Source organism: Anas platyrhynchos, chromosome 20 (genome assembly GCF_047663525.1).
Source record: "Anas platyrhynchos isolate ZD024472 breed Pekin duck chromosome 20, IASCAAS_PekinDuck_T2T, whole genome shotgun sequence".
NCBI classification, from domain to species: domain Eukaryota; kingdom Metazoa; phylum Chordata; class Aves; order Anseriformes; family Anatidae; genus Anas; species Anas platyrhynchos.
The window spans coordinates 6,969,318-7,420,280 of NC_092606.1; the positions used below are offsets into that span (position 1 = coordinate 6,969,318).

The following is a 450,963-nucleotide window of genomic DNA, read 5'->3' on the forward strand; positions in this document are numbered from 1 at the left end:
GGATCCCGTCCCGCAGCGTCACCCCGCAGCATCGCCCTCCCTGCAGGCAGCAGCAGCAGCGCTGAGCAGGCTCAGCCATGGCCCAGCACTTTCAGGAGGGGTTTCCATAGCGACAGACACCCGAAAGCCCCAGATCCTGGCTGCTCCTGCAAGGATTTGGGGAGGGGACGACGTGCCGAGGGGGCACACGGTGCTGCTGATGGCTGCGTCCCCCCCTCCAGCCCCATGGCCTCGGGTGCCCATCGTGGCTGGGACGTCCCCAGCTGCTGCAGCCACCCCCTGCTGCGGCCCATGGGGGGGTTCCCTGCCACCCCCGTACCCTCTCCAGTTATTTTTGGCTGTTCCCCAGCCGGCCGTGGGCACCAGTGGGGTTACTGGGGGCAGGAGGAAGCGGTGATGCCGCAGCGATGCCTTTGGGGGAGCGGAGCTGCGCTCGCAGCTGCGGTTGGCTTTGGTTTTCTCACCTGTTCCGCGTTACGGTGCTGAGCTCGTGGCAGTGGCATCTGTGCAATGGGGACAAAGCTCCACGCCGTGGGGACAAAGCCCTGTGCGGTGAGAACAAAGCTCCCCGCAACGGGAACAAAGCGCTTATGCAATCGTGACAAGGCACCGATGCAAGAAGGAGAACAATCCACGCAATGGGGACAAAGCTTCGTGCACTGGGGGCAAAGCACCACAAAGTGGGGACAAAACGCTTATGCAACGGGGACAAAGCTCCGTTAAATGGGGACAAGGTGCTGAGAGTGGCTCAGTGCAATGTGGCACTGCCCATCCCCTTGCAGGTGCCGTGCCCGAGCCCCCCGGACACCCCAGCAGCAGCGGGTGTCCCCCTTGGGTACCCCCAGCTCAGCCCAGCCCCAAAAGCAGGCACATTTTGCCCAAACTGAGGGATAAAATGGCAGGGTGAGAGCATCAGCAGCAAGTGTCCCCTGTGTCCCTCCTGCCCTGTGTCCTAGCCCCGGCACAATCCCTCGCCCCATGGTCTCCGTGCCATGCCAGCAGCTGGCACGTGCTCTGCCTTGCCAAGGGGCTTACAGCGAGCAGGGGTAACCCTGTGCGAGTGCCTTTCAGGGGGGTTTATTCCTGGGGACAAAACCTCAGGGCAGGCAGCCCGGGTGCAGCTGTGGCCCATCCCTGTGTCACCGCAGCTGGGCGCTGAGTTGGGCTGGTGGCACTGGAGAAGCCCTCGATCTGCCCCCAGCCCGCAGGCGTTCCCGTGGGGCCAGCCCCGTGCTCTTTGTCGGGAGCAGGAGGTTGCTCTGAACCCCACGGCAGAGCTGCGGTGACACCTGGGGACCTACTGGGGACGGGGGTCTCCCCCAGTGTAGGGGAGATCCCCCCGATCTGGGGGAAAGCAAACGGGGCAGGAGCAGGCATTTCTCCACCTCGCTGACCGCAGAATACGGGCAAGCACAGAGCGGACACCCCCCCACCCCTGCTCCTTTCCCTCTGCCCCCATCCCATCCCCATTGCCCCCACCAACACCCAGTTCAGTGCTTAAAGACCCCCCTGCCCTGCACACCACCACCCTGCTCTGCTTGCACCACGAGCCCTGGGGGGGACAGCGGGGGCCCTGAACGTCCCCGTGCCACCCCAGTGTCCCCTGGGCATCGCCAGCGCCTGCCTGCGAGCTGCGCCTCGCTCGCTTTGCCTCCTCCTGCCTTCACACAAGCAGGGGGGGCAAGGTAAATATTTTTCCGCTTCCTCTCCGTGCTGGAAAAGCCCGCGTGGCCCAGGCCCATCTCCAGGGAGACTCTGTCAATAAGGCGGGGGGGGCCGGGGCCGCTCCATATGCTGCAGCAGCTTTCGGCCCCAGCTTGCCATCGGATGGCTAACGCTGGAGCAAATGATAAACCCATGACTGCCACCCCCCAGCCTCTGCTCGCCCCCAGCCCTGGGTGTTTTCTCCCTTGCAGGCAGGAGTTTGGGGCTCTGATGGTGTTCGAGCCCTTGGAGATCTGTTGGAGGCTGTGCCTGCAAAATGCCGGGACGGTTTGGGGGGCATTTGGGATGCTGGCTGGGTGCAACGAGGGATGGCCACACGGGATTTTGGAGCACTCAAGCTCTGTTGTTGTTTTGCAGACAAACGAGCTGTACCTGGCTCATCTGCAGCCCCAGCTGCTCCAGCAACTTGGGAAGAAACGAGAGGGACGATGGCTGGTGGGTCGCGAAGCCACCGTGCCCACCCCACGAGGCTGCGCACCCTTGGCCAGGACTCCTGCTGACCCCTCGGAGAAAAGCACTCAAAGGGGGAGCACCAAGCGGGGGAGATCCACCCCCCTCCCCGCCGGGTTACAGCGGATTATTAGAGCCCTTCTTCCAAAAATAAACCCAAATCGATCCCTGTGGCCAGGCTGCACATGGATGTTTAACCCCTTTGTGCCTCCATTCCCCTTTTTCCAGCAGCATCCGCGCGCTGATGGGCTCCCCAAACCCCAACCCCGCGGTGTGGTCGGGAGCCTGCCGCATCCAGCGGGTACAGCCTGAACTTCAAATAACCTGGACTAACAGGCACGCCGCTCCCGGCGCTGGCTCTGCGTGTGTTTGTGTTTGTGAAGTGCCTTTCCTGTCTGCGTGGGAGTCTCGCTCGCATCCTGTGCGCCCGGCAGCGCCTGGCCTTCATTCAGCGCTGCTGAAACGCTATTGATCTTGCTTTTCCATTTGCCGAGCACGGGCAAACACGTCTGCAGCCTGCGCGCTCGTGGCTATGGAGACCCATCGCGCTCGGGAAGGACCTTTACGAACCCCCTGCTTTGTGTCTTTTTTTTTTTTTTCCCCATTTTTAACAGCGCGGCACCGGCTGCTGCAGCGCGTGGCCGTGCAGACACCGCCGCATCACCCCGCACCTCCTGAGCCTGCAGCGTGGGCTCTGTGGGGCTGGTGTAGGATCAGGCCCCCGAAGCTCTCCCTGCCCGGGGCAGCCGGGGCGCTGCGGCCGTGCTGCAGACAGATCCGCTCCGTCCTGGCAGCGGTGTCTCGCTCTCTCCGTCTCCTCTGCCTGGGGCGAAACCTGAACTTGTGACCCAGATGCGAGCAGGCTGCTGTCTCATCGCCAGCCGGGCTCCCCCTTCTATCACCACACAGACCTCCGGCACCCCCCCCGAAATTCAGCCTGGGTCTCCGAGGCTGGGGGAACGCTGTGCAGGTTACACGGATATCAAAAGCACGGGTTTTCCTTTAATTATTTTCCTGAATATCTGTCGATGCTAATTAAGATTGCTTCCCCTAATCAAATTTAAAACAGGGAGGGAGAGCAAGGGGTCACCAAAATCCTTTTCTTTCAAGCCGCGGAGGGATAAAAGAAGCTTTCAAATCAAATTAGCAAAACCCCCACTCCCAGCTCCCTCCCACACACACATTACTGAAGGACGACGTCGTCCAAAGGGGAGGGGGGTTCCTGGTGACCTTGCAGGCTGGCACGGATGCGTGAGCTCTCAGTGACTGATGCACGTGACCAAAAATAAAGGAAAAAAAAAAAAAAAAAGAAGAAGAAAAAGCCCACCCAGCCTCCCTGCAGGTAGAGCCAGGGTCACCTGTGTGGATGGAGGAGGGATGGGACAGAGCAGGGGCCGTGCTGGGGAGATGCACCCGCGCCTCGCCGCAGCCCCCCCGCTGTGCCCTCCGCCTCCCCAGCGTCTCTAGAAAGCAGCGGCTGCCGAGGAAGCCCCGAAAACTTGGCCAAGGCTGCGGCCAGACGCAAGCAGGCTGAGACCCAAGAACCCTCCCGAATTTGGGCTTTCCCTGCCCACGGTCAGACGGTTTTTGGCAGCCGAAGCTGAACGCTGGGGAGCGGCAGTTGTCCTCGCCGCGAGCCACCCGGACGTCCGGCAGCTGCTGCGAAATCGCAGGGGACGACGCGAGCGCACGGGGCTGCAACCCCTCAATGTGCCACGGATGGAACACGGGGTGAGGGGACCACCAAAACGCCAGGCTGAGGATGCCAGAGCACATCTGGGATGAAAAAGCAAGAAAAAAGGAGGAGAAAGCTGGGGGAAAACCATGGTCAGCCCTCTCACCACCACAGCAGCACCCATGGGGACGGGGTTCCAGCATCAGCTGCACGCTCTGCCCCTGGCACGGGGGCAGGACGTCTCCTCGCTGTTGTTGAACACCGAAAGTCAAAGGAAAAAAGCACAAAAATGATCCAGTCAACGCGGATCTAAGTTTATTCCATCACTCATCCCGCAGAACTCAACATCTATTTGAAATCATTTATGAAGAGTACAAGTGTGAATAGCTGCAGAAGTTTTGCAATTCCAAGACACCATATAGAGCTTCTAAAAAAAGCAAATTGAGCCTTCCCGGCAAAGCCTCAGCAAGCATCCCACCCTTCCCCGGATCACGTTTCTGAGCTACCCATGTCAGAGAGCAAACTATCATCTACCACACATCTAAAGTCGATTAGTTTATGGAGAGGTAGGAGAAGCAGCCCGAAATCTCCCTGGCCCTTGGGCGCACGCCATCGGTGCTGAGCATCCCGCAGCCCCAGCTCCATCCTTTGCGCATCCATCCTAAAAACCCCAAGATGCTGTGGGTTGGTTTGTCCCGTGCCCAGTGGGACAGGCGTGGGTTGGTCCCTCTGTGTTTGTTCTCCGCTTCCATTTATGAGTATTTTGCATTTTTTCCGCGGGCCATGGCTACTATAAATAAACCTCTGCTGCCCGTAGCAGATGTGAAGCCGACTGCTGCCTGTGCGTGCAGTGTGAGGTCCCAGCTTCCCAGCAGAACAGATCTGAATCGGCAATGAAACATTAATTGGAAGCCACAAGATTCTCCTGTCTTAGGAGGAGAATTTTAATTGCAGGCCATGCTAACGTTGGTCTCTTCCAGCAGCTGGGCGGGCACGAGGGGCACCAAAACCTGCTCCCCAAATCACAGCCTCTCCTCCCGTCAATTTTCCCCCAAATCAACCTAAATCTCCCACCAGCAGCCCCCCACTCATCAAGCCCACCACCAGCAATAGGTCCGTTTGGCTCATTCAGCCTCATAAGGGGTCAGAGGTTGAACAGACCGACCCTGAGCCTGGAGCTGCGGGGACTGCCCGAAATACCCAAGGCAGGGCAGGGAGGGCGCAGCAGAGAGCCCCGAGCACCCGCAGGGCTCAGCCCCAAAATCAGCACCTCCCTTCAAGCTGGGTGACTCTGCAGCAGCCACGCTGCCTTCAGGCCGAGGTCCCTGCTCCATCGTGACCGTGTGCTGGAGCTCAGCACCGTGGTGGTGGCACTCATCTGAAAGGGTCCTGAGAAATGCTGCGGACCCAGCTCAGCACCGAGCCACGGGGAGAAGGCACCGCGCCGAGCGGCTCGGCTGAGCACCGTTATCTGCTCGCTCTGCCAAAGCCCAGCAGGACCGATTGCTTTCGGATAATTCAATAAACGGGAGCAAAATGGGAATTCTCAAATAGCAGAACACATTGAAATGCAAGCTTAAGAGTCGTACAACATCTCCCCCCCCCCTCCCCATTTTCTGGCTAAATTTAGTCCGCCCCATGTCGCGCCGCACTTGAAACAAGATTGAATGAGCTACTGCAGCCGGAGAGAGGAGCTTTTATCTCGCCTTTCCCACGTCGCTCGGTGACGACTGAGCGCTGGGGGACATCGGGGCCGTGTCCTGCAGACGGCTCTCCCGCAGCGAGGCTGCTGATTTCCGAGCCAGGGCAGGGGGTGAAGCGTTGCCTCCATCCGACGAGGCAGAAAGCGAAGCTGCAGCAAAGCGGGCGCCAGGGGCCGGATCCTGCCGCTGGAGGAGCGGCGGGGCTGAGCCCGGCCTCACTGCCACATGTCCCCCACGTCCCCGTTCTCGTGGAACTTGTGCACGTGGTCGGCGAACCTGGGGAGAGGGCACAGCTGGTTAGCGTGGGGCGCTTCGCCTCGGGGCGCTAGCCTCGATGATTAGCACTTCCAGACACTGGGGAAGTCAAGGTAGGGGTCTGATCCTCATCTCTGCCTTTACACCAGTTTTTAGCTGCTTTTCCACCCCCACTTCCCACCCTCGCTTCCAGCAGGGTGCTCAAACACCCCGCTGTGAACCCCCCCCCAGCCCGGGCAGCCGCTGCCGACCCCGTGCAGGATCGGGCCCCGCTCACACCCACTTCTTGGCGCAGAACGCGGCGCAGTCCCTGCCCACGCTCTCGCTCCAGGCGGTTTTGTAGAGAACCTGCAAAATAAGGAACGCAGTCAGCTCTGGGCTCACGTGCCAGCCTCTGCCTGGCGTGTCGCTGCCGTGACACCCCGCGACATCCCGTCCCTATCACGACATCCCGTCCCCATCGCGACATCCCGTCCCCACCACATTCTCTCCCCTCCGCATCAGTCAGAGCCCCACGGCGAAGGACGGGTCCAAGCATTTCTGCACCCTCCTGTTACCCGCACGTTACCCCAGCTGTGGCTGTGGCGTTGCCCTCCCAGTGGCCGGGCTGACCTTTTGCAGCACGTTATTTTTGCCAGGAAAGCGCTGCCGCAGCAGTTCGGAGCAAGGAGATGTCTGAGGTTGCCCATGGGTGTGAAGCCTTTGGAGCCATGCTTTGGGCACTGGCTTGGGGGAGGTCACAGCTCGGTTTGGCTTCTTTTCCCCTTGTGATTGAGACCACGAAAGGCAGTGCTAGGAAGTGCGACAGCCTCTTGCCTTCCCTGGGTTTGCCGCAGAGACGTTTCTGCAGCAGCCAGGCTGCAGGATTGCCCAGTCCCAGGCTTGGGCTCCAGGCCCTTCTGCATCTGGATGAAGCTGGATCATCCCAACCATGCAATATTTATGATTTATTTTTTTTTAGGTTAGCGCTTTAAACTTTAATGATGCCTAACTTTTTATTTTCTTTGCTCCTTTCCTCACCCAAAATAACACGGGGTTGGATTTATTCTGAGATGATCGGGACAGAAATATTGTTCTGACTTGTCTTTCATCTTGTTTCATTGTTTAATTATTGATGTTTAGACTTTTTTTTTTTTCCTTGAAAAGCTAACTAAGCCCCCAGTAACTGTGCAAGGCTAGGGGAGCTTGCATCGTGAGGAACATGATGGCCCTGGCAGCACGGGCTGCAGCCCCAGCATCGCACTGAACAAGCAAAGGACTCGAGGAAGGCAGCTGTGGACACAGGATCCGGCCCCTGCAGCAAGGAGGGAGCCTTCTCCACAGCCACCCCTATTCCTAACCCAAACCTCTGCTTCTGACTCTGACGTACGGGGGGGAAATTCAAAAACTGGAGAGAAGCAGAGCCAAAGGGCAAGGGGGAAATGCAGAGCTCAGTGCCCACAGAGGTGACCGGGCACCCAGGGTTGTACCCAGCAAGCAGGGAGGTGGCGTTGCACCGGGCCTGGAAACACGAAGCCTGCTCCACGTGGCCGTGTTTTACTCCTAAAACCTCTTCCACTTACCAGGAAGACGAGGCAGTGCAGGAACAGCGTGTAGAAGAAGGCGATGGTGCGAGCTGTCTTGTTGGACAGGATGAGCCGCCCCTGCAGCGAGAGCAGAAATCCCATTTCAGCACGGATCAGGGGACCCAACGCCCAGGGCCATTCGCCCGAAATGGAGGGGAATTCAAGGCTGTGAACCGTGGGGCACCCTGCCGGGCTGCCCCTGCCAAAAACGCTCCCGAGGGCTCGTTCTGAGCTTTCTGCCTGGCTCTGCCCTGCACAGCCCTGCCTGCAGCTCCGCACGCGCCGCAGAGGAGCCCCGGCAGTAATTAAGTCTCGCACATCTTTAATTCATGAGCTGTGGAAGTCGTGAGCTGCAGCAGCCCTTCGCCAGCCACCTGGGCACACGTTCCACAGGTATTTCCGAGGGCTGCATTAAAACCTTTCACAGCCCAGTGCTGAGCTCTGGGTGCGTGATGTCCGAGCACCCCAGAACTCGTAAAGCTCCCGAGGCTGCTGGGCACCCCCAGACTGATTTTAGGGGAGCCGCATGCCTGAGCGTGGATGGAGCCTCGTGGCTGGAGCTGGTGGCACTGCCACGACACCACATCCCAAGGGGAACACCCACATGTCCATCCCATCAAAAAGAGCCAAACCCAGGAGCACCCACAGCCTCGGAGAGCAGCTCGTGACGCACAGCTCCCGCCTGCCTACACCGCCGCTTCTTTACTCTTGCTGCAAAAGCGAGGGATTCATTATGGACATAAGCAAATTCCCCCAAACACCACGTGGGATTTCCGAGGCTGGCATTAAAACCCACAGATCTCCCACCAAACCAACCCCATGCTGAAATTGTCTTTTCTATTCACAGCCACGGCGGAGGCTGCTGTAACAAACAAGATTATGTTCTTAAATATTCCCAAGGAGTAACTCCCGTAAGTCAGTTTTTTGTAAATGCCTTTCATTAATTCTCCGTGGTGCTGGCACGCCACCCAATCCATATTCATGCTGGCATTTGCTTAGTTTTTATGCAAATGACAACTTTGCCTTTATTACGAGATATTTCTGTATTCCGTGGCTGTTGCAGACCAGCACTCCCGAGTTAACCTCTGTTGTGCCAGATATCCGGGGTTAACATCCCACACCCGACCCTGAATGCCACAAATCCAAGCCTAACTCAGATTGCCTCGATGCCCACGTCCCGTTTTAACTCTGAAAGCAGCACTCCATCCTACGGGATGGCAGCCAAGCCCTGCCATGAGCCTTTGCTGCTGCAGACGGCAGTGCCCCAGTGTTTTCCCTGATGTTTTTTTGTCAGGAGGGAGAGCAGGAAGGCTCAGGGCACGGGAAGAGGTTTTTGCACCCATCTCTGGAGGTTTCTGGGGGTGACCATGGGGCTGCAGGTACTCAGACGTGATGCAGAGGACAAGGCATGATGTTAGCTGGGGTCAGCTGCGGGCTCCTTTTCAGTAATTTCAGGCGGAGGTTTGGGGAAGCAGCAAAATGCTCCAGAGCCGTGGGAATGCACGTGGGTGGCTGACAGAGACTCACGGTGACCCTGGGGGACACGAGCTGTCCCCGAGCCCCCGGCTGTGACACCGCAGTGGGCTGTGGCATTGGGGCCAGGTCACCCGATCCCAGCAGGTCCCTGGGGAGGAGCAGGGGAAAGGAAAGGGCGAGCGTGGAAAACAATGTCTCTCCCCTCCTCTCTGCTCTAACAGCCTCCTGCTGCTGCCACGAGGGAGGATGCAGCGTGCACCTTCCTCTGCCAGCGAGGAGGCAGCATGGGGTCAGCACCCCATAACCACCGCGAGCTGCACCAAGGCTCTGGGAGGAGGCAGCATTTTAAGAAAAACAACCAGAAAATCCCCATTTCTGCAGAGGGAAAATAGAGAAGCTGCTGCTGGCCGGTGCTCCCTCGCAGAGATATCAAATTCTGGGGACTGCAGCGTGACCCCAGCAGGCTCTGCACCCCTGTCCCGGGGCAGGGAAGGGTTTGCCCCCACCCCGCAGCGCACTCACCATGCTCAGCGTGGCTTTATCCCAGGGGCTGAGGCTCAGGTACTTGCGCTGGCGCTCCTGCAAGCACAAAGAACAAGAAGCTGGGTTTGGGGCCCGAAGGGCTGATTTGGGGGATGAGAACCAGGGAAGGTTTGGTGCTGGAGGGGCTGGTGCAGAGGGAGGGTGCCGGGGGCTGCCCGTACCTTCCTGCTGAAGGAGGAGAAGGGGTCCAGGCGCTCTTCGTACTGCGAGGAGTAGCGCAGCTCGGTGTCGTCCCTGCTGCTGCCCTGCAGGAGTGAAGGCAGGGTGAGACCCCTGGCTGGTACAGCTGCACATCCCTACCCCTGTGTAAGCGATGTATGGACAGGCAGAAAGAGCTGGAGCCCCCATATCCCCCTCCTCCTGACCCCCATGGCACTTGCACTGCCCTCCCCAGCCTTGTTTGGAGGAAACGACCCTGATGGATGCAGCAGGACCGATGTGTTATTACACATCACACCCAAATTCCTGCCAGATCAGGCAGGAGGGGGACAGTGCTTTATGAGGAGGAAATCACTGCTAACCCCATAGCTGTTATTGTCAGGGCAAGGGGTAAGAAAAATAAAGGAACCCCCTCAACAGAAGTGAAAGATGGGGCTGGGCTCAGACACGCTCAGTTTTCACCCCCAGGATGGAGGCTCCCCCGCTGCAGCCCCCCCACAACGCTGCCATGCCAGGAGGGCTTCCCGTGGGGTGCCCCCGTCCTGCCCCTCATCCTGCACGGCCACCGGTGGCTCGGGTTCAAGGCGGGCAAACCCCACTGCCAGCAGACCTTTAGCAAATGTGCCCTTACGTGCCACAAGGCGATACCCCGATGAGCTGGGATCCCGATTTAGGGGCTATGAAGTCACCAGCTCCTGGCCTTATTGAATGATCTTTGATGATTATTTTTAACTTGTCACATGCCTGATTAGGTCGTGAATTATGCAACGCGACGCGCGGGAGGCTTGTGCTCTTTAGCTCAGGCGAATGGCATCCAGGGGTTGCCTTGTGGCACCAGATAAACACGGGGATGATCTTCCGCGGGAGACACTGGCAAAAATGTCAGAGGGGCCAGCCTCACTCAGGCATAAGCACGAGATCCAAATAAGGCCCTGCAGGGCTGTGGGAGTCTCCCATCCCCAAACGCTGTTAAAATGTCCATCAATAAAGCGGGCTCTGCAGCAGCTGTTGGGGTGGCAGCATTTCCGCAGGGGGTGCGGCGTGCGCAGCAAAGCCTGGCCCCGCTCCCATCTCCTCCTGGCCTTCCTGGGACAAGTGGGAGGGTTTGGGGCTGGTTCCTGCTCTTTCAGGGACAGCCCTGGCTGCCCAGAAGGGCAGAAGCAGAGCAGCTCGCTGCTGGCTGCAAGAAATTCGGGCTAAAACCCCACTGGAGCAGCCCCTGGCTCAGGCACGCAGCCGATGCTCGCAGCTATTCCCCGCCTGGCACACGGCGAAGCGCCGCGCTCAGCCCCGAGGTCTCCGGGCTCAGCTGCACCACCGAAAGCTTGCAGAGGCAGATGAATGGCCTGAGCCAACCTCCCGCACACCAGCGGTGGGCAGTGACTCACCGCACTGCGGGAGGAACGATTTCTCAGCCTCCAACTATGGGGATTTCTTGCAGGAGAGCCCGATTTAACTGCTTGCTGCCTGGTCGGGCAGCAGCATCCACAGCGTGCCCGCTGGAGCACCGTGCTGCGGGCAGTGAGCAGCACAGGCATTGCAGGGGCTGTTTTGGGGAGGAAACATGAGAATCTGACACCCTTCAGAATGGTTCAACACTGCTGGCTCAGCAGGTGGGCTAGGAGCCTGCTCCTCTAAGTGTATCTCTGCATCCTTCCTCGCTCCAGTTGTCCCCAGCTTCCCAACGTGAGGGGCACGCAGGTAACGTGCACCTTCCCCCTGCTCTTGCGCACTGCAGGGAACAATCCGTGCTTGGGGTCTGTCTGTCTGTGCGAAGCCACCCGCAGGACAGACGGACGGACAGCCACTCACCCGGCCGGGGTAGCTCTGGAGGAACTTGATCTTCTCGTAGAGCTTGATGTTGTCGGCTCGCAGGTTGTCCAGCTCGCTCTGCAGCGCCTGCACCGTGTGCTGCATCATGCGGTTCTCCTGCAGCGGGGAGTGGGGAGGGGGGTTATCAGCGAGGTCAGGCAGCCCACCTGGATCCAACCCAATGCCCACAGCCCCACCAGTTCCCATCCTGATGGGGGATGCAGAGCCACAAAGCTGAGATGAGAGCTCAGCACAGCCCCAGGAAGGACCACGGGCATGCCAGAGCGGTGTCACCTCACCGTGCAAACGTGGGCAGCTCGCTGAATCTCCGAACCCCAGGACAGCTGAGGTTGGCTGGGGCCAATCCTTGGGAGGCTCTCCCCTCCCAGTAATTCAAATCCCTCAGCTTTCAATTAAAATTGCTCCTTAATTAAAATGGCCCCAGCTGCTGCCAAACGGGGCCCCCGATTAGGGCTGGGGCAGCCAAGGTGGGCACCGGGCGGTGCAGAGCCAGCCTGCCAGCTGGTTATTTAGAGCTGTGCTTCAGCTGGGTGAAGTTCTGTCCCAAACCTCCCCACCTGCCTTTTGGACAGCACCCCCAGCACCGTGCAGGATGGCCAAGGAGGGATTGGGACCTGACCTTCAAGAAGAGCAACACTGATATGCAGGAGGGGAGGCTTTGGTCCTGCTGACACCCGAATTTATTGTTCTCGTGTTCGCAGTGGTGCTGCCGGTGTTGTGCTGATGATAACCCCCCTGCAGGCCACTGAAGCAGCCAGCCCCAGCGTGCGGGTGCCACCGTCCCCTCACCACGTACCCCCTCCAGCTCCTGGTTCCTGGCTCGGAAGCGTTCCCGCTGGCTGGAGATGATGGAGAGGAGCGAGTCCACCTGGCCCTCGGGGAACGGGGCGCCGGGCACCGGCGGGTGACCTGCGGACAGCGCTCAGCTTCAGACACGACTCGCTTGCCACATCCACCACCAGCTTGCTGTGCCCCAGTTTGTGGGTGCCCCACGGGGGGGGCCGTGCCCATTGCCCCCTCCCTCCCCGCCTGCCTTTTCAGCAGCAGGAGGCCCCAGCGGGCGCTATTCACAGCATGGGGGGGGTGGCTGCAGGTTGTTTGGCTTGGTGGGGCTGCTGACGTGATGCTGTTTATCGTGGGTTTGCAAAACGTTTAAAAACAAAACAAAAAAAAAAAAGAGGGAAAGGAAGTGGGGTTTTCTCCCAGAAGAGCCAACCGTTGTTATTTGTTTGATTCATTTTATCCTGCAGACCTCAGCTGCAGGAGCTGATGTAAAGGAAATATTTAGCTCGCTGGCTCCAGAAGGAGTTTGGTGGGGAAAGAGCAAAATCCGAAGCACAGGGTGCGTGCTCCAGCCCAGGTTCAACATCTCGGCATGCGCCTGCTGCCCCGTCTCAAGGGTCCAGCAAACTGTGCTGAACATGGAAAACCCATCAGCACCCCTGCTGAAGGCTGTGTCTGCTCTCGCCTTGAGCATCCTCGTGTTGCCATCCCCAGGAGGTGACAGCCACCCTGCCCACCCCTCTGGGATGGTTCCCTGGCACCCTGAGCAGTTTTGTGCCTGCCTCTCACCGTAAAACAGCGCGGTGGCCTCCTTGATGGGCTCCGGTATCTTCTCCAGGCTGGGGACAGCTGCGCCCTGGGTGGTGCAAGCAGAGAGGAGTCAGTGTTTCCCACCCAGCACCCACAGCCCTGGGGAAGCATCACTGCCAGATGGGTGCTCAGCAAGGGTCAATCCCGAGACAGTGCAGAGAGGCGATGCTCAGCCCTCAAACCCATCCTGTCCCCAGGGAGAAGGACTGGGTGGTTCCCCAGTGCCACCCCCTCCCATGTCAGCACTGTCCTGCGCAAGGGCACAATGAGAACATAAAAAGAAAAGGGAAAAAAGAGAAGAAGAAGAAAAAAGAGGAGGAGCTGGAACAACCCCCATGCCTGCTGTGGGCCCTCCACCAGTGGTGTTCAACCTCCGGGGGCTGATGGAGCTGAAGTTACCTCCGCGTCCGGGCGGTGCACGGCGGAGAGGGTCTGGATGGTGCTGAGGTCGTGCTCCAGCTTGGCGACGAGCTCCTTCTGGCCAGACAGCGTGGCCGCAGCCTCCGTCAGCTGGATCTGCAGCTCCGCACAGCGCACTGCAAAACAGAGCCGGGGCTGTCACCCAGGGGTGGCCCAACACGTGCTGCACCCAGGGGACTCCAGAAAGGGGCAGAGAGCCCCAACGGGGGCACCGAAGCCAGCCTGAGGGCAGTGACCCTGATTTCTCCAGGGCTCTGTCCCTATTTCTAGGGGTGTCAAGAGCACAGCAGTGATCCCTGGTGTGCTCCAAAGGGGACTCGTCCAGCCTGCCTCAGTGTGATGGGGACAGGGGTTGTCTCTGGGGCTGGGCTCAGGAGGGATCAGCCCTGCCCCATGGCATTGGTGAAGGCTGTATGGCTCCCATGTCCCTGCCCATCTGATTTTCCATGAAGGAGCATCCTTCCAGTTGCTCCCCCAGAAAAACCCATGCCTAAACCCTAACAGGCGCTGGGTGGGACGCTCCAGGAGCAACCCAAAGCCTCTGGCTCCCCTTGTGTAGCCCCGGCCCAGATAAGAAGCAGTACAGAGATGTGGCTGGGCCAGAAGGGAGCTGCAACAAGAGGAAAAGGACCAGCTCCCAGGGCATGCACCTTGCTCTGGTCACAAATGCATCCCAAAACACAGAACATCAGCAAGCAGGGTCCCTGTCCCACAGCAGGAACCTGACCAGCCCCATCCCAGCCCCAGCATTTTCCACCGGCAGCCTCCCCGCCGCAGGGACGCAGGATACGTCCCTCAGTGCCTGGATTTCCAGGTGGGTGAAAGCTCAGGTCCCAGCCGTGCCAGTCCCTCCCTGATAATTCCCGCTGTAATTATCAGCCTGGATTCCAGGCAGCTGGGAGGCAAAACCCCTCCTTTATCAGCAGCCAGGCAGCTCTGTGCTGGGGGGTGAGGGCAGGGCTGTGCCCAGGGGGCTGCCTGCCCATGCCCGAGACTTGAGAGGGAAGGCGCGAGGCGTGCGGCTCCATGCCGGCACCACGGGTCCTGCCAGCCCCAAATCTGGCTGTGGTCGGGGTCCTGCAGACGCTGGTGGATTTGGGCTCAGGATGAAATCACGCCCAAGCAAACGCTGCTTTCCTGCAAAGCACAAGCTCTGCCAGTGCAAATTTTTCCTCCTTTTTCCCCAAAAAGCAATTCTTACGTTATCCATAAGGGACCGAGCCTGTCTGCAGAGCAAGGGAGCGGTCTCATGCCTCAGATACAATGCACGATTTTATTTTTTTTTCCTCTTTTCCCCCTGCATGTTTGCTTTTTGCAGGCCCAGGTAAAAGCCCTGATCAGCCCCCAGCAGCTGCAGTATCCGAGCCGCCCCAGCGGAGGTCAGTGTTCCGCAAGGAATGGGGACGGCTCCGCGCTCCCGAAGCATGGGTGGCCTGATGCGAAATATTTGCATTAACAAGATTTGGAAAGAAGAAAACCTCTTCCCTACGGTTAATTATTTAATTGACTGTCTCTTAAAATTGCATTAAAAGGTAATTGGGAAGCTCTCCCTAGCCAAACCTGGGCCGTGGGGCCCAGCGCTGCGGAAGGCTGCCCCAGTTGGCACGCACGGGGCCGATGGTGCTGCGGGTGCACCGTGCCCGAGCGGGGCCAGGACCCTACCCCAGACCCCCTGCAAGACCCAGCCCTGGTGCCCAGCTCCCTGGTTTCTCTCTGAAATGATCTTTTTGCTTTGGGTTGCATGGAGCGAGTTTCGCAGTTTGCTCAGGAGAGCAAAAGGTCAGCACAGGAACTCGTCTCCCACTCGTAAAGAAAAGATGCGTCCTTCCTCCCCCGGGGTTCACTTCCAAGGCTTTGGCCACTCTTCCACAAATGGGCCATGAAAACAAGACAGGAACCACGTCTAACGCAGAAGTGCATGGAGCCTCCTCTGACCCCCCTGCCCCGGTATCTTTCTTTGCAGCTTTTTTAATCACAACTTTCTCTGCTCGGAAGGTCAGAGGCCAGCAGCGCTCCCCTCCAGCAGCAGCAGGCATTCCCCAGGTCATGCCAGGCTTCAAGGCTGAGCAAAGAGAATCTGCCTTTGTCTCCTCCTGCCTCTGACCCTTCAGAAGTGCAAATACCTCAAACGCTGTGGAGGACGGAGTGGTGCTGCAGAAGATAATGAAACAAAGAAGGTGAAGCCCTGAGGTAACTGGCATTTTAAACCCGGTATCTTTATCCTCAAAATTAATCGTCCCTGACTTTTCAGGCACGAAAGAAGCCATCTCCAACATGCCAGGCCTCGCCCTGATATGGCTTTACGAGTAAAAGCATTGTCATGCAGCAACTGGATGGCCCGGTGTGGGTCGAAGTCACCAGCCCTGCCTGGTGCCGCACTGGGAGGTCTGGTTGTTCCTTGCCAGCTCCACCCGATACCCAGAAAGCAAGTACCCGAGGCAGGAGTAGTGCTGAAACCCTTCTTACACATTCCTGGGGTCTGTGGCAAGGTGGCTGAGCACATGGGAACAGGACTGGGTTTTGTATGGGGCACTAGCGATGGTATCAGCAGGTGGCTGGGTGAACCGGAACCTTCTGGGACATGGTTTTCCTAATCCAAAACCTCCGTGACGTTGATCCAGAAGTCCTGAGCTTTTATCTGGCCTGGCTGGCCAGTAACACATCGCTCATTAAAGTTTCACGGTGTCTCTGTAACCACACTCCCAGCAGTTCTGCTGACACAAACACGAGGGTTGAGTAAATCCATGAACCTCTGGCTACCTACCACTGAACTTGGGCTACCACCTGAACACCACAGCCCTGCAGGACCTTCCTAGGAATCCTGGGCAAGAAGAGAAGCACCTCACAGCAAACGATCAGCCACAGGACTCCTCCCACACAGCCTGCACGACTGACCTGGAGAAGCTGCAAGCGTCCCTGTTGCTGAATAAACTTATGAAGTAGCACAGAACAGAGGTACTGACCAGAGCTTACAGTAAGCAGACACTAGAATAAAATCATGAAGACATCTGATGCAAGGATGGGAAAGCCCAGGTCCCCTTTCTGCCTGACTACTCTGGTTGCCTTCCCCTCTTCATCTCTCAGCTGCTGGATCTTCAGATCTTCCTGCTCCCCCAGGATGGGTGAAGGGAGACTTCTGATTTCTTCAAATTTTTTCTGCATCACTCAGCATCTGGCCTAACATCAGTGGGGAAGGAGCAATTGGGCCCTCTGCAACAAACCATGCCCTTTGCAAAAAGATTGGTTGTCTGGAAGGAAGAATAATATTGGTAAGGCCCTTGAAATGCATCATATCCTGACCAAAACTGAATGAGGGATTAAAAAGAGCCTTGGCTGAGTCCATAAGCTCTGAGGATGTTATCTGTTGGGTGCAATCTCCTGTAGGTTCAGCCTCCTGAAGGGTTCAGCCACAGATGACACTGCCAAGAGACGTGTGCTTCTGGAAAGACGCAAAGTGTCCGTGCGGACAGGCCACGTGGCGTCTCAAGCAGAGAGAAAACAAACGGTCCTAAGTTGAGACTAAAAGATTTAGATGCCCCTCACGCTTCCATTTTGGATAACATGGCCAATCTTGCGTGCCTCCAGGAGCTGCAAGAAAAAATCCTTGTAGCGAGTGTCGAGGAAAAGTCCCGAGGCACCAGGCTCTGCGGCTCGCTGCGAGCAGCGCTGGGCCCGGCAGATGCAGGGGCTCTTCGGGAGTGCTCGAAGCCAGCGAGCCCAGCGCTGCCACGGAGCAACAGCAACTTTGACTCCTGTAACAAGCCCCAGCAATCGGACTCCCTTGGCAAATCATCCAAAATAAACAGCATCTGTTTTCACAGATGGAGAGAATTAAGACATACTAGCAACTTAGTTTGAAGTTATAAGGCCAGACATAAATAAATGAGAGGCAATCTTTCCATAAGATGGTGGCTTGATTACTGAGGATACAGACAGATGAATAAATCACCTTGGGGTGAGATAGGCTGTAACTTGCTACACATCCAAGAGACTGCAGTAACTGCTCATGTGAATCCTCTTAGCCCGAAGGAAATGAGAGGTAAGTGATATTGCTGAAGGGATCTGCAGGGTAGGAGCACACACATGGGCAGTTATTGCAAATTAGCTGATGCTCTGCACGTTCACACCCTCATTTGCCTCATGGTAACTTTTTAATCTGCCTCCGTTACTGTCTGGCCTCCCCGGATTTACATAACTGTAAAAATATAAGAAAACAAGAAGAGAAATGATGTGGCATGCTTGAAGCTTTCTTTGAAATCTACCCTCTCAGAAGTCAACTGTAGTGCATTGAAATCCAGTACTTCAAAGGTTTTAAGCCTATTTTATTGACTGGAAGGAAGATGATGGTAAGATAACCAAGTCTTGGACTGCCTTGACTTTAAGGCTGAGAAACCCAGGCTCAAAGCCGGAGACTCGCTCAACACAAACACTGGTGCCTGAGCGCGCCAGGACGAGGTGCGAGATCCAAAAAAAGCAGCAGGAGCTGGGTCCTTTGATTTTTCCAGCTCTCTCAGCCTTTCCCCACGTTGGGCCGCTCTGGTTAATGACCGGGTTGCTGAGGACAGTTACTCAGAAGTTGAAATGGTCGTTCTTCACTATGCAGATGCTAAGGCTTTTTGGCATTTGTCTCCCATGAAAATTTCCACGCCAACAAAGTCTCAGCTCTACTTCTACCTGATGCCAGAGCTCCCAGGTTTATACATAAATTAAGGCACAATTTCAGGCTTTTAAAATACTTGGCATTTGGCTTTTAAGGAAGTCTGAAAAAGACGGTACTATTATTGCCCAAAGTCCTGCTCCCCTTCCAGGTGAATCACAGGGAGATGACTTGACTCTGCATTTTGTAGTTGAAGGGATGAGAGGGCAGTGTCCATATGCTGCAGATCCTGTCCTGGATGATTTTCTGTGTCCTCTTCTAAGCAACAAAAGATCAGAGCCAAAATCCTTCCCACAACAGAGTCTTGTTAAAGGCCTTTTCATGTCATACATTTCAACAGTTCCAGTTCCTTCTTGGCCCTTCTGTAGTGTGGGACAGCATTTCTGCATGGTCCACAGCTGCATGGGGACCATTAATTCGGTCTTAACTTTATGCAAAGTCCCTTCCTTGGAGCTGCTGTTGCTGTGAGCTGTCAGCAGGCTGAGAAACAGGGTAAGAAGGCAGGGAAGGATTTAACATTTCTTTACTTGGAGGCATCAGAGCCCTGCCTCTCAAATCTAGTGGGTCCTCTGTGGTGCAAATCTGCTCGGAAGTACATGCTAATAAGCAGGTTGGAGCAGAGAAGCCCAGTCAAGCTGTTTCCTGGGGTCCACCTCACCTCATAAGGCAAAGAAGGAATATCACCATCACCTGAAGGGTGTATATTCTTCCAAGAATCTCCTAAGAGTGAATAAAGATAGTGGAGATGCAAGTCAAGTGCTCCAGAAAGCCCACCAACACTAGAGAAGTCACACAAGGATTGGTCTTTTGGGACATTTTGAAGCAACCTCTCTAGAAATCTCCAGAGGGAAGAAAGTTCAGTCAGCTCTGAGAGCACCTGTTGTAACCAGCATGCCCACATGGTGTTAGTCCGGGAATCATCTTGGCCTGCAGTTTTGCTTACCAGAAGCAATCAGGCTGTCCTCGTTTATTACTTCTGTACCTGCCACAAGATTTGCACATTTTCTCAAAAGGGACAAAAAAGAAAGAAGATGGCAAAAAGAAAGGGATGATGACAACTCTAAAAGCCACAGGAAACTCCAAGGCATCATCTACCTAATCTTTAGCCACTGTTACTAGCCCTGGGAAAGCTCCAGGGATGAAGTGCAATGATTGCTCTGCAAAGGCAGAGGCTGCAGGAGAAGACATCAAGAACCTTCAGCGATGTCCTCTGGGGCTGCTCGCAGAAGGTGCGCGGACCTGGATGGCAAGAGCCAGGACTGGCGCTAGCCAAGGCAAGAAGAGCAAACCTTATTTTTACTTCCATGTACTGTCAAAAATACAATAAAAATTGGGACAGTAGGAAGCAGATCACACCTCACAGCCTGAGGACAAAGTCTGAGACCTGTTCTGCCCTGGTGACAAAGGGTCGGGAGCACAGGGAAAAGGCCCTTCACCCTAACTGCTGTGCTCACCACAATGAAGGAGACTCCCTTGCAGACTTCATCAGTGCCCTTAGACACAACTGTGAAGGTGACGTTGGGGCAGAGCAAGAGGAGCGAGATGAGGGCATTCCTCACAGCACCTCATGGCCCAAGGCCGGATTTGCAGAGGGAACACCGCATAACATGGCGGCTTCCTCTACACCGCTCCGCGGCCTGGCCTGACTTGGCCAGCCATAGCACACAGAGGGGCACAAACCTAAAGGCTTGTGGAAACAATGGCTCCTGAAAAATCAAGGGGCCCCACACTTTGAGGGATGGATCATTTCGACGCCCCTGGGCTGTCATTAAGGAGCTGTTTGCCAGCTCCTGGCCTTTCCCTGCCAGCTGCTGGGGGAGGAGGTGCAGGCGCGATTTCTGCTCCTTCCCCTCCTTTCCCCCCTTTCCTTTTACCACATCTCTGGAATTTTGAGGGCCTGCCGGGAAGGGAAGGGTTGAGGGATTTCTCCTTCCCTTCCTCCTGGCCCAGCCACTCCAAAATAAACAGCCCCCAGAAAAGAAACACAGTGCCACTTAATAAATTCACCCTGTAAGGAGAGAGATTTCATAGAGGAGCGGCTTATTTCCAAGGGTACTAAGATAATTACATGGGTAACTAGGAAGAGTTCAAGAAAACAGTTTGAATTTTCTTATCAGTTTCCCATAGCTTGGAGCAAAAAGAAAATAAAATGCTTTACTATAATCAAATCATGTTTTCTGAAGCCCTCTGTTGGCAAGTACACAATTTCTTCAGCACTTCCATTAAAACAGAAACACTTAGGAGAAAATGATAGCGGCTCAAAATGGAAGAGTGGGGCCCAAGAGCATCGCACAAGCAGTTTGCATGGCCCTCACCACAGAAAGCCAGACCACCTCTTGCTGGCTGCAGGGCAGCAGCAGGCCCATGGGCAGTACCTGTGGCCCCCATCTGCTCACCTGGTGCTAACTTAGCCCCATACCTAAGGATATTACAAAAGAGACTTTCTCCCATTAACTCAGCAATGCTCGTAGTACTTCCAGTGTAAAACCTCACCCTTGCTTCAGCAGCTAACTCCAGAAGCAGCTATTGACTAACAGAAACATTAGTGACACCCAGGCATGCTGCAGCGCTGATGTGAAGTGCCTGTGGGATCATGCACCGCATGCTTCTCCTGAAAAGGCATTTTGAACATCCTTCTGAGGGGCTACAAAATTAAGCTGTTGCATAAAATCCAGCTACCTGCATGGAATACCCTAGGTATCTGCTCCTGACCCTGTGGTTTTGGTTGCCCTCTGAGTTTCCAGAAATAAACTTCTGAAGATTCAGGCTGAGGAAGTCAGTCTGGTTTTATACTGGGTGCATGATTCTGAGCTACACCAAACCCCCTCCACCTTCTTCACTACCGGGTCTGTGCTTTCACAAGTATAATGCATCTTTTGATGACAACATGTGGTTTTAGTACGTCAGTGCCAATACCGCCATACCTAAAGAAAAGTGTGACTTATAAATATGCATATTAACCAACTTGAGTAATAACACTTTAAAAGTGTAGGTGTTCAGCATCAAGCTTCAAGTGATCAGGATAAAATTATATAAGACTACAAGACAATGCCATTTATAGCAATCAACAGTGTGACTGGTCATTAAGCAGTAGGAAAAAAAAGAAGTGTTAAGCCCAGAACCTTTACAACCTGTGGAACAACCCGTCAGACATTTCAAAAACAGAAAGCACATGTTCACAAAGAAATGAAGGCATTATACAGTACTTTCGATCCATTTTAAAGTGACCCACTCCTGCAGGATTTATCAAAGCTCAAGATGGCAAAGAGGGAGAGCAAGAGCAAGCACACAACGCAGTGCCACAGGGCGCAGAGTGAAACCAGCTGGCTGGGTTCCTGCGATACCTGGAGAAAAGGGAGCATGAGGGGAAAGCCCATCCCAGCTCCCCGATCTCCAGGATAACTAGCTCGACATTTGGGGTAGCACTATAGCAGATTTCCAACTTGGGCTTTCAAAACTCCTCCCGCAACACTGAGCATGTCCTACTCTGTAGGAAACAGCCTAGGACACAGCAAATGTGCTTACAGCCTGTTGCGAAAAATACACAGGAAATGTGCATACCTAATGCAGTTAAGGAAGAGACAAAGTAAACTTAGTTCCCTCAAAATAAATTCCAATTCAAAAAACACAATTCAAAAAGCAGACACAGCAGGCCCGGTAAAAGAGCAGTACACAGGCACGCACACACACACACTCTACCTGAAAACCAGAGTACTCAAGCTAGAGGTTTATTCTACTGTTTTTTTAAATGTAATTCAACTGATGGGTTAAAATATCAATTCCTTACCAACACCAAATTTTAAATTCTCTTTAACTACTCAGTGTATTTAAAGGAACAACATCTTACACGGCACTAGAAGATGAATTCATCTTTAGATAAAGTATCTGTAAAAATAAAGAGTGAGCCAAGTATCCATTTTCATTTTTGAATGTCAAGCGCTTCTGACCTCAATTTCTTTAATCTGTTTTTTGTCTGTTTTTTAATTAGCTAATAATATTGTTCTGGTGCTCAGCACAATCCCCCTTGCAGTCTCAGACTCAAAACACATCTTTTCTGTCCGTGAAGCTGGGTGTGCACCTCTTACCGACAACACTTGAATTTCACTGAAAAAGAATACGGTTTGGAAGTCCAACACTTAAAGTATTGAAAACATCTCCCTTCTCCCCTCAGAAACTGATACATGAGATGTACATTTTTGTTCCCATGGTAAACACAAATCCCCACCAAATCCAGCCCCTTCATTCCCCTGGACATCACTGACAGAGTCAGAACGCCAATGTAAATGTTTGCTGCTTGGACTCAGGTCTCACCTTAATAAAGACAGCCCACGCGTAATTGTGTTTGTATAAAAGATATTTACTTCAATTATCACACCTAGGGTGCTAGTGAATAATAATAATAATAATACATCGTGTGAGTTTCATACAGTGATATTGCTTCTCCATATCATATAGGGACCGTTGTACAGTGCTGAGAACAAACATTATATGGCTAACCAAACAAAGACAGAAGAAACAATGCCATTCTGCTGACGGAGGGAGCGCTTCCCCGCTACTGCCAGCCATATAAACTCTTACTTTTTATGTTTAAACAAATACCAAGAAATAAAATGTTACAAAAGATGAGTCACAGCAACACAATGTGGGCTTCTCAAAGCTACTTGTACAAAAAAATGACACTTTTTTTGGTCAATTGGGTCTTTGTGAGGATCTTTTTTTTTTTAATCTGTGATTGTGAATATAACAAACAAGCTCTAAAAACATCTAAGACTTAGTGCGTTACAGAAAAAATATAAAATACTGCTAAAAATGTAAGACACCACAATACACTGGGGTAAAAACTGAGCTTATTATTTAAAAAAAAAAAGTTCTCAGGAAAAAGTACACCACTTTCTGTTTGAGTTCATCTTGTGCTGTGTTAGTAGTCGGGGCATTTCAAAGGTCTGCCCATTATCATGGCAAGTAGTTATTGCACAAATGCAAAGAGTTAATTTTTTTAATAAAAAATGAAAAGGGACATGAGGGAAACAATTAAAAAAAAAAAAAAAAAAAAAAAGAAACATCCCCCCCACCCCAGCCAGCCTCCATCTGCTTTGGAATTAACGTCCAAATTCGTACATTTGACATTCGCGGAGCATTTCCAGCGAGTGGGGCGCACAGTGCCCGCTTTTGTGAAAGGAACGGCAGAAAACGCTTTGCAACACAGAAATGCATAGAGAATTCTGACAGGAACAAGCTTTTTCTTTGCTGAGGTTATCCAATCATTACCATAGGGCTTTTTTTTTTGTTTTCTCTTTTCTTTCAGACTATGTCAAAGGAAAAAAAAAAAAACTCGCGTGGGAAATGCATCTGATGGTTTTTAGTGGGACACCCTCGAAAGGCAAAGTGCAAATTTGCTTCCAAATCCACAGAAGTGGTGATGTGCCCTGCAACTAGCTCAGCACCTTCCCCCTTTGCCCACCGTAAGGTCTCACCGCGGGGCCGGCCGGCTCGGTGCTGACCGGCGGCCCCCTGCCCTGTCCCTCGTGCAGACACGCGCTCCCCTGCCGCAAGCAGGGGGAATTTCTAGCGCAATGGTTTTCATTTTTGCTTCTGCAGCTTTTCTCTCGCTCGCTCGTGACGTGTTACCTAGCCAGGGACAGCCTGTCTGAACGTGTTTCCACACCGCAAGAAAACTTAAACAACTCCTCCGTGACAAAGATCAATTTACAACGTGCATTTCCAGAGTTCACACCAGGAAAAGTTGCTGCTGCTGCACCAGGTGTTTTTTTTTTCTTTTTTTTTTCCTCTTTTTTTTTGATTTTTTTTTTTAAAGTTTTTTGTTTTAAATCTTGACCAACTTTGAATGAGAAGAAAATCAGCCTTGAATTCAGAAATTCAAACATATGCCAACAAAGATGAACATCACAGGAAACCAGTCTCTCATTTTAAATTAACACGCGAGTAAATCACAATGTACTTTGACAAAGGGGCACTGCATCTTCATGAAATTCTCAGTAGAGGCTCTAGGAGGCTAAGGGTATTTTCTCTCTCTGTATATTTTAAGTCTCTTCTCTCACAACTGAGGCTTCTTATTCTCAGTCCTAAATTATTTTAAAACTATTTAAATAATATTATTTATTAGGCATTTAGATAAAATACTTTTTTTTTTTTTTTTTTCTTTTAAAAATGATTGCTCTAGGAAACACAACAGGGGCACAATGATATGGATACGAGCCGACAGCACCCCACTCCATCCAACTTTCTCCAATGTCTGCTCACAGGATATGTATACTCCTGTTGTGTTCGTATCAAATAAAAACAAACCTCAAAAAAAAAAAAAGAAAGAAACTGTTAAAATTAATCTCATAAATAGGAAATGTTAGATTGTTTTCCTAATTACAAACCGCCTTTGCGTATTTCACCTTATGATGCTGTAGAGAGAGCAAGCTTGGAGCGTGACACAGCAGTGCTGCTGAGGGCTGAGGATGCAGGTGGGAGGAAGCCCGAGCTTCGCCAGACCCAACGCGACTGGACTGACCCTACAGCGCCTCGGCCCCCACAGCCAGCCCTGAAGACAAGACAGACGGCACGGCTTCCCAATGGCACGAAGGACACGTAGCAGTTAGCAAGGAGCCCACCATCGGTTCCTGAAGGCGGACAGACCTGCGGGCACGGCACGGGCCTTGGGAGCGTTAACGCCGCGGGGCAGTGCTGGGCTTTCGAAGCCTGCGCCCTCCGTGCTGCTGGAGCCAAGCCAGGCAGGGCTGTTCGTCAGGAACCCGAATTCACAAACCCAGTGCTTGCACTCGCCTGTGCTCAGCGGACGGGGCCTCCAGATGCAGAGTGAGAGTTTCTATTGCACAAAGACTTAACGCACAGTGTTCGAAGTGCTCAGTAGCAAGGGGGCAACTAACGCTGGGCCGCGCAAGTGCTCCTTGGTTGGCGCTTGCTTTCCCCCCACCCAAGTGAAAAGCTGTGAATGCTGCGATCTAGATCACTGTGCTTTAGATTATTCTCCACAAAGAGATTAGAAAATAAGGCACATAGCTTTCCAAGTATAGAAAGTTTGTTAAAGACTACATTTTAGGAAAGTAGCGAGAACTAAAAACTTAATGGGCAATGCAGTAACGTACAGGATTTTGATGACATGCCTGTTGAATTAAAATAAAACCATTTCAAACTAAACTAACCTCTTTCCCCCACAAAAGACCTTTCCACAATCCCCACCTCCTGAGGAGGTGAAAGGAAATGGAAGCCCTGCTCAAGGAAAAAGAAAAGTACGACACAGAGGTGACCTTGCTTACTCCCCACACGCCTCCTTTAGGAGCCAGATGCTCAAGCACTCGCAGCAGAGCCTGTACCAGCATCCAGAGGTAACTAGGTACTTTGGAAACACTTTTAAAGCTAGTAATAATTTACTCACATAAATAATACATCAAAATAGTACTAAGGGTCTAATGTAAACTAACAAAAGCCAGAGAAGTCTGACTGAAGGACTGATTGTAGAAAACATCTTTTTTTTTTTTTTTTTAGTTACTTGGAGATAGGATTGTACTTCAGAGCAAGTCAAGTGCCAAGTTTTAGTTCTTCTCTTGAAAACACAGCACTTGCCTTCCAAGAGGAACTGTGAAGTAGAGAATTTCAATCTCATTCCCAAGAATACTTGAATATTGCTCAGGGAAAGCAAGAACAAACCACTTGCTTGTATTTGTTACTTGGCTAAATTTACTGATCAGTGGTTTTTGCAATTGTTTCAATACATGGCAAAATTCTTTACTCTTCATCTTCCCACTGTACCTAAATATAGCAGAGTATGATTTACTTGTGCAGCTATCTAGCATATTAACTTCTCCTAGGCCACATCAAAGCAAAACCCTCACACCAACTGTTATGGGATGTTACAGACAAAGTTTGACCCTTAATTTCAAATTACCTGGCTTTTGCACATCTCAGACCCTCGGAATTATTTTTATGTATTCTGAACGTGATCTTCTCCCTCCCCAGGTTAGCTGAACCCGCATATCTCAAGAAATCCGACCTCTCAGATGGGTAATCCTGCATTTACAACATGGAACTTATCTGACAAATGGGAAAACAGCATGCTATGCATTAAAATACAGAGTAGTTTTAAGCCTCCACTCACCTATGCCCCAAATGATTTCATGATTCTGGCTGTAGCCAATTCTATTGCCCCACTGAGACCAAGCATGTAAACACTATACATACAGGGGGCTTCCCGTACTGGAATCGTGTACATACACACACTTAACAACTCCTAAAAATGCATATTCATTACCCGCATCGACAGAAGATGTAACACGACTTAATGCCATGATTCCTGTTACCAACAGAGAGATGGTGCTGTTATGAACATTACCACAGAATTACACAGTAACTATGCCACAAGCAGGTGTGTCACCGAAGCAGCAGGGAACTCCTGGCCTGACTCTCCACTTCCATGGATCTTTGGATAAAGATTGTACTACGTCGTACAAGTGTCTCTAAGAATCAAACAGAAAGTCAAAGACGTGATATCGTGGGGACTTTAGCCATCTATTTTTGCTGTACTGTTTCCTATATTATTTTGCAATGGTCAGGAATTCAGTCATTCTTGGCACGTGCCTGTTTCAACAGACAACCAGAAACAATAATGTGAAACCAATGGTTTTGGTCATAAAAAATCAACAGAACTGTGGCAAAACCCTTCTACCAGTATCAAACAAATAAAGCAAGCCTGAACAATGGCAGAAATTGCCTTTTGTATAATAGCTGGACAAGGAAAAATACAATAATCTCATTAATTTTTTAAAAGGGGACATTTCCTTTTAAAGCACTTTTGTGTCTCAGTATGTTTGTGACTAGTAATGAAAAACCAACCCTGGGCACCAGACCATTTTTTTCTCATTCATAAACTAGTTGTAGAAATGCACACTTCCCTGGACAGCCAAGGTTTGGGGTTTGACACAGAGGTTGTCGGGAAAGTGGGTGCCCTCAGTCCTTGGCTGTACCAGAGGTTCTCAATAATAAAACTTCAATGAATGACTTTGTTCAGCTGGGAAATGACCTTACAACTAATAACTTGCATCCCATATGCCACAGTACCACTGGACTGGGGGGAAAATCATCCCTGAGGAGAGAGATGGCACCACTCACACACCTATTTTAAGGCTTTTTTTGAAAACTTAAGTGCACAGGCCTAATGCTAACCTTCTCCAAAAGGATAAATTTCACCTTCAGAGCACAGAAACTTTATATCCTTGCATATTAATGGGGTAGGGTACATGACCTGGTCATGTAGGATTAGTCCCTAGGCATAGCATAAAGAGCTTGTCTTGCTTTAAAGTTCATTAATAACTATATTTTACATATGGCATAGTCAATACATCCCACAAAAGGGATGGGGAGGAAAGAACTTACTTGTGAAATAATATTTCTACATTTCAGAGCTCAAACGCATACGTGAAGGAGACAGGGACCACTAGGTCACTTCTCAAACCGAGAAGGTTAAGCCACAAAAGAAACTTAGATCTTGTGCTTTCCAAGCCAGTGATTCTCCTTGCAATTTAAAACCATCCAGCAAGATTTTAAACCGCTGGAAAAAAAATATATTTTTTTTGTACAGAATTTTTAAATTCTCTCTTTTTTTTCTTTTTAGTAAGTTGATTGTATATGCAACACAAAGGAAGAAAATGTTGATGTTCAAGTAGTGGGGCAACAGAAAGTGCAAGGGGAATGCAGCAGGCCAATGCGTGTGTGAACTGAATACTGCTTTACAGCTGTTTTGTCTGTGTGAGTCACGTTTAGGAGTAAGAGGATACGAGCAAATTGTCTCAGCAGGGTCAAAACCCAACTCACTCCCGGGAAAGACATGATTTGGTTTTAGTGAATGGGAAATCACCCTCCCCCCCACGTAGAACCAACTTTTCTTCTCCTGTGTTTCTGATAGTCTTCAAGAAACACTCACAGCACAGGACTCAGCCACACAGGGTGGCTCTAGGACAGAAAATACTCTAGGATATGTACACAGAGTCAAGAAGTAAGAAGAGAGAGTTTAAGAAACTCACGTGTTAAAAAGACACAAATGAAGCAAAAATAGTGCCCTCCATCTGCATGCACCAAACGGCTTTTCTTTCAGCTTGCAACAAATTGCTAAGTAAGATTTCTGATCTCTTTGCAACCTTGCTAAAGGCACTAGTCCAGATTACTGCAACATTTCAGTTTAAATAAACTGATTTGGATTTAAGTGCAAGGATGTGTCCAAAACCAAGGGATTTTTTTCATCTATTCTCATAATTTATATATGGTCAAAATATTTTTTCCTGTTTCTAACCAGCCCTGTTTTTGCCAGAAACATTTTTATTTCCTATAAATTTTCAGAGTACTTGGAATTCGTAATTTTAAGATGGAAAATGGCAGATTTCTGACTGCAACTGTGCTAGTGGGGACTGCAATCACTGTTACCATTTTCCATTATTTCAGTACATTACTTTGTCAGATCTCCCTCAACCCTAATTTAGGTAAATGTATCACCTTTCTAATTTGAGTTACCACCAGAATGATGCACCTCTATAGCTTACTATTACTCCCATTAAAGGACTGAAAACCAGCAACTTTTAAGTAATTGGATAGAGAATATTGCATAGAATTGTCGCATTCATTAACCTCGTTCTCTACACCATTCCCATTTGAACAAGTTTGATAAAACTAATGTGAGGATCTTTCACCTAATGAGAAAGGCACATGTAAATATATTTTTTTCACTTTAACTATATGACTGATCTTTCTTATTACAGCAAAGAGTTTTTTACTGAGTATTCACTAATTCAGGATAAAGACAGAGTGCACTGATAAAGGTTCCTTTAAAGCGTGGCTCTATTTAGAGACATTTCACAAATGAATAAATAAAATGGTCGAATTTTACGGCATCAACAGCAACTGTAATTAGAACCATTTCTGCCAATTGTAATGTGCAATCCTGTCATCTGAAGTTTGTATCCTCAAAGATGGAAGTGCATTGACAGTCACACTGGATGACCCCTCTGCCAAGGAATACTCTTCCCTTACTTTCACCTAAACAAGTATTACACCTTTTGCCTTTTCTAACCATCCAGAAAGAAAAACGACAATTTTTGCTGCAATATAAAGGTATTTGTGTTAAAACAGCCTGGGCCCTTCATCCACAGCTTTAGAAGAGCACAGAACTCGATATCGAAAGATAAAATTATTTTTAAAGAACCTCGAGAAACAAATCAGAACAAAACAGACTCTGGCATTACAGCTTTTCTGAAAACTATCTGTGCTTTTATCCATCAGGAGAAGAGATGTCATCAGTGACCAGGCTCCATGCTCTGCAAGATGACCATGCCATGGGACAAGCCCCAGGTCCCCTGCGCCTCTGTAACACTGCTCACCTTTCTGCGCAGTGACCGAAGAACAGAAAAAGCCCCAGTGCTACTCTCTGGCATTTCTTCTCCTGCAACTTTTTTGTCCTTTTCTGCTAATCAAGTAAAAAGAAAAGTTACTCCGATACATATTTTTTCCTAAAAGCATTACTTTCAAATGCCGCGCAAGAACAGAAATACAGCTAAAATCTTTCAGTGTTGCTGAAGTGAAGTCTCTGAACCAGGGAGGACTCTGCCCGTTTGGAAAGCCAGTAGGTAGCTCATCTCCAACAAGAGAATCTCAGCAGTAGTTCAAGCTAATCCATTTTGCTCTCCAATGGAACAGAAAAGCAGCTGTGACCTTGGCTAAAAATCGGGAACAAACAGCTGGGAGCATCGCTTCAACTCTACGAGCTCGGTCTGAGGGCATCCGTCTGCCTGTGCCCTGAACGAGGCGCTCACCAAGGGACCCCGAGTGACGCCCAGCGGAGCGGCCGGGCCGCCCCCACAGCATCTCAGCAGGCTAATCCACATTCAACGCAGATCATTAAATATGAAAGAACAAAAGGAGCTAAGCCATTAATAAAGTGCCAAAAATATAGGAAATACTGACAGCATTTGATTTGATTAATTTTATAATAGATGCCAATGACAACCCTTGGCAGGATGGAGTGACTTCTGACTTGTGAATGCTGTCTTTATCCAGCAAAATTACATGATTCAAATGTAATAATGGAGCTTAGAATTAACAGTTAGTGTTATAACAGAAAAATTTCCTCTAGGGCAAGCTACAGATATGCATTTTAAAAACCATTATAGCATTAAAAACTGGGCAGATGCTAAAGAACCCTAAAGAACTAGTGGAAACCTGAAAAGCAATCTAAAAACAAACAGGAAAAAAAAAAAGATACAAGTTTCAAGGCACTTACGTATTGCTTATTAAGAAGAGAGATTGACCTTAAATGCTGCATTTGTGTTCAACCTGTGAATACAGTTCTGCTGTCGGATAATGCAGCAAGAGCTCTCAGTAAGCATTATGGAATGCAATTATATCGACACAGGCACAAGAACAGTTTGGGGAATATTAAGTTAAAAAAAATGATCAAACAGAAAAAAAAAACAAACCACCCTCCCTATCGAGAAAGCCGAGAGTAACCACTTGACTGCATCAAGCACCTGGATCTCAAATCAGCAGACAAGGACAGTAGAAACAGACTGGCAACTGTACTGCCTAGAATTACTTAAAGAAACAAAACAACCACAACACAACCTGAACCGAACAATAAAGACAAAAATTCAGAATATAAACTATCTCTGTCTTCTCGTCAGAAGTTTTGCTTCATGGCTGAAGACGCATCTTGTTATGACTTGTATTAAGGTAGGCGTACTTTTACCAGGACGCGCATTTATAGATGGAGCTGTGCTTTTTACGTCAAACCAGACCACTGTACAGATACAGAGAGGTAACACTTTGCTTCACCACGTTATTTCCCTCGCTGGCCATTCCCGTGGACTAACTGCACTCCAGATAAGAAGCCAAAATCGCTTCCAGTACGGGCTGTCACACACTGGTGTTTGCTATTACAGACCATCTCCTCAGCTCATCACAGAAAGGGGCCGTTGCTCTCTCTGTTCCTCGATTTTAGTTTTGCATCACAAGTCCCCAGTACCCAAGGAGGTACCCTGAAACAGCTAGCAGTAAAAAGAGGAAACAAATCCCTGCCTTTCAGCCTCCTAGAGCCTTCTTTTCTTAATCATGAAAAGGATTGATTTTAGTGTACTGATTCTTAATTTGTGAAACTTGCGCTAAGTGCTGCTGTTGCATGTTAAGAGACTGTAAATGAAATACATAAGTTCTAAAACATCATGCAAGAAATGTGGTTTCACATCTTACAGTCAAAAATCCTACTAATGAATTAATACAAGCACACTGAGGTGTAATATTGGGAACATACCTTTAAAGTCGGAACTCCTCTCCCCATCCCTCCCTCCCCCAAAATCAGAAAAGTAATATTAATTAAACTTAAGAAGTAATGAATGCACCATTAAAGTGTCATCAAAAAGATGCTGACCTAAGACAAAAGTTCAATGATACACAATACGGTCAAAAAGTCTTCAATCAATAATATACAGTATGACAACTACATCTTGTAAATTATACCCAATACTGCCGGCAGTCTATCCCTCTAAAGAATATTTGCCCCCTTTCATCCCTTCCTAACAATCAGATAATAAAATACAGCACCTATAAATAAGCAAAAAAAAATTATATATATATATATTTATATATATATATATATTCCGAAATCATCTATTGTTAGTTTTAAAGATATGGCAATAAAGGAGTCTAAATTAGCAAACTTGTAGAAGCCATAACTGATAAAACAGCTTATTGAAAAAAGGTGGCAGTAATGCACTCTATGTGTGCACAAGTACGTAAGAAAATACACAGACGTATAAAATTGCACGCACACACTCACGCACACACATCCTTCCACACACCTCTATGCTCACGCATATACATATAGACAACAGGAGGAGTTAGAGACAAGTTAGAATTTGATTTGTACTTTGATCAGCCCTAACCTGTGCATAAAATAATGGCAAAAGGCTGTATTTCTGCAGGGCAGAATGGGCTAGACTGGGACTCGAGAGCATGAACGTTTTGGTTTGGAGTTTGGGCTGCTTCCATCCTGGTAAGAGCCCGTCTGGTCATTGCCATGTACTATTTTTCCACGTAAAAAATAAGCTTCCCACAACTAAAACATATTTAAAATCAGTGCTTGCGGTGGGAAGAGAGTCAGTAAATGGCCACCTACAGCAGGAAAACTTCTCTATCTGAGGCAGCTCCAGTCCCTCTTAGTGGTGTGTGACAGCAGTCGTACACATGAACTACGCTTTCATCGGTTCCAGGTAAGCTGAACGTTTCGGGTCACAGAATACGTCCCCGAAGTAGCAGGCTGAAATGTTACTGGCCAACGTTTTTTTGAGCTATCTGACTTTACTGAAAGGAAATCCTGTACACTACGAACCAAGTGAAATGATCAAGTACATGCTGTTTCTAAGTTGTCTCCTAAACCTCCTAGATATGAGGTCTGATCAGCGTGCTCTGTGGTTAGAGGTTAAAAAGCAGATTATAAAATACCTAGATTCAGATTTTTTTTTGTCCTGATTTGGCCTAAAATGGAGTGTATTAAACAAATTCTGGTCTGCAAAAGACCAGAATCAGTTAAAGCTATGAAACAATGTGCACTACGTGTCAATATTCTATTTCACTTACAAGAAAACACTAAGTCAGCTACCACAAATTAAGATATTTTCCTGATGTGACTTTTTTTTTTTGTTTTGTTAAAAAATATGTGGAGTAAATGTGTTTTTTCTTTTTTTTTTTTAATTCAAAGTTTCAAACAACAAGATTCTTTTCTTTTCTTGAAAATATGTAGGAATCCAAACTAGTGTGTTTAGAGTCGGTTGACTGTGCAATCTCTTAGTGGCAACTGAACAGCTACAAAAAACTTTCTTTTTTTTTTCTTTTTTTTTTTGAAAAATCTCCCCTTTTTTCCTGGTTTAAGAAGATAATAGTGTATTATCGCTCTGTAGCCATTAGATGGCAGATAAAAAGCCCCCTTTTAATATGTGGGTTTGATTTTTTTTTTTTTTTTAAACGTTTTTCTTTTTTTTTAAAGCCCACACCAAAGAGGAGGGCACAAGGCAAAGCTGTATGAGTTATTCCAGAAATTGTGGAAATCACTTAGGGCAATAATAAAAACACTTCAGGGTACAAAAAAGCTCGACTACACATTTCAGTTTTCTTCCTCGAAAACACAAACATAAATTGGGCTTAACGCTCCTTTTGTTTTCTATATGCACCTTGGCCTATGGCGTTTTTGCCCTGTGGCCCGCAGGGCGGTTAAGTGCGCAACACAATAAAACCAGTAGAGGTCCAGTTTCACTTCCCAGCTCTCCAGAGTTGGGCGAGTTTTAATCTCAAAACTCCCACTCGACAGCCTCTTCTCGACTCGCGGCCTTCTCCAAGCGGTGGATTATGTTGTTCAAGTTTGCTGCTTTCTTTTTCCTCAAGGAGCTGTCTCGCGTGTTCCTGGAGCTCGCGGCCTCGGAGAAGCTGAACAAGCTCTGGAGAGAGTTGGCTTTCTGCGAGCCTGCGGCCGGCGTCGAACTCGTACTTGGCACGCTGGAGATTTTCTCTGAACTTTCTTTTGACTTGTAGGAGCTCTCCCCTGTAAGGACTGAGGTGGAGGCAGCTGAGGTAGAGGCATCCCCTTCCGTGGCGGAGTTGGGCAGTGTCTCCAGAGCTTCTCCCGAACGCTGAGACCCCGCTGGAGAGCTCTGGCGCGGCGCTCTGAGCCTGCCCTCGTCGTCGGTGTCCTCCAGGCTCTCCGTTCCCAAGAGGAACGGCTCCGCTCTCTCCGAAGGCCTGGCGCCAGGCAGTGCCTCTTCCCCCGCTTCCAGAGCCGACTCCGCTTGCCCTCCCTGAGACTTTGTGGTTGCATTGCTGTACTCGTCCGCCTCCGGACCGCTCGGCTTTCCTTCAGGTGGGCCTTCCGCGTCCACGCCGTCGCAGCTGTCTCCCTCTGAGCTGTGAGCGGCTCTGCTGCTTCTCGCCGAAGGAGAATCGCTCGACCCGGCCTGGCTCTGGCTTCCCGCTTGGATCTCCTCGATGAACAGCTCCCGGCGGATGCGAGACCTAGGAGACAGAAGAAAGGGATGGTGAGGCTGCTGGTGGCCACGCAAAGCCTCGCTGCCACGTAACACGCGCCTTCCCAGGGTACCGACACCAAAAACTTGCAACGCCCTTCCCTAAGAAGCCAGTTTGCCTTGGCTACAGGACAGCTGCAACAAGCTGGGGTGGTGGAAGAGCTCACATGCTCCAATTCAAAGGACTGGCGCAAAAAGCGTTTGGAAGAATGTGAAATATTGTCAAGATGCTCTTAATTTTGTTCTCCCCGGCCACACACCCACTTCTAAGCCTGCTGTGCATGGAAGGGCCCAGGCTGCAAAACTTGGACTCCTCCAAAACACGGTGGGAGGAAGGTTGGTCAAACCCAGGACTTTCAGCAAAATACCGTTTCTGGTAACCTGTTCAGTGCTTAGTTTTTGAGAGTGACCCGTCTGACCTTAACTAGCATAGTTGGTAATGGTAATGACCACCCGTTTTAATAACCAGAGCAGACATTATGGAACAAAGCAAAAATATAAATTTTATGTGGATAATCAATTTGTAATAATATGATTTGCAAAAACCAAGTGAGAGAGTGTTTTTCCTTTATGATTTCAAATGAAGTAACATTCATAATTTTATGCTGAATTTTTACAGCTCTGGACTTGGTTTCATGGACAGAGATGAAAGGCTCTGCAGTCTCCTATTCCCACAGGATGTCTGACATCAGGAACATGAAACTTTACAATACACTGGACCACAGAAGGGATGATTTTAAAAAATATGAATACATTTCTAGTAGATCCAGTGGAAAATAGCTTATAAATGAAAAGGAATCCGGACTTCACTAAAAAATGAGCCACAATCTGTTTAAACAAAAAAGAAACAAGGAAAAGAAAAATCGAGAAAAAACAGCCACCAAGGAGAAACCAAGATGAAAGAAAGTTCATCGTTGTGAAACCCCTCCGGGGAAGCACTGCCTTTTGACAGGTTGTCAGTCTAGAAGCTACTCTGACTTCTGCCTTATTTTTTATTTAAAAAATCGATTTCAGAACATGAATAGTGACAAGGCAAGCAGTGCATTTCAAGGGAATTAATACACTCCATGTGTGGCTAAAACTACTTGGTGTTTCACCTTGTGCCTCCTGTTTCTGGAAGCATGTAATAATCCCATAAACGCACTGCCCATGCCATTTAACTTAGGTCCTTCCTTCTTCCTTCTCTGCTTAGGATTTTCCATGATCCTCACAAGCACAACTGAACAGTTTATGAAAAAACATCTTAGGGTCTTGTCAACTCTTTCTCTGTAGCACCCCATAAGCCGTAAAAGCTTACGAACACTGTTCAGGTCCCAGTCTGCAGCCTCAAAGACCTGTGATCAAGGATGAGACTACAAAGGGAGAGTTTAGCAGAACTTCTGTCAGGGTGGAAGCAACACTTTTGGTTTTAAGCAGGGAGAATTGCTAAGGGTCTTGCAGATGACAAGTGAAACACCGTCCCAACACAGATGGCTGGTAAGAATTTTTCATTTATCCCTGATCTTGCTACAGAAGACAGCACACAATGGAAAAAAATGTGATGAATGCAAAACACCATCTGAATACTGCTTTTGAAGCTAATGATATTATTGACTTGCTTGAAATGCAAGACTATTTCAGCAGTACTTGCTGACTCTACACTTTTGAAGGATTTAGGGGGTCTGTAATTTTCCCTAGGAGAATATTATACACCTAACAGCAGACCACAGGTGCTAGCATTAATTTGCTATTACCATTAGTTGCATGCATCCTGGATTATCAGGCTGTATTCATGCCTATAATCTCCCTGCATGGATGCCGATACAGAACATGCTGCTTCTGTAACATGCACCAAGCCAGGAGAGGAAACAGGTAAGAGCTTCATGCCTGCATAGCATTTAAAATAGCTCAGCTCCATCACGATACTGAATGACGACATGCTCATTGAATAACTGATCACTGCCCTATAGTGTTATATATATGTATAAGTTCAGTGTCTGTGGAAATACCTGTAATTCACATCCAACCCATTGCTTCTGAAATCTAATCTGGCTCCTGACTAATTAGACTATTAGGTCTCTATTGTAAAGAACTGGTGACAGCAGCTAGGAAATTCGAGAGCATTCCTATCCGTGGAAGGTGTTGGCCTCAACACCAACACATCCTGTTGGCATTTATCAGTGTAACTCAAAATATCAGAGATTTGAAATTCCCTGTAGAAGCCTTTACACAACTCCAGGAACTCATCCAACCAAGCACAATCCTACAGTTCACTGACAAATATGCCCATAGTAAGAGCAACAGAATTTAGGATCCAAGAGCACTAGATTACAATTCAAGAAAGTTGATTTTAATTCCTGACGCTCCTGTAGTATCATCCCCATGACCTTACTGAATCTCTGTGCCAGTTTCACCATGTGAAGTTGGCTTGAAATTCCTATTTCCTACTCACTCTTCTGTGCAGTTCCTAAGACAATGGAGCATCAGACTGGTGTGTCCTGTAAGTGCTTCACTAATGCAAGTATTAATTCAAGGTTTATTCTTACGTTTGTTGTTTCCAGAGCTCTACAATTGCTACGGATGCAAAGTAAAAGACTGGGAGAAGTTTGCAAATGCAGCAAAATCCTTTATACCTATTTATATTCTGAAGTGAATTACTTCTTTGCCTGCTGAGGACTTTTTTGAAGTTTCTTCTACTGTGGCAGATAAATGCTCTTGCTGACTTCCCATCTGGTAGATATAAAGCTAGATTGTGCTGTAGCAACGTTCCTTGGAAAGTGAGGTTTGGGCTGAATCCCGAAAGAAAAGCATCACTGTAACAGGATTCCCAAGAGAATGGAAGACTAACATGTCCAAATCTGTCCCTCCCTCATGTAAAGCTTCTTTAAAGAAAAACTAGTATTACAGTACAGCTACATGGTCTGAGTATAAAGAGTCTTTGGTTTGGAAGAGCAATGGTTGAGAGAAGAATATAAAAGAGAAATAAAATAGTGTGGCCTGAAGAAGATGAAGAGGGGAAAGACTACCCATTATGTACAACACTTGAGCTGCAGAGCAGTCTGACCCTGTTCCCCTAGCAGAGCTCGTAACTCTTTTGCCACGTCCTGCAAATGATTTAAGAGTACTTCATGCACAAAAGTTAAGAAAGTTACTGTACAAAGGAACAGAACAGGCAAGTGGTTTGGTTTTCAGTGCTGCTCCAAACAGGTTTACGCCATCCCTTTAAAGGCCGAGAGACTCAGCAGAAGCACATCTGGGAGCAGGTCCAGATCACTCAGTGCTGTGAAGCTGGTGCTACCCAAAAGCTTATAGCACCTTGTTTATACGATTTTTATTTTGTATACAACTGTCAGCACCTAGTCTACATTAACGTATAGCTTGGTGTGGCTAAACACGCTGATCAATCATGACTTGTCACGCTTTCTCACAGCACGCCTGAGCAGGAGATCTCATGATAATGAGGAAGATGACACATGCCACCAGTGCTCCCGCACTCGTCTGCGTAAGTGAGAACAGCACATTTTGCTGTCAGGCCCAAGCGAACATATTTTCATAGGCATTCCTCCAACTTGTGTATAATTGCCTAGAAGTGGGAATTGGAATAGAGGCCTGTGTTTGGAGAACTCTGAGCAGTGAAAGAGGCTGCATCTGTAGCGAATTCAAGTCAATGAAATTCAGTGTAAATATGATTACTCGTTGGTTATAATTTTTAAATTTTATATTGTTTACTATAAACATTATTTTACTATTGTACATAATATTTCTGAGATATCTCATTAAACTATTCTTCTTCTGCTTCAGCAACTTCCCCGTGAAAAGCTGAGAAGGGCTAAAGCAGAAAATACCCGTTAAATGTTAGCAGTTTTCTGAAAACAAACAAGTTTAGCAAGCTGCTGTAAGAATAATTAGGAACATTACTGGCTCTGAGTGAAGGAGCAGAATGGCATTAAACCTGGTATCTTAACTGTACCTGTTTAATATTCATTAGAACAAATTTTGTGGAAAAAAGTCTGCTGAACTAATTAAGATTCCCAATACCAAGTACAGCTGAAAATATGTTTATTCAAATCCTTCTAATTCTCACATGCCATTCCAGCATTGTTTCTTTTTATTGGTGTCTCTAGGCCAAAACCTACTTCATCTGTTCAGATGTTGAGAAGGTTCCCTCTAATATGAAAAAGAAACTAAACAGACCAACATCTTATTTCGTTTCAGTGGGACTCAATGATTTAATCATAATAACAAAATAAATCTGTGGCAACGTCTGACTTCAGGGTTATCGGTTCTCTGTCCTTCATGGCTGTGCAAGCTTCCCAGAAATACCGCACACATCATGCCTATTTTCAGAGCTCAGTGACCCAAGACCTAGAAGAAAAATCCTCTTTTTGCTCTTATGCTGGAAAAATGTACAATAAAACCAGTGCAATTCTGACACCATCCAGCAGAGGACAGTTTGAAGCAATCTCTGCCAAGTGACCCAAACATAAGAAGCACAACACACACCTATATGGATATATATATACACGAGTGTGTGTCTGTGTGTATCTGTATATGCAAGTAAAAAAGACCAGTCTTGCTTATAGCAATGGGATTTATAAATATTCAACACAGCAGTGGACATCTCTAGATCAACGCCCACCCCAAAAGCAAGACTTGTGTTTAAAAGCACTTCTTACATCAGTATGTGAATATTGCTATTCCTCAGGGATGACTTAAAATTAGTCTGGAGCATTAGCATTGCTGTTAGTTAGAACCTCCCTGCTGTCAAAACTGTTCATTTTGTACAACTGCTCAGTACTAGCAGAAGCAGACACACACTGCTGAAGGAAAGTAGCACCCTGCCAAAGCAAATAAAATAAATACTTTATGAGTAGGGCTCCTGGGAGATCTCGTACCTGTAATTGTGGAACCAGTTGATCACGGTGCTGGTTTTCAAGTTGAGCTGCGTAGCCAGTTCCTCAATGGTTTTTGGTGATGGGTATGGCTTTTGCTGGTAGGCTCGTTTCAGAGCTTCCTTCTCTTCTGGTGCCAGCACCACCCGGGGCTTCTTCAGCTGATGCTGCGGCTGCGGGCTGGCCCCCTGGCTGTAGTCTATGCCAGCGGATGAGGACTCACAAGACTGACTGTCACTAACGGAGCTGTGTCGCCGTTTCATGTAAGCTGAAAGAGAAGTGCATCAGATCAGCCCCAGCTGAATACAAATGCAAAATCAATGAATATATGAGCTGTGGAATAAATGCGAAGATGACAGGCTGTAAATGCATGGATGGGCTATTCAGGGAAAACAGAAGGGAAGGGGCATCATCAGAGATCAGAGCAAAGCAAACACGGGGAGGATGCAAGAGACAAAAAAAGAAGAAGGGAAAGAAAAGGAGGTAAATTGACTGGAAACCTGTCAGAGTTTTCTGCTTTTTCTATGAATATGGGACGTGAGTAGCAGGGTTCAGTTAGCAGGACTGATTTTAAATTCACTCTTTCAAGGGTGGTGAACTGCCACATAAGCACCTGATTAGGACAGTTACCCTTCATTTAGGCTTAAATGGTTGTGCTTGTTAAACACTTAAGGTGTACGCTAAGGTCTCCCTGACACTTAAGGTCTCGGAATTAAAAATACGTCTCTGGAGGTTGAAGGCAGCCACAGCTCCATCTCCAACACACGATGGCGCCCAGAGCCCGGCCATCCCAGCACCGGGCTGAACAAACCCATCAGGCGTTTGATGCTTTTTCTTACAGATCTTCACTATTTCAGGTGACAGGTTATGAAAGAAAAAACAGCCCACAAAATCCTCCTTCCCTATCCAAGGCTCTTTCCCAAATGCCTGTACTTTGAGGACATCTCTCGCTGCACTACCGCAGCTCAGGGAGGCTGACGGCAGCAGCCTGCGATACCAGCGCTGACCTTCCTCCCCAGCAGGGACTGAATTATCCTGGCAAAATTCTGCGAGGAAAGAGTCCCAGCAAACGCTGTCACTGACGTGATTGATTTACACTGTGCGAAGGGAGGTGGGATTTACTGCACCTGGCAGTATCACGCACAAGCATTGCTAATGAGGGGGCTGAAAACAGCAAATATGGATGAATCTTGTCAATAAAATATTTAATAGCCTGTTAAATACCTTCTAGATTTTTAAGAGTTTAGGTATTCAAGAGCTGCAATTTGATAACCTTGCCTATTATGTTCCAGATTACACCAGCCTGACATCAATCAAGCAGGCACTAAATCTCCAGCAGCCAGGAGCTCTGATTGGAGCCAGGGAGCAATGTGGGGCAGGTCACACCGGCCAGCAACTGAATTCTTCAAAAAAATAAATTTCTCTCTCTCCACAGCTCTGCCTTTAGGCTGCGGGTGCACAAAGAAGAAAAATTCAATGCAATCAAACAAACTGCAATACTGAAAGCCTTGCTCATGCAAGCCAACTTCTTCTGGCAGAGCTCCCTACAGGTCTGGCCATGTCTTCTGTCTCCTGTGGGTTTCAGCATCCTGTCCTCTACGTCGTGTTATGTCCAGTGGGACCTTTTTACGCAGTGTCTTACTATTGTTGAACTGAATTTTGAACATGCTCTGTAACCTTTGGGGGGTATCTGCATGGCCCTCATTTTGTTTTTCCTGAATATGACAGATTACCTGTGGATTGCCTACTGTGTAAGATCACTGATATGGAACAGAGCGCGAGTTGCTCGTGATCCATCACTCTGCCACGATACAGTCCTGCATGTGTTTGAAATAACTATAAAAAGCAAAGTTTTAGCTTCCATTTAAAAAATAAATAAACTTCATTTAACAGATCACCTATTTAAGCTGTTCAAAGCAGATGTAGAACTGTGACGTGATTACAGGTAAACGAATTATTTCAAGGTGACCTATTGGCTTCATTTTTGCAGCATTCAAGGAATTGTTACAACATTCAACCACAGAATTAATTGTTCCAGTAATATAAGCTCACATTTATATAAAGCCTTTCATTTCAAAGACTCTTGGGTGTTATTTCAAACTTGCATTGATAAGCTGGCAATACACAAGGTTCCCTTGTCTATTTTGGCAAAACAACCAAGAGGGCTGGAAGACAACATCTACCCCTTCAGCAACGTGCAGCAACTTCAAGGAGTCCCTGAAACTAAACAGAGCCTTGGGTGGAAGATGTAAAACGTGTTTAGGCTATCTCTAACAGGAGTTTCTGGAATTTGGTCAGGCGACTGAGTTAACACCAGACACCCATGCATCGGGATGCTCTGAATCTCTCCTTTCTCTGCCCTCCAAAGGATGGCATTTCTGGCAGCTCAGAGCTCCCAGCTTTAGACTCCTAACGGCAGCATGTAGCTGCGATAGCTTGGGAGGAATTTTGTGCCCTGTGCCTACCTCTGCTTTTGTAACCTCACAAAAGGTGCAAGGACTTATTTGGACCTCTCGTGTGAATGGAACAAACCATACAAATGTACATACTTCCTTAACATAAAAATAAAGTCCTGCTGTTATGTCATGGCCAATTGTTTTCCTGGAGGATAATGTATTATTAGAACAAATTTCTGCTGGGCCAAAGGCACAATCCTGGCATGTGTCCATGTGCTGAACTAGTACCTAAGCTCCAGGCTTTAATGTCTCTCTCTGGAAACTTTATAAAGGCTTTTCCTTTCTAATTCTTATTTTAAACATATGTGCTGCATGTAGACAACATAAGGAGATCATTCAGCACATTTTCAGTGACAGCGAGGCTCAAACTGGAATCCGAGTTGCAAACACACTTGATATTTGGAGACGTTTGATTTTTGTGTGTGATGGGTCTCCACGTCTCAGGAGACCTATAGAAAAAAACGACCAATGTAATGTGGGCAAACGTCTGGATGTGTGTCTGACACCAACTTGTCAAGGCCAGCTCTCTTTGAAGCCTTGCTACCTCTTCTTTTCCCCCTGCTGTTGCCAGCCCAGCATCGCTGTGTCCCTCTGGCAAGCCTCCCCAGCATGGGCTCAGCTACAGATGATGCAGACACCGCTGCAGAACTAGTGGCTGCCCACTGAGGTAAAGCAGAGCCCCTTCTAATGCAGTTTTTATCTTATGCAGTATTGAACAAGATTATTAAAAAGTGAAATAATGGGGAAATAAAGGGAATTAAATTTTCTCCTGACAGCAGGCTTCAGTACTGTTCAGTGAGGAGTGTGACGTTACCAGCAGCACACACACCGGGAGGTTATAAGGAAGAGGAATGAACTCCTCCTCGGCAGAAAAAGTGGTGCAGAGTGTCTCAGCCTACTGAGCGGGAACCCCTGGCTTCCTCCAAAGAGGTTCATTAATGAACATGGAATCTCTTAAAAGGGCATTTGTACCATAAACTTCAGACTGGCAGAAAGGGAAAAAAAAAGATATATGCAGCTCACCTGCATCATAATTATCAATCTACTCTCTCAATAAACAGAGGCAGAGAAATAATTGATAATAACGCTGTACTGGTAGCAGATACAGCTGCATTGTCCTCTAGTTGCCATTAGCTTAAGGGAAAGTTGAATTCTTTATGTGGCTCTAGTGCAATTTAAAAGGTTACATCACAGGATCCTTACCGGCATGAAAGGATTTTGCTGAAAATACAGGGCTGAATTCAGTTTGGAGTGCTCTGCCATGAGGACAGCTCTTGCACAGTTGAGGCGCTCAGTGCAGAGACTCAAATGATTTATAGCCTTATCTCTATTCAGGTGCCATCTACACAGCATATGTATTGCACAGTATTTGATAAGAATCCAGTTTAGAAAACAGTTTTGAAAGGATATTGTCAGTACTACTTTTAAATTATTTTTATTTTATTTTCCTGCATTATGGGTGATATTCTCTTTGAGGCTATAAAAATCCCGCTAGTTGACAATTTTATTTCTGCTGTATTTCTAATACAGCCAAACACCATCATGGCTCCCCTTGGTTTACAATTGTAAGTGGGAAACCCCAGTGGCTCGTGCTCCCAGTGGCAGATCACACACAATCTGAGATAAGATCCTGCACTGCATGGTGTTACATGGGCTACCATAACAAGGATTTGATTATATTCTTAAAAGCATGCAAGACCACAGTTTTCCCAGAAGCTCCCTCGCTGTAATTTTTAATATAATCACAAAGTTCTTGATCAAATGTGTTAATGCTTTCAGGACATCAGTCAACAGCAGTGCTTTCAGTGCACACGATTAATGCTGTCTGTACTAATATCATTAAGGGATAGCTTGAGAGATGTATATATCATTAATTAGTTAACTGCTGATAATGGCAGTCTATGAGCCTCTCGTAAAATCACACATACACACTAAAACCAGGGCTCTGAATAACCACTGTTTTTTAATAATCAACTTAAAATATAGAGAATAGGCCAAGATTATCAGGATATGCTCCCTCCCAAGATATCTGAAATAACGTAAACCTCTCACAGGTGCATGCTCATGGCACAGCCATTTTACACAAGTGTGTCTGAATAAAATCACCTTCCCCAACCCTATAAAGGCTATAGACTGAATTATTCTCAAATACCCTTTCATAAATGCTGCATTTTTCTTGCCTCTTAGTAACCATCCATGCAGGACTGGCAAGAAGATCTCTCAGGAATCAACACACAGCTCCTTCAGCCCAACATCTGTGACCAGCTGCAGCACCATTAACTAATAACCCAAAGCCAGCTCCCAAACTCACATTTCTCATTTGGTAAGGCAAGTTATCAGTGATACACCAGGGCCTCAGTAATTAATCTACAGGAGAATATAGCAATGATTTCATGACAGCTGGTGAATATTCAGGGTTTTTGTGTGTAATTTTTTTTTTTTTTGAGATGTATCTGCTTGAGCTAGCATCAAATAAAACTAAGAAAAAGCTGTTATGAAGTCTGTTTGAATAACCTTCATAATACTGGATCAATGCTGCCTCTATACTCTTTATGGAGAATTATAAAAGACACAGTCATCTTTGAAATAATGGAAAACATGAGTCAGCAGTCAGCTCCAAGTTACCTTTTTTCTCCATTCGTTTCATATCCATCAGCTTCTCCACGTTGTTGGGATCGTTCAGCCACAGCTGCATGCGGACAAAGGGTTCTCGTCCCTTCAAACTCAGCTTGTGCCAGGGCTTTGGGCGAGCCAGAAGGTCTGAGACAGAGCCTTGTGTTAGCCCTAGGATTGTCTCCCCAAACAAACGCTGACCTAATATGAAATTGAAAATGGCATGAATTCATTCAGCTAAGAAACAAGGCAAACTAAAAAGACAGAACATATCTACGAGATCATTCATCAATTATTCTTACTTCAAAATTGCTTGAAAACCCAAAAGAAACATTTAGAAGAATAAAAGCTCTCCCCACCCACTAAAGGTGTAAATATTGAGCTTTAGTTTAATCCTTAGGATCTGACTGTGGCAAAGAGGGGAGCTCAACACCTTTAAGGATCAGGACCTTACAGTGGAAACAGTGTGCATAAAGTTAAAATTAATGAGATTAAAAATAAACCAAACTTGCAGCTAAGCAGGCAACTAGTGAGAGCAGTGAGGCTACTTAGCTCTTGTGCAGGAGGGTACTGCAACAGCTTCATTCCAGCAGGGCAATCCAAACATTTCAAGCAATCAACGAACCAAAACCAATGCAACCCCCATTCAGCAATAGTCATTTAAGTGTCCTCAAAGACATGTGTAAATATTTTCTGTGCTGTACTATCTGTGGTGTTCTAACGGTGTTTTAGCAAGTGCAGATAATCACATTTTACAATATAACAGCTTTTCCAGTTTTTATAGCCTCTACAGTACTTCTAGTTAATAATTAATTTTACTTCTTTCACAATGCTATTGTCTGGCAGGGTAAAAACTAAAAATGCTTTTCAATGCACAGCATTTGTAAGTGCATTAATAATGCTAGGTTTATATGGTTAAGATCTCAGTTATTGAGGACTGTGGAAAACGCCTCTGCAGCTCAAACCCAACCATACAGCTGGTTTCCTACAAACCTTTACTTCACTTTTGTTCCTAAGCTAAACTGCCTTGATATGCAACAGCTTTTGTTACAAGACAAAGCCTGAAGTCATCTGAGTCACCACTGGTGATTTCTGATGGCAGTGCAGCTCTCATGTATTTTCAAGGTAACCCAAAGATCTTCCCATCCCGACCATGTTTAGGCCTCAGGGTCTTGTGTCTGATCCTCGGCTTCTGAATGCCCTCACCCCAACACAAAGCAGAAAGCTTTTCCTTCACATCCTGGCAGTGCCAGCAGTGTTAGCCAGTGGCAGCAAACAGATCCTGAGGGGTCAGTGCAGATGCCTGGGGGCTTGTCCTCCTGCAGCAGTGCAGGACACGCTGGCACTTGTAAAAGCACCATCAGCTCTTCCCTACACAGCCTCATCTGCTCCTGACACAAACAGGACGTGGAAAATACCGGCTCTGTAGCCCCCTCCCAAGTGCCTGACTCCATAAATCTCCTCCTCCTCTTTGAATATCCCACGAAACTTCTGGCCTCATGATTTTTTTTGCCTGCACAGGGAGATGAGGGATGGGGGGCTCAGTTAACAGCAGGCGCCCATGCAGAACACCCCATGCAGATGAGAGGGGGAGGTGGCTCTGCAAAGCTTTTGGAGGAAGCAGTTGAGATTATGAAAGGTGGAGGGGGGAAGCAAGGACGGGGTTAGCAAGCGAGTCCGCTAACAAGCACTGGAACTAACCCTGAAAATAGTTCTTGCAGACTGAACAAAAACCTAAAATCAGCATTTACTTAAGTTCCTACGTAATAAGTGATTTTCAACTACTCTCAATACCAGGAAAATCAGAAGTCAGAAGCAATTCAGGGCCACCTTCAGAGCCTCTGTATTGTTAACCTACTGCCTCCTCATTTCTCCTTATGTTTAAAAAGATGGGTAAGACCTTATCCATTTCCCTTTAAAACGGCCAGCTACTTTTGAGCTAGGACTGCTTCTATAAAAGCATTTTAATTTGCCTTACTACATAACTTTCCTTCAGTGCTGCCCCCACTTTTTGTCCTCCGGCTGTGCCCTGGCTGCAGCGGGGTGAGCAGAGCTCTGACAGCCGCGGCGCAGCGCCAGGCCCTGCAACCGGCCGTGTAAATGGGAGTGGGGACCTGACCTGGGTCAAACCAACCCACCACCAGTAAAATGGGCAGCTTTGACCCAGAGCAGCTGGTCTGGCTTACTGTGCAGCCATACGGACAGGAATACTGGCACTCATGCACAAAGGGGGCGGAAATAAGCAGCCTGGAGCAGGTACTAGCAAGGCTGCTGAAGGAAATGACCTTCGAATTACAGCCCAGGAATTAAAAATCCAAGGAAGGAGATAGCATCACGTTCTTTAGGCATTAAGGAACAAGCTAAAGATGTTTGTGTCATTTATCTTATCCTAGGATACAGCAGGGCAGGATAAAATACCTGAAAGACTCTCAAGCCAATGGAGAACGTGTTAGAAATCATTCTCGGGGTAGCAGATGTAGCTAGGGTAGCACTCCATCTTCATCAGTGTTATTAATAACTTAAATATTTTTAAGCACAGGCTTCCTAAAACTCCTCTTAATTCTCCCCGTCTTTTTGCCTAATGTTCTTCACACCTGTTCCCACTGATGTAGTGGCTCATGGAGGAAACTTCCTGCAAATTATGCTGCTTTCATGGTTAGTCCCAGCCCTTCCTGCAAAACCCCCCAAACTGCAATCTTTCAACAGCTCACTGCATTCGCTTCCCTCTGTATCCAGCTTGTGTGTTGCTCAACAGGGAATCACTGCTAATATGACGTTTGGGGGTAGGAACACTAGCAACAACTCAGCGTTAATGCTGCCAGCATCATTTGCTAAAATGGTGACTGCTGAATGAACGCTTAAAAGCACGGGAGGAGAGACCCGCCAAACCCAAGCCTGGTTTGCCGAGCCATCTGGAATAGTTTCACACAATCGTGGTCTTTACTGGCCGATGGTATCTGAAGGGAGCCACCAGCAGTTGCCTAAGACAGGTTCACAAGGCCCTGTGGCCTAAGACAGAGAAACCTGTGCACCAAGCCAGCCTGGTGCACTAGCACACTGAGGGCGCAAAAGGAGACATTGAAACTGGTTCCACACCTAATGCAGAGTTTGGGGCACATTTCCTGGCTCTTCTGCTGCTTTTTAGGCTTGTCAGCCACACTGTAGGAAAACAAAAATCATGGGAAATAAAAAAGACTAAGTAAAAATGGCATCAAAGCAAATGTAAACAAAAATACTTTTTTCAAACCTCTCTGGAACACCAGAGCAGGTACAGCACTCAACAGTATTTTGCTTCAAAACTAGGGGCTTGAACCTGTAAACCCTTCCCGTGACTTGTGGCTTTATCTGTACATTAGGTCCACTGAACTAGCAACCACAGTTTGCCTATGTCAATGTGCACGAGCAATTCTGCTGGGTTCAGTGGAACACTCTCATGCAGGGTACACCCAGGATCTGGGCCATTTTTTTTTTTTTTCCCAAATCATATTAAATGAGAACTTGCAACCTCCCCCACCCCAGTATTCTTCCCCCTTTAAAAAAAATCTCTGACAGTATCACCTGTTATGCTGTGTCTAGCTAAAAAAGGGCTTCCTGATGTACTGAAATAAAGGAGTTTTTACTTATACAGTCATAACATGATACGGATGAAATTCTTCTCACATACATATCAGCAGTCTAAACCTAAACTTAGCTTTTTGGACCCATCTCTAGCACATGGTGAGAAACTGGCCTGTCTGGAGACTGATTTGTCTCCATCGGCTCAGACATCTACTTCGAACATCTAAATGCAGGTGAGATGAATCCCATGCTCAGCACCAAATGCACATACAGGTAACGCTGGTGCAACCTTCCTGCCTTCTACCTAGGAATTTCAAAGGATTCCTAAAAGTTTTCCAATGCCTTGTGAGGAAAGCAAGTGTTAAACAGATAAGAACTAGTGATTTAGAGGCATAGTGGCAGCATTAAGCGTGGATTTCACATACTCAGATCGGGTTATTCCCTTTGACTATTTCAAATATTGTCAGCCATCTCAACATTACACTTAATTTGATACCTAAAAACTCATCTGCAGGCAAAAGCAGCCTTTGCTTTGCGTGTCTCTAAGCAATATAACTGAATGGCCCCATACACCTACCTACGGGTTCATATAAACCTCAGCTGAGCCTGAATTTACCATCCTAGCTCTGCAGGCACACTACATTTTCCCTTGTGATGCATCTCCCTTTCCAATCATGCTGCACTTCTCTACTTCACCTCTGCCTGAACTGCTGAGGCCTTGAACCTACAAGCATGGGGAAATCAGCATTTCTCCAGTGGAGACCTTACTGGCTTTGGGGTTTTGGTCATCCTGACAGCCTGCTGGACTGCATTTAGGGAAGTGGGAGCAATATCTGGCTGGTGAGCCAGAATCAGAGCTTAAGGAGAGCAAGGGTATCATCATATATTGGTAAGTAGAGTATGACAATATGAAAGCATTTTTTTTTCTCTTTAAAAACATCTTTTTAAAAGGTGAAAGCTAAGGCCAGAGTCAAAACCAAATATTCTTGTAAACATTTACTGAAATATAGCTTAGAAATAAAAGCATGAGCACTTTCATTTTATTTCGGTCAAGAAATGAGAAAAAAGCGATTTACCAAGATTGTTGTCCGTTAGCACTTCTTTGACCCTTTTTGTAATGCCATACGTATCCAGCTCAGGGGACATAGCAACCAGTTCTTGAATGCTGAGTGCCGAGTGGCCTGACAGTGGCAGAGGTGTTGTGGACTGGGATTCAGAAGCAGGCGGCTCACTAGATTCTTGGGATTTGCCATCCTTACTGGTCTCTATAGTGGGACAGGGCTGCTGTACCAACTCAGTCAGGCTTTTCACTGATTCACTGGAACTCATAGGAGATTCAGGAGCAGGACTGCAACTGGCAGAAGTCTTTGGAGTGCTTTCTGCAATTAAAAAAAGAAAAAAAGTCCCCACTTTAGCATAATTGTAATGTTTTGATTGCAGGATATTTAACTTTCCTCTCATTTATATTCTACCTACTTAAAGAAATGCCTAAGTATGCAAAACGTTACTTCTTATGACTTGGTTACTGAAAAGCCTCCTTTTAAAAACAGAATTATTTTCTAATTTTATCTTGAGTAATCTTTTCTTTCATATAAAGACAAGAACATACAAATAAAAATCAGGGATAAATGAAGTGCAACTGCTTGTAAGGTTGCAAGGAATTTCCTTGGTCAGGAAATCTTACAGTTCTGCTTTCCACAACATTTTTCTATAAGGATGCTCTTAAATCAACCATTATAGACTGGTTTAAGCCTCTTTCTATGACCTATAAGAAGCTCACTTAGCCACTATGTGGTACTGTCAATAAGGGATTTTCTACAATTGATACAACTTTACATCTAGAGACTGCTATTGATTTCATACTGTTTATCACATGCATCATGTTTTTGCACTTCTCTTTGCCCAGAAATAACAAGATTAAAATACAGTTTCTAATTATGTTGTATTAATTAATGTGTCTGAGAATACAACAAAAAGGTGGCTAGTGGATCAGGAGACACCAAAATCTGTTATTTTGACACTTTGAAAGAAAGCTTTCTGAATCTGTTAATTTGCCAACAATAGGTTCTGTACAAAATGTTGTTTTCCCCTCGTAAGTTCACATTTATTTCTCATGGAATGTACCAACGAGCTTATGCAGAAAATCCAGACATCTAAGGGTACAGTCTAAATATTTTTTTAGAGGACCCACATGTAAACAATGTGCTTTAGAACAATTCCCTTAAAAAGACAAAGAGTACATTCAATTTCTCTATGTACAGTTCCATTTTTGTGGGACTGCTTCCTTCTCCTTGCTGTCTTACATCTCATTAGCTGCCACGGTTAATTATAGGTATCTCAGATTCATACATCAGCAGATTCACCTCGAGATCTCTGGAGGAAGCTTACAACGTTCACCATCGTGCAAGGATGAGGCCAGTCTGCATGAAAATCCCAGTCTCTGCACAGAACTGTGTTTTCCTGAGATCTACAACACTGCTGGGCAGCAGCTCGCTCTGCAGCCAACCCTACAAAGGTAACGGCTAACCCAAATCCCCCCTTTTTTCCCTATCCAGAGAACAGGCAAGTCCTTACAGAGCACGCAGCTCACGCAGCACGGATGGCATATCCTTGGCACTGCAGGAAAACACCGCCTAACTACAAGTAGGGTTCAAATGGGGCAGGGCTCATGGTGTAATCGTTGTGTTCAAGGCAACAGAAGCTCTCACGATCCTGCAGTTTAAGAGAGGTTCCCTGACACTGAGCTGCTCTCAAAGCAAGCAGTTGGACTTATTTCTTAGCGCTTTATGAAAGATGCAAAATAGGCAGACATAGAAGGAAAGCAAGGTGCATATAAATCTTTAAGGCGAGAAGGATTCTATAAATCCTATTTCTTTTCTCTGCTCACCCCAGGTCACCATACAACTGAATATAAAACCCAGCAAATGTTATTTTTGTATCAGGAGCAGCGGAGGAATTGTACTGTAAATTTGCCCTGATTCACCCATGCGAGGGACCAATTTGGCAGATCATCCATCTTGTTCACTGTACACTGTCAGGGATGGCATGAATTCCCTACATGATAAACAGATTTCTTCTCAGGTCTGTGTCCTTTAACCCACAGCAAGGTCAAAATTATGGCTGCCTGGCTAATAAACTGCACGGCACTCGTTCAAGTTCCCTCTAATTTTGTCCCTTGTGCCAGCTTATACAAATCTTACCGAGTAACTAGAGCAGCTGCAAATTTCCTATACAATTCCTCAGCCGAGCCCCGTAAACCACATGCACGCACAGAGAGCACAAAAAATCCCAAACCAAACCAAAACAACCTCCCCCCCTCCCCTTGCAGGACTCAACAAAAGCCTTTACTGATGCTTTCTCCTCCCTCTCCCTTCCCTGCCCAGCCTGATTATGTAAACAACGGAGGTAATCTATATTATAATCTATCACCGAAATGCTCCACGGTGCTCACATATTAGCTTATTTATTTTTTATATCACACACCGAGAGCTTACTTGAATTTTGTTTTTAAGACCAATCTGCTGCTTATTGACTCAAAAAAAAAAAAGGTAGGATTATCTGAATCTAATTTTGGAAGGCAGTACAGATGACAAACTGCTTTTTTTTCTCCCAACGAAAGGCAAGAGAACAACGATTTCAGACGAGGCATTATGCGCATCAACTACAAATAACTCCAAATATGCTCCCCGCTCATTTTTAGCACTTTTCCCTTATGGAAAAACATTTCTGAGATGATATAAATATTGGAGGAAAAGATCCATTATTAGGAAAAGTCAATTCAATAATCAAATAACGCAAACATTTCCCGTTAATCTACTTAAAAAATTAAATAGACATTTAGAGTACAAGTGATTGCTGACAGAACAAAGGGGAAAATTGAATGTATTCACTATTACAAATTAAACTGTCAATCTACAGTCATTTCATATGTTTTATGAAATAATTTGTCTGCATTCATTTCTCTCAAGTTCCTCACAGGACAAAGAAACAAATTCAGGACATCTGAAAAACAGATATTAAGATTTCAGAAGTAGCAATTGAACATTTCCAATGAAACTAATAGTGAAAGCATTATTTTTTTTTTAAACATGTTCTGTTTTCCTAACCCCAGACTTACATGAAAAATAGTGCCAATTTAAGAGCAATCTAATTTCTTGTGAGCATGTAAGCAATGCTCGCTGAACGTTTACACATGTATTTAGAGAAGAGGAGGTCATTTTGTCCAGATGGGTGTAAAACTGCGTTACATGAGGCTCTGGGTATCCCATCAGGCACAACTGGCAAATCCCACACTATTGACTTTAATAAATTCCAGATAAACTTTGCAATACCAAGGGCGCTTTGCATTTTGCATCCCAGCAGCCTGTATGCAGTTAAACACCTGAAGAAAAAACCCAAAAGCTTCAAAAATAAGGTGACAGAAGTAAAGAGCTAGAGAGATCAAGAGTATCACTGGTGTCACACTCTGCAGCACCTGGGAATTTCTTGTTTTTTATTCATTTTCTGAAGCCTCAGGTAGTCAGAGAAGTGAGCCCTGCCCTGCACTTTGTAGAGGCTGGGAGAAAAACCTGCAGCAAAACCCCTCCAAACTAACTTGGTGGGAAAATGGTGTCTGCCAGGTCCCAAGTATGTGATGAAGATATGGGTCAACATGATGACTTTCGATAATCAAAAAGAAATTGGGGTAACATTTGAATAACTACTGGTTGACACTGACAAGTGTCATCGTCCCTAGAGAGGGACATATCATCTAAAATAAAGATACATCAATGAATGGAAACAAACTCAACACTATACAAATACCTTCTCATTTTGTTTTCTTTTTAAATACTATTTTTCCTATATAAAATTGCTGCTTGAATGACCATCTACTACAGCACAACCCAACACGATCCTTACAGGTTGCCCATTCCCCCCATCTTTTTAGTACCTGACAGTTAAGAAAGTCAACAAACTTTGCAGGCCGTTTGGTATGTATGACCAGGGTTTGGCTGAGCATATCATGAAACTGGCAGAGAACTGTAACAAACTGACCTTGCCTTAATTATATGGATGCAGAAATTCCTTTGTGGCCTTGCATTCCTTGTTGCAACGGATGAAGCCAAATCATGCTTTGGTTCCATCCATCTTCTCTACACCTTCCTCAGTTTCTATCATGATCGTGTTTTAGAAAATGTGAGACAGTCTGAAACAGAGTTCTGGCCTCGGTTCATTGGGTACGGCAGTTTTCCTAAACTTAATATTAAATTCTCTTGTTCTTCTCCAACTGCAAGATATCCTGTCCCCGTGCTAAGGTCAGGCCCCCAGCACTGGATCCTGGGTGTGTAACTCGTTGAACACTGGTTGCAGAAGGTTTTGGACTACCGTTATCCCTCCTTTGCCCCACGAATTACCTGAAAAGACCTCCCCCAGCACAGCATCTGCCCAACACAATCCTCTACAAGGTCTCATCATGTTCTCCCATCATGATGTGACGAAGTCCCCGTGGGGTGTAACCAACCACCGGCTGCACTGGGCTCCCCTCCAGCTCAACACTGCGCTCCTGAGGAGCATGAGACAGTTCATTACAGCCTGCAAAACTGCAGGACACTGCACGAAGGACTGTTTGATGATGTAGAGGAACTCTTCCACCTGCAGGAAGCAACTTCACCACATCCCTATGTAAAAAAGGAGCGGTACAGCTCAGACCCATAGCACACTGCAGCTGGAGCCTCCTACTGAAGCTCACCTCAGACGCAAAAACTTCCAGCTCACACTTGCTACCCTCCCCTAAAAATCACAGACATCTACGTGACTTGACACCAGCCTCTACCAACAGCAGTTTCCAGATAACAGCGTGCTGCAGAGCCCTGGGTACGGTTTCCCCAGTCCCAGAAGCATCACGCTGCTGCCTGCCAGCACGGGCAGGTTCCCCAGGTACTTCTTGCACGTGTTTGGAGAGCTGCAGGTTTGCCACTTGTGCTCAGATCCTGCCTTAGCTCCTTTTATGTCCTCTTGGGAATTAAACGGTGTGCAATGAGAGCACCCAAACTCACAAGTGTCCAACACAAGCTCAGCGCGCTGAGCTCCTGCTGCCAGCACCCTCCGCTTCCCCAAGGAGCACCCTGCATTTCGGCAGCCCAGGAGCTGCAGGAGGAATAAACTGCCCGACTGTGGGTGCTAGCACGAGCCAGTAAGCTGCAAAAAGACTCGGGGGAAACAAGGTACATGGAGAAGTTGGGGGAAGACCACGCAAAACACAGAAGGTATTCAGGGGCCTCTAAACGGATTATGAAAAATATTATATTCTAAAGACAGCAGGCAGACAACAGCTGCCTTAAGTTTCAGAGAGAAGTGGATTGAAAAAGCAGATCCACTATAATTTTCAGAGACAAATCTCTGTAGTTTATCTGATCCACTATTTAAATTTCAATACAGAGTCCTCTATCTGCAGTAATAATAACCTAAATTCCATTTAGTGTTCATTTGAGCAGTCAGGATAAAGTCATTTCTTATTATCTCCCCACTGTGTAAAAAACAGCTTGAAGGTAGGAAGTCAGCAAGCATTTTCACCAAAAAGTAATTATTGTAAGTGACATTTTTACTGCTGGCATGCCATAAGGCGAACTGCGCATTTGGAAGGACAAGTTGCTAAAACAAAATGACAGGGTGCTCCGTGACATTCCGACAGGAACCCAAACATGATTTATCTGGCGGTTGGGTTGATGCACCACTTCTCGTGATGTCCCAAGCCCGGGCTTCAGGTCCACGCCAGAGCAGTGGAACCCCCAGCTCCTTACCACGGGACAGCAAGAAGGGGATGCTCCGCGCACGGCAGTGCGGGAGGCAGCCAAGCATCCCCTGCTCCGCTCGTTTCCTTTACGGCAAATTAGTACGGAAGATGAAAGCAGACAAATGCGGACAGGAGCTTGCTTGTCAACCTCTTCAAAGAGCATTTGGTACTTCAGGGCTTGCTTTTACCTCCTCATACAGATGAGTTAATGGACAACAGCAGACCTGGCAGGCTGCCTGAGACCCACGTGTCGCGCACCGGGACTGGATGGGTTTCTGTGTTCCCCTGGTCACTGGGCTGCCCACTCTGTCCAGTCTGTAGACCAAAACCCAGGGTGTGTTGTCCTGAGAGCCAGGCCCTCCTCACCCAGTACTCAGGACAAGTTACTGTTTTTCAGGGTCTGACATTTCCAGGCAGATTTCTCGTTCCCAACCTTCTGCCTCATTTTATCTCCAGGAGCGCTGCCTTTGCGGGATCTCCTAAAACACCCCAACAGCTCTCCACATTAGCAGCCGTAGCGTGCAAGTTTGATCTCTGTAATAAATCAGGTAAGCATTTGTGGAACAACACCGCAATGCATCCCTCTTCTGACTAATTAAACGAAAACACCCGCGAAAGCTGAACTCTTTCTCGCAGGTAGCATTTTTGGCGGATTTACTTTAAGTGTATGAATCTTGCCTATTTACAATGTGCAAATTAATGTGGCTTAGGAAAATATGATCCTCCCTATAGTTATAAACTCCCCCAGTTATTTGTAGGGAGTATAAAAACCTCCCTCCAGTGTGCACACATAATGACATGAAGTAGGTAGGTCCGTGCGTTCATGATTGCAAGCGCTTGCTATAGTTACGGTTATAGATTTCCACCATGACCCCGGGGGATTTTGTTTGTTTGTTTTACAAATGTTTTAACTTTGGGGAAAACGTTATTTTGGGTCTCGGCTCAGGGAAATTTTATGTGAAGGGGGGGAAGGGATCAAAAGAAAAGGCCTTCAGGAAAGCATGCAGATGTATGCGTGTCTGCACTGAAAGGGGAGGAAACCAGCTCTGGCTAACTCAGAGATTACTAGGGGAACACTAACAATAAAAGTCCCCATTCTGCACAGGAATAACATACGTCAAAGATAGAAGTACACATAACCAGCTGAAGGATCAGAGTAAATGTTAAAAGTACCTGAAAATATCTGCTTCTGAGTATTGTTGGAGAATTACAGGGTGTAGCTGCAACTTTATGTTGCATTTTCAATAATTACATGGTTAGCTCTGTGCTTATACTAAAAAATATATGTTTTTAGCCATTCTAGAAAGCAGAAGGAGCTAGAGAAATAAGATGAAGTTCAGAAAAGAACCGGCATTAGACTCATGAAAAAAAAACTACAGCTGAACATTTACAAGTTCTCAGGTAAGTTAGGTGACCAATTCTCCTTGCAATGAATGCACACTCACAAATGCCTCACAGACTCTTGGAAATCACACTGCTGTGCCCAAAACTATGCTAACAGTGCAGCTTCTTTTGTGGGGCTCGCTCCTCTTTTTTTGTCCTTCGCTGCTGAGCACTCTGCCCTGGCTGGTGAGTGCTGGCAACCCTTTCAATGCACCCCGCACCAGCAAGCACCTAAACTCTATTAATAGAGAGGTGCTTTGTGCCCTGCTGATGCAAAATGCCTCATAAGCCCAAATGTTCTGGTCTGTACAACATAAGCACTGTGGTAGGGCTGGATGTGGGGAGGCAAGTTCAGCTACATGCACAGGAGGAATGGCCAAGCCACGTCTCAGAGAGCTCAATGACCATAGGGTGGCACCAACTCAACCCATCCAACTTCCATCAGATTAGGAGGGCTCTGGGATTTGTCCGCTGGGGCGTGGATGGGCTTGAGTAGGAGCTACAGATCACCACAAAGGGCAGTTTGGACATGCAGATGTGCAGAAGGATGATATGGAGTTAATTAAAGAGAAAAACCCCACTGAGATCTACCTGGTGCTGGGCTGGACACACCAACCCCTGGCTCAAGTGCACCTCCACAGAGAGCTTTCAAATACGCACCATCAAGGGACACTTGCAATGGCCCATAGGGAAACAGATCTCCAGCTAGCCATGATTTTATGTACTGTTTTACATCAAATGAAGGAAAATAGAAAGAACTTTAGAATTCTTTTTAGTTGGATGAAGAGACAGAATCAGAAACATCAGAACACCATCCGGGTCAGACCAGCAGCCCCAAATCCTTTCCAAGTGTCCCTAGCCAAAATCAGATGCCTATGGAAGAGGTAAACAATACAACAAGCACATAGGGAGAATTTCCTCAAATACCTGCTGGCTTGTACATAGGTTCTTAAGGATATTTGCATTGAAAAGTGCTGATTTTTCTTTTTTTTTAATTTTTATTTTTTCCCAGTATCACCCTTAAACAATTTAAAAAACATTTATAAGATGAAATCAGATTTTAATTTAGATGATTAATGGGAAAACCATGGCTGCTTTAAAAGACATTGCTCTTCTTTGTTAATCTTTATTTAATATTCAGATTTTTCTGGGTTTCCGTAACTTAGTCAGAAGTCAATATTTAGAAATAAGTGTTGGAAAATATTTTCAATAACCTTATTATTAAAACAGCTCGTGTGCACAAGCTTTATTAAGGATTTTTCTGAATATTAAAACAAATATATCACGAAAGCAATCAATCAAGATGCCACAACCCCACACAGTTACATTTTTAGTATAATCAAAACAAACCCGTGCACAATACCTTTTGGAAAACAGACTTAGAGGTTTTAGAGAGGCTCTGTGGCAATTTATTGTGTTGTTGTTGACTCGATGACCTTGTGATTAGACACTAACTTTGAAGCCTTACAGTATTTTTGACTATCTGTTGTCCTTCTCTGTTGTAAGGCTGAACATGAAGGTGTATCTACATCGCCCTTCAAGATTTTCATCTGTCTACAAGAGTAGGAAGCAGGATGTGTATGTGCACTGCGTCCCATTTTGCATTTAGATGTATTTCCCCCTCTAAGCAATGTGCACATTCATTTGCTATGGGCGAGATGCTTACGGGATGGATCCGAGGCTAACGACTGGATTCCTTCCCTGCTAGAAAAGTCCCATCTAACAGCCACGGCAGGGGCTTGTTCTTCGTCTTAAGAGCAAGCAGCTGAAGGAGAGTGACCCTGAACACTGCTACACCTAATGCTCTCCTCTTCGGGAGGAGTGCTGGCAAAAGTACTGAAACAAAATGACATTTTCATTGTATGCAACAATATTATAAAAGCTATTAAGGTACATTATTTTACACGTCCTCATAATCTCTCCATACTGCTTTACTTAATTTGTGATAAAATTGTTGAGAAAGGGTACTTAATGTAGGACAGTCAGTAAAAGTAATTTATCATCTTCCCGCTTCGGTGCTCACGTTATCAGCGAACTCATTTTCTGCATTCATCATGCAATCAGCCTATTATTTGCATATTAATCAGGCAGTGGACCATGAAAGAGCCGCATCCCAGCCAAATGCTGCACTATCTCAGGAGGAACACTCAGTAATTATCATACATCAGTGTTATGATGTGGTAATTGATTATAACATCTTTCTGTTGCCCCTGGGGAGTCCCACTGCTAACCCAGCTTCAGGCATTCTGTGCAGATTTTTCTCTGAAAATTACAGAAACCATTGCTGTCCTTTTATTAGATTTTTTTTTTTTTTTTACCTTTACAACAGGCAGCTCTCTGAGCATTTCCAAGTTACTTTTGCCTTTTTTTTTTTAAATGAAACCTTAATTAGAAAAAAAAAAATCTGCCACAGATCAGAAAACACTTTTTTTTTTTAAAAAAAAAAAAGAAAAAACGAACAAATAAAAAAAAAAACACCCCTAAACAACAGTTAGGCTTGCTCCTCTTCGTCCTCTCTTTCAGGGTCTGGTGGCTTTTTAGGTACGGGCATTGCTTACATAATACTCTTCCCCACCAAACCCCACAAAATGTTGCAACTTCAATAGACAGTAATTGCAAAGTTCGTATAAAGGCAGTTAAAGTTGCTTTATTTAGGTGCCAAATGAGAGGCTAATTTTGGTCCTCTCGTAAAGGACAAATGAAACATCTGCCAGTTCAAACTTGCACTATTTTTAGGAGCCAAGTTCCAGAGGGGTAAAAGAGAGAAACAAATGCGAGCCACCAGGGCGGGCACCGGGCAGCTCACCTAACACCTCGCCTCCCCGGGGAGCACCCAGGGTCAGCTCCCACCTGCACCCAGGCTCCCTTTGGCAGGCAGAAATGTGGGGCTGGGAACCTCAGGAGAAGGCTGAGGAGGGGAGAACCCAACGGGGAGCACCCCAAAAATCAGCTCTGCAGTGAGGCCGGACAACTGAGAGTAACTCACAAGGACAAAAGGACTCCTCCAAAGCACCTCACTGTCCTTGGCCAGGCTCACCGGAGGTATCTGGAGCACTGACATCAAAATGGGGACATTTTGGGAAGCTCAGGCTGTGCCAATGGGTAGTATCAAAAAGATTCTTCTGGGGAACAATCATTCTTTTCAAGCACGCTGTGGGGCATAATACGGAGAGCCCAGGAACAAGCATCTGTAAGGTGTTTCTGGCAGAATCTTTGAGAAGTACAAAAAGTGGGGCACTTACAGGTCAGGCCTACCTTTTGTTTCTGATTGTCCCTAGACTTTTTCCTTTCATGAGGCTAATGAATTGGACATTTTCCCATTTTCACTTGTATTTAAATTTGATTTGAAACCTGCTTTGTTTTCAGTGCAAGTTGCGGTTCTTAACAGATTTCAAATAATCACTGGATTCTTTCATTTGCTGTTTCTCTGAATGGCTGTTGGCAAATTTAAAAACCTCCAATACCTATCAAATTAGGGGAGACAAACTCATAATTTTTTCCTCTTTTCTGCTGCACTCTAATGCAAAGGACAGGCTAGGAGGTACCTTAGAAGATATTAATTTTCTGGTAATTTTCTGTTTTTTTTTTTCCTTGGGGATGATTTGCTCTCAAGTAATACATAACTCTTTATAATCAGACGAGGATTCAGAGTCTAGCAGGCTGTTTATTTCCCTGCGTCAAAGCTACTTTGAGCAGAAGGCGGCTGCCTTGTAGCTCCATCCCCATTATAAAAAAGAAATAACAACCTGCACATTCGGTGCTAGCACACCTTCTTTTCAGTATTTTGGGAGGAAAATAGCCCATTATGTGTTCTTTGAATTGAAAGCAAGGTAATTTTCATCCACTGGAGGAGCATTTTATAATTCGTTGAGCAGCGGTGGGGCTGGCACCCAGCACGATGGCCACCTCCATCCCGCCGGTGGCAGCCACAGGGGCTGGACCCCGCAGCCACCTCCTCGGCCCTGTGCCTCCTCTTCCCCCTAAGCCACCACCGTGAGCTCCTGCCAGCTGCCGGAGCCTCCCATTTCCGACAGAAAACTGCTCGAGCCCTTTGGAGAAGAGCCCTCCTGACCCCTTCTGCAGCTGCCAGCCCACAGGGGACAGGGCACAGCCATCGCCCCAGCTCCTGACCCTCCCCGAAGCCACAGCACGGCTGCGACGGCCTCGCTCACGTTTCAGTGCTGCTCCAGTTATTTTTGTATTTGGCTTTCGAACGTATCGGCTCATCGTTTTGAGGCAGCTCCGCTGCGGTTGGCAGCTGGCAGGAGAATCCCCCCGTGCCCGGGAAGAGGCAGAGGAGGCAACGTGGGCCCGCTCCCCAAAGGGGCTGCTCCTCTCCAAACGAGCAATGGAGGGACAGCGAACGCTGGTAATTAATGAAATGAAGTAATAAGCAAGGAGATGATGAAAAGTGGAACTTACACAGCTCTCATATTCAATGACCATGATTTCTTTTAAAAAATGCCTGAAGAGTGCACAGGAGGCTCGTGCTCAGATTGACACCACCGTTATGGTGGATGTGTTCACGACCTACATCCACTTTTTAGCAACTATTGTGCAGACTGATACTCTTCCAAATTACCGGAGAAGCATAGCAGCAACAATGGCCAGGGGAGTTTCTTTTTCCATAGAGCTTAAAACAAACGTTCATTAATGAGCTCTGCTTTTTAAAATGATGACAGCGGCAGCAGTGTGCCCGGCACACGAGCTCCTTGCTTGGAGACCCGGCCACGCACACCAAGGGCAGGTGAAGGTGAAGGACCCCCACTCCCGAATTAACCACAGAAATAAAGCAGTGCTGCCACCTGACCGGGGAACTTCTCCGAAACGAACGCTATGAACTCACAGCCACGCTTCAGAGTGAATTAAATTTGTCTTCAGAATACAGCGTGAGTCTCCTCTTGCCATATTAATATGAAAAGTGTGTTGGTGCTTTGTCATTATAATTCAGCCGCAAGGAATATCTGCCTAGAAAATAGTGTTCACTCTGTGATTATGTATTTTATTTTAGCACTTTTATAATAGTAAAGCTATGACCACAATGAGGACGGAGTCATCTTCTGCAAGTTTAATCACTGGGTGGTTCAATGGAAGGAAAAGAATGTAACTAGGACAGGAATTTCTCTACAAACACCGACTCCTTACAAAGCGTTGCTGATGGACAAAGGACTGCGGCCCTGCGGCACAGCCTGTGGAGGCCAGGCCGAGGCAGCAGGCAGAAATGACCAGATGATGCCTGGCAATGATATCCAATGTTATATTAAGAAGGAAGTTGAAGCACTGACTTCACGCTGCATTCCCAGGTCCCAGTAAGGTGCCTTGACAGCGATTCTCCCAGCTTTATTGATACCATAAAGGCTGCCAGGAAGGTTTTCATGGTCCAAATGTCAGGGAAATGGCACAGAATATGATCACACACGTTACAGACAGACTACAACAGCTGCCCTTACGAGAAGCCAACTGATATCCTATGGTTTGAAATCAAGACAGCCAGGGCCAACTGCTGCAGCGCCGCAACCTCCAGCCACACAGGAAGAATGTGGAAACCTCCCCAGTATGCACCAGTGGGGCTTAGGGTTTTACGGAGATAACTGCTCGGCTGACTTTGTTGTTCAGCTCTGAACTTTACAAATGCATTTGTACCTAGCACAAAAGGAGACGACGTTCTCAACCACACGCAGACTCACAAACTGGTCTTTGAACATAACCTGTGCATACAAGGAGTTCTGAGCCACGACAAAGCCCTGTGCTCTCCCTTCTCTTCCCTGCTACAGACCACATTAACCAGAACCATTCCATGCCAGGCACAGTTTTGTTAACTCAGAATGCCAGCAAAGGACTGCAAAACAATCTCCCTCTTCTTTTTGATTCACCAGGAAAAAAAACGACTAAAATCTGGGGAGATCCTTCAGCATCACTGGACCGAGCCCTCCTGTGCCCACCAGGTACCAAGGATTCAGTTCTCTGTGTGCTGGTCCCAGGCACACCTGGAGCACCATCCCACAGCTCTGCTCACCCAACACAAAACAGAACAATGAAAGAAATCATCATGGACCATGGGGAGGGGAGGTTAGAGCTTCTCCATTGCCACCCTGTGGCCAGCGAGCTCTCCGTAAGCATGTCAGGGTGGTAATCCTGAACAGGAATAGCAAGCCCGAAAGGCACGCTCTCCCCCCATTACTTCTCACGGAGTAGTAAGATGTGACAGCACCCTTCTGTTATCAGATAAACAGGGACATCTACCCCGTACAACATCAACTACCTGCATACTTGCCAGCTCCTGGACTGAAAGCTATTACAGGAATGAGCATTATATAAATAAAAATATAAGGGATACCTGGGTCTGTCACCATTCCACAGTATGTCTGCTAATATCCTAACTACAGTCAGCATAGATTGCATTCTGATTTTTTTCAGATTTCTTTCCCAAGAGATGATAAGAAGTAATCTCCCTGTTGTTACAAATGTTTTATTTTGAAAATAAGGCTTTTATGCATATTTTAGTTGATCTAAATACAGTAGATCTTGGGTTTTTAAATCACCAGATAATATGCAATTATCTCAAGCTAGATTCTGATTTTGAAACAAGCTCTAATTCGCTCCCCATTTTATGCTGCTATAATCCTTTCTTCAACTCCCATGAGCGTTACTATTGCTAAGCAGCATGAGGTTAGGAATGATGGATGATACCCAGAAAGGAAGACAAACAAAAGGGAAATTCAAAATCCCCTGAGATCACCCGCAGCTGTATCGGCAAATGAAGATTTCCACATTAGGTCATAAGACGACCCTTACAGAAACACACACCAAAAAGGCACGTCTTTCTCCCACTGAGTATTTGCAAGTCTTTAATGTAGTATATAGAGAGTATATGTCCTTCACAGAGGATAAATACTAAAGTGAATAAAAATTCAGCTTTCCTGGGAGTAGTTATGAAATCAGCAGCACCGAAAAAGAAACTTGGTCTTAATGTCATATAGATGCTCACTAAAGATATAAGACCCCAAAATAAAACAAACTAATAAGAGCTATATACAGTACAAGTATTTAGAAAAATATCCAAGCACATAAAGCTTCTCCTGACACATGGCTACTTTCCAAGCCCAACCCAGCTCTGATCATCAGTAATGCAACTAAATAAGGGCCAAATTCATCATGAAAAAATGCTGATGCACTTGGGTGACACTAATTCAACTTTTTTTTCCATGTGATTTGGTCCATGCTTTTGACACATAAATCATTAAAAAGGCAGATTTACCCAAGGGCATTAGAGCATTTAGGTGGAAAGAAATACACAGAAAAAATGTTAGAAAAGGCACAGCGATACTATTTTTGACCACCTAGGGTACAGACACCATTTTTGTGTAAAACACGTTCACTGGAACTTGCACAAAATTCTTGTAATCGCCAGAGCCTTGGCCAAGGTCACAGCCACAAAATACAGGTATGTACCTAGTTGTAATTTCGGTACAGGCTGTGTTTTTCAAAAAGTCATAAATACTGCTTGAAAAGAAGAAAAATGAGCCAGGCTTCTCTTTGCAATCTCCAATTTATATATATACATATATATATATATACATATATATGATGTTTATCCATCTTATCCATTCATCCTTACATATAAAAGGCTGATGGGTCCATCTGTCCACGTGTGGCAGTGGAAAACTACTGGACAAAAGAACAGATTTTCATGAATGAGGTGCTAATCAAAACCTTATGATCTGGAAGCATAACTAACTGGGTCAGAAATCCAGAAAATCTTGCTAGTTTGGTATAATAGTGCCAAACAGTAATGAAAATACTCACGGCTAATAAAAGTTTGAGACGTTACTATGCATGTTGACACTCTGTACACTGAAGACCTTCTTGGCAAAGCACTCAGGAGCCACTGAATGTATTAGTTTAATTTCACTTCTTTCCCTTCATGCATTCAACAAGTTCTGAGCCAATTATATTACGTAGAAAAGGCTTCAGACCTTTTCTCATTTTAAAATTGGTCTGGTTAATTTCTATTTTAAAATTACAAGTATGCAACCTTTTCTGCCTATATTTTCCTGGGAAATGTCTCAGAAGACCAGAGAATAGGAGCTTTTTCTTTTTTTTTTCTGCCCTGCAGTAGAGGATCTTTCACAAATGCATAATTATTTTTACCCTTTTCCAAACTGTTTGCTGCGCTTTTAATTACAGAACAGCTGCTAATAAAAGAAAATTACCAAACTGCCCTTCCTCATTCAAATATCTTGGTTTTGCTCTTTTGTTCTGCGTGGTGTCACAACCCTCCTTATTCCTCCATCCGGAGAGAGGTGCCGAGAAAAGAACGCCTTGTAAAACAATTTTGTTTCTAATCATCAGGAAAGAGGAAGAAAAGGGCACGAACCCATTTTCTCATTTGTAAGTTTGCTTTAAGGAAAGAAGGACAGCGATCATCAATAATATGATTTTATTAGCTGATAGGAACATGTCGCGTCACACAATATTAGCTCAAGGGCAGGAGCTGACAAACGAGGCTGGGAGTGTGGGAGTGGAGCAAAATATCACGGCAGCAAAACCCAACTTCCTGAAGGAAATCACTTTCAGCTACCAGTGATCCTCACGGGAATCCCTAAGGTGGTCGAATTTTAATGCTATGGGCTTGTCTTTCAATCTTTTATAATTACAGTTAGTCATAAATATGATGATTAGCAATAACAATGCAGCCTTTTCCCAGCTCCTCTGATTTCAAATTCCTCTTAAAGTGGCTATAATTAATTACTCATATTTTCCATGCTGTCTTAGGCATTTATAACTATAACAGTTACTCTTGCATAGTATTGATGCTACAAAAAGTAGTCAATGGCACACTCTTAATGAACAGCAGCGTATAAAATGTCACAGGAAATTTCCATGTTTGCTAAATGCTCGCCTATAAGTAACAATAGCTCTATGATTGCAAATAATATTTCCCATTTCGGTTTTGTTTTTATGGCTTGTTTCACCAGGGGCATTTTTTGCTTTTATCTATTTATTTCCCACTGTTCTTCTTAGGAAAAACGTGGATTGAATTTCATCACGGATTTTCTTCTAGTAAAATCTTTTAGAATGCAAAATAGTTTCCCAGCAGTGCGGAAAAACAGTTCAGTTGAGACAGTCAGAATAAAGCTAACAAACTTGAGGAGAGTGTTTCAGAATGGCAGGAAGGTAGAAGAACATACCCCATCCTGCTCTGTATCCTGAAAGGCAATCACTCTCAAATACTAGCTGCAAGTACAGAGCGGGGCGCAAGTATTTTTCTAGGGTAGAAAAGAGCCGGAGTGTTTTACATCAGTTAAGCATATCATTGGTAAAAAGTCTGTGTGGGTAGAGTTTGGTATCTAACAGCAGGAACACAGCTGTTCTGCTCCTTCCTATACTGTGGCCATCTTCAGAAAACCTTGAGCAATTCACTTCTCATTGACACTCATCTTTGCTGCATCTGCTTTTTTTTTTTTTGCAAATGGAAAGGGGAGGGAGGAAAAAGGTCGGCTTGGAATATTTAACGAAGCTTGAAACAGAAACACATAACATGGTCTTTTCCCCACCTTCAAATTAACAAAGCAGATTTTGTGCAAATGAAAGTGGAAAAATATGCCAGTGAATAAGGCAGCTGGAGTACGTAGATCACATTACAAACGAAAGGCTTGTTTTACAGCCATTGTCACATGTCAAGTTGATAAGCTGAACTATGGTAAAAAAAACACAACAACCCTACAGAGCCAAGGATCTCTAAGATCAGACAGAGTCTCTTTACCTAATGTATGCAGCTAAATATGTGTACTCCCTACATCTGCCATAGCAACAAGGAGAGAAGGAGGAATTAACTGTGTTAATAAAAAAAACCTGAAGGGTCTCCTGTATGATACAACAAAACAAGAGAAACCTCTCAGCATCAAAGCAAAAGAAATGTAACAAAAGCACAGAGAATTATTTCAGAGCAAATCATTGAAACCAGCTGATTACCTGAGCTTGCACATCCCTGCTGTAGGGAATCCTGTAATGATGTCACAGAGTGAAGGACTAGATAAGAGAGGAGAGGAAAATCAGGGAACAATAAAAGGAGATGCCAAACCACAAACTAAACAGTAAGCAGGCTCAACAAATAGCAAACCGCTGATCTCAGCAAGGGCACACTGCTCATTTAAGTCAGTGGCATTATAAGGGTACAACCGAGGTCAAACTCTAGTCTGGCCTTTCTGTATCAATGGGTATTAGGATAAGAGAGAGCCACAATAAAAGCATAATTGCAACACAGCATTCCCCCTTTACAGCTGAGTTCTAGCTCGCCTCCTGAGAAAGCAATCGATATTCTCCTAGGAACAATATCAAAATCCCCTATGCAACCCTAGAAAACAGCACACAACATTTTCCAGCTTTTCGGCCAATTTTTTTTTGGAATTACTTATCGGATTCATGCCTAAATATTATCACCCTCATTAGGAACTCGATAACGGCTGCTTATCAATTGCACATAAACGAGCGCTTCTTGTGTAAACATTCCCAGCCAGTCCCCCTAGGAACCGGCGGGGATGCGAGGCGGGACGCTTCCCCTTCCACCAGCGCCTGGGCTGCCGCGGGGTGGAAGTCCTGCTTACTGCAACTTTAAAAAGATCTCCTCCTCCTCCTCAACTCAAACAACATAGTGGAATTTTAATTACCTTGTCCTTGTTGCTGCCCTTGTGCAGGCAGGACACACTGTCCCAGCTCACCATTCAACCAGAGCTGCATACGAATAAATGGTTCTCGGCCTTTTTGTGTCAATTTACTCCATGGCTTTGGCCTGGAGAGCATGTCACTGACACTTCCTTGGGACAGCCCCAATACCTGAAGTGAAGCAACCAAGAATGGCACGTTAACACATTTGGGGTAATTTAAGGGGGTAATTTAAGTCACTTCGGCTTCCTCTACTGCTACATTGCTCGAGTCAATTAGCAAAACTTCAAAATGACAGATATATGTACGGGGATTGAAATGCTTTTCTCCTGCCATAGTTGTTCTGGAGAGTTGTTTTTTTTTTTTTTTTTTTTTTTTTTCCCTGCAGGAATGGAGTGGCAGTACAAACAGCAAACGGATGGCTCGAGATTTGCATGCTTTCCATATTTAGTGTCAAACAGTTTCATCGATCCTAACAGGAAAAACACAGCATACCAGCTCACAGAAGGAGATAAAACAGGACATGATTGTCATGTATTTTGTTCTCAAACAAAAATAATTGGGACTTCTGAGACTAGGCCTTCATTTGGTTGATTTGTTTTTGGTATGAACTGTAACGAGGTGTGCTTTCACCTGTAGCAGCAGCTGCTCCATGGAAGTAAACATTTCGGAGCACAGCTTACTGCAGCAAAGGGGGATTTCAGACGAGCAGAGCCCAGTGACTTGCTGGAATTCAGCACAGGTGCAGGGGTTAAAATTCATACTTAATGAAAGGTGCCACGGGATCCTTAATGACCCCGAGAGGTCAGGCTTTTCATTTTATGTTTTACTGAAAAGGTAATAGTGCGATGCCAGCTCCTATTATGCTATTAGATTGATTCAGTTCTTTATGGGAAGAAGAAACACCAGATGTCCAGCACTCCTCGCAGCCTGGAAGGTGCTTTCTGGTGGTCGGGGACCCCCCAACTCCCACGTGCTCAGAGCCCAGCATGCGAGACCTAATCACACATTGCGTGTCTGTAATCAAAAACTGCTTAAAAAGGTCTGAAAGCACACTGAGATATGGAGCACCAGGTATAAGAAAGGACTGTGAACTCTTGACTTAAGACTAAGGAGATGCAGGGGATTTTCCTTGTGTTTGTTCAAATACCCTTGTGCACTTTTCCAAATATTAAAAAAAAAAAGGAAAAATGCTCTCATGTCCATAATCTTCACTCAAAACAAATTTAAGACTCTCCAGTCACGACAATGGTATTACTCAAATATTCCATGAATTCATTACATTAAGCATGAAATACTGAGTCTCAATAATGTTTGCTTCAGCTTTCAGTGTTTCTGAACTCGGGGGCCCCATTTCTAATTGCAAGCAACTGAAGCCAGTCTTTATGTAAAATCTATGCAATTCATGAAATACAAGGGAACTAATTCTTTCCTTTGTGAGCATATTTTTAAAGTTTTTAACATGCTAAGCAAAAACATTTTTTCGTAAGACACATGTGGCACACCCCTTCCGTATGCATGGCTGTGTTAAACTGAGCTCTGTACCGATGCGAGGAGCATAATGCACATACAAAACACTGGGGTAACAAGAGAGAACCAATTCTTTACCTTTTCCCCAAAGATCCTTTGGCAGATGCCATTCTTTGCTAGCTTTTCTTTGACCTGACGCGTTAGTTCTATTGTATCCACTTCCTGGTACATATAAATCTCATACTGCTCAGGTGTCAGTGGAGGAACTGAAGGTTTGGATGGCTTTGACAAGGACACGATAGGGGATGAAGGGAGGGGGCTATTTTGTGGCGTCTCACTGCGACTCGCCCCAGTCATGCTCAATTCAGAACTCTGCGAGTACGGAGATTCAGCGTTTGGCCACTCTTTCCAATACTCTGAAGAAGATGGTCCTTGGAGCTGGCTACGATCTGGCCTAGTCTGATTGCTGACCTTTTCTTTTCCACCACTGGCTTCCTCAACTTTTATATCTTCGGGAAGAGCTGCATTTCTTCTCTCATGCTGCACAGTATTCCACCAATGGTCCTTCCAAACACCACCACGTCCCAACTCATTTTTAACATGCCTCAACATACCCTGGGCAGAATCACTTATTCCATGAAGCTCTAAAACAGGTGCCTCCTGAGGCTCCTTTTTGAGCCCAGAGAGGTTCTGCAATGCAGAGATACTGGAATCAGTGACAGATGAATGTTTCTTCAGGGATATGGCCAAAGGAGAATAGCTGGAAACCGAAGACATTGCAGGTGTAGATACTAGTTTGGGGGACAGGATAGAAATGTCAGCTTGAGATAAAGGTGTTGTTTTTAAGGCAGGTTCAAGGGCAGCCTGCTGTGCCTCCATTTCGCGTCGGGCTTGTTGCAGAATGGATCGAATAGCATCATCAGAATTGCCACTGCTAGATGCAGAAGGCGGCTGAGCCGGCTCAGCTATGAAAAACAACCAAAAGACTAAATGCAACAGAGGAATATGCTTTATATTCAACATGCGCTACTGTAAATATTTCCCTGCAAGAAAACGGGCTGCAATACATTTCTGGATGGGAGGGAGGAGTTTTCAACTAAGCAAAGATTCTCACTTTTCAAAATAAGGTAAGATTTCCAAAGTTCTTCACTGGAAAATTTTTATCGTTGCCAAAGTGCTGGAAGTTTGCACACACTGACTCAGCTGCACAAGTCTGTTACTACTTGCAAGTTTTCCACCATTGTAAAAATTTTCAAATAAATGCCTTTGAAAATCAAGCCTTCAACTCTTCCTCCCTCACCCCCAAGTGGTCAATAACATTTTATAGTTCTATTTACAAAGTTATTTAACCTTTCACTTTTATCTCCACAAATGAATCGTAACGCACACACTGAACACAGCTGCATCCACCTGGACAGACTATTAATACCCACTTACAATATAAATAAGGTGAGTCCTTTTAACTCCAAAAATAAAGCGCACAAATTACAACAAAGCAAGAAGTTTAGTAAAAGGCTTCGTTATTTAATTTGACAAGCCAAATGTGCTCCTGCTTCCTGTTTTCTTGTTCCGTGGTTCCAATCATTGAAATAAACAGCTCTACAGAAACCAGGATGACTCCCAGCCATCACTCTCTGCCCCATTTCAGGAGAGACTGCACCTGACTGAGGTATCTCAGTGGTGAACCCAGCACCCATGTGGCTGTTCTGCAGCATTCAGGAGATGAGCAGAGACTGTAACATGGGTGTACACCTATCTCTGCAGAGTAAGAAGGGTTTTTTTGCAATGGCATCTGTTTCCATTTAACTTAGCTTTCACTGAGGACCCCGGTGCTTGAAAACCAGATCCTCTGAAAGCTGCTCTACAAAGACTGGGAAAAGTGAAGCACTAGGGAGTGGCAGGGAACCTATACACTGCAAGAAGTGACCTCAAAATGAAGTAAGATTTGAAACAATCTGCGTATTATTCTACTGATACACCTCACCTGAATACATTTCCCGATTTGTCTCCCTATACTCCTTCCTGTCACACACTATAAGGTACGTGAAAAACTAAGAAATGGGAAAAGATGGTGAGACCATCTCTTCTGTTTTATCTACTGGTTTCATAGGGAGTTTTGAGGCTGAGTTAGTATTTGAAAGGAAGTCCAACACTCTTAGATAAAACATGCTACTGAACAATGTGCTTGCAGTTTCCTGCACACAGCCCACATTTTTCTCTATGTAATCATCGCCACTATAAACTTATTTATTTAGATCATATATTAACTGGTCTTTAATATTTTGCCATGAGATTAGCGTAGTTTTCATTTCAAAGATGACTATCCAAAACTGTAAATCAGTTTTTATTTTAAAAAACGAAACAGAAGTATTGCAAAGTACTCCCTACTTCAATATCAGCCCTCTAAATGTACTGGAAACTCTTTCAAAGTTGGGAGGGCCGTGGAGTAGACAGAAATGTTAACTACATGACAGCTTACAATGAGAAATTAAACTTATCTCAGGCTAAGATGTTAAACATTAATGAAATTTTTGGAAAAGGAAATGCTTTTTGGATTAGCCAGCTCACTCCCTGAAAAAAACCCTATATCCTTACATTCTGTAACCGAAGTCATGTCTGAGTTTGCCTATGTTCTAATTTTAGTACACAATGTCCACAGTAAGATGGTACTGTGGTACTAGTAATTGCTGGCTGGATTGTGACCTTCACTCAGGCAAATCCACTCAGTTCCCTCTCCCACGCAGTTGTGTCCCTGGGGCTTGAATTGGAGAGCACTGAACAAAGACCCCGTCAAGCAGTGATGTGTATTAACTTATCCTGGGCTGCATTACAGACAGAAACCACTCCACTGAATAAATAATAAAAAAAAAGCTCTTCAAACCTACATTCAAGGTTTTAAGAATATAATTAACTGACCAGAAAGCTCATGGTAATTGTTTTAATTAAATTCTGAAGTAAAAGTAGCAAGAGACGAAATGAGGCCGTACCTGTTTTCTGTACTTGCAGCTCCCTTTTGGCTTGTTCAAGAATGGATTTGATGGCTTCATCAGAGCCAGTCTCTGTGGTTCGGATTCGTGTGGTTATATTACCTGAAGAGGAAAACAAAACTAATGACACTTGGAAAGCTTCTATTTGCTTGTTTGTTTTTAATACAAAGACATACAGTGTATATATATTGATACAATGATAGCATAACCTGACAATAGTTTATATAGAACCTTTACCAACATCTACAACACCAAGAACATCCTTAATGACACAATAAAAGAAAAATATCCTCGTTGCATTAAAGCCTGTCCTCTAGCTGCACTGAATGATGACAGCACTGACATCACCAGAGGAAGAACCACATGCTCATACATTCCTTTTCTAGTATAACACACACAGGACATTTTTTTTCTTTTTTTCCTTTTTTTTTTTTTTTGGAGGGGGAGAGGAAACAGAAGGGAAAAGAACGCGAGGGGAAAGGAACAAAGATAAAAATTTAAGACCAGAAGTCATCCTTAAAAATTGCATCAGCTACTAGGCAAACTAGGATGAGTACACATTCAGCCCCAAACAGATTAAAAAAATGACTAGATGCAGGAAGTCAAAAACATTTTTTGCCTTTCTTAAGTTTTATGCATTAAGAGAAACAATCATTTAAGGACTGATACGATTTGACGTACTCTCCAGCTAAGAACTATTACTTGTTTGTTTTTTTTTTTCGTTGGTTTTTGTTATAACCAGTAAGGGGAGAGAACAGAGGGAAAATTCCTGTGACTGTGAAAGCTATCGCATTGCTCATTAAGAGATTATCATTTGTAAGTGAGCTGTGTAATTTCTGACTGGAATCAAAGTAACTACAGAGTTCTGGGGTAGCTGTTTTTGTTTTTGCTAAAAGAAAAATTCTGCAACTAATATGTTCACAGTTCCTGTTTAATGACAACTTATTGATCTGATGTTCCCTTATCTTTTTGTTCAGTCTTTTCCATACACCATACTGCAGAAAGCATCACGCTAATTTAACAGCTTATTAAAGTGTATTTGTCAACATAAGCCCCATGAGGAGAAAAGTAAAATCTAGAGCAGAAGCAGTACGCAACTGATATTGGATTACACGTAATTGTGCAGCTTTCTTGCTCTAAAATCATAGTAACAGCAAAGAGAGCATTTCAGTAGATGCAATGACTTTATAAAGCCACTTCTATCACTTAATTCTCTTTATCTGCATATCTACTGAGGATAGGAGTGGAAAAAGTATCCAAACAGGGTTAAGTTAGTACAGCAGCAGCAGAATTAGAAAAAGCAAAGTGTTGGTCTAACCCATGGTTTGTTTTATACTTACTGTCTGTTTTTCTATCAGATTCCAGGCCAGAATCAAACTGCACAGTTTTAAGGAAACACACAGCTAAAGCACACTCCACTTCCTATGTATTGACTGCAAAGAAAAACACCTGCCTGTGACGTACCTTCAGACCCATTTCTTCGTTTCGGTACTTCCTGAAATAGTCTGTTCAGGTTCTGGCCTGGATTCTCTGTTGAAAAACAAGTTTGGTAAGAACAAAACAATCAGGGGATGGTTGCTCTGACATCATGGGCTGTGTGACATGAGAAGATAGCAGCCTGTCTCTAGAGACGAGGGTTCAAGCGTTCCTCAAACCCTCGAGTCTTTGTCTGAGAGCTGGAGGAGCTGGCTACTTTGGAAGAAGCAAGGCTGGCTGATTTGTTAATAAAGATTACAGCTACGTTCGGAAAGGAGATTAGACAGATATAAATAAATGTCTAGAGATACCAAAAATGAAGAGGTTAAAGATGGGCAGATAATCCCCTCAAGTACAATCATCAAAAGGAAGAACAGATTATAAATCTAACAGTGTTCACTTTCAATTAAACAAAATCTAGACAAATCCTGCCTGTCCTTTCCAATATTTCTAGACTGTAAACAACTTACTTTTCAGCTTCTCTAAATGTAAATCTCAGTCTTCATTTAAGATGAATCAAAACGAAATGCATATGTTATTTCTTAAAATCACGACCCTAAATATGCAAAGCTGCTTTAAATTAGGACTGGTTTTTAATTAGTCATCTCACGTATCACCTACGATACTTTGTCAAAACACTTTGGGGAAAAAATCACACAAGACACAACAAAAATGTGGTCTCAATAAACAACCCCAAATAAAAATCGCCAAGTATTTCTGATGGCTGATACCCATAGCAGCTACTGACCCTTTTTACTCAGTGTTTTGAAGTAAGGGATGTAAACGTCCCTGTTCCTTGGCTGACAAGTACAAGCCAGTGGCTAACTACAGCATCAGCAAAGATACTAACCTGCACGAGTGCTGAAAAGCAGTGTTAGAAAGGTCTACTTTCTGCACCTTTTGTCTGATTGAGGCGAAGACAGTATCAATGCACAAACGGCCTCAAACATGGAAACTTTCAATATTTTACACTTGTAACTAATAGGAAAACGTGGCAAGACCCTCGGCTGGCGAGCGCTTACCTCTTTGTCTACCCTGGATGCTGCGAAGAGCCAAGATGTTCTGCTCGTCCGAGAGGAACTGCTTCATCTTATGAAATGGCTCCTTGCCTCTCACAGTCAGTTTATTCCATGGCTTTGGCCGGGCTAGTATCTCACTCACAGACCCTTGCGACAGTCCCAACACATAATGTCCAAATATCCGCTGTCCAATATTGTGCTTGATCAACTGCTCTTTCACCTGACGTGCAATTTCGGCTGTGTCTATCTCCTCGCCTTCGGAGATGCTCCCAGCACTTTCTGACTGGCTGGGAGACGGGGCCATGCCATTTACATCCGGACTTTGTTGTAATGGACTTTGGGAAGAGATGGAGTTTGTGCTGTAAGGACCTGTTGAAAAAATCATGCTTGTGCTTCCTGCTTCCTGCATTGCCTTGGAGTAGAAGGACTGCATTAGCTGTCGCTGGAGGAGAGAGTTTAGTGCAAATTTTCCTGTGGAGGCCAGGGGTAAGCTGGGGCTTGCCAGGGATGAGCTGAAAAAGTCTTGACTTAAACCCGTTGGTGAGAACTGGTGTGTACCATTAGTATTGGAAGCCTGCTCCCCCGCGTTGCGGAGCAACTGAGAAGGAGGGGAGGCCGGCAAGGTTGCAGGACGCTGACTCTCAGGCTGGTCTTTCCCTTTTCTCCTGGCTGACCCTACAAGGAAGGTCAAACATAATGCATTATGGGGGATTAAAGAGGGAAAAACCAAGATAAAAAATGCAAAGTTTGCCCCGCAAAGGGAAAAAGTGCAGATTTACAAGGGCCAATGAAGTGGCGGTGGGATTTTTGTTTTTGTTTTGGTTTTGGTTCGTTTTCATATTTTTTTTTTCATAATTCAAATTTCAATAAGCCAAACAAGGCCCCCAAAACAAACAACATGCATTTCATGTTTGCACCTTTCTTGTATGTTGCAGCCTGGAGAATCCCCCTTACAAACATTAAAACTAGAACAATTACATGAAGTGCAGTTATACATTTAAAATAAAGGCAGTTACAGACAGCAAGTCCCTTTGATGTCTCGCATTCAAGACATTACTCATTGGACCTGACTGAACCCAAATGCAGCAAACATTTACATTTTGGAACAAACCAATTTGAATAAAGGAATCACCATTAGGTGGATGCACCAAGATCACTCAGTTTAAGTCATAAAACGCTTCAGAATTCAGTAATCCCAGTGCCAGTGGCAACTTTTAACTTTCTTCCAGCTGCAAAAACCATAAGCATTCAAGTATCTGGAAATTCCATGACTTGCCATTTAAAAAATGTGCACACAAAATGTAAAAAGCCCACATTAGGAAAGCTAAACGGCAAACACACTTCACTAAAAAGAAAGTATTTTGTTTTTCCAAGCTGACCTGCTGGTAATATATCTAAGTGTATCAGACAGGAAGATTATTGTGTTCTGCATGCAAACATTTTGCATAACATTGTGCGTGGGGGAAGAGACTTCTGGTGCCACGGATGAATTTGTTCCCAAAACAGAAGACAGCCTCAAACGCTACCACTTGGTACATCTTGTAATGCCTCTCTTTCCTAACCTTTAAAGAGTCTCCAAGGTCTCCAAGTTTTATTTTACTATCCAGCCTATAAAACTGCAGAAATCAAACACTCTTCAGCATTCTTGTTGCCTGTTAATCTCCCTGCCATGCATTACCTCACACTCTCATCTCTCATTCACCCCTCCCTCCCTTCACAAGACAGCAAACAAACCAGAAGAGCTGAAAATCGTGTCAACCTACCACTCAGGTCACTATTAGTGATACGCAGCGTGGCATTCTCAGACTGCAAGGAGCGGTTCTTCTCCAGCAGCAGCACCTCCAGCGGTTTAGATGAATCCTAAAGAAAATCAAAGTGGGAGGTTTGTTTCTAAAAGAATTAAGAGTCTCACTCAGGCACTAAAAAAGGATTTCAGAAGAGAACAAGTGCTCATCTCTGCTATGTACACGGCTGGGGAATTCACCATGCATATATTTGCAGGACTCACTCAGTGCTCTGACATGAGCTACAGTAAAGATGCACTGTTTCATTTTCAGTGTAAATCACTCATCAATTCTGCATTATTTTGAAATGTGTAATGGAACAATTTCTTAATCCTACTTACTTTAAAATGGTACTGGCATGCTTTCACCATTTAAGAGCTGTAGACTTCTAATCTGATTACAATAGGAGTTAAAGTGATATTATTTCTTCTAGGTCAACTGACCCAACTTAAGCATTTCCTTGAAATGCTGTATTTCAGCATCAACAGTTTGTTCAGAAATAAAATTAGTCACAGAAACCTGCCATCTGCTTTCCACTAAACATCCAACCCTTGATCATTAAAAAGCATATTGAGAATTAATCCCAGTATATTGATATTCAATTCAGATTTCAGAAGCAGGAATTCAAAAATTTCAAACTTCAGTAAGATTATTAACTTGCTGGATGAGCAGAGGTTTTTCCTGCTTTCTCAATACTCAAAGGCTTGTTTTCTTTTGTGAACGTTACTTTCAAGGCTGACAAAGATTTAAAAATGCTAAAATCCTTGGTCACTACAAGACGCATGCACATTTCAGGTTAGCTGTATATCAACTCATATCTTTAAAAGACAACTTCACAGCATTACAGTTATCCACTGCAGCATCAGCTGAAACGTCATTCTTTGTCCTTGACCACTTAAAGGAAATTAGCAGGCAAAAAATGTTCACTTCAACTTTTTACATAAGAAAAGATCAGGAAAGCAATGATCAGCCGTTATGTCTCAACATCAACAAGAAACTGTCCATGCTAACATGAACAAATTGTAAGAGGAATTTTTGTTAATACACCGAACTGCTGAAATAATTAAGAAAACAAAAGTAGATTCAGTACCTGCGCACCAGAGCTTTCAGATGGTGCAAACTCCATGGATTTCAATATACTGTGGAAGGCAGAAAAGAAATTATTTTCTATTTCTTCTTTTCGAAACAACTCCACCAATGAGCATTAACATTATCATTTCCTAATCTCCAGCAACAGTACAACTGGTAGCAACTTTCCTTGCAGGAACACAAGCTGATAATGAATACAGAATAACTATTCAAACTAGTTATTGGATAAGAAAATTTTCTCAAGCGTCATCTAAATCATTCCATATGCAATCCCACAAGGCCAGTTTAAAGCGTAAATTTAAAGGTTAATAAGGATATAACATTTTAAGCTGTCAGAAACAATATCAATTTATCTGTGAAGCTTGAAGGGAATGAAAAAGTTGCAGCAAAGCAACAAAACAAGGGAATCACCGCCACAGTTACAGCACTTTATATAATATACACCAGCTCACATATCAAGGAAAATATGCGCAAATAATCTTCCCAACCAAGACACTACAGGCTAAAAGGCAGTTTTTCATTTTAATAACCTCCTAGCTCTATAGCAAAGGGAAGGCACAATGGCACAATATTTCTTAAGACATACGAAAGATCCAAATATTTATAAGTACATTAAGAGAAGAATCTGATAGTCTTATTGTCAATATTTTACATAAATACCGAGCAGTCAAAGTACATCTCCCCTCAAAGTCTTTCTGTTAGTGTTGCCTTGTAAATGAGAATCTTACAAGAATACAAAGTTATTCCTGTGCTTTGTCTTATAAATTTTTTTAAGTAGGCCTGCTGCAGGCAGGGTGTGAAGTTCCTCAGACTGAAGCAATAAACGACTTCAGCTTCTCAATGTACAACGACGACATTCATTTGTCGGAGAAAAATACATAAACAGATACAGATAGTGTTTATACAGCATTTTTCACATATAAAGCACCGGGAACTTCGTGAGGCAGGGAGAATATGTTTAATCATCTAACGAATGTGGAAACTGAGTCAAAAGCAAAACAGAAGGCCAGTATTAGCATGTATGAACTAGTTCTGGATGCCCCTAGGAGTCAGCCAGGCACCAGCGCTCATTAATTAATAGCCTCTGACCATGTGGCTTCCAGCACCGCTATAAATCTGTCTGTGTATTAATCCAGAATGAGACGTCCCATCAAGCGACACTCAGGCAATCAGGAGTCTCAGCGATGTACTCAGCATCACACAAACTCACAGCAAATCCGAGAAAGAAAAAGTCTGAGGCAGAAACCTTGTATATTTTGCCTCTGTGCATTACTTGCTGAATACAGCAGTAATTCTGACAGGCATTCTTGCAAATATAGTAATTATTAAAATGACAAAATTCTGGCCATCAGCTTCATGATACAGCATCTTTGGGTGATACTCCTTGCCAGAAAAAATCACCGTAGGGCTACATCCGTGTAACATACATGCACAGAAAGCACTGCTGTTGAGACCCTGCTTTACACGGGCACAACAGCTCACCTATGTGCCAAAGTGCCTCTTTCCTGCCATTGAAAGAGTCATGCCAGTCAAGGAGAGAGCCTTTGCACTAATGGCTCAAGCTGTTACAGCTCCTGACTTTATATTGACATTACAGACATGTTTATTCAGGCTGCTAATCCCTGCTGAAAGCAAGCGTTTCTTGGGACACCTCTGCAGAGGCGCAGTTCTGTCTACCAGGATGCTACAGAGCTGGGGAAGAAAATATACAGAGACCCATCCGGGAAAACCCCAGGCATGGGTAAGCAAGTATTTTCCTCCTCCCACAGACTCTGCTGAGTGTGGCCTCTGAGAGGTCAACAAGTAGCAACGTTATGTCCTCACAAGGGTCAAATAAGGAGACCCATCTGAATTAAAGAAATACATAAACTTGTAGCAGTAATTCATCGTGTGGCAAGCTTTCCATGGGAAATTGCTGTTGTTTCTATCATTTCAGTCCACATCAGCAGCACACTCGCACCGCACATCTCCCAGTGCTCTCCCCACTTACCGTGCTTTGGCTGGCCACGCTGAGCAGTCCTGGAGCACCCCAACTGTGTTCCCTTCTGGGCGAAAGCAAACCAGAAGCTGCACGCTCCCAGAGGAGTGTGCATGATGCACTCCGACCTCTGCACCAGACTGGAACCAGTCTGGAGTGCAAAGTAAGCCTGGACGTATTTAGTGCGTGCAGTGGGCTCTCAGCACCAACAGGTGGGCTTTAACGCCCTGTTCCCGTTGTGCCCGACCACTCGCAGGGGCTGCTCTACCAGCTGATTTCAGTTCCCAGCACTCGCTGCCAGCTGGGACCAGAGAGGATCCTGAACCTTGCAGCAGCTGCATTTTTCATTGAGCCAGGCATGCGCATTCAAACCTCGGCTGGAAACTTAGTGACCTCTGCCTGTTTGAAGTGGCTTCTTTGCTACCTGAAATAGCTTACTAGCAATTTCACAGGTAATTTCCTTCTCTTAGAAGCCAAAATATATTAAAAACCAGGTTGATGGTATCTTGAATTGCCCTTGGAGGGATATTCAGTACAACGGGTTCATTTTTTCAAATCGTGTAAAACTTAAACATGTCAAAAATGATTCTCCAAATGTCTCATGAAAGGTATTTTCTTAGGAATATGAGGAAGCAAAATGTTTCTCCTTTGGATTCTGGGAATATCTTTGCCCATGAGATCTCAACTCAGGCTGCTGCTCATCAAGATCAGTTATCTGCTATTTAAAAGAACGATCTTGTCACTTGAATCTGCACATCTAAGACAACTTGAAAGATCTTACTCTAAAGCAAAAAGTGTATTGGGACAGTTCAACTTTCTGTTTTTATGATCTCAACTGCAAAGGCAGGAGGGCTAGCACTTGTGTTACTCAAGAGGGAACCGAAAGGACACACAGAGCTCTCAGATATCAAAAATAGATTTAAAAGCCACTTGGCACAAAAGCCAATGCAGAGCACAAAGAGTTCTTCCACCCCAGATCTTGATGTGGACCCAGTTAAGTTCCTCCAAGGTTAGAATTTGTCTGATGCTTGAGATCCCTCACTCTAGAATACCTCTAACTTCTCTGGGGGGATTAAGGAAAACAGAAATCAGTGCCCAGGATTTCAGGATTCAGAAATGTATTCTCTTCTTTACTGATAAGATTTTTTTTTAAATTTTTTTTGGTGCACGTGTGTTATGAACAGATCATTTTTGTCAGTGTTTCAGGGCACAGTAGGATTCAGTGTATGGGTTAATAGATTAAAAGCAATAGGCTTTTTGTAGTTTTACTTCAGATCAGACCATCACCTGATGTACTTTTAGGTTTTGTACCATGTCTTCCTCAGGGCTCTTGTGGAGGGCCTTAACCTCCAGCCCCATCCAGCAAGATGGTGTATGAACCCCAGGCCACCTACAAACCAGCCAGCTGTCCCTCTGAACACATGCCGCTCAGTAAGAGATGTTACCCACAAATCAAAGGATTTAAAAACTAGAACAAAAGCATCTGAATTTTCATAGATCCAGGACTTTTTTTTTTTAGTTCCAGTAATAAACGGAAGTCCAAGAGAACAGGGGATGAATTCTGCTCTTCTTCCTGGGTGCAGGGCTGCATTTGACAGCACCAAAAACTGCTGAAGTGGTGAGATGTCTGACATACGTGCTGTTTCTGTACATTCACATTTAGGAACATGTAGCAAATTTGAAGATTGTGGATTAACTCATATTCACTTATTTATACCAGAGCACATTAACTGGCTGAAATCTGGAGCTGCATTTACTTGACTCGGGAGAGAACATGGACATATTTAGGTATATCACTAAAATGAAACTTTTTTGAGACCAGTCACAGTGACCAAAGAAATGGACAACTCATTTTACTTTACTTTAACTGCACACCTACACTGGTGCATACTGCAGCTGGCAATGAACCAGAGGTGCAGCCAGCAGGGTTTGAATACAATAGCACCAGGGTCTGGACAGTCACTGGGCTTGCGAAACCAAACCTGCTTTCCATATTCTCCAGGGATGTGTAAACAAAAGCACATGACTCCAGCCTCATTTGAAATACCTCATTAAACAAGGTAACATTTTTTCAATCTTCTTAAAATACACACAGAAATGCTGGAGTGATGAAACAAGAGATGGAGTTCCTTGCAGTTATTTAAACCTTGACACTAAACATATTTCTAGTCAAGAACCTTCTCTCCTGAACCTGACAGCTTATCTTGTTATAGTTTAAAATGAGGCTCTTTTAAGTCTCTTAAAAAATACCCTTGAAATAGGAAGAGGCTGTTTGTGGCTTTAGTTTAAAACCGCAGTATATTAGCAAAAATATACAGCGAAACAAGCACAGCATTAAAATGGTAAGTGCTGAATGCCGGCTGGCAGAAGCAGAGAAAAGGTATTATGGCCAAAGGCCTTGCATTAAATTCTTGGTCCAGACTACATTAAACTGTTGGCTGGGGATTTTTGAAGAGTGGTCCACCGAAAATACCACAGATTTTCCAACTTTTTACCCTTGATGGATAACAATCTCAGAGTCTTTTCTTCATGGACATTTGTATTATTTGGTGTTGTGATACTCTGCTACAACAAAAAAGGAATACAGCAGTTGCACTGGTCCTGGATGCAATTTCAGCCAATATTGCCTATTTCCCCGTCTTTGTGGTTTTGACTAAATTCTTTATTGTTCCAAGAACACAGATTTGTGGCTTTATTTAACAAGCATCGTTAAACTAATTTGTGAAATAATTATATGAGCATTTAACACTTACTTTAATTCTTTCTTAACCTCTTCATAATCAGCCTGTCCTTTCAGTTTTTCTTCCAGTTGCTTTAAAAGAAAGAACATGGATTTAGTTATTTAGATTTTTCCTGCAGGTTTTCAAAATCATCTTTAAATTATTCCATATATACAGCAGTGCACAAGTGAGGGTTAATGACTCATACCTAATTTACATATATTAGGAAACAAACTATAAACCAATTCAACGTAAACACAATTACACCTCACTCCTCCTTTGTTTACAGAGTGCCAAGCATTACGGTAGGTAATTCAGTAGGTCCCAATTTGGCTGTTCGTAATGTCCCTGTCATACATTCAATAAAGGGATCAGTGAAGAAGGTATTAAAAATGGGGCAGTTGAAATTTTTACAAAACTAATAAATCGAGTAAACAAGCAGGATGCTTTGGCACGTACTGTATTCCTAACATGACAGCTCCCGATAACCTCATCCACATGAAAAGGAGACTGAAGAAGCTGCTGTTGACTGGAATGCCTTAGGCTTGTAAGACTTCTACAATGCCTCATGCCCAAACAAAACAGCTGTACCAAGTCATTTTACAAGCATTACTTATTGCAGTAACTAATATGATTACACACCGGAGATGAAGCATTGAGACCAACTCGGCAGGTCTTTTTGCTCAGGTCTGCCTCAGCTGGGGTGGTCTCAATGGCTTCTCTTCAGTGTGAAGATGCCACAAACGCTGCAACAAACCTCCTAACACAATCCAGAACGCAACGCCACACATTTAGACCTTACCCCAAAGCCCCTGCTCCCAACAACAGTGCTCATCACTACAGGATAAATGCTTCAGGAGGCCTAAAACATAGTGATACATAATTGATGCCGGTTATGTTGCTTGCAGAAGCCACGTTCATTTCTCACTAATGATTTCTTAGCTTAGTACAGGCATGCCTGATCTAAGCAAAGAAAGAACAGAATTCACTGCCTTGCAGCTTCCATGGAAAAAAGTTCAGGCTAAGTTCTGCTTCGCTGAATTTCTGGTGGTAAAATTGGCACAGAATCCCCAAAGTCTCATAAATAACACAAGGATGTACCACCCTCAGTGAAAAAGCATCTGCTTTGAAAAGGAAAGGAATGAATGACATGAAAAAGAATAGGGCTTTATGACTGGGAGAGGCTGCCTGGAGATGGGAATTCAAGGAGATCCTACAGTGCTCCTGGGCTGCTCGTCTGAACGCAGGAAGGTGGCAGGAAAAGGCTAATGCAAACTTGGAGCATTTTTTGTAAACCCATTTAAAATGCAGCCCCACAAAGTCCTGCAGCAGTGCAGACGTGGGTATGTGAACAGCAGGGCTGGGACAGCACAATGAGAAGGGGGAACCCCTTAACCACGCTGTCTTCCCAGGTGACCCAGGGTGTAAATACTGCCCATCTCTAAGCCATCTAACGGATACAAGAAGCTGCTGCTCCGGCAGCTGCTCAAAAAGCAGCTCCAACAAATCCCCACCACTGCTTGTTGCAGGAAGGCAGAAATGGCTGTTAAGTGTGGCATTTGCACCCTGATACTTAGGAAATGAAGAGCCCCTGAAGAGGTCTTGTACCCTAGAATCCTCAGCGATTGGTAACTTGCAGTCAATCTGATTGTGTTTAAAAAACACGTGTATTGGAGCTAAAGCAAATTTCTTCACCTGGCAAAACAGAATGCAAGTTTTAGCCATTTCTTCAGGGCCCAAGATGTCACTTTAGTTAGTTCCAAGCCCTCTGCAGGGTCAGCTACAACATGCTGCAAGTTCAAGCAGCTTCTCAAGCTACAGCTCAATGCACAAAACCCAGTTACTAAACCAAGGAACCCAGACAGGAGGTTTTATGGACCAAGTCAGGCTCACTGAGAGTGGAGAGGAAGCCTTTAAATGGAGCCAGTGAGCCAGAGAGCCCTTGGTACAGGTGAGGTGATTCAGCATCACGATTCACAGCTTTTTGACTTGATGCAGGCAATGGCAGGGCTCTCCTGGATGCCACACGACATCTTTCAGCTATCCCTGGCCATGTCACTGTGCTGGCCACTTCTAACTGCATTTTGCTGCTCTACAGTTTAAAGCAAAGATGCTCTACAATTGTCTCTCTCTTAAATCTTGGACTCTTAAAGCATCATATTTAGGATCTACAGCAGGGATAACTTGCTATTTATGCTAGCCTCAGTATAAAAAATACTCAGGTGAATATAAAGCAAACGATAGCCTGAGTTATTAAGTAAATTAGTTATACAAGGATATGTTAAGAAAAAAGCCTTTTGTATAAACAGACATGAAATACAGAAAAACTAATGATTTCCATTTTAAAGCTACCTTGATTAAATGTAATTCTGTCTATCTGTAATTCTATGTCATACCCAGTAACTTTTTCAGGAAATTTTAGGCATAAAACACCCTTTTAAAAATTTATTTATTTATATTTTTTAAAAAAAGATATTTATAGAACTAAGCTGTTTTGGACTCTCAGGGTCTAAGACCACTTTTATGCTGTTATAGTGGTCTGGCAACCAGCAATATTTTACTTTGAATTGTATAAAAAACACATATACATCCATCACTCCCCAAGTACCTCATACAGAGATTGTTACCATGGAAAATCGGCACCTTGATGTATACTTTCACTAAACAATACTAACCAACACCCAAGAATGCAATGCCTCTATGTACGGAGTCCATTTAGACACTTGGCATTTTCCCAGTCAATGCCTGCTCTAAAATGTATTAGTATGGTAATGGTCTTGAAGAACCCTCTAAAATGCATAGAACATAGGATAACAAAGGTTCAAGCTGTGAGACAATCTGGAGGAACTAATACCTCGCACTAAATATCAACCTGGTTAATTCAGACAAAATACATCCTAACATCCTCCAACCCACCAAAATGCAGTGAGCCAGAGGACAAAAAGAATGTACCGGTGGCATTTCTGCACACTGAATGTGCACATATTAGGAATTGTTAAGGAATTGTCTTGCATTTGTTGTATGAATGAACCCATGTTAAAGCATGCATGTACTGCCCCCCCCTTACTGTACTTTAAAAAAATAAATAATCATTTCTGTATTATCAACTAAAGTATCTTAGGTAAAACAGCATGGACTCTATTTAATGGACTTAAAACATTTAAAAAACCATTAGACTAATGTCTTAGTTTTGTCTGAGTGATAAACAAAAACAGCCATATTCAATTAGCCAAAGTTATTCGGTGCATCTCTGCTAACTAGCACTGCTCTAATTTAACTGGATAGCAGGGAAGCTCTAACTCCCAGCAACAAAGGGTTAACATAATTACAGTTAGAAAAGTCTTGTTACTAGAGGACATATTTTGATTATTAGATCAGATGAAGATGAAGAAGCAATAATTTTGGAAGAATTTCTGTATTGTTTCATTAAGTCATAGGGTATTAAAGAATTCCCCCAAGATACAGTCTGAGAACATTGCTTCAATTTGTGAAACTGTGATTCATTTGTTGTGGAGGCAACCATTACAGTCTTCGCTATTTTAGAAGCAATTCCTCTATAATCAAACATAAGATCAACACATCACCACTGAGATTTGGTTCTTTGTACAACAGATCTCAAACATAGGCTTTCCTAGCGCTTTGGGGAAAAAAAAATGTATGTTTAAAATATTTTTATAGTGCAACAAATAAGGTTAAAGAGGGTTGATATGACTAAACCTTTATCAATAGAGTCACTGCATCAGACACGATCAACAGGAACGTAAATACAGAGCATTAGCTGGGCAAGCCTATGAGAAAATGGAAGGAGATTACTGAAATGGAAATCAAAGACTTGCTCTGTCATTTCTATGCTCCCATTCCCTTTGAAGTTAATGGCTAAATTGATACTGACCTCAACAGGAACATGCTTTATTCCAAGCAAATCTGTCAAGTGCAAGGTCTCAAGATATTTTCTATCAGGCTTTATGAAAAAATAAAAAAGCCCCATAACATGGGCGTAGTCAGCAAAATCTGTCCCTCACTACCAGACCAGCTCCTTCCTCCCCCATTAAGAGTGTGCCCACATGGTGACAGATGGGCAGAGACTGATACCATCGATACAGGAACCCAGACTTCCTTTGCTCTACTGAATTTTCACAGAAATTCTGCAAAGCTGTCTTAAAACATGTAGAAACTGTACCGAGTGCAACACTTCAACTTTCACCCCTAGCAGATATTTCCCTCCACATAAATTATACTACACCAGAGCAAAACTAGTAACCTCTAAATAACGTCAGAATTAGAACAATTTGTAAAGAGTTTCAATTGAGCATTAAATCATTCTGATAGAGGAAAGCTACCCACGCCACAGTTAGAGCTAAGTGGGTACTATCAGCCTCCTGCTTTCAAAAAACTCTCAGACTATAAAACCTACAAAACTATGAAGTCTTTAATGGAATAGATAAATTTATCTTGTTTACAATTTGAAGCTCAGAGATGGTAGAACAATGAAAGAGACAGGAGTTAGAAGAAACTGATTCATAACAGATGTCAGGAAACATTTCTCATGCTTACTGATAGATCAAAATTGTGTGGGATAGAGCAACAAAGAAAGTAAAGCTGCTGAAGCAAAAGGTAAAGAGGTCACTCACAAAACTGTTAGATGTTTCTGCTCTTCTAGTTTTAGTGCAGTGCTACTGGTATACAAACGAGCATAGGACTGGATTGCTAATTATAAACGGGAATTACTGTGCAGCAAACAACAGTTGAAAAAAAAATTTTAAATGCTTATTAAGCCTAAAAAGCCTTCTCTTTGTGTCTTAATTTCACTTGTTTTCATGCTCTAAACGACACACTTCCCCTTTCCAATGGGAGGAGAGCCAAAGAGAGTAGCAGGTAAATTCAACTAGAGCACAATAAACTGCCATGGCACATCTGCAGTAACAACAATTGGAATGGGAGTTAAGTTTTAAAACTTAAGAAGGATTTTCTGTGCCTTTTTAATTTTTCAGTTCAGCTATTTCACTACCTATCCATGGTAAATTTTTTTGGTGGTAGTGGTTTTAATTCCATTGGTAATTCCATGTTCTGCAAAAACCAATTTCAAAACAATGAGAACTAGAAAAAGGCAAATTAAATTTCTACAAAACTGTGATCACTTAAAATAAAACATCACAGAAACATGAATTCAACAGTATCCTGAGAAGTAAATAGCTTTTATGGTGCCTCTGAGAACCACAGAAAGCTTACATTAGTAAAACCCAATATCGGTATGTCAGCCATATCCTTCGAAAGCTGCTGAGCACAGAACTGAGCCTTACTTTAAGCGTGCTGTTCTTGGCAGTTAACTGCTGCTCCAGCTGTGAGATTTGGCTGCTGGAGTTCTCCCGCAGCTTGGTGAGGCTGCCCTGTAGTCTCTGGACATCTTCTACGAGCTGGGCAATTTCCCGCTCCTTTGCGGCCAATTCTACTTCCAAGCTGGACCGTGTTAGCACCTCGATGGCCTGCTCCTGATGTGAAAAAAAAATAAAAATTAGATCACATAAATAAATAAAGACAACAAGCTTGAATTCAGGGCAGTTAGGTAAAGACCAAGCATGGCATGGGACAGCATGAGTGACAGAAACAACTCCTAAACAGTACTCTTGTGACTGCATGAATCCAGAAGATGGACCCTTCTACTCCCCAGGACAGCTCTTTAGTAAGATACAGAACATAAATCTCCCTATTTCGTAAGTGTACTGGAAAGATGCAGTAGTGAAAGTCAAAGTACTCTATTTATATCTATTTATTATTAATAGTCCAAGAGCTTTGACAACTATGAAAATCTGTGCTAACAAAATACTAATCAGATAAAATATTCTGAAGTAATGGAGCAGAATTTCTTAATCAAGAACAGCAGAGGCATGTGCCTTTGGCTCTTCATATGTATGCCACACATTTCAAGTGAAATTGTCAAAAAAAAAAAAAAAATGCCCCAAACTGCTATTTCCAATGAACTTGCTCTTTGCATGAAAATTATTCACTATTAGGTTATTGCTAGCAACTGAAGCCAGTTCTCCATGGGAATGAAGATACACGTGATGCCTGTAAGACAAGGTTATCCTGCCTATGGTCTCCACTTCTAAAAATTCCCTTCCCTAAACCAGAATCTTTCTTTTTCCAGTTTCCCATGGCGGCAAAATCTGTCCTCAAGCCTGAAACATCCTTGCTAGACTGACTTTCCAGTAGGACAAGAAGTAAGAAAGGGCAGAAAAGGAAAGAAGATAGATCTATTCAGAAAAGTTAACACAGACTGATTGCTCCAGCTCTTTTGTCACCTCTTGTGTTAAGAGATCAATAGCTATAATTGGAGAGCTCTGAACCTCTCTTCCACGAGGAACACAAGGAAACCCCTGTACAGATCCAGGGAGCACGAGGCAGCCCAATGCTGAACGCATGTTCCATTAAAAAGCCTAAAACGCAGCTTAGAAAGGTTAATGGCTGTTCCTCACAAAACACCGGTGAGGTAGGAACAGATCCATTTACCAAGAGAGAAACAATGATTTTAAGCATTATGCCAAAGATCCTATGGGGAAAGAGCTGAGACTTCAACCCACCAATGCTGTCACCCAGGCACTTTCCTTACAATTCACGATGACAGTGCAGCAGATTGAAATATACTCCATACCCTCTTTTCTGGAAAATACAGGCACAACAAAATACCTTTTCCATATCTGCTAAACACTTAGCTTGATTCTCAGTGACTACATACCATTGTGTCTCACAGAAAGCTGCATGTACGAACAGCAGTTAACAACGCTCTCCTATTACACTGAATTATACTTTTAACTTGAAAAAACCTCTAATTTGCTTGCATGAAACATCACAAGTTGTATAATCATCTGCTGCTTGTGCCTATTGAGACTAGAACGTAGAGTCTGAAATAAGATAGATAATGATCATTTTCATCCTGCAGTAGTTGTCATATTAAATATAAATGAAGTGCAGAAGTACTATTAAATACAAGAAAGACCTAATGTTAAAATAATGATAAGACTAGGACACCAGATAGGGAGAGGCAGGTAATTCACAGTTACAAATGATATTCAGGCTTCTTATTTTCTGCTCTGCAGCCTGCTTTTCTATCTTTTGACTTCCTTAAGGAAATTCTGGGTCATATTAATAGGTGACCAAACATACCTGGAGGACTTACAGTTTGTTACTCATTCTCTCCAAATATATTTTAAAGGCAACCATGTATTTTTCTGATACCAGTGTCAAGCATATATATGGCTCACAAGGAAAAGCCAACATAAGGAGCATGATTTGTTTGCTAAATTTGTTGCTTAGTAGACCAAGCTTCATTTAATCACACCTTTACATTTAAATCCAATTTCTCCTTTGGCAAACAAGAATCAGAATACCTGTTCACCTGTGATAGCTGTTCACCTAGGACCAGCTGGAGTCACAGAATTGCTGAACAGCTTGGGTTGGGGGGCCCTTAAAGCCCACCCAGTGCCACCCCCTGCCATGGGCACGACCCCTGCTGCCAGCCCAGGCTGCCCAGGGCCCCACCTGGCCTCGGCCTCGGCCACCTCCAGGCCCAGGGCACCCGCAGCCCCTTGGGGCAACCCGCTCCGGCCTCCTCACACCCCACCTAGATCTCCCCTCTTTTAGTTTAAAACCATTTTTAACCATTTTAGTTTAAAACTTTAAGCACTGGAAGGCCACAATGAGGTCTCCCTGCAGCCTCTTCTTCTCCAGGCTGATCAGCCCCAGCTCCCTCAGCCTCCCTTCACAGCAGAGGCGCTCCAGCCCTCTGACCATCCTCGTGGCCTCCTCTGGGCCCGCTCTAACAGCCTCACATCCTTCTTGTGCTGGGGGCCCCACACCTGGAGGCCACACTCCCTGTGGGGCCTCAGGAAGGCAGAGCAGAGGGGACCATCCCCTCCCTCCCCTGCCGGTCCTGTAACAGCACTCCGTGCCCACCGGGTCAGCCCAACCTTCGCAATTAAAGGACATATTCTCAATTTCCTAGCTTCTTTTATTGGATTTCTGTGTGTGTTTTTCAGTTTAGGTATATTCGGTAAAAAACAGAGTGATACTGACTTTCATTTCCAGTTTCTCTGGCAGCCCATAATGCTAAGAATAAGAAAACACAGACATGGGCATGCAACCAGACCCACTAATGCCCTTTGGAAAAAGCTGGCTAAAGCCCCTTGGTCTAAGGCTCTGGGCTCAAGGCACGTGTGTGTTAATGGCCCATCAGGACACTATTATACAGCATTGCTGCTTCATTTTTCCTCTGCTGAAGCTCCTATAAACATGAAATAAGTTCTAAGAGTTGCTGCTCTCTGTCGGGTCTGGCAGCAGCAGATCATCATACCGGTCACCACGAAGCAGAACGATTTCTGTCCTTTTCATGGTCTTTTGCAGCTACCAACCCCCTTAGAAGTCTAACAAAACTGCAATCCCAAAGGAACACAATTTCATTTCAGTTAAAATATTATTCCAAACAGATATTTTTATAGCTGCGAGCATAAATTGAAAGAGCTGTACTGCAGGAATGTCAGAAACCTGTAAGAGTCAGTAAATATTTTCTCTCACCACATCAGGTGCCTTCTGGATCTGCGTAGCGAGTTGGAGAGATTTGTTAGCTGACGAGAGCTGCTCCCTTAAGGTCTCTGCCTCTCTCTGAGCCACCTCTGCCCTCTGAAGGAAATGAAAAGGGGTGAAAAGAGAAAGTACATTCAGTTTAACAACTGACAATTATTACAAGAACATTCATCAATTCATGCCTGACTGAATATAATTGATTTTCCTAAACACTCAACCTAATAAATGTTAGAAAAAAACATAGAATGTGATGGATTTTTATTTTAAACAGTACAAGGAAGAAATAATTGAGCGATTATGACAGTAATTTAACGCTAGGAGCAAGGAATCCCCTGCTGATACTAATGCTGCGGCCCACTGAATTTCCCAGACTGAATAAATACAAGTGGAAATGGAGTCTTTTTATTCAATTTCTTTCTATTCTCATAGACCAAGCAGATTTTATTGCAAGGTTCCTCATGGGAATAATTCTCATGGGTAAATGCTGAATTAAAAGATATTCTGACCATTCTCTCTAACACACATACAATGTTGCGGGCTGTCTTTCTTCAGTAATTATTTCCCAAAACATGAATTGTTAGATTCTGTTCTTTCAGCAGGTCTATTTATTCAACAACATTTAACCCTAAACTGACAATTTTGCACAGACCAGTTAAGAACTGTTGAGGATTTACACCTTATCTAATATGCCTGTGACTTGGCTACCAAATGAAATTGCCATACAAATATTGAGTAATAACTGAAAGGAGAAACGCAGAATTATGAGGAAAGATTATCTGTACAAGAGTTTGGGTAGAGACAGATGGATCAGTAACTTCAGGCAATAAATAGCAAAGTCTTTTCCATAACTGCCTATTAGCTTCTGTTAAGACAAGTGAAACAACACCTGGTTGTTTTTACAGTATATACTCCTTCTGGACAGTCTCTTCTCTCTTTTTTTCAAAACACTCTGCTTACCTCCTTGAATAATCATTGCTTTCCACCTGGGCTGTTCCATGGAAATCACACCACACATACACCAGAAAATAGCTAAAATCCCACAGCTATCTCCACTTCCAAGACGTATCACCAACCTTCCAAACCCACAAACAGCCCCCAGTCAAGGCCAGAACTTCTCTTTGACAGCTTTTGCCCTTTACACTGATGGGTCCTGTCCCTTCCTTTACTGAAAAAAAATAAATCATACTTCTATTTTTAAACCACCAAAACTGTCATATTTCTGTGTGCTGGACTCCTCTGTTTTTCAGCTAATCCTTTTGAAAACCAAAGTCATTTAAGCATAGTGAGTATAAAAACCTGCATACCCCTCTGTATGTGCATGGTCTTTGACTTACTAGTCAAAGCAGAGCCTCTGCCTGCATGTTTAATCAATCAGTAAACTAACAGCAATCAAATACTAAGTACATCATCTGCGCTATTTGCTCACAACATTATATTAAATGATTTTGCATAGGTTCTACAGCTGTAATTAAAATGTAATTGTAAAAAGTACAGTAACACGGCTCTAATAATCAGAGCATGGGATGCAACCTATTGTGTGCATGAATAAAATGGTAGCAGCACTAACAAGAAAGACAGAAAAAGAGAAAGTTTATGCTTTTTATGCAGCTGGATAAGATTAGGTTAAAATCTGAGCTAACACGATGGATTGAGAATTTATTTTCTTGCATTTCGTTAGATATGGCCGTGAATATATTGATTGAATAACTGCTAAGCAACTACAGCAAAGCAGGACAAGTTACTGCACTGTGGTACTGGCTCTTGCATCTACTGTTGTATAAGTAATGGGTTTTGCAGCCTTAAGCAATTCTGCTGATGGCTTCTATTCACAGCAGCATTGTTTTGAGAATCTATTCAGCTTGCATGCAAGCAAACCACAGAGGATATTTCTAATAGATGTTACATCTGCATATACAGTAAGCTGTCAGCTGCCCTTTCTGCAAAGCCTCCCCAGCCAATTCAGAACACCTGTTGTAATCCTGTGAATAATATTAGACAAGATTTCATACTACATATTGTTAAAAATGCATCAACGGAAACTTTGGGCAATTCTGTTTGGGAAATACTGGTCCATTTTTCTGTGTTTTTCACCCCCCCCCAGAACTTAAGCTCTTTAGAGTCAGAATTATAGATGTGTTCAGTGTCTGGAAAGCACTTTTGGGTGCTATTGCAATATAAATTATAAATTACACACAAAAACCTATTAAAAGAATGCTATGGTTTCAAAATGGAGCACTTAGAAGTTTTGAAAAGCCCAGCTCGAGACTGGCTGCATGTTCAGCCTCCCCTGTGCTCACAGCTTTGTGAGGCATCAGTAGCTCCCCACTACCACGCTATTTCTATTTTCCAACGAGACCTCCGACTTCATACGACTCTCAGGATGTATATTGCTCAGCGAATGAATATTTTGTTTTGTTCTCGTTCAGCGTGTGACCTCTGTGGCTTATTTACTGAAAACTAATCCTACCCCCCTCTGCAGGCAGAATTAATCGCTTCCTCCTGGGCTTTACCCTGCTTTTCCCCACTACAGGACCTAAGCGCTTCAGAAACATTAATGAATGTGCTGTCACAAAGCCTCATTTTGAGCTACACGGGTTCCCCAGACCCCAGTGTACTTCCAGCCATGTGCTCGGCGTGGTGGTGCTGACGTTGGCTCCTCCAGACCTTGCTGCATGGCTCCTGAGTTTTGCCCCATTTCTCACCCCCTGAATATTGCTGCTGCCCACCAGGCAGGACAGGCACCCTGTGTTCTACAATCCTTACCCTCCCACCCCTCTCTGCTTGACATTTTGTCCCCTTCTAAAGTCTTTCGGGCATTTGTCCCCTTCTAAAATCAAGTAGCATTTTGGTCTTCTGAGAACTTAACGGTGCCTTTAGCTGCAAGCTGGCCAAAGCAAGCTTGTGCATTGAGCAACCCGACGAACGGACACAAACTTCCAACACTTGTCTTACCCTGATGTTCTCCTCCTTCCTCCTTCCCTCGCTGGTTCTTCTCCAACTTTCCTCGAAGCAGCCCTGTCCTGGTCCTTCTCCTTCCTCCCTGCGCCTTCTCGCTCCAACCTCCCCAGCACAGCCTCTTTCTTCTTCACCTCCTGGTCCTTGTGGTCCTCCTGTTCTCACCCCAACATTGCTCCTGTCCCCCTTCCCACCCAGCGCCCCACGTCAAAATGGCATCGGTTCATTACACCGAAAAGAAATGAAACCTGGCTGGTTAATGTTCACCCGGCTGGCGCACTTATAGGCAGCAGCATGCTCGGGACAGGCACGGACATCAAAGCCCACAAATTCAAACCAGATTCCGTTGAGTTTGTGTGAACTCCGTTTTTTTTTTCAGACATTTACAGACCAGCCAAAATTGGGGCTTTTTTTTTTTTTTTTTCCCCTCGCTACTTGAAGCAACAGAAGATACAACCCTGAGAAAAAGGCAAACCCTCCCTCATCAAGTGCCAAGCCCCTTCTCTTAAATCTGGGCACAGCAGGCTCCTCACCAAAACAGCAAGAACAACTCCTAACATGTGGGAAAAACTAGATTTTTTTTCCTAATCTTGTCCTTAGAAATGGTTGAACAATTTTTCCTGAATAAAAAAAAAAGAGTATGCAGCCAGAGACAGACGCCCAGTATGGAAAATGGCTAAAACCTAGCAATCTTGCACAACTCAGAGCCACTGGAAAGTTCACACAACCTTCTCTTCATGTGAAACTATCCTCTTTTAGCTGAAAAATATGTATTCCATAGTACAGTTGTGTTTCATCATCCAGAGCTAAAACAATCTCTTTCTCACTTCAGAATCTATGATGGGCCTAGACAAACCTTGAAGACCACAACAGTCACAATCCTGGCCTTGATGAAGACCACTCAAATTCAACACTATCTAGAAAATGATGTTTTTCTGGATACCTCAGTCAAGCAATTCCTCCTGATTTCTATACTGCTCATTTTCAAGCCTAGAGTTCCCTCCCTGGTAACAAAATATTTCAAAATACATTCATTCTCCTTAATATAGTATGTAAATATTACACTCCTCACAGTGAAGCCAGTAGGTCATGATCATAATGTTGCCGTGTGCTTTCCAATTAAAAAAAATAAAAAGCCTTACACAATATATTCTGTTTAAATTATTCTCATTGTTTCTTGACAAGATAATGAATAGCATGAACTGAGTGCTCTTCTACTCACAGTAAAATGTTAATTTGATCAAAGACCAGTGGTGTGAATAGGAAAATGAGATACTTACAAGCAAAAAGTATAATCTTTCCCTTAAAATTCCATGAGGCAAACTATGCTTTCTTATTACATACTAAATCCAGGGCTGTACGTGGCACAATCTTCCCGTGGGCTAGGGGTGTATATTATCACAAGTAAATCTGTTGAAATCAATGAGCCCAGTTATGGCAGTAATCATCATGCTCAGTTTTAAGTGCTTGAAGTTCATGCCGTCTTGCTTGCAAGCCACCCCAAAAGCCATGTTTCTTGGAGTACAAGATCATTTAAGGCACTGTTTCAATGTGCTTTAAATTTTTTTCTCACTTTTGAGATACACAAATTTATTTCAAAACCTTTAAACCTCCCCAGCTTTCACAAAACAACAGGAAGGTTATCAGAAAATCTGTGACATGAAAGACTCTCCAGGGCTCTGGCACCTATTTTTTTTTCAGCAATGAAGAATTAAATAAGAAAGAAAAAAAAAAAAAGACAAAACAACAACCAACAAACAGAAGAGGTTGGGTTGTCTTCATTCTTGTCTCCAGGCTATTCTGCTTTTCTTTCCACATTGAAAGGCTGCCAGATAAATGTATTCCCAACTGAAAGCCAAGCATTTACAGGAAACTCCCGTGTTTGTATGAAAATAATATTAACCATATTTTGCCTTTATACAGTTCTTTTCCATGCAAGGATCTCCACGCACTTTATAAAGTAAATGTTATTATTCCCATTTTACAGACAGTGAAATTAAATCACAGAATGAAGTGAATGACCTCACCTGCTATAAAATGGCACAGCTTCACCAAACTCAGGAGAGCTGTGGCATACCACGTCAGCAGAGGCTCTAGCTCATTGCAAAGGCAGTCAGAAATAAAAAGCAAATACTCTGGCACTATCTGTGTCCGCCTTGGTGCAGATGAAGGAATCGTGTCAAGATGAATACCCATCTTCATGGGAACACAAAAAGGACTGCCTTGTCACCAGTTTTGCTACCACTGGCAGTTCAGAGCATCACTCCCCTGTGCGGTATTTCCACCACCTATATTCTGTTGCATTTGTGTTGCTAAGTGAAAGAGGAGAATTTATTCCATCTGCTGCTTGAAAACATACATATTTTATAGCAATCTCACTTAGTGGGAATATCTTTGCAAACCATTTTCCAATGTGATTTGTTAGAGATAGGAAGGCACCATAACCAATGAAAAAGAGATTAAAAAAAAAGCACCTTGAGAACAGGATTCTTGCAAAGCTGACCTAGTGAGACTGTTTCTACTTCTACAACAATTTTGTTTCTTCTTCTACAGCCGTTTTACTTATTGTAAAGATAGTTTGATTACTTATTGTAATGATAGTTTGATTAAAAAATGTTAAAAATCATTAGCTTTTCCCCTATAGAACATAAATTCTATTTCTTTGGAATACATGCTACTGATTCAGTCCAGATTCTTTAAAAAATGGTTATGTATTTTAGAAAGAGCAGTTGATCTTGTTTTATTGATAACAGAAGTTCCTGTATTTTGCTTTTTTTCTCTCCAAAAAATAAGCAGAAGAAATCTGGGAACACGATCAGCACTGTGAATACGGAAAGAAAAATCAATGGAAACATTTTGCTTTTCCAAAGGGATAACATGGCACAGACACAAACGAAAAAAAAGAACACCATTAATTATTTTTCTATAACTTTCACAATGCAGTGTACAGAAAAAAATAACTCATGTTCTTTTTCTGTTATTACTCCCAAAATCTATGAATACCTGTATCTGAGACTTTTTTCCAAGTCTGTCTCCTCCTAAGGATTAAAAAACACAAAGTCCAAAGACTCTTTTTTTCTAAATAACGTGAACTGAGTGTACGAAGTCAGCAGATGTGGATACATCAATGACATGAAACTACAAACTTAGACTCAATACTAAAACATTAAAATGAGACTCATCTTTTTCTTAAATGAAACACTCCCAAATACTTCTGTTTTCACACCATGGATATGATTGTTTTTAACAGAAACCTCAGAGACTGTTTTTAACAGAACTTTCAGTGTTTCTCATGTGCAACTGGGTGACACCAAGTTGCTAGATAAAATATAGAAACAGGATAATTCATTTGAATAAATTTGTCATCCCAAATATTACAACTTACTGCCATAAACACTTATGAGCAAGGTATAAACTTGAAAAGGTACAGAAAAGAGCTAATCATAAATATTTATACAAAATATACATTCATACAACTGTAACTGTTGTACATGCAGAAAAATATACTGGAGCTTCATTAACTTCACTGATTGAAAATGGTAATATTCTGGGAATCAAACAATAAAAAATTCAGCGCTGCTATATCCCAAACTATGATAAATCATTTATTTTGACAAGTAAGGGTAGTTTAGTTTTAATTATTTATTATTATACTTCGTAGCATATCAGAAAATATGCAGTGATTTATTGTGCAAAATGAAATCTTAATAAAATGAGTCCCTTCCCCAAACTAGAGGATTATTAAATCTTCATGGAAACGTGAGGGTGAGCTCTCGGGGTTATTTTCGCTATTGGGCTCGTTGGTTAGGAAAGTGAAAATGAGCAACGCCTATTGCATGTAGTTTTATTTTGACTTCGGTTCTTCAAAGACCCAAGTCATACGACCTCGGGGACTGAGAGAGAAACAGATCCTGCACAGCCAGCTGCCGCTGTGCAGACGATGCAGCAGCATCTCACTGCTCGAGCAAGAGGGGGCTGCTGGGTGCACACCTTCAGACCTGACACCCCTGCTAAAGCTACTCATTATGGAGCTACTTAATTGCTCCTCTTGAGGGAGACACATGAGAAGAAGCCACTTTTATGCACCAGTCTTGTCCTTTTTGTATTGATTTATACCTCTCCAGACTTCAAAGCAGACCAGCACCGACACCCGCATCCTCGCCAGGACCTGCCTCACCCTAGCAGTTGGTGCAAATTGCTGTACTTGAGTTCCTCTCTTTGAGCTCTGCCAGCCTGAGCAAGACTATCCCTGCTGCAGAACACCACTCAAGCTCTTAGATTACTCATATGGAGTGCCTGGATTAGCAGCTGATGAAGGGCTGTCATCTGAGCAGCCGTGCTGCCACCGCATCGCTACCTCCAGCACCAAGGCAACCCCCTCCAGACTCCTCTGCCCCAGCAGGTGGCTTGCTCTGCTCAAGCCAGGGATTTATTTCTCTATGGTTAGGGGTATGCTCTGGGGCAAAATTCAATTTATACTTCAAATTTCAATGAAGAGGAATATATTTTTTGGTCCCTACTCCTTTTTGTTTCTAAGCAGCAAATTGCAAAGCTCCCTGGTATTCAAAGGTAATGATTTCTATGAGCTAGTAATTTCTTCTGGGGGTGACAGCGCACCCAAACTGGGTCTGGGGGTGATAGCACCCAAACGAGCCCAGAAAGCTCCTGTATGAATAAATTTGAGGATCTAAATCAAGAAAAAACAGTGGGAGAAGAAAGGTGATGGAGTCTGAAGACTCCAAGGATTGTCCATGCAGCTGCTGTGCTTTACCCAACAGGATGTGAGGGTAGGAATCACATTAACTCAGTCCCCACAGCTTCCATCAGCCTGAATATGGAAAGCTGGATGAGTATGAGTACATCCACCCACTCATCTCCGTACAACTGGAGAGGGAAGCAGCATTTTCCACCTCTCTTTAAGTCAGGAGGGTGTCCTCATGTACAGCAAAGGAAGTTGGTGAACATCAACCCTGGATTTAAAAGGGGCAATAAAGGAAAGGGGGATTTTCAAGAAGTATCTGATATTTAAGAAGTTAGAACAAATATATTCCATGTTTTCAGAAGAAACATTTTGCAGTTCTGTAAAGTCCTACTGTGAATCCCAGTCCAGTTTGGGTCAGTCTTAATTCCAGAACAGCAAAGTATTACATCAAAATCAGCAAGGCAGTCTATTTAGCCTCAGAGTAGGAGTCATGCTGAGCATTACTCTTTAAAGGTAGCCTTAATAATGGGGAATAAGTACTTACTGAAATGGTAAAAGGAAATGTTAATTTAACTATTAAATGCATAATTATGTTAAGTACTTGTTTCTGCAATTGTAACACTTCAGTCTGATGCAAACTCACTTTTTGGCCTGTGCACTTGATTTAATTTCTTTCTTTTTTTTTCCCAACTGTAAAGTGAGGCTGCTGCAAAGATTACTTAGTTATAATTTATAGAAGTGTTGTATAAAGGTAAAGCATCACACAAATAAGGACTATCAGGATGGTCTGGCAACCAGCTGTGCTACTCCAGCGAATTCGCCGTTCCTTCCCTTCTCCAACACACTCCTTGTGTTCTTCCCCTTGCTGCTGCTGTTTGTCCCAGGTTTTGGTGAGTTGCATCAACTTCCCAATCCCACAGAAAATGAACCTGCCCCTCTCACCCCAAATTCGTGCTCCTCTGCAGTCAGTGAGCTCAATGGACTCAGTGAAAGGTCCCCACTTGCAAAAGCTGACGTGAGGGAGGGGACAGGTAAATGGCAGCCCTGACTGGGAAGGACAGGAGAGGGCAATGGGGAAAGAGGAGACAGAATCACCTCTACTGGCATTACACCAGTTTGGATGAATTGCACACTGCTGTTTATGTACAAATCTAGAATTCACCAAATTACAACAGAAATAAGGATGATGCGCATAAGCAGTTACAAATTTTGACTTCCTTAAAAAAACACCAATAAAGTAAAAAAAAACAACAAAACAAACACACAAAAACCCAATCATTACAGGTTCTTTCCAGTAAGATAGCAAAATATCTTCAGCATTTCTATGTAAATGGTAATCTTCCATTTTAGTATGGCAACGAGGAAATAAGAAATACCTGTTCTTTAATTACAACAACCTTTCTATTCAGAGAAAAGAAAAAAACCTGCTGGGTAAATCATTCCTACAACTCTGAAAAATGTGCTGCCTTTGCAGAAATTACAAAATAATTCTACCAAAACATCTTTTAACACCTACATCATTTCTAAGAAGTCTACGGATTTTCAAATAATTACTAGCACTTTCATAAATATTTAATGCTGTCTACAAAAGTTCTTTGACAGAACTAAAAACCCACTGTACAAAACTCAATTTTCCTTTCCTGATTATATAATCAACCCAACAACTTACAAATCTGCCTTCTGCCTCATTCATATTTTTCCAATTTATACAGAACTAATATAAAGGATAATATACTTGCTGTGATTATCCAATCACACATAACAAGATATTATGCAGGCCAGGGTTTGAAATAAAAGGACTGAGGCTGAGATTCATGACTGGTTAACTTATCTAAAAGAGACAATCCTCCACTTAACCCCAACCCATGACTGTACATCCCTCCCTCCGTGCAACTGGAAGCAAGCTGCTCTTGGGTAAGCTTAAATTGGATTATAAAACCATAACCTGAGCGACTTATGATCTGCAATCTCTGACCTTACCTGACAGATGGATTAATGAAGTTCTCTGACTAAGAAACGCCTGGTTGAGGTTTCTTTTTATGAAACCATCACCTGTTTCATGTACCACCTGGGAATCTGCACGTCCATATGCATCTTCCTCATCACCTTGTACAGTTACTCAGTGTACAGAATGGACCAAAAGGGCACTTTGCTTGGGTGTTGGTAATTTTTATTTTCCAATTTTTAATTTGAAATAGTTCTATACAATGGTACCATTTTCTGAGGAGTGTGTGCACTGCAAGGGAATACAGCAGACATTTCATAGTCCAACAAATTATCACTGTAGGAACAAATTGGAGTTTCTTTATTCTGCATGGCATGGTCTGATCTGACCTTTGCTAAAAATTAGCATGCCAATAAAATGTATCAGAAAAGAAAGGTAAAAGTGAGTCCAGAGTAGCCTATGGAAGCTGTAGCAGTGGCAGGGGTCAGGCTTCCCTAGCTCAGGGCTGCCCTTACACTGCTGATGCTCCTCTTGCAAAAGGAAGGTGAGGAGAAGATAAGCAGCAGGATGAACCAAAAATAATGGTTGCCTTTAATAACCCAAGGTGTTGCTACCCTCTCTGCTCAGCCAATGATCAACCTACCCTCACACCAGTGCAATTCCAATCTCCTTGCATCAATAATCACAGCCTCATCACACCTATTACTCTGGTTCTTGATAGAAAGGACACATTGGAGATGGGAGGTGCATGGAAGGAGCTCAGGCAAGAAAAGATTACAGCAGTAAGAGTCTGGCTTCAAAAAAAACATGCTTCCACTGTTAGGGGGATCTTGTTTTTCAAAGGATGTTTTTTCAGCATTTCTGAAACAAATCCTTGCAAAACGCATCTTGAATGCAACACATACAAAAAACACTTTTAGGTCTGAAAGTTACTTTTATCCCCTTCTGTAAAGCTCGCAACGTGATGATCTGCTGCTGACCATTAGTTGAATATGAGCTGACCTGGATAAAATGACATGCTTGAAAATTCACAGTTCTTGTGCAAGCCACTTCACACTCTTCAAAATACGTAAAAAATGTGCATAAACCATTGAGATGTGTTTTGGATAAACCAGTTAGCTGCTATGTCTGGGTAGGGACCAGCAAGATGGATTTAGAAACATAAAACCAAGAAAAACTATAGTGGTAAACAAATTGAAATTATTAGAAGATAAATATATGGCAAACACTAATCCTCTGTGCATACAGTACTTAAAGAGTATCCCCAAAGATCTGTATTTTTCTCTAAATTTGAGTATTTTCTTATTCTACAGTTACAACTGCTAAGTGCATATAAAACAACTGTCAAGAAATCCCAAAGAAGAGAGGAAAAAACAAAGTCATACTCGGAATTTTATGAGAAACTAATTTTTAAATCCTACCTGATTTGCTCTTTCAAGGTCTGTCATGATCATCTCGATTTCATCAGCCCTGGGAGAACAAGAGAGCAGAAGTGCTGTTATCATATGAAGAATGCTTGTTACATGAGTTCATGCTTTGTACAATTGCAACATTCATACAAACAATACATTTATTTTTTTTAAAGGACACAGTAAAGACTGAGTGGCTAAGCTTTTGACTGGTGAAATCCTCTTGGGTTTCAGCTCCGGACTGGTTTGCAAGTCTCCAAATCTTTTGCCTGTTCCCTTTTTCCAGTGAAGTGGCATGTTGATATTTGAGCATATTTATTAGATCTTACTCCCAAACCTTCTGCAGAAGGGCTGTGTCACCTTTCCTAGCTATAAAAGTGCTTCAAAAGGACTATTACGGAGAAGTCCGAGGCTATAGCTCTTCAGACAACTACCTGTATTTGTGTACAACATGTATTCTTCTGTTTCAGTGTGCCTAGAAGTTTGCCTCTAAATTCTGCTTAAAAAAAAAATCACGAAGTCAAAGAGACCTAGAATTTCAATTTACAGAAAAGAGAGATTTTTGACAGAAACTAATGAAACTAAATTTACACTCAGGCTTTTAATGCACTTTACGAAGTTGAACAGGAAATCAAAGGGTTGAAAACTATATAGTTAAGAACAAAATAGATCAATCATATATGTGTGCTAGCTGCCAATGACCAGTCCCAACCCTTTACAAACTCCAACATTTCTAACACTTTAATCACACAAGTGGATCTGATGGTTAAGCAATCATTTGTATCACCACACTGAATCATGGGCAAATATTCCAGTGATACTCTCACCTGTGAAAGGTACCAGCCAAAGGGCCTATGTAGCTCTATGTATGTTCTGTATCAATATATTAAGACTTCTCCCCAGACGCTTGCCGATCTTGTATCTCTAGACCATATGGATGCAATAAACACGATCCTCATCTCCTATGAACAGCAGCTTTAACCAGCAAGTCCTTTTGCAATCTGCCAACACCATCATGTCTGTTTTTTGTTTTTAATCTGTAGCAGATCATTGTCAGTAAAAGCTGTGAAATACTGGAATTCCCTTCCCCTGCCAATGCAGAAAAGTCAGGTTTTGTTTTTTGGCTGATCCCAAAGAAAATCCATTTTTCTATGCAGGTGTTTGCTGGGGAAGATGGTTAATTGAAGTACACAGAAGTACTGGCACACTTGACACTGGATCATTACACTGAATATTGACTTACTCTTCAACAGCTTTTTAGTTTCTGCATGCACACTTAGGGAAATGCAGTAAAAGATCACAATAAGTAAATGTGTATGTATATAAATAAATGGAAAATGATTTTTTAATTATAGCCCTTAATTTTGAGGCAACATGAATTGCCTTTTGAAAAATCTTTTGGACTATAATGAAAAACAGATTAACATGTATTTCCTCATGCAGGAGAAGCTAGTGTGTTGTTACACTGGAAAGAGATCATGCACAAGATGTTTTGAATTAATAATAAATAATAGACATTAGTTACTGAATTGAACAATCACTCTCTGGACAAGTAAGGACTTAAAAGTGTGCAGGGACTAACGAGAAGACCAACCCAGACAGGTTCAGATACGACTACATTAGTATTTTTGATCTCTTTAGCCTTTTGTTTAGAATCCAGACCCAAAATGCTTGTCCATCCTGTAAACCCTGTAAGGAAATTACATCTCATGAACAAAATGTCCACAAGAACATGTGGATGACCCTGGTATGCATCTGTAACAGAGATCAGAGGGAAGAGAGCATCCAAACGCACAAAAAAACCCTACCACGTTTCCCAGCATTTTACAAATATTTTTAGCTGGGATAGTTTAAGGATCTTCTTTATATAAGCTTATGTATTCGGGCTGAATTTATGTGTGAATGCCTCAGGTTATATGGAGCCAGTAAACGATGTCTGGATTGTGTCACACGCCTCCCGGACCAGAGCTGGGAGCGTCCCACTCCAGTACGCCGTCTGCAGCTCGAGTGAACCCAGTTTCCACTTGCTTCTTTGTAGGGTCTGAAGAGCAATAAAATCCCTGCCTTTCCCCCCAAAACAGGGGAACGCTGGTGTCAGGTAGCAGCCAAAGGTCTGAAAAACTACAGAGCCCAAGAAGAGCAAAGGACTTACAAATTCCTGGGCGAGGAGAAGAAAAGCACTCTGCTTTTGTAGCAAAAGGGCCATTTTTTAGTCCAGCCAAGGGAGAGTATTGGCTGCAGAGAAAAGAAAAAGGCTCTGACGCAGAAAAGAGGTGTGTGAGGGGGTCTGGACTCACCAGAGGACCCCCAGCCACCTGTAAAGGTCACAGAGGCAAGTGAAGGAAGCTGAGGGCAGGGAAACACCAGATTCTGCACACATTACAGCAACATTTAAACCTTAAGAAATGTATGTCTAGGGCATACAGCTGCAAATGGAAATTAGAAGCCCTTAGACTCCAAGGGAACGAGGAAAACGGTGCGCCAACTCCTGGAGAACCAGAGCCGGCCTGGGAAGGCCCTGCCCGCATGAACTGCCATCACTGCTGGCAGCCTGGGGGAGAAGCGTGCCGGGGGAGGATTTGGGCAGGCAGGAGGAGAAGCAGAGGGATGTCTGTGGCCTGAGGAACGAGGGAGAGGGGACGAGGGACAGCAGAGAAGCAGGGCCGGCTGAGGGGTGAGAGGCTGCAGGGAGGAGGCGGGCACGCAGGCCGGAGCCTGAGAAGTGGGGTGAGGCCCCGGGACAGTCCTCTATTTACAACGCACACAAGTATTAATACCGGTATTTGTATGCCATTTCGGCTGGGGTCAGGATTTAAGAGCTCTATTACAGCACTGGTATACGCAGTCAATTACAAAAAAAAGCGACCGAGGATATAGCACGCCATAAAAATGACATTTCTGCCCTTCAGCATCCGCAGATAATTCTGACTGAATCCGGTACAGTGTCAAACTGTAGCCAAGGGCAAAATTGTCCCTTTGTCCTTGCACCCAGACAAACCAGGGAACTCAGGAAAGGTCCTGAGCTCCCTTTCACCTGGGCGTTTTTCCTATCCAGCTTTTCCCCACGCAATCTTTCTCCACACACCTAACGAAAGGATGCGACATCTCCAAAAAAATTCAAGCGGAACACCTCCAGCCTAGCAGTCTGCACACCAACCAAGGTTAATGCTGCAACCATAAATGTTATCTTTAAGTGAAGCAATGAATTAAATTACTCTGTATTCTTTCCGAGCACAAGTGTCAACAGCATTCAGAAGAATCTTCAAAAGGAATTCAGTCTTTTCATTTTAAAAGCTCAACTCCCACATCGGTAGCTGGCACTCAGCAGTCTAAAATCACTTATTTGAGAAAGTCTCTAATAGCTACACTCGCTGTTTGCTGAGCAGAGGTATTTATTATAAAATAAATTATAGTTCTTACACCTTTTATGCACTCAAAGAAACAACTTGCATTGATTTATTGTTTACAAAGCACTGTGTCGAACTCAAACCTGCAAGGCATGGGGAAATCCCACTCTGGATCAGTGGATTAGGCCCACACAGGCCATTTTTGATGTATCCACCACCCATAACATTTCTTCATTTTCAGACCTTCTGATTTCAGTATTTCTCTTTATTTCAATGGAATTACTTGACAGGTAAAGCACCATCCAGCTCAAGGCAAATGTCATCATGTCCTACAGGTTTTCATTGAAAATCTGATGGGAACCTTACAGAAAACAACAGCCAAGTTTAGCAAACATGGTTATATCAACCCGAAATTTCTGACCAAAGTCATTGCAGGTGAATTACACTCACCTACAAGATCTGATGATTTTACTTTTAACCTTAATTCCTGAAGCAAAGATGACCTGGCTTCTTGAGTGCCTAGATACCCCCCACCAACCAAGGCAAGGAAAAAAACAAAACCACAAAGTTCCTTCTTTGCATGAATACAGAAAATGAGGGTAGTTAGAAGCGAGAGAACCTTTTACACTAATACTTATGGTGTTTTAGAATAGATTTCCACATCACAATGGCCAATATTAACACCAACAATATTCAGGGTTTTTCAGGGGTGATTCTTTCTTAACATTAAAATAGATAATTAGAAAGAGAATGGGTAAAAGTTATTTTCAGGAGTGAATATTATCTATCCTGTGTTTTCCCACTCCACAGATGGTATTATTGTTAGTTTGATCTAGGTCCTTATACTCACTTTGTTACAGCAAAAGTAATCATGTAAACAAGACAGCTTCAGTCTGTATTAAAGATAGTTTGTTCTAAGTTTCAACACTTTCAGGCTAAGGAAATTAGCATATCAATGTAGCAAATCAAATTTTAAGTTCAAGCACTTGGAGCTATAAAATAAGTGGGAACAAATGAAAGGAATTTGAACTGTTAAAACAGCATGACCACAAAATATTCTACTATTTCTTTTGTAACTGTATCTGAAGTAAAAAAAAAAGCTTGTTAAAAGGTATAGATTTTACAAGGTGTACGTTTTTGCCATTTATGAAGGAGCCCTCAAAAGTAACGTGCCATCTACAAAACAAACAAACAAACAAAAACTCACACAACAACAAACGCTTATTCTATTTGATTGCTTATGGGAAGTCCAAAACACAGAAAGGTTCAATTTTCTTTTTAAGATCAAGTTAACCGATTAGGTTTGAACAGCACAACAAGCAAGCAAATTCAAGTATTGGTAAAATGGAAGCAGCTCAATCTCATCTTCTAAATAAATCAGATGAAAACCCTTAACACCATGAAGCTATTCACTTGCAAGCAAGAAGAATGTGGACTTTAGAATTAAAATCCAGTTGATCTGACTCCTTCATTTAGATACTAGCTTAAAGAGGCAGAAACAATTCCTTTTTTATTAACATGACAAGTGAGTGGTTTGCCAAATCTTGTGGCTACAGCCCCCTAAACATTTGAACTTACTGAACCTTGAAGGGAACTGCTGTTGGATTCTTTATACATGGAAGAACTGAAAAACACAGATGACACTTTTGAAATTGCAGTCAACGGCATGGCCAAGAAACTTCACTAGCAGGGCAGATTAATGTTTTAGTTTGGCAAAAAATAAACAGCATCTTTTCCCACACATTTGTTTTCTTTAAAAACATGTATAAGTTTATTGGTCAGAGCAAACGGAATATGGAGCCAGTGGGGCTTGTTAAAATGTTCTAATTACTAAAACATTTACGCAGTCAATTTCAAAGCATACATTATCAACTAATGTGCATTTATGTTTAACACACAAAAAAAAAGGGGATGGGGGAAGAAAATTCCTCCTACTAACATGTATCTGTGATCACCACAGAGCAGAATTTGGCAGAATTAGGTAAACATTTTACCCTCTTAAAATTAGAGGCAGTGTAATCTAGCACTGCTAGCACAAGGCAAACTGGGAAGTTATTTGGGACATTAGGGAGGGAGGAAGAGAAGAAGAGAGGGGCAGAACACTCAAAAAATGCAGTGCATTGGACTTTTAAAATTATTATTATTTTTTATAGTTTCAATAATTTTTTATCAGGAAAAGTTCCTGGGTCTAGGAGGTAATTTCGGATCACTAAACAACATCTGAATTGCCTGCAGTCCAATGATCACAGCATTCACTTGGGGCACATAAGCATTTCCAGCATTTGAATATTAAATTTTATTTTTTCTTTAAGCAAAAAATGGTAACGAATTTCCTACCCAAGTTCAAGACTCTGCTGGTAGGTTCCCTCATTTAATTGCTGCACTTCAGTGACCATGCAAAGGTGCACGTAGTGCTGGCTTGCTTCATTTCTAGGAGCACCTTATGAGGAACTTAACACACTTAAGAAGATTTTGACAGGATGTAATAGAAAATCACAACCAATTCCATTCATCTTGCATCTTAGAAATATTGCTGTACACATAGTTTAGGTCTTTTTAGAATTCATAATGTTTGTAATCCAACAAACAACCATATTAGATAAATCCACATTTATTGCTAATAGGGCCTCCAAAAGTCATAGACACAAAGGTTGTACAAAGAAAGAAAAAATTATTTCAGCATAACCCCTACAGCACATCAAAAGGCAAGAACTCACACACTTTTTAGTAGTAAGTTCTCAAATCTACTTTTCAAATTGCAAGAGCTATAGGTTAATATTTTCTTTCACAGCAACCCTCTAAGGATCTTCAGATCAGATAATCCTTTTTTCCAATGTCATATAAATCCAGGCCTCTCGTAAAAGAATTTCTCTGTTCAGGGATTCATAAATCCACCAACTTTAGTAATGAATTGGGTGTTTCCTTTCCTAGGAACTCAATTGAAGAAAAAATCCTCTCTCTGCTAAGCAGTGAAACACTGAAGGCTTTAAATTGAGAGATCAAAGGAACGCTGGTTTCAGGTGCTCCAGCGATTACACAATACGTCATCTGGATTAATCTGGGGAATGGTTAAATGTCCAGTGTACATTGTCCAGACACCCCTATGCAGTTATCCTATACTAAATCAAATTCTTCCCCTAGCAAAAAAGGAGAGAGACTCAATGCTAACTTTTTTTTTTTCTTTCATTTTTTTTCTTTTTAATTTTGTGGGAATTAATTTGTGCTTCCTCTCATTGTGAGCCCTGTATCGATGTAGTGCGCTGCATACAGATTTTCAAACTGAAAAATGAACTAAATCTCATGCAAGCATTTCTCATTAAGCACACCGGGTTAGTATCATAAGTAGCAGCATCAAGCAGTTGCACCAGCTGTAGGTATGATCTTCAAATAAATGATGTCCTAGGTGCTTGAAAGATGTCAAGTGATCATCAAATATTGATTGAGGTTAAAGAAAGTGCTTATAAAGCTCAAGATATGGAGCAATGCTTGGACAACACAAAAATCATCTTGATTGTTAGAAGGAAAAAACCCACCTGTATAGAATAAAACCTCTGTTAGTCTGTAGAAGAGTTGCGTTCTAAGAAAACCCCTACATCACTTTGTTTTCTCTTCCATGGCTTAAGTCAGGATTTTCAAGGATAAGAAAATGATGTTTACAATTATAAAGTTTTATATACAATAGAAATCAGCTTTATGTCAGCGATACACTAGGGAGCAGCTTCTAAAGATTGGCAGTCTTTTATTAATCATTTTTACAGAGAAAAATTGCTATGAATGACACCAATTATTAGCCCAATATCATACCAAAAAAAAAAAAAAAAGAATTATATATAAGAGAAAATATCAGCTCATGGAATCCCAGTGCTGTAAGTCCCATCGTTTTACACACACGCCCCTGGCACACTTCCCAAGGCAGAGAAGAATGCTTAACGTAAGCAGCTGGAATAAAGCAGAGTGAAGGCGTCTTGGCTGCATTAAAAACTAGCCTGATCTATAAATAGATGGCACATCTTTTTTATTCAATGACAATACTATTTTCTTACGTACTGCATGTTTATGTATTTTGTACCACAGCCAACATGAATCCTGAACTCCCCAAACTGCTCACTGCTCCATTTAAACACCCCCTATTCAACTATCAGCTTGGTTTTCTCTCCACAGGAACAGGTCTTTTTGTGATCTGTGTCTAGCCATCACATTGCCTGTTACAGAAAGGAGTATCAGACAGGAAAAGAAACGCAATCTCTCTCTTTTCTGCAAGTCTCATGATCAAACTTGTCTTATTTCACAATGTATTTTTGATTTACCCCACCAAGCCTTATGAGCAATGTTAAAACCAGCTATTAGGAATGTCCAGATTTGGATCATTCTGGGTCCCCTCCCATCGCAGGCTGCTGGTGACAATCCTTGGGGCACAGGGGAATTCGAAGAAGGTTGCTGAAGCACGAGATCATTTCTGCACCTGAAACCTGCAGAAACAAATGACCTCCCCGGACTGACCTACACTTGGTGGCCACCAGCTTCTGTGGGAGCTGACGAGAAGTCTCAGACTTCACGTGGGAGGTGTGGGCTTGTCCTCCTGCGGGCTCTAATACCGGCAGGCAAGACGAGGCATCTCAGCAATTCAGTTCTGGTGCAATCATTTGGACCCGCCTTTAGAGGCTATGTAAAAAACGAGAACTTCTGGATATTTAATTTTTGATGTATTTATGCCTGAATCCCACCTGCATTAATACCTAGAGACACACACACTGTGATTGACATATTGCACCAATATCAGTACAAACCCACTAAATTTGCAGAATGAAGTCCTCAGGGTGAGGAACACGATCTCCAGGTTCAGAATATGCAGAATATTCATGCTCAGAGGAGCTGATTTAGACAAACAAACATTTCCACTCACCCTCCTGGCCATTGCCAATCTGCGCTACGCTGTGCCCTGGGTAGCAGGAGGCACTGCCTGATCCGCTGCTTACAGCTCTGAGGATTTTCTAACAATACAAGATGACACAGATGCAACAAACTCCATATTTCCTGGTGCCTCCTATTACAAATTGAAAGAGCTTGCTGCAATTCCCCTCTCCTGACTCCAGTTGATTCAATAACGTATCAGAATTTAAACACAGGCACCCTTCCCTCTCCCTCGCTCGCACACAAAGCATATCAAAAGCATGGAATTACTCCTGACTTGGCCTTGAGCAGCCAACATGATGTCAATTTTACATGTTTTATAAAGCAACAGCATGTAGAAAGCAACTCAAATGCAGGTCATATCAAGCATGTGACCCACAGAGCAATCAAAGACTGCCTGAAACTGTCATTCAAGGTTCAATCATCTTCTCGCAGGAAAAATGAAACATCTGTGGCCCAGAGAATTAAGTTATGTATTGCATAATTCATCTGGTGTCTGCCACAGCAGCCATTTCAATGCTCTAGCGATAAACATGTTTGATTATTTTTGTTTTGTTTCCTGTTGCCTCCATGGTATTTCTATTTATCTACCCATACTACAACACATAATGGAGATAACAAATATACAAAACAGTGTTACACTCAGATGATAAGATGAGGGAAATCAGCAGTCTTATTAATCACATGAAGATTGCATAATTATTAAACCTTATGGTCCTTGCATTGTACTCATTTGGGCTCTTTTGGGTACACTCTGTAGTTAGATTTGATGATGAAATCATTGTTTCCCAAGGATTTAAACATGAACTTTAGAGGTCCTTCTATTAAAAGGCTGCTGTCCTCATAAACAAAGCAAGTTTCTCCCTGTCTCCTAGCTTGTCCACCCTCTCATTTCTGTCTGATCCCAATGGAAGCAGAAGAAGAGTGCTTCTCATGCCAGACAATGCAGAGGACCCCCTTTCTTGCTCACTTATTCCACTAATAGGTTTGTGGTCTGCACATGGAGAAACCCTGATCTAAACCATCCTTTTCAACCCATTTTGGGAAGAGATTGTTTGTTTCATGGTAACTCGATTCAATTTGCTCCTTAACTCAGAAACCTGAATACCTGAACACCTTCCCATCTGCCATGAACTTCACTGACTTCCAGAACATGTCCTGCTGGGTTGGTGGGAGCTTTATAGCTCCAGGTCCACTCCTCACTCTCTGTCTATCTATTTCTGCTGCCAGGAGTCAGCCACTTCTGCAGTCTATTCACAAAGCTCTCAATGTCGGTTAATTTGTTAAAGAATTAAACATAGCAGCTACCTTTTGTGCAAAATTTTACAAGACTTGGTCAATGCTGGCTTGATCCAAAAAGGTGCTTTGCACTGGGCTGATGAAAGGAAACAAGCAACAGTCTCTGAAGCAGTGTCGTGTGTTCTTAGGTATTTTTTCATGATTTGGGGTTTACAGAATTCCTACGATGAGCAAAATCCTCAATATAAAGTAACAAGTCAGCACTATTTGGTAGGACCACAGTTTTATTTGACACCCTGAAATCTTGAATGCTGTTTCCTGTGATGCTCTACAGCGAGCTGAGTCAGTGGCTAAAATAACACGTTCTCCCGTAAGCCTGAATACAAATAAAGCACTGTTTCCTATCGATTGTTCCTATAATGTTGTTTGGACAGTACCTATTGTAATAGTATCAGCTGTCCCATCTGTGCTTTGTAACTGCCCCCCATTGCTACTTCCTCCTGCAGTATTTCTAGGTCACTCCCTTATCTCCTAAATGTCATCTCTTCCCTTCCCAGCCCACAAATGGAAATAGGGATTATGGATGCCTTCCAGAAACATGTACACGGCTGAGCAACCAGCAAGTGGACAGGTAACTGCTGCTCTCAAATTGCAGCCCTGCACTCAAATGGATTACCCGGCCGCCTTTCCTATCCACTCCCCATTCCTGCAAGAGTCACCAGAGCTCGCTGTCCTGGGGATCTCTAATGCTGTTAATTTCCGCTGAAGTCAATCATCAGCTTATGAGTTAATTTAGGAGGAGAGCTGATAAACTGCAAACTGAGCACCGAGCAGGCTGGCAGTAAAACAGACCCCAAGCCCATGGCAGCTTCATTTCCTTCGGAAGCTGGGCTGAAAGCTGTGCTCACACAGCGCGACTGCTGGCTACACGTACAACGGCTCGTCCACGGGCACGCACACGCTGCACAACAGCAGAACTTGCCATTTTCACTTCTGCTTGAAAAAAAACGTACAACAAATACAGAATGAGAACTTTGTTAAAGACCAAGCCTTAACTGATTACCTCTGCTGCTCTACGCCTTGCACAAGCTGTTTTGTAATTGTTTCTCCAAACACATAACTGTAATAATAATGGACATTTTGGGATTTTGGAAATACAGCACCTGCAACATTTTCTTATTTTTACTGATGGAGTTAAAGCGCATCAATTATCCAAAATTAGATACCTTAATTGGAGGCATCTTAGTTGTCATTCTTTTTTAACAGAATGGTGTATTTTAAACCTTGAAGAATCAGCAGGAAGAATTGTCTGTGCTTTGATTAAAGATTCTCTAAAAATACACACAAATATTTTAACTTACTCAACAATGTCACTGGAGATACAGTATGTGAAATGAGTATATGTATCTTGGCAAGGTCATGGTTTGTTTGATTATTTGTTTTTATTTTATTTATTTTAAGAATCACCATGTCACACCTGAAAAATGACTTTAGGTTCTGAGTAGCTGCAATCACAAAATGAACAATCTTCTCTCACTTTACATAAATGCTACTATCACATATGTCTGTATGTTTGTTTTCTTTCAAACAAAAATAACTTCAAAAATTGGACACTTTTCACAATTTTTACTATAGCAACATACCAGAATCATCTTTAGGAGCTTCTGGCTCAGCATTTCTTGTTTTCCTTAACTGCAAAAAGAGCTGAGCTGGGCAGTTCAGTAATTTGGAAAAATCTAGATATTTATTAATTTCTCCCCTTATTTATTCTGTATCTTTGTCTATCACTGCAAGAATCTATAAAAAGCTTTTCTTTAACTTACTTTATTCGACATTCAGTAAAACAGATTTAAGTCAGTTTGAAAATAAAACAGTACAGCGAGGCAATTTTATGTACACATGTCACTCCACGGGGATATATCAAGGGAAAATTACTGTTTACCACTGCGGCAATGACAGAACATCAGCTCCTGCCTCGTGGAAAACGGTAATTTTCCAGTGGCCTGAACATGTATTAGTGTAAATGTAACGGACTAAAGAAGAGAAAGACACACCTGTCTCAATCTTAGCTGAAAAACTCAAGTTCTCTTGATTATCTGCCTCCTCTAGACTGTCTGTTCTGTCTGACTTTGGTAACTGGCACTATGGAGTATATGACAACATCCTATAGGGCTTTTTGAAGGGTCTGTTGGCATGAAACAAGATAAGCATGTCCAGTAGGCAAAATAATCTCCAACTTCATATTTCTTATTAAGTTCCTTATGTATCCCTGCAAGCACATTTACAAATAGGCACCCAGATATGATAATATCCTGCTTCCCTGCATCGTCAACTGCACCTGTAGCATCTAGACACCACTTTATCATTCAGCACAAAACCAAAAAAAGCATTATTTAGTGATAGAATCTAGATAAAAACACCTTATTTTTATTATCTTTTTCCTTTATCTATGTAAAAGACATGCACATTGTGCAAAGGAAAGGCTAAATGTTGACTCTGCAGCAACACAGCATTCAAGTGGAAGATGGATTTGGGGATTGCTTTAGTGCTTTTGGCTGTAGGAGTGAATATAGGTGATTGTGCCTATTCTCTGCTAGCTACTGAAACAAGTATTTCCTTCTGGCTATTGAAGAAAACAGCATTACATGGCCTCTGACAAAAGCAACTGATGTCCTTCTATTCAATAAAGGGACTGAAAATAGCATAAGCCATGACGGGGGACATGTTTTACTGAACATTTTGAGTAGGTTTTACCCTTCCCATGAGCTATGCTGAAGATTAAAAATCAGGATGATTGCTATCTTTATAATAATGTATCCAATTACAAATACGGTCTTCTCTCCTCCCAATCTGTTCCAGCTTTGTTCTGAATCGGAACACTGCTTCTGTCAAACTGCCATTATGTCACCATTTTGCAGTTTTGCTTTTTTGTTATCAATAGCGTGAATCTGGCTGACCTGAGTGACAAAGCTGCAAAAACCAGGCAGAAAGAAACAAAGGAGGCAGAGGTAGCCCACTGAATTGAGAAAACAAACAGGAGGAAGAAGAAAAGGCAGGTACTCTCTGAATCAGCACAACAAGCACCAGTTCATTATTACTTAACACAAACCCATCAGCTGGGACACAGAACAACGTCCTGGTCTTCAGATGGCAGAGCTGCCTTCCTTCTCTTTCTTTTTCCTCCTCTGGACCTGCTTGTACCCCAGTGGGGCACCTGGAAAAGCAGACTCAGCCTCCAGTTGCCCTCGGGAGCCTCCCTCGGTCGAGTTGCTGTCTGGTAGGCTGGCCCCAATTAGCGGCTGTGTGGGCATGGATCAGCACAGCTTCACTCCAGTCGCTGGTACCAGCAGAGTAGCTGGCATATATTATTTTTACATCTTTGCTGAATATATAAAATCAGCTCAGTCCTTTTCTAACCAAGTCTCCAGCTGTATCATATTATGCGGGATGCTCGCTGATATGATTGACAGATTGCCTGTCTACACAGAATCTGAACTAGATATATATTAGAGAAATTACTTTAAATAATCCTTGGCAAAAAAACAACACTAGGTACTACTGCAAGCCCTCGGAGGACAACAGTGCAGTATTTTCTAATTTAACCTTTTACAATTTTATTTGCAGAAGCACTTTTCCAATTCTCTATTTCCCTTTCAACAGTTGTTAGCCTTTAAAATACAGCTAAAGTAAAATAGCTCCAGGCCTGACTAATATTGTAGTCTGTGGTATGGAACTATTTGATTATTCTGTTTCAACAGCTAATGTAACAGGTTTCGTATTTCTACAAAAAAGGGAAGTCTGAGCTGGAAAGTCTTCTGTTGCTAATGATAGTTCCTCAACATTTCTGCTGCATCCAGAGATACACTGATGTCAGGAACCTCTTCAGTGGATGAAAACCATCCTTCCTAAATGTAACCAACAGCTGTAGCAGAGAAGGGAGGTAAGATAACGCAGATCTTCCTTTCAGATTTGCCTATCTTTTAACGCAGTTCTAACTATTACCCAACGGGTCTCCGAGTCACAAGACCAGCGTTTGGTTAATGAGTAAGTTCACTCCATTTAGACCTTCACTGGCCAAGCACCCTTCCTGGCTGCTACCTGCCCTAGGAGGTGTGCAGGTAAGCCTACAGCCCCACCAGGTGTCAGACCTCTGTCCCACTGCCCCCTCTCCTGCCGCAGCACCCACATTTCTGCAGGTGTGACATCCTCTCCCCAGCTCTGTGGTCTCACCTGCTGAGCTGGCCTGATCCATAAGCTGCCAAGCCGGGCTCACGGGCTGCGTGCGAGCTAGGGGTGCACCTACACACCAGGGTCCGTGCTCGATGGGACACCATGGGAAGACACACAGGCTGCAAAGACGCAGCTTCTCTGTCCTCAGAGTGCTGGGATCAGTTGGGTACTTCTCTGTCCCACGAGCTTGCACGAGGGCAGCTACAGAGTAGGGAAATTTCCCCTTCTTTTACCCTAAGTGGACATTTTGTGCAAGCTCCTGCACAGTATGTGTAAAAGAGTTTTAAACTTTCCAAATAAAGTGCATCTAGTCTTCCTCTGTTTTCCCTAGGCTTAGCTCCTTTTACGGCATTAAGTAGTAAATCAGTAATTCAGGGAACCTTACTTTGCTTCTGAAGTGTTTGTTATACAAACAGAGAGGATGGGGCCAGACTTGCCGGCCCCTTGCGCTGCGCACAGCCCAGGCTGTGTGGCTTCTTCCAGGGTTGTAAAATATTCAGTACAGCAAACCTTACTGTGACACCTATATTGTTTAGGTAGAAGATACAAGTGAACAGGAACGAACTATAAAAAATATGGGGAAAAAAAGAGGTTAAAAAAGTTTAGTTCGTCTAGATATTGGACAATATATTCACCAAAACATGGTAACAAAAAGCAAAAGAGAAAGAGCAAGGCTTATGTGCCATACATTCGCAGTCACCAGACAGAAAGACTGTTAATACTGACCTGGGTGAGAGCTGGCAGGGACCTGGCATGTCTCACCACTGCCAGCTTTCTGCCTGGCTCAGCTCCGCGCTAGCACTGCACCACAGCATCACCGACGACAAGGTGGTGACAAAAATCAATCCAACAGGCAGCAAGACAAATAAGTCATCTGTATCACGGCTCAAATATGTTTCTGATCAATAATAGAAAATTAAGTCCTACTCCTTTGCCAAGAAAATAGATTATTTAATCAGTGTACAGACAGATAGAGATGTTACATAATCAAAAATAGCTCACTCGGCTATATTTAGTGGCCACTGCCTTTCAGTGAAGAGGGCGAAAGTACACCCATTATCGGTTACAAGCCCTGTACAGAAATGGTTTTCTGCTGAGTTAAGCTGGTCCAACATACTCAACATCGAGATACTGTATATATAAAACTTCAACAACAACTATGACAGGATGATGAATACAGAAAAGACAAGAAAGTCACTGCTGTTGTATGGACAATTATCCAGCAGGGGCAGAGGATCACAAGAGATTGTGAAAGAGTCCCAACTAAATTTATACGCCAGTGGATCTGCAAGATTATTTCCAGCCTTTCCAATCTTTGGATTACCTGGCATTTTCCATTAAAGGATGAAGCATCAGTAGAGCACATTTGCACGTGGTGACTGGTTGACTTTCACAGTTATTCCTGTGATCTCCCAGCAATAAGCATTGGAATTCCAGGAATTTGCAGAACACACTGAAAATCACTGATCTAGGCCATCAACACAGAGCTCACTTAACAGTACTGCTGCCTGACTGGACACACTGCACATAGCTAAGGGTCTTCCACCACTTCCAAGACCCCCAGGATCTTAACTAAAAGCTCAAAGAAATGTCTGCCTGTGGGCAGTCTCCCCGAGATGAGAGCAGCAGCATCAGTGCCGTCATCCATCCTCCCCCATCAAACAATAAACACCTAGAGAAAGAGTGCAATTAGTTCTGAAATCAAGCACTTCCAGATTTAATGGTTTCAAGATAAAAATCCAAAAAGGAATTAGAAAAAACAACTATTAAACCAAAGGCTCATTTATAGGCCACTCATGCTTTGAAATAAAAGTGAAAGAAAATAAGAGGAGCATGGAAAAAAGAATGTTTAGCAGAATAGCCAGTGATCAGCATTGGCACTATCCACTTCTCGTATTGTTTTCGATATCAAAAGCAACAAGTACCTACATCAACTGGTATTTGGGTCAGGTCTACAGAGCGGCTTCACCAAATGTGGGTACCACGTCACAGCAGCCATCAGAGACACCGAATGCAAAGACTTCATGGAAGTTCTGCTGATTCTGCATGCCCATGTCTTTAAGGTATATTTTGATCTGTGATATTCATTTTAGATATTCAGAAGAACAAAGTGCTTCATGCAGACTAAAAATTCTTAGCAGTCCCAGTATTTCAGAAAGATAAGAAAACAAGCATGATAAACAGAAGTCAAACACCACTACTGCAGTGTAACAGATACCTTAAAGATCCCTCCAATGTTTAGGAAAGCTAGAGAGGAAAGAAAGCACTATGCCCATTAAAAATAATAATAATAAAAGATAATTATAGCTGGCTCCAAATGTTAACAATTTAATAGTTACAGGATCTAAGTACTGTAAATGACTAATGCATGCAGCAAATGTATTCGCAACAGCGTACAAAACAAAGCCCTTAAATGTAGATAGCTCTGGAAAAAAAAGGATAAACTGTTTTATAACATAAACTCTGAAGCACATGACATTGAGAAAGTCTCTTGCATTATCTTTCTTTTGTGACTGGCAGCAAGATCTCCTTGATATGCCAAGACGATGAAAAGACCAATAATGTGCAATTTGGGAACTCCAGATACCTGCATGATCAGAGCAAAAAAACTGCATCCTTACAGTTCTAAGAAGAACGAGGCATTTTTTCCTATCCACACAAAAAGTCACCAACTTTCAGTATATTTAATACAGACAAGAAAAAGTCAAGAAAAAAATTACTAATAAATGTAATTGACCACAAACACGAATAACTTACAAAACTCTGCTGATTATTTACTTTATCCCATTCTCTGTGCACATTTTTTGCCAGTGACAGTCACAAACACAACTTAAATCCAAACCCACTTGCTTCTACATTTAATAAACAACCAGCTTTTCACCCAAAGAATTAATGGAACACGAGCCTGAAAATCAATCTATTACTCCAAGGTACATCTTGTAAACAAATACTAATTTAATGTTGATTTTATTCAACTAAAAGAAGCTTGCGTACACATAACTGAGTTGCCACTAGTTACAGGTTCAAGTCGCTTGCTGTAAAGGGACATTTCTGCCTTAAGCTGTGCTTGTTGCAGTGCAGACCGGCATGCAAAAGGGTGGACCCAGCCTGCAGGACAGCTCGGCGTCCGGCCCCAATCTGGAGCAAATGAGAACACCGAAGCGTTTCCTTCTCCAAACATGCCCAAATGGAGACCATCACTTATCTTTCTAAACAAACAGCAACGCAGGTCACTCCTTCCTGCCTCCGGTTAGGAATTTCCCAGTGCTACGTACGGGTTGATGAACAACGTCCTTAAGGCACAATGGCAGGAGCTCTGGACACCTATTTATCAAGCAGGGAATTAACAGAGAAGTCACAGATAGCTGTAGCTTTCTGGCCCTCATTTTCTTCGTGGATGATCTGCTATTGAGCTACAAGCAGCAGCTCTGCTAGCTGAAACTTAAAGGATATTTTCTATTATCAGAGAAGGAACTTCTGTTGAGTAATGCTTTCATTCAGTTTGCTCACAATGTTCTCTGTTGATGAATATATCTGATTTCATGTAAATGTGATTAAATAAATCAGACAATGCTAGGCTGTATCATTCTCAAGAGGTTCTAGTTCAAGATGTGAAATACTTGTCCCAATAAGCACGAGTTGAACTAAACCTTGTGTGTTCTGGGTTTTTATTATTTTCTTAAGCTCCAAAAGACCCTGGCTACCTCCTTATTACCATGGGTGTAGCATCAGAATTACACATTTTGCATATACTGCTGCATGTACTCAAAGATTTTCAAAATATCTAAGGACTGAAGGGGAAGGGAAAGGAAATTGAAAGAAAAAAAAGAAAGAGGATGGAAAAATTCCTGCAAAGTAATTTGACTTATTTGGAGCTCATGGCTTTTAGCACACAGAAAGATCAGGTAACCGGGAAACGAGTGCCGTGGCTGACACTTTCTGATAACAGAAATCAAAAAGAACAACTCTGAAACCCAGGCTGTTTATAATCAGTTGTCTATGCATGATGTTACAGGTCTAATCTCAAGTAGCCTAAGTGTTAAGTCTTCATCTGTCGTGCAGAAGTTCATGTTACACCATTCCCTTTGAGAAGGGAAGGAATATCAGCCAAAGAATACAGTGATCCCACGCCACGTACTCTTTGTAAAATAAAAAAAGGACGTTTTAAAAAGATATCAGTTGAAAAGCAGCGTGATTAAGAAAAGGAACTGTGTCTGGCAACGTGACCTTTCTCTGCCGTTCGCCACCGAACTGTCTCGTTCTGGCAGCAGCAGAATGGCAGGGTTATCACCTCCGGCACGGCTCCCCAACAGAACTGGCTTCTAGTTTCCAGGTACTGCGGAGTGAAATGCAAAGGACATGACTTCCCTTTCCTGACAAAGTCGTTTGCTCCCTATGAAATTAATTTCAGATATACCACCAAAAAAATGCTCTTCCTACCACAGATTATCACTCCCTTCACCTTCCTGCTAGGTGCACCTCCTGAGAGGAGGCCCGACCTCTACCCAGTTATCGATAAGCTCCCAGTCCTCTCCTCCCAGCGGTTACAGCGCTCTGGCTCCTGCCCTGACGGGCTGCAGGATGCCCCAGGCTGCGTTTTTCTGGGATGAAAACCACTTCTACGGTCTGTGCACGGAGCTCTTCCTGCACAAGCAACAACTGCTGCCACGAGGCAACGCTGAGTTAGCACTTAACCACCAGATTAAGGCTCTGCCATAGCCCAAAAGGGCCTTTGTTACTAATTCTGCAGTGAAATGGCAGACGCTGCACAAGATGAATGCCACAACAGAGAAACTCGGTATCTTCAGCAAGTTGGGGACAACAGCAAACAACTGAGCTTTAAGTAGAACATTATTTTCTCTGATATCATACACAGAAGCTTCTGTTTAATTAAAACTAAGCTGCTTAAGCCATTCAACTGGCAAATGGCTATACCAAATGACTTGTCAGTTGTTAGCATTCAAATAGCAGGAGTTGTTTGTTGTCACACTCAGATGGCAAGTTGCAATGCTAATGCACATTTCCCTACTGGCTCCACAAATCTAAACCAACCCCGGCCTGTGAAGTTATTAAAAGTGCTGCTGTATATTACTGAGGAATACTTCCTTACTATGATCTTCAAAGACACTAATATTATGAACTCAGCTACAATTTAATTATTTCAACCTCTGTCCTAAAAATATAAGCCATTCTGGTCATTTACTTGCATTTTTAAAAGTAGAACTTACATAAATTCTGGCTTTGAGCCCCGAGTTCAAGCCAACATCCTTAACTTCCCCAGTGTAAGAAGTCCAGATACAGATTCTGTATCTTCTGATTCAGATCCTGCATATCTCAACTTCAAAATCTTTAATTAAAAAGCATGAATTACTGCAGCAGCTACTTTTCTCTGATCACATGCAATTAAAAAAAAAAATATATCAAAGTTTTATCTTGGGTCAGGAACAGGAAAAGATCATTCTGGCCACCCAGGCTAACTTCAAAGCCACAGAAACTGAGCAGCACTGAGACTGCCTAGGTTGAGATGCTCTGGAAGACCCCTGTTTGCCTATTGCTAGAATTTAGGTCAAGAGCGAGCATCAGGCAGAGGCGCCTCTGGAATTCAGGCTGGGAGACAGCCTCTCGCCCCCCTGCCGTCTTCGTTCCCTTCCCCCAGATGGGAAGGACAGTGGCAAGGAACTTAAAACAGTTGAAGGCACTGAATTTGTTGATCTTTTTACTTCCTATGAGTCATGTTCCTCAACTTTGCCACTATGCATATAAAAATCGGCTACAACTCATTAAATAAATATTTCCACTTTGACTCAGTAAGAGCAGACGACTCCCACATTAAAGCACCACATAGGTAAAACAATGAAAAATGCTGTAACGCTTAAAGTCGCCCGTTCCAGTGAGTTATAATGCCCATGCTACGGGGTAGTCAGTGGTATTGCTGCATTATTATTATGACAGATGCCATATGCACCTTCTCCTTTGGTGTGGTCTCCAGGAAAGAAGAATATTTCCATTCATCACAGCATGATCTAATGGATGGCAGTGCTCAAATGAATGGTCAGCAAATGCATTTTATGTGCTTCTATTTATGTACATTTATTTTTACAGGCTACAATGCAAGCGTCAGAAGAGCACTTCCACTTTTCTATCCAAGGACTGAAAGACTATCCACATTAATAAAGCCTTGCCTTACCCCATGTGCCCTTTTTACATATGGCAAAACTGAGTCATCAGCCTTGTTTTAGGTAGCATACTTGACACAACAAAAATAAGAGGTAGGAGCTAATTACCAGTACAGTACATGAAAACAGGAGTGTCCCTTCCACAAATCTTAAGCTTTCTATCAAAACACATGGCTTTTTTTATAGAAGTAAAGTTAATAGATGCTTAGAACTACTGAATGAAATGATGGGATTTCTCTGCATTTAGCAACAAGCCTTGAAAACCTTAATCTCGTGAGTCAGTAATAACAGTGGAGGAAGTAAAGACAATCTCGGGTCTGTAATCAATAAGACAAGCTGCTTAAAAGACTTCATCTGAAGTAAACGTGCAAATGTCTCACCAAAGCAGAGATGCTGATTTATGATTAAAAAGTGTAAATGTACTTCTGTGGTATCAGTTAAGAACAACATGCATGTCTCATTCGCAAGGGCTTAAGGCAAAGAGTTTAACATCACCAGACTACAAACTCCTCGCTAAGTCTTTCTCCCGAATGCCATTAACACCTCTGCATGTTCTGCATCCCATCTAATTCTCTCTGGCTTACAGCAGTTCTATCACGATTTAAACACATCGTACTCCTTTTCCATTATCAAAGTCAAACCTACAAATGCGGCATTTTTCTCTTGACAAAATCCTGCCAAAGTCCCTGAAAGGCCAGCCCTGGCTGTGACATGCTCCGCTGCCAAAAGAATTGGCTACAAAACCCAAAGACTATGCAAACAGACTTTAAGGGATTTTGCAGAGCAATATTGCTCCAGATAATACATCAGGCCTGCTATTGTTTAATAAGTAAAGGGATGATTTAGAAAAGCTGATGAACGGCACAGCGGCACAAACCGCAGTACAGCAAAATTATTCAGGTTTGCAAGGGCTGCGGAAGAGTAAAAATTCCAGAGATGAAAACAAGGCAGGTGAACGGGCAGCTTTATGACGGATGAGCTTCAACACTGACAAACAAGCGCTAATGCCCTGAAGAGGAATAATTCAGACTACTTATCTACGCTGCTGGGCTTCTCCACTTCGCAGTCAGGAAAGACCTGAGTAGGACGATGGGCTAATAGGAACATCCACACCGAGTTAAGAGCATGTTCCAAAACGAGCAAAATCCCCTCAGATAAATCATCGTCATTCATGGCATAAACATCTAAACAAGACAATCTGGAGGAACGTTCCTACCGGTAATTAATCTGTGACTATTACTTACAGAGCTATTTCAATTTTTTCCCCCTTTTGGACATCTAGCACACCACCACAGGTCTTTATCACAGCTCAGACAGGGCAGGAAAGGGTTGTTACACCCGACACAGAAGGACTGCTTTCCTGTTGAGCCCAGGAAAAGTAAATAGCCTTAAAAATTCCTATTTGTAGAGAAAGAGGGAAAAAGCTAAAAACATGCATCACAGACAGTTTCTGGAGTCAAATTCCAAGTTATTCTGATATTTCTCCACTGTAGGAGTGTCTGGAATTTTTCCACCCACATCGGTATTAATCTACAGGGAAATTAACTGGTACAACAGTCGGAAATGTAGGGGTTAATTCTGACTGCTGTCGAATGCCCCAAGTCTGTGCTCTGTTCATCAGAGCATTAAATCTGAAAGCTCAAGAGAGTAGTGCAGCCGTGCTGCAAGGGCTATGTTATAAAGTTCTGCATTAAAAATTCATATCGGAGGCTTGCCACAGTACTCTGCTCTGGCTGAAAGGAGAGCTGGCGGGGAAATATTAGACACCCCACTGTCTTTCTGGCAATTGGAGACATTCCTCAACAAACAGCACCTCAGGAAGGGAATGAAAGGGCAAACAAACCGTGAAACAAATCAATGAGTTCAATTATCTCTCTCTCTCTCAGAAAGGAAACTTTTCATTTTTAAGGCTGTTTCATGAAATCTTTTAATGACGGCCCTGAACAAGAATGTTGGGCACTCTGGCTGCAAAACCGGCTGTTTGGCGGTGCTTTTTGTTTGTTTTACACAAGACAGAGGTTCCCAGCCATTGAGGGGGAAGCACGGAGCAGGGTCTGGCTACCCCTCTGCAGAACAACTCTACTTACCCATTCCGTTACCGTGACCACGTGGGATAACAGGCTGTAGAAATCGTTGCCACTTTCCCTGAAGTGTCTCCAGCAAAGAGTGAATTTAGATTTATTAAGACGGTTAGTTACTCCATGGTGAAGTTATGCGCTCCTCACTGCTGGTTAAGGCTGCGTGCATTTCACAGCAATTTATGGCAACCCAGCTGGTAGATGACATGGTTCACTATGATGGAAATGGGTGTTATATTTTTATGAAAGGCAGATGTGCCCCTCAGGTTATCTGATGTAACCACCGTATTCAGGCAGGTTAATAATCCAGACATCGTAAGTGGAGAAATACACAGGAAATGAAACATCAGCAAATACAATTTCTTGAGGAAACCATGGAAAGAAAGCTACCTGTTTCACAGTCTTCCCCTGCACCAACTCTGCAAACTCTTCCCAGTGTTGAAGTTTGAAACAAATGAAGGAAAAGGAAGGACAAAAACTGCTGTGATGCTACAAAGATAAGTGTGTGTATGTGAACATAATTCTTTTTGAGTAACTGAGCCCAGAAAGAGCACTACAGGCGGGATAACAAAACTAGCAAAGCTCTAAGAAACAAAATTTTCAAACCTTTCTTAGGTTTAATCCTTTGTTAGAATGCTTTCTATTCTGTAAAACAAATAAATATTGCTTTGTCCTGAAGGCTATGGCTTCCGTATCACTGCCAACGCAGTCACATGCACCTGAAGGGGAACAGTTACAGGTGTCCAACTCAATCAGGCCAACACTCATCAGTACAGCTGGGAACCTGGCTGACTCCAGCCCAGCAATGCTGGGTCTGAGTGGTCCAGCCAGGAGATTGTTCAGGAGAAGGTGCAGGAGGGCACGTTTGTCATCTGGCAGGACAAAGCACCTAGCTGGGGGGGATCCTGTATTCAGTTGTAAGTTCATTATTTTGAGGGAAGGAATGAAGACAGGTTGTGTAGTTGCTGATCACAAGTAACCAAAGACCATCTGTTACGAGCCACTGAAAGACTACTACAAAAGACCGGTAACACTAAGGTAGTGCTTCAGTCAAATTCATTTCTTGTTCAAAACGTCTTGCTAAAAGGCACTTAAAAGCCATGAAATCCAATCAGCAAGTGTTCAATCAGCATCAAGACGTATCTAAGTGAAAATGGGAAGAAGCAGCCCGTCCTTCTAGCCAGTGATTTGATTTCCTACTTTTGATCCTTGCTGCAATATTGATTGCCCTCTGCATCCCTGACCAGACTCCTTGTGACTCAGTTTCCCAACATGTTACAAAAAAAAACAGGGAAGAAAGGCTGTTAATTAGCCTTTGCTGTGATCTGCCTCTCCAGAAACACACTAGATAAATGTTAAGGGTTAATAATATCAGGCTCACAGGATTGTAAATGCATTTGTTTGTTTAATGCTTTACATGAATGCTAATGAAGTTATTAACAGGCCTGCACACTGTCTATTGTTTTTCTTGGTTTTAATGCCTGCACCATACTGCCTTATCCCTTCTGCTCCACGAGCTGGCCAACATTTCTCTTCCAAATCCCTGAATTAGTGCTCGGTCCTGATTCCTAGCTCCTTATGTTTGGGATTCTCAGCTTCTTATTCAAAGATACAATTTTAAAAAACACATTCATTAAAAAATTCTTTAAAAATTTCAAGATAATAAGATTCATTTGAGATTTCATCATACCAGATATTTTCTGTGGCATACAAAACTGCAATCTCACATGGCATTATTGTCTTTTAATTGAGATCAGAGGATATGTAAATGAGACAATATTTCTTAGTTCCCATTAAGTGATGTCTCCAGGATGATTAGAAGAGGCTGAACCAGATAGGACATGCTTCCCTGATGTCCAATGCAGATACTTCTCCCTGAGCTGTGCTTCAGCCACACGCATTAAGGATAAGGGTTAAAATGGAAGTCAAAGATTTACATGACATGGACAGGCAAAAACTTGTCAGAAGTTTGAAAGCCAGCACTAGTGGCAGAGAAGACGTGCATCACTATGCAGCTGTAGGATTTTGTTCTGCAGACTTTATCCCGTGCAATGTGAACACCTAAAAATTCCCAATATCAACGGAACTAATAGATAAGGTGGCAAAACCGAAACAGAAATACATTTTTAAAGCAATTACGGAAAGTATAATACTCTTGTTTCTGTAGTAAGGTGGCTTACAGCTGTGGCATTGCAGTAACATTTTAAGGCAGGGGAGGGATGAAACACATTTAGGTACATTTTTAATGAGACGCTGAAAAACCTGTCTAATGAGGAAACAGCATATGGACACTTTAATGAAGGTTAGGCCAGATACAGCCACTGACAGTGACTATGAATATGTTCCTGTTCTAGAAAGCCAAACAAAAAAGTGAAATGAAAACAATGGATGAGTGGAAGTGCTGCCTGTGTGGAGCAATGCAGGACATGGCAGAGTGGGTCCCCCAGCAAACACACGGCTTTCCAAAGGGAAAGGAGATAAAGGAAGGAGAAAGGCCACTTTCTAGGACCCAGTGTTTTTGTGCTCAGGCCCTCACAAAGTTTCCTCACCACCCCTTCTCGTTCAGGGTGGCCATCTTTTTCCATGAAGCGAGGCAGCACAACACACACGACGTGACTCATTTTTTCGCCCGCACTATTATTGCGTGGGAGTGGGAAACGCAGCTGGAATCCATTTTCTGAGCGCAAGGAGAGGCTCAAGTAAATGCCAGTACAGAAAGCCTACGTATTAAATGCACGGCTAGGTGGAGACTACCGCAAGAACTGCCAGCTTAACTGAGAGCCTGATGGAGAGCTTTGCTTTGTGACTGGAAATAGGTCATCCGGCGTATCGTACAGGACAGGTCCCTCTCGAAAACAGATGAACCGTTCGCTTCTGATGACTGAAGGATTCCTCCTGATGGCTTTCCCCACAGCCTCAGCCTAGCAGCAGCTGTGCCGAGGAGCCAGGGCATTACCACACAGCCTCCTTGCTATTGAGGCCAAGACCTCACGAGTGGTACTATAGCAAAATTACTCTGTTGCTTTGGTACTCTGCATTCAAAAAAATTAGGTATTATCATTTGTAGACCTCCATGAGACAGCTGCATGACAACCAAGCCCAGCAGACCAGGACGTGGAGGCCCAAGCCCTGTGCGTGCTTGGGTGCAGATGGGCCTTTGCCTTGAGAAGGGGGCTGCTTCCCCGTAACTCGCTCCTCATCCTCACGAAGCCCCCACATGCACCTCACGGAGTCCAGCTGTTCCTGATAAAAATAAGCTACCCTGACAAGACCACTCCAAAGAACTGGGCTGCCGTCCTGTCAGGCTCGCAGGGCATGCAGGTCCCTGGTGGCCGGCTGGGGCTGCAGGAAGATGCTGGTGGTCTCTGCTGCTCGGCAGAAGGACGCATCCTGCAGGAGCCTGAGGAGGTCTGGTTCCAGCAAGGGCCACGTGAGGACGGCCAGGACAGGGCCCATTCTGCCCCTTCTCACCTCATGAGACTCATGAACCGAGGACACTCCAGCCTCTTCCCTGTGATTTCACAGCCAGGTCAGAACTGCTGTAGCTGCTGTAGTCAGGATGACCACCAGCACAGCAAGCACAGTAGGGTAAGACCCTTTGGTGCAATATTCTGTATTTATTTAAAGATTTGCAGCTTAGGATCTCATGTCAACCCAAGGTTACAGATAACGTAACAGGGTGATGACTAGAATATGCTGGAATACCCTAAGGCTATTTTTTTCTACTTTGGGCTGTTAAATAACACCAGCTTTTAGGCTACACTAGAAAAAGGATCTGAACAGTCTCACTCGAGGTTAAAAAGCAAACAAATAAAAACCCTGGAAAGACCTAGGGCACTTCTGTGCTGTCAAAAAGTTACATTAACTACTTGCAAGCATTACAAGCCTAGCAGAAGAAACAACACAGCCCGGTACTAACTCCTACAAACTCTAAATACTCCATTTCCATGGAGTTCTCATAAATGCACACTTGAAGATTACAAGAAAATTCTTCTTGCCAGTTGTGGTTTATGTTTCTGGTATCCGCATATTTCTAGATTCCAGCCAAGACCAGACTTGTTGGCTGTGAGCATTACACTTGCTCCTTGTGCCTCAGTTTCCCTACCCAAAAGTAAAGACAACGTTGCGAAGCAAGCACCCAGCACTTCACATGGACGAATATTTTATTGTCATAACTATTTTGAAAATTTTCTGTTTTGACTGGAGGCTGAACCCAAAATTTGGAAGAAAAAAAAAAAAGCTGGTTTGCACAGGAGCTTTCCAGCCCTGCTTCACACAAGAGCTTTAAATTGAAATGAAGATCTCATTAAGCATTTTCATTAATCTCTATTTCTAGCTTTAAGAAATACATTAACGTTACACGGTGACTGTTAAGTTTTGCATAAGGCACAGCTGAAACCTTTAACAAATGTCTCAGATTGTAAAATGCACCCAGAGCTTTCTGTAAGATTCAAGACATTCACTTGTTCTTGCTTTTTTAAATTTAGTTCTTTTTAACATCCTCACTGTTTTCTCATCCCTCCACTATCACTACTCCTGGGGTTTCACCGATGGCTGTGTGACTAGGAAATTTAAGAAGAGAAAAGGCTGTAAGACGCATGGCCAATGAAGTTCTCCATCTCCTGTTTTTAGGGAAATCACTTTAAATACAGCAATAATTCCAGAGATGAGCATTAGAAGTTAATGACTCATCAAAAGAACAGGAAATAGGAAACTTTAAGACCTTAAAGGCACAGCAAAGAGAAGCTATTTCATGTCATGTTCAACACAACCATCCTAACTACAGTATTTCATGCTCAATGGGGGGAAGCAGCATTTGAGGACATCTATCACAGTAATTATGTAATGCTGGAGGGAGCACAACTTTATTTTTTATTCAGTTTGACCCTGAGCACTGTCAAAATGGAAGACTACAAACATCTGAAAAGTGATATATCGGTACAAGCTAGTACTTAAACAAGAAAGATTTGTTAAAAAAAATTAAAGTAAATAATTCATAGGCCAAATTCAATTCTCGGTATATATAGGGAATTATTCCCCTGAAGCCAAAGTTAACTGAGACTTGCCCCAATGTAACAGAAGATTTCACATGAATACTTGAACTCCAATTTCATCACGTAACTTTAAGTAGAAATAATTCTCATGACTAAAATTACTGCTCCTCTGCCTTCGAGCCCAGCCCCGCACTCCTTTTGTGCAAAAATCCACATATTTAAAACTTTATCTTGCATCGATGCCTGAAGAACAGATCCACGCAATAACCAGTAGAAGGAGCACCCTTCACCCCAAACAGGGAGGAAACACAAGTGTCTCCTTCTGTCCCTGTATTTTGGCATCTAATCCCCCCAAAACGCTTCCTGTCCCCAGGAGTGGTGACTCAAGCACCTTGCACTCGCGTGCAGGTAACAGGAGGGGATGTTTACCTCTCCGGCAGCCCTCCTGCCTGTGTTACAGCATTGCCTGCCTCCTTCCCAGCAGTCCCCATCTGTCACCCACCTCTGACTTTGTGCAGATTACTTGAGGATTTATTTCCAAGCAGGATACGCGGATGAAAACAGGCATTACTTTGTCCTCCCGCTCCTGAGCGTCTACCTAGTTGTTTCATTAACTTCTTGTGCGGTGTCATGATATCATACTGTAAGCTCTTTAGGGCAGAGACAGTCTTTGTAAGAGATATAATGCGGTGCCCACCCCAGTGCCCCCAGCCTCACCGGCTGACGTCTGTGACCACCACAGGAGAAGTAAGATTAAATATTGATATTGAAATCTTGCGAGTCTAGTTTACAGATTCAGGCCCTGAAACATCAGAAAATCTCTCCCTTATCGCAAAGCAGGGACTGCCAGCTCACAGACCACATTTTCATCAACTGCACTCTTGCCATTTCCTGATTTAGTTTTCATTAAAATGTAGTCCAGGATTAAAACAAGTCAGCTGGATCTATATGGTGGAGGTAATTTGCAATACTGCACTAGTGTACAGTCTTAGTGACGCTGCACCAGTATGCCATCCTGTGCCATCCTTCACTGTATTGCCAAAAAATAATAATCAGTCTGATCTATAAATGGACAACCGTTCCCTGCTTCATATACTGGAGAGCAGTTTTTCGGTAAGTTGTTAAAAGGAATTGTTTTAGGATGACTCCTTTTGTAAATATTAAAATCTTTTTCCTCCATTTAATTTTCTACACGTACGCTACTTTTAGAAGAACAAGAAGTCAGCATCTCCCAGAAAATCATACAGGAACAAAAAACACGGGCAGAGCTGCTTTGACTGACAACTGAAACCTAAACATTTTTTGCTCTGTCTTATTTACAAAGGTTTTTTATTGCAGAATTGGGTGCAGTGCCTAAAACCCTCACAAGACTATTTAACATTTACTGGTGAAAATGCAGCATTTCAGTGAAATTCGATATTTTCTTTCATCAAAGGCAGGGAGCCTCAACCCACATGTTAACAGTAATGTAACAAGCCTACTGCATGTGCTACAACCGAAGATCCTTTTCCAATTAGAAATCATTTACGTTGGGGAGAGAAGGGGCAGGAGCAAAGAGGTGGCTCTGGAATTTATTTAGAACTGGAATTCAGCCGTTCTGGCTGGGAGCATTAACAGCTCAGCTGGGAACCTCAAACACTTGCTAGGACTCTGCAGTGAAACAGCAGTGAAAAAGCACGTTAGCAAGGAGGACAGCTTGTCCCCAGAAAACTAAGGAAATGCACAAATAAATTTTGTCCTGTTCTTTTCTACAGAGGGTTGAAGAAGTAAAATAATTTTGTTGCACTAGTGGAAAAAAAATATCTTTAATTTTCATGAAACTCAAGCCTGAGTTTGCTTTTCAGTTTCAGCTCTGATAGAATCTCCAGATCAAACTCATTAGTGCTGGTTAAATCCAGGTTTGCTGATAGAAACGTGTGGGACAGCAAACAAAATCAGTATCAGGCCTCGAGAGAGGATGTGCCTCTTTAATTGAAAAAGGCAGAGTAATCATTCATTTATTTAACCCAGAGATGATTATAATCTGAAAACCTTGAAATCCTCTTACACAACAACTGTTTTGGCAAGCCCCTCTGTGTTCCAACAAATATTAAACTGTGCTTGCCATTTGTCTAAGGAATCTTGTATTAATAAACATGAAGAAGAACACTTTTACCTCCCACACTCAATGACAGAAGAAAACAAAGACCAGCTGTATTCATCAATGGATCCTTGTTCTGCACATAAAGGCTAATTACATTTTACTTCAAGCCTACACATGGAAAACTTTTCTGCTGCCATCTTGTCAAATTCAGCTTCTGATATTCCAGCTGACAGGCTGCGATGACTGCACACAACAAACTTCTTTTTGTCATTAACACCTTCGGCGCCCTGCGAGCACGGTATCTGTGCGATGGGGGACAGGAGGAGGGGGCGCTCGGAGCATCCCTGTTCCTGCTGCACATGTAGTACCTGGCCACTGGCAAAGGGAAGGGGGATTTTTATAAAATGGGATGGCAGGAGCTAATATGACCCAAGATTTTAAGTCCAGAAACTGATCTCGTCTGAAGATGCCTTGCTAGCATCAGGCTCAGCCAGTTACTTCCATACCTCGTTCTGCACACAGCGCTTCGAACTGGGACATTTTGAAAACACCACCATAAGATAAACAAACAAGTTGACAAAGTGATTCCCAGCTTCAAGATCAAAACCACCGGTCACTAGGACAAAATCCAGACTCCTCAATGCTGATACTGAAGACTTCTTACTGTGTATTTCTTCTTCTTCTTTTTCCTTTTTTTTTTTTTTTTTTTAAAGCTTTTGAAAGTTACAAACAGTTAAGAGACTGATTTACTCCAAAATTGAAAATCTTAAAAGTACTGTTAGCTTAAAAAAATTGACAATTATCTTTTTTTTTCCTGAAGGCATTCCAATTCATCTGCATCAAATAAGTGTCTGTAAAACTAACAATTCTGGCCTAAGATAAAAATCACATGTTTTTAAAACACAAAATTAAAATTGGCAATACAAGTAGCTTTTTAGACTTAGATCAAAAGAGGATTTCTTTTTAGAAAAGAATCAAACTGTCTTTCACCATTTTTATTGGTGTTTTTTCAACATTTCTCCCAGCTTTTACAATTAAAATAAATGACTCAATTTCACTGACTATATTCAGTTCCCTTTTTATGTTTTTCTAGATTTCCATATTGCAAAATTTGGGCTACAACCACCACAGACGACTGCTGTTATGCAAGAGCTATTCCTGCCATAAATATCCAAAACAATGATAAAATATTTCTGCTGTTATTAGGTTCTACAAGTTTGTTTTCACAGTACATTAGTTTGGGAGATAAAGTACATGCTTAATGTCTGCTTCAGGATTCAGCTGTATGATCCCTATATCCCAGACCAGCCTCCATAATCATTCTGCTACAGAACACAATAAACTTGTTACTGCAGATGCTACTAATTTGATGTAATTCTCTATATATTAGCTAAGAATCATATTCAAGATTATATGAAAACATCTCCATGTGAATCCCTCTGAAAAAATGAAATGCATTACAAGTGCAAACAAACAGTTTAAGAGTACATCTTTTGCCCAGTATAAATTACGGTACTTAGGGAAGTAGTATTGAAAAAACGAATGAAGCAAACACTCTGCAAATAAAAACATTGAAAAGGGTCAGGGGTTACAAGGCTCGGTGCCTACAACCACTGAGCCCTGATCTATGACTGTTGCCGCAGAATCAACTGCAAGACAAAATACCAGCAACGGATCTGCCAGCATCAGCTATGCGCAGAAAAGGAAATAAAGGCAATCTGCAGTAATTTAAGGCTCCATCAGAAACATCATTAGCATGTGTCTCTTAGAGAAGGATGAAATCGAGGGGGGGGGGGGGGGGGAAACAATTTTAATTACCTTATATGGAACTCAAACGAAACTGGAGTTACAGAGTGACCCCAAAATTTACCTACAACTTTACCTTTAATGATGTAAAAGGTGTTTCAACCCCGGACACTGACTCTTAACCACTGTGGACTGAATTTTATAAGCACTGAGCTTCTCAGATGCTCAGTGAAGAACTGAATCCTCTGTGCTTGCAGAACCATACACTAAGAAATTAAAACCTATTGCCAATTTGAGTGGTCTTGACAAACCTGACTTTGCCATGAGCCATACCAGAAAGCACTTACCTACCAGCAAAAACAACACCACAGCACTCCTCCCAGCGTGATGAGGCCAGTCAGCACAGGGATGTGAGGTGCATCTTCCATCCCTTGCCCTTGCAGAAGCCAGGGCACCCATCTGAAATGGATTCTTCCTTTCCCATCCCATTTCCAAAAGATAGTGACTCTTTCGGCTTAGTACTGGGATTATTGCTGGTCATGAGAATTCTTTCTCATTACTATACTCCCTTAAATACATGTATGAAAGGTTTAAAGAAAAACAGCAGAAATCTGTCTCACTTCTTTTGTTTCCTGCATTGACTGTTAATTAAACTGAGAGTAAGTGAAAACAGTAGCCATAATGAAGATGAGGATATACATTTTTGAGACTACCTCATGTTCTAACACACACGCACAAAAAGGCAAAAGCCTGCCAAAAATGTCACTCAGTGTAGTTTGGTTTGTACCTGGGAGAGTGATGATTGTCATGCCACAACCAGGGAATTGGGTGGAATAAACTAAGATGACTCCTGATCTTTCTATAGGAGGCCAAAGTATGATAATGCGTTCCAATAAAATTTGGACTCCTGAACCTCTTCCACCCCTTTTGTCTTCAACAGATGGATACCAAAAACCAAACGAAAACAAAACAAAATAAACAAAACAAACAAACAAGCAAAAAAAAAAAAACCAACAACCAGTGATACCTTGAAGAAAGAAATAGGAAGAAAACAGTGAAATCTTACTTTGCAGTAGTTTCTTCATCATATTTTGTTTTCAGATCAAATAGTTCTGTTCTGGTTTTTTCCAAGGCTAAAAGGCATAAACATGAAGCATTACAGCACTGTAACAGTAGTGAAAAGCAAAAAGACTACTCCATTTTTTTTATTGAGCCATAAATAAAGCTGTATACCTCCTGATGAAAAATGCTTTGCTCTATCTTTCTACCTAGGCAAACCATTATGACTTAGCAAAACGTATCTTGATTTTTCACAATTTTGTATGGTATTACTTTTACATTGCAAAAATTTCCAATTTCTATTCTACTTAAACAAAGCTAGACATTATTCATTTCTTATTAAGCTGGCTAAATTGCTTATTCATTTGAAATATTTATTGCAGTAATTCAGGGAATAACATTTCTTGTGTTCTCAAAGGAAACAAAAACGAATGTATCCCAAGCTGGAATATATAAAACTGCAGAGATGAACAGAAGTATTAATGGCAAGCAAGTCACAGGAACAGGCAAGGAACACTGGTGGAAATTGGGCTCATACTGAACTCAGACCACTATAAATATTTATCATAGTTCAGAAATGTGTGAAACCAGAGCAAAACACAACATGGTTGCAAAGTTCCATAGCCTGTTTTAATTGCTGTGTTGTTCTAGTTCTGTACGTGCTTCGTGCTTGGCCTTGTCCACTGTGTTTACCAACAGACTGGCTGCAACCCAAGTGTTCACTTAAGGTGTGAAGCCCCAAAGAAGCTCTGATTCACCAAGCACGTTCAAGCTCTGTTGGATCTCTCTGCGCTTGCAAGAGCTGGATCACACACAGTCCTGACTCAGCTAACGATCTCTGTCCTCTCACCTCCAGCCTGAGCAATGGTATAGGTCAGAATAGCGATGCCAAACCTGTTTGCAAAGCTTGAACTTTGTGTTCGGCTTCTTCCAGCTTTGAGGCTGTCGACATCTGTGTCTCCTGCAATTTTCTATAAAGGGAAAAGAAGAGGTGAGAACAGAGCTCGTAATCATGTTAAACAACTTATCTGTATTTTGCAAATTTGGAAGATAGAGTGATTAACTGTCTCAACTGTAATCAGACAACTGACAACACCACACAGACTACAAGGTGCTTCAATGGGACCCATAAATCATGTCACATTGCAGTACTGTTCATACTTTACAGTCCCACTTATTAAAATTTTAGCAGTGTAGCCACCTCATAACATAAGCTGTGAACATTATACAAGAGTTGACTGCTATATAAATGACAACTTCGGTGGAAGGTTTTCTTGAGCATAATTTGTTTTGGAAATGTCACACACATTAAGAAAATTGTCACCAAGCACCCTCTGTTGTACAAAGTTAGTACAAGAAGAATGATACATTTCCATTTTACTGTCATAATGAAGAAATTTCTTGCCATTAAGTGATATACTGAATAGATGTGGCAGCTGTTTCATCGTAGCTGTAATGGATGCCAAATGCAATAACAGTATTAGCTACTTTTTAAAAAAATCTGCATATTTCAAAACAAATTTCACATTGATATTTTCTATATAACACGATCAGAACTCTAGTATGCTCACATTTCTTATGTCCACAGGCAATATTTTCTTGTTTATGTCAGCAGTATACATTTTAACATCATCTTGCCATACAGGCACTACACCCTTTGCTTAAGGGTGGACAAAAGAAGTTATAAAACTCCTCTTTGGAAGGGAGCTTATCCGACACCTCCCAGAAGACACTGCTTTTTATAACACTGCTTTTAAGATATTCTGCAGATTTTTGAATTGTGAATTGGCTTATAAAACTACCAGCATCCTACCTGTGGTCTATAGAGTACATAAATTTATTCTCCAACACTGCTGACCAGGTTGATAACTATTTATAGCAAGAAACATGCATCAGTTCCCTTCATACCAAATCATATGCTTTGAGAACTCAAAATCTCTCTTATACATGCTTGTTTTTGTTGTCTGCATTCAATGACCTGTCATTTTGTTTCATATTTACACATTTCTATATTGCTCTTTTTAAAGTCACTGTTTGCATGTTACTTATCGGAGAGTAACCACAGGTATCGATGAATAAAAAACCCTTGGCATTCACAGGTAGGTTTTTCCCACTCAGATCTGAATTTAAACTACCAATGCACCAACTGAAAAGCTCATGTAAACTCACGGGCTTTTGCAGCAAGTTGAACATGTTAGCTTCAGTGTTACTGCTCCGTGGCAGAAATAAGTTCTCAAGGTAGGGAACTTGGCTTGAAAGCACTCCCTCTTAAGACCCTTGGTCTTGTTCTGCCAGATTTGTTTGCCCACTAGCTTACAAGATTCAAACATTCCTTACTCATTTGCAAAAGATTAGAAATGCATCCAAGATGCTTCAAGAAAAAAAATTACAGTAATGTAAAAAATAAAATACTTGTTAACACAGGACTGTGCAAGCTATTTTGAGGATAAAGTTCTAGTTCAGGAACACAGGCCCCTTCTTAAACATGACCATACCGGCAGGGGTGATGCACCTCTTGAGTACAGTGTTTCATCTGAAATAGCTCAGGGTTGTACAGATTGTACAGTGATACTCTGACACACAAAGTGGACACAGTGGACTGAATTACACTGTCGGCTAATGGAGAAAGATTAGTGTCACAAAGGACAATGCAGCTAGTGAAGAATAAAAGCAGGTTTGCACCCTTCTGAACATGACACCCCCCACACAACACTACCGCCAAGCAACAATCTGTCCTTGTTTTACTCCTACACTTTCACGATTGTTTTTCTGTGCAAAGTTGAGTATCAAATGATTCTGTGTCAAACACATAAATCACCAGAATCACTCAATATATGAGCTGTCTCAGCACACCAAAGAAAGGATCCTGGCTGGGAGGATTAAACAGAAAAATACATCTCTCCTCTACAGTACCTACAGAGCACACATGCACACTCACCTCTCCTTCTCCGCGAAATCATTTTGTAATTTTTGTTCTTTTTCAAGAGCTATATTCTCAGCTTGGTTCTTCAGGGTCTGTTCATATTCTCGGATTTTCTCTTTAAGTGCTTTTATTGTAACCTCTACAGAAAAACAATAGGGAAAGAATGAGTTTACATGGCTCCACGTGGCTCCACAACACACAGCTTTCTTTACCCTGTAGGCTCAGTGTGTTTTAAACTTTAGCTCTTCAACTCTGACACAAAATCAATGGATATGAGTCCCTTTGGAGACCTTTTACTCCCTAAATGTTAAATTGAACTTTAAGCGTTTAGGTTGAGAAGAATCAATGGAGTTTGCTGGAAAGCAGAGCGAAGGTTCCTCTAACATGACTTAAAAAAAAAAAAAAGAAAAGAAAAGAAAAGAAAAGAAAAAAAAAATCAATTGTAAAATATAATATCACCTTATTGACTAGTCTCAAATTAGCTTGCTGCTGAGTGGAGATTAATAAAGTCCCAGTGCGGGTTTAAGTATGCATTTACACACAGGACAGTTAATTCACATAACTGTGATCGTGTAAAAAGAGGCAGTTTTACTATGGTTCATGCACAGATGCAATCTAACACTAATTGAACACATATCTGGGATATAGCTATGTTCTGCTTCACAACTGATGACAAATATGGCAGTTAAGATTTAACTGCTGTATTAACAGTAGATCAGATGCAACAGACACTCTGGAGCCCCTCGTGTTCCCGTTGCTCTGACTGCCTTGTCATCCACACTGGGTTTTATGCACAAGCATCAATTGCTACAGCTCTGAGAGTGTGCTTGCAGTCTTCCAGGAAATCTGAAGAAACCCTGCTCTCAGATAAAGAAGTTTTCTTGCATTAACTGTGCCTGGTAACAGATGAGAGAAGAGGCAGAAACCTGAAGAGTCACCACGGAGCCTCTGATGGACAGTGTCTTGCTGCATGCCCTCATCCGCTCCTACATGAAAGCCCTCTGATCCCACCCACAGGAAAGGACCAGATCCTTATAGGGCTCATCAGAGGAAAAGCAGGACATTCACCAGAGTATGCTTTGTAACAATAATGGAATTTGGAAAAAGCGTCAGACTGCCAGAAGACTCACAGCTAGCAATACACTTCAATGTACTTACACAGAGATGGGGTGGTTTAAAGGCATCAGCTTATTAGCAGCTGCCATTAACAATGCTTTAGGAAAAATACCTTTGGATACAAATTGTTTCTCATTCGGCAGAAATATGGAAGAAAGACAAACTTTTCATAGCAAAGTAAAGCCTCACGACTTAAAAAAAATATCTCAGTAATACACACAAAACCGAGCATAATCCTTTAAAAGCCTGCACTTTTAGACTTGACTAGAGAACTGTCACACCAGGCAGCAGATACCTGGTGATAAGGTCTGCTGGCTGGGAATTATACCAAAGGCAGCTGGGACCACAGAGACCGCAAGACCAGGGGGAGAGCGGTAAAACGTGACTGCCAGCAAACCAGCTACTTCTGAATGAAGGACTGGGATTTTGCTAGCCATGCAAAAATCAGATGAGTCTCATTACAGATTAATAAGCCATGAAAGGGACATGACTTTAAAAAAAAACAAAAAAAAAAAAGAGCACGGGGAAATTCTTCTCTGAGATCTGGGAAATAGGAATTTTGATCATCTCCTGAATAAGCAAAGGATGCTCTTCACACATGCAAAAAGATGTTCATTCATACAGATGAAGGATGCACTATTTGTGCAGGAGGTACCTTTGCTGCTAGTATTTTCACACGTGAGCTGTACAAAAGCATTCAGGTACATGAAGAAGCATGGAGTGAAATAAGTAGCTTCCATTCTAACAATCTCAAGGAAACTCACAGAGTTGCACCTTACCAATTCTGAACATTTCGTTTTAAAAAGGAAACAAAAGCACTAAATTTAATTCAAAAAGTGCACAAATACAGGGAAAAATATGACTTTTGTGACAAATCCGTTTTTACCTTTAGGCACAATCTAATCCCCTACACTGCTGGAAGAACTAAGTGCCTCCTTTACTGTTCAGGTCAGCTGCAGCTTGTTAGCCACTGCCATTTATACCAGTTTTGGAAGAAGTTTCTTAAAGGCATTGTACAGCTTGTATACAGCCCTCCTCCAAACAAAGAGATTAACTGATAAAAGCACCCTTAGCTAACAACACACTTTTCCCTGGATATCTTATTAAACCCTGTTTGAAATAGAGCGTAAAACTATTGCACTGGCGTCAAAAACAGCGCAAACACTAGAGTGGCAAAACAGAAAGGAAGTTAGTGCACACCGGGGAAATAAAAAAAAAACAAAACCAAAACCAAAAAGCAGTTTACATGTAGTTGCAGCATGGAACTATGGAAATCAAAATCTTTTCTACTTTCTGGGATGAATTCCTATGTCATGTCTGAGTGTATGGGACACAGAGCCTCAGGAAAACTGCAGTGACCTGCAATTATTGTGCATTTCCAGCAAAAGACTGTTGGTGTAGAGCATTACAGCTCATCTTTTGCAATGCAGCCTGAATCTTTGCATGCTGGAACCTATCCTCCCCATGGTCCACTCTATGTTAACAGCAAATCTGTAGGTGCACAGGTGCTTCTTCTGCTGAAAATGAGACATAAGAGATCCAACCTAGTTGCTAATGCTGCTTTCAAATGTTACCCATTTCAGTGCAAAGGTTCCATAGTATAAGAAAACCTCAATTTTTCCAAATTTTCCTTGAAAATTTACCTTTGTACCAGACAGAACATAGTATTGAATATGGAAATGACAAATCCCATGTACAGGGAAGTAGGTGTACAACTAAGCAAATTTTGTTTCCTGGTGAAAGAAACACGTTCTTTTGAAGTACAAGAAAACTTAACAGTCTTAACGACAACAGGCTTTAAATCTCTGGTCTCATTAAAACTTACTTAATTAAACAGTATTAGCTTGTGTTTACATTGTTCTTTGGATAGTCCCTGGAGTAAATGTAAAATATGTATGCTGCATGTACTCCAGCAACACATTTCAGATTTACGTAAGGGAAAAACAGAGTACAGGAGAAGTCCATTTTTCAGGTTTGTATCCATGTATGAAATACTGTTGTTTTTTTGTGCGTGTGTCTGCGTACTACATGCACCCACATGCACATTCAGCTTGATGTCAGTAGCAGTATGGTCTATCATATAGAGTCTACATATAACTTCAGCCAATGGTGTCGTTTCCAGGCAGCACTGGAGACTACAACCAAGTAACAGCTTCACATTCTGATGTGGTGCTACAGAAGACTTTTAAAGAAATGCAGTGAGTCAAACCCAAAGTCATATGTATATGCAAAAATAGCAATAATAGACTACTGTACTCTCTTTACTGACTTTCAATTCTACCTACTGTCAACTCTACCTGTATGAAATAAAACTGAATTTCATCCCAGTGTTTAAATTTCAGTATGCATTAAAAGCTGGTAAACACACACATTTGCAACCTACCCTGATTTTTCACCTCAGCGAATTCTTTGTTGTATTCCTCTAGAGTTTCCCTAAGTTTCTGGTTTTCTGTTTCAATATCGTGCATACGTTGAACCTTGAGCTGAAGTTGCTGTCCTAAATCCAAGGCTGGAACTGGATCTAAAAAAGAAACGGTAAAATAAAATGTAAGATAACAGTAATGCTTCTGTGACTCAAACAGCTCAGAGCACAAGTGTCCCTTTTTCTCTATTAATACCTAGTTTAAGTGACCAGGCCCTAGTTTGAATTACTTTTTCTGTATGTTGATTACTCCATGTCCTATATGATTAAAAAAATATGGCTGGTTAACTTTACCTATGCTATCCTTTAAATTGAAGTGTGCTTTCCTCATTGTGGCTTTTATCCACAGGGCAGTTTGCCCAGGGTGCAGACAGTCATGATGCAAAGGTATGTGACAGCTTGAAGTTTCAGATTTTTGTTTTTAAAATGAGAACTTCAGGGGAAAAAAAGTAATCCAAAAAGTACCACCCACTGACAGCTGGTGTCCTTTAAATACCTCCACTTTTGCAGGAGTGAATTTCTGATGAAAATTGTGTCCTTCTGCACAGCTGAGCACTAAAAGTTTATTTGATTATAGAGATCTGAGCTGTATTTTTTCAGAGTGGCAGATCAATAACTACCTGAAGTATTGTGTAAATTTAATTAATTCTATTAAGCTTGGATTTTGTGACCCTTATTCCCTATTTTTTGCATACTACTAATTGAATAAAAATTAGAAATTAGTTTGTAAGTTCTCACAAAATTAGTTCTTCCATGTTGGTTCCTTTCCACTGAAGAGAGTCCCTAGCACACACCTGACATGTACGCACGCGTGATTTATTCTGGGATTTCTTCCCAGTCAGAATAGGAAAATGCTGGAGTCCGATGGACTTATAAAAGATTATTGAATACATTTCTGTTATGGGCGCCAGCATCTCTTATGAAATGGCTGCAAAGATTTAGTCTCCTGTTGAGGAATGCTAAACACCAAACTCAGTGGATCAACAACAGTATATATTAGGGAGTTCACTTAATTTTCAACCACCACAGTCATTAATTTTTCAGACCACCCTCAGTCTCTGGAAACACATAATAAGTCTATTGTACCTCTGTTAACACATTAAGCATGAGCCTGTGTGTTTTTTCAATATGCCAGCGTTGTTTCATAGTTTATAAAAGAATAGTACTGGGTTATGTTGAGCTCAGAGACATTGTAAGTAGCAGTCTGCTGCATTTTGTTACTTCAGTTCTTCAACAGCTTATGGCATTACCCTGTTCATAATACAAAATCTAGGTTGCTTGTCATCTGTTCTCTGTACATACATAGTTTATGACTACATAGCTTTTTCATTTATGCTTTTTAGGCCAAATACTTTTCGTTATTATTATCTATATTAAAATATTTATAATAAATCAAACTTAAAATGTTATTGTGGCAGAGACAGAGGGTACAGGTAGAGAATTAAATACAAAGTTTAAGTCACAGCAGTAGCACAAGTTAAAGTCCCTACAATATTTATGTATGATCCAATTAAGGTACAGGCTGTCACAACATCACCCTTCTCCCATGTAGGTCCGCCGACCTTTAGCGGGACTGCCCGCTTTGTCACACTTCTGCAGCTCAGCATTTCTCTGACAGAGCTAGTCCAGGACGTTCATCTGCTGAACGTAAAGAGAGGTTGGATTGTCTCAATCCACCCGTGTCTTAAGTTGTTACAGGAACCTCCAAATATATCTAACAACAATCTTTTGCTTCAGCTATGGTATTTCTATAAAAGTGTGTTAAAATGCCACGATGAAAGAAAGTGAACTTTATAAAACTGTGGGTGTACTCTTCCCCCCCCTTTTTAGAACGTCCATTGTAAAAAGCCAGGACACCCACAAAACATATTTTGCTCCAAATACACATGGCTTTCTTAATTTAAATTGGTAAGGAATTAGGAGACAAAAATAACATGGGCATTATAAAGTGAATAATGACTAAGCCTTTAGTCAAATTTGCGATCCCTTAGAAGCTTTATGCTCAAAATGAAAATGCTTGCAATCTCATAATTATTCATCAGGACATGTATATTTAATTTAGCTCTATTAAAGGTTAATGTTCAAGTAGCAAAACAGTTGCAGAACAAACAAAATGTAAAAACAGTCTCTGTGCATTAAACTTCAAACTTTACTAGAGCCTATTTGAAGGACTAATGGCCTGCAGCCACTAAATACTGCTTAAAGACATGTTAAAAAAAAAACAACAAAAACATGGCTGAAGCACCTCTTAGACTTAATTTTTATAAACTGCATTAAAGAAAACTAATCACTGCATTACAATAAGTTGACCGAGACATTCTGACCAGAGACAGAAATAATTAATTTCTCATGGCAAGCTCCAACGTGCTCTTTTATCTCAAAAAAAAAAAAACAACACTAAAGGAGGACCATGATTTCTGGAGCATTTATAAACATCAATTAATCAGAAACCTGTACAAACCATAGAGCCAGTGCAACTCTTTTCTTACCTGAATGGAGTGGATTTAAAAATAAATAAGAATACTCTCCTTTTCCCAACATATGCATGCATGAAAAAGCATACCTATTTATATTAACCAGACTTACAAAGTATGTTTCATGTCATTTAACAGGAGGTCACTGAATTTTTACACAAGCAATGGACCAAAACTTTCGATTCATTACACAAACAACAGGCATACGCATGCTGAAAAAAAAAAATCAAACGCCACTAGCTTATAGACAGCAGCAAAGAAGGAAATGCCTTTTCTGTAATCGGTAAAAGAGAAAAATAATCTCAATTAACACTTCAATGTAAAAAACTCATTGCAAATTATTCCCTTGGTTTGAATCTTCTCTAGCTTGAAGTTCAGCATCCCTGCTAGGCACAAGATAAATAAGAAATGAGAACAGAGACAAAAGGAATCTGCTCATCCAAAACTTAAAAAGTGTTTAGCAAGATCATTATTGCCCAAGAGTAAACTGAGATGTCCATTTTTATATGAAGTTCTGGAGATCTGTTTCCGTCTCTTCCCACCCTGTTCTACTTCCCTTATCTGCTTGTTGCCTCCCATGTCCCCGAGGAAGCCCTTGGCATCACGCATCTGTGTGTGCCCTTCATGTCCAGGCCTGGCCCTGACCCGGCAGCAGAAGTTACAACCTGCTGCATCTCCACACCCGCATCCCAAAGCCCGGTCCCGCTGTCACTTCCTCAGGGATCGCTCTTTGGGGACAGAGCACACAGGGCTCCCTGTGCCCGGTGTGGTGCTCACAGCTGTCACGCACCGCACTGGTCCCCTTGCTGACAGCTCCTCTGCTCATGAAGGGGCTGGATGGACACATACCAGCAAATGAAGAGGTGAACAGAATTAGCCAGTGTTACAAGTGTAACATTATTTATATAATAGGCAACACTTCACATCAAACAAGCCGGTGCAAGGCAGCAGCAGTAAACCTCTCAGGCTACTCTCGCACCATATACATGCCCCAAGGGCAAATTGTTTTTGAACAGCAGCACAGGAGAACCAATTTTTTGCTGCCGTCTGTGCATGTAAACCATGCATTTTCAGAACGGCTTTAAAAGAAACCTAGAGATAAATCTGGTCCAAAGAGCGTGTTATGTTACTCGTTGGAGGCAGCACCTCACCACCTGCAGCCCCAGCACAACCCAAACCTGGTGACAAAACCCCACTACCGATGCCTGGCTGAATTTCCAAACGGGGTTTCACTGAAAAAAAAAAAGGAAAAAAAAAATCCCTCGCTCATTCTGTGAGCTGGAAAAAGACACAGATCTTAATAATTCAATCTAAGTGTTTACACAAAGAGCACTGTGGGTACGCTGCCCTCCCCTGTCATTAGCGGAGATGAATGCACCCCCTTGTGCGCGCTGCTCCCGCAATGACATCACGCTCCCGCCTGCCTCGCTTTTCGCCAGGGCACTCTAGGCTAATGTAATCATACGATTACATAATTAACCCAGCTGTCTCATTAAGAAAATCAACTGGAATTCAGGGCATAATTAGTCATACAGCAATTAGCATGCTGATGAGCGACTGATGAAAAGCTGTCTAGATACGGAGTATGCTGGGACCACCCTCGTTTATCGGGGATAGAAGGGGGGGGGGGGGCAGAGCCCGGCTCAAGCCCCCCGAGAGCCACGGGGCCGGGCCGGGTCCCCTCGGCCAGCAGAGGCCTGCGCAGCCCCGGCCTGGCGTGGCCTCGGCACCGGGCACCTCGCGGCCCCTCCCGGGCGGGCCCCTCACGGCACCTCCCGGCCCCTCACGGCCCGGCCCGGCCCCGCGGGGAGCGAGCGGCAATGCCCGGCCTGGAGCTCGGAGCCGGGAAGCGCAGCGCTGCCCTCAGAAGGCTCCGGGTTGGGCCGGGGAAACTAACCAAAAAAAAAAAAAAAATTTTAAATAAATAAAATAAAAAGGCGCCGTTTCTTTTCACGCTTCTGAGGGAAATGCTCTTCCCGTGCTGCGGTGCGAGGCGCTGCTGGCGGGCTCATCTCAGTTTATTCATAAAAGGGGAAAGGGCACCTAATACTTTGGCCAGTGTCTTAAAATGGAGCTCCTGAGAAGGCTTTTCCAAAACAAAGGGCTTCTCCTAAATCCCCTCCTCCCTTTTCATGACAGGCCCGTAGCGCTGGAAACGCGTGGAAAGCAAGTTATGAAACAGTGCCAGGACTACAGGGGCAATTAATATTTTATATCACGGGGAATGTGTTTCCTAAGGTTGGGGTCTAAAAATAATGCACCGAAGGCACAGCAATTGTTTCGAAAAGACTGTTTGTGTTGCCTAAACCATGCTGTAAGCAAACCGAGCTTAGCGATCGCTCACAAGAAACACCCACGCAAAATGATAAGGGAGAGGGAAAAAATAAAAATAAAAATAATAAAATAATAATAATAATAATAAACCCCACCCTCCTGAGCATGACTTCGTTACCGTAGGCTGTTAACTTTTTGGAAAAAAGTTCAGCTCAGCCATGTCACAGCCAAGTGAATGAAGCTTTTGCCCCTGGCTGCACCATGCAGTGAGCGGTTCTCCGGGCACACAGCGCCTGCTTCGCAGGCAGCTCCATCAGCTTGTGATGCACTAAGTGCCTCCTTGGGAGGCTGCATATCTGAAAATAACCTGAAAATGTGTTTTAGAAAAAATAATAATTACATTGTAGCTTTTGAATATTCAAACACCTCACAGCATACTTAATTAATTCATTAATTATTCCCCAGAAATTTCAGGGGTAAATTGAAATAGCCTAGAGAGACTGAGACAAAGATTTCACGGAATAAATGATAACTTTCCTCCTGTTCCCCCATGACTCTGGTAGCCCAGGGACAGAAGAGTTATAGCCGTAATTCCGTTTGAAACAAAGCTCATCATCTCTCCAACTCCTCACTTCATAAAAAACATGAAAAGGTTCTCCCTTCCATCAGGAATTAAACACATTTTCTTACTCCCCCATCCCACAGGACTGGGATCTCTCTCTTCCTTTTATTTTTTCCATTTTTCAAAATGTTCCCCTCACCTTCCTGGCATCGGAGCATTTTGTAAGGGCCGTGCCAGGGAATTCAAAGCACCCACAAGAGGGTGAGGGACCCTCATCTTCCATACCAGAAAGAAAGCAGAATGCCACATTCTGCTGCCCTCCAAAAGCACTAAAGCAGCAAAGCAATTCTGAAGCGACCCCTCTGAGCAGGGACGGGAAGCTGCAGCATAACGGCGGCTTTGCTCCCCATTAATCACCATAAGCTGTCAGTGGCAGCACCCTGCAATGCTCACAGGGTTAAGTGAAATGATGTGAGATGGGATATGGCCACTTCGACCACAAGCACATGGATGCCTGTGCCGGAATGTGGCTCTTAGACCTTGTAGGGTGTTACGTGAAAACATCCTTTATTTATCTACCAATCGGCTACTTGCTGAAAAGATGCTTTGGCCCTGCACCACATTATGAGATGCATCTCTACCCTAGTATCCAAAAAAGTCAAGCAAGACAATGTTGATGATTGATTCCTTCATGAATTGTGTTGCAGTTCCCTTTACCTTCAAAGGAGTAACCAAAATTAATCCTCAGAGAAGTTTTTAATATTAAAGTGGGCATGCATAATAGGTGATACAGTATTTTATGGCACTGTAATACGCCAGCTAAAAAAGGACCTAGTGAGTTATAAGAGAAACCCCTGCAACTGAAAATGCTCCAATTTGAACATGAATATTCTAGTAATGGCTGAAGACATTGGAATTTACTGCTTGCACACTGAGCTCAATGTAAAGCAAAGGACAGTTACAGACAATCATTCACATGCTAAAAGTTTTATTTCTCCTATTTTGAGATTATAAAAAGAAAAGAGAACCCTCCACTGTATTTGAAAGCATTTCTGCCACAATCATCCCTTCTTTCTCCTGAACACTGCTGAATGTAGTTAGCCCTAAACCCTCAGCAGGCTGGGGTTTATTCCAATTCCAGTTCACATTCCTGCAACTGACAAAGGGAAGTGCAGTATATCCCATCCCACATGCATCACATACTGCCTCTTCTTCCCTGAATATGCAACGCTGCTCCAGTCACCGGGGTTAGGGTCGCTCTAAGCCCAGTTCCTAAAGCAAGAGCTTCAAAAGAGTGCTGCAGTTGGCACCTCCAGGTGAACGTGCCCAAGGCAGCAGGGCTGTCTGCTCTATACTGCACATTCTTCCTGCATCTACTCACTGCATCCTTCCCTTATCTGAACCTCCCCTCTTCCTTCCGTGCCTCCAGCCTACCAACTAAAATAGGGCTTGACAAGCACACAATAAATTTTTTAAAGTGTGTGCTTTAGGGATATTTCTTCCTTCGAATATTTATTCCAGCTTTTACAAAGGAATTTATCCAATTATTAATTCAACATGAAAAACGGAAGAAAAAATGTGATCAGACAAGCCCAATTTGAAGCCACATATTCAGGTAACAAAGCTATTTTTAGTTATTGTGACATCCATTTCAAAACGTAAGGATAAAGTGAATGAGAACTAAAAGACTAGCGTTGGCCAGGACTTTGCGCCTCATCTGAAAATAACTATGTAACACTAACAGTATGCCCTACCAGCGTGCACTCAGCCAGCACAGATCCAAAATTGTATTTCATGCTGTATTTCCGAGAGGCACGGCACAGAATTCAGACCCCGGAGGGAAGGAGGCTGAAGTGATTACGAGCTACTTCCACATTCCTCGGCGCTGGGCTGCCCGAAGGCTGGAGCAGCATCCCAGGCGAGCCAGACCCTTCTGAAAAATGCACAGTAGCAGTGGCTGACCCCACCGAAACGCCGCTCCAGACCTCCGCTCTGCAGCCTGGGCTATAAACCATCCCTCTCACCCCCATCCCTCTCACCCCAGCTCAGGCATTTCTTTGTGCAGAACAGTTTGCAGAAAAATCACCGGTGCCTACGTTCCCTGATTTGCTATTGTAGAGACTTCTCTTCCAGCCAGAACTGGGGCATTTTAAGTATGTTTACACAAGTCCCTTTTTTTTTTTTTTTTTTTTTTAACCTGGCCTGAATGTGGTGGTGAAGCTTCAAAGACTGTGCCTTCAGATGGGATACAGTCACAAGCTAAATCACTACCTGCAGCCCCATGGGTTCACTGCTTTTCGCTCTTTCAAGTATTAACTACGTTCAATTTTCTGCTTAATTTTATTCGATTTTCAAGTGTGTTTAAAATGATACCCCACTGCTCTCTTTGAGGGGGTGTATGCACTGCTTCTGTTGTCCGTGAGTAAGTTCATTTTGCTTCCTTTCCTCCTAGGAGTACTCACTGTCATACTGATTTGTTTTCCCTCTAATGTTGAGAAAAGGCACTGGTTATGAATATTCATTTCCATTGCAAAGTTAGGGACAGCAGAAATATAAGCCCTTTCATTTTACACTTCTACCTCCAATTTGATTTACGTATATTTTATTCAAGAAGGGGGGACTATTTTGGCACCTATTACTGTTTATCAAACATGGAACTGCTTAAAATTTTTCACACCGTACGTAACAATAGGAAACATTCCTCAGAAACTTATCTGTGCTGATCAGCCTCAATACACCACAAACTCGGGGTGTAACAACCCAATCATGTTCTCTAGACAGAGTTTTGCAAAACAACTACCAATTAGCCCAATTGAAAGTACTCTGATAATTAACTTTTTCATACCATGTTTTCAGTGCTCTAGTTCAGGATGTGCTGAACATGATCCCTCAGAGCAGCCTCTTTTCCTTCTCACCTCTTTGCACTCAGCCATCGCTCCTGTGCAGACACCAGGGCCGTGTGTGTGTGCTTGTGCTGAGATTTAAGCACGTCATGCAGCTTTCTGCTCACCTGGGTACGTAACAGTCTGTACAGACTTCCTTCTATCGGCTGGCATTAACCTTTATGCCTTCTGCTTAACATTATGTTCTGCAGAACAACCCAAACGAGTCTCGTAATGTACACAAACACAACAACTTCATACACATTTATCACCTCCAGCAGAAGCAAAAGATAACTTTTCTGAAAAAAATCTAACCTGTTTTTTTTTTTTTTTCTTATGTCACTTTTGACACAGAGCACTGATCAAGCGTTAACCACTTTTTAAATGGAAGTCTTTTCGTAGCCCAGGCAGCAATACAAGTCTGGAGAGTGTTGCTAAACTGTAAATAATCAGAGGGAAATGGAGCGATGTAAGCACTACATCTCACAGTGCCGATAGCCTGTGCTCCTTGGGAAAGGAATGAAGCTTTCTTTATGGGCAAGAAACAGATTTCTGCCTGTAGAAGTAATTCCCTAACACATATTTTAATTGATTACTTCTTTTAAAGACGTTTGTGTTTCCGCAGCTAAATATTCCCTTGGAAAAGCTAGCCCTGTGCAAGGCAGGGCAGAACTGTGACTGCGAGCAGCACCGCTACGCGTCCGATGGGTGTGCGGAAAACTCTCACAAGGCGCCCGTCCCTCCTTCCCCTCCCTCTGCAAGGTCCAGCCCCTGGGGCCGGGCACACAATTTATGACGGTAAGAACAAGGGAAAGACAAAATTTCCACTTCAGCCATCTTTCAGTTACTGCTTTTAATTGTTTTGACAGGGCACACTAGAAGAATTGTGTGTTTCTTCTTTTTACCCTCTCTGTTATTTTATGCTTCCCTTAGATAGGGGCTCCTCTGAACTAAAAAATACATCATGCACATTAAATTGCACGTCTGACCACAACAGAGATGTGAAGTCTCCAGTAAAAACACAAGCACGTCCCCTTTCACACTGTAAGAGTCATTCAGTTCCTTCTTGGTGAGATCCAGGTTAAGCAGAAATACACACACACCGGTTGTGACTCAACCCACAACAGCTGCGCAGTCCCCACCAAACTGAGAGCAACTTTTTGTTAACCTACCCTCATTCTCAAAACGTGTATGCTGACAAGCCTCCACGCAGTTTCTTACTCTGTTGGTGCTGGGCACAGCCGTGCTGGAGGCAGGAAGGCGGCAGGGAGGAAGGAGCCCAGCTTAGGGCTGAGCCTCGGTGGAGGAGCACAGGCTGCTGGCTGGGACCCGAGCCCAGCAGCGATGGCTCGAGTTTCCCCTGAGTCCAGGGAGCCCCAGGAGGAGGCAAACTGACAGGTACTCCTCCCTGCTAGCAAGTTTTTAGCGGTACTGCAAAGTACGCACCAACACTTGTTAGAGGAAATGAGCGCTGGCACCCAAATTTGGTTAAATCGATGTCACAGCAAGATAGAAAATTTTGTTTCAAGACAGAAGTTGTTTCTTTTTGCCTACGCAGCAGCCATTTGTAACAGGAGTAATGCTGAAAACCGAGAAAATGAAAGTGTGGCACTGTGCAGTAATTGCACAGTAATAACGAGACAGCGTAAAGTGAAATTCTGTGCAGTTTATGCAGATATCATCATCTGGCGTTCACGCCGGTCTCTCTTTTAACCTTTACTTGAAAATCACAGCAAAGTTTTGTTTAACAAAAAAAGATTAAACTTCTCAAGCATTGAACACAGTTCCTTTTTAAGAGAAAAATATTTAATTTTTAATGTTGTTCAAGCTCAATATTTTTCAGTTAAAAAGAGAATTATGTACATACTGCAACTGCTCCTCCACACACTTACAAAATAGGGCTCTGATTTCACTTGAAGTGTTTGCAAGATTAAGACCCTGAAAGCCAAGGGTGATAGCATAATGCACTTATTTTAAAAAATTAGAGAGAAAGAAATCTTGTACAGATGGGAGAAAGCTTCCTTAAAATACAAACCGAACCTCCCTTTACCTCAAAATAAATACATTCACATTATTTTTAAAGGTAAGTTGTGACAACCTTGTTGATTAGTGCAATTCATGTGGCAGCATTCACTTTTCTCTAGCTCTGTACTGCATACTGAAAATAAGGCAATTAAATGAGAAAATTAATTCCATTAATTAAAAATGTTCAGTCTCCAGCAAGACAGAATGATCGGAGTGAGAATTACAACCGTATAACTGCACATAAACCAAAGTGTTTTCCGTGATACGTACTTTCCTTTCAGAAGGATGTATTTTGCAGAACACACTGATGATAATGCTATTTTAACAGTGATATAAACTGGGGAGAGATCTGAAAAGGTCTATTTTATCTCTTAAAGAGAAAACCACTTGATGTATACAAGAAAATTCACAAAATACCAGCCTTCCCACAAATTCTTCACTGGAGAGCCTGAGTGAAAACTCTGGTCAAGTCAGGAAAGAAAATCATTAAGCTTAGCTGAATCCACAAAGCACCGTAGCCAGGGTTTCAATACAGATCATTTTATACTAAAATTAAAATAGAAGTCCTTTTTAATTATATAAAGTGTGCACATTATTACCGAAGAGAGGAATACATGCTTTCCTCAAGAACCATAAAATCGGCTGCTGGGAATTAGACTTCAGCTGCAATTATTATATGGTCCTATAAAGGATATTGAACGTCTGATAAAATTGCACCCTTGTCATGTAACAGTGATGCTTAATGCTAAATAACCACTCTGCAGCATTCCAGTCATAGCTTTCTCAAAACATCATAGCTCCCTTCTTGCACTGAAAAGAAAACATCGCAGGATTTCAGAGCTAAAAGCGTACCTAAATATTTGAAATACCAAATGGACAGGTCAAAAGATATGTAAGCCACAGAGAGGCAGAACAGCACGTGTGATAAATTAATACTGGTGGCTCCTATAAAGGAAAGCCCACCATGAAGATACACCGAATGTAGAAGACTATATATAATGAAAGCACAAAGCCACCACCACACGCACTGTGAGTGCATATGGCCAAGCCCCGCCACGCCGTGACAAACACCAGTGCGATCCATCCCTAATGGTGATTTTCCTTTCTGTTACGTTCCTTGTTGTAAACTGCGAGTACTGGCTACCCTGCATGCAGCTACGGAGACTGGCCGGACTTCTGGAGAATCTGGAATTTGCTTTTAACAGCACTGGCATGCTCTTCGTGTGCCTCTGAGGCCTGCAGCCCTGACGTGGGACTCAGACCTGTAGATATTTCTAATCCCACAGACACCATTGCACTCACAACCTAGCCAGGCTGAACGTTTTACATGGAGTCAGAATCTCAAAGAAATATTTCTCTGACACTTAACATAAGGCACACACAGGGGAAGGCTGGACAAGGGAGAGATTGTGACTGTGGACAAAGGGGTGCAAATTTTGCTCTTGCAAATTAAGGAGAAAATTCTCTTACAAAGGCGCCTCTCACGATTCAGATCCTACAGCATGGGATGTATGTCCTGCCTTCCCCACCATGCTTTACTCTTGACTTTGCTATTCAAATCTCAGCACCTGTGATGACACAAGGCTTCAGAAAAAAAGCCTCTGCATGAGAGCATCCACAGAGACCCATGCAGTTCTGGTTTGACGCTACCACTCTCAGAGCACTAGACGTCAAACTGACCCGCCTCCCAAGCTATGGCAGGAAACAAAAAAGCATCCTGGGTGGGTTTAGATGGAGATGGAAAGGCTACAGCTCCTTTCTGCAGCACTACGTGGTGGGTTGGCAGGCTGTGGGTCTGCTGGGGGTGCTTTCATGGAGGAGTTTCCTACACAAAGCCCATCCTGTGCCCTGCTGCACACCTCGACATAAGCCGTCCGATGCATGGAGCTGCTCCGAGATGTCAGCCACCTCCTGTGGCACAGGCAGATGTGCAAGTGGAGCTATTCACCTAAGAATGGTTACAATGAGCAGGAAACAAGTCGATGAAAACTCCAGGCCATGGCCAAATAACTGAAAAATCAACATTGCTGGGGCAACTGTGGTTGAGGACAAGCACTGTAAGCCTCTGCATCGCTTCATGTACACCACACATAGCACAGCAGGTACTGGCCACTGGGCAAAAGCAGGAAAAATACATACATTAGTGCTGACTAGCTTCTGAAAAACACTGACCTTTTAACCACTTAAGCTGTAAACAAAACATTAAAAAATTCATTTTGGTTTGAAGTGTGCATGAAGTACGTTCCTTAAAAGGTAAAGACCAGTGTGTGCTTCGCAATGAGAACTTAAAAGCCCTTAGATGTATTGTTTGTACCTCAAAACCTCTTTGAGATAAGTATATTGAATATAACACACAGAGAGAGATATATAATGTCCACATTTATGAAAGTACAGAATCATACACAGACTCTGCCATATGCCAACAGCTCAGCCCAGGCAGGATTTAGACCCGAGGACCTGGACTCATAACTCCCTCTCATCTTTGACAGACAGCAACATCTCTAACATTGGGGAAAACTAACAAACAAAAAAAAATCAACTCCCAAAGAATGCAAAAAGAAATGATACGGAAACTTGTGCTGACAAACATAAAGCAAAGTTGAAAATACACACAGGAAAAGCCTTTGCATAAAATTTATGATCACGCTTAGGCTGAACAGAATTGAAATTTGGTAGTGATTTACTTTTCAGTATCCAAAGTGTTTCTTCTCTTCACAAATGAATAGGAGCAAAGCAACTGGCCTTTGCAAGCAACTATTCAGGCTTTTTTTTTTTTCCTTCTTCAAAGGATGAGGAATTTTCTCTGTCCTTCAGGGTACAAGCATCGCCTCACCCTGATGAAGTTTCAAGATGTATCTATTTTGTTAGAGTGGACTCTCTAATAAATAAATTACTCAGAATCACACAATACTGTATTAATATTAATCGATTCATACAAACATTAAAATGTAAAGTCAATGAACAGTTTTAAGAAGTCATGAAGCGTGCCTTAGCTATAGTTTCTTCCATTAGAAATAATATTAGAGCATATTGGTTTCAGAATAAAAGCATTACTCATATTTAACTTAGCAAAGGTAGAAAAATGCCAAGCAGCATTCACACCAAAATAAACCACGAGAATATCAGAATACATAAATAATTTGCTTACCTGGAACATCAATTAATCTCTTATAAACATTCAAGAAGGCTGCCTCTGCTTCTTTGCTTCTTTTACCCAATGCGTCAATCTAAAGGGGTGATGAGAAAAGAAGGCTTTAGATTTATTCCAATACAACTCCTGTAGTCAGAGCTATAAAAATAAATGGAAATATTTCATATAAAATTAGTTAATACATAAAGAGGGAACTTAAGTCTCCTGTGTACAGCTCCTATAGAAGCAGCCTTATAAGAGTATTTCTGGTAAGTCTGTACTTAATGTAATTTAAAGTCCTGTTTCAGCACAATAGGAAGCATTGATATTTTTATGAACACTATTGCCTATTATCATTCGTTATTTTAAATCTTAAAAAAAAAAAAAGAAAAAAAAAAGAAAGCCAGGCACTTGGCAGACAGGCATTCTTCTCAAAAACTTTTCTTTTACCACTTACTAAGATCTAACACAACAAATGGGAACCGCATGTACTTCGGACATCACGCTCTGCCTTTATTGTAGGAAACATATTTTTCTGTTATTTCCACTAAGCCTGTGAGAAGATGAAAAGCTGTACTTTTGGGTACCCTCTGATACTTAATACTAAATCTCTGAATCTTCTACATGCAAATGCATTTTCTGCTAAAGCTTAAAGCACAGACCGTGAAGGCTGTGCTGCCTTGCACTGCTGAGCTGGAGACGGGCTGCTCTGACTAGTTTCTGTTCTTGTTTTGTATTAATACATACAGCACTAATCTGAGAAGCTGCCTGCCCAGGTGAGGGAAAATACTGCCTCCCACAAGCTATTATTTTCTCTAAATCTGTATTTTCCTCTAAAAATTTCATTTTAAAAGGAAAGGCAGCTTTATAGCTCTGAGAATAATTCCACAGCAACTTTTTTTTTTTTTTTTTTTTGGCAAGAGTGTTTTCCTAACGTACTGGAAAACAGAGGATTTACGATTACTAAATATTGACAAAAACCACACAAACCCACCCAGGACTCAGCCCATTGAATTACTATGCCAAAGCAGAAAGGGACAGAAAGGGAAGCAGGAAAGCCTGGCAGAGCTCTCCAGCAGTTTACCGAAATCAGGAAACTAAAAGCATGCAGATTATCGTTCCCATGTTTTAATAAAAAGCAAGGAAGGATCTGAAGAACTACAGATACAAAGGCCTGATACCAATTCTTCTGTGTATTTGAAAAGCAGTTAATATTATGAAACCATTTAAAGGTGCGTACGTCAACATGTACTAAAAAAGGAAGGTCCTGTCTGAAAAACGTCCTTGAATTCTTTAACCACTTTATTGATTCGGTAGATAAGGCAGGAACAATGGGGAGAGTTTACTGTATCTGCATTTCAGGAAAGTATCTGATATTTTATTATACAGGAGGGAGGGCTGCAGGGAGGGAAGGCAGGCTGCAGCCCGACCTGCCGCGCCGGCTCGCGGGGAGCTCTGGCGCAGGAAGCACAGGGTGCCAGGGCAAGGAAACGGCGCGGGGAGGAGGAGAGATAAGCGCAGGGCGCTGCTGGGTCAGCCCGGTGCTGTGGCTGTTTGCCTGCTGCCAGAGCGCCTTGGGAAGGGAAGGATCCGGGGGGAGCAGCCTGCAACACGGCTGATGGAAGTCATGGAGGAGATGGGTGTGAAGAAGCGCGCAGGAGCAGCACCTGCACGGGGCTTACGTTCAGTCTTGTGGCTCTACGTGGCTGGCGGAGACCGGCATGGAGGGGATCAAGGCCAGAAAGCTGAAGTACGAGGCCAATTGTAAAATTACACAGAAGCACAACACACAATGTATAAACTGAGGAAACGCTTGAGGAGAGGGGTCAAGGAGAAAAGTAAGGACGGCAAAGGCATCTGCACAGCGTTTGGCAGCCCCAACGAAATCTGGAGAGAGATGGTGAGAGGTGGTGAAGGGACGAGTTACTTCAGCATGAGCCAAGGCTGTAGTAGGAGAAGCAAACCGAATTCCTTCTTCACTTACAGCCCCCAAAGGCTGGATTCATTTAGGCAATTTAACTGAGGTGTACCATGACTGAACCATGACCTATTCTTATAAATTTAAAAATAAAGTACTGGGGAGATGACAAGCAAGCAGCATAGGCCAAAATGATGTGGATCTGGAGAGCAGACCCCGGGTCCCAGGACACACTGGCCGTGCTCTTTGTCAGAGTGCACCACGAAAGCACCGGGAAGGCGCCGGGACCTCAGCCGCCGTGTGATGCGACGTGCTGGACAGCGAGGGATTGATGGTTGTGAATAACGCGTTTATTAATCGGAATTCAAGCAATCACAGATGGACCGATGCTCATTAGGGAACGAGAACAGAAGTAACTCGGAACATTTTCACACAAAGAGTATTTGAAATTAGAATGTGGAACAAACTGCCAGAGCCAGAGAAGCACCGGGTAGTGCAAACCATGCTCGAGAGTATCAGCCACCGCGAGCGAGCGGGCGAGAAAGGAGGGGGCAGCCATCAGAAAGGCTTCTGCAGTTGAGATATTTCATGGGTACATGAAGACAGACTTTGAAGGCCAAAGCACACCATATGTTAGACTTCTGGACTTCAGCGTTCCCACGTACAATTTTCTCTCGCTGCTGCTCAGCACAGTACAGCCAAATTTAAATTACTATTATTAAAGACGATTAGCATCACAGAACTCATTCTTTACTGTATTTTGAAAAATTCATTTGCCCCTTCTAGGAAAAACAAGGCTTTTAAAATAAACGCATTTCTATTTCTGTGAAATAACTGAATGGATTTGTTTTCCTATTACAGCTTCTTACATTTTAATAAAGGGCATTAGTACTTATGTTCTCCCTAAATATTACAAGAAGTATGGTTTATTCACCACTCGCCAGTTATATAGTGATTGAAGTATAAAACAGAATTGAAACACCGTATTCCAAGGACATCAGAGACGCTCTGATGGCAGCAGTTTGTAAATCACCAGAACTTTCACATCTTTTTTTTTTCCTCCCAAAATTCAGAGCCTGAACTCCAAACAATCCTACCAAGCAGAAAGATTTTTTTTATGTTTAAGTAGTTAAAAAAAATCAATCAAGCTGCCTGGGTTAAAATTCTGTTAAAAATGAGCTCTGCAGCTATTCTGTATCTTAAAATATAGTTTTAACCAAAGCACCATGATGACTTTAACTAGAATAAAAAAGAATTAAGTATGCCAGTTTCCAGCTGTGTAAGGGGAAATATGGGATGAGAAGGTCATCAAAACAGCAAGATATAAATAAAGTCCAGAGACAAAGGAAACAGAGCGCTGAAATGACATGGAAATAAGCATTTGGGATTTCACTGAAAATTTTTCAAATCAAAGTAAAATTGGTTCAGGAGCCAACAAGGATCAGCTGCAATCAGATCACACTAAAACAGTCAGTGAATATATTATAAAACTCTTGCTGAACATTTTTATTTGACTCTAAAAACTTGAGGGACCCAGAAAGAAGTCAACTTATAATCACACTAGGGTAGTCTTGACACGAGCTTAGCTCCACATCTTAATTTATCTAAACCAGGCCCCATTATGTCTTCTCATACCAGAAAGAAACAACAGTGACCTCTGTATTCCCCACCACCCCCATAAACATATGTTCACTTTTAAGTTTTGGCATACTATTTGTCTTGATAATACCATTGGAGCTACACTGAGATAACAGAAATGAGACACGAGGAATCCTCCCTCCTTCGCACACCCTTCATCTTCACAATCTCAGCAGAGCAGCAAGACGCTCGTTTGAGAGCCGCCCTCCCTTCATCCACCTTATTTTTCCAGGTCAAGTGCTTTCATGAGTTGTTGCCCTAAGTACCGAGTCGTTCCCCGAGGCTAAAAGACACCTTCCCCTCCAAAACCATCTCTCTCCAGCTTGTCTGCTCCTTGCTCTGCTCCCATTTTCCACGGGCAGAACAGCAGCAGGCTGCCCAGCACTGCTGCCATGCTGCTTTGATAGCACGGACAGACGATTTCAGGGGGGCTTGGTCAGTCTCTTATCAGCTACACCTGGCTAAAATCTAATCATCATCAATGAAATCAGCAGTTTTGTCTCCACATTTAGGTAAGCACCATAAATCTGGCCGCGTATGTCAGGGAAGATGCCGAATGCAGTTTCATATGAACATTAACTCCCTCTGTTTTAGCTCCGTACAGACAAATTCAAAAAGATGAAAGCAAAACCCGTGGCTTTATTTTGGAATCTGTCACGCTTTGTGCGCCAAGAAATTTCAACGTTAATTAAAGTCTGATGCCTACTGCACCACAGATCACCTGGGCTCAGCAGGCAGATCCGCAGAAGCTGCACGGTTCCTGCTCTGCCACCGCAGCCAGGCAGGCTGAGCGGCTGTGTTCAGAGTGAAAGCAAAGCAGGGAGGTCAAACTCTTTGCTAGGAAGCTGGAGCTGCCAGGTGCCAACGTGTTCTGCATCGACACTTCAATTCTCCCAACTCACGGGTACCAGGACGTTAACACGTTTGCAGACACTGCGACCAGCACATGGCCACGATGAGTTCCTTCTACCTGGCTCATTCTGCATTGCTGGGGTTTTGTTTTCATTTTGGTTTTATACAGCTCAACATGCCAACAACTGCTCAGTGAAGGATCACGTGGTTTTGGTGTTGGTGTGGCATTACCTAAGAATTAGTGATTTCCTTGAAGCACAATTAACTTGTACACACATACCACAAGTCTCAAACACAAGCATTCACACATGGATTTTGTAGTCCTGACTCTTCTATTTACCAGCATTGCTCTTCAGTTGCAATCCTCACTCTCACTAATGACCTCAACAAGAAGGATGCTAACTTGTACTGTCCTGCACCCAATCTGGAACCAACTTACCAAGAAAAAATAAACCATTTAAACAGGAATTTATATTGCCGTTCCAATTTTAAACTAAATAGATGCCTGAACGAGAGACACGCAGCCCCCTCTGCACACAGAGCTCCCCTACACATCTTTCCTTGTATTGTTTTGCATTGCCAAGCTTTTTCATTTGTCTTCAATTTCTTTGAGCTACCTAAGTGCCATTAAGAATTGTAAGAAACATATTAAACAAAGGGAAAAGCATGATAACAACTCATTAACGTAACATTATTTTAAGCCATATTCTTGAATAGCTGCCTTGGAATCAAGTGGTGGATATAGCAAGCATTATTAGCGCTACACAATGACATAATTCTTTCTTTTAAGCCATTACAATAGAGCTTAGCTGCTCTCTCACATAAAACAGTACATCAGCTGCTAAGGTGGTGCACCGTAACAGCTCTACAACACACTGCGTGCGTATTGGGGAGCACGCGGTGTATATCTGCAGTTGGCTTGATTTCCCTTTCTTTGTACCAACAGGTATCTACACAGAAAACTAGTAAAAATAGAGCCCAGTTAGAGTTTTTGCAGCTGACAGAAGAAAAATTAGAAATACGTTTTTTTTTCTTCTCTGCTACAATTAAAAGATTTCTGAAGCAAAATTAAAAAGAAATGATTCCTGTGCAGCTGCTTAAAGCATATGGCATGTGTTTTAGCTGTGCTATAAATTCTTTAAGGAAAGTAGGACCTTACAGCGGCTACAATTCCAATCTGTTTAACAAAGCTGTGGGTGCCGTGCACAGCTACGCTACCTGGGAAGAGCAAGGGACAAGCACGGCACCTCGCCAGCTGGTTGGTTTAACCTCAAGTTAACAAGAGAGCTTCAAGAGGGACTGAAATCCTTCAACTTTTCAATCCTACTTCCCTCTACTGTGAAACAGCTGCAACCTTGAACCCTTGAAACCTTTTCTTCCTTTTGTGCCCAGATAAATCCTGATTTTCCCAGACAAACAACGCTGCCATCCCCTGAGGAAAGCTCAGCTCCCTCATTCTCACAGGACAGCTTCTTGCTGCTATTCCAGTCTTTGATCTTCCTTCCCAGTAAAACAGCCCAGCCCAACATGTGCCTCAAGACATTGACAGCAGAATGACAGCTTTGTTTAAATAGCTTTTACTATTTGCCACCCTGCCTTCAGATCACTGCAGTGGTGGGTCTGCTACGATTGCTGAACCTCTCCTGGATCCTTCTGTAACCTGCATGTCTTCCTCCACACTTCTCCGGGCGTTTCTGAGCAGCGTTTCTCAGTTTATGCTCTCACTCTGCTCCTCATCCATCTCTAGGGCAAGCACCAAATGGAGCAGCCCGGCTCCCTCCTCCTGCCTCGGGCCACCAGCTCTCGCTCCTCTTGCATCAGATCCAGCGATCACAGTCTTGTAGCATGATTCAGCTCACTGACTCGATGAAAAACTAAGCAACGAAGGAGAGAAAGAATTTATTTTCCACCGTGTCGGCGAGCTGAACTGACTCATCCTGTGCATTTGCTAGACTCAGCACAAGCAGGAGGTGGGCACCCCGGGCTGGGGCGAGGACACTTGCCTGCGGCAACCCCGTGCTGCCATGGGCTGGTACAGCACGGAACCACAATGTGAAAACGTGGGTGGCAAAAGGAGGGTCAAAGTGCTGGAAAAAAAAGCCAAACATGTCAGGAAGCAAGGAGGAAAAAAAGCCACTTTGCAGGTGAATGTGACAGAAGCTCAATTCTTCCAAGGCGAGGCAATAAAGCAGCTGTAATTACCAGCTGTGTGCTGCACTCCCCAGGGACACCCAGCACCTCCAGCGCTGGCAGTCGGCAGCTCCATGGGATGTGTCCTCTGAGGACAGTGGCTGTGTCCAGGGCACCCTGGGGGTGCTGAGCTGCTGCTGAGGGCACCAGAGCTGTGCTCTTGTCTGGGTCTCAGCTGGGGAGCAATGGGAGGGGAAGGGGTGCCAGCACCACACAACCTCCAGCCAGGGACACTGGCTTCCTTACAGCCCGCACACCTTAAGAACACCCTTCTAGCAAAGGGATCAACATTATTTGCTGCATGCTGCTAACCTGGGAGATGTAAGAACTTGCTGTGTTTGATCCTCACTGTTGTGCACAAGCACGGGGTGGGATGGAGGACATCTGCTCCTGAGGAGCTCACGGGCAAGCTTGGCACACAATGCAGCAGAAGGGGGACAGGGCAGGAAGGAGAGAAAGCGGTGACAGCCCGTGCCATCCCCCTTCACCTCCAGCCTCCCGGCAGGAAAGCAAGTGGCTGCTTTCATCTGCCCATCAGCCTCTCCTCCTTCCTCTACAATAAGCAGTGGTCTAGACCCCACAATCGCTTTTCTCCCTTGAAATGACCCAAGCTTTTCTTCATGTATTTTAAAAAATAGGGCAGAGGAATCCTTGCAGCCACGAGCTCATTAACTGCCTTTGTGCAAATCTACCTGTGCATAAATACCAAAATGCAATCTTTTGCTCATATTTTATACTGAGCTGCCCTCTTACAAATCACTGCTGCTTTATTACAGCAAGGCAAAAACAGACACTGGCCTGTATTAAGCCTTGTAGTAATTCTGCAATAAATACAGGAATAATTCTGTATTTGGAGAAGCAGGGACTGGATTATGATGACACTCAGCAGAATACCGCGCCCTGCACAGCGCTCCCATCCCCATTCCTTCCAGCACACTTCAAACTCTTTTTTTTTTTCTTTTTTTTTTTTTTTTTTTAAGGATGAGAAGATACTTCTGACACTGCGAACTGAAACAGTGCTGCCTATCTGAATTTTGCATAAATAGTTTCCCACCACTGTTAGCATTTCACCCAAATGCGTGGCAGCGGCATAGCGGGCCTTAATATAGACAGCCCACCAGCTGCCAACAGGAATTTCAGCACGTTGTCACTTACATAAAAATAAGAGGATTTGGGTTGATCCCCCCCCCAGGTTACCCCTGTAGTGATGGCTGTTTCTGTACGACTTGCCTGCACACCAGACGGGATGGAGATGAACCTGCAAGAGCCTCGGAAAGGTGCCTGGTGCTGGTATGTGTTTGGCTGGCATACCTTAGCTTTGGGACTTCATCTGTTATCCCAATAGCTGAATTTCTGCAGTTTGAGAATTGCTGCAGTTCTGCCCCTTGGTCTGGAGTTAAAATGTCTCTTCCCTCAGGGAGATTTCTGACCCTTGCGGCAGCAGGCACCCTCCACGCTCACCAGGGAGACTGCATCTGCCTTGGAGATGCTCAACTACGTATATTTAAATCACCTTCCTGTTGTTTAAACTGCAATCAAGCCAAACATATATAAATAAATAAGCATTTGCACACATGTGTAAACAGAGATGAAATGCTGCCGAGCTGCTGATACCCCAAAAAGCACACCGGGCACGCCTGCGCCCTCCCCAACAGCACCGACACGAAGGCACAGTCCCCGTGCTCCCCTTATACAAAGGAAATTACCCACCACCCCCGCCCTGCGGAGTGGATGCTGAAAGACAACAATTACCCACCAAAAAGACCAGATTTACTCCATTTTGTTACATGGAGTGGTTTAATGGGACTTTCATTGAAGAGTGGCGAGGCTCCGGGCCGGGCTCGGCTTGATGCGAGCTCTGAATTTTGATGTATGCTGTTGACTTCCACAACACAGAGCAATTTGTAATAGCTTTGCCACGCTGTTGTTTTCAAAGCTCCTGCTACATCACAAGCATTTATTTCTGACCACAAAATTACATTTATTCAACAGAAAGCAGCTCAGGGTCTTTAAGAGGTTAACTTCTGGAGTGCTTGGCTGCTCTCCAGCCTCTGTACTCGAATCAGCGCTAACGCAACAGCACACAACAGCACCCAGGCTAGCCGTGATTAATAGAGTGCTGAATACGCTGCTTTCCACATACACACACTTTTCATTCCCTTGCTTCCATAGATCATGGACTTATCCTCAAAATATCTGACTGAAATTGAATTTGGCTTCTCTCTCAACCGTTCATTTCCTATGTTATGCAAGGTTATATCCTTTTCTGCATGAGCAGAACCAAACCAGCTGCAGCTTTTGAGAAGAAAATGTGTTTTCAATTATGAAGCTGGCCTGAATATTGAACCACAGTTCTACTGCTACTCTAATTGAGCCATCATGGAGTGAACCTACAGGAAAGAAATTGTATTAATTAGGTTTGTAAATTTAACATAAGGAAATTAAAAGGGGGAGAGGGGGGCATCAGGGTATCAGCTCAGGAATAACTCCTTCCAAAATGCAGAAGGAAAGCGTGTCCAAAGTTCTTCAGGCACACACACGCATTATTAAAGCCCTCCTTCAAAGGCATGATTAGTAGTTCCAGCACACCAAACAGATTTTCAGCTTCTGTTGCCTGCATATGGAAAATTATTAAATTACTCTGCTGACCAAATTAATAGTTTAAAGAGCAATTCAGCTAAGTGGGGAGCCAGAGTGGTCTCATCAGAACGGGAGCACTCTTAAAAGTACTTGCTTTGTGAGAAGAAAATGAGAAATGGATTTCACAGAAACGAAGCCTAGCGTGTTGTTTCGGAGTATGTGCCTTAAAGGGTTCTCCAAATGAGGGATTACTGCATTACTGTTGGACAGTACTGCTATGCCACATGAAAAGAATGCTAATGACCTCAGGAAATCCTTTCCCAGCCTTAAAATATCTATTTGATGACTTCACAAATACGGATTCAGACATTAGATTTCCATACCACAGCTTCAGCCTTGTGAATTAACATAGCCCAAGAACATAAAGTTTTATTTTTAAGATTTCTCATACAAATGCCCAACGGCTCACGTAAACGTGATAATGCACAATGACCCAGTGGGTTTGAGCACAGCTTACTGAGGTGGTTGCTTGCCAACTTGGAAACGATAGATAATGATTTTATGATTGAATGATAAAGCTCTTAAGCCCTTCTGATTCTGTCCTGCATTTAGCCCAGCATACTGTGAGCAAACCATTAATAAGATGCATCCTTGGGTTAATGATAAGCAAACAAAAAATGAGATTCAAGACAGAAATGTTAGGAATTTTACACCTCAAGTTAGTGAGTTCTAACCGTCTTGCTCCCAAATAAGCTATTTATACCCTCTATGCCTTAAACCTTGCAGGAAAGTTAGAAAAGCTACCCACAGAAATCAAAAGGACAACGTTATCAGCTTTCTATCAGACATAATAGTCTATTCGTTAAAAAAAAAAAAAAAGCATTCAATTTCCATTAAAATCCTAAACAAGGACAAAGTACTACATTGAAATTATCAATGATGAATTAGTAGGGTTTCACATTGCACTAGGAATGCAATTTTAAATTTGTAGCACATTAAAATTCATTTCATAATGCTTTACTTTAACTGTCATCATAAAAAACCCACACTTACTTAAAGCACCAACATCCGTACCTCCCAAAAAACTTATTTCCAAAAACTAATGGAAACTGCAGATTTGATAAGTGGAACAGTTTCATTTGCAATTTCTTTTGATTGAGATAAATATCCCCGGAATATGGAATCTTACGGTTTTTGTTTGTTTTGTTTTTTACCTGTGAACATACTATACAAAGGGAGTACACAGAGTGGGGCATGAGGTATCAATATCCGTGTTCAAGCTGAGAAGAGAATTTGGCTGAAGTGATCAGTGTATTTATTTTAAAAAGTGAACTAGCCACAGGTTTACAAGCAGATGTCCCATAAAGCATGCTTGGGAGGATATTTAAATATGCAAGCTTAAGTTAACCTCTCTCCAAGTCACGTCGGGCTTGCTGAGGGTACAGTTCAAGGACAGTTTAAGTCAACCTACACTGGCACGGCTGCACTCCTCCTGCCCTTGGCTTTGCTCTTCTTGCCTCTCCCCTGGCCAGCAGGAGCCTCAGTGAGCTGGGTCAGTGACCAACCTGGCAGAAAACTAAGCCGGCAAAAAAGAGGGGAAAAAAAAGAAAACTTTGTGCTCTCCACAGGATCATATGAGTAGAAGCGTGAAGGGAAGGCAGGAGGTGGGGAGGCAGCTCAGAGGTAGGCAGGAAGACAGCGATAGCCATGTAAAGCTGCCTAAATACCTCTGTTTGTTAGGGAACTGCGCCTTCTGATCGTCTGGCCTTCCCTAGTGCCCTGAGCCCATGGAAGGAGTCATCCTGTGGGGGATCTGCAAAGGCCTGCTTCCCTTCTGGGGCAGCACGATAACTTCATATTGCTCTGACATGCCAAAACACCTACTTAGTTCTGTCAGTAGGGAGCAAGACAAGGGTGCAACAGCAGTATGGGGTGCAGATAGAAGCAAGGGGCAAAAATGCAGTGGAGACCACATGGTTGACGGAGAAGCTGCATCATGCAAGCACATATTTTCCTAGCTTCTGTACAAGAAAAAAATGATGAGAAGGTGGTGCCCTGAAGTTTTATAGAACATCCACAATGCCTACAGGGCTGTGAACCAGAGCACTCCAATAATATTCTTTACCTGCTGCTCCAGGACACTTCCTCTCCAGCAGAAGGCATCTATTCTCACTACTCTTCCTTTCACCTCTCTTTATTTTAAATACTTATGGTTTTGTTGTTGTCATTGTTTTTTTGTATACTTCACTGGGGCTGCAACTTGTGAAGTGTCTGTAGCAGAAGCAGGGAACCTCTTACCAGCAGATCACTCCCTGTTTCAACTTCTTCCTCCCTGCAGATGTCCTCGAGCACTTGTGCTGTGACACCAAGACCTGCCCCAGCTACATGGCTTGCAGAGCCATCTCGGGAGAGTAAGACGAGGCAACTCCAGTGGGTTTAGAATGAAGAAAAGCCTCTATACACTGAAGGCAATTTGCTCTTGACCTACCTGGAGCATTCATCTCATGATCTTTCAGAAAGCCAGTCTTAACAACGAACAGAGGCCAAATCTATACACTGAACAATAAATTATAACTCAACAGAACAGGCTAATATTCTCAGTATTCTGATCCTTAGCATAATTACCGGTACCCTTAGCATTTTGATTCTGATATGGGAATGGCAGGGAAGGTTCAGAATAGACATTAGGAAACATTTCTTTGCTGTGAGGGTGCTCAGACACTGGAGTAGGCTTCCCAGAGAGGTGGTTGATGCCCCATGCCTGTCCGTTCAGAAGACATTTGGACAATGCCTCAATAATATGCTTTAACTTTTGATTAGCGCTGAGGAGGTCAGGCAGTTGGACTCAATGAACTTTGAAGGTCCCTTCCAACTGAACTACTCTGTTCTATCCTATTTGTCTCCAAAACAAGGTACAGTAATTAAATCTATAATGAAATACCACAACTGACAGTTAGCTGTTCTGCATTTATGTGCTCAATCACAATTAATTCAGTTCTTTTAGGTTTCTAAAACCCTGTCTAGACTACAGAAACTGGAATCACTGCCTAAGGAGATTCAGCAGCACAATCTTGTGACATATTCGTGCTTCGCTTAAGAGGAAATTTCTACCAACAAATTTTACCCTTGTAATTTATGAGATTGAATTTATACCAACATAAACTTCACTTTTACATTGGTGAAGCAGATCTGCACAAGAGGAGTGTGCGTGAACCACACCAAGGTGATAGTGAAGTGTCTCCAACGGGCAAGATCTGATGGGATAATATGCCTTCACTAAGCAGAATTTTGATTTATGTTTCTTGCTTCATCTTCAGACATTCCCTTCATTATAGAACAGCACTGAAAGCGTACATACACTTCAGTCAGTGCTTTGCAAACTTGAAACTAAAGTGGAAAGGTTTTAAGAGCACTGCAATTCACTTGGAACAATTTTAAAGTGTAAATTTCTATTGGCAAATGGACTCACACAAGTCATTCTTTGTTCTCACAAATTGCTATTAGATATATCAAGGACAAAGTTCTCCTGTTTATTTATTTATTTCTAGCAGTATGTGGGAAATTGGATAGTAAACTAAAAAATACCACGCTGCTTTTAAGATGAAAAATTATTGTCTATTTGAGATACGTATTTAGGAGGAAGTACAAGTAATCAGAAAGACAACCCTCATTACAGATAATAGGAGTTGTGCACTTAAATCCCTGGGCAGACTTCTGAAAACATGCTCCTGAATTTCCCTGTGCTCTGATGGGAACTGTAACAGTATAAGACCAGCTCATAACTTACTGTAGACTGAGAAATTAAGAAGTTTTGCTGCTGGAACACAGCTGACCTTAGAAGTAGGGCTCTGCAATGTAAAAGTGTAAGCTAAAACCTAAACCTACCCCCCCACACCCACAGAACTCATCTTTGTTAAGAGAAAAATAATTTGCAAATTTCATCCGTGGCTTTTTCCTAGAGGCAATACAACAGCTCCCAGCTGGCCCTCGCTCATGTGATGTGAGTACCTCAGTGCTGTCCACAATCCTGCCATTGGCCCAGCTGCCATTTCCTATAGAAATTCTTCAAAACAACAACAGTTGGCTTTTAAACTTGTGATCACTCTAATCACATGTTTCTCGGTGGAGCAGTGTGAAGACAAACCAAAGAAAGAGCCAGCCCCAGAGCTGTGAACACTTTCTGTTGGTTTTCCAACAAACACCTGCTAACTTAAGGTTTTCCAACAAGTCCTCTAGAATACAGTCTTTTACAGATTAAGGGTTTACAGTACAACTATTTTAACATCTTCCTGTTTTTGTATACACGCATTACATTGCATTCATTAAGCATTTGAACTGCCGAGTCACTGAGGCATACCAAGTTAGTGTGTGCCACCTGAGTCACAGCAACAGCAAGTTTACGCTCAGGTATGCCAAATGCAAAGTGATTTGGCTAGCTGAGCTTGTCCAGCACAAACACAGCATATCACAAATACATCCAGCATATGGCCGAATGCAGAAAGGCCGAACCCCTGCAATGCTCCCTGCTCACAGGTTCCATCTCCACCCAGCCACACTGGGAGACTGCGGGCACGCTGCTCACATGAAGCAAGATCAAAAGCATCAAGAGAAGCTGAAGCTCTTACCTCTCCTTGGAAACTCTTCAGTAATGGAGCTACCTGTTTGCGAAGGTCCTAGAAGACAGAAGCAAAATGTTTCATTAGAAAGTGTGAAAGGCTGTGTCGTCGTCAAGTTCTTCCCAACCCTGTTTTCAGATCTGAAGTACTGCATAAGACTCGGCTGCATCTTATGGGAGCTCTGCTTTAAGTAAATGTAAATCCAGAATTCCTTTTGAACAAGTCTGAATTTCCAGTTTGACATACACCTGTACCTGTTGCAAATAGAATTAATTAACAAAACTGAAAACTGTAGTGATGGTAGGTAGGCACGAAACGCCTTCAGCTCCTAATTCAGCTGAAACACTAATACGATTAGAAGTAAATGCCTCTATCTTCCCAAACAGCAGCTACACCTCTGAACTTATGCTGAAGAAATTTCCACAAATGGAAGCCAGGCATAAAGGAAGATGACTCTGGACCATCAGTCCAGCTAAGAGTTTTGTCATTTTGTAAAAAGACTATTTTATTTATTATTTTCTGATGAGTGCTATGACTTCAGTCACTGAGGAACTGGAGACAGCCATACTGAAGATGGGAGCATTATCTGTTGGTTTCTTTATAACTAAAAATTTCTTTTTCCAGAATTACAGCACACTTCACTCTACTAAATTCATCAAAATATTGTCCACTGAACCACCCTAATAGTTCATAGCGTAGTTTGACTTACCAACCGAGGTAGTTTAGGACAATGGTATATATCTATCTTCTATAAAATTCTCAGTGGCTCTGCTTTTAAACCAATGTAGGCCTAATTAACTTACAAATTCCCAGCTGGGACTTAGAAACCCCAGATGGGGCTGGATTTCCCAGCCTTGGAGGGTTTAGAGGCCCAGCTGCCCAGGGCTGTGCCCTGCCAAGGGCCAGGTGAGAGCAGGGGCCTCCGGCCCAGCCCCGTGATGCCCCAAGAACACAACCGGGCAGTCACGAGCTGCTGATGTAGCCGTGAAACCTTCCTTGCTTCCCATAGCCCTGTAGCTACACTGAAGCTCACGCAATAGGGTCATAAAGACATCTTTGAAGTATTTTCTCTCTGTATTAAAAGTGCCGATTGAAGCCTTGGGCATTTCAGAAAAGAGGGTCAGCACAGAAAGTTGGGAAATTCTTCCAGGGCAACGACATGCGTGCTTTTACGTCCTGAGTCACGCAACAGTTTGGGCATTAAACCACACACCAAAATACCCTCATAGCCCTGGGTTTAATCTGTTTTGCTGAAGGAAAAAAAAAGGCTTTTGAGTGAGTTTTGTAATTTTAATGACAGGTCACAGAGGGAGCTGGAGAATCGGGAGTTCTCCCTGAGAAATGGCTCCGGGGGCCAAATGCCAATGGAACTATCAAAGAGAAATGATCAGCCAAATTACACTTCTTCCACGGTTCCTGCACACCGTACGGCTAATCCCCACCACGATGAGGGTAATGTCACAGCTTTATAAGCTCATTCTTCCGTACCAAACCAAACAATGCCGCTCTTCTTAGTCCGAGTCACCTAAACGTTTCCTGATCTTTTCTGTCGCCTATTTTTGGACAGAAAAAGGGTAGATAATGTCCTTGTGTACCATGACTGTAGATAAATTATGCGTCTACCAGAGCAAGCTGGCAGGTTGAGCAGCTTTTCCCACTTCCTGGCTACGCTGGGAGCCCAGAAGGCTTTGCACATTTTATAGCGTATTTTCCTCATAACATGATGATGATGACATTGAAGAAAAAAACAAAAACATCAATGGCAAAATAAATGCCTGCATTCAGGGCCAAAATCTGGCGTGCCAGGCTTTAATGCCCAGTGAAATTGTAAACTGAGACCTAAGACTTACAATCAGGACACTGGCATCCTTTTAAACTTCATAAAATCAGGGAAAATTACACCATTCAGGCAAAGCAACATTTCATGAAATAAAAAACTCAGTTCATTGGAAATCATCGGGTTTAAGGCTCCCGGTTCCTCGTATCGCCTCTGAATTTACTGACTGGTTTGGCGCCAGCCAGCAAACTGATGTCAAAGCTGAAAGCAGAAATATAGGAGACCTAATTCAACACCAGCCCCAAGCCTCGTGCTTGCACAGCTCGTAAGCGTTGAACGTTATCCCCACTGCCTCAGCATCAGAAATCACCTGAGATACTTTCACAGATGACACAGTGCTGCAGTGACATTCAGGAAAACAAACCACGGCTGGTTGTGGAGGCAGAAGATGTAAGCACTGCTCCTCTGTGTGCATGGTGAGCCCTAGCAGAGCCTGCTATCGAACTGTGTGTCTTGTGTCTGACATGCACTAACTTCTGAACGTGCAGAACTTTTTATTTCATGATCATAAACCATGTCCGGACTTTGCCGTCCTATTCACTTCTGATAACGAGCGATGTTGTTGTTCGTTGGCTATGGAGGACAGAACAGAGAGAGAAGCAGGAAAAGGAGGGGAAATATGAGGAGCATCTCAAAGCCAAAGAAACAGCTGGCCAAGCTGATAAAAGGGGGGAAAAGCCATCAAGAACAAAATCTGATTCCCAAACATCCTTCACTTAGCAAATTCAGGATGCTAAACGCTCATCTCAGCAATCAAAACATTACTGAGCAAAATTCATGCCATAATGGCAAAACATTATGCTTGGAAACGTAGGCATAATGGGAAAACGGCTTATGCTATGGAAAACGTAGGCAGCAGCTTCTGTTGTTGGTAAAACTGTTTTAAAAACATTTCGTGACAGAGGCGAAGGCAGCTCCAAGTGATTCAGTCTCGCAGGCAAGCAATCGCTTGTACAGCAGGAATCAATCCTGGGCAGTGGTGGGACACGCTGATCAGTACAGCACACGTTAACAGCACAAAATGCTTTCACAACTCGAAATCTTAGCAATAACTTGAGATCTGCTGCAGCTGAACAATGCAGAGAGAACATCCCCTCTCCATTATCTGCCCCGAGCAGACAGGCTAAGGGAAGGAACCAGAAGGAATTTGCTCCAGTGTTTTAAATGCAACCAAACGTGCCATGCAGGCAAGCGGGTAAATGGCAGGCAGTGTAACAAAGGGAGGACACCCCTTCCTCACACCAGTTTTGGTTTTCTCCTTATCCTCCCCATTCCGCCCCCTCCCCCCCTCGAAAATGCTTTCAGGCTACTTCTGTAATTCCTTCCTTGGCTAACCAGCATCAAAACTTTCAACAGTTCACAACAAAAAGGAAGTGAAAATAAACACACAGAAGTCGGGATTACATATGCCTCAAGTCACCAGCTAAAGCTCTGCCGGTGAGATTTATTTTTGGCAGTTTGGAAAAATTCCTCATCAGACTTTGTCTCAGAAGCCTGCATTAACATCAAATAGAATTTTTACCTTCTTTGCACTAAACTGAACAGAAAGAAGGACATTTGGTTTGGACCCGGGGGAATGTGCAGCATTGGTTAGCAAGGACACTGTATGATTTATTATCTGTTTAAAGTGTGGTGGCCTTTACTGCCTGGGTTTTGATCAAAACAGGAAAAGCAACCAACTCCTGCACTCGCGTACAGCTAGCAAATCACTGCGATCAAGCAGAACAGCTAAAAAGAGTACATGCAATTGAACATTAAAACAAATGACAATTTATCAGTGCAAATGCATTGAAATATTCGAGCACTCCTATAAAATCACATTATTAGCCTATTTTTCCATGCCATCTAAACGTGCTCCGTCTCTCTCTGGATGATTTATCGGGATGGAGCAGTTTTCTGAAAAAGGCTCTATCACAGCCAAACTCAATAGCTGAAGTAGAGACTATGAATTAGGATGCTGTATCATTATCTGAATCAAATCTGATAGCTGAAAGCTAATATAGCATTTTCCTCTTTACAGGAGTATAAACAACTAGTTTATATTTTGATCAAATGGCTACACAATGAAATCTGAATCCAAATAATTTTTAACTCCCTTTCCACTCACATTAAAAATAACTCTATGGAAAATAAGCCAAGAATAAATCTATGGTAAAAAGCTGGGCGACAAATGCATCTTTCTGACAAGTAAATTACATTATTTATCTATCCCTATCTTAATACACTGCGTGCAGTACAAAGGACATATCACTGGTCAGCCTACCAACACTGTATTGGTAATTCAGTTGAGGTCTGGAGCTGTACAGCGACTCCCGATCTCCTCTCTGACTGCTCGATCTCATTTACTTCCAAAATGCTTATCTCTAAATGTCACAACAAGAGACCTACAACCCTGGGTTGATAAAGTGGTCCAGTGAGTTAAGCTTGACCTGTACACCTTTATCACCTGCAGAAGTATTGCACTCGTGTAATAGAAAACAAAACAAAAAAATGGGCAAATGTTCTTTCCTGTCCCTCCTGTGCCACCCTTCCTATGATTTGTTCTATATATTGTCTACTTGAGACACGCATTGGCTGGCGAATGTCACCGTGTCTGGCAGAGGAATCATAATGAGAAGCAGCCCACTTGTATCAGCATCGGTGACATCATTAGTTCAGCTGTCACTATCTATTTCTGAGCCGCCTTATCACCGGCGAGATGCTCCGGCTTTCCTGCCACCCTGCCCTTCCGCGTTCCCTCCCTCGTTAGCCCACACGTACGGAGGAACTAACGAGCGCCCCGCGCTCAGGCTGGCGAGGCTCCGCGTTCGTGTGAGAGCCTGCGGAGAGGGAAACAACCTCCAGCACCCAGAACAGAAGCGGGACGGATTTGCTGCGTGGGAAGGTATTTATTTGTTAGCTCAGTCCACACGAAAAGAAGGACGGGCACGGCCCCAAAAGGAGCTCTCAAGTCCCAGCCTGCCAGCCGGCTGGAGCCCCTCTTCCTCCGAGCAGCCTGCTGGCTCAGCTCGTACTCATTTCTGGAGACCAGGGGGTGTTTATCAGGGTACCCCCACAGACAGGACTCCCTATACTTTGTCCACGCAGCAATCATCTCAGTAACGTCGCTGAGCATCGCTCTCGTGTAAATGGAGCTGAAAGGGGGAGAGGCAAAAAGCCGCCGAGCAGGAAGGATTTGGGAAGAACCTTGGCATCGACTTCTGAGATGTTTGGTTGTAACATACTTACAGGACAACTTGTCACTGTGAAACACAGGAATCAGCAAGTCAACTATAATTACTAGCAATCAGTTTTGCTGGTTAATTAGAGAGAGCCAACGTGTACATAAGCTTTGCCCTGCTATGGGTAAACCAGTGCTCAAGCTGCAGTCTCTCAGGGAGATGTTCACCTACCCATGGTTAAATATTTATTTCTCTGCACCCACAATTATGAAGCAATACCAAATTTATGATTTCTTCTTCAGAGATCCTGGGCACACGTTTGGAGGTGTACTAAGGGAAACACAGAAGTCGTTATCTGTAATTAGTTTCAGCAGGCTCCACTTAGCTTTGCTCTGAAAGGTATGAAACTGAAGACCCAGATAGTTGTCCAAACAGGTATTATGCAGTAGCATAGATGACTTACTTAATTCCTAAAATATAAGGCAAATTAAATCATATGAGCAAACAATTTATTGCTCAATTTACACTATGATTTAATGAGATATAAAACCTCTTATTGCTTAAGGCTGCTGAAGTATTTACTTGAAATCTGATCGTTAAAGAATGAATCACGATGTTATCAATTTTCTATGACTTTTCAGTTATTTTAATATACTAACATGCCAGTATTTTCCCTGTACAAAAAAAATTATTTCAAGTTACATTTATAGATGTGTTTCAACCGAGCACAGTGATAAATAAAAAATCCTGATTTACAGTAGCCAAATGTACACCACAGTATTCTGAAATATTTTAGCTCACAGATCTTGTGCAAATTCCATTAGCTTTAATTATTTATTAGCAGTAGATTTAGATTACTGTTCTTGACCTATTTTTCAGTGTATGGACCCACCCAGCAAGAAGTGAAAAAATATTCCATTTGCAAAAGGCTGATTTAGTGAGAGCAGGCTTCTAGCTGAAAGTAGAAAATTAAGCAAAAAAACACGCATTGTAATTCAGGGGGAGAAGCTCGCACTTCAGAAAGGTTACGAAGCAGGGCATAACCAGTCTACAGAATTAAAACTAAAAGAGACTCCCTAAAAAGAGAGAGAATTTTTGCTATTTAACCACCTCAGACCTCTGCCACATGACAATCCCCGAAAGAAGCGAGCCTCGACAGCTGCCATACAGAGAAGTCTCAGACTATTTGTGGAAATACCCTAATTCCCACCAAACTCTGCAGGCCACATGGGCCCTAATAACCCAAGGCGAGCAAGCGTTTTGGGGCTGCTCCTGCGGTCCCTTTTGCTGGCGAGGAGTCAAAGCCTGCTCTTCCCAGGCAAGAGAAAAATGAAGCATCTGTGAAGGTGTCTACTCGCCGCGCTTCCTCTGGTCTGGGACTGGCACGGTGCTTTCAATGGCACTACTCACTTGAGCAAATCTTAATGGAATCTTCTTATGGCTTCTTCCAAGCTAAAATAAACATAAAGCTAACAAGTTTACTCTGTGCCTATGCAGCAACGTATAAACAGACTGGTTACCTTCACAACTGTTTAAAGAATCAACTGTGCAAAAGAAGAGCTGTTGCACCCGTATATATGTGTCTATGTATATATATACACACCACATATGCTATATATAATGTAAAAAAGATTTTTTAGACTAACTTTACAAACGAATGTAGAGAACTATGCATTTCAGAATCATGTTGAAACCTTGCCGTCATTTATAAACCAGTAAGTTAACATTGGCTAGAAAAGACATTGAACAGAAACAATTCAGAACTTAAAAACTGGAGTTGCTAGGAAACAAAAAAAATCATTCAAACAAAAAAGATTGAGGTAGAAGAGCTCTGGAAAGAGCTAATTCTAAGCAAATGAAAGCCTGATCGCTAAAATTACAGTGGAGAAAAAAATGGATGGCTTATTTCATAGGTCACCAATAAGTGCAGAAAATCCACCACCATTTTTAACAAACTTACAAAGTCAGAAAGCTGCATATTGGCTAATAGCCCTGGGAAGATTTTCCTCCTGCTAACAGTCTGTCCTGCTTTCTTGTTAAGCCCCATAGTCCCTGCTGAAGGTTGCAGGCGATACCAAACATACCCTGCCAGACCCTTGTCATGGGAATAACCGCATGTCCCTACCATCCCAGGTCAGCAGAACTACTTATTGTGCGTAATGAAACACAATTTGATTAGCCAAATAAATATTTCAGAATCTTTGAAGCGCGCTGCTCCTGCCAGCAGGATAACCACGTGTCAGCGAAACCCAGGAGCCTCCGTTCTTCGGGCTCAGGCCAGTATCTCTGCCTATGCAGAAGATAATTACTTGGTTCCGAGCTTTGCTAAGTGCCTGCAGATTATTATTTTTTTAGCTGTCTACGCCTGGCTAATAAAACCGCAAGCCAACTGACTACTTTGTGTGCATCCCCATAAGCAGCCTCACCTGCGTTTGCCCAATCTTAATCACAACCACTCTGTCCCTCCAAACCTACACATCATTCCACAAGCTCTCTTCCTTTGCAGCTGAGGCTTCCTGTAAAAAACATCCTTAACGCTCCTCCCAGAGCACATCCTGCATTAAATCCTTCTCCATCCACTCCAGCAGTCTCATTTCCACTTTGAAAGTCTATAGCCGAAGAGTTCACAATGCTGCCCTGATTATTCAGAATTACAGCCTGCAGAACAGAGGCTTCTCTTCAGTGTAAAATGGGGAACTTCTGAAAAAAGGTAATTATTATGAGTCTTAAAAAATTAACGTGTCTAATGAGAAGCTAATGACATGGGCCATGAGTCTGCAGAAAAGGCATCTAAGCACTGTGGTCCAATTAACAACACCAGTTCAAACACGGACTAATGCTTCACATGGTGGATGTAAAAAGGCGAATATTTAATGTGAAACCATAATTGCACCTGCAATTTTCCATATTCCCTCCACCACAAGCAGAGCTGTGTCTGAATCCTTGTGCACCCTACCTGAGCGCTCAGTCGCTCCTGCCGGCAGAAGAAACCAGAGACCTGGGTGCTGCGTGGCAGTGCTTCGCCCACCAGCCTGGGGTTTCTCCTCAGTCTCACGGAGAAGAGAGGCAGGGCTATTGAGAAACCAGGCATTTCGACACACATTTTCTATTTAGGGAAAGTGAGGATACTAAAAAAACATTCCATGTTTTAAAGCTTGCTCAGGTAGATTGGAAAGATTTCCAAAATACAAGTATCTTACTTTATAGTCGGGTTAAGTTTGAAAGAAGAGCAATTCTGTGCTAAATATTAAAATATGGAATCAGATTTTATCCTTACAGATCCTTACCCACTACATGCGAACTAGGGGGCAGGCTATGGGGCATCAGATACTGCAAAACCTTTTTCTCTGCTTATCTTTCAAATACATGTTAAAAACCTAGCTGCACACAGAGCACATTATTAATCGTATTCTGACATACCTGCGTGTAAGAACACAGGTGTATTTACTGATTTATATCGTTACAGTCACCCTTCTTCTATGATTCCAATGCAAGACAATCCAATACTAAGCAATCCCCTAATAATCTGTTTATAAGATTTGCTTGCTTAATCTTGATTCTGACCATTTTATTCAACAGCCAGTTGCTCCTATAGAAAACAAGTTGTTTCACGAGGGTCTGAGTGAAAAGCCAGCTGTCCTGCAAATCCACGTCCTACATTTGCTAAAACTCCCACAAGCATCATCCTCGCTGTCTTTGTGACCTCTTCTATATAGGGAGCCACTGGCCAGTTGCCTGCTGCTGCTGTTCACAGGCCACCATGCCTTCAGCAGGCAGCACTTTCAAAAACAGCTGAAGTCATAACTTCAGAGCCCCACAAAGATGAAAAATTCAAAGAAAAGAAAAAAATGACAACCTCAAAAGCACTGTATATGGGCCCAAAGGATTTATTACGTTTAGCATATCTGGTACAAACACCTCAAAATTAATATAACTGTCATCCTCCTGACCTAAATCAGAAAAAAAAAGCACAGATCTTTTCATGTTGCTCCCATAAATGAAGCAATTCAGAGAAAACAAACTTTTGCTACCAGTATGCTTCTCAGCAAAATTCCTGCTGAAACACACTGCCTATAATGCCTATGCTTCGGTAGTGCACAGTAGATATAAATGAATCATCGGGATGGGAGAAAGTAAAATCTCACTACAGGCTTATTCAGTATGTTTACTGCCTGTTAGTTGAACTTAAGAAGTAAAATAAAAAATAAAAACAAAACAAAACACATAAAGCACTTTGGAACAACAGCATCTCCTCACAACTGTTATATATAGTCTCAGCTGGGACCAATTCCCAAATTCATATGCTGAACTGTGAACCGTTCCAGTATATTGGGGGGATAAAAAGACCAGAAAGAAAATTAAAAAAACAGGAGAAGAGACAGAAAGACAGAGCAAGCTCAGTCTGCCATTCCTGTGCACTTTTTTTTCCATCACTGAAGGCATGCAAGCCTAGTGCTGAATCACAATGAACTCAATAGCAGATTAAAATGAGACATACTTGTGTAATAATAAATCAACAGAATTAATACAAGCTTATCTTCTACTAACTTAGAAGGGGGAGGTGACAAATTGCACTTAAGGAAAAATAGTTTCACTGTTGCTAGCATAAGCTGAGCGTCTATAGGAGACTGCTAAATTTAGAAAGACAGCTTTTGATGATAGCAACGGAAATTAATTCAAGTTTTTTTTTGTGTGGCTTTTTTTTTTCTTTCCTCAAGAGCTCTAGAATGTTACTCATCTTCTTGAACCTCTTACCAAAAGTAGACTTCATAATGCACTATCCTCCCTGCCTACTCCCTCCTACTCTTCCCCCTTAAAAAGGCAGAATTGCTCCTTTGGGCTACAGCAATTTAGGAACTTAATGCAGTTTAACAAATTCCCTATCTCTTGGCTGGAGCTGTTTGGCTCTGACAGATGAATCAGAGAAGTCCATAAACGTCTGGAGGATTTGTGCAGACTTTTTCTTGTATGACTATATATGGCAACTGCAGATCGAGTTATCTACAATCATTTTAACCTAAGCTTCAAACTTTTTACCTTATTCCTATCCTAGTGGCAAACTTCCTTGATCTGTAATACTGCTAAATTAGACAAACTGTCAAATACTTTTCTCTAAAGCATTTTCCCACTCTTTACAAGACTGTAAAAACTAAGTACAAAAATATTGGAATTAAGATACACTTCAGTAAAACTTAACTTTGTTAACAACTTGTGCTTCTCAGAAATACATCTATATAGATGAGTGAAACAAAATGAGATGCTGTGAAGTTTACATTTTCATTTACACTGCTACTACTGAAGCCATGCACCTCACCAGACAGCAGATGTCTTCCATTACAGCTTACCTGAAATATCAATTACCACCAAGTGTCACGAGAAGTCTAGCACAAACTGGCAAATGAAGTGAAATCTGCACTCAAAAAAAACGTAGGGGAGGTCAAAACTGACTGACTGATGTACACAGGGACTTACAAAGGAATTCCAACAATTCTTGCAACAATCCTTAAATCCAGAAAAATATTGTATTTTAACTACTTGCAATGACCATCTTTTATACATATGTTAATTTTACACAAAGGTTAAACTTATAAGTAGAAAATAATAGTATGTGATAAAGTACTGAAACCTTCATTTAGCTGGATCCAGAAGCTGCTCTGTGCATTCTAAACAAAAGATATAACAAGTTCAAATGGCTTTAAGGTAAATATTCCTAACACGCCTCAAAAGGGATGTTAAGTGCCACTGAGGGCTCAAAATGGCTAAGACTATAGTTCCTTAAGCCAAGGAGCAAAACCTGGGTATACTAGCTGAAAGACTGGGAGTAAATATTAAGTTCTGTATGCAGGATGGAATAATATGAGAGTATGACAGACAGAGGAGACGGTATCATCTCGACAAGCTCAAGTGAGAAGCCATGTGAAGAAACATGTACTTAGAAACTGCTTTATTAAACAATTTCCTTTGAAGTGTTATACAGAAAAATATACACATGCACAAAAAATACACAGTGAAAAAAAGTGAATGACAACCTTCCAAAAAGCAAACCAATAGATAACACTGTCAAAGTGCAACATCAGAGAACTGAATGAGAAACAGAACAACAACCTCTGACTGTTTTGGGGACCTGTTCATACCAACACAGAATTGGTAATCACAGCCCTGGGCTCCCCCAGGAAAAGCATAACAAAATAATATCATAAATGACAGTTTAGCTTATAGGCACAACTGTATTTACTGTAGCCTTGCTTCAATTTCTTTATATATATAGAGAGGAATATATATATATATATACACACATACACACCCACATACCTCCATACATATATATACACACACACATATATAAACCATCTTTTATTTATAAGATTGCAGAGCATCTAAATCCAAAACATGTTTCCCAGGGAAAGATCTGGGCCTCAGTTAGAAAACTACATCCTTTTCTCTCAGAGATTCAGGACGGTATTATTGTTTTATTTTACAGTGCCTAGTATTCTGCAGAGTCCCTGACACTCACCTTCAGAGTCACAGGAACACAAAGAAAGGTAACTTTAAACGCTTTGGGGTTTTGGTGGTGTCTGTAGGCCCAGTGACACCACCTGACTGAAGGCTGCTCACTGGGCTTCCACAGGGAAGTTGAAACATTTCTACCGAGCTGTTCAACTCCATGATATTCATGTTGCATATTTTCAGTATCTTACTCATTTTGCTTCAAGTTCTGAACTTCTACCTCTCCTCTGTCTGGCATACAGCTGCCTGAAAGAACATCAGTAAGGAACAGTCCTGATACGTAGCTCTGTCGCTTCTAAATGCCACAGGGGCTCACTTTTAAATGTCATTTAAAGCCAAGAATCACAACCAGCCCCTTCCTGTGCAAAAGCACACACCGGTTAATTGTCCTAATGACCATGAGCTGCTCTGAAACCTCAGGGCAGGACGACGGGGGCACAGCCCCATCACCAGGAGCTGGGGATGGCCTGGTCACCATGAGCTGCAGGCCCAAAACCCCAGGCAGCCATGTCACAGCCTTTCAAACAGAGACAAGGGGAGTTAGAGGAAAAGAGGAGATTTTATCTTGCCCAGCTGCCTATTAATACCATGAAGTTCAAAACTGGTATTTTAAATGTTATCTTTTTCTTCAGCTGAGGCGGGACTAACACTGCAGACTGTCCTCAGACCGCAAAAAGCCAAATGGGACAAGCGACATCGAGGACTGTCTTTCTCTCCCCTTTGTTTGTTTTACCTGTATCAATAGTCATTCAGCAGCTCATCTGACTTTACAACTTCTACTTAGTGAATCCTGATCGTCCGTGCTTATAAAAAGACATAATAGTTCATTTTTTAAATGGATTTTGAATTTTCACCTTATTAAGTCTTCAGAAAAATGCACGTTTAAATCTGTTTTCCTTCATTCGATAAAAAAGACTTCCAGCAACCTAATACAGCCGCATATTTGCAGGTCTAAATGCTAGAAAACAGACTGACACCGGATAACCCACCCAAGGGGCTAGGGAGATTATGCCTTATGTAAGCCATTCATATATGAGAAGACAGAAAAGTTAAATGGACTCCACAGTAAGTTCCAACACATGGAAGTTTGTTTTTAAGAAGGCAGTGGGAACTGCTGCTCTGAAGCTCAACACTACTGCTGAAGAAGCTGATGTGAAAATGTCTTAAAAGTAGCCAGAGTCCCACAGACTTGGAGGCAGGCCCAGTACCAAGCTCTCCTTTCTCTAACACTCACCTGCACGGTGAAAACTTCAGTGACTTGGACTATAATACAGGGACTAAAGAGGCAATCCTGACTCTACAGCCCTTTTGCCGGGCAGTGACTAGTACAAGAATTGGGCTCTTAAAACATTCACATAAATCAAAATGACCGTTCTATGTATTTTTAGTGAGCACGCAGCTGTAACGCTTAACTGCCCGCAAAGTCCCCGTGTCATCCTTGGTAATTACCTCACCTCACTTAAGGAGCTTGGTAAATAAAAAGTTTATAGTATGCCCTGCTCTCTCACGTCCTTTATAACATACACATATAAAACATCTTCGCCTCATCACATGTAAGTTAGATGGCTAGAAGCAGTCAACTAACTTTCTAATTAGAAAGCTGTACTATTTTATTCCAATGCCATTAAAATGAGGAAATTTCATCACTCTGGATGTAATTGCAAGTTGAAATAGTGATTCCCATATGGGAGAAGAAACAAACATCTTTACACTGTTGTAACTGCATTCATATTCTTGTGTATAGTGAGCTGGTAAACAACCCCAAAGCCACATCCCCTCCCACCACTAACCGACATTTCTTTCTATACAACTTCAGAATGTAAACCAGCCTCAGGCTTTTGTGCTTTTGAAAGACAGACTGCCTCTTCCACCCAGCCAGGCCTGCTCAGCCCTCCCCAGGAGTCCCCTAAGCACAGCCCACCTCCAGCAGCTTTTTGGGGTGAAATGACCCCCCTCAGTGGCAGTGATGGAGCTCGTGCAGAGTCCTCCAGATCTGAGGATTGAGATAATTCACTTGTACAAGGGATTCATCAAAGCAAACAACTGTGTCCAACATGCTGTTTTTGATGCTGCTCTTGAAGTTATAATTATAAAAGCCAGGAAATATTTCATTGCTATTATCAGATAATGGAAGCATAAACAACTGTTAGCTCCTATTAGAAGACAAAAAGATTTAATTCAGCTATATTCCATGTGCTTTTTAATAGTACAGAACTTAGGGAAGGACAGCAGCGATTTCTCTTCCATTTTTCTGCTCAATACTTTTGACAGCTCGAACTGACACTCCTGAGTGTTACCCATTAAAAACCAGCACACTGAAGTATGTAATATGTTCATAAAACATAAATATTTACCAGATCATCATACAGAAATATTTAATCATCTTGTCTATAACTGGGTGAAACACAAAGAATTATGCTGCAACAGAAATAAAAAATTGCTCATTTCCATATAAACTGGAGTATTCAAGTATAAATCATACTGCTCCCATTAACTAATCAGAAGAATTTCAGCTGATGGAAGTAGGAAGCTAAACTTATTAAAACCTTTTTCTGAACTATCAGACTGTTAACTAATAGCTATTTTACTCCTTATCAGCTGCACAAACAACAATGGATTTTAAATCAACTAAACGACCTGTGAACTTCTCCTAAATGAGGGGCATATAATTTAAGTCAGCCAAGAAAGTTTCACAGGAGTCAAGAGGGCTTTTCACAAGGGGCACATGTGGAGAGAGTTAGAGCTTCAAACCACTGTTTTTTTTTCCCCCTACTCAAGTGTCAGCTGTGATAAGCCAAAATTAACAACTCTACCCTGTGCCACTTCAAATGAAAGGAAAAAAAATTCTTCTTGCTATTCTAGGTATTTTAAGTTGCATATGAGCATGGTATCTAAATATAGACAGCAACAACAAGAGACAGCATTGTCCCTTTGGGCACATTGAATATTATCTCAGAATTCCCATCTTCCTGGGCTGAACCTCAGTTTTACTTTTCGTTTTGTTATTTTTCTTCCTTACCAAAGAGTGCATTAACCCCTCTTTAGTTTTAGGTGGATTCATTTAATAAGAAATGAATTTATAAAGGAAAAAAGGGACAGCCCAATTCCACAAAAGCACAAGAAAGATTTCCAGTAATTTTCCTAGCTCTGTGGTGTTGTCCTGTGAGCAGAGAGCAGATGCCTTCTGTTTTGTGAATGCTCCATGAAGCCGTTTCTAAAGTGAGGAAGTCAACAATATGATGTCTCTACAGCTTACTGAAAGAGAAAGCTGAGTTAATATTATTAAACGTAAAAGTGTCTTTTTTGCTAGGAAGCAATTTCATTTTCATGTTTCAATCAGAAATCTAAGAAATAAAACTAAGAATTACTATTTTCCAAACACTTCCTGAGAGCACAACCACTTTATCTGTAATCCAGCAGACTGCTATGAGCCTTTAATATTGAACACAACCAGACCTGGTTGACATGGTTGCAACTGACTTCTGAAGTATTTAAATACCTTTGAGTGAAGTGTACGCTTTCGCTTAATGTACCTACTGCACTTAGAACATTGACAACACTCCATTTTGAAGCCGGCTTCTATATAAAGTTTAATTTTTAAAGGCATCTATAAATTATCAATGACATCTGTTCTGAAAAATGCCAATTCCTATCTGTAGGTTGGCAGAATCTTTCTATTTTGTGTAACATCCTCTTCATATTCAAACAATGTTAAAGCCCTATTGACATACGGTTTTCAAGTGATGTGTTTCTATTCTAGGATTTCATTATTTAGACAAGTCCCATTCTAATGTACTGACAACATTAAGTAAACACAACTATTTCTGGTGCTCTTCTAATCCCATGGCTGTAACTACTAATGATGAAATTGTTAGATAAGGCATAGGCCCAGGTACCCCATAAATACCATGGGGTACAGCACTCCTTCCAAATCATATGGACTGATAGCAGATGAGGAAAGGGGTTGGCATCAGTTGGGGACAACATCTTGCACAAGCCACTTCAGCTTATGATCCATGAAGTGCAGTGCCACTCGGCATCACTAATGCTTGCAACTCAGATGACTGTTTACTGTGACAACACACAAACACAGACTTGTAACCACATTCGCATTCCATCAGCCAAAATCTGATTTGGGTTATTCTGTTCTGTTTATCTAATTTTACCATATAGTCACAATTTGACATGTCATTCTTTAATTACTTCAGCTGTTGTGGCTTTTTGAAATGCAGTTAGGATTGCTTTTTATGCCCTTATCTATGTTACAGAATGGAAGGTGAAAATAATTTTCAAATGTCCACAGTAATCCTCCAAGCCCTGCACAGTACACACTACCTTCACTTTTTGAAAGATTCTACATAGATTACAAACATCTCCTCTTTGTTTTCAAATCTAATACATGGGGCTTTTTTCTTTTTTCTTTTTTTTTTTTTTTGCCTCTTTTCATTTTCTAACCAGTAAGCTGAGGAGCTTACATCTATAGAGGCATCCTCTAAATACAAGGCAAGGTTTCAAGAAAGTTCAATCTTGAAATAACCACTGCAACGAGTGCTCTAGCTCTGTATGAACACATCATGTACTGTCACCGGGCCATCTTACCCCATTTGTCATACAGCAGCAAAACAGACACTGCCCGCCTCAGACTCTGTAATTGTGAAGCACTGATGACTGGATGCTGAAATCCTGCTTTCTGGTCATGGCAAACATAAATCAAAGAAAAAAATCTGGTCTATTAAATCTATTTGCTCTGGGAGAACAAGGATTTATCATCTTCTAAAACAAGTGGTCAATAAGATTCAGAAGTGCTTAGTGCAGATCTTGATGAATCGGGATGCCACAGGTGACACTGTAATTGTATTTGAAAGGAATCCACAAACAGAAAGGTGAACGCTGTATTTATTTCAGCACATCGACAAACTGTGGATTAAGTGCATCACAAGCACAGTAGGATTTTCCCTCTGCATCCCCTCAGGGAGGATCCTTAACAGATTGTCCCACGAAACGAAAGCAGTAAGACAGCAGATAGGGCTGCTTTAACAAGTAAATCTAAAACAGGCATTTCTTACATGGCCGTCACAAGTAGTCGTTTGTCAACACCGCACGAACCTTGAGCGAGTGAAAAAAAAATATGTTGTGATCAAAAAACTACAGCATGAGTGCGGCTTCTGAAGGGCAGGGTGCAGAAGCTGGAAAAGGCAGCTCCTCTCCGGAGCTGCTTCGGAGGAAGAGGAAGGGCGAGCAGCAGCGCTGCGGGACTGGGCAGTGGCAGGCTGGGTGAAGCCAGGGGGGAGCGCGGGGAGCCCTGAGCATGGGAACACTGGGCACTGCGGCGAGTCGGCAGCGGCAGGGCAAGGCCTGCTGCTCAACTCCCACGATGGTTCTCACTGAAAAAGGGACCGTGGTTTCGCACTCAGGACAAGAATTCGGTCCCAAAGGAAAGAAAGGAGGCTTAAATAGCACAAATGCGCAATGCATGTAGAAATTGATAGAGTTATATGGTACTGACAACTTTGTGAATATTAAATTAACTAAAAAAATCCTCTTTTTTCCTTCATTATTGAACAGAACAATCTGATTCTGCTGCTTTACATGTTTGAATTTTGTTCCAACATCTTAAAACATTGCGTGGAATCAACATCCTTCCACAACACAACAGCCAGTCCTAGTGCAGTACATGAAATACTTCCAAAATGATTAAAAAAAAAAAAGTCTATCTTCCATAGCTTTCAGCCAGCCAGAATCTAAACTTGGATGGTGAATCTGCATCTGGTTTCACTTTTCAATAAAAAAAACAAAAATCTCAGGCATCATTATCTATGAGGTCCAGCACAAAGGCTTTCAAATGTACTTTAAGAAGTAATTAAATGCTTATTTAAAACTGAACTGACCGAAAATACTAAACTGAAACAGAACTGATTAACTTGCAACATTTTGTGCCTGATTATCTTTCTGAAGAATGAGCTTTTGGCACTCTGGACGTTTGTGCTGGAGGATCAATTTCCTGTTCACATCAAGGCTGCTAAGGAAATCTTCCACACATTCGATTCAACTTACATTTCCAGGGTCTGTTTAGCCTTGGACACAGAACTAGACAAAGATAATGCTTTCGACTGGGTAAGATAATGTTTTGAATCTGGGGGCTAAACTCTATCAGCTTTGCCATTAGGCTGCAGGCAGGAGCTCAGGGATGCTCCAGGCCATCTGGCCAAGCCTAGCCCGAGGGGCTTTGAACAGAAACTCCTCGTACAAGTTCCCTAACTCCGCGTTTTGGTTTAAACTTCATTCACACAGCAACACACGTTTGTGATATATACTCCCCTTCTGCATTTGATACGGCTAAGGAGGGAAATGAGATTCATAAGCTATAGCCTTCATTCCGTTCCAAAATATTATCCTAGTAGCTAAAAAAAGACATATTTGCTCCTACTATTGTTCCTTTTGACAGTTCCTTATTGCAGCCAGCCTTGGCAGTTCGGAATTCAGAAGTCATCTTTATATATTGTTTATTTCTGTGCTTCCTCCACTCAAACATATAAAGCACATTCCTAAATTTTACGTATTTCTATTAGGGGAACACAAAGAAAAACCCAGACAAGACTCAAGCTCCCTCTGTGCTGGCCTCTGCCCCAGTGAGGACACAGCCCTGTGTCAGACAGGATACGGGAGAACAGACAAATGCAGACTGAGGAAGAGGTACTAACCCGAATAGCAGTCAAACAGAAAATAGGGAGAGTCTGCGGCTCACAGAGCCAGGAGACATTTTTACGCAGCATACTTCCCTGGGAACATCACAGGATAAAAAAAAATGAGTCTGCTGTTTTCACTTCAATATATATCCAATTTCAGTCTGTGACAGAAGCAGCACAACCAGAATTAAAAGCATTCCTAACAGAGGCTGTTGCTCTTTTATTGCAATTGTTGCAAGTCACATTAGTATAAATTTGTGAGTGTTTTAACATATTTTCATTTGAGCTTAATTAATTTTCATAGGAGTTTAAGCTTAATTAATTTTCATAGAAGTTTGAGCTTAATTAATTTTCATAGAACTTTGACAATTTTCTCATTTGTTGTTGAAATCACAACACGAGTTTTCCATATGCAAGACAAATATAATAATATCAGCTCACAAAGTCATTTTTGGACTTGTTTTTGTATTTCACAACCAAAAATACTTCCACTGTAAACTGTTAACTGAAGCTCTGACAAGTTTTATTATAAATATTCCTAGCTTTAAAGAGAAATTTGAATAAATTCACTTAGTGTATGTTCAAGACACAGTTTAGGTCTGACAGCTTCAGATTATGCCTCATTTATATGGAGCAGTGATCAAACTCATTAATATGTGAAAGAACTAAAGGAGCAGAGGATTGTGAATCAAATAGCATGAGCGAAGTTGTCTAGTAACATGAATAGCTTATGAGGATTTACGTAAGGTGATAGTTTTCATGGTCCCTTGTGCCAAGGTTGCTGGAAGAGACGAAGAAGCAGCGAGGAGCTGCGAGCAGCACTGCGAGCAGGCAGCGAGGCGCGGGGCCGGCACCGGCACCCAGCCCGCTGTGCACCCCCGGCGCTGCACTAAATTGACGAGGAAGCGTTTAATCTGCCCCTAATTCAGCCCATATGTTAAAAGCGATAGGGCCCTTCCTACTCAGTCAAGGTGCGCAATTTGACAGGGCAGGTAAGCTGGTTCAAAACTTTTTTCCGTCTGGCTTCTGTGCTGCCAAAGACTGTTTGCAGTGCGACTGCAATGGCTCAATAATTTAACAAGCCTTCTTGCAGCGGAAAATCAAATCTTGCTGTGAAGCAGTCTCCTTAAGATTCATTTAATCTTCTGATAACACAAGCTGTGCACACACAATCACGGAAGATGATAATCTGCTGTATGTAACACTAAGTCTACTATTATTCCATTTATTAAAAAGGGCTATAATAATATTTTGTGCACACATGTACTAAAAAAGACAAGTGGATTAAGAGATGGAAATGCAGTGCACTTTTTTCTTACAATGTATGGCTGCCTAACAGCTCCAGTTTATTAGGCACAACTGTGGGGCTGGGTATGGTTTGTTCAGCATCCCCACACAGGAGCCCTGCAAGCAGCAGCTTCCTCAGCAAGAGCCGGAGACCCCTGCACCTCTGACCTCTGGGGCAAGGATAACCTGCAAATCCAAGACATGTTCACTTGTTACTAGCTGGGCTTTTTCCTAAGTAAATAAATCATCACCAGATGTAACTATTTGGAAGAAAGGGAATGCTGATTTATTTGGCATAAACACTCATGCTTCTAAATAAAAACAACCAGTTACTCATGTCCAAGACATGCCACAACTGACTTATCAAAGTGACAGAATTTTATCTTTAAGAGATATTGAACGGTTTTGAGGCCAAAGACAGAGGATTAAGAAATCCCTCATCAATACTCTCCGTTCAGACAATTCTTAAGCTCCGATATGCCCATCACTGCTCGAGTCACAAGCAAACACTAGCTCGAAACGATCCTGCCCATCCAGAGAGTTACAGCCTGACTATACGAATCAAAAAAAAGCAAACATCACAAGGAACGTTGTATTTCTGTGCAAAACTTGCCATTCATGTGCAATGCTCGGGGCAGCTGCCACTGGGAGCACGCAGCTCGTGCCCAAACAGCGCCGCAGAGCACGCAGCGCTTCCGGCACTGAGGGGTGTGTGGGGCACGGGGTGCGTGCGCTATCGGGGTGACCCGCGCCTGCGCACTCAGGCCTTGCCCGGGATTTCCTGTTCAGACCAGGGCACCAGACAGTCAGAGATCCTGGGCAGAGAGCCAGGGCTCTCCCATTCTGCTTGGACAACATTTCCAGGCCAGAAGGAGAAAGGAAAAAAAAAAAGGAGAATTAACAAAAGGGGAGGGGGGGAACAACAACCCTGTTGGAGAAATTCAGGCTAATTTAGCCCTTTATGCTACTAAAAATACCATTTTAACTTTTTTTCATGCAATTTATATGTATTTCAAGGAAACAACCCAGACCATTTAAATTAAATTAAATTAAAGACCACACGCACCCAATTGCTGGTTACTTCTGATCTTTTTGTAGGTACAGATCTCCTGATCCTCCCTGAATCTTCTGTCCCATTCTCCTCTCACCCAGAACTTAAACCTGGCAGCATTACGACAAAATATCTCAAGGTAAGAGCTAGTAAGTAAAGTGTACTGACATCCCTCAGCACAGAATTCAAAACACTATGGGCTCTTGCTCACCTGTGGGCTGATCCCCCTTCTGCAGCTGTAAAAATAAAAAACTTCACCTAGCCAATCTTTCCTATTAGAAAATCAATGGCAATCGTGTCCTGTGTTTTTTTAATCAAGAAATAACTAGAAGCTACGGACAAAAGATCACTTTAAAATATTTTGATTGCAACTTTCTCATTACAGAAGCTTGAAAAAGCTGGTCCCAGCAAGTTTCATATCGCGCTCTCTTAAATTATAACCAACACTCTGGATACTTTACATAGGATTTCTCTTGCATTTTCCTGGTTAAGCTCTGTGATGCAAACTGCTAGAAACTGGTTCCAGGTAACTTATTAAACAGCACAGTTGATATATGTAAAACGGCTTCCCAGCCATCTTAACCTTTTCCGACCTTTGCTGTCCTTGTCAATGGCCGCATTCAGTTCCAGCCTTCGAGTCCTGGGGTTCTTAGTGCTTTATCTGTTAGCAACAGTACAGAGCCAGACAAATTGCAGTAATGTGCCATTTCCTGACATTAAGCCAAAAGGGGAAAACAGTAAAGGCCAGGATTCCTGATGCATTTCTTCACTACTTTGAATACAAGCCACCAGCAGAATAACCAGAAAAATTACGGTAAGTAACATTTAGTTAACTAAGTCTGATTATTAACACAGCATTTCATTCCAGCAACTGCAATTGCTTTATAAAAATGGTAGTTTGTGGTTGGTTTACAATCAAGGTACGACAAATAGCCATGCTCAGGTCCAAATCTTGTAGGAAATATAAAAGTCTGAGGATGCTGAGATTCATAAAGTAGTGATCTCAGCCTGAGGAGCAGGAAAGGATCTGGAAAGTAGTTTCATCGATTCTTAGAACAAGAGATCTTTGAAAACTGGTACCGAAGTGGCCAGGCTGTTGGACTTGATCAACTTTGTATGTCCCTTCCAAGTGAACTCAATTCCATTCTAAAATTATCATATGATCTGTGCAATTCACCTTTGAACAATTAACGCCTTACTGAAAAGCTGCTGTTTTCAAGTTGAAACGTGCGCATTTTAAATGCCTGTTGACACCGTGACTTATCAGGGACGTGTCTGTGGAGCCAGATGCCCCCAGCAGCGGGGCTGTGCTGGGGCCCAGCATGGCGGCACACACAGGCCTCACGGGGCACCGGCCTGCTTGCCGCCATGCTGCTTCCTTTCCCCTTCTGCTTTAAAGTGAAGTCTTACATGCAATATTTGGATTGGGTCGCTTTACATTTTAGGAGAGAACATTTAAAAAATGGTAATTACTAACCATTTCCCTAGGTAATTAGCTTATAAAAAGCACATTTTTACCGTGGATTGCCAAACTTTCCACTAATCATCTTGCACTACTTCCCCACAGTAACAATCATTGAGGAGCAGTTTAAAAATGCATAAACAAGAGCATTTAGGGCTCATTTACTTCAGACCACGTGTCAATAAACCTCAGGAGAGGCGAACTGGAAGCGCAGCACACTGTCCTCAGACACAAGAGCCACCACAGAGCCGCCACAGGCTGGGACTCAAGCTGCCTGTTTAACTTCAAGCTTCTTTGTTCATTTGCCACCTATACCACTATTTTTCCCCAAAGTCCACCTCCAACAGTACCGTAACAGCGAGACCTGCCATAGCACACCACAACACCAGCAGCTCGGCATGTGTGCCCGATGGACGAACAGCCAGCAACCTGCGTGTTTATACCGCCACGTCATTCAGGCTGAGCTTCAATAGAGACGTTTCAGCAGCAGCTTTTGTATCGCTCTCACACCTGAAAAAATAGCTCGTGTTTCCTACGGCATCGACTTTGTCTCGCACGGAGCCGGGAAGGCGGTTTGTGACGGCGCGCTCTCGCGCTCGCTGCCGCGCTCCGACGCAGGGGCTGCGCGGCGCTGGAGGTGAAGGCATCTGAAAGCCAGCTCTATGTACGGCGTACACACGGCAATTTGTTACTGTGAAAAACCATCTGTTTCTCGGTATTACAATCCTCAGAGGGGAAATTATAGCTAGCGTTCAACATAAAACATCAATTTAAACCATCAACTATTCATAATTTCAATTCTTTATTGGAAACCAAGGACATAAATGTCAGGGAATAAAGCAATATTTCTTTTATTAACTGTTCCATTCATCTGGCTATTAAATAAAACCAGGACCTTAATAAATAGCATTAGCCTTTGTACTGACAGCCACCCCAACTAGCACCATAATTCTAAATAAAATGCACTATATTTCCAGTATCTTTTGGTTTAAAAGTACAAACCAGGATTAAAAGCATTTAAAAACATATGTATAGAATATTTTTGCAGTGTTGCTGCTCCTGTATAGTTAAATGTTTGAAGAAACAACATGGACAAAATAATCCCCCCTCTATTTATATGCAAGTTTCCAGCCACCCAACTACCTCCCGATAATATTCTACCAACATTAATATTGCTAAAGGACAGAAAGGATTCCAGTACTGATGCTGCTTGCCTGCTGCCAAATGGAATTATTCTTTTAATCTCCTGCTCCCAGATATGATGTCTGCTACAAAAATAATAATAATAGTAGTAATAATATTAAAAGAGAGGGTGGGTGGATGGAGAGCAGGAGAAAGGAAGAATGGCAGCGACGGGAAATGCGTTCTTCTTACAGCATGTCATCACCCATTACTAATAGCTAAAAAGTCTGTATTTATGTTGACAGTTACAGAGCATTTCTGCAGTTTGATTTTTAAGCACTACACACAAAAATACTGAAGTCCAACTGAGCGGGACAGAGAATGCAAAGACCTGTTCATAATTCTTTTGTTTGACAAATCAAGGCAGGTCTCCATTTGCTGTTAGCAAGAGCTTGATAGAGAACTGCAAAATTCAACTTTCTATGATTAGATAAGTCTATTCAGGAGTTCCCCACATCTTACAGGAAGAGCAAAAGAAGTGTTCTGTAAGAGCCGAGGAGTCCTAAGAAGTCCATAGATTCACTGTTAATGTTCACATAATTGTCCATTATTCCTCCTTAAGAATAGCTCCCCTGCTCTTAGTACTACCAGCATGGGGTACTCAAGAACACCATTATAGGGGAAAGGAAGCACAACTGTAATCAAAACAATGATTACTATCACATTCATTTAAATGCAGAGTGAGAAATGAATACAAAAATATTCACTTGAAAGTGAAAGGTAAGAAATTAACTTTTTCCCCATGGACATCAGAAACCTCACCTCAAAACCAGGAATTACTTGTAAATTTTTTACATCCCTTTGGAGCACACATTAGTTTCTCCTTCTGCATTTAAATGACTGTGATGGTAATCATTGTTTTGATTACAACTGTGTTTCCTTCCACCCAAAATGGTGTTCTTAAGGACCCCATGCTGGTAGTTCTAAGAGCAGAAGAGCTGTTCTTAAAGAGTAGTAATGGACAATTATACGAGCGTTTAGCAGTGAATCCATGGACTCTATAAGGCTGCTTATCTTTTTAATGCAACATTGCTGTACAATTTCTTACAGTTCCACATACAATAAAAAACATCATGCCAACATTAAGAAAAAAACAGCATAATTAAAATACAGTTGCCACTGTGGTTAACATGAAAGCATCTTTCTTCTCCTTCTGAAGTTCCTTTGTGAAGATGGAAGCAGGACTGTAAAGTCACAATTGGAGCAAAACCAACGAGGAGCATCCACATTCACCAGTGGCGTCCACATTCACTGATAAAACCAACCTCCAAGAGCACAGTTTTCATGTTTGCTGATACAGGTAACCCATAGTGCAGATACTAACTTCCACATACATTCCATTGTCTCCATTCATCTCCCCAAACTTTACGAAGTTACCATCTAATCTCATCATTTTTCTGTCGTCTTGCAAATGGCTACTGCCTCCTCTTTCTGCTTCCAGTTTTAACTACCGTCTCCTGTTTCTAACTCTGAAGGTCTGTCCCATTTATGATGCCTGGGAACCCGTAAGTAGGAGCTAAGCCTTCCTTACATGTGCAGAGCTGCCTTCCCCATACCTTCCTCTTGTTTTCCACTGCTCCCACGCTGCCAGTAGCAGGACTGAGCTCCAGCGAGGATGGATTTTCAATAATGTCCTGGTTTGTGGCTGCTGATCAGGCTCACTCCAGAGCTTGCATTATCTATCAACCTCAGCCTTACAAACAAAATGTGTAGCACCAGTAGCAGAAGGTGATAACCTCTTTAGCTGCTTTCCCTACTGCATTCCCAAACGTTCAGAAATTGGGCTATCAGGGGATAGTAACAGTTATGCTTGGATTCACTAATTACTGTTAACCATGTGCATCAGCCACAGGGTTAAAACACAGCATGATAATCCAAGAAATAACTGTGGTACTATCACAGCTACGCACTGCTTGGGAGCTGGGATTTTCTCCCATATAACTGCTCCTGGTTCTGAGACATCTGATATCCTTTATCAAATTTCTCATGAAGGTGCCTCCTAACTAACTGCACCTTTTCTGTAAGCTTCCAGTAACAAATGATATTTCAGCACTTGTCAGGACATCTAGTTAACCAAGTTTAATAAGACACTTAATTTCCTTACAATATCTATTACTTGCATCCCCCAGAAAGTTATCAATTCTGCCCTCCCACCCCTTGTCTTCATCCATTACTATCAACGAGCTTCTGAATATACATACATCCCCCAACCAGGTCTCCAATACGTACAGTCACTATGTGTTTACATCAGTGGTTCAGTAAATTCAATCACAGTGTCAGTAGTACCACCACAGACTTGACTCTGCACATTTTTAAGGAGTAAAAATCAGGGCAATCAACTTCTGTCACACCTTGTTACTGCTGCTGCCTTCAGGTTTCGGAGCATGTACTCGAGCATAATGCTGAACAGAGAGCCCCTGGGATTCTGCTCAGACAGGATGCATGGTGCACAATGCACAATGAGATGGAGGGAGGGAAGGAACAAAGGTGCCAAAAAAAAACAAAAAACGATTGTCTCCAATACCAGGGTTTCAATGCATCTGATCTGAGATTCAGACACCTGTAAGAGACAAACTGGCCAGAAGTCTCTGGTTGAGACCGAACCAGAAGACTATACAGTAGATTTTATAGTAGGAATCTATTTTCAACTCCAAAGATTAGCTACAGGGGAGGGCTTTGTGAGACACAGCACAATTAAAGGCGACAGATCTACAAATTTATGTAATTGGTAGAAGTCAGAATGGACACAAACCTAAGGGGAAAAGGAGTTAAAAAGAACTTGGCAGAATCTCAAGTAACTGCAGTTGAGGACAGAGGTCCAAACGCCCTCCTGAAGAAGAGTGTCTGAAGTCCCCAGTGGCTCTATCACAAGCTCTCTGCTGACCTCAAATGAAAGAAAAAAGCCTGAGGGATGAAAGGATTTAGGTGAGATTGCCAAAGACAAGTATAAAAGTACAGCATAAACATTTAGAAATAAAATCAGAAATGTTCCAACACAGAATAGGAGAAAACTAGCAGAAGACCCAATAAGCAGCAAGAAATACATTTTATAAATAAAGGAACAGTGGAATGACAACCAAAGTGACTGCTGGCTTACCGCACAGTGGAAAAAGGACATCAACAAGGGAGGCCAAAAACAGGTACTGCCTTTTTTTTTTTTCATTAACTTTCAATAAAAGACCTGCCAGTAGATGGCTAACATTAGGGAGGTTTAAAACCTGTATTCAGAACAGATTACAAAGATGTCAATTATAGGCTTTAGGTATTTTCAAACTGGCCTGGCTTCGTAAACTTTGTTGCTATGTGTGCTACAAAACCTGACAGATAATCTGAGAAATGAGCTGTTACCTTAAAAAGCACCTAGAAAGGCAAAACATACAGCCCATTTTTAAAGGGGCAGAAAAAAAAAAGAGAAGACAGGGAGGTTGGACACCTTAGCAGCAATCATGAAAACACAGGTAACCACCTGCTCGGAAGCACCTAGAAGAAAATCAACAAACACCTAGCTCAAACTGTCACTAACCAGCCCTGTTAAAGCAACCTGATTTCCTTCTTTGAGATGCTAAGGAGCTTAAAGGGCTGAGGAAGTAAAACAGCAGGAGATGCCACAGTTTGAGCTGAGGAGGGCTTTCAACAAATGCTTATTGGCACACTGAAACTAGCTAAGGAAACCTGGTGTGGACCCAGCTACCTAGGCACATCCACAGAATGGCATCCAGAGGGAAGGCAGCAGCAGCTGCTTGTTAAACCTGAGGTACTCAGAGAGGTTCCTCCAGTGTCTGACCTGGCCCTGGTCCTGCTCAGTCGTCACTAACAACCTTTTGTTGGTGGGGACAAGTTTATTTGGTCTGTGAGAACAGGGAACTGGAGGGAACACAAACTGTGATAGAGGGCAGGATCAGAACTCAAAGTGAACTTTACAAACTGAGGGGGGGGGAAAAAGCCCCAACCCAAAATTCAACTGAAATATGTTCACTGTAAAAGACTACACTTCAGTAGCAGAACTACTGGAGGAAAACTAGCGAGGAAAACGGAGGGGTAATGCTGGATCACAGGCTGGCGAGGACTCCGCAGTGCCCTGCTGTTCCGAAGCAGGAAGGCATCATACTTGAGAAGCACAAACCCATACGTAGAACCAACAAGATGTGAAATAATCCTTCTGTCCCAGAGAGTGCTGGACGAAGTACTCCAGCTGAGGCCTTGCTGCCTTTGCACGTCGCGTTTCAAACCTGACAGAGCTCAGTCTGAGAAGGCACAGAGCAGCGGGAGCGCTCTGAGGCCTGCTTGGTTCATAAATGAGCCAACCCCTGGTTTAGGAAAGAAACTGGGAAGATAGTGTTTTCAAAATGTAAAATATTGCTGCAGAGATGCAAATCGTAATCTCTTCTCCATGTTGTGGGCAGAATATGGAGAACTGGACAGCACCAGTCAGGCTGTTTGGAAAAGACCAAAAGGTTCTGGAAACAACCGTCTGTGACCCGCCACCAACACGGGAATTAAGAGGAGGTTCAGCAAACAGCTGTCAGGTATGACTGATTTTTTCTTTGCTCCACACCAAAGCCATGTGTTTGTATACAATTAACATCCCATTGCAGATCATTCTGTACTAACAGTAAGACCAAGCAGCCCCCAAATTGTAGAGACTTTTTTTAATGCACTTTGCTAACAGGTTTTGCAGAAAAGTGCAACAGAAGTATACATCTAACTTCCCTCTTTCCACAGAAACTGCAGTGCTTAAATATCTAGAAGGATGAAGCCATGTCCTGTTCTCTCTATTTAATTACTACTGACTCCCTATACAGGTGTTTCCAATTTCCACCTCTAAAATGAAAGCTAATTCCTCCAGTGCAATATGAAGCTCATTTGTTCTCTCCCAAATGCTCCTTTTTAAAGCGTATCACACTGCTTGGTGGAAGGCTGTGTCCTAAAATTCATCACCACAATGCCAGGGTTGCAATTTCTCATGCCTCCCTCAAATAGGAATGACTTCTTTAATTGGAAGAAAAATGAATGTGTTTGCTTTGAAAGCATTAATGTTCTTGAATCTGGCAAGAAAAACTCTCTGAACCTATCTGCTCTCAGCTAAGCACCAGATAATTTGAACTTGAACCTGCAGTCACGCAGCGGAGGAATATGCACTTTTGGCAGGAAGCAAGATCATTAAGGAACGGGAAGCTTCACCTTTCTTTCATGCTCTGTATCTTCTACATTTAATAAACCTGAATTAAAGGTGAAACAACAATTGCTTCAGTCATACAAAATGAAAATCAAGACTAACAGCATAGTTTAGAGACAGGCATACTTTCTAGAATATTCTGTTCAGGATAAAAATAAAAATGGTTGTTTTTATTTTAAAAAATACAAGGTATACTTAAAAAAAAAAAAAAAAGGAAATAAAAATCCAATCTTCTACGCTGAAGGATGAGTAGTGCATTTCCTCATAAAGTTTGTGGACAGCCCAACAGCAAGAACCTAATTTTCCCTTGCTTCTAACCTATACCTCTCCAGTTAGTGTTCATATCTCTGGGGACCAGCATTAGAAACAGCAATATTTGCACTAAGATCTCCTTTGGTCACTTCTGTTTTCATTAGCACAATCTGACCTTAAGCTGCACAGGCAGAGTTGCCTTGTGCCGAGCTATGGTAAATCTGGGTGCCAAGCTATAAACTCCTACTGCAGATAATTGTCGTCATGTGGATGGAAGATTGAATAATTCTAGAGACAACTACAGTGAAGCTTTCAGAGAAACAACACATTTAGTACTAAAATGCATTTCAACATGATTTTATTACACAATCGAAAAAGCTTTAAAAAACTAGACAAGAAGCTGACTCATGCACCTGTATAATAAGAAGCAGAATCTCTTGTTTGATTTCTACATTTTTGAGCCAAAGTATATGAAGCCATAAAAACAATGCAGTTCCTTGCAACAGTCTCATAATGAATCTGGGACCGTGCTTCTCTCTTTCTTGGAAAAGCTGCTTTCACAACGAAGCAGTTAGGATTCTGGCACAGAACTTGCTCCAAACTATAAATTCTGAGCATGATTTAACATGAAAATGTGAAGACGCTGCTTTTTGGAGGCTGCCTATCTGAAGGTGCCTTTTCCTACTTCCTTCTCACTTATATGAAAAAGAAACAAGAGGTTGGGATATTTACTGCTGCTCTAGTTAAGCTGCCCATCGTACAGCATCTCCTCTTAAGAAGAGGAATGGCCACATTACTGGGCTGTGTATTAATTCCCTCCACTTCCCCTTCCTCTCTCCCATGCTGCTGGTTATTGTCATGACTAACTGAGATAATACATGATGGCGTTTTTAGGAACACAAAAATATTTATAAAATCTGCCCTAATTATAGTCTCCCAGAACTACCTGCTTTCTTCCTTTCTCCCAAGACCTCTTGCTAACTGGGTTTTCTCTATTCCCAGGAGCCTGGTACAGCACCTCCAGTGGTGCTGACAGCACCATTGTGGAGAAGACTAATTTACCTGTTTTTTTCTTTCTAAGAATCCGATTCAAGATGCTTATGTGATCTTAAAATGAGAGATACACATAATTCACCACTATCAAGCAAGAAAGAATACATACGTACGAACTGAACAGTAGGTTAAAAGACATGGATTTCAAGTTTTCACTAACACGGTAGCTTTGATTCTCAAGAACAAAAAAGTTTTACAATATACTAATACATACACATCTCCTCCATGTGTACAGAAATTATTTACTTGCCAGTGTAACACAACCACACTTTAATGGGATCATGTTCAACTGCATGTAGCAACTTGAGCTGGTTCACCATGTAAAATGCAACATGCAAAAACTCTTTGATAATGAATTTGTTCCAAAGGATGGACACTGAAGACTCGTTCACTTGTAACAGTCAGACTTTAAAGAACAAAGACTCAACACCCACAAACAAAATACCACACCCTTTCTAACAGATGGGCTTGATCTAGGTCTTGAACAACCCTAGCATCATCAATTCAACTGCTGTTCACAGCAAGCATTGGAAACTTGCATGACTACAAGAGATCAACACTTCTATTGTAGGTCTTTCACATAAAACAAACAATAGATCAGTAACTACTGCTGATACAATGAGTCTATCCCCAAAATCAGAAAAAAATATTTCCTTTGAATTGCATGCATTTCTGTGGAGCTCCCTCAAAGAAATTAAACCTACTCTAATTTAGGAATGACAAATGATGGGATTGTAAAATGAGTTTAATTTGGTGCTTCAAAAGCAGTACATAGACACAATTTCTAAAAAGAGATAAGCTATTAATGAAATGAGTTGTGAGTGCTTTTTAAACTTTCATTCTCTCATTAATCAGTTACAGGAATAAGTCAAATCAAGAACTGTGGTTACTGTCTCAGAGAAGCCCACATTCAAAAAAAAAATTATTCCAGTACACACCATCCAGAAAAAACCCACATACAACTACTCCAGGCAACTCATACAAACCCCTTTTATCTTGATCAGTCTATTTGTGAAAATAGTATTCATTTAATAGCAGAGCATACCTACAATTTCTGAACGACTCCAATTTCAAGATGAAAAATAATATATTAATCTCCTCATATGCATATGTTAGTGCCCGGGAGACACTTTGGAATCTTTCATGAACAGAAGTGCTCTATAAATATAAAATATGTAATTGACACCTCAATGACCCTATCATGATAAGCTATTGAGCAAAAATCTGTTCTTCGACTGTGTGCAAGCATTTCCCCATCATCCATTTTGGCACAGAAAAAATACATTTTCATCATAATTAAAAATGATGTGCTTCTTAGGTACATCAATTCAGAAATCTGCCTGATGACCTTTTGATTTTGATTATAATAGCCTTTTTGTAATTATATATACATTTATATCAGAGTCTTTAAAATGCTGCTGGAGATGAGATGAACAGCGGTTAAGACAGACTGATACCCATGTGGTTGTGCATGCAGGTAACCAGACTTACCTCGGCAGGGGGCCGGTTAACTTTCAGGGGGGTTGTTTTGTTTTTCAGATTACCACTATAGACACGGTTTATGTTCCAAGCTACGTAATATGACGAAAAATCCTGAATGGCATATTTCAACATTAGATAACAGAGAAAAAACAAAACTGGAAAAAATACCAGAAAAACACTTAACCTCATTAAAAGATCTCACGAATGAGGCCCCTCACAAACTGAAGTTCAGGAAGTTATGTTCGAACACTATTTTCTTCAATAACAAAATAATATACAAGTAATTAAGATTTATGCATTTATACCTGCATATTAGTATTTGAAGTAATTCAGCTGTAACTGATATCAGGATCTCCAGGACAGTTTGCCACAAAAGAAACCTGTTTTTAAGTAAGCCTCACTATTGCTGCTAGAACAAATTCACCTGGCACAAGGACTGGAATTACGTAGAAAACTGGAACACTCCTACAAAGTTTAATTGACAAAGAAACATGAGTTTAATAAAAAGGGGATTTGGTTGATAAATTGTCCTCTTATCAGTAGTAAAATTAGTTAGGGCTACAATTTTAGGGTGTTGCATGATCATTTGCAGATTTTAAACAACTGTTTGAAAGTACTCTCTAATAAAAATATAACTGATAATGAAAGGATGTTGTAGCAACTAAAAGAGTATTAAAATTGTGCTTTCGTTAGTTCTGAGTTAAGGAACAATGGCAGGATTAGCAGGAAACTATTACGAAATTAATCTGATTAGTACCTTATAAATAATGAAGCTATACTTAAAAGGGTCCACAAGCTCCACCATGTCAGAACATGGATCTTACATATGATGCAAGACTGAAAAGGAGAATATTTTCCCTATTAATTAAGTAGCAAAAACTGAATCCTCCCAAAAACGAACAGGGTAGGGAAAAAAAAGAGTAGGACTTGTTTGAAAAAAAACAAAACAAAACAATAAAATTAACTGCAAGGAACTCCACCCTCATTACAATTGGTTTCAGAGGAAAGAGCAACACTTCACTCCTGTCATGCTGCACACTATGGCAATTTCGCCATAAACAAGGACATCTCTCGTACGATTTTTTTTAGCTGGACGTGACGGCTGTCTGGATGGAGCACATGGCACCTCCCGAGGCCTGTCAGAACAGCAACAGCCACGGCCCTGTGGAGAAAAGCCTGGTTTCGTTGTTCAGGGTTCACTTCATGTACCACGGTCAAAAAATATCTGCTCATCTCCTGCTTGCTAAATTAAGTCTTCCGTCAGCGATACTGGCAATCATTCGAGGCCTGGATGAAAGGAGCTGGACAAACGTGACAGACTGATACCTGATCTCGGACTGGCCCTGGTACTAAGTGAGACTTGGTGGTGATGTTCTGCCCACTTAGCTTTGCCACTGGAAAACATACTTCTGCTCTGCAGATAAATCTCTCCTTTTTTAAAAAAAAAAGTGAAGTAAGATTTGCTGTGGACAGTAAAATGCTTACTGCTCCTAGATGGGGACAGCTACGTTGCTTGCTACCCAAAATATCTTCTGCAATGTAAACGTTTTTTATGATCCTGAAAAATAAGACTGATTTTAATGACAGTCACAATAAATCCCAGCTACCCAAACTCGCTTTCTGAACAAACTGCAATCAGGGAAGAGAAAACAACTCGAGGCTCCCACCTTCCCTTCGAGAACATAAGTGGTAGCAAGTGCCGCACTGCGAACACCACTGCAGCCTGCTCCCCGCTTCCCCAACAGCATTAAACCAAGCTGTCCCCACATACACACCCCCTGAACACCTATGCAGCAGTGGATCTGTGTGCTGGAGTCGTTGAAAACCCTTTATTTCTGAATTCTGCCTGCTCAGAGCTTTTCAGCCCTCCATACGCGCCCCCAGGCCCTGCCTCGTGCTGCCTGAGGAGCTCTTCAACCATGGTTCTTCATCTGAACTCAAGCAGTAGCTCCAGTCCTCGGCCAGAGCACTGACTTGCTTAAACCAGGCACGGCACAGAGAAACAAAGCACACCCTGCAACCTACCAACACTGCTTTAAGAGTTCAAGGAGGACCAGCTTTGCACCTTCCAGTCATCCGACCCCATGCAAAATACCTCATGTCTTGAATGAGTCTTCAACTGTTAAAAACATCAAGTTAAAAACAGGAGGGAAGGAGGCCCTGGCATTGATCTGAATTGTCACCAAACTATGAGCAGAACCTCAGGCTGACCTCTTCACTAGCATGTAAGTTCTTCCCACTGGATGTAACCACGATGGAGTTCAAAAGGCTTTGGACAGAACAGCGTGAAGGACTGAACACAATCGTCAGGGTGCAAAAAGTGCTCATGAGATGCTGAAATTGAAGAAAAAGCATTCCTGCCCCCACTCAAAGGCATGCTAGTCATCTGCATCACTAATTACTATCTTAAATACCACCCTTTTCTATTTAAAAAAAATCTTTTATGTAAATTCCTATTGTTTCTACAATATGCAGTATTTCTACTGCGAGTTCTCCCTTCCAATAAGAGCCATCCGTTCTGAAGCATCACTAAAAAACAGGTCAGAAAGGAAACAGCAGAAGGAACGGGTGCTTTAAAACTTATTTCACGTTTTCAATCACAACCCTTTCACCAGCCACTCAGTATGAAATACTGCTACCCTGTTTTACAGAGCGTGTGACATTCTTTGCTGTTCTCAGGACATCGCACGGCAGGGGAGCAGCGATGCTCCGCTGCAGGAGCTCAATCACCGGTGTTGGAAGCTTTCAAACCAAATAAGCAAATGGCTTCCCTAACAGCAGCTGGTCAGGCAAAGCTGAGCTTGGAAAAAGTCATCTTCTCAACAGGCCATCTCAGGACCTCCTAGACTTGTGAAACTCGGGAGGCTAAACACAGATGTATGTGTGTGTGTGTGTCTATCTCCTGGGAATTCCATATCGACCCCTTTAAGTGTTAGTTATCAGCAAAAAAAAAGATTAATCAACAAGAACAAAATTATGAAGATACTGTTAAATGACAGTAATATCAAAAGAGAACAACTGTTGGACAAAATACACATACTTGCTGTACTAAAAAGGACAGAAGAGTGTGGAAACAGTCACTACTTCCATCTAGAATTTTCCATACAGGCAAAATCAAGTGCCAAATCCTATGAACAAAGCTACAAGCAAACTCTCCTGATAATCCCTACAATGCTTGTAATGATGTATTCAAAAAAGTGCTTTGCTAACAAGGAGAATGCCAATTAATGTACCAGTGGCCATGGCCAAGTTGGGCTAACAAGTCAGCTTTACTGAAGCTAAGGTCTTCGACCCCTGTACTGTAATCTTTTTAAAAACAGATCTTTAACACCACTATTCTAACATTTGCTTGAAAGGAAGCGGTGCTTTACAAGAAGTTACTCCAAGTGAAGCAAGGAAAAGGCTTGAACTGCAGTCTGGTATGTGCCAAAAATGTCCTGGCTGCGACACTATGGGCCAAATGCAAAAATGAGGAGGTGGGAAGGGGTTGTGGTTTCTTTTTAAATATATGTATTTTATTATTTCCTTATAAGGTATTGCTATGGTGCCAATCGAAAAAAAAAGCAAAAAGATTTAATTTTGGAAATTTTTCTGGGGTGAGAATTTTGCATTTCATGCCCACTCTGTTCATCAACTCAAGTGAAAAACATGGTAGTTACAGCAGTTATGACAGTTCCATTAACAGTAGTTAATGGAAGTTATAATCAAAATGCGAAATTGATTTTTACTCTTGAAGTTAAACCAAAGAAGTACTCCTAAGGATGTTACATAAGAATTCAAGGTAAAGCTACAACTACAATAAAAATAAATAGTCAGTGAACGTGTTTCAATGAACTACCAACAAAACCAATCTCCTTGTCAAAACCACTATCTACCAAGGAACATGAAGCCACTGAATTAAAATATCTCTTACCCAATGATCTAGCCCTTAAGCTAATGTTTAGAGAACTACAAGGAAACATATTAATTCAGTTCTCCATATCAGATTATTACTAGGTGACACTATCAGCAGCTCATTAGGGAAGTGAACGAAGCCTACAAAGAGATAATCACATTTGTTGAGTATCGAAGGACAAAAGCTGGATCAGATCAGCCAGGCAGGATCTTAGAAGAACAGATCACAGAAATAACTCCTTGGTAGAGCCATCACCAACTCAAGGTGTTTCGGGGTACATCTAACAACGACAGGCTCCTTCCTCCAGACTGGCCAGAATACCAGGGGTTACAGATGGTTAGTCCTGCATCATCTGCATTACAGACACTGAAATCAGAAGAATAGTTTTAAACACACTATTCTGTCTTGTAGTAGAGTAAATTAAGAATTTGTTGCTCCATCTGCCAGTAGGATTTGATTCCGATTTGTGGAATGTTTGAGAAAACCTATCGAAGAGAAAAGCCCAAAAAAGAGAAGAACCATTTGAATATGAAACTTGACATCAACAGAAAATTGAAGGCAACAGTCTGAAAGGTGGTATATACAACTTTATGCAAAGTGATGTAAAAGAAGAAAAAGTCAAGTTTCTGAATGTATTTTCAGTTGCATTACTGTTTCAACTCCCCCTACAAGAATGTTTTTTCAAAGTGCAGACAGAGTTTTGATCAAGCCTAAATACCGTCTTTTGTTAAGGGCAAATAATACACTTTTTTTTTTTTTCCCTTTTTTGGATCTGCATTAAACTGTATTAAACACAAGGTCTATAATTCTGGATCTGCTATATTTATATTGTATCACTGCAATTACCTGATGAGAATTTTCTGAGATTATTTGTAATTCTCTTTACAACAGTAATTTAATGGAGTCAAAATAACAGAATAAGAAGCAGAAAATAGAAGAACAGTGCAAAAATGGTAATTTTGCTATGGGAAGTTGGGACCTGCCATTTCAAATTAGTAGAAACCGTGAAGTGGGCATTACTGACAACGTGAATATAGTAATTGGGGTTGATTTCCTGGCACTTTGCCGAATCCTCTGACTAGTGCCTCGCGAGTTAATTATAGCTCTCCTAGCAGAGTGGGGACACTCGGCAGTGACGCAGGGAGCCGAGGAGCACGCAGGCCTCCACTGAAGCAACCTTGGAGCACTGGGTGAGGGAGGCAGAACTCTGCTGCTGATCCCATTAAGGGAAATCCTTATGGAAGTGCAGATACAGTGCAAGAGGACACTGAGAATAAATAACCTGTTAGGCTTTTACATGGAAAGAAGAAAGAATCTGTTCTACCAAAGGGTCATCGTTTTATCCATTATAACAAGTCACCTGCATCCAAAATTCAACAAGATTCTTATCATAACCTTTGCCTTTAACTAGTAGAGTTTAATTAATTTGGCAGAACTACACAACTCTTTTCTAAGCGATAACTAGCTACCCTCTTGGGTTCCTTCTGTAATCATTTCCTTTGATTAACTTTACTGTATTTACACAAATTAACACATGTATTTCATACATGTTACAACAAATTAGAACAGAAGAATTAAAAAGCAGCCTGCCAACTTAAAAACTGAGCAAGTGGAACTTTTGAATTAAAGCAGACAGCGTTATTAGCTGATTATTATATGGAGAACGTTCAGAAGAAAGAACATGCCCTTTCCATTTTCATTTTGTATTACCAGTGATTACATGATATATCTTAAATTATAATTTGAGGTAAAACTATGATTAAAAATAATTTAAATATTGCACAACAAGTTAATTGCTCTGGAATTTCTTCATCTTTGTTCCTGTTCTTTGATTCAAAGGCTCTGTGCGCAGGGTGCCTGCTCCACGCGTCCCGCCCGAAGCGCGGGGCCAGGACTCCCTCGAGCACGTCGCCTTGCGGCCGCGACCAGGCCTCGCGGGCCAGGAGGCCATTATGGAGCACTTCACGATACGCCCTCTTTGCTCCAGAGTGCTGCTGCACGCTCTGAGGCAGAGATGTGTGGTGGTTCTCTCTTCCCACAGAACCTTTGGGTAGTAAAGAGGAAAAAAATGAACACAGGAAAAAACACAGCCCTCTCCCCAGTGGCCCAGAACTGAGCAAAGCACAAGCGAACAGGAGGACGCCAGTGTTCAAGTGCCTGCTTTGTCACTGTCACAAACCAAAAGCGACTGCCTTAATCACAAGTCCTTGTGTTTTCGGGGTTACTTTCTTTCCAAAAAAGTCCATACGACACAAATATTCAGGAAACAAGCCATTCACCTTAAAGCCACAACCTCAATTTGCATGGCATGTGAAAAAGCCAGCACAGCAGCAACTGCCTCAGTAGGTCAGTGCTGAATCACCAGTGCAGGACATGGACGACCCCTGCTTAGATTCACCATGTCAGGCAGGCAAAGGGGCCCTTGATGCATCCCCCTCGTTTCAGGCACGCCGTCTGATTCCCAACCCAGACCTCCTCTCAGATGACTTCCTTCCCCACTTGGTGGAGTTGTCTGGGAGCTGCCATTCCCATTAAAACTTTATCAAAACATCTTCCCATGAGAAGTCTGGTTTGATCAACTGGCACTGCAATTCAATTCTTTTATGAGAAACATTCCCAAATACCTCTACCGGGGGAGTATTGCACTTCCAAGTTTGAGGCCAGTAACAGGCTTACACATGATAAGATGGAGCGAACCCAGATTAAGGCAGTTGGTGAAATTTAAGAGTCCTGTTTGGACCTGCTCGCTTCAGTCAATGAGAAAAGCAAGAACTTCAGGCAACTTTCTTTAGATGGGGTCAAATTAGGGGAAAGGAGAAGCTGTGAGGTCGTCTGATTTTTTCAACGCAACCACGAGGAAACAGTCTCCTCAGATGAAGGAGAGGACAGTGACTATTGTCCTTGCTGCAAGAGAAAAAAATATCTTAGCACAAGAACACTGTTTATTTTGATAAATTTAATAGGGAATTTTATTCTGCAAGATCTAAGGCTTGAGATACATGTTGCAGGAGTGGGTGCAAAAAACCCCATGTTAGGATTACTGAGCAGTTTGCCCATCTTTAAATAAATGACTTCCTTTTAAGCATAAAGACAAATAAAATCACACTGATGTAAAAACTATCCATGAGCAAGGGCATAAGAAAACATGGGCTGTGCAGGATGAGACCACCTCCTTCAGCAGCTCTGCAGCTGGACCTGCTTAAACCAGCAGAGGTTCCTCCCTAGAGGTTTGTTTTTTCCAGTTACTCCTGTACTCTGCATTTCTACTTTGCTATTTTATACGGATTTAAGAGAACTAACAAGAATAACTACAAGCACTGGAGTATAGAAACTAACTTCTTGTACAAATAAGCCACCAAAATTACTCACGCTGCCAACCTGACAAAAATGACACTAAAACTTTAACCTTCTCTGTGGAAAGAAAATACCCCTATCCATCTTGCCAAAGAGGAAGAAAAAAAGTCAAAGCAGTGAAACCTCCGGTGAGAATGAACACAGAAACCCAAATAAGACTCCTGCCTCTGAGCAGCAATGGTACTGAGACCCTCAACCCACTTGGGATACCTAGCAGATAATTTACTATCTTGTCCCATGGACTATGCAAAATTACACTTCCCCGTACGTGAAATCTCTGCTCTACTTTACTGCTCACTGCTTTACATGTTGTCCGACACCAGCACTTGATCAGTAATGCACTGTGCTCCAATCTTTTCCAGGTTAAGAAAACGTGTTTCGGTGGTCATACAAAGCAAGCACAGAAGGTCCTTTTACAGACACACAACGCTGCTTGCCACCACTTCTTGAGCTCTGGCTGTAAATCCTCATGCTCAGCCAGCTCCCTTACTTTCCCCCCTCCAACAGCTCCACCATGGAGCTCCAGCACCCTGCTAACCATTGCTCTGTCGCAGCCAGGGAGTTTTTTTCTGGGAATTCCTGAAGCCCCTGCCTTGCTTTCCCCTATCAGCAGGTCCAGCCAAAGAGACAGAATAAACACAGAGTGTTCACAAGGTATCAAGCAGCCCCTGCAAAAGAATCTGTCCAGAAAGTCCAACCTCGACTTTTATGATGTAGATTCAATGATTCCTTCCTCCAAAAGAAGGTGCCAGAGAGTAGGACAGAAAGCATTTCACTACCATAGCTCAGGATGGATCTGAAACAAATCAAGGTGAATTGCTAAGAAGCTAACAGCCAGTTTTAAGGTATAAACTTAACATTAAATACAAAACAAGCAACAGAACAGCTGATTTTGTTCAAGAAGATAACAAATTCATGCAACTGGGAAGTCTGTTCAAAGTAATTCTTAAAACATTTTTCATAATTAAAAGTATTTCTACACCTATTATTTTTGTAGGTGTTGGGAAAGTAAGTTTCTTTAGTTGCTGACAAATCGAGTACACATGATTTATGGATTTAAATATGGAAAAAAAAAAAAAAAACACAACAATACACCTAGAACCTGTATGAAAGTACTATGCTATACTTCAAGCAGTCAACAAAAAGGTAGCTTAGACTAGTTTAAAAAAAAACAAACAAAAAACAGGGCAAGCAAACACCACCTTCGGAATACTACAAATGATCAATCTCTGGAATTTTCCTTTGATTTTGTGTAGAGAACAATCTTTGACTTTTCGTCTTCTCATTAACTTACCATGAACTACCTCCCAATTAGCTCATGGGTTAGAAATACGACAGAAAAGTGCAGCCGAAATTTTTAAAGCATGAAGACTTACTGACAAGGATGCAGATTTCTGCCAGTCTGTTCTGACAAGCATTCATCTACAAAGCACTTTATCAATACTAAAGCAATCTATGCTGCTGTTACACCTTCACGCCGACTTGCTGTGTCACACTGTATGCAAAACTCGAGCACCTACCACAGCTTCAGCAAAATACACAGCACTCCACAGAGCTATCCAGGAAAATCATGTTCCTTAGACTGAAATGTTTGTTGTTGTTATTATCTGACTGCTTCACAAAAATGAAACTTTATACAGCCCAGCAATACAGAAAGGCAAATATGAGAAATGTATACACTTTCCCCCTAAAATTTATTTTTAAGGGAAAGATATAAAATTTTGACCTTTCGTAGTCTTTCCTTACAGGCCAAGAATTGCCTTGTTTAATTTTCTCTTTCTTTCAACTCTCATCTCCCCTTCTGCTCTTATACACTAAAGAAATATTTAAAAGCACCCTATGGCATGTCTACCATCACTGCACAAGCAGAATGTGCATATTCTGTTTAAAAACACTACCGTACTTGAAAATTCTGGAAAACTATTTAAGGTATTTTTAGAGTATTGATAAGTGAATAATCTTTCGTTTAAAGAATTCCCATTAAGGAGCGATTGTTTTCCTTTCTGGGAATTTGCTGGTACCAGCCTAGGAACTCCACCCAGCAGCTTTGGGAGTTGTCTTTTCTTACTTAGTCATTCTGCCTTGGAAAGCCTCCAGCCAAAGATCCCAACCTGCAAGACCCTGTTTTTAAAAAGATAAACACTGTGATTTTTAGCTGCTAAGCATCATTTTTCTATCCACCCACTGATATTATGGTTAATATTTCCTTTTTATCTAGTAAGAGCTGTTACAATTCCCAGAAATAGCTTTTCCTCATAGATTTACATACCTTTCTCCTATTCTGACTCCAGAATGTTAAGCTTATAAGCTGAATGCATCGAAGACCAAACATCAAGAATCTTCTCACTCAATTTTTTATCCCACTAATATTATTCTGCTGTCAGCACCACTTCTGATTGTGTATCATTGTATAAAAGCCATGAAACAAACAGAGGATTTGCTCCTAAATACAAGAAGGAAAGAAGGGGGAGAGAAGCAGCAGGGTAGTGGCCAAAAGTACATTTATTTACCATTTGGTAACCATCATGTTTCATTGACATTTAGAAAGCAATCTTTTAGCTTTTAGTAATTGTCAACACAAGAGAAAACGTGTAAGTTTTACTAACAGAAACTTCAATATTAGTGTGTCCAAGGTCTTAGATAATTGAATTAAACCCTAGAACATTTCAAGCACAATGTATTTGTTTACTGGTTATCCCTTTATTATTTTATACAGTCAACAAATGTAGCTGTTCAATGTTCTGGATTTTAATTAATTCCAACATTAAATTCTGATTCCTGGCACAAATTTGAAGAGATCAGACTGAAGAATATCAGAGCACGGAACACACTAGGTTCTATAAATATAATCTAGCTGACAACAGATAAATCTTTCCATAAGACTGGGTCATTGGAATACTAATTGCCAATTTTCCTCCTCTGAGAGCAAGGAAAAGTCAGTACATTGGTAAAATTAAATTGTTGGTTTCAATAAAAATACTTTATTTCTCAACAGCTCAGATTTGGCAGCAAGATCTCATATAACATCATTTACACCTGATTGTGTTTCACTTCCAATTTTTTAATCCTGCAAGGTAAAACACAAATACTCATGAAAGGGGCATGCAACTAATGCCAAAGTTTCAATTACAGACCTTCCTATTTGGCAGCAGCAAGTCAGGACTTGCAAGCCATCTTCTCTTCCTTCAAATCACCATGCTTACTAAAGGAGCAAAGAAACCTAGAGATACTATTAGCACTTACGTGTCTGCTTATCCTTAAATGCTGCAGATGATGCTACATCTAAGCACGTAGCATTCACAAGGAAAAGACACTTCTTCATCCTCTTTTATAGAAACGCAAACAAAATAAAACTAACAAGAGGAGAACTGTCACAGAGAATGATCGAACTTGTGAGTTCATTCATTCTTTTGACTTCTTTTTAGTGTATATTTTTCCAAGTGCCTCCCCCCCCCCCCCTCCATTGTATGGGATCATACTTACAGGCATAAAATAGTGGTGCATTTAAAAAAAAAAGAAAGCTAAGTTCTAAATAAATAAATAAAAACATCTGATTTGGAAATGGAAGAGCAGAAAACAGACAACAATGACCCTGAGCCCACCAAAATACAGACATACTCTCATAACTGTATTCTGAAGCATGAAGATATCATATGCAACTACTTCACCATATACTACACTTAGAAACCTGAATGTCTACGAACTTAATCTGTAATCATCAACACTGTAATGACTTTTGGGGGTTATCAAAGTTCTTCATTACAGGTCTGTGACAAGACAATCCCTTTTTAAGGTCACAGAAATGAGCATTTGATCAGATAAACAACAGATAACAGAACGCTCATACCCACCGAAAGCTACTTTTGGTTCTGAACAGCAGTTCAACAACGTGTACTTTGCCAACTCAGCCATCTCCCCAAAATACTTCTAACATTTCAAAAGTTCACAGGCAAAAACATGTTGTGTCTCTTTCGTCTTCTATCAAAAAAAAAAAAAAAAAAAAAAAAAAAAAAAAAAAAAAAAGCAGAAATCTTTTTCCTTGCTCCAAAATTCCACTGATCTGGGAAACAGCACAGCAGGATTTAATTTTGGACCAGCAACAGGTTTTAAGAGTCAAATACCCTCCACAACATACAGTCTAAATGTATCTATTTTACCAAGTTATTCCTCACATAAAAAAATCCTTATTAGAAGCTATTTTCTGAGACTTTATTTATTCACTTGTCTATGGATGTGCTAATACTACTCTTGAGACACAATTTACTGGAAAACCATGTCCATTGGAGGGGTATTGTAGCACTCCTGCACTAAGACATTACTGGTTTCACCTGTAACTACTTTTATATGTATAAATATATAAAATAGCTTTACACAAATGCACACACAGCATCTGAGAGCCTTTGCTCTAACTCAGAGAAATTTCACCAGAAGAATTCCAACAGAAGTTTAGGCAAATAACATGAATTCACAGATCCCTTCTCCTTTAGGAAGTAATTGTGAGGGTTGGGGGGGGAGGTTGAGCAAATTACCTCTTATGGGAGATCAGCAAAAAGTATCCCCCACAAAAGGCAGTGGTGAGGATCTTCGAGGAAACATCCAACAACACCAAGCTTACACACGCATCTCTACGCTTCTTTGCTGCTGACAAAGAGCAAGGCTCTAGCACTGCGGAACCACAACTTTAGGTCTAAAGATGCTTTTTTTTTTTGGTGAAGGACATTACCGTTCAGTCAAGCTTGCCTTTATGTGCCACCATCCAGTGGGGAAGAAGCCCTCAAAGCATTAAGCTTACTGATCTCCTAAGCAGAGGGAATTGCTATTAAAAATGCTATTTAGACAGACGGGCATCTATGGAAGTCTGCTACACAGCCTCATCAAACTCATTAAAACTACCTTAAGTCCCAGGCTTGGGAGTGTAATCCCCTTAAGAAACCTGCAGACTAGGCTAGGAGAATAAAAGAGAGAATGGGAACCGAGCTGAAAAATGCATGAACCCTGTTCAGCCAGCAGTCGGCAAGGGTAAAGGATCCCCCACCCAGTGCCCATCTTCTCAGGTATCCCATCAATGTCCAGCTGCACACTGGCTCCTGCTGACACCAAATTTAGGGAACTATACCCAGACTTTGTCGTTCAGGTCAGCGGGCAGCTGTACGGGGCACTGCGAGCCCTTCAGCCTCGACCTCCTCTGTATCAACTGCACTACAGCAAGGGAGCTCTCCTCTTCGGGCTGGCCATGTGTAAAATTAACCACCTGTCTTGATGGCAGGCGATGGCTCGAGTGTGTGCCTCCCACCCATGGCTGTGCCTCGTGGCACAGAAAGTCTCCCCCAGGAGCAAAGCTCTGCACCTCGCTCTTGGCTTCGGACAGTCCCAACTCATCTTCAACTTACAGGCATGAATGAAGAAGCACCTGGCAGAGCTGATCGCCTTTGAGGCTGTTTTCTTGTCTATGAAGCTGCCCCAGCCCGTGGGGAGACTGAGAGAAAAGCACAGGCTGAGGCTGTGCGATGCCACAGGCCTCTTATTTACAGAGATGGACAATAAAAAAATAAAATAAATCATTTTTCAATTACGTGAAAAGGCTGCAAAGAGAGGGAATCATGGAAGGGCACTAGACATGTTCTCCCCAGCAGCAGGATGGCACAGCCCCGTGTGGTGCTGGATGCGGGCCGAAAGGGTGCAGGAGGAGCCACGGCGCTGAGCTCCTGCCTCCAAAAATGCCATCCTTAGGCAAGCAGCACCTCGCCTGCACGTGGCACCACGAGGCCCCACATGAAGACTCCCAGTACAGTGACTAGGCAAAATGCAGAGACACGGAATCAGATGGTTCCCTATGGGGTCAAAGCAGAAAAACTGATTCTTATTAAGCTGCATTACCATAGCGAAGCAGGAGCTCAATAATTTACAGCCAGAGACAGGCTAAGTGTCCATTAGCATTACTGCCTATGGATGCACGCTTTCTTTTGTTCCACATTTTTAAGGCCTCTGAGACCAAGTCTGGCTCCCTGTCTTTCCCTCTTCCTGGCTCTCCAGACCCCTTCCCTTCACTCCAAAGAGGAGCCTTCCCCTCCTGCATCCCCTGTGCCCCCAGACGGTGGGTAAAGAAGAAGGCAAGGTTATTTGCTGTGAATCTGGACACAGCAAACACTCTCTAATGGTATCCAGTACACTAAACTCAAGGCAATTTTAAGGAATTGTGAGGTCAGAGGCGATCCAAATTGTAGGAATGCATCAGAGCTGTATGCTCGCTCTTCAGACACATCAGTGGCTCCGTTTGGGAACAAAAGAGCCTGATTTTTTTATTTTTTAAATAGTTGTCTTTCAGCATCAGTAATCTTGAAAAGGGCAAACTTGAAACCAAACAAAAATGTAACATTAAGTACTAACACAGGAAAAAAATAAGCCAGATCAATCATCACAGAAAACCAGTCTCATGCTATAAATGGTGTCTGAACCTCCGTAAATGCGTTCGTGCCCTTTCTGCCTTCAGAAACCAACGCCGAGCGGCTAAGTCATTTGTGCCTCTTCCACTAATGAGCAGTGCACATCCCACTTCGGTCCCTCTTTTCTCCCAGACATGATGACCTCAGGAGCTGGCACTCGTTTGACAAAAACCTATCCTGTGCGATCGTCCCCAGCTTCTGGAGGTTCAAAGAAACCATTACAACGCCTTTATTGACAGGTCAGGACTGGCTGTCCAAGCAGTCTCCACCAGAAACAGATGAGTATGAGTATTTGAGTAGCGGCCTGGATTTTTTTGAAATGAATAGAGCTGTTTTATATTCAAGTTACCTGCACTCTTCACATGTACAGTTTTGAAAGGAGTCATGCAAAATTACTCCTCTTGCTCCCCAAACCTCCAAAGTGAGACTTGAGGTATTTTTTTCAGACTGACAACATATGGAGTAGAAGGGGGGAATAATCACAGAACAAAACTAGGACCCCAGACCAGGACCAGGGCTGCAAGGCAGCACTGATGGACCCTCCTCACTGTGTCCCCAGCTTTGGGCTGGGCACTGGTGCTAGCTCTCCATTGCAGGAGATAACGGCGTGATCCCGTTGGGATGAAGCAGGACCATCATCGTGTCTTTTACTCTTCCCCAAGGCTTTCATGTGAAGGGGGAAGGTGAGTGTAACAAGCTGCCAGCCACTCCTGCGGCTGACTAGCACCAGCCACCCAAGAGATGGTTGCATGATTTTGTATATATAAAGCTTGTAAAGCACTTTAGGAAGCTGTGGGATGAAAAGGACTATATAAACGTAAGATATTATTATTATTAAACCAGTGATCTGACAAGAAGAGACAGCTTTTCAAATCTGTACAACAGCTTGAGCTGAAGAGATCAGGGAGTCCAATTTGAAAAAATAATAATTTGAAACGAATCTGAGGATTAGAAGTGGCAGCTCTTTTGTGGATTCTCCATGGCAGGTAAATTTAGTAGGCTACTTTAATTTTGCATCGTTTTAACTCCTGGCAATGTCCTGTGCATTGAATCTGACAGAGAGACAGAGCGTTTGAAGCTGTCGTGGCTACATTTTAGTCTCCCAATTTTACAATCAGTGTTTGAATCTGCTGCTACAACTCCGGGTACAGAGATCAGAGGCTTATCAAAGAGGCATCCATTTCAAAGACAGGCAGCAGCTTTGACTTCATTCCTTCAATGCTTAAAATTCCTGAAAAAGCAGATGAGCATACCACAAAACAGGTCGGAAAGAAATCTCTCTATCAGCTGTAAACCTATTTCAGTATTAATTTTTTAAGGATCTATTTTGGTCTCATGTAAAATGTGTGCATTTAGCCGAGATAACGCTCTCAACAGGTGAGCTTAATATATTCCTTTTTCTGTAACTGAAAGTGCATTTTAAACAGGCCTATGGCTTTATCAACCATTAATTGAAGAACTACTTCATCCCGTTACCTCCCTTTTTTTGGACTAAAAATGTCTTCCTTTCCTAACAAAGCATCACTTCGGTTCTTTTATTGCTGCCCTGCTCTAACTGCATGGATGAGCCGAGCGCTCTGCATGCAGCAGGACGTGCCGCTGGCGGCGAGCAGCGTGCTTTAAAGGCACGTCACTCCCCAGGACTGCACCCAGCTGCAGTGTGCCCATGTCCACACTCGAGCCCTGACTTACAGCCCGAAACTTGGCTCTCAGTGACTGGGGAATCTCACCAGCATCCCCTCCGTCAGCTCAGCCCTGCTGGAACAGGGACCGGCTCTGCGTAAGGGCAAGATGTGATGACAGGAGCAGCACGGTGAGGAGGGAAATCTTCAGACCTCACTTTTAGTGTTGACAGCTCTTTCTCGTAAGCTGGAATAAATTTTTGTCTGCCTATCTGTACCATTGAGAAGAGTGAATGCCAAGGGTTTGCCTTCCTGCACACGCCGCCCATCACCCAGACCTCTGACCATCAGCCCCCAAGCCGAGGGCTCTGAAGAACAGGGATGGCACAGACCCAATGTGAGTTTCCCAGCTGAGCCCCACCTGGCCATGGAGAGCATCTCAGGACAGCCCAATGGATTTAGCGTCCCGGAGGAAAATGCATGGATTTTGGATACCCCAGCTCCTGCTGAATCCCTGTAGAGAAGTGACTGCAGCCCCAAGCTTGATTCCCCACAGATTCAGCACGCCTCATTTGCTCTCCCCACTTCTCCAGCTGCTCACCACCAGGAGTCAAGAAGCACATGGGACCATCAGCACCAGGTCTGTTTGCCAGACCCAGCCTTTCAAGCTCCAGTGATGCAGCAGGGGCCTGAAGCAGCTGGGAAATGTGGGGACCCTGTCCAAAATCCACAGTGGGAGCAGCGGTCACAGGGAGGCACGGACATGCCCTAAGCACACAGAAGAGCCCAGCTCTCGGTGCACAAACCACTGCTGATGCAGGACCAAGGCGTCTTAACTCATTCACATACTTTCAACAAGTGCTCCTGGCACAGTCATGCACTAAAATAAAAGCTTTGTGGCTTAAAATGAGCTTCCAGAACTGCAGAATGTTTCCAAGCCCCCTTCTCAGGCAGCATCTCACTTAGCAGCACCCGGGGGGCACGCAGGGCTCCTCTGCTGCCCTGGCCATGCCCGTCTGCGGCACAGCCCAAAGACCTGGCACCCACCAAAAGCACGGGTCCTGTGCTGCAGCTTCCCAGAACTTTCTTTTGGAAAGTCAGTGCATGCTCAAGAGAGAAATACCCACCCCTATGCTAAAAAAAAAAAAAAAAAAAAAAAAAAAAAAAAAAAAAAAAAAAAAAAAAAGGCACCAAAGTTGCCATAAATTAGCATTAGCGCTTCACAAATGGTGAAACCGCAATTTTACGGTTTTAAACAGAGACAAGGTGGAATGGTGAATGGTAGCAATGTATTTCAGATGAAAGCTTTCAAGCAGATGAGAAATAGTAACAGGAGTTGGAACCTGAGTAACTACGGTTGCATTAAATTATTCCATCTGCAAGTCCATTAAAATTTTTTAATGGTTTTGTATGGCTTTTATATTTATTGGGTGGGTTTACTCCTATGTGACTCATACATATTTATTACCAGGGTCCAGATAATGGTTATTAATAAAACTGCTTTTATTTGCATACTGTCTTGATGCTGGCCTAAATATTTACTACATGACTATAAAATTAAAAAATCCTCAACAATTATAAATAGCACCAGGGATGCATCATAACTTTACTTTTTGACTTTATTTTTCCCCCAAAATAAACAAAAACCAACCTGGTAAACCTATTATTTGTCTTTTCAAGTCCGGAAGACACTAATTCTTTCAAAGGCTTAAAGCACAATTTGTGTTGAGGAAGTAAGAAATCCAAAACTAAAAGCAAGCTAGTTTTCATAATTAAGAAAATACATATATTTCTACACATAATTATGAACAGTAACAAAAGCTCAGTATTAAAAAAGGTCCACTGAATCCCTGGAATTGTGCCTGCCAACTAAAACACCTACTATGAATTTAGTAATGGGTTATGCAAACATAAATTACAAGGCCAGACGTTTTAAAAGGAAAAAAAGTTGATTTATTGTCACATTGGAGACACGGCAGGATAGAAGCACAATTTCATTTTTCCATATATTCATCAACACTGCAGATGTGTTAATGCAAAAAGAATTCTAAAATAAAAGTGACTCTCAACTGCTCTAATTCTCATATGTCATTTAATTTACTTAAAAATGGTTACCAGGAAGCTTTTTTTTTTTTTTAAAGCAAGCAAAACATACTAAAACTATGGGAATGCAAACAGGTTTTGAAAGTATTTTACAAGTATTTCTCCTCCTAAACATTTGCCTCAAGATTTCATCCAAAACTGACCATTTCTGCAATTCTCTGCAGAAAGTCTACTGTTGTTTGTTGTTAATAGAAAAGCTTACAACTGTCATCTAACCTAGTCATTTTGTTTGTGAGCATTTTCACTCAACATATTAATCGTTTCTGCTCTTGTTTCAAGCAGATCCAACTTTTCACTTATCCGCTGTCAGAACAATGAAAAGAATCTCTCGTAACTGGCAACTATTATTAAAAGAGTTATTCATGACAACATAATAATTTTAATGAGAACAACATGTTCCTTTAATTACACCTGAATGACTTTGAGGTGGTCCAGTGGATGAACTCAAGTAGATTTACAGCATATTTGTTCACAAAGTAAAAAGGAAAAGTACTAATTGAAGACGTTTAATTATTCCTTCTTCTGGTAAATATGCATAGGAAGGAAGGGCTGGCATCATGCTTGCCTGTTATTTTTATACGCTGCATCTTGAAAATAAGTCCACCTATTGCTCGAATGGCTCAAAGCAAATTTAGGAACTGAATTTCAGAACTGCTGTAAGTATCCAGCCTTATTTTTGTTCCATTTATATAACACACGGTTTCACTCTTACCTTTAGAGACAGCGTAACACAGACCATAAGAATAACTGTTAATTGGTGGTACCACAATGAGAAAAATCCCGGTTTTGTCAGCTAAATGAATTCAAATATTTGCCCTTTAAGAACTGTCAGTGATGCATTCAGTAAATCATGTCATTACTCTTAATGCACCTTTCTTTACGCTACAACCATTCTTCAGGAGGAAGGATGATGCCCTATAGGAAATGGCCCATAAGATCAAGTTTTTTTTTCCTTCACCTTCAAGTTCTGGCCTTGAAAACCTCCTCTTAAACCTCCACTCAACCTTCCCCTTCCTCCTTCTAGCAAAAGCAAGCACAACTCAAGAAAAACAAATTATTTGCTTTGTATCATTTTCATTCTTAGTGACAGCAGAAAAAAGTAGCAGGGCATGTTTAGCCAGGCAGATTAATCTGTAACTATTTACTTACAAGTATGTTTTCTTAAAAACTACAGAAATATCAAAAATATCTCCTTTTCCCCTCCTCTGCAATGGAAAATACAGCACTCCTGACATTACTGAAATCTAATACCTGCAACTGATGTTGCTACAAGAAAAATGCATTCTTCAACTGTCAAGCACTTTTAACTAGAAAAATGCTTCAATAGTATAAATCTAAATTATCTGAGCAACTGACTTCAGAGTAATTAATTTCTTGAACCACGCTAACACATTCAGTTGAATCAGATGTGTGTCCTTCTTGAGTATTTTTGGAGCTCTTGAATAAAGTAATCACCCATTTATTTTCAGCTTTATGGAAAGACTTTTGAGGTAAATGTGTTGTAGAAAATTGATTTTAGGTTTTATTTATTTATTAAGGAAATGGAGACAGAGATGGTATCTCAGTATCCTACATAACATGCTTTCAGACGAATGTTTCAAATTAATTTTTCTGCCTAGTAACATAAACTGCACGACCATTACTTCTGCAGGTGAAGGGAATTACTTTCCTAGCTTTCAGACTTCCCCAAATGCTGTTGTACAGTTACACAGTTATCCCTGAAATCCCACACACCAGCAACCTCCGAAATACAGACTCATTCTGCCAAAGCATCTTCTCCAGCCCTGTTACCTCAAAATAAACTAAAGGTTCGGCAGCCTGCCCACCTGCAGCCCTCGCTGCCATCTTCTCCCTGCTGAGCAAAGCAAAACCACTTGCTTTCGGAAAAGAAACCAGTCCTGGAGTTGCACTGAACACAGGAGAATTAAGCAGGCATACCAGAGAGAGCAAATAATGGATTGCAGGCGTTACAAAGGCTCGGTCCTTCCGAGCTCTTCTGCTGCCCAACACACTGAGCAAGAAGCACTGCGAGCAAGCAGCAGTGTGTGCACAGCAAACACCGTCTGCAGAGATGCTGGCTAAGCTTTCTGGGGGTGATAAAGCTTTTATTTTATTTTATTTTTTAAATAATGTCCTGTAATTATAGTAATTAGAATGGTCAACACGCATAAAAATGGAGGTCAGTTTTATGAGAATCCTAGAAAAATGCAACTGTGAGTTACAATTCTTTTATTGTTCCCTCACTTCCAATAAGGTGAAAAGGCAATGAGAGATCATCACATAGGAAAACATGTCAGAAACACTGCTGTTTTTCCCATTAACAATTAGAATATTCTGAAGTCAAATATGTATTAAGTAATGACAACAAAATTATTGAGAACTCAAGAACAAAGGTCTCCAGGATAAGGTTAGATCTGATTTAACCTTACTGACTCCTCCAGATTAGATTTTAGACTTTATTTTAAGGCATAGGGCTGTATTACACCAGTTTTCTACAAGAAGATTCATAATAATAATATACTTCTTCATTTAGCTTTTGAAATAGCAAGCCATGCAGAACAAATTATCATAAATGGCATTTGCCTTGCAAACAGATTCTTCAGAAAATGTTAATAATCAATAAAAATACTGAAAGGGAGGACATTGCACCTAAATACCATTAGCCTGTAGGTAAGGTATGCATCTAAGTTCCACACCTGCAAGTCACAGGTCTCTGCTCTTATAATCATGGTTTTTAACATAAGGAAATGGTAATATTTTTAAATTAATATGGAGAGTATCTTAAATTTAACCTTCTCTAAGGTTTTAAATATGTGGAGGATCTTAAAAATATAAAACAAGTTTATAACAGAATTGAAAGAACATTGATAGCTCCATTTGAGTCATACAAATTAATAGAAAAGATTCTTTTTGTACAAACTGCTTATCTGCAAATTCCTTTCTTTTTCGCAAAAATCACTTAAACTTTCCTTTTCAAAATCATGAGAAGAGAGAAGAAAGGGAGAACTTAAGAAGCATTTCCACTCATTTTCTCCTACAGTAACTTTTAAGTACAGAAAGACGTTTAAAGGTGGTATTTTTTATTCCCTGCCATGTACTGAGACATCTACTATTTTCAAATTGTGTTAAGTACATTTAGTTGCATTATGGTAGCTAAACTTTACATAAACCTTATGTATGTTCTTTCCTACTCAGGACCCAAAATTAGCAGGATTCCCATATGTCCCTAGGGAAGGGGAGGAGGGAACATCCCCACACTACGCACTCTCAGGCACACTGGAAAAGAAAATCAAAGTTAAAAAAAGAAAAGAATAAAAAAGAGTAGAACAACCCAGCTCTAGATGGCAGCAAATCAATATTCACCCCTATGTACACAGAAACTGAGAGCATCAAGTATTTTGAGACAGGCTGTGTATTTTCAGCAGTTTTTCTAGGCATGTCATTATTTTCACTTCGTTACACTCTAGACCAAAGCTGACTGTGCAAAGTTGTTAGGAATCAACCACACTTCACTACCAACAATTAGAACAAGACTCCTCTCGTTTCAATAACTTATTCAACCGGCAGAATTAATATTCCTTTTTTTCTTCCTAAGTTTAATTTGATTATCTTTTTTTTTGCAGAGACTATCTAACTCAATAGAACAATCCAGAAACGCTGGAGACTAAGAATCTTAGAATTTTAAATTCTAAAAAATTGGGCCGTCGCTTAATAACTGAGATCATTTCCTTTCGTTAGAGTTGCAATTACAACGTTATTTTTGTATAATAAAGAGAGATCTTAAAAACATCACCCTCATTTCTAACCTCATGAATAAAACTACTACAACTGCTATACTATTATTTTGGTAAAAAAAAACTTCAAAGAATATATTTCAAGGAGACTAAACTATGCAGGCTCCTCTTTCGCCCCCTTTCGTGGCAGACGCAGCGTGGGGAGGTCACAGAGTAGGAGAGGGATGGTGGCAGTAGCTCAGGGAACAAGGGCAGCAAGGAAAGGCCAGGTTTTACATGGACTGGTCAAGTCACTCCTTACAGACTGACCAGGATAGCACAGAACTGACCATGTAAAATGATATGTGTGCTGTAAATACATTTTACACTTACTAACACGTGTCCACACTTACAGGATTAAACACAGCAGCCAGCATGGATGGTCCTGAGCAGCACCATCACTGTCACACCACAGGGCTTGTCCTTGTAACAGCGCTGGGGGTTAGCTGCGTTGCTTCACGCAGTGCTAAGACATGGTTTTCATATGCTCATTTCTTTCTTTTCCTGGCACCTTCCAATTTTCCATCTTGCAGGGCATTTTAAAGCTAGTTGCTCTGAGAGCACACTGTGCTGCCTCTGCTTATAGGATCCTCTGTGTCCCTCAATAACTCCGCTCCTCCAATCTTTAATCTGCTTTGCAAAATACAGGTGTCAATTTTAGCATTTAAAGGTAATCTTGGCTTTCTAAACCTTGCCGATAGAGTACATTCACAACCTAGAAACACTGAAGGGCAACAACAGTGAGGAACCAACAGTGCAAGTTCTCATCAGGAAAAACCAGAGTGACCAAAGCAAAAGCCTGCAGGGTGAGCTCCTCCAGCCGAGGGGGACGCAGGCTGCGGGCACGGCAAGTCGCCCGGCTCTGCAGAGCTCACGCTCTCCCATTAGAAAGCTGGCCTCGTCTTGCATTTCCCAAGAGCAGCCAGCCCAGACCTCTCTGGCTGCTTTCTTTTCCTGGACTCGACTTAACCACCTGTGTTGCAGGTGAGCCTGGTAATAATCAACATAGTTCAGCAGTTACCTAGTTTACATGGCAAAACCATAAATGCTGTTTTCAGTTGGAATCAATATTAAAAACAGGCTTAGAAGTGTTTGTTCAGGTGTTCACAAGCCACTTTGAACAAAGGGAAAACTAATTTTCCGATTTCAAGTTCTTTGAATGGCATGCACTCGGGTAGTCATGGTGCCAGCTAACCCCATAACCTCATCCTGTAAGGCTGTGTGCAGAGCTGTGTTCATCCCTACCCAGCCTTCAAGGGCTCCTGAGTCTTCCACTCCCCAGGTCTAAATTCGGACAGGAATCACCTGCTCCACTTTAAAATGTTTCCATGTATTACATGGCCATACCAGCACCCAGACCTGGTTACTGAGAAGCTGTGAGCTGTAGGACACACCTAAGCACGTGGAAATAACTTTCTGTTCCAAGAATGAAGAATGGGCAGTGCCATACGCCGCTCTCCACACTGGAATACATCTTGCCTTGGAAGTCAAAATCAAATGTGCAGCTACATAATGACTTTAGACAGTTAATGCAACAGTTAATACACTAGTAAGACTTGAAAATACTTACTACTCTTTTGGACCTGATGTAAAACGTATTTTCTTTTCCTGTTCCCATTTGGAAACAGAGGGACATGAGGAAAGGCATGGAGAGTTATAGATTAATCAGGTTTAAATATTATTGTCTTCCTCCCTGCTAGTGTTTAACAAATTACTTATTTACTTCTTTTGGCATTTTTCACTATTGTTGTTGACAAGGTTAAAAGTATGCCCTGCCCGAAGTATTACATAAGCTTTTGAATGATTAAAACAGCAAAAGGTAAGCAAAAAGCAGTTACTCAACTAGGAATCTGGGTAGAAACCAAAGCAAAATTATCAGCGTTAGGAAGTATCTTCACTTTGTGCCAAAAACTACTAACCTGCGCAACCAGAATTATTTCAGAGAAAGAGAGAGATTAAAACAAAGCCAAAGACTGTCACTCAAATGCTTCTGTATTCACACCAGAATCGGCATTCGAGGGCAAGATGAATTAGACCAAGAATTTCACAGAGGTTAAAATACACAAAACGTAATGCAGTTACTCCCAACAGTTCAGGAATTATCACTGTAAGAAAATAATCTGATGCGGGGTGGCAATTCACATGACATATTTGGAGCTGCCTTCCAAATAACAGTCATGTAAAATGGATGTTTCAAGTAATCTCTTGGCCAGTCTCAGCCTTCCACGGTAGCTGCTCAAGATGGAACAAAATGAGCCTGAAAATACCCCAAAACATCTGTGGTAAGCAGGTCTGATACAACTGCTTAAAAGATGTGACGGGTACGAAGTATTTTTGTAGTAACAGGAATTACAAACTCTTTCTTAAAGTTTCTGCATATAACAGCCACCACCTAACTTTCTGCTCATGAGGTCCCCAACCACGAAATACTTCTTCCTAGATTTATGTCCCAGTATGCCAAGTCAGAAATAGTGTTTTAATATATTTAAATACCAAGCCCTAGAGTCACTCCTATAAACATAAAATATTATTATATTTCTTTTGCAGCAATTTGATCATTTGCAAAGATGACAGAAATGATCCAAACAGATCTGTCACATCTTTCTGGAAGTCTTCTGAAACAGCAGCATAAATATCCTCAACTTCACTTTTCTGCTACTCGGGAGATTGCTTACTGCAGACATTATGGAAAGTCTAGAGGACATCTCAGACAGCAATGGATAGGAAACTTGAGGCAATTGACACTTGTTTCCTGATTTATGGTGAGACTGGCTATGGCTGAGGGAAAGTGATGCTGGAACACACTAAACCACTACTGCACCAACAGGGATGCATCCAGAATGAAAAAGAAAATGGAAAGTAGGACTCTGAAACAGGTTATTACATTTAACATTTCCAGCCACATTTTTTATACCAAGAAATATGTTTCTTCATCTTGGAAATTTAAATAAAGCTATATACTAGGTTACTTACTTATCTAAAGAACACTTCTGCAAACAGGCTGGTTTTCTATCACAGAATTCTTTCATTATTAAAAAAAAAAGGAAAGAAAAAAAGAGTATGCTTGATGTTTTACTAACATAAATGGATCAGTTCAAAAATGCCAGTGGCTGACTGTGTGTTTCCTACCAACCTTAGGGAAGTTTTCACCACATCAGGTTTTCAGACAAAGTTGCAATTTTGGAAAAAATCAGCTCAAAGAGTTATAACCTTGTGTCCTAATGTTCTCTTGTCCTCCAAAATGGTCTAAGCTTTGAGTTTAATCCATAGACTTTCTTTTTTGGGAGGACAGAAAACAGTTGAAGATGAATGCAGCAGTGTGCAAGGTTAAACGTCTGTGTAGAAGTGAAGGCTTTCAGCAAGGCCGGTTGGACACCATCTCACTTATCCCTGTGGTACTGCAGCTTTTGCTCCTACACAGCTGTACCTACCACACCAATCACTTTGGATGGGACAGGGAGGCCCTGTCAGACCCAGCTCTGCTGAGCTAGGAGCAATGCCAGCATATCCAGCCTGTTAGAGCTGAGCTGGCTGTTACTACAGTTCAGATACTCTCTTTTGATCCCATTTTCATTCTTGAATTCTGTCAGAGAAAGTAGAAGAGGAGTTGGATTGTGTTTGCTGCTCAGAAACAGGGCTGCAGAAAAAAACATCACAGCAGAGAGGAAAGAAGAAAATATCAAAAATCCATGCAAGCTTATAAAGGAATGTGGTTTCCTGGGAATCCCATGATGCAGGATCAAGATGTAGAATCTAGCACAGATTCAGATTTCCCCAAACGTTAGGGATGTTCAGAGCCATTGTTTTGAACTTAGTCTGTGAATGAATAAAACAACTCAATTCCCTTCAAAAATATTACATGAAGGGCTAGGTAACTATATTTTATAAAAGTATTGTTAAAATTTTACCATCAAATGATTTAGCAGTGGAGGACATTCACTCCATCTTGCTAACTGAAAAGCACTAATTGCATATTGTTTTCCCCACGATATCTCTTGAAGTGACGATACAGAATGCATAATTTTCCTCTGCACATCAACTCCCACTGAGCTACAAGGCCCTCTGTCAATGCTCTTAGAAGTGCAGTGTTGGATTTTTTTTTTCCCCGTCAGTAACCTTCTGCTCCATAAAAATAAAATTGGCCTAAAGAAACCATCCTGAGACAAATCTGTAAGCATGCTATCAGTTAGGAGCTGGCAGCTGCAGCCCCAGCCTGAAGAATCGGTCGTTTTCCTTACAGGAAGAAGCGGAAGGAAGCAGGAAACTCAAATAAGTTTTGAAGAATGAACTTAAGCTTCTAGCAAATAATTTGAAAATGTGGGCCCAGAAATCTACTTATTTTCTCAATTTTGTACAATTTCTTTATTCTTTCACTTCTCTCCATCCCCAGAGAGAATGGGGGAACCATTTTCCATCTGTAAGGGGAATCAACCAACTCCTTACCCTTTCAGAGATTTAATTTACTCTCCATATTCTTTTGCACCTACTTAAAGTTGCTCTTCTTCTTTTAAAGCTGCAGTCCCCAAATCTTCTTTTTTTTTTTCAAAGAAGCAGAACTGCTTTCTGCCCCATGAAGCCTCCTCAGGGCATCAGTTAAGCAATCCCCCCTTTTCCCTCTCCCCATGCTGGGTCAGGCTCCCCCAGCATCTCTCCCTCTGTACCAAGAGGAAGCAAAGCAGTATCTGCTACTTGAGAAGCAGCAGTAAAGGTTAAAAGAGCTGCCTGCTGCTTCTCTCCCAGACAGTTCTTGGAAGGAACCCATACTTGTGTATCAGTTATCTGGAAGGGGCTTTGAAACCCTAGAACACTCCTGGATGAACAAATTGCTGGCAGTCATTGGGAGAAAGGAAACGCACAGAACAAAAAAGCCCTACACATTGCTATGCATTCATTACAGATAATGAGTTTATATGCATTTTCTGTACCATTATGCATACATATGGGCAGGCAAACATTGCACAAGCTATCATAATCAGGGAAGAGTTTGAAAACTATCAGCTTCCTCCATGCAATGTTCACCTTTCCAAGGTCTGCCTAACATTGGTCCTGACACCTTTTACACACCACCTGGTACATGCAATGCACATCCTGTGAGTGGAGCTTCGTAAAGAGCTCAGCACTGACCTTGTTGCATTTCCAGTGAAATTAACAGCTGAACTTCATTTGATTTTTGGTGGAAAAATGAGCATCTTTGAAGTTATGCCCTTGATATAGATTTATTTAGGCAGCAAAACGTCACTTGCTACATCCAAGTGCTAAGAGAGTTAGGTTTAACTGAAGCAGAATTTTTTTTTTGCGGTTCTCCAGGTTTTAGATTATTACAAAATTTAGAGCAAGCCTGTTTGAAGTCTAGTGTTCATACTTCCTCTAAAAAGTCATCTCATATTTCAGTGCTTAAAGAATACAGAAGCTGCCTGAAGAGAAAGCCATCAAATTGAAGAAGTCTTAGTTAAGAAAATTATGGAAACAACACATTAAGAAAAGAACTCATATATATGCCTACTACTGCAAGAAGCTCCAAAGACTGGAATAGCTTTTCTCCTTACCTCTGGAGTGTTTTTCTTGAACTCGCGACTTTGCTCGATAAGTTTTTTCCTAGACTGCTCACTTTCATCTTGTCGGTTAGCCAATATTGTTGCTGTGGCATCGAGTTCTCTCTGTCAAGAAAAACAACAACAAAAGGGACTACAGTTAGAGTTCTCATTATCACCAAAATAAAAATAAAAGCTTGTATGTCCATCACATCATCTGGAATATTGAGGCGGCTGGGCTGTACAGCAGTACAGAACAAAGCACCAAGCTTCCAGAAAAGAGACTCCTGTGTTAGCATCGAGCGAAGGTCTGCAACCTTTTTCATTCCACCTTGCAACCAAAATACCATTTTTCCTGAAAAGCATTCATGCCTTTATCACAACATTACTCACACTAACAGCAGAGGAGTGCAATACACACCTCCTAATGCCTCCCCAAAGCGAGTGAGGATGACAAATCTTGAACACGTTCAAGCCGGGTTTATTTTCACATGCCTGCAGATACTGGATTTTGCCTTTGTGAGCTTTTCTGTGAAGAAAGTTATGACTAACGTGGCTACTGGTTAATCCTGTGCTTCTGCCTACACTGGTTATGCTTCAGTCACTCAGCTGGTGAATGCTGGAGTATCTTCCAACAGCTTTCTACTCGGCCGAGCAGAAACGAGGCTTTCTACCAGGCTGAGTAGGCCCAGCCCAGAGCATTATCCCCACCAGAGTTCCTTTGCTCCGGCCCACGCTTCCAGATGCCACCACAATGGATTGAATGGTCACTTATCAGCACAGAAAGCAACAACACAGCCTCCCCTGTCAGCCTGTTCCCTTTCTGAGGTATTTCTACGTAGCAGGAAAAAAATAACAACTCGACTCAGCTATGGACACCATTCCCAAATCACTCAGAGTTGTAAGCAAGGAGCTGTAAGAGGAATTTGGGCATTGTTTCCCCCCCATATTTATTTTGAAATTTCATATGAAATGAAGGAAGAACTTGGCTGTGAGAAAGAAGTAGATGAGAAGTGAGAAAAACCTGCCAGAGCAAGACACCAAGAAGGTCCTCTTGGTGGCCACCTCCACCACCAAACCCTGCAACCTCTTGCTGCCAGCCCAGCCAGCAGCACACAGCAGCCCAAAAACCTCTGCTTGCCTTCCCCTCCTGCTGCCCGACAGCCACCAGCCCTGTCATCTCCACACACATGAAAAAATGTGGTAAAAATAGGGCAGATGCTGTTTATTTGAGATGTTAGTTTGAAAAGCTGACCATGCACTGGGTCCTGCCTGTGGAACTGGGCAGCCAGTAGAGGGAAACAAAATGGGAAACCAAAGATTTGCTTCTGTCTGCTCTGCAGAGGTGTTGGAAGCAGGCACAGAAAGCAGGATCCACAGGACACCCGCTAAAATCCCTTGTGCTACAAGTTTACAGAAAAAAAAAAAGGCAACTCGGCTCCTGCAGTTTTTCTAGATACTCCGTGAAAAAGCCTGGTCCCAAATTGTTATTTTTATTGAGGGTAAATCCTGTAACTTTCACCAACTGGATGGCCATGTGTTTTACATGGCTCCATGGAGTTTGACCTCTGGAAGAAAAAAAAAAAATCCCTTCTGCAGTTTCCAGCTCCAGAGAATCAATACTTTTTTTCCCTTTAAGTCTTTTATTTCTACTATGTATATGGACCACAGTTATCTTAATCCTTGGAAATAAGCTAAATATGACAAATGGATTTGAAGCTAGGCAGCACGCTGGAGCCAGTGACCTAAATATTGTCACCGTAAGGCTTTAAAAACACTGCATTTCTGACTTTGAGAGAAAAAAAATAGGGCAATATGTCCACCAGATCTTGGTTTGGAATTCTGTAACATATGTGAAATCTATTGCAGAAAAGTGGGAAATACTTAACAGTTGGATAAACCACATTTGAAATTCATCCCAGCTAAGTTTATGCAAGAAAAAAGAGCAACAGAAACCAATGTGGTTAAGCAGTACTATAAAGAGCAATATAACGGCTAAGCAGAAGGCTTTTAAAAAATATAAACAATCTGGTACGGCCGGCAACTTGGAAAACTATATTTAAAAAGGAAGCACACATTTAAAGCAAAGCAAAGAAAACACTAATCATGAAGCATGAGGGAATTGCAGTAGACCAACGAATCAAATGCTTGTTTTACAATACAGAGGGCTATAGCAAGGCACTTCTGAAATGGAAAAGCAGGTTTTTAAGACCTGTACTTGCAAGCTAAGAGACAAGAAAGAAAAAGAACTGGTTCAAAAAATAAATAAATCCTACTTTGTGCTATTATGAAGCGTCAGGTGGTGAATGAAGAATACCCTCATCGCCCTCACTGCCTGATCAACACCAGTGCCACGGTGCCTTTACTGCAGGGACCTTCCCTTTTCTTTCAGAAACCCTTCTGGGTCAGGGACTGTAATTTCTCTTTACAAGACATTTCCTTCTGGGACATCTCTGGTACAGATATCATCAAGCAAAAATGCCAGCATGCAGCCACACTGAGCTGTTTGACACCAGGGGCTGAAGCCCAAAAGCTCAAAGATCTTGCAGAGATATTATGTCTTCATAGTCTATGTCACAGTTAACAAGCCCCAAATCAAAACTATTTGAAAAATTGCTATTTTTTTCTTCCTTACTTGATCTCAACCACATGCACTACAAGCATCATTTATTCAAACAAAATAAAAAGACTTATCTTTCTGGCTTCTTTCCTCTTGCCCCAAAGTACCATCAATTTAGGGCAGCCAGTTCTCATTGCTTGAGCCACAGATGAGTGAGGAACCCCCTCCCAGGATTTCCACTTTGACCCATTTCAAGAAATTTACTGGGGGTGGGAGGGAGGCAGTGGGAAGAGAGGAGACAGGGAAGTCTTAGGTACTTAAGCGCAGGAGTCATCAAAAGCAACCCTCAGAAAACAAACAATAAAAGGTTTCTTTCATACTAAATAATAATAATAAAAAAATCTAAAATGAGGAGGTTAGTCTGCTGTCCGCTGCAACAACAGTCCACAGATGACAGTCGGTCAAGCAGGACCAACAAGAGACTTCAGGTGAAGAGCAAAGGCAGAGGCACGAGGAGCATCCTGTGCTGCATGGGCACCCCAGCAGAAAGGAGGGGACACGCACAACGGAGATCCTTTCTCAGGACCGCACTCGTCGGATCTATCATAGAATGAGTTATAAAAACCTATGGTAATCATCCACAAGCACTGTGATATAATCATACCCCAAAATTTTGTTCTTCCCCCATTTTGCAGTGTCTAATCCCTGCTGCGTTTCTCGCAAAGCTGTTGTTCTGGTGCAAGAAAGAGAACAAAACTCCAAGGCAGGCTGATTTTTGCTGGCAGACGCCTCTCAGTCAGGGCAGCGATGCCTCCCAAGCACAGGTGCCGCCTTCAGAAGCCTCAGGCACGGCTGCAGATCTTAGCAGCATGTTTGCACCATAAACCTTATTTTACTTATAATAAAGATAGACACAAATCACAACTGCACGCAGATTAGGAATTTTCTACCAGTAAACGTACTGGTAACCATTTCCACAGAAATCCTGTTTCTGTGTAGTTCAGGTACTTCCCTTTATCATCGTTTCAATCAGTTGTAAGGTCTAGATGATAACCCACTACGGAAAGGAGTTTTCAGTAGTCTCGTTTCTGTTTGCATCCTTTCTCTGGATTGCATTTTTCAATTCTATCAGAGGTCTCAGTGTGGCTTTTTGCAATTTTTAATTTCCTATTAAAAGAAAATTTCTCAGAGCATCGAAGACACCAAGGCAGGAGTGTCTGGCACAGCCCTGCGTACCCACAGCCTACTTGTCTCAGGGACATTTTACGTTTCCCTAACTGATATATTATGTAATCTCTCAATCTGAAAAACCACGAAGTCTTCACCTGTTCAGAAGCCTACGTAGTGATTACAGAAGTATTTCAGAAATGATAAGCTGTTTTGCGAGCTCGATGTGTTTCTCTGGAAAAACAAACACGCATGCTCATAGACAGAGCTGCAGATTGTTACGTGGGAAGTAACCACAGAGCTGACATTTGGGAAGTCGTACTTTTTGTAAATGCTTATTTTCACCGTCCTTGCTTGTAAAAACCAATTCCAGTCTAGCAGTGCTCAGAAAGGCAGAACATGTTATAAGAACACAATAACGGATGAAGTTTCTTCTCTGGAAGATGAGTTCATGCCCGCCGTGCTGTGAAGCCCCTTTTTCACACATGAAAAAGGAAAGATCGGAGTCCAAAGAGAGTGCAACATCTCAAGAATAGCTTGTCTCCTACCTTAGAAATAAATAATTAAAAAAAAACAAACAAACAAACACAAAAAACAACCAAGAAGCGTAAGCATTAAAATAAACATGTTTCTTAAGAATAATTTTGTCACTTGGCAAACTGATGCAACTACCTTTCACACACAGAATTAGGAAGTTTCAATAAACACATTTTATTTCCGCATACTCGAGTAATTTGACTCCAAGTAAGCTTTTAAACAAGCTTTAACTGGAACCAGTTTCGTACCCTGTGCAGTACTTTTGGACAGTGAGTCAACGTGTGCGGTGGCCACCGCATTAAGCAAATAGAGAACAAAAGCGGAGGTGCTAATGTATCCATCAATACGATAGCTTAACTAAAAAGCTCTTACAATAAAGAAAGAAAGGAGGCATAAAAAAAAGTTTGTAGCGGCTTTGTTCGCCCTAACACCAGCCACTACCGCAAATGCAGGGAAAGCCTATCAAAAAATCTTGCAGGAGGGGAAAGCTAGTCCTGGCCTTTCAAAAGGAGCTACTATCAGCACAACCCAGCTGCATAAATATCTACGCCAGCAACAAAACCACTACTACTGGAACAGACTGCTAGTGCCACGGCCAACATGGGATTATGCCTGTCTTTTCATCTACACCTTGAATTCAGAAGTTTGTTGTGCGTTGTGTTTTTTGTTTTCTTTAATGCAAAGAACAAAAGAGTGTCCAGAGCTCTAGAGACCTTAATGCCAAAGGTCTGCAGGTTCTATTTAACGAGCTTTTCCTCCCACTCAGGGATAACGGAACACCAGCTCTTCGTTCCGAAAGGCAGTTTTCATCCTGTGGCACTGTTTATGGCCTCCTCAGCACGCCGTGCACGCAGGGCCCGGTCCCTCCGCACAGGCAACTGCTGGGTGAGGTGCCACCAGGCCAGGCTGCACCACGGCTGCTGGGATGGAAGCACTGCTCTCACCATGTGAGCAAACCTCCAAAATCACCTGGTCCAACCATCCCCTACCACCACTATCACCCACTAAACCATGTCCCCAAGCACCACGTCCAACCTTCCCCTGAACACCCCCAGGGACGGTGACTCCACCACCTCCCTTGGCAACCTGTCCCAACACCTGACTGCTCTTCCTGACAGAAATGTCTCCTCATTTCCAACCTGAACCTCCCCTGGCACAACTTGAGGCCATTCCCTCTGGTCCTATCACTGGTTACCTGTGAGAAGAGGCCGACCCCCAGCTCCCCACACAGGGGCTCTGGGAAGGCCCTCACACAGACGTCCTTGTAAGGCTGTGAAACCACCACCTTCCATTCCCTCACCTTGTCCTTTGGTTACAAATCCTAGCCAAATAAAAAAACACTTAAAGCAAACCTACTCCAGCAGTTACTTAACGCTCTGCTAGGTCCTGCATTTCTGTTCATTACAGTTTCAAAGCACATAAATTTCCTAAAAAGAAGCTGTGAGCTTTTGCTGGGGAGAGGGTTCCCTTTTGCCTTTGCCAGGCTCCAGCTCCCATGCTGCTGGAGTGCTGCTCAGGGCTTCACCGACCTGCTACACGTTAATTTTCACACTCCTGCACTCAAAAGCAGAAGTACAAGCCTGTTGCATCAAAAGCTACAGCGGAAGAGGCCAAAAAGGAAAAGTAACATGAATTTGAGTGGGGCTGCGGTCAGGGCTCCCAGGACGGGCTCCTCCAGGCAGCCAGCACGCACGGAGCAGCGAGCACAGCTCCGGCTGGCCCGGGGAGCATCACCCCCAGCCCGAGCTGAGAGAGGGAATTCGTTAGCCTACCACATCCACGTTGGTTAATTACTCCGCGAGAAGCACGAAATGCCTCGGTTTAATACTTGCTATTTCACAGCAACTACGCGGTGGCGGGGAATCAAATGACATCACCTTCTGCCAAATAAAATAAATTACGAGGAACCAAAGAAAACCCAGTGTCGCTTGCAAAGACTTTCCCCAGGCAAGACGCAGTGATACACATCTGCCCGACCTCCTACCTTGCTGGATGAGCACAGGCTGACCGAGATGCAGCACGAGCTCATCCCATATAGACCCCAAGGGCCAGCAGAGACGTGGTAGCTGCACCACCAGGAGCTCATTGTGCACAGCCACCCCGCTGCCCTACGGGATGCAGGAACACAGCGGGCTGGGGTACGAGGTGGTCCCCAGGGCGGTCCCTGTAGATCTTTGGGACTTTTTAAAGGGCGAGTTTTTAAACAGCAAGAAAAAACAATTAACTAATGACTAATTACAAACTACTTAATGCACTCTTCTCATTTCAGCCAACTCCTGCAGCAGTCACCGTGTTCAGGTGAAGAGGGATTATGCTGCCATCTTGTAATAAAACACCTCCACCAACTTCAGCTCATGTCCTACTTCCAAGCAAGATCAGATTGGTGCGTTACACTAACTAATTCTCTTGACCTCAGATCAAAGCATAACGTAGCCTTAAAAGAGTGGTTCAAATAACAGAAAGTTCAGCCCTTTACCTAAGCTCTGCTACATCATTTAAAGTATTTAGTTACTCCTCTTTTCAGCCTCAGCTTTGCTGGCAAATGAAGCATGACCATGCTTTAAGCTAGACACATACTGTAACACAGATCAGGATTTATAACTTGCTATAAAGGCCGCCACTAATAAATCAATAATACATATACACACAGCCTTGTTTCAACGTGAGTTCTGGCCACTTATTTAAAAGAAATAAACTCAAGCTTTTTGTTTTGTTTTGTTTTTATTCTAAACGAAAACTAACTCATTGCTTGGATTTTTAACTTCACTCAAATCCTCACTACACTGTCATTTAGAACAAAAAGTCGCAATTGTTTTTCCTTTGATGACATTTTATTCTTGGGAGATTTTTAACATGGTTAACCATTGAAGACAGACCAACTGTCTGCCCTGAAGTCCATCACAGCAACCACTCAATAATCTTTCAGTCTCCAAATGCAATCACCAATCTGAAAGCTACTTAAGCTGTTTCCTAACGTAAAATATGGACAATAAATACTGGACATGAAATATTTACCAACAAAAGAATAAATACACACTGAAGAAGCAAGCTACAAATACTTTTTAAACCACATTCAACAGAGTAATTCCTTGAGGAGCGGGCCTTGAGCTAACCCACCACCTCAGCCTTCGCTCCCGTCTGATGCTGGGGCACTGCAGAAGTGGTACAGCACGAGAATAAACTATCCCAGTAGTATATCTGTATGGTAGGAGGATTTCCAAACAAATATGGTTTGGAAAGATAAGGCTAGACTTGGAATTTCTTCTATTGAAGACCTCAGCAGCAGGCATGTGCTATGAAATAGGAGAAAACCTGCAAAATACATCATGAAAATACTGTCCAGTGACCCCCTTCTAACAGGCTTTAGTTCACCTGCCCCTTTTGCTGATCAAAGGACACGTTTAAATGCTGCTATGGTCCTCCACAGACTCTTTTCCTCCGCAGAAGAGCTCTATACCTGGGTTCACAACACTGACAGACATCGGGCACAGGACAGTGACTGCAGCGTTTTAGAGAGGAAGCTGGATGGGGAACTTGCGTTAAGAAATCGGTAGCAACCAAAACAACATCAGAAGAAAATTACTGGCAAATCAAATTGTTGTTTGATAAACAATTTAAGCAGGAAGAGTATTTGGCAGAGGGTTTTCGGAGAACGGTCCTTGACTCCTGACTAACGCGCTTCCTCCCTTGGTCTGAGTTTGTTGACTTTCTGGGCACGCTGCAAGGTTTATGCATTTTCCCATGATGGGAAAAATACAGCATTTTTGTGAAGTTGTCTGCGAATGCAATTGGTGGATGTTTTCTAAAAAATTATAGATATAAATAGGAAACAAGAAAGTAACATTTTCTTTATTTAGATTTTCATTACTGAAGTCCCATTTAGACCTCTCAGTATTCTTTCCTATCTAAAACCCAAATAAGACTCAGCTTGCTATGACAACAACACAATTTTAAAATGAACGTCTGGCATTTAACACTGATAGCAAGCATTACATATTTTGGGCAATTAAACAATGTAGGACTGTGAAGCCTTTCAGATTTTTTTTTTTCTTTACAGCTTTGAATATTTTTTTCTGGACCATGACAGTGCAGCATAAGGATCTCACTGAAATCAAATCCGGATGGAGATGCTAAGGAATGCAGAATGCCTTTCCTGGCTAGGTGTTCTCCAACAACATATTGGGGTACTTAATTGAGCTCATTTTCTGTGACATGAAAAGGAAAATAAAAGAATTGACTCACGAGGTAAAATTAGCTGATGTACAGTCACAAGGAGGCTGGATTGGAGGTGACAGCGCACGTAGCAGCACATAAAGAATAACATGCTTGATGTTAATAATGTTGCACGCTCATTTAGTAGCAGAAGTACTCTTCTTCATGCAGTACTTTTAACATGTACTGCCACCCCCCCTTGATCAGATCAGCATTTCTGGTAGTACTCCCTAAACTGTATGTAAGGAACTGTTATAATGGTCTTCTAGAAATCATGTGTTAACACTCACACTTAAATACTGGAAATCCAGCATCCTCTGGCATTCAGTGGAGGCTGGGCCAACCAGGATGACCGCTGAACCAAGGACAGCCTGCACCTACTTGCTCCATGAACGCAACTAAGGTATGCGATACAGCTAAAATACCTTTCTGACTTTAAAGAAAAATCTTCAGTAATAATTTCTATAATTCCACCACTATTCACTGTGACAAATCTCACTAAAATGAGGTTTGCTATGAAAACAACAGATTTAGCTGCAGTGGCACTGTCAACCTTGCTATGATACACTGTCACTAAAAAGTCCTTAATTTTGGCTATCAAATACAATTTCAATTTCTTGCACTTTAGAGCAGTAAAAACAATTCTGTGAAGACTGTGTGTTTACAACCCCTCAGTAAAGAATGCAGCTGTCTCAATCAATGCTGATTGTCTGTTAATTAGTTCAGTTTTACAAGCTGATGGAACAGATTACTTCATTCCCTTCCCACACACAGAAAGAAACTCTACAAATACAGTTATCTACAATACACTAATTTTTGCTTCCCGGCAAAGTCACAGACGTGATCTCTCTACCAAGAAACCATTTCGGTTTGTATCTTGTCAAGGCATTCTGTCATACAGTGATTTCAGTTCTTATAGATATATATCCTGGAAGAAAATGAAATTAAACAGCCACACTTTCAGACACGGTGGGACTGCATTCCCTCTTTTTTTTTTTGCAGTGCCTCAAAGCACATCCAAAGTTACCCCAAGTCCTTTAGAAAAGAAGTCAGGTCCTCATGAATTACTCGCTGTTTGTTGTGTGTTGTATCATGGATTAAATCAGTATTGTATTTTTGAACCAAAAAAGCGTTCAAGTACATGATGTACAGCAGCAAGGTAAAGGTTTTTATCACCCTTCTCCATCCCTTTTCAGACAAAGCAGAACTAGCTGGTTTTCTTCTCATCTGCTCACAGACATTCACTGCCTCCAGTGTCTCACTTGAAGAAGAACCAAATTTTAACTTTCATATATGCAGATGAGAGTGTTGGACGCTCTCCTCCAAATGCCAGAAAACACTTCTGTTGAAAAAGCTGATGAAATACCATAAAGCCCAGGGCCTGACAACAGGGAAGCTTGATCCAAAACGCCACTACTGAGATGACAAGTGTGCTACGTGGTGTGTCAAACGACAAAAATTTCACTTTGAGAATGGTTTTCTTTCTCCCTTAAACCATGGGAGAAAGAGAGGGAGATTTTACATGATTAGGAGAAAAAGTTCTGGTCAAAGATCATCCGCATATTTAAAGCACATTTCCGATATGAACTGAATATTTAACTAGTAAGCTTTTTACAGTAGAAGCAAGTGGTCAAACACTAAGCCCCACAAAATCATGGAATGATCAGACCACAAGAGCTGTTTTTATGACAGCGTATCTGGCTAAGCAGTAGAAAAGATAAACTAAATAAAGCCATATTTCTTCCACACGAAGACATTACAGATATCAGCTTCAACAGCAACATCACAGACTGCCTAAAACCTCTCAATGCTTTTCAGAGTTTAACATACAAAAAAATAGGAGCTTAATTTTTGTAGTATGAAGACAGACGTTCAAGGCAGGTCACTGAAAACACCTTGCAGAAAACTCTCTGGAGCCACACAAACAGCACTAGGAGAGGAAAAAGGTTGGAGAACGGCAGTCACCTCACAGCAGCTGTTAACCTGAACAGTGAAGGAACCAAGAACAAAATCCCTTCAGCAGAAGCCTGATTTTTTTCAGCTATTGTTTTTTGGTTAATTTTAGCTAAATTATATTTCTACGATTCTGTAAGCAGAACTCTTCTTAAACCCACTGCACATTTATTCTTCTTTCCTGCCTCTCCACTTCATTCACTTTATCCAGGAAAAAGCCATGTAGAATATGATTCTGGCTTTCCAAAATCCCTTATACAGACCAGAAAAAAAATGAGGGTTTTGTTGTTGTTTCTTTTATTAGTATTACTGTTATTATTATTAGTTTTACCCTGATATTGCTTTGGAATTTTTACTTTTTTTTTCCCCTCGCATTTTGCAAGCCACCTTACCCACCCTGTCTCGATGACTGGATGGCTTCCCAGTTCAAACAGCACACACACCACCTTTACCAAACATGCTGCACCAAAGGCTGCATTTACCAATGCAGACTCGCCTCTTACAGCTACGACACTCAGCTGCTTCCTCAGCTTTCATATGCCAGGGCACAGACTTACAACGCTGGGAAGCCTCACCAAAATTCCTGCTTGAACCAGTGCCATTCACTTGGCTGTCTGCTGTTGCAACATCCGAACTGCATCCTTTCCCACACCAGGACGGAGGCAGAGCTGCAGAGCAGTGTGAGAAAGCCTGCACTGCTGCTGACTCGCTGTTGCCACAGGCAGGACTTCAGGCTCCAGTACAATCAGTCCAGGAACTCGCAGTAACATTAAATTCCTATTAGAAGAAAATGATTTGGAAAGGAATTGCTGGATGCTATTTGATGTACCACTGCAAATTAAGCATTATCTGTAAGCCCCCAGAATTATTTCCCACAACGTCTCTGGTTGTGCTGGCTACGTGACTACGAATCAGCCTTCAGTTTTTGTGCTTCATCTGCAGTAACAGGATTTTGCAGTTCCAGAAGAAAATCTCACAAGGACTTGCTAAGCTTTCCTCGATCTCCATCTTCAGGGGATGCATGCTTTAGAGCTTAACTTACGTGTCTGCTGTGGGATGAACTCTAGAACTATGAGAAATGTTTGGGAAAAAGCAAAACATGCTGTGTCATTTACTTTTTCAGGGCACCACCATTAAGTTGCAAGGCAAAACAATCATCTACACACATTTTTTGATTTTTGTGTAAAGAATCACTTGGTTTATTTCCTTCTCTCTCATGTGCTCTATTTCAGGCATTTCTAGACAGACTGACTAGGCTCTAGAAACTGGCTGGGAGAGAAGGAGAGAGGGACCTACGCCATGAGGTTACTAATTACTCTTTAAAAGAAATGTATTTTCTTCTGTGTTTCTGCCCAAACAATATTAGGGGTAGCAAAACCAACAGCTGAACCAGATACCCACGCAGACTGCAGCAGCCCAGCACTGCTTTGTCCTGTTCACTCGACCACCACAGGGAGAAGCAATGCAGAATGCCTTTTCTTCCTTGATACTCTTTTAGAATACCTTAACCTTGTGCTTTAATCTCTGTGGGTAAGGAGTAAGCCTACCTGTGTATTTTAATACCAACTATACACAACAGGCCAAGTTCAGTTTCAAAAACCTTTGTATAAAGTATAAATATGTATAAATATTTAGCCAAAACAAGAAGGACACAATTACATGTTACCTGTATCGCTGTATAACCTCCTCTACCCTATGCCTCAGGTGAGCAGAATGGTACCTACGTAATGGCTTCAGCCCTGGACTGAGTCTGGCCTGTCGAGGCTGGTGAACCTGAGGTAACCCTCCGTCACTTATTTACTGCGTCTCTAAAGCATTTCAGATTCCAAGCTGAATATATATTTCACACAGTACCAAAACTTTTAAATATCCACAGGAAGATTTCATTTTTATAGGCAATAAACATTAAATCTAAAGGACTGGAACATAAAAAGTGTTTTAATACCATATAAATCACCTTTCCCTAGACAGAATAAATCTCTGAAGGTTTTAAGGACTGCAATATAAATTTTTATGGCAAATTATCTACATAGAAATTATCTGCATGAGATGCACTTTCACTTCTCTTTCTCATTTACATAGTGCTGACAATCTTTTCAATCACAACGTTCAATCCAATTTGGAAAGTCCAGAACAATGCACAGAAACGCCAGCTATATGCTGGGTGGTTCCTCTTCTTCATCAAGATTTTTCTGACTACTGCTCTCTATCAAATACAGAAGTTCATGGTAGCAGATAACAACGCTAACATATGAAAATTAAGGCTTTAGATGAATAGCTACATCCTCTTTCAAAAGAATTTGTTGGCTTTTCTAACGCAGAAGCCCTGCTCCTAGCCCCAACAACACAGGAGCTCACTTCATGCTGCAAGCAAGAGTCCTCTAAAGCAAAAAAGTAAAACGGTCTTTACTGGGAGAATTTGAACTGACAAACAGCCAACATTGTTCCTTGGGAGGTTCAGAGTGTCCATTTTCACTTTTTTTCTCTGTGCAGGGCAGTCTGGATCCCTGGAGACGGCCAATGCTCTGCTGAGGCAAACCCACAGCAGAGCTGTGACTTGGGTGACGGGCCCACGTCAGGCAGGACGTCAGACTGGAGGCAGTCCGGAGGTCCCTCCCATCCAGTGTTTCTACACTGCTAGGATTTTTCTTTCTAACAAGAACCAAGTGTGCACACTGTACCTCCCATTTCACCACACATAACCAACAATGCAGTTGCTGGGAGCCAGGGGCAGGACCATATTCTCCATCTTCTACGGAGCTATAAAGGACACCAGCAGTTCCAGCATCCAGTATCGGATGCCTCCAAACGAGACAGCTTATTATGACGTGACACCCTTGGCCAAATTTTTAAAAGGCTCAGGCTTCCAACTAAACAGTTAATAACCACAGAAGGTGAGAGGCCGATTATTATCCACGGTGAGACAATAGGAGATCACTCATGAAAGCTTCTGTCCTGGCCTGTCGGCATAAATACTTCCTCATAACTAAAGCAGAAACAAGCTCAAGATGTGCAATTCCTAAGTCTCCAGAGCACATGCATCCTCGGTGGACAGGCATTGCAGACGTGTGGTGTACCACTGCTACCAAAAATACTACAGTTTATTCACCGTTTCTTTACAGCAAAAATGCGCTGACAAGGATTCTCACAGAAAAGGCCAGAATTAGTTCTTGGAGAAGTTCCTGTTGCCTTAAAGTCAATTCTGAAAGGTGCTCAATGCTTTGCCGAATCCTTCCCTTGAGGGAAATCAGAGTAAATGCAAAGTTAAAGTACGTGAAGTACAGCAAAGTCCCAAGGGAAAAAAAAAAAAAAAAAAGTAGGAAGTTTGCAAGAAGAGCTAAGAATAGTACTGCATTATTTCCAACATATATTTCCCTTACAAAATGTTTTCAGGACTTCTGTACCACCAATCAAATTAAGATAACACAACAGAGGAAGAAACACAAGTCGGTTCCCAGACGGCTTCCTATGCTTCAAAGGTATTTACTTAATAAGTACCATGTATGGATAAAATGAGATCATCAACCTAGTCATAAGATGGTTCTCCAAATTTTTAATGAAATCTTGCACTATGTGATTTAAAGAGTGATCATTTGTGCACGCTGACTCCAGGAAGCATATGCAGCAGGCTTGACTGCCAGAATGCCCCAAGACTTTGGAGGGTTTAAGCTTACAATTTGAGAGGGGGAGGAAAAAGCACATTGAGATGTATGAAACTTAGTGACTTGCAAAAGAAAAAAATTACAGGGTCATTTCCAAGACACAGATTTTTGGCCAATGAAATGAAGTATTTGCTTTCTATCTGATGAAGGAGCGAAGTGACATAAAGCTTTCTTCCATATGATTTCACAAGCTTTTATTACTTTCCTGAATTATCTTTGAATCTAGAGGACAGAATATTATTTTCTTTTGAAATACCAGGTTGTTGCTAGTCTTCCCACTTGTTCAATCCACAAAACCTATTAACATTTTCAGTAATTAATGCTAATACTTGAGAAAAAAAAGCCGTTGTGTTAAGAAATGCTTTAACAAGATCAAGAAAGAAAACAAGTGCTTCTCAGCCTGTACATAATTTATTTTGCTACATGAGTATTTTTTCCACAGAAAACCAAGTAGGGACTACATAACACTGCGTGCCAGCACTCCTCATTTCAGTCTGCTGTTTTCCCTCTTTCCCCACTGCTATCAGCAACGCAGCTTTGTTAGGAGGACATCAGCGTGGCCTCACCTCGCTCATGACAGTGTTCTGCACACAGATGAGTACAATGCAGGAGAGCAAGAACCAGGATTTCCCTTTAAGTCAGGCTGATGAACTTCATAATACTGGAACCAGGACATACTGAACTGGAAAGTTTGAGTCAAGTTGCAGCTGTTTTCCCAAACAGATCATCAAAGAATATTCAGCCCTAAAGTCAGAGCAGCCCAACTATGCATTTTATAGAATACTTATCTATGAATCAGCAGATCACAAACTTGAAGGCCAGACATTCTTCCCACCCCAGCCTTTAGTCATTCAATCAGGAGAGCCAAAAAAGAATTTGTTGAAGTTTCCACTGGTACTTTCAGGAAAAAAAAAAAAAAAAAAGCAAGGGTTAAAAAAAAATAATAAGGAAACAGCAACCATGAAACCAGCAAATACAGAAATTCAAACAGGAAGAAGCAAGGACCCGAAATGTCAAAGCAAGCCATGCTTGCTGCTTCGGGGTGGGGCGTAGGGCACCTTCGAAATAACCACCTTTACAGTAGTTTGGGCTTACAGAGAGCAATCTCCTGCCTAATGCATCCAATCAAAAGGTAAGTCAATTCCTTAGAAAATGAACTCTTTTGTAGTAGAAACGAAAGGTGAAGAAAGGTTTAGGAAATGGGTTGAGGGTCCTATCAGCTTTACCCTTCAAGCCCACAGAGCTGGAAAGAAATACCAAGCAGAAGTTGTACTTGACAGGCCTGCTTCCCTTCCATCAGCCCCTCTGCTCACTGAAGCCCTTGCTACCTTCCTCAGAGGTGGTAAACTGGCCTAGGAAAATCATCTAATTCGGGGAAAAATAATCCACAGACCACTGTACATCCTGTTATAATTTGGCGACGGAAGAAGGCATAGAGTGCTCAGCACTTTGGGAAATAAATTGTTGCATTTACTAAATTATGGTTTTGCTATTATAAGTTATAGTCATTTGAACTTAAATATGACTGAAGAATAATGCAAACCCACGCCTGCCCACAGGCAGCAGCTGGGAGCTGGCTCCCGAGCTCGCCCCAAGGCCAAGCGCGCCGGGACGAGGCTGGGGTGACAGGCCCAGGCCCTGGGCGGCTTCGCCCCACACAGTTTCAGTCACGGCTCTGTGTAGGTGTCCCGCCACCAGAACGTGGGCCACAGGCTGCAGAACAGGCCAGAACTTCAACATTAGCGCCTTCTGCAATTACTTACCCTAAAATGATGTGGTTCTTTGTGGAAAACTGTAATCCAAAGCCTAAACCACAAGGCCTTTCTGGATGGTACTAACAAGACCATAGCATTTGCTGTCAAGCTTAATGAGTTCCCCCAAAGCTACACACAAGCCTCAGATAAATCTGTAAAACAAAATCTTTTGCTTCTGGGTATGGGTCAGTTATAGAGTTAATTGACTTTTGCAGACGTTGCCCCTAAGGGATGCCTGAGCTACAAAGCTAAATAAATGGAGATATATGCCATATATATAAATGTGCTGTCAGGGGGGACTGCTACTCAAGGCTTCAAACATATTGCCCCACAGAAAAGATGCTTTATTTATTTTATTTCTTCAACCCACCCCCCTAACAAGGTTTGCAGTGACATCAAAATCCAAATGGGATACCCAGTTACTTCTGAGCAACTCGTCTGGCTTGCTTAGGTTTTTCAACCATATGATCAAACTACATTATTCCCCTTCAAATGCATGCAGCAATGTTTCCTCAAGCTGAAGTTCTCCCGCATGAATCAGCCAGAAGGCAACATCCTCCAGTTCTCGATAATGATCCCAACACTTTATCACCTACAAGCCAAGAACTTCCCGTGCTTCCCATAAAATCACAGGCCCAGCAAAAGCCTCCCACAAGTCTTCCTGGCACAGGTATGTATTTTTGATACAGCAGCAGGATTCGAGGCTCTTCGTAAGATTCAGTTCAGTACTTTAAAAACGGGCTCTCATCTGCAGAAAACCCTATGTCTGTAAGATTAAGGATACACTCTGCCCCCGGAAAGCTTCCACCACAGGGCTGCAGCTGGCTGCCGAGACGCAGCGAGAAGCCCAGGCCAGGCTCAACCCTAGATGGCACTGCTCATCGCTCACTGGTATGCTGCGTATGGGGAACCGCGCCAAGGAACGCGTTCATCCCATCATAAATTACACATTCAAAGGTATACATTAAAGCCTCAGCCACCCCGTACGAGGGCAGAGAACCTCCAAGGCTGCTCTGTCCCTCTGCAAGGTTCCTGGGAAGAGAGGCAGCGTGGCAGGATCCATCCCTGAGACAGCACCGTGTCCTCGCACACCACCCTGCTGCCCTCTGAACAAGTGAGGGTAGGAGCAGGGATAAGTGAGTTTCAGCCCACCTGACCTGCAGCATGGGTCTGCCCCTGAAAAGCAACCTGGTAACTGCATTTAGATGCAAATATCTGGATTTGATGGAAATGCCTCACTCAATAAGCCTAGTGAATAAAGTCCCAAGATATTTCCTTAAGTAATTCACTGCAAAAGATACCACCACCAAAAATAAAATAAAATAAAATAATCCAGTAAGCTCTAATACTAGAGATACCAGAAACACAGCTCTGCTCTGTACAGCACAAGGTGCTGGATCAGATTTTTGAACATTTTTACTCAAATACAAACTAGAATTACACATCAACATCACTGACAAATTATTAAAACAAGATTTGATAATGGCTATTTTCAGAATACCCCATGACTGTCTGGTGCTTTTCTGTTACCACGGTCTAAACACCAAACCCATCCCCCAGCTTTTTTTTTTTTTTTTTTTTTTTTAAATATCTGTTCACTTTTCTACAGAAGCAAAGGATTTCACAATTTCAGGACAGACTCTAGGGTTCTCATTATTTTCTACAGAAAACTCTGAAGTAGGAACAAACGAGACCTCTCCTGCTGCTGCCCCGAAAGGAGCTCGGCTCCAGCTGACAAGGCGGTGCTCTGCCCTCTGATTTTAACAAGCCCCCTCGCATTTCAGGTGCAGAGCAGCAGCACAACAAAACAGCATCCCAGGGCACCAGTTGAGAAGAGCTAGAATTTGTTGTTCTCCATCACATGCAAAAACTGAGAACAGGACCTCATCACTAGGCTTTTTATATCCTGGCATGTTGTTAAACTGTCACAGGTTATTATAATTTCAGATAGATTTGGTAATAGTTTTGACATTAAAACATAGGTACTTTTTGGCTTTCAGGAGATTTGAAATGACAAATCAACACACTGTCAGCTCATGGTCTTGCCTATCTACTCCGATTTATTCACTTACTTCTACTGTCTGTGAGCCAAAAACTGGGGAACGATACCTGCAGTGATGACCCAGCACACTGGAGGGACCAGCATCTTCTTGGAAAGGCTGTTGGGAATCCTCTCTTCCCATGTTCTCTACCCATCTTTCCCTCTGCTTCCCAACATTACTCATTATTAATTTTTTTTTCCTTCCCAGCAAAAGAAGCTGGTAAGGAAAATGTGTTCATTACTACTCCATTTCTACACCAGGTTTAGCACTTTGAGAGAGAATTCAAAGTTTGATTTTGCACAAAGTAGTAAGTCCTTTCAAAGACATCCCATCTCCAGCCATGGAAGGTGGGCATCGAATAGTTAAAACAGTAAATAAAATTGGCAGGGAAATAGTATGAGGTGGATGACTGACATGATGTTTAAGAATTAAAGTTTGAGAATGATGGTAAAGTTCTACAAAGCTGATCTCTGCCTTCTCTATAATAACATTAATCGGATGGAGTTAAAGTTCTTGCAGAGTGCACGGCTGTATTCACAACCCACTGAATGCTCCTGTTCCTCAGAAAAACTAATTAAAAGATGAACTGGCTCTACAGAGCTCTGGCAAGAGGTTTATCAGATCCACTTTAAAATGCCTGGTTAAAGGAGATATTTTGTTTACTGAAAGATTCATTTTTTTTTTCTCTTGTTTTTATACAAGAGTCACAACCTATATTAAAACATGGTACGATCCCATTAACACTGGAGTAAATTAAAACTTAACATGTCCCTCCACCACCTTTAAAAAAAAACAGTTTATTGAAAGATGTAATCAGATTTATAGTGGAATATTGTTGCCCAGGTGTCCCATACCCCCCAACACTATTTAGTAGATTCCCAAATTTAAATGGAAAATCTGAAAAAACACAAAGCATCTTTTACCACTTGTATTTGAACTGAGGAATAAAGTAAGGTCAAGCAGCTAAGGACAGGTTTTCAACGCGAACAGAAGCAACACAGGCAGAAAAGGTATCTTTAAAAAAAAAAAAAAAAAAGAGAGAAAAAAAAGACAATAGATACACATCACCTTGCAGGAAATCCTGCCAGATAACATCTGCTATATAAAACAGGGATTTTTCACAGCAATGACATAATTTGCATAGGTTGTCTTAAAGAAAGCGAATCTTTGAAAAAAAATCATGTTATACCTGGCCCAGCGTGCTGCATGATCCGGGGGTGGGGGTAGGGATTGCTATGATGATTATAAGTGTTTTTTGTTTTTTTTTTTCCCCCTAATGTTTCATGTTCCAAAGTAAAAATGTATTAAGTTTAAGCTACAGAAGATAAAGAGAAGTTGGGAAACCTGTTTACATTTTTGTCTTTGCACAATCTTGTGCATTAGCAGGCCAGCAGTAGTATCGAAAGTAACTCGTCACAAACAGCTCAAGCCTGCCAGCAACGAAAATTAATGGGAAGGCACGGATTTTCTTTTGATGTTGGAAAGACTCCAGTAAAAACTGGTTTGTACATGGGAACATGGTGTCAGACTAGAAGAGAATCAGCTTGTCTGACTTGTGGTTTTCTTGACAACATTCATCTTCTCTTGGCCTGATAGAGAGCAATTAGTGCTTGTCAGTTGAATCATGTGTTATTAAGATCATTCAGGCATTTTTTAATTATGATTACCTAAACAGACAGCAAAAGAAATTCTCAAGCAACTTTAACAATCCACTTCCTTTTCAGATGCTTCCAAGTCTTTTCTCCTTTAATGTTTTAAAGTCATGTTTAATATTTTACCTGCAAAAAACCTTAGCACATTTTCCATTTTTAACACATTTGCTAAAAACAAAACCAAAAAACACACTACTGTAGCCTAAAACCCATGCACTATCATTTTATCAGATGTTGTCTGAGTAATGATTTTTTTCGGTTAAAAAGTAGATCAGTCTTCCGTAAACCCAGTAAGTTGCTCTATATGCCAAGACTTGTTTTAAAACATCTGAAACAATGCCTCACAGGTTTATAACGCCACAGCGTTCCCAATACATACTTCTTTCTTTCACCATCACAGATTTAGAATCAGGATATGCACAGTGTCAGGAATGACATCATCCTTGGGTGTTGTTTAAAACTCCTCCCCAAATAAAATGGTTCCTTATCACTGACTTGGACAATTTTTCCCACTGAAAAGAAAGCTAAAAGCAAGACAAGACTAGACAAAAAGTTTCTAGTTATTTAAATTCCAGATATCAGAGTAATTGGATTTTATAGACCTTGCACGGGTGAGATCAGGATAGCTTTTTAGTTTTATGCTTGGGATGAGAATACCACTTTCCGAGTAATGCCATTGTTTCTTCCCTTTGGCATTTCTCCCTTCTCTTTATCAGGGGATTTTTCAAGTTTCTATATTAGCATTTCCTTTTTTTTTTTTTTTTTCAGCTTGCTATAAACCTCGGCCCGCAGAACTTGCAAACCCTCCTTGCTGTGCCATCTGCTCCGTGCAAGGCCAGCCAAACGCCTGCACGGCATCTGCCAGGAACTGGGGAACTGAGGTCTTGAGGTCTCGTTTGCCAGAACACCTACATATCCTTGGGAGCCCTGGAACTGTTCCCCTGCTATCGGTGAGCTCTGCATTTCCCAAGCAGATGCTAAAGAAGCTGTTTTCAAAGGAATACACATTTCAAAACAAACAGAGTAAATATTTAGCATGCACATTGATTTTAATAGGCATCAAAACCTTGCTCCTAAAATGAATGATATTCAAGTATCTATTACCAATTCCCACGAGTATACCTAATGAAGGATCCTTGAGGATTTTTCTTTTTGGAAGGGTTCTTGATGTTTGTTTGCAGCAACAGCAGGAAAACAGAACAGTCACAAGCTGACTCTGCCTACCATCAGCACCATATTTAATACCATATTTAATGGGGTACAGCCTCAAACAGAGAACCACGAGGATTTTAGGAGGCAGACAGAAGATAACAGCCCGTTTCCGACAGAGGAACAGATGCAAGGTAATGGCACGCTTGCTAATACACACCTAAAAGCTTGTTAAAATGGCAGCTGGGAACTTGAAGTGCTCACAGACTACTCTGTGTATGCACATAAACAGTAAAGCAAAAAAGGAATCCTTTGGATCAGTTTAATTTAAATTTGATTGTCTTATGGACTCCAGTTCCAGTACATTATGTGTCCCATTCTTCCACTGGGGAAGCATCTTACAGACCAGCACCAGAGTACTGTGGAAAAAAAAAGGAAATCACTCATTTTTGGCTGGGCTCTGAGCAGAACACTATTTGCAGGTTTGTGAATTACTATGGGACTGTAAGGGCTGAAAAAGGTAATTTTGACCAAAAGGTACATCTCTAGGTACTGCACTCAGCTGTTTCCTGAGAAACTAGACAGAAAACTAAAGTGACATCCAAGACTTTCCTGTCATCTTAGCAAACACTTTGTTGTTCACTGACCAGGTTTATCAAAAAACAGCTTTCTCCTTCCTAAATGACAAATCTGAGTGAATCCTCTTGCTGCAACAGCTGATCATTATCCAAAGCAGCTACCCTCATCAGCATCAGATGGATATATTCAAGGCATAATTAAACAGGTTGGAGAAAACTCTTGGAAATTAGAAGAAACGAGCTCTTTTATCCTGGATTCAGCATCCCTTAGTAACAGACTATTCTGAGGAATCTGACGTCCCCACTTCACCACTCAGTCTGTGCCTACCTTTATTAGCTTTTCTTACTCATGGGTGATATAGTATTTTTATACAAGGTTTGCCTTTTGTACAGACTTGAAATATTTATACAGATTTTTTTTTTAAAAAAAACAGATCATAGGAATAGGAATTTCTTGCAAGATTCTGCTTTACGATTTAAATAATTTAGGCCTATGATAAATATAGCTGGAAATACTGCACACATGAAAGTTTAAAAATTATTTTTGATTTTGTTTAGAAAGAAACAACTTTTGGAATCATGTCTTCTGCTAAAGCATTCTAAAATATGCATTCAGAATACCTGAGTCATTTAGATTCTTGTTTCTAGACACCACGCATGGTAGTAGATATAGAGCAAGCTAACAACGTAACCACTGATAATTTCTGGATCAGAATGACTTCTAATTTTTGGTTCAGATTCTTCTGCTTTCTACAACAGGGCTAAAGGATAAAGACTCACACTCCCATCAATTAAATGCCACGTTTGGCAGCCAAACATACTTTAAAATACAGATGAGGCTTTTACTTAGTGCTGGCATATCTATTTTGAATCAAAGCCTTGAGCTTACAGAAATGCTGTTCAGTAATACCACTTTTTAAGCTGGTTGTTTTTTAATACAGTGATGGATTTTGATTACAGGTACAAAATTGCCCCTGCTTTTTTTTTGCTCTTCTCTAATTACTCCCCCTGGCTACCAGCAAACCACTGAAGCAAGGATGCTGCTGAAACGAGTGACGTTGCTCAGACGTTTCCCATCCCCTTCAAGACACAAACAGCTGTGGTTAACGTTCCCCCTCAGTCACAAACAACCCACCTCCTGCTCACTTAAGCAGCCGTACCAAATATTTCAACTCCCTGCTGAGGACAATACCTATTGTTCAATAAATTACCTACTATTTGTTGCCACCCTGCCATGAGATTTTCCCAGTCTTTCTAATGTAACTTACCAAAAGTGTGTCCAATATAAAACTAAATCCTACTGCCTGTAATTCTACTTTCATTAGCCACTTCGTTGTTTAGTGTATTATTCATCCTTGTTTCTAACACTCCTCCTCCTCTGGCAGATAATCCACTGATGACGATATAATGCACAAATACCATCAGTCAAATCAGTTTGCACTGCTGCCTTCAATGCTGCTGCAAAAAACTTCAGCACGCCACTTAGATTAGAGGACAACGTTCAGGCGATGACTCGAGGGCAGCCACCTCGCTGCTCAGTTGGGAGAGGAAAGCACAAGCCCCATTAGCAGGTTTCTTGCCGGTTTGTTAGGCTTGCACTCAGGGTATCTGAGCACAGAGCCAGCAGCTTCCACACTCGTTGAGTATTGACAGAGGTCAACACTTGCTTTTGATTATTTTAAGGATACAAAAGATATTCCCTGATTTTAACAAAATTCTGCAAAGTCTGGAAAACCACACCCAAGTCAGAGTACCTATCATGAAAAGCTCTCTAAGAACAATGAAGTTAACTCGGTATTACGTGCTGGTCTATTTGGAACCAAACAGGACCTCAGAGTACATCTAAACATTTTCACTTGCAAGTGAATCAAATCACCACGAAGCCCCAAGCATTATTGCTGCGCTTTTCATTAGGTTCATTTTGCAGCAATGTGTTAAGGTGGAAACCAACCAAAAAAAAAAAAATGAGGTAAGCAGAGATAACGGAAAAAGATAAGAGACATTTTTCTCTTCTTAGCTTACACACTCCGACCATGCATCAACTATTGCACATGCACGGTTCCCTTCCTTAGAGGTCTTCTGCACCACAACAGTGAAGAGAACTGCATTTAAGAAAATGTAATTACGAGACCACAAAGAACAAAAAAACTGACTAGAAGGCAAAGCTCTTAAACCCGGTAATGTCTGCGTTTGTTATGTGAAACAAACGTTTTCTGTTTGTCTCTTAGGTCGGTACAGAGCTGAACGTAAAGTAAAAACCTCACTGATGGAGCCTTAAAAGCCACCAGCATGTACACTCCCCTGCATAAACACACAAAACCATCTGATAATTCCATATTGATAAAAAAAAATATATATGTAAGTGACTCAAAATTATGAGCAGCCATCTGTCACATACTTTATAAAAAGCCACTGTTTTGAGAAGTCTGGACAGATTCGTTAGTGTGAATAATTAGTCATTATGTTTGATTACAAAGCGGAATTAGATATTCTAGTAGTCTTCAATAAATTTGGCTGATTTTAAAGTACAGTTTCTTCGAAAAAGAGAATTTTGTAAGAGCAAACTTCTGAGAACACACTGAAATCAATTTGTTGTTTTTTTTGTTTTTTTTTTTCCCCTTCCTTCCTCTTTGTAGAGGACAGAGAGGTGAATTATTTGTGTTATACTTATCTGAAAATTCACCTGTTAACCAGCTACAGTAAAAAACATATCAACAGGCACAGAAGCACCATCCCAATTTGGAAACTACTGCTTTCAAAATAATTTGCTAACATATATAATTTATTTGCAGTGCAGCTGAGAGCAGCTACAGCTCAGACAGGCACGCACACCTAGCTTTGCAGCCCTCTGGTAGGTATAATTTAGCAGTTTGAAAGGAGTCCTCTAATTTTGAGATGTGAAGCACAGCCTCTTAAAACCTAAAAGAACACAGTGAGGCAGAGATAATCAATGTTAAGTATTCCTTTCACAGCTGAGAATCATCCAGCTCTAAATCATCTCCACAAGAAAACTCTGGTGCATTTTACAGAAGGACCAGGAATTCAAACAACCTCGAACAAATCTTACTCTCTGAAATGAATGACACTCTAAACATACCCGTTAGCTAAAAATACAGTAAGTCTTCTCAAAATACATGCCAGGCGTCTTCACAGTACCCTGCCCTCCACCCCAGTCCTTCCCCTCCTCCCACATGCCTGTAAAATTTTAGGCAGATTTAGGGACTCAGTCTCACTGACTTCATTAGAATCCGCAGCTGTTCTTAAAATCTGTCAAAAAAGGAAAATCAAGTAATTAAATACCTGAGTCTGTATTTTCTTTAATAACAGATGCTTCCACTGAAACCTGGATTAATTCAAAAGATGACTAAAACCCCTAAAAATTAAGAGCATGAAGCCTGTCATGTTACTGTACTTACATTAAAGACTGAATCACCAAAATTAAAAGATTACTGAGATTATGGGAAGAAGCCATTACTTACTCTCACCTAGAAAACAGCAACCAACAAAACCCAGCCTCCCACTGCCACAGCACATTGACAGCTCCCGATCCATCGATCGGAAGCATCATTTTGTTCACTGCGAGATGTTTTCATTTGAAGACATCTATTCCTGCATTGCAAAACACAAAACTTAACTCACTCGTCACTTGATGAAACTACCTACATCTTTTATATGCAAGGAAAACCTGAGCACGCAGCCAGAGGAGCAGTAAGAACAGGCACGAGGGCTAGCAGGTATCTCCCAGCAGGATGGGAGATTTCACCAACAGCTGGGCCGATAGGCAGCAGATCAGCTCTACAATTTAGTTGTATAAATTAAAAAAGAGAAAGGCAGAGGAAGACTGGAAAAAAGTGTTTCAGGGATCTGCTTCAGAGACAGCAGAGAGCAAGACCAAAGATGTATGGGGCTGGGCAGGTGGCACAACGTGCAGAGGGGCCAGCACACAGACATTAAGGGATCTCAGCAGTAAAAACAATTTCCTAGCAGACAGAAGGACAGCAGGAAAAATGGTTCCTATTTCTACCCATACAAATGATAGGTGAACACGCTACCGTGGTCTGAGCAGGGTGAGCTTTAAATTAACACACAGCTCCCAGGAAGAATACCCATTTTCGGAAGAACAGTTTATTTTTATGTAAACAAGCGGCTAATGTAAAAATCTAAATTGACCCCCATCACCATTACTCATTTCCACTGGAGGAAATGGTATTTTCCTTACTCAAAAGAAAAAAATACACCGAAGTTATTCTTTTCCTTTTCCCTGGGAAAGAAAAAAAAAAAGAAAGGTCGGCTGTTGTTCTAAGTATTATTAGAAAACAGATATGTGCTGGAGTAATGTGAATCACACTTCAAGCTTCAAAAGGCCACACAGCATCACGATGCTACAAACACGGAGAAAGAAAGGGCTCATTTCTGCAAAACAGGCAGTTCTTCTCACTAGCACACTTTCTCCTGTTCCTATATATGGTTCAAATCACACCAACTTCCAGATTATTAAGGATCATTAATCTTAATAATTAGCACTATTCCTGTATTACGGAGGAACACGATAGCAAGATGCTTCAAAATAAGGCAGCTGGAAATGGGAAAATTGGGTGGGAGAAGAGGCCAGACACCTGTTGAACGTGATGCAAATCCCATTAGCCTGTTTTAGCCTAAAACCAGACGCTCATTTTTCAGCAGCAGTAGCAATGCACATTACAGCTATATACCATTTAGGAGCCGCCACGTGACTGTAAAGGTATCAAGGAAGCCTATCTTCTACTTAACGCTAATCGATTTGCAGACATTAATACAGCAATTGTGTCCACGCCTGTGCAGTTCAAACACATCATTAGACGAGATACAAAAATTTCATGGATCAAAGAGGAGGTAAGCAGAGTCCTCCTTCGCTAAGCTGGCTCTCTGCACTTCATAAATGTCTTTTTGTGGTCAAGTCGAGGGTAAAAGCTCCACCATGTGGGAGAAGCTTAGCACTAGCCCAGGTGAACACTGTGGTGGATCCCCAAAGCATCGCTCCTGCAGGTCCCGAACAGCCACCCAAACCCCTCACAACCCAGGGAAGGCTCTTGGGGCTCAAGAGCCTCAAACGCCCTGTGCCATGACTTCGTTTAAAGCATATTGTTACTGCAAAATGTGCCCACCTATCTTTAATATCCATCCATGATGAAAACGAGGTAGCTCAGAATACTTCCAATGCTTTTGTTTTGTGGAAAAGTAACTTTTTCCAGGACCATGAATAATGCTTCGTGCGGTGCGACTGAAAACGGCGACTGAAAACGGTGAATAATCGCAAAAAAGGAACTGTTCCATGGTACAGTGAAGAGACAGACTGCCAAAACAAACATATTATGGCTGCAAAGGAAAGTAATGTGTCTGTAATTTTAAACTCTGTCCACTTTAGTAGTTCAACAAGTTTTTATCTCACTCGAACAAGCAAAGCAGTAACAGACTGCAAGAAAACTCCACAAACCAACATGTAACAAGGAGAGGGGGCAACAGGCAAGCCAAACAAAGTGATACCCCTAAAATTTAATGAAAAATCCCCCTTCAGAACCCAATACAGTTGCACTAAGCAAGCAGAATACTATTTCTGAGCAATTAAAAAAAATACTTTGTAATGGAAATACTACCAAGTCTTTCATTCTTACAAGCAGTCACAGAATTCATCAGCAAAGCCAAAAAAAAAAGGGAAAGAAAATGTTGTCTGAATAATATCAGAAAATGCTGACAATGTTCCCAGGGTTGCATTTACACCAGTAACTAGAGGGAAGCAGCATTATGTATTCTTCAGCGTAAGAGCAAACAATTTAAAATGCGTTTTAAAAGAAAATAATTGGGGAAAATATCTTCATTTCAGAATTTAAGCATATTCACTAGGAGTTTTTTAAAAACAAGAGCCTAATCAGCATACAGGGACTAGGATTTCAGCAGTGACTACTGATTCTGCAGGTGCTTTTTAGTAGCCCCCTTTGAGCAGCCACTCTATTTATCCAGTTGATTAAGCACGTGTGGGGAAAGGAGGCAGCGCTGCCTGCCAGGGCGTGCATTTAGCAGGCGGGCGTTTGGAGCCTGCTACCGAACGCTGCCCAGACCCTGCCGACCCCCAAGGGGCACGAGCAGAGGGCTGGCCATCCCTCACCCTGTTTCGCCACACACACAGCATCAGCAGGTAGGGTCCAACGCCGTGGATGGCAAAAGCAGTAAGGCAGCAAAACACGGAGGGATGATTTCTAAAAAGACATTCCCGCTCTGTTGGCGATGCATCACACAGCCCAAGTGCCGCATTTCGTCTCTTTGTTACTTTATTTTTTAAAACCACGGACAACAAACAAGACTTGGCAGACTGTGCTGTGGAGGGGCCAAGAAGTCAGAAGGTGCCGGAGCTCCCTCGGGTCACCTCTCGCTGCAGCTGTGCTGGAGCCAAGACCCAGCCCCTGGGGAGCCCCTTCCCTGAGCCTCATGCCACCGCCGTACCCTCTCCCTGGCTGTGCCATCGCTTCTCCCAGGCCAGGGCTGCAGCACCAGGGAGTGCTCCAGGGCCAGGACAGGCACAGAGAGACCTCCTGCCCTGCCCTGCCCAGCTCTGGGACAAAGCCCTGAGCACAGCTTGGCCTGATCCTGGCACCCTGCCATAGGAATGAATCACAGAACGGCTCGGGTTGGAAGGGACCTTAAAGATCACCAGCTCCAACCCACTTCCACGAGGCAGGGCCGCCACACACCAGGTCAGGCTGGCCAAGGCCTCAGCCTGGCCTTGAGCACCTCCAGGGCTGGGGCACCCACAGCTTCTCAGGGCCGCCTGTGCCAGTGCCTCACCGCCCTGAGGGAAGAATTTCCTCCTAACCTCTAATCGAAACCTCCCCTCTTTTAATTTAAAGCCTGTCCCCGAGGACAGCAGCTGTCACCTGGCCCACGCAGCGCAGACACATGTATTGCTCCTCGCTCCTCTGCCACACACCAGGCCATGCACACTGCGTGGGGACGGCCATCGGCAAGCCACCAAGTGTCACCGCTGGTCAGAGAGGTCCTGCTCTGCACGTGAAGCTTGCGGAGACACCGAGGTTTACCGGGCAGATCCAGACAGGTTCAAAACGTTTGGAGGAGCGTAGGAGAGCTTTCAACACCGACATGACAAGCTGGCCAGGCGCCACTGGCAGCAGCGCTTGTTGGAGAATCGCTCAGGGTGCCAAGGAGAAGCACCCCCCGCTGCCTGCCACAGTGACACGGCTCCGCAGCTCCACCGAGGGTCCTGGACATCCCTGACATGCCAGGCAACAGCATGCCCCCTGATATCCATGGGCAGAAATCAGCCCAAAGAAGCCCTCCCTGTTAAACCCCCGTCCCCAGAGCCCGCTCCGGGCTGCGCAGGAGGTTGATTTTCAAGTATTTAACATCCAGCCGGATGCTCAGCAGTCTGGGTGGGAAGCGGTGGGGCAGAGGGATAAAATCAGCCTCTGTCATCGCTACCGAGAGCAGAGCTTTATACCCATGTAGGCAGTTGGCACTAGCCAATTTATCTCCAGTAATCTGAATTTATGCTAATTCTGTCACTCATCATTACCCGTCAGTCACTCCTAAACCAGCTCTCTGGGAAACACCCCGGTTAAGCTCTATCCTTGCTAAGGACGGATAGAAGCTAAATTTGAAGAACTAATTTTTCTTCAATAAGGCTGAATTCGAACTGAAGTTCTTGAAGCTGATAGAAAAGGACTGATCAAATAAACACAGCACGAGCGCCCATTTTTTCCCAAAGAGGAGCCATCTTTCCAAACCCAACTTAAGCATTTCAGTGCCCAGACAGTGAGGCTGTTTTCACAACGCATGTTGCTCCCAACCAATCTGTCCAAAGATGTGCCTGCTCTCAGTGACAAACTACCTCTGGAGCAACACCAGTTTTGAATTGGACCAGACTAGAAGTCACTACCTACATCCAGGTTTAATTTAGGTGATTTTGTTTTCAAGGTGCAAACGAGGCTTCAGTGAAGTCCACACTCAATTTCACATTCATTTTTCCCTTCATGCTGCAAATACCTCCACTGAGCTTATTCTCAAGGCACGAATGTCTGACTGCTTTCACTGTAAAGCACTTTTCCACAACCTCCCACCTACCCTCATGGCTTTTATTTCACCACCAAGGAACTACCACAACTCTTGGTACGCTTACAAACAGTCAACATCTCTCTTCCCATTAAAAAGGTGCAGATACCCTACCCTAAACCAATCTAAATTGGCCAGGGAGGGCTGGTTGTGATGGATCTGTCTGGCAGCACTACCATAAAGGTACGCTGTGAAAGTTTCCTTCCTGCTGAATACAGTCTGAGCTGCTTTGTATTACAAATACAAATTGTATTAAAAGGATGAAATGTTAACTTAAAACATTAATGAAACTTATGGGGGGAAAAAAGCCATAAATCATTTACACGCACAAAAACTAAGAGAATATTTGGATAAAATGCTAATGTCTCCATGCAAATAGAACGGAAAGCATTCAGAGACGCATAGATCTATTTTATGTCTCATCTCAGGAATTATCATTATGCCAGTATCTACGGCGGAACTGAAATGAATTCAAGACACACACCGTATTGAAGTAACCAGCAGTACTTCCCACAGCAATGAAATAATCATTACAGGTTTGACATCTAAATACTGATTTGCACTGATCGTGCTTAACTTGTCAGATGTCTGACGATCCCCGAACAAGGCAATATATCCATAATCAGTCATTGCAGTGGTCCATAAGTTTTGGATTCAAGATACCAAGTGCTAGGGCATATTTTATTTATACGCTCGATGGCTATGGAACATAATCTTGTCATTGTTCAAACTGCTTAATCTGTCTCAGCATTTAAAATTAAGTTGAAAAGAACCACTAGTGCCTTTAACTGTTCTTAAATTACATTAATTGCATTGTTAAGCACTTTAACAACCTTACGAAGGAAGCTAAGTAAATCACTGCTTGAAAGCACGTCTGTATAAGCACCTCCAAAACTCCACGCACTGGACAGAGCTGTCGATATCCCTGAAGAGCAGAATGAGGACCTCTCATACATGATCAGACCAGAAGCAAATCAACGCAGAGGCTACTTTTACCATTTGCCCAGGCAATGAACTATGTCAACATCAGCTACTGTAACATCAATACATTGAATGCATGGAGAAATGCGGAGAGTACTGAAGTTACGCTGTCATGATACTATTTACGCCCTGTCCTGCTAGCAGGCAACTGATGTCATATGCCTGTATACAACAGAAACAAATTCACAACCTAGAAATTTCTGCTGGCAAGAGATCAACAGGCTGTAATGAGCACTGAAAACAAATGATCCAGCCCTTAGCCAGACCTCACTGATGTCTGCTTGAACTATTACACCAGGCTAAAGCTTCGCTGTGTCGACTGCAAAGATGTCATTACCAGCTTCTGCAATAATCTGAAGCAAAGCCAGGGACCACAGCCTTTGGATTTTCAGATCTACAAGCTTATTTTATGGAATTTGCTTTCTTCATCCTGTGTAACTGAAGGATATATCCAGGTGTGGTGGTCAAACAGCTTGACAGAAATGTTCTCGTGCTTTTTAAATAAGCATACCTGTACCAACACGCAGAACATTTGAACTTGTATGAAACAGATGCCTTTTGCTGACAAATTCTTACGGCAACAACAGGCAGAAGTTAAACCCAATACGGCTCAGAATGTTTTAAGAATAGCAATTATATATCCAGAGATACTTGATATACCGAGAAGAAACAATGGAATGAAAAAGAAATGCAAAAGTTTCAAACCATCTGTATATATCTGCACCGCGTATCAAACCATCTGTATTATATTCTTAGATCAGCAATAGCAAACCACTGGCACCAGTGCCAAGTTTGGCAGCCGAGACGGTTTGGACTGCCACCAGCGAGAATGAGCCACCATGCCTTTTAGAATAAATTTTGTAGCAAACACCAAAAGGGTTGATCAACACAGATTATCACAGCTACAACAAGCCAACTAGTTTTAAAAACAGTATTTGCCATCCCACAGGATTTGATTTTATGCTTGCTTGATACCCTCGATGCTTAAAGAAATAATTTTAAAAAATGATTAAACTTCTCACTATCCCTGTCCCACAAGGAAATGGCTAAAACCACTCGAGCAGGTTTTGAGCAGCAGAAGCACCTGCACATGGCACCACCAACCGTGGTGCATCACATCAGCCGGTTCAGAAGCACACAGCCACGTTCAAGCACATCAAACCCCTGCAGCAGACGGGTGACACGGGGAGCTGCAGCACAAAGCGAACCCTCAGCAGCACTTTCTGAGGCACAATGGGTCTGAAGCCTCTCGGCTTCCTCTGCTGAGACCCTTCACGGGCCCGCAGCAGGAGCGGCCCACACGCGTTTGCTTCATCTTCTCCAGCCCCTGCCTCTGCCACCCTACAGCGCCCTGCTTCTCCCGGGAAATTCCACCTGCCCTTTGAAGTCTAGCCTAAATTTCAAAGGCAAAAATACCAAAATATCCTTGAGGATAAAGGTGCTGATGTAAAGAACATTGACTAACCCCAGTAATTTTATTTTCATATTTTAAAAGGGCCCCAAAATAACTATTCACCACCTTTTCCTCTACTCGAGATTTTGAGAACAACCCGCCTACCAAAAAGTCTCATTCTCTTAGCGCAAAGAATTTTGCATGGGTGGAACTCTTTAGCTAAAAATGACGATAAATAACACCTCCTCAATCCTGCGATCTCTTTGCAGGAACCAACATCCTAATTTGATTTGCAGGGTTGAGCCGGAACTTCCCAACCTCCCGTGGCCGGCTGATGTCGCTGCCAAGATGTACTACGCACCTACCGCCTAGGTAGCACAACTCGGCACCCAACGGTCTCGGTTGTCTGCGATCTTCTGCACCTTCGCTGTGAGAATACATGACCTGATACTCCTCGATATGTTTCTGCAATGTAGAACACTCAAATATAACATATAACTATGACCAAACATATGAAGAGCTCGTCCATCACACCCTACATAAAGCTTCACAGGACCCCCTACTTTAGTAGCGTGCACGAGGTCATCCCTAAGCTGAAGGTACAAACCTCTGGTGCCAGAAGTTTTTTCAGTATTCACACAGCACCAAGGTGTTAAATCAGCAATGTTAAGCAACATTTTTCCACCCTTTTGTACAGCTTATATAAACTATGCTAACTGATAAAAAATCACATCTAGAAGTTCAAGAACTTGTCTGCACGTTCTTCTCATCTCTAAATCTACCATGCAAAGAAAATGCCCCCATGTACCTCCGCTCGATGAAACAGGTAGAACCTAAGGTTTTTTTAAACTTATGCATATACTTAACAGAGCACCTCCTGTAGTCTCAAATTAAAGGTATTGAAGAACAGCAGAATAATCTCCTTTCCCCTATAAAACATATTTGCACTTTAAGCTATGCATATTGTTTAAGTCTGTAAGGAATCCTATTATGAGAAACTTATTTTATGAGTCTGCCAAAAAGGATGGTTACCAGAAACATAATCACAGTAAGCAATAAAGGCTGACATGGAGTATATTTCTAAGCAATTATAGCAGGTGTTTTAAAGGCATAAAGCTATATTGTTATAAATCCATTTAGAGTCATGGATATGGAAAAAGTAAAAGGTTTCCAGAAGACAGAAACCCTCACGGCAGCCCAATACTGTTCCTGTATCCTTCCCCTGCAGACTGCAGCACCTACAGGACCAACCCTACTGTGAATTTTAGCAAGTCCAAAGAACACCGCGTTAAGCAGTAAGATGCAAGCAGCATTACAAGTGCACGAAGAGCTTTTAAAGGAGGACACAGCACACACATACATGCTACAAAGCTCAGGAAAATCTTATCACCTAAGGACTGCTAGATCTGTTTTAAACTACTACAAATACTGATTCTTTTCAATTTAAGCAGGGTTAAGTGTAATAGATTATATGAAGATGGCTTGAAGAGGAAAGATTGGAAGGGGCAGGCTCGCAGCCCTTGAGTAGAGTACTTTGCACTGTGCTTTGACAAGTCCCACTCAGGACTCAGATGAACTTGTACGTGAGATCTATCTACAACACAGAACTAGTGGAGGAAATTCAGGGAAAGCTCACTTGCCAATTTAACACGTAACTTTGTAGAACAATTGCCAGTTATCAAAATTGCACATGCCAAGAGACAACACTCACTATAAATATGACTACCAGCTATTCCACACAACCCAAAAGCATTCTGCCAAGCCCTCCTTCATGTTCTCTCTCACACAGACAAAGGCCTCAAAGCCATGGGACATCTGCCAGGGAAACAAATGAAGTTAAAAAACCAGAAGAACATGAACATGTACTAACCTAAACTTGCGTGTTCTTTCTTCCCAATTCCTCCCCCAACACCTCCCCCTACAAAGAACACGTCTCAGTTTACTGCACTCTTTTCCTTCTCCCAACCAGTCTTAACTCTTGGACCGATGTTTTAAAGTTTCCCTACCTTTGAAAAAATAATGTTCTGTTCTTAAATGTTTTGCCAGATCTGGACCACACCCTGCCCTCTCCCAAAATCTCGGTTGTTTGTCTCCTATTGCACATAATCAATTATAGCACTTTCAGGTTGTATTTTGCATGGTGGGAGCTGATCCAGGAAAGAGATTGTGCCTGTGTGAGCTTGTGTGTTTACACAAACACACATACATGCATGCATACACATACACACACACAGACAGCTTTTTAAAATTGTTTTGCTTCCATATAACTTCAGGGGATTTTCCTCAAACTGAGCTTTTTCACTCCTAAGTACATGGTACCTGATATGAAAGGTAGGCGAAAAACTTCCACTTACCAGGTCACACTAATCACTTAAATTAGAAAGGGGAAAAAAACAAAATCTTTGTCATTCTATCACCACCAGAACTGAGTATCAATCACAAGCAGTAGCAGCAGAAAACCCACAAAAACACCCAGCAGATATCGTCGGTTCCACTCTACATTTCACTCTCCCTGTTCTTATTCCCGGATTCAGTGTCAGACACCAACTCTGATGTTTGACAAAAAAGGGATACGGCAGATTGCCCACCAGCCGCATCATGTGCTGCCAAGTGAGAAATACAAGCTTGGAAACAGTCTCGAGATTCCAGCCAGGACAGCAAGGCTCGGAGCATCACAGAAGTGACATAACTGAGCATGGTGGGGAGAGGCTGGAGGGGACACGGGAAGTTACTGCATGAAACAGCTCTGCAGGGCATGCAAAGGAGCCGTTTTCTGTACCGAACGAGACAACTTCATCATTTAGGGTGACCAAGAAGTAACTGCTGTTTTCTCCTTCTGATTTTCCTTTTTTTAAAACTAAGCCTAACTGCAAAATCGCCTTAATTATTTGAATCTGATTTTTTCCAACATATTTTCACTTTCCTGTAAACATTCTGTACCTAATTTTTCTTTATTTGCTGTGGCAAAATGACCAGCAATCGGCTTCCAGTGCATTCAGCAGAACAATCACCCTGGGTCTAGTTCAAAATATGGAAGTCCTGCAACATCTAAAAAGAAAGTTTACATCCCATAAAAGACAAGAATCATCTTGTTAATTTGTTCAGTAGCTAGCACAACAACAGTGTGAACACCACATGCAGACAAATACTCAATTTGTCTTCAGACAGTTTTTAGAAGACAGACATTTTATCAGCCTATCTGTTAACACTTTCCTTCAGAAAATATGTTTCGCCTGCCAGCAAACAAACAACAAAATAATGTGTCATATCTGTAAAATGAGGGAGAGAAATAACCAGGAATTAGCTTTAAAGTGCTGTAAAAAAAAAATAACAATAATCAAATGCCTGAGATCACCCAGGAGCGCAGAGCTAACGTGCACGCCCTGTGCTTGCAGCCTCGTGCTTGCTGCCCTTACAGCGTGGTACCTTTGCTCACGGTCACATTACTCGTGGATTTTCCCCAGTTCTGCTGCTGAACGGCTCAAAAGGGACGCGATGGCCACAGCTCCAGGTGGCAGTGGGACAGCTGGTGGAGAGTGAGGTCCACTGAGGCCCCATGCTGGGTGTGTGCACTGTGTCACAGCACTCACGACCCGAAAAGGCAAGCTGGGCATGAGCGAGGCAGGGGACAGATGGACTCCTTGCTCAGCACCTCCTCACAAATCCACACACACCACCGCAGCTGACTGTCCTTCTGGGTTAGGTGACAGGAAGGAGACAAGCCAGGGTGAAGTTCTGTTACCTTCCTGTTCACTTCACCCACCAAGCGCTCCATAGGTTTTCAGTTTCAAATTCGGGAGCATGGACAGAAACTGCAACTGGCAAACGCTCAGGAGTACTTCTGAGTGAGACTTCCAAGATCCTGAAAACATTTTTAGTAAGTTCCATAAACTGTAGTTCTAATTAAGGACTAAATCTGGAGACTAAACACCTCTTTATTTGAGGGCAGGGAGGCTTAAATCTTTTTGTATTAATGCTGAACTATATCATCTGATATTTTTGCTATGACCAACCCATAAAACCTGTCAGCTTCACTCAGTTTACACAGGGCTCTAATTATGTTTAACTAGAATCTGAATGATCTAATTACTTAACATCTTATAGCACAAACTGCTGAGGACAGTTGCTCAAGCAACTGGCAAAGGAGCCTGAGCAGTACAATAGGAGATCTGTACCCTGCCCAGCACCACTGGAAGCAGCTCCCACCAGGGACAGACTCACTTTTCTGTCCCACCTGAAATTTCTGCTGACTGAGAACAGCCCTGCAAGACCAAATCATCCACCAGTCCAAAGGGAGCAGGCAGGTGAAGGAAAACCCTGAGTGCCAGCAGCAGGACAACGGGACTTTTAAGAAGTTTTTCAGTTTATTTTGATCTTCTTCACCAGGTGAAAACCCAAATCCCTCTCTATTTCTGGGGCTTTCTCCCACCATTCTGCAGAAGCTCAGGGACTGAAGACCTCCACGGGCATTAAAACCGACGCCAGCCCTACTGCACCAGAGCCAGCAGGGAGCTCCAACATCAGCAAGACCAACAGGATTCAACCACCGCGGTAGCTGGAGGGAGCAGATTTGAGCAAAACCAGGGAAAACTCCACTGGGGTCAGTCACAGGGAGAACACTGAGGCTATCCAGAAGCAAGCAGCAACATGACAGAAGGGTCCTGTGGCCGTGAAGCCCGCTGCCCAGTGTCAGACCTGGCCCTCGGCCTAGCCCCCTGCCATGGTGACACCATGCCGCGTACCTGCGGCCGCACGAGACAAGGGTGGTGAAACACAGGAAGCTGCTATCGCGACCCACGTTGCACAGACGTGTTCCTGCTTTGATCTCTTTTCCTTGAAACCACGGCGCTCTGAACCCAACAGGTTAACCTGACACGGTGGAAGAAGTAAAACCTACTGGTTCTGGTTAAAAACCCAGTTAGAGATGCCGCTTTCTGTCTTTACTTTTGCTTAACGAACAGATGGAAACCAGCAATAACCATCTGTGTAAGGCAGCAATAACTGTAACGCACAATAATTCCACAAAAATACACTAACAAGGTCACTTAAGCGTTTCTCTAATTGTCTACTGCCCGTGACCTTTTTCAAAGATTTCAGATGGAAAACAAAAGCAAAACAATTTGGGAAAGATCTTTTGGCACCTCCAATGGAAGAGCTGTTCAGTGCTGTATCCTGGGGAAATTCCAGCTCGGGAAACAAAGTTCTGCCTTCGAAGATTTTCCCCAGATTCACAGGGACGTGCTCCTCGCTCCTCCAGCCGGGATGCGACGTCCAGCTTCCCCGGACGAACCGATCACCCCGACCGAGCAGTGAAACTAAAGCACGAACCATTCCTGCATGCGCAACACAGCAAATGTTTGGGAATCTTTCGAGATCAAAGCCGCTCTATTAATAAACCTGTGTTTTTATATTCCTCGCAGCTGAAAAATCCAATTAAAACATCACAGTGACCTTTTACTGGAGAACTGAACTACTGTCGCGTTGAGGATAAAGTATCAGAGGGCACCCGAAGATGGGATCCAGCAAAAACTGGGTAGATACAGAAGGATAACGCTACGCTTGTTTTAATTCAGTCGCCGGGGTGGTAAAGGATGGCCTAATTCAACAGAAAGATCTGAGAGGCTTTTATTAGGTCTCCAAAGTAGTGTAACTGACAGTTAAACAAACAAAGTGTCAGGCCTTAAGTCAGCATTTAGAAAGTAAATTTCTAATGAAGAGCTGACAATCAAGAAACCGTACAAAGGGGCTGCTGCCAGCCGTCAGCCATCTAAAAACTCGCTGCAGAATGAAAACTTCTTACTGCTGAAATTAACTTCACAATTTGTTGGTAAAATTATTATAGCAAATGAAGAGGGCGTAAAAGCACTACAATATATGACTTCATTTTGCCATGACACATCTAGGAGCAAATAAGATAAAGAGCAATGAATGCCCTAAAAAAGTTTTGCTTTTTTTTTTTTTTTGTAATTTTTGAACCAGGCACACCTGCAAACTTGCCAGCTTCCCCTTAATCTGCCTGTACCAAGCCCAAGTTCACCTGGAGAACGAGCAGCAAGGCGTGCAGCTGTCACTCCCTGGTGCCAGGAGCTTCCCCATTTGCTCAGGTGCCTGCAGAAGGCGACGCTGCCCACCAGCACCTCAGGGTGCTGCAGGCACCAGAAGCTGTGAACCCAGCCCAGGGAAGGCTGAGCTGAGCACAGCGCCAGCACCAGGCAGGGACCAGAGGAGCCTTTCAGCCCCTGCACTCAGGGGAATGTCGAAGAGACTGCATGTGCAACAGCCTGGGGGCCTTGGCGACCACTTTCTAAGAGAGTGAAAACAACCTGAGCTACTAAGTTCTTCTTCTAATCCTATTTAAAGTAGGTTTTCACAGTTCCAATTTTAGACTTCAAGTCCTATTTACAGGACAGAAAATCCCAGATAGTGACATTAATCAAGTTTTACTTAGCTTGGTGTAAGACGTGGCACATTAAAGAACTAACTGTACTCGGGATATGCCAGGACATCTCAGATACTAATGGATTTTAATTTATTATCTAAAATGAGCTGGTCCCAGCACAGCGTCTATGCAGTTTTAATCATTTGTGCTGTGCTTACCATAACAACCCAAGGAAAAAACAAAAAAACAGTTCTAGTTGCAAGAGTTGATGGCATGGAGCACAACAAAGGACTTACAAGGGCTGACAGAAATGAGTATCAGAAATTAGACGAAGAACACAGCTTTACAGCACAACGTCCCAAGCAGGGGATCGGCCAAAGCTCTGCCCATACATACAAGAAAAGCCTCAAACCAGCTCCTCCTCACGAGCACAGAAAATAGGGAACTGTGTTTTATGCACAGAATTGGGAGTGTGACATTGTAAAACCATTTCATTTGATTCAACCCTGATCTGAAGTAGCCAGGGGAACGATGCCCAGACCTGCAGGCGATAAGAAGTGCAGCACCTGTGGTCCCGCAGGATCCAGGCTCGCAGGGGAAAGCTTCCTTCATTACCAAGTGCCCAAATCCTCAGGGTGATCCTGCTCTCCGATCATCTGCCTTATCAAGCCCTCCTGCCCCTCTCATTGTGTGGGAGCCTCTTGGGGTCACCCCAGTGAAGCAGCAAGCATTGACTCACTTCTGATAACAACAGAAAGTTCTGAGTTCACATGGAAATTGCGAGCCTGAAGAATGTTTGCTCAAGAAAACAAGCAGGGTGTTGTGCCCAGCAATGGCCAGATGAGCTGAAGACACAATATTAGCAAGCTGCCCTTTTCCAGCATCCTAAGAATTTCGATAGCCAGACTCCACGCCAAAGGAAACGTGCAGAAACCTATAAGCAAAAGAAAACGAGAGCTCCTGGAAGAGGATAGAGCTGGCAGAAGGGAAGGGAGGGACAAATCGCTGTACTCAGATCCCCCCCCATTGTTTTTTTTTTACTACACCGAACACTTCTGGTGCTCACATAAAAGAAACTTAGGTTACAATTGTGCAAGCAGCTCTGTACAGAGGTCTCCCCCCAGAAAATCAATTGCGAGACTACTGGCTCCTTGTTACTAAATGTTTAATATTATCCCATCTCCACAATTAGTATTAGAAAAGCAACTATGCTCATACCAGACATACCAAACCCAAGTTATTTGAGTCCTATCAATATTAACACGCGCACACAAAAGTTGCAACATAAAAATAGATATGCAGTTTGCTGACAAAATTAACATTATCATATTTCAGATCACAGACAAAGGGTACATTTTATTTACGTCTGAAAATGCAGCAAACATCTTTAAGTGATAACATGACATAAATTTACTTTGACATGCATATGCAATAAAACGTGTAAATGCCCAATAAAAATAAAATGAAAAATAATTACAGACAAAGCACAAGTATAAATTTTATTGAGCTATTCCGACGACATTTATATTTGACATCAACGAACCAAACAAGAAACAGATTCAAGCTGATTAGAAACCTGAGATAAAGGAAGAGACAGAGAAGACCCTGGGCACGGCAGCAGACCGTGGGGAGAGGCTGGAGAGGTTCCTCTGCTCACAACTCAGCCACCGGCCGTGGCAGCAAAGGCCACTCCTTCCCAGGCGACCTCAGAAGACTCCGACTACGCATGTGTTAAAAATTAAGCACATGCGATAATGCTTACTGGGTCGGGGCCTTGGTGATGTGCTAAATAGGGATAAAGCTTATTCACCTTTGCAGAGTTCATCGAGTGTCACCCAGAGAGGTGCTCAGGGGCTCGGCAACCCAGCACTGCGCCCCTCTGTCCCAGCAGCTCCTCGGGAAGCGAAGGAGTGCAGGATATGGTGGTGATCAACACTTCTGATGGCACACGTAGACATTAAATCACAACCCTTAGCCCTGCTGATGGTCTTAGCAGAAGGCTATCAATACCGCCAGCACTGCATCGCCCTCCCAACCCCGCCAGCAGGGACCTGGGGTCCCCCGAGAGCGGCGCCGCCTCCAGCTGAAGCTCAGGACCGCACCTCTCAGTGATGCAGCCACGGGCTGCTGAGCATTCACTTTGCCATCTCTACCACCGGGTGCCCATAATGTAAATTTTAAGCAGCCTTTAACAAACAGAGAATCTGAAGGGAAAGTTGCTAAGCTGTGTATCTTGCCTTCAGACACTGCTAGAGCACCTGCAGGTGTGTTGAGAAGTAGAGTGCGTGTATGTAGGAACCTCTCCTAGTGGTTTGGGAGAACAATCACCAACAACGACCTTTTAGGACACCTGACTACTCAGTCCTTCTTCCACATTCATTCCTATAGACAATGCTCCCTGACATATTCCCAGTGTACAGACTTCTGACGAACTGACACACACCAGCTTAAGGTTACCACTCTGGTAAGGGAAGCCCTTTGTTTTCCCTAAACTAGGAGACCGACTGCACCCACAGCCTCCAGCACCCAGCAGAGGTACCGGAGCGCCCAGAAGCACAAGGTAACCAAACTTCTACTGCACGTCATTACCCGCAGCTTTAGCTCTGCAGTTCAGTTTCCACAGCAATAAGCCAGGACATTCTCATGCAAAACAAATCATCCTCTTGTGCCTGAGCTACATCTGGAGTTTTGTTTGTTTGTTGTGTAGAAACGAAGACTTGCAAGTCAACAGCTATGAAATCACCTTTCAGATTCTGTGAAGTTAGAACAATGACAATACTTCTGCTACTCACAACACCTGAAAACACCATTCAGTGGTTAAGAACTGTTCAGCTCTACCAGAAACATAAGCCCTGCTTGTTACAGGACAGCACTAAAATCTGTTGGCGTGCTCCGGCGCTGTACCACCGCCCTGGTATCTCCGGCGCAGATCTTCCCAGGGTGTTCCCACAAGCACGGCGCGGTGGTAAACCCCAGGCTATCCTTTTGTAACGCGGGCAAGCGCAGGTGAGCCGGGTTTGGCTGCAACACGGCAGCCAGGCACTGCCGGGAGACCCTCGGTGCTCCCCAGCCGCACCGCCCCAGACCTGTGCATGTCGTGATACGTGCTCCATCTTCTCCCCGCTGCGCTGTAAGGACGGTTCAATTTCCAAGCCCTAGGCTTGGGCTCACTCCTTAACTCCTTCCTCCCTTCACCACTTCCCTCTGGGAGCAGCGTCCTCTCCCCCACCCCACTCGTTCTTGTTTCTGTGCCCCTGCAGCGTTACAGACCTCAGCTCGTCACACGACAGCCACAGACCGAAGCCACTGCTAACCAACAAGCAGCAAAGGGGATCCGGGTTCCCTGCACACATGAAAAAACCCACACAGAAGTAGTCCCGCAGTGACCCACAGCACAGGACCCCCCCATCTCCGCGGCTCAAGCACTGCTTTACAATTTTAGCAGGAATCAGACCACGGTCTGGTCTCACCCACGTGCTTGTGTGACTCCGGGCTCAGCTGACCATTAGCCAGACACAACATCTCCAAACACAGGATCTCGTTTACCAATGCTTTTGCCTAAACTTTCATGTTCTTCACAGAAACCTTGCAGCAGCACTTCCAGGTGCTTGTGATTCCTTAAGGCACGTTTCACAAACCGAGGGTACAACAGGACCTGCTCAGCACTGAGGCACAAGCTCATGCATCAGAGACGGTCCCGGCCTACATCCTTACAGGCCTTAAAAAGCTCACGGCCGGGGCACAGACACGTGGGAACGTGAAGCCTCGACGGGAGGCAGCTCCTGGATCTCTGTGCATCTGCTTCCAGCTTCCCCAGGCAGGGCTGCCTCCCCAGAGCAGCCCCCCGCGATCCACAAACCTGAGCACCCCAGCTCCGCGCCCTCCACCCGATCACAGAAGCACACCTCGGGCCCTGGCAAGAGACTTCCTTATTACCCCAGCTGCAGACAAAGGCACTAAATTACTGCAAGGCAGGGAAGCGAGCGAGCCGCCAGCAAGGCGAGCAGCCATCAGACAGCATCCGTCTGAGAGACTCCGGCCTCAGACTCCGTCTGCTGCGGCTCTCCCGCACGGAGCCACCGGCTCACCCCTGGCCTCGACGCTTCCCAGCCAGCCGTGCAGTCCTTCATGCTCAAACCCCCAACGCTGCTAAGCCACAGAAACGCCGCCTCAACTGCTGCAGAGCCGCAACGTAAGCGCCACCAGGCAAGGGCTGTGGGTCTAGCACAAATTCTTCGCTGCCTACTGCTTTCCAAGAAACCCAAGTGTTATTTGACAACGGGGGAGACCACTGTTACACCCAACAACCTACACCCAACATCTGTAGGCTCCGCGTTTCGTTTTTTTTTTTTTTTTTTTTAAGAACTTAACTCTGTTAACGTGCAGTTTTCTGTTTGGATTTCTACCTATTTCATAACCCCAGCATTGCAATGTGCTGTATTTTTTCAGTATAATTAACAAGAAAAGCAGAAGTGACAGATGTATTTGCCTTGTCAGAGCAGAGAAAACAAAAACAAGTCACAAACGTACAACCCACAACACGAGCAAGACTCGTCTTTAGCACTTTAAGACATCAGCTATCCTGATCACGAGGCCTAATTTTTCTCACCTTTCCTGGTAAATTCAACCCTGCACCTGAAAGCCTGTGCATGGGGACTCTTGTACAAATGTCTGTCCCCAGACTTGGCTTCTGCTAACAACCCCTTTTCAGCTTTCTCCTGCACAGCTTCACGTCTTCCTCCTCTCTCCTTCAGGCATGTAGGAATATCATCACCACATTCTGACTCCAGAAAACATCGCATTTTCACCACCTTGCCCATGAAGCACACAGGAAACAGCCAAGCAACAAGATAAGCAAAGAGCAAAACGCAAAGAACACAGGCAAGAGAAATCTGGACGTCCAAGACAGGAACACACAACCCCGCTCACACCCCAAGCCAACGAGCCCTGCCTGCTGGGTGTCTGAAATAACAGCAGCCACGCACGTGTGGAGCTCCCCTTCCCATAGATAAACTGCCTTTATTCACAGCCTCAGTACGATCAAACTGAAACTTGGGGTTGTGCGTTTCTCTACATCCATGCATTACAAATCAGCTCGCAAATAAAGAATAATTGTTCAGTGGAATTTTAGACTGCATGTAATTTTTTCTTTAACAAACGTTTCGCCCATTACTTATTTGGTATTGTCACACAGAGCCAAGCAGCACAATCTTTTTTTCCAAAACATCCCAGCCATTGCCATATTCCAAATCCCCACTACTGCATTTCTCGATACATTATCCAATTAACTACAAAATTGGCATACCAGCAGCCTGACTGAAACGGGCCCTCACTCTGCCATGCTTTGGATGGGCGTTGTTTCACCCGAGGAAGAAGAAAGAGGGCTAGCAAAGCTTTCAGAAAGGTCCTTCTGAGGACCAGATTCAAGGAATCCTAGGGAGGCCAAACTGTCAAGCCAGAAGTACAGCGTGGGCCCTTCCTCCAGTACGTCAGGCATGCTGGATGCCCACGGATGCTGCTCTGACTGCCACAAAAAGCCAAATTTGCCTATTTCAGGCAAACAAGGGCTGGCAGAGTCGACTGGCAGCAGCGTCCTGTCTTTCAGGTATCCGCAGCCCTCTGGGTTCTCTCTCCTGCACCTTCTCGCAGAGCTGCCAAGCTGCTTTCAGCACCCGTATCTGATCGGGTGGGGGAACGGGAACGCACCTTCCGCAGCTAAAGACTCCTCTTACTGCACGTTTAGCTACCATCACAAATAACCGAGAATTGAGTACTTTTATGACAGATACAAATTCTGCAGAGCTCTGTATGGGTAAACAAAATTAACGCTAAGATGCTAATTCCACTTCTGATGAAGCACGGTAACTCTTCACTCACAGCAAATCGGCTCGTGCTCTGGTACAATCAGACCCAAGGAAAAGATGCCAAGAACTCCACCTGTTTCTAATTAAATAATTCAATAGCTTCAGTATTTAAACGCTACTCATTACTACTTAGTTTTTCCAGATTTTGTTACAAATTTTGTAATGGTATAGTAAGATCAATGGTTTACCTTAAACAATTAGTCACAGCAGACATAAAACTAATACTCTATCCTCACATTAATCATATATGATGCAATCCTGGGATGAGGTTTACCAAAGGAAAAAAAAAAGCACAAGCAGGACTTTAGCAGGGGTTAGATTTTAGTCCTGTAGCCTGATGGTAACAAGTTACGCCGTTCTGCTCAAAAGCAGCAAGAAGCTGAAGAAGCTGTACTTTTCACTAGCATGTGTGCCTGCCCTAAAAAGCTTTGAGATTTTGAGACTCGTGCTTATTTGCAGAACGCTTCGACATGCAGCACGTTCGGTTTTCGAGCAGTACTAACTTTTTCCACTCATCCTGCAGACGCAGCTTAGATCTGAGAGGCAAGCTAGGCTTACTCGAGCAGCACTGCTGGTCCGAGAGATACGGCTGGGCCAACTGCATCTGCGGATACGGGCACACAGAGGCACACACACACGCTCAGAAACACCGACCAGAATCTGGAACAGGACGGCACGCAGCACCCACAGGCTCGTTTTTCTGCTCGCCAGCAGAGGGGTGCTTTTAGGGGAGGTGATGGCAAGCGACACCAAAACCAAGAGCTACGAGCGAGGACCTGGCCAGCAGCAGGTAACAATCTTTGCTCTGCTGCAGGTCCAGCCGATTGGGATGGCACGATGCCTCCCAACAGGGGACGTGCTTCTATCTCAAGGGCACCGGCACTGCCCCAGTGCTTTAATTCGCATTTATGGCTGCAGCATTCACCTTTTGCGAGGATCTGTTTTCTCTACAACACCTTTGCCATGAGTTATCAAACACAGGTCCATCTTTGGCAGCAAACTCATGCAGAAATGATGCCACACCAATTTCATCACTTCTCAAGGAAATGCAACCAACCTTCGCTGTAAAATAAAAGTCTGCATGTATGCGCTTGAGGTACAGTCTCAAGCGAAGAGCCGCGTTTGGTACATTTAGGAAACTGCCATTTCTGCACGTCATATTCTGTCTGTGAACAGACCTTTTTGTTCTTTAACCCAAGTCCTGAATTTTTTAACCCTGCCTCCGACTCTTGAAATCTCTCCTCCTACAAACAAGAGGTTATTTAGTGAATGGAAATAAATAATTAAAAGAGTCAGACCCTACAGTGGTCTTGGCTCCGTTTTTAATTAATATTGACACAATCCCGAGAAACCTGCTGCTTAATATTACAAGGCAGGTCGAAGCTCATCAACAGTTAAATGCCCTCTACCAGAAGGCAGAAGAGGAAGTTGCGAGCAGGCAGCGTGCGCGTCGCGCCGCTGCCAGGAACACGGGCACAGCCTCATCCTCTGCTCCTCACAACTTTCTTGCGCAGCAAAACGACAGCTTTGAAGCCACCGAGCCCACAGCTGGGGGAGCTGGACTTGGCAGGGTACCGGCGGAACTACGCTAAGCACGAGTCCTTCACGTTTTTGCCCCGGAAGAGGGTAAAGAAAGTATGGAAAAGGGCAGTTTTTGCTGTCTGTAATTCCACACTCAAAATACATGATTACAAATGAATGGGGGGAACAAACAGCTCCGTAAGACTGAGCTTCACACTCGGTAACGATAGATTTAATAGCATATTGCTTCATCTGCAAGTGGGAGTAAATATTACACTACCTCTTCATGCAGATGGGTGGGTAAAAAAAAATAAAAAGCTAATTTGAAACAAATTAACTACTCTGCCTAGGGATGAAAGGTCCTCTCTGCCTCCCTGGTCACTGCAGGACTCCCTGCGGGCAGGCTGAGCACAAAGTTTGCTGGGCACGGACGGCCTGGTGGATCTGCCATGAGGCGAGCAGCCCCAGTCCGCAACCCGTACGAATAATCACGGGTCCTCGGGAGCAGGTAACGAACGCTGCTCAGGCAGCTCGGAGCTGGCACTGCCGGCATGCTTCAAAGGAGAGCCTACAAGCTGCTCGAGTCAGCCTGTCACATCGAGCCTGTAAAAACGAGATTAAGGTTTGTAGGGTGATACTCCACAACAGGTTTTACAGTATGCACAGAAATTAAATTATAATAAAAGTGAGGGTGGTTTTTTTTTTTTTTCAAACTAAAAACAGAATGGAACAATCTATCAAAATGCCATTTGGCCGCGTTCATTACATTTTAGAATTTAATTTACATGATAGATACTTTAGTGTAATATATTTTAATCAATAAGCATTTCTGAGGGCTTTATTTTATAGGAAATGTTCAGAGTTCCCCACCGTTAAATGTAACGCCGCAGCAGTGACGTTCCGAGTGTTTATTTTTCTATGCTAAGCAAGTACAACCACGCACACACAGAGGCAAAAGTCCACAATTAAAGATGTCAGACCTTGTTTAAATACATCTTAATTTAATCCATTTTATTTTATACAATTCTACATCTGGACCTCATTTTCTGTATTCCTGTAGGTATTCTGGGTCGCTATTAAGAATCCTTTCAAGTGAGGAAAGTTCAGCCAAGTCTACCTTAATCCAAAGCCTTTAAAAGAAACAATAAAACACGAAAGCAGCTAAAAAAAAAAAAAAAATAGGCAGACGGAGAGGGAAAGGCAGCGCCTCACCCCACCTCCCGATGCACCTGAGAGCCGGCAGGGACCGCGGCCGGCCCCGACCCCAGGCGGCTCCGCGCTGCCCGGGGAGGCTCGGGGGGGCCCGGCCCGGCTCCCCCCGGCCCTAAAGCACCGCGATGCCCCCGGGGGGGCTCGGGCCGGGTGCTGGGGGGGGCTCTCGGATCTCACCGCCCGGCCTCGTCCCCTCACAGGGGCACGGAACCGACTCCCTGAGCCCCCCCCCTCCCCCGGCCGGGACCTGTCAGAGCCCCCCCCCCGCCTCAGCGGCCGCCCCCAGCCCCTCGGGACCGCGCTGCCCGGGCCCTGTGAGCCCCAAAAAGCAGCCGGGACCCCCCCGGGACCCCCCCCCCCCCGTCCCTCTCTTCTTTCCCCTCAGCTCCCCCCCGGAGCCCCCTGCCCGGCGGCGGCTGAGGGGGGAGAGCACCGGGGGGGGGGGTTACACCGAGGGGGTGGCGACTACAGGGGAGGGGGGCGACACCGGGGGGGTGACAAGCACTGAGGGGGGAGCACCGGGAGGGGGTGAAGCACTCAGAGAGTGACACCGGGAGGGGGAGCACCGGGGGAAGGGTTACACCGGGGGGGGTGAGGACCAAGGGGGGGGAAGCACCGGAGGGTTTAACACCGGGGGGGGGGCACCGGCACCCCTGGGCCGGCACCACAGCGCCCCCAGCCCCCGCCGCTCCGCGCCTGCACCGCCGAGCCCGGCCGGCTCCCCGCGCCCCCCCCGGCCGCACACCCCACACAAAGTCCCGGCACTCGGCAAACTTTTTCCCCCGGCCGCCCCCCGGGGGTTGAAGGAAGCGGCTGGGAAGCCGGGAGAAGAGGGAAAAGGACCGAGAGGAGCCCCGCGGAGCGGCGGCGGCCCCGGGGTGCCGGAGAGGAGGAGGAGGAGCGGGGAGGAGGGGGGGGGGAGCCGCGCAGGGGAAGCGGGCAGAGGGCAGCCCGGGACGGAGCGGGCTGGAGCGGCGGCGGCGGCCCCGGGAGCGCCGGCTCCGGCGCCATCTTGGGCTGATCGATGAATTGAACAAAGGGGATCGATTTCCGATGGGGCCGCCGATCGGGAGTTGGGGGGGGGGGGCGAGTGGGGGGGCGAGCGGAGCGGCGCGGCCGGGCGGAGCGGGGGGATCCTGCGGGCGGCTGCGGGAGGAGGAGGAAGAGGAGGAGGAGGAGGAGGAGGAGGAAGGAGGGGGGGGGGGAGGCCGGGCCCGAGGGAAGGCGGAGAAGGGGAAGGGAAGGGGGGCGGGGGGGGGGGGTCCGGCGGCGCGGCCCGGCCGGTGCGGCGAGCGGGGGGAGCCTGACCTGCAGCTGCTGTAAATCAAAGCGCTTCCAATATTGAAACATCGATCCCACATTGGCCGCCATCTTGAGACATATTGAGACAGAGTGAGCGGCTGATCGAGGGAGAGAGAGGGGCTGGAGTTCGGGAGCCGGGAGGGAGGGGGAGGGAGGGAGGGAGGGAGGGAGAGAGGGAGGGAGGGGGGAGGAGGAGGGGCGGGGGGGGGCAGGGGGCGGGAGGCGGCCGGGGAGCGCCCAAATCCCGGCCTGGAGCCCGCCGGCGGCCGGAACGCGGAGTCAGCCCCGTGCGCTTGGGGGGGGGGGGGGGAGTAAAGGGGGGGGCGGTGCGATCATAGGGAGCCCCCCCTGTGTGTGTGTGTGTGTGTGTGTGTGTGTGTGTGTGTGTGTGTCATCACCCCCACACCCCTGCTTGGGGGGGGGGGAGCACGGCTGGGGAGGGGGGACGACTGGGGGGGTGCTTTGGTTTGGGAGGGGTATTGGGTTTGGGGGGGGGACACTTGGGATTAGGGGGTGATTGGGGATTTAGGGGAGAATTAGGATTTGGGATTTTGGATTTTGGATTTAGGGGGGATTTAGGGAAGGGGGGCATTGCCCACAGCCCCCCCCCTCCAAGCTTGGCTCCCCCCCAGTGTGTAGGTGGCTGTGGGGGGAGCAGGGAGCCCCCCACGTCCCCACCGGCCGCGCCGTCGTTAGCGGGGTTCATGGGGGCGCGGGCAGACGCCCATGGGGCCACTGCCGCTGGCCGCCGGCTCGGAGGGGGCGGCTCGCACCGAGGTTGGAAAATCAGCTCATAGCTTCGTGCGGCATAGCCATAGAAACGGAGATCACAAGGATGCAATAACTTATTTTGTTCTAAACAATAACGTGTCCGTAAGCATGATTTATTCCGTCCCCCAAATCCTTGCGCCCACCCCGATGAGCGTGGTGGCTTTGGGGTGCAGCTCGGCCCCACAAGCTCAGGGTGTGCAGCCCGAGCACCCGCTGTGTCCCCACAGCGTGCCCGCTGCCTCGCGGGTGGCCCCACGGGACTGAGCCCGCTGCACCGCGCTCCCCAAACACCGCTCGCGCTGCCTTGGCGAAAGGCAAAGAAACAGATCTTCCTCCGGCAAAGTGAGCGGTGGTGGATTTTTCATCAAACAGTATTTGATCACCAAGAGAATTTAGCGCTGGCTCAAGTCGGCGGGCTGACTACTTGAAAATGGCTCTGTCTGTCTTTGGAGAAGTTACGGCACCGACAGCGGCGGAGCGGCTGCTGCAGACTATTTCCCAATCTGCCGCCGTCCTCCTTTGGAGGAGCACCATCGCTTCAGCCTCCATTTCCACTTTTTGCTGAGGCTGCTGCTCACAAAGCTCCTAATTGCGACTGGCGGGTTTTATGTTAACGAGTCCCACCTAAGGATCACCCCGACAACTGTAGACCTTCGCATTTTTAGTTGGCCGTCCCGGGAATAAAACTAATGGCACTAGGGTACGAGGACACCGGGCCTCTGCCTGCCCGGCTGGGCCGGGCACGCTGCGAGCTCGCAGCACGTGTGGCTGGCATGGGGCTGGTAGGGGAATGAAGCCTCTTGCCCTCCAAAAAACGTGTCCAGGGTTGGCGGTGGGGGCTGCCAAATGGGAGGCCGGGGGGAGGCCGGGGGGCTCGGCCGGGGCCCCCCTGCTGCAGGCAGAGGGTGCCGGGCGCGGCGGGCGTCTGCGGGGATGGAGCCCTGCGAGCCTCCAGATTCTGACTAACAACGTAACCGGTTTGGTAGCTCTAAAATAGGATTTTAATCCTGGGAAGCATCATTTCACATTCCAGTGATCTAATCAAAATCCTCTCCTCTAATCTCTCCATGGTCCCCCCTTTCTAGATGAAAGAGGCTGGAGTTCCTGTCTTCACCCTTTCTCCGCTGCCTCCCTGCTCTACCAGTCTGTTCTGTGTCCAGGCAACTGCAAAGAGACATTTCAAAGACTCCTGCCGTGCCATGTAGATGTTTTCTCTTGTTAGTTTGGACTGCAGGTGTGTAAGCCTCAAGGATGAAGTATCGTGGTGCTGTTTTAGGTTCGGGGCATACAGTCATAGTACAATAAATCACATAGTAATGCTCCACTTTGAACGCACACGCACAGAAAAAGGAAAAGAAAAAAGCATCTGACCTGAATCATTTTCTGGAAACACATCTGGTTAAAATCCAAAGTTTTAAATTGAGTAATATTTTAAAATACATTTGGTAGGTATTAAATTACAGTGTTATATCTGGTAATATTTATGATACTAATGTGTTAAGCAGAGGTTTATATCTGTCAAGAAATATGAATGATTGTCATATGGGGTAGCAAATGTATCCTGATATAAATAATATTTTATGATATTTTTAACATTATTGTAGTCTTTTTGCAGGAGTTACATCTTGTCACATTATTGCCAATTTGAAATAAAAGCTCTGTGGCTAGATACCAAAGCTTTTTAGCTGTATAATTTTCAATAGGAATAAACAGCACGGCTGATTTTAGGAAGTACTGAGAAACCTTAGCTCTGCCAGCAGACGAATGCTGAGCACCTATAATTCCCGTTGCCTTCAGTGCAGGATCGGGTCCCTTATTTGCCATTTTGTGTGGCAGCAAGCCTGAGGAAATCTTGCTTGACAGCTCTGTTGTCTGAAAGTGCTGTATTTCTTCGGGCTGGATTCTGCAAAGATCCTGCAGGGTACAGAGCTCCTCGGAGCAAGAGGTAATTTGCTTCGTGTTTCTGCTGAATCGTACCCGTGTCAGACGGAGGAAGGATCCTGGAAAATTTGGTGCACCCTGGCAAGAGGCCGGTTAGAATAAAGTTTTCTTGGATTATTAAGCTTTTCAGAAAGCGGTCCCGTGTGCTCATCTGAGGAAGGCTTTCTTAAGGTTAGATTTGATCTGTGTAAATGCTAACTTCTTTCAACATGCACTAATAGAGTACTGAAAAAATAAGTACAGTGTATTTGAAGTTTAAATCTAAAATGATGGCAATTACTAACAGTGCTTCAGTCATGCTTGCTACGTCCAAAGTGTTTGAAAGAATGTTGTACAGATTTCTTTTTTTATTTTCTTCCAGGTATAGACACACAGGCACCATTTTAGGAATCAGACAAATACTTAATTAAAATTCGTTTCCCATTAATGTCACCATGTCAGAAAATGTCACTAATACAGATGTTTAATTAACAGAGTTGCTCTACCACTTGCATTGGGCCATCAATGGCAATCGGTCTCGTTATGCTTCACGTGTTGTTGTCCAGAATATTGAGGAAAAGGGACCTTTATTCCAAGGGCCCCAAACTTGTCAGGAACGATTCGTTGTCACAGCTGCTCCTCTGGGCAGCAGTCTGCATTCATTAAGACATTTTGGACCATGAGTCCACTCCTAATCACTGGACTTGGGCTTCTGTTTGCCTTAGCGAATCTCGCTTATTTCCCTGCCCTGGACTCTGAGAACTGTGAACTGCTCAGCAGGGCTGTAACTTTGAGTCTCTTCTCCTTTGATTCTGTTGTTTTCTTTGCATCTTTTTCGCTTGAACTAAATCCCAAATGTCAGTTCCCATCACAGAGTTCCTCTAGAGCCTTTTCTGTACCCCTGCCTGCTCCTTCTCCAGCCCATTCCCTCCTCAGTTTCCTGGCTCTCATCTTTTTCTTCAGCTGCTTCTTGTCCCCAGCTGCCTGGCTCTACGTGTCTGCTCCCTGTGAAAAGGAGGACCTCATACCAAAATCCCTCAGCCCAAGGGCTGACAAGGAATACAGACGGACAAGCAGACAGGTAATTTATGATACTGGGAGATTTAGCCCACATTAAGATCAAAACTCATAGGTCTTTAACATCATGGATTTTTTTTCCCCAATTATTGTTAGTGACTCTGGTTCCACACTGATTTATATCTGTCATAGTAGCCAGGGGGTTTGCAGCACATAAATTGCAGAAAAATTGACAAGCAACGTGGACACAGCAGTGTGGACACAGTGATGTCTATCAACTCGGGGAACTCCCCAGGCTGCCAAGTGGCTGGGAGCTGGGGAGATGCCCCACAGCCACCTGCCTGCCCTTCCCTAGGTGTCTACCTGCGGTCAGTGGCAGAGACAGGAGGCTGTTCTGAACCACCACGGTGGTTCCCACCTTCTCTGGTACTTCCTGGAAATGTTGGCACAATCACGCACACTGTGGCGTACATGATCTAAGCATGACATCCTCTGAGTAGTCCCTAGTCACAGATGCCCACTGGTAGGTGGAAGAGAAGAAAGCAATTCTTACAGAGGGCAGGGAAACCAGCCACGATGGAAAGCAAAGTAAATTTGGACAGCGTGGTTACTTGCTCTTTAGCTCTGAAGACATTCATAAGTATCCAGCATAACCCACAACAGATCTTCTTTGAGGACTGGTGGATTAACCCACACCAACAACAGTGTGTGATGGCATTGTAGTGGTATTCTCTGCCACACGGAAGGAGTTATTGAAGACCCCAAAAGAACAAATACATCAGTCTGCCTCGTGAGTTGAGTCAGTCTTCCCACTCTGGCTATGGTTGCAACAGTTCTATTAAATAACTGCTTTTCTCATGGTATATTCTATCCAGATGCATATTCATGTTTTGGCCAAGGTAACCAATAACATCACCCGTAGGCAATCAAGAGAATTAGAGAAGAAGAGGACCCATCAGGTTATCCCCTCCCTGGAGCTGGCAGGGAATAACAGTTTCATTCTGAACCTATGTAAGCACATGGCTCATACCAGCCTCAATTTGTCAGCATTGCCCTCGCCTGACTGCCTCATCCTGTGTGCAGGCTGATACCAGAGGCAGCGTGGTGCTGGACGGGAGGTGCGGTGAGCCCACAGGTGCCCGTTGTGGCTGGGCAGGGCTCCTGCTCCCTCTGGCACCGTCCTCTGCCTTAGGCTGCTCTGTTCACCTGGGTGTTTATTGCCTCTGTCCTTCAAGGGTTGGGAGATAACTTTGTAGGTTATGGTCCCAGGGAAAATTGCCACTTTTTTTTCTCACTTGGAACCTTTCACTTATTTTTTTTTACCTCTTACTGGTTTCTGTTAGGTTTTGCACATCTTTTTTTTCAGCAGTATTTAACTCTTGTTATCCCCATCATGAATCTCCTCACCTACTTTGTACAGCCCCTTCCTCACTTCGGGCTCTTGCCCTTCCAGGTCCCTCCTGCTCGGTCAGGGATCCTCTGCCCCCACCAGATGTTTCTCCCAGTTCCTGCAGAACATTCAGGTCCAATATTTCACATATTACCTAAGAATAAAAAGCCAGAAACAGCATGATCAGTTTAAATTCCTTTCTGTTTTCTGAACCTCAGCTGGGCTGATTATTCTGCCCACTTTGTGCCGCTCCCCCGTGGCAGGAGAGCAGCTTTAGTGGCTGTAGTGGGGCTGCGAGCTGTGTTCAGCTGCTGTCACAGGTCTCTTCGTGCCATGAAACAACTCACGGAATTGTCCCTCAGTTTCTCCATTCTGTAAAATTCTTGTGGTCACCGGGAGATAAAAATCTTGTGGTGACTGTGAGGTGCTTGCACCTCGCGGGTCCAGGGCTGCAGGAAGGAGATGGAGGGAAACGCGCACGTCAGCCAGCTCGGAGGGTGCTCCCTCTCCTACCGGCTTCCCTTTCATTCCCTTCCAGATAGGGCCCGTAAAGCAGGTGAGTGTAAAGCTGATGCTATCTTGGAAAGGAACAGAGAAAAAAGTTTCTTGTTTCACTTTCCAGTCACCGAGGCTTGGTGTGGCAGCTCCCTCTCACTGGGGAGGAAAGAAGGGAAGATCGCCCTGCTCCCCTCCACCAGCTGAGCTCCGTGGTCCCCATGTCCTGGGCTGTCCCCACGCCACTGGGGGTGTCCCAGGTGGTTGCACCCCTCGTGCCGGGTCCCCCGCGGGTGCCAGCTCAGCCCCACGTCGGCACGGCCGGCTCCAGCACACGGGTGCCAAGGGGAGAGGCGTCCGCGCCTGGGCCCTGTTGCAACACGCAGGGACGGGAGACGAGAGGCAGACGGGTGTACGGGGACGGAGAGACAGGTGTGTGCGGAGATGGGGAGATACCGACACAGACAGACTCGTCCGCCTCCCGTGCTGGTGTAAAACACCTCCCTGCACACTGCAAGGGCTGCGGTGCCTGCTGGGGAGCTGCCTTTATCGGAACGCGGGATGTTGAGGATGTTCGAGGTGGTTTTTCTTCAAAAAATGCGTGTGAGATTTCATTTTGGGAAGCACGTCTTTTCTTAGAAACCCAACTGTGACTTGCTTGGCACAACTGTGATTTTCTGCAAACACAACTGTGTTTGGGGTTGTTGGATCTGAATGCTAGGGTAGGAGAAACAGTAATTCTGGATTAATGCAGAAAGGGAGAAAATAGACGCCCTTCGAGGAAGCCACAAGTTCACTGCAGCTGCCATACAGTGGCACAAATGGATGCGAAGTTCCACAGGAAACATTTTAGTGTGGATAACCTCTGGGCTGCCCTGATCTTTGTGTGACACTCGGCCAGGTCTCATAGAGCCAAGCAAATGGAAAGCACAACGCGATTCCCAGCTCAGCACGAGTCCCTGCAGGCACACTGTACGAAGGCCACGTTTAGGTGAATATCCATAAGGGTAAACAGCACAGTTGAAAGTGAACCAAAGCGCTCAGGATTGCATTTCAGTCTAGGATTTCTTTAGTAACGTGTAGGAAATAAATTGTTTTTCTTTTCCTTGGCATTGCTTCACTTCTTATTTGGTGTTTGGGTGGTGATAGATTACCGAATAGGAAAAAAATCCTTAAAATCCTCTCTCTCTCTTTTTTTAAAAAAAATATATATTTAAAGATTACCTTCTCCTTTGGAATAAACAGATCCAGCCTTATTCAGGTCATGATTCTCCACATTTCTACCCTGGCCCTTGTTTGCATCTGCTTGGCATTATCCTGGATTGGGGCTTTAACCTGATAACAAATCCAAAGAAATTATATGGGAATTGGTGGGATCACAATGAATTTCCATGGGTGTAGACTCTTGCAGACCATAGCCTATTAATCCTGTTGTGTTCCTTCTATAAATAACAATCTGGATTTGGCCGAAAAAGAGTAAAACAAATTGAAAGCATTCACAAAGAGAAGAGGTAAATGGGTTTAAGATGTAAGAACAGCACATTGGTAGGTCGTCTCCAAGTACCCAGTTTTTAATAGTACCAAAGCACATACAAAACTGGAGTTTAACATGTTCTTAAATGCCCTGCTGTGTGGGGTTGGCTGCTGATCCAGGGCCATATGCATAAGACCTGTCTTCACGGAAGGATTATATTAAAAAAATTAAAAACTGCAAGAAGGAGAAGAATGTTCAAGAGCAGCCAACCTGGAGGAAACAAATATAATTTCATTATGTGAAGTGTTTATAAATGCAGTTTATGAACATGTATGAAAAAGTAATTTTTTTTACTTTTCAGACTGCTACTGTCACACAGAAAAGAAATAATTGCTTATTTGTTTTTTCCAAGGATTTTTAGGGAGTGCATTGCAGTTCAGATATTTATTTTGAACTTTTATTCCTTTTAAATAACTTACTGCTTTGTTGATTTCTTCCATTTTTTTGTGTGTACTCCTTCATTTGTGATTGATAGAGAAACGTTTACCTGGATTTCCTGAAAATGGGAATTTATTTTAAATTTTGGATTTTCTCAGATATATGGTTTAATTTTTAGGTAGTCCTGTGGGAAGCCAGGAGTGGGACTCGATGATCTTTGTGGATCCCTTCCAACTCAGGATATTCTGTGATTCCATGATACGTGGGTTACTGAATTTGATCTAAAAATCCTACTTTTTATTTCTCTTACATCGTTAGTATAAACCTGAAGTGACACAGAATGCCTGGAATTGCAATAATGCAGTGTAAGAGAACTGACTATCAGGCTTCATATATAGATTAGATTGATGCATAAATCTAATTTGATATTTCACATTACTGGGCTAATATTTTACAGATGTAATGCCAAGTTGTTAAGTAAATGAAAATCATGGAGAGTCCAATTCTGAAAGGATTACTCAGGCAAAAATCCCTGAAGTCAAAGGGAGTATTGCCTGAACGAAGTCTGCAAAATTAGAACTAGAGCCATATTCCCAAAACAGACAAGCAGATTTATCTTAGAGATCTGCCCATGAGTTGAATTCTTGTAACAATGAAAGATATATTGGGAAAACGAACAAGTAGGTAACCTGAAATATAAGGAGAGACTGATAAGATCACAGCAACCCTGAGCAAGCACTTGTGTGGTTGGTGATGTCAACAGGAACCTAAGCTGTTTTAATAAACTTGTTCATAGTTGTCCTATACTGTGTTTTATATACTGAAGTACATAGATCATGTAAGAGTTTAACAAGAAAAGGATTCATATTAAATATGCACATAAAATGCCTCCGTGAAATATGTGAAATGCTTTTCTTTTTTATATGATTCCAATAAAACATTGATCATAAAACTCTGCCCTCCTGCTCCTTTATATTCAGCTTCAGCTGTTGCTTTGTGTTTAAAGTTTGAACTCATGACGCTCAGCAGATATAATTGTGGGGCAGTTTTAATTGGTGAAGACAGACCAATGCTCTACTTGTTCACTCCGGGGTATAAATCAGGAGAAATCCCACCAGAATCAGTAAAATGTTGCCTCTGTGTAGGAGGCTGTTGGGCCAAATGATTCAAGTGGTGGCAGCTCCTGTGAAATATGGAGTATTGTGTCTGTTTATAGCTGCTCAGGATCTGGCCCACTGACTTGGATGGAGCTACGCCAGGGATGATTTCTGCCCTTTATCATGAGTTTGCTCAGTGTTTTGCATTGTAAATTCTCCCGACTCTTGCTGCCAAACTCAGCTCCCTTCTTCACAGTTTCATACTCTGAGTGTGAACTGATACTGGTGGAAATCCAAGGGTAAAAAAGTGGTGAGCATAAAGCACAAATCTGTAGCCTGGATCTGAAAGGAACAGCTTGACCACAGAGGAAGTTATTTGCACAAAAAGTATTCAAACAGATATGCACGGTTTACATGTGTTTAGTAAATCTTGTCTGAAAACTAGAACCAGCTGTATAGTATATGGAGGCCCAGATCCCCAGCTCTTTCTGAGCGGTGTTTCATGCATTTGGGTGATACATTTCAAGTCACTTTTTCCATCTTTTAATTCAGGGATGGCTAGGGACTGAAATATGAAGAGTGCGATTTCCATTTCAATATGAAGTGGTTGTCAGCATCCTCAGGTAGCTGTTCACCACTACGGCTTTCCTGCTCAGGAAGATGTTCCCATCATGAAGCCTTTCCTCCTCACCTCCAGCTGCAGCCTAGGAGCAGAGGTAGGGCATAAAGCCCCTCTGTGGACCAGGGGCATGAGAGGACCCTTTCACGCCAGACTCACCTTCCACTGAGGCATTGAGGCAATGAGTAGAGATGAGCTGAACCCTTAATGCAGGATAGCCCCACAGCATTTGCCCAACACGACAATGACAAAATTGACTGAACTCTCTTGGCTTGCACCGAAACAGGAGGAGAACCAGGCCTGAAAAGCTAAATTTGCATGCAAGATTAAGAAAGTTGTAGATGCAAGCAAGATCTTTTTTTCTTTTTTCCCTTCTTTGTGTGTGTCTTAACTATGCAACAAATTTTGTAGCTGAAATTTACATACTTCTTGATTCATGAAATTATGAGCAGCTGCTATTTTGCTACATTCTTAAATTGAAAAGGCAGCGAAGAAAAGAACAGACACATTAGGCAAACTCCATCTGCCCCTCATGTCTATCACTTTCCTTCACTCTCTCCTTTGCCAAACAGTATACAATGGCATAATCAGATGTCTTGGTTTGCCTGGGAGAGTCCCCAAATTTATATAGCTGTCGTCTAAGATGGGATTTTTGTTTTTAAGACAACTTCTTAATGTGGTCTCTTGTTCACCCCTGAAACAAGCATACATATTTTCAGAGGAAACCACAGAACACAAAAGATCTTCAGGAGGAGAATAAACTTCTAAACGGTTTAACAGCTTCTGGAAGCTCCTGGAAGTCTTCAGGCATCTTTTCTTAGAGGTTTCAGAGACTCTGAGAAAGGATCACTTGGATTTAAAAAGCTTTCCTATTTGTATATTGTTGCTTCTGTCTTACTGTCCTATACATGGAAGTGGGAAGAATTGAGGGGACAGGGATATAGGATTGAGGAATATAGGATTGAGAAGTAGGATGGAAGGGTTTTACTTCCAGCTCTTGCAGTGAATCTGAACAGATCCAATCTACAGGTAGTTCCAAGCTTGGAGAAGAGTCATTTAAACTCTTTGGAGAAGAGAACCTCTATGCCTGGCTTCCTTGAAAACAGCCCGGCCCTTCCTTTGTACTAAATGCCACTGTATAAATACCAACACCACATTTCATCATGAGGTAAATTGTAATTTCCCATTTTTGAATTAAAAGATGGAAGCTCAGAATTTTAGACCTATATAAGACCTGGTTAAACACTTAAACTAGTAACAGCTGAGCGCATCCCTGTTAAGTGGAGGTTTTTTTCTTTTTGTTGCCCCACTTAAGAAACAGTCATTGTCATTCAGTCTCATTAGCATAAATAGGTTCCCTAGGAGATGTCCCATTAAAGTGGCCATCCCTATTAAGCATGTCCCAATTAAGTAGTGTTTATTGTATGGCAGGTTCCAGACCTCAAAGCAGAATAATTTTCAGTTCCTAGAGGGAAAAAAATAAGTCAAAGAAATTACATATTTAAAAAAGGCTTAAATTGATACAAACTGATAAGAGCCCAAAAATGAAAAATGAGGGCTGACACTTCATCCTTTTGTTTACCCTGTAATGCTGCTTTTCTGGTTTTGAGTTAAGAATGTAGCCTACACCCTAACTATGAATTTCTTGGCTTTGATTTGATTGTGTCATAACTTAATGTTTTATGACTTACAATCACATTAGTCATAGGAGTCACTCAAGTTTAGAGATGATGGAAAAGACATAAGGGATAGACAAATCCATACTCGGAAAGACTAATAGTCTTGTGATTGAAACGGTGGGCTGGGACCCAGGAGATCCAAGTTCAGCATCCAGGCCTGCGCCAAGTGTTCCTGCCTCACTTAGAGCAAAACACCAAGCCCCTATTCTCAATGTTATTTAGATACCTGAACAGACAATTAAATATGTTTTTATATGCCTGTGTGCATACATAATCTCTTTTGCCCTTTTCTCAATCAAGGTGGATTTAAGTTGGGGACTTATTCAAGGTGCTAACAGGCAAGCTCTGGAAAATCTTCCTACGCTGGCTGAAGATGATAGAACTGTCAGCTGTCTGCTGCCAAAGGCTACCCCTTATCCCCCAAATAATATTAGCGTCAGCCACTTCAACATGAAATCCAGGTCCTTAGCACAAACCTACCTTCAAAGAGCTGAAATTACCTGCCTTGATTTTGTCTCAAAGCTGTGGAGATGCAGGCAGGCATCTCCTGCCTATAATGCTGCTGTGGGAGGTAACCTCCAGCACAGAGACTGAGCGGAGGAGTAGGACTAATGGTATCTTCGACAACTGAAGGGGAGCTCAGCATGCTTGTACTTCCAGCCAGGGCATTTGCACGTCAGCATTTACCCTGCAGAACTGAGACATCCCTTTGTATTTAGTTTGTTTTGCCCCTAATTATACAACCTGTCCTTCCTGTGAAGGAGAAGCTTGTACCTGGGTGGAGTTCAATACATACACGGAAAATATTCGTGTTCTAAGACCACACACTGAAATCTTTTCGTGGCAGGACACACTCCATTCTGTGGGTGCAGCCTGTGGCACGAGGACTATGCCAAGACCTCCAAAAGTTTCCTCAGTACAGCTAATAAGGGAAACATGGGGGAATAAGGGAACAAGGGAAACACAAGGGGAACAAGAGAAATATAAGGGAACATAGGGGAATAAGGGAAACACAAAGATTTGGACCTTCTCAATAAATACAATTTTACTCTCTTTGGTGCTCCTGGGAAACAGACAGTTTGAGCAGTCCCAACCTATTTTATTTCCATGCAAACTTCCATGAGAAGCAACATACATGTGTTAAATACTTTTCCTTAGTATCAATAATCACTTATTTATAGAGTAGGAAATACCTTGGGAGTATGGTTTCATATGAAAAGCCACGATTTGCACAATGGTGCACAAGCAATTCACACATTCAACATGTGTCCCATGCTGTGAAGAAGGTTAAGATTCCTTGCTTTTACAAGAGGCACAGTACTTCAAAATGAGGCTTTGTGAGTAGGTGGTAAACTTTCTTCTGGGTCACTAGGCAGGAGCTGGGTGCTTTGAAAGCATCTCCCAGGAGCGAGGTAAACTGTGGTTGAGCGATGCAGATGTTCAACTGTGGTCAAATCAGAAAGAAAGACTTCTATCCTTAAGGCAGTAAAGTAATTACACCTGGTATCCTCATATCTTGCTGCAGAACAATGTGGCTTTGTAGTGCCCATTAGTAATATTAGTACTTGGCAGCACAAGCCTCTGAGAGTCTTTACAGAGCTTACTGAAACGCCGCATCACTGCGGGCAGGAGAAATGGTTAATATGCACAGTAATCAGGGGTTCCTCTCAGAGCCCAAAGACCTTCCTTTATACAAGCCTTGTAAGTTTGCATGGCTGGGATGAGAATCTCCACAGAGAAAGCTCGCTCTTGGTGTTTCTTGGTGTCTCTTGTTTGAAAACAGAGATTATGTGTACAGCTATACTAGGCTACACGTGTGCAGAAAGTGCAAACCCAAAACCTCAGCTCTGCAGAGCTGCTGTCCTTAAGGGAACCTCAAATCTAGATCCAGATTTGGGCTTGATTTTAAGATCTTCTCTAATAACCTTTCCTTTGTTAAATGGCAATACTGTAACTGCACTTGCCTAAGCGCCAAGTACATGTTATGTCAGCATTTCTGGTGGGAAACCATTTTCTCAGGGGTTTAAAATTTGGCCAGGACTTCCAAGGCAGGTGCCCGAAGTAGCACATGAAGGTTCAAACCGGTCTCAGTGCAAAAGCAAAGTACAGCAATGTACCTGCATGGAAGCTCAAGTACATTCTTTTGGCTCTGACACAAATCAACTGCAGGGCACTTTGACACATCCCAACCTTTCAGAGTGTATTTTTTGAGCTCTGCTCATTATCGGAGCCTCCATTCAGATGCTCTCGGCACAGATGCTTTCCTCATCAGCTCTGCACTAAAACATACAGTAAGTGAAATTCTGCCATATGTTAATACATATGTTTCAGTTTCAATAAGCATTTGATGCAGGGCTGTTGGTGGTTGTGTGTTTTTTTTTTTTTTTTTCTCCCAAGGAATAGGAATTACAGAGTTTATACCATTACCTTCACTTTCTATTTAAATATATGATTGAGCTTAAATAAACCAATTAAATTAAGGTTAGCTATGTGCAGCATAACCTGTCACATCAGTGGGAGCACGTATTGATTCTTAATGGTTCAGCATTTATCTCTTTGGTCCAAACCAGCTGGGAATGGCAGAGTCAAACTGTCTGAGTCTCCTTGTGATGTTGTAAAATGATGGAGAGGCAGATAGCCTGGAGAAAAGGTGTAACCGGGATTTTCACTTCATCCCCACCTCAAATTTTCCCATCTGGCATATCACAACATAATGATGTGAATGATGTCATCAAACTGGGAAAGAGGATCTGAATGGGGTAGTTTTCTCCTTTACTGAACTTTGTAAGCTGGCCACAAATTGTAATTAGCAAGTGTCTACAGTTTATTTCTGGCAGAGGCTCAGTCCATTTTTCATGGGCTGGAATCAGGTCTGTACAGCCACAACGATTCTTTTTGTTTGTTTGTTTGCAAATAAACTCTTGGAAAGATACCGGGCACATTATGAGATTTACAGATCAGTTGCTATGCACAAGTACGCTGCTTTTACAGCAGTGCAATACCTCTGAGTAATGCTTTTGATTTAAATAGAGCTACCCTAGATTTGCACCATTGTAGGAGCCAGATTAAGCTCCATAACTCTCATACACGGGCTTGAAAGCACCCAAGCAGTTATGAATGAGAGCAGCATTTGAAAGACAGAACAAAGGAAAACAAGCCAAGAAAAATATCCAACTTACATCAGCTTTGCCTGCTGGATTCTTTGCTTTACAAGCAGAGAAACATCTAGGCAGACCCTCAGCTAGCAGAAGCTGGCACAGCTTTGTTAAAAATCAGTGGAGCTTTGCTGATTTATATCAGCTGAGAATCACTATCTGCCCCAATGACAAAATGAGGCATTGAAACATAGTGGGAAGGCAATAGGGTTTATCTATGGTTACAGCATTAAAGCATCATCATAAGATAAACTAATTCTTGTCTAATGCTTTCAAAAAGGTGTCTATAGAAATACTGCACTGACTCCTCTTTCTCAATGTTGGCTTCTGATCACTGTGCCAAGACTGGCATCTTCTCTTCCCTCAACAAATCAGCATGGCTCCTGCAAGCTCTTCATTGACTGCCAATGCTGTGCTACCAATAATTTACTACTATTGAGAAACTTCCCTGCTTTCACTCTGCACAAGTGAGTTTGCTCCTACATGCCTGGATTTGTTCAGTTACATACTTTATGAACATTATTAAAAAGAATCAAAGGATTCTTTTGGGTTCATTTTTCATAAAATGTCTCAAGCATTTGATAAATAAATAATCTTCTACTTAAAATGGGCATGAATTCCCTAAAGACCCAGAGGTGCATGCAGGTATGTGCCAAGCCCAGCTCTCCTCCAGGGGGATGTATATATCTATATACCTGTAATTATAGGCTGATAATTATATAATTCACTGTATGTATATCATCATTTGTGAATAACTGGGTAAGCTGGCAACACAGAAGGGCGGGACTGTATCATAAGCTAATAAAAAAAAGCAATTATATTTCTTTCTGATCCAGTTCTCACCTTCCCAGTGAGATCGGGGCATTGTGCAATAAGTGAGAAATGAGGAACCTCAGAACACTTGGAAGCAAGATAAGCATCCAAATGTCTGACTGTGTCATTCAGAGCTCAGCTGAGCTGTTTCAGTCAGGAAATTATGGGCTGCCATGGGAACAAAGGTCCCTTCCCAGATTACCAGAAAGAGTCTGAAGTGGGTCAGAAATGTTACAAGAATAGGCTTTCTAATGGCATTCATATTATTGCCCGGGTTAATACAACTTTGAGAATAAGATCTAAGGCTAATACAAGAAAATTCATTTCAGCTGTATGCAACATCTCCTCACTGTACATACAATTCACCCCCAAAAGGATTCCTGGAAGAAGGCAGCTCTGCAGTCCTGCACAGGCCAGCTGCCATCTCATTTTTATTCTGTGCTCTTGCACCCATCTTTCTGCATCTGTCACATCGTGTTTTATGTTAACTTTACCAACTGCTTAAAAAGGGACCATTTGTAATCTGTGTTGGTGCAGCATCCTGCAGAAGGTGCTCTTTGGTACCGACATATCAGGAATCATAAAATTGCACACAAGCCTTAAAAATATGATAAACTGTGAACAAGTGCTTATACTTTCTAATTTACAGCATTCATGCAAGTCCCTAATTCCTTTCCAAGACGCACAGCAGTGTCCCCAGTTGAACCAAAATATCCAACCACTATATGCACTTTGAAATCCTTGGGAGTGCTCATACTCTTAAAAGCCTAGAGACAGTGCCCAGTATCAGGGTAGGATTGAGCCTCTGGTACGTAATTCAGAACTGAACAAATCCAGGCACGCAGGAGATAATTTAGCTGTGCAGAATGAAAGCACAATTTCTCAATTCTGGTAGATTATTGGTAGCGCAGCATTGGCAGTCAATGAAGTGCTTGCCGAAATTGTGATGATTTGTTAAGGGAGAAAGAGAAGCCAACCCTGGCAAAGGAGTTCCGGGCCACGGCAAGGAGAAAAAAGCCAGCATTGTACTTACACCCACAGCCCTTCCTCAGAGCTCTAAATGAAACATAATTTTTTTCAGAGGTTCAAATGCTGGAAGCACAGATCAGCCACGTTCTCTCCCCCATTTATTACAGCTTTCTGTCACTATGTTGCTGGCTGTAGAGCAGGCAAAACTGCTAAGCTGCTTTTTTTTTTTTTTTTTTTTTTTTTTTTTCTGTGCAGAATGAGTATGACTGGAGAGGGACAAATGTAGAGCCAAGCTTTCTGTTGGGGCTGAGCTGGTTATCTCAGCCTCACACTCTTAAGGTCCTAGTCAGCAGAAACCAAATCAGTATCATCAGATAGTTTATTTGCACTGGAGTCTCTGTGACTGTTACAAAGTCCTAAGTGGTCTACAGGATGCCTTTCCTGCTACGTCACTATTATCTCCCTTACTCTGAAACCAGGAAAATCACAAAGATGGCTCAATTCTAATGATATTGCCTCTGCTCCAGCAAAACACATAAGCATATACTAAATTTAAACATACAGGTGTTTCTAGCAGCTTCAGGAAGGCTGCTTACCACCTCAAAACTAATCATGTGCTTGGTACTTTGCTCAGTCAGCAAAGCTGCTGATTCAGTTCCTTTCAAAGGATCTGAGGATCCTTTTCAAAGGATCTGAGGTTCCTTTTCAAAGGATCAGTTCCTTTCAAACTGATCTGTCCTGTACATCAAGAAGGTGCTGGAAGGGAAAAGGCACGCTAGGAAGTAACACAGGTGCCAGAGTTTAGGAAATGTTGAGACTCCGTCACCTAGATGATAACAAGTTGATAGGACTGTCCACAGCTGTGCCTGCAGGCAGGTTCCGTACAGCTCACTCATTCACTTCTGCACAGCTCTCTCTTGCAGGCAAGCTGTCCACATTCACTTTCTACCCATATTTGTGTATTCCTACTTATACACTTATCTATATAAAATAGAAAAGCCATTTCTAAGTTCTGCGAAAGCAAAATCAGCACATTTTCCCCACTTTGGGAGGAAAACATTGCCATAGAATACAGAATCATAAAATCATAGAATCATGGAATATCCTGAGTTGGAAGGGACCCACAAGAACCTTCGAGTCCAACTTATGGTTCCACACAGGACCACCTGAAAATCAAACCCTATGTCTCAGAGCATTATCCAAATGCTTCTTGAACTCCAACAGGCTTGCTGCCATGACCAGCTCCCTGAACAGCCTGTTCCAGTGCCCAACCACACAAGCCATTCTTTTTTTCCACCAAACAGACAATTCATATATCAAAGAAATTTGAAACCTGATGCTTTGTACATAAATACTTGTCATTGAGGGGTATGTCAATAACCCCTATAGGAAAAAAAAAGTCTCGTCTGGATAGTATTAAAGTCTGAATGCCTGAAAGTTGGATACTACATGGAACAAAACATTTCAGTGCCTTGGAAAAGTCTGTGTGATAGCATCTACAGAGGATGCTGTACTGTCAATTTACAGGACAGTTACTAAAGTACCTTTTCTCTGAGATATTTTTTTTTCCTCTTTAGGTTCAATAAGGCTAATTTGGGCCAAAGATAACTTAAAATCTTTCAAAAGAGTACAGTCCTTAGTATTGCCCCAGAAGTCAGTATGATATTTACTTAACAGTAATTATATACTGTGCTTAAGTAGGGCTCAAATATTAATGCTTCTGCAAAATACTGTTTTATGTTCCCTTCCATGTTGAGGGTGGTACAAAATGCAATGTCATCTGAGAGCACTCTTAACTAATACTTACACATTTCTAATATACTGTGGCCATGGATCCTAAAAGCCTTCACACTCTGTAATGAGTTTAGGCAAGAAGAACTCTGTAAAACAGGTTAGGAATCAATATGGCAGCTTAACACATGGGAAAAATCACCCTCAATTGATTAAGAAAGGTTATCAAGGGTGTCTCAAGTTGTACTGATCTATTTGTTCAAAGTAGATTAGATTAGTAGCAGATAGATTTTAAGGGACACTAAACATCCTAGAGCTCCTGTTGAATTTACTTATTAGTGATCCCTAGAAAAATGAATACAATTAACAAGAATCTGGAGTTTTAACATGCAGTTCTACTCTTGAAAAGGGGATAATCTATATCCTACTACACTGAATTTTCATTTTATGGCAGTATCATTACCAAATATACCAACATTTGTATCCAAAAAATGGCTACTGTAGAGCCAGTGCAGTTCTGGAAAAGTGAGATGGCACCTGCACATCTCCTGTCTCATACACAAAATTATTACTACTCAGCTACATCTGTTGCTTTTTAGGTTTCAGCTGTCCACCAGACAGTTAAACAAGTCTGGCTTCATTCACTCGATTATTAAATCATGTATTCAATGAGATTGTTCAGAGAGGCCAAAGGGACTTTGTTTGTAGAGCACTAACAATTCAGTACTTTTAGCAGAAAAAAAGGAGTAAGAAATGAGTACTTAGGAGGAATAATTGTGTTTTGTACTAAATTCTCTCTGAAATTCCCTTCTGTGGTGGCAGGAGAGACTGATAGAAATCTATCTGTTCCCAAGGTGAATTGCTTGAGAATCTCATCTTAATAGGGTGGGGGCAATGCTGGATGGGGAAGGTAAGAAGTTTCTTGAATTTCTGAGGGCTAGTCTGGGCCAATTCCTTTGTGCTTGTCGGGAGGTATCAATTCCTGAAAAGGGAGTTTCCTTTCTCTTTCCTATGACTAGTCAGGATGGTGCCTACACACTTAACATATCTACATATGGGCTGACTTCCCCGCCCGCTTGGTGCCTACTGGCCCCACTCCCTTATCTAATCAAGGTTCAATCAAAGTTAATTAGGGATCTAGTTTTCTGTTCCTACATTAGGAGTAAAGCAAAAGAAGCTCCTGGGCATATCTGATCAAGAAGCTGATCTGTGTTACAACTATGTAATAACTGGCACAACTGTGTAATTACAATACAGCGCTATCTAAGGTTACATCATTATCATTACGCTTAACACTAAAACAAAATGTGGTTATCATGATTGGTGTCAACACATTTGTGATATGCCACCCAGGAAGATGAGGCTATATACATGTCACCCAAGCCCTATTTGAACCTGAAAAAACATTTGTTCCTGCAGATATGGCATAAGAAGAAAAAGAAATACACAGGACCTTGATTGTTTGGGGTTAAATTTACCCTTCCTTTTCACCCTTCCTCTTCGCAACACTTCCTCAGCCAGACTTCCACTTGTCAGTGAGTACAATGACTGGGGAGTCACTGAAAGATAATAAAAATGTAATCTACCTACATATGTCTATAGTCCATTTCCACAGGGAAGTGACCTTCAGAGTTCCAAGAACAGTGCTAACTCAGTGACATTGCACTGAGAACATACTTTTACTGTTGATCTTCTAGTTAAATGGGTAGCTTAATAAGCTAATATGTGTCTATAAAAAGTAAATGCCATGAAACGTGCAGTTTGGCTGAAGGAAGAATAATATTGAAAATACCATTTTTACATCTTCTGATTCTTGCTGGTTTTAGTCATAAAATGTTAGGGAAAACATATTGCACAGTTTTTAGTGACTAATATTTATGTGCAGTCTTAAGTATCAACAGCTTCAGCCATTTTTTCTGCTAATGATAGGTCTGGATGTGTTTCCTTAGCTAAAGACAGCTTCTTTAGCTTACCTCATATCACGGCATCTGGTATCTCTAATTGGAATCATTTTCATAATAACCATGAGCAATGTACATTACCATCTACAGAAGAAGGCTGACTACAATACAGACTTGTCTACAGCTCTTTAAATATCCAGGATCCAGTCCAAAGCCCCTTAAACCTAAAGGAGAGACTCCCACTGATGTTAGTTGTACCTAGCTTAGGTCCAAAGTATCCAACAAACAAGCAAACAAACAAAACCTCCTGAAACTCCATACAAGAAAGCAGGGATATATTCGGTATTAATAAGTTTCAGTGCAACTCTGTCAAAACCCTCTGAAGGTGGTGTCCCATTCTGTTACTAAATAGGGCCTAATTCAGTCAGATACTTGCACAACTTGAAATGCCGGAGTAGTTCTGTGGATTTTTATGGAAGTTGACAACACTCATTAGGTTAGTCTACTCGGTAGTCTACTACTTATGAGTGTTTAATTGCTAGAAATATTACTGTTTCATTAGCAGTAATATTAGTTTACCATAGAAGATTACCTAATTCATTGAGAAACACATATTCAATACTTATTTTTTATGGTGTTATAAGCTTGTTTTGAATCGTTTCAGAAAAAACTCGGTCCTATGCAACACTCATAAATTTGTAAGATATCCATAGCCAAAGTGTTCAGCTACTCACTTAGTGATTGATATTTATGTTGTGTTTAAAGTATAACACTTTACATTCATCACAATCAGCAGTTCTCAATAAGATAAAAATACATGAATTCATCTCAATCTGGAGAGTCCCTGAAAAACTCCAAACAGGACAAGACTGATTGTCAAATTGAAGACAAAATAAGGGACTAAATAGAGTCCCCTAACAACTGCATGCACAGGGCTGGTTTAAGCTGAAATTTTACATAAAAAGGTGCAAATAAATGCTTTTAAACAGAACCATCCCAGATTGCATTTTCTAGCTCTCTCCCATATAATTGTAAACAGCTTTGATTTCAAAGGGAAAATCAGACAATTATTTTATAATGAGAGGTGTGGTCTAGTGATTCGAGCATCAGACTGGCAGCCAAAAACCACTGGAGTTTTAATCCTGGCTCTGACACTGACACCATCTATTGCCTTAGGCTAATCAGTACGGGCTTGACTGAGATCTGCTCCTTGTGGGTGCAAGAGGCAGGGAATGCTGCAGAATTCCTCATTCAAAGCTATGGAAGCGAGCAAGAATCTTTCCCTCAGTTGCACCCAGCTCGTGCCCAGCATATCCCTGCACTGAGGGACAGTTCCCCTGGCCAGAGGAAGAATTTAAACTTATGCAATGTTCACCTTAGGCAAGCTGAGGTACAGGAAAGCCATAGTTGCTAAGTGCTGTCAATAAAAGCTTTAAAACCTCTTTGCATAAGCATATTTGAGTAGGTCTCCACTTTGAAGAAAGCCTGCTGTTTAGGTCGAGGGGTGAGTAAAGCCAGTCCTGCCTTTAGAACACTCCCGGCACCTGGGGAGATTTTTATTTCCTTTAAGCACCTTGTAGTTAAATTTTTAGTCATTGTTTTCTTTCTTCCTGTGTGTGCCCAACCCCCCGTGACCCCCAGCTCCTCCCTGTCCTTTGCTTCTCAGTACAATTTCTCCTGTCTCATTGAGTTGTCTGATTTCTTACCCTTGATTATTACGAACCCAGACAAAACTCTCATCCTTGGGGATTTTAATCGGAAGGTTGATTGCCTTTTCTTCTTTGCTTGTACACTTTCCATCATTTTAGCTTCCTTGGGGTCCACAGACAGACTTTCAATCTCCCCCTTCACATTCACCATCATGTTCTTGATCTTTGTTCGCTTGGGGCTTGACTCCTTCTAATATGAATATTAGGCATCTTGCCATTTCAGATGACAGATCAGCTCTTTGATGTGTCTAATTATGATGGAGAGGGGGCAGAGAAAGCAAGACCTCCTGAAGCCAGGATAAATTTGCTGTCCGTATAAACTCCAAGCAGTAATGTGTTCCTCCGCTTCCCTTCTTGTATGTGGCAGCATCCTAGACTCAACTCTTACCCATCCTGAATCCATGAATCTCCCATCCAAGGGAAGTTTTCACATTTGAACCTGCTTAATTTGAAAGAGAGAAGATGGCAGAAGCTAGGATGGCATTATAATAGGGAGGGGCTGCAGACTGGGGAGTTGTACCTCAGCTTTGCATGGCAAAAGCATAGGTGGCTGACTGAAAGTGATCCGGTGAGAGAACCTCACTCCTCCACCTCACAAAACTCTCCCCCTATCTTGCTACCCCAGAATGACACTCAGCATTCACATCAGAGCTTTGCAAAAGCCACCAAATTCAACCTCACAGCACCTTCCTCTGCTGAATTTTCATTTCAGTTTTACGGATGTTGTTCAGAGACAGGAAACACTGCTTCAAGAGCAAGAGACTTACGAGTGCACCAGGATCCAGTCACTTCTCTTGCTCTTAAGTTATCTAGACATTTGCAGAGAATCCCATCCCAAGTACTTTTCCTTGGAGCTGATCACTCTGGAATTCATAACGGCCAGACCTAAACTCAGCCCACGTCTGTCTTCCAGGACATCTTCTCTGGGGAGAAGCTGCCTTGCTTGGAAGAAGGGAAGGGAAAATGAATTGAATGTTTAGCATTGAAACCTGCTTAGAGGCTGTACTGCTGAACTCCTACTGTTCCTCTTTTGCACCTGTATGCCCACAGAACTGTTGTACAGCTCTTACCTGTACTGCAGTAACATGCTGCTGCCCTGTTCAGGACCAGGGCTCCATTGAGTTGCATGCTTTATAAACACATGAAAGGCCATGGTCCCTGCCCCGAGGTACTTGAAGTCTTGTTAGCAAATCTCACAGACATTTCTTAATATGAATTTATTGCTGATCTGTCTGCCCCAGAGCTTGAAATTCTTTATTTATCTGCCAAACAGGCACAGCAGGATTTTCAGCATTGCTTCCCCTTATAATACCTGGCTAATATGCTTCAAGCCTGACCCACAATGATCATCTCCTGGGAAGAAAGGTTAGCTTAGTCTTCCTGCCATTCAGCATTCAGCCCTTGATCTTTCTACCAAAATGGGCAATCAGTACTAGTGAAACAAACACTGATCAACACTGACAAAACCTTTCACCTCATTTCATGCAATAAACTGGGGTTACATTTGTGCTGCTGTCCTTGAGCACAAAGTCTTGAGTGGAAAGTTTCCTACCATCTCCCTCACCTCGTCACTTTTCAAAGCAAAAGCAGAGACCTGCTTTAAATTAAACAGCCAGAAGGTGAAGGGAAGTAATGTTCTAGTCTACGGAGTGACAGCATGAAAGGCAGTGGTGAAGGGTATCACAGTGCAACAGAGGTAGAGGGAGTACAGGGAACATCTATCAATATTTACTGAGCAGCATTGCTTTTCCATTTCATGTTCCTCAGCCCTTCATCTTTACAAAGCCCTGCTCTGTAATAGCTTTGTGCTTATTGCTGTACATTGCCAAACACGAAACCTTGTTCCTGTCTCTGATCTTTGTTGACAAGGATGAGGAAGACAGTGGAAGCCTTTCTCTCCACTGGGTCCTCTCTACCTACCCCAGAGGAGAGATTAATAGTTTCTGAAAGCATTTCCACCCTGCAGAAAAGGTCACCATAGTCCTGGGGAAGATGTATAAACAGGGGTTCACCAGGACTCTATAATAACGTTCCAGCACAAGGATATTAACAAAAAGTCTTCACAGCAGTGCTTTCAGAGTGGCTGGAGGTATGAAGGTGATGTCACAAGTTATTAGTTTTCACAAAGTGCAACACAATCCCATCACTCCCACAGGTGAATTATTTTTATTTTTTTTTTAACTAACAGTTTTTCTTTGCAGTTTGTCATTGTGTCGACTGTGATCCGTGGGGCAAGCTGCTTAAGGCTGTGAGAGAATATATCCCTGTCATCTTATCTTCTGGCTTCAGTCAGCTGTCTTTTGGATTCACTTAGAGCTGTGAGTTATGGTAGGATTTTGCTTTAGCTATTTTATGCCAGTTCTATCATCTTAATATTGCTCTGGCTCTGGACAGTAGAGTTAGCTTGAATTAACTTGTTAGATGTTCTTGTGTATCCTCTTAGAGTTTCACACAGCTTCTGGGGTCTGATATACCTTAATCCAGCAGTATTTACTTCTCTTTTAAAATAGAAGAAAATCTACCAGAAAAGCTACCAGAAAAGCTAGCAGAAGCTCAGCTAGAAAGCAGGAAAATCTCCACTTTCAGTTTTCCATTTATTGATTTACAATAGGGTGGCTACGTTGCTATCTTTTTACATCACATGGTGAGGCAGTGGACAAGGCTGCCCAGAGAAACAGTGGGTGCCCCATGCCTGGAGGTGACCAGGGCCAGGTTGGATGAGGCCCTGGGCAACCTTATCTGGTGGGTGGCATCCCTGCCCACGGCAGGGGGTGGGACTGGGTGACCTTTCAGGTCCCTTCCAACCCAAGCCGTTCTCTGATTCTATGACTCTAATTAAATTCCATACATGTGATTTGTACACACACACACATACGCACACACACTGCAGTTCATTACCCTAAATCACAAAATCAACCTACCCAGGTCTAATGTTCTTTTAAAGACAAAATATTAAGTACTCGTATTGCTGGGAAAAAAAAAAAAAAAAAAAAAAAAAAAAAAAAAAAAGAGGAAAAAGCTTCTGAAATGGACCGATGCAATTTTGTCAGATTATCATAAACTACCAAACCCAGGCTACGAGAATAGCTGATCCTGACAGATGCCTGCAGTTGGAGTGCCCACATAGGGAGAAGCCTGCTTATGTATCTGGTGGGAGGCATAAAGACAGAAGAAAGTTGATTTGCTTTATCCTGTCAATCTAAGGATTTACTTTGCAGGTCATACCTTATCTACACACAATGTTTATTTAGACAATGAAACCATCAGTGTCATTGATAGAATCAAATACACCAGCAGAGATGTTTTTCTTAGTATTTTTTGTTGTTGCTGGAGTGTGTATTCCTGCCACAAAAAATCTTTTTATGGAAATAATAGTTCATTACAAGTGCTATCATCTTGTATTGTAATTATTATTTTGTTTTACCCTGCCCACACAGAAAACTGTTTGCATTATATTCTATTGAAAGATACATTTTAAGTTAGCTCTGCTAGTCATGAATAATGTAAATTGACAAGAACTGTTATGGAGGGAGGTAGACAAAGAAACAGAAAGTTAAGTGGTTTCCTTTCTTTTTATGGCAGAGTGACATTTACCTGTAAGTACATTTGATTTTAACACAATAGGATGAGTCTCTGCTGTGCTGGATTAGGATTGAGGCATGTGGAGGAGTTCAGATAAAGAGTGGGCACTGAGAAATGCCCTCGCCAGACCTCTCTGGGGAGGTTATTTCAGCAGCAATAGCATGTCAGGATGTCTTTTTTTTTAGTCCTTGTATCCAGCTGACAGAATCTTTCCTTGTTTCTGTATCTGTAATTCCAAGAGATCTCACAATGCTTCCCACAGCTGTCTAACAATCTAAGACTTAGTGCTTGTCACATCACTTTCCAAAAGAGGGTCAATGTCACTTTCCTACCCTGACAGACAGGGAAACCACAGCAAAAAGAACTTGCGGGTGAACGAGGGTCACCTGGAGGCTCACAACCAGTTTTCCTGGTGTGCATACTCGTGTCCTGGACTATTGCCTCCCCCTTTCAAGCAGCAGGTACATTTTTCTCTATTTCTCCCTATTCCTCAGACTTGCCAGAGCTATGCTAGTTGAATCTAACCCTCCTGCAGTTGCACTGGGTTTAAATCAGAAATAACTTTGGTGGCTTAGATTCTCAGTTTTGTAAACAGGAGCGTTCCCCCTGAAACCAGTCAGTATCAGTTTTAGGTCTGAAATTGTACAGCTGCTGTCGTGTCTAAAAACATCCCCTTGACTCCTTTATTCCTCCTGTGGGGCACATTTACTAACCTCTTTCAACCAGCTTGTCCCTGTAGTGTAAATTTCTATGTCCAGGTTACCCTGGAGAAGAGGGACAAAATCTAGTCAGTCCTTGTCTCCAGTAAACACAAACAGAAAAAGCAAACAAACAAACAAGCACCCCTCCCCAAACAAAATAGGACAATAACATGAAAACAAACACACAAACACAGCCCACGGAAAACCAAACGTTCCTTTCCCCAAGGGAGACACAGATCTGCAGGGGGGAGCGAACATCCTTCTGTTTCTGCAGTGCCCTGGGTGCCACGATTTAACCTTTCCCATATTCCTCGTAGGAAAGCTTTGGAGAACATTGTCCGGGCTGCCTCCCAGAGCTTTTCTCCTTCTGTGATCTCTCCTATAAGTCTCTCCATAGGAGAAGGACGGTAGCTGGCTGTTTGTAAATGTGACCTGTCCCAGTGAGTTACCATCGCACACACAGGAGAGAAGCTTTTGCAGTCCTCTGGTGACGTAGGGCAGGGTGCACACACACACCAGAACCGTGTCTCGGGGCTTCAAATGCCTTTATCTATGTCACGCGTTGGTTTTTACAGTTTGCTATGAATCACTGATGCCTGCTGGGAACACATACCCGCTTCTGGTTATTTTTGTTACAGTGTTATAATGGGCACAAGGACACCTAAAAGTGGAACAACTGAGCATCTCTTGGTAGCCAGGGCTGCACAGCTCTCCAGGGCTGCCTGAGAACTCCAAGGTCCACTGCTGGACTCTCGCTGCAGTGAGAAGAAATGTTTCCAGATCTTCTGTGTGAATGACAGAAAGCAGCTAGAGCTCTGGCTCACGTGATCAGAGAGCTCAATATGCTGCAGGTTTCCCAGGTGAGGGTGGATCAGTCTCTTTGGCACTCTGATTACATATTAGCTGTGGGGCAGCAGCTCTCTCTGGCATGACCTAGGGCTCTGGGACATCCAGGAGCTATGCTGGAAAGTTTCATGGCTCCCTTCTGGCCAGCATCTGCTGGCAGGCATTTTCTGGTCCATTGGCTTTCTTACCAGCAGAAAGCCAGCGGTCAGAGGCATGAGACGCATGCCAGGATCTCTTTCTGACGTGCAACTGAGACATAGCTTGGAAAAACACCTGGGCAGCTTCTGAAGAAAAAGGTATTAATGGCATGTCGATGTTGTTATACCATGCTGGTGCTGTGTGGTGATGCAAGGATGAATATAAGGAATTTAGTAGTATGGGCAAGAAGAAAATACACACCCCATGTTAGTTAAAAACTACTTGCTAGTGGAGTGAGGCTTTCAGTTCTGAAGGTCATAAAGTCCGAAGCACATATTTTTCTGTTCCCAGATAAAGAGGGAACAAAGGAAATGAACATGAGAACTGCTGTGCAGTCAGCTTTTTGGTCAGGATGTTATGTGTTCATTGATTTCTGATCACTGATCAATGTTTGTTATAGATGGGGAGCATGTTAGGAAAGCATCAACATATCGATATGAATGAGACAATACTAAAGAGAGCAGTAGAAACAAGCAGTACTAGATATAAAATACTAATATCATCTGGAGTACTGCTAGAGCAGGAGGTCTTAGAGCGGTCTTCTTTGCCAACTCCATTTTACATGGAAGTTCTGACACAAGAGAGGAACTGATTTGCTCGAGACACGCAGACAGCAAATGGTAGAATTGGGGCTAGAATACAAATCTTTTCATTCTTAAAAGGGAGAAGATAGGTTTACTGTAGTTTCAAAGGCATGGCTACAAGAGCATTCAAAGTAACTGAAGATGATTTTCTAACTCTATTGTGTGGGCTTTGCCTTGCTCCTTGGATTCTGCTTTGTTCTTTTATTCTCCTGCTCCACTACATGCAAAACAACAGTCACTTTTACAGAAAAAATATTATGTCCAAACTGTGCCTTTGGGTACAGAAAGAAATGGCTTAGGAGGGAAGCCACCGAGTCCAGCCGATTGGGAAAGTGGCCATGTGCCAGACATCATCTTTTGTGGTAATAACCCCTTTCCAATGGCAGCCTGAGCTATTTGCCTGTCATGATTTGTCTTTTTGTGCTTGAGGAATGCTGGCTGACCTTTGTCTTTGATGTTGCTGGGCCTTTTCCTTGCAATAGGGCAGTTCAGGAGGCCATGACCACATCTGCTTTGGCTGGTTCTGTTATCAATTAATTTGTCCTGCCACATCAAAGAAGAGAGATAAAACTGTAGCATTTCCTTACCACAGATTTTTATCTCACTCCCCAGTTCACCTCACAACACACGCACCTTCCACCTCCACAGCAAGCAGAGAGAGAGAGACAGTCAGAGAAAGAAACTGAAATGACATCCTAATAGCCTCCCTTGAGTGCTGATGGCACCTGGGTCTCTGTGTGCCGAGCCTTACACCCACTCCCAATCTGGCCTGGCCACAGCCAGTCGGTTGCTTACTCCCCCAACAAGTTATTTGCTTTTCTCTCTAGACAAATCAGTGATGTTAGAATGACAAATAGCAGTTATAGCTCTGCACTTAGCCGAGTATAATTTCAGCCCATCAGTACCATCTGTCTCCCTTCTTGGGCTACAGCTCCATTAAGCCACAGCCAGAGATCCTCAAGGACAAAGAGCTGAACTCACATGGACAGAAATTTTAGGGGTCAGAAGCTGTGACTCTTTGCCCTTTGCAGCTAATTCCAATGGTGAGCTAGAAACAACATGAAGCTGGGACATAAAACCTAACCCAAAGTAAAACTTCCCCATTGCTCTGCCATGCTGAGCCTGGACGGGAGTTCTGCACTGAGACTGGTGCTACAGCTATCCAAACACGCCTCAGGATTTGCTGGGGTGATGCTGTTTGTCTTGGTTTTGAGACAACACTCAAGCTTATTTCTCGGAAATTTTGTGTTCATTTACTACTATAGGGAGAAACCAATCTTCAAATCAGTTTCCATGCACTACAAAAAAGCCCAGTCTTGGCATTGAGGCTGTGTCCTTCTCTCTCATTGACTGAAGACCCTGTATACCTCGCAGGATCAGTTGCCTTCAAAACCTGTCCTTCCCAATTTGTTTAGGTAAAGTGCAGAGTGCAGATGATTCCCAGAAAAATGGGAATGGCTTCATTTGGAATGACAGCAAAAACAAATCTGGACCTAGCTTTTCACCTAATGGAAGGGCATACAAGGAACAGTGAGAATATGTCATTGTTAGTGAAGGACAACATTATACGAGAAAGAGCACAGGAGAGAGGCAGAGAGAAAAAGAGATTTTTCTTATCTGCTAAATAAGGGCCGTTTGGAGGTGTGTGAGGACAGCGGGGGTCAGTGAGTGCTGGAACTGACTCTGAACTGGCAGAACAATCTCCTGGAACTAAAACCAAGAATACCTTTATCTTCAGCAACCTGCCGGGAGATGTTCCACAGCCAGCTTTCTCCACAAGAGCCAGGTTACAGTGTCTGTGTATGACAGCAACTGAAGCAAAAGCTTTTGTCTTTTAAAACAGACTAGTTCACATACAGCACAGTAGACTCCAGCCTGAATCCATTTAATATCAGACACTGAGCAAGAAGCCATTCAAGACAAAGGAGCCAAAACCTGTGATATTATTTGCTATATACCAAGGAGATGGTGGGTGCAGATGTTCACATAGGACACCTAATTAGAACAGATACATTAGAGAAATTAGAATTTCTTCAGTAAGGGTCTAGTCCTACTCCCTGGTCTGTTTCAACTGCCAGTTATCTCATATGCCTTTTCCCCTTTTCACCCATGAAAACAATCTTTGTGGCAGACATTTGTTAAACCTCATGTCGTCCCTGTCTTGTGAGAGGAGTACAGACCACTGCCACCACTTGCCAGATCGGTGGTTTCACTGAGGCTTCACATTACTTGGCTACACATGGAGCCAGGGTCAGAACTAGAAGTAAAGCCCAGAGTCCTCTCATAGTCCTCTCCCATCGTCCACGTTCTTCTGAGCTTGCTTTACCTGCATATCAGGAACTTTGTGGGCCACTACAGAGACAGAGAACAGATTGCCCACAAATGGTGTCTTCAATCACTCAACTTTTATCGCTGAGAGACAGTAGCTTCCCTCCCTGCCTCCTTGAAAAGCTTTTAAAATAAACACAGGTACATTAGAACAACAGCCCTTCAAAAGGGTCCCTTCCTCCCCCTCACCTTTCTTGCTCTCCTGTCATTAGGCAGAGCAGAGCCATCCTTACATGTGACATTTGGACAGATTGACTTAAGCTATTTACTTTAAGCTTTTCTCTCTCTCTTCCTCCCATTCAGGATCACTTTCATTCATTTTTCAAGTGTCTCAGATTTCTTTTGCTAAATCCGTAGATTGGGCGATTCCGAATGCAGTGGTGCACGCAGCATTCTGGTTAAAGCACCACCCTGCAGCCTCCCTGCTCCTCCTGTCACCCCCTTCTGCTTAATCTATATTCACTAATTCTGCTGGCAGGGGGAAAAATACACTAGGAGTGGAAAGGCAAATCTCACTTTTAAAAGGCAATTCTATTTTCTTATCATAAAGGCTGCCTTGCTGGTTAAACTATGCAGAAACTGTCTTCTGGACTTGAGAGTCAGTGGGTCAGGCTCTGATTTGAGTTATATCAATAAAAGCAATTGCTTTGGGGCAGCCCTTTATAAGTACATTTTAAACCCATGTGCTCACCTGGTTAAGGATGTCTTCCCAAACCAAATCCGAACCCAGAATTGCCACATTAATGTCAAGTGGAACTGACAGGTGACAGAGTTCAGACTCTGAATTCCATCACAAGGGTTTTGTCTTGCTCCCAGCAGCAGAAAACCACCAAGCAGTTTCTTGATTTACATTCTTTGCTCAAGAGAAGCCCAGAAGCTTTGCTGGGTAGGTTGAAGGTGCAGTGGAACAGATATATGTCTGAAGTGAGGATGTGTCATGCTGGTCTGAACTAAATCTGCCTTAAAGCACTGCTGACCAAAGCATGGTATTAAATTCTGACTAGGAATTATAGAAAATTAAGACCAAGGAGAGACAAAAAAATCCTTGACCCTGCCAAGATCTTTTTTTTGGTCACTCAAATATCTCTGGGCCGTGGTTTTTAGAGTATGAGAAGGGGGGAAAAGGTAAAGTGCTGAGAGGAGAAAACTGGGCTTATATCTCTGGATTTGCTGCCATCAATCCTCCCCCCCCCCCCTTTTTTTTTTTTTTTTTTTTTTTTTTTTTAACAGTAAACACTCAGGTTCTAAAGGACAGTGGTATCTGGGGGAGGTAAACCAGAGTTTCTAATGGGAGAATTGAAGGGATTTTTACAAGGAGGGCTTCAAACTCTTGGGGCTATGCTAGTTTCCTGCAGAAACCAGACAAGCATGGTAAGCCCATCATCGTGTGGGTAATGCAGGTTCCTTGTGATTCTCTCTACTTGTAACAGAGAAGAAATCAATGCGGACACAGGATGATCTGTCCCTGCAGCATACATGGATACGGGAAGACCCTCTGAACACCAGTCAGAGGAGTCAAAAACAACCACAAAATGTTTAACTCTGTCCCTAACAAAGAGACAACCCCCCATCTTTCAACAGAAAGTAAGAACGCTGTGTTCAAGTCAACTGGTTTTCATGTTGTCTGTCCTTGGTTTTGGTGGCGTTTAGTAGCTGTTCCAGCTTCCCTCTTACCTGGGTGAAAATGCTGCTGCTCCCTTCTGCCAAAACAGGACAGAGGAGCCAGAGTTTATTAACCTCATACCATACTGAACCTACAGATGCCTAATGGGTGACCTCAATATCTAACAAAGCCAAATAATAGCTATAGCTCTTATATATGTTACATTTAGCACTAGGACCTAGGAATTCCCAGACTTTACAGAAAGTTTCAGGAATCAGAAAGCCTGCTACAGTGAAATATCAAATCCTAGGGCCTTTTATGGGAAACCATGTTTGTCAGAGATGGGCAGGGCCTGGGAATATTTTTCATTTTTTCAGCTGAATGCTTTTTTCCCATGTTCATGTTGCTTTGATGCTCCCTTTTCGCACAAGCTTGCCAGCCTTCCTATTACCATGGCTTACATAAGCTATGGCAGCAGATTTTGGTCCCAGTAGAGACCAGGGCTCTGTTGTGACAAGGGCTGGACAAAAATTGGCATGCTACCCTGTCACCATGAACTTTGGCAAGCCGTTCTCTCTCCCAGCCACTCTTTTCCTCTCCTTGATCTTTCCCATTCAACAGCAACTGGAAGATTTTGGGTACTTCCTCAAGTTTCTGTATTAACTCCTCCTAGGGAAAATGTGGTCTAAATCATCTCTTTTCAGGACACGCAAAAGGGGGGATAGAGGGAAAGAACTAGAGATGCGGGAGCAGGTGAGTGAGGTTAAGCAATGTCCATATTACAGAATGGTCACACTGGCATATGGTCATCGGGTAAATGGGGCTGCGGTTTGAGGTATTCTTGGGACAGCAACTCACGTTAAATTTAAAGCTTTTTGTGTGGAGATAGAGTTTGAATTAGGGGAAATGCTCAAAATATATAAACAGGAACTAGTCTTGCAGAGAAGATAAGCTGTGGAGTAGGGGGCTGTCTCTTCCAATGTGTATTTAGTGTCTACCACAGTGGGGACTAATCTCATTTTAGGCCTCTAGATGCTGGGCCTCTCTTAATGTGTATACTGCCATAATACACATAACTACTTCCTTCCATTGACTGCCTTTTTGTTGCATTGTTTTGTGTAATTGACTCCCTTTTTCATCCAGAGGCCAAAGAGTGATTATTGGAGATTGCCAGCTCCAGATCTGAATTGTTTCATTCAGGAAGTTAATTAAAATCAACCCACCTCTTTAGAAAACCCTTTCGAATATACTGTAGATGCTCCTTTCATCTCAGCATTACATTTTTTTATTTTTTTTTAATCAGTGCTCTTTAAATCATGGAAATAACTTGGCAAAGAAGCTGAATTACAAGAAAAATCAGTTAGGAACCTAGGTAAAGGCATATAATAGGTCTTTAGAGGAGAGGAATGAATTTAATTGAGTGAAAGCTCAGAAACCCCAAAAGTAAACTCAGGGTCATCGGCATGCTTCTTTCACTTATCCCTCAGTTGCACTTCATAGATCCAGGCTTCCTTTTGCTCTGCTGTTATCACACTTTCCTTTTCCTGTGATTTATTAACTGTGGAACTGTCAAATTATGAAACTGAGGTTCTAGAAATACTTATTAATGTTTGAGAAATTCATTTCACACTTGAATACTTTTTCTAACACTTACTAATGTCCCTCATTTTGGTCATGTGGGTCTACAGGGCAAGAAAACAAGGTATCTTATTATATATTTAGCATGTGGAGATGAAGGATGAAAAAAATGTATTTTAACCCCCCCTCAATCGTTGCAGCAACTTTATACATTTGCATCTTGAGCTGCTGTATGTGGTGACTGTGTGTGTATACGTACATAAGCAGGGCAATGTCTGTATGTTCAGTGACACCATTCCAGCTTCCTTTCAGTTGCTATTAGGAAAGCACTTCTAATCCCCTCTGAGAAGCCTGAACATATAATTCCTTTCATGCCAGTTTTGTCTTCCTCGATTTGGAAAACACTGACCTTCCCCCTGTGATTCTGATGGAACTTGTAATTCAAAAGGCATTTCTGTTTATTATTACCCTGTTAGTGTACAAGAATCATCAGGGATGCCAATACTGCTAAAGCAACACTGTTACTTTCTAAGCTTTCTGTTGCAGTTTTGTACTGCGAAGCAAAGTAAATGATAGATATATGGTGATTACTTTATTCACTATTTAATCAGAATAACACATCTAAAAAAATTCTGAATAAAAATAAAAATTATGTGCCTTGAGTTCCTTGAGAGTAGTTCTCCCAATTTATTTCCCACACAAAGTTTTCTGATGCAAATTGATTTAAAGCGTAGAAACAAAGAACACCAATAATGTCAACATTTATAAATTTTCTCCTACAGGACTGGAACATTTCTACTTCTTATTTCAGAATAAGACTCAGTTTTGAAATGTGTTATGTTAAAACAGTATCAAATTTAACAGTCTAAACTGGTACATTCTGACTTAGTTAACATGAGGTTTTCCTTCAAAACATAATTTTGCACAGAATACTGAGCTCTGTGTTTCCACCAGCATTAATGAAGTCAGGTTTAGTATTTAACCTAATCTGCTCAAAAAAGTCCTATACCCTGCATACTTAGAGAGACATCATCTGATAGGAAATGGCTGCAATACCTCTAGCTTTCCTAAAATGCTGACAGTTTCAACCGTTTCTTAAGAAATACTAACTGGGGACTGCAGCTTTAAACAGATGCTTCTGCTTTAAAATAAGACCTTCTTTGGCTGAAATGGATGGCTTCTTACAAATGAAACAGTGGTATTGCTGGCAGAACACTGAAGGTTACCCAAAGAACTGAGTGACCACCAGACCTTTTTCCTTAAGATATCTCTGCATAGTGCTTTTCTCCCTCTGCTGCCTTACTGTTACCATCTATGATTTCTTAAGGACCATAACATTTTTATTTTCTTTTCCAGGGAATTATTTCATGCCAGCATTAGGAACGTGTTTTGTTTGTTTGTTTGTTTGTTTTTGGTTTTGCCTTTGGTTTTGTTTTTGGGTTTTGTTTTCAAAGCCCAGTTTCTGCTTTGAAACACTAGCAACCATTTACAGCTTTTCATGTTTGATAAGCCACTCCTGATGAAAACTGATTGGAACTAAAAAACACTTCTACAATGCACAGGAGTCCACTGCAAGCTCAAAATATCAGACCTAATGATAATAGGAAAAAAAACACACCTTTTTGCATCCTTCCAGATCTGACAATACCATTTATGGAACAATGAAAAGAAGAAAGCAGTGGATTGACAGCAGTAACATGGAAGACATCCTTTATTTTTCTTACCTGCTATGAGAGGTCTGAATTCTGGCTTTGTTTAATCCCTCACAGAAGCCAATGATGGAGTGTTTGTTCTGCCTTCTCTTCTCTTTAAGCTGAGGACAAGACTAAAAGTTAATACAACAGAGAATCCTTGCTGAGACCCAGTCCTGATTACAGATGTCCCATGTATCTGCATGCCACTCAATGCAGACCTTTTCAAATCTGCCAATTTGTGTACATGTAAGTGCTTAATTTTGGTATATATGAAAATTCTCACACATTAATATAAGACCACCCCCCCAAGTCTGTACACACAAGTTCAGCAGATCATTTAGATTAGCACATGCCCATCTGAAAGCCTGTCTTTGAGGGTCTGTCCTTTGGCTTTTTCTTTGCTACTGCTCTTCTTTTTTTTTTTTTTTTTTTTTTTTTTTTTCCACTGGAAGACTTCCACACTTGTGTTATGTGAAAAAGCTCTAGTTACATTAGCTAACTACTGCTTCTTCCTTAAAAACATATACATGTATATTGGTTACTATCCACTTTGTAAATTGCCCTGGATTTGATGAATGCAACTTATTTTTTGTGTGGAACAAATTTTGAAAGATTATCTTCATGTGCATTTTTAAACTTCATGGGAGACTTCTTCAGCAAATTATTTATTTGTTTTAATGTTATTTAGCATCCATGAACCTAAAAGCATTTCATAGCTATCATTTGCTGATCAACTCATTAATAATGATTTAGCTTGTTATTAATGCTTTCATTTCACAAAAGCAGAACTGAGATGCAGGTATTTGAAAGAAGGGCTATTATTTTTAGAAAGGTTCACCATGTAGAAGAACTCAGTTTGCTGAGAGCTCAGCTCTTCTAAAAAATCTGTCTACAAGGGTCAGAAAGAAACTATTAAAATGCCCGACACCTATTAATCTACTCCTCTTTTAGGTATGTAACCGTGAACTGAGCTCTTTTGAAATAAAATCTCTCATACCTGTGAGATCACGTATTAGAAAACTGGTCCTGATGTGCTCAAAAAGTTGGTCCCAAAATACATACCCCTACACAAATAGTAATGTAATACTTGTTTTTGCCCCCCCAAATATTTTATTTTAGGGAAATGCAACAGGAAAGAACAAAAGTAAAATTCCTATTTCAGAAAGCACAGCATGTGCAACTTTTCTGTAACAGGCAGCAAAAGGTCTAAGAACAAAAAAAAAAAGGAATACTGAGATCTGCACACACAGAGATTCTCATAAATTAGCTCAGAAAACCAAAGGTAGAGCACTGTGTGCCATGGAAGGCTAGTATCATAAAATATTTTTTAAAGTCCTTTAACAATATTAAAGTCCTGCTTGGAAACAACTATTGTAATACAAATTTTCCTTCTCCTCGCTTGAAAATCAATTGTGGAGCTCTTTTCTTTGTTATAAATTTTCAAAACTCTAAAAAAATGGACTCAGTTCCCACCCTGGAAAAATGAACGAAAGTGCTTAATCCATTGGCATTTGTGCACAAAGTGCATTTGTTGTGCTGCTGAATGTAACACGATCTGAACCAAGAAAGGAGAATGAACGCTTTGCGGCCCCTGATGGATTTCAGATTTATTAGACACTGGAATGTTTTTTTTCCCCCCTTGTCTATAAGAACATGGTGTGTAAGATGATAAAGGGCAGGAATAAAGGGAGCAGACGTTGTAGCCTTTAAAATTAAAAGAACCGTCTCTAGATTTTGAAAGTGTCAATGTACATAGAAAAAACACAACAGCCTAAATATAAGCATTGCCTTATTCGGTCTGCTTTCCTTTTGGAAAGAAAAACATTTTGCAACCACTAACAAAGCTATGGACATGTGACTAATACTACTTTTATTTTCCTATATGGAGAAAAACATCATCACAAAGCATAAATGGAATATTTATGCTGTAAGATAATACACACATACCTGTAAATTATGAGTGCAAGATGTAATAATTCATCTTTAGTTTCATTACTCATGCACTATGGAGCTTTCAAGATTAGGGATAGATTTGTTATGCCACTACATTCCAGTATATGTTTTCCCTTCCTTAACCCTCTCTCTCTTCTCTGGCACACACATTATATACAGTAGGAGCAATTTTCTTTGCACCAACACATACAGACTGTATAAGCTACACAGGACTGGCATCGTTTTCAAAGGACATATTCATGATACATTTCATGACGTTAACGAGGTTGAAAAAAATTAGCTCAGGGTGTAGGGATGTAATTTCAAATACATTTTTGGGGAAAGTTTCCTATTCAGAGAAGAGCTCCAAGGTGTAGTATTAATAAAAAGCTCCTTTATTCTAATGTTACAGGATTGTTCTCTTGAGCTGCCAGGATGGGAACCACAGTGGTCTGCTTGTAGTAGTGGTAGTTTTGTTTCAGTATCTATATGTCCCTTTGTGAAAAGGAATAGCAAAAGTCTGGAATGAATTGCTTCAATAATTAGAATTCCTATGAAAATGTAAACAACAAAACTATTCACTGAAAGCAAACTAATGTTTAATATATAAGCAGCAGAATAAACAAGCTCTGTTCTTCTATTTTTGACTCTGTATGTATTCTAAATGTCTGAAAGCGATGTGTCTGACAGAGATGATGAGACCAAGGAGACAATTTAGGCTAGTGTTCCAAGCACAGGGACTCCAGACTCCTGAAACGTCTGCTAGGGTCTGCTACTGAGTTATTGTGTAATCTTGGGTGAGTCATTTAAATTCTTTATGCGCTGATTTCACCAGTCTGTAAAATAGGTGTAATCCTCCCCCATTTACCTCAGCCAGCAAAAATATCTATAAAGCATCTGAGATGACATGTAATATTCAGGCAAATTTTTCTTCAGTAAGAAATTCTCTGTACAAACTATATTTGTCCACAGAGCTTTTTGTCCTGCAAATCTCTGCCCCCAGACACATACATACACAGTCATGTCAGTTCTGCCTGAAAGATGAGATGAACACACCTTTATTGTGAAATCAAAAACATCATTCTGCTACTCTAACTGCAGAAGAGAAATTGTTTTAACAATCAAACATCAAGTCTTTTCAAGGAGACTTCGTATAAGACCAAATCTTTCTTGTCTTGATCAAATGAGAGGTCCCAGTAAAAATCAGTAGGATACGTCAAGCCATTAAGGAAAGCAGGATCTGGCCTCCTGTAGAGCATTGAGGTAAAACAGACACACTACTGCAGTTTGCATTGGACAGTTCTCAATTAGAATGTCAAGATTTATAGTGTATTTTATCCGTTTTTCATTCTTCCCTGTTCATTTTAACTTTTGACCTACAGTTATTGGCAGAAGGGGGCTTGTCCCAAAGGGCCATTAGTCCCCTCCAAAGAGGCCTTCTAAGAAGTGAAAAAAAAGAGGGTGGGAAGCAGGTCTCTTTGTAACAGGACCCCTCCTCCTTCTCTAAAATGCCTACACACTCAACATAGGGTACAAGAAAACAGTAGACTGTCTGGATTTTCCTTCAATAAGTGGCTAAGGTCTTGCACTCTTCCTGTTCTGTCCTGCCCTGCCAAGAGATTGGATGAATATAAATCCTGTAGAAAGGGTAAACACTAATTTTGTCCAAAACTCTTCACAGAACTAAATCAAAGGAAAACGAAGGTTATAAATGTGGGAAATCTATGCTGAGATCCCAGTAAGAGCCACGGGAAGATGTGGCATACAAATTTTCTCCAGAAGGCAGGAGTTCACAAATCCCTCAGCCAACATGGGATGTATCATCCTTACAGTTACATGATAGAAGAACATAAGTAGCAGATACATTCTTGAATTTGAACAAAACTGTATGGGAATGGATAGATTTACCCAGGTCAGATAGCCCTGCCCAATGCATACCATCCAAAAAAGGAGGTGATAGCTGCATCAGAGAGGATCCTACTGGTATGTAACTTGAAATTTCTCAAGGAGAAAAGAAACCTTAAGATTGCTAAAGTATCAAATAGAATCAATGATCTTGCTGTAGGACTGTGCTGGTGATACAAATTAAGGGCAGTACTGTAAATGTGGAGGGCCAGAGTATTCTAGGGGAAGAACTCTATGATTCTGGGCATTTAGAGCGTTAGAGACAAGATGAAATATAATAGGATGAGATCTCAGGCTGTGCAGTTTGGGATTAATGACAGCAACGCTCCGCAGTGTGCAAGGTGCTCCTCAGCTGGAGATGTCCTTTCAGCAGCGAGGTTCTCCAAGGGCCTTCCCATGGATGCAGGGGGACAAAAATAACACAGCTGACTTTAGGATGGCACTAGCTTCATTTGCATAAGGGATTATATAACATAGTTGCCTCTAACAACAGACGACTAGTTTGATGAACCAGAAGGCCCCTTCCAGTCCTATTGTTCCTGCTATTCCCAAAGTTAAATTAACACCAACCTTGCCTAGCAACATCATGTTCCTCTGTGTGTGGAGATGGAGTTTGCCCTGGAGCTCCTGGGATGAGATGTCTCTTCTTAAATGGGAACTGAAAAGCCTCACAACGAAATAAGTAAGTAGGAGAGGTGCCAGATTAATTTATTTTTTAAAAAAATAATGGATTTAAATCCTCCTGCTTTTGGGGGCTGAAGGACCTGTAATGATACCATGTGCAGTAGGACACCAACCTTAAATTCACCTCAGGAGTGGCTTGCGGCCTGCTTCACGGTGTTCAATCCTCTCATCAGGGCACCCATTATCCTCTGCCAACCTGAAGCAATTGGGGCAGAAACAGTCAGTCTGGGAAAGTGACTTTTCTCCAGAAAACAGAAACTAACCCAGTGTCTCCAAGCTCTTCCCTCCAAGCCTAGTTTATCACAGCCTTCTCTGCCTGTCAGGAAGACAGAGCTTCCAAACCTCACAGCCCTCATTGCATGCAAATCCCAGAGCCTGGCAGCACTCTCTCCCACCTGTGTCATACACATATTATATATAGGTACATATTTTAATATAGAGTATGTGACATGAGGTGAAATGCAGCCCCTGTCCCTGATGTTACTGCTCTGGGGAGGCTGTGAGGGGAGGGGGGGTGGGGGCTCTGACTGGGCCTGCTGCCAGCGCCATGTTGGGTGCTGAGGCGAGGAGCCAGGCTGCCTCATGGCACAGGACAGCGTGAGGGAAAACAACATGGGATTAGTGCGTGTTACCGAAATGGGGAAGCCCCGTGTCTCTGGTGGTAGTGGCAGTGCCTCGTTGCCTGCCTCTGGGTCTCTTCAGGACCTGATTTTAGGCATAAAGCTGCTGCCAGGCCTCAAGCTGAGTAACAGTTGGGGGAAAGCTGTTTCCTGTGGTAGCAGACTGGCGGAAAGCTGACAGAGTCATCTCGGAGCACACAGCCCAGCGCAAAGGCAAGTAAGTGAAATAACAGCAATTTAAAATGTGTGGGAATAGAAATTCTCCTTCCCTGGCTTCCCCCTGTGCTGTGGGCAGGCTCCTGTGGAGCTGAGGGGAGGAAGAAGCACTCGGTGGGCAGTGCTTCTCTGCCCTGATCTCACCATGGCCCGAGGCCGGGGTGCTGCTCCGTCACTGCTGCCTGCTCCAAAATAATGGTCTCCAAGACGGAAACAGTGTTTCAGCCTGTGTCACCTCTTTTCCTGTAAAGCCAGGATCGGTGAGATGCTTTAGAAATGGCTGCAGATGGCAGCTCAGTTTCAGAGCAGCACCGTGCTGGCATTCGTTGGCTGGGGTAGGTTTAGGTTGTGGGGCAGGTGGCAGGAGCTGATGGGAACAAAGTGCTGCTCCGTCTCCTCTCACCTCCAGAACAGCAGCAGTAGCAACTCAGGAGGGGGTTGTTGCAAGGACACGACTGCCTGCCAGGTGTCACATCCTCAGCGTGGAGCTTGAGGGGAGGAAGCTGAGGACACCTTCATCTGGGGAGTAGTTGCCCCAGCTACCAGCAGGTACCTGGCCCCAGCTTTCTGGTGAGATTCACAGAGCAGTTCAGTAAAGCAACAATTTGCTCCCAGGACCCAGAGCGGAGCCCACCTACTCATTCCTCAGAACAGCCATCAGACGATAATGACTTTCAGTCAATGCTGTAGCTTTGAACAGATGCCTAGAGGTGAAAGGATCTGTATTCCATTACTAGCCCCTTGAACTAGCTAGGGTCCCCTAGGTTAAATATTTTTAGCAACAGCTTGTTTACATGTCAAACTTGTCAATGAGCTTCTGGGGCACTGCTGCCACAAAGCTGTGTCAGTGGCAGCCGGTGAGCTTTCTCTGTGCACTGAGCTAAAGCCTTCTAAAGGGCTTGTCAGATATATTCTTCCTACTGTGTCACAAGAGCAAGACTAATTTCAAAGAAATGCTCTTTATTTCTACTTAAAACTGCTAAGGAAAATATCCAGCACTGTCTTTTTTCTTGTCATCTGTTCGACAAGTGTCTCATAAAACAAATTGAGAGGTTTAAATCTCCGAGACAAAAATCAATAAGAGGATAAGTAAAGAATAGGAGGAAGTCAGCAGGCTGAGATTTATTTCACTGGAAATGTTTTTTCAATGGATTTACTAATAAATCTAAAGTGGCTGGTGCAGCTGCCTTTGATATGTGGTATCCCCTTTACTTAGATGAAAGTTGCACATGAAAAGGAGCTTTGAATACTGATTTTTACAAGGGTGTAAATCAGGGAAGCCCCACACGTTACATATACCACCAGCATCTGCTTCAGGTAGAAGTTAAGAGAAGGGATTTGTTTGTGTGCCAGAGTTTTTCACTGTAATTTTGCCTTTTTCTTTATTATAGTGCAATAGTTGTGCTCAGGGCTTGCTGTGCTGGATGCTGAATATTGTGATGTAATAAAATCATCTCTGTCCCAAAGAGTTTATGGAATTTCAAGGGCAGGAAACTCCATTGAAGTGTTAAATAGGGACTGACCAACAATGAAATCACAGGGAATGAAGTATGTGATGGTGGAACTGAGCTGTGGTATCTCTTGAAATTCCAGTGAATGTTTCCATTGTGGTGATGGGAAACTGAAAGAAAAAATAAAATAAATGTGTGATTTGAAAAGGACTTACAGACAGACAAAATGAAATAAACTCCTGAAACAGTCCAGAGAAGGTCTGTCAGTCATTTTCAGGTTGATTCCACAGCTGTCCTGTGCTGTAGGAAGTACGGATGTTACCCTGAGTGATGGTAATGCTAGATATTACTGACTGTCTGCATAGACTGCACCCCAGTCCAGAATCCTGCTGCACATTCCCAAGGACTGTGATCTCTTACAGAAGCCCAGTATATGAAAAGGAAGCTATACTGAGTTCCTTGTTGACTAATATTAGTGGGTTACTCCAGTTGGCACATACGACAGATGGCTGTGGGCAGGGAGCTTGTTGCTGGGTCTGTGTATATGCATATGTGCTAGGAGGGGTTCCAGAATGGCACGGTTCACTATTCTATTTCAAATTAAACAAATACTCTTGGATGCTTTTACAGTGTCAGATGGGAAACCAGCCAGAAACTAGCTGATATCTTATTGTTCCTTGTTCTTCAATTGATTTTGCATTTTTGGAAAGATTTCTCTGCACCAGACATGTATCAGTACATGGTTAAGCTCCGTTGTTCCAGTTCACAAATCTGATGTTAGGAAGAAACGTCAAAAGTGAGAGTAAATCAACAGATATGGTCATTTTCATCCCCTTCTATGGATTTTCTTGTGTCAACTTGAGAAACATTTCACAGCTAACTGTGAAAACTGGCACCTCATTACCTACTTTATTATTTCTTATGACTTATTAAGGATTATTATCATTGTTCATTATCCTTTTTAATAGTGCATACCGTGGCTATTGTATCCTGTTATTACTGGAGAGTAGTAGCAAACTCTTACATTTAGGTCATTTAAACAGTTTGTATTTAAAAATTCCTGTGGCTATTATTCTGAAGGGCACATCCAGTACTGTGATTTGCAGAAGGTTTTGAAAATGGAAAGAGGAAGAACGTTGAATGAAAACTGTGTGATTAAATGCTAAATGGCTGTGTCATAAAGCTACGTGCACAGTGGGGCTGAGCTGAAGTTGCACGGCCCACCTCAAGTGTGTAATTTCCTTCATTTCTGAGCACTTTGCTTTGCAATCAAAAATAACATTGCATTTCCACAGTTGTTGTTGTTGTTGTTGTTGTTTAATGCAGTTATGTATATATGCATTATACAAACACACACATGTATACAAATATATTGCTATGGAAAGTCAGACAACCTTCATAGTAGGCAATGCTACCACAGTTTTCCATAACACACACACACATTTAAATGTTCGTAATTGAAATAGGGATAAACCCATTTCCTATGTCACAGAGTGTTAATGATATGTTATATCCTTGTATTATATCCTTATATTATATACAGGTTTCACCTTGAATTGTTACGTGTCATAAATTGGTGGCCATAATTTAGACAAACTCCAACTCAATACCACACATCCAAAAGTTCGGTACAATTCTGCAGAACAGGAGAGTACGAGCTCCATTTTGGTGAGGAGGATGCAGAGAATTATCTAAATGCAGCTCGTGAGTCAGAACTGCAGCTAAGATTAGAACCCAAGGCTTAAGTATCAAGTTTTGTCAAAACTGTCCAGCAAACTTTCAAGACGAAGACTGGCCAGACCTTAGTTTGACTTCCAAGTCAGGATGGGAGCCTTCCTCGTTCAGCAGCAGATCAGTATCCATGTATACCTCCAGCTACTCGGCAGTGTCTGCAGAGGGAGAGTATTGCGTGCTGCGCTCCTCACCTCCCCACGTCAGTGCCCTGTCTGGGTTTTCATTCAAAACCTACCATCCATGTCCTGACCCTGTTTGATCTCTTACAAGATCAAAGTCTGGCGAAGTTGAAAGACATAGTGACATGATTTATCCTCAGGGGAGCACGATGACTTTGGAAATTTCTTTCTCTCCTGGATTCCACACGCTTGTCCCCCTGCCCATAAAATGGAAATACTGATTTTGTTTCTGGTCTGGCTTGTCTAAATTTGTACGAGAGAATAGCAAATAGCATTGCACAGGGACACAAGATGTTGCAAAGACAAGGGGGATATTAACTCTTCCGCTCTTTTAGATTTCCAGGCTGCAGTGTAATCCTACAAAATTAAATAATATGATCAGGATTTCCCCCTTTCCTCTTGACCTGACTTTCAAGCTAGGGCTAAGAATTGCAGCACATTTCTTTTCCCAAAGCAAAACACAATCCTGGATAAAAGTCAGTTTAGTTGAGAGAAAAAAAGTAAAACAAAAATAGATCTTTTCCATAAACAAAGCTGCTTTCCATTTTGCTAACGTAAACAGGCAGATGCATTAAGACATCATGCCACCCAGGCCTTGGAAAAAGAAGCAAGGAAACATATTTCTGAGTATTTTCCTGAAGGTGCAAGGATGGTTGAGCCTAAGGCAAACTCAGCAGAAGGACGAGGCTTTATAGACGAGAGAGCTTTACAGACTGTTTCACCTGAGACTAAGGAGAACTATACTTCCATAGTTCAGGTTAAATGCAACATCCCCCCTTCCCACATGAAATGTTTGTTTACAGTAGGCACCTGTGCAGTTTTTATGCTTCCTGTAGCCCTACGTGCTTATAAAAATGAAGGTTTTTACAGCACTTTCTACAGTTGGGCAAACAGAATTTCAGGTGTCCAGGCACGGACATGGGTCTGGATGGGCAATGGAAAAAAGCCTTTCAGAAATGTAAGTGCTCCCCTTTGCAGACCTCTCTTTGCTTGTGCTGTACCAGCTCTGCAGTGAATGAAACACCCTTCCCCCAGGGACGAGAAACAAGGAGATAAAACAAGTGAAGTAAGAAATGAGCTGTGTCCTGATTGTGCATTGGATTTTCTGACGACCGACTGAAGTCGTAGCAGCTGGGATGGAGCCTGTTCTGTGAGAGCCCAAACTTCATTTACTTCGCTTTCACCTGAATCATTCCCCTGGTGGGAAACTCAGCCCTTCCAAAGGCAAGACCCCACACTACTTAAGCCATCAAAATAGGCTTTTTGGTATTGTCTAGAGATGTCTACAGTCTAGATGTCTACAGTCGATGAGCATCTGTAGCTAAATGATGCTTTGCAAAAAATTGCACCCAGGAGATGATGCAGTTTTCTCCTGCAGTTGGTTTGTGATATATTTCAGTCATGCATTTAATTCATGTGCTACAGCACACAGCTCTTCCCCAGGTAAAATCCTCGCAGACAGACCCCCCCTCCCGCCCCCCCTTTCTGTGTTGTTTTGTTCTTTGAAGCGTCTCTGTTTCTGTTACTCAAAGGAATCTGCTAATATTAATCTCCCAACTAGATACTGCAGGGCAAATTCTGCCCTCATGCATGTTACATTTGATTAAAACTGGTATATATATATGCATATAAAGCTGGTAAGAGCAAAGCTCTTCCAGGGCTTGATACCGTATCTGATTCACATCAGTTTAGAAGACAACAAATAATACCCACCGCAAAAATGGCTTCTTCCACTTTGGCTGATATCAGAAAGGAAGTTTTGACATTTAGTTTCAATATTTGGATTCAGCCTAAAGAGATGCCCAGTGACTCAAATACTACTTCTTCAAACTGTCTGGCTGGAAAACAGTCTTTAGGATCTCAGCAGAACAGGATGATTTCTGCTTTTTCTTGCTTCCTCTTGGGCCATAAACGCAGCAAAGAGGGGCCTTTTGCAGAAGACTTTGACCCAGTGTGCAGGAAGTTCAAGTCTATGTGCAAGTGAAAAATATTTTAGCACATATTCCATATCTACATTTTCCCCCCAAATCTGAGAAGAGGATGTGGCTCAGGTTGTGCTGGGGGTTTATCTGGGGTAGCATTTTCTCTGGTCTGGTTTGGCTGATCTCTAGGTGTTCCATCACTCTGTCACATGCCTTGAAAAATAAGTGCATGGAAAGAACTAGTTTAGATCGATTTATCCTTTCTGGTACTTTTTTTTTTTTTTTTTTTTTTTCTCTTTTACTCCCCTCTCCCTTTTTTCTTGCTCTGTTCCTCTGCAGCTCCCATTAGGAACAAGTCAGTGACTCATAAAGATACATTTTCCCTCATTCACTACATCACAGCCCTACATGCTCAGCCCCTACAGGGTTCCTTGACGCTTGATCTTTGCCACCAGGAGCATCCAATTCTTTGGCCAGTTTTAAGGCCAAAGGGAACTCTACAAACCAGTTGTTCTCTGTTTCCCCCAGGAACAAAACTGGGGCTATGTGACTGCCCTCTAAAGATGTGTGGATCAGCATTAAAGTGCTGACCTGTTCAACACTTCTAGGACCCTTTGAACTGTGGGGCTTTGAAGCAGAGGCTGTAACAAACTGGTGTATAATAAGCTGCTGCCCCATGCCGGGAAAGGCAGAGGTATCAGGGACTGGTGGAAGCTTTTGAAGGCACAGAATGCTATTAAAAACTGCGAGGGACTGGAGAAAAAGAGACAGTGAAAAACAAATCTCTTTTCCGAGCAGTGATGAATCTAACTCTGGTAAGTTAAAGCTAGGGTCACTAAACCAGATTTGACTTTTACAAAATTTGGGGGTGTCTGGCTTATGGTTTTGGGCTGAGATGCACTTTTGCAGAAACTGGGGCTACACCAGGAGAGACGCTTGGTTCAGTTGAGGGCTTTCCTTACCTTTCTGCATCAGTAAGTTGTTAGGGAGGGGAGAACCAGTCTGCATAGCAATAATTATTATCAATTGTATTGTGCTTTTTATCTTCAAAGTGCTTTACAGAGACAAACTAATTATTTCTCTGCAACACCCCTGCGAAGAAGATGGTAAGTATCATTATCTCTGTTTTACCAATGGGGAGACTGAGCCAGAGCATTTAAGCGATTAGCCTGGGGCCACAGGGGCAGTTAGTGTCAGGGCTGGGAATGCAGGAGTGTCTCCGCTCCCAGTCAGCACCAGGCAACATATCTCTTTAGTAGGAACAAAAGGGAACCTTTCTCCAGACTTGGAACCTAAAAGAAGCACTTTTTTTTTTTTTTTTTTTGGCAGGGGATTATAAACTCTTTCTTTAAAATGTAATCATAATTGGAAAAAAGGCTGTGGAGTAATGGCACTAGAGAAGGTTGAAAGTCAGCATGTCTTTATGGGCAATCCTAGAACTTGAAAAATTGGGGAAATTCCTGGAAAATTTGAGGGTGGGAGTTGACAGGTTCTGTTTCAGAGCAAAAAAAAATGACATATTTGAAATTTCCCATGGAAGGGAAAATAAATTACAATGGTTTTTAAATATCAAAATGTTTCTTTACAGACGTTTCAAAATGAAACTGAACCTGAAAGTCTGTGCTCTGAAGTTCCTGGTTCAGACGTGGCTTCAGGGCTTTTAAATTCCTGCATGCCTATCGGCTCTCAGTGAGGTTCTCAGGGCTTCCACAGGTATGTTAGTCGTCACCTCCCCAGCTCCACTCGGGCTGTGGAGTACCTCTGCTGTACTCCAGTGAAAAATCAAACTCATTTCAAACCGCCGATAGCTTGGCACAACTGTTTGTCTTTGCTCTGGAACAGAAAAGGAGCAGCCACACAGTGAGGCAGCAGGCCCAGATGGGAAGCAAGGGACGCACAAAAAACACTTAACTGGGCCAAATCTGCAATGGGAACGTTCCCACTAGCCATAATATTGCCAGCTTCATGGCTCTCTGACCAGTGTGATGTTGTGGAGAGGCTGTCCCCAGACCACACATCCCAGAAACCCTATGCTCCATGGGACCTTACTGGGCAAGCTATTCAGAAATGTGGCCAGGGTTGGTCAGGACCCCTCCTGAGTCTAACAAGCCACTAAGTTTCTTGAATTTCAAGGATGCTGTCATTTTTTGGGCACAAATAACTTTCAGTAGTGAATTCTTATCCAGCTGTAAGGAACATCTCCTGTAGTTGAGGTGTTCCCCCTGTGCAGCAGACTCTCTCTGGTGATTTCAGAGAGCAGTGTGGATTTCTCTTCCTTCCTCTCCTCCGTCCCCTTTCCCTTTAGCGCCGCAGTGCCAGCCCAGCTCAGAGGAGATGTGCTATTAGGTATCAGCCTTGTAATTAAATGCCAACAGTTGTGCCTTGCAAACATGCCAGCGATCACCAAGCAGCTGCTGACAGCCTGTCATACTTGCAAGGAGCCTTGATGGCTTTTGGCATGAGACAGGACCCCCTGGTCACCCTCACAGCCAGATGTTCCTCAGTGCTCTACTGTGAGGTGAAGCCGGGACAGAGCCGGAGCAGGCTGTCAGCAGCCCAGTTACAGCTTCCTGTCCTGCCCCATTCAAGGAGCAAGCTGGAGCCCTAAGTGACAATCCATCGTGTAGGATACTGCTTGCCTCCCTGACTCAGAGATGAGATCTGAAGTAGGGACACCAGGGAGGAAACTACAGAGCTAGCTCTCTTTTTTTTTCTGTGGGATTTTCTTTTGCCTGGGTATGACCCTTGGAGTGCCAAGTACAGTCACCAACCTCAGGCACTGCCTAAGGACTGCAGCCAGAGAGAAGCTGAGATTTCAGGGCAGCACAACAGGCAGAAAAGGCATCTTTCTACTCCTAGCCTTGCATTTTTGTTTGGAATGAAGAGCTGTCAAAGAAGACAACACTTTTCTTACATGGTTCATCCTACAGCACTGAGAGGCGCTAAAAATTGTGAAAAATAAATTAAAATACTCAACGAGTCAAGGTGAGACTTTTCACATTGTTCTGGTGCCATTTCAGCCTGGAAAGCTGAGCCAGATCCTTAAATGCTCACAAGCTGCCACGAGGGCTGTATTTGCTAAAGAGTTGTGTAGCCCGCCAGCTTGGCACTTTTGAAAATCTAGATACTGATTTTGGTGCCTAAATGGGAGCTGAGCTCTTTTGCAAATCTGCTTCTGATCGTGCACGCTGAGCTGTTCTGCAAATTCTGGCTATCATTGCTCTGCATTCTTGTACTTCCTGGTTGTGAGCTGTGCTGGGAGCAAAACTATCAAAGCCCCACAAGGAAACCACTCCTGCTCTAATCAGGAAGCATGAAAAATCTCAGGAGCCAAACTTTTCAGCCTTTATTACTATTTGGGTGATGGCTGAATGTCTGAGACTGCTTTATCCTTCTATGGATCAGAGCTGTGCCATGGCAGGTGCTATAAAAACCTCTTAAAAAGAGACAATCCCAGCAATGAATAGTTTATAATCAAAATATAAGACGAGGCAGAAAGTGTGTGCAGCAGATGGATAGATCTGGCATAAGGAAACCATGGGGTGAGTGTTCTGGTGAGTGTCTCCAGCATAGTCTGCAGAGCAGAAAAGAGCAGGCAAGGATAAGCTTAACTGCTTACCTTACCTGACCCCCTAAACCTTTTGAGATTTGCCCACAACAATTAATTATTCCTTTGACTGGCCAAGATGACTCACAGCTGCTCATGCCATCCCAAAGCTCAAGATCTAAGTAAATTTATTGAAATTAGTGGTGGCTCCATTCCAGGAAACTTGCATTTCGTTTTGACTCAAAGGAGCTCCGCACCCTTCCCACCTCTCGTTTCTCCTCTCTTCCCTCACAGTCTGCAGAACTTGCGAAGCGAAGCTCTACAGCTTCGATCTAATCGTGATTAAGGCTCAGGAATGGAAGTCACGAGATCTGAGTCCTATTCCTGTCTCTAATACAGGGTGGTTTTTTTTTCAGTGAGTCACTTCCCTTCTCTCTTCCTCAATATCCTTGTCTGTAAAATGGGGTTAACAATACTGATCCATCTCACCAAAAAGTTGTGAATTCACCAATATCTGTGAGCATTCGAGTAGCCCACATGCTGGAGACTTTCCCTGGGTTTAGTGGCTTTGTGCCTGGCACTAAACGTGTACTTGCATAGTGCAAAGGAAGTTCAGGGTGTTAATTAATGGGACTGTTATGGATTGTTAGGGCTTTTATTTCCGAATGGACTTACACCTCTTTAATAATTAATATTGCCAGCAGGGCATACAAGAGGCAAAGCAAATAAATGGGGTTAACCCAATTCTCATTTGGAAAATACAGTTTACCAGCTTCTTACAAAGGGAATTTACTCACTGTTGTTTACCAGTACCGTGCTGTCTGCAGTTTCTGAGCCACCTTTCATTTGCGTATCGTGCTTTGGTTTCAGGTACAGGCAGATACAGGGTTGTGCCACCTCCAGACCTAGCTGCTGTGTCCGTTTTGGAGTGGTGCAGATAGGCAGAGCTACTTGCTTAGCTCACAGCCTGAGGATCAGCTGCCTGGGGAACCCTCCCTGCGATGACGGCATTCATCCATTGCACAAGGAGCTTTCCTTTGATATTTTACCATCTTATGAGCACTAGAAATGATCAATGCCAGACCTTAGTGAGTTGAAAATGGACATGTCAGATATTCAACTAATACTGTTCTCAAAGCCCTGATCTCAGTTCCTCCTTGGTAGGAGACTAACCTACAGCTTTGAGAACCCAGTTCAGACTTTTTTCTACCTCCAGCAAGGTCTGTCCCGGTAAAAGCTGACACTGTAGCTAATTCTTTTAATTAGGTTGTCCCATCTTGGGTCAGTGGGCTAGACGGCTTTGAAGTTTGCTTTGCCTAATTGCACATGAGTGTTTTGGACAGAAAGCCTGCTGTTAGTGGGCTGGGAGGGCTCGAGGAGGGTTCAGGCAAGTGTCTGCCCAACCGCTCCACCTGTAGGAAGGTGGAGGAAAATCCTTGGGGCTTCTCAAAAGGCTGAAATCCTTCGTGGTTTTTTTTTTTTTTTTTTTTTTTTTTTTTTTTTTTTTTTTCCAGGAAGGGCTTGTTGTGGCTATTGCACAGCTGGGCAGGCCTTCCTGTGTACTTCTTCTTTCCTCTGACTGATGCCAGCCAGTAGCCACGGCTGGCTGGTAGCTACTGCATCTGCACCGACTTGAGTGGCCCCTCTTGATGGAGAGGTTGATAGACTCTGAGGACAGGAAGGAGAAACCTGCAGAGTCATCACGTTCTGCAGCAGCTGAAGCCACAACTGCCTGCAAGACACAGAAGAGTGGAGTGGGGGGGTTGACTTCCTGAAGCAGCCTTGCCGGTGCTGTGGAGAGCCAGAGAAATCACAGGGAGGAAAGGCAGGCAGAGGAACTGGAACTGGTGGTTTGGGTCTCCCCCCAGCCCAACAGAAACCATGCTGCTTTTCTTCTGACAGTGCCTCCTTGTGTCCAGCTGAGGTCCTGGAACAGAAACAGAGACGGGTTTGAAGCTGTCTGAAGGAAGAAATAGGAGGTACCCCTGACGCAGTACCATGTGTGTGCGCTTCTTGTTGGAAATGTGTATGAAAAAAATGAAGATATGAAAATGAAACAACTTTTTATTTGAAGAAATTGCTGTTTTTACCATCTTAATTCTAGATTTTCCACATACTAAAAATTCTCATCTGTGTTTCCAGCTTATACTCAGGAACAGAGCTACGCTCACCGCTTCATCAAGCAGTAGGAGAGGGCTGTTCACGAGGCTTCACATGCATGGCTGATTTTTGTAGCTGGTGCAGCGAGACACGCGGAGCCATGCTGCAGTAATGTGCATTTGGCACTGCTTTCTCTCACCTGATTACACCATCTTTCCCCTCTAGTGTGACTGGCACTGCTTAGCTTCCTTGCCTGAATTCATGGCTCACACAAACTGGGCAAGTTTCCAGCCCATTATTAATTACCTTATGTCTATGTTCTTAGATCAACTGCCCCACTCTTACCCTGTCTTCTCTTTCTCCTTTATCATATGTTATTTGGAAGGCAAACTTTTCACATGAAGGATCACGTCTGTCTTACATTTGCTCACTGCATAGCACGTAAGAAACATTAATGTAACAGCAGTATTATAATCAATCACAGTAACACATGAGTTAATGTCCCTTAAGATCCTATGTCAGCTTATTGAATTACAAGCAAACATATTTGGTACATGAACTAAAGGACTCGTGTAATTGCCAAGACTCTAAGCCAGATCACAGGTTCACATTTCTCTTTCTAACACTGCTGCTCTTTCTAGACCTCCAACAGAAGCATAGGGTGGCCATTCTTTGCCTACACCTGGAGCTAGAGATGTTGGTCATTAGCAGAAATGCAGACAGACAAGAAGGAGGGCTGGGACTTGGTGTAAAGGAGACACTGATTTTAAACAAGATTTGAAGTTTGCATATTTCATGTTTTAAAGTTTGACTTTGGGGTGTCAGCATTTTGGGAATGTGGCAGGGGGGTATTTAGTTAATACTTCATCCACCCATAAATAGAAGACTCTGCGTTCTTAAAGAATCTCAAAGAATTTCTGCTGGTATAAATTGCAATAGCTGTGCTGACTTGAAAGAGGAAGGAGACAAGAAAGATGTCCTGGCTGGGGGTAGGTTAATCCCCCTGGGTTTGCTAGACTGATGTGTTATTCCTTGTTTTGCTACAGATTTCTTGTGTGACCTTGGGCAAATCACTCTCCCTCTTAGTATCACAGTTTCCCATCTGTAAACTGGTGAGAGCAACAACCGCCCTGCCCCAGAGGGGTGTTTGGAGGATAAATATGTTAGAGACTTGGAGCCGCAGGAGTACAATAGTGACAAGGTTCCGACAAATACCGAAGATAGATAGAAGCTGACAATCGGGAGACTGCTATTAGCAGCTGATTCATTCTCTCTGGTTAATGCATATTTTTAACAGGCTGTTATTGACTAGACAGGCACACAAGTCTGTCAATTAACAATGTTATAATGAAGTAAATCTCTGTACCAGTAGCCTTTGGAGGGTGAATTCAGAACTCCCAAACCCTGTGGCACAACACCTGCACTACTAATAAAGGGTGAAGATTCTCCTGTAAGCCAAGTGGAGATACCATGTGCAGCGTGAAGCAAGTGCCCAAGTGCAATTGGCATTTTCACTGTGAAGCCCTGAGCAGCTTTGGTGTGCAGTATACTGACAAATAAGGAGTCTTAGGTGGCCATGGATTTATTAAAATGTGTTCATAAAACCTTGTCAAGGCACCATTTGAGAACGACTCCTGGCCAGACATTCCGGTGATTGGTGCTTAGAGCCCCTCTTGCAACCTGCCCTGCAATATGATCAGGGAACACTGCTTAATTGTATTTCTTTTACAAAGTGATGAAATGTAAAACTCTGCTCCCGGCATGCTGGCTGGCACAGGAGTCTCAGCAAATATGTGATTCTCGCACTGCAGCTGGACTCTAATGACATGAAAGGTGCTAATGCAATGCAACTGGAACCTTTAATTATCCTAGTGACTAATAGGAAATCTCTCAAAGGGTCTAGGAGAAAGAGCCTTATTCTTCACTGAGAGCTCCCTGAGCTGTGCTTAGAAAAGGGGGCAGGCAAATGGCAAATCTAGGAGGAGAAGACCTGAATCCCAGAGCTATGGTGTCTGGGAGGGGGGTTCTCTCTCCTCTGACAACCAGCTTGTCAGACACAGTAAGCAGAGGGAATAGAGCTGCACCCATTATTGACTTGTACTAGTTGGTACTTAAACTTGTTCTGCATCCTGCAGGTAACTGGATAAACCTGCTGATGAAACAGAAAGATTTGGATTGACTTTGAATGTGTTTGTGTTCAAGGAAGAGACAGTGACAGACAGCTGTTTCCCACTTTGCTAGTTGAATGGAGTCTGTCAGATCTTCATGTACTTTGCAGATTATTTCTGTCTGATACAGAGCTTCAGACCCTGTCTCTTAATCTTTATTTTATTTTTTTTTTTAATCAAGAATCTTCTCTGCTGAACAATCCAAGCTGAAACCCATACAGGCCACACTGCCTGGATTTTATGGAGCAATGCACAGTGCAGGTAGTGTTGGGTGGTTGGTCATGGTACCCAGTGCCATGGCTGCCAGGACTTCAGACTGATGCAGATTCAGCCTCATGTCACCATCAGCTGTATCAGTTTCTCTTCAGTAATTATGGCAAACAAGGGTAGAAAGGGCTAATATGACTTAAATGATATTACCTGGCAGCTCAGAAGTACGAATAGTTGCCAGACTCATGAGAAGAGCAGTCTACGCCTTTATTCACTCTTTCTTTCAAGACCTTGACAAAGCTGGTGCTTGGCAATGCTAGATAATACAACATGGGTTATGGGGGTTTTAAAGTCAGAATAAGTCACTTCCCTTCTTGAAGAAATGAAGAAGTCAATGGCACAATCCAAAATATGGAATTTAATCCAGTGATCTCTGCCTCAAGTACTCCAGAGGTTAGGGAGCAGATGAGCTACTGAAGTAGCAGGGAGGGTGCCGAGAACATTAGGCGGTAAAGGGGAATCACAGAAAACCAAAAAAGTTGGTCTTGCCCCTCATGTCCTGGTCCTGTGGCCTACAGCAGCATGGGGTGGGTGTGAATGCCCTCCACCAGACAGAATTGCACCAGCTTCACAACTGGGCTGTGCAAGCCACGGCCTTGGATTTCTCAGGTAAAAATGACGGCGTTTTGGCCGAAAGCTGCACCAAACCAAAAGAAGAAATCTGCTGTGGAGTAGAAATGGAAAACCCATTACCACCCAGTTTTAGTCACGAGTCCCCCAAGTGCAGAAGCAGCTATATCAGTGCCTTTGAAGCATGCAAACTTATTTGTTGCTGCCACCATGCAAGCCCAGGCAGTCTCAAGTCTGTTACTTCTTTCTGTTCCTGCTTTTCTGGTTAAATGCACCTGGGAATATGTAATTGTCGTAAAACATTCATCATAAACAAACGGGATGGGCACGCCAGCTGAGCTAATGCTGGGGAAATGAGTTAAAAAACCTTGAGATTGGTATAATTGGTAGTGTACTTGTTGTGAGCAGGATGAAAGATGCGTGTTTTATATGGAAGTATAAAGAAGGGACAGGCGCTATGTGTGCCTGGAGAGAGAAAGCATTCCATGTGTAACTGTGGCTTGGCAAAGGCTCGGGCACTGTTGTTAGAAACACAGAGAACAGATCACTGGTGGAGCAGAGGAGTGATGTGATAAGAAATGTAAAGGCCTATGTTAAATCTCTTACAGGGATCTCTGATTTACATCAGTGCAAACAAGGGCAGAGACACGGCCTAAGTCAGAGCTGTAGGCATTGTTCAAATGTCTCCGTTGTTTTGTTTTTGTTTTGTTTCCTATATAGATAAAAGATAAAGAAAGCATATATTCTTTGTTAAATAATGCTCGGTGCTAAGGGACTTTCCAGGTCTGAAAGCTTGGGCTGAAGAAGTTAGCTTACATGTGGAATTGCAGCTGATCCAAGAGCACAGAAAATAAACAATGCATACACCTCCATCCCTTGAACTCTGCGAGCTAGTTTTGTGGTTATTGTTCCCCACGGTATTGCCTTATCTCTTGCCATGTTTACAGGATTCGCCTTGTCTGCTACCCTGAGCCTCGCTGCCAATCACAAAGCATCAGAAAGTACACAGAGAGGTGGGTTGGCGTGCAGTGCTGGGAGTGGTGGACACTGCGGTGAGAGTGCCGAACGAGGCGGTGAGGAGACAACAGCTTTAAATGTCAGGGGGACTGCGTGGTCATAAAACAGAAAGCCATTAAGCAGAAGGAGCATATATATGGGAGAATCACTGAGGTATCTGATACTTCACATTCCTACTTCTTTTTTTCAGCTGTAGTCAACTGCAGCATGATTAGATTTAGCCCATTTCTTTGTTGTACCATTAGCAAGCAATAAAGCACAATGAATGTGTATGAAGGAAAAGAGATCTTAGATCTAAAGTGCCCAATCATCTTTGCAAAGCTAGACCCTTCCAGTGCGGAGAAGAGACTTCAACCACTCTGTGCTTTTCTTTTCTTTCCTGGCTGGATGAGAGACAACTGTTACTGCGGATGTTTACTCTTTGCACTGTGGTAGAGTTGCCCGCTGGTGGCAGCCTGTTGCAGCCTCTTGCCCAATCCTGGGCTGTTACGATTCCGTCACACCTATCTTGGTCCCAAATGAGTAGATGTACATACAACATAGTAAACACATTTCTCAGCAATTAAGTATGCTGGCTAGGAAACAACCCCATGACAATATGACACGAACTTAAGTTGCCCGGGAGGCAGTCCAATTTTCTTCGTTGGCTGCTTGGCATTTTTTAATTGAACGACAAGAACTTTGTGTCATTGCTGCGTGTTACAGTAGTGTAACAATGAAGGGGCCACCAAATGGCTGGAAGTCAAGAAGCATACTGAGCCTAACCCTAGAAACCACAAAACCAATTGATTCAAATGCATATTTGATAACCCTAAGATAAATCTAACAAGTTGAAACTGAGAAGTGTCTGCTAAGATGGAAGTATATTCCTTTACATTTTAACAGAAGTGGAAAAAATGCAACTTGCCAATATTTTCCTGCATACCTCTCTCCATCTCGTCTGTGTTTTGTTTCATGCTTCTAACAAAGAACATTCTAAATGTAGCCTGTGTCACTTCAGTATTGCTCTTGTACACCACGGCACTTTGATTTCTTTTGGATTACAACCTCTTGTGTTGTTTGGTAGTGTCCTTAAACACCTAGCTGTTGGACATGAAGCGATTAGTTGAAAATCTCCACTTCCCTGGGAAAAAAGTCCTTCAAAGGTTGCGTAAGTGCTTAAAACCATAGTCTATTGTAAAACCCAGAGGCAAACGAGCCAAAAACCTTTAATTTAAACTGAAAATTATGATTTTTCCTCAGCCTCATGATTCTTGGTGAGCCTGACTCATGAATTTTGAATGCTTAAGATTTGCAGTACCACGTGAGGTAGATATAACCACTGCAGGACAGGTCCAAACAGTCCCTTAAAAAATCATTTATTAGCTCTCCCTTCCTTTGTACACCCTTTTGTTCGGTGCATTTAATTAATTAATTTTACATGTTCTTTTTGCCTGTCTTTTTTTTTTTTTTTTTTTTTTGGAAATACTTGTGGATTCAGGGCGGCAATAAAAAACCCTTTTATTTTAAAATTGAAAGATGAAAACCAGCGTAATGAACTTGCCACTTCCTTAGAGTTCTGGTAACTTGGGTGTGATCTGATGGTACAGAATGATTCATGGGATAAAATTATAGACTTATGCAGGTGTGTACAAGAGCTTGGGTGGGGTGTAGGCAAACAGGGAATTTTATATGGCAATAAACATGGGCATGTGGTATAAAGAAACTGTACGGCCTTTAAAAAAAACTTTATTTTATTTTAATTTCATAAGGAGAAATTGAATGACCTTTCTGGTCAAAGATAAGGACACCCCTTTGCTCTTCTCCTGCCAGAGTCCAACAGAGATAACGCTATATTTTCAAGCAGGTGGAAACCTTATCTGATCCTTAGCACCATGCAAAAGCAATGGGCAGCTCTTACTTAGATTTTCCTTAAGTGTGAAGTCTGTCTCTATTGGAATTGGGTAACGTGGCATTATTTAAGCTCAGGTAAGCTCTGTGCTTTGTTCTGAGTAGAGCTTTTTGGGGGCCTTCTGCCTGTGCAGTCTTACACCCTGTGTTCTGTCTCATGAAGGACAGGGTAGGCCCCATCTATCTGGCTGGCAGATCAAGTGAAAAAGCTCTGCCGCTCCAAGCAGTGAGTTACTATCTCACACCTGATTGTAGTGCCAGATACAGTGAAGGTCAGAAGGCCAAAGGTTGAGAAATCTGGCTTGCAAAGCAAACAGAAATGTTTCTGTTTGCAGACAGAAATGCTGACTGTACATAGAGCCACAGGAACTTCCAAACCACAAGAATTGCCTCTCACTGCTTCCCTCTTCATCTTCTGTTCTTCCACCACCAACCTTTTCTTTCTTGCCACTGTTGGCCTGAGATTCTTCTTGCCTGAAGCCCCTGCTGTCTGAGACAGCCTACACACGTCTGCCTGAACACCTCTGCTGATTTCAGAGCTCATCAGAAGAAAGATTAAAAAAAAAAAAAGAAAAAAAAAAGAAGAGACTAACTTCGAAGCTGGTGTAAAGTCATGTAGCTCTGCTGAAATCAGGGGAGTTAGGCAAATGAGAATTTTCGAAATGTCAGGAACAGATATTTTGCTTATTTTTTTTTTTCCTTCCCATGTAATTTCTCCCTCCCCCTGTGGTTTGTTATCATTCAGCTCTACAAGGCTTTGTTTAACTCTAGTAAAGGCCATAGGAGTTGGAATTAGATCCAATTTTGTTTACACAGGACTGTGTGGCTAAGGCTGGGCCTTTGAAAGGGCACATGATACACTCCGAAGGTTTGGGAAGATCATCGTTAACTATTGCTTGAGGGTCAGTCTGTGCCAGGCCCGCTCTCCCCTTATAATGTCTTACTCCACAGACAAGTCTGATTTGCCTGGAGTAAAGGACACAGTTAGAGATAGCTGTCACTTTTCCTAGGGCAGCTCTAGGAGTGTGCTTTATGGGTTGTATGGGGCTCTGTCCCATAGACAGTTCTTACATTGGGACCATTATTCCCCTAAATGCCAACAAGCCCCAGATCGTGGCTAGAGCTGCATGTTGGGTGTTGGGAGGTCACGGGCTCCTTACCAGGGAGAGGACAGTGAATTGCTGCATTTTGTACAAGTTGGGTGCAGTTCTTGGGCTTCAGACAAAGCCAGCATAAGTGTTAGGATGTTCATCTGCGGCAGCTGATGAGCTCTTCCTGCTACCTGGGCACCTTCTGCCAGGAGGAGAGATGGGGTGCTGAGGGACACAAGCTGTGACATTTAGAAGCACAGATCTCTTGTCATCTCATTGCAGGCAGCTCAGCATAAATCCAGCCTATTCAAGAGAGCAGTAAAGCCCACCCCAGACTGTCCAGAAAACAAAATCAGAATGCAGTACTTTCTCTGCGTAAATAGCTAGCAATTCCTGAGGAAATGGGTCCCAGATTTCCCTGTGAATTGGGGCCTTAAGTTCTGACATAGGGAGCTATTCATGGAGGAAATTCTAATTGAGTCAGGTTGTGCTTTTTCCACAAATTGTTTACCATCTGTCTGGGTCTTTACTGGATTCCTAAAGGGACCTGTGTTGCACCCAGGTGCTGTGGTGGTTAGGCAGATTTAGGTGAGCACTCCTTGCATGCAGAAATCAAATAGTAAAGAAAAAAAACATGTCCGTGGTCCATAAGAGGGACAGATCATATGGTCACCATCTGGGGCTCGGGGATGGCTCTGTGCACTGAAATAGCAATTGCTGTGCCTTGCTGTGTTTCCACAACAGAAACCAAAGATGGTGACATGGAGGAAATTAATGCCAACTGCCCACTCATTTCCTGATTATTTGTTATACATGCTCCGGTGGCTTTAAAACAAGAGACTGCAACATACAGAATCCAGAGTCTCATCTCTGACAGGTATGGATTGAAGTGTGTGGAATTATGCTGGTGTAATCCAGGTTAAAAGGAAGAAACAGGCCCTGTACTCTACGCTGAAATTCTCTCATGAAACCTTTCCCAGAACTATCAAAGAATATTAAAGTTCTCTGGGAGCAGGGACTGTCTCATACTGTGTGTGAACAGTGTCCAACACAATGGGGCTTGCTCTTGGCAGAGACCTCTAGGAGCAAGAGCAATACATGTAATAACATCTAACTACACCTTCAAGACATAGTGTAGGGAAGTACATTGTGTTAACTCAGTTGAGTGCCTGCCTAACCTGTGATTTAGAGGTGCCCCTCCCTCAGCGTTCAAAGGAGGAAATGAAATCTTCCCCAGGGAAGAAGTATTCTGACCTTTCAGTGGCAGGGTCTGCGTGTATCAGCTCCAGAGGAGGAGCAGGAACTGGGACGCTTAGGATCAGTTCCCCACTTTGGCTACCTGGCCTTTGGCAAGTCACCTAATTACTCTGTTCTACAATTGCTCAATTGTCATAATTCTTCTTTTCTTTCCCATAGCAGGGTGGGGATGGACGGAAGGGAAGCAAATTCTTCCTATATTTATGATTACAGAGTGCTTTGAGGTGCTCTGGTGAAAGGGCAAAGGGACAGTAATAGATCACATTCAGCTCTGCTAGCTCGTTCCTAAGAGCATTTATTTAGAGACCGAGGCTTGCTCACTGGCCTTAGTGGTAACTCCTTCAGGAAACAATTGCTTAAGGTAATATTTTCCAAAGCATCCACGTAAGTCTCCCAAATCCCTTTGAAAGTAAAAGAGTCTCAGACATTACATTTCAAAAATACTCCTGAGCACCCACAACATTTGAAAACATGTGCACTCGTATTTCCCACGTGAAGAATCTGAAATTACAGAGCCAGCGACTGACCCAAGGAATTTACCGCACATATCAGTAAAATATAGAAAATGCACATCCCCTAACTGACGTGTCACTAAGCAGAAAAGATTTCCCTTTATTGTAAAGATCGTATCAAAACCCTCAGCAGACTTGCCTGATTCACTAGCCATGAAATCTTGGTCTTTTCCTTTGATCTTTCTTCAGATACTACTTCATGTAAAATAAGGCAGACTCCCTTGGCTTGCCTCCAGTGGGGAGAGACTAAGAGGGTTTCTGTGCTTCTTTAGGCTAATTAGCCACTTGCAGGACCCCAGAGAGGTGTAATGCACTATTTTTCTTCCCTCCATCCATTCCCATAAAAGCCTGGATCCTGGTCTTTCCTCCGACACTGTGAGTGGTAGGACTGACAGAGATTTCTAATCTCCAAATTAAAATAAACTTCCAGCGAGGTCCGGTTCTAGTAAAGGAGCCGTACTATTGAGCTAGATAAGCAGTGGCTGAGGAGGTTTGTAGATGCTTAGGTGTTATCTGGTACAGAGGTACGAAGGGTTAACTTCTTTCTTCCTCTCTTAATTGCAGTCACTCCACAGGCTGCACATGGACGTCTCAGGAATGGAAGAGGGAAAAGCGCAGAAACTGTCTGTGGGAGAAGTTGCATTCCGTACCCTGAACCTCCACGATGCAAAGTTTTTTCTGCCTCACTCCGAGTTATTTTGCTGTCTTGACGTATATCTAACTCCCAAGGAAAAGACCTTGCTGACTCAGCCTGGATCCTTTTATGTTGAGTCACCCCCTTCTGCTTCCAAATTAAAAGGCCAATAATTGCCTGTTTGTGAAGATTCAGACAATTGCTGCCTTATACCCTCAGCGTGAGCCACGAGGAATTCCTCCTCTAGTACATGAAAAGATGAGCTCAAGTGAGATGGTTGTTGGAGACTAAGCTGTTGGATAAGCTGCTCTGCCCTCCCCAAGTGGAACCAGGGCTCTGGATATCTGGATCTGCCAGAGCAAGATAAACCTTGCAGGGGTGCTGCATTCTGAAGCAAAGACTGCTCGTGCCAGATCTCAGCTGCAGTTAAGAGCAGGAATGCATCTAACATCAGGCACAGGACAACCCGGTCCTCTCCTCTGCGAGCTCTCTGTGTCTCATGTCCTCTCCAACGGGTGCTTACCCCATTTGCCATTCTCAGCTCCAAGTGCCAGGGCTGCCCCCACGCTGTGTTGTAGCCCCAGACAAATCTGCTCCCCCTAGCAGCAGCTGCGCCCCCCAGATGTGGATGACTGAACAGTGCTTCCCCTTCCCAGGGCTCTGCCTGCCCTTCCCGTGGTCTCAGGCCTTCTGCTGTGATCGCTTCTGCCTGCTAAAGCTTGATTCCCATTGCTTCTACTCTTGTCAGCCAAGATTTATTATTCTCAAGAGACATTAATGCAGAACACGAACCCCTTCAGACAACCCCTTGATGTCTTTTGGCTGCTACCTTGCACTGGGGCAGGTACAATCTACAATATGAGGTGGGAGGAAGGAGATGCTTAAGACAGTGAGCAAAGAAGAGTTCCCTTCAGAAAGTCAGGGTGCAGCAAGTCAGGGGCCTCACCAGCCAGAGGCCCTCTCCCACAGCCCCAGGTGAGTCAAGCAGGACAGGCCTGGGAGCAGCAGCAGGCTTCAGCCAGGAGCCCAGATCATCAGAGATGTTTGTGGTGACAAGAGAGCTCCAAGCCCAAGAGAGAAAGTCCATCCACAGGTCAGGATCAGGAATGGTAAGGGCAACCAGTGTCAGGCACCATCCAACAACCAGGCAGGCAGCGAGGAGGCAGACCTGAAGTCAAGCAAGGAAATCAGTCTGTGGGTTGAGATTAACAAGATTCATGGCCAGGCACAGGCATGGCATGGGTGGGCTGGAGGCAGGAACTGCTAACAGCAGAGCTCACGTGGGGACTGAAGAGCCAGAGCTGAGCAAACGTAGGGCTCCTGGGCCATGGGCAGAGGACGGAGGCTCCAGGTGAGAGTGGTTAGAGCAGTAAGTGGTGTTAGTGCTCTCAGGGACCTCACAGACGTGCTGTTCCTGTCTCTGGTTTCTTGGTGGGCTTGAACAAATCCTCCCTTGTGTTTCCCACCTTACCTGAGTTTCAACTGGAAGAAATACCAGTACTATCTTCTTCTCTGAAGCTTCAAATCAGTAGAAAGGAGCAGAAAACACAGCTATTTTTCAGTATACTTGTAAGTACAAGCTGTGCACCTATTGTGGAGCTGGGAGTCACAAGGGCTTCTCCACGCAAGTATCTTTTTACTGTTCACGTGAGTAAATTCTCATATTTTCCTCTAACAAGCTTCTGAGTATTTCCGGCAGAATTCCTGGGAGATTAAACATCATATAAAATGTATTTGTCTCACGCAAGATCTGACTTGCTTTTGAACCATCAGCAATCATCCCCGCAGTTGCTGGGGTGTAGAACTATATTTTTTATTGTTATTACTACTTTTCTACTTTCTGTCCTGGATCTTGTAAGATACCTGTCCTATCTCTAATTATGCTAACGAGGTCCTGAGGTTGATTTAGAGGCTCTGTTATAATGCCAGCCTCTCAGTTTACATCTCAAGTATCGGCATGTTTATTGCAGATGTCTGTTAGGAGCAGCTACTTTTTCTGTGCTTGTGTGCAGAGCGAGAGACAGAGCTGGAGGGGAGTGGTACGAAATAACCCACAGAAATGAGAAAAAGCAGCTATCTCTGCCATATCTGCATCTGACTTCTCTGCGGGGCACGGAGCCTTGCCTGTAGCTTCTTTTGGACGTATAACATTTAGTTTCATATGTTCTTTCCCCAAATACAAAACAAATTGACTCATGAAAGAACAGTTCATTCCTGAGGGCCAGCACCCTGTTCGGTATGTTGATAACTTTCCAGAGCTGATGTGTGTATTAGTCACCCTTGCTGGTTCACTGCTGATCTGAAAGACAGAGGTTAAATAATTGCGAAAGCGAGGTTGATGTCATCGTGGCACCTGACTGAAGCTGGTACTTGGGAACTGGCGAAAGAGATGCATTCGCTTTGCTTTCACCCAGGAAAGGGCTCGCACTGAGCAGTGGTTCTCCCCCTTCCCTGAGACGTGCCATCCATTCCCAAACCACACACGGGTGAGCATCAGGCAGAGGTGACCTGCAGACAATGAGCCCTCTCACTGCAGTCCTTTTTTTCTCTCATTTTTCCCAACCCGAATGGATCCTGGAGGTTTTTCTAAATCAGATGCACGTGTGCACGTTTCCAAGGGCCTCCCTCGTGTCCTGCACCGTGCACGTATACCCCAGCACGTAAGTCAGGATCTGTTTTGTGTGTATAAGTAGACAGGTGTGTTGCACAGGCCTGTTTTACTGACAATATTGTGTATATCATACACAAGCTATCATATATCGTACGGGCTTGTATGGGACTATGGGCCTTTTCTACTTGTTTTTTAACACCGAGACTACGACTTGGCGCTGTGTGAGACATTAAAAAATAAAGACAGGCCCCGTGCTAAAGAGTTTGTACTCTAAATGTCAGACGGAGAAAAGACAGGATGCACTGTGGTGAGGAAGATTTCTGATGTGTTTGTAATTTAAATAGGAAAAAAAACTAAACTTGTTTCACAGGAAAAGAGCGCGTGCATGTTTGTTTTTCAGAGGAGTTTAGAGAAGAACAAGCAACAGTTTTGTGACAGTTTTCTGGTGGAGCGGTTTCTCTTAACACCTGCGCAGAGGCTCGGGAGAAGGAAATGGGGCTGTGTGGTCTGCGCCTGCTGTTCCCCTGCCCCGTGAGTGAGATTCAGCTGTGACCTGTGAGGGTGCAGCCTGGAGCTGGACCGGCTTCATTGGCACACGTGCCAGTCCTTTGCTCCCTCAGCTCTTCCCTTTGGCTCCATTGCATTTGTGTGCCCCTGTGTCTAGCTCCTATCCTGCATTGTGCTTTCTGCTTTTAATGAGAAGGGTCAGGCAGCAAAGCAAAACTTCCATGCTGTGATCACAGGAGAGGAGCTAGTTATTTGTGTCCCATGTGAGGCCATGAAAACAGGAGCCTTGCAGCAGGGCTCTGCAGCATCCACAGCACCTTTGCTGCTGCCAGCTGACTTTCTGTAGCACAAGCCCCTTGCAATGTTGTTCTGCATCATGCCAGTGATGGGCAGGCCAGAGAAGTTAGGAATGAGTGCAAGGGGTACATCTTATCCTTTTTTGGGGAGCGTGGTTTTCCAGGTCTAAATCTCTTTAATCTCTGTGTCGTCAGCATTTTTATTATACATGTACGTATTTGTATTTTAAGAAAATGAAGCGCTGGGTGTGGATATGTGCTAATACTAAATAGAAGACATAACCATACGAAGCTCCCTAAAGCCTTATATTAAAATACCAGCAGCGCTTGACTCCAAAGCACCGGGCTGAAGAGGTATGTGGAGAAGCCTTGGTCCACTTTGCTGCTAAAGACAGAAACTTCTCATGGGCTCATTTCAGAGCAGTAGGGCACACAGCTGTAAGCAGAAAGGTTCTGTGGGTCACACCATCTTAATGACACACTGACACAGCTGGAGAGCTCCTTGTGACACTGCGAGGTTTTAATTCCACACCAGGGAGCTGCCTCGAGGTGCTGGAGCCTGTTAGGTGCCTGAATTCCCATAGTGGTGTCAAGAGAGCTAAGCTGCAGATCCCGGCTCATCCAAACCATCTTCATCTTGGCGTTTTCTCTGGTTTTACTGCAGAGAGAGACTCGGTTTCCCTGGCTTAAACTTACAGTGTGTCCAGAGGAAGTGTGAACAGCACAGGGGCAGTTTCTGTGGCCCTGTGAACTCAGAATTCAGCGCAGCTCCCCAGAGCGATGTGTGTATGTAAGGACTCCACACCAAGCACACTACAAATTCAATAGCAATTGCAGCAACAACGTTCGTAGCACTTGCAAAAGGAACCAATGCTGACCACTTAGCAAAATAAAATAAAATACGCCACCAAACCCCCAAAGGGCACCTGGGTGGAAGACAGAAGCAGTGCAGCGATAAAGCAGAGCACAGGGCAGCCCTCCTGACCCTCTGGTACCGGCCGCTTCCAGGTGCCTGCAGCAAGCACACGGCTCAGGCTGGTGCAGCAGGGAGCACACATCTCCAAGATGGGGCCAGCAGCTGGTGGAAGCAGCTGTGTCCTGGGCAGCTCACAGCAGAGTTAGGGAGGTGGAATTAAACCATCCTTGCCTGTCTCCAGGTTTAGCCACATTTTCACTCTTTGCTCATTACCGACAACCAAAGCATGCTTTGGAGCTTAGACTGGCTAAAATACAGAGCTGGGCTGACCACAGACTTCTTCTACATCCAAGGATGGATGATCACCCATGTGGGAAACAGCTATGTGATTAAGGGAAGAATCCCCTTTTTGGAGGGCCAATTTAAAGAAATGTCATTTCTGTTAGCAAATGCTGTGTTTTTTTTTCTTCTTGTTTTCACATCTGCCACCCCCGAATATACAATTCAATCCTGTAAATGTGTTATTGAAAGGAGTATTTATGACCAGTTTTGATACCTTAATACATTTTAAAGCAATTCATAAGACTCTTTACATGAATAACTGAAATTAACCTTCATTTGTGCTTTAATTTGAAGTTCAAACTTAACATAATCAATATTTTGTGGTCTTCTGCAATCTGTTCAGGTCTGTTTATCCAAGGAAATTATTTGTTCCACTTCTGCCTTTGAGGTAGAAATGGACACAGTTAATTCCAGATTCCCAAACTTGAAGAAACTGAAGGAACTGGGACTCTGAAGATAGATAAATATACCACGTCTGTATCTGAGGCTTGTGAAGTACATCCACACACACTCCACGTAATCTTTTAGTGCATGATATATGCAATATTCCTCATAAAACAATCCCTATTCAGCTCCTTGTAAAATTTTAGCTCTTCAACAATGGTTGTAAAGGCTGCTTTTTTCCCCAGAGAAAGTGATTGTATAAGGTGAAAATAACCTTATTTGCTGTAATCAGAATGTGAAATCAGATATGGGAGCAGACGTATACTGCTGAATAAAATCCTTTGCATTGTTCTTGTAATGATGTGTTTTTGGATGAGCTACGTTTATAACCAAGTAATTTGCTATCAATGTTTCATTGTAATTTACTTTCTAAAGAATTCATCGTGTCATAACCTTCAGTAGGTACAAGATCAGTTTGTTCTAATTTTAAGATTGTATCATAAGAAACATTTAGCACATTGTGAAATAAATTCAAGGAGCATTTAATCACTGCAAGCCTCTCTGTCATGCCCATCTTTGTCATCCTTAACAAACTTAAAAACTGCAACTGGGCAATTCTCAGCTAATGTAAAAAGTAACATCTAATAGCTTTCAACTGCAAGTCAGACGGATAATCATCTCGTGGGGACATGCCTCAACATTTCCGTGCATTGAAGGTTGACAAAATGATATAGCTTCCGTAATTCTGAAACTCTTGGCAGCTAAGGAGAAGTGATTGAAAACTTTCGTTACACAGCCCTCAAGATCAAATGATTGTTTGATCAAACACTTATTTATAAAATACTTCGCTGTGTTTTACAGAAGATGAGGATGCTTATTTTGCTTCCAGCTAATTGCCCAGCTCATTTTCCAGTAATTTATAGACAGCGATGCCTCCAAAAGCCAACATTAGTCTTATTAGCTGCATGTGAATAACAAAGTTGAGACCATTTGACTGTTTTAATACTTCTTACTATTTCAGATATTCTCATACAGTTTCACTGATGCCTTGCAATAACAAGAAAGCAGATTTTCTTCATTACTGCACGCCTGAGAGACAAATGACTATCAAGAACACTTCATTATTTCTGTGGTTTGGAAGCTTTATATGTGCAGAGCACATATAGGGCAAACCACCTAGAGTTATTCTAACTTTTTTTTTTTCCCCTTTTAGTTGCTATTTTCTGTTTAAAATTTCAGTTACATTTTTGAGAAAACAGAAGTTCTTGTTTATGAGCGAGTGGCTGGAATTCGATCTCACACAAAGTGGGCAGAAGATATAAAGCAGTCTGCCTCAAGTATAGTTCCAGTGAAGTCAGCAGCGTCCCTGTGGGAGTGAATATCCACACGAAGTCTCCAGGTTGTTCTTGGTTCCCTGCCTCGCTCTGGCAGGGTCTCCAAGCAGGAAGCTCAGTGTAGGAGTTTATTCTGCCTCAGTTCTCCTATGAAATTACAATTCGTTTCTGTGTGCTAAACTCAAATGCAACCATTTCCCTTTTGCTTTTCATCATATACTTCTGATGCCACCTCTTACAATGCTTTTAGAAGCTCAGAAACCATTTTACTGAGTAAGAGAGCAGCTGCTGTGCTCTAGAAAAAACTCTGCTCCTTTATATACTGCTGAGCTTGGATGAAATTTTCTACTAAGCTCTGGAAGGACCTTTACCTAGAAACTTCCCAACATCATCTTACTTCATTGTTAAAGTCCTGTGCTGTATATAGCCCTGTAATTTTAGTCTCCCTGTGAGCAGGGGTTTGAACTATGGAGGTCCCTTCCAGAGTTCCCTTCCAAGCCACGTTTCGTGATTCTTTTCACTCTTCTGCAATAAAAGTCATTAGTGCCCTTATGTGGCTTAAGGAAACTTTCTGTCTCCACAGTGGCTTGAAAGAGCTTTAGCTCAACAAAAAGACGAGTCCTCATTTTAGATTCCTCACTTGGCTTTGTATTTCCAAAGGCTGAAGATAAAATTGAGGCTGGGGGTACCAGGCTTTTACCACAGCAGTGAGTGGATCCAACAGCATCTGCTCTGGTTAGAGGTGGAGAAGCAAGAAAGAGGATCCAGGGGACCTTCATCTGTGCTTTCGTCTACTGGATTCGGGCTGTTGGACTGGCTTTATTTTGCCCTGACTCCTGATCTTTCAGGAAAACAACACCAGAATTGTACCCAGCCTCACAGTTATTTGTTATGCACATCTAAGAAGATTGGTGGTTTTGTTTGCTCTTGGTTTTTCTCTTGCAGCTGGTAAAAATCAAAGGATAGTAAAAAGAAACTGCAAGCAGGCAATTGTGTCAGCCCCAAGTGTTCAAAATGGGGCAAACTGGATGTGGGGAGAGATGTAAAATGGGGGCAAATGTGATAATTTTAAGAGCAGTGTGAGAGAGGCAGAGAAACCCCTTGGGAGCAGGGGTAAAGTCATCATCACATTAAGTGAGTATTCTCTTGTGATTGTGCTCTGATGTGAAATAGAGTGAAAATGATGGGATTTTTTTTCCCTTTAATTTATTGGAAATGTGAACAGTTCAGTTTAGCTTTAACATATTTTGTATCTGCTTTATTGAGGGTGTGCTCTGAGCAGGGCTTTTTGGCTTTGTACTCCGTAGATTTTGCTTCTTGCCTCACTTGTGTTTTTTTTTGTTTGCTGAAAGTAGAGGCTTGGGTGAAAAGTAGCCATAACATTTCCGATACTGGAAACACACTAAATTCATTCCTTGTAAGCCAGGGATGATGAAACTCCACAGCTTCTCAGGGTCACTCAAGAGGTTCTGCTCATGAGAATTATATCCAAGCTTTTCTTCCAGCCCCTCCTGTGTGCCACCAGCCGGGCAGGCCACGAAGCCCAGAGCTCTTCCAGCAGCAAGCCCACTATTCCCTCATGCTGCCTTTCTGTCCTGCTGCCCATCGGAGGACGTTGCTGCCTGCAGATTAACATCTGAAATGGCTTCAGTCGTGAATAAGCAGCACATTGTGGTCAGCTGTGAGCCAGACTGCTGCATTCGTGAAGGATGAGGAAGGTGGGTGACTCACGTGGCTCAAGCAGATGGAAGGCGACCTCTGGGCCAGCCCTCGTCGTCCAGAGAAACGTAATCTCAGAGCTGAACAACTCGTAGTACGTCTGGGTCCAGTTCCGAGCTTTTTGGGCAGAAATCAGATGACATGCAGCTTACGGCCGAGTTTGTGTTTAATTAGATTAGCTCCAATCTGAAATGGAGCCGCTTTGGAGCGTGTGAACCAAAGCTAGATAAAGACTCCCACAAACCCCTGCAAACTGGAAATTTATAGGTCTCGCCCTGTATTTATTTGCTGTGGCTCAGTTCAGGGTGAAAGGTACAGCTCAGCTGCCACAGCTGGCCTTTTCTTTTTTTTTTCTGGTCCACGTTTCTTTCTGTAGCCCGCTCTACTTTGTTTGCCAGCAGATCGTCTGCAACCAGATTGGCTGGGGCTGGGATCGCTCTGCTCCGCTCCCTTAGCAAACACACGAGGTCTGAGAGGTGTCTGGCTGCGTGTAATGAAATGAGCTGACTGGCACTTTAGCGTTCCCCTGTGTAGGAGCGTCTTAGGAGTAAGACACTTAATTATTATTAACGTTCTAATTGGCCTGTGCGAGTGCAGATGTGCGTGCGTGGCTGCGCTGCCTGGCTCACCATCGGGGCAGGAGCTGCATCCCGTGCTCCCCGGCCCAACTCGCTCCCCCTGAACCCAGCAGAGCCTCGTGGCTGCTGCAGTCCCTATCTCCTAACCTTCTGCCGCTTCCAGTAGCAAAACCCCAAGCAGCCTAAATGTGAAGGGAGGGGGGGGGAAGAAAGTAACTATAATAAAGAAACATTAACAGGAAAAGAACATCTTGGTAAGGTCTACAGATAAGAACGGTAAGAATTGTTCTCGCCGAGTATTGTCTGCAGTACAACATGTCCTGTATGCTTTAGCTGCTGCTCCGTGCCAGCATATAGGGAGGACATTAGCTCTTAATGGGAAACATTAGGTGTTTAAATCAAGAACATTTTTCCACAACGCCAAATTCTGTCAGGTGACTGCTGAAAGCCTCGGTTGAGGCTCTGCTCCCCGGAGTTACTTCTTTGTTAGAGGCTTGCCACCTAGTGCTGTACTTCGGTACTGCTCTTCCCTTCCTTTTGCCCGGACTTGGTGCTGGAAAAGCTGATTTAAATTTTTTTTTATTTAACAGGAGTGGCAGTTGCTACATGCATGGACTGCTTGGCTTTTAGCTTCTGCAAAGAGCTCTGTTTGCTCGGAGACGAGCAGCAGTACTTGTTGTTCCAGGGGAAGGTGCAGCTTGTGCACACAAAGTACATAGGAACAGGGGAGTTATTGCAGGGCTGTCCCTTTACCCTGCTTTGGCAGCGAAGCAGCCTGAAAATGGATGGCTACAATTTATAGCAGGGTGCTGCCTTAGTGTGAAACTGCAAATGACGGTCAGTTCTGCAGGGTACAAAGATTTTTTTGATGCTTCCACGATCGTCTGGCGGAGAACAAACACTATTCTTATAAGCTCACACTTTGGAAAAGCATAAAAGAAACTGGCAATTTAAAATAGCTTCCTTTGTGCTCAGACCATCTCTCTGAAAGACATAATCTGACCATTCAACTGTATTTACAGCTCTCCCCTTCTGGTGAGTTATAATAAAAACAGAAGCAAGATCCTTAGCTTCCTGTATCTGCACTTAATTTAGCATTAACACTAAAACCATCCTACTCTTTTATACTGCAGGAATGGTTTCTACTGCCTTTATCCTTGTTAAGAACAGCATCTCACACTACGGATTGTTTTTACAGAAATCAGTAAGACTTAACTATTCTTACAGTAAAGCTCATGGTGCCACAATCTGACCTGGGGTTATTTTGCTAATGGAGATCTCTCTGCTTTGGCAGTGCTGGATTTCTCCCTACATATTACAAAAAATACTTGATCTCAGACTCTGAAAGGTGCTGAGCAGCTGCGGTTCCCACCAGGGCTGGTGACTGTAGAATACGTTCCACATCAGCCCAGGCTCTGCTCATCATGTTTATTTGACAGGCAATAACCTTTTTATTGAACCCAGCACATTACGCTGATGATCCACCCTTCAGCAAATATGATTGTAATAATCACTCGGTATTTATTTAACAGCCAATTGCTGTCTTTTGGGAAAGAGTCGATTTACATAGTTCCAAATTACAATTAATATATTTTGTAATGGTTATTTAATAAAGGCCAATGTAGGGGAGTTGCCTACCGGTGAGAGGTGAGGCTGGGAGACCAGGCATTGGTGTGCAGCCTTGATTCTGCCACTGCCTTGCTTAATGACCTTGGGCAAATCACTTAGCCGCTACATCCTTTTATTTATTCGCTTGTAAAACTGGTATAATAATACCCTGGTGCCACGAAGCTTAATTACTGTTTGTAAAGGATTTTGACCTCTCAAGCAAGGAACTGTGTGAGTTATACTATAGCTAGCCTGCTGACCCCGAGTGAGGGAAACGTCTGCAGCTGTTTATCTAGAGGAATGCCTAGATAGAAATACATTTTAGGCCGGTGAAGTATCTTTCATTGAAGATAAAAGAACACCTTCCTCCTACGCACGCCACCAAATATCTGAGCTTCCTATTGCTCTTAAGTACAAAGTCCAGTTTTCTCTGTATGTATGTATTCAGGAGCCTGGCCAGCTCCCTGGCTATTGATTGCATGGCCAATTGATGAGGCATGGAGGGATTTCTTTCCTACTGCCTAACTTGGGCTTTCCTCCTGTTGCAGTATCAGACTCCGACTCCTTGTCCTCTTTCTTCCCTCCCTCTCTCCCACTCCTCCTTAGAAAATTTAAAGCTCTTCAGAAAGAAGACTAGGTTTGTAATAAGTTACTTTAATTGGATTTTTTTTTTGTATTGGTATGCACAGGTTATCTTTAAATGATTTACTGATGTACTGCCAAGCACTGCTCATTTAACCTCCTTCCTGCTCTCTTTGTATATGGATTCCTCTAATGATACTGGCAAACAATCTTTTAGAGAGTGTGCAACACATTTCTGCAATGAAAATCCCAAACGGAAAGCTAGAAGACACTGCCATTTCGGAGGCGGCGTGCCCTGCTCTCGTCGGTTTTGGCACCCGCTTGCAGACAGCCTTGGTGGGCACCCAGTGCCTGGAGGGTGGGGTGCTTCCCCACCCCATTCCTGGGAGGGTAGAGGGGAGCCTGCTTTTTTTTTTTTTCTTTTTCTTTTCTGCTGCTGCTGCTTTTTTTTTTTTCTTTTTTTTTTTTCTTTTTTCTTTTTTTTTTCTTCCCTGTGATCGTTGAGCCACTCCGACGTGAATTTATGTGTGTAATCATCTGTGTTGTAATTGGCAGCCTGGCATATGAGTCACTAACCAAATTAACTGAAGTTTCCTTTGGGGAAAAATGTAATCAGTTACTACACTGAGATACATTGCACCAAATTAACTCTTACTGTTTGCTGGGTTCGGAGCTAGCGGGCTGATGGTTTCCTTCCCCAAAACAAAGGGCAACCGCTGTGGGAGGGACCGACAGCGGAGAGGGGGAAAAAGCCCAAAGGGTGGAGGTATCTGTCTTGACAGCTCCTGGAAAGTCATTGGCAGTATTGTCTGCCTAAAGAGTTAAAAAATCACAAATAAAATCCATCCCAAATCATGAGGTTCATTTTCTTCTAAGTTAGCAAGATGGAAAAATAAATGTTTTGCTTGTTTGGGGGGTTTAAGCCTTTAGAGCTACACTCTACGAGCTTTTGTTTGCAACCCAGATTATCAGACACTTACTTTCAGTGGTAATGAAAGCTGAGATTTTCATGTAATCACATGATTTGAGAAGCTGGGGCTTTAAGAAAAAATCCACGATTGCAGAACTCAGAATTAATTGGTCAGAGTTAGCAATACAGCACTTGATTGTTTTTCTTCTGTACTGAAATCTATTCAGAGCCCAAATCTAAGCAGCGCTGTGGAAATAATTGATCTTTTTTTTGTTTTGCTGGCTGAATCGAAAAATTAAGAAAAGTTTTGTTTCAAGTCAAAGGAAATATTTTGAGATGAAATGAAACCTTTGTCTTCAAAGTTTGTTCAGTTAAAAAAGATACTTTAAAATCAAATGTCCTCATCTCTCACTCAAAAGTGTTTTTTTTTTTTTCTACAAGTCTAGCAAATAGTCCCTGTTGATCTTGATCAGCAATTGTCAGAAAATAGATGCCTGAAAATATTGGGTCAGATTGGCCCACTGAGGGGTCCTAGTCTGATGGGTGGCTGAGATGTTGGACGACTCACGCCCTTTAAGTGATAATGCCTGCTTAATTGTCTCGGGGTCCCAAATATACAAATGTGTAGATATCAGTATCTTATTTTTAATCTCTGAGCCTTTAATATCTGATATCTAACTATCCATTTATTTATTTGGAGTCATAGACTGGTTTGGGTTGGAAGGGACCTTACAGACCATCCAATTCCAACCCCTGCTATGGACAGGACACCTCCCCATACACCAGGTTGTCCAAGGCCCCATCCAACCTGACCTTGAGCACCTCCAGGGCTGGGGCACCCACAGCTTCTCTGGACAGCCTGTTCCAGTGCCTCCCCACCCTCTGAGTAAAGAATTTCTTCCTTAGATCTAATCTAAACCCACCTCTTTTAGTTTAAAGCCATTATTCCGTGTCCTAGCGCTATACTCCCTGACAGAGTCCCTCCCCAGCTTCCCTGTAGGCATGTATTTTCCTTTTTACTGCCTGAAGGCTTTTTCTTGCTGAAATATTGGTAGAAGGTAGGTGTGTTAACCAGATGTGTAGTAATGCAACGAGGAAGGAGGTAAATGGTACCTGAGGGACCAAGACAGCCTTCAGAAGGACTTTGCATCCTGTGACCTGGGAAGTCCGACTGCAGCTGCCTGGACAATTAAGATTTTATAGTGTCTTCTGTGTAGCATTGAACTCAGTCAGTTGGAGAAAAATGGTGCCTTGAGGAAGAGGGCAGAGGAAGGCTGAAGAAGATAACCATGATGGGTAAAGTCTGTAATTTAGGCATGAAAAACCCATACTGATCAGAGAATGCACTGAAAGTGATGGAGGTGTAAGCAGAAGAGCAAAACCTCTTGGCCCATTCCTGCTCCCACTGAAGTCAATCTGTTAGTGCAGTGCAGGCTATCAGGATAAACGATGACACCTGCTGAATGGCAGCCTTTTCTTTTAACCTTAACTGCCTCCAAAAAGACTCCCTGAAAAAAGATGTGTGCATGGTTTTATTTATTTTTTTCTTCTTGGTGCTACTACGTAAGTGTAGCACCAGTGTTTGAGTACCACTGTGATTCTTTGACGTGACTTTTGACTACTTTAGCATTTCATTTTTCTTTTACTTTTTTTTTTTCATATATTTATTTTAATAACTAGAACAATCTATTTCTGCAGTTGGAAGAGTGCAAAATTCAATTTATCTCACAGAACACCTAAAATTAATTCACGCAGAAAGGGGGTGGTAGAAGATTTAGGTCCTGACTGCAAGCTTTTGACTGGAGTCATTTGTCATTTTGCTTCACGGATTGGAGCAATGAAGGTTTTATAGTGTGAGCCCTTAGAGTGACAGAGCTGCATGTGATTTCACACCGCTGTGTCAGGATTTCCTTTTCCAGGCCTTCACAAGCAGCCTGTACAAATTCACATCTGCTTGAGACCGGTGTTGAGGGGACTTGGATTGGACGTGATCCTTCTGTCTTCTTTTATGCGTGGTATGAAGTTGGCTCTGCTGTGCTGAGAATGTGCAGAGGAATCTGCATCACTTGTGGTGTGGCCATAAGGCGATACGGACATTGTGCACATGGGATGTTCAGGTGAACCTCCCAGGGATCTAACTCGGTTCTATAAGATGGTCGCTGAGATGTTATTGCTGCAGAAATCAGAGCAAGCAGCTACCTGGAGGTGTGTTGGATGTCGGGGCTTGAAGCCAAGCTGGGGATGCATTCAGATTTTCGATCACGCAGTCGAATAATCCTTTGAAGGCATTGGGTTGCTCACTACCTCCTGCTGGTTGGTTCCACGTTCAGCTGGTGGGACCAGTTTGCTGGGGCAAAGCGGTCCTGGGGCAAAGAAGCAACATCAATGGAGCCTGGCCTTATGGTGAGGTGGCAACAGAGGGCTGGGCATGTCATCATGGTAGCGGCCATCAGAAATCCTCATGAGGAGAGGCCTTGGAAGGACTGGCTGCAAGGGCTGATTGCCTACGTCAACCGTAGCAGAGCTTCCCTGAAATGCCTTGTCAGTGGAAAGGGAAACGCGGAGAGCAGCCAAGGCTCTGATGGAGCGGGTGCTTTGAGACTGCTGAGGGAGCGGGGAGCTGGGTGTGCAGGTTCCTGATCCTTCCCGTCACTTTCCACAAGTCTCTGCTTGTCAACACCCCATTTCCCAAGGTTATTTATCTTTCTGTCTGTTGTTGAGAGCTCTTGGATCCAAACGAACTGAATTACTTCACACCTGCCATATAAACCAGTAATACCGCAGTGAGTGAGTGGGCTTCGCTCCTGAGAGCTGTGTTTCAGGTGGGATGCAGATCCGTGCCCTTCTCCGCTCCTCGGGGATGGAGAAAGCAGGGCAGGCTCTGGCCTCCCTCCTGCTGTGCTGTGCAGAGCTCGGGGATGCTCTCAGGGACACTTTTCTTCCCCGTCCCTTCACAAACCTTTTGCTTTTCCCTCCCCACTGAGCAGTGATGGAGGGGGAGGCAGCACAGCGGCCAGGTTTGCCTCACAAAATCAGAGTCACAGCATCACAGGACGTTAAGGCTGTTGGGGACCTCTGGAGGTCATCTGGTCCCCAGCAGGGACACCCAGAATGGGTTGCCCAGGACCACATCCAGCCGGCTTTTGAAGACCTCCAGGAGATCTCCAACATCCCAATCGCCCCTCTGTCTGCTAACAGTGGCTGGCGCCTGGCCCCAGCACAGCCCTGTGACACCAAGCAGCACCCAAGTCCTCTCACTTCCAGGCAGTGAAGGGGACGCAGGAAGAGCTCGGAAGCAACCAGGCGATGCTCGGGGAACGGTCCCTGACTAACACAGCTCTGTCGTGTTGCAGCTTTCAGCCTGCCCTGCTTGCTTATCAGGATTTGCGTGGTGTCTCGGAGTGTCGAGCGGCGAGGAACGTGCCATTTGACTTTGTCCAGAGGGGCTGCCCTGTCTCTTCAGCTGGCTGGTGTTGCTACATTAGCAGCGCTATGCCAAAGTTTGGAAGGATCTTTGAAATGTGCATTATAATCGATGCAAGGCAAACTTTGCACTTGGTGTGGTACAAATAGTGCATAAATATCCTTCTTGCTGTCTGCACTGAGGTGAGTCTCGTCTCCAGAGCTTCCACTGTTTTTATTGCCTTTTTTTTTTTTCTTTCTTCACAATACAGAATTGACTGACTTTATCTTGGCACTTTCTGTGTCTTGCCAAAAAAACAAACTCAAAATAGCTTTCTGGGGTTCGTTTCAGATGCTTTTTCAGTGCCAGTGAAAGAAGAGATGGCTCTTTTAAAGAATGCAATTTATTTTACCCACTTTCATCCTGAGTTTATACATGGGCCATTAGCTGCCAGCTGAGTGGTAAACACATAAATGGTGGTGGCTCTGCCTACATCTTAGATCTACTTTCTCCCCTCCAAAAGCTTTTCCCTTCTCCCTAGCTGTGGTTGTGAGCTAGCAAAACTCACTTAACCCTTTTTCAGCAGCAGAATTAACTTCCTTCCATTAATGTTACGAGTGCTTCAGGCAAAAGAGCTTTATTCTGTTGCACCTCCTCTGGGATGCCTCCTTTACAAAGCTGAATAGGTTGAATGACAAAGCAGTCATTAAAAAACTGTTTGACGATCATTTGCCAAGAAAGGGGAGTCTTGTAGCTAAGTCATTTGGGAAGTGGGAAGGCTAAATTCAGCTCCCAACTCTTTAGCAGTCTCTTGGCGTGACCCTGGAATGTGCAATCTCTGGTTTTGCTGACCTTCATCTTTTTTGTGGCAACTTATTTCTCTCGAAAAGGCTATCAGTGAGCTCTGCTGGGTGAATGGCAGTGGAAAATGTAGTCCTTTATCTCCCTGAGCTCTAACCCTTTGTTTATGAACTAGGAGATAACACCACTTCCTTGTGCATCGTCAGCCCTTTATTTGGAGTGGGAGACCTGATCTCAAACGGGAGTGTAAAGTATAATACAAATAGAACATGTAAATGAATGTCAGGCTTTTATGATCCCTTGCCCAAGTAATTGTATAGCTAACTGGTATGGGCAAAGTGACCACAATCCCGTGCTCCACCTCTGTAGGTCATGTTTATGTGCAGGTCTCATTGTATTTCTGCATGGTTGTGAGGTCTTGAGGAAGAGCCAGAGGCCATTTTACTTAGTAATGGAGCAGGTTGTGAGTAGGTATGTTGTTGAAGCATTTATTGTTTTTCAACTTAAGTTATGGTTTTATATAAATAATATATGTAGCTAGTCAATGCTTGGGAAATGCATTCTTTTCCTTGTGAAATATTTATGGACATCAGTGCCTACTTAGTACCCAGTCAATTTTGAGAGTACAGCTCTAGTAAGAAGGCTCGGTTGTCTTTAAAGCCTTGGCCAGAGATTGGCTGGGTGGGACAGGCCTGTTAGCTGGAAGGTGCTGGAAATGTGCCATTTCATCTATCAGTTCTGCCCCTCTCCATCCCCCGGGACTTTAAAAATGGATTTCACGTTGGTGAAACTTTCTGTACCGGCAGCGCAGAGAATGAAATCTTCCTCCTCGCTGGGGGACAGGTACCGTACGAGCAGGAACGAGGCCACTTTCTTTGTGCTCCATCCTGCTCATGCCTACAAACAGTCCCTTGGAAAAGGTGTGAAGGGGAAGGCCCCTCTTTGTGCTCTGTTCAGATCTGTCTCGCTCCTGAGCAGGGCACGGACAGAGCTGGAAACAAAGGTAATTTGTACTGCGAATGGAATCTGTTGGGATTGTCACTTGTATTCAATCAAAATTATCTGAGTAGCTCCTATAAGAAATTACAACCTCCAAAGAGCTGTCACTTCTCATATGCAGTGCAATTTTGCCCGGTGTGATATTCCCATATGTGAATTCTGCATTTTTAAAGTCTTCAGGGTGGAAATGAGTGGAAATGGTGGAAATCCAGTTAGGGGATTACCAGCATAATAATCCAATGGGGCATGCATAGTAAGGGTCACCTGAGATCTGCTCTGACTTTTCTAGCCTGGTAAGAGGTGGTCTTGGTCCTCTCTGTAGATGCTATTTCAGTCTTTAGATTCACTCTTGGAAAATCACATCCGTCATCCTTTTTGTCACAGGGCTCTTTCCCGGTTTGATTGGATGGCAAAAGTCTTTTTAATGAAAGGGGGGTGTCCACTTCTTAGAGGTCTGAATTGTTTTCAAGAAATCAGTGTGCCAGTTCCTGCACTGGAAATGGGCACTTGGGGTGGGTAAGCAGAGGTGGGCGAGCACTTGGGAGAATGTGGGTTTTATATAGGTAACCGGGCAGGAGCAGAGGTAGCTGAAAATCTTCTGTGATGAAGTTCTTGGTTGTGAGAAACCCACCCTGAGCTGGAGAATTTGCAGATCTGTTTAAACTGATTTGAGTCATCTTAATGCAAATAACAGTCTTTTTCTGTGTCCCGTTCCGAGTCCTACAGGCTGCAGAGAGACGTGCTTCGAAGGCCAAGGATAAGGTGCCCCTATAAAGCTTACTGCAGTTTCCTGCTCGGGTGGCCTCTGATGGATGATTTTCTTTTCTTCTTAATAACCAGCCCTCACGTATCTGTCTGACACTCACACCATTAAAGTCTGAACTGCTCAGCAATCTAAAATGGTGTGTTTTTTGTTTCCTTACCTACACGTCAAAACATAAACATGAGCTTTACTAATAAATATTTCTATTTTATATGTATATTTTTATGCCTTTGTCCCAGTTGTATTTTCAAGGCTAAGGGCTTCAGTATGAGAGTCTTGCTGCATGTTTAACAAACAAATAGTGAAAAATAAGATATGCTGATGTGGAGATTATTATACATAAATCATTGAAAAATGCTCATTTTTAGAGAAGGGAATCGCAAAAGGAGTCATTGACCTGAATAAAAGAAGCTCAGCCGTACTCCAGAGGATTTGCCATTTTTGATACATGTTAGTCCTTGCTAACAATTGTAATTTATTAATCCTGTTCTCTCTTCTTTTCTTCTCTACTTGCACGTTTGCTTTTTATTGTAAACAAGAATTGTATTTATTTTCTAAGAGTGTAGATTGATCTTGTGGTCACTGATAACCACTAAAAGCTACTTGATAGTCAAAACAACCTCTCAAAAGACCCATAACCAAAATAGGTAGAAAAGGCCTCCTCACTAGATCATTCAATTTTAATATTTTGAAGAGAAAAAGCCGTTTTTGCATCCTGAAACTGAGCCAAGGATATTCTGGACTGATTTGTGGGTCGTAACTCTCTCATGGTCTGTTTGGAAACAGAAGCTCCCTGCCTAGTGTAAATTGATGTAGCTGTGCAGCTACAAATGAAGTACAGTTTGCTATGCTGATAGATTCCAGGATATAGAGCGGTGATAGCTGGGATTTTTCACGCTCTCTGGAAAACCAAGATACCTGGTTTGTTATTTAAATGGCAGCTGAACTCTTGGAAAGTCTGCTCCTCCTGCAAAGGAGCTGGAACCAGAGTTTAGATAGCGCGGTGAGATTACCGCATGGTATCTTATTTGTCCGTAGGTCTCTCGTACAGCTGCAGTGTACAGAGGCTTTACTGGTGAAAGGGCTGCCAGGGCTCTGCTCCTGTTATCAGCATCCCAAAGCTTCCATCCACACGCTGTATTTGCCAAACATGTTCATGTCCGTGTTCTGACGTACGTTCATGCCTACCTGCACAACAGATGGGACTCCTTTTCCTCATCTCTGTTTTCCAAGTGAGGATACAAGCGTTCAGTATTTTACACCTCCAGTCACCAGAACTACATTCTGCAAACAAAGATGCAAGAAATTACAATAGTAGGTAATGTTATCTCAGTAAATATCCACTTCTAATTTGTAATCACCAGGTGTCTGTCAGAAGCACAAGTTTTCTCTCTCTCCCACTACTTTTTCCAGTTACCTGTGAAATTGCCTGGATTCACTTTGAATTGAGCGGTAGTCTCAGCACTGTGTTTTTACTGTGTTGTATTTTATTTAACAAATGTTGACTTTTTTATATAAGATGTTTTCATCCTTCGTCAATATACTCAGCATTTGTCTAAGGAGTCCTTTTGTGCATCTTCCCTGTGCTGTGTTGTAAACATCCTGACAGCAGCAATAGAGTACTTAAACGATCATTAGTCCTCCAGTTTCCCCTTCAGCTGCAGCTGTTCTCTTTCTGAAGGTGGGCTGTGATGTGCCTCCTGTCTGTATTCAAGTTTTAAATCTCCCTCAGATACAGTAGGTGCTGTGTGGAGCTGGGCTCTTGTAAAGTCTGAAAATGATTTTTATTTTTTTCTCAATTATTTTGGTGAGATGAAGTGCTTGTTTGCTTAAACACACTTTTTGTTTCTCCTCTCCAATTTATATTTCTCTGAAAAAATACTATTGGGGGAAAAAAGATATGAAGTAAGCCAGCATGCAAAGAGAATTAACTGAGAAATATATAGTGTGTTTGAACCATACATTTTGGTAAATCCTTAATGTGGACACAAGAGTATCTGGCTTTCTAGATAAATTTCTGTATTCTTAGCATTTATTGAATCAACAATGAACCCATCTATTATGTAATGCTAGCAGCTGGTCAGCCTTCCCTGTGATGTACAGTTTCCTTTTCTTCTTGTAGTAATGATAGAATAATGCTATTACTCTTCAGCACCTTTCAGCTAATGCTCCTTGAGGTTGTCATCCAGCTACCAGCTACTTCTGTGTAAATACTGATGAGTTCAGTTCCTAATTTAGAAGAAGGATTAGCTCCGAGCAAAGCATTAGTTTATACTGTTGAGTTAGAAAAGAGCTTCTTTTCCAGATGGAAACTGTAGGACTGGTTAAAGAAACAATTGTCAGCGCCACTCCTCCTGTGTGCCCAAGTGCTTTCGGAAAGAGGGTTCCAGCCTTGGCCAAAGGGAGGAACAGAGGAGGCTGTATCTCACAGGTCTTTGCTACACCTTGGTACCTCTCTGACCCTCTGAGAAAACCGCTCCTTGCCTCCCTCAATACCAGGAGGTCACAGTGTTTTTTAGCAGATTATCCTTTCCTCCTTTTTCTCCACCCTACCTTGCAATATTTAAGACCATAGTGAGGAGCAGTCACTAGCTGAAGGGAGTGCAAGCCAGCTCTCCGGTAGCTGCAGAGCTGCAGCAAAAAGATCAGCTGACTCGAGCCATGCAAGGGTCTTGCACAAGTCGTACCAGTTATCTCTGAGACCAGGAACAGACAAAGCAGGCGTTAAAGACCAGCACTGCACAGAAGGCAAAGCATCAGACCCCTTCGCTTCCAATGTGGGCTCCTGCAATGACTCTTTAAATGATGCTTTATTGTAAAGAAGCTATCTTTTTGTTGTTGAAAAAACACGAGAACATTTTGGGGGAGTTGTCAAAAACTTTGGCATCTGATTTACAGTCTATTGTGGTTGATAGAAAGTACTTCTCACTCTCTGTGTGTTGGCCACTTTTTAAAGAAATGGCTGCAGTGGAAAACCCAAAGTCAGGCAGATGTTAAACATCTGGTATCAGACCAAGGACTCTCTTCTACAAAATGCTGAGTAAAGCTGGCTAGAAAGTGAAACATCTGTTTCAGGAAAAATGTGGAGGTTTTAGAATTTTTTTCTCATCAAAATAAAAATAGGACCTCTTGGTACAGAGAGAGCAAGTGAACAGAGAGAGGTTCAGCTCTGAGTTCTGAGGCCGTTCCTGTAAGATGTGGGAAACCAGGATTCAAGTCTATGATCTACAACATCTCCTTGGCTAGGATCGATCTGTTATGCAAAATTGCTCCTGGTGGATTGGCTTTGACTCATAAAATCCCATTCCTTGGGGCAGAGGAGAGACAGTGTTCCATAACCCAGATGTTAGGGCATTTGCAAGGCCTGTGGGAAGACTATGTTAAATCCTTGCTCTGCTTTATTTGGAGCCATCTCAATCTTTCCTGTATCAGATGGTATAAATCCACATCATCGGGGAATGTGCTAACCGCTGGGCTGCTGGCTGTGCGAGGATCCTTTCCCAATCAGGTTTTGACCATCCGTCTCAAGTTGGAGTGGAAGATTCTTCCCAGCAAGCATTTTGTTGAAACTGATGTTTTTCCCACAAAGATTTCCAGTTTTGAGAGATCAGCATTTTCTGTCAAAAAAAAAAAAAAAAAAAAAAAGTTGTTGGAAAATTCCTGACTAGCACCAGGGCTGAGCACTGTTGAGGTCAATTGACTGCTTACATCCTTCCAATGTTTATGTCTTTTTATTTCAAAAGAGTTAGAGAACTGCTCTTCTGGGCAGGAAATTGCAAAAAAGCCAAGGCTGCATTTAAATAGTGCATTCAACTGTAACTTGCACTGAGTGCAATTTTGAAATAATCTTTATATAGAAGATGTTGTCTCAACTACCTATTGAACACGCTGAACCTCCCACATGCCTAATCTCACTTTGCACAAAACATAAAATTTCTCTCTTAAATACCAGAGCCAATACTGCAAGAAAGAGACCTTTGAAAAAAAGAAACTTTAGTAGTGTAACCCGTAAGTCCATCCTAACGGGACTTTTGCTGTCAGATGAAGACTAACCCGGAATGTGTATGTTGGGGAGGGAGGAGAAGGAGAGATAAGGGGGTCAGAGAGGGCTAAACAGCTCTTGCATGAGTCTGTCTGTAGCAGAAGGACAAAGAATGCTAAACAAAGATTTTATTGGTGTTAGAAGTGTGATGATTACAGGCAGCATGTACGTGGGGCAACTTTCATACTCGGCAGATTACTGTTCATGTTTCTACCTCTGCTCTTGGTCTCTTGAGGGCTTCTCAGCTAAATAACTTTCCCCTTTTTGCTCCCATTTCTCTAGCTGTAAAGTGGTGTCAGTGACGTTTTTGTTGCCTTTGTATAGCAGATCTGTGGGTGAAAGGGTTGTCTTAGGGTTGTTATTAATTCAGCAAGGGAAAAAAATGTAAAATTGAAGTTTGAAATCACCCTTATCTTCCTACGCTTCTTTTCTTTTAAAGATGGATCTTTTTTTTTTTAATTTAATTTATTCATTTTTTTTTCCTGTTGGAAAGAACTTAGTGATTGCAAACTAGTGAATTTAGAAGTGGCCAACAGTCTTGACCCCTGAGCCAAGTATCAAACCTTCCTGTGGCTTAGTTGTTGGATGCAGATTATGCGCACTGAAGAGCCGCAGGTATTTGGAAAACAATTTACAGGTGGCAGATGGTGACAATTCTCCAGGCATCCCGTTGCAAAATGTGTTGGGCTGAATGGAAAGCTGGGTCAGAGGCAAGCCACTGATACTGACCTCAGAGTCAGCATCCTTGGCCAGCTGGATTTCAGATCCATCAGCAGTCCTGCACCAGAGCTGGTGCTGGTCACAGTTCCTGCTGGCATGAAGGCTGTCTTAAGCTACCTCTCACCTTCATGTAGTTCAAAGCCCCAAGCTGGCCACATGAGGGGTGGCTTGCTTCCACGTGGTGACTGTCCTCAGGAGCTTCTAGGCTGTGTAGATAGGGCAGGCACAAAGAAGCAATGTGCCTTGCTCATGAGTACAACAGAACTAAATCAAGATACTGTGCATCAAATAGAAACCACACAATATATGTATTCTTAAATGTGCAATGTTGCAGTTTCCTGAACGTGAATTGCCTGCATTTAGGTCACAATAAGAAATCATTTTAATGGCGTTGAGCCCTTACCATCTATAGCTGTGGGCCTCACAAGCAGCAATCAATAACACAGTTAAAGCAGCTGTATTTAGTGACTTTGTTCTGCCATTTGATTCCTGAAAAGATTTTTCATGACCAAGATAGAGAATGGAACAACTGACTATTCAAGAAATAGTGTTATAGAATGAGATCCTGTACTCAAGTCCCACAGCTTATTGTCCACATGGAAATCCAGCTGAGAAACCCAGCGTTGCTTTATCAGCAAAGTCACAAATATTTACTGAGGAACAGAAGTTGAATGGGAAAGATCGTCTAATCCAAGCTATGTATGCTTATAACTGCCCTGAGCATGAAAACAACTGGTTTTTCTCAATTTTTCTTGCTACATGGGTGGTCTCCAGTGTTATCCATAAATAATCTTTTTTTTACTTTGTACAGGATAAAGAGGATAATAACCGTACCAGCTTCACCAACCCATGGAGAGAACAGCTGAAGGGAGCATGTGAAATTGCTATGATGAATAGCAGAAGAGGGGAAGGTTTCTTGCAGTGAGAGAGATCTGAGCAGCACTTCAGACCAGGAGACAAACTGAGAAAAACCTTTTTTGGATGTAGCTAGGTAGGTTGCTTGAATCATATTAGAAGTGGCATGTGGTATCAGAGAAGAGAAAACCAACAGGTTTTCCTTTCTCTGTGCAAGAGAAAACCAAAGAAAAATGAATGCAGTGAAATATATAATGGGAATCTTATCTACCTTAAGAAAGGCAAACTGAAATGCTATCCCAAAGAAAGAGCTTGAACTCAATCAAAGAAAAGAGATTCTAAAAAAAAATTAAAAAAATGTAGTTTAACATGGTTACAGCAGTGAGAATTTTACCTTGCAAAATCATTTACAATTGCTGAAATTGTTCTTCTCTAGGTACATCATGGTATCTAATATTCCAACCAGTATTACAGCCTGATATGCTAGGCACTGTCTGGTATACCAGCATTGGATGTTGTTACCATTTCCAGATTCAGCCCACTCAAAGACTCACAAAAAATTAAAAACCAGCAAACAGTTCAAGAGTTCAATCTTCTGACCATCACGCAGCAGACCAAGGCTACAAATCTAATACAGAGCAGTCTTAGGATTCTAAGTTCCTAGTGGCTCTGAATCTTTTCTCCTTCTAGAGATGGTATGAGGAAAGCTTCATTAGGTTCAAAGGAGCTAGGCTATTGTGAAACTGTCTCAAGTGAGGGGAGAACCTTCATCCTCCTCAGCAACACTGACAGAGAAACTATTATGTATCTTTGTGTTCCAAATGTGTCTTGCCAAGGAGAAGCAAAGCTTGAAACCAGTATGTTTCAAAGATATTAACTCCACTGTGCTCACGGTTAATTGTTGCTTCTTTGTGTTTCAGCTGTATGTACAGTAGTGGGTAGAAATGGGGTAGAAATGGTGGCTGGGTGCTTCTTGGGAACTTGAGAAGCAGTGACCAAGAAGTCTGCACGATCAAGCTGTTCCATCTGTCAAAGGCACTGATCAAATTCATAGTGTAGGTATATCACACATGCGAGCCACATCCATTGCATCCAGACCTCCCCACTGCCTTTATCTACAAAAGAGTCCAAAGAGCTCAAACGATGATTGACCCCTTTAGGTCTAGATGCCTTTGGTAGGATGACTTGCTAGGCTTTAATCGATGACTCTGACCGGTTAACACACTTATCTTGTGAAGGCCTCAGGCTGGTTTGACTGTATTTGCTACCAGCAGCAGACCAAATGTTAAAGATCAGCAAAGCAGATAAATATTAACAGAAGTTCAGTCCAACAGTTCAACAGTAAAACACTGTCGTGTTGAAATGGTTTTTCCTGATCTATAGCTGTCACTGGTGTGAGTTTACAATCCTGGCCCCCTTCTCTATTTTCCTAATGACAGCTGTAAACCTCCTATATCAACAGGCTGGCTTAAAACATGACATGCTTGACTTTGCCCATCTCTCTGTACACTTAGCAAACTCTTCCTTCTTCTCAAAGTGTTTTGGCAGCTCACACACAGCATGGCAGGACTCTATCTATTGCTGGCTCAGTGATGAACAGATGTCAGATTCATGTCAGCGAATATGGGAAGTTCTTCTTCCACCACAGTGTTGGTGGAGCTTGTGTAGATGAGAATGTGATCAAACCTGGAGTAACTTTTAGGTATGCTGAATGTACCATGTTGCAACCCTCTCTGAGGAGGGCCTAGGTAAATATGTTATCAAAAATGGTATTTGTATATCATTTTTAAAAATAGCTATGCATTTCAGAGGACATTTGATTTTTTTTAAGTAGTTCTTGAATTCTCAAGTGCTGAAATCACTTCTGAAAATACTGACTCTTCAATCAGATGCGTTTGAAATTATTATCCTTTCTGTTTTTGCATTATGTTCCTCTTGGAGCACTTAAGTGATTTTTAAAGGCACTGATCACCCATAGCTTGCTTTGAAGTTCTGACAGCTTGAATAGTTGGCACCTCTGGAGAAGTTGAGAAGTTTGATGCCTCAGTTCATTTGCCTATATTTTAAAACTATGGCCTCTGCTTTTACTGACTTTTGAGACAGGTGAAGTTGATAAAGTGAATGAGTATAAAAATGTTAAGTGCAGCAAAGGATTAAAAAGCAGGGAAGATGATGAGAAGAGAGATTGTGGCCAAGATTAAAAGGCAGGATTTCATTGGGATGTTTTCCTTATGTCAAGACCTCCTTTTTATTGCCTTTTTTTTCTTTATATGGAGTTGCAGTGAAAAGGCTGCATCCTGACTCTCCCACATCCCTGTATTTTATCATGGTCAATGATGTACATCCTTGTAAAAAGTAGGTTAAATATTTCTGTGGTTAAATGTCACCTGGCTTGGTGGAAGCAGAAGGCTCACATATAGGGCTGGTAGGAATGAGTCACTTTATAAGTTACAGTCTCTGCTGCTCCCCCTCGTCTGGACCTGTTCTCATCCTAAACCTAGCAAGGTCCTGTCACTGAAGTCCCTTAAAACTTGGAATGAAGAATACGTGCTATGGCATACGGGGCTTGTATCTTGCAAACAGCAGTTCTAAGCAGGGGCTGTGTTCCCTGGCTGCAGTTGCTTGTTCTCAGAGTCCTCTGAGGCTTGATAGAGCGTTTCATATTTAATTTTGGAGGTCTGAACAATTCTGCTGCTTGGATATCATAAGTTAAACAGGGTCAGACCTGGTTAGTTCTTGGATGGGGTCACCTCCAAGGAAAACACAGGTGCTAGCCTGCGGGAAGTGTGATGGTGATTCAGAGGTTGCTCGGTTCCCTCAGAGTCAAGACTGAAATGCTGAGTGTCTCTGGTGCCAGAGAGCACAGCACTGGCAGAGATGACTTCTTCCAAAGGTCAGGGCAGGATGGAAAACTGGTGTCTGTTTTGATTGCAGGAACATGAGAGAAAATTCCTGCCCTGCAATTGGGCACGTCTGATGTGATTTAAAAGATCAACAGAATTTTCTTCTTTAAAACTGGGAACTGACCCTCTGGAAAGATCACATTGACGGTATTCCAGGAGGCCCTGACACACTATTCCTTGATGTAAAAGAGCCCAATTCTTTTACAGCCCTGCTGCCAGTGGAGGATCAGTCCTGCTCTCTGTGTGGGAAATGTTCCTCCTCTACACACTCAAGATACCAGCCCCATTACCAGGATGGTTCCATACAGAATATGCACAGAGCAGTTTTACAGGTGAAACACATCCAAAAAATTAAAGCGTGCTAGCTGTAACAGCATCTCCATCCGTGCTCCTTCAACAGTAAGAGCATGAGCTACAACAATCCTTATAGTATTATGGGCTATGAGTAGCCCAAGACTTCCATGAATGGGCTTACACTTTCTGTTGGAACATTGTGAAAGCCTCTTTAGGGCAGAGCAAAGAAAAGTTGCTTCTCTGGAGAAAACTTGCATCGGGTCTCTTAATTTCTCTCCTCCTCTATGACCAGGTATTCGCATCCCCTGTCCACACGATCACTCGATACAGTGCTAAAACTGGGAAAACGCAAGAAGCTTCAAAATAGGTGGGGCGTTCTAACTACCTTCCTCACTTCGCTTTTCTAGATACTGTTCTCTGCTATGTGCAAGGAGGAGAACAGTTACTGGAAGGCTTTTCAACCCAACCAGAATTAAAACAACTATTCCATGTATGCGGACAATTGTGTCCAAGTGCCTCTTTGAAGAGGTCAAACTAAGTAGGAGAGACTTTTGTAGGCTTGGTACAGTCTGGGACTTGTGTCAGGTTTTCACACAGTAGGTTATCTTAGAATGGAGTTCTCATTCTCATTTTATTAAGTTAGAATGTTTGCACTTTAGTTAATTTGGATCAAAATTCCATTGAGCTTAGAACTTTTCCTAAGTTTCTGAGTTGCACTGAATGAGAATTCTTCTTGTAACATAAATGTTGCTACCTGTTTGGACCCAGCCATGTATCTGGCTCAAAATTGCAGTTCTCAATATAAGAAATGATGCTGTAGTTCATCCTACTCATCCTACTGGACAACAATCTTATACAGACATCAAATTTACTCATGTGAAATAACACCTTTTTGTATGCTTTCTTATTGTAAGTGCCTTAAGATGAAATCTATCTTTAGGATAGATTTTGACTCTATGAGGAAAGAACTTTTTCAGAAGAATTATTGTTGTTATTTCTCAATTGCATTGTTAGTCTATTGACCAAGAATTTATTGCATCTTTTTTGGGACAGTGCTGAAAGCGTACTTAGTTATTAAGTGTTGAGGCACTTTTCATCGCTGATTTATTGATGTGTGCAGGCGCAACAGAGTGAAGCAGTACTAAGAATTTTTGAAAGTAAAGTCAAGAGAATGTAAAGCATATGCTTAACATTAAGTGCCTGCTTAACTGTTGTCCCAAAAGAAGGATGGATTTCTCCTCCTTAAGCATTTTGCACTAAATCATGTGGGTCAAAATTCAAGATTCATTTCAGTGAAGCAGTCAACTCAGTATAAATTAGCTCTTTGCTGATCAACCACTGATGGCGCTTTCCATTCAGACCTGCTCTTAGATACTCCATCTCATCTGGAGCTTGTTTTGGTTAGTCCTGGAGTCCTTTACGTACATTTTTGCCAATTGCAGCTGGAATTGTCACTTACTTTTGGAGGGGAAAAGGGGGGAGCAAGTACAATTTCTAGATTTTTGTGGGTTTTGGCATCTTCTTGACAGCTTTACTGAGCTTGCACATATTATGCTCTTCCTGGCATTTCCTTCTTTTGAAGTCATTAAAACCAATTTCATATTTATAAATAAGATGTCCTAATGCATCTAATATTTGATGAGGTCTGGCTGCTGCCTGCTTTTCTTTTTAATGTTTACACCAGGTGCCTCTTGCTATCAAGGAACCAAACACTGAATAAATTTAACAGATATTTCTTTTAATTAGCCCCCAAAGAGCTTGCAATGAAAAACACTATCAGAAGCATTTTACTGCTTTAGAGAATATAAGATTTCTTCACAAAACCGCTCCACAGAATTACAGAACAGCAATAAAATCATCACTTGGATGCAGAAATAGATTGTTTACATAGGGATCTTGTATGAACTGTGCATTTATTAGTATTAACTTCTAATCATGCAAACATTTCCACACATGCATCTGAGGCATGCTGTTGAAATCAGTGGGTCAGCTATGCGCCTAACATTAGGTACGTGCATTAAAGTTTGTAGGATTAGGGCTCCATTTGTGTATATTCCCAAGAGCTTTGCCTTCTCTGAGGAGAAGGGAGGAAAACTTATATTCCAGATTGGTGTAATTACTGTAGCACATACGATATTGGCAAACCAGACTCTCTGAATGTCTGCAACATTTCAAAGTACTTTAAGATACAGGCTAAAGGCTGACAGTTTCTTTTTCTGACTTATATGCTGCCCCCTCTGCTTTTGATTCTGCATTCAGAGCTGCCACATGAGTGTGAGAGCTGCAGTAAATATGCATTTATGTAGCACCTTTTTTGAAGTTTTCTAAACACTTTACAGACAGCTCTTTATATTCACAGATCTCAAAGTATTTTAAAAATCTCTGTAAGTATTGTTATCCCTCCTTTACTGAGGGAGAAATGGGTGTGTTTCAAGGGAAGTGACTGAGCCAGGAATCATTGCTTTCAAGTGAGATAAATCAGAATTTTCTTGTGAAAGTTTTCTCAAAAAGATCTCAAGTGCGGGAAAACACAGCTTTTATTTCCACGTTGCAGTTAGTCTCGTGCAATCCTGCCTATACCAGCTAATAACCCTCATGTGTGACAATAGCCAGCCTATGAAACTCCTATGGACCAGGTACACAGTAATGATCTCTACTTTATGGCTAGGATATTATGAAGAAAATCTAAGAATCCTGACTCCAGAGTTGCTTGTTGTAGTCGGTAGATCATGGGGGGTTAAATTAAGCACTGAATCCATCCCACAGGTCCGTTTTACATAGGGCCCTAAGGGAGACTGAAATTACACCCAGGACTCTATTATTTGTGTGTAGTTTATCTGTCTTGCAGTTAAATTGTCCCCAAGATGTACAGATAATGCAGCTGACTACGTGTCCATGCAGCACTGCACTTGAAATAAGCCCCAAACCCAGAGCAATGGGCAATGGAGAGCAAACGCATCCATGTACGTCTGCAGAAACTGCCCTGCTCTGATGTATCCAGAGTTACCGTGCCCTTTTGAATGGTAGCTGATGCACTACACTGCATCAGGCCTGTCTGTGCCACAGTCTCTGGCATGTCCAGTAGGATCCATAACGTCTCACCAAGGAGTCACGATCCCCAGGTAATGGAGAGTTCTGTGTGCAGGGTCATCCCATTGTATTGATCCAATCCCTGAAATGGCTAGATGAGGGAAAAAGTACTCTCTTCTCTCCCCCAGCTGTATAAAAGTTCCTTAATTAGAGAGCACTAGAGAGCTACAGAAACATTCTCTGCCAGCAAAATATTTCCCATAATGTTGTTATGGGAAATGTCTTAAAAGTGGCAGTCAATTCTTCTTTGAAGTCATTAACAACCAAAAATGAATGCAGGAACTGGTGTGAGAGGGCTGGAAATACGAGAAGATTTAAAGTGTATCTCTTACATGTGCTCCAGCAGAGAGAAGGGAAGAGATCCAATTGCTTTTTTACCCTTGGAATTTCTCTGTTGGTTTTAATCGTGTGATGCCCTAATGACAAACTCCACGCACACTCTGGGGTATGTTCTCAACTTAATCCATGGGGATACATGTCTGTAATACTCATTAATGTCAAGAAGCGTTAGGAGGAACATAAATCTTTGCTCACTAAGATGTGAATCTAGACTCTGATGTACACCATACTACATCAGCTGCTGACTGAAGAAAAAGAGGAATTCCAGCACCTAGAAAGTCTACTTTAGAGTTCCTAGACTAAACAATCGATCCAGCCAAAAAAAATCAGGGATGAAATTTCTACTCCACACTTTGGTTCAAAAACACCAGCTGTGATATAGAAAGATGCATACCCAATGGGCAGTCTCTGGCTCACACAGGAAGTCCATAAAATCCCAATGAATCCCCAGTCAGCTAGACAAACTCTCCAGTTCCACCAGAAACCTTAAAAAGCAGATAAACAATGTGTATCCGAGTAAATCTTCAGTGCCGTATGGCTAGGGAAAATATCTCACTATGCATATACATAAAGAGAAATTCTGATGCCAAGAAATTGGAACTACTCTATAACAGACTTCTGATTTGTGATTTCTTTGGCACTGAGCCTAACAAAAAATCACTGTGATTTCCAACTACAAATATTTTTGGAACCACCAGACTTGCTCCCATGTGTACGTTAAATGAAATGAATGTTCAAAACCCATAATAAAACCCCAGAGGGAAGACTCTGATCAGAATATTAACATTAATCTTAGGAAGTCAGTAGGAACCATTCAAGCTATAATAATAAATTGCAATTCAGAAGGAATAGAAGGGCTTTTTCCTATCTGTCCGGTAAGCAGGTGTTACTGTGAACGCTCTAATCTGTACAGCACAGAAGTGAAGTGGTTGCCCTTAAATTTTCCAGTTGTGTAAAATAAATAAATGACATTACCATAATATGAGCAACAATCCCTCTTATACTAACTTAAGTGTAGTTTGGGGAATACTGCAGATCCTGAGATAACGTAATGCAGCTATCCAAGACAAGGCTGGAAAGTTTTCAAAAGCAATCCTTCTATCAGCAGCTTCAGAGTCAAAAGCAGGACTCCGAGCTCACTCCAGATTTATGGTAAGAGCCATTGCCAGTCCATGTTCGTGTGGTTGGCTCCCTGGGCATCCAGCCTGGGTAGCCAGGATGTCAGGACACGACACAATCGCGTTGCTCTTGTACTGGAGCAAGTGGCTGAACCGCGCTGTTCTGACTTGCCACCTACACTGAACTTCCCCTTTGACTGTATTTGGATCCAGACTGCGGTGCCTACATTTAGGTATCTAAAATGATAGCAAAGCAGCTTATTAACAGTGACTCGATTTTCAAAACTATTGATCATTTTCAAAAGCAACTTCCTTTGACTAGCAGAAGTCAGTCAGGATGGTTCAGCATTGCTGTCCAGATGATAGATGTGCTCAGATATGTGCTCAGTCTTTCTGGCACTTAAATAAAACTGTGTTTCTCTGTGTACAATATTTGTTTGTAAAGTTTAGTAAGAAGAATGATCAGGAAATGAATCAAATCACACCAAACCTGCCCTTTTACTGTGACTGGATTTTTTGAAGTTTGGAGTTTTGAAATTTAAGTGTTCACATGAAAAGTTTCTCATTTACCAGATAGACTCTACCAGGACCAGCACACCATTTTACTGGAAATGTCCCAGTATTTTCCCAGATAGGTGGGAATCAAGGTGTAGGGGGACTCTTAATTCGATAAAAGGTTGCTTTCTGGTTGAGACAAAGACTCTTAATGGTGGACACGCTTCTCTTGTCCTGGAGAGGTCATTTTTCACACCTGCCTATTCTGTAGTGCTCACTGTATTTCTGACGCAGCTCAGATTCCAGGAAGTGTGGGAACTCCCCCAGCACAGCCTCCTCTGCAAATAGCTCTCGCTCAGCAGCTCCAGTAAGCTGTTGGTGCCTAATCCACGTTGAACTGTACCACTGAATCCTTTGGGATTCACCCAGCCTTCACGAGGAAATAGGCATGTCTCAAATCCTGAAATCCAAAGCACCAAGACACCTCAACTAAGATTTTGGATGACTCGTACAATGCAATTTACAAAGAATTGTCTGAACATGTAGAGGTTTTATTGTGTTTAATATGTTCCTATGATGACTTTCCTGCATGCAGCCTCACAGAATAACAGAATTGTCCTCCCAGGTATGAGCAGGACTCTATTAATACTCTACCAGTTGCCTGTAAAAGCAGTGAACGACAGACACTTCAGATGACTCTTGAAAAACAAATCCATATCTATAATGAAATTGGACCCCAAGGATGGAAACATAAAATATGATGTGGCTGTGTGAGATTATTCTGGGGCCATGTGGTTTCTTACTCTGCTCCTCACCCCTTTTTGCGAGGCAAACACATCCCAGTACCCTGCATTTGTTAGAGATTAATACGGGCGTGCTTTGTGAGAACACTTTGTTGGGCTGTTAGGAATTCTGTTCTCTCACAACAGACAACTGCTCTGGTAATGTTTCCTGACCTGCCTTTGTGGAAAACACTTATGCAGGGAGAAGCTCTTGTGCACCGATTCTTGTCTACATCCTACAAATAAGTTGCTGTCTTTTCTCTTCACCGCCCTGCTTTTATCTCTCGTCTATCCCATTTGACACATCTCTCCTGCTGGCTGCTGGTGGGGCCAGCCCGTGACTTGTTCCAAGCAAACACATGTGCAGTTTCCACCATTGTGTGGTCTGATGGTATGAACTTACCTGTGGGTGTTTACTTTGGTGGCACGACCTGGTATTTTGTAGCGCTGTATCTTTTTTCTCCTTCCTTGATATTTTTTCCCCTCAGCCACGATAACTCTTCGTCAGAAGCTGCTGCATTTCTGCTTTGATCATATAGAACGTACCATATAGCCTCAGGTAACACAGTGCTGCTTAACACAGATGAAATAGCTACAAACCCTCTTAGAAGTAGGGTTTAAAAAGGGATACCAGTGAAATCAGATCCCTCTAGCTGGACAGCAGTCTGATAGGAGAACAAGGGCTGTTGTGGTATTTGGCAGCCAGACAGTCTTTATTGTTATTAGATGAAACAAAGCTTGTGATCTTTAGTCCTTGACCTTAACTGCAGCAGCACACTCTTAATCAGACCTTAATTTAACACCTAACATGGTCACAGAAAGGATCAGACATGGGCTGCTGGTTTAATTACATGTAGCTGATATCATCCAAACCAATTTAACCTCATTGCTGTGTGTTGGGCACTGGATGGGAATTGCCCTTTAGATATAGAACAGAACACTTTCCAACACACACACACACAAAAGAGCAACGTACAGTTCAAGGTTTGTGCATTCACTTTAGAAAAAAATAAAAAAAATCTACTTTTGGATACTTTGCAGGTGATGTTACAACCTTTTCAAGAGAAAGAGGAATCAGCACGATTCGCTAAATCTCTTTGCCCTTTATGCTTTCACTCTGGCATTTTAAGTATTTCTAATCATAGAATCATAGAATGGTTTGAGTTGATCACCCAACTCCAGCCCCTGCTATGAGCAGGACACCTCCCACCAGCCCAGGCTGCCCCCAGCCCCATCCAGCCTGGCCTTGGGCACTGCCAGGGCTGGGGCAGCCACAGCTCCTCTGGGCAGCCTGGGCCAGGGCCTCACCACCCTCTGAGTGAAGATTTTATTCCTAATATCTAATCTAAATCTACCATCTTTTAGTTTAAAATCATTCCCCCTTGCCCTATTGCTGCACTCCCTGACAAAGACTCTCCTGCTTTCTTGTAGGCCCCCTTTAGGCCCTGGCAGGCCACTGTGAGGTCTCCCCAGAGCCTTCTCTTCTCCAGGCTGAACACCCCCAACTCCCCCAGCCTGTCCCCATAGGATAGGTGCTCCAGCCTCTGAGCATCCTCATGGCCTCCTCTGGACTGGTTCTAACAGCTCCCTGTCCTTCTGGGCTGAAGGTGCACATTGCCTGCTCATGTTCTCATCAACCAACACCCCCAGGTCCTTCTCCTCAAAGCTTCTCTCAATCCATTCCCCTCCCAGCCTGTATTTGTGCTTGGCATTGCCCCGGTCCAGGTGCAGGACCTTGCACTTGGCCTTGTTGAACCTCTCGAGGGCCCACCTCTCAGGCCTGCCCAGGTCCCCCTGGATGGCATCCCTACCCTCCAGAGTGTTTACCACACCACGCAGCTTGGTGTCATCCCCAAACTTGCTGAGGGTGCACTCAATCCCACAGCCCATGCCAGCAGTAAAGATGTTAAACAGCACACTACTGACCCCTGAGGAGCACAATTCATCACTGGGCTCCACCTGGACATTGAGCTGCTGACCAGAGCTCTTTGAGAGCAACCATCCAGCCAAATCCTTACCCACCGAGGGGTCCACCCATCAAATCCGTGTGTCTCCAATTTAGAGACAAGGATGCTGTGTGGAACAGTGTCAAATGCTTTGCACAAGTCCAGGTAGGCTATTTAAATTAAATTAATATTAATTTAAAGATTAAACATCTTGCTAATGGGATTCTCCCACATTTCTTGAACAGTTGTTGTGTTACAGCAACTACTGACTGCTGTGTAACTCTTCCCTGATTTCTTATCAGAGATCAAGTTGAGTAAAAAGTAATATTTATGTGTTTCATGATAAGATTTTCACATTTTGCTGCTTGCCTTGTGTTTTGCTCTTCACAATCTGACACAATATTTATTTTTGACATTGAAATATGAACAGTCATATTTTTACATGCTTTGACACAAAATTCAATCTCTTTCTGAATTAGCATGGAAATCTGAAAACATTCAAAATCTTCCTTCAGAAACAGAAACGCTCTGATTAATCAGATTTTACTTGAAAACAGTCTTACTTTTCCAGCAAAATGCCATCAGCAAACCAAATGTGCAACAAACATTGCGAATACAATATTTTGCGATTTATTACTCAAATCACAACTTTTCCTTGAAATCACAGTTAAATGCAACAAGATTGTTGTGCATGTCATGGGTTTGCTTGGGTGAGACCGCCTGAAGTTTGCTAGAGGTAGGCGTCTACTCGCAGATGCTCACCTGGTGATCAATAATGAAGGTCAAATTGTGACTGAGTGCTGGGCAGAGCACTTAAAAATACTAATGAAAAGAAGTAAAAATAAAATGTTAGCAAGCAGCTAGAGCATGGTCTCTGGGACTTAGAAGACTGTTACTGTCACTGTCACTGGCTTACTGAGACCTTGGGCAGGTCACGTTCATTCACCAAATGAACTTTGATTGCTCCAGCTGAAGCGGTTTGAGACGTTACCATTCTGCATCATCTGTCCCAGTTGTCTGCAAGAAGTTTCATGCCTTGCAGCAGGGATGGCAGCACAGGAGCCGTGCCAGCACATTAGCCATACAAGTTTACAGTGCGGCATTTTAGCCCCCGTTACCGATGAAGGTGGGTTTGTGTTCAGGCGTTGGTCAGTAACCTGCAGGCACTGGGGTGTACACCTTGTGTAATCATCGTGCACATGCAAAGGTGAGTGTGGATTGCAACGCACCCAGTAGAAAGCTTTTTACTCCTGCTCTGCCCAGGTGTAAATGACTTCACAAGCTGCTAGAATCAAGCCCTAAAACTGTAGGTTGGAATGAATGTAAAACCAAAATGAATCCAAATCCTCCATTTAAAGTTCTGAATGAAATCTGTGTTTTCTTTTGTTGCAGATGAGAGGTGGACCTTGTCCATATAAAGGGTTTTGCAGCTTATCTAAATGCCAGGTCACTGGAAATCTTCTCTAGTGAAGATTCCAGTTTGAATGTGAATTGCAGCTGGACTGACTAGCACACGTTGTTTCCCAAAATGTAAGCTTTGAAAGTGGAACAGGCTATCATAGGTTGCGTTTTTGTTTTGAGTTTCTATGTGATGACCACTGTGTATTTATGTTCTAGTTTACTTTGCTCAAACTTTCCATTGTGGACTTCTTACACCAATTGAGCTTTAACTGCGACAAAAGAAAGAGTTGTAGTGTTATAACCGTGAGGGTGCCAGGTGAAATCTCTCTGACCCATACTTATACAAAATTGGTAGGAACAGCAGGTTGTCACTGGAACTGGAAAGAAAATCTCCATGACAGACGTGCCTTTTTAAAAAATACTTTGGTTTAATGCTTGCAGTTCTCCTGTATAGGAGTCCTCCTATATAAGAGGAACAACTCTTTCTGTTGGAGGGTCTGCTGAAATTTTCCCAGGGCTGGTTAGAGGATCACTGTCGCTTTAAAAACTGAATAAACAGTGAGGCACGTCCATAGCTTCAGGTCCAGGAGCCAGAAAAATGACATTTTTCATGAATTCTTCCAAATGAATTGCCCTGTGACCACTATAGACTTCTGAGTGTTTAAATCATGAGAATAGAATATTGTTAAGGCTTTTCTTGAAGTGCTCTGAAATTCCCTTCTTTCACTACCCATGATTGTTTCCACAGCTCGCGCAGTGAGCTCAAAGCCCAGTATGATTTCACATACTCCTGTGAGTTATGTTTTGACTTGGGGTTTGGACTTTTTTGTGATTGAAAGTTTTTACGCGGCTCTTTGTGACCTCATGCGAGGGCAAACACTGTGTTGATTTGAAGGAATGTAGATGGGTCTGCAGAAATGTCAGGGTCTCCCATTAAGATGTTTCTTTCACCTCAGCAGGAGTACTCAGCGTTTCAGTGAGTGTTGTTACTGAGATGCCCTGTAGTAAGTAACACAGCACTAAGCACAATTGCTCCGATTCCAGTAACACGGTGTTAATGTGCCATTGCTGCTCTGTATTTCAGCGCCAAGGCATCACTTCTTTGGGTTACAATAACACAGGCAAGTGGACTTCTGCTTTAAGAAAGCAAAGCAGATCAATCCGTGCAGTAGTGTTATGCACTGGGACAGTGGGATACAATCAGCACTTCTCACACCATGCCTGAATGCAAGACATGAGCTCAGAAGGCTTCTGAGTCCTGCAAAGCCTTCTTCATGTGCTTGCCTTTGCACTCTGTGGACTCGATCCAAGGTTCAGTGGCACATTGTTTTGCTGCTTCTGGATGGCTTTGGATCACGCTGGGTCAATACTTACATTTGAAAGGGGCCCCTCTTTCTTACATTTGAAAGGGGCCCCTCTTCCTAAGCATTTACAGCAGCAGAGCACAGTGTACACGGTAACTCAGGTAATATGTTTTGACTAAATATTTCCATTTGTTATGCTGCCGTTTGTACCATCTAATGCATATTTGCTCTACCGAGGCACTCAGCACCTAAAAGTGCAATTATATTTTTCAGAAAGCTCTTGTCTTAGAAGTTCTCTTTATGAGTAGGTATTCATTATGCTGAGGATTGAAGTCTTGCAAAGAAAGCAAAGTCTGAGCCTTCTTGATAAAGAAAAGCAACACACCTTATTCACATTTCTGATTTTTTTTTGTGATTCTTATCATGTTTAGTGTTCTTAAGTCTAGAGTCCCCGGAGCTAGATGATGCCTAGAGAATCTCAGTTTGTGTGATACTCAAAATAGGAAATTTGGAGCTGTTGTTATTGCAGAGAACTGCTTGGAAATAACTGCACACAGAAAGCAAATCTCAGAGAGCTAAAAAAGGAACGCAAATTCATAAGCTAAATTAGAGCAATAGTGTGGCATACAGAATAATTTAGTTCCAGGTTCTCACTGAGAATTGCTGCTTATTAAGCTAAATAAAATATTTTTAATTTTATTGCCTTAAGGATATTTAATCTAACTTCAAGATGTTTTTGTTTATAAGATTCATTTTCAGTGTCACAAATGGTACATTCTGTATGAAAAACATAATAGACTAAATTTACATCAAGAGTGAATGTGATACAAAATTAAATACTAGGCTTATTCTGAGGTACCTGTATAGCCATGTGTGCACATGGGTGTGAGTTTGTGTCTGTCTTCTCATTATTTTAAAGTTAATATTAGTATTTTCATGCCTGATTCATGATTTTTAAATGCCTGACCTTGGTAACACCAAACATCTGCCTTAGTTGTGGGTGCTAATCTCTTTTGAAATTCTAACCTAAATTTTAAATTTCTGCCATTAAAAAACTCCTAGACCAGACAAGCCACTTGCCAAATGCCGGGCTATAAATTACAGCCATTTCTTTTTATTACTCTGTTGTACACTAAAAAAAACAAACCCAAAACACCTAAACCCACAAATCTAATTACACCAAATGTGCTCTTCATCCAAAGGTGAGCTGCTGAGCTTAGCCTCAGCTCCAAGCAGACCGTCCGGCTGAGCTGCAACCTAAACTTTGGGAAGAACAGAAGCAGAAATAGTAACACAGCCGTACCTCTGTTTTACCCCTGTAGGGAAACATCTAAATAAGTAATAAAATTAATGAAATGCTATTTATAACCACGGCGTCATAAATGCATTATTTATAAATAAAAGCAAAGCAGGTTAGCCACGGTAAACTGACACAGCTCTGCTGATTGTAAAGGGGATTTACACCAGCAGTGAATCTGGCCTAGGCTTTTCCAGCATGGCTGTCACTGCTGCTCTGGAGATAAGTTCATGGAGAAGACATCCCTGGACAGTATTGCACAGGTTCTCATCGACTTCCAGCTGGGAACATCCTCTCACCTCTGAGGCCCCAGGCTTGTTCAGCAATACCTGGGCGTGAGCATCATTACAACCAAAGCATAATCAGACTGCTAAACCACTAGCTAACATTTAGCAAAACCCTCTGGATTCCGCACCCTCTCAGGATGATCTCTTTTGTTATCCTTCCAGGCAGAAATTGTTCCTAGTACCTACCTTAAAAACTCCTATGTCTCACCTGGGAGACCATTACTTACCTGTCATCAATAACCCCCCAGGAATAAAAGCTGAGCATTTGTTCTCTATGTTGTAGTACTATTACCAGTTTTTCTCTAGGCCTTGCTCCCTTCAGGGACCTTACCTGTTCCCAGCAGAACTGCAGATTGCCTTCAGAGCAAAGAAGGACACTGCTGCCATTTATATGCACTGACACAGCCTGACAGTACGGGGATCATTAGGTGCAAAAAGGTAACAATGTCCCGGACCTGTGACTTGAACATACATCTGTGAACAGAGGGGAAACATCCCTGTTCACGTCAAGAGCTCCTCCAAACCCCAGAGCGGGGTGGCTCTAACAGATCCGTATCAGATTTTGAATGAAGCTGCCCAGGACTTGCTGATTATTCCTACAGCAGTGCTGCTGATGTGAAATCACCTTCTGACACTGTTGCTAATCCAGGCTGCCGAGAAGGCAGCTTGTGACGTCAAGTGGCTGGTAGTCTCCAGGATCTTTAGAGATAATCTCTATTGCTTGGCCTGGTTAAAGAGGAAAAACACTGTGAGAGCAGTGATCTAGAGCTGATTTTTTTAGATGTTGAGTAGAGTCTGTAAATATTTGAGGCCTTGTAGGCAGTCCTGAACATCTCTATTCAGAAAGTGCACCTGATAAAATGTTTTCACCTGAGCAGCTGACACTGAGGGACATAGGTGAGCTCTGGAAAGCAGCAGTACAGTCACAAGAGCTGTGTATCCTTTAGGATGATGAGTACTTTGCCTCTATCACTGCCGGGGGACAGAGTTTGACTTTTCTAGCAGAGGAAAATGAAGCTGTGCATGTTTGTGTCCAATTTTGCACTTCTCTGTTAAATGTCCCTACAGTTTAAAAAGTTTAGCCCAAGAAGTCACATAAAAAATCAATTGTTATTGAATTTATTCTTACCATGTGAATCCCATTACAGGAGGCTTTTCAGAGGTGGTCAGTTCAATGCATTTGCTTGCTCTGGTTCATAGCATCAGGCAGAATTTGTGCTTTGTCTACTGGCTATTGACCTGGCATGGCCACAGGGTTAGTTTGTAAGACAGAGAAGAAAAAAGGGGAGGCATTAATTGCTCATTACAAAGAGTGAAAAATTGTAACTGATCACGGCACAGTGCTGCTGCTAATGCATTTGAAACCTCCCCCTACCTCACCAAACCATATGGGGGTTTAAAATGTAAATACAATTTGTAATTGAGAGCAGCATTTTATTACTTTCTTTTAAGAGGCACAGGACGCCTGTAACCCTCAATATGAAATTTCCGTTGGCTAGAAATAAATTCAGCTCCATGTTTTGTTTTTATTCCCGCTGCGACACCCGCATGAGAAAGGTAACGGCTGGTCTGCAAGCTTTCACTCTCTCACTCAGCACCGAGGGCAGAAGTGGCTGGGAGCTGTGGTTTTCAGAGTCACACTGCTGGCTTCCTCACGTTGCACACTGGAGGCAAAAGCAAACACGCTGCAGAATAAATCCTCAGAGATGCTGAGAGCTGCTGAGCTACCACAGCCTCGGCTGGAGTCACGGAGAACTGCAGGCACTGAGCCCTTCCCTGAATTTCGCTCTCATCTTCAGCGGTATGCTGCCTAACAGCAGGCTGTTCTGCCAATTGCAGGTAATTATTTATCAGCTGTGCAGTAGCACCTAGGAAGCACCATCGTGGGCTCAGATTCCATCCTATTAGGTGCTGTACAACTGCACAACAAATAGTTCCTGCCGCAGTGAGCTGGAAGGATGCGTGAGACAGGTGACAAGGTGACTATACCAAAAAAGCAGTGTGGGACATTTTTGCTTCTCCTGAAATACGGGACATGTCACAAGGATTTATGATTTAGAGTTAACTCCTTTAGGAAATCAAATATTCAGGCTGTATTGTGCTTAAACAGAAACTCCTGAATAATACCATAACATAAAGGATTCACCTTTAAGGATTTGGGCTGATCCGGGAGTCCAAAGTTCCTATATGGAGACGGAGGCCTTGGAGTCCCACTGCCAAATAAGTTACTCATGGATACTTCTGTCAGCATGGAAATAATCCCCCTCACCCTTCCTGGCCTCCTGCTCATATTTAACTTCATTTTGTCTCATTAGGCACTTTTCTGTCAGCTGTATGTCGGGGAAGCAGCATGAGAAGAGTTGCTCATAAAGAGCAGAGGAACTCAGCCCTTCCGTCTGAGTAGGGAAAGGAAAACAGAAAGTTATTCATGCTTTGGCTGGAAGGACTGGTGGTCTCCACGTGCACAAGTCAGGAAGGTCTAGAACACTGATGAACAATGAAGAGGGAGGATTTTAAAGAAAGGTGAAAAGACCTCAAGTTTTTAAGGTAAATGACTACAGCAGCTCATGTGCTGGTCACTCACCAGCAAAACCATGTGGTTCATGGTAAAGTGGAAATTACCCAACAGTGGGCGTCCCCAGGCTGCTGACTTCACAAATCTACTAGAATTATTAAAGTTTATTTCTCAAGAAGATAAATCCTGTCCCATATTTCTGTTATAGGTTGGGAAAACAATAATCAAAATAAAACTGGAAATAAGCAAGGCTTTGAATGAAGTAGGCAGGAATATCTGAATGAACTGAATGTCTGAAAATGCCTCCAGTGCAAGTTCTGGGAGTTTGTTAGGTGTCCAATGCCTCAAAGAGTTTAACTCATCAAATGCGTATTCACTGAAGAATCAGGAAAGGAACAACTATAAGACTTAAAATGAAGGCATCTATTCCAGCACATGCCACTTTAGCGAACAGAAACTCATTCTGCTACTTCAAGACTTCTCAGCTGAATTAATGTGTTGGACATAATAATAGCCATGCTGAGAGTGAAATATTCCCTCTCTCATTAGCAACCACTTCTGTTCTTGTTGAGCTGTATCCTCCTACCTTCATTTGCTCTGGGTTCTATCCAACATTATTTACAATAATTGTATCCACCTTCACTGTTGGATTTCTCAAAGGAATTGTGGCTAAGAGGGATAAAAGACGTCTACACACTCAGTGGCTTTTTCCTCAAACAAATCAGGAAGTCAAGCATGGTTTACAATGAGAAAGAACTACTTGAAGTGCTCCGAGGTGCTTTTTTTTTAGCCTCTTAACATTGCAGGACACCTAGACATCCTATCTTCCACATGAGAAACTTAAATTGTACATCCTGTCAAGTAGATAAGTGAGTTAATTAAAAAAAATCTTCATAGCCATGAGCTGCTACTGAAGTCTGAGAAGACATTCCTTGACCTAAAGGCAGGAGTAGGGTAACAGGAATAATCTACCCATAGTGTCCTTGTCTTCAAGGGGGCCTTATCTTCCAAGGTCTGTCATCTTGCTGGTAAGAAGCAGGCAAGCTGTCCTGAACTGAGCCTTAAGTGTGAAGTGTTGACTGGATTTGCTGAAGTTACTTCTCTCTGCGCTTCTATTAACCTTGAATATCAGGGTGTGTATTTTCTTATATGAAAAAATAATAAATACTAAAAGGGAAATAATAGGATGACAGGCAGCTGACACCTCCTAGCATATTAGCTGTTTTCATGTCCCACTGACAAATACCCATCTCAATGATGACATCCCTTTACTAACCCATGCTTCTCTACATGGGTTTCTGCACAGTGCAAAACTACTGTGTTTAAATGAGTGAACAGAACAGCATCATATATAAACAAACAGTGGGTGAAAATAGGGTCTAGAATGGCTGTACACTTGCACACCTCACTGAAGTGCACACTCAGTAGGCTGAGTAGGATAGTGTCTGCCTTAATGAGCTTAATGAAAATGGGATTCCTTTCTGCCTGGCATAGTAGAGAAAAAACCTTAGGCCAGGAGTTCACGAAGCATCTTTCCTGAGGAACTTTGTTTTCTTCTGTGCTCCCTGTGACTGAGGCACACGTGATCTGGAAGTTCTGAATGGTGTCCTTATGTCTGTAAGCCAACGCAGAGAATTTCCTGGGTAATTAAGCATTTTTCTCTCTAATAGAGCATTAATTCAATGTCTGTCATTGGTGAGGGAACATTACTCAGTCTTCATAAGAGAATTAAAAGTAAAAAAAAAAAAAAAAAAAAAAGTATTTTCTATTTTCCTTGCTTCTGCATTTTGAGAAGCTTGTTTACTTTTTGACTTGCTGTAGAAGCCCCTGCAGTTGCTGCTATTACCTATACACCATTTGTTCCTGGAAGTTAGGCTGAGGGCTGGCGGGGAGCCACTGTTATTAATGATAAGGGTCCTCCAGTTTAGATTCCAGACATTTTTCCATCCCAGTGCACTTTTTCCTCACCGCATCGCTCTGTACTTTTTCAACGAGATGGTGCATCGTGTCTACAATTATGCTGAGCAATATCACAGCAGTGTCAGACTTCAGTTCATCCTGGGGATAGATTGTGTGCTTGGTGTCAGCCCTCTGGAGGAACCTGGCCTGAGCCGACAGTGCAGTTGCCTGAGCTTCAGCACGGATGAAACAAGCCAACAGCAGTCGTCTCCTGCATTTATTTACCTTCACAGGGAGCAGCTTTCATGTCTGCAGAGGGTACAACAGAGCCTGGAGAGCACTGTCTCCACATGCATACACTGACCTGCAACTACCAAGCAAAGGAGGTCCCATGAGCAGTTTGCTGCTCTTCCTTTCAAGTGAGATTTTATTCTGCTAGAAACCTTAGTCTCGAGTTCTGCTGAAAGGGAAAATGTAGGTTGAATTTGTTTCTTAGATGAGTTCACCCCTCTGTGCATTCAGAGCATTTCAGTTTTGTCTGTTCTCATGGCTTGATATCAGACCTCGTGCTGCAGGGAGTCTTTCTTTATGGCCAAGATGCTGAGTTCATGGCCCAGATTTCTTTCATGTGTTTTTAAACCTCAAAAATGCTCATTAGAGGTATTTCCTTCATAGACTAGCACCTCAAGGAGTGTTTCAGCCCACCTGAGATGCAATTCCTACAATTAAGCATTGTTCTTCAAAACTTCTGTCCCCTAAAACATGACTTTTGTGGTGTTGACTCATGGTTTCAGGGTACTTGAGTGGAATAGGTTGGAATATGATGATATGGCTGAATGTGGCATTTGCATTTCCTCCTGTTTGAGTGCCTGTGCCGTGTGTTTTCAAGCCACCATGGGGTTTTGTGTTGCATTTCTGAGTACGTTGGCTCGCATGCATACATAACTAATGCCTGTTTTGAAGTGCCAGGAATGTAAAACGGGTTAGCGAGCTAACCGAGCCGAGCAGCAGGTCGAGACATGTCGCAACAGTATTAGTCAACCGACAGAATGAGCATAGCTTGAGGGGTCCTGAGTTAAAAGAACACGATTAGTCTCAGCTCAGGGTAAAGATTACTGGCAAAGTCAGGAGCGGAGACCTTCAGCCATGACTTAGGGTCACAGTTCTTCAAGGCTTTGTCTGCTGTCACCAAAATATTTAGGACCTAAGTCCCAGGAGACTCAGTCTGCTTTTTCAAGTTGCTTAGCCATCATTGTGAATTTGTTTTTTTGCCTGTTATTAGAAAATTGGTACACGAGGTTCTCATCTTGTCTCGCAAGTGTTCACTGCCTGGCCAGGCTGGGTCTGACCCTGACTCCCTGTGCTGCCAGGACGTGCTGTCACCCGCTGCATTAGGAACACTACAAAGAAAAATATGTTGGCTTGGAGTCTGTCCTCAGCCATAGGATAGTAAATCCCAGATAACCACACTCATTCTAGAGAGATAAAAATGGATTTTTGCTATTGTTTGGGGGTCCGAATATGGAATCTTTCAGCTGTGCTGCAGTCCTATTGCTTTTCTTAATTTTAAGCCTCGGTGATGTGTGGGTTGTTTCTTTAGTGCAAACAGGAGGGGTTGCTCCTATGCCATACGATGATTCTTCTCTAATGATGCTTTAGAAAAGTGCCAAAGGATTGAATTAGGGACTCGTGATATTTACAAGGAGTCGTTAAATGCCTTTGTGGGCCATAGCTTTTACAGCTACTTTGCTGGTGGAATACGGCCCTATTACCACGTCCTACGCTCAGTGTCTGCAAGGCAATGCCAAGCTGTTCTAGTCATAATTTCCAGTGAAAGTGACTAGTTCAGCTTGTGTTTGTCACTGACTTAAATTTCTGTATCGTCTCTCATTTGGCAGTGTTTTTTTCTAGTGCTCTTATGGGTGGCATAGCCTAAAATCCATGCTGTACTCGGAGGTGGTGTTGCTGCCTATCTTCCATTCAGATGCGTGTGTTTGTGTTGTAACCCACAACGGAACATAAGTGGCTCCAAACCTCAGTATGATGTGATCCAACATACTCTGGGATTCATCTGCAATTAAACCACAAATACCTGGCATGAAGTTAGCCGCTAGGTCAATATTCAGCTATTATTTTCTGTAAACAAAAATCTCTTATGACCTTGGCTTTTGCTATGCTGGATTTTTGACAAAGGAGGCAGAACCTTGTATTTTAGCACATCCTGATGTAGTTGGGTTTTAGGTGAAAAGATCATATTGTTTCTCCTGAAATTTTAGGAATCTTCATGTTAAACATATTTCAAAACTTTTCAGAAATTACATATTTGCCTATACAAACAGAAATTTCAAATACATCAGATTAATTTAGAAAAGTTGATTTTAGCCTAACAGGAAAAGGCATGGTAGATGCCAGCAAAAGCTAAATAAAAGATTCAAGCAAAATTTCTGACAGGGAGAGCCATTTGTCAAGTGCTGGACTGGCTTCTCCATCCTTTCGGGGTTTTAAATAAACATAGCCTTTCTCTCTCTGAATGCACATGCCCCAAACGTTAGCAGGTGTCAAAACCTCACCTACCTTCCCAGAGCTCTTCAGCTTTTCTCCAGCCTACCTCACGTCTTGACTTCTGCTTTGTTAAACCCAACTTCTCAGAGGTATTTTCCTGCCAGACAGAGCAAGCATTGTCAGCAGAAACTAATTACTTTCTCAGCAAATCCTATCTTCCAGCAAATATGGTGTGATCTGTCCCACTGTTTCCAGTCCCTCCCAGATCATTCCAGTATAGGCGACACTTCTTGTGTGACCAGTGGTCTAAAGGGGGTTTGGAGGATAGTCGCCATCCCTGAGGGTGTTTAAAGAAAGGTTGGACCTGCTGCTTAAGGACATGGTTTAGTGGGTGACAGGGGTGGCAGGGTGATGGTTGGACCAGATGATCTTGGAGAGCTTTTCCAACCTTAATGATTCTCTGATTCTAAGTGCAGAACAGTGAAGACAAGTCCATTAACTATGGCTTAGAGTCAACGGGGCTGAATTCTGTCACTGAAGATGCCATGGCTTGAGTTGGCTTGGCCAATTACTACCAGTATAAGATAATAATAATAATAACTTCAAAAAGTATGTTTTAGCTCAACCAAAAAGCACGCACTTGATACAGCAACTGGTGTATAAAATGCCATGGCCTGAAGTAGATATTCTTCCTTTAGGCTAGTGATGGTTCTTTGATTGTTTCATGAATAAAACTCTAGTGGAAGTTAAGGCAGATTTCATTACTATCCATCAGACTGGTTATTTTGGTTACTGCTGTTCTTGGTCTCTTCTCTTTTGGTTCTCTTGGGTGGAGAACAGGGCAGAGCTGTTACACAGCCATTCAGTGAAGGACCAGAACGTTCCAGCTTCATTATTATTATTGCCTGAGCTTTACACAAATATGGCCTATGTCTGTTTTTTTTTTTTTTTTTTTCCACTGGGGAACTGGACAAGATAAAGTAGCCAGGGAATGAAAAATGAGGATTTAATGCAAAAGGAGGTTAGGATTCTGCTGCCTTGTGTTCCAGCCTTGCCTATGGCAGACTCCTTGTTGGGCCCAAAGTAGGAGTCCTTTTTGTGCTTCTGCTCTCTGTGTACGAAGCAAGGAATAACAGTGTTTTTCAACCTTGTGGGTATGTTGGGAAGACAGATTCAGCCTTGGTTTTGAAATACACATATACTGTGGTAATTAGAACAATACAAAAGCAAATAAAAACAGGAAGAAGAAAAGTACCTAACCCACAAAAGGATTTGGTTGATGTGCAACAAATGAGATATGGGACCACAGACTATATAATGAAGTTAAAAGAAATATTGAACAGCTGCTTTGCTACACACTTTTACAAAATGAAATGACATCCTGAAGGAAAAATAGTACAGGCTCATTTACTACCCAAGAGGGCAGAGCTAAGGTTACAGGGACTATAACAGTGTTGTCATTTCCTTACTCCCAGGAGCTGCACTTTCCTACTTGATGGCTTTCCTAATGTAATTGCATTCATGTGATGATTTTTAGAGCCTGATCCTTACGAGCGAGCGTAAATTAGGAGGCACCCCAGCAAAGCCAATGAAGTGATCCCACTGCAAAAACAATGGGAGCCACAGCAGAATGAGGCATGCTCAGTCCACAACCTCCTTCCCCAAATTCTGCAACAAATGCTCCATGCTGGAATAGCAAGTAAGTGTCAGATGAAAACACCAAACAATGACAACAGTGCATTTTTCAGTAGCCACATCATATTATGTCATTGATGTCGTGTTGAGTTATATTAGTCTGCTTTTCATTATGTTGTGTTATGCCTTTTGACATAATGCAACACACTGTAAGTAACATAAAGTGACCTCCAAGTATAAAAGAGAACACAGTTTTTGTCAGATTAGATAGTGACTATGAATTCTCAGGGAGGGAGGGGGGAGTCAGAGGAGAGAAGGAGGGCTGGATTCAGTGTCCTGAACAAATGCACAGAAGTCAATTAACATATACAGCAGCCCTGGCTGTTTCCAAATCGGGCCGCATGTCTGCGCAACGGAGACAGACGATTCTCAGTGGCACTTGCACTGTTTGGTTTATTTAAAATTCTGCAGAGGTATCTGTAATAGCTCTTCCTGTTCTGTACCTGAGCTATAGGAGCTGTATATACCTTGAACATATGACTAGCTTTCCTGAGACTCGCAGTGTTGCCAGGCTCTGAAATACAGAAATCAGACAAAGCTTAGTCAATGGACTTTCTGGGCAGCACTGTGTAACCTGTCCTCTGTATCAGGAGTTTAATCAGCTGCTACGAGAACTTCTGTAGGGACAAAAGAAAAGGGAACCATCCTGGCTCTAAAAGGAAGGGGAACTCCTCGTTAATTTAAGGTAATAAAGAAAAAGAACCAAGCTACCTCAGCTTGGTAGTTCTTGCTGGTGGATTAGCTGGAAGAAGCTGGTGTGCTTGCACCAGTGTCTACTTGAGAGGCATTTGGTCTGCACTCCTGATCCAGGGTTGGCATGCTTGCCACTACTGGTGAGGCAATGCTTCAGCTTGCTGGTTTGCTGTTAATTCCTATTTACATTTGGATAAATCACTGAGCATATCTGTTCTCCACCTGCAGAATAAATGAACATCTGTGACTTAGAGGATGTTAGGAATACATAGCAGAGAGCAAACAGATGACATGGGCAGAGAGCAGTAGTGGCTGGCAATCCCTCAAGGCACATTTGGCCAGAACACAGTGTCAGGATGGGGCTCAAATGAGTCCTTTCTTTACACAAGTCTTGGCCTCACCTTTAGCCTCAGCAGCAAATTAGGTATCAGATGTAGAGATGGTCAATGCATGGGAAGGCTGAGATACATGTCTTCTAAATGGTTGGGAGTCGTCCCTGTGTATTGGCAGCAAATGGGAGGTTCCAGTTCCCAAATAAGACTAGCTGGGTTCTCAAATATGAATAGTTGTCACGTGTTTTCTTTGGAAGGCATGTCATTCAAAGACAGGAAATAAAACTCTCTGTGTGCAGCATGAGAAGTGAAATGCTGTGGTGTGGAGATGATCTCAAAACTCAGTCTACAATAGCTAAACGTGTAAGCTACTAATTTACACATTTCCTCTATAACGTCCAGAATTAGTGGCTTTTTTCTCACCTCACTGATCTGGGAGAAGAGGCCGTATTCCACCTGGCTTCCCATCACACTGCAAAGATTGTCTCTACGTCCTGCCCTCTGTGTCTTTTTAAGAAGTGAATGATATAAGGAGCAGAAACATTTTCATGAGCAATTTTAAAGATATAAGTGACAGAGGCACCTGAATATATTTGATGGGGTCTTCCTGAGCAGTAATAAATGTGGAATCTGATTTTTAAAGTTTTTTAAGGTTAAAAATTAATATTGCTGACAGGGGGAGAGTGTAGAGGTTGTTTTTATTTGTTTGTTTGTTTGATTTTGTGAAGAAGGCTCACAGATGAGCAGTTAGAAAAGTACATGATATCAGAATCCAATGTGAGTCACATGCATTTTCTCTTTTATTTCTCCACCTATAAATGTAGTATAAATTAATATCTACTTAATTTCCAGGCCCATAGCAGTTCTTGAGGATGTGTAAGGGATGCTGTCCTTGTTCATTAGGCTATTAAATATTAGAGGATTCGCAATTATTTCTTCTGATCAGTGTGCAATAAACCAGCTCTGCTCTCCATCCTGCGAAGAGATCTGTGCAATCAGACCCCTGTGACACTGACATCCACAGTGCTCTGCATGAGCGCAGAGATCTACCTTTAAGTATCATTCTGCAACATCAGAGACTCCAGAATTAAACATGAAACATTCTGGCAAGTATCATTAAGATCACAAAGAAAGCTGTTAGCCTTTCCTTGTTAAATTTGTAAAGCTGTTGCCCTTGGTAGGACATCGAACCTTGCTTATGGCCAGAGAGACACAGGGACTCAACGCTGTAAAATCTCACTGAGATTTGCAGCCAGGCTGGGTCTCAGGAGACTTCCTATTATTATTTTCTTTACTAATAAATCATTATGTTGTCTCCTTCACAGCACACAGAGTTCAAATAAACCTGTCCCTGTGACAATCTGATTTTCTAAAGGAGTGTCCTGTTCTGTTGAGTCATGTGAGAGGAAAATACAAAGAAGTAAAAAGACAGATCAAAAAGGGGTAGCAGAAAGGGCCCTGGAGGCAGACTTAAGTTTGGTATTTAATATTTCAGGTAAAATACTCACTTAGCATCAATTATCTTGTTGGATTCTTTTTTTTTTTTTCCTTTTTTTTTTTTTTTTCAGATGAAATTGCCTTCTGAATCAGCCAGCTCTCTAATTACCAGATTGAATGATTGAAATTTTTAGGGCAATTAAATTCAAGCCTTTCTTTTTCAGTCCTTATGTTATTCCTCCCTTCTCTCCCTCCCCTTTCCAGTCTGGAGCCTTTCTATAATTTGGAGGCAGTTGCAGAAGCAAGCAGACCTTTAAAGCCAAGATGTATGTCTCCCTTAATTCCTCTGTGGATTTGTTTTATAGACTAAGCAGAGAGGGTTCTGGTCTCTCAGTACACGTGCATCACAAATACACAATATTGTGTGGGTTTTATCCTAACATGTCATGTCATTTAAAAACAGCTTGGAAGAATTCGTTTAATATAGAAATTCTGTGAAAAGACAAAGATCAATGTAGAAAATACATGCACTATTGGAAAATGCCTGCAGATCAAGCGAGAAACTAAGGAGAAAATTGATGACAATAATGATGATTGATGATATACTAGATAAGAGAAAGCAAAACTCCCAAGGAAACAGTACAAAGCATCTGTTAACAGAGCTGTTAGAACAAACTCATGAAATGGATGGATGAAAATACAAGTGTTCTTCCAAAAAAGGACACAAAATTCACAGGATGGAGTCCTGGGCCCAGTGAACTCAACGACAAAGCTGCTGCTCATTTGGCTGTCTTGTTAGGATTACTGCACTGATCCTGCAGAAGATGAAACCATATTATAAAACGTAAGTACGTGAGCTATTAGATTGATTTCAGTGGGTCTATTTCTTCCTTAAAGTAAAGCATAAGCCCAGATCAGCACCTAAACAAGTGAACATGGTGGGTCTTTTCCAGCCCACAGAAAACCCATCAAATTCCCTAAGATTTTCCCCAAAATTCCCTCTTAGTTTTTCCGATTACCAAACTCAATCTAAAATACAGACACAACTATCAATTGGGCAGTTGCAGGCAAGTGGACCACGGGGTTTATTTTTATGCTGCATTACACGAGGTAATGGTATACTGCCACTGAAGTCAGAACAACGAACACGAGGCTAACTTCCAACTTGCATCCAAGACAATTTTGCTAAAGCCAGAGGAATTGTGTTATGCTTATTTATTTTAGTTATCCCTGTAGGTGTTCGAGGTACTTCACAACAGCTAAAACAGTCCTTGCCCTGAAGAGCATGCAGTCAAATCTAAGATTAGAGATGACAGCACTGCAAGGGGCTGGACCTGGGGAAAGAACAAGGTCTTTGTTCAGCTAGATACTTAAACGGATGTCTGTCTCAAAGTTCAGTTAATTGGTTAACAACTTTCCTGAATCAAGGTCAGTGTGACTGATGCAGACGTGTATTTCAGATCCTGAAATACCTGGTGTTGCTGCTGTTTCTAATGGACCAGTTGTCCTGTTTAGATACTCTCACAGACACATATGAAACCTTAGGAAATATGATTTCATTTCTGAGGGATTATACCAGTTTGTACCGGTTAGTGTTCTGGCCCATTGTTATACAGAAATCAAATATAAATCAAACAGGATTAAAGAATCAGATGGAATGCGTGTGCATTAATGGCCATGAGCATTCCCTGGGAGACACAGCTCTTGTGTTTCCTCTGATGCCTTCTGTTTTCTCCTGCTCACAACTCCATATGCATTGCTACATAACTTCTTTTCATGCTTTGAAGTCCACAACTGTCCATCAGTTTGCAGTAGTAGCTTAAGATCTAGACTCTGAACTTTTGGACTGCATGAGAAATCCAGGGAAAAAAGGCTTGATCTGCCTCTCTTTATTGGCACCTGCAGAGCCGTGCTTTCCAGCATGCCTCCCAGTTCCAGCTGCACCTATACAGAACCTCAGTCATTTTTTCTTGAGCTCTGAATGCAGGCAGCATGCTCTGGAGGAACGGGGTATCTTACTGCCTGGGGTTTACTGCTAGTTTCTTCTGCATTTTCTCAAGGAGTGCATTTTTCTTTCTCCTTTTTCAGGATGCCATGTCCACTTAAGATCTTTTCAGTGCTTTCCCTGTGCTCATTACTTAGAAGTACACGGGAAAGTCCCTTCAGCTGTAGCTTATTGTAAGCGCTGTACAAGTGTATCCCAACTGCCTACTCTACTTATCTGCTGCATTATTTCTGTGAAAGCTAAAGCCGTGCATGGAACAGATGCTTGGAATGGTATTGGGATCCAATTACTGCACTTTTCCAATCTTACATCTATTGTCTAAACTTGGAGCAGGCATATTTTTGTTCCTTGGTGACACTATATAAAGAGACAATTGGCATTGTGTTTGCTGGCTGACTAGTTGGCAGAGAAGGAACGGAAGGAGCAGCAGCAACATGGTAGGTTTTATTCTTTCCATGTCTTTCATTTTAGCAGTCTGTATTTCTTTCTGGCCGTAGCAATTCTAACACAGCAGTAATGATCACACTGGACTCCGTGAAATCTCACTCTTAGTACCACATCCACAATGAAGGTACATCCAATAGTGATCTGTGAACTTCCAAAGACTTTTCTGCAAATGTTTAACAAACGAGTAAGGTAGGGAACACAGAGGCACTTGCTAAAGGGTAGAGTTTGTGCATCTCTTTCCAAGACTAATTCACTAGGGCAAGCAGTGATTGGCATGGCTGGTGTTAATTAGTGCTAAGGTCTGCTACGGCGTGATGAGGAGTAAGGGAGAGGGATATCTCTATAATTTTAATTGTATTGCTCTTGAGACAGGGGAGAAATAGGAAGTACTGCGGAGATTTCTTTGTCTTATCTTTACTTAGCTCGCTGATGGCTTTTATCTTGGACTCAAGCAGTCACCTCTGCACCAAAGGTGCATTTGATGTGATTCTGAGGAGCAAAAAATTCCTGCCTAAGGGACAGCAGGTAGACTGGGCTCAATCTTTGTCTTTTGCAAATTCAGACGAATGACTACAATATTAAAAAAAAAAAAAAAAAAAAAGTGATTTTCTCTTATTTTTCTTCTTTTTGCAGGTCCTTTTCAGGTTGTCTTAGAGTAGTGCTGCTCAGTGGCTCCTTCAGGCCATAGAGTATTTGATTTTGGAGAACACTGGAGAAGGAGCTGTATATGAAAAGCTTTCTCAAAGCTTAGTTCAAAACTGATCCTATTTAAACAGGTGACAAATGTAATCCAAGTGCTGTTCTGAGCAGGATAACACCATGTTCAAAGTCATTTCTGAAATACACAAAACTAGGATCCAAGTGCAGTTTGTGCAATCCCAGTGTAAATGGTTGCACGCTCCCCATGCCAGTCACTCATCGTGTTCTTTACCACCGTTTTAGAAGTAGACAGTTTCTTCTTCTTCAGTTGTGGATTTATAGGTTTCCTTTTAATCAGCTTTGGTAAAGTCTATGCCAGCCGCTTTGTGGTGAGGGTGGGCAAGTGCTGGGTCTTTTTTCCCTTCTTTTTCTTCCTTTCCTTTTCTTTTTGACTGTTTACCAGTTCTCTTCCCTCCTGTTCAGTGAAACGACACGCCGTGCTGCTTGATGTTTTAGGGTATTTCAGGACATTCTGTGGTGAAATTGCTCGAGTTGGAAGATGTCAAAATGCAGTGAAAGACTATGCTGTTTCCTCACTCCCAGTTCAACTGATGATTCTCTGTGATGGTTCCTTTCATTGTGCCTTTTGTTTTGGGAAAATATCTTCTGAGGTACCTTACTACACAGGGACACATGAAACAGATTTAACATGGAAAGAAAAAAATAGCCTTAATGAAAGAAAGCTGAAGAATATCTTTACATAAGGAAGTGATCATTTTTTATTAATCAGAGGGAAATGTATATGTAATTATGCTAGATGAACTCTGTGGGGAGGTTTTTTTCTCTCTTTATGATGTCTTAAGGGATTTATAAATATTACAGAGGTTTTATAGCATCATAATATTTCAGATGTGCAGTAAAGCTACTTTCAAAGGATTAGTGCAGACAAAGCAGCATAGTAAAAAATAATTACAAGTCAGCCAGTGCTACTAGGCTCTGACATACAGGGCTGATGAGAATGAGAGAGGCAGGGTTCAGGGAGATAATTTCTAACAAGAGCAGACCACACAAGTGTTATGGAATGGAGTTCTGAGAACTGTCTATTGCTCTCTGCTAATTCCAGGGAATTTCAGTGAAGTCAAGCCTGTAATGTCTCCACATGCACTGCGCTGGTGGAGGGAAAGGAGGGAAGAGGAGAGGCGGAAGGAGGGAGAGGGAAGGGTTTTTCATATTCCTGAAACATTCCGGTGTTTATTCAGTTCAAGTGACACCTTGCAGCAAATTCTGTATGCCGAAGGGAACCGAGTACCCAAAAATAGATCGCGTTCTGATCAAATGTGTTTTGCAGCCTGCTCTGCTGTCTGGAACGTACCACCTGTACCGAAACAAGCACTGACCTCAGCGAGGCAATGCTGATTTCACTAGCTGGAAATGTGGCCTGTTGTTTAGCTGCCGAAGTGTGTGCGCACGCATCTGCACATGCAGGCTCCCGTGCGTGCACGTCTGTGTGCAGGGGACCGTGATGGGGAGGGACTGCTATCTGTTTACACGCAGGAGGAGGATATGTGTATGCCAAAGAAAAATTGGTAGGGTGGGGAAAGCGGTTGGTGAACTCTGGGTCGCAGAGGTTGAGCAGTCTGCGGCTGGAGAGGTTATCTGCTGCTCACAGAGAAGCTCTGGGACACGCCACGTCCTCGCTGTGTATATATGCAAGGGGAAAAAGGAGACTGATTGGAAAGGGGTTTTATGTGGGGCAAAGGAGAATGCTCCAGTGTGCAGGAGCGTGAAGCCGGGAGGATGCAGTCCAACAGATTTTTGTATCTAGCAGGGATCAAAGGTGTGTGTGTCTGTGTGGGTGTGTGGGAGGCCGGGACTACATACACAATGGAGTGAGGATGAGAAGGGAGGGCTCTGGCTGCCAGTGCGGAGTAGGCAATAAAAAGATCTTGTGTTTCTCAGTTCTGATAACGTGGGTTTTTATTTGAATGATCTGAGGCTGTTGCCTGTTTGAAATGCAAATTGTGCCCTTAGAGCAGTTTATGTTGCTTATTCCTCTAGACTGTTCCCTGAAAGGCATGCACTTGGGCTGCCCATATGCTGCTCACCTGCCATGAAAAGGACCTAAACCATACAAAAAAAAGTAATAATAATAATAAAAAAAAAAAAAAAAAGTGGCTTTGCCATGGCTGGGGATTTGGTGCAGATGCAATGTGAATTATTGCAGCAGAGCAAACTGGTGTGACAATAATGACAACAATCCTGTCCAGCGCTGCAAAAATCCCTCGGATGGGTTTAAGATGTAACTTTTGATTGGGAAGCTGGATTCAATGATAACCAAAATTCAAAGACAGGAAATGTCAGTACTGAGATTCCAGAGCAGATGAAAACTAAGGAGAGAGCATGATGGATGAAAAAGTAATAGTAACTCGGAGTTAACATCATACTGTGGATCACAGTGGGGGATGCAATCTGAGCGAGATGATGGATGAGTCTGTCTTTTCTGTAGTCACGGACGTAGTTGCCAAGGAAGGAAGTATAAAATGAGAAACAATGCAATTTAAAGCTGTTAATATTTTAAGTCTAGTTTGCCCTGGGCTGAATGAGCCCATAAAGGTACAAGACAACAGAATCAGGCTCTTAATATAGAGCTGCCGGTTTTCTCTGAAGAACTCCCTCTCAAGAGTCCTGCTTATCCACCACTGGAAAGGGTTGGTGTCTTCTTTGGGAAAACAAAACAAAACAAAAAAAAACATGGGGGGGGGGGGAGAGAGAAGAAGACAATAACACAGTAAGTTGCTGAGCAGGGAAATGTTTCTGCCTTTTTTTTTTTTTTTTTTTTTTTTTTTTTTTTTTTTTTTTTTTTTTTAACTTTGTCTGTCTGGACTATGAACCATATCATCTTTAGTTATTTAGAGTATTTTCTGAGTTTTTGAGGGCATGGTGGTCGACACAAGGAGCTGACCTCCTCAGAGGTCACAAGGGGCTGCGATGGTAAAATTCTGCAGTAATTCAGTGTCTCTTCCCTTGTATCTCTGGTGTGAACTTACTGCAGCTCCAGCCTTTTGTGAATGTATCGGGGTAAACAAGGCCTCATGTTCTGAAGTAAGAACCAGGTGTTTTCAGCTCTTTCCTCCTTTCCATGTAGAGACATAAAGTGATTCTGTGCCAGCTTCTCTTTTTAGGTTACCCTGAAATCAAGAGATTTCTTCACTCTGATGCACTTGAACATAACCCTTGCCTCCCAGCTACATATAGAAAATGAATCCCTGCTCTTCTATCCACAGAGGCAAAGGCAGTGTGTGCTCCTTTTTTCTGCGTGCCCATGTCACTGCACTGTCCTTGTTCTGCCCAGCTCCCCGGCACTCCAGACAGGAGAAATGTAAAGAACCTCACTGAAGGAAACTCAACTCAGAGCCAGTGCCTGGTTAAACAGAGTTTTCTTGGGACCAAATTTTGGTACGGCTCCATTTTTCATTTAAGGTTTCTAAAAAAAACCTAAACAATAAAAAAAAAAAAGACCCTTTAAAATCCAGGCTAATTGAGAGAGTGCTAACATTAGTAAGACAAATGAGTGATATGCGACAAGCCTGCGGTTTCTCTTCTGAAGTGAAGTGTTGTTTTCTTCACAATGGAATGATTAATACACTCAGGCAGGAATATTAATAGGCTTGTTCAGTTGTTGCAACATTCTTCCCACTGCTGTGCTATTGAGGCCTTGGAATCTGAGCCCAGGGGACCCTCAGCTCTTCAGTTTCTCATCTGGCACATTTTGTATGTCAGTCTCAAAGCACATGTTGCAAAGATAGAGCAGCTATCATCACAAAGTGCCGCTCAGTACACTTTGCATTTTACAAATGGGGAAATCAAGGCAGACAGCAATCATGCATCAGTCACCCACTTGCTCCTCTGTAGGTCACCTGCTAAATCCTTGACAGTTTAGAAACCATGTTTGCTCAGTTCTGTGTTGCCCTTTTTGCCCTATAATTATTTAAGAGATACTCCAGGCTCAGAATCCTGGTTCTATTCATTACAATTTTCTGGAGTGTCTGGAGTTGTCAGGCAGCAGCACAGTCCTGTTTCCATGCTCCTAGAGCTGTTTGTAGTTTGATCCACCAGAGCAGCAGTGGCAATGTACTCTTCTCTGTGCCTGCACCACCTCCTTCTCTCTCAACCTTCCTCTTCATGCCACCTTCACCAGTCATGCAAAACCAAGTTGCAGTTTCTTTCTGTGATTATGAACTCTCCCAAGGTTTTAGAGCAGATAAATTACTTTCCCGACACTGCATATGCAAAAAGATAGAAGACTGATAAACCAAGATACCAAAATACTTAGCTCGAAACCAGTGATAGAAAGCCATTCCCATTTGACAGCTGTTTGTTGGCCCCTCTGAAATGTACTGGTGGTCTCAGCCCCATTCCACAAGTGAGTAGATCATAAATAGGATCCACGCCCAGAGCTTCAACAGAAAAACTAAAGATAGATCAAGCCACATGGGCACTGGTCTCCTTTATCATCCCTGGAGATGACTAACCAGAGAGAAGCAACGAACAAATATTGTGCTGGGATGAATTTTGCTGGGAATGGTGATTGTCCTCTGGATAAATAATCTTCAATCTCTTTTGCCTTGAATAGGACTTCACTCATTTAGAAAAGTTTTGGGGTGTTTTTTTGTTTTTGACAGTCTGTTTCTAATAGATAATGAGCCACAGCTTTTGGGTTTGTCTGAGCCTTTCTTACAGCCACAATGCTTGCTTAAAGCCTTACAGCAGAGAGAACCCACTAAGCTGAGGAATAATGGAGGTATTACCAGCGTTTGGCCTTTCAAGTTAACAAAACCCGGAGCTGCAGTCCACTGTCCTTCATCACGGCGCTAGTTTAAAAAGATGCAGGTTGCTTGCTGTCACGGGGAGGTTGTCGTGCTGGATGCTGTATTTGGTCACAGCAGAGCAGAGCATGAGAATGGTGCAGCGTGTTTTGTCTTCATAAAGACCAGCTACATGACCACAGGAGAAGCGGTTTTACCACCCCATCTGTAAAGGCTGGGGCCAGCCTTGTGCCATGTGGTCAGTTCCCCCAGACAGCTTGCAATACATTTCACTGGGTAACATCTGCTTTCTTTTTACCTCGGGGAACAAATACATTGTAAATACTTAGGATTGTCCTTAATATTTCCAGTCAATCTGGAAGTGCTGAAAACCTCCACTAGGCACCTCACGTTATGTGGACGATTGCCCATTGCTGCTCAGAATAACACTTATTTCATGTGTGGGAGGAGGAGGGAATCTGTTTATTCCAAAATCAATATTTCTACGTTCATTAAATATTCCACTTATCCACTTTTTTTTTTCCTTCCCATGTCTGTGGTGGCATTCTATCCTTATTTTTATCCTCACTACAAACGCTTTTTTTTTATTATTTTTTCTTTTTTTTTTTTTTTCCCATTTCCATTCCTATTTCCAGATTTTACTGCTTTGCATTAGCTGATTAGAGATTGACAGGTCTGGAGTATGGACTTGTGGGTGAATGTCTACCACAGCCCTAATTTTCAACCTGGGATCTAAAGCAGGATGGCTGAGTGAGGAAATCTGCCTGGCAAATTAAATTGATCAGACAATGTATACTTCAAACAGAGTCAAGTGGGAATATTTCCTTGAGCTGCTGTGCTCCTCAGGATATTTGAAATCAGTATTGAATTTGAACTTTCAGAGGCTTTTTTATTTTGATGAAAGGAGACAGTAGAAGTTCCCTTCTGTTTCATGCAGAATAGCCCAAACTAAGTAAGACTAATTTTCCATGACAAGAGAACCAGGTGGGACTATGATGATGAAGTTTAAAAGTAGGAATGATAAAGAAAAGAATAATCCATCTGGAAGGGAATTCAAAAGGCAGGGTAGTTCATTATCTTGCCCCAAGTAAGGATAATGCTGTGGTTAAAACATTTCTGTAATCCGTAGGAATCACAGGTTTTATTCTTCGCTGCAAAACAAAAACTGTATTGTCTTAGGCAAGCTGGTTGGGCCCTTTTTCAAAGATACATAATGATGTCTAGTTCTGACTGATTTTTAGTGAGCATTAGATTCTTTGATAACGTTGTAGGGCTCCCCAGTCTTTCTGTGTCTCAGTCTCCTGTCTATAGAACAGTGATAAAAGCAAGCCCTACCTTTTATTGATGATAACTATCTAGAGTAGTGTAATTGTATGGGCTAGTAAGGCAATGTAGTGCAGTATCGTAGGTTGGTGCAAGTGTAGACAATGATCAGGAATGATCACTTCTCCAAGTGCAGAAGGCGTTCCTACATAGGAAGAATTTGTTCAGTGTTGGTCCAGACAGAGCAGACTCCTAAACTTTTCTGTCAGTTGGAATCGATATCATTTCCCTTTATAGTCCCTGAGGTGAGCCTTCATGCAGGGCTTAATTTTGAGTCTGGCTGCCTGTCCCCACATGGGAACTGGGAAGGAGTTCATACGGGGACTTACTTGAACTGCTTGTATTCCTTCAGAACAGCAGGTTGGGAACTGATCTTAAATCTCCACGGGAGGCTACAAGCTTACATCACTCCTCCCATAGTATGGAGCTCTGCAAAAACAGTGCAGAAGAGGGAGTAGTGTCCTGTGTCAAATGGGCTGATACAGATGGCCCTACCCAAGGAACAAGCAGTGGCCCAGCTGTGTTATTCGGAGTCACACTTTGGATCCCTCACCTCTTTTACAGCAGCACAGTGACAAGCTGTCCTTGCTTATACGAGCTGTCAGGTTCCAGGCAAGAGCACGGAAATGGCAAAAACCCTCAGTGAGAGATTCAGCTGTAACTAAAGCAGCATATTTTATCCCATTTTTGTATGTATATATATATGTTGTCAATTAAAACAAAACAAAAACAAAACAAAAAAAATCAAAACAAAACAAAGCAAAAACACAAAACACAATCTTCTTGTATTACTTACCTGCATATATTTTACCTTCTGTTAAAAATGGGATTTGTTTTCATGGGTGCTTAACAGACAAGGTAATGTATATTTGATTTTATTTGTCTCACAGGCTCCAAAAAAGGCAAAGAAGAAGATAGAAGGTGGTTCCAATGTATTCTCTATGTTTGAACAAACCCAGATCCAGGAGTTCAAAGAGGTTGGTCACTGTTATGCTGTTCTCTATAGTCTCCTGTCATTGCTAATGAATAACATAGGTTCTGTTTGTAATCCTTATTCAGTTCTCCATCTGCTTTAATAGAACACACAGTTGTTTTCTGAATCATCTCTGTGGTTTTGGCTAGTATATCATTTTCCTTGTGTGTTTGTTCTTTCCTTCATTCGTTTTTTTCAGTCTTTCTTTCCTTCATTCTGTCCCTCCCTTTTTCAAGTTCTAGGTTTATTTGAGAAACTCCTGAGCACTAAAAAAAAAAAAAAAAAAAAAAAAAAAAAAAAAAAAGAGGAAGAGAAAATTATTATCTAATCCACTTTAGCCCTAATTCAGGAAAACATACATTTGAGCACATTTTTAAAGTTAAATTTAAGTGCTATTTTAAATAAGAATTGTCTTGTGTGCTTAAGTGTAATCCTGAATGAAGATGTTGTACTGAACCAGGGCATTAATTAGTGGATTGTTCTACAATAGTAATAGAAATATTCTTCTGTGCCCATCTAATACTGCCCACAAACTAGAAACAAAAATACCAAGAAGCCCTCAGCCAACTTTCTCCATAAATGCCCATAAACCAAAACAACATGTTGAGGTTAACTAATTAAACATCTTCTGGCTCCCCCAAAATTTGGTATTACCATGCATTATGGATTCTTTGATCAGTTACCTGTGATGAGGCCAATCTAATGGGCATAAAAGCTGATGCATAATTGAAGAGAGATAATTTGCTTGATGAGTTTAGGCTCTATTCTTGAGTGGGCATTTTAGAACGTCTGCAAGGCCATCACATTTTCCACTGATTTGTTCTTTTAATTACTCTTTTTTTTCCCTCATTTTTGCTAATTCACATCTGCAAAGCAATTTCCAATGTGATACACTCTTTCATTTTGTGCATGTGAATTTCAAATTTACTTTTCATGAGGATTCCCATAGGTAAAGCTCAATGGTGAATGAGACTAAAAACCTATACACGGTATTATAGATGTGGCCCAGGTAAATTAATTGAAACTGCTAACATTTTCCCAAGTTAATGGGAACATGTTCATTAGCACTCTTCTCCCACCTCTTATCAGCATCCTGTGAACATCCAGTTTTATTCTCTTTAAGGACTACTGTTTGAAGACCTACCATTAAAAAGAATTGGTCAGAATGCTGGTTTTATCTACTCTAAATAAGCTAATACTTATAACATTTCTGGGAGAATGGAGGCAGAAAATGGCAAAGTCACAAGGCAGTGAAGTGGTCCAATAAAAACCAAGACCATGTTGTGTCTAAAGACTGCCTACTTGGAATAAATTTTGGCTAAAAAATTGTTTTTTATCAGAACAGTTTTACTTAGAGATTTCAATCAACTCACTAGAAAATGTATCAGCATTGCCATTATTATGTTATTTTAAGTTCCTTCATTAAGATACACAGCTAAAACTCTTCCTCTCTTCTGTGAGCTTGTTGGGCTCTGCTTTGCTCTTCATATTTCATTCTGTTTTGCTTCCAAATTGTGGGGATGCTTAATCATTGTTTAAAGCAAGCCTCCCCCCAAAAAGGAAGGAAAGCAACTATAAAGAGCTGGGCTTAATTTTTTATTAGGTGATGGCTTGGCAGGTAAATGAAGGGTTATGAACATGCATGCTGCAAGTAATCACATGGGCAAACTGGAATGTGAGCAGTGGGGCTTTGTAAGAAACTGGAGGTAAAACTGAATGAAGATATGTTGATATAATGTGATCATGGAAAGAAGTGCAGCCTGTAGAGCAGTGGATTTTAAAACTCTGAAAATTACTGTAACTGCAGTGGACTAGCTGTATTTTAAGGAGAATGTTGTTTTTCGTAATAATCCTGAAATAAAAACAATTCCTGATCATTGTAAAGATACAGTCTCCTATTGATGTGCATGTCTGACAGATAACCAGCTTCAGAGATGTGCCTGGTCCTACTAATACTCCCCAGAGTACATGCAGGGGAATTTTAGGTCATTAAAATCTTTCAAAATCAATGAAACATTGAAAGTGTGATAGCAGCAAATAGACAGGCATGAAAATAGGTAAATAGGCAGGCAGTTAGGCAGTTAGCTGGCTGGATAACAAATGTTCATGATTTTTTCCTGTAAGAAGTTAAATTTTGCCTAACAAGAAGTACTTAAGGTCAACACATGAAGGTCAATCTGAAGGATACCATTTATTGAAAAGGGAAACAAACTTTGAATAAATAATACTAGGAAACATACATTTCTCTGTGCTTCGGAAAATTGAGCTATCTCTGTATGAAGGATCATTCTAAGGACCAGAAGAAATTGAATTTTGCTCAATAGCAGAGAGATACCTACAGTAATTAAATGTTTTACAAAATATGATGGCTGCACAAAGGAATGAGATATGGGAAAGGACTAAAACCTCCCTAATTCAAGCTTTTATGGGTTAAGGCCTGAATGGCTGGAGCAGAGCTGCCAGCACTGGCTTCAGCCCAGCTACATGCTGCACCGAGCATTAATTTAGTAAGAAGTTTGGGTGGGTTTAATTAAGTCACTTGCCAAAATACAGTATAAAATACAAAATACAGTGTTGAAAGTGAGGAAAGTGCAATGATGTGGCATGTTATGGAAGAATCAAAGGAAGTAAAATATTCTTTACAGCATGAATATAACACCCCTCTGTATTGGTATGTGTGATTGTAGCACTCTCCAGTGCAACGTGACAATGGCAATATGTTGCCCCTTTTCTTTCAACAGGCTTTTACCATCATGGATCAGAACAGGGACGGCTTTATTGACAAAGCAGACTTGAGAGACACATTTGCTGCCCTAGGTAAGCTGGTAGTGATAATGAAATACCTCAAAGAAATGCAGTTTACATTTCAAGCACATAACGAAAAATTGTGTTAGAATTACAGTGAGGGAAGTAATGAGATACATAGAAGGCAAAAGGAAACCTGTTCAGTTTGATCCTCCTCCTTTATGGTAGTCGCTATCTTGACTACATAGGTTCAGCTGGGAAGTCTCCTGAGCAGCCTTGTTCAGATGCTGAATCTCTCTGGGACCCACTGGCGGGTGCTACAGAGCTATGCAGCTGGCAGCTGTCCAAAGGCACTGATCCCTCCCCTGCAACTATTTCATAAAAAGCCCACCCAAGTAGGGGTCCATGCCAGGCATTTCTGATTAGCCTCTGAATCTACGCTTCACAAGCTGCACCTTTATTATCCAGGAGCCATGCGATATCTACCAATTAACGTTCTTGTCATGGACTAGCTGCCCCTCTGCCCACACAAAAGTAGGAAGACTTCATGTGAGGTTCTGTGCTGTTGTGCATTGATGTGGGGTGGAATGCGCATGTCATGAGATTAGGTATTGTCCATTTCATGTGCCTTATAATCGTGACAACATAAAGCAGATTGAAAAAAAATCGTCCCAAGAAAAAGAAAAATCAAAATGCTCCGGAGCCCAAACCTGAAGCTCTATCCATGTTGCAACATTTGAGGTTTGAACAGTGATGTAGGCATTTGGGCTTTTGCCATCTGGATCTTATTAAAAAGAGTTTGATAAGAATCTCTAGTGCTCCCTGGGGTGGAATCAGACTGCAGCGGAGTCAGTGCAAAGAGCAGAAGCTCCTGAACTCTTTATTGTGACAAAGGAGTTTGCCAACTTTGGCCTGTAGCTACTGTTACCCTGAAATATTTATTTCTTAAGGCCAAGTTCTGCTATCCTTCATGTTCAGTGAAGCCCTTCAATGCCTATAAAGTACAGTCACAGCAAATTACCACTCAATTTGAGTAGAGATGCCAGGTTCTAAATTCTCATCAGTAGTCCAGCACAAGGATGGGGAGGGGATAAGACTACCCAGCTCATCCATCTGCCCTCTACGCACAAAGGCATCTCAATATACAGGAGGGCAAAGTCTGAGACCTTGGATCCACTTCAGTCACTTGGAACTCTGCTATATTAATAACAATGGGGTCTGTATTTCACCTGAGGTAATAAAAACAAAAACAAACAGCAAAACAATTTATTTGGAAGTGGCCCCTTCTTTGGTCTGCTGCTGGCCAGGTCTGTATCATTTATCCCTCTTACTCCTTCAGTCACCCTTTGATCTTAGAGCCAACTCTGTATTCCAAGTCAGAATACATTGGAGTACTCTGGAGTTGTGTTCTACCATGTTATTAGCAAAGTTGCACAGAGCCCTGAGCTCCCCAGTGGGAGGAGATGAATGGGAATAATTTTTTGAAACACAATTTGTGATTTATTATGAAAAATGATCTCTGCTGCAGGTCGTCTGAATGTCAAGAATGAAGAGCTAGAAGACATGGTAAAGGAGGCGCCAGGTCCTATTAACTTCACTGTCTTTCTTACTATGTTTGGGGAAAAGCTGAAAGGTAAGTACCTTTGGGGGATTGGAGAGGTATCTGTCAAAGATCCTCAGCACTGAAATATCTCAGCACCTTGCAAATTATAATAATGTATCCACAGAACAATGCTTAAAGGCAAGGAGTGATCTCCTTTTTTGCAGACAGAGATGAAGTATGAAAAGGCTGAGAGACAGTCCAGAGGACAATTCAAAGGTGTGATTTCAGCTTGCATAAGCTAACATGAAAGTGGCAAATTGAGGTCTAGAAAGTAATGAAATCATGGCAGCCTGGAGCTCAGTGCAGAAGAGTTATTCACCATCTGCGGGTTCTAGGCTGAAGTCTGTCGCTCATGCTGTGCTAGTATTATTCCCAGTGTTAACTGGTTTAAAACTATCTTCAGTATTTCTGTTGAAAACTTTATGAACTCCTTTGACTCATTATGTGAACATGACCTCTGCACTATCCTTGCAGTTAACGGCCATGAAGAAGCAGCATGGTCTTCCCTCATTTTCTGTTACAGTAGTAACCCAGTAGCCCAGGGTTGGTTTCATTTGAGGTCAATGGTAATTAAGCTATTGGCTTAAGTTGAATGAAGATTTTGTTGAATAACTCCTAATGAATGGATAAATTGGACTAATTTAATCTCAGTGGATTTAGAATGATAACACAGAGGAATTTGGCCCATTGCCATGGAATATATATAAATGACTGTAGGGAGTTCAGAAATCATAGGTACTAAATTCTGTGTGGAAGCTAGTAATTTAGTTATATCATTTATATGGCTGGAAACTGCAAAATAGGGAGTATGAAGCCAAGAGAACCCTATAGTCATCCTTCTGTATGAATTAGAGATAGGTGAAAGACTTGACCTTCAGAACAAGGTAGTTGGCCTTAGCCAAGCACATTCCAGAAGTCTGTTAAAACAACTAATATTATGTTATTCTCTTTTCCCTCTTTACTTTTTCTTGGGGTAAAAAATTATGAAGATAACACAAAAAAAAAATTAGAAAAAAGGAAAAATCTGATCACCTCTTCTTAAAAAAGCATTTATTGTATTGTGGCCAGCCTCTGGCTTTATACTGCTAACCACAATTTCAAAGAAAGGCTTTCTACCCTTAGAATAGAAAATAGAGAGGTCTAATAGGAAGAACTGATGTAACTAGTCCTCAAAGAAACTCACTATTGATAAGGAGTACAGCATGTGTGGGAAGTATAAGAGGTGACGGTAAGGTTCTAGACTGACACTGAGGAGCAGATTTTTTTACACAGTCATTGATCTGTCTTGATCATAGTGGTACCTGCACCTTTACATTCTGAATATCATCTGGCAAAGTACGTAATGCCCTTCTCCATGCTCTTCTGTTTCTGATGGGGTGTTTCTGTGGGTTTCTGATGGGGTGCCCTGCTGAACATTCCTGTCTATTTGTGTTGCTTATGGTTGCACAGAGCATGGAAACGAGCTGTTCCTCCATCCCCATCTTTCCTCTTGTCTCTTATGATTGCTCAAGCTGGCAAAGAGTCCAGCCCTGCCGATTGTGTGGCCTAAAACCAGTGCCAGCACAAGAAGGTGAATGGTAAAGCATACCCCTGTTGTCTGCAGCTTTCCAGTTGGCTACTAGCAGAGGAGGAGTTTTTTTTTAATTTCCATTTGGTGAAGGGAAAATCACAGCTGTGCTTGTCATGCCCTTCTGGTTGGGTTTGTCATGCAAAGGAAGCAGAGCCAAAAGACTGCACATTCCCAATCAAAACTAATTGGGATGAAGAGCCTTTGTAGTGCAATTAGAAAGGGAGAAAAGGCTAGAGGAAGTGGATATGGCAATTTTGCAACACTCTTTATTAGCTAAGTACCACTCAGAGAATTTGGTGAAAGGTGCTTTCTAAGTAAAATTTGTTGTGCTATAATTGATTTCTGTCATAAAGGGGAAGCTGGGATTTTTGGGACGAGCTTTAGCTTTGTATATGGAGATTATGATGCCAGATGAACAGCTAACAAAACTCAGTTTATGTTAATGCCAACCACATGGAGCTGTTTCTACAGGGAGTCAGAATAATACAATTTGTACAGAAAACAGAGATGCCGCACATCAAAGAAACCACTTTATTTACCAGCTAATCAATAAAGAATGCCTGCTGCATTGCTTCTCTTCAAAGCCAAAGTCCAAGGATATGACAGAGTAGAAAATGTAAAACACAGTAAGGAGAAAAAAAAAATCCCCCACACAGTGGTGACTATTTAAAATGCAGACCTTTCCTCAGAACTGGGAGAAGTTTCTGTTCAAAGGACTATCAAAACAGTCATTAAATACCAATCCTCATTGTATTGATCATATATTCATTGTAGATTGAATACATTGCTTGTAGGTTGGCAGAAAAATATACATGGCCAGTGTATAACAGGAGGGAGGCCATATAGTCTTTCGTTTATTGACCATTATATCTCCTAGGATACTAGTACTAATCCTTATGATTACAAAGAAAACTAAGGAGGTGTCAAGAATGTATATACTTGTTAGAGCAGAGAACCTTGCCTGGGTTCTTTCAGGTTCTCTCTGTGTCAAATGTTGGAATATAAACTTAAATACTAATGGGATTCTTCCAATAGTTTAATCACCTTTTTTAATCACACTTTTAACACTTCAGCATCCCAAGTAACCTCATGGGTCAATCTACCTGCTTGTAAATTTGTTTTCCTAAAGTTATGAATAATGGTTTGCATTGTGCTACCATAATGTTTTGAAATACCGAGGAATAGTCAAAAAAGAGAGTAAATAGGGTATCTTTCGTTGTGGGTAGATTGTGATTAAGAATACGCAGAATCTGCAGTGTTACGGAATAGTCAAAAATCCCAGCCAAAGGCACTGTGAAAGCTATTCCCTGACCCATTTTTTTCCCCAGTCTAAATAGATGGGGCAGATAAAGGATGGAAGAAAAATAAGACTGTTACTAAAATTTTATTGCTGGGAGTGGAGGAGCAGAGAAATTAAAGTCAGACCAAAAGTTTGTGGCCCATCTAAGAGCAGAAGCAAACTCTTGGAGCAACAGTCTAGTGCTTTAAACCATCCTGTTTCTGTAAGTAACACTTACTTAATAAAGATCTACTTAAATGGAAACGTGCTACAGAATATAAGAGCAAATCACCATTTTGCATTGATCATCCGGTTTCCACTGTGTTCCATTGACATTCGTATTTTTATGACGAGCTCCATTTCCTTTAGTGAGGGAAATAACCTCTTCTCTATATAGTGAAGAACAAGTAACATCAAAAAGTGTTTTTACAAGGAACGTACAGTACAAGATTAGAGGAAGCCAGTGAGGGAAACAGTTTGTTATATTTTCATTTCTGAAAGCCACTAATCCTCTGGGTACTGATATTGGAGACCAGTTCCTGGAAGTTTTCTCTCCTGCAGACATAGAATAGATATGAGTTATTATTTTTAAGCTTCTGAGCATTGAACTATTCACCTCTATTGTTTATCTGACATGACAAATGTTGCCGACTTAAGGAACCTTTGTCTTCAAACCTCCAACTGCAGAATTCTCCATTTTGCTCTGTTTTTCAGTGACTGCAATTACATAGCAAGTATTCGGCAGCTACAGAAATACACCCTGGCTTCTAAATTATATTTCATTAATTTTAGGCACGGACCCAGAAGAAACCATTCTGAATGCTTTTAAGATTTTCGACCCAGAAGGAAAAGGCCACATAAAGGCAGACTAGTAAGTTTACCTAAAATTCTTTTATAATAATAATAATCATATAATAATAATAATAGTAGTACTAGTAGTAGTTGTAATTGTACAAGTTTAATGAACTCCTTAAAAGCTATATTTTTCATAGGATTTTAAGAGACAGAGAAACTGGCAGGCTTTGTAAGCCAGAGTTAAAAGACTAGACCATTGTATGATTGTATTTGTATACCAAAAAGAGATGTTATTGTCTTCAGACATTGCAAGAGGCAACGGAAATATAATCACATGTAGGCCATTAGATAGCCTTTTTTGAAGATCTGGATATAAATCAACACATGACTCTTTGTAGATTAACTCCATATGTAAAATTAAAATGAATGTCTGGTGCCTAGCTCTCAGAGAGCTTGAATAAAATGGGAAAGCTATTCCCTTAAAAAAAAAAAAAAGTGATCAATTTAATTAACTCGGGGACATGGTTTTAGTAAGAACATTTTCCTTGTTACATGTTTACTGTTTGAGCCTTCTGCATCTAGACAACAATTTGCTGTAAATTTTTACTAGATATGGTGGGAGCAAAAGCAAATAATGCTATTAATAATATGACAATTATTATCAATATAGCTATTCTTTAAATAAGGAGGGAGGACCTAATTTGTATTCGTAACTTGTTACACCAACAGAGCAGGGTAAAAAGACTTTAAGAGCTAATTGCACAAATGCAAATCCTCATTATACTGTCCAAATGGTGTAAGCAGGCCTTCAGGTAAATGAGATAAATGATACCAAATCAAGGCAGTGGAAGAGGAGGTCTGACCTATGGCTCCAGTGAAATGCTTTATGTGCCTAGATTTATGCATATAATGAAATTCCTCGGTGAATTTGGGGTCTGTACTATTAATGTAGCAGCCAGTTCAGGTAAGTTTTCTAAAGGATAGTACACCTAGCAAGCTTATTAGGGAACCATGAATTACAAAGCTGTATTTGCACCAAGAAATTCTGCTAATGTTGTGATAAGGTAAAGGAATACTAAGCCTGTTACCCGAACCTCTGAGATGGAGTTTTCCAGGACAGTATCTGCAATTACTAATGTCTCGTGAAGGTAGTTAAAAATAGGAAAGTCATGTACAATATATTTTTCCATTACCAATTTGCTTTTCTGTGGCAGTGGCACTTAATTCCCCGTGGGTATGACAGTCCTATTATGGTAAGCAATAAGCTCCCACCCCCCCCCCCAAAAAAAAAAAAAAAAAAAGCCAAGTTCACTAAAGAACTTCCAAATTAATTAAATCGAGATGCAACAAGTGGATGTAGCAAGCAAGTGGGAGGAATAGAGAGTTAACATTTTTTTCTGCTTTCTTTGGGGTTAACACTGTCCAAGCAGCTTGGGAAGAACACTCAGGATAATACATCAAAAGTGACTCAAACATTATCAGAATAAAGTTTAGCCTGTTGCCTAATAGGCCAGATCACACGGTAGTGAAATCACAACCATGAAATACAACCTTCTGATGATACAAAACCCATGAAATGTTCTATTTCCCACCACTATCTGTAACAATGCACCGCATACAAAATCTGCCAGCTTGCCACCCTGTGTCCAGTTCTACATTCCTTGGAAGCTGGAAGCCAGTTGGAGTTTGGGGCAAATTAGGAATGCAGTATCACACTCCAAAAAAAAGATGAGAGAGAAATACATTTTTTTTTTCCTTGATGGAAAAGGTCAACCTTGTTCCCACCCCCACTGCACTGCTAACATTAGACAATTGTTTTAGTTCATCACCACAACAGAGCATAATGTTTACTTATTAGACCCGAGGGTAATGTTGATCATTACAGAACAAACCATTAAATCAATTCCGTGAATGTCTTTGAGGTTTAACTTCTATTCATATGCTTCCAAAATTTAGGCATTTGAAGGTTTTGAAATAATTTTTATGTTGGCTCATGCAGCCCTTTCAATATGACAGTTAATGTTAATAAATAATATTTCTCCATATTAAAAAATCCTGGAATGTTCCTCTCCAAAACCAGCCATGTTGACCTTTTAATCAGAACTTCTTTTTATGTTCATAGAGTTAACATCCTTCTGGGGATTTTTATGTCTCTTCCCTCTGCGTGTTTTCACCTCTAGTCTGGAAATGACTCACTTAGTCCATCTGATGGTAGCTGTGATGGAGTCTTCTAACCTTTCCAGAAGCTCCAGGAGTTTATAACTCAATTCCAAGTTCAATGACAGACTTTGTTTGTCTGCATCATTATACCACACATAAACTTCTTCCTATAGCATGATGTCAAAAAGAGAAAATGCTTTAGGTCAGATTCTCAGCTGGTGTAAACTGGCATAGCTTTTGGAAAGGTTAGATGATTCAGTCCTAAATGCCAGTCATTGGACAAAGTGAGTCAGGCCAACATCAACTGTGTCTAATGCTGATGCCAACAAAACTTTACAGATTTATACCAGAGGAAAATGGACCCAGAGAGCTTAAATGCATTGTGGACTTTTAGAGATTAGTTTGACTGAGCTAATGATGTTTCTCATCATAGCTGTAGAGAACTGCTTATTGTAACTCACCTGTGTTTTTTTTATTTTTATTTTTTATTTTCTGAGAAAACAATGTATGAAGGGAAATCCCAGGGGAATAACAAAGTGTCCCAGAGATTTTACAGATAATTTAAAAAATGTTTTGAAAATACAAAGAGACAACAAAATATTTGTTTCTGTAGAAGGAACTGATGTCAGGCAGGACAAGAGATAACATTTAGACACCCACATCAAGGCAAATGATATTCTTTTTTGCCCAGAAGACTTTGTTGTTGTTGTTGTTGTTTGAGAAACAAATAGTCTTTAAAAAAGAAGACAAGATACATGAAGAAAGAAAGAAAAAAACACATAATCTCTAGCTTTGGAAATTGCAAGTGTTCATTTCCCTATAAAATAAATAATGGAAAATGTGCACAGATCCTTAACTCAGTCCTTCTTCCTTGTGAGTGTGCCAGAGCCTACTGGGATATGCATCAGAAGATTATAATTAGATATTTGATCTTTTCTTTTCCCCTAAATACTTTAAGCATGTGAGTAGAGGACACATCGCGCCCAGATCTCTTTTTAATTCAGTCCTGTTTCTGATGAAGCTTATTTGTGACTTCTGACAAAATTGCTGTAAGTGCTTCCTTCTATTCACTGAGCTCCTTCCTGTATCACACTTCCTATTTACATTTGCTAATGATGTTTGCCCCAGTGCACATACATCCAATAATCAATTTATGCTGATGAGAATGATCTCTCTACTCCCCCAACCAGAGAGCATCTGAGAATTCCCCTTCAAAAAGTGCAGTCACATAACAAATGACCAGACTAATAAAACAGAAATGGCAATATGAGAGAAAGAGGTGAAGAAAGGCTCTGTTAAGCAAAGAGCATGGGAAAGTAGTGCAAGGAAAACAGATACGAGAGCTTAAGCCCTGTCTGTGAGCTCAGAGTATTTCCCCAAACTTGCCTGCATATTTCCATGCTTGTCCTTGTGGGTAAGGTCCTTATTCATTACCCATAAACTTCCTTTTTCAGTTTTCCCTTTGTGTTCTTCCAAGTGAGTACTTCACATCAATGAAAAAGAGATTCAGAAGTGTATATGCCTCTTACGCAAATGTCTTTGTTGTAGCTTTTTACTGGAAAAAAATATGAGTGTTAGAGATATGAGGAAGTACAGTTGTAGCTTTGCCATCAAAATTACACTTTTATCTGTGTGACTTGTTTCACTCAAGATGCATACTGGATGGGAGCAGGAAGGGAAGCATTACTATTTTGCCTGAACATCTGCATCCACAGTAGGTGAATTTTACTTGTATGAAAGTGTTCCTGTGCAGGCATGATTTCTATTATAAGTAGTTATTTTAAAATATTCACTTTAAAAAACAGAAAGGGCTGTCTTCAGAAGAGCTATTGTACTCCCCCCACACCAATTCTTAAAAAAAAAAAAAAAAAAAAAAAAAAAGCAGCCTTTTTTTCCAATCTACAAACTAAAACAGATTTCTGTACTTATTTCAGCTTTTGTTTGTGTACATCAGGCTGTTCACTTGTCATCACTGATCTATAATCTGTTTTACTGATCTGGAAAAAGCCCTGGTAAATACCTTTGATAATAACAACAACAAAAACCAACTGTGCCTTTGCAATGTGAATGCAAAATCTTTTGAATTAATATAGGAATTCTCCTATTTATTATCAGTGCAAGTGGAAGGGATGATTGTGTGATATCAGTGAGTTGATAATAGTGGATGTTTTCACAGATTGTACATACACTGCCCTCAGTATGTGAGTAACAGGGTGAAATGTAAAGACATTTTATGTAAAGGGGTTGAACTGGAAGCAGTAATTGTTCTTCTTGGCTTTTCTATTCACCTATACACTTAGGTAAAAAAAATTACACGCTCAACTGACTTCCCACAATGGGTTTGAAAACAGAGTGTAAAATCAGCTGAGGATCTGTCCCAAAAATATTCTCTTTGATGTAATTGCATAAGATGCAGATTGTGTGTGGGATAAGCTCCTTGTTACAGTTCTGTAACTCCAGATCAAGATGTTGTACCATGAAATACATCAGGTCTCACACAGTTTCACAGTCTCCTCTGGGAATGACTACATGCAAATAAAGGGATCCTCAGATGATGATTTGGAATAGCTGTTGGAGTTCTCTTTCAAGTCCTCTTTCTCATTTCATGCTCTGTTCCTTTCATCCTCTGATTTTACAGAAAATATTCTTTCTTTTGGTTTTGCTAAGTGATCCAAACTTTAAACAGCAAGTGAGAAAACCTACCATTTTAGGTTAAGATAAGCATACAAAATTGCTGTATTACAATTAGGGTAATAACCTTAACAATTTTAAACCTCTATAAAAAGTCACAAAAGCAAAATAAGTTGGCAGAGCGAGGCATTGACACTGATGGGTGCCCACAGAAAATCTCTTACAATATCGTGTAAGGATTAACAGCTTTAATGTATGCAGTCACACAGATTTTCTTTCATGCGACTTCAGGAGGGATCTTGCCATCTGAATTGTCATGTGCCATTATCACCCTTTAATCAGGTTATTTCATTTTATTTGGACAGCATCAAAGAAATGCTTATGACACAGGCAGACCGGTTCAGTCAAGAAGAGGTAAGGACCTTACTCAAAATAGGAATGCATCTCCAGCTACTCCTCAGCCATATGCATTTGCCCCTCTTTAAATGCATGAAATCAGCTCAAATCCAGTGTGAGAGAAGGCTGATGCCAGCTCTAGCAATTAGGAACAATTCAAAGCATCTCTTCTGAATAGCTCCATGGCTAAATCAAAGTCAAACAGATTCTTTGGACTTCCATCCAAGTGTAAGCGTGGCCTATCTCTTGCTGTTCTTTCCTATGGTGAGCTGGGCAATGAATTTACTAGAGTTCAAATGCATTTGGGTGGGGACTGTGATCTGTTTTCCATTTCTGTGAGAGTTATTTTGTTTGAAATCCGAAATGAGTTCTGAAATGAGGTACTGACTTTGTGGTTTGTGTGAGATTGAACATGGATTCTGCTGGCTGGGAGGAATTTAGAGGGACTTTCCTTTCAAAAGAAGAGATTGAGCGGAGTTTGTTCATGGCAGAAACAGACTGGAGTGCAGACTGGAATACAATATTTAGTCAGAGCTTACCTGGACTTTAGGGAAAGCTCTTTCTGATAGGGAAATTTTGGGGATTCTAATAGGATTGTTAACCAGTTTTGTCCTTGTTCCTATTTCAATTTTAATGAAACTAGGGAAAAATTTTCTATAATGGTTAACGAATCAGGCCAGCAGGGAGCTGAACTGAGTTGAAAATGAAAAGCAATACATGTTGCTGTCTCACAGTCCCATGTTTGTAACACTTATCTCCTGTTCACTTGGCAGATCAACCAGATGTTTGCTGCTTTCCCTCCAGATGTCTCTGGTAATCTTGACTATAAGAACCTCTGTTATGTTATCACCCATGGTGAGGAGAAAGACTAAAATGAAAGCTGAGCTCCTGCGATGATGCACCAAGTTATTTCATTATGCTTTTCTGTGCAAGACAAAGGGCTAAGCATTCAGTATGTGAAGCCATGTGGTCATCAGAAGAGAACCAATAAAACAATTGAAATTAGATTAAAGTTATTTAATGCTTCTGTTTTTATAAAAGATGAAAATACTGATTTTGTGAGTTTTTTCCCATCCCTTTTTGTGTGTGTGTGTCAGTGGTTTGAAATGGAATTTTCTTGATGAACTGATGCTTTCGTGATTTATTGACAATCCTAATGTTCACCAGATGGTCCACTGGGCACTGCAGTGTTGCTTAACCTCTTGTCTTTTATACATAAACTCCATGTGCTAATTGAGAAATCCTCTAACTTACTGCACTGGGAAGAGCATTTGGTAAATAGAATTCTGTTCCATTTCACAGCCGTTTGCATTGAAAGTGTAAATAAAACAATATTAAGCTCTTGCGAATACACCATATGCCCTCACCATCTTGGTCATGTGTCCAGTTTCATAATCCACTTCTCTCATTTGCTTTGGTGCAAAAGAACAGAAACAGTGGAACAGTGTCTATATTTCTCATAGCAAATTTTACCTAGGCATTGTTAGAAACCAGCAGTAAAGAATTTCCCCCTTCAGAGGTATCTTTATATCTTTTAGAAGTTGTCCACGGAATAATAATAAGGGCTTGTTCGTTCACCAGTTGGTCATGATCCTTGTTTTAAAGGTGAGGGACACATTGGAAGGATGTGTTTTGCCACCCAGTCTAGGGAAAATACAAGAGAACTCAGGAACTGTAGCCCAGGGTTACACCTAAAAGGAAACTATCCCTCACTTTGATAATTCAAGATCAGCATAGCTTCTAAAACGGGCTATGGTTTCTTGTATTTGGACTTCTAGGAATTGGACATATTCTGCCTATGTGGAATACTGCATGAAAACTTCCTGCGTGGGAGTCAGAAGGACATTGCAGCCAAAGTAAAACAAGCTTCTGCTGTTTTAACAACTAATGCAAATGGTTTCCTTTTGCATCAGTGTTGTTGGCACAACAGTCCCACAGACATGGAGTAACAAGCTGCTTCTTTTCTATTTCTTATACTCTTTCTAGAAAGAGAACTTAGGGCATGAGGTCAAACTCTGCCCTCATCAGAAAAGGCAGAATAGTTAAATGAAAAAGCTTTAGCATCTGCATGACTTAAGGAAGTGACATTCAGCCCCACCCGTGGTTTTTTGCTGTTGTTGTTCTAGCAAAGCCCTGCACTCAGTGCACATCAGTAATGTGGGAAAACTGGAACAAGAAGGCTCCTGGCAAGGACATGCCCAGAGATGGCATAATAAATCTCTCCCGTTGCACCTATGTTCAGAAGAACCACACATGTTCCTGTAATAACAGTGTTTTTCTAATGAAAGTAGGTGAGTTAATTGTGTCTACAAAAAATTAGATTGCTGCAAAATATTGGTGGACACAACTAGAACCAAAATTTGACCCTTTTATGCATGAGTCTTGCTGAAGATGTGGAAAGGGCTTTGGCACTTCTTGGCATATATTCTTGTAACATTTAAAGCAATGTCGTGCTCCTCTAGGTCCTCTCTACGGGGTGTGCAGCTTGACTGGGTTTTGGGGTCTAGTGAAACTCCATGTAATGCAATGCATAACCTCTTTTTCCACCTTCTGACTTATCTGCCAGAAGCTAGGTTTCCTGTACAGGCACAGCTCTTACCTCTGCTTCACGTAATGACACTTTTCTCCCCAAAATGTGTTTTTATTTTGTAAATGTGGGAGCACTGCTAATGGGATGAGATTGTAGCTATGGGAGGTCGTGGACATATTTTCAGTGGCAGAATAGAAAGAAAGATATTTGTAAGCTTCCGCTTTGTGCTCTTTTGTGGACCCAAAGAAGTGACCACACTTCTCAGCAAAGAAAGGAGCTGGTTATAGGAGAGAGAAATTGATGTTTCAATTGCAGATTTAATTTGGAAGTTGCTTGAGCAGTGAGTCTGGAAAATGCTCTTCTGTGGCACAAACATGTACAAATCTAGTGCTGCATCTAGTGCTGCATCTAGTACAAGCTCCACAAAATGATATACCCCATCGAGTGAATACTGACACTAACAGGAGCTGAAGTCACTCAGGCATCAGATGTCATATGGTGCTTACATTTTTTGTTCTGTTTAAAGATTTCAGAATGAGATTGAAGAGTAGATAAAATGGCATTAGGGCTTACCTTTTCCCCTCTATCCAGAGAGTATTTATTTTTCCTTGTGTGAGTTGGTAGACAAAAACTTTGAGGACAGTGCTCTTGAAAGATGAGGTCACATATTTTTCCATTAAAGCATACACACTTTTTGATGGATCATTTTTCATCTGTTATTACCCAGTTACATGACTTCTTCAAGTGCAGCTCTGGAGTGCCTTAAACTGATGAAAGTCTGCTGCACTCTGCTCCTTTCCAGGTTGTACTCCTCCTCTCCCTCAGGTCAGCACTTGAACTACACTGTTGGGCCTGTGCTTCTCCTTGTCCCTTCCTTATCACTGTGAGCCTTTCCAGCAGTCACTGAACTGCATCTGGCCCTAGAATTGTCACTGGACCTGGTCATGACCTGCAGCTTGACTTCTCAGCTTCACCTTGGACCTCTCATTGTAGACTTCTCTGATGATTCCTTCTCCTTCCCTTCCATTGATGACTTCCCTAAAGCAGTTTTTCTGTAATTCAGTTCAAATGTCCTCCAGCTCCTAAGGGGGACCAAACCAAGGTGTGGGCTGTGAGGTCCTCCAGCAGATACCAAACATTAATGCACCACCACAGTACCCTCAAACACCCAGAGCTCTTGTGACACTCTGAAGCAGTTCTTGGGCTTCATAGAGGCCCATGCTCCTTAGGTCCCTGGTTCTCATTCCTCTTCATTACACTTTTCTTTGTTCAAAACCCTTTCCAATTTTTTTTTTTTCTTTTTCTTTTTTTCTGTCTTTTGCCCCAGGATAACTGCATTTAGTCAGTACAGCAGACACGTGCCTGTTAACAGATTGCTTGAAGAGACCTTTGGGTTGGATTGTACCATTAAGCTTGTTGTTCATTTGGACTACTGCACCTTGGGCTCTTGGGCCATCACACAATAGAATTTGAAGCTGTAACCCTCCCCTTCTATAAGGGGAAAGGACAAATGTTCAGATTAATGTGATGAAATCATTATGGACTTGTTCTAAAAATCTTTACCAATCCTGGTTTCATTTTAATCCATATCTGGGGGGATGGAGCTGTACTTACAGGTTTTGGATGCAGATTCAACTAAGTAAAGGAAACAAAGAGCTGAGGTTATTTCCACAAAAACCAAGATTCTCACCAAAGCATCGTTAAAATGATCAGATGGGAATTGAACTTGTGTGAACTCCGGCAGTTGCTCTTTAGTGTCAGCCCTTTCACAAACTATTACTATTTGGATGGGAAGAAAACAAAGAAGCAGTGAAGAATTGATAATCTGCTTTATAAACACTTAAAAGTTTAACACTGTAAGCCTTTCTGAAACCCTGTGAATTGATGCAGCAACATTTGAAATACTGTCATAAAAGGCAGAGGAAGAAAAGTTCTTATGCATTCCCTCTGGCTTGTTGTTCTGCTTGGAGGCATGGTTGTTCTTAGAAATATTTGTTTAATCTTTCTAAACTTTCCAAGTAGGTAGCCTCATGTCCAAAGCAAGCCTTATTCAAGTGCTGGCCTTATATATATATATATGCCTATTACATATATATGCATACTAAAAAACAAACAAACAATAACAACAACAACAACACAACATATCTATCTATATGAGCATTTTTCCCCAAACCGTCTAACCTAAATCTTTCTGTCTGCAAATTAAATTATTTTCATCCTTTCTACCCTCTTTGTAATGAACATTAGCACACTGGAAGACTGCTTAGTTTTCTATTTTCCAATGTTCTTTTCCAACTTTTCCTCTCAGTGATCTCTTCTCCACTTCTAATTCTTTTTCTCTTTATGACTACCTTAATTTGTGTATATTGTTTTTTTTAAAACATGATATGTCAAGTTGGACAAATATCCCAGCACCAGCCAGAATGGAATAATTATTGTAGGAGTTATCTGTAAAACAAAAACAACAAAACAAAACAAAAGAGCCCTGTGATGCAGCAGCAGTGAAGGTTATGTATTTTTCTAGGCAATGTGGGGAATAAAGGTTTATTCCATTCCACTCTTTTTTAGTAGCTGCTTGCTTCTGATCCCCTGTAGCCTGCTCTTCCTATCCCAGAAACTTCCTTAGCTGTGATTCCCCTCTGTCTCTGTTACCTTGGTAATGTGCCAGCACGGGTTATTTGAGGACACATCTTGAATTTTCACTAATGTTAAAAAGGTGCAGATTGTCTGAAGTATAAGTTTTCTGTGTAAAAATACAATACCAATACAGTTTTAACATTTTCATTAATGAGCTGGATGATGGAACTGAATGCAACCTCAGTGAATTTGAAGACTACAACATTGGATGGAGCAGACCAAGTAGTCGTGCTGCTGTTCAGAGGGACTTCAGTGAAACAGAGAAATGAGCAGAGAGGAAGCTCTAAGTTTGTAAAAGCAAAATGTGGATCCCATCACCTGGGGAGGAATAACTCCTCCCCAGAGGAGGAATAAGACCTAGTACAGAGACCAGAGTACAGAGAAAGACCTAGTGGCTAACAAGTTGAATATAAAACTGTAGTGTGTTCTTACAGCGAAGAAGGCCAACAGCATCCTGAGCTGTATGAGGAAGAGCATTGCCAGCAGGTCAAGGAAGGTGAGTCTTCCCCTCATCAGTGGTGAGACACATTTGGAGAGCTGGGAGCTCTCCAAAGCTCTCCAGAGCTCTCCAGAGCTTTGGAGATTTGCCTTTCTTCTATCATGTAATGATCTACGCTAGTCTTTAATTCCCTCTTGTTTTTCCTTTTCCCTTTGAATTTAAGCTGTTCTGAATTCCGTCCCCATCCTCCAAACTGCTCATAGGTTGCCTTAGTTCTGTCCATCATTGACAAATTTTGTATACATGCTCTCTATTTTGCCCTTCAAATTGTTAATATTGAATGGAATCTGACTCCAGGACAGTCTCCTACTCCTCTTCCTTCTCTGTCAACAACCTTGAAATGTCTTCTGATTTTAGCAGTGGTAGTTCAGGTAGGACATGTTTTCTAGCTGTACTCTAGGTCACTGGTCTTCAACCTGCCTGTGGGCAACTGTACAGGAAAAGTTTCTCACCTGTGGGCCTTGCTTCATTTCCCAATCAGTATAAATTCAGGTGGTCACCAGTAAGGTGTTATATACAAACAACAGCCAGCCATACCTCTCTTAAATTACCTGTGATAATTCTTAAACCCAATCAAACTCGATTTCCCACTGCAAATGGGGGAAAACCAGGTTGAGCAAAGCTAGTTTAAATGCAAGATCAAATCCACTTGGATTCCTAAAGGCAAGCCTATGGCTTGCACCAGAAAAGACTCCACTTCCAGAGCTCTGATTGTGTGGCTGGGTTCACAGCTTGCTAAGGAACACTTCTGGGTATGCTGATGCTGTGCAAAGCCATTGGCACAGTTGCTGTGGCTTATGTCCCTTGTCTCTCAACATACTATTACTATTACTATTACTATTACTATTACTATTACTATTACTATTACCATTACCATTACCATTACCATTACCATTACTATTACTATTACTCTCCCAAACTCAAGACTTTGGAAGGCATAGATGGGGTTTCACTTCAAAGGAGCTGGACCTTGGATCTTTGAAGCACATGTGTGCACAGTATTTGAAGTAGCACAGGTTTCTGACATGCTTTTTTGCTAGAACTACATAATTTGGGAGATGCTCCTGTGTATTCACTTAACATTGGCCACTTAAATCTAGTGTGTATTCAAGGAGGCTTATCTCTGCAGGACTTCTCTTCAGTGAAGGGAAAGAGGTCCTTGAACAGGCATTACAGGGCACTTAAATTCATTTCTGCTCTGATTCAGCCTCTGCAAGCATCTATCTGACTCTGTTGATTATAAAGCAGGGGCCTGGGAATGCTAACTCAGGTATTCAAGGTCAAGCATTGCCCTACCTCCTTGAGTCCTGAGTCCTTATCTGGGGAATTGTTGCCATTTGTTGTTGGCCTTTTCAGTTTAAATGATTGCTTAGTATGCCTTTTGACTTGAACTTTGTTTTTTTTTTTTTTTTTTGGCAAAATATACTGGCAAGCTCAGCATTTGGTCAGCTGCTTCAGCAGGAGTACAGAGCTCAGATGGTAGGCCAGGCAGGATTTGTTTTTGTTGTAATGACAGTAATAATGTTATAAAATAGTAGCTGTCCCTTCATGGGGTAAGAGACCCTATGTACACAAGTGATGGGAGATCCAAATAGCCAGAGAACCGGAGGAAAATGTAAGTTACAAACCATCTTGGCTGAGGTCGCACAGCAAGTCAGCAGAGTTAGGACCAGCCAGGTCTCCTGATGACCAGCAGCAGTTAGCTACATTGCCTTTCTAGATGCTGATCCTGCAAAGCTGTACATACAAACTGAGTCCCAACAGATCACTTGATAGAGTTGGTCAGGTATTTGCTAGGGTTGTTACATACTGGGAAAAATAAATGAATAAATAAATAAAGCCATCTCTGGAGACCAAACGTGGTTGCTCGTGTGATTGGCAGTCACAGAGCTCAAGCAGCAGCTGGTTTGTATGTACCTGCACAACACACAAACCACACCTTGCTCCACACCTGGGGTGGGGGGAAGCTGGTTCCACTTTAGCTAACTCACACAGTGTTGCTGGAAGCCTTTTGATACTTGCTTTGTATGGATTTTGGTGTATTTCATGGACCTACCTACACATCACTAAAAACTGATGTTGCTTGCTGTATAACAGGCTCACATGCCTCAAAAACAAGTTGTTTTACACAAAACTGGGGAGAATGGCAGATGACTTACTACCTTGTCCCTTTAAGTCTTGGAAAATGCCAGCACCACCACAGCTGCAATGAGTAGAAATTTCATTACCAGAGATGCAGAGGGGGGCTCCTCTAGCAGGCCAGAAATAGATAAATCTCCATGAATTTATTGGTAAGCTAGTGCCTTTAAGCTATCGTATGTAAAAAGGATGCGGTTTAAATAGCATCCAGAAAGTTATTTGTGGAACAGGAATTAGCTGGTTTCAGCAAGGATCTGCCCTTCCAAACTGGGCTCTGAGTGTAAAGGCTGTGACAGAATTTAATGCTTGGAAAAATAATACTTGTGTGAATCAAGTGCTGAAGTGGTACAAGTATCCATATTTTGTCTAAAATTGTGAAAAGCCTTAAGGAAATGATCAGTCATTTCTTTTTAAAGTGGTGTTAAAGTTCACCCACGCTTGTACAAACAGCAGCACGCAGGTAATGCAGCATGCCACCCTGTTTCTCCTGGAAAAAGCAGAAAAGTTTAGTTTTATTGCTGGGTTAAGTATGTACATGTAAACATGCTAACCAAAGTGAGGCAGACACCAGAGACTCTCTTGGCTCAGCTGGGCACAGGGGGACAAGGCTTCCCTCAGCCCTGCTCTGCAAATGCCAGTGGGGCTTTGCTGAGGCTGCTCAGGGCCCTTCCTGAGCATCACCAACACCTGTGACCTCTCCCACACCTGCATGGGGCTGCTCTGAGTGCTACTCCAGCCCCACAGTGTGGGGGATTAATGTTAATGGGCTCCTCTCAGCCTCACTGGAACCACAGCCCACAAGGGACAGAAGAAGCTGTTGCGGGCCTGCACGCAGCCCTGGCTCTCCCTGTTCCCGCATGGCTGATACAGAGGTGAGGCGAGGCCCCGGCATGCCAAGGTAAGGCAGAGGTTTTTTCCAAGCAGCATATTAATTAGGGTACTTGAGGCCTCGGATCAACCCTGGGCTTGTGCCTGGGGAACCGGTTCTTGGGAGAGGCGGGATGGGGAGGTTGTGGGGTTTTTGTTGTTTTGTTTTGTTTTACCTTAGCTGCGAATGACTTTCAGTGCCCTGTTTAGTCAGCTGTGGCTGATTATATAAAGTAACCCCCTGGCTTTTTGTATAACATATAAAGCTTATCACCTTTTTCCAGCCGCTTCAGCACAGTGTGCTCATTAAAGCACCCCTCTGTCGCTCAAAAAAAACAACTGCCTGCTTTTAGTGTTAAAGATGTGTGTTTTGTGCCTGCGTGTATCGGGCGGGTACTGGTGAGGCCCTGGTGACTGAGGCGCTGGGCAGCGTGCTCTCCCCTGAGGGGCTGCCTGTCCCTGTACCTGGCCCAAACAGAGCAAACTTGTAATCCTGTTTTTTCCAGATGGCTCCCTCTAGCTATGTTTTAATGGCAAGGTAGAAACAGTGGAGAGAAATGGAGTGGAGTGCCTTGAAGCCCCTCCATCACTAATTTCTCACAGTCTTAATATGGAGAAAATAGAGGCGTCGGCCTGCGTACCTGCTGTGGGTGTCTGTAGCATGTAATGCAAGTGCTAAAATGAAGAATAAGGCTTTTGGTACTCTGTATTTAGTCAGCCTACTGAGGGATGGCTCAGAGGATGCTTCAAACACCTTAAATTAGGATCTGGGTGTCAGCTGGCTCCCTGAGGAGAACCCTGCTACAGGAGCTGGTGGCTGAATTCACCAACGGGGCTGAGTAACTTGAACGTCTCTGGGTGTTCCAAATGGTTCTGGGTCTAACACATTGCACTTTGCAAGCACTAAGGAGGACTTATTTTGCTTTGGGTTAAAAATAAAAGCCCAGTGTTGTGGGGCTCTGCGTGTGAATGCTGATCAGCCATTGGGGTGGACCCACAGCAGCCATTTTGGCTCTTCTCAGGCCAGAGAGGTGCAGACAGGCGTTTGGGACCATCTAACAGAGAAGGTGTGGAGGTTGAAGCAAAGTTTCATCTACCTTGTGCAAAAAGAAGCGCAAATCTTCCCAGTAAAACTTTGACCCCTCAGCTATGGGTGCTTGGTTGTCAACAGTGTGAATGGCCCCTGTGCTACTAGACAAATAACAGGCTGCTGTGGATCCTCTCATGTCTAGTAAACACTTCAGTACAGTGGGTTTTTTAAGAGCATCTTCATCCTTTGCCCAGCTGTCTATCCTGTGAAACCCACAGGAGCTTCCTGTCTTTGAAACCTCTCCTGCTCTGTCAGCCTTGGCTGAAGTTTGCCTGTGGCTATTACAGCTGAGGACAGGCAAGTGCATGTTTTATTATTCTATATCTTCCCCCAGTGTACTTTTTAATGTGTGTGCATATATACTGCCACTCCTGAATCAATTTCATGTTGAATCTTCAATTTAGTTTAACTGGCAGAGATGGGAACTTGGAGGCTTTCTTTTCTTTTTCTTCTGACTTGTTTCCATTTACTGTTTTATGAATGTTCCATTGCTCAATAATGGGAGGTGGAAAATGAAATCCCAAGATCATATTTTAAAGGATGTTAATGACTGTGAATGTAACCAATATAGTTAATAACAGTCCAGGCAGAGATGGAAGACCGTTCTCCTCTTTTGACTAAAGGCCAACATAGCTTTCTGATTATCCCTTCTAGAGAAGGATCTGGATATTAAGGGATAAGTCATACTAAGTATTTCCTTCTTAGACTCCTTATTCACTTATGCCTACTGCTTTTTTGTCATCTTTAAAGGTGTTGTTTAGCCTGTTTTAAATTACTTTAAAACAAACAAGTCTTTTAAAAAAACAGCTTTTAAATCCATGGAGATATTTTTCTAAATTCTTTTGATTAAAGGGGTCAGATTTTTCTTCTTTTCTGAAACAAAATTAAGAGTAGCTCCTAATTTGGAGGGTGAAAGCAAGGAACAAGGACTCTGGGCTTCAGAAAGCTCTGCTTGGTGGAGGGAGAAGTGAACTTTCAGTTTCCTTGTGCTTTGCTGAGTTAAACTTAGAAATATGGAGGCTCAGCAATGGAATACCATGTCACAGATTCCAGTGCAGAATTACAAAGAAAAAAAAAAAGTACTGTTTTGTTTCCATAAACCAAAAAGCAGTAGAAGTTATTTTAAGCTTAGGGCAATGAGAAGATAAGGAAGTACTGGGCAGAGAGAAAAACAAAACCCCTTAGGCTAATGAGCCCCTTGCCTCCAGGTTTATCTTGGCTCCACCTCTCTCCTTTGTCATTGTATTTGTCAGTCTCCTCCTCCAGTCTAGCTGCCTCTTAACCTCATTAATACTTCACTTTGATGGTCTTAAGTTCTTGACAATTTACTCCAGATGTTTGCTACTTTGAATGAAATAGATTTCCCAGATTTCCTGTTTACTCTTAATGTCTTTTGTCTCTTTCTTTTTCTTTGAAAGTGTGACAATTTTTTTAACCTCTTAGCAATCTGAATATGTGAGTCTACTGTTCCACCCCCCTCCTCCTAGCATCCTACTGAAACTTTGAATGCCTTCCTTAGAACAACGCTCCTTGTTGTCATCTTCTTACAAGATAACCTTGCTCTTCTTTCACCTTCAGTTCTGAACATGTGAAATTCTGAACTCTACTTTATTTTTTCTTCTCTCCTGCTGGACAGACACATGCATGTACTACACACATGGAAGAATCATGGGGAAAAAATCCCACTTTTTGATATACTTCAAACCAAATGTTCTTATAACCTGGGATAGCCCACATTGTTCATCCCATTGGATGCCTTCCATGGATGAATTACCTGGAGATACTTGAGTAGAAGTAATGGGCTGGCGTCTCCTTGTCGAGCTGCTCGAGGCACACAGCTCGGGGCTGCTCTTGGTGGTACCGACACAACTGCCTAGAGCACGAGTGTGGTTAGAGCAGTGCAGCTGACCTGGGCAAGGCTGTGCTGTTGGAAGTTCCCGTTATAGCAATAAAAACGTGTCCACTTTAAAGTGCTTGTATGGCTTTAATTATTCTGTTGTTTTCTTTAAAAATAAAACCAAAAACAAAACAAACCTTTAAGTGAACCAGTTCTTCAAGTACAAAAGCTGTGCCTAGACCAGGCCTTAGGCCTCAGTCTTGCAAACACTTTCACACGTGCTTAACTTTACCGCTATGAGTAATCCTATTGATTTTAAATGGCACTACTGAGGCAATAAAGAGTGGATTTGTATTATCTGGGGCTTACCGTGGGCTATGTTAGAAGTCAGTCTTATGAAATAAATGATTATGTGGGTGCAATAGGAGTGTCCAGTCCAGGATTTAGTTAAAATGTACTCTTCCTTACAGACTTCCTTGGAAGTATTTAGCTGTCTTTAGTGCTCTTCTAAGTGCTGTCTCTTGAAGGCCATTCGTTTTCTTTTAACTGGTGACTTTTGTTATGATGTCCTTTAAAAAAAATACTCAGGTATCACTTGGTGTACTGTGGCTTTCCATCTCTTCTTGGTCAACTGTAACCTTCTATTGAGGCCAATCCCTGTGTTGGTGCCTTTACAATGGCATTTTCTGGTTTCTAACGCTGGGTGTACTCATGCTGCAGCTTTCCAGCCTCTGCAGCTCTCTTCTATCCAGCTGCCTTTTTTCACAAAACTTGTAGCAACGTGACAGCTCTGAAACTCGTGTCTCTCTATCAAACTGAGCTGAAAGCAACCAACTCATTCAAAAGGTATTAGAGATGCATGCTTATGCATACCATGATCATATATACGTTATTTTTAAAGGAAGTCAGGCAGGGAAAAAAAAAAAGTGATTTGATTAGAGAGAGATGCATTTGAATGTTTCATGAGCTTGAAAAAATGACTGCGTGGCTGGTCTTACAAATATGTTTTACCCCAACTCATCCCCATTGAGGAGAGCAAGGGGAGGGCTAATTTTAATCCAGAACATAGGTGGACAAACTGTTTTGGAAGTCACAGAATAAAAATCCACCTCTTAGTACTTCAACAACATAAGCAGGCTTGGCATTAGGGCTTAAAGATCTGCACCAGTTGCCAACACGGTGAGTGAGTCATTTCTGCTCAGGTGCTTGCTGGAGAAGGAAACCTTTGAGTTCTGCTTAGTTAGAGAAATACTTGGGGGAAACAGCCCTGTTGTGTTAAAGCACCAGCAATCTGACATCATAGCCAACTTTGTCCCAGCTGGCTGTGCTGCAGATCATTAAAGGGAAAGGGTGTTTCATGCACTCCGGCCTCTTTTCTTCTTTGTTTAAAAGGAGAGATCCTTGAATTTTTATTTTTATTTTTTTAATTAAAAGTCAAAATAGCAAAAACAAATAAAAAGAAAACAAACGAAAAAATGTACACATACACCAAAAAAAAAATAATAATAATAAAATGAAGAGGGATGAAGAAGAGAACATTTAACTTCAGCCAGAGCATGTAGGGGAGGAGTGGTCTGTGTGAAGGGGTTTATTCCTGACAGCTGGAGTACCTGCGTGTTGCACAATCCTATGTGTTACCATTCCCAGTCTTGCACAGCAGGTGCCCTTAATGCAGCAGCTGTGCTGTGACACTCGTGCAGGGAATGTGACACCTTTGGCTGGCAAGAACCTCACTCCACTCTCCAGTCTGGCACAACTCGGGGCAGGATCCCCACTGAGTTCTGCGTAAGCCGGTCAGTACCAATGGTCATGGCTGAGGCATGGGATTCGTGCTTCATTGCAGGATGCCCTGAGGAAGCAAGGGTGGGGGTGTAGCACAGCAGGTGAAAATTAATGAAGCCCAAGTCTGTCACTTGCTTAATGAACTCTTGGAAAAATTGCTTTGCGCTTGCCCATCTCACTCCTTGGATTAGTTTTGGCACTTTGCTAGGATTCTTGGCCCTGTCTGGGTGGGTGCTTTGCAGGAGAAGCCTTCAAGACCTGCAGGAATTACAAGATTGATGATGATAACCTGCATATTCATTATTGTTTCCCAGGCTGTGTGAGATGGCCTTGTTTGAACCCAGTTTGCATGTTCAGTTCACAAGACAAATATCAAAAATCCAAGCTTTGGTAACAGGTGTAGGAAAGCGGCATCTACTCTGATGTTATTTCTTTTGTTGTTGAACAGGGAGTGCTGCCAGTCCTGTTTGCCCTGCTCTGTTTTTAGGAGATCTGTGGTGCTCTGTGGATTGAGGTTATAGCTGGTTTTCCTCCCTCTATATTGCAAATCCAGACTTCTGGGTGCTCTTTGACCCTCTCTGGTGAGAGATGGGGATCCTGGCTGTTGGACAGCCCAGGGGGCTGCTGCTGGCCTTACTCCTCCTAAGTATTGCTCTTGAGGCACGGCCACTGCTACTGCCAGAACTTGAGGCCCCAGCTCAGCCCCTGTTGATGCTGTTGCTGGCTTGGATGCCTCCTTTGCAGCTTTTTGGTTAGACAGTTGTTAGCTGCAAACCTGGGCTGTGGAAGATGGGTCACTGCTTGTCTTAGTTGTTCTCCTCTGTCTCTTTGTTTGATCTTCAGTGATTTTGGAGGTGAGTGTGGAAGGAAGTGCAATGGGGTAGAAATAATGTTAACTTTGGGAATGAAACAAAAGACTTTTTTTTGGATCACAGTCTTTGATAAGATTAGGACAGAGTTGTGTGTCCACATGAAGCTGAATCAGTGAATTCAGATCTGAAGGCACCAGCATCCTAGAAGAGATCAAATGAAACTGAAGCACAGGATAGAAAAAATGTCTTTACCAGGTTGTCAGAGATTTACAACTTTATAAATTTTTGTCAGTTTTGCAAATCAGCTGTTCTAGATTTTCACTATTAGCCTACAAAATAGTCCATCCCTTTTTCTGTCTCCCACATACCCTTCAGGTTCTGCCCCCAAGGATCAGCATCAGCCAACATCTTCCACTTGGGACCTTCCCCTATTCTGTGCTGTCTGGCGAAACAACACAGTAGAATTTTTAAAGAAGAGATGTTGGTTACAAATTACGCATAATGGGCATTTAAAAACATAGAATTTGCTAATACTTCTCTTTATAACTCTTGCATCTAGAAGTCCCAGCTGTGATCCAGGGTCTTGTTGTGCTAGACATTATGCAAATACATATTTTGTACAAACAGGATGATGCAATCGCTTGGAAAACTTTAGAATCAAAGCAGAGAAAGGGCAAGAGGGGAAAGAAAAACACATGGAGTGAAGTGACTTCTTCAGGGCCATGTGGCAGGTCACTGGCAAAGGCAGAAATAGCAGTGGGTCTCCTGAGTCCCAGGCAGGTCCTTACCCACCACGGAGTCCTGCCTCTTCTAAAAGCACCCCCGTCCCTTCCCAGTGCTCCCCAGCCGCTCTTAAATTCTGTCGCAGAACTGGAACGCTGAAGTGGGTCCTGCTAATTCAATTTAACCTTTGTTTGTCAAACCGCTTGCCTCCCCAGAGCGGCGTGGCTGCGCTGTGTTGCTGGGAGCTGAGCTGGCTTTGTTTGGTTTCCAGAAAGGAAATGGAGCACGGCAGAACCGCCCGTGGAGCGGAGCAGAGCTGGGATGCTGCACTGAACCATGGAGATGCCATAGCAGGAACAACTCGTGGTTGCAAACCAGGCTACCCGGTTTTAAGTCACATCCAACTTTTTTTTTTCTTTTTGAGCCAGGCAACTAAATATTTCTGAAGCTTATTAAATTAACCAGTTAGACCAAGGCAATATACAAGGTATAGAGGCCAAAGAAAGCAGCGTGGGTGTAACTTTTTGAAGGAGAATTATAGTTGCTGCTGATCATGCTGTTACAGTAAATGTTGTGTCAGTGTTTCCATTATTGGTCTTTTTTTTTTTTTTTCCTCCTTCAGTGAGTTGTTCTGGGGCTGCATGAAAAGGTTTCCACGTGCTGCAAAATGTAACGTGAAACCAGCAAATCTCTTACCCAAGGAATCCCCATGGTTTAGACTAGGAAGAAGCATCTGAAAGCTGGCATCTGAACCCGATGCTGGTCACCCAAAATTCTGGGGGAGTCCAGTCCGTGCTCAGCTCTCCCTGATGTGAAACGTAGTCACTTTGGTTCTTGCACAGTGTCTAAAGAGGTGACAGATCTTCAAGTTGGGTAAACATCTCTGGTTCATCTCTGATACAAACAGAGCTTGGCTGTGTTTGTGATTTGGCTTGCGCTCTTTGCATCACATCGCTGCGTGGGGACTCTGCGGCTGACAGTAAGATGCTACACAAGATGCTGGTCGTACTGCAAAGACCTTCTGTTACTGAGTAAGCTTTGTGTGTCAGCCCACGCAAACGTGCTGTACTTGATTAATCGTGTTCATTAGGGTTGTATTTTCAGGCAGCCGAGAACAGGGCTCCCTTATGTTGGGCACTGTGCAGATCTGGAGAACCAGCAGTGCTTTGTTTCCTGTGTGACGTGCCAACGTCTTTCTCCAGGCCAAGCCTGCTTTCTAATTCAAGTGACAAAATTAGTGAAAAACTGGTTTGCGTCTTGCTCTTCCATCCGCCTGGGCATGTTTTGGGAATCCCTTAGAATGACTGAATTCAGTGGTTTAAGCTTTTTTTTTTTTTTTTTTATTGCACACCTCCCACAATAACTCTGAAGCAGCTTCATAATGGAAATGCTGACACAACACTATCGCCTCAGCCCCAGGAGTGTGTTCCACCTTCTATTGTTTGCCTTGGCCTCTGTATATTGTATACTGCCTCAGTTTAATTGGTTAATTTAATAAACTTCTGAAGTGCTGTATCAGTTGTCTGGCTTAGCTTTCATCCACTAGCCTGATGAAGAACGTATAAGTTTCAAAAGCTTTCCTGTATGAAGTTAATCAAATAAAAGGTATCTCCTACTGTACGCTGCATGTATGTCTTGGAAAGACTGCTTGAACCAACACGTTTTTACAATTAAAAAGCATTAAAAAAAATCCTAAAAAATCTTTGTTTAGCTAATGTTCCAGGTCTGACCCGCTTAACTTCAGTTAAAAAAAAAAAAAAAAAGTTTTTTATTTTTAAGGGTGTTCAGTACTTCAGTAGCCCCATCTGAATTATTTGCCAGGCCAAACTGTACTTTAGATGGTCTCTTGGGGTTGGAAAGGAGGAAGAGAAGTGGGGAAAAACATAATTAAAATGATTTGAAGGTATTACAGAGGAGAAGTCTGACACAGGGCTTAATTGCAAGACTTGGGTGATCCGCGCTGAGTTTCTGGCTCTTGCCAAAGCCCTGCATAACCATGAGCAGGTCCTTTAACACCTCTGTGCTCCGTTCCTAATTTGGATGTCTTTCTATCTTTTTTCCCCCATTTTGTGCGTCTCATTAATTCAGGTTTTGAGATTTGGGGATCATATACTACAACAGGGCTCTCTGTTGCACGAGCTGTGATAACAGCAAGGCAGAAAGCTCGGTAGGTCTCGCAGTGCGTTTCCACGGCAGGGGCAGTATGGCCTCTTTCGGGCCACGGCAGAGAGCACTTAAGAGAGGCCTCATGTGCCACACGTGAGGGAGAATTTATCTGCCTTCAGCCAGCCACGGAGTGCAATGCACATGTAACATGAGTCCAGCTTTATCTATTTTAATCCCCAGTTTGAGCATCGCAAGATTTAGGGGTATTCATCTATCAGGAGTGATTTAGATATACTCGATCATGCCTCAGGGCAGGGGAACAGCCTAGGTTACCTCTTGATATCCCTTCCAGCCCTGTTTTTTTATGACTCTATTAGATCTGACAACAACAGAGCCGTATACTTTGTTCCAAAGGATTCTTCCATTAATTAGTACTTTGTGGTGCACAGCTCCTCTTCCCTTGAGGAGCTCTAAGAGGTTGACAAGTGCTAATTAAGTCCTACAAGAACTGGTGTGTTGGGTAATTATTATTTTACAGGTAGAGAAACTGAGGTGCAAATGTAACCCACAGGAAGTTTTGGGACAGAATCTCGCTCCGATGCTTAGCATTTTAGCTACTTAAAATTCTTGCCGAGCCGTGCCTCTGGGCTGTTTTTGCCAATGGAGAATACTGCTGGTGCTTCCCTCCTCCTGCCCACATCTGAGCTAGCCAAGGCTCTAACAGGCTCGGCAGCCACATTTGGGCTGCATCAGTGTCAGAGGGGGGCTGCTAGCAAAATTAATCTGGCCTGGGTGCCAAAAATAAGTTTATTTTCTCTCTATTTCCAGGCTTTCTGTACTTGTAGAATTATACTGCCTTTAAAGGGGAGCTGCCCCAGAGTCCCAAATCTGGCCTTCTGTACTGGGAGGGAGGTAACCTCTGGCAGTCTATGTTATTCAAGGGTAATTTTCAGTCAAACATTTACCCGTGTAATTAATCTGCTTCAGAGTTCTCCGGTGTGAAGTGGCGTGGCCAAGTGGCATTTGAGAACCCTTTAAGAGGAAATGGGATGACTGGTTTAGTTCTGGGTCAACAGTACAGCAGGAGTCATCGAGCCAGGCTGGTACCTGGGTCAGTGGTGTTTAAGCTCTGTTCAGCCCCCAATGCCTGGCTAAAGGGGAGTCTCCAGGTATGGAAGATGAGGTGTGGCTGGAGTGATTTCCTTTGTCCTGTACTAGGGTTATCATCTGCCTCTGTCTACAGTACTGTACTGGAGCCATAGGAGAGAGATCATGGTGGTAGAACTAGCATGGAAAAGCTGCCTCTTGTGCCTCAGGACACCTGTTGGCAAGGTCAGATTTTGTGTGGAATTCCAAGAAAACCTGCAACTTCCAGGAATAGTAATATTTATTGTCCTCAGTCAAACTGTGTCCTGAATCTCCAGCAATTCCACTGACTTTCTTGGGTCTGTGTAGATTGTGCACAAGGATCTGAATTTGATCTGTGGATTCTGGTGAAGCAAATTTAATTCCACTAGTCCAGTCCTCAAGCCTGCCATCTGCAAATTATCCCCGTGAATTGACCCCTTAGGTCTGTGCTCACAGAGCAAGAGCAAGTTCACCAGGGCTTTGCCTGGCTCCATCCAAGACACACAATGCATGCTGGCAACCCAGGAAGCACCAGGATTTGTGTGCTCCATGTGATGTAGGGGAGCTGGTTAGGCAAGTTAAACTCTGATTTGTAGCTTTCATGTGATAGAAATACTTGTCCTGTTTTCACTGTCCGGCTCTGTCACGCTGCTGCACATCAATTCCCTTCGCTCTTTCAGGGTGTGGTCTCGATTAATGTTTGCACACTGTAATTTGTGATGTTGCTCAGTTTAACAGGACAAAATTTGCCAGTCCAAACCCTGTCTTGGTGCGAGGGTGAGGTGCTTATTAAGATCAGGTTTCTTTCGTGATCAGACATCTGTCTCTTGTAATCCCACAAGCCAAATTTGTAGCGCAGCTTCGCACGGCAGCAGTGGCTGGGAGATAATGGGCTGGTTACGAGGAGGCCGGGGGGAAGTGGTAAGAACGAGCCCCACAGATATTTCTTGTATGAGCATTGTTTTTCTCCCTTACGAAGAAGCTTTGTTGGGACGCAATGAGTGGGGCCACACAGGTCAGATTTGCAAGAAGTCTTGTTGCAAACCATGCTGGATGTGCAGATGTTCCTGTCTCCTGTCCGGGTGATTGCACCATGGCTGCTCCAATCACATCTGCTGTGCTGCAGTCTCTGTAGCAGCCCCTGTTTATGGGGAAGGCTACCATAGGGTCACAAGCCTTAAAGGAGCTATTTGGGCAGTTCTGGGTGTTTTTAGCAGTCCCTGTATTTTCAGAGATGGGGCTGGTTTCGTTTCAGAGGCAGCTGCTACATGATGTAGAAGGAGGACGTGCATCTCCCAGCTCTTCCCAAGCAGGCAATCCCGACCCATTCGGCTGGAGCAGCAGCCAGGTGGGGAGGGAGGTACGGAGTGCTGGGACAGCACCCCGCGTGTTTTCTCATGGTTGAAGAGATGAAAAGGCTTGTGAATGGACATCAGCAGCCTGGCCTCCCCCTCCTTGACTCATTGTGGGCCAAACCTCCTCAAACGCGTGTCCTGCTCTGTTGTGTATCCAAGTCTGGAGTCTGTGCCAGAAGGAGAGGCTGAGTTTATGGTTGTGCAGAGGAATGGGGCTGCTATGGGAAGGGCTGCAGTCGGGAGGGAGGCCTGGTTAAGCCGGAGAGCCCAGCTGGGTGGACTGGCCAGTTGCTCACGGCTAAGAGCTAAAACCGCAGAGCAGAAATGTTCCAGAGCGTTGCTGAGGTGGCCAATGAGTCTGTGTGACAGCCTGGCTGAGAGCTGGGCATCTTCAGCCTGAGCACTCGTGTGAAACCAAACACGAAGCACAGAAGGGGACGGCATCTAACCGGTGTCTGGGGAGGGTGTGCTGAACACCCCCTTCCAGTGCAGCAAGCCCCTCTGAGCGCGTTAGCATCCATCTGGTGGGTAATTAGCTGGCTCTCTAGCAGAAGAATCAGCGAAGGGATCTCTCTTCCCACATCTTGTAAAGTGCTTACTCTAATTTTTGTGACGTCCAGCTGCAGGGTCTCTGTGTCTGTCATTACAGACCATTAAACTGCTTCAGACCCGTCTATGTGTTTAAGTAGTTCCTGACCCTTGGGTGACAGTGGCCGAGAGGGATCTGACCTTTTTCCAGTTAAGGAACATTAGCTTGGGTGTAATGAGTCAAAACCTTCCTGGCTAAGGAGGGTGAGCGCTCACAGGCTCCTGTCCTGGTAGGCTGGGCATGGGCAAAAACCACCTTGCACTGCCTTTACAACCTGTTGGGTTGCTCCTGCTCTTACTGGTGAAGGGGAGAGTCTTCTCTCCAGTGAGAATCCCAGTCTCACTTGGGTTTGTGCTTCACTCTTAGTGCTGGTCGGCACAGATCCGCCTGGGAGAGGCAGGAGGCAGCTGACGTGCTGCAGGGAACAAAGCACGCTGCCCTGTCGGCTCCCGAGAGCTGCGAGGGAAAGGTTTCTTAAAAACAAATAAACAAAAAGCGGATTGAGGAGAGGATGATGACACAAGCGGAAGGACCAAAGAAGGGAATAGGCCGGATAAAATATTGTTTGACTCAATGCATAATGCTTCCTTTCATTAAAGGGCCTGTAATCTTTTCTTCTTAATTGAAATTAATTTATTATTTTCAGTTCGAAACTATGTAAGCACTTTCAGGCTGATGACTCTTATTTTTTCAGCTGAAGTGACAAATCCAACATAAATTTGCAATGTTTTTGTTGACCCAAATATGCCTGTTTTCTTTGGGCAGGGATAAAAGTTCCAGCTGAGAAACTCAGCCTGCTTCTAATCTGGACAACACCTTCTGCCTAAGGATACTTTCATTCATAAATAAAAAGACAAATATCTGGATGGAAACGAAACCCAGGAAGTCAGTACGTGTGCTGTCAGAGTTGAGAATTTCATACAAACTGACAAAAAGTGAAATTGAAAGAAACTGGACAGCATGGTGTTAATTAAAACCCTTCGGCGAGCCAAACTTACAGGTTTATTTTCTCAGAGAGAATTAATGATAGCGTGTGTGAAAGAAGCTAGTTGTTCTGATTAGCCTGTCACTGCGTAAGGTGGTGTCGTGACTTCTGTGATGTTATCCCATCTCTGAGGTATCCTTAAGAGCAGTGAACTTCTATAAATCCCCTGAGCTAGAGGTTTGCATAAATCAATTAGTGTGTCTGTAGGAATGCGTGGGGCAGCAGGGCAGGTAGGAGACCTGCCACCTCGGCCACTGGTCCCACGTCATCTCTCAGCAATGGTGAGACTGGTGTCTCTGTTGCCTGGTCAAAATGGAAGAGTTTTGACCCTATTTTGTGCTAAAACAGAATCCTCTGGATACTGCACATGTACAGGGATGAAGATACAAGGCTTTCTTTAGTTGTCAACGAGTACTTTCTCCTCACAAAAGGATGACAGGAAAGCATTACAACATTAATTGCTGGCAGAAGCAATTCTCCGAAAGGTGGATCTGGTCTCAGCTGTTTAAATGTTTACTTGCTGGTGCTTGATTAATAGCTAATTAGAGAGATATGATTTTATGTAGTTTTTAAATCTGTGAAATCTTGTGTCATTCAAGGCTGTAATTATTTACCATGCTGGGCTGGACCTGCTGATGGTCTTCACTGATGTCCAAAGAAAGAGCTGGCATGAATATAAGCGTGAGACTCCTTGGAAGGGATAACTTACTGGAGGACTATACAGGCCCATGTGTGCGTATGAAATTAATGAACTGGAACTGGTGTTTTTGGTTCCTGTACTTTTTTTCCTTTAATGGAAAGTTAGGGGGTTGGTGTCTCTTCTAAGAAAGGTGGAAGGCACGCTTTTGGTTCTTTGTTTTTGTTTTGAAGGAGTTCAGAGCTGAATTTAGGTAGCTAAATAACAGTCAGGCTATTAAAGTGTGTCATGTTAGGTGGCGTTTAGTAATGTTGGGACTTCTCCGAAAACTGCAGTTGTGAGGTATCTGACTGCAGGCCAAACTCCTGAGCCATCAGCTCTGGTGCCACCGCGAGCATGCGAAGGGAAGTGCCTTTCCCAGGGGTGCTCACTGGAAGCCACGTCTTTGGGTGTCTGCTGAAACAAATTGTGCTGTAAAGATTCAGTAACGAGTAAACGTGCATTTCTGTTACCCTTTAAGACACTTCCTTGTGTTTGGAAATCTTCCATGAAGTCCTTAAAGGCACAGAAGAAAACATAAGTAAATTTAACAACGCACATCAGTTCATGCAGAAGGGAAAGGTAAGGGCAGAGGAGTATAATTCTGAAGGAAATCAAAATACACTGGCCTTCTACAAATTCAGAGTAGATAAACTGTTTACCAGTGACTACCTAGTTTGGGAGAGTGATGTATTTTGAAATCCATCTCTAAATAAAAAAGCATTTTGTGCAGTTGCAGTAATTAATGGTTGCTTTCTTGCAATAGCCTCCAGAAAACTAACTCATGCGTTTGACAGCAAACATGAATATGCTTGTAAAACTGAAGGGAATCGTTAGGCTTGTGTGAGCTTGATCACTTAAAAACAAACCAAGAAGCTGAACATGGAAGCATGTTACGACTTAGGGGCTTGATTGAAGTCGATGGGAGTATGTCAGCAGTAAGCCCTATGGAAGGGGTGAGGGCCCAGCTCATTTGCAGCCTCGCCAGCTGGGGCACACGGGTTACACGAACGAGCACAATGTACGTGTTAAAGCAGCACACTTGAGGTGCCGAACTGACCAAGCGACAGGGGGATTTTAAAAGAGAAAGGAAATTGTAACACCTTTATAGGAGATTGCTTTGGAAAATTGGACCTCAGTGTAAGCCGGTGTGACACGACGGTGATGTGCTGAGATCAACGGGAGCTCTTCTAATGTCACTTCCTTCTTCCTCTGACTTCATGGAATTCCTGTAGGACAAAATCTGATTTATTTATGAGGGTAGAGAAGGGGAGGATTATGACAAACTATGTAAATACTAAAAATTTCAAAAAAGTAAGCAAAAAGGTGATGCAGATTACGTCTCTCTTTGCATTTGCTTACTACGGTTATCCCATCCAGTAAATTTGCAGGCATGAGTTTTCAGAAGTGTTCATTAGAAAAGCTTACGAGGAAAAATAGCCAAAATAAAATAAAATAAAATAATGCTGTGGTGCTGCAGATGTTTTTCTTCTATATATCTGGCCATGTATCTCAGGGCTTCTCAAAATTTCTTCTCAGGCAACCTGAATGTTTAAGGTTTGGTCTGTATGTTAGGAAGTTACCAAGGCATCAGTTTTCAAAATATTCTGAACTATAGAAAATTCATACACTGAAGAAAATGCTATTTATTTGCTTTAAGTCTGCTCATCGAAGTGTAAGATAGCATAGCAACTTGTTGAAGATGAGGTGCATAAAGTATACTGAGAATAATTCATATCATAGAAATTAAATATCTGTTGTCTATCTGCTCCTAATCTGCATCATGGAGTGTAGAACATAGGGTTCTTACAGCCCATATGCATCCAAGTACACCAAACATACTAGTTACTGGGCAATTTTAAATTTTCTACTTAAAGGGATGAAATCTGCATTTGGTTCTGGGGGTTTTTGCTCTTGCTTATGGAGAGGTGAATCAGGAATAACTCCACTCTGATCTACCCGTTTGGATAGAGGACAGATCACATGAGCTGTAAATCAACACTTCTCTCCATAGCAGGGGCTTCACATAAGCTGTTCAGAACATCTTTATCATGTTTATCGTGTAATGGTTTGGGTTGGAAGGGACCTTAAAGATCATCTAATTCACCCTCCCCCCCCCCCAACCCCCATGCTCTCTAATGTTGTTTCGAGTTGCCTCTTGGACCACGTAAGAATGCTTAGTCCCTGGCATTACCTCAATTATGAGTTTGACAATTTCCTGATAGATTGTTTATCAAAGAAAATATTATGTCAATAATGTCTAAAAGCTGTAGCAATATTGCTCCCACCCCAGAGATGTAAATACTGTGTTATCTCATGGCACAGCCTTAAATGACGCCACACATCTTGAAATAACATGTCCAAATGTGTCAGAGGAAGAGATTGTTAAAGCGTTTGCCTTATATTACCTGCCTGCCAGCAAATGGGTGGTGAGAGACCTAGAGTTTAATTTTTTTCTCCCTCCCCCCCGCCCCCCCCCATTAGGCAGATCATGCAACTATCTAAACACAGTTCTGGAAAACCTGTTTGCTAGCTTACTCACAGCCCCAAATGGCTTTGGGTTGCAATAGTGCAATGCCTAATGCTTCGGGGGGGGTGAAGGGAGAGGGAAAAAAACACGGCAAACCCAACCCAGTGCACCTTCTAGAACAACATCTTCCAAATCTGTGAATATTTTGGGGGAGGGATGAAGGTGAGGGGGGGAGGGGGAATGGCCTGTGTGTGAAACCACGAATTATATTATGTCTGCCAAACCCCTTTGAGAATTGGACCAACTGTCGGTTCAAATGATTTGTGATTATCCAAACTTTACTCATCAAAGGTTTTTATGAGTTCACTTTGGCAAAGGCTGTGTTTTTCCATGTGGTGAAATCATACACCTGGAAAACATGCAGCCAAAATGGTGTGGAGGTTGAATAACCCTCCTTGTTCTCCAAATGCTCTCGAGTTTTAAGCATCATGGTAGTTGAAGTGTTTGTGGTGCTATAAAATTTGTACAACTTTACTGTAAACCTGACTCTTGCATAACCCTCTTGGCCAGATGATTGGCAGCTTGGTTGTGATCTTGTAACACAAAAAGGAACAAATATTGGCCTGAAGTTTTTACTGTACAGAAGGAAGAAAGCTGAAAATCTTTACCTTTGTACAAGCTGTATGTGCATGGTGGCATGGAAAACATCCTGCAAAGCAGCAGCCTATGAATAATGCTATTTTATGGTTTGCTTCACAAACAGCGTACAGAGCCCAATCCAAAATCAGGCAGCTCTGGGATGGAGGGCAAGCAAGCAAGGTGGTGGTTGTGCTTCACAGAAGTGATGGTGGGAAGCTGACAGAAGATACTGGCAGGAAATTCAGGAGAAAGGGTATGTCTCCAGCAGTACTTGATGTTGACCTTGAAGTTACCTTACCCAGTCTGTCTGTGTTGCTTCTGGCAGCCTGTACCAAGCCACTTTATATCGCCCTCCTAATTTACAAGTTGGGCCCTCCTAAGACTTGTTTCGAGGCCAGCTTGCCTCTCCCTGTGGGCAGCAGGGAGAAGCAGAGCTGGGGAGAAGTGGGAGTGATAGCACTGCTGTGGGTTGGCTTCTTTGCCATGAGCCTGTGCTGGCTCCAGACAAGGTTCAGGGCAGCACAAGGTTGGAGGACTGGCAGTGGTGGGAATGATCGCTGGTGTGTAACTGAGCAAAGGTCTCAGGATTGAGGTGGGACCAGTAGTAAATCGTGGCTTCGCAACCTTGAGGTTAACCTAAGGGCTTCCTGGGTATTGGGTGGGTCATTGAGCGTGGCTGAAAAGGCGTAACTTGTTAATTGAAGAGTCCTTCCCCTACATGGTGTATAATTTTATTTTCCATTTGCAATTAAGCTGGAGTTGTCTAGGAAAAATGGTACAGCAAAATTCTCAAAATGGTGCCATGAAGTAAAAGAGGCATAAAACTGGTATAACAGAACTTGTGAAGCTGTAAAGAAGTTGGGCATGGCAAACATCAGTTTCTAGAATGCAATGCCCAGTCACTTGCCTTTCTGTTTACACAACAAAATAGCCTGAAGAGAGTTAATATGTTTAGAAGACGGCACTTGCATGTCTTTCTAATGGGAGAGGAAGCTCAACAAATTGATGTGACTCAACAAATTGAGTATACAGAACAGATCATAGCCCTGATTAGGCCATTTGCAGAATGGTTTGAAGAGCGCTGGCCTCTGGCCAGTGAGCTACTTCTTACTTACAAGGAACATAGCTCATGATCCTCGTTGTTTGCCTAATGCTGTTCTCGGCTTTGTCTGAAGCAATGATGATCTCGTACTCAGTGCATGCGCTCACTGCTGCCTGCTTAGCATAATGCAGGTCTGCACCACGCGTGGCTATGGCCACGCTACGGAGGCTTCACCGCAGCATAACTGCAGACCTCTTCCTCTAAGACTATATAAATGGCACAGATTAAATATACTATGGGTAACATAAAATGGAATTTAAAAGAATATGGATGGCTTAATGTGAAAGTCATGAATAATGCTGCATAAAATGCCTGAGCTATTAGTTCACTTATAACCAGTGTACCTGTGCACAAATCTGTGTGCTGGTTTTGCGAACTGTAATATAAATGGTCTTTGTTCTTGTCTTTATGTAATAACACCCCTCCTAATATCTAGACACCCTTGTGTATATTTTATGCATACATCTAATTTAGTTGTTAAATATTGCTCCAAAACCCACACGTACACCAGAAGGACCATATATTGTCAAACTGGTTTGAAATCTATAAAGAAGCAGTGCTTGGGAAGGGAAGGGTTGAAAGCTCAAGAATTAATCAACATTCCTTTCAATTTAGTGGCCTTGTAATATGCTACTGAGTAGGAGGAGAAAAGAATGAGTCTGGTTGCTAGATTGGGTCCTCGTTTCCTGTGTTGACATGGGATGGGTGGAGCAGGATGGTAATGGTGTCCCCAGCCCTGGAAGGAAGAAACTGCCACTTGCTCTTGATGGGACTTTCAGGCTTTAACTCTGAGTGAAGGATGTTAGATTCTCTGCTCAGGCTGGTTTCCTCCCTTTCAAGTTAATGTTAATGCTCCTTCACTTAAATTTTAATCTCTTGCCTTTGAGGAAACCACTTCTTGTCCTGGAATACATCACTGTGGTCTTGACTTGGAGGGTCTCGCGGCTGCCAGGCACGGGACTGGGACCTCCCGGCTCTGTCCCGTGCTGGAGCTGTGGCGAGAGGCTGTGAGTGCCTGGAACCCCAGGGGCAAGCCAGGGAGAGGGAAGAGGCTTTGAATTACCCAGCAATCTCAGCAAAGCCAAAAAAATATATATATATATATAAAAAAACACACTTGGGTTATTGGAAACCTGAACGGTGTTTGTGAATTCAGTGTTGGACTGATGTTTTTTGTCATTATTGCTTTCTTTTCTTGGTGTCTGCTATTGTGCGAGGGCAATAATCTGAAGGAGGAGGAAAGAAAAAAAAAAAAAAGCCCAACCCCAAGGAGCCTGTAAACAAAGCTAAACTGTTAACACATGAGTCTGCCCTGAATGAGAAGGGAAGGGGAAGATGTTTTTCATTTTGTGATGAGTTGCTCGCTGGGAGCCAGTTTGCCATCTGTTTGTGGGAAAGCCCTAGGAGGAGCCTTTGACGTACAGCCCGTGGAGTTCCCTACCGCTCCCCCTCCAAACCATTCCTCGGCGTGGAAAGCCGAGCCTGCTGTGAAAGCACTGTGCTCTGGAAGTCTGCCATGTTCGTGCTGGGGAAGCCCGAGGCAAGATGCTTGCTCTGTGCGCCCTATGTCCCTCTCTGCACAGGAGGGACAGCCAGTGCATCCCCACTGCGCAGGGGTTTGGCAGGGGCTGTACTTGTTGTTTCAGGTGAGGTTGGGATGCTGAGTGGTGGGAGAGCACGAGCAAATCCTGAGTGATGGAGAAAGTGGGCATGGGGGATTCGTTCCCCAGTGGGAAGAGGTTTTTCTGCATGTTGTGGGGATGTTCAAAATTAAAAGCTCAGTGGTTGTGATCACCCATAGATAAGTTTATCCATCGGCTGCACATGCGCCCCATTCTTCTCCTCTGCATCCTCTCTCTGTCCAGCCAATTCCCCGAAGAGGTTTCTCCAGAGGCCACAGAGAAGTTACTCTGCGGCTTCAGTTCTCAGGTGCCCATTACAGAGATGTTAAATACATAAATTAAAAACATCCTCCCTCCTTCTGTCCTCCCCCACACCGTCTGGAGCACCCATCCCGTGACCTGCTTGGTAGAGCTGATGATGCAAGGGTAGAGATTACTTTTGCTTGCAAGAATCGCATGGCAGTTCCAGCCACATATTATATTTCTGTGCCGGTTGGCGCCAACTAAATAATCTCTGTGATAGCCTTAGGAGCAGCTTTGCCATGAGATTTTAGAAATGATATGTTGTCTCCCTGTGAAAGTGCTGATTTAAACAAGTATTGGCAAATTTTCATGACAGTGAAATTCCATTCCCTGAACAGAACTGGGGAATTTTCCTGAATGTGAGGAAATGAGATATCTAGAGGAATACTGTAAATAGTGTGTCTGCCCTTTGGAGGAGACAAAAAAAAAAAAAAAAAAAAAAAAAAAAAAAAAAAAGCTGCCCTCTGTTGTTCTTGCTTCTTTGAGAGTGAGAATTGTTCTAAAAATACTGGTGTTATGGTTCGATATGTTCTCTATCACAGGGAGGAAAGAATCTGTAAATCTTTTATTATTATCCCAGGAATTTTGCTCTGTAGCTTTCCAAAGCTAAGCACCTGCCCCTTCTATTGAGGGAAGGAGGTGAAGTTTATTAAGCCTGTTGTCTTGTTGACTTCAACACTTTGATGTCCCCCAGATTATCAAATTCTTTGCATTAGCATATGGTAATTCCTAGCTATATTGATAGATAATTATACATGCAACTGCACTGTATCACATGATAGTAAATAAGTGAGTGATTCATCCTTTGTTCCTTGTGACTCTAGAAACTGGGTCTCCTGCCTCCTCAGACTGTCTCTAATTTAGACTACAAGCTTGAGGCATCAGGATCTGCTGTGCTACATCTATGGTTTGTCACAAGGTTGTGGATTCTTCACCCAGTTACACCAGTGAGGGCAAGAGAGGCTTCCTCAAACCCAGGCTATGCTGGGAAGGTGGAAAGGCTGAGTCCTCCTGTACCTTTGACTCTTTTGAGGATAGTGGATATGTTCTTCCATTTAATGTATATTTAGAGCAGTGCTGCTTTAAGATCAAAAGAACTGCCCTGGATTTATACCAGGGCAGCTAAACATGGAATCATACATAATTCCCAAGCACATTTGTCTTGCAAGAGCCACACCTGATCTGCCTCCCAGCTCTTATTTACATAAGACATCTTCATTGTGTTGAGAACATCTGGGGTGGGGTTGCTCGCTGCCAGGGTGGGCAGCAGTCAGGGCCATGCGAGCCTGAACCCTACCGCGTCTGTAACCGTTGATCAGAAATGCTCACAACCCTTCCTCGGGCAGCAGGAGCCTCTCTCTGCTGGGTCTGTGCATTTCTGTGGTCTTAATGCTGTAACCTATTTTATCCCTGAACACAATGGGATGAAATCCTACGGAAGAAAGACATATCTCAAATGTTTCCAGGATGTGTACTTCAGTGATGCATGTGTAGTTTCTAGCACAGAGAGGATTAGAATAAATGCATTCTTTGTAGATGCTGTTTTAATCTTTCAAGCTAAACTTAGATCTCGGACACCTGTCTCTGCAGCAGTCTGTCTCTTGAGCTCATGAATTTTGTGCACAGCTGTCAGTGCTGTATGTGGGGTTCTCTTTTCAGCTGGCTCTATTCCCAGTTGGCTGAAAAGTGGAGCCTGTCTTAGAAAGAGAATTTCCACTCCTGCATACTTTGATGGAAACAAGAAGATATAAAACAAGATTTAATGACCCAGTTTTTTTTTTCTTTTTTTTTTTTTTTTTTTTTTTTTTTTTTTCTGGAACCATTTATTAGCTGTTCTGTACATACTCAGTCTCTGGGGAACTAAGTTACATATTATGATAAGTATAGAGTGCCTGTTCCCTATGGACTTTGTTTCATGATTTATGTGGATAAAATAAAGCATATAAACTAAATAAATTACCTTGGATAGCTTACTTTGAAATAGAACTCCGGGAAGTACCACAAGGTGGCCAAATGAAATGCTGACCCCAAATCGGTGGTGCTAAAGTGAGGATAGCATCTCTTGCCCTTACTTTTAACTCAGAGATTGAAGATTGCAAACGGAAGGGGAAAGGCTGTTAGGAAAAACATCCACCTATGTCATCTTTATTCCTCTGGGACTGATTAGATGGGGGCAACGTGTCGGAAACAGACTGGCTTCACCGTGAGCTTAACTGCAGATGGTGTCTGTGGAGTCTGCGGTGTGGTGGGCTTTGCGCTGAGAAATGACCAGCTGAGACGCTGGATCCCACTGTGCTCCACTTGACTTCTTGGGACGGGAGCAAACGCAAAGCTGCTTGAAATGAAGGATGGCTTGCTAGGACCTGCAGCCTGTGCGAGCCTTGCTCCTGTGTAAATGGGTATCTTCAGTCTTCTAGTCCTAGTTGGCTTGGGTGCAATTGTTCAGCTCCAGATAAACAAGCAAGTCTGCGTTCTCAAAAAAGGTAGTTACTGGGTGTTCCTGCTCAGAGGGAAATCTTGCCCTCAGATTTCTGCACAGAGTTTAAGAAGTCTGTTGCCATAGGAGGGAAGCATAAAAGTAACGTCTTGTCTTTTGTTAGCAGTAGCAGGGATGTGTTTCCAGAGGAATGCTTGACTTCTTGCTAAGGTCAAGGGTGAGGTTGCAAGTGGAGGTCAGGTTTGCAGAGGTGCAATAATTGTATGTATACATACATATATATATATGTATGTATGTATATATACGTATGTATATGCTAGTAAAAAAAAAAATATATATATATATAAAATATATTTTTTTATTTTTTATTTTTTTTTACTAGCCTGTCGTGCCCTGAGTAGTAACAAGGTGGAAAGGGAGCTCAAAAGTTTCAGTGCCACTTCTTGCTCGCTGCGAGTTCAGGCAGAACTGGAGCTATCAGCAGTTTTCACCGTGCCTGGCTGTCTCTGGAAATGTAGATTGTTGTGCCATACCCCTGAGAAAGCTGGCTTGTTGTTTTCGCACGTTCTCTATGATAACACTATGGGCAAAGTAATTCTATATTTGGGAAGCAAAAAGCATAGTGTCCCCTGGGTGAACATGAGCCACTCTGCAGTTTGCAAGAGGCTACGGAAGCCATCAGCCACGTACCACGGGGAAAGGAGCCTGCTGGAGCCGTATCCTCTCTAGAAAGGAGAAGCAGCAGCCGAAGGAATTTGGCTCGTGTTAGACGATACACCTACACTACCAGATAATGATTTGATCAATCGGCAAGCTTGTCAGATCGGACCCCAGATAGGATGGCGGCGTGCCAGATGCTGGATCAGAGAGACTTTGTTTGATGTTATCGGAGTACAATTAGGTTACACACATTGCTTCATGGCCTAGGCCAAGCGCGGGCGACCGGGAGGTGCGTTCGCCTGCCACTGGAGGCCCTGGGTGTGCCTGGCACCCGCGTCCCCGCTGCGGCAGCCAGGGGGTGGTGGGAGGGCACCCTGCAGCCCCTGCCCCCTTTGGTTCCCCCCTCAAACCCCGGTCGGCCAGCAGAGGAGAGAACAAGTAGATTCAGTTTCGGGAGACCTCGGGGCTTAGTAAAAAAAAGAAAGCTCAAAGGAATTACTCTGTAGAAGAGTAAAATACCAGGTGTAACATGCAGCTAATTATGCCACTGGTTTACAGGAGGGATTTTAAATGTTTCTTTCTGAAAAGCCTGAAAGGAAAAAAAAATCAAAGGGGGAAGATTGAAAAACAAGTATGAGAAGATATAAAACAAGATTTATATCTAAATAATTTCCTCTAATTGCTGTTAGAAGACATTAATTTTCCTTTTGATGCTCCACTTTACCTTAGGCTTTGCAGTACCTGCCAGGATGGCAGGGAGTCAAAGAGGATTAGCTCAGCAGCTCTCTACCTTAGTAGCCTCTGTAAAAGATTTAGCAATGGGAAGAATATACAAGGGTTTAAAAAAAAAAAAAAAAGAAAAAGAAAAACCAACAAAACCCTAATTTAAACAGGCCAACTTCAACCTTCGTTTATCCTGTGTGATCATGATGACTTCACCAGCATCCCATGGGTACAAATGAGGTAGAATCTGGGTTCAAAGTGCCAGGGGTGTGTGTTGCTTTTTAAAGACACAGAAGTGCCTGATGTATATGTGACTGCACAGGTGTCAGCAGTGGTTTCAAAACCATTTCAAGTGGAAAACATTTTGACCATACAGAGAACCAGTCTAAAACCCATGCACCAATTAAGGTTTACCTAAGTCTTGCTCTGGAAAGCAACATTAAAAAATGCCCAGGGGTGAACTATGGCTTTGCCAAAGGGGCATTGTGCCTGGGGAGAATCCAGACAGAAGCAACATGATAATATTTAATTTGCCCTGATTTTGATAAGCTTCCTTTCTAGCTTGCACACGCAGGGGACATCTCACGCTGTCTGCAGCAGTTTGGGCTGTGATTCCACTGTTGTGCGTTTTTGTCTCTTCTCTGTCTGACAATTGTGCAATTTTCTTGATGGAGGCTGGGAGCGCAGGGATTGCAACTTGCCTGGGAGTTTGCTTGCTGAGACTAAGTCTGGTAGCGATGCCAGTTGGATGGGTCAAACGCTTTTTGTTTCACCTCTTTCTTTGTCAGAGATTTTCAGTTTAAGAGGACTTCTTGATCTCTGGTTGCACCTGAAACCCAAAATTGCTTTTAGTGGTTGTGGCAGCTACTTCCCAGCTTGACTCAGAGGTACAGATTCCCATTCAGTTCGACGGGAGTGGGAAAGTCCACATTCCTTAGGCTGCGCTGAATATCTCAGCCTGGAAGTGTTGTTTATCAAATCTTCTCTTAGATGAACCTTGCGGTAATTCTCCATTAATTTATTTCCTCCAGTTATTACAATGAGTTCTGCTCAGGGGTATCCTAGAAAACCACTTGGAAGCATCAGCGGAGAAAAATGAAGTGCGGTTGGCTGTAAGAAGCACCCTATGCCACATCATAAGGCTCGATCCCTTATTTTCCCACTGCTTTAATCTATTCTGTTCTCTGTGTAGGGCTTAAACAAAAGTAACTGAAGAAGATACTGTCTCTTTGTTTTTGTCCTGCATATCATTTTGTACCAGGCAGCAATTCTTAAACAGCTCATAGCTCAACAATCGTATAGACAGGCCTTTTGGGTGAACAATAAAAGAGATGCAGAAATAATGAGAATCAAAAGCTGCTTTTAAGTTGCAGGTAGAAGTTGCAAATAAATCACCCGTGTCAGATGAAAATATAGGAATGTATAGTGTGTACTAACTGTCCGGTTCACTAAGGTCATGGTTTTCATGAGCGTCATTCTCATTTAAGCACTGTAATAAATAGCCAGGCTATCCAAGAGAATCAGTGTGTTGAAGACATGCACTAGTTGTTGAGCTCTCCTAAAAATCTGGTCCCACTAAATCAAGAGCAGACAGTCTCCCCTATTCATCTCCTTGTCTGGTGGTGGTTAAACAAATGCTTTTGAGTCTGAGGAACATTAAAATTCTGCAGCTTCCATAAATGACTTTGATTTTAAGATGAACAACGAGATGTTACAATCAAAACCAAAACCGCTGCAGAATGTAGCATTGAAGGAAGCTGTGCTAATTTCTTCAGAAACAAATGTAGAAGTTTGTAACGTGAAACAGCTGACCACGAGCCAGATGCTTCAAAGTGATAACAAGTAGTTCAGGAAGCCCCCAATAACTTTGGCTTTCCAGAGAACTTTAAGATCCATATGTATACCTTTAGGGGGGAAAATACCTTGGTAAATACAATAGTTCTCCAGATACAAAAATATGAACGAATAGGCAATGCTTGCAAATGCAGTGCGTGCTTCTGGAAGGGTGGGATCAGTAGACTTGTCCTTTTGAATATCCAGTTAGGTTATTAAATTCTTTTGCACAAGAAGCACCTGCAGAGTAGAATCTGTAAGAACAAAAAAGGCTTTCAGTTGCTTTAATATTTGATGAAATCCCATTACTATCATATTTATAAGAAACTCACAAATACCTACCAACATTAGAAGATTTCAAACAACTGCTCAAGAAAACACGCATTATTTTTGATTCTTCATTCCTGCTTCAGAAAACTATTCAAAGGGGTCTATGCCCTCTGTCAAATCCTTTACAGGCTGACCATAGTCTCACCTGTTACACCCTTTTTAGTCACAATATGACCACATTTAGCCCATTTACTCAGTTTTGTACGTCACACTGGGTAATGGTGCAGACTCTGAACTAGGTAACAGTGGCATGAGTTCTAAGTAATAGCAGAGTTACTGGGACTTTCTAGGATCAGACGTTCTTAAATGGACGGCCTGTTCTGCTGTCAGACTCTCCTCAGTTTCAAAACAATAGATGAGTGTTTGGGAATTGAGGGAAGGGAAGCTAGTCTCCTGCAGGAGATAAGATCTGATATAGAGGCCTCGGAAAGAAAAGTATGGCTGAATTTATAGTTGCTGGAGTGACTGCTCGGTATCTTATTTATCTTTTTTTACATTCATCTGAACACATATTTATTGCTTCTCAAATGATTTTCTGTCACTAAACACGTTATGTCCAAAGAATTCAAGGAACTCTTGGAGGAAAAAAAAAAAAAGAACAAAATTTCATAAAGCTTCCTACCTGCAGTTTCTTCTGTTGGGGGCAAAACTTTTAAAGGCAGTCAAATTGGTTATTATCTGTCACAACGAGATTTCTTTGTACTGCCAGGTGATGGATATCAAGTCTTCCTGAGGGGACATCATAGTGCTGGTTGCTGTACAAAACAAAGACAATAATATCTAAGTACGTTTCAGAATGTTTTTTTATGTGGTCATGTGTCATGCCTAGGATTGCATACAAAATCCTGAGGAAGGCGAAGGAGAGGAAACTGCCATTTTCTAGGAGTGCTTCCGTACTTTATCCAGCAGGCTGATGCACAAGCAGTGTTGAAGTGGCTTCCAGTCAGTGCCCTTATGGATGCCACTGGCATGATCCCTCAGCTGTGGGAGGGATGCTGGATAGGGAGCATGGAAGGGAAGACCATGTTCCAGCAGAGATGGAATTCACTAATATCAAATGTTCCTTTTTATCCATTTATTTTTTCCCAACTATCCTCCTATAAGCAAAATTTGAGAGTTACCAGTCAGGGAACTGCAGGTCTTGCTTTCCAGTTTTGTGCATCGTGTCTATCAGCTACACTTGCGAAATAACACATGCTGAAATTCCCAATCTCGGTTTCAGGGTGCAGTGCTTTCCAGTTTCAACTCCTCCTGTCTCTGTCTGGGCCTTTTTTCATGTCTCTGTATCACACAGTGCTATATATTTTAGTATGGTATCTAAATGTCTTTGAATCCTTCCTTCTCTTTCATGGACTTACCTCAGCTCCCTTCCCCTAGTGACTTTGACTGGAGCTGTAAACACTCATAACCTCTGAAAGTCAATCCCAGGCTCTCTGAATGACAAAAGCAAATTAGGGAGTGATTTTTTAAAGAAAAAAAAAAAAAAAAGAAAAGAAAAGAAAAAGAAATTATTTACTTATTTTGGCAGTGAGGGGCTTATTTACTTGCCCGGGAGCCTGGGGCATAGCCAAAGAGAGACCTGAACATGTTCACAGCCCCAGTTCATACCGGCTGTGCTAGACAGTGCTGCTGCCTTATATTAGAAGAAACTTGATGATTAAAAAGAAACAGCTAGCTATATCTAATTTAATAAGATACAACCCATGTGGATCATAAAAGGGAGATCATAGCTGATTAAAACTGCATGAATTGTTTTAAGTGCATTCCTCAATTTTTAGACTAGAACAAAGGAGATGACCTGATTTATCCTGGAATATGGAGATAGATAAGAGCAACTACCTCGGCTAGACTTTTCCTCTGCCAACTCAGGATTGTATATTTAAAAACTAGTCTGGACAAACACTAGCTGTGTGCCAAGCAGCAATGTTTCCATCGCTTCCCTTGGAAGATTATTCCATACACTAATAGATCTTGTTGTCAGGAGGTTTTTTTCTTGCAGCCCGATTCACCTCACAACATTAAGGAACTGAGGCAAGAGTCTAATAGGTTTTTTCCCTCGTGCCTTGCTCCTCTGCCTGTGTCTCTAGGCTGCAGCCACAGTATGCAGAGTGCTGCTCAACCAGATTATCAAGCGTTTGGGAAGACTTTGTATGAAAGCAGCCTGCTCCGAAAAGCCAGGTTAGAGGCTGCTTAAAAATTGGCTTCTGGACAGCAAATAGAGGATGTCACAGCCAGGAAGCTGTACGGGATGGGGAGGTGTGGCAAGGGTCAATTTTAGCTACGCTTTTGTTTCCTTCATACATAGAAATGATCTTTGCATGTTTTAGGCTTGAAACAAATTGCTGTTCAGGCAAAAGGAGACCAATAGAGGAGGCTTTTTTGTTAATGTCAGAGTGGTGGTGTGACAGCGAGGTGAGCAGACCTGTCTGTACTTCTGTCCTTATCCCTGGTCAGTCAGTGCTTACCCCCTGGGCTTTGTGGTGCTCGAGCATCATCCTTACGTGCTGCAGGTCATCTGTAAATAAATAAAAGCAAAGCAGAAGCAGTTTAAATAGGCTGCCTTAATGTATCGGTCTGATAACTGATTTATGGAACTCTTTCCACTCATGTGAATTGGCACAGCTCTGCTGGCTGAATTAGGGCGGCGCGGATTTACACCAGCTGAGGATGTGGCTCGTTGCGTTTAATATACTAGGAACTCTCAGGCCAAAAATAGCCATAGATACCTTGAAAGGAAATGCCATGTGAAATGCTGACCGAGAACAAGCCTGTTGGGAGGAGGAGGAGGGGAGAGTTGGTGGTGACTAATACACTACGGCCATCTGCACAAATTGGCAGCTGTAAAGTAAAAGCAAGGAGGTTATTGCACTATATATATATTGAAGCATTAAGTGTAAAGCATGTGGATATACTGTATGGAAGCATTCAGCATTAATCAGCGGGGAATGTGAAATAAAACACGTAGGCTATTGTGTGCAGTTTTAGTTACCTTATTATGGGAAGCGTGCCGCACATTTGAGAATGCAGAAGGAGCAGTGTAGGGCAACCAAAGTTATTCAGGGATTTGGGGAATGAATTATAAAGAAAGATTAGCTAGGCTTGGCCTCTCTAACTTTGAAACAAGAATCGTGTTGAGCTGAGCAGCTTGCTTAGGCATGGTGATACGGAATTGGAAGCTCAGGAAAGTAATACTTCAGCTGAGCTCTTTGACAGACTTGCTGGAAAAAGCACCGTGAAAGATTTGGAGGGTACAGCTCTGTTGCAATGAGCTGAGGCTGACCCTGAATCTACAGGCAGGATTTTAGAGCAGGTGCAGACGAGAGCACAGGGAATTTAACCACCTGAATTTCATTCTAAATTTGAAGTTGGAGGATACTTTTATGGTGAGGGAACAGAGAAAACATGGAACTGTGGCCTGCTGAGGCACTGGTGGTGCTGGCTCTTACCGAGGGACTCTATATTTCTTCTTTGTGTGCTGCAGTCCCAGTCATTGACTTCTCAGGATGTAAAAAGGAGGACCCAGAAGCCTGGGCTCAAGTGGTTTTTAATTTCAGTGTGTCTTGGTTTTCATTGTGATGTTTTTAGCCAGGTTTTCTGGAAAGCTTTTTGGAGAATTCAGCTTGTTTCTGCCTTTCTGTACAGAGGAGCTCTTTCCAACCTACCCTTTGTATTATTGGGAATTAAATTGGGACACTTAACCTGTCCACAGTGTTTCAGATCACCCATCTGTAGTACAAGAGCAAAGACAAATCTGCAATACCTTGGTGATCTGGATATTTGTGACTGCATCTGTGCATGCGGAATTTGTGGCTTAATGAACATCTGAGAGGGGATTCGAGGTCCTCAGGTTAAAGGCCCATATCCTGTAAAACACCACATTATGATTATTATATTCCTCTTCATTGATCAGCTGTCAGGGAGACAGACTCCAGTGCCACTTCGCTGATGGAACGGCAGCAATACAAATACCAGCGCCGCTCCGCAGAGCAGCTTGCAGTAATGCTGCCAAGCACAGCTCCAGTAATTGCCTGGCAGCGATACAGGCAGTAGTGCTGCCCCATTGATCAGCCGCTCGGCACCGAGGCTCCAGCGATGCTCGGCACTGCTGTGGCCTCCAGAGCTGCTCTGCAGACCCAGCTCCAGGAGGTCCTCATCCATCTGCTGGATGTCCTGCTCCAAGAACCACATCGGGCTGCCCAGACGGGGCCTTGATGATTTATTTGGTTTCCTACCTGATTTCTTTCTCAGTCATGGTGGAATATGCTGCACTAATGCAAAGTTGCTCCACTTGAAAGCCTGAGGCTCACAGCCTGATATTCTGAGTACTTGCTACAGTCCCCAGCCCTCGGCTCTGCCATCCAGTCCGATTCCAGTACTGCTCCACAGGTGGACAGGAATAAGTCTTTAAAAATAATAAGAACGGAGATACAGCGGTGTCTGCAAGTGAATCGTTCCCTAGTGTTTCAAAGGCTGGGGGTGAGAGGTGGGAAAGGAAGTTGATCTGAAAAGCAGCCAGCACAGGCTGCTGGTATTTTAGCAGGGGACTCCCTAACAAATGTGCTCCTTTCACCTGGCTGATTGCTCCCGAGGAACAGGAAGCGTGCTGCTGGGGGAGGCAGGCAGGCGAAATAACTGAGCACACGAGGTGAGTTGGCACGGGCTGGTTTCCATGCTGTGCCGCTGGAAAAGGAACAGATGAAGGTGTTGCTCTGCTGCATCCTGCGGTGGCTGGTCCTGCTCGTCCTGACCGGTCCCCTGGGGCTGTACATCTCTTGCTGGTTTGTGTGCATGTAGCGGGGGAAAATACCCCCATCAAGGCTCCTACATCTGTTCTTTTTTTTCTTTCTTTCTTTTTCTTTTTTTTTTTTTTTTTCTTATATTCACCTAGGAAAGACGATTTCTGAGTTCAGCAAAGCTTGTACATAACGAAGGGAATCTGGACTTCTGCTGTGAGGAAGTTCACCAACACCAGCCCTTTATTTCTTTTTTTTTCTCCTGGGGTTATGCTGATGAACATACATGTACTTCACAGTTAAATTCAGGTGGCTGGTCTTTACTCGATGTTACTTTTTTTTTTTCTGTTTTGTTTTGTGTTCTTTTTTTTTTTCACCCCAGGACAGTTCAAATGTGTTAATTACCCTGAGGTAAAGGAGACATCTTTTAATGTGAAGGCTATCCCTGCATATGTGAAATATTTAACACTTGGTACGCTGAGACTTGCTCTTCAAAGTATTTTTGTTAGCTTCAGGGGTAAATAATGTTTGGCAAGGAAGATTTAGCAGGCACCGGAGAGAGGGTGCCTTCATGCAAGGAAATCACCCAAACACCCCTCCAGTTTGCAGACTAATTTCAATATACCCTGTGTGTCTTGTTCTACCGTGCTGCAAAGCACAAAGTGCAAAGTGGGGGCAGATCCTGTGCTCCATGGGAAGAATCACATTTCATCTTGTAAAGTTTATTAGCATCCTTTCATATGTAGCAAATATTCTATTGGCATTTACAGAAAGAAAACCAGTTGATTAAGTTGTAGATTCCTGATCTGGGACATGCACATGGTTAAACCCCTCATGTTTTCTTTACAAATTAATTCCTGGCCAATTTGGCTACATGAGGCAAAGCCTTCACTGATGGCTCCCCAGCACTGAGGCTTTGTGGAAAACTGTAGCCCACGTGATTAAAGGCTAAATCAACAACACAGAGGTCTTCTGAATCTTGGTATAACTGCAGTGCTGAACAGTTTGTTTCTTTAAAAAACAAGGAAAACTAGTAATAATACCATAATAAAGCAGACAATTAAAATGAGAACTACAAGGAAATCCATTTCAGGGAGATTTTTTGATCCACAGTTCCAAGAAAAGTTCTTTTTTTTATAGTTCAGAAATTCAAAATATTGAAAAACTGAGGAGTTTAGACAAAATACTTCTGGTTTTAAGCATTTTGTTTTTCAGGAAAAATAAGGCAAAATTTTTCCACACAAACCAACATTTTTTCACAGCCTCTCATGTTTCCTTGAAATTTTTCTTTAATTTGTTTCTGTTGGAGAACTCGTGCTCCACCACCCCCAGGGGAAAGATCCCCAGCCTACCTGACTCAAGCCCTCAAAAGCAAGCTGATGCAAAGTTACTCCACTTAGAGGTGGTTCTGTGGGCAGAGAAGGGTTATCATCAGTGCAAGCATCTCACAGATATTCCTGTGCACTCTTAACCTTTCTTTTTCTAAACCCTTTACACACACTCGTTGCTCCACAGCTCCCAAATGATGGTGACTTGAGGACATCTGATGAGTGCTGTGCATGGCATGCATCAAACCATGGTTATGTGTTATGTCTGCGTGTTATGGCTTTGCTCAAAAGCTTTCTCCTTGAAGATATCAGGAAGAATTTCTTTCTGGAGAGGGCAGTCAGGCATTGTAAGAGGGCTGCCTGGGGAAGTGGTGGAGTCCCCATGCCAGGAGGCACTGAAGAGACGTGTGGACGTGGCACTGAAGGACAGGGTTTAGTGGTGGGACTCGGTAGGTCAGGTCAATGGATGGACTTGATAATCTTGAAGGTCTTTCCAGCCTAGGCGATTCTGATCCTTTACGTACTGAAGGCTTGCCTGTGTCCCTCAGGGGTTGCTGTTCCCTGGGAATGCCTCTCCTAGTCCTGTGCCACAGCACAGCACAAGGCTGGCTCATTGGTGAGGAACGAAAGAGGACTCCTATTCTCCAAATGGTAGCTTTGCTGTTCTGGAAGCTGCGGGTTACAGGAGGAGCCAGGAAGGAATACACAGCAAAGAGAGTGTTGCTTTTCTGCTGGGAAGAAGTATTTTTGCAGGCAAAAATGGTGACAGTTCCTAAAAGCCTAAATCTGTGGTTTTCCTATAGCAGTTTGGACTTCAAGGAGTGTCTCCACCTTTAGTTACATGGTAAAGGAAGCCCTACATATGAAGATTTGTAGAAAATGTGCCTTCCCTGCGTGGTTTCTGTTGCTGAAGCAGGGTGTGGATTTCCCTTGGAGCAGGAGGGGCAGGGTGCTGCTCTCACCCTCTGCCCTGTCCTCCCAGTTGGAGGTCAGCCCTCTGCTGATGCCACCCCAAAGTGGACGTGTGTGTGTGTGCCAGTGCCCCTCTCTCCCTGCCACCGTCCTCGTTACAGCAGCATCCAGCCCTGAATGCTGAGGGTTGGGGTCTGGCTTCCCTCTGTGCTCTTTTGGTTGTATCCTGTTATGCTCCAATTTCCAACATGTATTCAGATGTTAGTCCGGAGTACCAAGACGCCCTATTTTTACAGAAAATCAATGGGGTTTAGCTGTTAAGTGCTTTCACCTGAGACTTTTGAAAGTGTCCCCCGTCAATAACAAAACGAAAGCAACTAGCTGTGTGTGCAAACCGAGAGCCTGCAATCTGGCTTCGGTTGTAGGACTAGCACCAAGATGTCAAAAGGTGCCCACGGACCCGTCTCACAGCACTGAGCTGCACTGGTGAGTGCAAGGGATTATCTCTGAGCTGTAATTTCCACAGAGGAACAGTTCACACTGGTCTTAAAACGTTTATTCTCACAAAGTGAGTGTGCTGCAGAAGCAAAACACTCAGCCTTTTAATGTCTTGTATAATTAAGGACCACTTTATTTTCTCTTTTTATTAATGACTTACCTTTAATGTTAGCCCGATGACACAGTTGTGTAATTTAATGTGAAATGTATTATTCAGCTAGCTGCCGCCTTACAGAAAGGTTTTGACAGGCTGCAATGGTTTTGGTTTCAGGACAATAAACCATCTTTTCTATAAACGCTGGGAAGAAACTTGAAAAAAGTGAGGTGGCTCTTTTAGTAGTTTGATGGGATTTTGTATTTTTTTTTTAAAGTATAATTAAAGAAAAATACAGCGTATCATAGCAAAGGCAAATCAGTTATTCCGTTCCCAATTCAGAGGAAGCATTTAAGCATATGCCTAAGTCTCACTGGGGACTTGCCTCGATGGAGCTTATGCTCTCTTGACTAAAGACTGAGTTTAAGCAATTGTTTACCCTTTGCATAGAGAAATTTGTGGAAAGAGATATAGCATCTTTTATTAAACCAATGTTTTGTAAGGGACTTCAACACGTGCACGGTCTTATAAAACACAAGCTGGAGTCTGTGGAAAAGTAACATTTGATTAAATTAAACAAATTCGTAACTGCTCCCATGGTTTTGTTGAACTGGGGGCAGAAATATTAATAATTAATTGGGTTGCATGAGTAGCTCTCCTGTGGGAGGAAAGGATTTGATTCAGTGACCCAGGCCTAAATTCCACTTGCAGAAGCAAAAACATCATATAGGGGGAAAAAAAAAAAGAGAGAGAGAGAAAGCTGCTTGCAGCCCTGCACTCAATACTTTCTACTGAGTGAAAATGTGCAATCTCTTTTTAGTGCCATTTTCTTAGAAAACACAGCCAGTGCAATCAGCCTGTGGCACTCAGTTGCTTTAGATCTGATGGATGATTTCCCCCGAATTGAGTGGGCATTTAAAAACAACAACAAAACAACAGTTCAGTTGACTTAAGTTTTGTCAGAAGAGGTGTCCAGGCAGAGGTGCCCTTAGCCAGGTCAAGGAGTGCCATGGGAGCCTCGATGCCAAGGCAGCAGGGGCACAGGTTGGACACGTGCCTGAGCCACGGCCAAGCCCTGGTGGGAACCCAGGGCCGGGCACACGCCTCCTTTGGGCAGGAGCTCTCTGTTTTTCACCAGCGTCCAAGCTGGCTGCCCTGCACGCTGTCTCAGTCACCTGCATTGATCTCTGACTTTGTACAGACAAGAAACCCATTTGTGCCCATGCAAAGTGCTATTGATACCCATCCCCACCTGTGGGACCCTCATTTCCCGACTGAGTGCGCCTGGAAGCATCGCCTGGCATCGAGCAGTTGAGGTGCACCGGTACAGGTTGCTTCTCCAAAGCCAAGTCCTCAGCTCTTTATATCACTCCTCCCCAGCCCTGAGGAAAGGGATGTGCTTGTACCCGGTCCTGTAGCACCCAGCATCCATGTGGTCCTGCCCACCTATGTCCTGGCAGCCTGACCCGGGGGCAGGTGTGCGTTATTGCTCCTGTGCTCAGACCGATGGAGTGCCCAGGACTGTGCAGAGATGTCTGTGGCAGAGCTATCAGCTGAACCCAGACCCTTGAAGAGGGCAAAAGCTTAAACCACAAGGTCCTGCCTTCCCTTCCTCCCTATAATAAGCAAATAATTTAGAGGCGAGCACATTAAAAGGAGGGGAAGAGAGAGCCACACGGTGGGCCGTGCTGCTTGCTGCCTGCCCTGCAGAAAGTCTCAGCAGCATTTCCAGGGCCTCGCGAGTCCTGTAGCTAGACACCGGGTACAGGGGAACAGAGAGGAGTTTGTCTCACGTCCCCTGTACATTAGGCAGCACTGATATGCTTAAATTATGATCTTGCAATTAAAAACTGTATTAAAATCTTCTGCTGGTTCTGGAGTGGGAAGCTGTAGTAAATCAGATAGCTACATGGAGACTCTTAGACAAGTTACGAATTATTCATAACCAATTATGTAAATTCCTCTGGAGCTGTAATAGTAAAAAACATCCCAGAGCCCGGTACAAAAAGTGGGTTGGTTTGGTTACCCCCAGAGAAGGAGAAGCACTATTATTGTTTAAGTCTAGTCTGTAAATGTGTTAATGGATCCACTCTGAAGTATCTGAGGGGAGAAAGAACAGACGCAACCTATTAACTGCCCATGTCCTAGTAATCATCGAATAAATTGACTTTTATTGTATCCAAAAGTAAGAAATCTTCTGGGATAAAAAACCTTTTGCTACTTGGCTGCTGATAATTGGAATCAACAACTCAAGGAATTAAGGAGGCTAGATCAGCTACATGCTTTTAAAATGATTTGTAGCTGACGTATTGCCAGTTATGCACTCCATGGGCTAATCTCTAATTGTATTTTCATGTATGGTTCTGGACTGAGTGGGTGATTTATGTGACACACGGTTTGATCTACTCATCACCAGCCCTTAATATATGGAATTTGCCATTCCACGTCGAGCTATTTGTCCAACAAATCCAATCTGCTGCGTTTGGTAGTGGCTGAAGCAAGTCCTTTCAAGGAAGCACCCTTTGCTGCAGCAGGCGGGCAGAGGGGCTGCTGATAGCAGGGATGGCAGCAGGGATGGCTGTGGTGGTACCCTGGCTGTTTCCACCATCAGGCTCCAGTCAGCCCTGACCTCTTTTTTGCATGCAATAGAGGCTGGCAGTGCTCTCCAAGGGCTCCTCAGAGCCACAAAGCCTCTGCCTTTGTCCAGTGCTGGGGAGCCATGAGGCAGGAGCTGACAGACAGCACCGAGACCCTCGTGTTCGGAGGGAACCCCTGTGGTTTAGGCTCCAGTTCAGAGGCCAGGAAGCTGCGAGCAAGCTCTGCTCTGGGAGCTATCGAATCAGTTACTCCATCTCTCTGAACTTGTTTCCACCCACTCCTTCTCTTGCATAATGAGACTGTAAGCTCTGCAGGGCAGGGACCATCTTTTTATAATCTGTTTTGTGTAACACCTAGCACAATGGGGTGCCAGTCTCACCTGAGGCCTGCAGGCACTGCTCTGTTATAGATAATTAGGATTTTTTTTTAGGCACCACTGTAGTACAAATAACCAGGGTGGTTTTTTGTTGTTGTTTACTCTTGGCCAAGTCCTGCTTGCAGGCTGCAGGCACGCAGCGAGCAGCGGAGCAGCGGATGCACAGCAGGCGTCGTGGCACAGGCTGAGTTTAGAGAAGAGCAAAACACCCGTGTGAGCTTGTGGCGATGCCAGCAGAGCTCTGCAGGCCTCCTGCTTTATTCCTGGCTCGGCCGCTGCTTCCCGTGTTGCTTTCAGCTAGCCGCTTCGTTACTTTTCAGCAAAGTTTCCTTTCTAAGAAAAGTGGAATTAACGAGCGGCTCCCTTATTAAGGGCTTTGGGAGTTTTAGCTACAAACACCGAGTTTGTAGAGAAATAGTAAGAAATTAGGGTAAATTCTGTTTAATTCATCCTCATACTTGCATAGATATAAGGGGGTGTTCTCACAGCACATCTGTAGCATACCATATTCTGCATGGGCAGAACCAGGGAGAAATAACAGAAATTCAAGTACCAGAAGTACACGTGTTCATCTGACCAGCCATGTGTGCATATACACACGTGTGTGAGAAATGCCTTTTTTTTTTTTCCCCTTTTATTTTTTAAATTCATAGAACTGTTCTTTGTTTCCTTAATCTCACTGTAGATGGTTTCCTCTTTGCATGCCCATTCTGTAATTCCCCCAGCAGACATCTGTCAGGAATACACAAAAACTAGCACAGCTTTGATGCAACAACAGAATCCTGGAAACTAATCAAGAAAAAAAAAAAAATTGCCCTTGTAAAACTGGGTCTGTAATTATTATGGGAGCCAAGATATCGAGATAATAAGGAGACAGCCCTAAATAACTTGGGGGAATTACAGAAGGTAATAATGTACTGCACCGCTGCCAGACGGAGTTAGACAGACAGAGTGGCTATGGGTTTTGGCCTGGGTTCTGCATTGTGTTAGAGCGGCTCTGCTGCTGCCAGAGCGAGGAAGGTGAGCGAGGCAAGGGGCTGGGCAGCCCTGCCCCGGCGGGCTTTAGCTCTCTGTCCTCCTGGGAGCTGACAGGGGCTGTCGCAGGGCAGCCCGAAACCCGCTGTGATTTCCAGGACCGGCTTTTCCTTCCCGTGGCTGCTTGGCTGTGACATCTCGCACCCGCTCGGTGCCAGCAAACCTGCCTCGAGTGCAGGCATCTCAGCCATCGCCCCCCGCGATGCGATAGCAGTGTGGTACCCAGCCATGCGAAACAGGGAAAGGGTTACCAAAAAAAAAAGAAAAAAAGAAAGAAAAAAAGCAAAACTGTTGCTGTCTCTGAGGGAGGGAGTGTCAGCTCGGCTTTGCTGGTTATGGTAAACTGTTGTACACAAGCTCGTATCCTCAAACAGGAGTCTCTGTGCCAGAAAAGTCCGATGTAGCCCTGGAAAACAGATGGTGTGGGAGCGAGCTAATCAGGAGTGGTTGCCCTGTTGCATTCGTGCGCTGCCAGAAGAGCCAAGCCAAGATCGTGTTGCTTTCTTTCGCAGCCACCTTCAGCGGGGCAAG

General features: G+C 42.9%; 2 protein-coding genes and 6 long non-coding RNA genes across 20 annotated transcripts; 5 read left to right on the plus strand and 3 right to left on the minus strand.

Moving 5' to 3' along the window:
• Window positions 1-4,143: 4,143 nt before the first annotated feature.
• Window positions 4,144-272,092, minus strand: CUX1 (cut like homeobox 1). Of its 12 annotated transcripts, none has more exons than XM_038165924.2 (25): window positions 271,909-272,056; window positions 223,900-224,010; window positions 166,037-166,084; window positions 152,252-152,330; window positions 138,848-138,985; window positions 135,364-135,487; window positions 133,320-133,396; window positions 132,433-132,499; window positions 100,575-100,623; window positions 89,543-89,647; window positions 86,275-86,463; window positions 81,008-81,066; window positions 76,278-76,326; window positions 75,167-75,263; window positions 73,407-73,772; window positions 72,373-72,438; window positions 70,909-71,010; window positions 68,060-68,886; window positions 66,457-66,622; window positions 65,762-65,818; window positions 48,708-49,010; window positions 47,170-47,232; window positions 44,086-44,274; window positions 39,008-39,272; window positions 32,837-34,122 (listed from the first exon to the last, which is right to left on the minus strand). In XM_038165924.2, exons 1-25 carry the CDS (start codon window positions 271,969-271,971, stop codon window positions 33,405-33,407), a joined length of 4,377 nt encoding a protein of 1,458 aa, XP_038021852.1. In that variant the 5' UTR covers window positions 271,972-272,056; the 3' UTR covers window positions 32,837-33,404. The 12 variants fall into 12 exon arrangements, with proteins under 12 accessions (XP_038021859.1, XP_038021852.1, XP_038021848.1 ...); XM_038165920.2 differs by having other exon boundaries at window positions 73,407-74,078; XM_038165921.2 differs by lacking the exon at window positions 47,170-47,232 and having other exon boundaries at window positions 73,407-74,078; window positions 271,909-272,092.
• Window positions 186,135-189,528, plus strand: LOC139999162 (uncharacterized). The gene is made up of 2 exons (XR_011804304.1): window positions 186,135-187,370; window positions 188,124-189,528. It is a non-coding gene; the product is annotated as an uncharacterized lncRNA (long non-coding RNA).
• A 33,080-nt stretch (window positions 272,093-305,172) lies between the features above and the next one.
• LOC139999135 (uncharacterized) lies at window positions 305,173-311,471 on the minus strand. The gene is made up of 3 exons (XR_011804240.1): window positions 311,348-311,471; window positions 310,829-310,911; window positions 305,173-306,313 (listed from the first exon to the last, which is right to left on the minus strand). It is a non-coding gene; the product is annotated as an uncharacterized lncRNA (long non-coding RNA).
• On the plus strand, window positions 311,259-379,306 carry LOC139999134 (uncharacterized). The gene is made up of 3 exons (XR_011804239.1): window positions 311,259-311,552; window positions 355,220-355,399; window positions 378,973-379,306. It is a non-coding gene; the product is annotated as an uncharacterized lncRNA (long non-coding RNA).
• LOC119713293 (uncharacterized) lies at window positions 321,842-364,882 on the minus strand. 2 transcript variants are annotated; one of them, XR_005260387.2, is made up of 3 exons: window positions 364,688-364,882; window positions 350,835-353,263; window positions 321,842-322,311 (listed from the first exon to the last, which is right to left on the minus strand). It is a non-coding gene; the product is annotated as an uncharacterized lncRNA (long non-coding RNA). The 2 variants fall into 2 exon arrangements; XR_011804238.1 differs by lacking the exon at window positions 321,842-322,311 and having other exon boundaries at window positions 348,359-353,263.
• LOC139999136 (uncharacterized) lies at window positions 328,140-337,300 on the plus strand. Its single transcript, XR_011804241.1, has 2 exons — window positions 328,140-330,367; window positions 331,824-337,300. It is a non-coding gene; the product is annotated as an uncharacterized lncRNA (long non-coding RNA).
• Window positions 379,307-383,876: 4,570 nt separating the features above from the next.
• Window positions 383,877-406,000, plus strand: MYL10 (myosin light chain 10). The gene is made up of 7 exons (XM_027445982.3): window positions 383,877-384,034; window positions 391,723-391,809; window positions 394,547-394,622; window positions 396,079-396,183; window positions 399,795-399,873; window positions 404,954-405,002; window positions 405,758-406,000. The coding sequence occupies exons 1-7, from the start codon at window positions 384,032-384,034 to the stop codon at window positions 405,854-405,856; spliced, it is 498 nt and encodes a 165-aa protein (XP_027301783.1). The 5' UTR covers window positions 383,877-384,031; the 3' UTR covers window positions 405,857-406,000.
• A 5,563-nt stretch (window positions 406,001-411,563) lies between these two features.
• LOC139999165 (uncharacterized) lies at window positions 411,564-421,520 on the plus strand. The gene is made up of 2 exons (XR_011804310.1): window positions 411,564-413,687; window positions 420,172-421,520. It is a non-coding gene; the product is annotated as an uncharacterized lncRNA (long non-coding RNA).
• Window positions 421,521-450,963: the final 29,443 nt, after the last annotated feature.

Excerpts from the sequence above, each read along its gene's own strand:
- CUX1 (XM_038165920.2), bottom strand. The coding sequence starts at position 271,971 with ATGGCGGCCAATGTGGGATCGATGTTTCAATATTGGAAGCGCTTTGAT. Across the intron at positions 138,986-152,251 it reads GAGATTAATTGATGTTCCAG|ATCCAGTTCCAGCCTTGGAT; the intron begins GTAAGCAAATTA and ends TTTCTTTTTTAG. Across the intron at positions 65,819-66,456 it reads AGGGCAGCAACAAGGACAAG|TCCTTCACTCTGTGACATCA; the intron begins GTAATTAAAATT and ends TCTCTTATCTAG.
- MYL10 (XM_027445982.3), top strand. Across the intron at positions 391,810-394,546 it reads AGATCCAGGAGTTCAAAGAG|GCTTTTACCATCATGGATCA; the intron begins GTTGGTCACTGT and ends TTCTTTCAACAG. Across the intron at positions 399,874-404,953 it reads GGCCACATAAAGGCAGACTA|CATCAAAGAAATGCTTATGA; the intron begins GTAAGTTTACCT and ends TTATTTGGACAG.